The following is a 486,698-nucleotide window of genomic DNA, read 5'->3' on the forward strand; positions in this document are numbered from 1 at the left end:
TATTGGTTTCTCGACCAGGAGATGGCGTTGACGTAAAAAAAAAAAAAAAAAGTTATTAAAAATGGGGTATTAGTGAACACAAGAGTAGTAAAGTAGAGACCGACGGGTGTGAGCAGCAAAAAACCGATGATCCCAGGAAAGCAGACCAGCGCTTTTTCGGTGAATGATAGAAGGACAGATGTGAAGCAAAAAGGAATGCGTGGGGTGAAAGAAAGTAGGAGGCAGAGAGAAGGTTAAGAGTGGGAAAGGGGAGGTAATTAAGAAGCTTAAAACACCCACTACGGAAAAAAAAAACATGACAGGGGTAAACACATGTCGAACCCTCCATAAGCGAACAAACTTCACTGACGCTTTGAGACGGAAAGCCGGATGTGAAAGGGAACGGCGACAGCATAGACAAGGGTTGTCACATTTTAGCTCAGTGGGACTGCCAGGGCCGAAATGCCACCCCTGGCGGCAAGCTCTCCATCCGGTGGCCGGCGCGCCTTGGACGGGGGGGGGGATCTGAATCGAGACACCAAAGCGGGAAAAGAAATGATGGAAGGAAAAGACAAACCCCCCTTACTCCCAAGGTTTTCCATCAAGGGGGTTTAGCTTACCGTTGCGAGCTAGGTAGAGCCCTGCGCAAGAAAGAAAGAAAAAAGTGTATAGTTGCTTACCACCACTTGTCTGATCAGGATTTTTTTGTCTACTTTTTTTTCTGTTTTCTTGCGGCATCTACGGCCTTTGAACTCGGCGCAAGGATATGACAAGATGACCTGAACCACCTCGCCATTACTGAATTGCTTGCACTAGAATAGCCCGATAAAAAAAAAAAAAGAAAGGATTCGCTTCAAAAAATACCCTGTAACGAAGTGTGCCTCCCCCTCCCCTCGTCATCTGGTATACTGTATATAGACTGGAATAGGACTGAATTACTGTAGCCGCCACTTGGCGGGATCCTGAGGCAATCAACCACACAAGCCAAGAACCTGGCGGCGGCGGTGTTTACCAGATTCAGATGACAGCAGAACATACCATGTTCTCTCGTTCGGAGCCGGTAGGAGATACAGAGGGCCGATGGACCTTGAGTGTTTCGTTTCTCGGGATGCCTGCTCTGCTACTGCTCGCCGCTGCGACCGTCCGAGGTAACAGTTGTGGAGACAAAACAGGGACAAGAAAAAATATGTGTGAAGGAAAAGAGAGGAAGGGGATGGCATGCGAGCTAAGAACCACTTTTGGTGGAGTGAGAAATCTGTGCCCAACTTTTTTTTCTTTTCCCTTGCTTCTCTTTTTCTTCTTCTAATTTTCTGTTGATCGAAGCGAGAACAAACAGGTTCGTCCTTGGCAGTAACAACCTTTTCTTGCTAGCGAATGAAAGGACAAAGCTTGGCTCTTGTCAAGCAGACCAATGGAAGGTTGGGAGGCTGTTAAACGAGATGGTGTAGACAGCCCTTGGGTAACATGTTGCCATCGCGATAATCCTGGTCAGGTGTGGGAAGCCATATGTATACGAAAGTAAGAAAATAAAGAATTAAGGAACAAAATAAAGTGAACGTGTATCCTTGGAAGTGGGGAAAGCACCCAATGAGAAAGCCCGTGACACGGACTCCAAACTAGCCGTTTGCGTTTAAGCGCGGCTGACAAACAAACCCCAGACACAGGAGCTCTGGAGGGGTTCCCCTTCGAGTTTCTTACTGAATTGAACTTGGCGGGGTCCGTTTGCCCTGCCTAGTATGGGGCTCTGCCCGGACAGCGAGAGTGGACAGGGGGTGCTGGAACTTGCGCCTGTCTCAGGCTCGTTTCGGGGGGGGGGGGGGCGGCCCATGGGAGACCCGAGCACCGGCTGGGGAAATCTGCGACGCAATATTCTAATCCTGCTCCAACGGGTTTCTGATTGGGCAGATAGCTGGGGGGTTTTTTTTTTAATCCTCTTTTTATGGTTACCTTTTATCCTTCCCTTACAGATAGATACATGTTGTTTTTCCAATTTAAGCTCATACATGGTTTGGTAACACTACGATCGGGAAATAACCACGGTCCGCCTGCCCTCTCTCCACCGACAAAGCAATTTACCACGTAATCCTCGTGGGTTCCCAAGTGGCATTTACAAGTCTTGGCTTTCCACATGGGACGGATGCAAATTCAACTTTGTTTGCTGCAGGTCTTGGCACAACGGCTTTCTCCACTAGCCAATCTCTCAACGGGAACGTCAAGAAAATAAGGTGAAAGTATACGTACTTTGTTTTGGTACATTATATATTATCATAATCTTCGAAAAAGAGAAAAAAGAAAAAAAAAAACGGCTCTTTTTTGATCCATTGTTTCCTGTGGAGATAGTCATAGTTTGTTTACAAGGAATTCATGCAACTCAGTCCATGATGATGATGCCCGCCATGGTTTTGTAAACATCGATCTCGACCTTTTTTGGCTTTTTCCATCAGCCCAAAAGATCTCGCAACCGATTCCAGGTCCGGTCAAGATTGATTTACTACTGACCTTGAACTGCTTGCATATTTCCCCTGTCTGAAGTCCAAAGTTCCGATGAAGTTGGGTTGACTGACCATAATGACAGGCGATTTGATTTAGTCTCGCTAACTGGTTTCCAGAGATGGCATAGTTTCAATCTCAATCTCAATCGTAGAGAAGAAGCATATGCATGGGTGGCCTCTAAATTGCTCATCACGTCCCACCGGCGATCTAACTAGCAGATAGTTTGACTGCTTTCTTATCTGATGTCATTTCATCCTGGTCTGCCTCGTCTATCACCCGCGCCTGCGTACAGTACGTTGCAAGCATGGTTATAGGCAGGTAAGGTACCTACCTTACCTAGGTAGGTGTACCATACAACGAGGCCGGTGTGTCGTGCCTATGGGACCAAACATCATCTCTTCACACATGAACCTTTTTCATCTCGACAATCTCCAAAATTTTCTTATCTGTTTTTTCTTTCTTTCTTGCTTTCAACATCCCAACGGGCCAGGGTACCCCTGTGCGGAACAAAGTCCTTCAAAACTCCCGGGAGCCATTCTTGTTTCTCAAGGGGAGCGGGGACCAAAGACCAAAAAAAAAAAAAAAAAAAAAAAAAAACCCCTTCGCTTACCCTGCTAGTCTTACATGTTGACCCGCCTTTTCTTTTCCTTTCGTCTGGTCTCGTGCATCCAATATTGCGCGTTACAGGCGCTTCCGGGGTGAGCATTGTTACCCCTGGGCCACGAATTTGTATTGTATTCTACAACTTAAAATGGCGACCCGTCAAAGAACATTGCAAGCCCTGCTCACTTTGTTTTGGAGGAATTTGACAAGTTAAACAAGAAAAACGAGAGACGAAAAAAAATAAAACGACCGCAAAGAGGAAACCAACTCGACGTCTCGAAGAAAAACAAAAAAAAAAAAAAAGAAAAAAGATCGGCCTGCAAAACCCGGATGATCTACAGACAAATCTCAAATCTCAAATTTGATCCTCATCCGCCAATCCCCTGCCTTGCTTGCAACAGAAGATGCTCTCCCGATGCTTGTATAGTTTTGGCTACTTTGTAGATTTTCATTTAAGACGATCCCAGGCAGTTAACTGTGGCAACTTGCGCACCGAAGCTAGTGTCTCTCCACCCTCCATCTCTCTCTCTTATATCTGGCTGCGTGAACCTGTGTCTAGACTGTATTTGCACGTGTGGCTTGCTGATGTTCATCCTGCCGGCCCTCCTGATATCAAGGATAGCCCCCAGCCCGGCCGGATAGCTGTCCATCCATCCTAAATAACCTTCCTGCCATCAACCGTCGTTCGCTATGCTTGCCTCCCCTCTTCCCAGGAAGCGAAAGTGTGGCAGATCTCGAGAACCCAGCTCCCGGCAATTCTTGGGTAAGCAACATCTCGTTTCTTTTTCCATTTTTCCCCATCTGAATCTGAGCCGGTATTGCATACCCTTCCCTCTCATCACACATCTTAGGGGTCGCGACCCAGCGCCCCCTGCAAGGTGATCGCCATCATTTTTCGTCCCAATTTTATACCGGACCGTTCAGCTTTCTTTGGCTGAACGGGAGAGGGGTGACCGCACGGTTTGGTGGCCGAAATTGCCGGATAATGTCCCCCTTGCTCATGAAAGTCTTGTTCCGATATGTGCATCCCTTGTACGTATATTCCTTGATTCCGCCGGATGGGTGATGAGTGCTGGGAAAGTAAGAAGAAGAAAAAAAAAAAATAACAACAGGAGAAACTCGGACTAGCGAGCAAAACGGGTCCAGTTTGTCGACAGTATTCTGAGCATTTTTAAAAAGCAAGCCTGCAACTGTACCGGGTAAATAGATCAACCGTATCTGCCGGCGAGTTTGATCCAGGACTGCCTGTATTGTCACATAAATCGAGACTTTCCGCGATCCTGATTATGGCCGCCAGCAGCTCCGTTCTCACATGCAACAAACAAAACAACTCATACAAATATCATTTTTCAAGGCGAGTATTTCTTCTTCCCCAACCTCCATCAGCAACATAATATCAATGACTCTTCTTATTTGTTCTAACGCTATATTTGTTCTCGAGGTTTAAGTGATGTTAAATTATTGACCAAAGACGACAGGCACATAACAAAAACAGAAACAATATACCACGACTTTTACTTATAATGATCAGCTAACCTCCCCATCATATGCACCTGCGAGCGTTCAACGCAGCCGTTGGACCCCTGACGCGCCACTCCATACTGCGTCTTGACTGTTCGATGGCAAAGAGCCAACTGAGTCTGCACCATCATTAATGGCACTCCAAAATGGCAAACTTATTCCCATGCACAACAAGCCCAAAAATCCAAACAGCTCTTAATAGAGTATACTAAAATACTCGGGCATAGTCACATGTTCCATCGTAGAACTCTCAAACTGCGGAAACCGTCGCTCAAAGAGCATACGGGTTGAGAGACCGAATGGTTAAGCACCTGAGGAAATGGGTCAGCATTTATCATAACCGAAACATGGAGACAACGATGGACCGGAATACTTACGGTGGGCTCTTGCTGAGATCCGTTTTGAGGATTACAGGCACGCGCGCCATCTCGGTGACGTCTTGGATATATTCGCCACCCTCCTCCCTCAACTTGAAAAGGCTGAGGTACTTCTCCTTGTTCGACAGGCGACTCTCTGCCGGCTCGACAGCGGGCACCTTGGACTCCGACTTTGTGCGGTGAAGGGTCCCGACGGCACTGGTTCTAGCAGGGGAGCCTGGGACACTCTGGGTTGGACGTTCGGCGAGCGATGCGCCGGCCATGGCCTCAGTAATGTCTGAGCCGTTATCCTCATCGTCGTCGAAGAGCGCATCAACGTCATCCGTCGAAATAGTGCCCGTCTCGGTCTGCTTGCGCGCCGCCTCTTCTCGCTCCTTCTTGGCCCGCTGGGCCTCCTCTGCATGACGTGCAGCCGCCATGGCGTTGCTGACACGCTGCGAGGCGGCAGCCTTTGGACGCTCGTCCTCCGGCACGTAAGCCGAGCTTGGAACGCCCTTCTCCCAGTAAAGCTCCAGAACACGCTTCTCCTTGCGGAACTCCGCCTTTTTGAGTGGCAGCTGATCGCAGTGCACACGTTTCTCAAAACCCCATTCGGGAATAAGAACGTCAAACGCAGATTCGTACACGCAAATGACGATACCTTCACTGATGAGCTCTCCGTGGGCATCCTGGCGTACCTTGTCCATCTTGCGGCAAGACTCAATGTGGATGCTCTGCTCCTGGGCGTTCTGTGCCGAGTCCTTCTTAGTATTGCAGGACTCGACGGTCTTAACGAGGTTCTCAAGATCCTCGTTGTACTCAACCTTGCCCTCGGACAAGATGGAGTCAAGCTGGCGGTGAACCATGATGTCCGCATAACGCCTTGTAGGGCTGGTGAAATGAGTGTAAAGCGGCAGGTTAAGCGCGTAGTGAGGCCACAGCTGTTTGGCCAGTTTGCCAGCAATGAAGTACTTGGCCCTTTGCATAGACTTGAGCAGCAACGTCTCGATACCCTTCCTGATGTCTTCGTTGTCAACCTTGAACAGGCTGTTCTGAAGAGCACCGCTGCTCGACGTGTCTAGTTCGTAACCGAGTGAGTTCATGCGCTCGGCAATGGTCTGCAGACGACGCGGATTCGGCGGTGCGTGCCTACGCAGGAGCGCCTTTTCGGGCAACCCCTCGGCAAGGCGCTGTGCGACAGCGGCGTTGACCTTGTGCATCAGCTCCTCGACCAACTCGGTCGCTTCCTTGGAATCGAAAATGTTGTGCTCAATGGGAATGTTCTCATCATCCAGTTGCTTGAAGAGCCGAAGTGGCGCGATTGGCTCTCCGCCAGCGCCCAGACGGGCTTCCCGGAACTTCTGTGCGACAGCCTGGAAAGAGTTAGTAAGGCCCAATCTGATATCTGTAACCACATGCCTGGGCAATGAAACTTACATTAAGGATCTGAACATCTTTCTGTGACACGACATCATGGCTGAACGCAGAATCGCTCGACAAGGCCGTGTTGATCTCATCAAGGCTAAGCTTGCCGCCAGATTTGATTATACTCTTACCAATCCAAGTGTCGCCGTCTGCCACAACACCATTGTGGGGATTGACCTGGAACACGACACTGACGGTCAAACGCTCCTCGGACGGGTCAAGAGAGCAAACTTCCTTTGCCAATTTGGGTGGCAGGAGTGCGCATGTCCTGTTAATCAAGTGGACTGCAGTTCCACGCTTCTTGGCCTCACGGTCAACCAGTGAGTTGGGCTTGATAAAGTGGGCGACGTCAGGCACGTGAATGCCGATCTCGATCTTGCCGTCGGGTTTGGTCTTTACGTGAACAGCATTGCCTAGTTCTGTAGAGCCGTCGATGTCAATGGTGAAGGTCTTTTCGTCCCGGAAGTCACGACGCTCGCCAATGGCGGCCTCGTCCTCTTTGGCGATCGACCACTCTTGAAGTCCAACGCTGCGCAGAACAGCATCCGAGAAGTCATCCGAGGAGAAGTTGTTGTCACGGAGCAGCGCATCCGTCTCAACCTTCAGGTCACCCATCTTACCAAGCTGCTCGACGAGTATTCCGAAGGGGTGGAGCGATGTGATAGGCCACCTCTTGATGCAGGCAACAAAGATGCGATCGGCATAGTCCATGTGCTTCTCGACGAAGTCCCGAGGAGCCTGCTCAGTCGGAATGGCAATGAGGGGAACGCGTTTGTCCGTAGGCTTGAACCAGACAATCTTTGGCTTCTCCTGGTGGCGGCTGTCTTGATGACGGCCGCCATCCCTGGCAGCACGCTCCGCCTCTTGTTTCTCCTTGGTGGCCTGGCTACTGGGACGCAGCAGACCCAGGGTACCAGAGAACATTTGGCCCGCGACACGCTCGATGACAGCAACAATATGGCCAGCGTACAGTGGCTTCTGCTCGTCGCTAATCTCCTCTTCCTCAACGAGCAGAAGGCTTTGGCCTTCAACCTCGACGTCGTCATTCTTCTTCTGCGTCGGGCGCTGCCTCAGACTACCACGGCGGCGGATGCCACCTTCTCCAGCGTTTCCATCCTCACCGTTGGCATTGTTCTGGTTTCCACCGTTGGTAGAGCCAGAACGAGTGTCGGTAATGTCCTTCCGCTTCTTCTTCTCTTCCTTCTCACGTTTCTGTCCCCAGACTTCATCAACATCAAGGAGCTCGACGGCTACAAGATCGCCTTCCAGGGCGCGATTACGATCCTTGCTTCCGCAAATGAAGATATCCGCGTCAAGTAGACCATCCTGGGTCGAGACATACGCGTCACTACGGTTCTTTTTATTGACGCGAAGGATACCAGAAACAAGCTGCCCATCTCCAAGGAGGGCAGGAAGGGTTGCCTGGGGCAAATAGGGGGTAAAGAGCGTCTTGCGCTGCTGCTGCTGAGGTTGCTGACCCATCTGAGGGGCGTGTTGGCTGCCTTGCAGACCAACCAAGTGCTGACCATTCATCTGCGCAGCCTGCAGAGCTTGGAGCTGCTGGATCTGCATAGGAGTCAACTGTTGCTGTCCGGCGTACATACCAGGAATCATCATCTGGCCTGGCATCTGCACAAGCTGAGGCTGCCCTGGGTACTGGAAAGCGCCAATGGGTGCGCCTTGCTGGCTCATGGAGCCACGAGAACGGTGGCCCTGTTGCTGGAAGCCTTGTTGCTGTTGGTCACCTTGACCACCCTGGTTGTTGCGCCAGTTGCTGTCAAAGTTGCGGGAAGAAGAACGACCGTGTCCACCACGACCGCCATCACCCGACATGTTGCCCCGGCCACCACCACGGCCCACGGCCATGCTCTGGCTCCTACCGTGACCGCCGCCTCGGCCCCGAGACGAAGGGCCTTGCGGCGCTTGGTTCTCGGCGGCAGGCTGAGCGGCAGGCTTGCTATCTTCGCCCGGAGTTTCGGCCGAGGTAGATGGATCAGATGCATTGGGGCCAGGGAACTGAAAGCCGGTCGTTGTGCGCTTCTGCTGGGCGAGCTCAGCTGCCTTCTTTGCGTCTGCAAGCGCCAAAGAGTGTCTTCTCTGGTGACCGCCACCGGAACCACCTCCTCCGCGACCTCCACGACCGCCACCAGAGTTTTCGCGGCCTTGACCTGAGGTGGTCTCGAAGTTGAAGGCAGAGCCCGATGCACCCGACGAGGGAGCCGGAGGCGGTCCAATACCCATGTTCGGAAGAGCCGACTGATTACGGCGATGTGAGAGAGGGTGAGAAGGAGCTTGCTGCATGCTAGCCTGCTGCTGCGCCTGCTGCTGCTGCTGCTGTTGTAGCTGGTTCGGGAATTGAAAACCGCCCTGGGGGCCCATGGCGGGCTGCAAAGGATTGAATGCGCCGCCAGGCATACCTTGCCCTGGAAGCATGCCTAGATTGACATATTGCTGCTGTGCCTGAAGCTGCTGCTGCTGCTGCTGAAGTAGCTCGATCTGTTGCTGGATGGCTAGTTGCTCCACTGGAGATGCTACCTGTCAGTTTCCTGGCTCAATGTCGGGCGATTCATGCATGAAGTATAGACGAGGGGTCATCGAGTCACTAACTGTTGGGATTGGCAAACATGCTCATCAGTGGAGTTAACTCTGATGGGCTGCGGCGATGGGCAATGTGCAAGCGACGGCCAGCCGGACCAGCAACACCGCCAGCTTGAGGCTGGGGCTGTTGTTGAGCCTGTTGCGGCTGCTGCTGCTGTTGCTGCTCCATGATTACGGAGATGACAAGGCAGCAGAACCAGGCTGCACGCTAAATGTCTTGGAGGGGCAAACTTAGTGTTTGCTACAGTGAATTGAGGTTTTCTTGAGTGTATTTGGCGGTCGCGCGTGACGACTTGTGTGGATGAGTGGTTATCAGTGGTGTTAGATGTAGGTGTTGTGGAATTGAGCTTCGAGCTTCAACTTGTATATCTGTCCAAGCAGCGGGGTCGTGGGAGAAAAAAAGTGTGTTATTGGGAGGCTGAGAGCTTAACAAAAAAAGACGGTACAGATAGCTGTTGGATTCAAGCGTGGGGTCGAGAGAGAGAAACGGCAAGCAGATTGGCAGTAAGTAACGACGCAGTGTCAAATTTGCATGTGGCAGTAAAGGACCGATGGGGGAAACGGTATGCAAAGGAACGTGTGCGAGGGAATGTGTAGAGAGTCGAACGGGTGTTAGGGACAGAGAGACGTGGCAAGCACGATGATGATGATGGACAAGAAGTGAGGGCAAAGAAGAAGAAGAGAGGGAGGAGGAAGTGGATGAAAATGATGATGTATTTCGTCCTTGCCCATTTTGCTTGGGTCGCTGGACTGGGCTGGACTGGGCGTCCGTCGCCGTCAAAAAAGCCACTACCCCAGAGCAGCCACTCACCTGTTGCTATTCAGCACATGCCCCACCAGTGCTTCAAGGTCAGCAAATCAGAAAGTGCCGGTAGGCTCCACTTGGCAACGCTCACGGCCCCAAGATGGGGGGGTCGACCCCTAGGACAGGGATTTAGGAGCTCTGCTAGTGCTAAGGTTACAATGTTTCTCTCCTCCAAGGTGGCTACCATCCGTGGATACGAAACCAACACCAGGTTGCCTCGGAAGGGTGAAGCTGTTTGATGGAGATGCTCAAACAGGAATTCGAATCACAAATCCTGGCGCCCAGTTTACCGAAAAAAGGAAAAAAAGTACCACGTAAAAGATTACGTTATTTTGCACAAACTGTATCATTAGGTGTGCACGAAATAGTTGAAAAATGGTTATCCGAGTATCCACGCCACCTGATTGAGGGGCCAGTCCAGTAGCTCTCAACATCGGGCCTCGAATAGTTGCTTTGCTGCTGCAGTTCACGGGCCATGTCTGAACCGTGGGGCGCTACTGGCTGGCCCCAGCACATCCGGTTGCGCTCAAAGATCAGGAAGCAAATGCAAATGCATAGAACCGAAAGATGGACTTGTGCAGCCCTTGCTACAGTATTTTGTTGTTGAAATTGCCGAGACACCGATAGAAAAATTACAAAGAAACAAAAAAGAAAGAAAAAAACAGCGGAGCATGAAAATAAGATAAATCAAACAATGATTGTATGCGAGTGGTTTCTGAGCACTGGGCAAGTGTTCTGAAGAAATACGTGTCCAATACTAAAAAAAGGTCAACGTGCGTCTCCAACCTACAATTGGACCCCAAAGTTTCAAGTGTCGGGCGGAAGCTTTGACCATCACATAAACGCGTGCCGCATTTCTAGCATTAGCCTTGCCTTCTGAGTTGCTTGGCTACAAAGCCAAAAAGCCTACTCATATGCACGTGATATACCTAAACTTGCGCGCGCGCGGGGCGAAAAAGGAAACCTAAAGCGACGCCCGGCCACCGCCATTAACGGGTAGCGGCAGAATTCCAAAAGTCGCCGAAGCTCCTAGCTTGCTTCCGGTGTTCATTGTCTGGAGGTGCAAATTGTCAACCAGAACTCCCATTCCTGGTAAGTTTTGCCCGTTTCCGAGCTGCTGCTGCATGGACCGCCGGGCTTGAGAAATTACGGATTGTGCAAACTGACACTTCTACTTGTTATCCTCAGCTCTTTGGGTCGTGCAGCCAAACGCAGAGAATGGCAAATTCATCCCCACCGACGCGTCTTCAACGCGACGTTCGTCCCTCTTCGGCAAATCGTCTGAGCTACCCATGGGGCGCAAACGTAGACTTCGACCTCGAACAATTAACCCTTGAGGATCGCAATTCCGAGGAGAGCCACAGAAGAGGTCTAGCACATGCAAGGCAATTTCATGCCAACCTACGAAAGACAGCCGTGGATGTCTTGAATCAATATCACCTCCAAGAAGAGCAACAGCGAGTGAAGCTTGAGCAAGAGCGGGAAGAGGCCAGGTTACGGGCCGAAGCACAACTTGCCGCCGAACGCCAAAGATTGGAAGCACTCAAGGCGAAGACCATACCCGTACCACCGCCACCAATAACAAAGCCTGAGCCTGAGCATGAGCCGCCCAAGGTGACCGAAGAGGCTCCTAAACCCCAAGCTACTCAACCATCTGCCAATGGGCAAACCTCACAAGCTCCTACCGGCAGCCAGAAGCATGCAGACCTGAGTGCTCCGAAACCACCGACTATCCAAAAACCTGCCTCGGGTCTCTTCGGATCAACACAGGGGAACACGCAACCTTTCCAACCACAAGCGACGACGATCAAGGAGCCCCTAAATGCACAGGCACAGTCTAATATACCCACAACCACACCCGCTACAACAGCGGCGGTTGCGAAGCCACCCCCTATCGCCGAAGCTCCCAAGCCTGACCGCCATGTGGAGGTTCATCTGAATCTCAAGCAGCTCAGAGTCTTCATGGAACAGCAGAGAGGGAGGAATGCGCAACTCAAGAAGAACATGGGAGACATGCGCCGATTTATCAGAGTGAAGATTGGGCAGTTGACACCAGGCGCCAATAAAGAGCAAGCCGAGGATATAAAGAAAAGACTGCGTGAGGCCCTGAGTGGCGAAACACCCAGTGAACCGGAAGATCCCAACAAATTCCTGCTTCAGCCTAGGAGTCCTGTTGAAGGGGCGCAAAACAATAGCCCGTACTTGCCATCACTATATCTTTACCTGCTCAACGTCTTTGCGAAAGCAGTGATAGCACAATTTGTCAACGAATGCGGCGCAAAACCGCAGGCAGCAGATCCTATCGGTACTCTTGTGGCCAAGGTCTTTGCGGACCCCGAGTTCCACTGGCGAGGAGGGTCAATGATTGATATTCTGTTGGCGAAATTCAGGGTCTCCTGCCCAGTTCTCTTTGGTTTCCGAGGAAACGACAAGACGGAACAGGGCAGGCTCCGTGTTGGCTGGAGGAAGGACAAGGGCGGTAGCTGGGACGCTGAGCAAACTCATGTTGACCGCATGACGGGCTTGGGCGCTGGATATGCGGCCATAGCACTTCGCGACTTCGCCAGGGTCAAGCTCAAAAACCCCTACCCACCCTCAAATTACTGGACTGCGCTGGCCAGGATTATCAACACCCCTGCGAACGAAATCTCTGACACGCAGTGCTATGTTCTCAAGGCCATGATTGAGAATCATGAAAAGCGATTTATTCAGTTCTACGGCACCGCTGCGGTTGCTGCTCTCCGTGTTGCGCTCGTCGAGTTTCCTGCAAAGGTACAGAAGAAGTCGGCAGCGGTCAGTGCGCTGCCTGTGCTGGCTCAAATTTTGAAACGAGACACTGGTCTGAACCTGCTGTGATATGGCTGGCACCAGGAAAGCACTACTTGTGGGATTTAAGTACTACCTGGCCTAAGATTTTTGTGTCGAGCGTTGTGCACTAGCTTGTGTAACAATCAGCGTTCTGGAATTATCTTGGCCTTATTATGGCTTTTTATGACGGCGTATACGGTTCATTGTATGGGTTTGGATAAATAGATTAAGCATGTAGCATATATTGGACCTGGTCTGGTCCATAATTACTAGAACTGCCAAACTGGACTCTCGTGCTCATGTTGCAGCTATAGCCTTAGCAGTATCACTACCAATATACAGTTATCATCACGTCAACTGGGAGAGAATGCGTTGTATTTGTAAACAAGGTCCGATATTTCTTCCAAATTAGCTATCCATTGGCAAAGAGTAACCGCTAAACTAGGCCTGTTTTACCCATCAAAATTTCACCTCCAAGGCTGCAAAATAACATAAACCAACCCAGGGAATAAAGAGTCCCACTAACATTAAAACCAGATGTCCCATCATAACACGAGCAACAAGATCAATAACAAAATTAGTACAAATATGAGAACTCCTATGCAGAAGCTGCTCCATCGATCCTCGTTGCGCCGGATGATGTACTGCATCTTCTGCATACCAGTCTGAAGCCTGTCGCCGACCCGGTCCGCAAGACCATCAGCCACCTCGAGCATCTCTCTCTGCTCCTCGAGTTCGCGTCCCATGTCGTCCGCCTGCCGGCGCAAATTTCCAACTGTCTGGAACACTTCATCCAGGTCCTCCTCCTGCTCGCGCATCATGGTCAACTGCTGCCTCTGTTCGAACTCGGCGTAGTTGTCAGTGCCGTCCCCGTCGGGGATGGCAAAATCGTCAGGGTTTGGCAGGCCGCCCGCGCTGCTCTTGGCACCCCCGGCTGCGGAACGCTTGCCCGTCCCTGACGCAGCGGCGGCCGCCGTGGCCTTGGCTAGCTCCTCTCGCATGTCTTCAATCTCACCCCCGACCTCCTGCACCAGCCGCTTCCGGCGGGTAACCTCGGCGGCATTGAGGCCGAAAGCTGCTGGGTTGGCCTCTACGGCCTTGACTGATTCGACCAAGTCGGCTAGATCCTCTGCCAGACTTGATAGGGCGGATTCGAGGTCGGACCGCGCCGAAGACAGCTCGGGTGATGTTGCTGCCGTGGTCAGGGATCGGATCCGTAGGTAGGAGGCGAACAAAGGCCGGGCTGAGCCCAGCTGTGTAAGAACATCTCTAATGGAGCGAACCGTAATTATTAGTTCCACTTTCTCGTCACTTTCGGCTGAAGTCGGCGCAGCTGTCGGGGCTACTTACTGTTGGACCTGGAGGAACGGGTCCCCGTCATTAGTGGAGGACATCATCCTGCAAATAGTGTTGCTCCGGCTGTCATTTGAATCAAATCATCCCGCCTGCTTCGTGCTCATACTACGAGACTGTGGTTGGTTTGAGCAATGTGAAGTGTGACGTGTATGCAGGGTAGGTAAATGTGTGGTGGTGACGCGCTTCGTTCGGACGGACCCAAGGTTCCCTAGCAATCGTCTCGCCTTCTCGCCGCACGATCTACTCAATGTGGGTCCGCTTGGAACTACCACGACAGTGCGAATGCACAAACCAACAAACGTTGCTGTCCCGCTCGCCGCACCCGCCCAAATACCCCTCACAACCGGCGGTAGTACAGTAGTGCTATAGGTCAGCGCGCCAATAGGGATCGAAATGGGTCGCCCCTGGCCCCCTTTTCACATTCGGTTGAAACCCTGGGAGCTTGCTTGTTGAAACGTGGTAGCTTTCAATTGATAAAAAAACCCCCGCAACTTCAGTCGAGCTCCGATACGGATACAAGTAAAGGGTCTTCTCCACGCATAAACACTTTTCTTCTTCCTCCACTCACCACAACTCAAATAGTTACATTCCACCAAAAGTGACTACAGGCAAAATGTTCAACCTCAGGCGGCTCTTTGTGGCTGCTGCCCTCTTCTTGGGCGTCATGGTCAGCTTCACCCAGACGGTGGCTGCGATCCGGGGTCCCAAGATCACCCACAAGGTCTTCTTCGACATGGAGCACGATGGCGAGCCAATGGGCCGTATCGTCATCGGTCTCTACGGCAAGACCGTCCCCAAGACTGCCGAGAACTTCCGTGCTCTTGCTACCGGCGAGAAGGGTTTCGGATACAAGGGCTCTACTTTCCACCGTGTCATCAAGGACTTCATGATCCAGGGTGGTGACTTCACCAAGCACGACGGCACTGGCGGAAAGTCGAGTAAGTCTAATATGAGAGTGATGAGGAGAGCAAACAGTTACTGATGTTTCCTGTGTCGAATAGTCTATGGTGACCGCTTCAAGGACGAGAACTTCAAGCTGAAGCACAGCAAGAGGGGTATTCTGTCCATGGCCAACGCCGGTGAGGACACTAACGGCTCACAATTCTTTATCACTACTGCCACTACTTCGTACGTATATAACGGCCAGAATACTCTATATCAATTTGTGGAGAGACTAACAATTGTTGCCTCGGCAGTTGGTTGGATGGCCGCCACGTCGTTTTCGGTGAGGTCCTCGAGGGTTACGATATTGTCGCGAAGATCGAGGGCGTCGAGAAGAGCCCCAACGACAAGCCCATCAAGACTGTCAAGATCGCCAACAGTGGAGAGCTTCCTGCTCCCGAAGAAGGTATTCACGTGGAGCTCTAAACGCCTCTCCCTGTACATACAACATCCCTTACTACGTGCCATTTGTGTCTTTTTTATTCGCACTTCTGGGTGTTGCAGTAGCAGAACCAAAAAAATGAAGTCTGGGTTTTGGATGGCCGTCTCTTTCCCTACCTCTTTCTCTTGACGTTCTCAGGAGCTTAAGGCAGTAATGAAAAAGACAAAAGACATGAAATACACATCAAGATACAAGCCAGATGATCTCATTTCCCTTTTATTGGTTCACGCTGATATGTGATTTTGTTCTATTTAACAGCGATATATGGAATCGCCGAATGGGCTTCTGGCGTCAACGACGAACCAGACGACACCCCATCCCCCGTCGCCGACGCCAAGCCCAACCATGCCGACAAGCCCGCCGCCGCCGCCCCCAGCGAGAAGGTTGCAGAGTCGAACGAGTGGTCTGTCCTGCAGAAGGCTATCTTCTTTGGCATCATCGTTGGCTGCATTGCACTTTACGTCCGCTGGACCAGGACTCGCGACAGCAAGAACCGTGGCTTAGGTTATGAGAAGACTATGGCATAGATGACAACCTTGTAACATAGGGCTTGGCAACCCTTTCATTTGAGCAAACGTGAAGAGTTTTGTTATAAAGTCGATTTATATCGGTCTGTTTTTTTTTGTTTTGTTTTTTTTGATTTTGTGAGGGTTATTACTGTCCCGTATCCGCAAGCGGTTCTGTTGTACAGGTTTTACATAGCGCATTTAGCGAAGCTGTATGATCACGTGTTTGTGTATACCAATCAGCTCCATGCAGATTTGACTCGAAATGGTCGGCAACGTGATGTGCACCTCAACTTTCGGGAAATAAAATAACTAAGTAAAGTCGAATCCAACTTGATTCTAGTCGTCTTATCACCAATTAAGAGGATACTGCCGCAGGCGAAGAAGAAAAAAAAAACGAATCATAAAAAAAAAAAAAGAGAAAATGAAGATTCTCAGCTTAAACTTCCTCACCTGCGCGGTCAAGTCGTGCCGCGCCTCGTCAAATTCTTTCCCCCTCCACCCAAAGGAGGCCGAATTGGTGCAGGATGAGACTGAGCTCAACGCACAACTGTTGATCAACATCTTGCCACGGATCGACTGGTCTGCATTATGCACTACGTCTACAGAGGTAAGCTGGATTTTTGCGCATCGCCTCTATTTTTATTATTCGTTATTTTTTTACTTTTTCTTTCTTCCTCGACAGTCAGCTGACCAACGTCCGTGATGAACAGCTTGGTTTCCCCGCCCTGCCGAGCCAGCCGCCAACAGCTGAGCAGCTGCAGAGTGATGAAAAGATGCTCAAGGAGTTGCACAATCTCCTCATCGAGACGCAGATTAATCAGGGAAAGCTGGTCTGCTCGAATTGTGGTCATGAGTATGCCATCCGGGAGGGAATAGCAAACTTTTTGCTTCCTAGTCATCTTGTTTGAATCGGCAAACACCGTATATATGGGGTTTGCGGCATGCCTTCACCACATGGAGTTTGGAGAAGATGGGCAGAATCACCAGTTATAAACAACTGAAGACGATGGGCTCGAGTAACGGGCCGGAGGAAAATGTCATTATCCAAGAAAGAAAATCAACGATACCCTGAAATTTGCTAAGCTATTCCCATCATTAGACCTGATGATAAGATCTAATATCAATGCGTTGAATTACACGCCGGTACTCCCCAGCCTTGTTTGATTTACACGATATTCCCAGCGACGAGAGGCAGTTTTTTTGCTCCCATCCAAAGAGATAATGAATAAAGGAAAACAGTGTGCTTGCGTTCGTCCTCCGACTCATTGGTTCTTCCTCTGTGCGGCAGGACCCATATCCTTTTCAAAAGCTCCGTAAGGAACCTGAAGACTGCCGAGGGCTTGGAGGCCAACGTATAGAATGGTCATCATCAAGAACATTGCAAGCAGCCCCATGAAGATGCCTAAGAGAACCCATCAGTAAGCATGAGATATTTAGAAGTTGAGCTAGTTGCATAAAGACGGGGCTTACCGGGAGTGAAGAACTGGTATCTGTGGAAGAGGCCGTCGTGATGACCTGTCGAGTTGTCCGAGACTTTTCCTGCTGCCCTGGGATAAGCCAACGGGGTGTCGACAAGCTGGCGCTTCAGCTCCATGTGGATGGAGTCATCAAATCCGGACTCGTAGGGCTTGAAGTCGTTGGGATTTGAGAAGTAAATGGCTGTGTAGTCACCCTGGTCGTGTGCTGTATCAAGAATGTTACCAAGCTCCCGGTCTGATGTGAAAGTATTCAGGTTAGTAATGTCCCAAGCCCAAGTACAGAGTCGATTTCTTGGTTCTCACCATTCTCCTCGAGAGCAGCCGCCCTCTCTACTGGGCCCTTGGATGTCGGAAGCTCCTTCAGGGTGTGCTCAACGACATGAGCCGTCTTTCCCAATTGCATGCATGAAGCCTTGATGTGGTCGGCGAAATCACCAAACGATAGGCTTCCAAAAACCTCGGCAACCGAGAGTGGCGAATCAGAAGAAGCATAGCGGACGAGATTTGGGGCTTTGCGGCAGCCTGGATGGTCGGCGGCGCAGCGCAGATCCGACGCGTGTGCGTTCGGCTGGGAGATGAGCAGGTATCGTTCCGTCGGGCACGACTCTAGCATTGACTTTGCGGTTGACAGGACCTGAGAGCTACTCTGCAGCTGGGCGGTTGACGCAGTCGAAGGCCTTGCTATTCTGTCATGGGAAGTATGGTCAATTTCACAGCTCTAGATGTTTGCACGTATTTCGTCGAAACGCCTTTGAATGGGATGAACGTACTGGGCGGTTGAGAGGAAAACAAAAGGAGAAGAATCGGAAAAGGCGTGCGCTGACGCGAACGCCAGAAAGCTGGCACCTATTGAGAGACGCATGGTGTTGATGGCATGCGACGGTCGTTGATGAGGTCTTGGATGGTTTCTCTATGTCGGATGCTGAGCCGGGCGATATGTCGGCGTTGACGGGATCCTAGCTCCTGCTGTTGGGTGCGGCGTCATTGCATAACTGCATTGCAACTGTGGCTGAGCTGGATGCATGGGGTACCTCTGGCAGAGTAGCCGAATTACCTACCTACCTACCCTATACTTGATTAACACAGAAATTCCTGGCGCTTGGTCAAGTTCGCAAGGTAGCATTTTACTCGGCATGTATGATACAGGGTAGGTGAGACTGTAAAACATCCTGGTCAAAAAAGTTCGGCGGGGTCCTACCAGGAACCTTAGGACGCAGCCAAACTTGCTACAAACTTATTGGCGAGACGAGACGCGTATTTTGTCCAAAGAAACCAGAAACAATTTTCGAACCTATGGTTATTCACCACAATGTTCGCTAAGCCGAGGCAAAAGAAGACCTTAGGGCCACCTCCGAAGAAGAGAAAAGCCCAGCACAGCATCGAAGAGATATCCTTTGACAATGATGCGCGCGCCGACTACCTCACCGGCTTCCATAAGCGCAAACAAGCCAGGATAAAACATGCACAGGAGCAGGCAGCTGAGCAGGCCAGGAAGGACAGGATCGAGATGAGAAAACAGGTTCGCTCAACAAGTTTTACCGCATTATAACACATATATCCCCCCAGCTTCCCAGCTAACATATCAATCCATACACAGCTACGAGAGGAGCGCAAACGAGATATCGAGAAACACGTGGAGCAAGTCAACGCACTTTTGCGAGAGGCGCAACATGCCGGTCAGGATGACGACGAGTCCGAAAATGGCTGGGAGGGCTTTGACGACGAGCCGCCGCCAGAGCTCAAGCCTATGAACTTTGAGGAGGAGTACATCGACGAGGACAGGTTCACAACGGTGAAAATCGAGTCGGTCAATATCGACCGGGATGGGCTGCACAGGCCGGAAGACGACGCAGATTCTGGAGACGATGAAACGAACGGTGAAAGCAAACCAGAAGAAAAACCAACGGAGGACAAGAAGTCAAGTAAAGATCAAAAGGCAAAGAAGAAGAAGAAGAAATTTCGATACGAAACCAAGTTTGAAAGGAGGTTGACGGAAAGCAAGCGGAGAGCCAAGAAATTCGCAGGTGCAGGATAGGGGCTATCATAGGTACCTAGGGCGTAAGCCAGTCTAATTCTCTACCACAGCGGTGTGATGCACAATATTTTAAGTGAGGCCTCGTGAATGGATCGTTCATTCGGACAGAAAAGACCGGTCGAAACTGTTCGTTCGAGTGACCTGAAAGATTGATGAACGTGCGAAAATAAGACAAGGTATAGGAGCAGAACACAAATGCTCAACGAAGGTTCCAGCTGACACGAAAGCAAGTCTTTTTCCACCACATGAAAAAGTCTTAGATGTTTCCAACCTCGGCCAGGAGGTCCTCCAACTCCTTCTGTGTGGAAGCATACTTCTTGGCCATCTCCTCGTACTTCTGCTCCCAACTGTCTCTTTCCGCCTCCAGGGCCTGTACTTTGCGCTCGAAGTGGCCGGCCTTGACGTCCGTTTGTCGGAGCCTTTGGGGTAGGTCGTGTTAGGCATTAGCAAGTTCTTCAAGAAGTCGAGCCTATGTCAAGAAATCAAAACTCACTTCTCGTTAGCTTCCCGCAGGGTCTTATCCGCCTCCTCGGCCTCGTCCTCAAGCAGTTGCAGCCTGCGGGCCAGGTTTTCATTCTGGGTACCGGCACTGACATTTTCGTCTGCCATCTTCTTCAGGTTCTTGACATTCTCCTCGAGCTTCTCGAGCTCGCCCTCCAAGACACCGTTCTTGTGCTGGAGTGAGGTGATCTCCTGCTCCTTGCTGAGATTCTCCTGCTCTAGTAGCTTGACCTTGGACTGAAGTTCCTCAACCTTGGCGTTGGACTCGTCGGCCTCCAGCCGGAGCTGGTTCATTTTCTGTGCAATTCCATCGCCAGAGGCAGCAATTATCAGTAATCCAACGATGCAGAGAAACCGGCGGACGTTGGGGGATGAGATCATGATTTTGCGGTCGGTTTGCGATCGGTCTCGCGCTTCGCTGGCTTCCTAGTGGGGTTGAGGGGCTGCTCATCTCATCCCCAAATGTACAGCTTTGACTTACCTCCTTGATGCGGTCCATGACGGCGGTGAGGTCTTTTCGATGAGATGTCTAGGTGAATACAAAAATGGTTTGGGATTCGAGTTGCGTTTGGAAAGCAATAATGCGTTTGTAATTTGCTACGTCACCTGGATGATGAGAACAAAGGACGTCGTCAAATGAAGGTGTTCAAGTCAGATTGAGACCAGGAAGACCTCCAAAGAATGCCCCTCAAGCCCCATGGAAGGTGGTTCCCTAACCCCCGTCAATTCAAAGGGTGCCTGCAGGGATTCGATGCGCCTACCGGTCGGGTGGTCAATGCTTCCACCGGCGTTGGTGGGTCTGGTCGCACTGCTTGCGAGCAGAGAAGCTAATGAGCAAGCTCGTTTCACTGCTGGTTGCCCGGTTACCCTGATTGGCTTCGGCTGTCACGAGCGTCAACAAACCCCTGACACGCTGAGATTGCACGTCTCTATCTCTCGGACTCTCTGATCCCCCTGTGATGGAAGACATTTGGAATCATTTCACGGATCCATTTCCGGCACTACCCGTCAACCCTTATGGCCTATCGCTAAATTTGTTGAGTTGAACAGTCTGGTGGTCACTCTTCAGATATTGCAATTGACATAAACACGAAAATATCGTGTAAACAAACTTGTCGCGCACCCCTACCGCCGGTTGATAGGATACCGAATACCTGCAAAAATGCTGGCGGCTCACAAAGACCAAGAGAATCTGGCGTTTAGCCGTCAGGCTGGAGGCTCGAAAGCGCTCAACCAAAAGCCGATGGGGGCTCGATATCACAAAACGCCCCTCAAGGTGCCCCTAAATGATGAGAACGCTCCAACTGGGCTTGGGAAGAGCGTTCTGGGAGCAAAAAATGGAAACACAATGCTTCGAACTGTTGGTAAAGGCAAAGCCGCGCCTGCCACTCCATCAGGTATGACAAACAACTACCAGAATTGCTTTTGAATCCAAAGCTAACGAAGTAACAATATAGAACCTCTTACAGCACGCGCACCTCTGGGCAACAAAACGACCAATGCGAAAGCAAGGACTGGACAAATCCAAGGCGTCAAGAGCATTGTTCGAGAGATTGAGAAGAGCCAAGCCCCCGCCACTATCAACAGACCACCAAAGCAGACGTCGACCAACCGGACTGAGTCGGGCAAGCTCGATGTCCACACCGATGCCCCCACGGGTCCTGTAGCGGAGGAAGAGATCGAATACGCGCCTCCGAGGGTAGAGATACCTTACGAATCGGAGGACTTCAAGGATGGGGTACTCAGCTATGATGGTCTAAAGCCTCAGAACCGGTTGAGGAACTATTACCCCTACTACCATGATGCCCAGCGGACTGAGCGACGCACAAAGGCCGTCGCATCTCGGGCTTCTAAGGATATCGAGGCTAGCTGGAAGGACATCGCGGATGAATGGGCAGTGGGCGATGTTTCCAACGCGGCAAACTATCTTCAGCGGAAATCAGCAAAGAACGCAGCTGCAGCTAGGTCAACCACAACCTCTACCATCCCCACCGGCATCGCATCAAGAGCGCCCTCAACAATCGTCTCACGGAATGCTGCTGGAGCTCTCGGATCCGCTCCAAGGCCGGCGCTAGCCCCGAGGCCCGACTCCGTGAAGCCACTCAACAAGCCGGCCCGGGTACTTCCCTTTGGTATCACCGGAAACAAGCCTGCTCAGCGTGCGATCCGACCTCGTGAAACTTCTGCAGAGGTCGCTGCGGCAGTATCCAAATCCACCCTTGGATACAACAAAGGACGCACTGCATCCTCCATGATTAACGGACGCCAAACCATGACTACGAACGGACCCCCGGCAACAGCCCCGCCACGCAACCCAAGCTCAGCCTCTGTGCGCACCCCTAGTGTGGCATCGTCGCATTCTCGAGAGTCAACAATCACGCCGGCACGGTTTGCGAAGAGTCAGGCGGATAAAGAGGCTGAGGATGAGGCCCAAAAGAAGCGCATTCCGTTCTTGTCAATTTTCGACGTGGAGAGTGAAGATGAGAACGATGAACCCGCTTCTGCTTGTGATATCAGCATTGAAGCGTTCGAACTCACAGATGACCTGTAGTATGTTGGACAGCAAGTCCACTGGTTCTTTGTGGGTGAATGAATGCACATAACCACGCTCACGGCGTTTATTATAGATGGATTTCGGCGTTTGGAATGGAAGAGTTTTTGGTCCTGTTTTCGGTATTGCACCGGCTTCTCTTTGTTTCTAGTTTTGGGTCTGTCAAACGCTAGCAAATTCCCGAAAAGTAACAGAATGTTTTTTTTTAGCGAGGGAAATGCGATTTCTTTACGTGTTAGATTTTTGGGCTTAACCAGGCTGCTCACGTAATAGCTTGCTTTTATATGTATATGGTAACGAATTGATTGCAATGAGCGCCATGTGTGAGATTCCTTTTACTAGAAAACATGGTGTCTATTCGACATCCAAAACGAAACACCTACCAATAGGCTAGGTACCCATTCTGTGGCACAAGTATCAATTGAATCCAGCTTTGCACGCCCAAAGACATGACTAGATGGAATGACAAGTACCTAAGGAGGTAGTTAGGGAGACTTTGTCACGGCTCTTTCTTCGCCTCTGATGCAAAGTGCGGACACATTCCAAGGATGATGACAAAGGTATCTGATGTACCTAGGTGACATTCCGACACATGGTTTAGTCGCCCAAATAATCAATCATGCACGTCAAGTTTTGCTGGAGCCTGACCGGGCATTGTTTTCGCTCGCACTTTACAGTACCTAATCAACTGCCTACTGTCGGCCTTACTGCTTGCTTGCCCTGCGCCATTACAGTTTTCGTCCATTCAGGTGCCGTGCTTTCATAAAATTGCAGCCTAGCAAATGTGGCACAACAGAAAACACGGGATAGACACGAAAATTAAGTTGACGGACCCACCCAGCCGACTCGCCAAACGCCCTCGATTTATCCAATTTACCACAAGCCAGGCAGGGGGAATGCTGAGCTGTCTGACTGGTCTTGGCCCGCTCTCGGTCGGCATCCTTGACTGCCACTTTTTTTCAATTGCGTTCCCGCGGCTGGCTAAGCCAATCCTGTATTTTCATCCGCACCCATCCAACGCAGCCCAAAACAATTGCTGCAGACCCGTCGCGGCTACACTGGACATCTTTCTTGCATCAATTACCTCTTAATATCGACGTCGGGCTCTCTCCCACCTGACTCCGACACTGGCGCCGGCTAGATCATCACAGGTCCAAAACTTACTTAGGGTTTTTGAAAACAGAAACCGCTGTCGCGTAGTTGGGGGCCGCGATCACTTTGCGCGTCACTTTCTACACTCGGATCCCTTCCACCTCGACACCCCTCAATCACCCAGCCGTTGAACAGCTCCCATGTCTGTATGCTGATTGTCTTACACTCGCGACTTGTCACGGTGGCGGTTGGCAGGAGCGGGCTGTCGTGTCGATAATATCATGCCTCCGCCGCCCTCGAGCTTCACCGCATGCTTTCCGAATGCGCCCAACTCTGTCGTGAACAGAGCACGTGAGCTCGAGAGGTCCAAGAGGCGCTCGGTTGATTCCCCTTCCGTGTCGCGCGGCACCGGCTTTGATACCGGACGGACAACACCAGCATCACAACCCGAAGACGACGTCCCTGCTGGCTTCGTGGCATCCTATACGCGCCTCAGCGAGCCTGCTTCCGATGCGCCCCGTCCATATATTGATGACAGCGAGCTTACTCCAGGCGACATGCTGAACACCGTTGGCTCGGCGAGCTCGCACGCGAGCACAAGCTCATCCATATTTAGCTCATCCTCACATTCCCAGAACGCCATGGCTACGTCAAAGGATTCAAGTAGTCATGTCACGCCTCTCACGAATCCCCGATCGCCACCACCCTACTTCGTCACCTCAGATCCACCCAAGCCGTCGGCATCAACTCCTCTAAGCCTCGAAAAGCTTGAGGATCCAACCTCTTTGCCAATATCAGGCTGCACAATACCCAACGGGGTCCAGCCTACGTCGACTGAGGCTGTCATCGAACGTATCCCTGCTCGAGATATCAGCCGCCCTGTGCTTGGCTTGGCCTGTACATATGATCCCTTGCTCGATCGCTCTGCCTCAGCCGACAAAAAGAAGACCAAGCCTACATACTTTGAGTTTGGAATCGTACGTAAATCGATAATACCCATACTATATCTGGAGGGGGGTTGTCATCTGTCTCGTGGATCACATGGCTAATAATTATTGCTTGAATAGGAAGATGATGACCACCCCCCTCCAGATCCCCGCCAAGCAAAAGGCGGAAGGCTCAACTACATCAATGTCGACTACCACCACCCCAAGGCTCGCTTAAGGCATGCCCCTTACAATCTCAGGCCTTACCCCTACGACCCCAAGATGGCCGTCGGGCCTGGACCGCCCACCCAGATTGTCGTCACTGGATTCAACCCACTCATCGCCTTCTCCAAGGTGACCGCCATCTTCGGCTCGTTTGGTGATGTTGCCGAGAGCTCGAATAAGATGCATCCTGAGACGGGCAGTTATCTTGGTTTCGCAACATTCCGTTACAGAGACGCCAAGCCAAATCGCATGCGACCCCAACCCGTCTTTGCGATAGATGCCGCCAAGAGAGCGGTGCGCCAAATGAATGGCCAGCGTATTGAGGCACACCAGATTCGGGTTGAGTATGACCCAGATGGCAGGAAAAGCGGTCGCATGATGGAGGATGTGTTAAAAAAAGACAAAGAAAAGATGCTTGCGGCACAACAAAAGATTCCAACCGCACCCAGAAGCGTCGGTACACCTCCCACTGGCGTACCTCCCACTGCCCCGAGGGGTCCAGCCGCCCTGCGACAGGGTTCGATGGCGAACTCTCCCATGGATCCCACCCGTCTAGGTGCAACATCTGCAGCTCCCCATCCTGCCATCGCCCACCGCCAGGCTGTACTTGCTCGCGTGGTGAAGAATCCTTTCATCTTTGTCTCCCACAAATCTGTTCCCGTTTCGCCTTTGACTGTTCCTCACATGAAAAAGCGGTTAAGAGGCTTCACAATGGATGATATCCTAATCATCGAGAAGTATGGCTACTATCTCATATTCGCCGATTCCTCGTACGGTCGTGATCAAGCAGAGCGGTGCTATAAGTGCACTAATCACTCACGATTCTTCGATTACGACATGATCATGTCTCATCATCCATATGGCACCTCTGGCGTCCCACCATCTCGCAAGGATGACGAAGACAAAAGAGAACGGAGGCGGAGCAGGTCAAAGGAGCGCAAAACTACTTATGACATGCCCGCACAAGCAAATGAGCGAATGCGCACGAAGCGAGATGAGGACGGTGACATTGAGGAAGAGAAGAAGCAGCGGGCCAAAGACTTTGACCCCGTACTGGAAGCCGTCCGCATGGTCAGACGTGAAATGACGGAGCACTTGATCCGCCACATCCGCACCAAGGTCGCGACTCCAGCCCTCGTTGCATATCTTGATCCAGCAAACCACTCTGCAAAGCGGAGGAAGCTCAACCTTGACGATTCCCATCATGATTTAACTGCGGATCTTGCCGACGATAGCGTTGCCAAATCACCTATCGGGACACCTAATTCTCGGGATGATCCCATCGAACGAAGAACGGCACGCGGGATCGCAGCACTTCCGCGCATTCGCAAAGTTAAGTATGAGGAAGGAGCTCGCAGGCAAGAGTTCTTGGATCCCTTTGAGCGTCGGCGAGCGCCCCGTGCTCGCGTGCGACCTGCATTTCGGTCTCTTCACCATCGCCTGCATGTCGATAGCGATACTGAGTCTGAAGATGACCAGGACACGCGGGAAGCTCATATCGAGGATACAGAGGAGCCAGAGTCTCGGCCACGCAGCCGGATGAGTACCGATGAAGATGCAATGCAAGATGATCTCGGATCTTGGGGTCGACAAGAAGAAGATTCAATGACAGAGGCTAGCTTTGCCGTCAATGACGCATCTTTGTTAGCAGGCAAAAAGAGGAAGCTTGATGTGCCAACAGAGAAGGCCCTCAAGAAGCAGAAGAAGAATGAGGAGGAGTTGTTTGGCGTGGCCATGGAGAAGGTTGACGTTGGACTGCCTGTGACGGATGCACCTGTGACCGAGGATGTTATTATCCAGGATGCGGATGTTCTAGAAAAAGATGAGTCTGAAAGCTCTCGCTTGCCAACGCCCGCGCCGCTGGACGCAAAAAGCAAGAAGAAACCTGTCAAGAAAAAGAAGACGAAGAAACAACTATTCGAGGAGCGGGAAGCTCAAAAGAAAGCCGAACAGGAGGCCCTCGAGGAAGAGGAGGCAGCGCGGTTGAAGAAGGCTGAAGAGGCCAAGGCTGATACTGATCCTGAGCCAGTCCCTGATCCTACCGCAGCCCCTCAAGATGATGTTGCCGAAAGACTCCGCTTGGATCCTGAATTGTTCCCCGACAAGCTGATGTCTGCCCTTACGATCCCGCCCGACTTTGAGCTAGACATTGGTACACTGGGTTTACTGTCTCTTGGCTTGAAAGACCGCCCCGATACAACTAGACTCAAGAGGCGGTTCCAGCTCGGCGACATCGGTGATCCCGAGTTTTGGGTCTGGAAGCGCAACCGCATCAAGTGTCTGAATGTGGATTCTACTACGGAAGACTCGCGACATCCAAGGATCGAGGGCTATTACGTTCCAAACGCAACTGGTTGTGCTCGCACCGAGGGTGTTAAGAAGATCCTCAATTCAGAAAAGTCAAAATACCTCCCGCATCACATCAAGGTCAAGAAGGCGCGCGAGGAACGTCAAGCCCAGGCCAAGGCGGCGCCTGGCAAGAGTCTGACAGCTGTCAAGGTTGCTGACGATAACAGCATCTCCAGAGGTTCTTCTCGTGCTAATCGCGCCAATCACCGGCGGGCTATGGCAGAGATGAATGATCAGAAATCGGATGCCCTGCGGTTCAACCAGCTCAAAAAGCGGAAGAAGCCGGTCAAATTCGAACGGTCCGCGATTCACAACTGGGGACTTTATGCCATGGAGCACATACCAAAGGATGACATGATCATCGAATATGTTGGCGAGGAAGTCCGGCCGTCTGTGGCTCAAGTGCGCGAGGCAAGATACGACAGGAGCGGGATTGGAAGCAGCTATCTTTTCAGGATTGATGAGGATGCGGTGATCGATGCAACCAAGAAGGGTGGCATTGCAAGATTCATCAATCACAGCTGCATGCCAAACTGCACTGCCAAGATCATCAGGGTGGAGGGCACTAAACGCATTGTCATCTATGCGCTGAGAGACATTGCACGGAGTAAGTTTTGCCTCACCTGGAATTGTTCCTGTTACGAGATGATACTGACTGGTGTCCATTTTTCTTTGCTACCCAACAGACGAAGAGCTCACTTATGATTATAAATTCGAGCTTGAAGAAAAAGAGGAGGACCGAGTTCCCTGCCTCTGTGGAACTACCAACTGCAAGGGCTTCCTCAACTGAAGACATCTGCATTCGGTTCTACATGTTGTGCACAAACAGTGTCCTCCTTCCCGTGTCTCTCCGGCATGCTCCTCTTGCTACCCCTCTCTGGTGGTTGCTGCTTTAGTCTATGGATGGTTTTCCATGATCAACGGTCGTGACGTCTGCTTTGTGTGTGGCCTCGCCTTTATCGTTACCTACCTCGCTCAACGTTTCGAGGATTTCTCTTATTCTTGGTTTGGCTTTTTGAACCGGCTTTTTTTGCTGTAATATTTAGTGAGCGCCGCCAGGCATTTTTGGGTTGATGGGGGCCACTTGATTTGGCTTTGATGACCTGCGGGTTGTATGGACCGACTGGACCGTCCATGAATAGCCGCAGAATGTTTATATAACACTACACTATATACCAGGATCACATGCATGTATGTGCTTATGTTTACTTGCCGGTTTCCTTCTCCATTGTTACGGTCTCCTAGATGAGTTGAACCTCTAGGTGATGGAACCGGGTCCGAAGTCGCATGTCAAAGGCACGCGAGCAGGAAAAGTTTCTCCGACAGCGCCCTATTGATACCGTCTAAGCTGAGTTGATTTTGGGCTGGACCCTGGACCGGGTGTTTTCGGGGTCGAGGCGAGTCTGACGGAGACATATGGTTGTGTTAGCGGCCTTTTTTTTTTCTCTGGAAGCCCAATATTCAGCCCCATGCGACTTTGTTGCTCCGCCGGGATTTGCAGTAAGAGGTAATTAATACAATAATAGGTAACAACACCCCTTCAACGAAATATGTCGCGTGTTGGCGAACGCCTCCCCGACATCGGCCCCAAAATTCCCCACAAACGACAGCCTGGGCGTTCCGCGTGAGTTCTGCTTGTAAAAGCGCGGGATTAGCAAAAAGAATATGCAGCAAGCCTTTCCTTTTTTTTTTCTCCTGCCGAAGTTTAATCCAATGGCATCCACGGGATAAGGGAAGCTGGGACACAGTTCGGCTCCCCCAGGTGGGAAAACTGCGTCACCTTGCCTGGGAAAAAAAAGCTCCTTGCCCAGCCAAGCCCCACGCGGCATGCACCCCTTTCATGCAACGGCAATCTGACGTTTTTGCAGGAAAATGGAAAGAAAAGTGTAGGTAAAGCGTGGCCTGCATGTAACTTTCTTACTGCGTAAATGAGTGAAGGCAGGGGGTTTCATCGACTAGTTCAACAAGTTTAGATCATTGATGCTGCGCGCCTGTACGGTAGATGAGATGCAGGCTTCGTACATGACGACAGGTGTGTCTGTATACCTTTGTAATGTACCGCACCTTCAACATACATACTACGTAGACCTAACGTACTATGAAAGGCCGTGGGTTCAAAAAATTTGGTGGTGCCCTGATGCCGAATGTACCATTGTGAGAGCGCCACGGCATCACATACTCCAAATACCCCCTGCCAATGAAATGAATAAGGACAGTTAAAAATAAATGCATGCCCACTTGTAGTAGGACCCTCGGAGTCAAATCGTCATACTCGGATTGCGCTCGATCGCCGAGCGGAGGCGGGATAAAAACTACCTTACTTTCAACCCTACCAACACTTATTATTAAGGCCTACATTACCCTTTCTCACTATCAACGATTTGCTGTATCCAATATTAAGAGTGACAACATTCAAGGACAAAATGAAATTCCAATTCTTGTCTCTCATTGGAAGGGGACAGCACTCCACTTGTTATTTACCATCTGACGAGACTGGGGTTCCTGCGGGGTGTGTCTTTTTTTTTTTTCACAGATGCGAAGTAGTATTATTTACGTACAATGCTTAAACCCCTTGATTTAGTAAATAAAGTATCTAAGTAAACCCGATGGGAAAAGTCACCGGGAAGCTACTCTGGAAATTTGGGTACCGTACAGTATTAGTGAGACACAGAACGGAGGTGGGGCTGATCTTGTAGGGCGTGCCTCGGGCAGGACAAACCCCCAGTACCTACGAAGTAGCACCCCCATTTACCGAGCACCCAGCACCGAACACCTAGTACCGATTACCGAGCTCCTACTACCGAGCACCGAGTATACCGGTTGACGGGATATGGAGGGCGTCAGATAAGGTTTGACGGTGGAGGTTTGGCGATAGAGGATGCGGTATAATGGTAATAGGACGGTTGAGGCATTAGGATTTGTGAGGGTTAGGATTCAAATAAATCCGCATTGCTAATTGATTCTATCCACACAATATGCGATGGTTTTTTTTTTTTTTTTTTTTTTTTTTTGGACAATGGTTGTCTTTGCATACAATGATTGGCTTATTAACATGGGTACCTTCTGAATTCCACTGCGGTACCCTACCCAAGGCACCTACCATGCAAGCATGAATGACGCTGAGGCTGGGTTTGCGATATAGACAGACCACCGAGAACGGACATTTGCCATATCCACTCACACATGGGAGATCTCATTCATTGTCCCTGGAACCACACCACCACCACATTAAACCATGACCACTTATTCCGCTTGCCGATGCCGTCCCGTCTGGGGTTTTTCTTTCTTTCTTCTTTGCCATACACGGTCTTATTTTACACCCCCCAGAGTGTCTCCAAAAAATAAAAAAATAAATAAATAAATTAAAAAAATAACCCTGAAAAACCCCCACTGAAAAACAAAGGGCTCGTCCCAACCCAAACTTATCATGGGCTCCGTGATCGCTCTGGGAGTCTTCCTAGGCATAGATATGGATTGATCCATGGCTACGACTGCCGAGAGCATTGGGTGGGATAAAAACAACATGTCAACGGAATATACTCTTGCTTGAGTGGCCCTAGATAAGAGATGCAGTCTTGGTCTATAAAGATGTTTCCGCCCCTTCACCTTGGCTGTCTTGTTCCAATGGCTTAGGTTTTCGTTCATCTACACTTCAAGTTTATGCCCAGTTCCATTTCCATACTGCCGTGAGCTTGAAAAAGGGCTTCATTCTCGAGATACTCCTTTTCACAGATTATAACCCGATCAACATCTAGAGAATATCTCCAAGGCTCCCGCCTAGAATACCGAAATCATGACTGTCCTCCCTCTCGAGCCCGAGTTTTCTCAAGCCTACAATGGTATGTCTTGGAAGCTGGGTCAACCCATCAACCAGAGTCCGAGAGGGCCCAAATCACACAAAGCTAACCCATGACACTTCAACCAGAGCTGGCCAGCACCCTAGAGGACAGCACCCTCTTCGACAAGTACCCCGAGCTCCGCACCGCGCTCTCCGTCGTCTCCATCCCTGAGCGAGTGATCCAGTTCCGCGTCGTTTGGGAGGATGACAGCGGCGCGCTGAGGGTGAACCGCGGCTACCGCGTGCAGTTCAGCTCCGCCCTGGGCCCCTACAAGGGCGGCCTGCGCCTGCACCCCTCGGTCAACCTCTCCATCCTCAAGTTCCTCGGCTTCGAGCAGATCTTCAAGAACGCACTGACCGGGCTCAACATGGGTGGTGGCAAGGGCGGCGCTGATTTTGACCCCAAGGGCAAGTCCGACGCCGAGATTCGCCGCTTCTGCGTCGCCTTCATGACGGAGCTGTCCAAGCACATTGGTGCCGACACCGACGTGCCCGCGGGAGATATCGGCGTCGGAGGGAGGGAGATTGGTTACATGTTTGGTGCCTACAGGAAGCTGAGAAACCGCTTCGAGGGCGTTCTTACTGGAAAGGGGCTCGACTGGGGTGGCAGTCTGATCAGGCCTGGTAAGCTTATTCATGTTGCGCCCCCCCCTTTTTTTTTTGCTTGATTCTTTTTCGGGAGAAAATACTCGCAAGTATACGACCAGCCAGATATCTAACTAATATCATCACCCTGCAACAGAGGCCACTGGCTATGGTCTAGTCTACTACGTCGGGCACATGCTCGAGTACGCCGGTATGGGCGGCTGGGAGGGCAAGCGCGTGGCCATCTCGGGCTCCGGCAACGTGGCCCAGTACGCAGCCCTCAAGATCATGGAGCTCGGCGGCACCGTCGTGTCACTGTCCGACTCGCGCAGCGCCCTGGTCGCCGTCGAGGGCGGCCGCACCATCACCGAGGCCGACGTCCGGCGCGTCATGGAGCTCAAGGACCGCCGCCGCCCGCTGTCCGACCTCCTCCCCGAGTCGACCTCCGAAGACGGTGCCACCACCAGCCCGGGCGGGCTCAAGCACTTCCCCGGCGCCAGGCCCTGGACCCACGTCGGCAAGGTCGACGTCGCCCTGCCCTGCGCCACAGAGAACGAGGTCAGCAGGGAAGAGGCCGAGGCGCTCGTCGCGGCCGGCTGCCGTTTCGTCGCCGAAGGGTCCAACATGGGATGCGAGCAGGGTGCCATTGACGTCTTTGAGGCCAACAGGCGGTCAAAGGCCAAGGGAGAGGCCGTCTGGTATGCTCCCGGCAAGGCGGCAAACTGTGGTGGTGTCGCCGTCTCTGGGTTGGAGATGGGGCAGAACAGCTCGGTAAGTTTTGATTTATTTTTTGATAGCAACCCCAGAGTATGAGCAGGAAGGGGATACAAAGCAGTGGCTAACAAGCAATACAACCGGCAGCGCCTCAAATGGAGCCGCGAAAAGGTCGACAAGGAGCTCGCCAACATCATGGAGACGGCCTTCCGCACCGGCTTGGACACGGCAAAGGAGTACGTCAACCGTGCCAGCGACGACGAGCTGCCCAGTCTGGTGGCGGGAAGCAACATTGCCGGCTTCGTCAAGGTCGCGCGCGCCATGCAGGCTCAGGGTGATTGGTGGTGAAAATGGGATGAGGGGGGAGTCTTTCACTTTGACCACGCGGTCTCAGTTATGTATATGTTGTGCCTTTTTAGCGTGTTAGTTGTTTTCCTTCCTTCATATCATCTCCTGAGCTTTGTCGGCTCTTTGGTCCCTGGTCTACGGGCTTTGGCGTTCGGGATTGGCATCATATCTAGCAAAATCTCTACAAAGCAGTACTCTATCTTTTTTTTTTTTGGTTTCACATATTAGGCCGACTTCCCTCACTGAACGGGAATATTGATCCTGACTACATAAGTGTTTACCTCCAATCAGTCGTAATAGCCAAGTAAATCCATTTAAGAGTCGTAGTATCGAGAGTCTGCGAGTGAGGTAATGCATTGAGCCTGGAACCAGTTCCCAGATCCGCGAACAGCTTCAGTTTACAACCTAATAGTCCGGATCTATATGTCCGCTATAGGATAACATTGCACGCGCGAGCTGCTCGTTCCATCTTCCCATAGAAGAACCTGCATGGGTGTTTCAGCCGAGTGCAACGGCGACAGGAGTGAGGCTTTTCACTATATGATAGCTGCTTGGTATTCAGAGGCGCCGAAGGTAGCTTTTGGTTGTCACACGGAGTCAAGCAATGTTGGTGCCTGAGTAGCTACGATAATAAAAAGAGCCGCTTATGCAGTAGCTGGGAATACTTTTTATGCGGGCAGAAATAATGCTTCCAGCCACAATCACAAGTCGTACCAAACGCACATCTTCTTTGGTTTTCATTGAACTTCCCCATGACTGGCAGCAAGTTCTCACACATCTTGAGCAATAGATGCAAACCAACATACACACCATCTTGCATTTTTTGTGATTGGGAGGGCGCCAATCCATCCACAATGACCTCACCGTGGGATCATGCGGTTGGTTACCCTTAACGATTATGGGAACTATAGGTCAATATTTGAGATGTGATGAAACGGCCTTGCGTATAGAATACGAGGACAATAAGCCCAAGCGTGCTGGAAGGATCGCATATGACAACAATGGTTGGTAGGCTTGGTACAGTAAGTAACTTTGAATACGGTACGCGGGCAAAGCCTCCCGGTAGAGTGGTACAGTACGACGATGGGAAACAGCCATTTTGGGTAATTATCATCCGGGCTGCCGCAAGACACCAACGACAGATGTTATGGCATCCCCGATTTATGCAGCCGCACGGCAAAAGCGGCGTCAAAAAACAGGCCTTCACTTGGCTTTTTTTTTGGCCAACCCAACGTAGAGGGGCGGCATCTTCTTCCAACGAGACAAGACTTGTCACTGCTTCGAAGCAAATGACTGACCAACAAGCCTGTCACGATACATAAATATAAATGTAAGGAGCAATACAAAGGCAGCGTGACTGTTGGACAAGGATATTGGGGTCTGTACTTGTCGGGCACATCCTTTCCGCGTGTTACCTGTTCGAGTCCGAACGAGAATGGAAGGACTTGTCTGTGACACACATGTACATACATGCAGGGCTAAGCCTTGCACCCCAATGACGTGTTGGCAATCGATCTCTGCGTTATAGAAGATTTTCAGGACCATCTATTCCGCCATAGCCATCGAAAAACTGGAGATAGACCCTCTGGAACCAGGGAAATATTACAAACCATCCGTTTATGTCTATGTAGCTCATAAAAAAACAGGGGCCCTCACTCTGCCACCCCTTTTGTGACCATACGAGTAAGAACCACCGTTAAGATTCCTTACTTTATAGGACACCCCATGATTTGGTACCTTATTTCCAACCAAAGGCAAAGTTAGCCTACTTCTTAGCTGGATAGACTACCTGATGGACTTCTAGCTCCTTAGCGTCCCCAAGTAGCACTATTTCTACGGAGTAAAGATATAGCCCGGTCGGAATAGCTGTTTTGGCCCCCCGCCCGCTGCAAGCGCCAGGAACAAAAAAAAATTATAGTGTTGGAAGAAAACAAGTTCCGTCCCTAGCGTCCAACCAACTGTCATAATGTCAGCTGTCGAATGACTTTGCAAGGGGGCTTGGCGAAACGGTCACACCAGTCTATCGAAATAGTTATGCATATAGTATGTGATTTGCTGCACGTATATCGGAACCCCCGAAAGATATATTTGGCTGCATCGGGATTGGGTTGCGTTTGCATTTCCAGCGTGTCGTTTCCGGGGAGTGGGTGTTGTACAGTCGTGCAACCTGATATTTTGACACCACCCGGGGGAAAGACCCTACATCACATGGGACGAAAACTGATATTCGTTGGTATCCTTTATCTCTCTCTCTATCTCTCTCTCTCTCTTGAATTGCTTTGTTGTAAGCGAGCCGCCAGCATAGTATGGCCAGGGTACCGGACTGCTTTTGCCGCTAATACGGTAACCTTGACGGGCAAGGCTGGGCAGCCAGGGGATGTAATACAACATGCTCACATCAGCACGTCGCTAAACAGAAACCTCTTGATCTGCTTCGAGAAAAAAAGTAGGTAAAAATGGAGCAACTACTCAGTATAGTATAGCCTCACTAAAAACCGTCAATGCCAAGGGTAAAGGGTTTGAATTGGTTATCTCAAGTGCATCCAATAGGTTATTGCCCTTTTTTGTTGCTGGACAACTGTTGCAAGTTAACTAGGTACGTTTGCACAACGGGCACATCCACTTGCCCGCATCGGTAAGCCCGCTCTTGCGAATTGGAACATAGCCCTATGTGGAAGTTCACCAATCCGAGCCGATGTGCCGGCCATCACCCCTCTTTTTTGCGGTTGTAAAAGGACTACACTCCGCACACGTGCTAGCTGAGATGCGAATCGAGCCGGTCGAGAAATAAACGAGTCATTTGCCCAATAGTCTGCATATAGAATATGGCACACCGGATTGGATGAAGACTTTTTGACCATAGCCCACGTCGGTGCTCTAGTCTCCTTCCATACTACGGTATAGACCTACCGGTAGAGTCAGGCATATCGAACCAAGGACACCATAGGCAGGTGAGAAAGGGAGCATTGTGCCCCATCCTTTCCCACGTTGTTGATTGCCACGCCTCCTGAGAGGGCTGAGGTGGATGCTTGGTGAGACTGGCCCCCAAACCAAAATACTCACACCTCGCCATTTGCAAAAGACTAAACACTGAAAAGGAACAGCCCGAGAGATACGCGTCACCAGTCTATTACTTCCTGCACTGTGCCGTTGCAAGAAAAAAAGAATGAAAAAAAAGGGCCTCGGCAAGCAAAATGAAATAGAATTATGACGTGACCAACTCAAATCCTTCCCTTTTGGCTTTTTGAAGCCAAGCCAAAGGAATGCAGCTAAGATCTGCATGTATGTGCTTTCGTATGTACTCAGGTGCGAGAAGAAGGCGGAGTAAACAGTACGCTCTCTGGGGCGATATACCTAGGTACGTACCCAAAGGCGCAGAACCATTGTAACGACAACCTAATTCTCAAGTCCTGGGGGCTTTTCCCTCCCAAGGTGGGCGAGCGGGTTTTTTTTTCTCGCCTCGTTGACTTCTGCAGAGTGTTGGCACTTCCTTCCTCATTATTAGGGGCTGTTCGGGTACGGAGGCCAGGCCTTCTTGGCCCGTTTGATGGCACCACTTTGTAGTTCTCCGGGACCCTTTTTCTTTTCTTTTCTCTATTGCTTCTTTCCTTTTTCATCCCCCCGCGTTGTTTAATCGATTTCAGGTCGGGCAGAGAAAAAAAAAAAGGCGTCCACCCATCAGAAAACATAAAAATAAAAATTTCGCATCTGGACCAATCACAGCGGCCCAGGGATAAACACCCACCTGCACGTTCCCTGCAACGGGGCCGGGAGCCAGCGGCTGGCGATCTGTCATACATGCCAAAGCAAGGGAGACAGAAGAATGAAAAAGAAAATAGAGGAAAAAGAAAAAAAGAAAAAAAAAAGTCCCTTCCCCACTTAGTGAGATCAAAACTGGGGTGTCAGCAAACAGCCCGACCACTCAACGTTGATTTCCATTACTAACTAAACTGCCTTCAGGTCTCCGATGATACCTAAGGTAGGGCCCTGCACAGGAGGCTAGGCAATAACATCCAGTATCCTTGTCAATGTCACAATTGGTAGTGAGTATTGGTTTCTAGCTCTGTCTGTTTTTGTCGTGGTCCTCGTGCGTGGCTTTCCTGGGTTGCTCTTCAGCTCTGCTAGCTCCCCCGTCACCAACATAATCAATCAATGATCAATCAATCCATTCACCCTCCACCCATATCTCGCCCTTTTACTTGCCGAAAAAAATACAGAACGGTCTCTTTTTTTGGCCTCGGTCACCAATGTATGTGTGTCGTCGGGTACAGCAAGCTCTGCAGCCGACCCTTCTACTACCGTACTTTCTTGGATTTTTGTTAGCAATAACCAGGCATCACATCACAAAAGCTTGGATGGCCGTGTCACTCCCCATGCTCACTTTTATTGTACCGTTACAGTACCACGAAGTATAATCCCAGCCCAAGAAGGCTATGGCACGCATGGCACCATCAACCACCCCCAAGCCACCCCTTGCTATCCTTTTCCGCCAATGGCGGCGTTGACTGCCAAGATGGGCATTTTTTGGTGTGGATCGGACTCTTTCAGCCTCAATACAACCAGAATTGCCAGAGCTCTACTAGCTGAGAGTGTCATGGGGCACAAGGCAGCCGATTAAAATCATGACCACCCTGTCTATGTTTCTGATTCGCACCGCCTCGGATCCACTGGCCATTTACTGTGTATCACACCCACTACTTTTCCCTTTCCTTTCTAGGACCCAGACGAGAAAGTTCCCCACGGTCACAGGCAGCCTGAAAAGATGCCCTTGCAAAGGTTCCCGACCCCAATTTGGCATCATGGGGAGTATTGGTCCAGCCCTTTTTGGCCCCCCCCGTGGCTGGTTGGTCCATTTACTGTTCTGATCCCGCAGCTAACAAATCTTTCCGGCCCTCCTTGTGCTTGGCGCCCATCCCCTCCAACCCTGTCGGTAGATTGTACCATAAGCACTACTGCCACGGGTGTTCCGCACTTTCGACATGAGAGCCCTTGAGAATAGTGTCCTAGAGTCGATCATAAAATGACTGCATCCGTGTACTCCACATTCCGTGCCAATTCTCCTAATGACATGGTTTGTCTCATTCCATCTTACCTCATGTCATATATTCTCCTGTTGTGCCACTCCTTCCCGAGCTCTGCAACCCATCTTACCTATTCTCCGGGACTCATTCTGTCTCGTACTCCCATCCTTTTGACCTACTTGTATATGCCTGTGGCTATATACTATACTTGATACCCTGGGCTGGTGGGTTGTATAATCGTCTTATACAAAGTACCTTCTTTCAGCATTCACTTTACACCTATACCTCGTTCATACCCGAGGCCTCTTCAATATCAACAAAAATCTCACTAGGTGATTTCTGTTTTATCTTACATCTTATATACCATGACTCCTCGAGCAGAGCCAATGGTTCTGTCCAAGGACTCTTTTGAAGGATTGGACGATGGGCAAAGTTGCGGCTACTCCCGCCCACAACCGGCACAATCCAAGCCAGATATGACACATTCATTCCTTCAACCAGGCCAATACTACCATAACTATAACAACAAATGGGCTCAGTTTCCGCCTACCCCAAGTATCAGCGAAGCACCCACATCGGCTCCAAACAGCCCCTTCCGACCCAATTACAAACGCGTCCGGGTTGAAGACGAAAACGAATCCTCAGAAGATTGTCAAGATTCCCAAGGCGGGCTTGGCATAAAGGAAAATATCTCATCACCACGTGTCTCTCCGATACCCTCTCCCGAACCCTCTCCTGCTTTGACCGAGGAGCCCGAATCTTACCTCACGAGCTCCCAACGGCGCACAAAGTCACATCCCATCAGAACCGCTGGACCCCACGACTCAGAACCCAGCGGTCCCAGATCGCAGGCTCATGCAAAGATTCACACCTATATCGACGGCGCAGAACGACATGCTGCTGGGGCCTTTCCCCGTATTTCCAAGCCGGTCGAACTTCTGCGCTCCAGCTATGATGTGGTCGTTATCGGCTCCGGTTATGGAGGCGGCGTAGCTGCGTCCCGTATGGCACGTGCCGGTGAGTCCGTTTGCGTCCTAGAGCGCGGGCAAGAGCGTTGGCCGGGTGAGTACCCAACAGGTGCCAGAGAGGCTCTCGAGCAGCTTCACTTCAGTGGCGAGTTCTCGCCATACTGGCTCCCCGGCAAGACGGCCGTTGGCGGGGATCCAACCGGGATGTATCATCTCATCCTCGGCAGAGGCCAGAATGCTGTGGTCGGCAACGGACTTGGCGGGACCAGTCTCATGAATGCCAATGTCTTTTTGGAGGCCGACGCCGATACCATGGCAAAGAAAGCCTGGCCACCCGAGCTGCGTGAAAAAGACGCCCTCGCACCATACTACAAGCGTGTAAGAGAGGTATTGGAGCCGGAGGTATACCCCGATGACTGGCCCGAGCTTCCAAAAGCTAGAATGCTCAAGAAGCAGGCGGAACATCTCAACATGTCATCCAAGTTCAGAAAGGTCGAGCAGACTACTCGTTTCCGCAATGGGCCCAACAGTTGCGGCGTCGAGATGTCGCCCTCGGCACTGACCGGCCAGGACGCCACTGGAGTCAACGATGGTTCAAAGACGACGACATTGGTAACCTACTTGGCTGATGCCTGGAACTGGGGTGCCGAAATGTTTTGCGAGTGCGAGGTACGCCACATTGAGAAGGTAACCGACAGTCGTGGAGGCTACCTAATCTACTTTGCATGGCATGGTCGCAACCGAGGCTGCTTTGCTTCCAATCTCCGTGGAGACCTCATGTGGGTTCATGCAAAGAATGCCGTCTTCCTTGGCGCCGGTGCCATTGGTACAACAGAAATCCTACTTCGGAGTCGTGCCATGGGTCTCGAGACAAGCTCGCTTGTTGGTCAGAACATGAGCGGCAACGGAGACATCCTCGCCTTTGGCTACAACACGGACGAGGAGGTCAATGCTGTTGGCCGCGTCTACCCGGATCCTTACAACCCAGTCGGCCCTTGCATCACGTCAATTATTGACAACCGCGAGGGGCATCCCAATCCTTTGGACGGTTTCGTGATCCAGGAGGGAACGGTGCCGCGAGCACTAGCACACCTGTTTCAGGCGATGCTTGACTTCATGCCAGGAAGCCAAAGCCCCAAGGACGATACCGTAGTACAACGTACCCAAGCAGCTCTTGCAAGATGGGGAAGCAGAATACTCGGCCCCTATTTCCGCAGGGGTGCCGTCGAGAGAACGCAGGTCTATCTGGTCATGTCTCACGACACCAACCACGCCGTTCTTTCTCTCAAGAATGATCGGCCCGTACTTGAGTTCCTCGGTGTTGGTCGCGGCAGCCACGTCAAGGAGATCAACCAACTACTCGCCAAAGCAACAGAGGCTGTCGGGGGCACCTTGGTCCAAACGCCCTTCTTCGCGTTGATGGGCGAGCAACAGGTTACTGTCCACCCGATAGGGGGAGCAAGCATGGCTCGTGATAACACTGGTGCTACGGGTGTTACGGACCATAAGGGCGAGGTCTTTATGGGGCCGGGTCGAGAGACTCACAAAGGTTTGATCGTGACCGACGGAGCACTGATCCCGGCAGCACTTGGTGCCAACCCCTTGGCTACGATTTCAGCAATAGCCGAACGATGCGTGGAAAAATGGGCAGAGACCTGCGACCTGGAAATCAGCAAAGAGAAAAATGGTATTTTAGATCTCTTTGGAGAACCCGCACACGTCCCAAGGGATCGTCAACTCAGACAGGAAGTCCTAGACATTCAGGAGCAGCTACAACGGCTCCCACGCGCTCACACTATTCGCGAGGTACTATTGAGTAGGGCTGATAGTGTCGGGAAAGCGGAAGATGCCATGGAAAGGGCCAAATCCCTCCGGAAAAGCGGTTTCGGCTTCACCGAAGTCATGTCAGGCTTTGTGCACAAAGGGGCCAATATGAGGGAGGATGTACAGGAAACCTACGAGCTCGCCTACCGTACGGCAAAATCGCTGTGCGAGAATGCTCGCTTCTTCCTCAGCGTCCAAGCGCTTTGCACCAAAGACATGGTACAGGACTACAGGAACCGTGGCATGCTGACGGGGACTTTCATCTGCCCTACCATTCCCGGCTCCCCTTTCATGGTGAAGCGTGGCGAGTTCGGGTTGTTTGTCAGGGACCACAAGGCTCCTGGCACCCGCAATCTGACATACAACTTTGACATGATGGGCATCAATGGAGAAGTTCTTCATTTCCATGGTTACAAGGTGGTCGACTCATCAGTCGCCCTCTCGCCACGTCGCTTCTGGCGGTCCACCACAACCCTATATGTCACAATCACCAACACTGATTACCCAGCGCGCGTTGACCCTGAGGACATCGAAGCATGGCGCCACTGCTCTGTTGTTGCTAGAGGCATCATGAGCATTCAGCCCAAGGACTTTTGGTCTGAGATTTTGACCTTGAGTCCAACCGGAAGCTCCTTTATACACAAGGCCAAGAGCGCTGCTAGTTTCATGAGCTTTTTCACTCGCAAGTCGCTCTCATTGCTGGTCACGCCCTTCACACCCCTGCAATATCCATCCAGGACATATGTTGGCTATGTGAATGATACACTTCCGACGCAGAGCTTCAAGATTGTTGCATCTGATGGTGTCACAACACGGCTTCACATGTGGGAAGCGACGCACACGCCCCTTGGCCCGGATGGCAAACCAACCCCTGCTAAAAACCTCTTCATGATACCTGGAGCTGCCGTGGATCACCAAATCTTCGCCCTGCCGACCATCCCTTACAACGCGGTCAACTACTTTACGCGGGCAGGATACCGCGTCTTCGTGACGGTCCACCGTATCGGGCAGCTCATGTCGGCCAAGATCAACTACACGACGTACGACGCCCGCCTCGACCTGAAGGCTTGTCTGGAATACATTCGCAAGGAGTACTCGGAAAGCGGCGACCCCAAGAAGCCTTCAAAGATATATACAATTGCCCACTGCATGGGATCAGTCGCCTTTGCCTCTGGCCTGCTCGACGGCACCATTCCGTCAGACTGGATACTCGGCATAACCTGCAGTCAGGTCTTTATGAACCCAATCTGGGGTCCGTCAAACATGGCCAAAGTCATGGCCGGCCCCATCCCAATGGACAAGCTCTACAAAATGGTAGCAGGAAACTGGTTCAGCTGCAGCACGGGCGTCGACGACGCCTTTGTCCAGCGTCTGGTCAACCAGGCCCTTCGCCTGATGCCCGACTCCCGGAGCGAGCTCTGCAACAGCGCCAGCTGCCACCGCACGTCGCTGGTCTTTGGCCGCTGCTGGAACCACCGCAACCTGAACGAGGCGACTCACCGGCAGATAGACCGCTTCTTTGGCGGCGTCAACATGACGCTCCTGAGCTTGCTGATGAAGATGGGCTCCGAAGGCCACGTCATGGGCAACGCGCCGTTGTGCAACGACCTCACGACGCCCGCCAACATCCAGCGCCTCCGCGGCATCCCCTTCCTCCTCTTCTCGGGTCGCGACAATGCCGTCCTCAGCATCGAGGCCACCGAGCGCACCTACGAGAAGCTCACCGACACCTTTGGCGGCATGCACTACCCGCGCCGCGCCGCCGATCAGGATCCCACCATGCCCTCGACCGACGTCACGCCCCAGACCGGCGCCTCTGACAGCGGCGTCGAGTACCGCCGCCGCGTCGTCCCCGGCTACGGTCACCTCGACTGCTGGATGGGCCGCAACGCCTGGAAAGATATTTACCCCTTTGTCAGGGAGGAGGTCGACCGTGTCGTGCGCGGCGAGACGTACAGGTTTGATGAACCCGAAGACAAGTTCAAGGCCATGGTGCGCGATGGCGACTTGTTGTGCTGAGGCAGTTTTTCTTTTCCAAAAAAAAAAAAAGGTTAGCTTTGTTGGCTACTGCTTGGACCACTTTTAAAGTCTTTTCTTGTTGCTAAGTTTCCTTACTTAGTACTGCCTGTTGTTAAATGTAATGTTTGTTTTTGCTTGGAGTCATTCGGCGTTTGATTTCTCTCTTATTCCCCGCAGCTGTTTTCCTGTTGAGCAAGAAAGAGGTTTGAGGTCATGGACAAGAAGTTTTTGATTTGTTTGTTTTTTGCACACCTGTCACCTTCTCCGGGAGACATTGTATGTTAGTTTTTGCTGTTCAAAGCAATGTTTGGAGGCGTTTCTCGGTTGGCACAACAATGAGGGAAGACGATATGCCGCAGGGCTAAAAAGGAACCTTTTGGAACACGAGTACCTTTTTGAAGATTCTAGTAGGAGCCAACAAAGACACGTTTGGAAATTTATTACAAAATTTGATTCCAACATATTATTTGCAAACAAGATAACATTTCGTGCCCAATTCCTGCCTTTATTCCGTCAGTAAAAAAACAATGCTGCCCGTCCCCCCCCCAGGGTCCCCTGCCCACAACTCCCAAAACGCCCATTACAGAGTGATAGAATACAACCAGGACTAAAAAGCCAGTAGACCCAAAAGAATAACATATTGGCAAGGTCACATAACGTCGTTTACCAGATGGCAGCCCTATCAAAATCGAACCTCTGTAGCTCCTTGTTCCCGTCCTCCAGGTCCTTCTTGGCCTTCATCCTCATGTAGAAGATGGGACAGTCCTTGCTGGAGCAGATGACCTCGCAGTGCATGCTGCCCTGGCAGCGCTGGCACTGGGTCCAGAGGCGGCCGAAGCGGACCTCGAGGTCCGAGACGCGATCGAGCGTCTTCTTGTACAGCTCACCAACGCGAGGCGCGTCGTCGGCGCAGACGGCACCCTGGCTCTCCTCCTTGCCCGTCAACGGCTTCTTGCAGCCCATGCAGGTCTGCGTCTTCTTGGCAAACTTCATCAGGCCACCGACCGAGGACGCCGCGACGGAAACGACACGCGTGTGGTCGCCCGTCAGTAGCGACTTGGCCTTGGTCTCGCCCAGGATGGGCTCGAAGATGCGGCCGAGCGGCTTGGCGAGCTGGTTGTCGAGGTAGTACTTTGTATCGATGGGCACGTTGTTCTCCAGGACGTAGATCGGGTCTTCGGAACGCTCAAAGTTCTTGGATCCCGTCGCGCCCTTGACCATGACGTAGGCCACACGGTCGCCGAGGCCAGGTGCAGAGCCAGCATCGCGCTTCTTCATGCGCTGCGCCAACTCCACGTGCGCCTGCTTCGCTGTGTAGTCGTCCTTGGTCAGGGCTTTTGTGATGACGAGCTTGGACATGTCTACTTTGTTTTGAAGCAGCTCTGCGATTGTCTCCTTGACATATCTATTATGTGCAGATCTTGTTAGTAAAAGGTACTGTGGATGGATGTAGGTGTACATGTGCGTTGTGGTCATGTGGTGGCAGAAACTTACTCCTGAGCGCCTGGTACGTCTTGGTCGATGAGAATCATCCTCAAAACCTTCTCAATCACAGTTTGAACCAGCAGGCAATTGTCTCGACGGACTGTTTCAATACCCTTGGTGTCCATCTTATCATACTTCTCTGGCTTGGTCCAGTACAGACCAGCGTAACGCTTCTTGTTGATCAGCAGATAGGGAAAGTAGACCTTCTCGAACTCGAGCTTGATTGGCTTGATAAACTTGGACGAGACGTAATTCGCCGCCTCTTCACCAAGCTTCATCGCTTCGGCAAGGTCTTTGGTGCCAAACTTAACCATGACGGAATCGGTATCACCGTAGATGACCTGAGCGTCGTGAGAATAGCCATTCGCAACGCGATAGTGCTTCTCCACCTCCTCCTTGGTCTTTTCAATCATTTGCCGGCCGAAACTGGTTGTGCTGCTGGCAATCTCCAAGCAAGGCAGCTTGCCATTTGTGGCTCCTGTCAAGCCGTACACACTGTTACAACTGATCTTCAGAGCCAACTGCCGACCGTTCAACACGGCCTTTTTGAATGGGTCCGTCTCGACCGCCAGTTCTCTCTTTGCCTGTTTTCGAGCAGCAAGCAATTCCTCCAAAATTTGTGCCAACAGCCCCTTGCGTTGTTTTGTGGTGACGAAAGTGTCTCCATTCGGAGTCACGATATAGTCCTCGTCCTTCTTCAGGCCGAACGCGTCAATGGCTTTCTTGGTGACGAGGGTTGTATAGCACAGGTTGTGTGCCTGCATGATACTTGGGTACAGAGAAGCAAAATCCAGCGTTGCAACAGGGACATCATAGTAGCCGCGAGTGGGCTCGATGACTGTCGCGCCCTCATATTGCTCATCAGAGCTTTGGACGCTGAGGTTGGGAATGACAAGCTTCTGCTCCAGGGCTTTGCGGAACAGTTGACTTAAGAACCTGACTTGTTGACCTCTCGTCAAAAGGAAGTTGAAAGGAGCACCTGTGACCCTAGACATTTCCGTATAGTTTTCCAAACATGACAGTTTTTCCATCAGTCTTTGTGGGAGATAGGCGTCCTTCAAGCAGTAGAGTGCAAGACGACGTCTAGATTCGGGTGTGCCGTTGAAAAGCTCCGTGATCATTGTGTGGTGGACATCTTCCTTTTGTTCGCCCAAAAAGTGCGAACACACGGAATTGAGGGTGTAACTTCTCAATTGGTGATCACGCTGGATCAACTGGAGCAGATCAAGCTGTAGACGACCATTGATATTAGTGGCCTTGGTGTCGCGGTTACCCATCTGTTTGCTGGAAAAGTTGGACTCTTTCGCCACGGATTTGATGCTTGGTATACGACTCCACAAGTCAAAGTCCTTGACTTTGAGATGCCTTGCGCGGTCGAGGAGATAGGGAAAATCGAAATTGGCGATGTTGTAACCGGTGATAATATCCGGATCCACCTCAACCAAAAAGTCCCGCCACGATGACAGCATCTTCTGCTCCTGGCTGAACTCGAGGATTTGAGTTGCTACAATGGGACTTGTCTGGTCCAAGCAGAAAACGTTGCGTACAAAAGGCTTCTTGTCACCGTACTTGGTAACCACGTTGGCAATCTGAATGACAGGGTCCATGTTCGCCTCTGGGAAGATACCCTTGCGTCCAGCGCACTCGATATCAAAGGAGAGCATCCTGAGAGGAGCCATCTTGGACCACTCGCCCACTGGCTTGTGAGCAATGAGGTCTCGGTAGCTCATCTCGGCCTCGATCTGACAGTTTGATTGTCTTTGCGAGTCTGGCACAAGTGTGTAAGTGGCAGGCGGGGCCTCGACCCAGGACATGCCTGATATCTATATATGTCACAAAAGTTAGTGAGTTGGCCGGACCAGACAGAACGTTTGTGGTGGTGAGAAACCGTACCTTGCAGTCAACCATGAAACGCATGACGTATTGAATATTGTCAAAGGTCATGATGCCACCGTCGTGTTTCCACATGCCCTTCCAATTCGCATTGCCGCTCTCAATTGTGGACCGAACCTTGTTGATGAACTTAGGATCTGTCACAGTGATTTTCAAGAAGGGATTCTGAGTGTTGTTCTGGAAGCCGTAAATGTTCTCACGCATTGTCATCTGTACTGAGTGTATGGCTGGCTGGTGTTGTGCAATATTGGTCTCGAGGAATGCCTTGAAGGCGTTGCAGTCCTTCTGACCAAACGAGGTTGGAGCGGCAACGTAAAGGTAATGTCTGAACTCCTTGACGTGCAGCATGACCGAGTTGCCTTCCTCTGTCACACCAAAGAGCTTCACCGTCGCCTGTCCGCCATGGAGCGTACCCTCCTCTGCTTCTATCGACTGGAAGCATAGCGTGCTAGTCTTGGGGTTAAATTCCGCAGGAACTGGTGGCCGCGACCACAACTGGTCCTTCTCGGTGTTGTTCTGCTTGAGATCGGATATGTCTTGACTGAGCTTCTCGAGGACTTCGGATTCGAAAGCGCTCTTGGGTTGGCTGGAGCCGAGCTTGTTTGCCTGGGAGCTCTTGAAGCGGGAGGCCGCCGGCGACGATGCGGGAGGTTCGATTTTCCTCTTCTTTGTGCTTGAAGGGGTTGCGGAGATGTTCTTGCGAGCGTTTGATGCCTCGCCGAACTCCCGCTTCTGCGGCAGGACAGCGGCCGGCATGGTGAATTCTAGGTGATTGTGCGTACTTTGACCGAGACAAATGTACTAAATATTTGACTAGAGTCTTGAAGAAAAATGGTGTAGTTGAGCTCTTGGTTCAATGTATAGCACAATTGACTAGCTGCAAGGCGTTTTTTGGGTGATGCAAGGGGTTGCCTGGTGGTTGATAGGGAGGCGAAATTCAATTAATGGAGACGCGTTGGAAATTGACCGTGACGCCACTTAACGCGAACTTTCAAGTCGTGTTTGGCGCGCAGCCCCGCCAACAGAACCATTGATGGACCCTGGCCCGATGCTGTAAACACCCACCCCACATCACCTGCAGCTATTCTAACTTACAATACAGCACCACATATTCCTTGTAACTCATTCAATGACTTAGTTTATTCTTCCCGTGTGAGAGATTGGCGTTGACCGGGACGCTAAACTTGGAATATTTTGGAGGACCATATTTGCAAAACGTAAAATCACCCTCCAACTTGCTGGGAACGCTGTTAAACGTCTTGGAGCGCTCGCCTAGGTACGGCTTATTAGCTCAGGCAAGAGGTTACAACTACTTTTGGCATGCGACCAGGCAGTTAGTTTACATTGCAGTACCTCACCCACGTCAACCACGATAGCAACCTAGTAAATCGCGGTACCAGTCCTGCCGTCCAAGCTTCCCTCATATTGCTTAGGTAAATGAGGTTCAAACTCGGCACGAAAACAAACATTCACAACCCGGTCTAGCGTGACCACTCACCCCTGTTCCTGGGTACGTACCACACACACACACACACACGCGCGCGCGCACCTGGGCAATTGTCACCATGGCGGAAAGGCAAGCATCGAGTCGGCAACAACAGCCCCCCGGCGTGGCCCGAACACGACACGCCGTGCCTTCAACCAGCGTCCGGCGCAACCTCTTCCAGGGCCAGCTGACTCGCCGTCCGACGCTGCAGAACGGTACCAGCTCTTCGAGTTCTGGCGACAGTCGGCTGCATCTGGAAGACGATGCCCAGGGGTCTGATATCGTGGTCCGCGATCAGAACGGCGATGTCGAGCTAGACCTGCCCCCGACGCCTCCTATCGACGACATGGATGAGGTTGTACTGGATTCGAGGCAGCAGAATGAAAGTATGTCAACCCCCCTTGGATCCACCTCTGTCTTGTCATGTCGCATGTGGTGAGCGGTGGATGCGTTTTAACTGACATTCTGGGTGACTTAATAGAGGAGCGACAACGGCTAGCAGACGTTGTGAGGCATCATCAGATCAATCAGAATAGTATTCCGGTACAGCCAGAGGGTGAGTGCCACACTTCCAAACTTTGTGGTATTTTTAGGTGCGCCTTCACATCTGACATATGCTTGTTGCCACCAATCAAGAAATATTGGAGGCTGTAAGAGCAAGCTTGAGAGCCAAGGTAGCTGCATTGTCCGAGGATAATTGGATGTTTGAAAACGAGGATATACTACCACGACGCCAATGAGTTTGATTCACGGAGGCGGGGGGAAATTGTCAGTCGTCTAGCATGTCATTTTGAGCATCGTCATGAATGGGTATAAACTACAATCAAGCAACAGCGTCAGCGCTTTTTCTGCGAATAGAAAACCCCTCTAGTCTAACCCCTCTGCAGCCGGTGCCTCCACCCGCCTCGCGGGCGGCTTCCTTGACGCGGCACCACCGGCACCACCGGCACCACCAAACAGGCTTCCCATCATATCCATCAGCGGATTGCTCTGTCTGGGCCTGGCAATACCAAAATACATTTCTGCGATGCTCTCCAGGCTCTCCTGCCACGCCGGAGCAGTCTCAGCTATCTGCGGGCCGTACTTCATCGTAAGCTTCCTGAAGGCGTCCGGGTTGCCCTTTTGGATGGCCAGCAGCAGCAGGCCGAGGAAGTTGAGCAGGGGCAGGCTGGGGAAGACGCGCAGGTCCGCGCTGTTGGTGCTGACGTCCTGCACGCCCATGCCCTGGTTGTCGGCGCTCAGGGCGCTCGCAAACGACCGGTAGCAGGCGTTGGCGGCGCGGACGTTGCCGACGAGGAGGTAGGGGAGGACGGCGCGTGCGGCGTAGAGGGGTGCCGTGTGCGAGTCGTCCTCCTTGTACCACGAGTATTCCATGCGTGCAAGCACCTCGGCCGAATCCTTGGTTCCAAGGATCAAGTGCCTCTCCGCCTCGGACGTCTCATGCTCTTCGGCGTACAGCGAGCCTGCCACGTGGTGCAGTTCCGGGTCGCCCGCGGGGTACTCTCCGAACTTGGATGACCAGCTGGGTGATTGTACATAGCGTCTGTCAGCAGGTGTGCTTTGTAGGGTTTCCTGGATAACCCAGCCGAAAAAAAAGACACTCACCCAATCATCTCAGTAACAAACTTCTTCTTCGTAGGCTCCCCAGGGCCAAACAACCTCAGCAGCGTCAGAAGCTTTCCCTTGTTGGCCGAGTCCGGCTTCAGCTCGGCTTGTTTGTAAACGTCAACGAGCAGAGTGGCCAGATCGCCACCACTGCCTCCCTGGCCGGCCTTGAGGAGCGACTGAGAAACATTGAAGAGGATATCGGTCGCAGAGCCCCAGCTTGACGCCTTGATATACCTGGCGGCTACGACACGGGTCTGCTGTTGTGCCTCGTAGAACTGGCCCTCGGCGATGCGCTGCTGGAGGCGCGCAATGATCTTGTCGATCTTGTCGGTCTTGCTCGCCATGATTGATGGTTGACGTTTGGTGGAGGGAAATGTCGTGGAGGTCGGCAGCTTGGGCAAAAAATTGACGGGCAGGCGGGTGAAAGAGCTCTTTAGCTTAAAGGTTGGTGTCTACAAGCACTGCAACTTTATGTGTCAGGAAGTTTCGGTGGTTCTTGACAGAAGATTGAAGATGTTAGAGCTCCGTAGCGCCCCGCCAGACCAGGGCGTCCCCGCCAAAAAGGTCCCCGCCCCTCTGTTTACTTCTATTGGTATTGTGGGCAGCCTTATTGCAGCGTCACCAATGTGCAATACCCATTGGATGTCGTCATTTCACCACCTGCAGAGAGCTTCAACAGAAGCAGCCCCAAATGCTATGCAGCAACGGCCCCATACTAAGCTAAAGTGCAGGGCGCGACGACTTGAATTTACCAGTATCCATGGGAATAAACACATTTAATTCTGATAAACGGCCCAGCCATTGGCCGACTTGATTGAGATCCACACAATGTCTTCAGCAGCACCGCCTACAATCCTGACACTCAAACAAGAGTTGATAGCGGAGCAGGTGCGATTACTATCTCAGCCGTTGGCCCCATCACGCGCCTGGCGTGCAGGAAACAATGCATCCGCTCAAGCAGCAGGAGACAACGGCGGCAGCGCCGCGGGGGCGACTATCCCCGAGAGGGCCGTCGAGGCCGCCATGGTGCGTGTCAACCACCGGCTGCACCAGCACGTGAACCGCGTCTACGCATCTGCCGCCACGCGACATGTGGCCGAGCAGCTGGAACAACTCTATTTGATGGAGCGAGAAAAGGCTATAGAGATGCACCCCGAAGGAAACGAGCTGCAGGCCATGGGAATTTCCAGCAGCACTGATTTTGGTGTGTAATAACGCAGAGAAAAATATCCTTTTTTCCCCCCTAAATATAAAACATGTCGAATCTTGGCTAACCTATCGCGTATTTGTTTGTGGCGACCCAGCTGATGCAAAAACGATATCAGCACTTCCTGGGAATTGGCCCTTGGAAAAGGATGGAGAAACGCATCCCGTGGAGGTCAAGCGATTTGCGGAATTGACTGAAAGTCTAAAGGAGCTGTCTCTCCAGCGCGAGGCTTTGCTGTTGCGTGTGCGGCGGTTGCGTGCCTTACGCGACGGCCTGGTATCTTTTCAACCCAACACCGATGATGCCGATGATGACAACGCTGCAGCTGCTCATGTTCAGAAACACCTGGTCACCAAAAACGGCGAACTGGAGCAGGAACTCGAGCGTACTAGGATCCTAATGGCCCGCGTAGGGAGTCGCGTGGCACGACTCATACAAAAAGAGTCTCAAAATAAAGCTTCGACAGTCGGATCAAACGACGAAGACAGTCTCTTTGAGGACCGCGAGGATAGCGTGCCGGTTGCACTGGAGGAAGACGCAAGGAGGAAGGTTACCGACTTGCTGGATCTGTTTTGATTCTGGGCACCACTGGCACCGCTGAGAGTCTCTCCCGGGCCTATGGAACGATATTGATAAATTTGCAGTTTAATGCTGCTATTAGAAGTCGCAGCAGGAGCTGCCAACGATACCCATTTTCCTTTTTTTGCAATCGATATCCCTGATTTCAGCCCACCCGTTACTGTTTGTTTAATGAATATACCCGCCATTTCGTTCTATGTTTTCAAACTGCCGACATCACTGCCTAAGTAAGGTATGTGAGAAAACCCTACCCACCTTGTGAATGCAACAACTGTGCACGGTTTAAGTCCGCAGCCTATAAGCTTATCAAATGCCCAGTGTCACCCCAGATTATTGCTCACCTGGTTACAGCTCCTCATTTTCAGCCTCATTTCATGCCCGATTTCCTGAAAAGTGGTTGCCTGCCCAGAATGCCAGCGCAATCCTCGCGGCTTGCTACTTGCCGCTAATGCAATCCTTGCAGCCTCAGCTTGTCGATCCAATACCAGCCAATCCCCCGCATGATTATACTCCGTATCGAACGTCGAAAGGGTTGCACAACATGGCATTTCGCAAATAGTGGTCGATGTTAGCCTGACCGACCTGCTGACGCCCAAGCACTCAATACTATTTAAACAGTTTCCTGCTCGTCACTTGAGGGGGCCAGAGGGAGGCACAGCGGCCGTGCCTGTGCTGGCTTTTATAATCATTTCACTTGGAAAAATTGAAGACCAGGTTCTGATCGATGCAAAGAAAATCTTGTTTAAAACTGCTTCGGCCTGCTCATAACACCTGGGCGAGGCTTCGTTCAACAGTATTGCTTCCCACTGTTTATTGGGCACAGTTCCTTACAGCGATCTGTGGTCACGCAGACCTAATATTTGCGCGCTCTTGTTGAACAAAGACAAATGTGGTCCGCTTTAGAAGAAAGAATATATACATAGCCGCTTGTTTGATACTTTTGGGCTAATAAGCCGCCAACTCATATCAAGATCATGTCCGACAGCAGCCCAGACGATTCCAGCACCTCTTCTTCTAGCTCCAGTTCGCCACCAGCCCGTCGCAAAGGTCCCCCAAACAGAGGCCCTGCATTAAACTCGGAGAAGGACAAAGCGCCGCAGGAGAGGCTGGATGACTTTTGGAATAAATTTACAACCAAGACTCCGGGCAAAGGTAAACTATACACAATCTTGCAAACGAGCGTATAAATTGGTTAACAACGAGTACAAAAAAAGCCACACGCATCCTTCCACGCAAAGACTATACGCTGAAGAAGCAAAAAGAACGACCTGGCGAAAGGATTCAACTGCAGCCAGTGTCGTACGATGAAGCAGTCGCCCAGTGCAAAGCCAAAGTTGCTCAGGTAGTCAAGGAATGTCGGCGCGTCAACCAGCGGTACAGAGACCCGCACTTTGATCTTGAGATTGATTTTCAACTGGAGAGAAACCAATGTCTAGTCAGTCTCTCCAACCGAAGGCGGAAAATTTTGGTGATGGGAAGACTTGACAGGAAAGGCGGTGCTGTCCATGGAGTCGAAACCCAGAGCCGGGCCAGATACGCACAGGCAAAGGCATCTTCTCGCGGTCAAGGTAGGCTGCGCCCTAGGCCGCCGCACTCACCCCAGCAAAACTTTCGCCCCATGGCTGTTCACCGAGTCACCGAGATATTTGAGAATCCTCAGTTCTTTGTCGACGGACCATCCGCCAACGACGTCAGACAGGGGCGAGAAGTCGGTGACTGCTGGCTGATGGCCGCGCTGTGCACCATGAGCAACAAACCAGGGCTCATAGAGCGCATCTGCGTCGCTCACGATGTGCAGGTCGGGGTCTATGGCTTTGTATTTCATCGTGATGGAGACTGGTTCAGTGAGATTATAGACGACAAGGTATGTCTCGGCCCCGACGGACACTTGATTCAGGAGTATGTGAAGTCGAAGGTATGCTAACAGTCAGGGTCCGGATCGAAAAAGCTCTATCTCACCAAGGGCGACTACGATGATGGATGCATTGAGAGAATCCTATTAGATAACGATCGTATAAGGCAGGACTCGGAGGAAGCTTATAGACGCCTCTACCAGACCAACAGTGGGGCGTTGTACTTTGCGCAATCTTCCGAGCCCAATGAGACCTGGGTCAGCCTGCTCGAAAAAGTATGCAAATTTACAACCCACAAGCTCTGTGGCACAAAATATATAACGGCCAGTGCTGACGGCAATACATGTTTCTCACTAGGCATACGCAAAGGCTCACGGCGACTATGAAGCTATAGAGGGTGGCTTCACCGGTGAAGGCATTGAGGACCTGACTGGAGGGATCACGCAGGAAATTTATGCCACTGACATTCTTGACAAGGCAAGTTGTGACTTTTCCTCACATGTATTCTTTATGCAAAGCGTGGCCGCACCCATTTGACTCGGGCCACACTTACACTTATATCTCTTTTAACATAGGACCACTTTTGGAAAGAAGGGCTTCTCAAAGTCAACAAAGACTTTCTCTTTGGGTGCAGCACAGGCATATGGGGCCATGGCACCGGTGAGCGGAGAGGTATCGTCGAGCTGCACGCCTACAGTGTCATGAAAACAGTTGAGATCGGCGGTCATCGCCTGCTCATGCTGAGAAACCCATGGGGTCGAGATGAGTGGAAAGGCAAATGGTCGGATGGGTCGGCGGAATGGACGCCCGAGTGGCTTGCCAAGCTCAACCACCGCTTTGGCGACGACGGCGCCTTCTGGATTTCGTACGAGGACCTCCTGCGAAAGTTTCAGAGCTTTGACCGCACACGCCTCTTCGGTCCGGAGTGGAGAGCTGCGGCCATCTGGACGACCTTTTCGGTGCCATGGGTGCACGAGTATCACGATACCAAGTTTGCCTTTTCTCTCTCCCGTCCGGGTCCGGTCGTCCTGGTCCTGTCGCAGCTCGACAAGCGCTACTTCAAGGGCCTGGAAGGTCAATACCGATTCGAGTTCTCGTTCAGGGTTCACGTCTCAGGCCAAGAGGACTACCTGGTCCGCAGCCTGACCCCTTATAGGATGAACCGGAGCGTCAACGTAGAGTTGGACCTCGAGGCCGGCGACTACACGGTTCTGGTCATGGTGAACGCCTCCCGCGACATGAAAAAGATGCCGGCCGAGGAAGTCGCCAAAGCGTACTCTAAGAACCAAAGGGAGAAGTTGGCCAGGATAGCGCTCTCGTACGACCTTGCGCACAGCAGGGGCCGCATAGTCGAGACTGCCCAGGAGAAGGAGGCTCGGCTCGCGGCCGAGGTGCGCAAGAAGGAAAAGGCGAAGCGGAAACTGAAGAAGGCGGTCATGGACGATCGACATCTCCAGTATCGCATTGATGCCAGAGAGGTGTTGACGGTGAGAAAGGCCAAAGCCAAGGCTAAGGCGAAGCGGGCAAAGAAGAAGGCCGAGGAAGAGAAGAAGTGGAAAGAATTTGCTGAAAAGGTCAACGAGGCACGCAAACAAGCTCAGGCGATAAGCGTTGGCGACGGTCAGTCGGCACCTCAGCCTCAGGCACAAGCGGAGGATGAGCATGCCAAGGGAAACAAAACAGTACCGGCTACTGAAACTCAAGCTTTAAACAGTCAAGTCGACACGGATGACAAGAGCAAGTATACCACTGCGACCTTGGATGGAGACAAGCAAGATGTTACTGAGCAACCGAGTGCGGCTCCGAGCAGCCAATCTACTCAGGGGCTAAATCCTCCAAGCTTTACGTCAGCGACTACGAAGGACAGCCTTGACATCCGGACTCCTATGAGCTCCATCTCGGGGAGTGTTGAGGCAGCACCTGCTGCGACGGATTCCGAGACACAGCCGGGAGGGGCCCAGCCTCCAGGGGAGGTGCCAAATACGGCAGCCCACGCAACAAAGAATAACACAGGCGGTGTTGCAGGGAATTCCATCATTCCAGTTGAAGAGAACCCGGAACTAACGGCCTCTGGGACAGCGACGGGTAAAGGGGAGCACTTTGCCTCGCAGGATCCCAACAATTCAACTAGCTCGAACATAGCCAGCGCAGTTGGAGACATGGCAGGACATGTTATATCGTCGACAGTTGTGGGAAATACCGAATGCGTGACGAAAATTCAGCCAAAGCAAATCGGTCAAGGGTTGCATGTAGCGGATGAGAGTCCAGACCGGTCCCAGGGAATCATTCCAGAACCAGCTGAAGCAGGCCCTAACAACACTCCCAATTCGCGACATCCAGACAGAGTTCTGCTTCGCCCAAGTGGTGCTGAAGGGATCGTCCTACGAAGACAGTCCTCGAGGTCACGCACGCGCGGTCAGCCCCCAACGTTTCAGCAAGCGGGACCACCGCGGCAGCCCCCACCCGGCAGCATGCCCTCCTACAATGTGAACAGGCTGCCAGTGCGAGGTTACGGGCCGCCCCAGCGCTTAATCTCCCGTTATGGCCGCCCGGACACCGAAGGCAGTGACCAGGACTCCAGTGAAATGGAGAGCGTGTCAAGCGTTTCTGAGATATCCGACGGGGAGGTCGAGCTCGAGCTTGACGCGATTCGCCGCGGCTGGAGGCAATACCCGGGCCTCACCGCCGTGGCTGCTCGACCTCCCCCCAGTGCTCCACCCGCACGCCCGCCTCCGCCGGCCGGGCCACCTGTGAATGGCGACCTTGAAAGGGACCCGTGGAATGCCGTTGTCATTCTGGGCTTGCGGGTTTACTATCAACTCGCTAAGGGCGAGGGTGCGGATACAGAGGTCGTGAAGCTTCGCATCGAACGGCCGGATCCGTATGCGGCGGATGGTCAAGACAGCGACGAGGAAGATGGCGGGACTGCGAGGAAGACCAAGGCCAGTGAGCAAAAGGTGTTGGACGTTGACAATAGCGCAAAGGACGCCGCCAAGGATATCGAGATTGTTGACAACGGGGTCGGTAAGGCCGATGACCAAACGCCCACCAGCAATGACCCCGAGAAAGGAAAGGATGGCCAGGGTGCCGAGACTGGTGTTACCAAGACCGACTGAGTCTTGATGTCAGAGGGACTTTGACATGAGCAAGGCATTCGAAATTGAACAGAACACATAATTTTTGCAAGTGTGCTAAACGAACTTGAGGCAAAGGACGAGATTGTGTGAGGACATTTCGACTTGTTTACACACTCAATTTTCTCAAAATGTTTACAGCTTTACCATGTTTAAGGGACAGGGCGATAACGGCTCTGATTATTGTTTCTCAAACAAATATGGACGCAAAAACCTCCCTTTATGACAACAAATACATCAAACCACTCGCACATCGCTTTCCCAAATCAGCACGTGAACGGATCAGGGCCCGGAGCCTTGTAGTTGGTCGGGACGGGATAGTAGATGTTGACTAGCAGGCCGGGGTCGCGGGCGTTGTACACTCCAGGGATGGACACCATGCCCGTCGATGGCGCCGACGTGCCGGTTCCGCCCGCGACGGTGAGCTGCGCGCACGAGATGTACAGCTGAGCGCCGCCAACGGTGCTCGCGCTGTGCAGCGCAATGTGCTCAATGCGGAGCAGGTATTCGCCGCTGGGGATGCACTTGGGGATCGGGATGTTGACGGTGGTTTTGTCTGTGTGTTTATTTACCAGGTGTATAAAAAGTCAGCTCAGTCGAATCTTTGGAAAAAAAGCCGATCTCACAAGATCTCATCCCCAAAGTGAAAAAAAAAACAACAACTCCGTACTCACCCTGCGAAGGCCAAATCAAACCGTTGTTCCCAACACTAGGTTTATCCTGATAAATCTTCAACCACCTGGCGCCGGACCCGTCCCACGACGCGGCCGTCTTGCCCTGGGACACAAAGCCCAGCCAGGCCGAGAGCGGGCCGGGGTGGCTGATGGACGTCTTGGCCGTGTAGGCGACGGTGGAGCCGGCCGTCACGTTGACGGTCAGCGGGGCGGCGCGGCCCGGGTTGAGCTCGTAGCAAGTCATCTGCGACGACTGCACGTCGGTGACGGGCCCGTTGCTCTGGTAGTTTGTCGTCTGCCGCACCGCCTGCCAGTCGCTGGTGCTCTCGCTGCCGACCTTGATCGACGGGAACGTGTCTGTGTGAAATGGCAAAAACATTCGTCGTCCCCGTGTTAGTTGGGGTTGCACATTGTGATGGTGGGTTGGAAGTATTTTTTGTCACGGGAGGGGGGCGGTTGTTAAAGGGGGAGGGAGGATCTGGACTTGCAGTGTGCCTCGGCGACGGCGGCCGTCAGGGCCAGAAGAGCTGTGAAAATCATCATGATGGGCCGGTATCTTTGGGGGTTGTCTCTGTTTTCAATTTTTTTCTAATCCGGGCTGAACGTTGAGTGCCGCTGTGATACTTTGACGTCGCTGGTTTGAAAGAAGGCCCGCGACTGCCAGATCTCTTGTTGACTCCCAAGGGCCAAGCCAGAGCGCCTTTTATACAACACTCGAACTAGCAAAGGACTCCCCCCCTGGAGTATACGACGCCATAGCTTCCACCGTCCACTTGTATTCAAAAGAAAGTCACGCGAACAGAATGCCGGTAATGATGGTCTCTACCTGAAATTCAAGTACCTGGGTCCAACCAAGGAATAAATTGCGAACGCGACGTAGTGATGGCCACCCGCAGCAAAAGAGCCAATGAGGGCGGCCTCAGGTATAGTGTTCAATATAAACCGCGGCACATAGACGGCCGCGGAATGGAATGGCATTTTCCGTTGTCCAAATTTCGACTCGAATGCTATGAACAAATCTAATCCATTTTGGGACTTGTCTGCAATATCGTCCGTGCTTTCATATCAATTGTCAACAGGCTTCTGGGTGAGCGATTTTCCTCGCCAGCTTTTCTATATCGCTGATTCGCGTAAAAAAAAAAAAAGCAACCTCCCGTCTCGTAAAATGCTAAAATCACGTACGGTGCAACAAACCCCCGTTTAGTGGGCTAATCGACTGCTTCGTTCAACAAAGGGCATCATGTCTTGTTTTCGACGGCGAGACGAAAATATCATGCCTTAATGCTGTGCCCCTAACAATATCCTACAACAATGAAATAAAAACTTTCTGTCCAGATCAGTAACACCCAATAGGCACCTTAATTCGAATTCGGGATTTCTCCAGACCAATTAAGTCTAGGACTTTTGCTGTGGCTCCCGGGTTTCCACCTCTCCACCCACATTCATCTTCCTCACTCATCGTCGTCAATGTACCGAGGTCCACTGGCCGCAGGCGTCTCCGGTGCGCCGTATGCCGCCGGAGTTGGAGCACCGTAGTAGCCTCCAGATGCACCTGGTGTAGGCGCAGCAGCGGCCGGCGTTGGCGCCGAATCCGCACCCCATCCTCCTTGCCATGCGGCCGCTGGCGTTGGAGCACTCATGGCTCCTGGGGTTGGAGCCGAATAAGCACCAGGGGTAGGTGCATCCAGTGCACCAGGAGTGGGAGCTGACAAACCTGCGCCGGGTGTAGGCGCGTCGTAGGCATTGGACGACCCACTCGGTCCTGGCGTGTAGCCCCAAGTGTCGTTGTTGCTGGCAGCCGGCGTCGGAGCAGATGCACCATATGGCGTCTTTGCCCCGGAGCTCCAGGCAGAATTGCTTGAGAACGAGTCGTGCGGAGCAGGTGTTTTGGATCCGGACATCCATGCGGGTGTGCGGGATCCGCTGCCGTACGCGGTGCGGCTCCCGTCGTACGGGTTGACAGTCCGCGATCCGTCAGCGCTTGGCCAGGCCGGTGTACGCCCTCCAGCATCAGCTCGTGACCACGCTGGGGTACGAGAAGCTGCAGTTACAGCCATGTCAGCAGGTCTCAGAACATCAAATCAAGTACAAGCATTACCAAAAGCCGGGGAAACTTACAGCTGGACTCCCAAGCTGGTGTGCGACCTCCCCTGCCGCCATCTCCAGCTGGTGTGCGACCACCATAGCTGGTGCTGCCACCGAAGCCTCCCCTGTTACCAGCGTTGCCCCCGCCACGACCTCCCATACCACCTCTAGAGAAGATATCGATGGGACGGCCGGTAATCTTATCCTTGAATAACAAATCGGCCTTGGGCACCATGATAATCTTGTTCTTGGTATGCAGTTCTACACGTGCATGTGTCTCTGTGGTATCCTTGACGATGCCAAGCAAGCCCTTGTAACCACCCCTGCGGACGCTGACGGTTTGACCCAGTGCTCTATCACGTCCAAGCTGCGGTTTGGGTTGAGGTGCTTGAATTCCGCTGGGATTTCTCTTCAAGGCCGGGTTCATCGCTGTCAGGTCAGGCAACGAGTTATTATTAGCTCGGCCGCCCTTGGCTGCTACGGTTGTGACGTTGCTGGCCCTGGTCACGAATATGCCCGAGTTCTCCTTCACGGAGTCGCTTTGAAGGTAGCAGTAGCCTCGGTGGATGTGGATGATCTTTCCTTGACGTCTCTGTCCGACAACCTCCTTGACAACATCATCGAGCCGTACTTCCGCGCCGTTGCGGTCCGCAGCGACCGCAAGCTTCTTCGGAGGTATTCTGTTGGCGATCTGTGATACCGGCACCTGCCGAGAATCTCCATTTTGATCAAGCACCGTCAGGTTCTCGCCGTCAATCTTCAAAATACAGGCGACGGTTGTGACATCCAACTGGACAAGATCTTGAAGTGAATATTGTCCGATAGATCCCTGACCACCACTATCACTGGCCTCTCTGAGATCTTTGCTGAACACCGTGAGCGTGGCCTTGGTTTGATCCGTGACGATTGAGACTCGGTTTTCTTCAACTTGTACCACCATACCGACCTCGCCTTTGTTAGAGCCGCCGACTACTTTGACGTGGTCACCGATTCTGAAGCGTTTGCGAAGACCTTTAGTAGGCACCTCAATGACTTGGCCCGCAAGGTCGCCTTCCGTGACCTTAAGCGTGACAACACCCCCTTGCACATTGACTGCCTTTCCGACAACCCCTTTTTGCTCGCCATCGTACACCTCGATAGAGTCGCCTGGCAAATAGGTGACATTGGTGTCCTCAAGACTGGAAGCAAGTGGCGTCAGGTCCAGGTGTTCTGTTCCGTCTTGGGCAACTTGTGCAAAGAGCATGATCTCAGAGGGAGTAGCAACAACATCCTTGGTTTGCAGTTGTTGTATCTTGTAGTCTCTGATCAGGAGACCATTCTCGAAGTGATCACCCATGTAGTCAAAGACACCTGGTTCGAGGCTTCCGGAAAGGAGACGAGGCTCATGCTTGCGCGCTTCGGCTTCGTTGAAGGGTCGCTGGGGTGGACGCGGACCAGGCGCGAAACGCTTACGTTTGCCATCTTCGGTTTTCGTGAAAGCATCATCGCGCTGGCCGTAGTCTAGGCGAGGGAGAAAAGCGACTTGAACCTCAAGTCCGTTTTCTGTCACGTTTCTGACCACAGCAAGATCACCCGCATATCTCGGGGGCCTCTTGAGACGGACATGGTCGCCAACCTTGAGCTCCGGAGTCTTCTGAACCCGGAGCAAGTCTGGCATATCCTTGATCTCGACGAGAAGCATCTTTGTGCGAGGGTACACGTTGAGCAAACCGTCAAGCGCAACCATGATATCCGTAGACCTGTTGGCCTCGACGTAGACGTAGCCCTTCATGACGGAGGCTGTACCACCGCGCTCAAAGGCTGATGTTATGCTCAGCTCTTCCTTGGTCCCCATGCGCTGCTCGATGCGCTTCATGATGGACCAGACAACCTCTCGCTCCTTTCCTTCCTTACAGCGAACTGCCCAGATATGAGGATCGTCAACGCTTGGGAGGAGGAGACGCTTGGGAACCACGGCAGAGTCACCCAAACCACCAGCCCGGCGACGGTTGCCGTAGCGCTGCCGAAGGATTTCAGCTTGCTTCTCAGCATCCATGCTGGACTCCATCTCTCGCTGGCGGTCAAGATCGCGATGCCTCCTATCATCGTCTATCCGGCCGGGCTCGGCAACATCTTCTGGGTCGTGGTCGATGAAGTCTCCCAGTATCTCCTCGCCGTCTTTTTCGTCGTCTTCGCCTTCGTCTTCGTCGTCTACTTCGGCTTCGATATCGAAGAAAGCAGCCCTCCGGTCCTTTTGGCGCTTCCTACGGTGACCCTGGAGTAAAGAATAATTGTGAGCAAGAGGGAAATCTCCATAAACCATAACAGCCTTTACCAGCTGACCGGCGCGAATCGAGATCAGCTTACAGCGCGGACATCTTCCTCCTCATCATCCTCGTCTTCATCTTCATCTTCCTCTTCTTCTTCTTCACCAGCGGCGTCATCCTGGTCCTCAGCATCGCTGTCGGCTTCGCGAGCTGGACTGGTGGCTTTTCGATCTGAGCTCGACGGGCGACCATCATCATCAGAGCCGCGTCGTGCAGTATTCTTTCCCGTCTCTTCATCATCTGAGACATCCGCCGGGGCGGGATTGAAGTTGTCGTCATCCGACTCGGAGTCGTACTTCATACTGTCAGCCATTTTGGCGGTTGAGCTCAAATTGAGCAGCGCGTCGCGTTGTTAAGGGCCGACTGTTCCTGAGACCTGGAGGACGAGATGAAGATAAAAAAAAAAAAGACTGGAATGATCCAGCAAGCTAGGATCCGTTCAAGCGCTATGGCATGACAGAATGGATTTGAATCAGCAAAACGTTCAATTTTGAAAATCCAAAGGTCGGAAGGCTGATTCAAAGAAAGTCGTCGTGATGATGATTCTCAGAAGAAGGACATTTGTAGCCTTAGATGGCATGTATCTAATTCCAGACTAAGCCGCAGTGATATGATTGGCCAAATTTGCTTATGTCATGGCTTAGGCCTTCCTTATCCGTGAGATTCCAGGTGCACGGACTGCCCTGCTGCTCACCCCGGCAAGCCTTCCGTCACTGCCACTTTGTTGCACGGCACCAATTGAACCTCAGCCAGGCGGAGGGGCGGCGGGCAGATGAGCTTCCATGCTTCTATGCTAGCAGGTCACATAAAACTCAAGGACCACTAACTTTTGGCGGCATTCCTCAGGATTCCAATTTTAGGAATACAAAAAAAAAATAAAAACGACCACCGTTACAGCCAAACCAAGCCCGACTACGCTGTTAGGGAGGACTGCCTCGCCCGGCGTAGGGGCAGTTGAGATTAGCTTGGGTCATCTCATCTGGCGACGATCATTAGGCATCGACGCCCCGAGCTTGGCTTTCCGCGACAAATTGCTTGCGCGACTGCCTCTTGTGGTGTTTTCGGCACTTGATCGGGCACTAACTGGGGCTGTAATTCCTTGCACGAATACTACTGTCGAAGCATACCTAAGTTTCCTCGAATGCAGCTTTTACTCCATTGACAAACGATTTATCGCATTTCAAGCTCGCCAAGGCAGAACCCCCTAGGGCCCCGCTGTCCTCCAGCGCAGCAACGGAGCAGGACAGCGCCTAGCTTTGGTACGCGTTCAAAGTCATCAAAATGAATTCTTCGGGGGTTCCGAACATACTGAGGCCAGGAGGCTCCCAGCGCAACGTGTCGAACACGCCGCTGGGCTTGGCAGACATTCGTCCACGCGCCGATTCGAGCCTCTCGGATGGAATCCCGGGCAGCGCCGGGTACGATGTCGCAAATCCCCAATCAGGCACAAGCAATTACATGGCGCCATGGGCTCTATATGCGTTTGACTGGTGCAAGTACCCTCCTCAAGGCAATGGCGCTGGCAAACTGGCCATCGGTAGCTACCTGGAGGACGGACACAACTTTGTACGCAATCTTCTTCGTCGCATATTTACAACTCATGTCCTACTTTGATGCTGACCCAGCGGCGTCATGACAGATACAAATTCTAGACACTCAGGTGGTGCCTACACCTCCCGAGGCATACTCTCAGGGTGGATCAAGAACGTGTCTTGAGTTCACCAAGGTCGCAGAGGCTACTCATTCATACCCAGTTACGCGTCTGTTGTGGGAGCCACACTCGCCCAACTCCCAGAAGCAGTCCACCGATCTGCTAGCCACGTCGGGTGACCACCTCAGGTTATGGTCGCTCCCCTCAGATGCATCGTCGTCCATGAGCAACAACATAAACAGAAGCAGTAGGGATCCAGCCCCGCCGACGAAGCTCACGCCATTGGCGTTACTCTCAAACTCAAAGACGCCTGACCATACCGCTCCTCTCACCTCACTCGACTGGAACCAGGTGTCGCAGAACCTAATTATTACATCCAGCATTGACACAACTTGCACAATTTGGGATATTCCATCCTTGACCGCAAAGACGCAACTGATTGCACACGACAAGGAGGTGTACGATGTCAGATTTTGCGCCAACAGCGTCGACGTCTTTGTGAGCTGTGGACAGGATGGTAGTGTGCGCATGTTTGATCTGCGGAGCTTGGAGCACAGTACCATCATTTATGAGCCGACGGGCAAGGATGAAAAGGGTATGTGGACCTGTGTCTCAACCGTGCGTCTCAGTCCGACCAATGTTACTAATTATTGTTTGTTGTAGACCCGTCAGGTGGCAGGATAAGCCCAACACTCGCACAACAAACCATGTCCAACCCGCCTCCTCTCCTCAGGCTGGCAACCTCGCCACATGATACCCACCTCTTGGCGACTTTTGCCCAAGATTCCAATGTGATCCGCATCCTCGATGTGAGACAACCTGGACAGGCTCTCCTGGAGCTGCGTGGCCATGGAGGCTCGCTCAACTGCATTGAATGGTCTCCATTGAGGAGGGGAACGCTGGCCTCAGGAGCAGACGACTGTCAAGTCCTGATCTGGGACCTGTTGCAAAACCAGTCTACTGCTCCGCCGATCAACGGCGCTCCCCAACCTGATAACGTGAGGAGCCCTGTAGCCAGTTGGCAATGCGACTACGAGATTGGTAACCTGGGATGGACACCACAGCTAGCCAACAGTGAAAATGGGGAGTGGCTTGGCGTTAGCGCTGGGCGTGGGATATGGGGATTGAAAGTATGATGGATGATGCGAAATGATAAGCTAAGCGAGGGTGAGAAGAGAGGAAAATGGCGTGCCCGACATATCTCAGACTCTGTCTTCGGATTGTAAGAGGGTTAACGGCTAGGAGGCTCTTGGGCTTGGGGCTCTGCCACATCGTTGCAGATGAATTTCCATCCCACCGGGCTCTTTTTCTACACTATATGGCGCACAATGTAGGAGGTAGATGACTTGTCCTCGATTCATTACGAACTAGCCGTCTGCCGAAATATCAAGGCCATCGGTCTTTTGGGGGCACTGCACCGTCCGTCAAGCCTATATCGGATGCTGGTTGATTGGATGGCTGATATTCAGCCGGCCAATCGGATATAGATGTTTAGTATGACCTTGAACAAGCGCCTGCGCCATGTGCATTAATGTTTGGCCAATCCCCAAAGAAATGAGTTTATCAGTAAAATGTTTTATACAGGTTTACATGCCAACGAAGGTCAAGGGAGCTGCGTATCTTGGACGGCACTTTCACCCTGATCCACGGGTAGGGTTCAGCTATCTAATTCAAAACAGATTACCTACTAGACTAGGTCAAATGTAAAGAGAATTTCTTCAAAAGAAGTGTATACGGATGGCCAAAAATTTGTACGCAGGGGCAACACCTTCTCTAAACCACATTTACAGCGCAAACGGTGTGCGAACCTCCTCACCTCCCTATTCGTACCCGAGGGAAAAGTACCCCACACGACGTCACTCGGCGTACATGCAACATTCCCTCGGCTGAACATTCGCATCTACCCACTCCACCAACACTCAACCTGTCTCAATTGACTTTGTTTTGTTGCCAGGATCCGTTCGTGAAAACAAATCTCACTAAGCCAACTGGATGGGGTAGCCCTTAAATCCAAAACACACCTAGTCAAACTCCCCCCAAGCGGGCTTTCATTAACCAAGCTTTCAGCGCAAAAGAGCGCTACAAACACCAAAGAAGAAAAAAAAAGAAAAACATGGACGCCAACCGCCACTACCCGTCCCTGCTACTCCTCCCGGCCCCGCCATCACCGGCGACAAAGGAGTCTTTGAGCGCCGCATACCGGCCTCCGCTCGAGGCGGCCATCTCAAAGTGCCGCAACCCAGAGCACGGCACCGTGCTGATAGTGGCACTTGTGGCGCCCATCCTCGCCGGGCCCTACCGCTACTCCAAGACCCTGAGCTGGCATCACGCCCAGTCCCTCGTCGCGGGCCTGTACGCCATCGCGTCGGCGGCGTGCGCCAAGCTCTCCGTCGACGCGCACATTGGCGCCGGGCCGGGCTCCGTCGACGTCCGCGTGCTGCTGGTCGACCGCCAGAACGGCGACGACGGTAAAAGCCCCGCGCCGCTGCCGGCAGACGTCGCCAAGGCCGCGGCGACCGCCGAGCCCAACAACACGGCCGTCCTGGACCTGCCCGGCTTTGCGGCCGCGCACCGCCCGTGGACGACCATCTACCACTGCGGGACCGAGGCGGGACTGGGCCTCTTTGCCGACTTCCTGCGCCTGGCCGAGGCGGGCAGGCAGATGCTGCGCCAGGACCAGCTGGTCGCCGTGCCGGGCGGCGTGACCATGCACGACCCGTCGTCCACGGCGGCGGACGGCGCCGGCGAGGGTGGGCAGACCAAGGGCCACGGCATAGTCTGCATCGGCGGGACGTTTGACCACCTGCACGCTGGCCACAAGCTGCTCCTCACGGGCGGCGCGCTGCTTCTGGAGGTGCCTAATTTGGACGAAGGGGGAAAGCCCGCCACCTTCATCGTCGGCATCACGGGCGACGAGCTGCTCAAGAACAAAAAGTACGCCGAGCTCGTGCAGTCCTGGGACAGCCGCGCAAGGAGCGTCATCGACTTCCTGGCCACGCTGCTTTGTCTCAGTCCTGAGGAGGCCAGACCAAATATTGAGGAAAAGGATGGGCTCTTCGTCGCCCGGCTCCGGGGCGGTGCGGTCGAGGTGAACTGTGTCAGGATCCAAGATGCTTTCGGGCCGACAATAACCATGCGGGAGGTTTCGTCCCTTGTCTTGTCGGCCGAGACGAGAGCAGGAGGCAAGGCTGTTAATGATAAGCGTTCCGAGCTGGGCTGGGCGCCGCTTGAGCTCTTCGAGGTTGATGTCCTGGATGCGGGAGATGTGCAGTCGTCGGACGAACCTACACAGACTGCCGAGTTTGCTTCCAAAATCAGCAGTACGACCATTCGTAAGCTCAAGGCAGAGTCACGGGGTTGAGACTTGATGAAACGGGTCAGATTCAGGAGCATTGCATGAGAGCATAAGTATGATGCATTCGTCCATTTGCCATTCCTAAGAGTCTATCTCGTGATATCATTAAGTGAAAAAAGAGCGCCATTCTAGCCCATTATTCCCCAAAAGCCATCTTGGGACAAGAAGCGCATACGCAATCAATCAAACCATACAACTTTTTAAAGATCAGCCTGGCCAATTCCAAGGCTCTCGGTATCGGCCTTGAGCACACGGATGGTGTTGGTGTTGCCCATACCGCCCTTCCAGCCCTGGACGACGACAATCGAGTCGTTCTTCTCGAGAACGCCCAGCTCGAGGGCGTGCTTGACACCCCACTTAATGCGACGGTCGACATCCTCCTGCCAGTTGACCTTGGAGAAGTCGGGCTTGGCTTCAGGGAACAGGAACGGGTAGACACCACGGTACAAGTGGCTGTACCTTGATGCCGAGGGGTTGCGGGTAACCATAAAGATAGGGCAGACAGGGCGGTACTTGGACAGGAGACGTGCCGACACGCCGGAGGTGGAAAGGACGATGATACCGCCGGCGTTGATGTCAAGCGAGGCACGAACAGCAGCCATGGCGCACGACTCGACAATGCTAACAGGGCGGTGGACAGCGCCGCACATCTCCTCAAAGTGGCTGACGTACGGGATCGTGTTCTCAGCCTTGAGACAAGCATCGCTCATCTCCCTGACGGCCTCACAGGGGTAGCTACCCTTGGCCGTCTCACCGGAAAGCATGACGCAGTCCGAGCCGTCGGTGACGGCGTTGCCAACATCGCTGATCTCGGCACGGGTGGGGCGAGGGTTCTTGATCATGGACTCGAGCATCTGAGTAGCGCAGATGACGGGCTTGCCGGCCATGTTGCACAGAGCAATCATCTTCTTCTGAGCCGCGAAAACCTCAGCGGCAGGGATCTCGATACCCAGGTCACCACGGGCAACCATGACACCATCAGTCTCCTTGAGGATCTCAGGGAAGTTGTTCAAGCCTTGACGGTTCTCAATCTTGGCAATGATTTGGATGTGGGCGCCGTCCTCGCCGAGAACCTCGCGGATATCCTTGATGTCCTGTCCGCGACGGATGAACGAAGCAAATACCATGTCGACGTTGTTCTTGACACCAAACCTCAAGTCGGCCTTATCCTTCTCGGAAAGGGCGGGCAGGTCAACGTCGGTGTTGGGAAGGTTGACACCCTTCTTGGAGCAGATGAAGCCGTTGTTGCGAGCACGGACGCGGACGGTCTTCTCGTCAATCACATCGAGAACCTCAAAAGCCAGGACACCGTCGTCGACGTAAATGATACGTCCCTTCTCGATGACCTTGGTGATGTTCTTGTAGTCGACGTAGCTGTAGCGTTCGAGCGTTGAGAGTCATCAGAGCTGGGCTCGCACAAGAGGTTGACATATCACACATCTGCAGTACACTCTTATAAACTTACACATTTTCCGTGTCACAGCTGGTGGCGTATTGCTCATCAGTGGTAATGTTCAGCTCCTTACCGGCCGAGATGGGCAGGTCCTCGTCGTTCTTGGTGTTTCCGGTACGGATCTCGGGGCCCTTGGTGTCGAGGGCAATGGCAAGCTGACGGCCGGGCATCTGCTTCTCGGCCTCACGCGCATTGTCGATAACGGACTGGTGGTACTCGTAGCTTCCGTGTGAGAAGTTCATGCGGACGACGTTCATGCCAGCTTTGCGCAGGTCGTTCATGGCCTCGACCGAGTTGGTCTTGGGGCCAATGGTACAAATGATAGAAGAACGGCGGTAGTTCTTGTCAGGCTGGGCGGCCGTGTTCAACTGGGCCAGCCAGTTGATGCGGCCGCCAATGTAGAGGTGGTCAAGGGCGGTAGTCATTGTGAATAATGATTCTGCTTCGTACGTGTTTGGCGTTTCTCAAGATGTTTGTGCGAAATACGCGCAGGCTATATTATGGGATGAGGGGCAATGAGCGTGCTGTCTTGAGATATCAAAGGAATGATAAACCCTAAAAACGAACAGTTGTGCTTACGGATGGAGTTCTTGATGAACTCTGAAATATTTTTTTCTTGGAAGAAATGGGTTCCTACTCTCGAGAAATGAATGGAAAGGAAGTGGCAGTGTCGACTAGGGGATCAACAAACTCAGCCCAGAAGAAAAAAAAATCCGTTGAGCTCAGTCGCGCAGAGCTGTATGGAGTACCTAGCTAAGCACATTCAGGGACATGGTGGCGGACAGTCGCAGCCTTTGACCCCTCCGTCCCATTTGCTCCTGCATGTTGGCGGGGCACTGACGAATTGACATCCCTGTATGGTNGGGGGGGGGGGGGGGGGGGGGGGGGGGGGGGGGGTCGGCCAGTCATGGAGCTAGGATAAGGAGCGTGGTATTTCTATCAGAGACTGCCGTTACCAATTGTTATCAGAAAGCAACAGCGAGTGAATAAACGACAGAACGACACGGGGCATCGGGGCTGGATGATGACGATGTGGGATGAAGCTGCAGTGTTTTTACGAAGAAGTATGGCTTGCATACGTGAAGACTAGCTAAAGAAGCAGGAACGAAAACAAGTAATTAAGCAATGCACAAGTTTAGGTCGGGTTTTATCAAGACCCCTGTGTTTGAACTGGCACCTAAAAAGGCGTACACACAGGGCATGTTGGTAGTCGAGTACTCTTTTATTTTCATTCTTGTTTTTAAAGTAACAATAGACAGACAATGTTGGACAAAGTGCCTGCATATCGCTTGATTCAACAGTGCAGCCTACCGGGCTGTGGCAGACTACGGACATATTTTAGGTACCTATCTGACTCAACCAACAGCCCTTTCTCCATTAACGATTTGCTCCAATATTTGTGATATTCTTAGTACAGTATAGTGCGATCGTGTTTCAATCATGTTCGTGTCGCATGGCCCCATTTTTGGTTCTTTACAAGTAACGTACTGTAGTAACTATTACCGATTGCTGTTGGGGATTCTAAAGGGTCCGAAATCCGTAAGCGTTGAAAGCACTCTCATTCAAACCAATCGACGCTTGCACAAAGGTTAAAGCTAGAAAGGGCCCGGATTTCAAGGTCACATCACATGACTTGGCGGTAGTCAGCCGCCAGGGGTCGGAGCTTCCAAGTGAGGTGATCACGAGCCAAGCTCCGGCTTGAGCACGGGTCCCTGAAGAACGACGGTCAATCGAAACAATCAGGTAACTTTTGACTCCTCACTTTCCCGCAACTCCATAATTGGTTGTTTCTTTTCGACATCAACAGGAGCCAGAACACGGCATCGGTGCTCCATTTTGTTTTCACGATTCCAAAACGACTTTCTTCAATACCGATACGGTCCACTATTTAATCAAATACCAACAAAGACTACCTACTTTAGCACAACAGTCACCATGGTGGTTAGTCCCAACTACCCCTTGTCCTCCTCCAGGCACCGAAAAAAAAAACGACCGGAGCTGGAGCATGTGCGCGTTTCTGCTGTGGGCGGAGTCTAAATGACCACCGAAACAGTTCTTTCTTCTCAACTTGCTGACCTTTGGCCTGGCCTCGAAGCTTGGACGAGTTACTCATTACGCGTTTGACGCCGTCCTTTGTAAGTCAGATAACTACATACTTGTCTATATCTTGCGATCTAATAGAGATGGTGTTGCTATCCAACTCGGAATCTGACATGTTTCCTTGACTTCCCTTATCAGTGTCGGCTTTCCTGGCAGGCATGAAGCGATCGACAGGCTTGACGTGAGTCTTTTGCAGATACGATAAACCAATGACCGACACGCGATCCACGATAACGAACGAAAAACTGACCCTCCGACCTCACTACGATTAGCTTCAAGACGGATAGGCTTGCCGGAGAGAACAAGGAGCTGAACGGCTGGATCCACAAGTACTTGGGCGTCGGCGAGTGGGTGCTGGATCAGTCGGCCGCTGTAGCGGGTTCAAGTGGGTGGTTCGAGAGGCGGCAGTAGAAAGTCATGCTCGATTGGTTGGCATATTATAAAGCAAACGTGCACGGCCGTTGTCGACCGTGTGAGATGACTTATGTACGGGCTTACCGGTTCGTCTGATGTGTTTGTCGGGTTGGCGTTGTCGGCGTCTTTTGGGTTTACTCACTTCTCACAGGATATTTAACTGCGAGGCTTGAACTCCACTTGTTGTTGGTTCTTCTCGATATTGTTTTGTTCGCAGCGCGTCCGTTCGCGGGTGTGACGCAGTGGCTTTCAGGTCCCACCTCCCTGCCAACCCTCCCGCTCATTTGTGACCATCACACTTGTTGATCAAATCATTGTCAATAACCTGATGCACGAAGGTCTAGCCTTAAGTTCTTCCAGTTGATACTTGAGGTGGCCGCAAGCTCCGACTGCTTGTGTTTACGGGACCAGATACTCATTCTTCATATATATTACAATATTACAATATATACATATGAGCTGCACCAACGTAACTGAACAAGCCCATCTCATGATGTCAGTCAACATAGGAGGATATGACGTTTCTAGGAAGCAGAGACGTCCAAGACCAATATCAGGAACCGACTGTTATTGACATGAAACTTCCAAGTTTGGCTCAACACAAGTTACATCATAAAAGGCCAAATTCGTCTCTTCAACTGAATATCTGCATTGGATTGTAGATCATGTTCATTAAAATATACAATGCAGCAAGATAACCAACAGGAGTTGGGGATGCCTCGGCAAAACAAAACAAAGCACAACGTCATTACATCTCCATCTGCGCCTAGTTTATCTGCTCCGGTTCAGTGCTAATCCTGATGCTCTCTGAGGAACTCAGGGGGTATCTCATTATCGCTCTCCTCCCTTTGCAGACTGGTACTGGCTTCTCTCCTAGAGGGGCGTTGTGTCTCCTTTCTCTCGTCGTCCTGGCTGCTGTCTACCAAAAGGTCATGCGGCACTGCGTTGTCGTCTTCGTCTGCGTCTTGGGCTTCCAGGTCCAACAATGTGCCCCGGTCATCTGATTCCTTTTGCTTGCCTTTATCCTTGGAGCTCCCATCTGCCTCTGTGGGCTTAGTTTCTGCAGTCGACCGTGCAAGGCGGGGTGTAGCGTCATCGTCTATCTCGATACCAATGTCGGCCATTGCGCTGCGCAGAACCAGATACGCTTCCCTAAAGGCCTCGAGCTCCGCCCCTATAGCACAGATTAGCAGGTTCCATCCCTTCTGCTCCACATACTGCAAATGGTCTTCGAGGCCGTTGATAACGACCTCCATTTTAGCCAGTTGCATTCGTAGCTTTTCCTCCTGAGATGTCTTTTGATCGGAACCATGCTCCCCAGCCGTGATGTTGGCGCGCAACTCGGATTCAAAGGCAGTAATCAGCTTCGTGGCCGCCGCCCAAACCTCGGCGCCTTCTTCCAGAGCAACCCGCTCCTTGTCGACCGCTTTCTTCCGTCGCTCCAGGATCAGTATCTCCTTGTCCCACCATTCCATCGCCATACTCGCTGTTCTCCGCTCGGGATTCAAGCTCAGAAACTCCAACCCGGAAGGCGATACACCACGGGCGGATTCTTTGAATACCGAGACGTCCAGGGGTTTAACGGGCGGCCGTGACAGCACGTCCGCCAATTTTGCATCAACCTCCTTGAGAGCTCCACGGTAGCCACTGAGACCAGCCTCGCGCCGGTTCACCAACGTCGACATGTCGTCCTCCATGCGCCGCTGCCTGTTCTTCAACACAACCAACTTTTCCTCCAGATCCTCTATCTGCCGACACACGGCGCCGTGCTCATCCTGCAGGTCCCTCAGCTCCCGGGCCAGCGGCTCCTCCTCATCCGACTCGAGCGCCCTGAGCTCGTCCAGAAGCCCCTCCCTCCTCGTGTTCATCTTGCGCACCTTGACGAGCGCGCTCTTGCGCTGCCCCAGCGCCGACGCCAGGCACGCGTCTTCCTCGGCCCGCAGGTCGGCGAGCAGCGTCAGGGTGCGACCTAGGCCCGCGCGCGCCCCGCGCAGCCCCACGGGCTTGCTGCGCGGCTGGCGCACCGGCATCACCTGCCCGTGGTCGTTTGCCTGGGTCGGCGGGTCGAGGATGCTGAGCCGGGACTGCGAGACGGTGCCCCCTCCGCCGCCGCGGCCACGGCTTGCGGCCGGCGAACTGCTGCCACTGCTGGGCGGGTGGTGGTCGCTGCTTGGGGGGTGGCCGAGGCCGGCCGACAGCCCGCTGGCCTGGAGGTCGAGCAGGCGCTGCGCGTCGCGCTGGAGCGCACGCTCGCGCCGCTGGAAGCTCTGCCACATCGTGTCCTGCTCGAGCCGCGGGGTGTTGTCGTGCGTCTTGGAGGACACGGAGCCGGCGCCGGAGCCTCGGCGGCTGAACAGGGCGCTACCCAGTCCATACAGCGCCGAGGTTGCGGCCGCGGCGGCAGACTGCGCTTCTCCCGCGTGTTGTGCTTTCCTCGGCCCTGCGGAAAAGATGGGGGGCGGCGGGCCGTTGAACATGACGTCGGTTCTGCCGTCCTTTGGGGGCGTGTCGGGAGGCGGCGGGCTCGGCATTAGATTATCGGTATGCGAGTTGGGGGTTTGATCACGTAGCGGCGATGTTACGGGGTTTAAGCGTGGCGACATGTCGTCGAGGTCATACTCGCTCCGTTTGGTTCGCAGCTTGTTATTCGAGGTCCTGGGAGGGCTGATCCACGGTGACGACGTATCACTCAAGAGACCAAGTCGCGGGAGGAAGGATGACTTGGAAGCCATCAATACTGTATGTAGATTATGGTAGCAGCAAAAAGTTTAAGCTTGGTTGCTGCTTGATTTGAACCTAACCTAATGTTGAGTCGAATCTGGGGTTACTTTCTATGGCGTTTGGAGCTTGGAGACGGGAAGGGAAATTGATGCAAGGTCTCGATCTAGAGACTAGACTAGAATTAAATCTATTCTAGTACAAATACAGGCAGGTTGCTAGTGAAGAAGACGAGGTAAATTTTTGGAAGGACCACATGGCGCGACGATGCAGAAGTGGTTCAGGTAGATTGTGGATGTGACTGTCTGTCTGGTGATACTCTGGAAGCGTGTCGTTGGTAACCATGTGATGGATGCGTTTGGTCTAGGCAAGCTTTGAGTGATTGCGGTGAATTCAGTTAACTCAACTGTTGTTTGCTCGGCCCGCAGTGACGTTATGTGGGCCGCGGTACATCGTCGAGAGGGTTAGGGGTTAGGTTGCCTGGACTGCGTGTCACCCTACCTCCCAAGCTCCTTACTTCCAAGTTCCCCTATCCGCCATTTTCGTTTCTTCCATTTTCATTACTTGACATTCACTGGCTGGCGATTGCGCATTACATTTTGCTTCTATTGAGCTACATATATTCTAACGTATTCCCTCCCAACCTTCCTTTGCTTGCCCATGAGGACCTGATTCCCGGATGAGGACCTGAAAAAGTATTAAAAACAACAACAAAAAAGCAAGAAATGAAAAAGATTACCACAAAGATTACAAAAAAAGCATAACGAGCCAATGAGTTTTTACCTCCCACAGTATGGCCATGCACGCAAGGGAGAGACAAATTTAAGCCAGACAAGAAAAAATTCAGTGTAATTCGTACACGATATTGGCGAAGCTGTCGGTGCAGCTCACATCTTGACCTTGAACCTGGTCCTCAGATACTCGCCGTAACGGCTAATGATGAAGGGTATGGGCAGCATTGCTACCGCAATGAACGCAAGCAGTGAGTTTCCCCATCCCAGTCCCAATGCGTCATACATCTTCGGTGCCGCCAATGGTAGCACGGCGCCTGCGACGGACCTTACGACTACGTTGGCGGCCATAGCACTCGCTGCGTACATCTGGAATGAGTCGATGAGATACCTAGGCGCGAAAGGGCGGTCAGTTTTACTTGTTTTCTCCAAAAGACATGTAATGGAATTCATGCAAACTTACATCGTCACACACATGAAAAAGAGAATGTTTGCCACACCAACGATGCCCATCGCGATGATGGGAACAATCCAGTGGATTTTGTATTCGGTAGTCCAGCCGTAGATGAAAAAACCTACGGGCAAGATTATGGCGGCAAGGGGAAGCCAGAAGAGCCGGTATTCTGGCTTCATGCCATTGCCTTCGCGCTCAGCCCGCCGTTGCGAATACGAGTCCGAGGTCCAAGAGAATAAGACCTGTCCTATCACAGAGCCGACGCCGAGTCCAAGGTACGCGAGACCCGCGGTAGACGAAGTGAAGTTGTACGAGTCGGTGAAGACCGTCGTAATGGTGGTGAATAGGAGGTATAGGTATCCGTACACAATCCCCAAGTATATCTTGATTTCAGATCAGTATTGTTTCGGAGTTAAGGGGGTCTTCGAGACCCCAAAAATAGCATACTCGACTTACAGCAAAGATTTGGGTGATGGGCGATAAGGCTATCAGCTTGAGAGGGCGCACTATACTTCGCGTAAAGTAGTCCTTGGCGCTCATGCCGGCATCTAGCTTGCTTCGCAGCAGCTCATTGCCCCTCTCCTTGCGGAGCTTTGCAGCCTTGCGCTCGAGAATAACGGGGGCATATGTCTCTTTCATGAAAAGCATCATCGCGATGGACATGAATCCCGCGACAATGACAACGATCCAAAAACACCAGCGCCACCCCTTGGCGTCTGCCAGAAAGCCGCCAGCCACAGGTCCGACGACCGGACCGAAAATAGGTCCTAATGTATATAGGGACATGGCGACTCCTCTCTTCTGCGGTACTATCATGTCTGCAATGCTACCTCCTCCGTTGGTGACGGGGCAGGAGCCGAAAAAGCCCGACATGAAGCGGAAGCCGATGAGACTGTCCATTGATGGTGCCACGGCACATGCGACCATGAAGGCGATGAAACCCAAGTTACATATGTGGTACACGATGTTGCGGCCATATATCTCGCTCAAGGGTGCGATGAGTAGAGGTCCGAAGGCATACTGTGGAAGTAAGGGCAATCAGTAACTTGCTCAATCCGCAGATACCATGGATCCGATCTAGTGCCATGCACAAAAGTCAAAGAGGGAAAGAAAGAAAAGGGAGGAAAAGAAATCGAGAGGAAATCGCACCCCGAGAACATAGATGGACACAACAAGGGTTTGTAATTCGCCATTGGTGACATTAAACTCTTGCGACAGCTGAGGCACACCAGGCGCAAATATGGCTAGCGAGAGAAAGGTGATTGGATGTTAGTCTATCTAGTATCTGCCAAGAAATAAGCTTTTACTTGGAACATGGGATGACATTGCACTTACACGATGCCAAAGGCGTCAAAAAGGTCAAAACGCTAACGAATGTACAGTTGAGCCATTTTCTCCACTCCGGCCAGTTGTAAGGATTCTCGGGATCATCATCACCTTCCCACCAGACGACGTTGGGGTCGTCGTCCTCGGAGGAAGTTGGAACATGTGCGTTCTCGCCATCGCTTTCAGTCGCAGTGGCATCGACAGCTCTTTCGAGGTCAACCTCTGGCTTATGATGAAGACTGTCGAGGGTGGACTTTGCCGGAGAGTGATTGTAGTGGCTAGCCAGCGATTGCCTGCGCGACTGGTTGACATTCTCATTAACGACATAACCAATGCTCGAGGGAATGTCGGCGTCGTGACCCTCGGCGATGGCTTGCTCAATGGACCGCTGCCTTTGCAGCTCCTCTTCTGCGGTGGCGCCGTCGGCGTGCCCCATTTTCTTCGGCCGGTATCAAGCCCACGACGAAGACTGGACGCTATAGATACTGCCATCATGGATGTTAGCCGGAGTCGCTTGCCGTAGCGTTACTCTAGACCCCATAACATATTTGGTGGCGAACCCAAGACCGGGCGAACATGCCACAGTTGGATCAAAGATCTGGGGATGGTGAACAGGGGGTGGTCCCTCTGGAGTATGATAGAAGTTGATGTTTGGGAGATGCGTACAGTGTTTGTTTGTGCAAATCAGTTACCCTTTTTTTCCCTGACAGCTTAATCTCACTCTCCTGGAGTCAATGACGCTTATTGGTTTGGCGGAAGACAATGTCAAGATTTCCGATCTCAATGCAAATCAGGAGTATAACAGACGGTGATAAGTGGCACAACACGCTCACAGCTAAAGACAACAAGCCAACTCGGCTTTAAAAGGATTTCACCAGAACCGGGCTTTCCGCGTCTTCCAGTCCTCGCGAAGCCGCGAGAAAGCATATTTGAAATGACAACCATGTTCGCGCTTCTTTTTTATCTTAATTTTTTCTCGGGTCGCACAAGAAACAAACCCCGATTCGTTGTCCCCGGCGGGATTAGAAATAGCGACACTGATGCATACCTTTCTGGGCCTTTCAAACTCTCCGACAATGCGCGGATTGTTCCGAGTCCGACCGGCTTTGTAACCAACCCCGATGGACCAAATCCGTTCTAGAACTAGAACTAATATATAAGTACGCAGGGATAACCAGAGATTATGTCAAAACATTCTACTTTTTCTTGTGCCGCTTTCGTTGCGCGGTTCTGCATTCTTCAATCGCAAGTCGTATGTAAAGTAGGTAGCTCTCCAGCATTTCAATGTCATCAGCAGGCCCTGCAAAACTGTTAACAACAATGATCTGGGACTATAGCAAACGGGCGCAGCAACGTGTGCTTGATTCGAATCACTTCTCACTTGCCCATCAACTGTGTCTGTACCATGGGTGGGCACGTTTCGTGGGGCAAGGACATGGTCACCGAGGCAATACATAGTATGATACCCAATTAGCCTCCTACCTACTCCTGGTAAATTAAGGTCCTTCATTCCTTCACCGGAGATTGAAAGCGTATTTACCTGACTCTACACGCACAAGGGTAAATTCGGACATTTGATAGACACCTATCTCGCGACTTTCGGTTGGTTGATTTGTTATGAAGAGATATGAATAAACCGGAGAATGTAAAAGCACCGAATGATCTTTTGTTTCGGACATGGTTGCTGTGGAAGACCCCGTAAATATTCAGAACATGATGTTTCTGTGAAGTTATCTAAAAAAAAAAAAAAAAAAAAAAAAAAAAAACAGAGAAAAAAACCAAAGGGGAAAACCCCCATTGGTCTGGTTGTGTTATGGGTTCATTTGCATTTCATAGGAAGATGTTGAGATTTGCGAATGACCATGACACCCTCAATAGATTGTATAATGCACAATCACACGTTCACACGCAGTACTCGATCTATGCGAACACACCGCAAAGTCTTCCTGTTCTTATTAGATAGGTATGTATGCACACGCTCTGCACTCACCTTTACGGAGCCCTGGGGCTTTTCAAATTGCCTTGCTATGAGAAAAATGAGCCACTTTTCAGCAAAGGTGCCTCAGACGATTGTGTCTTTGCTTTCTTGTTCTTTTCGATAAGGAAAATGACGCTTCAGACACATCAAGTCTTCTTTTGTACCTGGTCCTCATTTTGGTAACCAAATATCGACCAGGGACTTGCGTTTAATGATGTAGGTTTACGCCATGGGGTTTCCAGTCACATTCTAGGTCTAGCTCAGCAATACCGCGTCATACCTATAGTACCGTAATCAGTCCCCCCGTATTATATGTCCCTAACTGGCCTAGACTGGATGAGGTAAATACCTTATGTATCTCATCAAGCTTACTTTATCAGCATTACGGTACATAGTAATGAACCCTGAATACTATGGGAAATACCCTGCCAAGTATGAGTGAGGTATGCATACCTGATCCAAGCCGGCCTCAAAGGCGGCTACACTTAACCGAAAAAAAAAGTGGCTAACGCGGTGGGGGTGGGTCTCACCTGGCCTGGGCGATTTGTTACATCATCTGGGACCCTCGAGAGTCGAAGGCTTCCTTCCATTTATCGAGCTTACCGCCTTACGGAGTACCTAACCAACTAAGGTAAGGTAGGTACGGAGTACACTCACTCAAAGTCCCCGATTTGAGGGTTGTTTCGACACTACTGTACGGCGCAAATGCTCATCTCTGACATGACGTCTTTACCAACCCTGTAATCCAGTAATCGTTTTGATTTGTTGAAGGGTTCTTTGGATTTGGTTACCTGGCAAGGCTGGAATGCGTGTTTGGTATTAGACTAGTGTATGTATTGGTGAACTGAGAATTGTAATCGTGTACAAATATGGGAGAGCTTTCTCAATTGCTCTATTCTAGTTTTGCTGTTCATTTGCCTAGCATGAAAATAAGTCCTGTTCCTGATCACCGCGGTAGCGCAAGCTTTCTTGTTGAGAGTCTGGCCAGGGTGCCTAGCAATGATTTCAAGGGTAAATATGTCCATAAGGCAGGCAGCTAATGTGAGGTAGGCATATGATTATCGGATATGCTAGTACTTCTTAGTGTCGCTAGCTTAGGATTTACTCCCCGTCAAGCCGTGAGTGCCTCTTCCGCTAATGCTTCGACCCTGATGGTGGGGTCTAGTCTAGGTCTAGGTCTGGTGGGGACGTTGGGATATTCAGTGATCAACGCGCTGGGCGGCTGTCATCAATCCTGGATAAGGTAGGAATCAGGATGATGGAAAACCCTTTACGCATGCAATGTGGTTGCTGAAAGAAAAGCGAAACGGAGAAAAGAAAAAGAGAGCAAAAAAAGTCGATACTACCGGTATAGCTCGACGATGCGACGTCATCTGCCAAGAATGTTTACAACTCTCAGCTACCAAGTTTTCGACCCGCTATTTCAATTAAGGCACCTATCCTATTTCGTTTCATCCAGAGCCATACCCGCCCGCATCGGGCATGAAAAACAGGGCATGATCCCTGGCACCGCACGATTGGGAAGTCAAGGGAAAGCGGGAGAGACCCTGCGTAAACGACCGAACCTTGGGCGAAAATGCAGATGTGAGAAAAAGGTTCCACTCCAAAGGTTGTAGTGCATAGTAAAAAAAAAACAATCTGAGGGTATGTGCACCTATAGTATGATCAGCTTGTTATAGGAGGTTGGGTGTTTGAACAGGCAGTTTTCGTCATACTGCAGCCAGGGTTTTTCCAAAAGCTCAGGTGGGTTGTTTCCCCCAGCTTGCCAACCTTTTTTGCGACAAAGCTCCAGGGTTATTAAAAGCCTCTCTCCCACGCGCACGTCCAGAACCTGTCAGCTCGTCCCTCATCCCAAGTCTCACCGAAAAAAAAAGAAAAAAATCCCAACACCCAGGGCAACCCTTTACAGAGTTGACAAGCCAGTTCCCTGCGCGCCCGTCGCAAAATCACCTGTCGTTCTTGTGCAACAAAAACAACCTTTTCTATCAACCAAACCACGAGACGGAAAACTGAGCATCGCACAACCGCGGCCATGTTTTTCGCAGTATTTTTCGCCTTTTGGCGCATTATGCAGATCATAACTTTGGTGAGTTTCCGCCAACCTAAATTAGCACGCATTCTACGACTCAGCGCATTTGCGACAGCATACTAACCAAAGTCAACCGTCAACTATAGATCATCATCGTCGGTCTGCTCTCTTGGTTCGTGAACGGCTACGTCAACAACAACCTCCTCACGCCCAACTTCATCCTGATTCTGTTCATCGTCTCGGTCATTGCACTCGCCTGGTCAATCTTTACTCTCTTCAGCTACCACCGCAGCAGCACAAACGCGCAATTCGTCGGCATAGTCGACCTGCTCTTTGTCGGCGCATTCATTGCCGGCGTCTACTTCCTAGGATTCATCGCCAGGGCCGACTGCTCAAGCATCAGCACCAATGAGTACTACAAGTTTGGCCTGGGTGACTGGATCGCCGTCGAGGGCCGTGGCTTCGCCATCCGCACCGACAAGCCCTGCGCCATGCTCAAGGCCAGCTTCGCCTTCGGCATCATGAACTGCATCTTCTTCTTTGTCACTGCGGTCCTGGCATTCATGCACGGCGGCCGCATGAGCCGAAAGGAGGACAAGTACCACAGCCACCGTCACTCGCACCGCAGGCACTCGAGCCGCGGCCACAGCCGTCACAGCCACCACAGCAGGAGGAGCTCTCACTCGCGCCGCACCTATGTCTAAGGTGATGGTGATGAGCCGTGTTCTACAAAGCACCGTGGGCTCCGAGCAGATTCATTCTGCTGTTCGTTTGGCCTGACTGTTTACATATGGGTGGCTTTTTGCGGGCGCGATGAGACCTTTGAGACCATATCACATCCAAATTAGGCTGTGGTTGAAAAAGAAAAATCAGCTTTTGTTTTTAATGTCGGATTTACGCAGCAAGCGGATGGATCTACAGGTGACTTTTCCCGTAGTGAGATGGATATCCATGTTTTCTTTGTATTTCTTTTCACGAGTTCTATGAGAATGATGTCCAAATACCAATAATATACTCATCTTATTATACTTCTCCCTTGTCAAATCAAATGTGACGATGATACAAATTAAATTAAAATGGGTTCACGAAGGTTAGGATCACAGAATATTAAGGTGCCCCCTAAGGTAGGCAGTCTTACATCCCGTAAGCAGATTAACAAACATGCCAACATGTGTCACGTGTCGTACGAAGTAAGTGTTGCAATTCGTCTTGTCCCACCCGTAAGCGTAGCCTCCAAGTATATTCAGCTCTGACGGATATGTGGACAAAAAGCTCGCTTTCAACATAAAAATTTACAGTGGGTGAAAAAAAAGAGAGGAAAAAAATACGGGATGCCAGGTCCAACGAGAACCAGGCTCGCCTGCGATCGTTGCCACTCGCAAAAGCTGCGATGTCCAAAAGTAGCGGGAAGTGCAGTTTGTAGCCGCTGCTCGAGGATGAAAGCGTCTTGCGTATTCAGTCCAATCGGTACCGCGACTGCAAATACATCAGTGTCCAGACCCTTGCGCCAAGCCGCGACTGACATGTCAGCCTCGGCCGAGTTCTCGGCGCCTCTGTTCGGGCTGGAAAACGGCGGTGAACCATGGCACGTCGACTCGTTCGGGGGTGGGCTGGACCAGGAAGATCCGATGCATGGTTTCGAGTGGTTTCCTGTAGATGGCGGGCTTGATGCTCCCGTCCCGCCCGAGGACTCTGCAAGCGCTGGCAATGTCCAGTCCACTGTCGAGTCGGGCACGACTCCGGCGACGTCGGTCGAAACAGAAGTGTCAAGACCGGGGCATCGACTGGCAGGTTTACAAATGAACCTCGATACGATACTGGCAAAACTACCTACTCCTGCTGCGTACCACGTCCAAAAGGACGGGCCGCTATACGAATACCTCGAAAACTTTGGGCGAAGATACCTGGCGGATGGCTTCCCGGAAAGTATCTTCACCTCGCTCCAGTGCCTAATCGACCTGTACCCGGAAGCAACCGCCGCGATAGTGACGCCGATTGCCGCCGGCGACGAGCAGGACCCCGACCCGTGCGAGATCGTGGGCTGCCTGCACGAGATCGCACTGCCCGCGGAGCTGGCCATGCTCGAGGAGCAGCTGGGCCAGAAGCCGGAGCCTGTGGACGGAGCGCTGGGCGGGCAGCTCGTCGCGTGCCACGTGCGTCTCCTCGACGTCGTGGACCGGCTCATCAGAGGCGTCTTCATGTGCGCGCGGCTCAAGGCCGTGCTGCCTCCGGATGGACGCCCCACGTTCCGCATGCCGGACCTCACGGTCGGGAGCTTCAAGCCGCCCGACCACTCGGCCGCGTTGATGCAGATCGTATTGCTCAAGAACCTGCTGGACGAGCTCCTGTTTGTATCGAGGGCGCTCCCTGCGGCTCTCGACAAGGTCGATGTTGGGAATTCGGCTGCGCGTGAGGCGTTGCTGTCGTTGCCGGTCTTGTTGCGACAGGCCGAGAGCCTTGGAAAGAGGCATGAGCGCACTCTGGACCGCTTCAAGTCCCTATTGACTTATGTGATTGGGTTGGGGTATATGGAATGACATTCGCACTTTAATGCCAAGGCATAGGCCGAAACTTCATCCTGGCCGGTTCACTTTTGGTGCAGTTTGATTTTAATTTTTTTTCAGCATATATTCATGAGTAGGCTATCGTATCCCGACTCGATCCGTCGCTCACAGAGCCAACGCTAACCAGGCAGGGGGACGTTTTATCTTCAGCTCAAGTACACGACCAGCGCCTCGGCGGCACCCACGGTCAACTTAACCTGGCCACCCGAGACGGTGGCCGACTCAAACTTCTCGTCACCCTGGGCGACGCAGGTCCCGTTTGCCCAGGTCTGACCTCCAAAGGAAAGATCGGAGCTCGAGTCCGCCCTCGTCGTGGCGCTGGCCGCCGTCAGCCTCTTGGCGCGGATGGTGCCGTCCGTCAGCCCCGTGAGCGTAAACTCCTCGGTCGGTCGGTCTCCGGTGGTGTAGTAGTTGGAGTTGTACAGCAGCACGCGCAGCGGCTTGCCTGCCTTGTCGAAGCTGGCGTAAGCCGCGAACGCTGAGCTGCCATCGTCGAGGGCGGCGATGCTGGCGCTATAGTCGTTGAAGTTTTTTAGTTTTTTTTTTTTGCTCATCAGCTCTTGCTTCCTGTGTGTATCAGAAATTCGGACAAAAAGGTCGTGGGGAAACCACTTACGCTTTGCTCAGAAATGCAGTGGCGGCGGTTGCGCCATAATAAGGAGCACCCATGGTGTTTCTCCCAAACTGGCAGCTACATATCACGGCGTCTCGTTAGAGCAGTCCCTCGAACGGACAGGTACTCAGCGTTGATTATCGGCTGGAACAGGTCGGTAGAACTTACTATTGGCAGTTGCCAACGGTGCCCTGGTGGAAATACAGGTTGGTGATGTTGGAAACGAGCGCTCGCAGGGAGTAGTCCATGGTCCACAACGCGGCGCCAAAGGTTGGCGAAACACCAGCTGCGCCACCGCCGGAAACTGCAGACAAAAGAGTACAAAATCGTCAGTTTTGGGGAAAGTTCGACTTTGGAAAAGGTATCAAAAGTCCTCTTTTCCCTCCTTTCCCTCCTTATCAGCATCTAATAAACATACCAGAGTTGGTCTCCCCAAACACGTACGGCTTGCCGATGGCAAGAGCCGCTGCAACATCGGTCTCGAAGCTGCGGATGTTACCTGAAGTGCGGGTATGGTTCATGAGTTCGGCCACATTGCCGCCGGGGTAGTTGTGGTGGGCGTAGCGCTGCATGAACTTCTCGGCGGTCTTGTTCCCCGTCGAGAAGAGCGTGGCGGCGCCCCACGTCGGCGGCGACGCGTTGGAGTTTCCGGCCTGGATGATGTCCGTCTTGCCGATGGCGGTGCCGACCGCGCCGGCCCACTCGTCCTCGCTCTGGGCGTCGATCTTCTCGTCCCACCCGGACTGCGCGATCGGCTGCTTCGCCCCGCTCCAGTACTCGGGCTCGTTGCCCAGCTCGATGGCCTGCAGGTTGCCGCCGTCGCCGCCCATCTTTTCCACGACCTTCTTGGCGGCCGCGATGGTGTTTGCCATGTCGTTGTGCCCCCGGTTCAGACCGATCACCACGCTGCCTTCGTACGTGGCCGCAAGGTCGACGAACGTCGGCCCGAAGGTCAGGTTCGCGGGCGCGTCGGCTGGTTTGTCGACCGAGTAGGTGACGTATGCGGTCGATGCCGAGTCAAAGGTGGCGCGGTCCTGAGTCGTCCCGCCGACGCGGATCGGGGGCCACACGCCCGTCAGATCCTTCCAGTTGGAGAGGCACTGTTTGGTTGCTGTCACGTTGGTGAAATATGAGGGAAATGCGAAGAACTCGAAGCTGGAATTTCCGAGTCACCCCGTGTTAGTCTTTTCTGGGTGGATTAGAGCTGGTCATGGTATGCGGAGGAAAAAAAAACATACGAAAATCCTATGGGCGCGCTGTTCAACGTTGCGTATTGTAGCCCGCCTGTTCCTACTGCTGAAGGGACTGCGAACGTCGCGCCCTGGGTCTGCTGCGCAAGTGCGCACAATAGCACGGTGGCTTGGAAAAGCATTGTGTTGGTTTTTTGGGAGAGAAAAATTGGAAGGTGAGAGAGTGTGTGGAGTCTTCAGTCAAATAAAAAGATCCCCTAGAATCAACAAGAGAAATGGAATGAATGGAAGAGGCTAGCTCAGGTATGAAGTTCACGACAGGTGAAGTAAAGAGAGTGGGTAGGCCAGTCAAGCACAACACGAAAGAATGTGTGAGTGTTGAAAAGAGAGAAGGACAAGCATAGTTAGCCCCAACCATTGGAGAAGGCATGACGGCTTTATACTCGATTTCGGTAATGAGGGGATCTATACAAAAAAAAAAAAACCCCTGCCAAAGAATAAAATCGCGGCATATAGACGGATTGATCATCCTAATATGAAATATGAATAGAGCTTTCCCATATCCGGGGGGCACTGTCGTCTGACGATTGGAAATAGAAAATTACAAGCCTCCTCTCCAGGGATCGACGCTGCATCTGACAGTTTTGGCCGCCAAGGGGATCGGACGAGAGATGACGCGGGGATTGATGGGCCTTGCCCTTCGGCGGCTTGCGAGTCATCAAGCCTGAAGGGGGTAGAGTTTGCAGTTTGCGGAGTATGGAGGTGTTAGATGAACTGGAGAATGCCATTTGTCGCAATGATACAAAATGCCACCATGTCGGCCAGATTGGGAAGGTGTCAAAAGACATGTCTGTCCATGGAACCAAAGAATTTCCACACATGGCTTAGATTCGGCGGTCATTGTTCTTTTATGACCCTTGGACTCAACAATATCTTTTTACCTGCTGCTCAATGCTTCGGACACACAATTTACATGGTCAGAATCTTCAACCATGGCACTCTTCAACGTGTTGGACAAACATCCATTACGCGACATTAATTTGCTTTTGTTTGATTCTGATCCTGAACTATACACGTGCGGTTAGTGGGGGTAATAAGGGGCAAGGTGACAAGTGAAGCATAATGGAGGAGGACATGCGAACATCCTTGGAGGGAGGTTTATGAGGCTGAGGTTTTATGATCTATTTAAATGCTAAACCCGTTTGTACATGACAGCTTGTAACATGAACCAGTGGGTTCCAGGGTTGTTGCTTGACACAAATCTGACTAGTGGCATTTTCTGACAACGGTAATGCAATTCCCTAGATTTTACAGAGTGACTTGGTGATGTGTACCAGACGATCTATTGACTACCTGCCCAGGTACCTATACCCAGTGTAGGTAGTTAACAGCATGGGTGATTTGTAAAGTGAATGGGTTTCATATTATCTTGACGCAAAACAAATGGACATCTTCAGCACAACGCCATGTGACTTGGATAATATCCTATCGAATTAATTTTTTCGACGTCGATCAAATCCATCAAAACGAGCGCATTCTCGTCAGATGTTGGAAAATCCAAAAATGACATCGGAATGCGGGAGATGTGAACTTTTGTTTGCTCATCTCTTTGATCATCTCATCTCAAGACCCTTCGAGTGGTCTAGATTTGAGCCCAAATTGGTGTGACGAAACCTCTCAGTAATATACCATATGAAGACTTACTGAGTGAGTTATTGCACCTTGTATATTCTTTGTCATGAAGAAAAAAAGGCTGTACTATCCAGTTATCTAGCATGAGCATGAGAACAAGATGGCAACTCTTCTAATCCTCAAGTTAAATATTTCACTCTCTTTACTTTTGAAAATATCAACAACGAAATTTTTCAACTGTCGTTGAGTTCCTCGTGTAACACTTTGCAAGACTCTTGTCCAGGATATACCTAGATCACGCAACAAACATCCGGCCTCATGTTGACAAGAAACACCAAAGAGCAAAAAGATGTGGTATTCGACTACTCTAATAAAACAAATCACCACCGCCGCTCCCAATCGAAGACCATACAATTTTCCAGCCGAGTGTCAAATCGAGCTCCTAGCTGTCCTTGATCTTGTGCTCGATGCCGGTATCAGAGCCCGCCTCACCGCCCGACGCCACCACCTGCGACACCCCTCCCCGATCCGCCGCCTTGCCCGATGGCGAGTGGGCGCCATCCCGCTCCGAGAGGTCTGCGGACGACGACGCCGCCACAGCTCCGCGCTGCTGCTCCTCCTCCGCCTCCTCCTCCACCACCTCGTCCGGCAGCAGCAGGTTGAAGACGACGCAGATGAAGGCGGCGACGGCGAAGCCCGTCTCCATGATGAGCTCGATTGCGTTGAGGAAGCCCTGCAGCGACCCGTTGTCGGTATGCGCAAAGACGCTGCTGAAGTAGCTTGGCACCAGCGTCGCGCCGTAGCCCAGGGTCAGGCCGGCCGTCAGGATGAACCGGTTGCGGCGGTTGAATGGCACGCCCTTGGTGATGATCGCGATACCTGAGACGGCGACCGAGGCGAACAGGAACGTGGCTGAGGGAAAAGAAAAAAAGGGGGGGAAGTCAGTTTCGCGATAGCCCACAAAGAGGGAGAGGGTGGGTTTGTTGGGATGGATCAACTCACTCATGCCGCCCAAGACGGGAGAGGGAATCGCGACGAGGGCTGCGGCGAATTTGGCAAAGACTCCCATTATTATAAGAAACATGCTATAACATGATGAGCTGGGTATTAGCGGGATTTTCGCCCAACGATCACCTAAAGAGAGTTCGAGGGTGTGACTTGCCAGCAAAAGTATCCCGCCTTCCGGTTAGCGCAACGCGTCAAGGCAATGACACCGTTGTTCTGTGCGTAGGTGGTCATGGGAGTGATGGTCATCATTGCGGCACTTTCAGCAAGGATTAATGGTTAGCATACTGCAATTATCATATCCTTCATCCTTCTCAAACGCAGATATAGAAAACTTACAGAATACTGTTGACACCGTCAGCCAGCACGCCTCCCTGGATACGGCTCTCGTACATCCTGCCCTCGACCTCGAGACGGCTCACGTCGCAGGTGGCCGTGATGTCTCCAATGGTCTCGCACATGCAGATCACCACAACTGCCAGCATCGGTAGGATGAGCGGCGGATAGACCTGCAGCTTGAAGGTCTGGACCCAGACGAAGGACACAGCGGGCGCGCTGTTGATGCCGCTGTTGTCAAAGTAGCCCGTCGCCGCGGCGATGATGCAGCCGACGGCCAGGCCGATGACAATGGCTGCCGACTGCATGAGGGGTGCGCCGAAGCGTTCGCAGAGGAAGATGGTCACGAAGACGGAGAAGCCGAGACCTTTTTGGGGACAAGAGATCCAGTCAGAAAAAAGAGGAGGAAGCTATATTGACGGATTTCCACAGGGAGCTGAGGAGAGGGAGTCCTGAACTGCGCGAGACTTACCGAGATACTCTGGACTTCCCCAAGGAAGAGCGTGTGGTGCGTTGATGTTAGGGCACCTGGCGAAAAAAGGTGTCGGGTCTGTGTTGCTGCAAGGACCAGTGCCGCCTGCCCAGTTGGTGAAGCCTGATTTTACGAGCGAGCTATAACAAGAATCAGCCACCGGTTAGCCCATAGCCCTGAAGGTCCTGAGCTTCTAGAGGAGCCATATGTACTGGAGAGTTCATGGGGCGACTTACATTCCGATAAGCATCACCGTCGGCCCGGTGACAATGGGCGGGAAGATGCGTAGTACGACCTTTGGCGGCAGGAAAGAAAGGCCGATCTCAAACAGGGCACACAGAGCCGCAGTACCCAGAAGAGCACCGTACGCATCGGGACACGGCAACGGAGTACCGTCTGGATTGGAGGGACAGAAACCGCTGCTGTACATTTGTTTGATGCCGCCTGTGGCCACGGAGATGACGGCAAAGGAACAGCCGACGACGGAGATGAGGCCAGTGCCGAGGTAGTAAGGGGACTTGAAGAGGTGAAAGCGCGTGATCTGGATCATGGACAGGAAGCCTGCGACGATCATGACAGACGAGACGAGGTACTGCTGCGTGGACGCCGGGAGGTTGGCGCCGCTGCTGCCCGATAGGAGTAGCGGTACCGTTATCAGACCGGCAAGCATGGCCAGAGCGTGCTGGAAACCGAGCAGCATGGCCAGAAAGACGGGCATGCGGTCGTTGAGGCCAAAGAATGGAGCGGCCGAGCGAGGCGTCTTCATGAACGGCAACTTTGGCGTGAAAAGGTACTTGTAGTCATAATCCCCAATGAGGCCCTCGCGCGTGGTGAGTGATCTCTTGACGCGCCTCGCATAGTCGCCCATTGTCCGCCGTGGCGCCGAGACCGGCATGGCCTCTGCCGGTAGCTCGCGACTCTCGTCCATGGTTTTTGGACAATCTATAAGTGCTTTAAGTATTAAGGCTAGGAGTAGGCAATGTAAGTAAAGTACACCCGGAACTAGCCACCAGGTAACTCTATATATGAAGAGGAAAGAAACAATAAATCAAAGAAGACTAGACGTGGAGAGAGACCGCGAGGTGTCCTGGGGAGATGTTCTTTTTCTTTTTTTTTCTTCTTCTTTTAAGCTTAGTAGTCCTGCCAAACCTATCCCCGTTATTCGGCCTGGTCAGTCAGGTCCGGGGTACGTCGCTATCTTCGGACGAAGCGGCAGGTACCAGACAGTTATCAATCTCTATCACCCCCGCTCACACTCTTGTCTAGGTTGCATTGCAGATTCGTTCACTGAGAGAGGGAAAAAAAAAATGGGTTGCCACCCTTCATCCAGAAAAAAATAGACCCCGAAACTGCATGCACTTTGTTTTCGAGGGGCGAAACAATGAGCCAAGTGTTTTCTCGATCTCGAGGGAGAAACCCATACTGTAAATAGGTTCCTAGTTGTAAAGATCTTTTCCCCCCATCCCGCTACGGTAGGTCTACAGTAGATTGGACCCAAGTTCAAGCTAAAGAAAAGATTCAGCAACCAGCCGCCTTGGCGCTCACATTCAGGAACACAATTTCTTTTTCTTTTCTATTTTACTTTCTCTTGCCGCATTTTTCTCCCTTCTCCCCCGCAAGCTGCATTACCAAAAAGAGAAAATCCAACGCCAGCCCGTAGTCCATGTGACATTAACATCAAATTCTTCTGTGTCAACCATCCACAAACATCACATCAATCGGGTTCAGATCAGCGCTTATCTCCCCGCAGCCTCCAGCCCAGTGATACCGTGATAGCGTGGGCAAGCGGGCTGGGGGGAGCCTTTCTACTACGAGTAATTATCGCCTCACACACCCTGCAAAGTCGGCTGATACCCACACTTGCTTGACTTGTTAAGGTATAGGAGGCTGGGAAGCCTATCTATGCTCCCCACGTAACCGCCGCATATCTTAGGCTTGGTCTGAGCTGATTCTAGCCTAGCTTGAGCTTGGGGTGCATTCTCCAACCGATTCGCAGGTTGGCAGTGAAAAATTTTCTGTAGGCGGCAGCCACAATCATTGCAATTGCATCTACCGGTACGATATATCTGGGGCTGAAAAAAAAAAAAAAAAATCCGCCCCCTCATACCCGATAGACTGAACAGCCCGACGATAATCAGATGGGATGCATCGCCTGCCGTACTACGCAAGACACATCACATCACACATTCACGCCGGCGAACTCACCCTTCTTATTGCCGCCCTTGCCGAGTTTTAGTACTGGACCGTTGAAATCTTCGTCATGTGTGCCGCCGGCGGTTAAAAGCCTGCCGTCATACTTTCCTAATTCCGATCAATAATCCAACGATTTTCGTTACCTCCCTATTTACCTATACCAATTGCTATACGGGATCTGTCCAACGACAGCTCCAGAATACAAAGAGAGCTGACTTTGTGACAGTCAGTCAATGCTCCCTCGAAAAAAAAGCAACCCGTTGATTTTTCTATGCCTGCAGCAGGTTTCAGCCGCCAAGCCGCTTCGATGCGGGCGTTGCCGACCTGTGTCTAGGCACCCCCGCCCCCCATACTACTGTATCTCGCAGTAGAATGTTTGTCAATTGCATGCGACAATATGCAGCTTTTTCTGCAGAGCATCACCGTCGCTCCCAACGGGCCACTAGCCCCGAGGTGACATATCCATTTGGGGTCTGCAGATCTGCTGCATGTGCTAAGTCGTTTGATATGTGTTATCCTTTAATCTGTGTTACTTTATTCATCGTTGGACGATGTACACTGTCGAAACAACTCTAAGAGTGAAGACAATGAATCGGAAATGGAAGTCAATTTTTTTAAGGTACGCAGGGAAGGAGCTAAGGTAGGTAGGCGGCCAGAACTGGGCCAAAACTCACTGCCACCATTTCGTCCAACTCCGACCCGACAGATAAAATCCCTAAGCGATCGAGTAAAATTGAGACATGCAGATTTAAACCACCGGGATTGTACAGGTCTTGTGTGATTGCCATCCATGTCATGCTCAGCTATTAATATTAAGTCTGCAAAATACAGCCAAAATACTGTGTAAACTGGGTTGGCAAGGTTGTTTTGCATCTGGGGGCTTACCCGACGAACAGTCGGCGATTACTTTTTTTGAAGAAAGAAAAGACTGCAGTCAGACCTGGCCACTTATTTACTACATGAATGTAATCTCATCCATCCGATCATGTTGAATAATTGGTTTGCGTGGATATACCTACCTCTACCTAGTCTAGGTACGCAATAAATGACAAAGCAACATGAGCAACGAGTGTATCTCAATAGGTACCTAATTAGGTATGGCCGTTTGTCTTCGTACTGTTTGTGACAGGAACACAAATTACCAAGGCACTCGCTTAGAATATAAATGATGTGCCTCGCAATCGTTATTATTCGCGATGTTGACCCGTCACGCCTAGATCGATTATCTCTAGTTTGTTCTCTATTTCCTGCTCTTTTCCTGCACTTGACGCGAAAGGCGAGTGGATGCATCAACACCTACAAGCTGCGGCTCCGCATAAATACTTCGGTGGACATGCACTTCGTCTGAAATGAGCATTGTCAAGTGAGTGTCTCCGAGGTCTTTCGGGTAATTGTTGGTAAGACTACCCCTTAATCTGCATATCCGGGCAGTCGAGTAACGAACCCATCAACAAAACACTGTATACTGTATGTACGTGTGTGTACATAGTCAAAGGATGTAAGCATACTCTGTACTGATGTTTAGGCTCAAAAAAGGAGAACACACTCAAACAGCTCGACAGGGATTCATTGATATGCAAAAAGGGTTGAGCATTTACTTCCTGGACTTTGCCTTGATGAGCAAGATAAGTTGAAGCCATGCAGCGCGGCTCAGCCCTGTGAGCATTAACCGGCATTTCGTTCTTCCCCACAAATATAGAAGGTCGCTGTTTCGAAATCAAGATAAAGGGGTCATGGGTAAGTGACCTGCGACCAGAGGAAAAAAAAAAGATCAAGGACCAAAAATATCGTCTCAAGTACAAGTAACAATTACTTATGGCATAGTACGATTGCTTCTGGTCATTGAGTCTACGCAGTCTGCAGGTTCCTGGGTGCGCTAACAAGCCGAGGTTGCCCTGCATGCCTGCCTGGTTTGGACCCGTCATTGAATTACATGTCGGCTCTTGTTAGGAAACGGAACGGCTAGACGCCGTCGCGCCGTCAATCGTTTAGGTTTGCGATTGGTGATCTGGGAAGACGGGACGATGGTTGGTTGGACCCACTCTCGCAGCGACCCTGTCAAATTCCCATGCCGGTAGGGGGCCCTTGACGTCACCGATGATTTGGGAACATCACAGAAGTCCCTCCATCTCAAATCGGGCTTCCATCTTTTTCTCCTGATGTGACGTGCCCCATCTCTGTAGGGAAATTTTTTAGTCTGAAGGGTTTAAGAAAATGTCAGGAGGTCAGCTCAACTTGGTAAAATCAGCCACCAAATGTTCGCAGCCCACGTCATGGCACCACCTTGGCTAGCCAAGACCACCTAAGACTCGCATAGACAACGCTCCTGAACCGGCGAATCTTGAAGCTCGGAGGGACCACCCCATATCCATACCCTTCCGGCGTCATAACTCTTGTGGGAACCTTGCTTGGTTTTTTTAGTCCACAATTGGGGTTTGGCAAAGGCAGTGCCGATAAATTGACTCCACCCCCAACTCCCATTGTCAGTGACAGTGATGCCTCATCGTTGCTCCTAAGCCCAACGTAATTCGGTGTAATAACGTCCACATACTAAGACACCTGTCCAAACCGGACCACTGTGCCTTGTCTACGTTTAAATATCATTCCATATTAACCCTACCACTCTTTCCCATTCTTCTGGTAGATTTCGCCTCATCAAACCAACTTTAAAGCTTTAACGCTTTAAGACTCCCGAAACAACAGAGCAGCAAAGCCACAAAACCTTCACCCACAAAGCGACAAAAACGCCAAACTCGCAAAAAAAAAATGGCATTCGGACTCGTAACCATCCTCCACATCGTAGCGATCGTCTTCGCGATAATCGAGCTGGGCCTGACCGCTTACGCAGTGAGCGTCTTCTACAACCGCTGGGGTCCTTACGTCGTGAGCCGGTCGCCCGACTCGCTAAACTTCATGGTCTTCAACTCAGTCTGGTCGCTGCTCGTGCTCGCATACCTGGGCCTGACGCCCATGTACGCCGCCCGCCTGTTTCATAAGCTCGTCGCCCTGGGACTTCTCGCCCTCACCACCATCTTTTGGTTCGCCGGCTCCATCGCCCTTGCTGCGTACCTCGGCGGGCCCTGGAACTGCGGCAGGGACACGCTCTGCGGGTCGACCTCGGCCGCTGTGGCTTTTGGCTTCTTTTTGTGGTATGTTTTTTTCTCTCTCTCTTCCTATCCCCTTGTAATGAAGATTCTATTTGCGAGCAATGTAAGAAATATTTGCTGACATTGAGAAAATTAACAGGGCCATCTTCACCGTCCTGCTTGTACTGGAAGGTCTGGAATGGAACCGCTCACGCAAAAGCGTCGCTTCCAACCCGCACCAGCCCCACTCAAAGACTACACCTTACAACGGCGCCTAAATAACGACCCTGATTTTACCCGAAATTTCCCGCCTTTAATGGGAATCACATCACACACATGATAATCCAAGACGGCCGGATAATATCTTACCAAAAAGAAAGAATGACACATGAGATGGTTCGATTATGATGACAGACAACGTGTCGCGCTATGACACATTGTCCATGTTTGTTTGTTTTTGCTCGGTCTCAATATGACCAATTGTTTTTGCTCTTTTCAAGTTGGAAATACCCCTCCTTCCTTTATATTTGACTCCGTTGTCAGCATCGGCTTGGGTCTGGTGGAGACAGGTTTGGCGTCTATGGTTCTTTCAGGTTAATCTCTCAATCATAAGTGTAATGAAGCATCAAAGCCGCAGAAAATGAAGAATGTAGACGGTTGTAATTGCGAGCTTCGAGCCAAATATATTTATGCTTGGAGAGTCTACAGATTTTGTGCATGTGTATTCCCAATTGAGCAGCGGTCATTCTGAACAGAGCAGACAAAGAGTTAATTCTGTAGCACTCTTGTCTGGCCCATGACAACGGAGAGCTAGCTTAGTGTAACGACGTCGCAAATATAAGCAATAATTCTGTGATAGCAATGAGACCCAAGTAGTTACCGCGTGACTATTGGAACGGAGGTCGGCATGTTTTTTGTTGCCAAGGAGGCGTGTGTGTGTGTGTGTGTGTGTGTGTGTGTGTGTGAGGTGGTAACATTTGTGTGTCCCATGCAAAAGTGGTTCCGCGGACCATTCAACCATACTCGAACAACGTTGACAACATCGACAGGTTGCAAAAGTCAGAGTATGGATGTTTCCCAAGTATGCATGCCGTCCATGCCGTTCAAAGTTCCGCCTCGGATCGACGTCTTGATTTCCCCATCGCGTCCAACCTCGAGTTGACTGCACCGAGGTTCTTGAAGTGAGGAGCATCCTCACCCAGCCCCCAGGCAAAGACGCCACCGAGCTTTCTGGCGCCAACGATGGAATCAAACTTGCGCGAGATGGCGTCGGCGTTGTCAAAGGTCCACCATCGATCCTCCTCTTCGTCCCAGTAGTAGAAGCCACCCCCAACCTCGTCGTAGACGCCGTCTCGCTGAGCCCTCTGGAAAGATACCTCGACATCTCGGGGAACGCTGTCGTGCCAAGAAAAGCCTCCCGTGCGACCAAGATCCGCGCCCGTGTCTGGGTCCTCGAGAAGCAGGGTAGGGCAGCCAATAGCTTTGCCGGGGCCGGAACATTCTGCATGACGGGTTTGGAAATATTTAACATAAAAGGCAAATCCCAAGTTGAGTTGGGACGGCTGAGCTCCACGCGCCATGTATGCGTCGATCGAGTCCAGGCTCAGCTGCACACCTGTGTGGTGCTTGGTGACATTGTCCCGCCGGTTCATCAGATCATATGTCATGACGTTCAGAAAGTCCAGGTGCCGGAGGATCCTTGGGACCGTTTCGCGCGTGAAGGCGATCAGGTCGCGCTCCAGGCCCGGAACGGCAGCAGATAGGACCTTGTCGGGTCCAATGGCTGATCTGACCTCGGCAACAAGTAGTGGATAGGCTTCGATCTCCCATTCACGCTCCTTGTTTGGAACCTTCTTGTAGTCCTCTCCGTTCCCGCCCGGGTACTCCCAGTCCAGGTCGATTCCATCTGCACCGGTGGCCTCAACCATGCGGGCGATGTTGGTCGCGAAGCGCTTGCGGGACTCGGCGCTGGCGGCTGCCGTCTCGAACCCTGCGGTGTCTCCCCAACCGCCAATGGCCACCATGACCTTGGTGCCTGGAAGGAATTGGCGACGAACCGTCTCTACACTGGTGAATAGTGGCCATTCCTTGCGGCTGTCCTCGTTGAAGATTGGAGATTGCATGAATGCCAGAGCCACATGTGTGACATGTCTGAGCTCGTTGATGTCGGGCACTACATTGTGCGGGCTACGCGCATGTTTGTAGCGTGCTTTGTATTAGTACCACCGCCCCGTACGGTACCCAGGCACAGATGAGATGGAATAAATCTTTTTTTGAAGATAAGGATAGCGTTCCACAGGAGTGCGGATGAATGCAGTTGCCTACCCGGTGAGATACATGACACAACGTGGGGACTGTTCGACCGGTGTGATGGATATAAGTGAGGTTAGAACCCCACCACATATGAGGAGGAAGATACCGACAAGTCCTGCCATGATGGTGTTTCTCGTAGTGGCAGGAGGTAGGATTCGAATTTGGGTACGGTTTGAACCTGTGTTTGAGCTTGACTTCAAAGAAACAAAGTAAATAGAGAATCGATAGTCAAAACGTATTAGGACATTTCAACCTGAGGGTATTGATGGTGCCTGGTCAGATCAGAACCAGCTGAATAAACGCCTTTGCCAAAATTTCGAGTATGTGAGCAGACTAAAGACACCGTTGAGAAGTCATCGCTAGGCCAGGGTTATCAATTGATCACGAAATGAGAGGAAATCAGAAAATGGCAAAAAAACAAAAAAAATTAAAATAAAATTAAAAATAAAAACAAACCAAAAAGCACTGTGTTGTGTTGATCGCCCAAAGCAAAAGTATCGAGAATCAAGAGTCGTTACGTTGTCTTTCCTTCTCAAGCAGGATAACCGGGCCCACTTGGCGTTGCTAGGACCCACATTAGCTTGACAACCCTGCAAGAAATTTCGCGACATTAGAGAAGCTTCCTTCTGGTACAGCGAACGTTTTGCGACAACAATTGACTGCTCTTGCTCCCTTATTCTTACCTTGTGTTGAATGATGAAGCAGCGCTCGACCTTCTTTTACTTTGAGCAATCTTGAGCTGGCAATTGATCATGTTAGAGAACCTTTGCACCCTTCCGCTTTCGGCGGATCTCTTCGCCCAAGCTCTTCACCCAGAAAAGCCACTTCTCACAGTTGGACTGTCCAGTGGCCATGTGCACACTTTCAGCTTGCCTCCGGCCAAAAAGGATGGCAAGGGTTTGATCAAGGAGATTTGGTCGACTCGCCGTCACAAGGGAAGCTGTCGGTGTCTAGTATATGGACATGATGGCAAATGTACGACATGCCCCCCGCTCCATTATACGTGACATGAAACTGACCAGGCCAAATTGGCGGCACAGCTTTATACTCTGCTGGAACGGATTGCGTAGTCAAGCACTTTGACCCAGAGACTGGCAAAGTCATATCCAAAATCAACATCCCCAAACGTGGCAACCACGATGATCCGCCCGCCATTATGCATGCTCTGACCCCCAAGACCCTATTGCTCGGCACCGACTCCGGCGCATTGTATATTCTGGATCTGCTAAAGGACGGAAGCCTCAACCCCGAACCTGTTCGAAAGCACATGCCCCACGACGACTACGTCACCAGCATCAGCCCGCTACCGCCGTCGGCGGAGAGCACATCGGGTTTTCCGAAGCAATGGGTCAGCACCGGCGGCAGCACGCTGGCTGTGACGGACGTGCGCTCTGGGATCATGGCTAGGAGTGAAGATCAAGAGGATGAGCTGCTGTGCTCGGCCATCATACCCAGTGGGCTTGGTCCCAAGAAGATGAGGGGCAATGCCGTCGTGGCGGTCGGTACCGGCTCGGGCGTTTTGACCATGTGGGACCGAGGCTCCTGGGATGATCAGCAGGAACGCATCTACGTGGCCGGTGGTCGCGGTAAGAAGGAGCCCGAGAGTCTGGACTGCATAGTCCGTGTGCCTGCCTCTCACGGTAGCGGGACTAAAGTTGCAGTGGGTGTTGGCGACGGCAGTGTCTGCATCGTTGACCTGAGGAGGCGTGAGGTGGAGTTGACTCTCAGACACGATGAAGTAGAGGGTGTCACTGCCATTGGATTTGACTGCTATGACAGGATGATCAGTGGTGGTGGCAAGGTAGTCAAGGTCTGGGCAGAGGCTGACTCACCAGATGAGGCTGAGAGCGAGGATGATGACGAAGATGACTCATCCAAGAAGAGGCAGCGGGACGAAGATGATGACAGCGATGACAGCGATAGTGACGACGACAGTTCGGAAGAGGAGAAGCCGGCCAAGTCCAAGTCGAAGCGAAGGAAAGGCAAGGGACCATTGCCTGGCACGATCGCATTCCCAGGTCTTGACTAGACATGTGCAGCTAACATTGTATTGGGTTCTATTATGGGTTGACGAGTTGATTGATTATCATCGATATGCCACTTGGATAGTATGCAACCGCCAGATGAGTTTCCACAGTGCCCCAAACCGAGGCTTCCGAAGTGCATCAGCCGGCAACAGATGGATTCTGCGCACTTAGGTTCCATTGCGAGGTGAATGGTCGATATGAGCTCTGGCGAATATCAAGGGTGTTAGTCGATGAGCCAAGATTTTTCGGCCAGGTGAGTAGAATGGGATTTGAATGTGCCAAGGTGACCACCGAGGACTCGTTTGCTTGACATGATGAACTTCTCAAGTTACCCTGGAGAATATACTTACACCAACGACTAATACCAGCTCTGCTGCTAGGATCTGTGCGATTCCAAGGCCATAGGCTGGACATCAATGTACTTATCTGACACTGCCTTGTCCATCTCGTCTAAGAAGTTGCGCTCGAGACTCCCTTTATACATTTTCGTTGCTGCCCCTCTATTTCCTTCCAAAACTTCTTTATTTTGGCGATATTTGCTTCTTAACTTTGAAGGATCATTTCTTGCTGAAAAGCATTGAGATAGGCTGCTACGGGCCTTAAAACCGGACCGTGTTCACCTGGAAACGAAATAAATAAATAATAAGGATAGACAGTGGAATCAGAGCCGAGAAGATATGAAGAAACAGAAGGCGATGCCAAATTCTGGAAGACAAGCTACAGTACATCCGTTCTCCTATTCCTCCAGACACTTTCCAAGTGGAAACGCGATGCCCTGGATAATGTCCTTTTGATTCAAAGAACTCGAATCTCGAAGCCTAATGCTGCAGCTGGGTAGACTGAATACAGTATGGTAATACTGAGTAGATCATCGTTTTCTACAGTCGTTGACCACAGCGTTGGAGCCGTTGTTGAGAGCTACCGATAACACGTGAGAAAGCGTGGGGGAAATCAAACCCCTGCAAGCCTTCCATGATAGCTCCGAACTCCCCTCCGATCTTGGGGGTTTGCAGTGGCTGTTTCACGTGGAAGCGAATCGGACCCGAAAATGCGTGCCGGTATCAGAGCATATGATTGGCTACCAAGGCCCACCAAGCCCACAATCGCCCCGTGTCTGCAGCTCCAGAAGCAAGTCAATGTCCTCATCGGCTTGCAGAATGGGCCCCCGACGTTGAAGACGAATTTGGCCGATTCGGGAATGTCTGAATGAGTCTTTCTGACTGTAACCTCATTCATCTCACATCGTTGACTACGTACGCCCGGCGGGCAAGGATATTTCTTGCTTCTGGTATTTTGAACAGTTTCTTTTTCTGTCATCTCATCTCAGGGTTAGCCTAACTTGCACCGGCCTTTATCTCTCTTATCTTATTGCCACTGTGGCCTTCGTATCCTCCCCTACTGTTGAATCAGCTATCTATCGGTCAACGGTGAACGTGCCGAATGCTCACCTTAACAATCTGACAGTCTCAACATCTGCGACAATGGCCATCTACAGTGCTGTCCCACCTCCTCCGGAGTCTCCGGCAATGTCGGCTTCGGGAGAAGCCCACCACGCCAGTGGCAACATTCATCATGGGCACCACCACACGCCTTCAATCGCTTCAACGGCGACCCTTGACATCGAAGCATGGACGGTGTCCGCGCTCGAGTCGCTCAGCGTGTCTGCCGAGGCCCGCGGCACCGGCACGCCCTTCTCTATCCCGCTGGACAACAGCATCCCCGCACCGCGCACCACCCAAGCGCGCGTATCCATCGACCCGGGTCTGGGCGGCATCGCACCCCCGCGCCGGCCTCCATCCCGCCGTGACAGCCAGCGTCGCCGTGAGCTCGTGGCAAAGGGGAACGAGGGCAGCCGACAGCGGCGCAGGTGGGAGAACGACCGTCTGGTCCACGTGCCTGGGGCGCAGCCCCCTGAACCTATCGACTTCCAGGTCGGTCCGACGCACGTCGTGCACGATTACGTGCCCTACCATGTTGCTCAGCTGTGGGACCGCGGCCTGCGCGATCAGATTGAGGAGGACCGCGCCAGGGTCGCCGCCCTGAAAAGGAAGCGCCAGCAGCAGATCGACGCCGGCCTACTCTCCGCTGGGGCTGAAACTGCTGCTGTGACAGTCGGTCGCGTGCCGCGCGAGCTTCGTGCCACGGCCAAGAAGACGCCGGCCCTCAAGGGTTGGGTGCGCACGCTCGAGGAGCCCGTCCGGCAGTTCCTCGTGGAGGAGGATGCTAGGATCAGGGCCGCCGCTGCTGAAAAGGAGCGGAAGCGGTTGGAGAAGGAGAAGGAGGCACGCGCAGCTAGCGAGGGTGAAAGTGGACTGGATTCTGAAGATGAAGAAATCGTCTTCATTGGCCGACGCCAGGCCACACCGCAAAAGTCGAGCGGCCTGGGTTGGAAAAAGGCCCACCGCGAGACGCGCGACAAAGGGGCTATTGACTCTGGCGTCGTCTTTGACTCGTTGGGAGATGACGAGAGTAGTGCCTTCAAGTATGCTCCTCTATATCACCTGGCGCGTGTGATGCCTCACAAACTAACATGAAATCGTGACAGACGATGGCTTACCCACTCCATCTCTGACTACTATGGCCTTTCATCTCATTCGGCAACCACGGGAACTCCGCCGCGGAAGGTCGTATATGTGGGCATCAAGCCTGCTGGCAGTGGGCCAAAGAAAACCGCACAGCTACCACAACAGCTTCCAAGGCCGATGTGGGAGTTGTTTTGATAAGCGTGTGATCAATGGTGAAAGGTCGACATGTAATGGTAAGTAGGTGTTGAATAAACGTGTGGGACGGGGGTTTTTTTTTTATTTTTTATTTATTTTTTTTATTACACGATAAATCTGGGGGTTTGTCATCTAAATGGGTAGCGGTGCTACCCCAACTGTCTCCAACAGGATTTTAGGCCGCGATGAAAAGCTGCGTGACGGTCTATTGATATGACTTTCCAGATTGCGATACAAGAGGGGTTGGGCGGTGCAAATATTGCAAATGCCATAGACTTTCTTACATACAAGTACCGACAGTGGAACCGAGTTTATGATTTCATATCGTAAAGTGTAGACTTTTGTTTTTGCCTCGATTTTTTCAAGCAGCTACACGCAAAGTCAATCCGTTCAGGGGGTATAAACCACCCATTCTTGGGAAAACAGCAAAGCATTATGGCTGAGACTCACATGGTCTACTGCCACAAAGTTCGTAACATACGAGTCGCTTGAGTTGAATAAACTTAGGAGACCATCTATTTGTTTTACACATATATCGTCTATTCTTTGGCAGTAAACAAGGATCGAGTAGGTCGGTCTAACAGACATTATCCCGCGCGGTAGCAGTTGTTTTCAAGCTAGCTCCGACCAACCCAGCAGACATTTCAAAGTTGCACGCGGCCCCTGATCGGCCGTTCATAATCAAAAACGCTCCCTCCACCTTGCTACCTATCACGCCCGAGCCGCTCCTCGTAGTCATCCATGAGCTCGTACGCGGGCCGAAACGTCTCTTGCGGCTTCGTCTTGCCATCCGTCGTACTTTCTGCAACCCGCTTCAGTGCAGGATTCGGACTCGTGTCGGTCGTGCCGCCGAGGGACGTGTAGCCCCTGTCGTACAGCTCGCAGTAAGGAATGCCGAGATGGCGAATGAACTGCATTGGGGAGTACCAAGAGCGCATGTCAGTCTGGGGTGGGGGAAAGCCCATACGTCTCTAGCGCAATGGGAGGGAAAAAAAAACAGGGGGAGACTTACAGCCCAAATCTCAGCATAATGCCAGTCAATGACCGGATGCACCCTCATAAACGGCGGCCACCCGGGGTCCGTGGCGTCAAAGTGCGTCAGGCTCTCGCCGTGCGGGTCCGTCCGCCTGGTGCCGACAAAGACGGCCCGCACGGCCGGGCGCGCCGCCAGGTAGGTGTGCAGAGCGGGCTTCATGGGCTGCGCGATGCGCTCTACTGCGAGGTGGTACTCGGCCGAGGTGCGGTCGACAAAGGCGTCCACCTCGGCAAAGGGGTGGCGCGACACGACGTACACGGCCTGCAGCGAGTCGGGGAACCGGCGTGCACCAGGTGGTGACGAACCGGGCGGCCTGGGGGGTTGTGGTATCGCCTTGACGGGCGTCGTGGTGCTGGCGGGTTCGGTGGTCGGCGCTGGGGTGTTGGAGGTGTCAAAGTGTCGTGGGAGGCATGCGAGGATCAGGATCAGCATGACTAGGCAGTCTTTGCCGCCGTTGTAGGAGAGGGACAGTTCGGGGATTCTGTGTCCGGGGAGATGGGGGGATGCTTGTTAGTTGGAAGGTCTTGATGTTGAGAGTTGTGTTCTGGTGTTGCGCAAAGTCACATGCATGATAGGGAGATAAAATGCTAAACCTGACATACCCATATTCTTCTAGAGCCTTGTCGACGACGTCCAGCGAGATGCGGACCTGTCGCTGCACAGCTCGTAATACCTCCGAGCCCGGGTCCGGTTCGCTCAGGAAAGCGGCGATTTTGCGCTGCGCATCGTTGCAGACATCGCGGAGGGAGCGTTGCGCCGGGGCGTCAGATGCCGCATTGGCCGCGCCGTTGGTGAGCGAGGAGCTCTTGTCGTTGTGTATTTGCTCTGATAGGTTTTCTTGCATCGCGTCATATGTGATTCTTGAAGTAGGTAATGTTTTGCTTCAAATAAAAGCCCCAAAAAGAGCTAGAAAGAAAGCAATCAAAGAAACGTTTGGACCCTTTTTTTTGAAACCCCCCCGTGAAATGATATTGGCCCGAGGTCGCCGAGTTCGCCCTGCCGCGGCGGCTTAGCGGCGTTGGCTTACATGACACGCCATACTTGGGTGGCGGGGGGAACCACAAGTTCAAGGGAAGCTTGCGCAAAGCACCTGATTACCCCGCCAGCTGTTGGCCAGGCTGGTGGGGGCGACCCCTGAATAGAGCCCCATGAACTACCATACAGTATACCTCAACAGCGTGCCGATCCGAGGTTGACGCTAGTTGTAGATGTAGGTTACACCAGGATCAAACCATAAAGCTAATTCTGCCGAGGGTGAGTGTAGATATACTGTAGACCCTTGATAAACTCGAATTAATTTTATATTGATTTGATACTTGATTTTAACGATTTATCAAGCAGATTGAGTATTAGAGATTGAGTGACATCATTGAGCCTCAAACTCGGAACACAAGAGAACAGATCGATCTCTGGCAAAGGTAACGCCTAATTTCAAGAAAATAGCTGTCACAAAGGCTATTCGAATAGCCTGTATTATATCTATCTGATATTCCTCAATGCCAAAACTACAAATTTTTCTAGTCGTCAAGCAGACCCGCAGCGATGGCCTCATAATCTTCAAGCGTGTCAGGCTCATGATCCAGCTCAATGACCTTCCGCTTGGGCTTCCTTTCATCGTCCGAGTCGTCCTGGAACCACTTCTTGGCCTTCTTCTTTGGCCTTTCATCCTCGCTTTCATCGTCACTATCCCTCGCGGTCCCCGCCATGGGCAACGACCTGAGCATTTCGAGCGGATCTTCTCCATCTTCGTCGCCGCCTGCAAGCTGAGGCCCCTCGTTTCCTTCTGCCTCGCCGCGCTCCCTGGCCTTGCGCTTGAGCTTCTTTTCCCTCTTCTTCTGTTTGGCGAGCGCCTTGTCGTCCAAGTCGGCCTCCTTGACCTTGTCGCCCTCCTGCTCGACGAATTGCTTCCGTAGAACCTCCGCAGGGCCTTGCTGCTTGAAGTCCTCTTCGTCCTGCAGCGTGTACAGAGGATGGGCGACGCCGTCGTCGTCAAAGACCAACTTTTGGCCCTTGCCCTTGAGCTTGGCGAGCTGCTTCTTGGACTTGATGAGCTTCTCCCTCCTCTTTGAATCGAGCACGAGCTCGGTGCCTCCAAGGTCGATCGTCTTGGCGGTAGGGAGACCCGCCCCAGCGCCGCCCGCGGCCTCGTCGAGTTCGTCTCCGCGCAGGACTCGTTTTGTTGTGAAAAAGTCCTCCTCCTCGTCGTCTTCTCCTTCCTCCACCAGATTCCTGTAGTGCTTCGACAAGACGTCTTGGTTGGTTCGCTCAAACATCTTGTCCGCCTTGGTCCGCACCTCATCCTTCTTCCTCCTCCTCGGCTTGTCGTCGCCAGACTCATCTTCAGAGCCGCTCGACAAGGGCGCACGAGGCGCATTCTTCATCCGCTTGACGTCCTCCCCCTTTTGGAACTTGATCTGCGGAGCACCAGCCAAACCCATGCTCTTGGCAAATCCCTCCAGGTCCAGCTTATCAAACTTGAACACCTGATCACCCTGCTCATTGTGTTTTTCATCCCGCTCCGTCGCACGATGTACAGCACGTGCGTAACTGATAAAAGCCTTTTGTGCCAGGTACTTGACGTCGTGGCTCTTCCAGCATATACTTTGGAGCTCATCACTTATGCTCTTTTTCTTAGAATCCTTTGCAGTCACCTTGGTGATGGGCACCTTCTTCCTCTCTAACCTTTTGAGCATGCCTGCCTCCTCGCTGGGATCCAGAAAAATGACAGCTTTGCCCTCTCTCTCGTAACGCGCCGTACGGCCGACTCGGTGGATGTAGTCGTCGGTATCTTCAGGTACATCGACCTGAACAACCCAATCAACCCCTGTAAAGTCAATTCCGCGAGCGATAACATCAGTGGCGAACAGGCAGGCATGTTTTGAAGAGTCGAAGCGCTTGGTGACGTCGAGGCGCGCCAACTGTTTCTGACGTCCATGCATGTGCAAAAGCGGGATACCTGGCTGCATCTGACGGAAACTCTCATAGACGAAGCGGACCTGTTTTCCTGAAGAGAGGAAAACTACCATCTTGGTTTTGAGGTTTGCCTTAATGAAGCCCCAGAGTGTGTCGAGCTTTTCGGGAAGGGGCGTGACGATGTAGTGTTGCTGGAGTGTGCTGGGAGTCGCCGTGGTGGCCTCGGCATGCACCGAGACATACTCGGGATCCTTTAAACTCAAGCGCGCCAGGTCCGAAACCTTTTTACTTTGCGTCGCACTGAACAGGAGAGTCTGGCGAGTGGTTGGCAGGTGCTGTATGAGGGCATCCACATCTCTCTGAAAACCCAGGTCCATGATCCTGTCCGCCTCATCCAGGACCAACAGCTGAAGATTGTCGACGTCGAAGCCGTGCGTCTGGTCCAGATGCTGGAGAATTCGTCCCGGCGTCCCGATCAAAATGTTCATGCGCGAGAGCGCTTCAGCCTCCTCACGTACGCTCTTGCCACCGATCACCAGACCGGCCGAAAACAGATGGTGCCTACCAATCTTGCGTAGCACCTGGAAAGTCTGTACTGCCAGTTCTCGTGTCGGGCTCAGCACAAGCGCGCCCAGCTTGGCCTCCTGTGTCCATTGCTCACGGTAGAGTTTGTCGAGGAGGGGAACGAGGAACGCCAAGGTCTTGCCGGACCCAGTCTTGGCTGCACCGAGAATGTCGCGGCCCTTGAGGGCGAGAGGGATCGCACGCGCCTGGATATCGGTCAGGGTCTCGAAGTGGGAGTCGCGCACTCCTTTGGCTGTCGGTTCGGACAAGGGCAGGTCTGTAAAGGCCTTGGGGGTGGATTTGAGATCGAACTCGTCGATGGCCTTGCGGAGGGTGCTGAGCTCCTCCTGGCCTCTTTTCCGTTTAAGGGACTTGATATCTTTCTTGTGCGATGTCGACGGTTTCGCCGGAGCGGCTTTGCCCTTGTGAGCCATTGTTGCTTTTGTGAGCTCAAGCAGTACGGGAGATAGAAGATGTTAGAGGAAGACGCTTAAGATGCGCAAGGCGGAGTAACCAAATTTTAATGGGGAACTTTTTTTCTGCCCACATGGGTTTTTGCCAGGCGGTCAACCCCTGCAACGACTTCAATTGAGGGGACGGCTTCCAAGTTCTTTGCCCCACAGCACCCTATGGAATCATACTTCATCAAGTCCCTGCTACTATCACACAACCAAAGAACGCCAGCCATGTAATTGTTTTCTTTTTTTTCAGTTTCTATATTGCTTCATGTCATACACAACGAATGGACCAATCTTCCAAACATGGTAGTACGTAAACTGTGGTCGCCTTCGACTTCGACTCGAGCGATGCACCCAGTTTCCATCCCGGACATTTTCAAATGGTCAACCGGCCATTGAAGCCTCTCTCACCAGACGCACGTCCGAGCCGCATTGATAATTGGCGCCATTTGAGACATTGCGACCATGCCAGTCCCTCAGTGCTGTAAAATGATGCCTGGGGGCTTAATTTACGATCAGCGACAGCCTTCCCTCGTCCTTTTCGGATGCTGCAGAAAGGATGGATCTGCAAGTAATCTTTGGGTTAGGCCAAAATTGCGAGGAATAGAAGCTAAAACTGACCAAGGGAATCGGAACACATTCATCACCTAGATTTGGACAAAGGGTTCGGTATGACGCCCGAAACGCTGTTCCATTTATCGTCTTTTCTCTTGCTCGGTTCAGCTCATTGTCTCCATCTCAGTTCCTCTTTGGGAGAGATGTTCGTGCAATAGCCTAAATTCCGAGTTGTGAGACGTGGCTGAGAGTGCCAGCGTGCCCGGCCTTTTGGTCTTGTGACGGCGGGACCACTGGACCGGGCAGAGGACCCAATCGCGGACCTTCGATGGTTGTCAGGCCCTGCTCGGGTGGATGTACTGATGGCCTGGGTTTCCCATTTCATCCTTGTCTACTTGGGTGCTCCAGCTACTCGGTAGCGGCCCCAGGATGCCAGCGGAGTCATCAAGCGTGTGGATGTAGCATTCACCCACCGCTGTGAATGTTCCTCCAGCAAAGCTGTCTGAGGAGAACAGAGGACTTGCACAGAACAATGCGCATGCCACGCCACTGCTCTAGTGTCTCGGCTCGCATCCCGGCCCACCGCTTCCCCAGGTAGCCGACGCGAAACATGACTGGGAAGGTATCCAAGAGGGATCCTCCGGCCACGTACGCCGCTGGCAGCAGGCCAGGGGGTTCCCAGATCTGAATGTTTCGCAGGGCACCCGGGGGTCGGTGGGCGCAATTCGTCCGATTGATTGAACCGTGGCGATCCGGCGACCTTTGACAGCCAGGATATCGGAGTCGACAAGCTCCAGTCGCAATACACTAGAATTTTGGGACTATAGAGAAGGATTTGTTGAAGAACTAAAAGATGCTCAAACTAAGGCCTAGCAAAGACAATCCAATTGCTGCCCAGAGGTTGTCGTCGTACGGAAGCTCAGCCTCGCCTAGGTACCAGTCCTGCTCTGATGCGCCGTGAGATCTGACTTGGCGGCCGTTCCGGCCCAGCTTGATCTGACCCCGGAGATATCGAAGGGCTATCACAATCTGTCGCTGCCTTTGTCCGACGGACTGAGCCATAAGACGACACGATGGCCTAATCGGTATATTATGGACATGTATGAAACTTGGCGAGTCTTTCCCTACTTGTTGGCCTGGTTTATGCAAACGGCATCAGCCCACGAAGTCTAGCCCGTGTGTGCACGGTGGTATAAGGGGCGTTTTAATATTGTTCCCATGACCGAAGCAGCCCTGAGAGTGGGGCGCTCTGCCGCTCCATCTCCCTCAGCTTAAGTCTAGCGTTCTCAGCTGGGCGCAGGTCGTAGAAGTTGGCAGCAACTGGGTAGGCTCAAGGAGAATCCTGTGTGAGCATCGGCATGTCCTGGTTCCATAATCATGAGCCGGAATTCCGTCCTGGGGTTTTTGAGAGCCTCCTATTCGTACAGCACCCGACTTGATTACCGAAGTAAACCTTACTATTTGATGGCAGATGTTCGCTAGATCTTGAATGGCTTAAGCTGAGACGTTTATCGGCCTTCTGTCCATTGACCTAGATAACTTATCTCAGAAAGTACCCCGCCTCGATCCTTCACATCTGGACTAGGTTAGAGCCTGACCAGAACACGGCATCACCAGATAACTGAATTCTGCCTGTCGACCAAGACTCGGATCCAAAGCAGACTATTACCGGCCCTTGCCTCAGCCGCCCGCTCTGAACGAGAGCCTTCCAATGACAGCCCCATGGCTGCCGATATGGGGACAAGTACGAGGACTAACACTAATTTTCAACCGTAGAGACTCACATTGCAAATAATCATGCCGTACTCACAGCTAGGATTCAAACAGTTATGTGATAACTTGGGCGACAGGCCCCTGTGAAAACTGCGAGCGCGGATTTGCCATCTTTTCAAGTTATATATTACTGGCGTGGCCTGGCCTGGCCTAATTTTAGGTACTATGCTAGTCTGGGCTAGTCTATATTCTATCATAACATCATGTCTTAAATCTCTCAAGGGAACAGACCAAAGCAGTTGGCATAGTACGTCACCGTGGCCGACCAGTCAGAGAAGACTCCCAAGACACCGATATCCCTGCCCAGGACGTCCAGAAGCTGGAAGACATCGCCGTCCTTCTTGGTGTAGTTTGCAATGGTGGTGTAGTAGTAGTCGCTAGACCGGGCAGCGTTGCCAACCCAGCCGGACCTCTCGGCCGTCCAGGCAATGATGTCCATGCCGAGCCGCTTGGCTTCGGTGGCGTAGATGGAAGGCACAATCTTCTCCTTGCCGTTGGTGTCGTTGCCAACCGTCACGAGGTAGGGCATCGGAGGTGCGATGATGCGCACACCGTCGGCGGCGTACCGGGTCAGGTTCGCGACCGCGCCGGGGAATGCGCCGGGGGCGTCGGCCGACTCGTCCAGCAGGACGGCCTGCTTGGCGAACTCGGGCTCGGCCTTGAGCCAGTACAGGACGTCGGCGTACAAGAACGACTGCGGGTAGACGCGCGACGGGCCGATGCCGGCCTCCTTGTACTCGTCAATCATCTGCTGGGCGAACTTCTCCTGCGTGTAGTCGCCGGCGAAGGGCATGGGGACATCGGGGGTCTTGAGCTCGGGGGTGAATTTGAGTCCCAGGCTGTCGATGAGCTTGATGCTCTCCTTGTGGGTCAGGACCTTGGCGCACTCGTTGGAGTACAGGTCCGTCCGCCACGTCGGCGTGCCCTTGAGGTACTGGGCCGTCGTGGTGGCGTTGGGGTTGGAGCCATCCATCTTGGCGCAGAGCGTCTTGTACTCGGCGACGGTGATGTCGCTGGTGCAGCACTTTGCGGTGGCGGCCTTGCCGGTGGCCGGGTCCGCGGGCTGGAAGGGAGTGGTGCACTTGGCGTTGAGCTCAGGGATGTCGACGATGTTGGTGGTGGTGTGCAGGTCGCAGTGCGAGTGGCGGCACACGAGTTCCAGGTCCTTGGTGAATGCAACATCGCACTCCTGGATGCCGGCTCCCATTCGCGTTCCTGTTTTGCTGGGTCAGCTTGTTGCTCGGTAGTTTCTAACCACTGTTTTGTCATATCAATCCAGATCTACTCACCAGCGAGGATGGACTCGACAGACTCCTCCGGCATTTGCATGGTGCCGCCGCCTCGGTGTCCGATGGACCAGGCGGTAGGCTTCATCTCCATCTCTTTGCACTGCTCAAGCTCAGTCTTGAGAGGGCTGTCCTCGAGGCTGTCAATCAGCCAATAAGGACGTGGCCCGAGTTGAAGCTTGGTGATAGGCTTCTGGGTGTTGCAGTTCTGCTTGACAGGCACTGCATTGCTGATAGCTGCGAGCCCGGCAAGGGCGAGCTGAATGGAGTTGACACGCATTGTTGTTGAGGAGAGGATGGTCGCGAGAGGAGACCAAAGGACCAACCAGTCTGCGTGGTGTTGCAGCTAGGATAGAAGGGAGTTGAAGTCAAAAAGGACCCGGGATGAAGCCGTACCAGGCAAAAACCTTTTCCGCAGATCGGGAGAGAAATCTCACCTATTTTTATATCGTCTCTTTCATCGGAGTTCGGCTAGGACAAACCCCTGCCAGCTCGCTTAAAACCGATTGGGATGTCACATTGTAGGGTGGACTATTGCTTCATTATCATGATGTAGAACTCACTATACGTAACCCAACTGCTGTATTCTGCATGTCGACTGGGATGGTTCCCCTCATCCAATGATGCACAGTTCATTCAGCATCCCCGCTGCCCAGGGAAACCAACCTCCCGGGAGCGGGGATGGGCAGCCTTGGCGGATGGGAAACAACCAATCGCGCGGGGGTAAAGAATCATTTTATCATTGTTGGATTGACTTTCGGTACAGCAAAATGGAGAAAAGAAAGAGAAAAGAAAAAAAGAAGTTGGTATTTTAGACCCTGTTTGTCGAACCCTGTTTTATCAATCTCTGTCGGACGGGCTGAAAGAGAGAGCTTGCAAGCAAGCAAGGTAGGATGCTGGAAGGTGTCGGCCTTGGCGTGTAAAGCACCATCGACTTGAACGAATCGTGTAGACACGTGCATTGCAGAAAAGGGCAGGTGTGTAACCCATCTCAATTTCATGTGGAAAATGTCTCTAAAGGAAACCCTTTTCAGTCAACGAATCGTCAAATTTTTCATGTCGATCTGACCACCTACACTTATTAATTTACTCAATGCTCACCTCCTCTGACCGAGCAATTAACTTTTTAGTGGAGGGGCATGTTTGGCAACGGTCTTTCCTAGCTGCTAAACGTTTTCCAGCCTTCTCAATCATGTTGGGCTGTTTTTAGCCTGCGCGCCACGTCCCGTATTTACGCGGAGCAAAAAAAAAGAGAAAAGAAACCTTACCTCTGACACACCGCAATACCGACGATTTCACGGTGAGAAGATTGTGAGATTGTATGATTTTAGGATTGATTTTATTTTATACGTTGATATCAGGTATGTTCCCCAGGTATGTGTCTATATACTCTATTCTCCCTCCTTGCCTGGCACTCGGAAGGAAATCTTGACATTATATATTACTGCACCCTTGTCCCTGCCATGCAATCTCATTACTTGCCTGTCAGCTTCACCATACGCCTTGCCATGAAGCCCTCGTTGCGTTTCGTCTTGCTCTTCTTGTCATCGGAGCCTTTCCCCGATCCGCTCTTTCCACTATCGTCAGACCCCTTGCCTGAGCCGCTTTTCCCACTGTCATCCGATTTGCCACCAGAGCTTGAACTAGGAGTGGTTGAGGATGCCTTACTGGTCCAATAGCTCGTCAGTTTGTCCTCAATTCCCTTTATGTCGACATAAGGTCCTGCCTTGGCCATATAATCGATCCTCTGCTTGACTGCATCCGAGGTATACAGCTCGGGGCCTTCGGGTTTGGCCTGCCACCGCTGCTCCATCGGGTCCATAAAGTCGGGGTCGTTATAGCCGAGGTCGTCGAGATGGGTGACGTTGAAAGCCGCCATCATGGCGTGGTCCTCGTGGATGAGGTTGTGGCAGTGGAACATGTACAGACCCTCCATGGGGCCGAATATGGCTCGCACCGTCACCGTCTCTCCCGGACCCAGCCAGACGACATCCTTGAGACCGGCCGTCTCGTACGACTGCAAGGTTCGCTTTCCATTAACTCTCTTGATGACTTGGAAATCCACCAAGTGGACGTGGATGGGGTGCGACCAGCCGCCACTGCTGTTCTCCAACTCCCACACCTCGGTTGATCCACGCTGCGGCTTGGCCAGGACGCGATTGTTGGCATCCTCCCAAGTCACGCCGTTGATGGTCCACTGGCCATTGTTGCGCTCAAACTTGAAGTGCTTGTCCACCGTCGTCTTGGCGGGAGGGTATGGAATGGTGCGGAAGGTCGAGGGGACCTGGGACGGATCCGAAACGCTGTCCTTGGCCACCTTGAAAACCATGACCTTGTCGGTGTGCAGGTAGTCGGTGTCTGGAGCAAAGTTTCGCTCGTTGCGGAGCGTGATTGTCTTGCCCTTGAAGTCCTTGAAGTCAAAGACGATCTCATAGCGTTCAGCCATCGAGATATACATGTTGTCGGTCTTTTGCGGCCCGCTCAATAGCCCCGAGTCTGTTGCGATGACTTGGAAAGGGATCTTCTTGCCGACTTGATCGGTAAGCTCAAAGTACATCCAGAAAGTCCGCGAGATGGCCGCGTTGAGGAAGCGGAAGCGGTATTTGCGTGCTTGGACGTTCATGAATGGCCAAGGCTGACCGTTAACCTGAATCACGTCGCCATACAGACTGGTCGTTTCACCTTCGGGTGAGAAGAGCGATCCGTCCTTGTTGTACTGCTTTGCTGACAGCACAAGGGGGACATCGAACTGGCCATATCCGCTGGGAAGCCCGAGCTTGTCCTCGTTCTTGTCATGGATTATATACGCCCCAGCAAGGCCGTAGTATGCGTTTTCAGCAGTGTGGTCGATTGCATGGTCGTGGTACCACAGCATGCGACCGTTTTGGCCATTAGGATAGTAGTAATCCTTGAAGCTACCGACCGGAGTCAGATCCTCGGCCCATCCGTCAAATGCGGGTCGCTTTACAGATTTGTCAGCATCGGGATCCCAATGAGCCTTTAATGATTCGAGACGAATACTTACAGAGTATGATCCGTGGAGATGTGTGGACGTCGGCCGAGTGGCATGGTTTGTTATGCGGACGATGGCTTCCTCGTCCCTTTCAACAAGAAACGTCGGGCCTGGGGACATGCCATCATATCCTCTCAGAGTTGCGTTACCACGGTCCGGGTATACATTCTGAGAGAAAACCTTCTCTTCCAGCTCATAATACTTGATGGGACCGCCAGTGGTGGGGTGCGTGAACGTATCACTGGGATACGGATGCTATGTAAGTCAAGGCTTTTAAGAAGGGTTGTTTGAAGATCAACGACTTACTATTTCTTTGTCTTGAGCGGTGGAATAGGCAAGGGAAACTGGAAAAGCCATTTATATGGTTCTCCCTCCCAGTCCTTGGCGAGGGTTGGAGGAGCAAAGGCCAAAAGTGCAGCGGCCAGTAGCGACGATACCCGGACTGACGACGACATCTCGAAGAATAAGTGATGAAAAAAGACGTGATATTAAAAGAAGTCTTTTATAACTAATTCTTCGAGGAAGCTCTGGAGTGCAGAGAAGAGAGGTTGCTGCCACTGCCCAGGAAAGACGGGACAAAACAAGCTCTTGCTTGCCAGAGACTTCCTTTTATATCAAGCATCGACTGAGGTTCAGCGCGCTTTCGGCACACCAGACTGATGGATCGGGCTGCCCGTGACTGGAGAAAACCTCGATATCATGACTCCCATGCGGTGAGGTCTCGATACGAAGCGAGAGTGCACAAGGCATTTTTTTTTTCGTTATGGAGACAATGTTCAGGATGTTTTCCCATGTACTGGTGCCACTACTGTTCACGCCCTTGAAGAAATCCACGACCCCTACAGGTCGTGATAGCAAAGCTGAGGCCATGCTTGCGCTAGTGCGAAGCACAGCTCGTCGGCTGTTTACTTTTGATGGAGCTGCTGATTCGATCGGGTTCTCACGTTCTAGGGTGGCTCTTTGGGATGAACGCCACATGCGCTATTATTACCTTGGCTTGATCACAGAGAATCTGTATTTGTTTCCGCAGATCGGGTATTATAGGCCTCGTTTCGTGGTTGTATAATATTTCGTTCCATTATTGAAGCTCATACTTTTTGTTTACGATGTTGCTTACATGTCGTCAAAGCTTGGACGAGGTGCTAGGTTCTTAGCGGTCATGTCAAAACAAAGTGCTTTCTAAAGAGAGCGGTCTAGAACCGAGTCCGAACTTCCATTACACATTAGCTCCTGTCCCCACAATCAAGCTAATTTTGGCATAAGAAAAGAGGCTAAGAATGCCAGTGAGCTGTCAGAAGCAATTGGCTAGCGCCGTTCTCTTTTTGAAGGCCAGAATGGTAAAAAGGAAGGAAACTTCTTTCCTCAACTTCTAGCTCTAGACTAGACCTAGGAAAATAAGCAATACGGGCTGACCACATCGACATGGGCCATTTTTCTTGCCACGGGCAAGCATGGGGTTTGGTCAGCTAGCATCTGCAATTGATCACCTGAACATCCTTTTTTTCGCTTCGGAATTTTCGAGCTGAGCCCGCCCTCCTCGATATCGATGCGTGGTTGCGTGGGCAGATGGTAGCCAAGCAACGGGCGCATGTTTACCCGGCGCTACGAAAGGAAGGCTTTTTTTTTTGTTGAAGTTTCCGACCCGATAATGTGTTACCAGTTATTTTGCGCCACGCGAGGCTCATTCCAAATCGTTGGATACAACCTGCAACGTTCTGACCTGCGTTGAAAGTCATGCTATCGACATGGATTGGATAAACTCATTCGTGCATTCAATATGGGATCCACACCTGAAGAGCCCATTTCCCCGACACTTGCTTTTAGCGAAAATAAGGCCCAGGCTCAGTGAAACGAGAGAGAAATAATCAATTAACCGCTGCTGCCGCCCCCAGCACCCCTGAGAAACCTAAGTTGGTTTCCCAGACGCACGGAACCTTAGTAACCTTACTGAGGTTATTGCTTATATTGCTTGACTAGTTTGAATTTTTTGCTAGGCAGCAATCGGGAAATAAAAGATGCAACCTTACCAAAATCAGAAAGAATAGGCTCTTTTTTCAGCTTTTTGCGGAGAGTTCCGGGGGTCTGTCGTGGGCATTTTTGTTTTCCCACAAAGTCTGGACTCGGCCATCTTCTTGACAGTAGTACTCGCGATCAAAGCATGGGGAACGAGACCCGGTGCCAAGAGGTAATTCCATATTAGGCACTGACCTTTTTCTTGAGAGAGTTTATCATGAATCGCATAAAAAAAAAACCATCGTGAACACGAGGAGAGAACTGGCAAGTTTGGCTGCAAGCGGCTGTGGCGGCTGATCATGAAAGATTCTATAGGATCCCCCGATGGCTTTGTTGGAAGGATGTCTGCTCCATGGAGCTTTTATAGACGGCCTTGGGCGCTCTTCTTCTGCTGGACTCTAGCTTGCAACTCAGGCGCAACTCAGCTTCCTCTTAGAACAACCCGGCGTGACATAACAAAGTCACAAACACATTGGCCATGTCTGCTCTACTCCGACTTCTCACTTTCCTTGTTGCTGCGCTTGCGCTGTCTCCATTCGTTTGGGCGCAAGATGTGCCGCTTCTCTTGATTGGTGCTTTCGAAGGGTGAGCCTATCATGCCTGCTTATACCGGTATCTAGATTATCCATCTGGGTTCTGCTTACTGACATCTTGTGTATTGTCTTCAGTGCCACAGCAGACGATGACTCTTTCAACACTGGTGGTTTTGTCAGCGTATTAGGGCAAAGTGTCACTGTACCCAAGAACCTCCAGGTTGCCTTCCCTGCTACATTTGTTCCTTGGAAGGACTTTGTTGGGTCTGCCTCAAAGTTCCTTGGCTACGAGATCAATGTAAGTCCAACGCATTCTTCCTGGCAACCAGTATACAAGTGACCCAACTAACAAAAGTATTAAATGCTAGGTTGTGGGCAACTACGTAAATGGAGTTCCTATTGCAGGTCAGATTTCCATCAGCCAATTCTCCGTCGCGTTTGGCGCCGGCTACATTGAAAAGATCAACCCGGACGGTACACTGGGCATGAAGAATGGAGTAGACATTCGTATCAATGACCCCACCGGCGTCTTTGGTGTCGTCTATGACGCCGACCCTTTCTTCACAGCGGACCCGGAGAACCCCAGCGTCACGTCGTTTTCGGGCTTTCCCATGTGCGTTCCGCGCAACGCCAGCGACCCTCTTTGTCCGGACTCCCAACGACCTGTGCTGTCTGGAGGGACAAAACAAGGCACTTTGTAAGTTGAATATTTTGCAAAGCCTCACGCCTGGGGGAAGAAAAAAAAAACCAAAACGTCGACGTTTTGCTAACCGAACGTGGCTTGTCAGCTTGGCCGTCGACCCTCTGGTCATGGCACCCCTGGTCCCTGGCGACTGGATCGAGTACAGCGGCTTCAAGCGCGGTAACACATACTACGCATTCGAGATCGTAGCCACCAACGTACAGATCACCACGGACCCCAGCCGTGGCGACCCTACGTACATCCGGGTCGAGGACGCCCTCATCGGAGTCTACAACGCCGACCCCAACGTCGAAACGGCCGAGACCAAGATGATCGGATACACGTCCGCGGCAGCCAGCGTGTCCATGTCGGCCGTCGACATCGACGTCTGCACAGGTGAGGTGACGCTCCGGCAGATCGGCGCCGTGGGCACGCGGGCCGGGCAGGTGCGCAACAAGTTCGAGTTCCGGGAGAAGTCGACGACGGTGACAAAGTACACGCAGCAGTACCTCTTCAAGTCGGACAATGGAATAAAGACCACCAAGAACGGCATCCAGGCCGGCCAGTACATGACGCCCGTCACCGAGTGGATCCAGCCCGAGCTGACCACCCCCGGCCTGGCCCCGCCCCAGCACTACTTCAACGACATGGACTACGCCACCAAAGGTCTCGGCTTCGACGGCACAAACATCTGGGGCCCGCTGACGCCCTTCCCGCAGACCGGCGTCACCGTATTCGACACCAGCACCTGCCCGCCGCCGTCGAACGAGACCAGCCCGGCGCCTTCAACCACCACCTCGGCTGCTCCCACGCCCAGCAGCACCGTGGTCGTGGACACGGTCACTTTCCAGTCGCTGACTTGGACCAACGGCCAGGGCGGCACGCTGGCAGCGACTTGTCAGTCGGTTGCTGGAAGCGGTGGCCAGTCCGCGTCCAGCATGGTGTTCCAGTTCTCGAACCGGGATGGTGCCTTTTCGCAGACGATGACCAACGCGGGTAGTGGTGTCTTTACGTATAGTGCGAGGAGCACGAGGCAGCCGAGCGGGACTGTCAAGTGCGTGAGCAACTTGGGTGGAACTGCTAGTGCGTCGGCGCCGTGAGGAAGACGAGTGTGTGATGGGGTTGATATCTTGGAGGTAGATAATATTAATTTCATTAATACATACAATGTCATTTTCTTGCACGTTCTCGCGGCGAGTACAGCTTTTGGCCGGCTTGAGAATTTGCAATTTCGTACTTGGTGCCAACGTAGGTATTTGAGCACATGTTCCTTCTCAATTCAAGGTTTTGAGCTGATGTTCAATGCCAATTATCAACCACCTCATCACGACTTTTCAAACTTCACCAGTACTAGTACAGCTTTCGATCGTCGGCCATAGACCACATCTTCGAATTTCCATTGGCATGCCTCGTGGGGACCTTTCCTGAGTCTTTCCGTGAACTCTCGGTCTTGATAAACACGAAGCGTTGCCTCCCAGGGTTGCTTCGTTTCTGGATAGTAGCTGGCGCTACTTTGCTTCAGTCGACACCTCAACCTGGTTCTCAGAGCTAATTCCACTTGATTACAAAGCCTGTGAAGTCCATTCTAACCCGCTACCATACGTCTCAACGACCTGGTATTGTTCACTTATCTATCAGATTCATCTTTTCTATCCAATTTCCGCACATTATGCTGACTTCAAGATCCACGCTTGCTCTAGAAAATACAATGTCGATTTTTCGAGACGAGATGCTCAACGATGAGGCATCGGCCTCGACCAAAACCTCATCGTCCAGGTCCGCGAGGTCAAAAAAGAGAAAAGCTGAAGATATGCAGGATACAACTATTCACTTCGACAATAAGGGTGATCTCCGATTACAGGTTGGGACTGAGGAGAGAATTTTCGTTGTCTGCTCCCGAACCGTCTCGAGAGCCTCGGAGGCATTTGAACGGATGCTCCACGGGCCATACGCGGAGAGAAAGCCGGCAGACCCAAACATCGACTGGGTAGTCAAGCTTCCCGAGGACAGCGCCAGAGGCCTGGAGGTGGTCCTCAACGTCATCCACGCTCGCTTCAAGCTCATCCCCGAGAGTCTTGGTCCGGATGTCTTGTTTCATGTCATCGCCGTAGCCGACAAATACGACATGATCGAGGCTCTGAAGCCGTGGTGCAAGCAGTGGCTGGCACCTCTAGAGGAGCCGGAACCAGGCTCGATTCCGCTCTCGCAAGCGTTGCAGTTGCTATGGACTGCTTGGAGGCTAGGTAGCCGGGCACTTTACAACTCACTTGCGGGAGACCTGGTTCTGCGGATCGAGAGCAAGAGATTGATTCTTTCCGCAGCTGATTTTGGGGATTATTACCTCAGCAACCACCAATTTTCGAAGATGGAGGGCTTCAAACTGGCCAACTCAGCCTCGCTCATCGGTAAGCATCCATGACTTTTTAGGATATCATGCTTTGCTTTGTTTGGCCATTCGGAACAAAGCGCACAGCAGCGGAGGCTTGAGCTAACCCTTTGTTGGATGGAGTACACAGATCCCATCGTTAAAGCACGGCTCGAGATCCTGAACAGCATGGTGGAGGAAGTCTTGGACCTTAAGGGACGACTCAAGAATCCGCAGAGCTCGAGCTGCAAAAGCACTAATACCAATGCAATGATTGACCCAAACACCTGCAAGAGAATGCTCATGGGATCCGTCTACATGCATGAAGACGATTGGTACTGTTTCCCGCCGTCCGGAGCGGGTGTCAACGAGACCATAGCCGAATTTCAAGCAGTCACCATGCAGAAGCTTATTCGTACTTTCACCACCCTGCCAGGCCACAAACTTTGCAACCCGGCGGATGAATTAAATCAAATTATAGCGAAGGCTAAGGAAAAGACTAAATACTACAGATTTGTGGATTGGTCTATGGATAGATATTTTAGACAGCAAGCCGAAAAGCTTGGCTTGTAGTGGCCGATCTTTCTTCATGGCGGAAAAAATTAAAACAGTAGGACGAAGGACGTCGAGTTTGCTCGGGGGCTTGTAGCCATTGTGGTTGGAAGAGGGCGATCACTGGAAAGCCCGTCGGCAGGAAGAGACTAAACCTCGGGTTGGCTTAGTGTTTTGCAGGGCCTTTGGTAGCATCCTTTTGATCAAGACATAGCGATGGACTTCATAACTATGCCCAAAGCTGGCAATCTTGTGCCAAACTTTTGGTTGGGTCGACGAAAACATCCAAAGAACTTATAGAAGAAAACAAGAACAAGAGCGACGGGAGAGAATAGGAGAAAAAGGGTTGACATTGAAATATTTGAAGCATCATTCCTGGTCTAGTCGCAGTGCCGCAATTAAAGCAATGATTATCTCATACTGAACATTTAAATCACAGTCTGGTTGTGAAACCCCAGCGCTTGAGCTCATACAACCCATTGATCCAACGGACATTCATTTACGACGATTCTATGTTGACAAAACGTTTTCCACCAATTGGGAATGCCGGCAACGCGGCTGTGTCATCAGTTCTCAAGGATTTACACCAAAAAAGACAAAGATGTCATGTCAAATGCCGCATATCAGATCAATATGTTACCACTCAACAAAGGTGGCCCACTTGAACTTCTTTGCAGTTGTCTTCATCATATCATACTGTCCTATGATGGATATCCCACATGCCCAACTTGACTTGGGTTACTGGCGCTTCCTTCTCAACGTTAAAATTTATAACTGACATCCTAGAAATTACAACTAAGCTTGACTGATGTACAAAAGGATGTATCTTTCGACTTTGGCTGAAGCTTTCTATTCTAATTGATGTCTCACGGGCAGGTCGGTCAAAACACCTTGACCTCTAATCTTCTCTTTCAAAACTCTTGCAGAGGGGCATTTCACTCGCACTATGGAGACTTCAGCACCAAGTCTGCCGGAATCCCAAGCTACCGCAGCAGCTTTTCCACCATGTTCATATGACCGTACCTGCGTAGCATCTCCAAAATCTCCTCAGTTTCGCTCAGGTTAACATCCCAGCCCATAGCATCGATCAAAAGCCCCACTGTGCGAGCCAAATCACCCAACGCCTTGCCCATCCAAACTTGCCGCAAGAAGCACGCCGATCCCTCCCTCGCGCTCCTCCTTGCTGGCCAGCCAACCTTCACCAAAGCTCTCGTTGCGATGCCTCGCCAACAGACCTTCCTTGCGCACATGCGGCAGCAAAAGCTCGCCGTGGGGCGGCTGCAGGCCCTTGACCACCGCAATGTAGAGCGCCGTGTGTCCGTACTGGTTCCTCAGGGCAAGAGGGGACAAGGGCGCAAGGATCTTTCAACATCTCCGTCATCCCTGGCGGCCGTGCTTGCTCAGAGCTCCAGGAGATGCCGCGCTGTTTCTAGATCGTTCTTCTGCACTTCTCTATGCAGTGGCAGATGACAGATCATTATCGGCGTTACCGCAACAGTGCGGTGCTTTTCAGGAGGGGCGACACGGCTAGCAGCAGGTCCCTGAAACCCGAAATTGTTGGTATTGAGCTCCTGTGATTGTCTTGTCTAGTATTTCTGAGCTGAACCAAGGACGATGCGGGCTGCCGGCACCCATGTTCTTTAACCTCAAAAGGGGTGCGGGGGCACTGTGGCTGTGCATTCCGGGGGCTGTTGTTAACCGTTTATTTCGACGCAAGACAGGGGAGACCGTAGTCACTATGTAGACAGTATCTGCCTTTTTTGTTGTAAAACCCCATCTAAATTGGAAGAGGGACGTTGAAGAATGAGGAGAGATCGACACTCGTCCCTATGCCTGAAGTGAAGCGCTTAGCTAACAAAACGTCAAAAGTCCTTGTAACAAACGGCGGCTAAGCGCTGTGGGGCGGTCATAGGTTGGGGTAGGAATGCGCTTTCTCTTTTGGTGAGCTGTAGACACTAATTTGTTGCTAGATGATGTGGTCTATGACAGATGCAGGCTACACGCCTGCAGTGAGAATTTTTGTAGGATTGAACGACAGTTGGGACTGCGTGCTTGACGAGGCCTTTGTTCCTACGCGAGACATGACCAAGTCGCTGCAGAAACACATAACTTATCAGTCTGTCGTGGTGCGTTACCAATAGCATCACAACAACTGACCGTTCGATTCTGTTTGTATCTTGACCGACGGAACGTTGTCTTTGTTGCCATCTTTAATATCCAGCTGTGATGTCTCAGGAATGCGAGACAGGTTAGTTTCAAGCCATGCTCAGCCTTGCTCAATGATAAACCCTGGGTACGGGGACACCGGCGGTAAGAACAGGTCTTTGCGACCAAGATAAATAGCAGGTATGGCTTCATCTTCAGAGCCTCTTCTCGGACCGACTATCAGATCCAGTCTTCCAGACAAGCATCTTGTCACACACAACATCACTCAAACACTCCCAACGCAAGCATACCGCACCATGAGTCAAAGGAACCCCTTCAACCGCGGTGGCAACCAGAAACCGGCGTCGGTGCAGGACCAGCCTTGCGGCAACTCAAGCCAGCAGCAGCGCCCGCAGGAGTAGGTAGCTTCATATCAACTGGTAGCGAATGAGCGGTGTCATGAGATAGAAAAATTCGACTAATAGGCTGATTACAGTAACCTTTCTGACCTGGCCAGAGGCATGTCAGGTCTGGGTGTGACGACAACTCAGACGATGGACGACGCAATCTTTGGCATCAAAGAGGAGCTCAGCGGTATCAGGGCACAACTGCAGTCAGATGAACGAATGCAGATGCAAACCAAGAAGGCAAAGGGCATATGCCGGAATGCGGCCAGGAAAGAAGTCCAGGACCAGAATGCACATGTCATGCAATCTATAGAGGAGATGCGCTCCAGGATTGATGGGTTGACGAACATGGTCAGTGGATGGATTAACACCACGCAGGCCAACATTTCCTCTCCTTCTCAGGAAGGTGATGGTGGCAGCAACCAGTGAGCGGCCGCCGACTGGACGGACCTTGTATTGGTGTTAGGGGTTGACGCTTGTATGAGTTGTCGAAATCAGGAAGGTACATGGATTTCTGTTTGATAGAATGGGTGGAGTTCTTTGTCGTTTTTGGGAGGATTTTTCGATAGAGGTAACAGGTCAACCAGAACTGCAGTCGGTGATTTTTGTCCAAATATCAAATCATCTCGGCGCTCGGTCTAGTTCTGGTGGACAGCCGGTAACCCCGGGTGGCTTGAGACAGATACCTAGGCAGATAGACAGATAGACAAATATCCATAATACATCATACTCCCGGCTGTTTCCGTAATTTTTTCGGGTTTAATCTGAAATACTTCGATCGCATTATGTAGCATGTCGAAATTTTGCCACGGTCAAAAAAGAATTTAAAGGATTCGGGTCTCTCCGCAATCAATTTTATGAGCCGGCATCCCTGTGCATGCGGTCAAGGGCACGACAAGCACGCAAGTACGAAGTACGTACAGAAACTGTGGGTCGCGTAAGAAGCCAAGCAAAGCGCGCGGTTCGGATGACATTTACCATAACGATTGGATTCTGACCGATCGGTTGATTTTAAGGGTAGGATGACTGACAATCCTTCGTCTAAACTTAGTTTGTGCTTTTTTTTATTATTATTATTTTGTTACTTGATGAATTTGGTAGTGTGTCAATGTTGGAAGGGATTCAAGGCATTGGCTGGCGGTGGTTGAATACGAAGACCGGTCGGTTCACACATTTCGTGTCGTTATGTTAGAGCCCGAACCAACCAGCTGTGACCCACCAGAGATAGGTGCGATGAATTGATTCCATTCTACTACGGGTACTGTACCTTACTGTACAAAGCCTTGAAAACGTCATCAGTGAGTGAGTGCTTGCTAGATTACCGCTAGGTAAGGTACCTACCTGCCCAAAAGATTTGGTGGGGATGATGTGGGTGTCTTTCTTCTTATCGATCCGCAATCATCAATCGCGCCTGCCGAGGTCGGAAAAGGAGGTTTTTGGAGGTTGGGTTGGAGGAGGGCATTGATTGATTTGATTGAACGCAGCGACACCAAAGGAGATTTGAGAATCCATCTTCGTTCCATTGCCAAGAAAACGCGTGTTACACTCAAATCAATAAAATCAACAACTTTTCGAGATAAGAACTTGTCCTCCACTTGCCACCACCCCACTCACATATTTTCCTTGATTGGGCAAGATGTATGCTTATTCCACATATACCGGCAATGCAGTGGAGGACAAGGAAATGCTACTCGGTAGTGTGTAGAGTCAGTCTCACGATTATGCGGGGGGAATGCCAAGGCTGAGGTCGGATATTGGACTTGCCTGGAGAGGTCGCCAGTAACATTTCAGCCTGACGTCCTGCCAAAAGCGGACACCAAACCGACGTTGTTCCCCGCTGCATTCAGGAACCAAGATAGCAGCCGACTGCCGGATTCTGAGCGCGGCTGTCCCCCTGCAGCCGCAAGCATGAGCAATCCAGACGTCTCGAGCAAGCAATTGGCTGAATATTGAGCCCGCTAGGCTTGATCCAGCAGGTCTGTCTTGTCTGTATCTGCCTTGTCCGTCTCCTTTCTTGCTGTAGGCCGCTACCGCATTGCTTTTGCCAGAACACTCACATCAATCATATCACACGGTCCTCTCCTTCGACCCCTGTCTCACTCACGAATGATAGCGACCGGCCCTCTATTCTCTCCATACTCATCCCTTCTGATGTAGACTACTGGTGCATTCCCCCGGCATTCGTTTTCCACAGGCCCACCAGAATTTACCGCTCTCACCTACCATTTCGATTCACTGCCCGTCAATGAGAATATGAAACCCACCGCTTACACCCATTCCATCTCAGCTCAGCTCGGGAGTCCCACCATCATTCCGACTAGCCGACCTGCTTCATTCGACTTGACACCCATCCGCGATGCCACGCTGCGATTTCAATTCGGCAGGTGTCTTGGCCTCTTGGACATTGGTCCCACACCGTGATCAAGCCTTGTGTGGTGGATTACGGGAATATCTCCTTTAACCTCCTTGCCTCGGTATAGCCGCCGACTGTCAATGTTCAACATAAAAAGCAGCCATGGACGCTCTTTTCAGTCTCGTCTTTCTCGGAAGTCAGGAGCTACCGGCCAGAACATCCTACCGCTACACTACCAGCCTCATCATCTCCGGCATTACCATCTCTCGCTGTTCCGCATATTAATTTATAGCGGTACTTTTATCAGCAGCTGTAGCAGCTCTCCCAGTCGACCGTCATCATGCAGATCAACTTTGTCAAGTCCTTCCTTTTCGCCCTGGCGGCTTCGTCCGTCAGCGCCCTCGCTGTCGACACCGAGTTCCGCTGTGGTGCTCCCGAGCCCAGTGCCGAGTTGATGGAGGCCTCTGCCATCATGGCCATCGCTGAGGCCGAGGCTGCCGCCAACGGCACCCTTGCCACCCGCCAGAGCGCCCTCACCATCGACACCTACGTCCACGTCGTTGCCACCTCCACCTCTGCTTCTGCCGGCTACCTTTCTGTATGTACCGTACAACCAACGAGTTGCTTAACCAGCCCAGTACTGACAAGTCTACCCAACAGGACGCCACCATCCAGTCGCAGCTGCGTGTGATGAACGAGGACTACGCTCCCTCGGGCATCCAGTTCGTCCTCAAGGGCACTGACCGCACCGTCAACTCCCAGTGGGCCAGTGACAGCGGCGAGACCGCCATGAAGACTGCTCTCCGCAAGGGAACCTACAAGGACCTGAACCTGTACTTCCTGTCCAGCATTCCCGGTGGCATCCTGGGCTACTGCTACTTCCCCACCTCGGCCACCACCTCCAACATCCGCCTCGACGGTTGCACCATCGCCTCTGGCACCGTCCCCGGTGGCAACATCAGCAGGTTCAACCTGGGCAAGACCGCCGTGCACGAGATCGGTCACTGGTTCGGTCTCTACCACACCTTCCAGGGTGGCTGCAACGGCTCGGGTGACCTGGTCGACGACACTCCTGCCCAGGCTAGCGCCAGCAGCGGCTGCCCCGTCGGCCGTGACAGCTGCCCCAACCAGCCCGGTCTTGACCCCATCCACAACTACATGGACTACTCTGACGACTCTTGCTACGAGGAGTTCACCCCTGGCCAGAACGCCAGGATGTCGAGCATGTTTTCTCAGTACCGTGCTGGCAAATAAGCGGCTTCGACAAAGGGTGGCGGCTGATGGTTGATGGTTGATGATGATGATGATTAGAGCGACGGTGGCGGTTAATAGATAACGGTACTGTGATGGTTAACCTACAAGCTGGTGGGTGTATATAGCGGTTGGATCTTGGATTGTTTTGATGACTATGCTGCGGATAGTCTCCTATGTCTATAATCTGCGCAATATTCTTGTATATATTAGAAGCGTTAGACTAAGGCTACTTATATATGTCAAACTCTCAACAAAACTGCCTCCTGCCTGCTGACGTGATTACAACTACCAATAAAGCACCTTGTGAATGAAATACGCAGTCGCTAGAACAAACCCACAACCATAAGTCTGGCTTCGACATGACCAATGTTACCTGGCTGGACACCTTCTGCCGGCAAGAAAAAATCCGCCACGACGGCGACGGTAACAAAGAGGCAAAAAAGATGCAAGCCTTGGCAACAGGACCCTGCCTCTGTGCAAGATTGTCATCTCGCCTTCGTCGAGAACGCGTACAAACACTCAGGTACCAAGGTGGTTATTCTCTTCGGCAAGGACAACCGGGAGGGATACCAGCCACAATGGGCCGGCAAGCTCGACAAGATCCGACTGTGGGGTGACAACTTCCAAGGTGTCGAAATCTGGGTTGTATACACGACTCCGGAGCGTACCGCCATCGAACGCCTGGTCATGCCTACCATGCACCCCGAGGGCCTCACCCGGTCTCGGTCAATCGACCGTGCCGCGGAAGCCGACTCCACCTACCTGGCCGGGTCAATCATGTGCCGCATTGTGCGACCGGAAGCGGCAGTCGTTATGCAGCGGCATCTTGCGTCTGAGCAGGAACATCGGCCGGCTCAACGACCGTCGAACAGACGAGCAAAAGGCCGCATACGCGGCCCGCGCCAAGCAGGCACGAAAGAAAGGATCGAGCAAACCCTTAGCGGTCAAGCTCGCATCTCACCGTGCCCGGGGACGAGCCAATGGAGGTCCATTGCCGCAAATGCGGCTATATGCAGGTCGATGAAACACCGCGTTTCTGGAGCAACGATCCCCAGTTTTACACGGTGAAGGGGAAGTGGAAGTGCCCCTAAATGCACTGAACGGGCAACCGACGCTGCTTCCAAAGGTGTTGCTCGACCTTTCATCCCAGTCAACAGGCTGGTGCCCTGGATGTATCGGACTGAAGGCGAATGGAAACACACTCCAAAGGTGAAGATGGAGTTGTTGAACATTGTGCGTCAGACCCAGCAAAAAGGTGGTATCTCCTTGGAGGGTCGTCCTTTCATCTTCTCGGTGCCACCAGGCTCGGGCGACGATTATGACGGCCCAGTCACCATAACCGGCCTGAGGGATGACGCTGGCGATCCAAATATAGCCAAGTCGAAGAACAGCAAGGGATTGAATGGAAAGACGGGCAAAAGGTACATCAACCAGGGCAGACATGATGTGCATCTCCAACTATACTTTGCCCCAGCACCACTTCCTATCTCTGCCGCCGCTGCTCCCGGCGCCCACTGTCCCGCACCGACTCAAGTCTGCGGAAGAAATCCAAGCCGAGCTATCGGCTGCATATATCGCCCTGGCGAGCCCCGTCCCTCAGCCAGCGATGCCCACTCCCGCTACCGTTCCCGCTCCTGCGTCAGACAAGTCGGGTGAGTGGCAATGGGGAATCAAGCGTCGCCCACCAGCTGACGCCATCCCACCACAGCCGAAGAGGGCCAATAGGACCAAGGTGGATGATCCTGGACAGTCGAAAATCAGCAGCTTTTTTGGCAAGCCTCAAAACGAGTCTTGAATATACAACTGCTTAACCTGAGACAAAGTTATGGAGCATTGTAGCGCTGCATGGAGAGAGAAAATTTTCGAGAGTTATGATTTGTTTGAAGGACGGGCGGATTTGATAGAAGGTGCGGTAACTAGAGCTTGACCTAGGGCTAGATATCGCGGAGCGAAATAGACGAGGCTTGCCTGAGGCAGACGAAAGGAATCTAGCAGTGGTTCAAATCCGATCTAGGGCCGGGCATGCAGTGGAGGAGCAGCACCAGAAGTATGTCGCCATGCGAGGGCTGCGGAAAGGGGTCAAAGAGGCTGGCCAGATTGGCTTTTTTCCAAGGGGAGACCGAACCGAATTGGAATCCCCGTCCTCCTCCCTGCGCCTGATCGTGGCTTGTTTTGGCCGGCTGTCGCTCGTTTGCTTATTTGTTTTTTGCCTTGTTCACACCTGATGCGTGACGGTAGTGATGGGCGCGCAGTGACGGTAAGGTGGGCACATTAGTCTCGGTAACGGATTTGTGCTGTTTATTTTCGTTGTCAGTCGATATTGTGGTATAGTGACGAGAGCGTTAGCCTGTAACAGCTCGGCCTGTCCGGGGCCTATTCACGTAATAATGGTCAATGTGTGTTTGGAGAGGTGACATCTGGGTGCCGTTGCACGAGATTCCTCCACTGTTAACTGCTTCCAATATTTAAGTCTGTGGAAAATGCCTTCCATTTGTGTCAGTACCTCTACTATCTATCTTAATTACCTAGTTTACATAGATGGCAATAAACCAGCTATCTAGACTTCACTGGTTCTCAAATTCGCGCTCTTGCACCTCCATATTCAAGACGCGGCCAAAACAGAAATATAGCACCATAATCATAAAGGCATCCCGTTTCAAAACTCTGAGCTGTTAATATCCATTTGCCTCCTAAGCGTCCAAGCTGCAGTACGAAATAACGAGAAAAAGAAAAGCACCCCTGGCTTCGGGAGCAACATATAAACGCTGCCACTCTCCCCATTATTCAACTTTGTATTTACAAATTCTTTAACAATAATCTCTCTAATTGCAGCTAGTGAATCCAGATACTCGGCTTCGGGAGAAGCTCGTCAAAGTCGTTCTTCAGCATGATGATGCAGCTTAAACCAGCCTCTACCGATGAGCCAAAAATGCGTGTCTGTCTGTCTATCTTCCGTCTATAAGACCCACGGCTCTCCAGGCGGTCGCAGTGTGAGAAGACTCGCTCGATAGAGAAGACCTGACAACAAAAAGCTTAGTAGATTCCAAGTAGACTTTCGTTGCTTGGAACTGGGGCTCAACCGGGATTTGAACCCGGGACCTGTCACAACCTCGTTCTCGGAGATGGGAGATATTCCCGAAGCGACAATCATACGACTAGACCATTGAGCCATTTGGTGTTGAGACGGAGCGAACAGGGAAGGTGTGATGAGCCCCGGAGAGGTGGATAATCGTGGGATACCGACAAGCTCGAAATTTAGCGAAACATGGCGTTGTGTGCGCCTATGTGGGGCCTTATGGGGCCACAAAAACTGCGTGGAAAAGTCATTACAGCTGGTGTAACAAATGAAATGAGAAAAGAAAAACTTTATAATATCTCTACCACTCGCGCTATCACCATTTTGGGTTCGTAATTATTTTTCTGGGCACACCGATTAGATAATATACTAGATAGAATTGCATGTACGGATGTTGCAATATATTCAAGGAGTGGCAGTTTATGCTAGGTTTAAAGGGATATATATGTAAAAGCATTTTTCTGCCGGCAACTACAATAGCTCCTCAACAACCTGCTCACAGATAACCTAAACCGTCCTTATATGTCCTAACCTGATATTACTGGGCTGAAGGGGGATAAAGCGATTTGCGGGAAGGACGGTATGCAAGCAATGTTACAAAGTTTGGGGTTTTCTTATTGTGTGAGCGTATCCGTAAACTTATCGGATGCTAATGTCGAGAAGAATAACTTGGAAGTAATGGGGGTGACTGACAATTTACATAGCAGAAACCAAACCAAAAACCAAATTGAATGTGATAAAAATCAAATTCCTCAATTGGCCGCAAAAAGATAACCAGATGGGCTCAACCGGGATTTGAACCCGGGACCTGTCACAACCTCGTTCTCGGAGATGGGAGGTAATCCCGAAGCGACAATCATACGACTAGACCATTGAGCCGTGGATGTGGATGTCGGACTCTCCAAATAAATTTTATATATAGCATGCAACGTACTGCAAGCTGACGTATGTCAGGCGAGATTTTTGCATGCTATGTGGGTCCCCATATGCTCGAGATAAGCGCCAAGATTGCACCTTTTTGTGGGGCTATAACTCCCCGCCATTCATTGGACGAAATTCTGTTCAGACTGTTTTCAACATAACTCGTACCTCAAGTAGTGTACGTGTTGCACATACTTGTCATCCACTCAGGCCAGGGCGACTGTATCTTTACTTTTAGAACAGAAGCTCATGACCACCGAACAGGAACAGTTAACGCTTTCTGAAAGCGAAGCTTTTCAAGGGATGCGCGCACTGTAGGTTGGTTGTGTAGTACCGCGTATGGGGCCCTCGCTTATGATTCTTCCTCAATAGTGCTGACAGGTCCACCACAACTACTACCCTTATAAAAAAAAAGCGCAAAACAGCGCGACCATGACAGCGTCGACCTTTGGTTTCTTTCCCGACTTTGTTCCACGAGATATAGTGGAATGATTACTGGTGCACACTGATGAAGTTCGCGGTCGCATCATCCATGTGCACGGACCCCACGTGGATCTCGCGCTAAAGCATGCAGGCAACTTCGGATCTAATCTACCCCACAGATCTCCCAAGATCCAATGACCCAAATGAGGAAAGCATATGTGCCAACTTTTTCCATTATCAACAAAGGCTTTGGAATTGACCGTCTTGCCCATTATCGAACCAGGCGATCAAGCTGGTTAGCACCATGACTTTATATAGAGGCTTTCAACCGTGTGGGCAGTTTCCTTGTTTGCCTCCTCCGCACATAATACTCAGCAAACTCATCGCTGTGGAGGTCAATGAATACACATTGTTACCTGCTTCACCGTCTGCCTCATGCTATCTTGATCTTGCTTGTAGGAACATCTCAGATGGCCGGCGCCAACCACAGAGCTGTATAGTCCCCCATATTAACACCCATCATTTCTTACGTGCGTTCTCCTACACGCAAAACTATCTAGATGCTGTGACTATTCACGTTTTCACACTTTTTAACCACCCCTCTTAACAATAACAAATGGAACCCCTTCTTCACTGCTGCGTTGCCCGCAATAGAACAGGTATAGGATGTGAAGGAAAGGCTGGGGATGGTGAATGAGTGGTAGGATGATGGCGAAGACGGAATAAGAAAAGGCAAACAAGAATGAGTACAAGGTGATGAAAGCACAAAGTTAAATCGGGAAGCTCTCCCCCGCTTCCCATGCAGCCTGCTATCAGTTCCCTTTGTTACAAACGCTGTGGTAGCATAAATTTAAGAATTCCAGTCAGCGAAATTGGATAGTGCGTTTGGGATCGTGTGGTGTGGACAGTCGTCACGATGTTCTGAGTTTGTGGCGTGTCAACTTAGTAACGAGCTCAGCGCAGTGTATGTTAGGAGAAGCCTTCAGGGACTTTATACTGCATGCATATCAGAACCAGCTTCAATATATTTCTCCCCTAGCGATATGTAGCTAGATATCTTAGTTACCTACCTACCTAGGTACGTGCCTCAGATAGCTGGCTACCTAACCAACCTTGTGTACTGCCACCGGCAAAAGAATGACGAATCTCCTTCTTGCCCTCGGCCGCAGCGAAAGTAATTCTTTTACTTATCTGATACATGTGCTTGCCTGGTACTCTCGTTTGTAGCTCCATTACTGACAGACCTACAATACCTACTTACCAACCTACCTAGATGCCTTCCAGGTTGCCCTACCCAAGGTGCATACCTTCCTTATCAAGACAAATTGAGAAATGCCCAGCATAATTTCTTACCACCCAATTATTCGGCACACCAACAGACGCTTTTTCAATTCGAACTTGAGCCTTTGGGTTGTCTTAACTCCGTGCAGAAACCTCGCCCGACACACGTTAGCGTGCAGTGCGTCACATGCTTGATATTGGGCTCATTTCGACCAGCTTTCAACAGCAGCCACGGCCCAATTGTCTAGTAGCCCTATACCTGCTTCTTTTACACGACACCACAGTTATCCACAGGAATAAAATCACAAGAACAAGGGTGACAAAAACGAAAGCAGCACCTTCCGCCACGCCCAACAGCGCATTCGGGCAAGGACCGTCCCCCTCCTAACAGGGCGACGCGCCCGAAGAGGCTGCTGCTGCCAATACTGGCAGCGGCGGCAGCAACACCAGCAGCAGCAGCAGCATCAAAAGTAAATTCAATTTTGTTCCTCTTCCCAGCCAATATAAGGTCTTGAACAAACGTTAGTCAGCGAATGATACAGTGGTTGATAATAAACGTTTTGTTCGGTTGAAAACTTTGCGCGGTTCACCGCACTTACGTGGACCTCAGCGGTAATTTATTGGCTGTCTACTTCACATTGATATGTTTACTGACCGTTCAGGATGGGAAAGTTCCACGATGCACACAGCTGCAACAACAGCAGCAGCCCCGGCCGCGGTCAACAGCGCATTCGGGCGAAAGCCGGCCGTTGCCTCTCAGAGAGTTGACGCGCCCAGAAGAAGCTGCCGCCATCACTACTACCACCGCTACCACCACCAACAACGACGAGGAGAGAGGGGAGGGGATGATATGGGTCTTGTCCCCCCACCCTCTCAGCATCCACTGGTAATCTTTGTTCCATGTCTATTCCTTACTTTGTTTTTGGTGTCCCGCTGGAGCGGGTGTAGAGCCAAGTATGTGGTAGATAGAAATATGAAGGCCTTGTACTTGAATAGGTACCCGTTTACCTACCTGTATTTACTTTCTCCCTGGTTGCCTATCCAGGTCCTGCCTAGGTATTTATTTACCTATTAACCTAGCTATTGACCTGCCCGCTCGAAGAACATGGTCGTTGAATATCTTTACAACTTTCGGTGACGAAAAAAGACAAAAAAAACCGAACACACCGCAAAGGTAACCGCCATTTGCCGTTAAAGTGTCTTAAACCGCTTTGTCAGCCCTCCGAGTAAAAGAGTTTTCGACCATGCGTTAAACCACTATCATCGGGGCCGCGAGACCCCGAAAGGCAGTCTCTTGCACTCGATTGCGAGTCACTGCCCTGCAGCACAGGTCAGAACTAGTCCCTTTCGTGTTCAAGGTCGTTCGCCATGTCCAATCGGCGCCGTCAAAAGCTGACATTTCTGTCACTTTCGCCACTGCATTTGTCCACCTCCCCACCCTCGTTTGCGCAAACGCTTGCGGCAGTGTTCTGCATTCGGCCAATACCATAATGGGAGATTTCGTGTTGCATCGCATAGCCACGAAAATTATGCATGGGGTTGCCAGCAACACGTAACAAATCGCAACTCCTCGTATTCGAAATTGAGTGGCGTTTGTGCGACTCTTTCATACTAGGCTCGCGGCAGAGCGGGTAAGCGGCGCGCAGGCTCTGGTGCAAGGACCTTTATTGTTTTTTTTTTTTTTTTTTTTTTTTTTTTTTTTTTGTTCAATACGGTACATACGTACAGTACAGCCTTGATCATTATTTGCCTTCTCCGCTGTGGTCTACCACTTATACAGTGAGGACACTACTTGAGCCAGAACTAGTTTAGCATTGTCTTGCTGTAAACCCTCGACGACCGGAAATCCGGGTCAATCTGCCAATCCAACAGTGGTGGATGAGTTTTGCCAGGCGAATTGTTGACCAATCAAGACAGTATTCTTCACAAAATTGCATCACCGAACCTTTCCCCATGGCACCCTGGAATATTTTTTCTTAGTTGACCCCTGCACTTTTCTTCTTAGTGGAATGAAGATTGTGACATTTGAAAGGATGTGCCTTGACTGTCGTTGCTTGTACTGTGGGTTCCTGACCTGTACAACCGTCAGCTAGTCATGGAAGCTTTGCATAAGGACGATTGGTCAAGAGTTGACACAAGATCTAGGTTCTGATTGTAGTTTAAACCTTGTTTTAGTTCCAGATACCTAACGTCCCATATCAACAAACAGCTCTATGAACATAGAGCCAAGTCTTGGGCTAAAGACATCATGATAAGTTCCATTGTTGAGGAGCAACGGAGGCTTGACGAAACATTTTACTGATGTATTGCATTATCTGGATCCGCGGATCATTTAGCGGACATCCAAACTTACCCACACAAATCCTGGTATCTACACAAGCTACAGTAGTACCTTACCCCCTTAGACCACTTTTCCTGCCTACGTTCCTCAATGTATTCTAGTCGATTTCTTGCCATTTACTACGCATTGCAATTCGTATCGTCCAATGTAAAAAAATGTGATTCAAACTCGACTGTGGTAAATACCTAGGTACCCACATGTCCAGCGATTCTGTACTATGTAGAACTGGTCCAGTACTGTACGAGGGCTGGTAAGTAGCGCCAGCTACCCCACTTCCCATGGTCTCCAGGTTCTAGCGCCATTCGGTCGCCCGATCAACACCCGTGTCAACTTCCGGTTTGCGCTCCACTTTATGCTTGGAAACATTGTGGAAATACGTCAATACTTGCCTATCGCGGTATTATCGTCAATCTTTCTTTTCCCAAGCATCATCCTATTCTTTTTTTCCTGATTCTCCTATCCCACTTTCTACAACCAAACATGTCAACCTTTTTACTTTTTCCGCTGCCGTTTGAATCTATGGAGATCGCTCCACAGCTTGCCTAGCTGCATTACAGCCTTACTATCCCAAAAAAACCTACCTATCTACCCTGCTTACCTAGGTACTCAATTGCTATCAAGCTACATCTCGCCAAACACCATCTTTGAGGGGTGAACCCCACAATTTCCCCCCTGACGACCAGCCCTCACACAGCAACCGTCTCAGCGTACATTTTGGCGTGCTTGTCAAAGTGTGCTCCTCGACCAGTCGATCCATCGGCCACCACATCCGAAAGGTCTGCTCCCAGGTACAGGGAACGTCAAACGAACCTCACGACGCCAACAGCTCATCCCTACAGGTTGGGAAGGTGGCAAGGAGGCACTAACGTAAGAGACTTGATGTTTTGACCTTGTGCCTGCAATCGGATCGCAGGAATCGTCCAATAGTTCGCCTGCACAACAGGCCAGACCAGACCAGGCCTGGCGGTTAAACGGTCCCAACGGTCCACTCCCGCTCGAACACCCGCCAAGCTGCACAGGTTCAACTTATCTTTTTCCGCCAAATCTTCCCGAAACCTTAGTACCCCTTACAACATTTGCTCGAACCATATTGCGCCCGTCAATTCTATGCTGTCGCACGCGGCAGGCCGTTGTCGCTTGAAGCATATTTGCAAACACAAACCACGAACTGAATTAAATCGATAGACCAAAACTACAAGATACATACAAGAAAAACAGAACAGTCAGTAAAAAGAAAAGCCCCGGCAATCTTGGGGTTGAAGCTCCCCAGAGTCACCCCGGTGACGAGCTTCGTCGTTCCTCTAATCACCCGACGACAAAACTCTCCGCCAAGCCGAACCAACTCGAGCGATCATGGATGCAACAGCAGACGCCATGGCGACGGCGCATGAACTATACGCCCGTTCGGGTGGAATTGGCGGCGGCGACGTTGCTTCACGACCCCCAATATTCAAACTCGTCGGTATAATACTGGCCATTTCCTCTGGCGCCTTCATAGGCACTTCGTTCGTGCTCAAGAAGTACGGCTTGCTGAAGGCCAACGAGAAGTACAACGAGGAACCCGGCGAGGGCTATGGATACCTCAAGAACTTCTGGTGGTGGACCGGCATGATATTGATGATCATTGGAGAGATATGTAACTTTGTTGCGTATGCCTTTACCGATGCCATCTTGGTCACTCCCCTCGGAGCTCTGTCCGTCGTCATTACAGCCATCCTGTCTGCCATATTCCTCAAGGAGCGCCTCAGCTTGGTCGGAAAGGTGTCGTGCTTCCTGTGCATCGTGGGGTCCGTGGTCATTGTCATGAACGGCCCACAAGAGTCGTCCGTTGCAACCATTGAGCAGATGCAAGCCTTCGCCATACACCCGGCTTTTCTTTCATATACAGGTGTGATCATTATCGGCAGCGCCATCACCGCCTTCTATTGTGGACCGCGCTGGGGCAAGAAGAACATGCTTGTCTATATCTCCATCTGCTCGTGGATCGGAGGCTTGAGTGTAGTTGCAACACAGGGCCTGGGGGCTGCGATTGTCACTCAGATTGGGGGCACGCCGCAGTTTAACCAATGGTTCACCTACGTGCTGCTGGCTTTTGTCATTGCCACCTTGCTCACTGAAATCATCTTCCTGAATGTAAGCTTTCCTGTCAGGATTCCCTCACTGTCAGGATGATACTGACAAACTCACAGAAAGCTTTGAATCTCTTCAACGCTGCCATGGTTACGCCTACCTACTATGTCTACTTTACCAGCACCACAATCATCACCTCTACCGTCCTATTCCGAGGATTCAAGGGCACACCCACATCCATCATCACTGTGGTTCTCGGATTTCTCACCATTTGCGCAGGCGTTGTGTTACTGCAGCTGTCCAAATCAGCCAAGGACGTACCCGATACAGCCGTTTTCAATGGTGACCTTGACCAGATCCACACCATTGCCGAGCAGGAGCAGCCCGAGACTGAGCCTAAAGCAGATGCTATTCGTGGAACTGCTGCTATTGTCCGAAGGCTTTCATCCGCTCGTATGCGTATGGAGGCAGAGGAGCTCAAGCGGTTACATGAAGAAAAACAGGCCGAGACACTGGATCCCGTGAATGAAGACGCCACGGCACAATATGAGTGGGATGGTCTCAGGAGACGCAGGACTACCTACGGCAGTCGGAGATCACGAGCCATGACCTCACCCAACCCGTTTGTAATCCCGCCACCCACACCTCACCCGCCTCTCGGGTGGTCACATTTCCCTACACAGGAAGAACTCGACGCTCTCGACAGGCCCTCTACTCCAGGCGCCATGTCTAGCATTGTTGGGACAATTCGCTCCAGGGCCAGAAGCATAATGGTGAAGGATGGGGATACTCCGGCAAGGCATAGCGCGCGGCCAGGCCTGGAGAGCATCCATAGCCCCATGCATCCAGTTCAACTGACTGAGGTGAACTTGCAGCAGACAGGACAGGACCTGGAAGCTGGGCTTTACCCAGAGAAGAAGGACGGGAAATACTACCAAGGGAGCACCCTGAGCGTTCCCGGAACTAGCCGCAGCGCACCTGCTGGAAGGCGCAGGGGCCCTTCGAACGCCAGCGACCTGAGCAGCCTAGGACCACCCCCGACGCCGCCGCCACACGGCGGCGCACGTCGACAGTTCAGCTTCCAAAAGATGGGCTTAGGCCTTGGGATGAGGGGAAGCGGCGCAGGCCAGAACCAAGCATCGCCATCTCCAGGAGGCTTTGGATCTGACGGTATCGAGGAGCCAAGACCCCGTACTGGACGGGGATACTCAAGTCCTATTACCAAGGGCGCTAGCGAGGAGGAGAGAGTAGGGTTGGTGACAAACGACATCAAGTCATTGCCTACGTTGCCTCAGTATGATGAGGTATCGGAGGAGAATGAGCTCCTTCCCGACGAGGGCGGTGCTTACAGCGACGAGAGTAGGAGTATGCCGCCTAGGGCGAGATATGGCCGCGGTATCACCGAGAGCCCTCCGAGATCTCGACAGACGCTGGAAGAGGCCGAAGAAGCCTCCCTGGCCGAGTACGAGGCTTCGCGGAAAAGGTTCAACGATGTTCGGGCAGCAAGCCGTGATCGTTCCGGGGATCCAGGCTCATCGAGGGATCGTGGGAGTCCGCCAGCCAGACAATCACGGATGCCGCCACCGGGCGGCAATAACGGGGCGTTTATTTGATTTGACAACTAATTTGCCATGTTTCTGGATCACTGGGAGGCTTTCTTCTCTTATCATTGTAATAACGAATCTTTGGGACGAGTGCACACGAGAGCAAAAGCAAAACGGGCGAGCGTTGGTTCGAGCGGTTGAATTGGTTTCGCATATGGCAAGGCAAATAACGATTGTTACTTTTCTCGATTTGGCTTGTTTTCCTTCATGCCATCGTCTGCTCATCACACAATAATGTAACAACAGAAAGCACTTGCCGTCGGCGGTGCGGACGGAGGTTTGTTTGTTTTTCTTGCACATGAGAGTACATTATACACGAATATATGTAGATTAGGTTGGACTGGATGGTCTGAATACAAAATGAACAGCAGTCAAGCAGGTGAAGTGAACAGTTGGGGTCAAAACTTGTCTTGCCACCGTGTAGTGTCATTTGAAAACGCTCAAAGATGGTGGCCAGGATCGAATACCTGAGACGTGGATATGCCTAAAAAAAAACCAGATCGTTTGGTAGCGCCGGTCCTCTTTGCTGCCTTGGACCAGTCGGTCAGTAGTTGGTGATTTGATAGATCAGTAGCCACATCTATAACACGAACATCTAGTCGCCAAGACTGTCGTTTTCAATTCAACGGAGACATCCCATCGGGAACGCTTCGAAGCAGACAGTATGTACATGTATTGACAAAGATCGAGTAACTCATGCCTGTGAAGATTCAATTGATATCGCGAGTTATGATAATACAACACAAAATAAACGAAGACACAAATACAAGGCCAACAAGGATATCATGTAAGTATGTATCTTCTCATCATCATTCAAAACAAGGTATAGAACAGGCACCATTTTACTCCAAACGCCGTGCTATGAAATGCGATAAACCTGACCATGCAAAGCCACGCCGTGTACCGCATATCGAGTGAGGGGGATAGAAAAAAATAAATAAAACGCTCGTTCACTGTAAGATCACAAAAAACAGGGAGGGTAAGAGGGAAAGAAAAGGAACTCCATCACCAGTCGGCAGCCCACTCGTTTTCGTTCAAGAAAGCCTCGCACGCCTCCTTGAGCGCGAGGTTTGGTCGTAGGTCGGACGGGTGCAAGGGTTCGCGGGTGATGGGATCTGTTCGGTTCGTCTTGAGGTGGGTGAGGATCGTGTCGCGCTCGTACGACTTGCCGCTCTTGGTCTAGATCAGGGGGGTCACAGAGAAAGAGAAAAAGAAAAAACGCCATGTTAGCAAGACTCCACCCCAAGATTCGTCCTACAGCCCGGCCGGGATTTGAGGACAACCTACAACGACAGGATCGACCATGACCCCAAAGCTGATCTCGTCAATGGCCCACTCCGGAACCTCCCTCTTCCTATCGGCGGCGGCGCGCGACCTCTCAAAGACCTTCTCCAGCCTGTCGATCTTGGCGTCGTACTCCGCCCTGACCTCTTCGGCTGCAGCGGCGTCGCCGCCGGTGCTGTCCTTTCCCATGAAGCGCACGGCGAGGTCCCGCTCGCTCTCCAGCATGGCGCGCAGCTCGGCCTCGAGGTCGGCGTCCTGGCGCACGCGGCGCTTCTCCTTTTGCTCCCAGCGCAGCGTCTTGCAGCGCATCAGCAGCGTCAGGACCTGGTGCAGTGAGCGGTCGTTGGTGGCCGAGGCCAGCGAGTGCGCCAGCTTGGAGTGGTCGTGGGCCTCGTCCAGGTTGCCCAGCTCCAGCTGAGCCATGCCGCAGTAGTAGTGGGCCTTCATGTTCTTGGGCGCCAGCTTGAGGCACTCGAGGCAGTCGCTGATGACAGAGTCCCACTGCTGAAGCTTGAGGCGCGCCATGGCGCGGTTCGTGTAGAGGGTCGGGCTGAGGGGGTCGGCGATTATGCTACAATGTGAGGAGAGGGGGGTTCGGTCAGCTTTTGGGGGAGAGGATGAGGTGGGTAGTGGTCTGTAGGTTGCGGTGGGACCGACGCTTTTGAATATGAAGCCTCTGCCCCGATGTAGTCACCAGCTTGGAAACGTCGGTTGCCTTCCTCCTTGAGGAGAAGGGCGGTTGGGTTCATTGCCCTGTCTTGTTTGTTTTGCGCCATGTTTGCTCGTCGGTCGATAAGGATTGGTGTACAGAAAGGTATTTCTGGTAGACAATCAATTTCTGTGGGTGTTGTGATGACTCAAAGAGTTGCTGGTGGTTGTTTGGGCGAATGCTGGAGGTGGCTGCCTGGTTGTGTCGTGGTCTTGCCCACAGGTGAGATGCCCGATTCAAGGTTCGCGCTGGGTGTGAGTGTACTATGCACTTTTCTAAACAGACAAAGAGATCTACGCTCCCTCAATTTCAAGTATGGAAGCAAAGAAACCCGCCGTGATTTCTTTAGATACAGAAAGAATGGCTGTAAAAAAAAACCTGCTGGAGATTCAAGCAATCCCGCAAGACAAGAGGAAGAAAATGCAGCGCCGACAGTCGGGCTGACGTGAAGGGGAGTAAATACGATCACAACGCGGGGGGGATCGATCATTCCATTCCGATCCAACCGGCTTACAGTTGAAGAGCTTCATGCAGCGTGGCGGCGCCAAAACGGTTTAATAGCTGGCCCCACACCCGGGATTTGTCAGGGTCTTTGCATCGCTCCACTGGATCGGGAATCTTCCAGAAGAAGAAACCCCTGTCCAAGACTCCAAGTACACGCGACCAAACACCATCGAGTCCTTTTTCTTACCACGCAATCCTGGATGGAAAAAGTCAATCAGCGCACTGTGATGTGAAGCAGTCTTGGCTTGTTTTTAAACAAAACCGGATTACTGGTATTTTGCTTGGTTGTGGGAATATTAAAAACCTACATGGTAGATTTCCTCAATTCATCTCAAAATCGTCCCATTTCCTCCATCCCCCGCATTGCTCGCCTGACAACATATTTGGCTTTCATTCTCATCTAATCCTCTTTCTTTTTTTTTTGCCCACAATTGCTAAGTAGCCAATCGCTGTCAATGTGTTTACATCAAGAAGCGGTTACGCGGTTCTATTTCGTCTGGTAGCTTCTACCTCGAACCAGTCCACCTTCTTTCTCCAACACGCGACAGGCACGTGTCAATCCAACAGAGGCCTCGATAACACCCGAAATTAAGTGCGTAAATACTCTACTCACAGTCGGCATAACAGACAGACATGTGCTCATCTGATACAGAATGTCGAGTGATAGTCTTTCTCACACTCCGGCCTCGATAAACCTCTTCAGAGTACGTCTTCATCACCCATTGACGCCTTTACAAGCACCGGCCGTGCTCTCTCCCGAGGCGTCCCCAGCCCCGGATGCTCCCCATCGCCATACCAGATCCAGGGGTTCGGGACCGAGCAAATTAGCCCCAATGGGCCTGTTGAGGGTCGCTAGCATCGTCCCCAGAAGTTTGAGGTAGTGACGTGGCATCTCGCCGTAAATCTATAGTACAGCATCGTATTCGTTGCTTTTCCAACCCCCGTGGGACGTGCCAGGGTCCCAGTGACAACGGTGCGTAGTCAACGATTCCATATCGTAGCTGCAATGGGGAAGTCCAATGGAATCCCTTTTCAACGCTCCAGGTAACCTTGGCACGCCCCAAGGTTGACGATGCCGCCGGCTCGTTCCGGTATGGTATATGCTACGCGCAGTAATTACCTGGCAATCACGGCAGACGGACGAGTGAGCTTGAAACTACTGATAAATTTGCTCAGGGTCTTTGCTGAAAGAACACCATTCAACGCACCTGAGGGGCTGTTTGGAACGCGGGCATGTGTGTCGAAGCACTTGCCTATGCCAGTGATCCCGTATGTACCTTTTTCAGGAGCTTTGGCATTTTGTAGGGCGGGGAGCACTCATCCATCTTCTCAATGGCATCTCCACTAGACTTTTGAACCCGGAAAACGGAGGTTACACATCTTCTCGTCGTCTCTTGCAAGGGATTAGGACACCAAGCCCTAGCGCAATGCCACTCATGATCGACCGCTCTAACCTCATGTCGATTACGTCTGCCGCTTCTTCACACGGATTTATGACTTATAACCGGATGACCTCCTTATCAGTAGGCATTGAATCTACGATTGTGTAAGCGATTGCCTACGTCTCAAGGAGTCGCCACTTGACTACTGAAGGACTTCGGCAGTGTGAGCCGAGAGCTAAGTATCCCTATCAGGTCCCTCTTGTCAATAAAGATATTAATGTTACCCCTTTTATCATTTCCCATATTGAAGCCATCTAATACTCTCCATGCATCTGCGGATGTCTCAGAGCCATAGGTTTCTGTTGCACACTTGCCAGATCTGCTCTAATCTTGGTGGCATCTGTGAAAGCAACCTTAGTTGCGGGGAATACCGATAAGCCATGCTGGCTCTTCCAACAGCCTATGCAAATCTGGTTCTGTTTGCTTTTCCCTCTTTTACGAGAGACATCGGCGCGGATGACTGGCCGTTGCCACGCCGTCTTCACTGGCCATCGACGCTGTGAGAAGAAGGTCTTACCGGCTAGTAATCATTTTAGGGAGCCATGGTACGCCAAAAGGTCTGTCATTCTGGGTTTATCTCATTTTTGCCGCATCAACACTCTTGTTCCGGGTCGTCGACCACTCTCCTTTCCCTGTGGTCCTACAGCTCTACCAACGCTGTAAAGCAGCAAGGTTTATATACTTGTACACAGCAAGCTCTCAACTTCCACCATAGCGTTTCGCAGCCATGATACGTGATGGTGGGATGCTAAAAAGGCGGGGAATTAGGCGAATAATTCTGCTGATAAAAGCTTATTATATAAGGCAACTGTATTCGTTTGTTCCCTTGGCTATCAACTTGTTCAAACTGTTGGATTCCCAGGGCAAATTTTGGATCTCTTTCCAGTCCAACAGCAAAATTAACCATCCTTCCTAAATGCCATTGGGTAGGTGCCAGCATGGCCAAGCAGCAGACAGCAAGGTTTGACTACTACGACCATGATGACTTGCTCTTCAATGACGCACAAATCATCCGTCTAGTTCCAGTCTTTAAAGCTGACATTTAACAAAATCTCTTCCTCTCCTTAGGCAGGCTGGTTAACTCCCGGTCGAGACTACCTCTGATTTCATAGTAATCGTGCGCGCGTCCGCAGTTAATGTGGCAGGTGGGGCTGGAACTGCACAGCTGCCCATTAATGCAGAATGTATCACTTGGCTCTTTGAAAAAGACTTCAGTGAGTCTAACTCCAGGGGCTGTTTTATAAATGATGCATTGACCTGTGGGAGGACTCGTCGGCTTGAGGGCGCCATTAGTCGGCATCACGATGGCGAGAGTATTCGTGGTGATCAGGGCGAGTGTGATAAGGGTATTAAACTTGGTCGAAGTTTTCATGGTGAGAGTTGATAATCCAATTTAAGAGGGACCGTTACAAGGCTGACAGGTAAATTATTAAACAGGATAGTAGAGGATTAAAACTTTAGGGATTGGGCGAAAGGAAATTAACGAATGTAAAGATCGTCATCTCTATCGAACAGATAGTGAGAGCAAAAGGGGTTGGTTGAAGTTGCGGGAACAAAAAAAGAGAATAAGAAAATAGAGCTTCCAAGTCATATTTATTGTACAGGTGCTTTCAACACTCCCTAGCTCCACCAAACGGATCTAATGACAGAACGAACTATTTTAGTTTATAATTAGACGTTACACACAGGCATCCGCAGTCCATGACATATCGTATAGATATATTTAGCAGTGAAGTCGCTAGTCAGCAAACAAGCAGAATAAACAACTGATAGCACTTATTTCAAAAGCGACAATTCAGCCAAGCCGACTTTGCTGCGCATAACCCAACGCGCCACCAGCCGGTCGCTCTTCAAAGTAAGCAAACCATGCTGGCCAAATGAATAAATTAGTCCGACCAAGATAAAGACCGCAAAGGTATGTCGGAGAAGCTTGACACCCAGCTGCATCTTCCAGACGGGACACCGATAACTCCGACTTTTTCTTGGTATGGTAACCCTGACGAATCGCCAATATTCATATCGGGCTGGTAGTATAGGCTCCGAGTCTCTTTCTAGCCGGTCTGCATCATAGTACTCGGAGCTTTCTGTCTCCCTTTTTTTTCAATTACTCCGATAACAGAGTTCTTCTGGCAAGTATCGATGAGCCATATCGCAATTTTCCGAAACAAGAGGTCGCACATCCCATTGTCAAGTATAGAGTTATGGTTGTGCCGGGTGTCTAATTCAGCTTCTCTATGACCGCGTGCGCCAAGATAGATATGGAAGACTGTCAGCTGGACTACGACGCTGTCTTTGTGCGGTGATATCATTGGGCTCTCCCTCATTATGTGATTCCAAAAAAGAGAAGAGACCGATAAACTGGATGCGGCTGTCGGGTTGATGAATTCGGCGCAAATATATGTGATGCATTGGCTGAGTTACGCAAAGGGACCGATGTGATGCTATTTGCGGGGGGTGCATCCCATGGGTCGTGCACAGCTGCAACATTTATTGTCTGCACGTCAAGGGGCAGATCAAAGGCCAATCCCAAACCGCTTTGTGTTACCCTCCGTTCTGTATAAATCTCGTGGCTATATGGAGTCCAGTGAGTCGCCAGTCGCTACCGCATGTGTCATAAAGAAGGTAGCCCATATATCTGCGGGCATGCTGATCATTTAGGGCGTCGCCTATTCATTTGTAATGCCAACCAAGGTTGCAAAGCGCAGTTGGAACAAAATCAACGATCAACGATCAGCATCATCATCAAATCATCAGCTCGTCCGCTCGATCACCGCTACTTAAACCATTACTTGAACTCCATTCAGAGAATCACCATGGCTTCGACTTCCCACTGCGAGAATACTTCACAAACGGATACGGGCGGTAACCCTTACGAAGACCATAGAGTTTTGCAGTGTGAGTTGTGCCGCGATTTTTGTCGAATTATAAGGGGCTAACTGGAGTGTTTTCCAGGTTTGCTGCTTGGAACCACGGTCATTGACGTTACTGACTGGGCAGCCTTGGTCTAGATAAAGACGTCTAAAGTAACCACCTTGCTCACGGATGGCTGCAAAAAGGTCTACTTCATGAAGACTGCCTTTAATGATGGGGCTACATAGATGATGCAAGGTGAGTTTCACTCGCTTCTAACAATTTTAATTGTGATTTTTTCACTTGTTCCCACACCGTACGGATGGGGTAAATTTAGCATCTCCGAGGTATATGACCTTATTATAAATCTTATCATTTTCAAGATTAATTGCCAAAACCTTTCGGGTTTTGTGTTTTGTTTGCAGAAATACATTAGAAAAGCGCATTACCCACGGGCATATTCGGCTTCGACCTTCCGGCCTGCCAAGGCAAAACATCCAGCCAAATAATTGGACTTCCAGCTGGACGTTTGTTTTATAAAGGTCCTTTCCGCTTTTTATGACGTAAATATAAAGGCGAATAGGTCATGGGCCGAGTGCGAACAAGCCTTTGGCACGCTGAAGAGGTTAGTTATACCACGTATTCTATATCCTCCCCAGGCTGATGGGCAGGGGTTGAAGCCATGCCTGGCCAATGGAGACCTGTTTGACGCGTTTTGTCTATACGCACATAACGAGTACGACTTGGGCATGTGGATAAGGGAGCTTGCTGGCTTTTCAAAGCCTTATTTTGACCAGTATATGAAGCAGATGCCTCGCAGCGAGCCGGTGGAGCAATGGGACGATCGTAACCGCCTCTACTCGAATCGAGTTCAACCTCTCCCACTCGAGCCACTTCCCTGGCGTGACAACAAGCAGGGAGCAGTAAGTTGACCTTTCCAACGATTGAATGATTTGTAGATGACTGACCAGAGCCAGGATACAGCAAGATGTTAGATACTTGGTTGAAAAGTATAGTACCAAGGTGTAGCCTTCGGAACATGCCAGACTTGGAATGTAGTTGCTGCCTGCAACTCCACGATGAAATACCCCCGCACAGCACAAAGCTCGACTCCCTTTTCGGCTCGGCTTATTCGAGCCAAGGTGGTCGCATAATCACATCTTTTTTGCTCACAGCCGGATTTGGAAATAAGCGCTCGGCCAAAATGTCGTTTTTCGCCTCTATTTTGCAGATGGGCAACATTCTCGATTTCAAATTTTGCTATTTCAATTTCCATGTTGATGTAAACACTTACTTGGATGCTATACAAGCATCATACAAGGACTGTTCTTGCTTACAACCAGATGAACACTGAATGTCCGGTAGCATGATGGCCAATATTGATCAAACCGCAAAAAATGCCATACTATTTCTTGGTCTCTGTCTTTTCAACAATAGGGCTTGGGTGGTCTGTAGAAAAGGGGGGGGGCGCACTTAAGCGTGCCAACGGTGATGCTTTTCATCTGTGGAATTGCCACGACTGGCGTTTTAAATGTAAGTCGTTGTATCCCAAAAGCAGACCCCAAATCCTGAGAGGTACTGCAGCAGGCTTACTTCGATTATGTAGATCTGCCTCACCCTTATCGTGGACACCCACCCTCAAGAGACTGGATTTGCCGGCGTTTCGGCCAGCCTGACGCGCTGCACAGTCGCAGCCATTGGTGTAGTTGCCCTGCAGTGTCTGCTAAAGTCATTCGGTGTCGGATGAACATTTACTGTATTTGGGGCCATCTGCCTTTTGTCTATACCTAAGTTGAGGGCGGTGCGACGATGGGCCCCGAATGGCGGAATGCGCAGACGGCTTGATCAGCTACAGACCTACTAATAAAACCAAGAACAAGCTTGAGTTATCAGAAGAAATTCGTGCCATTTTGTTTCCAGCTATTGAAACCTGTGCATATTTGCTGGTTCCGCTCATCACACTCATCCATTAAACCTGTCTGATGAGAGTTCGTGGGCTAAACCTTGACAGTGAGGGGTAGCTTTGCTTAACAGGTACCTATATGCATGTCTCCAGCCACCGGGTGCATATCTCTCACTGCCTTAGGGGTTGTCTTAGACAAGTGAGGGAACCCTACCGGGAAAAATGGGTCTGGTATATGGGACAGTGTATGCAATCTCCATGGCATCACATTCGGTTTTCGTCTTTCAAGGCAGCTAAGCTGTTTATGAGGCTTGCAAAGATAACATGCGCATAGCCTTGCCATCGCCGTCGCTTTCGTTGCTATACTTGCAACTTCGTCATCGATTTTCATGAGAATTCCCCTGGCTGGGTCGGATTTTGTCTCAAGTTGGAAGTGTGAAGACGGATCCCGCACCTTCAGTGAAGAAGTCTCCCCCTGAAATCGCTGTCTTTACCGCCTCGATGCTGAGAAGGTGCCAGATCGTGCTTTCCAGACTGTCAAGAATTCCTACAGGCCTAGAGGCGGGAGCAGCAGCACATGGTTCGGAGCCGCTTTCGTGTCGATGCTCCCGGGCGCAAGATACCCATCAGCATCAGCGTTGGTGCGCCGTGTCCTTTTGCAGAGTTTTGTGTCCAGAAGACTGCAATAAAAACGGACTCTGGGTTTGTCAATTCCAACATACAGCTGGGATTCAGTGGCCCGCCTGAGAAACAGGTAGGATTCCGGAAAATCATGACGTGCGCCCCCATTGAAACTGAAAAGTATTCTGGGCCTTGGACATCTGTCCCAACTCAAAATGCTTCTTTCTCTAAAAGCTACGGTATGTCGCATGCAGGTATATTCTACAAGCCTTTGTATCTCGCCCCTCAGGGTAACCATGAGAACTATACATGCATTGGCAACAATGGGACCAGTTACATACCTGGACTCGACTTGCATTCACCAGGCATGATGCTTTACAGCCTTGGGTAAGTGTATCTGGCAGGCTATTGCGCTGGAAATACAGAAAGATTCTAATGTTCTGCATGCATACTCAACAGATTCCTTACATCGTTTGCCGCCAGCCGCTGGGACCGATTCTCGAATGACTGGATGCCATTACCCGGTCTTATCGAATTCAATCATGACGCGGACATCACACTACTAATCTTGAAGAATGAAGCATTTTACATCACTCCCATACACAGCACCTGGTTGCTACCCCCAGCCTTAAGATATAATGAAAGCGGACTTTATGAACCCGACCAGATCTCAAAAGCAGTTGGCTGTACGGAGAAAACCGGATTTGTAACGAGAAGACATGCACCAGTCCCGGCGCCTGGCCAAGGAGTGAAGCCTCACCATTAGGTGTGGATCCATATCTAGACTGGGGCATTGAGCTCAATGTTCGGCAGAGTCAAGCGCTGGCCCGCTGGGTGTTGCACGAATCAGCAGAGTGGCCGATATAGCCCATTACGGGAGAATGCTACGCGCCTTTGACTTTATAAGACCAGCCGTAAACAGGGGTGGTGGCGGCCTCTTTTCACGGCAACTCCCTCCAGACCAATGGCAGCTGGAGAGGTCAAACCTATTCAACACAAGCATGGTGTTGATGCAGATCACGCCCACATCATATGCTGCTCCTCCCGAAATCTCCCTGGCATATGTGGAGGACAGCATCAATGGAAAACCGGCTCGCCTAAGAGAATATGCGAAGTGGATCAAGTACACAGAGTCTCCTTTACCCTGCGGCGCGGTGCGTACGTGAAACCTACAGCACACAAACCTTTGCATTTGTACCTTTTGTCTCGGTCTTGGTCCTAGGGTGTCTCATCATGACCGTCAACCTCTTCTGCCCGCCCGGCGCCGCATTCTGGCTGCAGGGCAAGCTCAATATCAATGGAGCACAGGAGTGCCGCTGTAACTGGGTGCAGGTGTACGTGTTCATGCTACAAAAGCAAAGCTCGAGGCTCAAGGCATCGGCCCTTGGGAGGTTGACGAGGACGACGGCGAGATTCATTGGGTGATGCTTACTGCGGGCGGCATGGACCCGTTGATGAAAGCGGACAGCGAAACTCCTGTGCCGGACAATGAGGGCGCAGCTCCCTTGGCTGGAAATCATGGCGGGACCGAAGCACGCAAAACCATCCCGAGCCGCGTGTCCACTATATCTGATACACAGGGAGGTTAAAGAGTCCGGATGCTAGTTACCTCGCAGCCATCTACAGCTAGCTATCCGGAACTCCGACAGACTCTATGTTTCTCCGTGGGGATTCCAAGGAGTGTGTTTCTCTGTGACTTCCTTGATCGAAGACAAGCTATATTTGAAAGGGCAGACTAACGAGTAGTAGAGTACTCAACGGGGACACATTTAAGTTGCTAGGCTTCATATTTAAAAAGGAAGTGTCTCAAATTATGGGGAATAAATAAAATAGAGATAACAAAACTGGGATAACTGTCCATGAATGCCATGAATGCTAAGCCATAGAGGATATAAAACAAAGGGGGAATGTCCGGAGATCCGCTATTAACGCCCTAGTTTCAACACCAGATCATAAAATTCGCGGGTTCAAAATATTCGCCAAATTTGCACTTGAGCTTTCTCGTCCGAAATCCCTTACTTGTTGATGATATTTTTCCAGGTCGTTGAACGTCTTTGTATTTATTGCTCACCCTCCTTCTCTGGAGGTTCCACGCCATTCGGGAAGTATGGATTCAAAGCCTTTTCCAGTATTTTTCTTTCCTCCAATGACTGCTTGTCTAATCTCATCAAATCATCAAATGACAACTGAGGTACAACTGTCGTGGGAGCTGAAGGGGTCTCGTATATTGCCGGAATCTCTGATTCAATGTCATTCTTGTGAGCATTTGCGATATCAAGCCAAGTAAGCCGACGACGCCGGGCCTTAGAGGCTGAAATGCTCGTGGATTCTTTTGTTCGTTCCGATGCCTCCTTGGATAGAGTTTTGCAGAAGAGGTTGCAGCCTATGTCGACATGGCACAACTTGTCATAAATGATTTTCGGTGTGAACGGGGTAGCATATATCGTCATTCTATGTACCCATTTGACGGTGACCCGTTTTCCTCTCCTGTAGACCTCTGGCATCGCAACCTTGAGCTGGCATATCGGATCTTCCTTCAGTTGCACGTTTTTATTGCTTGCCGACTGTTCTGAGAAAACTCCGTACACGTAACTTCCAGTCGCTATTTTTGCTGGGTCCCAGACGTTTTTCGCTACGTCTTCTGGGTCCCAGATTATTGGCCCTTCGCATTCTGGGTCCTGGATGTGAGTCGGTTTTCTGGCTGGGCGCCAGATGTTTAAGTCCCCCTGACTGGCCAAGACGTCTGGGACCAAAGCAAAGAGTGCAGTGGTGAAAATCAGGGCAAATTTCATTGTCTCAGCTCTTTTGTTCATCAACAAAAATAAAACTAAACCCGTTATGTTAGAGCTGGCTGCTGACAAGCGATGTTTATGACGCTCCCGAGGGGAACAGGCGACTTAAACCTACGGTAAAGTCTAAAGATTGTCAATTTCTTTGAGTGTCTTTCGGCAAAAGAGCGTCCATGCAGAGCTCGTCTGGTATCTTCGAAGAGTGTTTGAAAGAGGGCGGGCCGAAACGGGAAGTAGACAAGAGACTTTAAGCTTCCAATTGCCGTACAACTTATACTCCCAGGTCGCTCTGCCTGTCCTGTTAATAAATTGAACAATGTGGTATGCCTGTCCCAACTATAGATAGACCTTGGTGGGCTTTGCACCCGAACGCCCTTATCCTTGAATTCTTCAATTTACTACAGTAGGTGTGCAATTTTATTGCAACCACCAAGGTGGGGGGTTGACCCTGTTGGGTTGCAATATTTTTGCACAGGTGCTACATGTAATTTATAGGCATTGTGGATGATTAGCCACACGGATCGGCCGCTGCTCCGTTCAATTATTAAATCTTTGCACAATGGTTGCGTTGTGCACCACATTTGGTCAACCCAATCGTATTTTTAGTAATGATCGTGTTCCGGTCACAGCAAGTCCTGCCGTCACCACGGGTAGCTTGTTCATAATAGACCAGCATCCATGACAGGTCTATGCGTCCTTATTACAAAGTTGATACCTTGGTAAAGCGACATTCCTAAACAATTTATCCTTTGAAAAAATCCAAATTACTAAGCATGTACAACACGCCCTGCACATGCCTGTATTCAATTTTTGCAAAGCAGAAAATATTCGATACTAGTTCCAGAAATCTTCGTTTTTGATATTCTATTTTTTGTGTACCTAGGTACGTAGGTATTCAGGGTGGACAGTAAATGCGTCAGTTGGACTGGGCTAAGGCTAACGTTGCCTGGAAGTCCTGGTCAGCACTTGGGCCGAACGGAGAAGTCCGTTGGGAGATTCTACGACAGCATGATTCATGATACTGACTTGAAATAAATGCGGGAAAAGGAGGTTCAATTTTGAGAACCCACATAATAACGAGCCAGGCGTTTATCCCAAGACACCCGAGGCGATGGTGCTTTGTTACTAAGTGAAGTACCGGTAACTATAATCTTTGGAATTAATTAACTTTATAAGTATAATACACTCATTGTTAGCAATAATGCCGCAGGATATTTGGTACAAATTGTGACGCTGTCCATGTTGCCCATAATGAACGCTACCGCGTAACAAGCATTTCTCGTGTGCCAATTCACCGACAAAACCTGTGTATCTGTATGGTCTCTCAGAGTCTAGACTTAAGAGCGCCTAAATGCATCGACGAATACATGTCAAAAATGTTAAATGGTTACCCGGGCTAAAGAGAATATTCTTTTTCTTGTGCATGGATTACTCTACCGCTCGGTGATAAAAACAGAACAACACATCGAAATATGCGTCGGCCGCCAGCAAACGACTGTTTTGGACGCTCGACGGACCCTCGAAAGCGCTATCCAGGTCGCGCCCAACCCATAATACGACCTGGGAGACGTCCTGGAGCCCTATTTCCAGCCTAAACCTGACGGGTCGCCCGGTTGGTACTCCGTCTCGCTCGAGTCCCCCGCGGTACCCGACGCGACCGTTTTAAACATTAAAGTTTCGTGTTTCGAGTGCTGGAAAAAGTTAAAGGTCGATTTTCACCACGACTGCTACTGCGCGGATGATATAATTGGCACGTGGCGCACTTCGACTGGGAACACTTTGGCGACCCAAACTACATCAAACACCAGCGACTACTGCCCTCACCTTCCTCCCCAGCTGCGGCCAGCTGTGGTTCAACAACATTTTGGCCTAGTACTCGTAGCTCGGTTACGCCAGCCTCGGTCTTTCCTGTATGTGTAAAAGCCCCAACTTTGGATCCGGGCTTTGGGACTCATCCTAATAAACAAAGTCAGAAAGTTTTAACTCACTTACCCTCCTGACCTACCCAGGCTATCTGTTTTCTCTTCATTATTCAAATGTGACATCTACAAATAACCTGATGCGGATGCGGAATACATGGTACATAAGTGCTTGGTAAGGCGTCCCTATGAGACCATCAGTATTCTTCGGTTGCGATTATCTTCAACAAAAAGGTAACTTTCTCGGTGCGAAATCCTTGTGAAGCTCTCGCCTCGGCTTTTTTGTGGCATGGGCCGACTAGTAGTTGTCTCATCGGTTTTGAAATCGGTGGTAGTCGACATCTGGCCGACTTCTGGCTAATTTTTGCTCACTAGGCGGGGGTGGGATTTCCCCCTGATATCCCTGATAATCAGCCAGCAATGGCTAACTCGTCTATACGTTTCTTCACGTTTCGCGGTTCCTCAGATATATCATTAAGGTCGGGAATGGAAGTTTGCGGGTAGCCATCTATCGTCTAATTCAAGCCTCGTGGCAGGACGGAATACCGACGTGACCTTTGCGTTCATAAACGAATTCTGGGCACGTCATTGTCGTGAATGTGGTCATCACGTGAGGGGCCTGCACCGACAAAGAGCCCAAAGAAACGCCACACTTTCCGAAACAGGCAACCAACTTGAAAGTAATGATGTCATTAAAATCTGGCATACAACAAAGCGCTCAGAAATCTTGGACAGCTCCCGTGTGCGTGACATGCATCAAGACTTGTGTGTGGCTGACGGGATTACTAGAAATTGAAGGTACAGTATAAGGGACCAAAAGAGGTGGACAATGGTGACGGTCCAACCCGTGTTTTGCGCGTCACTGCTGGCTCGATATGCTGGCAGAATTCAATGCTTCATGCGTGAGACACAAATGTCATAAAGATCTGATCCCGTTCCTCGTTTGGAGAAGCCATGTAAACGTCACTCACCCTTTCTGTCCGACATTCTACCTAACTGTAGTGTAGCTGCCTGCTGCCTTTCAACTGTACTCAATCATCCCCAAATAAAAACCCGAAGACCTCTAAGTACCCGCGATATCTACCTTCACTTACTACTCGTCTACCAAAAAAAAAAAAAAAAACACCATAAAGCTCTCTGCCCACAATGTCGCACTTTTTCGCCGCAATCGAAGACCTCGTCAAGAGTGTCGCCAACCTCTTTGCAGGCATTTTCAACACCATCGCCAATGTAATCGGGGGATTCTTGACCATGATCGTCAACTTCTTCTCGTCCTTTGTCAACCTCATCACCGGCACCGTCGAGGGTCTCGCCCAAATGGTTGGCGGACTGGGCAAGTTCATCGCAGGTATAGTCGCCCTCCTGCCCATCAATTTCCTCTTCTCTTGGGGCGAGTCAGACTAACATTTCTTTTTACTGTGACAGGAAACATCGTCCTCATTGGTATTGTCGGCGTCGCGGTCGTCGGATACCAGCGCTTCGTCGTACAGGGCAACCAGCCCAAGCCCATCACTCAGGCCAAGAAGACGACTTGAAGGACTATGGACGACAAAGGTCGCTGGAAGCAAGCTATATGCGTTTGTCGATGGCTTCCAACATCGCAAACCACACCCCCAGGGTATTCACATTGCCCTGGGAGATGATTCTTCATCCCGGGTTTGGGCTTAATTTGACTTTCCTTTTTGTATCTTCTGGCTTAATAACCACTTTTACTTTCTCACATAACGGATTTCGGCCGTCTTTTTGGGAGGAAACAAGGCTGTATACGATGATACCCGGCGTTTGATACCAACCCAAGTAATAAAACAAAGACAATTCTATCTACGACTCGGCTATTGCTAAGTTTGTGGTTATCACAGATGTAAACACTTCATCGGTCATGTCCAATTTCCATTTTTGTCATCGAGAAATACGTTGCTCTCAATATCGCCGAAGCTGTGGAGGCTTTCTCCATACATGCATGTACCAAAGATAGCAACAACAAGACTGCCCCGCCGCAGCCAAGGCACAGACTAACAGCACGACCTTGCGGCACGGCCCAGAACGCGACTGAACATCACTAAACCAGGTCCAGATTCTGGGGACCCACACGCCAACCGCAACCAGTCAGTCACAAACGACCGCCAGCCAACGTCCCTTGCGTCCTTTTGTAGCTACTTCGTAAACTTCTTTCCGGATTCATTTCGAGTGCAACGAATATCGACTTTGCAACCTCTACAACCAAGAGCGTTTGCATTCCGGTCACAAATTTTTTTGGAGAACTATCACAGCGTTCACTCCAGCATATCGGCGTTACTCGATTTTTTCTTGGCATGAATGGCAAGTGGACGGGTTAGAAATCTGCAGAGCTTCTCATGCTTGGCCCCGTTCTGCCACACAAGGACGAGGTGGCCCCAAGATTTGGTACTGCTCTTTACGGGATTTCAAGGCAGAATGTACGCAATGTTGGCTATACAGTGTCGTTTTGAGCCTCGTGTGGCTCTCAAGGGAAAGGAGGGAGGAATGCTTGCCAGACAAGCAATGTAGGTGGAACAGGTAACATCTTGGAAAAAGTGCCCAAAGTGGGCTGCTTGTGTAGGCTGGCCCACACATGTATTAACAGCTTCCTGCCAGAGAGAGGTAACAATCATTGCTGTTATTTTTGACGGACCCCAAGCTGTGGCAATGAGTTGGCTGTACAGCAAACGTGATAAAGAAACAGCCAAGGTTTGTTGTGATGTTGCTGCATGAACAAGTTTGAATAGCGGCCCGGCAGGCAACTCTGTTGACAAGCCAAGCTCCAAAGTCGGTCGCTGTATCAATGAGCAGTGGCTGCGCGATATATGCGGTTGGGCGGTCGACATTTGTTATTTTCGAGCATTGTCGATCGAATCCTCCGATGCACACTGCCTCTTACAACGCTGCCGCATGGCCAAGTGCAGAAACTGATTGTCTTGGGTGGCGATGGGAAAGTTTTTTAATCGGTCAGATCCTTAAATCCCCCCTTTACACCTCCTTAAACTCCTGTCAGATGACGCAAATGGATATGTTGGTACAAAGTACTGTAAGACCTGTGCCTGACGGTTCAAGACATCGGCGTGTTTGGGAGATGAAAGGTCGGGTCTTGTGAAGTAGGGCTCCAATCCAGTCCCATGCTTTTCGAGGTGACACTCAGCAAAGCAATTAGGTAGCAGGATTAAAGTGGTGGAGAAAGCGAAAAGCACTGCCCTCCTTCCGGTCATCGCCCTTACCAAATGGAGTAGTATGGAGCAACCTTGACCCCCTGCCTTATGGGGCTGTCATCCTGATCAACTCCACTATAGGTCAGATCGCATCAGCAAAGCCCACCTAATTCCCAGCCGGCGCCAACACCACCGACGACACCCACTTTCGTCTTTGCCCCGAAAAGGTTCAGCCTGGCCTCAGGGTCGTAATACTGGCTTTGATTACCGCGCGCAACACACATTTCTCCCCCAAAAAATGATGGCTGGCTGCGACTTCCTGCTGCTCGTGTTGACCAGGGAGTGGGGGGCTGGCACATGCAGGGCAAGCCCAAGGGTGTAGAACTTGGCGGCCGGCGGACAGTGGTGGGAGATGGCGAGATGGGTTGTCGGCGTATTCCTACGCGCAATCACTCCTTGCGAGTGCCTTGCATTTGGTCACCCCCGTCGCCAAGTCCTGCTTCAGACCTCGTTGGTACTTGCAATACACAGCCTCTTCTCGACTCCAGAAGTGTGAGAGTCGATCTTTTGCAACAACACCTGACTGGGATGTCACTCTTTTTGTTCTCCCTCACAAGGAAAAGTTTGATCGAGTAAATAGAAGGAAAGGATCGTGTCACCCAAATTCTTCTCCCGCGTACCTTTTTAAAGATTGATGCTTGGATTACAGTCCCGCATCACTCTTCTGCGCCGTTGATGTTCGAATCCTTCGCGTGATTGAAAGGGCGGGGACCGCACAAGGACGGAAACAGAGAAGCTACAGGCAGACATTCAAACCCTCCGACACAACCCACTGGCTGCCATCAATCAACATGCGCCGTGCCTCAACATGGCGGCTCAGATTCCCATGACGCCTTCTGCAAGAGACCTCCGCCGGCCCTCCGCAGCAGCCGTCTCGATGATGAGCGAGAACACTAGAAATCCCGACGAGCCAGGCGAATATGAAACCGTCGCGCGCCTCGGCCGCCGCCACACCTACCGTGGACTCGACGGACGCCAGCTCGCTGAGCGCGACGAGGACCTGCCAGACTGGAAGCCCGCGCCGCTGCGATGGCCGTTCCTGACCGTGCTGACTGCCGTCCTGTTTGCGCTGATGGCCGCCACCATTTATGCCGTGCAGACACTCCCCGCTGCCGATAGTAGAGGTGCGCTATGGCAGGCGGAGTCGGCAGCATCAGCGACGAATTTGGGGGACGTGACAGCGTCGAGCGACAAATTGTCCAGGCGCGCTCATGTAGTTAGGAGGGCTCCGGCGGAGCTATCTCCAGCCAAGACCTCTGCAACTGCGCAACCCAGTCCTGACCCGAGCCAGGGCACTGCAGAGAAGAAGGAACAGAATTCGGTCAGCTCGGCTAGTAATGCGCCGAGTACTGCTAATCGGGGACAAAGCGAAGCAGACAGGCAGAGGGAAGCCGACGAACGGAATAGGCAGCTTGACGAGCAAAACAGGCAAGAATCGGATCGAAAGAATGGTAAGGAGACTCCCGGAAATACGAACCCAGGAAGCACTTCTCCATCGGAAGGTCATAGCGAGTCGGAAAGGCAGAACGAGGCCGATGAAAGGAACAAAGAACTTGATGACAAGAATAAGGAGGAGTCGGACCAGAAGAACCGACCTGACCAAAGTCCAAGCCCGACCCCGACGCCAACCCCGACTCCGGAACCCACAGCGGGTCAAAACCCCGAACCTCCGACTTCAACGACAATTACCACAACCCAAACCCCACCGAGTTCACCGACAACTACCATAGCCCAAACCTCACCGACTGAGAAAACAGATACCGGCACGTCCACAACGACGTCCGCAACAACGTCCACGACAACGTCCACGACAACGTCCACGACAACTTCCACGACAACGCCTACAACACCATCAACCACAGAAACCGAGCCAACACAAACCCCTGGAAACGGCTTCCCGGGAGGGGGCAACAGTGGTGGTGGCGGTGGAAATCTTGGCGACGAATGCAGTGATCGTAGGCCTTGCGCCCAAGGGGTTTGCAGGAATAACAAGTGCACAGAGGAGTCAAACAACGGCGGTGGAGGAAATGTCGGCGATGCCTGTGGCGACCGAAGGCCTTGTGGTCAAGGTGCCGTCTGCAAAGACAACAAGTGCGTGGATGACAAGACCACAACCACCACTACGACTTCAACGAGCAGCACTACAACTTCCTCAAGTATTACCACTACAACCACAAATAATGCAAGTGGCGGGGCGGCTATTGGGGAGTCGTGCCGCTTCAGGCCTTGCTCTGAAGGTGGAAAATGTGAAAACGATCGCTGTGTGACAGACCAGCCCACCAGTGTCCCTCCACAAACCACCAGTGTCCCTCCACAAACAACCAATGCCCCTCCACAAACAACCAATGCCCCTCCACAAACCACCAGCGTTCCCGATAACGGCAGTGGAGGAGCCAAAATTGGTGAGAAATGTGGGGTATGGCCGGTTGCCCCCAGCTGTTCAGAGGGGAAATGTGTCAACGGAGTTTGCGCTGAGGACACACCAAACAACGATCCTCCTAACAACAATCCCCCCCAGAACGGCGGGGCGAAACTCGACCAGCCGTGCGGTATTTCCGCCCTATTGAACGGACCGAAGGATTGTGCTGAAGGCACCTGCAAGCTGTCAGGGTCGGGCTGGAAATGTGTTCAAGACAGCAATCCCCAACCTCAGCCTCAGCCGCAGCTGCCTCCAGCACCTAAGCTTGGAGACCGTTGTGGCGACTCGGTAGCCGTGCCTTTGGCGCCGAAGGACTGCACAGAGGGTCAATGTCAGCGCGGTTCCTCGGGTGTCTGGACTTGTGAAAAGGCGACTCAAAACCCGCCAGACGAGACACCACCAAATGGCGGCGGCGATGGCAGCGGCGATGGAGGTGGGCTCGTGAAGCTTCATGAAAAATGTGGAGGCATTGGATACACTGGACCTACACGGTGTGAGCAGGGCACATGCAAAGTCATTAACTCGTATCACTCACAATGCGTTGACGAGGGTTCTGCGAATGAACCTGGGACTGGAGACGGGCTGCCTAAGCTCTATGATAGATGTGGAGGTATTGGGTACACTGGACCTACAACCTGCGCACAAGGGACATGCAAAGTCATGAATCCATACTATTCGCAATGCGTTGATGAAGGCCCTGTGACTGGACCTGGAACCGATGCCGGGCTCCCTAAGCTCCACGAAAAGTGTGGAGGGATTGGATATAACGGGCCTACAACTTGTGCGCAAGGCACCTGCAAAGTTGTTAATCCCTACCACTCACAGTGTGTTGATGAAGCTCCTGTCACTGGACCTGGGAACAGCAACAATGTGACTAGTCCTGGGACCGGTGACAATCCTCCCAAGGGACCCAGTGATAACCCAACAAATACTCCAAAGCCTGGAGAAAACAACAGCGAGCCTGGAACTGGAACTGGAAACGGCAACGGCAATAGCAACAATGAGACTAGACCTGGATCTGGTGACAACCCTCCAAAGGGACCTAGCGATAACTCGGCGAATACCCCAAAGCCTGGGAAAAACAACAATTCGCCTGGTCAGGGTGTGCAACTATTTGGTCAATGTGGTGGGAACGGCTACAGCGGCCCTACCACCTGTTTGCTTGGCTCTTGCGTCAGGAAAGATGAGTCGTGGAGCGAATGCCGCCTCGATGACCCTTGGTCTAACAAGTCTGACGAGCCCCAGACCACGCAAGGATCCCAGTTGCCAGGGATTGGTGGGCCACGGCCAGGGCAGGAAGACGACAGCAAAACCACTACTCAAACAACACAGACCACACCCTCGCCTGATAGAAATCCGGTCAACAATGGCCAGAGCCAGCCGGAACCCACCAGAGCTCCTCTTATCAACAGTCCAGCCCAGACGGACAGACCTAAAGTTGACCGTCCAGAGGATGATCAGAAGGACGAGGATGCATCACCACAGGGTGGGGGTCGACCTTCCAAATCTGACAGTGAGACTACTTCCCGTCTAGGCAGACCAGCACCTGTGCCGACGACGAGGTTTGAATGGATTCAAGTCAAGACCATTACAACGACAGACAGCAAGGGAGACAGAACAACCTTGATCAGCACTCCAACACCTCAAGTACAGATTGACATCCTTACTTTGACTGATTCCGAAGGAAGATCGACAGTAACGACAATCACGAAAACGGTAGCACCCAGGACAAGCACATTGACCGACAGCAACGGGGTTCCCACGGCTACTATAACAGAATACGCTGCCATTCCGACTTCTGCCGCGCAGGCGAGCACTGCACCTGTCGAGGCCATGTCTCGTCTCAGCAGGTCTCAGCATTTTGCCGCATTTTTCCTTCCTCTACTCTTGGCCGTTGGCCTTCTTGCAGTAGCGCGCATGATCGAAACGACTGCTAGGCAGCTCCAACCATTCCATCGCATGACACATCCCTTTGGTGCACCCGCGGCGGAGTCTTTCTGTCAGCGTGTAGGCTTAATTGAGACCATCCCGATAGCCTTTAAGAGCCTCGCGATAAAAGGGGGTGTCTTACGCGATCCACCGGTATTGTTGCTCTCAAAGCTATTGTTGCTCCTCTCTGCTGTCTTGGTTCCCCTAGCCCCGGAGGCCTTGGCTCTCAGCATGAGTGAGAACTGTCGCCCTGAAATTGGGTATGAGGGTTGCACAGCCTCGGTCGCCATCTTCTCCGTGCCGGCATGGGCTGCAGCTGGAGTGATTGCTACAATGGCAGTGTTGGCGCTACTTCTTGTGGTCGGCCTCCAGAGATGGACGACGGGCGTAGCATCGAATCCATGGAGCAACGCTGGCATGGCATCCATGTGTGCCAATCCCGAGGTTAGAGCGATACTACTATCTCTGCCCAATGGTTTAGGCGCTCGACCTAGCGCGCCCGGGAAGAGACCCCCGAGAGAAAGCACCACCACCGGCAGAGTCATCACACACGAGCAGCTCCTCAATGCGGCAGGCGATCGAACGTTCCGCTTGGGTATGTTTCCGACTGAGGTGGGCACCGACGCCTCTTCGCTCAGGGAAAATGCCTCGGCCGACTACGGTGTTGTATTATGCAACAGCGGATCAGAAGGAAATTCCCTGACGGCCGCTGGCGGTGTCAACCCAGACAACATCGGCATAGCGATATCAACACCGATGACTGGGACAACCGCATTATCGACTGCAGACGAAGACATCGAGGAGTTCGAATACAGTGACGACGAGGACGAGGATGATCTCGGACCTGCTGATAATCGAGCCCCGCAAGGGGCGGGTAAATTCGCGCCACTGCAGCGACAGGAAGAACATCATCTGCCCTTCATGATGTTAACATATGGACCTCGGCTTGTATTTGTTGCCTCCGCTTGCGCCTTGCTTGTTGTCATTATGTATCATCAGAACAGCTCTGCGGACGGTGGTTTCGAGCGGTTCATGAACCAGGAGGGATTCGGGGCCCGGTTGCTATTCACCATCGTCGGCGTGGTAATAGCATTTTTCTGGGCTTCGTTCTTTACCAGTAAGTCTTCCATCACTGCATCTTTTTGACACTTGTCCGAGAACATGCTGCTAACACATGGTTCAGACATATCACTCATGAGCCCCTACCTGATGCTCTCTGTCGCTCCGCAACGCGCCGAACGCTCCATCCTAATCTCACCATCAAGCAACCCGTTCTCCGGCCTGTACCGCGCGATCCGCGACCGTCACTTCTTCCTCGCTGCCGTGGCTGCGACCGCGATCCTCGCCGAAGCCATGCCCATCCTCCTCCACAACCTACCCTCGCGGGGCGACCTCATCGCCTCGAAGTACTCGCCGCTCTACCAGGCCTGCACTTGGACCTCTGTCGGCATCCTCTGCGTCATGCTGGCAGTGATCACGACGTCCTTCTTCGTCAGTTGGCCCCACATGCCCTCGGACCCGAGCAGCCCGGCCGGCGCCATGTTTTACGTCTGCGACTCGCCCGGCATGGCGTGGGCGCTCGAGGGCACCGCGCTCCAGAGCCAAAGGGAGCGCGACAGCGGTGTCAGGGCGCTGGGCATGACGTACGAGTTTGGCGCCATGGAGGGCATGAGCGGTCGGAGGAGGGTCGGCGTCGACGCGGATGAGACGTCGGGCGCGGCGCTGGTCGACCAGCCTGAGGGTGCTGTTGTATAATTTTTTTTTTAAAAAAAAAAAAAAAAACTGTTTTGTTTCTTTTTTTGCATTCCAGGTCATAAAATATGGGAATGGGGCAAATTGGCGGGGGTGGTTATCTTTTGGCTTTGTTGTTTGTACGTACGTACGGCTGGGTATGATACCATTTGTATTTTTCGAGATAAAGAGGGAAGCGGGACAGCGGCATTTGGTCCATTGTTTCAGCGTTAAGTAATTTTCTTTTTTCTTTTTTCCTCATGTTCTTATCTCGGGAATAAGAAGGGATTCCCCTTCGTCTATAATGTTTTAGACTGTTGATCTTGACATATAATACAGCATATATACATTATCACATATAATTTGTTCGGCATATCCAACATTTTTTGACATTTGTTTGAGAAACGAAAAGAAAAGTACCCGGTAGATACTCCATCCATGCTGCAAAAAGCGACTTACTTCTAGAAAAGCTCGCAACTTTATCAAACCATGCAGTTGTTTTCCTTTCGAGTATTTTTCCTTGGTTACTTTTCAGGTTGCCTTACTTGTGACCGATCCCCTCCCTAAAATCTGAGCAGAGAAGGTCTTCTTTTTTTGTAACATTATGGGTCGTCATTTGCGCGATTTCCGATGAAACATGACAGCTTACTCCTTTTTGAGTTGACCTTGTTACCCTTTTTTTTGCGCGGAGATGTTATTGACCTTTTTTTTTTTTATATATATATTTCTGCTTCCCGCAATTCACGTCCAGTCTTGCTGATTTTCGTCCTGTCTTGCCAGGATATAAAGGCTCGGGTAGCTTCACAGCTCTAGATTAGTCTAGTCTTTTTCTTTTTCTTTTTTCTTCTTTTTTTTTTGGATCTCTGGGATGGCAGTGATGAGGCAAGAGGCAAGAAGAGGCAAGAAAAAAGGGGGTAAATAACAATGCGAAAAAAGCTACAGTGTACGCTATTTGTTTTTTCTGTATAATGGAAAATCCGGGCCCCTCGATCGCATTGGCGACAGTGTTGTTCATTCATTGATCGTACAAAAATAAAACTTATGAGTAACTTATAAAATGAAATAGAAAAAGAGTCCCGTCTTCAGCTTCATGTCCTGCAGAAGCATCCAGGAAGACACACCAGGGGAGCATTTAAATAGAGGTTGGGGGCTGACGTGAGTCAACTGCCATCACAACCGTAACAACCATTCTTGCAAAAGAATAATAGAGTTGTGTACAAAGGAAAAGCGGGGGCAAAAGTTGTGTTGTCTTCCCGGAAGCTGGAGAACCATCTCCAGTATGGTCCGCGCGGCCATTGTCGAGACGACATGACACCCTCCTCGCAAAAAAACAAGAAGCCTTTATTGCTTGGGAGCGGATGTTCTGCCGCCGCAGTCGACGCAGTCGCAGATGCACTCCCAGTCGCCGCCTCCGTCGAGCACGCATTCGGAGTAGCAGACGTTGGGGTCCTGCTGGGCAGGGGTGGCGCGGGGGTTCAGGGAGGCAACCGAGGCCATGCGGGCGACGATCTCGGCGCCGGTGTATGAAGCCGGCGAGGAGAGGATGTCGACTGACCGAGCGACCTCGGCTGGGGAGGCCGGGGCGGCGATGGCCATGCCGGCGGCAAGGAGCAGGGTAAAAGCGTTGGACCTCATGATGACGGGGTTTGAAGCTTTTTTTTTCAAGTTATATATTTCGTTCGTAAGGGGATATCGTTATTTGTCGTAAAGAGGAAATCAGTACCGCCTGGGTGTGTGTGTGTATACAGACAGACGATCTTGTCGCTTGTCTGGTGTAATATTTTTTCCCTAGTTGGAAATGAAGATCGTCAAGCCAAAAGACTGTAAAAAGAGCGACTTTTACTGTTTTACTGCTGAAGTTGGCTTATGGTAGTGGAAGCTTGTCACACTTGCCAATAGAACGGAATAAAAAGAAGAAAAAAAGAGTGTCGGGAGTTGTTGATCCCCAGCTGCAGATCAGAGGGTTTGTCGTGGATAAGAGAAGGACCGACCACAGTTGGAGGAAAGCAGAACAAATAAAAAAAAAAACCAGAAAAAGAAAAGAGTTTGCAAATCTTTAATTATAGGTTATGCATGAAGTGGTTATTTTGCCCCAGACCCCAAAAAGCGCCCCCTTTCTTGTCATTGTTGAGACAATCGGCTTTGCGAGGCGGGGAAACCCTCTCTTGGTACTTCGTGTTCACGACAACCCTACCTAGAATATGTGATAACGGCCTGGTAGTGCAGACACAAGACAGCAAGGGGAGATCAGACGACTGGCCGGGGTGTGTTGTACGAGATAGAGGGCCCGACAGGGCTGTGTACAGCAGGGACCAAGAGGAGCAACCCAAAGACTCGGAGGTTTCCTTTTTACCCCCGACCCTGTTTTTGGAGCACTCCAGAACATGTCAAAGGAGAGGGGGGGAATAAGGGGCCGGGGGTGTAATTGTGTGAAGTAAGGTGTATGGGAAATATGAAGTTGGTCCAAGAAACGCGTGGCGATACGGTTTGTCTGGGCCAAGCCACCTGTGGGCTTGTCGCTTTTGTAGCGAAGATATTGGGTGTGGGTGGGTTTAGGGGTTGAACGGGCGAGCATAATGAGAATTAAACGGGCGCAATGTTGTAGAAATTCAAATTCGCCCTCTCCCGCTGATGCTCTTTGGCTGGTTCGTCGAGAAAACAAAACGCATTAATACCCAGGTTCGGCGTGCGCCGAATGAGATATTTACCAGAGGTTATGCCGTACAATACAGCACGGTACGTGGGCAGGTATTAAATGTGCGTTACCTATATTACCAGGAGGTAAAATAGACTTTCTTTGGATATCTATCTGCGTCCAGAATCGATTGTCGGTTGTCGCAGTAGAGTTCGTCTCCAGCTGGCTGGTGCAATAGCCTGTTACAGGTCAAGGCAAATGGAGACTAACAGCCTAGGTAAGGCAGACGATTCCTTCTTTTTACCATAAAAAAGCACCGTGCTACGCCTCTGCATCTGCTGAAACAGGTGAGTGGACCCTCGCTCTCTGTACACGGCTGGTTGGACTAGGGTTCCGATCCACGGCTTCTGTTGCACTGGAGACTTCCTCCGGACAGAAACTGCATTAAGAGTCCCCCAGGGTTTTCACGAGCTACTTTTATGTCGACTTGGCTCAATGCAGCAACATTACGAATTTAACAGCCGTGCCTTCTGTCGGGGCATGATTCGCGATTGGATACTCGGGAGGGAAGTGGGCAAATAAGGAACCAGCTAGTTTTGCGGTAGACTAGGTAGAACTGTCTAATACGGAAGCAAAAGTTAGCAAGTATCAAGAGTAAGGCAATTCACGTAGAGTTGGTTTATGTAAAAAAGTAGTTCGTGGTTGACCAAGATGGCGGGCGAATCGGGATACAAAATGAGGATTGTGGTGGATTTAATTGGGATTTATCCAGTTCAGTCAAGTTTCAGATGCTCAGCTTGGATAACCTTACAGTAGCTCGGTTTGGGATGACAGGCATCCTCACTTTTTTTTTACGGGGTACAGTACTTACTGTACTTACCCTGCTTCGGTTGGGCCGCCCAGAACGCGACCAGGGTCCATCCTGTAGAAGTTTTCTAGAGCCGTTGAGACGCATAGCCGGGCCCTGTTTGCTTGGCCATCCTTCTTAGCCTTAACTGACTCATGCATCTTTGGAATAGGGTGGTACCTACCTAAGGTACGTGGTAGATAACAAGATTGAGTTCCAGTGAAGGAAGGTGCACCTGGTTAATATCTACCATAGTAGTGACTTTGCAAGCTTGCTCTAAAAAGAAAGAGCCGAAGACCAGACCTTACGGCAGTACGTACTCTGTAAGCTAAGGCACGGCACTAAGTAAACGTGCCGTGCCGTGCATTCATTATTAGTCATCACCATAATAACTCCAACGGTCAACTTTAACCCTATCGGACCATCGGCCAGCCATTCAATTCGTTGCATGTCATTTTTGCCTCGTTGTCAAACCAAACCCCCAACCCGTGCAACGAATAATCTCTACTGTAACTCCTCCCAGTGGCCCACTCTTTGCACCACATCGAATGTTTCGCGATCGCTTGCCAGAGCCCGAAGCCTCGAACACGTGGGTTCCCAATTCCCTGCTAGTGTCGTACATCCCAGCGCATCTGAAGTCCTCCTTGTGTCAAAGGTACCAAAAAAAGATACAACATACCACTATATCGACTGCTCCTACTATATATCACAAACAATCGATATATTATACCCCGCCATCAATTGGAGCGACATTCCCATCCAAGAATTGCTACCTAGGTAGCTAACTCCCGGCCTCGTCAGCCTCGGAATTCGGGTGATCAAGTGTGGTTTGATGTGGACCCTTTGGATCGTTCACGGATACGGCACGGCGGTTACAGAAACCTACTCCCGTCGGCTCTGTCATCCGTTGCCGGGTCAAGGGCCGAAGTGAACTTTGCATAATGTCAACCTTTGCGGAATCGAGTGGCTCATTTTCTGGCCATGATCTCTTGAACTCGTCCGGTACCGGGCAAAATGTTCTTTTTTCACAAGACAGAGAGGCTGAGACCAAAGTTGTTCGTCACTACCCTCTCGACCTTCCAGGTCTGTCGTTTGAAAAATATGAACATCGACGGCTGGGCGTCCGTGAGGCGCTGGTCAATCGCCTTGTGGTCGACATAATGGGCTCAACGAGGGCAACCCATGCTGCCAAAGAACTGGAAATGCGCAGTCCTTTGAGCTCTACAACCATACCCGACACATTCCCAACTATGGGGGAGATGAGGCAAGCTTTGGAGCTTGAGCGCGACCTTTGGTTACTGGAAGACATGGCTCACCTCAAGCCAGCATACAAGCCATCGCGAGATGCGCGCTTGAGCAGGCACTGTAGCCGGCGGGGATTGAACAGCGCAACAGACGGCTCAACATGGCAAAGCTCATGGACATTGTGTGACAAGATCTTGGATTTAGTACAAAGACATTATATTGAGGTGGATGAGGCGGCCACAAGGCAATGGTTTCGTATCATGCGACTCCCACAGGGTCCGATACAGCCTTTCAGGCCCAAGCCCCCGACCGCCGGGGCACTGGCCGATCCCACGAGAACTATGAGCGCAACTCCTCGCTCCAAGCCGCGTCGAGGCACACGTGCTGCAGTTGTGCAGTCCTGTGAGGCTAGACGCAATCACAGTCGCTCACAAGATAGAGGTGTACACGTCTCGGTCGACGCCCTCAGGTATCACCGACAGTCCCTGGAGAGGTTTGCCAAAACCCAAGATAGTATGCGTCTGTACGACGGGGGCGCGGTAAGGCCATGGAACAATCAGGTACTCGACTTTAGCCGTTCAATCACTGCTCACCAAATCAGCATGATCGGGCATGAGTCGATAACGCCCATGTGGCCGCATTCCCGCGTCCTCAGGCGATTTAAGATTCGCGTTGCGTGGAAACACCGTCGCAAACTAAAAGATCCGCTGTTCTTGACAGCTCACCCTCCTTTTAGCCCGGATCCATCTCGTGGGCCCTTCAGATACTATGCGCAGGATTGCAAGTTAGACAAGCCAACCAAGAGGAAGCGTTCACTGAGCGAGCCCCCGCCCGGCATGTTTGCGCATGCCAAGCTTCCACGACCGGCCCATCACGGCCCTATAATTGAAATGGAGATTGCATACCCGCGTTTATCGCTCGCCCAGGTAGATCGGCGTTCGAGACGGAGAAGTCTTGATCATGGAAACATCGAGGATATGCTGGGCGCCGCACCCATTCGAGGGGACCGGACTCTGACCTATTGTTCATCTGATCAACAAAAGGACCCATCAGCAAACAATCATGGCAGTCGAACGGGTGGTCTTCAGGACCCTTGCCCCTCGAGTGTTGAAAGAATGAGACCCGGACATTGCAAAGGACCAATGATAGTGCAGAAAGGTGTCTGGTGTCCTACTTGTGATTCTTTCCATCCGCTCTCTGATCTTCATAACCTGACCCTCGAGGCGGGGCCCGTCCAAACTATATATCACTCAGGGGATGAATCCGGCCTGTCCCCAAGATTCAGCTGGGCCAGGGAGGAAGATGGGCTTGGCAACCTTCAGAGGTGGACTGACTCTTTGCCCCCTACGGAACTTTCATCCACCACCGTCTGCTCCAACTGCACAGGGGCAGGCCACCCAGAAACCTACTGCTTTCTGCGCTGTGGTCACTGCGGCGCTCTTGGTTGTGATGTAAACCCAATGGACCAGGAGCGGCCCAAGTTCCAGATCGTTCGCTCTCAGCCGCCTGCTTTGCCTTCAAGATACCACCATGCGAACGAATGTGAGGTGCCCAAGCGGAACCGGTGTAAATGTGTCTCTTTTCCGACATTTCATACCGCAAAAGACTGCACAGTTACATGCTCCCGGCCCTGTGGAAACCCCTGGCCACCAGGTCATTTCCGGCACAGAAATGCTATGACTTGCGTAAGATCTGCCCCGTGAAAGCTTTCCCCGAGGGTTCCAACCCCCTTTTTTTTCCTTACTCCTATACTGACACAGTCTTCTCGTCTGTCTAGAAATACCGTTGCTGCATGTGCGGTATACGCGGTCATGCAGGCAAGGACTGCCACCTGACCAAAGATTCCTGCCTATGCGGCGCACACCACCTCGGCCAAGACTGCGGCTGGAAGCCCGAGTGTCGCGTCCCGGGGTGTGGCCGATACCACTGCAGATTCCACTGCCGGCGCTGCGACGCCGTCCGGACGCCCAAGGGCAGCAATCCCGACCCGGCCCTCCGCTTCCGCCTCTGTGCCGAGTGTACAGCGGCAGAGGTGAAGCGGGAAGACGAACAACATGCCGCAGACGCCGCCGCCATCTGGTCCAGACTTGTCGCCGACGCCGACGTTCGATACCGCCAGATGGACCAGACCCCGGCAATGCTTGTCGATTCGCCCTTTGAACTCTTCCGGGAGACGCTCGCGGGGTTGAACGTCGGCGTGCTCCGCGACCTGTTCTGGCCCGGCCCCGTGGATCTGCCCACGGCCAAGTCCAACTATGTCAATTTCCAGATGTCGCAGCTGCGGTATGGCTGTCGCAGGATGAGCAAGCTTTTTCTCGCGTCGGTGGATGGCCAACTGCCAGGAGAGATGCCCCGTAGCGGGCCGGTCGAGACTATGGTGTTTCTCGAGAGCGTGATGGACTGCGCGGCGAGGGAGAAGCGAGCATCAATGCACGAGGAGCCGGCAAAGGGCAAACAGGTTGTAGACAGATAAGACGGGCTGATTGGAAGACGATGGCGCTTCTACCTTAAGCCTTTATTTTGATATTTTCTTGGTACATCAGTGGAGGTAAAAACTTTTTTTTTTATCATTCACTAGGTGAAGGCTGATATTGGTATATATACACGCAACAAGCCATTGTTGCTGATATGAACAAAACAACCTTTTTTTTTGGAATTTACAGCTCAGAATAGAAGAAAAGAAGATAACCACCCATTCAAGATGAACTAAACAAAATGGCTAAAGTGAGCAAAACTCCATTGCGTCCATGTGAAAGTGACGTCCAGGTATCTTTTGATGAATGAAAAGCACAAAAAAAGGAGATCAGAGTGTTTTGGTACGTGTGTTTGGTAGTTCGTTCCCAAATAGCAAAAAAGGGTATTAAGACAATAGTATGGGGGATGAGGTATCAAAAAGAAGAAATATGGAAGTGGCATGGTGTTTTAGGAGAAGCAAGTTGCTTTCTGATGGCCGGTCTGCTATACAAGCTTTTTAAGACTTTTAACAAGGCTGATGAGCCGTATTTTTTTTAGTGCAAAGAGTGACGACTCTTTGTCGCGCAATTTCCGTATGTGGGAGAGTGGAGAGAGGATCGATGAATGCCTAGTCGTCGTCCTCATCGACCCAAGCCCCAGCGCCCGCTGTGGAGGCGCCCTTGGGAACGTTTATGTCGGAATCGTCATCGTCCTCGACAATGAAGCTCGTTCCGAGCGCCTCTTTGCCCTGCCGGATCATGGCCTGCATCTGGGCATTCAGAGCCTCCATGCGGGCATCTGTGTCGCGATCCTGCTTGCGCCTCTGGGCCAAGATCTTCTTGGAGTTGTCCGAGATCAAAGGGCTGCTACACTCGACGGCGGCTTTGTCCTCCTTGGTGGCAACCCCATGGATAAGAGAACGGCGGCGTGAGCTAGGCGTCACGGCGCTGTGGGCACGCCTGTGTGCGCGGACAGATGACGCAGAGGAGCATGTCGAAGAGGAAGATGATGCTATGCTCATCGTTCTGCTGTCACTGTCGAATTGATTGGTAGGGGTCCGGATTGGCGACGCCAGGGAGACCGACTGACGACGGGTCTCGGGTTCCGTGGACTTGGGACGAGCAAAAGCATTGGGATTAGGGCTAGTGCGTATCGAAGCCACAGGCAGTCGACTAGGGGTTGAGGTGGTGACGGGAGAGAACTGAGCATTACAAGGCGTCGCGGGGGAGCGCGGTGTGGCGTAGCTGGCTGGCTGACGAGATGTCAAGGTGGCCGAGCCGGCGTGAGAAACCCGAGATGCTGGTCGATGATTCAGAGCTGGAGACGATGCTCTTGAGGGGGTGCTGTTGGCGTTGACAGCCATACGTGAGACCGGGACGCTGATGCGCCGGTTGTAGGACGTGGCAGTGGAGGATGCATAATTCGACGGAAATGATGCCTCGCTCGACGGGTACGGTCGCTTTTCTTGGCACACTGACGAGCGTATATTGCTACGGCTCGGGCTCTGCCCGCGGACAACACCAGTAGGATACTCGGAGAATCTGCGACCAGGGGTACCAGGCCTGTTCGAGTTATCCACCATGACCCATTGCTGCAGGTCCTCGGGGGCTCTGGGAACGCCGGAGAGCTGCCTGCGCTTTACTGCTGGCCGCGATGGCGATGACGCTGGGTCTCGGTCCCGGATTTTTTCACACCGGAGTACGTCTGGGTGATGAATTTCACCCCCACCATTCCCAAAGACAATTGGGTTGCTAAGGCCAAGGCCTCCTGTAAGATCGTTGTTGGAGGGCACACGGCGGGGCATCCTGTTTCCGGTGCGGGTTGGTTGGACAGGATATGTATCTCCTGAACCGGCTTGGAAACCCGCAAACGTGCTAGATTTGACGAATTCCCAGCATTTTCCAACACACTTCCCGATAATGTTTATGGGGGTGTTGACCGCGAATGCCGTCCAACCGTTGCCCGGCCACCGAGGTAGCAGATTTGGGCTTCCAGGTGCTGTAACATCGGTATATAGTAGTCTTGCCACTGTTCGCAATGTTGGTGTCGAAAGGGTCTGGGTCAAAAAAGGGTCTTCTTCCATCTCGCAATGTGATCGCTTTGAAGATATTGTAGAGTTATATCCCATAGTCCTTCTATCGTCAACGTCTAAGTGGTTGACTCCAAGATCGTCGTCCAAAAGAGCCGATTGCTCCACTTCGTTTGTGCCGGGAGTCTCGATGTGACCAGCCAGGACGTAATAGGGCTCCTTTTGACCAGTCTCACGCGGGGTTAGAAGGCTACCTGGGTTTCCGAAGTATCCGGTTGATGATGATAGGGCGCTATAAGAACTTTCCACTGGGGTGTGGGACACTGGAGTCTGCGACTCATGCGAAGGCGCAGACGCGCGGCTGGATATCCACGAAGGTCTCGGGGTTGCACGTCGTCTTTTGGAGTAGGAACTTGCTGGTGTCGGTATCGCTGGGTGGTCGTTGTTTCGCGACCTGGATTTGGGTATGCTGAAAAGAGAACTCGACGGCGAGGTAGCCACGGGTGCTCGAAATAGGTCTGCGTTGAGTGCCGGGCGGCGGGGTGTGCCGGGACTCTCGAGGTGAAAAGCCCCAGGCACGTGTAACTCAGAATAGGACATTCTTTTTGAGTTTTGATATCCGAGTAAAGTTAGGATGTATAGTGGTGTTGGGTTCGGTCGTGCGTCTGGAGTCCGGGCGCGGTACGCTAGATATTTTAAGTATGGCTGCAGCTGATGGGCTGTTGGCCTTTTCGCCGGCGGTTTCCAGAAAATGGCCGGGATGTTGATGTTTTGACCGTGATATATCTCTCAAGCTTCCATTGTTTTGTTTTGTTCTTCGCTCGGCGATCAACGGGGGATTGTTGATATGATGTGCAGTGGGGGGAATGTCAGAAGCAACTGACTGTGCCGATAAAACACGGGACGAAGCTGTGTGCTTCGTACAGAAAACGAAATTTGTTTGTTTTGGCCGAGTCACACAATACTTCCAATGTTTGGTCGATGTTTCCTGTACAAGGTTTACGTGGGAGAAATGAATGGGTGGTCTGTCTGGTCTTGCTGGTCCGCCTGTCTGCCGATTTGTCACGCGAGCCTTTGCAGAAGCTGTGCAGGACCCTTGTTGATGCAGTACAAGTGCAGTAGTAGCACGCACCTGCAACCTCCGTGCTTGGGAGAGAAAAAAAAAATATCCAAGGAGGATTAATTGGGGGGTGAACTGAACGACGGTTCAGGGCGAGCGGTCTGGGTAAAATAAAATCAACAAGCGCGGAATCCGATTGGGTTGGGTCGATTTGCTGGCATTTGAACTACGTCAGTCCAACGCCACGTTCTCGACTGTCTATGGCCGGTTTCTTTAAAACTGCTGTACAGATCGATCGCGACGGGTTTGTTATATGTCAACCTTTCCGCTTCCCCCGTAGGAGAAATTCAACAAAAAAACTTCGTCAGACCGCCATCGTCAAAAGGACGAGTCGGCATGAGTTCTAAGGGGCATCAAACCCTTGATAAAGGTAGCGGTGAGGGAGAGAAAAGAAAGACCCTTGAGTTTCTTCTCACCCCCTTCCCCAGATCTCTTCCTCCACTTCCAAGACGTAGCTATGACCCACTTGATGCTCATAGCTACCCACTTTCCGTTGCTGGGGCAAACAAGCTATGGTGGAGTAGGCTAAAGTAAATACTCAGCCCCGCTAACCGCGCCTCACCCGTTGTCGATTCGCGCTACTCGAAAGCCCCAAACCCAACGTGCCTTGCGTGCCACCAAAAATTTCACCCTTGCACGTGGTCCTTTAAATTGGAACAGACTGTAGCTTATCGCGTTGCCGGGAACAACGCATCTACTAGCGTGGCAGGAAGCAAAGCCTGCGATGATGAGCTCATTGGACCAAACCACTAAAATAAAGCCTCTTTTTCTTTGCATCCGTTCACCGCAAACAAAACGCACTGATCACGTCTGCTTTACGATCTTTATTGTTGCTTGGGAATCCTCAGATCATGTCTATGCTAGTCTAGGGGAAATAGAGCAATGAATCTGCGCTAACGCCATAGTGAAGACAGTCCTAACTGTAAATGAATTGACGAGACATGAGAAGAACCAGACAGAAGATATGCACAACTACTTTATGCATGCCGAATGCCTGCCGCCATCCGTGGGATTTACTTCTCCTCGGGCTTGCTGTAGTATGCGTCTGACTGCTCGATATGAGAGGCCGACACGCCGCCGTCGACGCCCGCCTCCCCCCTGACGTGGTTCCTCCCGGCCCAGAACGCCTCGCGCTCCTTCAAGATCTCCTCGCCGCGCGCAATCATCTCGGGGAGGACCATCTTCTTGGCCACCCACGCAAACTCCCCGAGGTCCAACCTGCCCTCGCCGCGCTTCTCGTACTCGACCATCTGGCATATGAGCTCCATCTTGTCGATGTCGTGAACGTACTTGCTCTCCAGGGTTTCCGAGTCTTCGTACTCCTGCCATATGGCGCGCATCTCGGCGCCCACCGTGTTGCCGCCGCCGTAGACGTTGCTCAGGAGCGTCGAGGTGATGTAGTCCATGGTGGCGGCCTCGCGGCGCGCCTTCTCGGGCTTTGCGACACCGTCGACGGGGGTTATGTCGCCGACTAGGGACTCGGCCATGTCGTGGATCAAGCACATCTTGATGCACTTGTTCAGGTCGAGGCGGGGAGCGAGTGCGGGAGGCGCGAGCATCGACATCAGGGACATGCGGTACATGTGGTCGGCGATGGATTCACCCCTGTGCACATGGCGGAAACCAATGTTCAGGTTAGCTACTACGATTTGGTGAGTGTAATGGTAATCGATTAAAGCAACGGATCGGTTTGCGCTACCTCTCAATTCCAAAACGGCGCCATCCCTCGCGCTTGGTCGTCTTCAGCCTTTCGAGGAGATGAAAGTATGGTACCGGAGAATCCGATCCTTCCGTCGGTTTGCCGGTAGTGAGAGTGTCCAGCACCTTTTCGGGCGTCCATTCACCTTCAACTATTGGGTTGGGAACAACTCCTGGGTCTGTAGATATTTGTATGACTTTTGGTTAGCCACACCGTCCACCATTGGCTCTTCACTCCGTTTAAACATCTCTCACCAACCTTTGAATCCTTTTTGGACGAAAGCCTCCTCCTTGGCGCTGCCACTCTCAACCGCCGTAGGGATCATGGTTTGTCTCGTTGTGTTATTCCTGGACCAGATATATCGACAGTGTATGACAGGTAGTTTTGCTTTCGTCACTATTCTTCCAGTAGACAAGGTGTTTATGTCCACACACAGACACTTCTTAGAAGTGCAGACTTGGGATCCTCCTATCGGACGAGAGCTTCCTTTTCTACTTTATGTTTTGCGATAGTATGGTGATTTTGCTTTTATTTTTTGTTTTCTGTTTATACCTTATCGGTGCTTTGCGGGGTATTAGCTGGTGGGGGTGAGAACAGATGAGCAAAAGAAACGCGCAAGGAACGGAAAAAGAAAGAGGTCTTCCATGACAATCAGCCACAGGTAACAGTCAGATACTTACGGGATGTTTTGCACTATCTCGCCAACAATCTTTCGCGACAAGACCAAGAGTCAGTTGGATGGTTGGATGGTCGGATGGTTCAACAAACTCGCGTACGCGCAGTGGAAATGTGCTCGAATTCATTGGCTGCGCATCCACTGTTGGTGCTCCACTGCTTAACCAAGACGGGTACCTGAGCGCCCCCCGGAGGGGCTGAAGCCGCGGGGTTTCTCCTGGCTTTATGGCTGACGTCAAAAAGGACAAGGAAGACCAATGAAGAGAACATCGAGTACTCCGTACACGATTTTTCTCATCAAACAATCCAGTCGCCAATCATTGGTCAAACAAACTACTCGATATCTACCTAGTCATCACAAGTATTGACTTTGTGGCGGCCACACCATGTCAATCATCCAGAACACCTAGACTCACTTCAGTTTAGCAGTCAACAGCGGATGCGTACATCCACGTTATACCCCGTTACCCCGTCGCTCATCTTGATCACGGCCGAACTTGGAAGAAACTATGAATTATCATCACGCATCAGAAGACGTCAACAGCACAGTAGTCAACAGTCGTTCTTAGTCACCTTGGTAACTCGGAAACTTGAGGAATACATGCACTTACATATCAATGGCGTGACCTCGGCGAATTCATGGGCCGCCGTTCTTTTCTATCTCGCTTGCTCGGAAGGACTGGCCGTAACCCCAGGCGGCTGATAACAATTTGAAGCTCAATGCGAACCGTTGTGCCATTACCTAGGCTGTCTGATGTGAAATCACACAAGAAGGTACATAGGAAGGGGACTGTAGAAGTGTTCACAACTTGGATCGGCAGAGGCCGGAGTGCTAGCTACCGAGGAAGCTCCCGCCCGTGCTTGGCTTTTGCCGTATAAGGCAATGAGCAGAGCCGCTTTATGGAACGTGGAAGCGGTTGGTTTATACAAGCCGTAATTGTGCTTCGAATTAATGATGTCGACAACCCCGAGAAGGAAAACCCGCAATCCAACTCCGTGATCTACATGTTTACCAGCAACATGAGCGATGCTGTGGTGATGATGAAAGCGCCGTGCAATATAGTAACCAGTGTATAAAAGACCACATCAAGCCCATCATACTCACCGACTTGACAAAAATGCTACATTCTTCAACCGCAGACTCTCATCCAACTCGCTTCCATTATTTCACCCGCAGCCCGTCAAAATGAAGACCCTCTCCAGCATCGCCCTGCTCTTCCTGAGCGCCGCACCACTGGCAACCGCCCACGCCATCTTCAGCGACATCTGGGTGGACGGCGTGGACCAGAACCGCGCGTGCCTGCGCCCGGTACCCAGCAATTCCCCCGTCGAGTCTGTGACCTCCAACGACCTCCGATGCAACGTCGGCGGGACTCGGGGCATGTCGGGCATCTGCGATGCCAAGGCCGGCGGGTCCATCACGGTCGAGATGCATCAGCAGCCAAACGACCGCAGCTGCGCCAACGAGGCCATCGGCGGCAACCACTTTGGGCCCGTCATGGTGTACATGAGCAAGGTTGACGACGCGACCAGCGCAGACGGCTCGGCCCCTTGGTTCAAGGTTGATGAGTTTGGCTACGACGCCGCGACCAAGACCTGGGGCACCGATCTGCTGAACAAGGAGTGCGGCAAGCGGACGTTTAAGGTACCGAGCAACATCCCCGCGGGTAATTATCTCGTGAGGGCTGAGGCCATTGCGCTTCACACCGCGTCCCAGACGGGCGGGGCGCAGTTTTACATGAGCTGCTTTGTAAGTGTTTTTGCGAACTTATAATCTGGTGTATATGGTGAGCAAAATCAAGGAAACAGGGTCGTAACTAATTGTGTATCCACTGTATAGCAAGTCAACATCGCCGGAAGTAGCGGCGGTCAACTGCCTGCCGGAGTGTCGATCCCCGGCGCATACAATGCAAACGACCCAGGTATCAAGGTCAACATCTGGGACAGCGGGTTTAGCGACTACAAGATTCCGGGACCGGCTGTGATTGACACAAGCTTCATGTGAAAGGGTCTTGCCTTTTGGCTAATGACGTGGTTGTGTTGGCTTTTTCTAGATAGAACTAGAAGCAGATGCAACAAAGTAGCTATAGTGTAGAGAGAGTTAGATTTGTAAATATTCACATGTTAAAGCCCCAACAACAACAACAACAAACAACATGGAACTGTTGAGATCTCGTTGTCAATGCATTAAACGTGGTGTGATTTTGCTCCTCGCTGTTGCAGTGGTACCACTAAAGTAGGTATGAAAGTTACGCAGGGACAGGCAGCGGCCATTTTTCAGCGAATGGGTTTTGTGATGGAAACTTGGCATGCAAAACAGGGACCACGGGTCCGCAACGGCTTCGATCAGGAACCCGTGTTTTTACGTAGTATATTTCTCGGGAGAGCCCGGCTTGGGTTATATCTTCGGCCGGCAGTTTTCCTGTTCTGAGCAGATGCATCATCTGATGTTGACTGAGTGAAGAAGCATGCTTTTGCTTCAATGCGCGAAAGACGACGTGATTTTTTTTGGGGGGGGAGGGGAAAACCTTAGACAATTGGTAGGGTAAACCGGCAGTCAGGTCAAAGGCTGCAACTGCAACGTCTTATCTGTGTGGACCCATGTGAATGGGTGGGACCTCGCGTTGACTCCCGACGAACCGGGGCCCAAGCCAACCATCGCCAAGCCTACCCACTCTCCATTTGGCTGACGTTGTCGATTGTCAGCTCAGGATTCCAACAATTAACATTTTCACAATCAAAGAATAATCCATGTGTTACTGTCTAAGCGATGTCTGGTGAACGCATTACTGCAAGTTAACGGAAATCAGAACCCTCCCAAGGAAACAAACAAAAAAAAGGACAAATAGAAAAAGAAAGAACCAAAAAGAAAAGAAGGAAGCAAGGCACAAAAGGCTTCACATCCGACTGGCGGAGCACTCCACATCAAACAAAAGTCACCCATTCTTTCGGCGTCACTCTTTTTTTTTGGGACCCAACAGACTGCTGCGCTGCCCCCTGTGGCTCTATCATGACCAGACGTCCTTTAGCGCTCGTCTTGTATATGCAATCTTACGAGACAGCCTGATGTGGACTGATCATTGATACACGCGTAAACACCGTGCAGAGCACTTTACTATCTACCGTCAGATCTCAAAGAATTGCGGTCAGACACACACCGGCCACGCATACCCGGGCCGAGATAAGTTCGAAAGAAAAAGAAAAAAAAGAAAAGACGTGTGATTATATTTCTATCGGACTTCCATTTGTTGTCACTATATATTGAACATTGGGCGCAATTCTGTTTTTGGATGTCCAACTATTGATTTGTTTGCCTATACACGCCAAACAAATATTTTAAAAAAATGGCATCTGACACAACAACACCAATCGACTCGTTACCGAACGAGGTATGAGATCCCAAGCTCCTGCTTTCCCCACCTCGAAAGTGGACTCTTTTCCATGTCACAAAAGAAGAAAATAGGAAGAAAAAAAAAAAAAGAAAAAAGCTTACACCTTTACGGCCAGATTCTCGACTCTATCCTCTCCCCCCTCTCGACCCAGGACCTCATCAAACTAGCCCCTGTCGACCGTCGCATATACACGATCGTCCTCCGTCTCGTCCAACACCGCCTGGCAGCAGTCTTGGATCAAAAGAGCTCGCAGGAGCTCATATTGGAGTGCTACCCGCCCTCGGCAGCCCTGACCACCCCCTACCTCTTCTGCGACTTTGTCGAGACCAGCCGCCTCGACGGTAGCGGTTCCACCCTCCTGGATCCGGAAACGGAGCTCGACGGCAGCAGCAGTAGCGGCTCCTTGGGAGACCTGCGCAGCTTGTACTCGCGCTTCCGTCCCGTGGCCCAGGATGAGAACCGCCGCCCTAGGCACCGGTACCCAAGGCAAAGCAGCAGTATAGAGGATGCGGAGGAGGAGGATGCTGTGGTTCCGGAATCGCCTCCGTCCTTGGACGTCCACCTCGACGAGGGAGAGCAGTTCTCCCAGCTGGTGACGGTCACCAACGTCGTCGAGATGGGCTCCAGGCGGGGTCAGTTCCTGGGCCACGCCAACGTCAGTGACGGGGTGCTGAGGGTGTGGAGGGCATGGCTAGCCGCCGCTACAACCAATTCTGCTGCGGGGGGTCAAGGTGAGCAACGAGAGGCGATACTGTGGGCTGACGCGGAGAGGCATGTGGGTGTGAGGTTCAGGGTCTCGAGGAAGGACGCTTGGAGCCAGCCTTTGCTCCTTGGGGCGGATGAGGACCCGCCTGTCAGCTACAGGCTTGATTACGAAGGTGAGTTTTGTTGTCACTTTGCTGCGCGGTGTGCTGGGTTTCCAATGAAGAAAAATTCCCTGTGCGAGTTGATGGGAGCTCAAATAGGACTGCGCTAACCTGTCGCAACACAGAACTCGTGGTCAGGACCAGTCAACTACTTCTGACTATGGAAAGGTCGGAAAGTCAGGTGGCTACAAGCTCAGGTAACGATCTTATGCTCGTCCTATAAGCACATATCGGCCCGCCAAGCCGAGGACTACACCAACCAAAAATGAACCCTGTGGGAAGACTGTATCTGCTGTTTGCTGCCTCTGTTTTGTTCTGGTCTTTTTGCGACGCATGAATACGCCCTTGCAACCCGACCAGTGTCGGTGTTACGAGAAGAGAAGAGACGAGACGAAACCTTCCCCATCCACTCAGTCAGCGCGATTTTAAAGGCCGATTGATAGCTTGGGTACGACCGACCAGCGACAGCGGCGTCGGCACTTGTCTTTTTTTTTTTTTTTTTTTTTTTTTTTTTTTTTTTTTGACATTGATCCTTGTATGGGGGTTGGGGGGAGCCTTTACCGCTGTACAGCAAATCAAGCCGGTGAATGTAAAAGTTGGGGCTGGGGGACACGCTGATGGGCGTATTGTTTTGCAATACCGTCTTACTGATTATTTCCTGGCCATTCGTGCATTTGCACCTTTTGTTGCCTACAGGTTCTTCCATTTACATGGACCCGAGAGGATCGGTTCCACAACCGGTCCAGGCTCTCTACTACCCATTCTATCCGATGTTAGGATATGGGGATGTGATGGGATTCGGCAAAGTGATGGAGGATCTCATCAAAGTGGTCTGAAGTATGGATTTGGAGAGATCGAAGCGATATATCACGATACGACTACCTAGATTGGATGTCAGGGCAAGCACGGTGGAGAAAAAGTCTGATATCCTGGACCCTGGGGAAAGCAAACTGATTTTTTTGGTTGACAGCTCGGTTATACAGGCGTTCAGGGTTATGGAGCACGACGAAGCGACCATAGATGTTCTATTTTCAGGTATTTTCTTTTTGCTCCTACTTTTCATTTTTGATCCAGTCTATCTAGTAGAAGGGGTTTAGTAGAAGGGGCTTAAGATATGTGACATTCATGCAAAAGGGTCGTTCAGCCCTGCCGAACGCATTTACGGACCCCGGCTGCTCTTCGTCTCCAAGTCCGTTCAGACCTAGATCCCTGACGACTTTTTTGTGATTAATGCATGGCGGTTTGATTCACGAAACTTCATCCTGTCAAACCCACAAGAAAAATCACGCCTGGGCCCTTCCCGGAATCCATCAACATGATCGACGTCCATGCGCGCAACCCAAGATTTTCTTTCTCTGGTTAGTCTCTGTCTTTCCGAGCTTCTGGCAGGAGTAAATCTTACGTTATTTAAAAAAGGTATGTGTCCGGAACATGGGCGCTCTTGTGATGCTAGGCTCTGGAAAAGCCGGTTTATGCCTACCTGTCAATCATGGTTTGCTATGCCGTTTTTTTCTTTTATTTTTCTCTCCCTCAAGTCTCGGGGATAACCACATCCGATTGGGTTAGCAAAGATGATTAGATGCATTTTCGGGGTCTTTTCACCAACTCTTCTTGGTGTTCGAGAAGAGAATAGTGGCCTCGACGGAACAAGCCAGTCACGATGGCGACATGCAACACCTCCCCTGTCTCATGTCGTTTTTGTCCCAAAAATAAATAAAAAATTGCATTGTGCTTCTAGCTCATAGGAATACGTTCATCCCATGAAGCTCAAGATAAGCTGTCTCAGTGTGGTAAAGATAGACAGACAGACCCATTGAAACCAAAGACCAGATGATGGATATACTGCCGGCATGGAATGGATGGGGCTTTTTTTCTATCTGACCCCGCCCAAGCCAGCAATATGCGGGGCATAATATGTTCCGGAGGCCTTTCTGGATTAATCTAGGGGTTTGACGGTCATAGAGCGAGAAGAAAAATTCACGTAAACTGTAATTATCACCGTGTGATATTAGTCATATTAAGGATCTGTACATTTGCCGGTCACACCTTGGCACTTGGGCAGTTAGTTTATCTTGGTTGATCGAATTTTTTGCTCGTTCATGTGGGAGATGCTTTTGCTTCCCCATATCCACAGTTGCTTTTTATCGTCAACCGTCAACCGTCAACTTTACTTCTTAGAGTTTATTTGCTACAATATGACTGACTAAACAAGGTACTGTAATTTCTTGGCCCTTCCCCGCCTGCTGAGTCGCCTTGTCGCCTCCTGTTGAATTAATTTATTAGTGATTCATAATCTTTCCTTCTTATGCAAGCAATGACGGCGATGACTATCCTTGCCAAGTCAACTGTTGCCCCCTCTGCTCAGAGTCTCGTGTTAATGATTTCGCCAAATAGTCTGACAAGTCATCTCAAGTCTGGCGTCTGTTAATCTAAAAGACCTCAACGGTCTTGGCGAGTTGCTAGTGCCCGTTTCTCCATGTCCGATCTTGCCTGCGAGGTACCTACCCTGGGCAAGATAGCTCATGTCGCACACAGCCTCCCTCGTTCCCTTGTGCCATCGAGGACAGAAGACGCGTCGCGCCTGCGATTGAATCGTGCCTATCCCATTGCTGTGCTCCCTAGGTAGGCTTCATGACCTGGCCTGTCCTTAAATGGAAAAAGATCCACCAAGACGTCAACTTTCATGACAAGAAGAAGGAAACAGGACATTTTGCATCTGATGTTGACGGATGTCCGTGTCTTCAAAGATCAAAGATCGGCCCAAGGGCTGATACTACATAGTTTACAATGTTGCGTAGTTTGCTGGCTTCCACCCTGCAGCTTAGCTTGTCTTCGATACTTCCTTACCACGTGCATACTAGCGTTGTAACATTCAAACCCCGTCTGGCCATATTTACCTATGTTCTTTATTTCTACAGAGGGTTGTACTCGCTAGGCCTCCAAACTCGGTCAAAGTTACATACATCAAAATTGGTTCACATAGAGGGATATGCATGCCCAGAAATGCGGGCCATTCTGTTTCATCCTCCAACGGTGCCAAGGGCCAAAACGTCACCCCCTGTTGCCCCGGTTGTCAGTGCGCATGGTCTGTGGGTAGCAACCTACAACCAACTAACCTTCCCACTGAAGTTTGTCACACCAATAGGGCGTAGTGCCGAACTCCATACTGCATGCGTTAAAGAGGTCCTTTCAGCTGCAAGGGCTTCTGCCATTTTGATCCAACCACAACGGCGAGATTGAGATGGATGGGCCACACACCGGGATTGGCCGGACACGTTTTCAACCGCAGGCGACTCACACCACTTTTTTGCCAACTTTAATACTCTAACGACATTGACTGACTGCACGGAACCTTGGTGTCCCCTTGGGTTTTGCATGATGAAATTCGCATGATGGCCAAGTGAGCACTTTTTGTCCATTCCGTCAAATCGCGTCTTGTACCCATATTCCAATCCAATCTTGCAGAGTCTGTCTGGATTCCACTCGGTCGTTTTCCTCATCAAAGAAAAGTACAAAAGTATTGCGTGCGTACTGTAGTACTTACTATGTTATGGTAAGGTAAGTTCTTGAGAGGTAGGTAGTTAGTTCATTGTGCAGATCTTGTTCATTCTCCACGCCCATATCCTAGTGTCATGTCAACGGTTCAACGAAGAAGAAAGTTCTTCTGTGGGTTTCGCTTCCTCCCGACCCATCCGCGAGCCCTGGTCCCTCATCTCTCAAACGAAATACACTGCGTAATCAAAAATTTTACCAGCTCGTTTTCCGCAACTCCTTGGTTGTCCCCTCCATTTACTCTTATCACAGTGCTACTATAGACAGCTTTGAGTGATCGTCATCCCAAAGCAGCCCCACTCGCTTAACGTCCCTGGTCCTCGTTATGGGGCCATCGGTACAATCTTTTTTTGGTTCCCTTGTCCATTTCTTCACCGGGCGCGCAACTCTCCCTTTCTCCCTTATGCAAAGCCATGTGTGTATCTAGGCTAGGGTGAACACGGGCCTTTTTTTTTCTTCTTTTTTTTTTGTGTGTGTTTGCTTTTGTGCTTCATTTTTCTCTTCTCCCTTTGGTTCCAATGTTTCTTGCATAGGGAACATCTTATACTCTTTTGTTTTCTTTTCTCCCTGGCTCCTTGCTGGATCAAGGTTTGCCTTTTTTTTGTTCAACTTCCATTCTTTAAGCAGGGCTTAGGCATCTTTGCCTTTGCGAGATTCTCCTGCGGGACAGTGAGAAGGGTCGGAACCAATTACCGACATACGTTCTCTATATCATTTCCTTCATCTTTTTGTTGGATTTTCCCTTGGTGGTAATACAAGATGGAGTCATTAGCAGACCTTGCAAGGGTGGCTAGGAGAGCACAGGAGGATGCGCAGAGGGCAGCAGAGGCTCCGAGCCCCGTCGAGCCGGCGCCGGCTGCGAACAATGGGACAGGTTTTGAGTCGGGTCCGAAGCAGGATATGTCGACACCACGTACACCGAATATGGCAATCGTCCCTCCATTAATCCAGGACTTGAGGTTGGGATCCGCACCGCCTTCGGCAGGACTACCGCTCCCGCCGCTACCTGCCGCTGCGAAATCACCATCTTCGATTTCCACTAGTTCGGCACCAGGAAGCACAAACTCTATCCCTCTAGGCGCCACAAATACAACCGAACCCACCTCGGTCACGACACCGGCGAGGATAGCTCCGCTGAATGTTGGTCAGCGCATTGAGATCTCGCCCGATTACAGGCCGAAAACGAGCTCGACGAAGCGTCTTTCTTTTGGTTCTGCGGCCTCCAGTAAGCGACCTATCAAGTATGCCAGGGGTGGTATCGAGTTGTCACCACAGCCGAGCGACGATGACAACGATCCTCTGGTAAGTATTTATCAGCCATGTCCTTGATTCGCATGAGAAAGCAGTGGGAAACGGAAAGCCCCTGAAATGATAGCTGACTTGATCGCGTAGAACTGGCCACTGTGGAAGAAGGATCTCAACCTGGCAGCACTTTTACTCACCGTTGCCCTGATCCAAGTGATGAAGACTGTCTTTGTCTCGGTCAATGTTGTTCTCGAACAAACTTTGAACAGGTCTTACACGGCCATCGCGGCCTTGACCGGCGCGCCGCTGATTTTCTCTGCCCTAACCGGCATGGTGGCCCTCGTGGCATCGCGCGTATACGGCAAGAGGCCCGTCTATCTCGCCGCCACCGCGCTCATCTTCTTCAGCTCCATCTGGAACGCGGCCGCCACCGAGTTCAACAATGTGATGGCAGCGCGCATCTTTCAGGGCATGGGCTGGGGCGTCTTTGACTCGCTCGTCCTAGGCTCGATCCACGACACTTTCTTCGAGCACGAGCGCGGCCTCCGCGTGGCCATCTACCAGATCGTGTCGGTGGGCACCCTCTGGGGCGGCCCGTTACTCGGCGGCGTCGCGTCGCAGAACCCCGCCAGCTGGCAGACCCAGTTCCAGATCCTCTGCAGCTTCCAGGCCGTGTCGGTGCTGCTCGTCGCCCTGGCCGTGCCCGAGACGGCCTTTGACAGGGCCTTTGTCATCCGCAACACCCCCAGCACGGCCGGGACCTGGAAGCAGCCATCACTCAGGCCGCGCGGGCAGGTCGATATCGAAAAGGCCAGGGAGTACCTGATGACCATGAAGCCCGTGAGCTACAACGCTCGCGACCAGGACAGGGATCTTCTTCTGCAGGCACCACGGGCCATGATCGCACCGACGACCATCATGCTCGTCTCGGCGTCTTTCATCCCTTTCTCGGCACTCTGGTCCATCGCGAGCTCGTTCAGCATGCTGTTCGCCCACCTGCCCTTCAACATGTCCCCGTCGCAGATCGGCGCGCTGATGGCCGGCCCCTTCATCCTGGGCGTGCTAACGACTGCATTCTTTTCCCTGACCCCGTTCTGGCAGCGCATCAAGTCCTGCCCCAAGATCGGGCTGATCGCTCTGGCCACGGGCTCCATCCTGACCTTTGTCGCGACCCTGGCCATGGGCCTGTACACCCAGACGGCCATGGCGACGCCCATGTCCACCGCCGCCGCCTCCTCCGCAGCCAGCACCACCCCGGCCGCCGCATCCGAAACGAGCCCCTTTATGATCGACGGCGTGGCCAAGAACGTCAGCTTCCCCGCGCTGGGCTTCCTGTTGGGCCTGCTCGCCGCGGGTGCCTACACCCTGGACGCGACGGTCCGCCCGACCATCCGCCGCTCGACGTCCTTTACGTCGTCGAACCTGGGCATCGCGCTGCGCAACACGGTCGATATGGAGGGCGCCGTGTCGGTCTGGCGCGCCCTGATCGCCGGCATCTTCGTCATTGGCACGCCGAACATCTCGTGGACCTTCTCGGCCATGGCGGGCAGCCTGGTCGGCTTCGCCGTCACGCAGATGTTGCTGATCGTCGTCCTCGGTTTCGTCTGGTGGCGGTTCGACCAAGATATCATACGGTGGGACGGCGTCGTCATGAAGCTGGTCGACCTGGGCTCGCTCAAGAGGTCGGGCAGCTATATGGATATGGACTGAGCCAGGGGTAGCCTATATTTGACGGGGTAAGATTTTCTTCTCCGGTCTTTTCATCTTTGTTGATTGTGCCGTTGCACGTCAGTATTTCCTCACTCACTCAGCCTTGTTTTGTTTTTTTGTTTAGTTTTTGTTATGTTATACCTTGGCTGTCACCGGTACCTTGGACCGAATGGGTATTTCCCTTTGTGTTTGTGTTTTACCATTTACCTACTAGCTGTATACCCTCTTTTTTTTCATAATTCTGACACCTGCTTTTATTTCACTGTATGGCCAGAAAAAAATGTGACCCGCAGAGAAGACCCCTTAATATTTAAAATTTAGCTCGTCGAATGTAAGCACCTTATATACAGCGCAGAAGCCTTTTTTTTTCCTCCTTCGCTAGCAGTTCGTTTCATCATATTCGGCCGATTTCATCATCGCGACGCCGACGACGGCTGTGGGTATTGTCTGATTTGATCCGAACTGAACAGTATCGACGAGCATCTGAGTCAATGATCGACAAGCGGGTATGGAAGGATCAGACGATTGGAAGATCTGGGGATTAACAACCACAGTCAGGCAGGCATGACGCTGCACTTCCAGCTGCAGACTGAGCTGGAGGCTGAAAATAGAAAAAAAAAAAAAAATACAGCAGTCGCCAAGAGTTGTCTGAGGCAGCCAAATCAATGTCGGGCTAAATTTGGCGCCGACTGGACCGTCTGATATGCTGAGCTAGTCGAGCCCTGAGTAGTCAACTTTTATTCTTCTTGTTATTTTCAAGTCCAGACACTTGATTATAGTGCACATCATGGGGAAATGCAACCGGACTAAAAGGCCCGCGTTCCCATGTTTTATTTGCTTTTGCAGCTTTGCAGTTCGACAACACACCAGCAGTGGATGCAGCCTTTGGATGAGATTGCTAAATAACAGCATCATCAAGCGTGTCCCCAAGCAACTTCAAGGTGTTAGTCATGAGATGAGGCAAGATGTGTCGTGTAGCTACTTTGTACCTGGGGGTAGCTGTCACAATGAACTGCCAAAAGATAGGTTGATATCAGATCTGCCTCGTATTATCCCGAACACAAGACTTTTTTTTTAATCCGATCTCGGTCCATGGAGGGGGGGATCAAATAAACAAAACCTTGTCTCGGGAAGCTCTGGCGATGTTTCTTTGGTCGGCGCCTTGCAGCGGCCGTAGCACTGCATAACATTACCTTTTTTTCCCACGTGCTTCACGGTCCCGGGTTGCTGGCCCTGGGTGAGACATTTTTTCTTTTGTCTCATTTCATTTTTTTTTTTTTTTTTTTTTTTTTTTTTTTTTTTTTTTTTTNTGCTTTTTTCTTTCTTTTTTCAACCACTCTAACAATAGTTGGACCGCTATCAGCACAACTATCCTATACTTACCGGTATCATCCGAGCTGAGTGTCGCGATATTCGAGAGAAAAAAAAAAAAAAAAAAAAAAAAAGAATTTCACAAAAATATGATGCGGAAGCCCGTAAATTATATCTTGGATGTCGGGGTCATATGCATGCAGTAACCCGTAAGCTGATGCGGGGGTCGGGTTACTGTTTGTCTACACTTGGTTTGACCGTTTTCCATCAACAAACGGTCCGTCAAAGAAAACAGAAAAATCTCGGACGCGTCACGAGGCCGAACCAGGGGCTTTTTTTCAGCTCGGAAGATTTCAATCAGAAAGAAAAAGAAAAAAATCCTGTGGTTTAAAATATCAGGTGCTGGTTATCATCCGTTGGTGCCTGGGTAAACAATGACGCCTTGAAATCGTCACAAAGAACAAACGCTTCGTTCTAATAAGCGCAATAAGCGAGCGATTTGTGGGGCCCCGTTGGCGAATGGATATGCCAAATCAAAGCGTGGCTGTCAACCTGCAACTATTGGTGTGTTGAGGTGGACAGAAGCGGACAACTTAAGCGAGTGCTGATTGTGAGGAAGAGCCAAGTCTGCTTTTGTGCTTTCCCTTTGTTTAGCTCCAAAAAAAGGGACGCTGATTTCCGGGCTGGGCTAAGGGATTGCGTGTCAAGGTTGTCTATGGTTCCTCCATTAGAAAGCTCGTGAATGCGAATGCGAGGTGGGATGATTGGGATGTTTGATTGACTTCTAGCCTAGTTGGCCCACCTACCTATTTAGTCACCATTGGGCAAACAAGAAACATCTTCTTACGCAGTTGCAAGTGAGAAGATAATTTGACTGTAAATCACCACAGACAGCATATTTCTTTTGGTGCTGCGTAACACGACATAAATAGGGTCTTGTTTACCTGGAAACTTACTCTTTGATGGTTCTTGTCTCGGGTGTCCGCTGTTACCAACCAGTCTAGTGTCTCCCGAACATCTTCAACATAAACTTGGTAAATCTTAGGGGTCTCGCAATATTCTTCTCAACTAAAAAGAAGATAAGAAAACCCACATATCTTGAGAGGTGAACCTTGGAAATCATGAGCAGTGTTCAGCATTACAACGACTGGCCAAACACACAAGGCGTAAGCAGGTTTCCCATTTTCCGTCACTGGCTTTTCACTTACACTCAAGACTAACATCTCTCATTTTCAGTTCGACGTCCGGTATCAAGAACTCAAGCCCAAGGAACTCACTGTCAAAGGCAACATACCTACTTACTGCGCCGGCGTGCTCTTCCGGAATGGTCTAGGCCCGCGCTCCGTTGAGACGGACAAGAACGGGAAAAAGACAACCGTGTACAAAACCAGCCACTGGTTTGACAGCTTCGCACAGGTCCACCGGTTCCAGATCCACGCGCCGACGCCCGACAACCCAAAAGTCCGGGTGACGCACAACTCACGACTGACCAGCGACGGCGTCGTCGAGCGCGTCAAGCGGACAGGTTCCCTCAACGACGTCACCTTCGGCGCAAAGAGGGATCCATGCAAGTCGCTCTTCCAAAAGGCACAGGCTTTATTCGCCCCAGTTCGCGGTGAAGGAAAGTATGCCGGAGATGTGAACGTGTCAGTAGCCCTTTCGGCAAACTTTCCGGGCCTATCGAGGTCAGCCGAGAGGGTCAATGGCAGGGTCGAGGGGCCAACGTTGATCAACAAGACCGACTCGACTATGATGCAGGCTCTGGACCCAGAGACGCTGGAGCCTATCGGGGTAGCGAGTCAAAAGAGGCTGCATCCGGACTTGGCAGGACCGCTCAGCGCTGCCCACGCCAGCACATGTCCCAAGACAGGCGATGTGTTCAACTACAACCTTGATCTAGGTCGTTACCAAACCTACCGCGTGTTTGTCGTGTCGGCATCGACGGGAGAAACATCCATCCTTGCCACTATCAAATATCCAGCCGCATACCTACACTCACTATTCCTATCCGAGAACTATGTCATCCTCTGCGTCTGGAACTGCTTCTACTCCATGGGCGGGGCGAGCACGCTGTGGACCCGCAACCTGGCTGAAGCGTTTGCGCCGTACGACAAGACTAAGCCGGCGACATGGTTTGTGATCGACCGGAAACCTGGTGGAAGGGGCCTGGTGAAGACTTTCGAGTCAGATGCCTTTTACGCCTTTCATACCATTAACGCGTACGAGGTCGAGGCCAAGGGCGAAGACGACTCGCAAGTGGACATTGTCGCCGACGTCTGCACGTTCGATAACATCGACAGCATCACGAGGCTATACATCGATAACCTCTTGTCGGACTCGCCAGCCGCCAAAAAGCGCTGTGAGGAGGACCGTTTCTGGAGCGCCAGGTACTCACGCTACCGTCTGGCGGGGGTTCCGAGTTCGGGCAAGGATGATGAAACCACGAAGCCAAAGAGGGTGCAGCTTGAGTACCAAGGCGCGGCCGAACTTGGAGGGCCAGAGTTACCCAGCATCAACGAGGCGTACCGTGCACGGAAGCACCGGTTCGTCTACGGCGTGACGGCGACGGGGAAAAGCACTTTTCTCGACGGGCTCGTCAAGCTGGACGTAGATACGGGCGAGGCTGTTTGCTGGAGCCGGCCTGGACAGACTGCGAGCGAGCCGATATTTGTCGCGGATCCGGACCCCACAGTGTACGGGATTGTAGAGGACGCGGGAGTCCTGCTAACCGTAGTGTTGGATGGGATCCAAGGGGAGAGTTATCTCCTGGTGCTAGACGCCAAGGACATGACAGAAATCGCCAGAGCGGACGTCGGTAGCGTGGTTGGCTTTGGGTTCCATGGACTCCATCTCTCCGCTAGCTTGTGAGGGTGAAAATCGAGGGTTGTGTGGCCGCTTTCAATCTATTTATGTGTTCATGATCTGGTTGGTTTTCTCTTCTTCATGTTGGTTGGTTTTTGTTTTCAGTTGCGGTGGATTCTGTCAGCCATCCCGGTAGCCAATACATAACATCTTCATGGCCCGTTTTCATTTGTTGGAGTGTTATATGGTATCGCAAGAAAGCGTTGACTTGAATAAATATTGCAATGTTGAGAGAATAAGGTACCTACCTACCTTGCTACCTACCCGAATTTGAATTAGTGTGGTGACATTTCATGGAAGGTACAGTGCCAAGAGTACTTTGAAGTTACTGAAATGGGTGCTTCCAAAGGGTCTTGGCGTCAAAGCAACAACCATGAGCTGACCTGGAAAGCGGATTACATAACCCACACCATACTGCGCTAGTCCTGATATCGATTAGCGTCACATTCAAGCTGACAGCCCATCGCAGTTTCGTACCTTTGCCCTTGGCAGGCAGGCGCCATCGTGAATTTCAATTCGAAGCTTGACGCGACAGCATCCTGCCTTTCGTACTGCGACCCGACCTACGAACCGACCCCTCAGTCGTCATCCCTGCGTCCGTTCAAAGCTAGGCACCGATTAAATCAATTCGATTTCCTTCTCTCCACAACTGAGAATTGCTTAGGAACTACACCCGCCATCATGGGCAAGAAGAAGCGCAGCCATCCCGACGTTGAGGAGCTCCTGGCGCGGCCATGGTGCTACTACTGTCCGTCCTGCCCCCAGCACGTACCCCTTTGGCATGCACTTGCAGGAGCAGAACTGACATTTCTCAATCTATAGGCGAAAGAGACTTTGAGGACCTGAAGCTGCTTATCTCGCACCAAAAGGCAAAGCACTTTAAATGCGATCGATGTGGTCGCCGATTGAACACAGCAGGCGGTTAGTCAGGCTCCCTGGGATTCTTCACCGAATTTTGCTAGCGACAAAGAACAGACATTGGTGGCTAACCAATATCATGAGCGTTTAGGTCTCGCCGTGCACATGAACCAGGTGCACAAGGAAAGCTTGGACAAGGTCGAGAATGCGCTGCCGAATCGTGATGGTTTGGATATTGAAATCTTCGGTATGGAGGGTGTTCCGGAGGATATGTTGGCCCAGCACAGAACGCGCATCATCACAAACTACTACGAGGCCCAAGAGGCCCGACGCGCCGCCACAGGCAACCCGCCGCCGGGGCAATCGGGTGGTCAAGGCCCGGCCAAGAAGATCAAGATCGAGACGCCCGAGGAGATTAAGAAGCGTTTGGCCGAACACAAAGCCCGCCGCGCACTGGGACAGACAAATGGAAATCCTGGCTCAGATGTGCCAAATCCTGCACAAAGCGCAAGCCCGGGATCATTTGTAAGTTCAAATCTGTTCATCTGGTACCTATTCCGCCCCTTGACATGGATACTGATTCAAGTCTCAATTCGCAGTCAACCCCTTTCAACGCCCCTCCTCAATATGGTCAGCCTGGATACAACATGCAACAATACCCGGGATACCCAGCTTCTACTCTTCCTACAAGACCTCCTGGGGTTGGTGTCGCTGCTCCACAAGCACTCCCGCAAAGGCCACCATACGGCGCTCCTGGATTCCCACCTCCCGCAGGTGCAGGGATGCCGTCTACGCTCGATGACCTTGTCTCTGGTGCCGCGCAGAGTGCGGGTGGCCGCAGTGGCGATGATATCGACAAGATGATTAGGCTAGCGGAGGCTGGGGTCAAGCCGGCTGGCGAGGGCGCCGCGGACCCCAAGAGCAAGAAGGACAAGAGCTCAAGGATGATGGTGGCGAACTCGACGTTCAGCTTGGAGGAATTGATGGTACAGCAATGGACAACCTCAGCAGGCGCGGCAATAGCCGTATGAAGCTTCTAAATGTTGTACGGCCTTTAATAATTCTAACATTTGTCGGAGTTTTGGTGCAAGAAATGTGGCAATTGATTGGGCTTGCTTTCTTGTCTGAGTTTATGTCTGCTCACATGAACTGCTTCACAGGCATCGACGATCACAGGTCGAGATGAACGGAACGCTTGACAAGCAGAGACCGCGGTCCATCATGTTACTGCCTTGACTCACGCAACTGGCGCAGAACTGCGAAAGACATGATTTCTAACGGTATACTATTGCTTATCAATTTGACTCGAGATGGCCTTCGGTATAAGATCAACCGATGATGTGGGTGCCACTTGCGCACGGTTCGAGAGAACTTGACCGCTAGCATGTACGGGCGGACAAAATCTGGTTCACACATGTTGAAGCAAGCCTGGTTTGTGGATTTTTCTCTCCCGGCTAAATACACTGCTGCATGTTGGGGTTTCGTTTGAGGTCACATTTCCCCGCATGCCTACCTTATTTCCCCCAAGCCTACCTTATATCCCCCAGCTTTTAGTGATTACACCACATCTCAACTGGAAGCTATGGAGTTTCTCACCGTAGGCCTGGTCATACTTGGCACACGCTGATGCAGCTGCTTTCCCATAGTTGATACCTGACTGGCCTCAATGTATACAGAAGTATTGATCCCTAGGTATGTAGCCCTATTGCTTAACATCCAGCTTGCGGAACGAAGCAGAGCTCTTCACCATTGGACGGCAGTGCGCCCATCCATATAGACCCACGATGGCTATTGATGACGAGTCGCTATTATCACTTTGTTATTGTATTTCTCCACATCATGAGAAGATCGCCCGGCTGAACAGTTTCGGCTACTCGTCAGTCAGGATCCGCAGTGCTTTTATCCGTAATTCAGGTCTAGCCAACCTAGACATACCACATCATGACCCTCTCAGACGAGCTTTCTCCGACTGTCACAACATGCCTCGTGCCTGACAGCCTCCATACTCGGACCTGGTTTCTTGGCCAACCGTCAAACACCAACGACTCCATTACTGGACCGAACAACCCCTCGTCATTGAACGTTCTCGATGCAACCGCACCTTCGGTGTGACCATTGGATCGCCCTAGTCTCCCCTCCTCGCCTAAAATCAGATTACCTGCGATGGAGCCAATATTGACTGCAGGGTATTCGGGCCTGGGCTGCACCCCAACAATCTGGTTGCGATATATTAACCGGATGCTTTCACTTGTCTCTCCGACCGTTGACATTTGTTTTCTTATGGGATGTTGATAGCCCGCGGTCCAAGCACCCTTGAGCTGGGCTGTCTGATTTAGAAGCTTGCAGAGACCGCATTAGCAAGACACCTTCTACAGGCGCATTGAATCCCCTCTTCTTAAGCCAAACAGCTTGGTACTCCACAGGCACAGAAAACACAAGAACCGGAAAGATGGCTTCTCCAGGCCGCTGTCTGACCTTGGCCATTGTGGTTCTGGCAGCAAGAGCCTCTGCCCTGGGCCAACAAGCCATAGTGGGCTTCACCAGCTCCCCCAATAGCCTTCAGATCGCGGGCGGGCCTATATCAGCCGGGCAAATACGCGTCTCGCCGAACGAGTACTGGGGTGTCATACGTGCAGCAAACGACCTGGCCGTGGACTTTGGGCGAGTGACGGGGACCAATTACACCCTCAGCAATGGAGATTCTGGAGCTTCTCCTGCGACCTATGGCTATGACCCGGTAAACAACAAGAACAATACTGAGGTAAGTCCAGTTGCTACTTGATGCTGCTATCGTTTTCTCATGGAATTCGGCCTTTTGAACATTGTGTCGGAGCGCTGGTCTCCATCCAAAGCCAATTCGGCACATTGTGCGCCCGGCTAGCTCAATCGGTAGAGCGTGAGACTCTTACGAATCACAAATTCCGAACATCTCAAGGCTGTGGGTTCGACCCCCACGTCGGGCTCAATTCCTGACCAGCGCACTTCTTTTTGGTTTTTGTTTTTTGCTCACACTTTAGCATTATCTCAATCTACTTTTTTTTTTTTTTTTCTGAGTGGCTAGTTTGACGATGATTAAATACTGACATGGGCAATTCCTAGTTCTCAACCACAGCAAAGACAGAGTTCGCCGGGCCTAGCTATTCGGATCCAAATGCAGGAAGCACAGTCATAATTGTTGGAACTATTGGTCGTTCTAACATCATCGACGATCTCGCATCATCCAACAAACTCGATGTTTCCGAAATCAAGGGCAAATGGGAGGCATTCATCAGCCAAGTTGTTTCAGAACCGATTCCAGGAGTTGCTCGAGCGCTTGTAGTCGCGGGCAGCGATCCTCGCGGAACCATATATGGCATCTACGACATTAGCGAGCAAATAGGCGTCAGCCCCTGGTACTTTTGGGCCGATGTGCCTACTAAAAAACACAAAGACATCTTTGCCCTATCCGAGAAGAAAGTGCAAAATTCTCCAACCGTAAAATATCGCGGTTTCTTTGTCAACGATGAGCAGCCAGATCTTACCAACTGGGTGTCGTCGCGCTGGCCAGACACGCCATACGGACCCGGGTACGAGCACAGGTTCTACGCGCTCGTGTTTGAAGTCCTCTTGCGCAACCGGGCCAACTACCTCTGGCCGGCCGTCTGGGGCACCATGTTCCCCGTCGACGACCCGGCGAACCAGCCACTGGCCGACGCGTACGAGGTGGTCATGGGCACTTCGCACACGGAGCCCCTGATGCGGGCGCAAAACGAGTTTGGCAAGTTCTACCAGGGTCCGTGGGCCTACAACCTCAACAACGAGACCATCGACGACTACTTTCGGTACGGAGTCCAGCGCGCCAAGCCGTACGCACGCAACTCGCTCTGGACGGTCGGCATGAGAGGGACGGGCGACACGGCCATCTCGGGCCTGGGCACCGACAAGATCGTCACCATGCTGCAGACGCTCGTCGAGAACCAGGCGAGGATCATGGAGGATGGTCTAGGCGTCAACCGCACCGAGATCCCGCAGGCCTGGTGTCTGTACAAGGAAGTGCAGTCTTACATCTTTGAGGGCTTGAGGGTACCGGATGAGGTAACGCTGTTGTGGGCCGATGATAATTGGGGCAACGTGAGACGGTTTCCTCTCAAGAACGAGACGAGCCGGCACGGCGGTGCGGGAGTCTACTACCACTTTGACTATGTGGGAGATCCACGTAATTATAAATGGGTCAACACCATCCAGTTGTCAAAGACTGCCGAGCAAGTATGTCTTATTGCTTCCTCGGATCCCTGCTTGGATGATTAATGCTTACCCTCTTTGCAGATGCATATGGCGTACGCTCGCGGAGCCGACAGGATCTGGGTCGTCAACGTGGGCGACATCAAGGCCCAAGAGATTCCCATCAGCCACTTCTTCGACATGGCCTACGACGCAAAGAAGTGGACGGTCGACGCGACGCACAACTGGGCCAAGGCTTGGGTCACGCGCGAGTTTGGAGCACAGCACGCCGATGAAATTGCCGAAATTATGATGACGTACGGCATGTACGCGGCCCGAAGGAAGTTTGAGCTCGTCGAGCCCAACACCTTCTCGGTGCTGCACTACCACGAGGCCGACGCGGTGCTGGAGCAGTGGGCCGTCCTGCACGAGCAGGCACAGGCGGTTTATGTTCAGCTGGGCGAGGAGTACCGGCCTGCCTTCTTCCAGATGGTGCTACATCCCATCATTGGTGGGGAGATCCTGTACAAGATACAGATCTCAGGGGCCAAGAACCAGCTCTATGCAGGACAGAAGAGAAACTCTGCCAACGAGGTCATCAAGGGCATGCTGGCACTGTCTGATGATGATGCCAATCTCACAAAGAGGTGGAATCAGATGTTGGATGGGAAATGGGAGCACATGATGGACCGTAAGTGGACTCTCCGTATCTTGGAATCTCACATTGAAAGACAGAATAATGCTAACCGCTGCAACATCAGAAACACACCTCGGCTACGACGGCTACTGGCAACAGCCCATGAGAAACACGCTCCCGGATGTCCGCTTTGTGCAGACGGCATGGTCGTCACTGGCAGGTCAGCTCGGGATCGGTGTCGAGGGATCCAACGCAACAGCCCCGGGAGACGACAAGTACCACGATAACTCATCTAACAACCTCCGCGTCCCGCCCATGGATCCTTATGGGCCCATCACACGCTACTTTGATCTATTTTCCCGCGGCGTAGATGTCTGCGAGTGGAACGCAAGCCCGTGGCAGCCGTGGGTGAAGCTATCGGCTTACAACGGACGGGTTGGTGGGCAGGAAGACGACACGCGGGTGTTCATCAAGATAGACTGGGATGCCGTGCCGTCCAACATCACCAGCACGGTGGTCAACATCAACATCACAACCCCCTGTCGTGGCAAGGATAAGTATGGATACGGGCTGCCTATGGTGCATGTGCCTATCAACAAGCGCTCTGTACCGGGCAACTACAGCGAGGGCTTTGTCGAGGCCGACGGCGTGGTCAGCATAGAGGGCGAGCACTACCAGCGCGTCGTCAACGCCTCGCAACCATCCAACACTAGCCTCTCGTACCACACCTTCAAGAACTACGGAAGGACCATGTCAGGAGTCGGGCTGTGGCCTCTGGACACGGACAAGGTGACGATCGAGGAGGCGCCCGCGCTCGAGTATGACGTCTACCTCTTCAGCAACCACTCTGCCGCCAACGTGACCGTCCTCATCTCGCCCACGCACAACTACCTGGGCGACCGCACGCCGCTCGCCTACGCCGTCGCGCTGTTCCGCGCGGACGAGGCCGCCCCGACCAACCCGACCGTCGTCACGCCCGTCGGGGCCACCGTCGGCGCAGGCATGCCCGAGGGCTGGGGCGGCGCCGTCGCCGACGCCGTCTGGGGCCGTCAGGGCAACTTCACGACGTCGCGCTTCTCCGTTCCGCGGCCCGGGGCGCACAAGCTCCGCATATGGGCCCTCATGCCTAGCGTCGTTGTGCAAAAGATCATCATCGACATGGGCGGCCTCAGGCCGAGCTACCTGGGCCCGCCTGAGAGCTTTCTGTTGGGGAGGGATAAGCTGGGCGAGTACAACCAGACCAGCTTCCTGAACGCGCCTGGGGTTGTTGGCGGGGCGGGCAATGGGAACCTGACGAGGATCGGGATGGCGAAGGAGGGCGCTGCTGCGAGGGTCGATGTCGGCGCTGTTGGGCTTTGGGTGATTTTGGTTGGGTGGTTTGCCGTCTTTCTGATGTGAGGACCAGGGGGTGTTCCAATTTGATGCAGTGCGTAAGTTCGGTATCGTAACCACTTCTATAATAAGCACGGTTAACCTGCAGCAGACCAGACAGGAGGATCAAACATCAAAATGGACAGATGAGCGAGTTATGATAAATACATGAAGTGTAATTTTACCACGGTACTACCCACAACAAAGGATAACAGCTTGTCTAGGACGCTGCAGCTGTAGCCTGTGCTGCCTTCGCGCCATACTGGCCAAACACATCAACTTGTTGCCACCTATCTTCAATATGCAAATCCTTGCCACCCCCGGGGTACTCGACACTGAAAATCTCAATACTCCTCCTCAACAGCCCCGACCTAGCCGACAGGACGCTACCGGCATCACCCTCACCCGTTTTCTTATTCACCCTGGGCGAGTTCTCCCTCCTCCTGGTGCACCTCCCACCCATCTGGATCTGCCCACCCAGCAGCATCTGCCACACGTAGAGCTGGTTCGCGATGCCAATCGTGGCCGGCTGCGCGGACCCAATCTCGTGCGGGAAGTTCTGATCAAAGACGGCGACGACGGCCGCCTCGGCAAAGTGCTCGCGCCAATCCAGACCCGCATACTCTGACGCGCGCCGCCTATCCGTCTCTGCTGCCTCGCGCCACAGCTCCGACTCTGAGAAGGGCGAGCCCCGGCCCGGCAGCGCGGCGTAGTCCATCTCGTGCGCCACCTGGTGGATCAGCGTCTGCATGGTCGGGCGGGCGTGCAGGTGGAGATCCCCCGGGGCGTGCCAGCTCGCGACGGCGTCGTGCTGCTGCTGCTGCTGCTTCCTGGCCGGGTAGGCGATGACGTGCCGGACGTAGCTGCGCATGCCGACGGGGGATCTTGCCCAGGTTGCTGACGAGGTTGTCCTGGGCGGCCGGGGCGTCCTTGTGGCGGCAGACGACCCAGTCGTTGTCGCAGTCGTCGTACAGCACGTCCGAGGCGGTAAAGTCCATGGGGGATAAGTTGTTGGCCAGCGCGGCGTCGTGGCAGGCCTTGGGGAGGTAGTGGTGCAGCCACTCGACCACGACGGTCGGTTGGTTGGGGACAGACATCCAGCGCTCCTCGATCAGGGTGAAGTTGGTGGCTGGGTCCAGCACCGGCTTGTCGATTGTGGCGGCCGCCGTGCAGATGTAGACTGTGACGGCCGCGACTGTCGCAGTCATCAGGCGTACCATGTTTGTTGTGGGTTGTGATTTACTTGGTTGACATATGGCCAGCTTGTGTGATGATTATTCCCAGTGACAGATATCAAGGCAGCGCTGATATTTTTTCTTCTCGACGAAAGGACGGATCAGGGCACCAGACGTCGAAATTGGAACACATCGGAGCACTTGATCATATACGCGGCCGCAAAGAGGCACAGCCTAGAGCATTCACTGTATCGGTTGCGCAGCAGGATCGAAGTGGCGGAGTAGATCTCCCCGGGTGTCGGACCAATGGCGTGTTGTGTTGCGGACAGGCTGAAGCTTGGGACTTTGAGATCTTCATTTGTGGGAAATTAGCTGCCAAGCCTTGTGCCGGAAGGCTGCCTCCTGTATGCTTTTATCCCCTGTATTCGCAGGCTTGGTATGAAAGTTGACCCGTTGATAACATGGATGGACCATAAAGTTTGATTGTCGAGTTTGATATATTAGTAATAACAAGAGAAGTCATTATGAACGCTTTGTTTTCTCTTTCTTCGCTATCAAACTTGTAAAGGAAGTAGTTAGATGACTGCAAACATGTGGATAGAAAGCAAAGGTCATTCCCAGACTAAAGATTCAGCTCATCGCCGGCAGTCTTATTACTGTCACCAAGGCTTACATGAGTCCAGCCCAGCGAAAGAGGTATGGTAGACTTTAGATCATGAGTTATATACTTGTACGGAATCACTTGGTAAAGTAAGTAGATTCGATTCGCTAATGGATATCATAGATTAAGATTGGTATCAATTGATCAATCGGCTCTATCCTGAAGGAACTGCGAAGAATGAGTCGAGTATTTTCTCATCACAACAGAAGCAGCGAGAAAGAGCCGCCTTGATACTAGAACTGGTAAAGCAGAATCCCAGACACCATACGCCATGAGAAACTAAAGCTATGACCGTAACGAGTCCATTCCTCAATGCATAAAAAATCAAATAAAAGAGATAAATAAGAAAAAAATAACACCAAATGAAATTTCTCCCAGGGTATCTCACTGAACGCCAAGCAATTCGAGAAGACGCCCAACAACGACCAGAAAACTGCCGACCTAATCAAGTAAACAAACGCACGCCGTGCCACCAAACAAAAAATGTCCCTTTTCCGCAAGTATCCGCATCGTGAATAAAGATTGAAATAGATCAGATGCGCCACCACTTGATGGCACAAACGCAACAACAAAAAGACAAACTCCACTCTCATTCATCCATGGGCAGCAGTTTGCCATTCAGTATCAGCTGGTAGAAGCAAGTGTGGTCATGAGAACCGTAGTTGTTCTTGGCACGGATGAGGAATTTTGTCGTGGCAAACCCGAACCGATACACATCCTTTGGAAAGTAAAAGTTCTCACCGGAGTGGCCCACTTCGGTCTCGTTCGGGTACACAAAGTGACCGATCTTGACAAACTTGTCGGCAGTCAGAGGATCGTGGCGATCAACTTCAGGAAAATATGCCATCGACCACGAGATGGCGTGGTCGAACATCTCCTGGTCCTCATCGAGCTGGATCCAAACTTCGACCTCCTTTGGCATCGACTCAGGTTCGACCGTCTCCTTGGCGCTGATGTGCTCGAGCCGCAACACCTGCGGGATGACGCGCTTCGTCATGATGGCGATGTCGGCCGCCATAAGGGGAACCTTGTGTGTCTCGCCAGTGGTTTTCAGGCGACGATTTGGCGATTGCCCTGTTCCTGCGCACCAGCAGTCGCCATCGGCCTCCCAAGGGTCCAGGACGCTTCCCGCATAGATGGGACTCTTGATGGGCCCATTCTTGTTCTCGGTCTGGAATCTCTTGTGCCCAAGGTGTGCCTTGTTTGGCCATTTGTAGGCGGGACTGGTGCGATAAACGTCAATAAGAGCGCCGGATCTGATTGAGAAGTGGTTCACCGCGCTGGTGACCTCTTCATCAGTGGCCTTGATCCGGCCTTTCGCGAAGGACTCGAGCAGCGATTTCCCGGCAAACATGCTGAGAGCCTTGTCCAGGTTCTGCTGTATTTGCTCTTGTGACATGGATCCAGATGATCTGGCCATCACCTGCTGGAGCTGGCGGCGGAATTCCGCGAGCTTGCCTTGGAAATTCTCCATTTGACTAGCAGTCTCATCATGATGCTTTGCGAGCTGCTTTTTGAGGATCTGAAGGAATTCATCCTTGCTCACGACCTCAAACGGCTTTTCCTCGGCTACCTGACGAACAATCCTGTTCAACTCCTCGTCCGATAACTGAGAATCTTGACCAATGCCGGCGATTTGTCGAATTTGACGAGCATTTTCCCTGAGCCAGCGCCAAAAGAATGTTTCAATGTGCTTCTCGATAGCCTTGGCATGTTCCTCCGAGATGTTACCATCCTTGTCCAAGGTGGGAATCTGGGGATCTTGCTGCATCAAATCCCTGACCCCGACATAGAACTCGTGAGGTACCTTGTCGTCCGACATGCGCACGAACTCAGGCAGGATTTGCTCCAGCTTGGCCAGAGCAGCGTCTTGCATCATCGCCTTTCCTTTGATTTCAAGAATGTCCTTGTCATGGCTTTTGAAAGCTGCCACGATCTTGCTGTAGTTTCCATTGGTTCCTGGTAAATTGTGACCAAAGGGTGGTGATACTAGCTGACCAAGGCTTTCCTTCCAATCTTGCCAACCATGCCACCTAATCCCGTCGTTTGACGAAATGCCTTCAAAGCTCGCGAGCCGGTCATAGGACAAAGCGACTGAAACAGCCAGAACGCCAAACAAAAGTGGAACAAGAAAGCGCCTGAGGGTGAAATGTTTCCACAAGCTTGAAACAAAATCAATCGGCGCTTTGGTAAGCGCCTGAAAGATATTCCAGATGCATTGGAACAGATAGACCTGCCACTGGCTGAGGGTGTCAATGATTGACCAGATCGACCTACTCAAATGAGTCCATCCTGTGCTGAGGGCCTGTACCCATTCGCGAAGCTTTTGGACTTTCGAGCTCTGGCTCTGTGTGCCACTTGGAGACGCACCTCCACCATGGCCATGATTCTCATCTGGGGGCGTACCACCGCCCTGGCCCTGGGTATCGTTTGGAGGCAGACTTTCACCCTGGCCCTGGGTGCCATCTCGACGCGCACTATCGTCACGGCTCTGATGGCGACCCAGAGGCGCACCGTTGTTCGGGGTGTGACGGCTACCCGAAGAGCTACTCGAAGGGCTACTTGGAGGTCCGTCTCCAGTAGTAAGGACCCTTGGCTGTTGGCGACCCAAAAATGAACCCTCAAAGAGAGTGCCGCGTCTCTGAGAGTCACCTAGCGTGTGATTGGGTATGAACAACCCTCGGGCTCCCGCGGGGGGCCTGATGTGGGTTTCAGGGGCTTCAGTGTGGGCACGCAGAAAGGCAGACGTCAGGTCGGATCTTGCTGAAGTGGCGCCGATGTCACGAATAAGTCTCGAGTCTTCCTCGACGTCGGGAGGCAGAAGACGGTTGCGAACATGTTGCTGACGCGCTCTGGCCGCACGTTCAAACCCATCTTCGTATTCAGACATTTCAGGGGCCCGATAGTTGCTTTCAAGATTATGGCTCAAGTGTGTGGCGACGTAGCGTTTCGAATTAGGTGAGTCTGAATGGGATCTGATGCCTCGATGCTCGGGACTGGAGTTCCAGTGATAAGTCTGTGACTCCGGAGTTTGCGCTCTACGGGACGAAAACGGTGTTCTCCGGGGCAGCGGCATAGGGTTCAACGGATTGATGATGTCTACGTCTGCGTTTATGTTGATCGCTGAAACGCCGGCTGTAGAGACTGGGTTCGAAGGTGGGTTGGGCTCTGGAGAAGGTTTCGCCAAGTCTCCAGAGTCACCGGTTCCGCGGGAAGCCGTTGTCTGCTGCTCGGTGAGTGCATTCGTATTAAGCGTTGCATCGCCAGAGGCATGTGCACCAGAGGGGGAAGCACCTGAGTCGAGAGCATCCGAGGCAGGACGATCCGAGGCAGGAGGATCCAGGACAGGAGCTCCCGGGACTGGAGCACTTGAGGAACCTAAGGTAGTACCTAGCGGCGCGGTGCCCGGGGGAGGACCTGTGGGAGGACCCGAAGGAGGATTTGGGGGAGGAGCACCCAGCAGAGCAGAGCCCGGGGCAGGGCTTGAGGGATGACCCTGAGGCGTTGAGAGTGTCGTATTCCGGTATATCACACTTTCGGTGTTGTAGCTCTTCTCTGTGGGCGCAACCGAGGACAGGGCGTCTGGTACTTGCAGGAAAGTCCAATTCGGCCGGTCCGGCGTTTGCGGGACCGACTGCTCATCCATGAAATCTTCTTCGAGATCTATCATGTCCACGTCGTCGCCTTCCTCAATGGCGGTGTCTTTATGGGCCGTTTGTGTCTCGGGTCTCTCAGATGCTGTCATATGAGGCCTTTGATCCCGCCGTGAAAGAGGAAGATCATCCCAAGATATCCGACGATTGGAAGGCGTGGACACAGTTGCATTTCCCGATGGCTTGGAAGAACCCCGGCGCGTACGCCTTCTCACTGTTGACCCATCATCTGTTGGTAAACCGGAAACGCTGCCGTCTGTTCCTGATTCGGGAGATCTAGAAGAGCCTGCTGCGCCCTGGCTTGTTTGACGTGAAGCTGAAGTTCCGCGCCCGCCACGAGGCCTAGATGCTGCAGAGTCCTGGTCATCATGGGCCAACTCACCGGCGTCCTGGGTCGTCTTTTGGCGCTTTGGATCCCTGCTGCCTGCGGCAAGATCAAGCTCCTTGCGCTTGCCTAGTAATGAGTTGGCAGGCGCAGCGGCATTCGCAGTACCTGGTGCGTCGGCGTCGGCGTTGCTATCCTCTTTTGGCTTGTCGGGCTGAATCTTCTTGGCGGCACGGGCCAGTGCCGATCCGAGATCCGTGCTTTGCATGGCGTAGTTGCGACTATGATCGAGAGTGAACGGCTGAAAGGCCTCCGAGCCGTAATTGGTGCTGAACTTTTGAGGTCGCGGTGACAAGCCAGATGCAAGGGTGGTGGCGGCGGCCACCATCTTAGCGGCCGGAGAAGGATCGGGTTGACCCGAATTGTTTGCCGCATTGTTTGCCGCAGTCCTGACGCGAGATGGAGCCCTAACACCTTGTTGACGGACAGACCCAAGAGTTGGGGGCTGCGGGAAACTCCGTACAGGAGGAACAGGTGGTGGCATGGTGACGCCTCCCAAGATTCGCTCTGATCAGATTCTCAGCGAAAAAGCGCAGGGATTCTGCATCAATGTCAGTAAATCAAATTCAGCCATGAATTGCATTTGGTGAGGTGAGAGTGAGATGAAAGTGTATGAGATGTCAGGCGCAAAACAGTGAGGAAAGGAGATATTTAAAATGAGTGAGAATGAGAACTGCGCTAGACGTATGATGGCAGGCAGCAGATATAGAAAATCAAAATAAAAAATCAAATAAAAAACAGCAAGATTTGTCTGCAGTGCGGCTATGTATGCCTCCGTAGAGATCAACTCACAGTGAGAAGCAAGCCGTGGCTTGCACAAGATGAAGTGGAGAATTGATCGTAGGTGAGTGGAGAAGTTTCTGGTGATAGAGTCGAGTCGCGTCAAACAGGCCAGGCGCGTTAATTAGTGGAAGCGGTGAGGTCCAAGTGAGGATGGAAACCGAGGTCAGCTTCCGGTTGTTCGTAAGTTGCAAAGATGAAAAGGAAGTGCAAGCTCGAAAAGATCCCGCGAGCAAAGAGAAGTGCACGCGCCGCAAGTTTTTAAGAACGCCGATGCAATCATGGCAGAGTGCTGGGCGCCGCAACTGACTTGACTGGCTGAGCTACAGGACTGAAATCGGTAATATGTCTTGCGTCAAAGCTTTCGGTCAAAGAGACGCGCGCAAGTGCCGGAAACATTCGACCCCGGATCCGTTTGGATTAACTGTGGCAGTATCAGGTGAGAACAATTGGTAGAGGGCTGTTGCTCATTGTTGGTGGTCCTCGGTTTTGACGTTTGCGATCATCAGTGTAGGGCCGTGTACCTCCGTCCGGGCTTACCGTTGCACGCGTCTTTGTTTGTCGCTTCCCGGCAAAAGCTAGCTCCACGCGGGATGGTGGCAACCTAACCATTGGATGGTTTCACGTGATGACCCGCCCAGGTACGGACAAAGCCAAACTCAATTGATTTCTGTCCAACCTACAGCACACTGACTCCAGACCGCATCCATCGCATCTTTTCCTATTGTGAATTGTCTCGACCGCTGAACTCCCAGTCATGAGACAAATGTGCGCTTCGTGGGACAGAATACGATAGCAACAATGAAGGAACCAATTTAACTCACTGGAATATCAGCACAATCAACTTAGTTTTCCTGAAGGCGCCCATTACCGAATGCGTGTGGCATTTGCAGCATTCGTGGGTGGGCATTCCAGTGAATCGAGGCCCATCCGTCGACAAAAAAACTATGCGCTCTAGCCCAGGCGGCAATTAGGTAGGTACCTAGGTAGGTGACTACAGGTAGGACGGTAGGCCATGATATAGTAAGTGTTCAAGTTCAACTAGTTTTGAGTATTGTCCAAGAATTCAAACGGCTAACACATCTCGTCGAAAAGTCCCGACTGCAACCTACTGTAGGCTCTCCATGTCCGACTGCTGCAATTGATGGAAGATTTGGGAATTTCAACGAGGCTTTGCCCCTGTCTCAGTTGGCCCACAGTGACGCATCCCAATCCGATGTTGGGTCCTTCTATCCATTTCTTGGCAATGACTGTTTCCAGCTGAGGAGACTCCCAATTCTGCTTTCGAACACGACACAACAGCGTAGAAGACGATCAAACCTCAACAACATCTACAAAATGGTTCGCGGAACAGTTCTGGTTACAGGGTAAGTTGCATGCAGCACGCGACGAAAACTCCCGATCGCTTGCCTGTGGCAAACCGCGCCAATTGCTTTCGGGTTGCCCCCGCTCCCGTCCCTGATTGTCCAGGGACGACCCCACCATAGCACCGCTCGTCGTGTCCAGGCTGTCGATGCTCACACTAAGGCTTCTTCTGCAGTGGCACGGGCTACATTGGTTCATTCACCTCGCTTTCGCTCCTCGAAAATGATTACAATGTCGTAATCGTCGACAACCTCTACAATTCCTCTGCTGTCGCTATCGACCGCATCGAGCTTATCTGCGGCAAGCGACCGGCCTTCCACAATGCCGACATAACTGACGAGGCCGCGCTCGACAAGGTCTTCGATGCGCATCCGGAGATTGACAGCGTCATCCACTTTGCCGCCCTCAAGGCCGTTGGCGAGTCGGGCGAGATCCCGCTCGAGTATTACCGCGTCAACGTTGGTGGCAGCATTGCGCTTCTGCGCTCCATGCAAAAGCACAATGTGTGCAACATTGTCTTTTCGTCTTCGGCCACTGTCTACGGCGATGCGACCCGCGTCCCCAATATGATCCCGATTCCGGAGCACTGCCCTATTGGCCCGACCAACACGTACGGCCGGACAAAGTCGACGATCGAAGATGTCATCTCGGACCATGTCAACGCCCAACGCAACAACCTGAAGAAGGCAGACAAGCCATTCGATATGTGGAACGGCGCTTTGCTGCGCTACTTCAACCCCTGCGGTGCTCACCCGAGTGGCCTCATGGGCGAGGACCCTCAGGGAGTGCCCTTCAACCTCCTACCGCTGCTCGGTCAGGTTGCGACTGGCCAAAGGGAGAAGCTTCTCGTTTTCGGTGATGGTAAGCCTTCTTTGACCCTACTACCTGCGCCAGCTGCGCCTTGCTGACATATGATTCTCTGTTCTCAGATTACGCCTCCCGCGACGGCACTGCCATCCGAGACTACATTCACGTCCTCGACCTTGCCAAAGGCCACCTCGCAGCTCTCAACTACCTCCGAGACAACAAGCCTGGTGTCAAGGCATGGAACCTGGGTTCCGGTCGCGGCAGCACCGTATTTGAGATGGTCAAGGCCTTCAGCTCTGTCGTAGGTCGCGACCTACCGTACGAGGTCGTACCTCGGCGCCAAGGTGACGTGCTGGACCTCACGGCCAACCCAGCGCTTGCCAACAAGGAGCTCGGTTGGAAGACGGAGCTCCGTATGGAGGACGCGTGCCAGGACCTGTGGAAATGGGTCAAGAACAACCCCAAGGGTTACAGGCAGGATCCTCCCAAGGAGTTCATTGAAGCGCTCAAGAAATAAGAGGTAGACTGGAAGCTGTACTGTTTGGACTTTGTCATGTCTAACTAATGTTAGCAGCCGTAATGATCGGATAGCGGAGAATCAATCAAAGCGGAAAGTTCGATAGAATGTCTTGGAAGACGCATGTCAATTACTATCAAAACTAAAATATGCCATATCCAGGCAAAATACGCCTCCCAATTCATGACTTGTTCGCCCTATCAGAGCTCGTTCCGGGATCGGCGTCCTCCCGTGCGTAGGTAGGTATTCAACAGTTCGTCACCGCGACTGCAAAAAAAAAAAAAAAAAAAAAAAAAAAAAAAACCAGGGTGAATTCGCTGGTTCTTATATCTGGGAAAGAATGATTACTTACAGCTTATTGGTGTACATCTCATCGAATGCAATTCAAAAATCAGCTGATGGCGAAGACCTTTGAAATCGGTGTCCGACGGAAAAGACAATGTTGGCTCGGAGAGGCGCGGGGGTTCGTTCGATTGGTATCCATACAACAGTATGGGCGGCGCCCAGCCTAGATGTGTTCGGTGTGGATATCCGTCGGCTAGCAATCTATCTTAGCCAGACCCCACACGAGCAGGTAGCAGTTGTCATATCGGACGAGTTTAGTAGGTATAAAGCGGCGGTGTTTGTACATTCAAAGTTTCCCGTAAAATATACTGGTGATGGTCGGATGTCATCTTTTATATAATATAGAGGTAACCAGAAGCCCTGGAAACCAATTAGCTTCTTGATGAAACTTCAACTTTCATTTGGAAAACGATAAGAAAATGCCAAGAATAGTGGTACTAGGGTAAGCTCATCGTTCAAACATGTTTGACTACTCTACACCTCATAAATCAATAGTGCTAACACAATTCTTTACAAGAGCGGGTGTCTCGGGCCTAACTGCTGCCCTTCTCCTTTCACGGAACAAGGACAATGACATCACAATAATTGCAAAGCATATGCCCGGCGACTATGATATCGAATATGCCTCACCATGGGCAGGAGCCAATGTCTTGCCGTAAGAGACAATTTTAATACGTTCATGCAATGACAATCCTCCAGGCTCAAATTGCCCAATTGAGTCTCAGATGCGACATGGTGGTGTCCGCTGAGATGCTGATCATTCTACGCGCCCTCTCAGAATGAACACCGTGGAAGACAGCCGCTGGGAGCGGCGAACATTCCCAGAGCTGAAACGGCTGGCGGAAGAGGTCCCCGAGGCCGGGATACACCTACTGAGTATGCACCTACCAACTGAGACTCTTACCAACCGAGACACTGACTTGGTTTTCGACAGAGGTACGCTTGTTCCGTCGTACACCTGCCTCGGAAGACGACGCAACCAAGACCGCTCTGGACCCCATCTTCGCCAAGGATCCATGGTACAGCGAAATGTTTGACGACTTCCGAACCCTGGGCAAGGACGAGCTGCCCGACGGCGTGGCGTCCTGCAACGAGTTCGGGTCCGTCTGCATCAACACTATGCTGTACTTACCCTGGCTCATAGGCCAGTGCCGAGCCAACGGCGTCGTCTTCCACCGCGCAAACCTCACACACATCTCCGAGGCCGCGGCTCGTCACCACAGCGGCGCCAAGGCAGACCTGGTCGTCAATGCGACGGGCGTCATGGCGTGCAAGCTAGGTGGCGTCATGGACGCGGCGGTGCAGCCAGCCAGGGGCCAGGTCGTCGTCGTCCGCAACGAGCTCCCGATCATGCTGGGCGCGACGCTGGCCGCCGAAGATGAGGCAGAGTACCCGGATGAGATGGTTTACTGCATGACGCGGGCGGCGGGAGGAGGAACCGTCATTGGCGGGTGCTATCAAAAGGGAAATTGGGATCCTAACCCGGATCCGAACCTGGCTGTACGGATCATGTCCCGCATGGTTGAACTTTGGCCCGAGATTGCGGACGGAAAGGGTGTTGCGGGGTTGGATGTCATTCGTCACGGAGTTGGGCTCAGGCCGTACAGGGACGGAGGCGTGAGGATAGAGAAGGAGAGGCTGAATGATGGGACGTGGGTTGTGCACAATTACGGACATGCAGGTTGGGGCTACCAGGGGTCTTATGGCTGCGCCGAGCGTGTGGTTGAATTGGTCGATGAGGCTTTTAAGAGGAAATCAAAGTTGTAGTCAGTTTGTCTTTTGAAGAAGCAATCCGGGTTGTGTTTGTGTGTGTGTGTTTTTTTTTTCTTTCTAGAACCAATTCTAGATCTAGAAATAGATCTAGATTTGGATTATCTTCCCTTAGGCACCTACCCTGCATGGGCTTGATGCAACCCCACCACGACTTGACCCCTGATCAAGACGTTGGGACCAGACGGAAGCTCCCGTGTTTCGTCATCAAGGAAGCTAGCTGTCCAACGAGAAACGCGACATCAGTAACATCAAAACTCAGTCTGTCCCGGCCGACTTTGCGGGCAACCTCGACTCTTAACACAACTCCCCGATGCGGATGCAATAATCTACAAAAATGGCTGCAAAAGCCCCATCAACTCTTGGGAAACCCATCCAATTTGTCTTTGATGTCGCAAATGGCAGGCATCCTTTATCAAGAGCCATCCCTCCACTGCTAGTAGCCCTGGACGGTCTGCTATGTGGCCTGATCATCAAAAAGGTTCCTTGTCAGTTGCAGTTCACTTTGATCTTTCTTTCTCTTCTTTTTTTCTTTCGCTCGACTGCTAACTAACATGGCTCGCTTCTGTAGATACCGAAATCGATTGGACAACGTATATGCAGCAAATAAAACAATATGTCACTGGCGAACGCGATTACACCAAAATCACCGGCAGCACCGGTCCTCTGGTCTACCCGGCAGGCCACGTCTACATCTACACGGGCCTGTACCACATCACAGATGAGGGAAGGAATATTTTGTTTGCGCAGCAACTGTTTGGGGCACTCTACCTGCTCACGCTATACGTTGTCATAGCGTGCTACCGAAAGGCAAAGGTGCGATACCGTTTTGTTTGCCGTCATGACATTTTCCATGTTGATATCCAGGCTAACAAATAGGCACATTACAGGTTCCACCCTATGTCCTGCCCCTCCTTGTCATGTCGAAACGCCTGCACAGTATCTTTGTGCTTCGCTGCTTCAATGATTGCTTCGCCGTGTTATTCTTTTGGGTCGCCATCTACTGCTTCCAGCGCCGCGCTTGGTCCCTCGGAGGCGTCTTCTACAGCTTCGGATTGGGTATCAAGATGACTGTGCTCTTGTCTCTACCGGCAGTCGGTGTAATTCTCCTCCTCGGTCGCGGTTTCGGAGGCGCACTAAACGTCGCATCCATCATGGGCCAGCTCCAGGTCGCCATCGGTCTTCCCTTCTTGTCCAAGAACGCATGGGGCTATCTTAGCCGAGCATTCGAATTCTCGAGGCAGTTCATGTTCAAGTGGACTGTCAACTGGCGGTTTGTTGGCGAGGAAACTTTCTTGAGCAAGCCGTTTGCCATCACACTGCTCGCGCTCCACGCATCAGTATTGTTGGCCTTTATCACGAAGCGGTGGCTCAAGCCTGCGAGCAAAAGCATTGGCGGCCTCATAGCACCTCTTCTCTCCGGGCGGCCAATCTTTACAGCGGAAGAGGCCCAGATGGCGGCGCGTGCAGTCACGCCAGAGTATGTCATGACGACGATGCTGACGGCCAACATTGTTGGAATGCTATTTGCGCGGTCGCTGCACTACCAATTCTACGCCTATCTAGCCTGGTCAACCCCGTATCTGCTCTGGCGGAGCGGAATCCATCCTGTGCTTCAATGGGGACTGTGGGCCCTGCAGGAGTGGGCTTGGAACGTCTACCCCAGCACGCCTGTGAGCTCGGGCGTTGTCGTCGGCGTGATGGCTATCACCGTTGGTGCGGTTATGGTTGGGGCAAAGGCGGAGTTTAGGCCTCAGGTACCGGCTGCGAAAAAGGTTGAAGCAAAGCGCTGAGCCCTCCTGGCTTTCGCTGCGCATGGAATATGGCGCAAATGCCCCCAGGTTGTCTTATAGTTTTCATCTTTTCCAGTTCATCCTTTCAAGCAGAGTCGTCTTCCGAATCCGATGGCGGCATCTTCCCCACGTTTGACTCCTCATCGCTGTCTTCTTCGACCTTCTTTGTGAACTCTTTGGGCCTGTGAATGGGAACAGACGACTGTTAGCTGCTGGCATGGATTATCAGTGTCATTTGAAAAAGAAAATCAGGCGATCACTCACCAGTATGGCTGTTTCCTCCATTCGCGCTCGTCGCGCACAATGTTGACAATCTCGCCTTCCACCCTGCTACCCTTGCGCTCCTCCTCGTCGGCCCTCTCCAGCAAAACGTAACCACCTCTCCTGACCCAGATCGTATTTCGAAAGCGCGCGGCCAGCTCCGCGAGGACCTCTTTGCCGTTGGGCAGCGTGCACGAATACAGACTGTTGCCCTCGGCCTTGATGATGCGCGCGATGGCTTGGTTGGCAGCCAGTGCGTCTGGTGGGGTGGTGGTCTCCTCGGCCGCGGCGAGGACGTTTCGTTTCGGTCGCGCCATTTTTGTTTTATTTTTCTTCCAGTGTGATTATTGTTGTGAGTGAAAGTTGGAGATTTCGCTGGTTTGAGTAGAGTAGGTAGGTACCAATATGGCGATTACCTATATGGCTTTTTTTTTTTTTTTTTATGCTTGGGGCCCATTAGTGAGCAGACAACTTTCCCAACTTTGCAGTCAATTGGATAGACACAGTGAGTTTCTGCACTGTGAACACTTACTAGCTGTATAAATGGACCAACGGCATATGCATGCGCTTTACATATTTTAATTTTTTGATTCCGCCTTCCTACACATGTAGCTCCTTATGTTCTCAAGCACCTCAGTCTGTATTTTTACTGGGTGGGTCCATAATTGACTGCCGAGCTAGAAAAGTTGTCTGGTCGCCAAAGGTATCCCTCTATTTTTCAGCCCACGCGAGAGACGAATTTTTGTACCCCGCGTCGCGCTCCAGCTTTTCTTGGCAAGATCGACGTGGGGCCCTGGAACCTTTGCGGCTGGCTGCGTTAACTGGGCTTGCTGGGATGAGACGACATGCACAAACGCTGGATTAATAGCAGGACAATTTATTTACACGCAGATATCTTGGAGGACTTGGTTCAAATTCAAAGCCGTGGTTCTATGATTTTTTGAGTGCAATTGGTTCAACTCATTTTTCGTACATCCACATAGTTCGACATATCGCTTTCAAGCTTGAGCTGAAGATAAGGCGCGCAATCTCCCAGTTTGGAGTCTGGAAGAAATATTTTCGATGTGTCAGGGGAAGACTAGTTCTAGGTTTTCGCTCGCTGGGATTGATAGATAATATCTAGATTATGCATACAACGGGACTACTGCATTACTGAATCATGCTCGCTTGGCACAGGCGGTATCATTGGTGAAACGACTTCTGATGTGTATTAAAACTCATCTTTCTTTTTTGTCCCTTGTCTACGCCCGCTTCTTGCTTCCCTTATGCAAAAAAGTATATCCTATTTCAAAGTAGAAATTTATCCTATAGCTAACTTGATGCCCTAATTGAAAACCACAGTCTTTGAATTGTTCAAAAATACTCTCCTCTCGGCAAACCACTGAACAGCAGCGCCAAGAACCAAAGCCTCAATGGACGAACCCTCGTCCACCAGCTGCTTGGGCGTCATGCCGTGGTCGACCCTCGAGATGCGCTGCTCGATGATGGGCCCCTCGTCCAGGTCAGCAGTGACAAAGTGAGCGGTGGCGCCAATGATCTTGACACCGCGGTCGTAGGCCTGGTGGTACGGCTTGGCGCCCTTGAAGGATGGCAAGAAACTGTGGTGAATGTTGATGATGCGGCCGCTCATGGCCTCGCACAACGTGGGGCTGAGAACCTGCATGTACCTGGCCAGGACGATGAGCTCGACGTCGCGCTCCTTGGCCAACCTCAAGATCTCCTCCTCCTGCTGGGTCTTGGTCTCCTTGGTGACAGGCAGGTGGCGGAACTCGACGCCGTGGCTAGCGGCCAGGGGCGCAAAGTCCGGGTGGTTGGACACGATGAGGGCCACGTCGACGGCGAGACGGCCGCTCTGGGCGCGGAACAACAGGTCATTAAGGCAGTGGCCGATCTTGGACACCATGATGAGGACGCGCGTCTTTTGAGCCACGGGCCGGATGTCCCAGGTCATGGGGTCGTACTGCGAGGCCAGCGCCGAGAAGGCGGCAGAGAGGTCCGCCGTCTCGGCGACGGGGCCAAAGTGCACACGCATGAAGAACTTTTGCGACCCCGTGTCGGAGAATTGCTTCAAGTCAAGAATGTTGATTGACCGAGAGGCAAAGATGCCCGTCACGGCGTGGACGATGCCCGGCTTGTCCGGGCATGACAGCGTCAGGATATGGTCGTTGTTGGCAGCCATGATTGTTGAATTTGGGGGCGGGCCGAAAGTGGTAGACTTTTCAGATTGGTGGAGACAGCAATTGGGGTTATCTCGCCGACTTTCAGGTTGAACTGATGGCGATAATTCCTGAATGACAGCGAAAAGTAGTGAAGAAAAATAAAAATAAAAAAAAAAACATAACGGTCAAATTTTGAAAGGAACGAGTCGCTGTCTAGTTGAGTCATCCTAGTGGTGCGCCCAGAGGTTTTCAACCCCACAGTAGTATTCAATAGGTCATTATCCAGACCCATCCTTCAGCCCTACAGGTCCGTTCCGTTCCGAGTTGGGTAATTTCAGGTGCAGTGCCAGTGACAACACAGTTGTTCAAGGATCGTCATGGCAAGCGATGGGTACCGAAATAGGCGGATTGTTAAGACAGATCAAAACCGTGGCTACCCCTTTAATGCCGCCCGCGAGGTATCAATGGCCCCGACTTGGCTATATCCGACGAGGCGTCAACCCTTGTGACTATCATCTCCAATGCAGCCTATCGAGTGCAATTGGATAATGTAAGCTTCTAGATAAGTCTAAGATCTCCGGTGTCGTAATCCCCCAGGATTTCCAGTCTCATCCGACGTCAATTATTGAGATATATTTATTCGTTCTTTTTGCGTGGGACCTTATCCACTTCCATGGTCCTCGTGCTCTCGCAGGAATGCATATCATAACAAGCCCATGTTGCTGGCCCCAATTCTCCGTTATCGGTGCTTCACTGATTGTTCTGAAATTCTCGTCAGCATTTAGTGCTAACCGCCAATCAGAGTGTCTAAAACCGAAGTGCGCGAGGTCCTCATTGAGGAGTTATCTTGGAAATGGCCAACTTAAAAGAGACAGCAAGACATCCAACTGAACCTTTCGTGTTTGTCTTGTCTCCATAGCTACCATCACGTTGACCAGCACTCAACGTATCTTGATCAACGAACAACACACTTTTGTCATGTCTGCTCCCAAAAAAAAACCGCCATCATCCTCGTCCACAAGGCATGGCACACTCCAGACCATCTCGAGGGTTTGGCCGAGCTCTTGCGCAAAGACCCCCTTGTCGATGCGCCTGAGCTGCATACATCGGGGCCGGCAGATACTGTGCACAGTAAAGGCCCTCAAGACAACTTTGCCGCCGTGCTCAAGATGATACAGCCACATTTAGATGCCGGCCGTGAGGCAGTTATAGTCGCACACAGCGCCGGGGGAATCGCAGTTCCGGAGGCCGTGGCTGAGAATACTCTCTAGGAGCGCCAAGCCAAAGGCCGGGACGGCGGAGTCAAGGCTGTTATATTCATCGCATCCCTTATTGTGCTCCCTGGCGGGATATCGCTCGCTGAACATGCTGGCGGTTTGCCAACTGAGACGTGGTACGAAACAGTGGTAAGTATCTTTCCAGCATCTTTACCAATGCCCTTTGACTCGGTTGTTGAACTTTTGAAAGGATGGCGCCTTGGTGCTTAACCCTGGCGCAGAGAAGATCTTCTACAACGACTTCAACGAGACCAAGGCAATGGAGGCCATAAAGAATACCAAATGCCAGCCAAGCAGGCTGTTGACCCACAATGTGGAGCACGGCACATTAAGTATCCAAGCACCGATGACTTACTTGTGTTGTCTGCGAGAAGGATGCGTGTATTTCACCGGCCGTATTGAACATGCTGGCCGATGGCCTGGGCGACAAGTATACCAAAGTATCCCTGAACTATGGCCACACACCCTGGATGCGGAATTATGTGCTGCCAGAGTTGGTCAACGTCATCGTCGGCGCAGCGAGGGCATGAACGTAGACAAGGGTTAGGGTTGGTGATGTTGGCGGAACCGTTAGCTGTATACCTTACCTCCCTCCTGGGCCAGGTACCTGAGGTATACCTGGGAGTCAGAATAGACAAATAGTCTTCAATAAGGATAAAGTTCTCGTGCAGACTGTCCTGTTGATGAGGTGGCGCGGAATGAGCACGGTAGTGAAAACAACCGATCTTTTTCCGGCGCACGTTCATTCCAGGGCCTTGTTTGTCTTTGAAAGCGCTGAGCCCTCTCCAAAGTCATTCTAGGCAGCGCTCTTGACGGCATAGGCGCCTTATTTCACTTCCCTGGCTAATTTCCATGATGAGAGGCTAACTTGAGGTATGAATTTCACCCAGGTAGTTCCAAGGTAACCAGGCTGGGTGTCTGTTCCGATAAATTGTGCCAATCATGAACTTAGGGTCAGAAATCTCCTAGTCAAAGTTCGATACGGCTGTCATCGTGACTTTTCGCGTTGCTGGCTTATCAGGTGAGATGTAAGGAGTAATTTTGTACGGCTTGGAACTAGCATAATCATTTAAAAACTGCTCTGGGAAACTAGGTACAACAAGCCAAGTTTGGCCATTCTTGGCGTAGTTTTTCTTCTCGAGTCCAGGCGGTTGGCGATAACGACGGCGTGTTCGGGTTGCGGACTTGGAAAACGACCCGCCAGCCCATCCAAGCCAACAAAATCCCACCAGGCCACTGCACCCTACAACCCGCTTGATCCCTGTAATAGTGACGCACGCACCAACACAGCTCGAGAGTCCCCATTCTTTGGTCGCCGACGAGCTCCAGCCACCTACACCTCTTCCCTGTCCCGCAAAGCAATTCGCAACAACTCAATCTTGTCGAAATCGCACCCTCTCGACCGGTTCTGTGTCTTGCACTTTATCTGTTTGACTCGCTGTCTTGGCCGCATCCCGTCAGATCGAATAGTAGTATTTTCAACGAAAAGCGTTACACCGCCAGTTTTGCGCACTTCCTGCTTCGGCCTACCACCTATCCTTCCCCCGCCGTTCCGAACGAAATGGCTCCCCCTCCTCCGGCAAGTTTGCCTCTGCCTCAGCGGCTGGCAGCACTGGCTCAGACTCTGCAATGTATGTAAAGAGTTATTTTTTTGGATCTTGTGACTATTTAAAAGAGCTATACTGACTCTTTTTTGCTGTTTTGTAGTTGCCTGGTTTGTTGGGTATGTAACCGTTACGATGTTTATTGCATTATGACGTCCAAGACCACTTGAGTCGCCTTGCTCCGAAAATCTGGATGCTTTCCCAACCACCCGAAAACACCACCACTCCAACAAACCCTCTCTTGATAATGATCTTGTTACTGTGAAACGCCTACACTTGCGTGCTTTCGCAATGGGAACAAGGCAGAAAATACAAATCTCATTACAGGGATGAACTGATGAAGGCTGACATTTCACACGCGACAGCCACTTTGTCTTGATCGCCGCGACCGTCAAGTACTCGCTATCATGGATCGCCATGAAAGGATACCGGTCTAACATCTCGTACCGCTTTATCTTCCTGTCGGCTGCGGTGACCTACGGCATTGTTGTCTACAAGACTTTGCGCGCACGTGCCAAGCAACGAGCTCCCCAGATCAGCCCTCTTGCGCTGGCTGCGGATGAGAACGTTCAGTATTTGGGTATGGACCTTCTTTTTTTCGCCGTTCCTTGGGCTTGCAAACCGAATCTGACATATTTCTAGTGCTGGCGCTTATCTGGCTTTTCTCCCCGAGATACATCCTGGCAACTCTGCCTTATGGGATCTACTCATTCTTCCATGTGGCCACCTACATGCGTGCGAACCTCATCCCGGTCGTCTTCCCACCCAAGCCTGCTGCCGCCGACTCGGCTGACGGGAAGCCCGCCGCTCACCCGATCGCCGACATGATCGGCCGTTTCGTCAAGGAATACTATGATGCCTCGATGTCCGTCGTGGCATCTCTGGAGATCCTCCTCTGGGGCTCTGTTTTCCTCTCGGCTATCCTCTTCCAGCGGAGGTCCTGGATCCTCCTGCCGCTCTACACGGCATTCTTGCGCGCACGCTACTCCCAGAGCATTCATGTGCAGAACTCGTTCGCCAAGCTCGAGGCGAACGTGGAGAACCTCCTCGGAAACCAGGGGACACCCCCTGCTGCGCGCCAGGCCTGGCAAGCAATCAAGAACGGTGGAAGGCAATTCTACCTCGCCACCGACCTCAACCGCTACATTGGTGGCGCTGCCGCTCCCCCCAAGAAGACTTCTTAAACAAGTCGATCAGGGTCAAGCTTAGTGACCATAAGACGAATGCGAGACTGGGGGAAACTCGCGACACAACAGCAATATGCTGCCAATACCTATATCTTGCGAGGAGCAGGGTATGTCGCGTTTTTGCGCATTCGGATGTATGGTCAAGAACTAGGTTCACGGTGATCCAACAAGTCTCTGTAGTAGACTTTAACCTGGAGCAGGGATGCGATTGCATGAAAATGACATGGGATGGGGCTTCGGTAGGCCACGGAATGAAGGAGCTTGACCAAATGAATTTTTGTCATTGGCTAGCCTGGGAGGAAGGGTGCACGGCGGCTGATGGGCTGACTTGATGACCGTGGTTTTTTACTTGAAATATGGACTGTGGACTTCCTACTTGCTTTATCTGTCTTTGTATGGAGTTTGTGCATACGACTGGGTATGATTCAGGGTTGGTGTCACTTGCAACGGACAGTTTCCATCTTTTCTTACATTTTCCCCTCATTCTTTGCAGTCTTTCAATATTGCTTAAATGAAATATATGTTTTCGGCTGCTGCTTTCATGTGAGCATGTTAATTGCGCAGACGAACTCTACAGTTTCAGCTTCTGAGACTGATGGAATCTGGTGGCTGAGTAGGTAGGTACCTATCTACCTAGGCCCCTCAAGGAACGTCATGGATGTTGTCAGTACAGGCAGCTAGAACCTTGCTTTGGCATGTGCTCCCGCCGATCCTCCACACAGACGTTGAGCATATCTTGCACCGCTCATTGCTTGCCTAAGCTGAACCAGCCATGGGCAACCTGTGGCCCAAGCTTTCTTTATTCGATGAATTAAGCCACAGATCTTAGTGGCCATGAACCCCACCTTTTGGGTACGTACCGGCGCACCTTACGAAACCTGGTACGTCAAATTCAAATGACGTCGGGGTAGCACGCTCTTCGGTCAATGCAAGAATCCCACTACCACTCCGCTAAGTCGCAGTAGCTTGGTAACGTAGGGTACCTAGACATTACATTACGCTCACCCAACTTTGGAGAATGAACCAACTTGTCCGGACTATTCTGTCGCCGACCGTATGCCCACCGTACGATTGAGCTAAACACGCTTAAGCAGTACGTGGATCCTGGTAGACAGATGTTGAGAACTTCATCCCAAGATTGCACCAATTCAACTGACCCTTGTCAGAACCATATTATTTTTATTTCCGGTGCTTTTTAACTACCCTTATCTAATATAGCTGTCACCAAAAAGGCGTCAGACAACGTACGGGCTGGTATACCCGTAGTTTTGGGTGGCCATGGCATCCATCCTGCGCCAGATAGTCGCGGGACCCAGGGCCAGGCATGAAGAAACTGGACTCGACCTGTGCTACGTGACGTCCAACATCATCGCAACGTAAGGCGCCAAGGCCAGATTTGAAAGCCCTTGATCTTCGTCTTTGCCAAAACTTGATCGTTCGTGCAGAGTCTAAGAAAACCGTGTGCTAACCCATGCGCCCTCTTTTTTTCCCCGGGGAAAAAAAATACAGATCCGGACCCTCCCAGACGTATCCCCAGCGAGCATACCGCAACCCGCTGGACCGACTCGTCGCGTTCCTCGACAAGCAGCATGGCGACAACTGGGCCATTTGGGAGTTCCGCGGCGAGGGCACCGGATACCCAGACGAGGCCGTTTACGGCCGCATCCGGCACTACCCGTGGCCCGACCACCACCCGCCGCCCTTTCGCCTCGTGCCCATGATAATGGCGTCGATGCGCGCCTGGCTCGCAGGCGAGGACCTGCACGGGACCGGAGCTGCCCCTGGCGGCAAAAAGGGCAAGGAAGCTGTTGTAAAGAACGGAAGCGATGGAACGGTCGATGCCGACGCCGATGTTGAGAACGGCAGGGTCGTGGTCGTCCACTGCAAAGCTGGCAAGGGTCGATCCGGATCCATGGCCTGCAGCTTCCTCATCTCGGAGCGCGGGTGGACCCCCGAGGCGGCGCTCGCGCGCTTCACGGAGCGACGGATGAGGCCTAAGTTCGGCGCCGGTGTGTCCATCCCCTCGCAGCTACGCTGGATCAGCTACGTCGACCGGTGGACCAAAACTGGGAAGAAGTACGTCGACCGGCGGTTCGAGATTGTGGAGATCCACGCCTGGGGCTTGAGGTCTGGGGTCAAGATGTCGGTTGAGGTGTTTGCCGACGAAGGCCGCAGGATCGAGGTGCTGCATACCTTCACCAGGGACGAGAGGGTCATTGTAGAGGGGGAAACTCCAAAGTCTGGCGGAGTTTCGGAGGTGATACCGGACCTGACAAAGATGGCAGCGGCAGAGGCTATTTCTACCACCGGCGACACGGCGGACTACGAAGAAGTTGTGGGGGATTCTTCAACGCCCAAGATTAAGAACGCCGCTACGGATTCCGACGTCACCGGTGGTGTGAAGAGTAGCAAGCCAAAAGGCCCAAAGGATTCTTTGATACGGAGGCTGTCGAAACGCCCTGATAAAAGCCCGGCACGGTCGGAAACCGCAACGACGATGGGAGCCGAGAACGAAGCATCGACTTCTGCCGCATCCCTACCAGCCGAAGTCTCGGGGGGTTCCAAGCCAGCATCGGCCGCGAAGCAGCCATCGTTGCTGACCGCTAGTAACACGCCGTCTCAGCTATCGCTCAGCCAAGGGTCGACATCATCCCCGGCGGAGAAGGAGCCCGGCGGCATGGCGGTAATCTTCAAGCCGCGCGAGCCGATACTGGTCTCCAACGGCGACGTCAATATCTCACTCGAGCGACGCAACCGCGCCCCGGCGTCGATGGGCTTGACCATGGTGACGGCAGTTGCGCACGTCTGGTTCAACGTCTTCTTTGAGGGCAACGGGCCCGAGCAGGATGGGAAGTCGGATGACAGCGGCGTCTTTGAGATTGAGTGGGACAAGATGGACGGCATCAAGGGGAGCAGCAGGAAGGGGGTCCGCGGGCTAGATAGGATCGCCGTCGTTTGGCGGTGCGTTGATGGGGAAGACGACGCGGCCGAGAAGCCGCAAAGCAAGGGCGTCGAGATCGTCGAGCCGGCGGTGGGTGAGGAGGTGCCGCAGATGCCTGCTGCGGACTGGAAGGGCCACAACAGAGAAGATCCCAGCGCCTCGAAGCATCTGGGCTTGAGGGCGGCGGACCCGGACAGCGAGAACGTCAGCAAGGCCAGCAGCATCAAGAGCGCGGCCATGGGCGGCGAGGACAAGGACGACAAGGAGGATTCGGACCTGTTCAGCGGCGTCAAGGCGAGCGGACCGGCAGGGGAGGATCTTGATAACGACAAGGTGGTCGCGGCGGATGATGCGGCCAAGACCGAAGCGAAGAAGAACGATATCACCGGAAGGAAACCAGACCAAGCAAAGCCGGATGACGGTCTGGCTGATGCGACGGCGCAGAAGGGGTTTATTGTTGATTGAACAGTGTGACATTAGATGGGTTGTTGCATATATACGCCAATTAGACAGCCTTGTTTTTTTTTCTTTTTTTTAGTACTGCAGAGCTTTGTTATTTGTCCTAGAGTTCTGATGCTTCACATAGCGGTGGAAGTGATGTTTTTTTTTTTTTTTTTTTTCTTTGTATTTTCTTATGGGTTTGCTGTTTGGAGTTCGAGTCTTCAGCCACGCACCTGGGCTTTTCTGCGGATATACCAACTAACTTTCAGTAGCTATTACCCAAACATGAGTTGACAGTGGTATAATACAACCCCGAGCTGTTGCCGTGGCGATCCAAAGGTCTCTAAGCCAGGAGGGATGTCACCGTACAGGCCATGGTTTGGTCGGCAATGACTGTGGTGCCTTGTGGGCCATGACAGTCACCACGTGAGGTTCTTCTTTTAGTTGGCAAGTGCGATTTCAATCAGCGGAGAGGAACGATATCATCATGTGTTTTGTTGATGTAGCGTGAATGTGCATGGGAAGTCTCTGAGATGGAGATGAGACTGGCAGTGGGGATCTCAGCGCCGAGACAGGAGAATCTGGCCTGATTTGCATTTGATTATGAAGTACGGAGGCCGAGAGTTGAAGTCTAGTCGCAAGAAGAGCCAATGCGGCAGAAGACAAAGCTAAAGATTGGCGTTTGTAGTCCTTCCACTTCAGAGTGTTAAATTACACATCAACTCTGGCGTATAGAGTTATGTTTGCGTTTGATTGTTTCAACAGATCCAAAATCCATGCCGCTTTTGAATTCGAAAATAGTATACAGCTTTACCTTATTATGTCTCCAATAACCTATTTGGGAATACTTGCCTGAGATCAATACCAGATACAAGCGCTGTTATATCAAAGGTTGAAAAAAGCAGTTTGATATGGACAAGTTCCAGACTTTTCCAGACAGCAGTACAAGTCGACAGTATTAATATATATGTTGAAACTGACGGAGGCGATTACTGTTCGGAAGACTTCCATTATGATTCCTAGGAAAAGATTGTTAAGCGTGCATCACCACATTTCAGGCGGGCCTTTCCATCTTTGTTTGAATAATCCTCATTGAGAATACAACCAAGCGGTGATTCCAAGCGAACTGCTAATGGCCTTGGTATGTCATGGAAATACGTCATTGTTTCAATGTCAGCAAGGCTAATATTCTGGGCCACATACGCTTACGGTGTTATAGCTCCTCCAACTTTTGATTTCGCAGTATAAGGGACCTGCAACGTAATACACGCTTGTGAGGCTGGATCGTGGTCGATTATCTACATGAGGCCTACTGCATGGGAGGTCAACTTTATCAAAGGTCAAAGGTTTAGGGGTCAATTTTAGACCTCGTGTGTAAGGAATCAATGTGCGTTCCGCACCCCCGGGTGCAGGTTCCCTACCTATATATAGGAGCGCCTGCGAATTCAGGGGCTCAGAGGCTTCAGCCAATACGCCGGGCTTGCCACATGAACCGGCTAACAACGCACAGAGGCTAGCCTTCTAACAACCAGCAAGCCTGAAACCGTCCTATTATCATTGGGTTTATCAGCCGGTGAACTTTGAAAGTCTATCTTGGCAGGCCACCAGATCAAGGGACACGGAGCAGGCCATGACAGTACTCTCCATGTTAAACTGCTGCCAAGTGAGATGCTTCAAGACTTTGAAGTTGCATAAAGTCTCAGTAAGCTAGTCAGCTATGTAAATGTTACGGTTTGTATCGTAGACTTGAAAGTGAACCTAGATGCCCAACACCGGATCAGTGAGTGAAAATCACAAGACATAGCGCACAACCGAACGATCGGGGATTTGTGTGGTGTCGGCGGTTACTAACACAAGCGAGTAGATGCTGCATATCCAAGTAGCCATCGCAAACCTCACTGCCAGATACGTCATCCTGGCCGATGGGCACATTTCCTGACCTATCAGCTATCGTCCACTACACACTGCCTCTCCGACTCCTAACGACGACATCCGCACCACCCACTACCTGATTAGGCATGGCTACGTATTCAGCTCCAGTGAAGCGATATGGCCGTATTTCTGACAAGTAAGAAAGCGTACCGAGGCTTTGGGACAGGGAGGGGGGGTGGTTTGTCGGCGACTACTCAACCTGGCGGCGCCCGACTTTGGGGTCCAACTCCATCGTAATCTTGGACCCTTGGTTGCTGCTCGCCCCACACCTGACGCCATATGTTGGTGCACATCGTCTACTTGGCTTCAACCTGCCTGTTTGTTGCGGTACCGGTGTTGGTGCTGACAGCCATAGGCTCCATCAAGTTGATCAAAGTAACCTCTTCTCTTGCGTCACCATCCAAGGGATGTAGTCTTAGGGTGTGCGCAGCCCATCGTCAGGGTCATTGTTCCGACCGGTGTCAATATCCCATGGAGCTCCTCCACGTGAGCTAATGATTTGTAGAAGTTCTCGTCTCGAGTTGCACAACATCCGTACGGTGTGTTCGATTACATAGTGTGATCTGATCTTTCGCTGCTTTCCATGTCAAGTTCCAACCCAGGTATCCCCAGGTCCTACGAGGGGATATTTTTCGATGGAGTCAAAAGATGCGATGGGATGAAAATCAGTCGGAAAATCGGTCGAAACCTCACTCGGCCATCATACTACGGGCCGAGGTCGATGGCAGCATGTCCCCTTCGAAGCAGATAACAAACAAAAAAAAAACATGTTGACGTCTTGACGTGTATGGATTGAGGCTCAGGATGTACAAGGCAGTCTTTCTCACTACAAAGACCCCCCCTCTATATGGAAATAATGACGCCCAGGTATGCAACCCAAGATCTCCTGAGTGCATGTGCCATTACCGTGCTTGTCGCCGCCGCCGCGCCCATTTTCGCAGAGATAGAGAGTTACCTCTGCTCATCCCCAAAGTGACTTGCGGACTATTATTTCCGAAAAGAATGGGTGGAGTACTCGCTGTGAGGGCTCTGAACAGCAACGAGTGCGAAGCGATGTTGTCCATTTACCAAGCCGGGAAAGGATGGAAAAACCAACCCGACCGGGCATTAAGAAACGAGCAGCCAAAAAGAGGCGTTTTTTTCTGTCATCAAAAATGTGACCGGCTGACCCAACAGATATGCATATATGCATGCGGCTGTTCCTTATCGTCTTTTTTTTATTTTTATTTTTTTTATCTTTTCATTTTCCAACAACAAAAAATACAGCAAGCTGTTGGAGAGGGTGTAGTCGTTGGTGATAAACTTTTTTGGAACGAACCTACAAAAGGACCCCAACAAAAAGTTGCAAATCAGCAAACTTCTGTACTGTCTGTCATCATTAGTTCGCCAAAGTTCGCGCCGCTTTTTGACCAACCACCATCAAAAGGTAAACTGGCAACGACAAGGGAATGCTCCGCCACAATCTAAACCCCCCCCCCCCCGGAGGCAATATCAAATTTGGCTCTTACATATCCTGCGCGGATCCTATGGACCGGTCAGAGTGTAAGTAGGGTGACACAAGGTTCACCGCAAAGTTTTTTTATTTTCGTTTTTCATATTTTTCCCTAATTTCTTATATTTTCTTTTATTATTATTATTCTTGGATTGTCGTGGGGGGGTGTAAGCGACCTTGCCCGAAAATTGGTAATACCCCAAGAAACTCCAACTCGGCGGGCTGTCAAATCTTCTTTTGCGCCAACACCGCACCCGAGACTGCAGGTCGGAAATAATCCTGCATCGGCGGTCCCCGAGAGAGCGAGGCTGGGGACCTGCTGCAAGTCAAACCCTGTTGGCTTTTTTTTATCGTTGATTGTCATCCTTTGGTTGAATATTCAAGGGTAACCGACCAGAAGAGTAAGAATGCCTGCTTACCGAAGCGACCTCGCATTACCTGAATGAACTTTGCTGACAGGGAGAAGAAAGAAAGAAGAAAAAAAACAAGAAAAGAAAAAAAAGAACAGGGCGGAGTTGCAGTCCTTCCAGCTGCCGACTGGGCTTACACATTGTATTCAATACACTTCGTAATCAGCAACGCTAAAAAAGACTGATAAAAATAACACCAATAATAGGGGACGGTGAACGATAATAGTAGGCAGACGCGTTTGGTATTTCGACTCGGTGCGGCACGATTAATACACGTGCCACATACGGCCTATCTCTAACAGCCAAAATGTAAAAAGTAGGGGTGGTAAACGTAGCATTCGGTATTGAAGCAACAAGTCTCGGCTACGGGCCACGCAAACCACCCCCAATTGATGCCGAACGACATTCATCTCAAAAGAGAAAGGCAAAAAAGAAGGTTAACAAACTAAAGGAAAGGGGGAAAGGTAGGAGAAAGGAGGAAAAGTATGAAAATATAAGATAAAAAAAAGATAAAAAAGATAAAGCACCACAAAATGGCTCACCAAGCAATGCATGTCTAAACACCCCCCCTAAGGCCGACCTGACGAAGAAACATGCAAAATTCCAGGACAAGTGCACAAGTAGCATTCTGCGAATGGATTCAGGAATTGATTTAATTATGTCTTGGTATTGTTGAAGAAAGGGGATAAAAGAGCCGGCCCTTGTCCCTGCGCATATGGCGCAATGTTAGACAAAAGAAAGAAAAGCCACAAGCCACCAACGCCGCGAACAAAACAAATTTAGACTAGAAATTCACCCCAGAGTTATTATACAGAAAATAAGGCAAAAACAATGTCCTAAGTGGACGCTAGGAGAAAAAAAAAAACAAAAAAAAAAGAGCCGCCGCTAGACTAGCTCCCGAGGTAAACGTTCTGCAGCGGCGCACTTCGAAACAAGAGGTCCAGGCCATTCTATCTTGACAAAAAGGGATCAAAGGGGCGGAGACAAAGCTCCATCACGCGGTGACAAGCATCAACCCCTCACCTCCCAGCAACGCCCTGCTCAACGGCAAGCAGTACATGGCGATCAGCCACAGGCAGTAGATCTTGAACGTCTTCTTGTCCGCCGAGACCGACTTGTAGAGGAAAGTGCGCGCCGAGACGACAAGCGCCAGGAGAAGCAGCGGGGCGTGGCCCAGAAGGGAGGCCGCGGTCGGGGCCGTGAAGCCCCAGAGGAGAGGCAGGGCAACGGACCAGGCGAGCAGGGGGATGACGACGAGCCAGCGCCCTGCAGAATCGCCGTAGACCAAGGGAACGGTCTTGCGGTTGCGAAAGGCGTCACCCTCTTGATCCTTGATGTCCTGGATGTGGATTGTGCAAAAGATTGCCGCGACGAGCACCAAGATCCAGCGCCAGAGCAGGAGGGGAACCGAGGGGCCCGTGCCGGCCAGGGCAGCGGCGGTGTGCGGGGCTGGGTTGATGGCTACCTGCAGAGCGCCGATAGGGAAGCAAGGAATTCCTAGCGAGTTGAGGACGTTCTTGAAGAAGGGGTGTTCTGCGCCCTCGAGGTCATTGTAGAGATATCCCAAGACGATAACTAATATGCTCTCGACTGGTGCGCCCAGGCAGTAGCTGCCAAGAACTGCAATGATGATGAATGCAACCAAAAGAGTGCCTGCCTCGTCGGGCGAGACCTTGCCTGACGGGAGGGGACGTGTAGGCTTGTTAATCCTGTCCTCCTCAACAGCGTCCGGGCTTTTTTGGTTTTGTATGCAAAGAACCATTAGGTTGATCCAAACATATACTGTTATTATGGGAATCCTGGCTAAGATCTCGCTTGGTGATGGTATTCCCGCTGACTCTGGCAACAGTAATGATAATGCAATACCGTTTGTAATGGCGAACAGGACTGAAGGAGCCAGGATTGTTTTGATATCAGACTCGGTGAAGAGCCATATCGTTTCAAGAAACCTTGTGAGCTCTCTGCCTGTGTTCTTGCGTTGAGAGTGAACTTGTTCCTTGAACTTTTTGAAATGCATGACAGAAGAGTCCGCCATTGGCGACAAGATGTTCGTCATGTCCTTGTGGTGAGGCATGTTGGTAGTGTGTATCGAAGTTACTTGTCTATGATCGGGCATATGAGTATGGGTAGTGAGTAGGTAGTATCTCGTCTGTATGTTTGTAGAGTATGAAGATGGGACCAAAATCAATATTGAACAAGATATCGAGGACAGACATCTTATATGCTGTTGGAATATCCATTAGGACTCGAGGACTGCTCTGCTTGCAGCCCCCAAGGCCAAGAGTTCATATGACTGAGTACCATAAGACTAAGGAGGAAGTACCTCGCTAAAGGTGACGACAGAACTAAGAATCTGACCAGGACAAGCCATGCACCGGCGAGGCTCAACTGCCATGTACAGTTTGGCGCCAGGGTGAAACTGTCAAAAAGGCCTGCCATAATTACACATCTTCGTATAAGCAGGGGGTGTGTGAGGAGTGGGTGTGGGTGCAGAAAGGCTGGCAGCATTATGATAGTCATAGGGCTGGGCCCAAAGAAGGCTCGGCCCCAGAATGACAACCCAGTCAGATCCTGCCCGAAACCTTAGCATTTTGTCCGAGGGGGGAAGAAACACAATAACAACGGTGAGAGTGGAAATTGACGCGAGAACTCTCTTGCCACAGGCAACAACGGGCGCTCAATGTCCAACGGCAGTTAATCGTTGCCAACTGTTGAAGTTGATACCCCGTGCAATAAGACGGACACTATGAACAAGACTCCTTGTCCCTTCGTACTTCGTACTTCGATGAGATGGTAGCTTCTAGGCAGACGGACCCTTTCAGCCTTGGGTATGACTGAACCCTTTGCAGGCAGGGTCCAAAGTGGGCCACTGAAGAAAAAGATTTAAAAAAAAAAAAAAAAAAAAAAAAAAAAAAAAAAAAAGAAAAACCTCAAACTCATCGTGAGACATGCTTTTTAGTCATTGGAAACCGAAACTATTTCGTTCAAGGTCTCGTTCAGTAAATTTGTAGAGTATTGGTACAAACAGCACAAATCCGCCTTATATTAGGACTCACTTCATGCCACTTTGTCCACGAACGGTCTCGGCAAAATATCTTCACTTTTTGTTCCTAAAGCAGATAACAAAGGTTTCTATTCTTCTCACGAAGACTAAACACAATCCTTTGAACCAACGGGNTTTTTTTTTTTTTTTTTTTTTTTTTTTTTTTTTTTTTTTGGCATAGCGTATAGCATGCCGAAGCTGATCGGGAACTGGCGAGGAGAAGCGATAGGCTGGTTGACGCTATTCTCCGCAGGCGCGCACGCACGTGTAGCGGACGAATTGATTGCCGACTTGTTGTGTTCGTCGTATGTAGAAAACCGTTGTGCAAACAGGTGGGCCGGTCCACTGCTAGGGATGAGCTAGGCATACACACCCCGCACTATAGCAAATGTCAATTCAATTAACTCCCGTGCCAGCAGCATGTTTCCAAGGTATCTGCCTGCCTAGAGAAAAAATTACATTTGGTGTACTAACTTGAATTAATTCGGCGCAAAGACTAGATTGCGGCACAAATGTGACTGAATATGCACGTAAATGTTGAAAAATGGTGGGGGGTAGCGACTTTTCTTAGGGTGCCTTAGGCTTGCTTAGGGGAAAGGGGCAGGGGCTTCAAATGCCCGACGACCACGTGAAAGAATCTCTCTCTGCTATGTAAAACTCCAGCTTGCGTCAGAAATTCTTTGCTCCCCACCGCCAACTACCTCTAAGCCTCACACGCGGATGCATCTCTCGTAAGGAGGGTTTGCATAGGTGCACAAAGTCAAGTAAGCTTACGCCCCTAAACTCCACGGGGGGTCCCAATAACTGTCATCACCATCATAGGAGTAATACATACCGGTAAAAGAGGGTCTTCTCGAAGTCATACCGAAGAGTCGCACAGCATACTACCTGCATTGGTTGGTGCCTGATTTTCCCTGCCCGCTACTTTGACATGTAGAAACTCTTTTTTTCCACCCGAACATTTCCGCATTTGGTAATCTGTCAAGCACCGAACTGAGGAGACTCACGACTCGGCGGTGCAACTTAGGAGCAAGGATAGGTAAGGCTCTCAATTACCAAACACATACAAGTCCTTTGTAGGGCTGATTATAGGAAGGGTGTGCGATCTAAGATGACGCATCTTATGATGAGATGATTACAGTTAAGTGCTTTGGGTAATGCCCCTACTATGAGCACCAGTTCGTCTGTCCGTGGGAATGGGATGCGGAAAGGTCCGGATGACGGCTGAATCGTATGTCAAGTAAATGTAAGGATTTATGCATCTCAAGCTCTGTAGCTAAGATGCAAGGAATCCAAGCCAACGACACAAATGTTGAGTGAAAGGGCGCCATGGCACTTTGATTTTTAGCTGCTCGCAATCTCCGCCCTCAGGCTATTCTAGTTCCCCGCTATCCGGCGCTTAGCGATTGCCAAAAAGATACGTTACCGACGGTTTAGTACTAGCCCATGGCTTGCAATGGTTTTTCCAGGTGCCAAGAAACCCCGACAAAGGTCGCTAGCTCAGCTGAAAATGTGTCGCACAAGTACCGGTAGGTAGATACTAGATAAGAGGGTATACCCGACCGGTATACAGAGTCGCGTGCACTATACAGGTCGGGTAAGGTCTAAGTGTACGGAATGTCTACAAATAGACTAGCAAGTAGGTGCCGATGTGGGTAATCGTTGAGGCGCCCACGTGTGATTGTAGCAAAGAGAGCGAGAGATGAACAAAAAAACCGATACGTAAAACTAAATGTGATCAATTGAAGATTCGCTAGATGGCGAGAGAGGGGTTTGGCCTGCAGGTCTTGATAAGCCCCACGGTCGGCTTATCCACAAATTTTTTGATTGATTCAAGTCAACATCCAATTGTCGTCCGTCGGTCAACCTTTTAGCTGACGACGTCCTATCGACAATTTAAGGCTTTAAAGCGTAGCGATATTGATGGTGCTCTTTCGTCGAGTCAGCAACATACCGGATCTCCGCGATATTCCTGGCAAGCGCAGGTTCACCTTTATTAGCTCTGTCAACACCGTCCCTGCATTTTTTCCCTTTGGCCCAACGTCGTCGCGCTTGAATGTTTTCTGGAGACTTTCGTTTTCTCATTGTCGATTTTTTCTGTCACAATCATGATGCAGGCAGCCAAGGCACCGTCAGTGTCTTGTCTATCGCCCACTAGTCACCTATTATGCATCCGTATAACGTTTGTTAAACTACTTCGTTCGTGGCTTCTACTGGCCAAATACTGCACATTCGCCTCCGGTTAGCGGCGACGCCAACAGTAGTCGAAATCAACCCTGCATACATCCCGTTCTGAGTGGCGCTCCAAGGAGGGAATCAACTGATAAGTTCTTGCTTGCATGTGGGGGCATGCAACGTTTGTATCTTGATAGCTCGCATCTCCGCAAAACTCAATGTCGGGGTGTTTTTTTTTTTTTTTTCTGGGGCGACGACCGCCAAGAAGGATATGGATTGGGCGAGAGCAATAGCTCCAACGGCGGGCCGTTGATCAATGGTGGTGACAACAGCCATGTCAGTATTCTCATTGCAATTCTTATCAAGTATTATATTCCCCAGCCCTCGTGCCATTTTTATTTTCTCGCGTCAAAATGTTGTGTCCCTTTTTCTGTCAAAATCCGTCTCGTTCAGTCAAGTCGGTTTTGTTCACCGTGGGAACCATTGACCGTCGACCACTCTCACCGAGGAGATATACTGCCTGCCCAGACACCGTGGAGCGTTGAGACCCTGTTACTCTCAATCCGCATTGACATCACCAGTTGCTGTGTAAAGGTGCTGATCATCCACTATTTTCCATCCTCTCATACCACCACCGCGTCGCTCCAAGGTGATACATGCGTCATCCCGCGTTGCAATTTTACAATTGGGACGAGGGACTGCAGATTTCTGTAGCAAAACACCACGCGATGCGCAGATCTTTCATAACAAATCGTTTTCTTTTCTTTGTTTCTGTTCATCTTTACTGACACTAATTTCAACCCCCAGGCAGAGTTGAATAAACCCTGAGCTACTTAGCTTCGCATACCAGAACAGCTACTGCTTGGATCTGATGCGAATGCTTTGCCGAGAGTTTTAGCTTAGATCGATCAATCAAAACCAGTATAGCACTTCGGACCGAACGCCTCTCTGGCTTGGACAGTGCTTTGTCTACCTCAATCTCGACCCTGCACCAAAAAATACCCGCCTCTTGCCATTGGGTGTGTCATTTTCACGGCCGTCACAATGTCGCAAAGGGGCGCAAGGCTGCGAAAATGGTCGGACAAGTTGGCCGTCGAGGCAGAGCCTGGTCTGACCACCGGACAGTTGATGGTATGTCGACAGGATCAAAAAGTCTACAAACAGCAAGACTGCGAATTTATTCCCTTCCATGTCATTTACAAACACCACTAACTCAAAATTACCCCCAAACACAGTTGACAAACCATGATCTCAAGCCTGTCGAGCCAGAAAGGCGCCAATGGGGCCCCTGGAACTTTGTCGGCTTCTGGATCGCCGACAGTTTTAACATCAACACTTGGATGATTTCTTCGTCCATGGTATATGCCGGTCTTTCATGGTGGCAATCTTGGCTATGCGTATGGATAGGATATACCATCGCTGGTTGTTTTATCGTTCTCACTGGTCGCATAGGTGCCACTTACCACATTGGTTTCCCCGTCGTTGCGCGATCCTCATTCGGTATCTGGGGAAACCTTTGGCCCGTCTTCAACCGTGCCGCCATGGCATGCATCTGGTATGGTGTGCAGTCATATATCGGTGGCAGATGTGTATACATTATGCTCCGATCCATGTCGTTGAACTGGGTAAGATATTGTTGCTCTTAAAATCTCTGGCAATGTCAAATAATCAGACAGCATGGCTAACAATCGCCACAGGATCGCGATAAAATCCCCAACACTTTCCCCGAGGGCTCTGGTACTACAACTGCCGACTATGTCTCGTTCTTCCTGTTCTGGTTGGTATCCCTACCGGCCATCTGGTTCCCCGTACACAAGATTCGGCATCTTTTCACCGTCAAGGCCTACTTTGTTCCTGTCGCCGCCATCGCCTTTCTCATCTGGGCCGTGGTCAGGGCTGGAGGTGTAGGACCGATTGTGCACCAGCCTGCCAAGATTCAGGGCAGCGAATTGGCATGGGAGTTTGTGCTGGGCGTCATGAGCAGCATTTCAAACTTTGCGACCCTCATCGTCAACGACCCCGATTTTACTCGATTTGCAGCCAGGCCCAAGGACGCTCTCTGGTCGCAGCTTATAACCATCCCATTGGGCTTCGCCGTCACGTCCTTTATCGGAATCATCGTCTCGTCCGGATCGGAGGTCATCTACGGAGAGGCTGTCTGGGATCCTCTGATGTTGCTCGAAAAGTTCATTGACGAGGGCGGCCCGGCACAGCGCTTCGGCACCTTTGTCATTGCTCTAGCGTTTGCGCTGGCTCAGCTCGGCACCAACATCGCTGCCAACTCCGTCAGTGCCGGCACGGATCTGACGGCCTTGATGCCTCGATACTTGAACATCCGACGTGGAGGATACATCTGTGCGGCTGTGGGTTTGGCCATGTGCCCCTACACGCTGCTCACAGATTCGAACCAGTTTACGACGTACCTCTCCAGCTACAGTGTGTTCCTGAGCTCCATCGCTGGTGTGATGATCTGTGATTACTACGTATGTGATTACCAAACTCTCCCCTTTTTCTCACCTGTTTAATACTGACAGAAATGCACCTCGCACAGGTCGTCCGCCGCGGCTACCTCGAGATCAAGGAGCTGTACGACGCCCGCAAGTCGGGGCCGTACTATTTCACGTGGGGCATCCACTGGCGCGCCTACGCGGCCTACATCGCCGGCATCCTCATCAACGTGGTCGGCTTCGCCGGCGCCATCGGCCGCGACGTCCCCATGGGCGCGACCTACATCTACCGCCTCAACTTCTTTGCCGGCTTTGCCGTGTCCTCACTGGTCTACTACCTCTGCTGTCGATTCTCCCCCATCCCGGCCACCAGCGACCGGTGGATGGAGGTCGGCGACGAGATCGAGGACGTCACTGTCGCCTACAACGACGGCGCCAGTGGCGACTTTGCCCGGCGCAACGTGAGCAACGACGGGGCGAGCGGTAGCCAGGATTACGAGGTCAAGAAGGATGCGTCTTCGCGCAATAGGACAGAGGTTGATGCGAAGGTGGTTTAGGAAGGTTGGCGTTTTTTTTTTTCTTCTTTTCTTTTGGGATTTTCTAGAAGGGGTTTTGATCCCCTTGCATAATAGCGTCTGTTCCTTTCGCTTTTATAGATCAGGCTATTTTTGAGATCGTATTGCGATAGTTAAAAAGGGCTTTGGATACTTGCCCGAATGTTACGATGTTAAAGACGACTTTCTTATTTTTCGAAATGATACGTTTCAATTCTTTTTCTGAATTTCTTTTCTCGGTCGTTTCTCCGTCTCTCTTTTTATCTTTGGTTCTTTCTTTACGATACCCCTGACTAGATTGGCAAATCTGCCTCAGCAGGACCAAGCCAACAGTTCTCATTGTATAACGAGCAGAGACAAGGTGGCCTTTGGTGGTCGGTCTAGGCTACCCAACCATGAGAAAGCCCAGACTGTTCTTATTATAGCTGTGCACCTAGATAGATTCCAACTCACGAGATTCATGTGAACTGAGCTTGGTGGGCAAAAGTACTGACCAGCCTTTTCGGAGAGTCGACCACCTGGTATTTAAAAGCATTGCATCTCCAACCATATTCCAGTCATGTGACACAGCCGATTTGGATATCGTTGTTCAGGGCGGCATTTAGGTGACAGGTTACTACTCATGTCTTTGTCAAATGGAAAAGCATTCTCATGAAGCGGGTGGCCGCCGTGGTATCCATGACACACCACGGTTGGATGCCTGCTGAAGTGATCAAGACCTCGAAGCTGCATGACGATTTTTCTGTTTGTCCTAAACTTGGCTATTTGGTGAACTGACCAACAAGCTTATTTCAAACACGCTTTATTTCTACATACTACTATGGAAGAAAGACAAGAACAGTAGCCGGATTCCACTGGAGTCTTGCACTCGATATTGGCATCATTGCTTGTAGATGTATTCTATTTGATACTATGATTTTCTACCATTGCCAAGGCTGCCCACGAGCGCCTGCGTGAGGGGAGGCGGTTTGCTTTGGTCACATTCACTGTTGTGCAACACATAGTTTGCTTATCTGAGGGGTCGGGCAGGATGCTTTCTCCAACCTTGACGTTAGCTTGAGATATAGTATACAGCCACTGAGTTTGACATCTTGACCTGATAAAGGTTGCAACCTTCTTGCCAACAAACGTATCAGAAGCATGTGTGCTGAATAGAACCGAAGGAATTGGCTTCTCTTGTGACGAGACAAAAGAGCTGTTGCCATAAGCTTCATTTAACGAAAGTCATTGTAATTGAGGGGAAAAGGCAGCATAGTGGTTGTTGCACACCAATCGTGTGTAGGGTAACAAAGGTGTGCAGACATCGGCCTACTCGAGCGTTCCACAACCTTATCGTTCGATTTGTGCTTCCAAGTGATGCCATACTCTTCATTTCCTCCTGAGTATAAAGTAAAGCACTGGCACGCCATCAATCATCCTCAAACTTCATCTATCTACCTACCATATATACCTTTCGCAATACACAGGATCAACGCCATCGTAACCCTCACGATTGACTGTCCACTATCACGAGGCTTATTTAGCAGAAGGTAAGTGGTTGGTATAGAATAGGGACCGATGGCATATGTTAACAGCAGCTAGTCCCGAAACAGGAACCAACCACAACATCCTCATCATACAACAGTCAACCAAGCGAACCCTTGCCTAGCCATCCACAGATCATATATCGATTTCATAATGCACCATCTGACAATCGCCAAAGCTATCACGGCCACTGCCATACTTAGCGGTCCTGCCCTAGCCGGCCCTGGTGCATACGGTGTCTGCCAGGCAGGCTGCTGTGCAGTTGTCATGGCATGCTATGCCGCCGCAGGGGCTACTTGGGGAGCGACCGCGGGAGCCACGGCGCCTGCCACGGTTGTCGCATGCAACACGGCCTTTGGTGCTTGCCAAGCAAGCTGTCATGCCGCTCTTATATTCCCCATCCCATAAAAAAAAATTGCACAAAATTATGCCCAAAGAAATCTCTTTGCCAAATTGGAGGATTGGATTGGAACATGGGCATGTTATTTAACTCACAAGAGGGTTAGGGTGGGCCACGCGGACAGTCCCTCATCGCCGCTGATCCCTGTGTCATCAATGCCGCAGGGATGAAGCACTGCAGGTAGTGAGTGGTATTAGGTTGCCCAAGATGCTTATTTTATCCCCCCCCCATGACTGCGAAAGAAAGTTAGTGCACGGAGAAAAAGAATCGAGGGACGAGTGTTTGAAAAAGCTTGCCGCGGAAATCCCAGATTTGGCCCCTGAGGTCGTCGTAACCGACTATCTGGTTTAGTATCAAGTAGGTAGTCTGGAGCTAGACCAAACTCTCCAACCAGCTCCAATATGACTTGTCCTCCCACGTCCACTAGACTAGTCGCTTACTGTTCAGCCCGGAACCTGACATGTTGTCGAGTCGCAAAAGCGTCTTGGATGTAGACTGAGTCGCCCAACTGTGGTGTAGCCAAATTTTTCCCTACAGGGTTGCATGACAGCTAAGGAGAGAACATGTCGATCAAAGCAATGGGTTTCCTGTGAATAAGTAAGGTAATGTAGGTACTTTGCACTTTGTACTGGTACAGTACACTATTACTGTAGATCTGGTGGGGCAGCTTCCAGATTGGCTGGCTATTTCCATTGGTTGGATGAAGTTCAATGAGGCCTCAAAATGTTTGGCGGGCAATTGTGGGACATGCCGTCTCACATTTGGAGGGGGTAAATAACTTGGCTCTAGGCGAGCGTGCAACCGTGGGAGGAATCAGATTACACAAGTGGTTCTTTGCAGGCTTGCCAGGTTCGAATGCTGCAAAGCAGTGCAGAAGAAAGCGCTCATACGTCATTTGCCAGCCAACCAAAGCCAGTGCACCATGACACCTGATTGATGGACGTGGTGGCTCTTAACCGGTGCGTCTATGATCTAGGCTTACTAGGGTCTGACAGACAGATTGCAGTTGGGCACTGTTAGAAAGCACGGTTGGATCGTTATTTGTCAAACGGGTTGCTAGCATTCTTAATCCCAAAATTAACATGGTAGCAAAAGCTAAATTTCGGTTGCATTTTCCGTCCCTTAATGATTGGTAAATGTGACCGTCAGCAACATCATTCAGGCATCTTACCAGTTCTTGTTTTGTGAGTCGTGCACTCAGCGCCACACTGCTCCAATCAGCAAAGCCAAGACAGTCCAGCAGCCATGGCCTCCACTAGGGGCCTGCTTTCACCTATCACGTAGCGGTCTGAGTCGCTAGTGGTGGGGCTGTCCCAACGCGAACCGGTAAAAACTCCACAGCACGGGAACTCTGGCTCGGCAAGGGGCTAATACTTGATGAGTATGGAGGGCTGGCTCCCATGCTGGCAAGCATGGATGGATGGTAGTGGCGCTTTTGATTTTTACTCCACAACAAAGAACCGCCAAACCTAGGCCATGAAGTTTTAGGGAGAGAGGGTCTTTCTGGGCACCTCGAGTCGCCTGTTTGCTGTGTCCTTCCAGTGCCAATTCTTCACCATCACCCGACGACTCCGATCGCCCAAGGCCAATTGCGTGCCTTCTGCAGCGCGCCGAGCAACTGCGAACCTGCGAACCTGCGACGATTCGATTGAGGAGAAATTAGTTTTAAAAAGATAAAAAAAAAAAGACAAATAAGGTTAAAAAAAAACCCAGTACAATTTCATCAACGGGTCCGCACGCATCACGACGAGGTAGCCAGACGATACCGCCGCAATTGATCCGAATCGAAACCCGATTTTGTTGCCAACAGTCAACGCCAAGCATTGTCGACCACGCCGGCAACGAGGAGGGGAAAAGGAATGACGGCCGCATAGGCATTGGGAAAACCCATAGGTGTAGTCATGGCCACGGCCGTGGGAAACCTTGCGACCGCCATCGCCGCGTCGTCATTCACTCCCAGCGCCGGCCTCGCTCTGCCCTCGGAATCCATCCGCGCCGGCCTTGGGCACAATTCGACAGTCGAACAGGATTCCGCATCAAACTCGGCTCCAGCGTCTCCAGCATCATCTTTCGAGCCAGTGTCTCTGCGTTTCGTCCCGTCGAACTCGACGATCAATTCAAACCTCAAAAAGGACAATTATGGCGTCCTCAGGGCATATCCTCAACCATTCACCCGCGCCATCAACCAGATACGGGACATTTCCACCCACATCACCACAGACTGGGCACATGCCGACTTGAGCAACTACTCGAACCTGCCACCAAATACCCCACCCCGTGGGAGGATTCCAGTCGACCAGCCGACATGCTTCGTCGTACGCTCCGGCAGTGTGACAGAGTCAAATACGGAACCGAGGACGTTCAACTGCACGCAAGCCTGTTATGATCCTAGGTTGCTCTTCGAGCCGACAACATTGGCGACATGCATGCAACTGGCGACTGCATCCCTTTGGATTGCGGACAACAAGACCAAAATGGATCCCAAAGACGTGTACTCGCGCAAGTTAGCCGAGTCGCTTTCCTTCAGTAACGACCTTACGGACTTCAACGGCTCCTCTGTTGTACAAAGCATGGTACAATGCTCAGTTGCCGCGTGTCGTAACAAGGGCAAAGGGGCATGTAGCGATGAAATCATGAACCTTAAAGACATCACGGTCCGAACAGACAACCTCCTGCAGATTGCCACCGCGCTGTCTGGTTATTGCGACCATGCAGACAGTGTGGTTAACGAGGACATCGCTGGGCCTGGTGTGCTTATGGCGTACATCTTCCAGACGGGAATCGCTATGCTGTTTTTCGGTCTCGCCAAGCTGCTGAGCTCGGTGATGCGTCCCATTTTCTACACCAAGGCGTGGATCAACAAGGACACGAGAAAAAACGCATTAAAGATGTCGAGGGAGATGCAAAGAACCCTTTCACTAACGCGAGGCAACGCGGCTGTGATAAGCTCCATGATCGAGTTCCAGGAAGTGCAGGGCTTTTTTGTTGCCGCCATACAGGTGGCTACGTTGGTTACCTTCAGGTCGACGGATGGTCCGGATCTAGGCTCAGTCACATCGTTGGGATCCATTCTTTTCAACTCGGGCCTTGTTCAAGTGCTAGCAGTCTCCGGCGTGCTACCGGTTCTGCTGGTTCAATGTTGTCTTCAACGTTCCGGCATGCGATGGTGGTACACCTTGGCGATATCGTCCATCGTTTTCATCCTCGGCATGACGGTCGACATCCGTGGTGGTTATATGCTGCCAGCGTTTCAACGCGTCTTTGATCATTTTCGCCAGACCCAAGGAGTGTCGGAGTGTGGCGGCAACCCCAGCCCTCTTGTTTACTGCACCGGCGACCTTAGGTTTGCGGTCGCAGACGATCTCGGCCAGAACATTTCATACTGGGTCTATCCATCTCTACTCCTCGAGCAAGTCAGCTGGTGGGCTTGGAGACGGTATGCCATGGAGATCAAGGCCCGCCGCTGGGAGAAGCGCAGGCCTTGGGCGCGCCTTTTCCGGCGAAGGCTATGGCCTGGAATCTGGTTCCTCTACTGGGTTGCATTGCAGGTTGTGCTGGTGGTGTTCACTGCCATGTACTTCTATAACATATTCCTGCTTGTGGCCGAAACGACCCTCCTTAACGATCAGAGGTGGACCTATGGACAGTTGGTTGCCCTTATGGTATGGGCACCAATTCTGGGGAAGTATATATACTTCAACATCTGTAAGTTCTCCAACCTATTCTCCCCGAATTTCCCCAAAACTTTGGTCAATGCAGACTCTTTGTCTCTTTCGTGACGTTTATCAAAACCTTGCTGACTGGTCTCGTTCTACAGTTGGCATCGAGGAAGGATTTAGTAGACGACTTGCAAAGCACTATAAAGTAATCCATCAGGACTATCCAGATACCGAAGACGAGGAAGTACACGAATCAGACGACGACGACGACAACTTGGAGCAGGGAATAGAGCTCAAAGTCACACCTCAACAGTCGTCCACGACTCTACCGGGCGTACCTTCGCCCACAGGGACTACTCCCGGCAGAGATTTTGACGTGGCCTCAAGGCCACCAAGCGAACGATCCATGAGCTCGCGCCATTCGATGAGATCGATAAGATCTCATCCAATTCCCAGTCCTCTAGGTCCCCCAACTGGGTCCACCGCAGTGGCAACACCCACGACATCAGCACCGCCAGGGACCGTGTCAGAAGACTCTGACAGGAATCATCCTTTCTTGGAAGGCTTCGGGCAGGACAACATCACCATGGTTGGCGGTATACCAATGATTGTAGAAGATCACGCCCCGTTCGATCGACCGCGGGGAGATGTTTGAGAACATTTCTTTCAACAAATTTATAATCGCATCATTAATCTACTTTCGAGCACCTTTATACACACGATAGGACACAGAGTCCATGTCTTAACTCAATATTTTCCAATACGTCTCGCTGAAAGAGAGATACGATAGGCAAATTCGCCATCGAATATCCCTACCCGGTCTGGAATCTCGACAGTGAAGCCCTGAGCACACTGATAGGCCATTGGTCTCTGCTCATTACAGCAAGAAGACAGGCCCACGAGCGATACATGCATAAGACCCTAATTGGGCTGTCGGCCGGCTTCTTACCACCCACAGGGCAGATTCGATACTGACTTACAAGGTCATCAGGCCTGTCTGATCATGGCGATCTAGTCAATTTCTTTGACGGCAGCGTTGCTGTACAACTATATAAATGCGAATGCAAAAAAACCCGACTGCATTAGCTCGAGTCCTCAGCTGGAGATGAACCCCCGTCCCACATCACGGTATATGGGGTTAGCATTTTCATCCAGTATTTTGGAAGGATACTCTAGCGTTCGGCGTCAACGGTCTGGTACACGGGAGAGGATCATTGGGAGGAAAACTCGGAATTTTCTGTCAACTGTCATATGGGATCATGGGCAGGGGAATTGGTTTTCTTTTCTTGTAAATATATCATAACGAACATATTACGCGCAGGTAGCTGCCAGAGTCGCGGACAAGAAGAGTCGGGCTATGAACATGAATGAGAAAAAAAAGTGGGCAGTTAGCCATTCATCATAAAGTCTTTAAAATCCTATGCTTGGTTTTTCATATTTTGAGAAAAGTAGTGGACCTTAAGCATGGCAACAAAGGTTGACGTGTTGATAAAGTTAAGGTTAGCAGACCTCAGACATTCTGTCTGGGGTCTCTGGGTGACTTTTACGACATGATCCTTGCACTTCGAAGGGTTAGGGTTAAGATTATGGCAGCTCTGTACGATAACAGATAAGGATTTGTTGTACCAGAATCACCTCTCATACGCGCAACTTCGTCATCTTCCCTTTCGAAGAATGTCACGAACCTGAAATTGACATTTATTTGCAAACTCCAACCATAATAAGCTTAGCTTTCTAGCTTATCCCACCAGAATCTACACATCCCGGCGCGTGGCGCGCACGCCTCTTCTGTCCTGCCCAACTCTACGCTCCTCAGCGCCCTCAAGCGAACCCATCCATCATCCGCCTCCACCCCAAGACTTCAGCATGGCTGAATACTGGAAATCGACGCCACGGTACTGGTGCAAACACTGCTCCATGTACGTGCGCGACACGAAACTCGAACGCACCAACCATGAGGCGACGGGAAAGCACCGAGGCGCCGTGGAGCGCGCGCTCCGCGACCTGCACCGAGGCCACGAGAAGCAGGAGAAGGAGAAGGAGAGAGCGCGGCGGGAGATTGAGCGGCTGAACGGGGTCGTGGCGGGAGGAGACGGGGACAACAAGCACAAGAGCGGCAGGAGTGGAGCGCCGGGAAGGGCACCGCCGCAGGAAGCATCTTCGTCGTCATCGAGCAGGGAGCAGCGACAGGCGCAGCTGGAACAATTGGCGGGGATGGGAGTCAACATACCTGATGAGTTGAGGGGTCAGATGGCGATGGCGGGGGAGTGGACGGTCACCAAGACTAGGGTAATTGATGACGGGGAAGGCAACGAGAGCGTGGCGCGCGGGGTGAGGAAGAGGGAGCTGGAGAAGACGGAGGAGGAGAAGGAGGAGGAGAATGCCGTCAATGGCCTGTTCAAGAAGCCGAGGAGGTGGGGTATGGACACGAGGATCGCCGGCGGGGATGATGGAGGTGAGCTGGATGCGCTGCTAAGCGGGTCGAGTTTTGTGGTCAAGGGGGAGAAGAAGGAGGAGGAGGAGGAGAGTGCAGAATCACGAGTCAAGGTTGAGGATACGGAGAAGGGTCCTGATTTGGAGCAAGCGCAACAAGAAGATAAGCCCAATGTTGTCAAGGAAGAGGAGGACGTTGTCAAGAAAGAACCCGCGGACGAGCCATCCGCCCCACATACAGCAGCCGAGCTTGCAGCTCCAGCAGTGGTTTTCAAGAAGAGGAAGCCGAAGAATATACGACAGAAATAATTATGACGGGCGGACAAGGCTTTTGTTACGAGTAAGATGTCATCTTGAATTTATCTGTCTACGAAAACAAAAGGCTAACGGGAGCCAGCTCGTGATGTTGGAGAACTGCTTCATTCTGAAACTGAAGATGGTCCATACGACATACAACACCATGCTCGTCTGTATTGCAGATGTAGCCTGCTTTGTTGGGACTGCCGTCTCAGTTAAACTCACTACACTCCAACTGACAAGTTGCATGCAGTAACTGTGTCTAACCAGGTGAGAGACCGATGGACTTTTAGTTGACACCTTCGGATGGAATTTACGGCCGTGACCGGCGGACCCGATTACATGTGATGATTCTCAAGGGTCCATCTACACGCATGGCAGTACGGTCGAGGTCAGCGACCCACGTAGGTGGTGCCACCAGACCCACGAGTCCACAGCCGTCGTAGGACAAAACCGACCCAAGTAGGCGGATTCACAGCTACACGGGAACATCATGGCCTGGCTTCGCTCTTCAACCCTTGGTGTTGCTTGCTCGACAGAACACTTGGCGACCTCCTGCGTTGTTCGGTACGATGCGAAAGGGCGGGCGATTTGAAACATTCATTCGTTGCATGTAGACATTTGTGCGGTCGTCTTTGCTACCGTTTGTTGGCACCGGCCTTTTGAGGCCTAGAACTAGATCTATCACTGGTGAGGTGTGAACACATTGGCGTCGAGAGCAGAGGACAATTGACGGCGAATGGCACGAAGCACACAAACAAGAAAATTGCCTCGCCCTGCGCACATATTTGGCTTCGACTTCTTTACGCATTGCATAAATTTCCATGGCTGGGGGATCTTAGCCGTAATGTAGTTAAGTGCTACAAACCAGTTGCGCCCGCGGCAAATTCCGAACCGAGATCTCCTTTTACTTCACACAAACAGCAGGTGCGGGCAGCCGACACCGGCCTCGTCCTAGCATCACACAACGGATATCGGGCAATTTGTGTTCAGCTCTAACAGGTACTGCATGATGTTAGTATGTGGGTTTGAATCATCGACCAGCCAAGGCATTTTCCTTAGTTCCCCCCAACCAGTTGCGCTACATCTGTTTTCCCCCCGTAGCCAAGCATTGCATCTCACGCACTACCTACGGTAGAAAGCCCAGGGCAAGGAAGCTTAGCGTCTTGGTTATCCCTTTTGCCATTAAGAAAGGCCCCACACGGATCTACCAGCCGCCTCCGTCGAGTGGAGTTGATCTAATTCTAGTGGGGATCGTCAGCCTCCTCTTTGTTCGTTTGCTTCTACCTCGGAGTTCGTTGCATCAGATTGCCTCACTAGGCAAGCCTTACAAGCCAATTGACAGCGAGAGCTACGAATGTACATTCCATGACTATGTCTGGCAGCGGCCTAGCGAGCTTACTACTTTAATATGTGTCTTAAAACGACCGTAGCCAGCTCTCAACGACCTGGCAACCGGAGCGGCCTAAGGGTAGCATGGGCTTGATTTGTAGCTACCGTACTTTTACCATAGGTTACGCGGCAGCTATGTGTGAGCAACAAGCACCTCTAGGGCAAACCGATCCGATCCCTTATAGCTGCAGCTATGGGGTGGCACATCTGCAAGCTTGAAGTGTGGCGTATGTTTCGTCCCATACACAATCAAGTTCAGCGACTTGGTCGTACAATCCGCGTCACTGGCTCAAACGTATTTGTTTACTTGCCTGGTCCTTTCGTTTCTCGTTTCCGTAACAAGGGATTGCGGGTACGACCAGATATTATTTGCATCCCTACCGTGTCTTGACAGGGTACTTTACCAAATTGCCCGTCATTGGGGCATCTTTATTATCTGAACCTTCCGTGTCAAACCTATTGAAGAATTATGTCTTATTATGGGAATATCAAATCAAGTGCCTAGTTTGGGAGTGGGCGTTTGGCTGTCTGCTCGGAAATCCCAAGTCGGTCACTGCCTACCCACCCACCCATCAAACTCGCATGTGGAATGTCATTTTGCTCAGTGGTTGCGTTTAACATTCCGCCATTTCCACGCGATGCAAGAAACACGGCATTAGCGTGCCAACCTCATTGAGCCTCTCGCGAGGATCAAATCCGAATACCGGAGACTGCCCGCGGGGATCATTTTGCTTGTTGACGATCTACCGCTTTCCAGGGTTACTTGTACTGTGTTCCCTTGATTGTCTTTCAATACCTTGCATGGCCACAGAAGGAAAGGGGTTAGACGCGGCAAAATTCCTTGTTTGTAGGCAAGGTATGTACCTTATCAAAGAGGTACCTACGAGACCCGCCCCGCTGCAGATTTATCCCCTCCCATTGAGGTACCATCTTTCGACTTCATCAACCCGTGCTTTCCTTTTCAAGACAAAAAGCAGATCAACCTGCACATTCGTTTTTTTCCAGTCATCCTTCCTTGATCTATCCTTGCCATCTTCCTGTCAGGCAAGACCAGTACGCTCTAGCCAAAAGGTGAGTCCGCAAATCTGGCCCAGGCTCGTGAGCTCCAGCTGCCTTACGAGAGTCTACCAGCCCTCTGTCACATTCCAGTTGATCCCGTTCGCTCTGCTCCAGACTTTCACCAATTCAAGTTCCCTCCGCCACCATGCCATAGAATCACTGCCCAGCCTCGTCAAAATTTTCATTTCATCTTCACTTGCGCAATTAAAACCAGAGTACCCCTCTACATTCTCTTCCCGAAAGTCTCGTTCGTTTAATACTACTACGCTCTTCGAACTTTGAGAATTGCTATCCAGAAACTGATTTTTGGGCATTTCTTTTCCCTACAAAGCAACAGATCAGATCCAACTCAGGCTTGATCAGATCGAACCTACAGCACTCAACGGTCATAAAAAGTTCACAATGCAGTCATACCTGCTCGGAAGGCTCGCCTTTCTTTTCGGCATCTTTGCCGCTGCGGTCAACGCTCAAGGCGTCACCGCTGACATTTACCCGCCAGCCAAAGCCCCAACCGGATGCCAGGCGAGCTTCCCAGGAACGTTCGAGGTCACGGTGATTCCTGCGAAGCTGGCAAAGCGCGATGGTGATTCTGTTTTCAGCCTTCAAGTAAGTGGACCAGATATGGGCATCAATTGTCCTTTCTTCCGCCCCCTTCCCTTCATTTTTAGCTGTATGGGCCAGAGATGTCCAGATGGTCGAACCCAATTCATGTTTCATATATTGGACTCGGTCATCTCCAAAAGTCAAACTCTTGTTGCAAAAATAAGCCGGTCAGCTTCTAACATAAGGCTCTTCTCTAGAAGCGAAGGGAGTGTGGCCATGACGGCGTGCTTGTTGTGACTCTGAGCAACTCAGTCACCAAAGACGCTCTTGCTCGTACCGGATACATCGCGTCCAACTACCAGTTCCAATTCGACAAGCCTGCACAGGCCGGTGCATTGTACACGGCGGGGTTCTCACTGTGTCCCAATGGCTTGATGGCTCTTGGAAACTCGACTCAGTTTTGGCAATGCAAGTCGGGCGACTTTTGGAACCTGTACGACCGCAACTGGGCCCCGCAGTGTGATCCCGTCGTTCTAAAAGCCATGCCCTGCGGTCCCGGCTCCGATGTCAACAATCCAGGCGGTGCGGGGCACGTTGTCGGTACCAACATTGTAACAACAACGATTATACGCCCTATTGCCGACGGTCAGCCACAGGTAATCACTACGGTGGTACCAATAGCTATGTGTCAGATCGGCGATGGTAAGTTGTGCTAGTCAACCGGCGCTCCCCGCAGTTGTCGTCAGTGGCGGTCATTAAGCTCGCGCTAGAACTACAAAGCTGACCACGCTCAACCGGATTCTAGGACAAGTTCAAGCCCACACTACCCCTTGTGCTAGTCTCTCAGTCCCGCTTGAAACGGCACCTCCGGTGTCACAGATCACGGATGGTCAGATTCAAGTCCCGCCGCCTAGCTCTGGCCCAGCCACAACCCCGTCCGTTGCAACACCTACTCCCGCCCCAAACCCGATGCCGACCGGAAGCATGATAACCCCGCCTGCAAAGCCATCTGGGCCACCCGTTGCTTCTCCTCCTCCGGCTGCTCCTCCGATAAATTCCGGAGCTAATACACAATGGAGTCCCCTGGCTTGGGTCATGTCGAGCATGGCTGTGTACACTGTCTTGTCGTGGCTATAATCATCGGCCTTACAGCAAACTTTACATAAAGTGTTGTCGTCGACAGACTGATTTCTCGTATGAGCAGTCCAAAGACTAGAACACGCAAAAAAAAAGAGAAAATAACAAGCTGATGTTTGGCGACTTTGGCCGGTCTCCAACAATGAGCTGCCACCATCTGTCATTCTCACGGATCTTTGTCTACTGGGTATTTCTGTCGTCTTTGCGCATCTCGGTTTGTCACTTTGTCTTTTCCTCAACCATCTTTGCGTTCAGCATCATCTGCAAGCAACATTGCGTCACTTCTCTATCGTTGTGCCTGCCACTTGGCATGGAAAACAGCACAGCATAAACTTTGACGCCATTAAATACTAATATTATCGTGTCTGGTGGGCATGGGTCTGCGTCTCATGGTCGCTGCCGTCTTACATCTTTTTCAGGCCCTGTTGCCGCACTGGATGGGATGGCGACAAAGGCCAATGGGTAGTATCTCTACAAACGGTCAGGTGTGTTACACAACTCGACCAGTCTTACCTCACCTGGCGGAAATTCTCTTCTCAATTGTAAGAATAGCGAAATTGGCATGTTATGGAGCGTGCTGTGGACGGTAATCGAGAATGGAATGCCAGTGAAGGGCAGGAACTGAGGCTTTGTTATCGCTGATGACTTCTGGGGTCACAAAGCGCATAGTCGAGGTCGGGTAGCCAGCATGTTTGTATTTATCTTCTAGGAGAGACAAGAGACGACTGGAAGTTTTGTAAAACAAACCTGACTACCGAGCGCTGAATTTCTAGATGCTTTGACAGACATGCATCTCATTGCTGCACGTACACGTCTGATCCCTGTAGGGGGATCAAGCTTGATATCAAGGTCGTTGGAGAGCTGTTACGTCCAAACCATTGTTGATGGGGGGATAAGTTGGCAATGGCAGGTCATCACACTTTATAACCTTGAGGCTCTTTACTTATGGTTGTGAAAATGCAAGCGATCGTGGCTGGTGAGTGGTGATATGATATATGCCAAACTGTTTGTCAGAGGTTCTCTATGGGAATACTCAAAGCGAAAGTTACCTGCCTACCTAGGTCGGCTTTTAGTCTAACTCATTTGATTTACTTTGAACACACAGCCCTGGATACTTGCGTTCTATGACAAAGTGACCAATTCCTAAGTTGTAGTGTCACATGGGCTCGGAGAAAAGGCTGCCGTTTTTGTTGGGTGCCTTGAAATACAACAACATTGGCGAACTACTTTGTGCTTACAGCGCCTGTCGCTTTTGATTATGACAAACAGACCTCAGTTCTAAGCTCTTATTTAGCTTGTTTCTCGAGGTTCCGAAAGCCGGGCAAATGTTGAGGCAGTGTTGTAATGACTCAATTTGTAAGTGGACTCACTCCCATGCACAATCCTCCGTCAGTTTAGCATCATTTGAACTAATGCCTTTTGCGAATTTCGCTTTGTTTTCTTTTATTCAGGAGTTTCAGCTCCGGATTCATGCCTACACTTTTATTTAAATTTTTTTCACGTTTCCATTCGGTTATCGCTACCATGCGATCTTTGTGTAGTCAAGGCTGCACCCAGGAACCGACTTTGAGATCTCACTTTGCACAACTCCTCTTCCATTTTCATCCACGATTCTCTAGTCTGAATCTATCAAGAAAACCAGAGTACACGCGCCAATGATGCAAACTCGTGATATGACAGTTTCTGCAAATAGTGCGAATGTAATCCACCCAGAACAACTGCACTAACCCATTTCAAAGCCTGCGGCAAGTCTAGACCACGTGAAACACAACATTTGATCAAACTAAGCGTCCAGTTATTTCTCGACTGATTTCTTGGCGCAAGCATTGAAAACAGAGACTTTATACCCCCTTCCTGAGAAACAAAACAAACCGCCTAAACCTAGATTCTGGGTTGGTACAGATAAACCAGCGGCAAGCTTTTATCCACATAATCTGGATTTGGATTTACCAGTCGGTCGGGTAGTCGCCATGGCCCATCCACTATATCCGGACCTCCAGGATCTCTGATACGAGAAAGACCCTTCGGCCCTGCAGTGTTTCGTGTGTGGGTAGAGAATTCAAGTCAGAAGCCCTCGTCCGTACATCTCGGGGGGTTTGACAGCCATGAAAAGTATGAAGTGGCAGCGGAACCATAACCTCGCCACTGGGTGTTGTGCTGAATCTTCAGGACCGGCACTTTAAATGTCTCCAGAGACAAAATGTCCGATAGGTGACCGTTTTCGCATGTGTAGAATACTGCCGTTTCTGCTACACAGAACAAGGGAAGTCACAGCCCAAAGATGCTCTTGTCCAGTGAGGGTAATCGAGGCACTCGGTAGTATCGCTCGGAATATTTCGAGGGGCGTCGATGGAGTGTTTGAAGTGTGGCACGACTACATTAGCGTGCCCTAGGTTAGTGAGAGCCTGTCTTATCGTTGGTTTCATATTTTCGCATGGAAACTGAAAATAAAGTGATTTACCAGCTCACTTGCAGATGTTCTTTCACTAGTGGACGCCAGAGCCTAGAACGGCCATGCTCAAGACCACAAACAAGATCTACAGCACGGCGGCCATGACCATCATGCACTTTGACGACGTGACTCCCGGCATGATTGAGTCCTTGCTGCACGGCAAGACTGACGAGGAGGGCATGGAGGGCATGCTGGGCATCTGCAAGGCACAGTGGCACAGCTGCGTGTGAAAGGCCATGTAGTACATACGCAGGCGCGAGGTGCGGTTCATGGACTCTGAGTTGCAACTGCACAGCGGCCGTGACGCCGAGAACCTCTGCCAGAGACATGCTGGAGAAGATCTGGCTTGAGCAGGTGGCCAAGAACGGATCGACGCACGACCTCGAGAGCCGAGTCAAGACTGGCGATAACATCATGCCCTGGAGCCTCGGGACGCTGACGCGCTGCCGCAGCCCGCAGAATTGTAACTTTGGTCTGGCCTGTGCCCTGCTCGCCCGCCGCGGCTGCAGCGGGCGGGCACAGTCACGGATTCTGCCCAGTGCAATGCATTGTCTGGGGGGGATACCATGGTTGAGTCTGCGCGGAACCTGGCGTCCCCCACTGTCGAGGGCTTTTTGTACGTGCTCGGTTCGCGTCAGTTCATCCAGCCGAGGGAGAAGCTCCTCAAGTCCCCCGCCGAGCACGATGGCAGGTACGAAAAGCTGGAACGCACCGTGGCTGCCCTAGCCAAGATCAGCCATGACGGGCCCTGAGACGGGCCCAAGGAGGATAGCGGCGTTTACTCGTTCTGGAACTTGCTGGAAGTGCTCGGCCTGGGAGGCGGCTTGCATTTTGACTACCAGGCGACGACAATAAACGTGCTGAACCTCACCAGGTGGTGCACTACATCTGGGCGACGTGCCAGACGTGCTGTGTCAAGTCCATGGTAAACACGGTCGTGTACGTCAAGGCGCTGATGGCGGCGGGCGCATCGTCGGCCGCGCCATCTGAGCCACGCCAGCGTGCGAGTCCCAAGGGCTAAATGAGCTGGTCACGCTGCCGTTGCCCAAGCCGCGGGAGGAATTTCTTCGCGAGCTGGGTCGGATCTGAGAGCAGAATAGGACAGCAATTGAAACTAAAAAAAGGCTTTGCTGCTCCAGATCTTGCCATGAAGAGTGCCTATGAGGATTCTTTATCATCGCCATGGTGGATTTACCACTGCTCTCCCCAAACAAAGTCAGCCAGGGGTCACTCCTGACTCAAGGATGGAGGCAAAAATGGGACACTAGCCAAACAAAAACATACAATACCGCGGATTCCCAAGTGGTCACTGATCATGCTACCTCTCCTCTCATCAACTTTAGCACAGGGGTAAAATCATTCAATTCGGGATCCCAGGCGTGTAGAAACGCACGTTTCCACTTCTATAAACAGACACTTTTGCTTCCCATTCTCCCAGCAAAACTCTCGCCTCACCGTCTCACTGACTTTTTCTGATCTCCACACCACCTTTATAACATCGGTTTTCTTATCAGCGGTAACAAAGCCAATCAATTGCTACCCCGTAGCCGTTATGACCATACACTGAAAATGCCAATCACGCCCCTCTGCCCCGACTGCTCACCCCCCGCTCAGGCTATGTGCAAAGCCACAATGGAGCCGATCGGTTGTTTTTCTACATAGATCCTCATGATTCTTCTGAGTGGTTTCGTCTTACCGTCCCCTAATTCTCCTACTCAAATGATACATAAATCAACGTTCCCTTTCTCGCGTCCTCCCATCCTACCTCATTTGGCCTCATTAGGTTAATGATTAAGCGTTCACAAACCCAAAAAATGACACATCTGCCTGAAATCGCAAATACTCCTCAATAGGTTCCGAAAAAACTGGCGAATGGCAACATGGAGCTTTCCTTGCAAGGAATATACGAGCCCGATTAGTGCGGACAGACTTGAGTCCAAGGTCGCAAAAAGATCCTCTCCAAAGACAATTGCACATGAGGATTCGAGCTTTCAACTTCTGGAGACAAACGAAGATGGCAACCGATCAAAATGGATCTGGTTCTCCCAGTAGTGAGAGAAATTCAACAACACTTTCCTACAATAGCATCCTCGTCTCTAGGCTTCTTGGTCGCTTCTTTACGATCATTACTTCGGTACTCTTCCTGGTTGTGCCTTTGACTGTAGTGGGATGGGAGGGAGACAAGGACAAACGAATCACGGCCGCTAGCGTGTTCATTGTCCTGTTTTCGCTGGTTGTTACAGCGGCACTACAGATCCCCAACTTCCAAGTCATGACGGTTTGCGCTGCGTATGCTGCTGTGTTGTCAACTTTTCTATCCTGATATAACAGTCATTGTTGAATGGACCTGGGGAGGCTATATACATGAGTTGCATGCGCAAGTTCAACCAAAGTCAAGTAAAAAAGCAGGAAATTTCGAAAGCCTATGCCGCCAGGAACTCTATACCGCAATCGTGTCTGGTCCATTGAAAGGTATAAATGGTGGCATGATGCGCTTAGGCGGCCACTCGCTCGCGTCGTATAAGCAGCTAAATGTGTGTTTCCCAGGTCCGACCATCCTGCTCGGCTCCTCTTCCTGCGCTGGATACGACCTCAACTCAGACGGTAATGTAACCATGGCTGTCGAGTTTGGCAGCACCACAATCTCCATCTCAAAAAGTTGTTTCCCACCTTCAGTATTGGTATGGTTTTCCTGCATTGTTTTCCACTTGCAGCTCACCCATCCATATGGCCCATCAAACCCAACCTCTGCCACAGTGAGATTGCCTCCATGCACAGAACGCGCCTTTACCATCTTCCAACGAAGCTCCGACGATGAGATCCCACCAACCGTCCCGTCGGGCCAGTCTGCCACAGAACTCCAACTAGGACATGAAGTTTCCAACAACATCCGATACGCCAGTTGTGGGTTAGCTATGCGTGGCAAGGCGTGGGTAATAATTGGCGTGTCAGCAAACCCCGTCGCGATCTTGAACTTTGCTGCAGGTACCGGCTTGATCAAACATGGCAGAGGCCGTACCCAAATCTTCTGGAGAGCGATATAGCCCGCTCTGGGTAGCCAAGGCCGGGTTGTGTATTGCATGTATAATTGCCCTGGCTCATGACTTATTTGTACCGAAACGCCGTCTTGAGCCGCCGCACAACCTGCGGCGTACTTGTCGGAAAAGACGAGTCTTGCCCGACAAACTGCAGATGCGCGCAAATCTTTCCGTCACTCGCACGAGGGACGCATCGGCAAACAAACACGCTGTCGCTTCTTTAGGTCACCCATCCAGCCAAGTCGGTCGTCACGCTGGGGACAATCGGTTAGCAGCGACAACCAAAGTTGCCCCATCATGAACCAAACTACGTTTTAGTGCAGGGTTGTGAATGCTCTCAGTTGAACAATTGAAAGCCCCACGACCGCCGCAGATCCGTGTGTATCACCAAAGCAAGCGAGTCGTCCTTGCCCGGCATAGGTTTGTCTTTCGAGGCAGGCCAACCCTCGACCTGGACATATCGAAAATTATGGTACGTAAAACGCGTCGTATCTCCCTGGCCATGCAGACGCCAGTACCCGCCCTCTCGATGGTTGGCATCTACTTTGTGCCCCTTTGTGCCATTCGCCATGCTGGTGTAAGTTTTTTATCGAGAGGGGGAGAAAGAGAGATGGGAGGATTAGGATGAGATGAATGCGCTCAGCGGCTGAGTAAAATCCTTTTTTTTCGTGGCAGTGATTCGGCAACACCATATGGAGGAAGCCAACAAGGGTAAGGATTTCTTCGTTCAACGGAAACAAAACACCTATTATCGACCTCTATTCAGCTGACTTTTCCCCCCATTTGCAACAGTCCTAATCCTTCTGCACAGCGATGAGGAGTCTACCGCGCAAGAGCTCATCCAGATCTGCGAGCAGCTTATCCTGGAGAACGAACACTCGCAACAAGACAAGTTGGGCCTCGGCCATGGGCCAGCGGTTCTCACGGCGCTACATCCACCGGACCGCCATGGCCGCTTTTATCGTGTCCATGAGCCAGCTCAGCGGTGCCAACGTGATACCAAAAACTTCCAAAGCAGCTTGCACGAGGCGTTGGACTTGACCGGAAAACAGGCGCTCCTCATCAGCGGCTACTACGGCATGATGGGGCGTCGTCGGCCAGGTTATCTACCTGTTGTTCGTTGCGGACAAGTGGCCGCGAGTCCGCTCCCTCTGGACCGGCCCGGTGCTGCTCAGCTTCATGATCGCCGTGTGGATGGCCCTGAGCGCTGTCTAAGGCACGTCGGCCGGCAATCAAGATGGTGCGCGGGCTCGCCATCGCCATGATCTTCATTTACTTGGCGACTTTTCTCCATCTTCTTCAACGCCCTGTCCTGGGTCGTCCCTTCGGAGCTTTTTCCTTACTTGTTTGCGAAGCAAAGGTGCGTCGCTGGCCGTCACGGCAAAGTCGGTCATAGCCATCGTCTTGTCGCAGATCACCCCGATCGCGCTCGCCAACATCAGTTGGAGGTTTTATGCGCTCTTGATTGCTAGCAACCTGGCTGCGGGTGTTTTTTTTTTTTTTTCTTTCTTTTTTTTCTCCCTGAGACGGTAAGTTTATCCTCTTTTTTTTTCTTAACTCAAATCACTGCCTGTTACCCTTATCATGGATTGTAAAAATAAAATGGGAAAAGAAGCATGAAAGCTGAACAGTGTAGAGTTTACGCGAATATGCAGTCTGGCAAATCACTTTGAAGAAATTGCCGAGATTTTTGGGGATGATGTCCTGGCTACTGATGACGTCAAGAATATTGACGTCGAGCCCAAGAGTCGAGCCCAAGAGGAGACACGATGGGTGATGCGGCACATAAAGAGAAGGTCTGAAGGAGGGCGTGACTGTTGTGTCATAAAATTGCGGGTTCCGGCTGCCGTTTGTATGCACATTTACGAAGGGTTCCGTTCAAAAGCCTCTGTTGAATGGAGTAGGGGGGTAACCTGTATGAGGTTGTGAGCCAACGGTGCACCTATACCAATTGGGTTAGGTGAATTTGCTCCTCATTTCTCTTGACTGATTGTAAATGGTTACAAAAAGGTACGCACGCAGATGTTGGGCCTTATATAGAGGCCACGTGACTACGCAACGACCATGTCGGAGTAGCTATTTCAACAAATGCCGTCAAAAGGTGGTGGATTATCTTGCTTTAATTGTTGATGTTGATGCCTTGAAAATGGCAGAAAGCATGGGGAAAGCCCTGTAAATTTTTAAACCATTTTTTCGTACTCCTTGTCGGGCTGGTCCACCTGCAAAAGAAAAAGAATGAACATCCAAAAGCAATAAAGGTGAGGTCAACAAAACAAATTTGGGTGCGTGTTCAGAGCGGGGAAACAGGCGAGTCCTTTGCTCGACATTGGGAACCGCCAATGCGCCATCGCTTGTTGTCTCAAATGCAGCACCCGAGGAACGCCACCTAAAATTTTTATTACGGTGTAGTTGAAAAGTATTTCTGCTAGTGTCGTTCCACAACAGCCGGCCCCTTGAACCTGTGCGATCTGCTCAGCAGAAAAGTTTGTTTGCTTAGTGGCATAGGTAGGACCAGACTAATTAGCGGTCAACCTCTCGGCTATGCAGCGGTGACCGCTGTTTTGATCTGGCCCTATAGGTAGGTATCCGTGGCTGCCGTGGGTAGGTAGGTGTATACCGCCCGCCCTAGATGCCTCGTCTTGGCGAGCAACGGGGAGACTGCCGAGCCAGACCAGTAGCGCAGATTCTCCAGGCAACTGCGCACAAAGAAAAAGTGAGTGTTAGGACTTGCCGAACAGGATCAAAAAGATTTAGTGGACGAACACACCCCTTCCAGAGTCTCGAAGCAACACGTAAATAGTGCTTTGCTCTCCCATGAGGTACGTAACTCAGCTCAAACTTGACATTTAAACTTCCACCACTCGTATCCACAATGCTCTATTACGAGAAGTTAAATAAAAAATACTTTTGAGTGTTTGGGATAGCAACGAGAGGAAATGCTTCGGCCGAACCAACAAAATGCCACCCTCAGCAGTGCACTGCTGCTTTTTGAGTTTCGAGCTATTACCATAGTGGCGTCGGTAGCGTTTAGTCTAAACGCAGATTTTGCGGGAAGGGGGAAAGCCGACGAATCGCAACCTGTTAGGTAAAGATCGCCCAATTTGGCAACCAGCCTCTTCAGATATTGCTTTTGCAGTCACCACTGGGAACCAGCATTTTGCCACCAGTAGGGTTGATCATCTCTGATGAGATGCGCGTTTACTTGTAAAAATTGGACGAATTGTGACTGCTATTTCTGGGATTTTCCTCTCTTCGGCAATAAGCTCGTTATGCCGATCGGGAGATGCCAAAACCAGCAAACTTTTTTTTTGTTGTACGCTGGTTGGTGATGGTGCAACGACAGGGCGTAGGGAACAAATCACACGTTTCCTCGACCAGATGAAATCTGCAGGAATTGCCGACACTACAGGGGAGATTGGAGAAGAAAGATTAACCAATCAAGCCAGTTTAACTCAAAACGTCTAATAGGTAGGTTGCTTAGTGCGCACTGGTTCGTTTGGTTTCAGTCAATAATTTGACCCGGTAGGTATCTCATCCGGGTCACACATCACATTAGCGTCAACCATCGCACTGAATTTCGGCTGAGATTTTTTGTTTTTGTTTTCACACGAGCAGGCAACGAACTGTTGGAAAATTCTTCACGCGAATACGGCTGCAAACTATAACTACACGCGAATAGGTGATTGTAAGCAACTGTTTTTACAGAAACTTTACAACGAATCATTTCGACAGCCAGTGATTCGAACCATTCAATCCTTTCCTTTTGCGGTTTTTTTTGTTGTTATTGTTATTATTATTGTCGTTGTTGTTGTTGTTATCGCGATTTTAACCCATTCCTGCAAACTTACAGAACCATTAATCAACATGCCCGACATGACGTTCGAACAAGTGCTGCACAAAGGCAGCTCGACCAACATGGGCGGCCTTGGATCCATGTTCAGCAAGGACCGCGAAGCTTCCAAGATGGCCATCAATCAATATTTCCAGCACTGGGATGGCAAAACGGCAAAGACCGAGACCAATGAGGTGCGCGAGGCAAGAAAGTCGGACTATGCCACATTGACGAGACAGTAAGTTGTTTTTAATTTTTATCTTCGCATCATCGCATCAACAGATATTAACCCACAACGCATTACAGGTACTACAACCTGGTAACCGACTTTTACGAGTACGGATGGGGCCAATCGTTCCACTTCTGCACCTTTGCCTACGGAGAAACCTTTGCCTCGGCCATAAAACGATACGAGTACACCCTCGCGCACCGCATCGGTATCAAAAAGGGCATGAAGGTTTTGGATGTTGGATGCGGCGTCGGCGGGCCCGCGCGGCAAATAGCAAAATTCACAGGCGCCAACATCACGGGAATTACAATAAACGAATACCAGGTCGAGCGAGCCACGCGCTATGCCGAGATGGAAGGTTTCGAGCTCGGCAAGCAATTGGAGTTTGTTCAGGGAGATTTCATGTCGCTGCCTTTCGAAAAGGAGACGTTCGACGCCGTATACTCGATCGAGGCGACCGTGCACGCCCCAAAACTGGAGGACGTCTACAGGCAAGTCTTCAACGTCCTCAAGCCCGGTGGCATCTTTGGGCTGTACGAGTGGGTCATGACGGACGACTACGACGAAAACAACCTCCACCACAAAGAGATCCGCTTCGGCATCGAGCACGGTGGCGGCATCGCCAATCTGCAGACGAGCAAAGCCGCCATCGCGGCCATCAAAGCGGCCGGGTTTGAGCTCCTCGAATGCGAGGATCTGGCCCAAAACTCGGACCGCGCGCCTTGGTATTGGCCGTTGGCAGGAAATAGCTGGCGATATGCCAGCACATTTGGGGACATCTTTTCGACGTTTTCAATGACTCCTGCCGGTCGCACGCTTGCGCACACCCTGCTGGGGTTTGTGGAAGCCATCGGTCTGGCACCCCCTGGTACGAAAAAGACAGCTGACAGCTTGTCTACGACGGCAAGTGCGTTGGTCGCGGGAGGAAAGGAGGGGTTGTTCACGCCCATGTTTTTGATGGTGGCAAGGAAGCCGGTTACGCAAGAATGAAATGGTAGCTGGGACAGGCAGGGTTAGGCATGGTGAGTTTGCGCAACCAAAGGAACCCTGTACACCACCAGCCTGGCCGCTATAATGAGGTCCCTAGGCCCATGCTCCTCGTGTAGGTAAACAGACCTCGGACTAGCGACTAGAGCAGGCGCACCCTGATAATTGCGCCTTGGCTAATAGGTTGGAAGTGTTGGACAGAGGTTTCGATTTTAATGTGCGAAATTAAATGCAAGGGAAATTAACCCGGGATCGGAGGCAGAGGAGTACGTCTTGTAATTAATACTTGGGAACCAGCTTGCTTAGCTTTAAATCATTTGGAAGTCGTCTCCAAGGTTGCAGTCAGTTAACCCCCTTAAAACATCTCAGGCCTCCGACAGAGACGTAACCGGGAGCCAGCGCAGCGGGCCGGGAAAATCGCAAACAGACCATTGCCTAAAATTGTGGGTCCAAGCCCGGATCCTGTTTGCTCTTTTTGGTGTTTCGTACCGATCTTACTAGAGAGTGGACTAGATCTGTATATTTCAGTGATTATCGTCGTACATGAATGAAATTATCATGAGCCTGGCTATAAAAAAACAACAGCTAATACACATAAAGAGACAAATGTGTCCACCGCTCGGAGTAAAATAGGCAAAACTCCCAGGGCCTATATAAGCAACAAAGTCCTCTGATATTTTTTTGCGAGTTGCTATTGATCTTAACCATACGTTGCCTAATACTTTGTAAGTCACTTTTCCTTTGGCTTCTGCATGTTGGGCACCTGACCAGTGAAGTTGGCGGGGTTGAATTACATTTGTGCTGTTTACCAAAGTGGGAGCATAACCGTGGATTGCATTTATTTGATCAGGTCAATGCAAGTTTGTCGAATTACAAAAGTCTTTGTCTTGGCGGGACTGGTTGTCGGAAGCTTTGTAGGGAGTCAAACGAGAAATGAGTGGGACACAGCCGTCCATATTCGGATTCTGGCAATTGCAAGAGGGAATAAATATCGCAGAATAAATTTGGTGATCTTTTGAAAGCTGAGAGACCCGTGCTGAAATTGTAGGCGGAGAATAAGTTCTTGGCAAATCTTTTATTCCTTGATCTTCTCAAATGTTATCTTGGTGTCCTTTCCCTTGATATATGTGTGTGTGTTTAGTGGTGGGTCGTGGGTTTCGATATGGTCGTATACTTCCTCTCTGGTGGACTTGGGGCCATCGTGGCAATGAGGGCAGTAATAATGCTTTGTGGATCGCAGTGTGGGATCTGTAAGTAGTTTTATAACTTCGGGATGATGAAGTGGGTAAGTTCGACCCTCTGTGCTTGCTTGAATCGCATTAATGCTGTCAGGGTTGATAGTATTCTGATGGCGCTCAGGGTTTGTGTTGAGTGCATCTATACCCCGAGTATAACCTGCGGGGTGATTTATTTGGGACGGGAGGGCGATGGCACTGGTAGCAAATAGAACCCAGATATGGAATGGTTGGACAAGGTACATTTTGAGAATTTCGACTGGTTCGTGAATGAATATAGGAATGAACACGAGTAAGAATTTCAAAACATGAAATGTTCGTGGTAACTTTAACAATGCTGTCTGCTCCTCAAGCAAGTACACCTATAGTTAATTTGCTGAGCGGCTTGTTTAATACTTTTACTTGTTTCCTAAAATACCCATACGGTCTAGTCTACCTTGTACGTACAAGGCCCGCGCTCCAGCAAGTTTAAATCCCGGGTATGCATTTACGCAGGGGCAATATAGGACCAGGCACTGCCACCAGCGCAGTGGCTTGTCAGGTAACCTGTATCTCCTCCCGAGGTTTCTCATTATCTAATCATAACTCTACCCGGCTGAATAGGGTCTAAAAAGTAATAATTGTAGCGCGGCAGTAGAGACAGCATTCTGGAAGGAAGTTGGGAATCCCTATCCAGGCCGAGTCATGGCTTTAAAAAGGAGAACCCCAAGACTCATAACTCATTGTAATCACGGTAAAGCCCGGCCTGGGATCCCATGCTAGCTGTGTTGCGTAAATAGTTGACAGCTCAAAGCATCCTTTTGTCAGATAAAAATTCTAGATTCAAGCACATCTCACCCTGGAACTCAGTAGCCATGCTCGGCTTGATGGGTTATGCGATTGAAAAGAGCCAAGGTTGCTGGGGTTTCCTACAAAAGTTTTGATTCTACTGTACAAGGAGCCTTTTTCTACCAAATACACATTTCATACAGAAAGAAGATGTATGAAGGAAAGAAGAAAATAAAACTGAGAAATGTACTTTGTCCAAGCTCACGCCCTATTGGAATCCAATCCTATACCCAACGGTTCCAGAGTAGTCTTCCCCCAAATTGGGAGCATTCCAAAGCCCGCCCATGGGGGCCCAAAACTTTATTTAAAAAGCCCGCGGGCCAACAGCCCACGAGCCTATGGTTCTTTTCACTATGAAGTTTGTCTTGTAATACTAAAATCAGTATTGAGGTACATGCGTCACAACGTGCAAATAAGACGGGGGCCCGTGGGCGCCCGCCACGGGGTTTGGAATGCCTTACCCGTGGCGCTTTTGATCAAAAGCTTCGTTTTCGGTATATTCGCACTCCTCGAAGGTGAACCAATTGGTTGAAGGCCCACATTTATAATACCCCGAGACAATCCGCCAAGGTATTTTTGCAATCATGGCTGTGAATTCAGTTGCCGTGTAGTCGATTGCATAAGGATCGTTTTTTCCTTGTGGGCGTTTCAAGATTTTTTCCTTGAGTTTTTGAAGTTGCGATAAGGCGGGATCGTATTTTACGAAATCGACTTCATAAATATAAAAAGTTTGCCCAGGCAACTTCCGTCTCATATCCTTGACAAGAACGTGATCCCGCCTCCTTGTTGGCGGTACGTATAATCTAACCAGTTGGTGCTGTTGGTCCAACTTCGAGGCAACCTTTTGATTGAAACCCTCTTCCATGTCCATTTTCAGGAGGTCTGGAGAAGCAGTGGTACCAAGTTCCCACATGGCGTGCACATTGTGTTTGGCTGCTGTAATGCTGCCTAAAAGCGAGAACAGACAAAGGGAAGCAGTGATTGAAGAATTACAAAACATTTCGAGTGTTTGTAAAAATGAGTATAGCAAGAAAGAGCGAATGTGAAATTAAGAAAAGTACCAGTTTCAACGAAGGTGGTGAAAGAAAGGCAGTTGGCGGTTAAGAGATGAAATGGAATGAAATGAGACAAGATTTATCAACTAGAAAGGTACCTAGGTATGCAATATGTACTCAAAGCTTTGTACCGCTACTTGGCCTCGAACAAGGATAATACTGCACATAAAGACCCTACAATAGGCAGTCTTATGGCATGCGCTTATCCCGTAAACCGAGCGAGCAAAACAGGATCTACATGTTGGCCTATTGTGACGACCAATTTTGAAAATGCCTTTACGTGGCATAAATGGGAAGCCCCATTTGGCTGAAAGAAAAATGGCGGAATAAAGTTATTTTTTTTCTTTTCTATTTACATTTCCCAGGGTGCTATCGGTGCGCTATTCTCGGCATAACCATTTTTGGCATGTCCTGATTCGTGGCCTCGGCGGCCATGTCCGAAGTGAAAGGCAGGTAGGTACCCAGTTTACTCAAAGATAGCCTGGCTCAAGTACTTTTGAGGATTGCAAGCTTCCTGGTATTCTTAATTTTAACCACAAGGGAAAAGATCACATTTGCTGGGAAAAGTTGATATATTCTGCCATAATTCGTTGCAAGTCGCGACTACTTTTGATTTATTCTCAAAGACAGACCAAACAACCAAGGGAAAACGAAAAGAAAACTCCAGGCAATGCTCAAATCTAAAGGCTCCAATGCAAAAACACCTCAGTTACCCAGTAAATCAATAAAACGTGACAAAACTCATCAATGATGCCAGCTCTGTGTCAATCACTTGCAGGCAAACCAACACTTGACGCTCTTTGCGACCCTATCGTTGGATGCAGTGTGACACTTTTGCTTGAAGATGGAGTTTCCAGTCCGTCCCATGGCCCACTTTGTCTCACAGTTTTCGTCCTCGTACAGCTCGCAGTCGGTGCCACGGGTTCCATCACCAGCGGCCTTGACGCTGCGGATGCCATTTGGGAAAGAGTGGCATTTACCCTCGCACTATTTGGGGTTTTGTGGCCGTTTAATTAGCATGGAGGAGAAGGACAAGACACAAAAAAAAAGAAAAAAAGAAAAACTTGGTTTAGAAGAAAACTGATTGGGCTCTTAGGAGTACTTACGTTGGGGTTGATCTGTGTGACCATGTCGTTGCAGCCCGCACCGCTGTAGAAGCGACCACACTGCCCGTTGATGACGCCGGAGAGCGCACAACCGTTGTCACGGCGCTCGAGCTCGGTGGGCAGCTTTGTTACCGGGGCTTGGGCGGCCGCGAGCTGGGTGACGGCGAGGGGGGCAAGGGAGAGCTTGAAGAGGGAGAGCATTTTGAAGAGAGTTGAAAAAAATTGGGTTCTCAAAGATTGTTTGGGAAGAGTTGATTTAGTAGTGAGTTTAGGTTAGATGTGGATGGAGATGTTATTCGAAGTGCTTGTGTTCTGAGTTGATTGTTTGTGATGACTCTTATAAACTGAATAGAGCTTGCCTGCAGAGTCTTTTGCTTTTATACAACTTGCGACACAGTAATCGATCAGATTCACTACCAGTGACCACAAACAAACCCTCTAAAAATAAACTGGACTCATCCTCGTGCAGTACCGAGAGTAGAGCCTCACTCATGGGGGCTCAAACTAGTAAACTCGAACTACTGTATATGATGGTTTGGGGGAATATGGAGGGGCTGCGTGCGGCTGTGTTTGAAATATTTTGGCCGTGTACTATAAAGCTTCCACAATGGCTCGTATAATTATATTGAAAGACAAAACCTGATTGGTGTGTTTAGCTCAGACCCGCAGCTGGATATGAATAAGCGCCATCTCGCTTGTCCCGCTGCGGCTCATCAGCTTGCACACAGCCCACGAGCTGAAGCATCTGTTTTTTTTTTTTTTTTTTTTCTTTTCCTTTTTTTTCAATTTACGAAGAATTTGGCCTTTTTCCCCCCTTCCTTTCACCGGACTTCTTTGTGTGTAGCCAACTATTTGTCAGGTCTCAAAATGAACAACCTCACGAGTGACGAATCCTGCACATTCCATGCGTCTTCTCATAAATTTCATTCTTCCAACAGGCGGCATGACATGACTGGCGTCTATTCGCTTTCGGAGGCTCTACTTTATGTCTAATTGGGTATCATAGCCCTAAAAGAGACCCAAAATACTCTACGGCAGCTCACACTCAATCAAGCTCTCAACACCTTTGCCACCGCTCCAGATCTTGACAATCTTAAACCCATTACCCTCGAGCAGCTTGCGCCAGTCGGCCTCCGTCCTCTCCTTTGCGCAAAACAACGTCATCATCATAAAGTCCAACGCCGTCGTCTCCCACCACGCACCCGAGTCGGGCACGACGTTCTCATTGACCAGCAGCCTGCTGTAGCCGGGCGTCATGGCCGCCTTGATGCGGGCCAGGATCTGCCCGGCCACCTCGTCCGGCCAGTCGTGCAGCACGCTGTGCATGTAGTACGCCCGCGCGCCCTTGATCGGCTGCTCGGTCAGAAAGTCGTAGCTCATGGGTGTTATGGCCGCCGGGAGAGCGCCGGGCTTGATTTCGTCAATCACCACCGGCAGGTCCTGCAGGATCAGCTGGCCCGGTGCGGTGGGGTGGTATTGGTGGAACTCGGCAATGTCGTGCCCGATGCTGCCGCCGATGTCGACCAGGAGCGCGGTGGTTGGGTCGAAGCCCGTGACGAGTCGGTCTTGGACGGGGTAGAAGCTGGGGTGCATCCACGGGAGGCGACCTTGGCGGTAGCCTGCCATGTGGTGGTTGAAGTGCATACCGTCTGTTTTGGGAAAACAAATGGCGGTTGCCGTTAGAAATCTGTACTGTTATGTGTGCAAAGGCAGACATCATATGGAAGCATCACTCACAGCCTAGCTCGACCTGGTACTCGAAAAAGTTGGATGTTGTGTTGTAAGCATGGTTGCAAGACGTGTGCTTGGGATCGTTGGGGTTCTTGAGACCATTCTTCTTTGCATAGTCGTGGAACCTCAACTGGGCGGAACCGCACGCAGACGGAGCGGCAAAGTACCCGGCACTGATGATCTCAATGGTCAGGGCCTTGATAAAAGCAGTAGGCTGGTACTCATCCACGCCCGTCTCCTTCAGGTAGCCCATGGCGGCGACGTGACGCATGACGCGGGCCAGTAGCGGCGGGTCGATGCCCAGTGCGGCTGCCAAGTCGGCAACCGCCTGCGGCCTGTCGCCGTTGCGGGCCATGAGCTCCCACAGGCCCGTGTCGATGCCAAAGGTCAAGGCGCCGGTGGCCGAGGTCTGGGCCCAGCAGTGCTTGATCATGGTCTCGCGCGGCGTCTCGAGCGCCTGCACCAGCGACCGCGCCTTGAGCAGCAGGTCGTACCGCGCAGCTTGGTCCTCGGCGGTCACAGAGTCTGCGGTCGCCGCGATGGCCTTGGCGAGCTCCGGCACGGCGGCTAGGTCCGTGGGCTGTGTGGCGATTGCCGGGTCGACGGGGGCGTGTTTCCCATTGGTCTTGCCGTTGGTGCTTCCGTTGATGGTTTCATTTGTGGTGGTGGTGGTGGCGTCGTTTGCGTTGCCGTTTGTGGCGTCGCTGACTTTCTCGGCAGCGAGCATTGTGGGCGATGTAGAGGAGGCCGAGAGTTCTCAAGGGTTGGTTTGGTTGGTCAGATGGAAAGTGGAAAAGGCAACTACCGTAGGAAGTCTGAAGAAGCCAAGGGAGGAAAAAGAAAAAAGGAACAGGCTTCGTTTGTCATGGGTGATCTCCGCTGCTCTGTGACAGGACAGCCATCTCATGTTATACCACGACGACAACAGTCCCTATCATCCCACATCAAGAGGGGTAAAAAAAAAGGGGCCCGGACGAAGGGTACCGGTGGGAAAATTCGACATCGGCTAACTGTCCGCGTCTCGAAACTTTCGGGGGCTGCCATACCGGGTTGTTCCCACCGGTAGGAGACGGGGGGAGACATCGTGGGATGATGCCGTTATCTTGGCGATTAAGTAGTCTCATGTCGCCAAGCGGGGGATCAACATGGTTTACACGATGTACGTTGTTTGAGTGGTCTACGTGATTTGACTGACAGTGAATGTATCCATCGTAATTACATTTTGCTTGCCGGGGTCCTCTGCTCGGTAGTTTTAACCGCATGTACTTGCTGTGCTCCTTTTTTTTTTTCTCTCCTTTTTTTTCTTTTCTTTTCTCAAAACTCAAAATGCTGAGGGAAATTTACCTAATATTTGTTGCCTATACGTACGGCACGGGGAAAAAGCTCGGAACAGCTTGACCGGCAAGTGGGGGACAAAAGAAAAGGGAACTGCAAATTTTGGTGAATGTTGAACAACGCGTAAGCTTTTGCACAAAACGGATAATTATAAGTTGAAAAAAATCAGTCCATTTGGCCATCGAAACCTTTACATAGTACACATTGACAACTTTCTATGTTCCCCNCCCCCCCCCCTCCATTTACGGTTGATTGTTTGTACTTCGTACATAGTAAAAGCTGTTTGCAGTCCCTATTTTTCTTTTGTCTCGTACTTTTAACCGGTTACCCGATAAATAGTCTGACTTCCCCCGTCGACCAGGATATGCAAAAGGTATAGACAAGGAATATCAAAACCTTGTCAAGGCGGTTGACCGGGGAGCTGCCTTGGGGCAAACTGGGATGAATATTACTACGTACATGACTCTGAAGGAATTATGGGGTTTGCTACCGTTTATCGAAAAAGATCGGCAAAAAGGATCGGACCTACATGATAGAATCATCCAAACCCCAATTAGGCCGCTCGTCTAAACTGATCAACCTCATTTCTTCAGGTAAATATGCACCACCTAAGTAATATACAGCTTGGCTTGCTGACTATAATTTTATATCTCCACCCATGCCGAGCAAGCGAACCCCCACATGGAGAGCAGTCGTGGATGCGGGCATTGGTGGTTCTCTCGGGTGATTCCTTGCCTGGGATCCGGTTTTGATGGTTACATTTGGTGGGGATTTTGTGTGATGAGCCCTGCATCGATCCACATCAGGCCTGGCAATCGTGTCATCCCGTTGAGCAAGGCCTCCCAGTAAGAGACGGTCTTGGCGATCTTGGCCTGTCGATGGGGTTTCTGTTGGTTACACACCTGCAGATCAACATGCATCGGACGTTGCTACCTCCAAGTTTTTGTTAATGTCGGCTGGAAGCCGGCAGAAAACATCCGTTGAACTCTGATATAGTGGTATAAACAAACCCCTGAAAAGAAGTCCTCCTCCCCTGGTCAAATCATACTCCCACATTACGTGGACAAGGGTTCAGATGCGGCGTTCCTGCTGAGGTGATAATAATCACCAGGTAAAGCTCCAATTTGATTGGAACTAACAGCCCAAGGCAGACAGATCGGGCTTTCTTAACATGCTTGATGTGGTATTCCCCCTTACCTGTTATCTTTACGTTGTAGGATGGATTCCGGCGAGCAGTAAAGTCAAGGTTTAAGTAGCCCAGTTTTTTTTTTTTTTTTTTTAGTTTTTTTTTCTTTTGTAAATTCAATCGACTAACAAGATGCAGTAATGCGGCCCATTCATATCTCCGCCGTGACATCCATCCCTTTCCCGACAGGTCCTGGTCTCTCATCAAACATTCCTCATATTACTGATGGGGAAATGTTAAACCACTGCCGGTTGTGAGTGCTACCGTGCCTTTTGCGTGGAATTGTCTTTTCTTTTTGTTTACCCACTAGACGTGCAAAGGTGGCGATGTGATCAAGTCTAGAAGTCTAGAAGTCTAGACCTTACGAAAATGGCAAGATTAGATGCCAATCCTTTTTCCTTAACTTGGGATTACAGTACAAGGGAGGAAACCCACCTTTGGTTGTTTGGTAACTTTTATCTTCTTTCTTTTTTTCCTTCCTTCCCTTTTCACCCCCTAGGGTCTTTAAAGTCGGCACCTCCCGTCCGGCAAATATTTTATCTACAGGCGGACCCGCAAAGCAATACCGAGAAAAGTCTGACTCCCTTTTTTCTTTGCTCCCTCGGTGCACTTATTGTTGTGCTTGTACATGACCGACCATGTCTACTGTTGAGTCTGAAGAATGGTTGGCTGAGGACAAAGGCACGGCAATCCTCGTTACCTGCTGGATTGCTACCAGTATCAGCTCCTTGTTCGTGTTGTCGAGAGTCTATGTCAATGGCTTCATGAAGCAGAAACTTCGCAGCGATGATTGGTTCATCATCATCGGACAGGTATGTTTTCATATTGAACTTGTCGCACCCATTCCGAATGCTTCTGTTTTCACTCCTCAGTTATATCAAGCAGCTCACACGTTCTTTATAATATAAACAACAGTTTTGCGGTTATTTGGCAGTTGCATTCGCCACCGTGGCCGTCATAAACGGCAACGGCCGGCACATGGCGGCACTGACGGAGAAGCAACAATCCGGAGCGATCCTGTGGACGACGGTAGGCTTCGTCCCAGGACTGCTCTCCTTTGGTCTGCCCAAGCTGGCCGTCGTGTCGCTTCTCACGCGCCTGCTCAACCCTAAGCGGTTCCACAAGTGGTTCCTCTGGTGGCTGGGACTCTGGTGTCTCGCGTCAGTCATCGTCACAGGTATTTTGTTGTTGGCCCGGTGCAATCCCGCACAGTCGCTCTGGGACTTTTCGATAAAGGGCACCTGTTTTGACGTGATGTATCTCGTTGACTTTGGGTTGTATGCTGGATGTAAGTTTTCAGGAGAGATGCTTATTTCTTTCGCTGGAGATCCCTTTGTTCCAGGCTGGACGATACACAGGACTGACTTTGAATCTTTTTGCTAGCATTCTCTGCGTTTGTCGATGTCTATCTTGCTGTTTACCCTGCAGTTGTTCTGTTCAACCTTCAGCTGTCGCTCAAGAAGAAGCTGGCGCTTTCCAGTGCGCTGGGTATCGGATCAGTGTACGTGCCTTGGTTCCACCACGTTATACAGCCCACAACTGTCTGAGCGAAACTAGAGACTGACCAATGACACTACCAGCTCCGGCATCGTTGCCATCTACAAAACAACACGAGTACCCACCATTGCAAGCGCTGACTTTTCCTGTACGATCCTCAACCCGAACCAAAAAAGAGAAAGCCCACAATGTACAAACCAACTGACTCATCCACAATAATCAAACAGACGACACATCAGACCTGGTGGTCTGGACCATAATCGAAGGCAGCACCATCATAATCGCAGCCTCCATCCCCGTCCTGCAGCCCCTGCTCGAGGTCATCCTGAAGCGGAACCCCTTCTCGTCCAACAACCGCTCCAAGCGGGACAACCCATCCTCGGGCTACAACAACCTGTCCGGATCGAGAGGCTACCGCTTCGAGATGAGCGACCGGAGCAGACAGCAGTCCAAGAAGCAGCGCGACGAGCTGGGCTTCACCGTCGTCGACGACGCAAACAGCCAGGAGGAGATACTCAGCCCCCGAGACAAGCCCACCACCACCACGACAATGTCGTACGTGGCGGGTGCGTCGCCGGCGCCTCCATCGAGGGGCAATGACCCGGAGGGAAAGGACGCTGGCGGTGGTGTTGTGGCGAATGGGGGAATTATGAGGACGGATGTGGTTGATGTTTCTTACCATTCGAGGTGACGAAAGGCAAATCTGCTTTTTTTTTTCTCTTTTATGGTCTTTTTTTGGGGATAAATACACCAAAAAAGAAGTTGGGTTTCATACGAACGGATATGGGAAGGCTTGGGACTATGAACATTCTGGTTAAAAGGATCAAGGGTCATGTAACAACAAGAAGAAATTCTGTACAAACAGATCTAGGGCTAATCGACACACTTCTTTGTATAGTTTCCTGAGCTTTTGTACTTTGGAGGGGGAAGTGTTGATAGTTGATTCTTGGTCCTCGCAGTAAAGTCGTCACTATCTGCCCCTGATGTCTCGTTGTGATCTCTTATCCGTCAGGCTTCTCTTCTCCGTCAGGTCTCTCCTCGGGTCTTCCAAGCTCCGCAGGTGGCAGATCACAAGGATATCTATGGAGTTTATGTTTTTCTTTGGAGTATTTAGGTAGCCTTCAGCAGTATTCACTTATAATCTTCATTGTATTTCCCTTCATCTTTGCAGCATTATCAACGCCGAACATCGTCTTGATAGGTCGGCTTTTCAATAGTGGGCCGAGTTTTTCACATGTATTTAAAACATACAACAGAATATTCAAACAAGAAAATCAAAAATTTCTCTATAAACTGAGACCCTATGGCGATGTGAAGAGGTACGACAGGACATGAATATCCTTGTTCGTAGAATGAGTTCGTTCTTCACATCACCATACGTCATTGCAACATATATCCAGCTTTGCAAGGGATTGTTTATCGGACGAAAAAAGGGGTCGGAAACGGGCCCCCGAGGTCTTTCATCAAGCCTCTCCTACTTCATGCTTGAGATATTAGCGGTTCATTGATGTGTCAATTGGAATATTTCACTCCATTAAAGATTGTTGATTGGTCAAATTAAACGCCCTATTTGTCCCGAGGCAAAGCGAATGACAGCTGCAGCTTGTTAATATCTTATTTCAGCCAGCAAACTGCCAGAGTTTACCGAAATTCATAAGCTACCCTGTCCAGTGCCAATTCAGTCCCAACTTCATCCCAACACGAACTCTCAGACATGCAGTAAGCCTAGCAACCCCTCGTCAACCATTAATTATAAACGTTATTCCCTTTCCCCTCATCGCCAAAGAACCCGGGGGGGCAGCAATCGGTCCTGCCGGCAACCCAACTCTTTCCATTCCTCGACCCTGATTATCCCAGAATCCTGTTCGGGTCGGCGTTTTGACACTGGGCGCGGATCGTGAACTGGGTTTGGGTGATGCACTCATTACTCCCCGTGTATACCCAATTTCTCCGGTTGGGAAAGTTCTCCGGGCATTGGCAGTCCGACGTAAGACCTCGGATGTTGCAGGCGATCGCACATCGGGTCATCTCTTCGCCGGGCGCCTTGCGGAAGTTGCAGGATCCGTACTGGCCGATCAGGCACCTGAATGCTGCGGTACAGTCGAAAAGACCGGCGGTGATGAGGAGAATGGTGGTGGTGGGACGCATGATGGTCGGTTATGCGAAGAAATGATTTGTTTGTTTTATTTTGGCTTATTGTGCGTAGTTCTCTTATTCTTTTTCTTATTAAAGTATACGTCTGTTCTGCTCAATGTGATGCTTTGGGCTCCAATGTTTGAATGGTGTCTGATATCAGCTTCCATTGAGCTCTAGAGGCCGCAAGCGCATCTATTTATCCCATGAACCGGATAATCCGGCAATATCGGCCACGAAAATATACCGAAGCTTGTATCTGTCGGCCCTTGTTGGCAACGCAAAGGCGGAGTATAAGCTCGTAGCCTCACCTGGAGGTGCATGCACAGCCCGTCCGTCTGCTTACGTCTGGCGCCTTACCTTCTCCGAGTTAGAATGAAGCTTTAGTTTAAAGTCTCCTCACCGCAGAAACTACTCTATTGGTAGGGAGCTTCCGCGACAAGAATAACCAAGAATAAGATGGCACAGCCCACTATCCGCAAACGTACTACGTCGAAGCACCTTTCCGGGGTATAGTCATTTAGGCGCAGCAAACTGCCCATCACCGCAAAGCGGGTAGCTTCACATGGCGTTAGCTTCAGCACAATATGCAATACGCAGGACTTCCGGGCTCATCGTGGTTGACAATGATGGCGGTAAGTTCTAGACCGAAAGTTTTCTCCATCTACCAAGTATTCATGCACAGTCACGTGAAGCCTTAGTCGTTACCATTGTCAAGTACAGCTTTGCTTGCGGCTGTTTGTTCTGGAAACTACTCGTACTTTATGGTATTTGCTTTGCGGTTATTTTGGTCTTTCTTTTTTTTTCCCGGGTAAATGACTACACCCTTCGGGATATTTGAACCTCAAAGAATTTATACTGGGTTAGGGCTTGACAAAAAGGTTATTTCTGCGTTGATCGGATTATCTCCAGCTTGGCAAATTAAGTTGATAGGCACGCGCTAACTCAACTTAATTAACTTGTTCACTTATTTACTAAACCCCATTCCGGCGCAGTTAGCGAGTCTAGACTGGATATTGGGAGCGTTTCTTTTCTTAAATTCTTGGTACAGTATGCTCATTGCTCGCATATCACAAGCTGCGGCGTATCGAGATGCAGTGCTGAGAATCGAACTCTTAAAGCCTTACCCACGAGTTTCACACTGCATACTCGTCTAAGCCACCGTCAACTTATTGATCTGATCCATCCTCGGCAGAATCTAGACTCTGGTTACCGTAATCCATGCCACCCAGCCTACCTTACCCGTTTTTTTGTTTGTGCCGAAACGCCCGCTTCTCTTTTGCTGATGTTTACATGGAAACTTTGATGTCATATAGCCTCATTGACACCTAATGCCGACGATTCCGAACTTCTTCGGGGTCTCGCTGATCTTGGCCCGGCCGTGATTCACCTAGAAAATTCAATCGCACAACCCCTTTATCCGGCAGCTCAACACCATTTTAGACACGTCTGATCACTCGCCTTACCCCCCGATACTCCCGTCGTCTGGTTGCCGCGTATCAGTTTGTGTGAGCAGCTAAAGATGATTGCGGACAGAGCCAAGATTTGGCTCTCGGCATCGCCCAGCGCCCGCCGGGTGGAGCAGCCTTCAGCTGATATTCAAAAGTCTAGAACAGATCGCATCTGATCCAGCCCGTTTGGCCCTGGTCGTCGGGAGCTCCCTGGTTTTCAACCGCAGAGATGCCCGTCTTTACTTTTCCTTCACCGACGCCCGCTAACAGCCCGTTTTCTTTTTTTTTTTTTTCTCATCTACCGTTCCGTTCGGCTGCTCCTTTCAAGCGCTTGAAGGGACGACTGGCTACTCGTGTAATGAACATTAAACTAGGTACTCATCTAGGATAATGTGGACGGGATGTCATAACTTGGTGTAGGGGGAGAGAGGATGAATAATCAATAGAGCCGATACATAGAGTGAGAATGGGCTACTTTGCCGTGACGCTGCAACGCCGACCAAAGAATGAGAGAAAGACGCATGAGACTGCGGTGAGAAATCAACAGAGTCTTCTGGCACGACTGGGACTGACGAAATAGTCGACATTGCACAAGGTGAAAATGTCCCAGACCTCGATGGCGGCTTTTGATAGTCTGGAGGGGTCATAAAACTGAATAGCATTTAAAAATTTGGGAAAAACTATCCAAGACTTATTCCCATCTAACTATCTTAATGTTCGTCTGCAACCTCACAGAAAAACAGGTTTTTTTTGTCCCTTTTGGCTTGATTAAGATGGGTCTAGGACTCTAGGTAGGCATTAAAGGCTGGGTCATGCAATTCACGACAGGTGTAAGGTGGCTGTTTAGTCCAGAGATAAAAAAGACGCTCAGTAACATATATACATATTAGGGGCTACGTCGTAGTTAGTCTTATTCAGAAGTGACTAGTAATCCCGCCAAAACTCTTTGTTTGCGGCTTATATAGGCTAGGTATTCATACATCACAAGCATCGTAACACTCTTTCATTGCTAATTACAACCAATCGAAGTACATTTTGGGGCGCAGTCAAGTTAAAGTTTGATTGATTGGTCAGTGTGAGATATAATCTAGGTCCAAAAGCTCATCCATTGATCTGCCTGTTGATTCCATGTGGTGCAAAGGAAGCAAGCCCCCTCCCTCGCCCTCATATTGCCACAAAAGAGGATAACGCCGAGTTCAGTCTTTTCATGTTCAGGAATTCAAATTGACAGCACCTTAGCTCTTAGAATCCTCATTTCTTGTCACACGTGAATTCATAGCCAGCTGGGCCAACACACTCCCCCAGAGACTGAGATTGGTCGGCGCCGGGAACCTTTATATGCCACGAGGCTTTAAGTTAGAATTTCTTTTTGCAAATATCCCGACAGACAAACAGAAAAATGATAGCTTACGTTGTGCACAATAGAATAAGGATCCCAGTGTTCGTCCAAGTGTGGCGCATACTCGATGTTGTTCATGGTCCTGTCCACCATCTTCTGGTCGAGCAGTCTGGAGAAGAAGGCATATGTCATATCAATGCCTTTGATAACTGAGTTAGCAGGCACCTCTTACGCTAAGATTATGTATTCTCCTGCTCAAAGTGTTTGAAAAAAACAAACGAAGAAGACACAGTGACTTACCTGCAGAAACACCAGAGCTGGACCAAATATTCCCATCCTCTACCCACCTCGCAGTAGGCACCCACGTCACATTGGTACCAAACTGCGTGGGCCAGGACCAAGCCGCTTTGTTAGTAGTAGCCCTACGCCCATCCAACAGTCCGGCCTTGGCCAGGAACCCGGACCCCGTGCAGACGCTGAGCAGGTATTTCAGGGTAGGGTAGCGCTCCCGCACGAAATCCTCGATGGAGGTGTCGTTGTAGTCGTACAGCACTCGGGATCCGGAACCACCGGGCACGAGAATGATGTCGAGCGGTGGTGCGTCGGCGAACGAGTGCGTCGCCATGAAGCTTGGCGCCTGGATTGGGAAGACCGAGGGTGGGATGTTTGGGTTTGGGGGGCTGGGGTTGAGGCGTGGGGGTGACCGGGCCCAGACGGGGCCGGGCTCTTTCCAGATGAAGGAGATGGTCATGTTGACGGTGCCGGAGAGCTGGGGAGATTTGAAGGTATTAGCTGTAACTGCGTACGATCATAAACCATACTTGATTTCAAAGCTACTCACAGACATCATGACGTCGGCCGGGGCTATGACATCCAAAGGTTGGAAGCCAGGAAATAAGATCTAAGAGCCGGACACAGGAGTTAGTCTGTATATCTGGAACTCTGAGCAGTCAACACTTACAATCCCAATATCGAGACTTGGTCCCCAGTCGTAGCTAGGTGACTGGCCCAAGGCCGCCGCGGCTGACAGGCCAAACAAGAACAAACGCGTGGCCATTGTGGTATGGGCTTTCATACAAAGCTTTCTTCTGATCCTGGTTGTCAAAGTCCTTCAGCTGCTGAATGACAGAGTAAATATCTGAGAAAGACCGGAAGAGAGGACTGAGGCGGTGCTGAATATTTCCATCCGACCTTTGGATTTGTGACTATGTCACTGGGGGTATATATACTCGAAAAATATTGTTAAAAGGTGCCATCTCGGGCGGGGGAATATCCGGCCAAGACTTTTGTTGAAAGGCTGATGGTGTATTAATTAACAATCAACTGATCGTCCCTTTGCATTAGTGCAATTTGAATGGCGGGATGCAGCCCTGAGTATGTGATCCGAGATCCAGAACTAAGCGAGGCTTACATTCGTTCCAGCGTGTACCTGCCCCATTTGTGAAGGAGCCTCACTGGGGGATATCCGTGGAAAAGTTTGAAATCCATTGAGCAGGTTTGCGCTGTTAACGCTGACGAGATGTCGGTAATTATTTGCGATGTTAATGAATATTTTATTTCCGAATGTCACTCAAGCATTAGTGAATGTTTGTATAGAATATGCAATTCCTTGGGAGATAATGTAACCTCTGGGGCGGTGATGCTGGTTAATTATGAGCAGGAATCTGACTATGGTGGTGGATATACGTCTCACTAATCCGAAAGAAGTTAAATATTGTAGATCGTTCTTGCGTACTTCACGCCAGTGAAGCATTTCTAAGACCATGTTCAGTAAAATCTCACATCGGAAATGGGTGCATTGAAGGAATGCAGTCAAGGGCGTCAGGGCAAGGTCCGGATCCTATCCAGAATTGATCTTGAGGGGGTTCCAAACAAAATCTGGCCCCCAATATACCGAGCCTTCCCCTCCATCACAGCCGACGACCCGAGGTCAAGAAAGGTCCTGAGTAGATCAGCTTAGCGATGACACTTGGTACGTATACCGTCCAATTTAGGCAAGTCAGGTGTAATAGTGGGGTTTTGTGTATACCATAGTACTGACAAGACCTGGCTGGTAGAATCCCAGGGTTAGGGTACAGAAACAAAAAGCTTGCTGCTGATGTAATTCCAACCCGACCTCGGCTTGACCTAAACCTCCAAAAAAGTCCCGCCCTCGTCTTGAAAAATACGCAGTGAGAAACCATCACGGGCCTGTTTTAAAAAACACCATTGCGCCCACGAAATGGGCCCAAAAGGCCAGAATCGACCTGTTTTGATTTCTCCACCTCAATAAGCATCTTAGAGAGAATCAAAAACCCCGCAATCCCAAAAACGCCGCCGCAATGTCCGGCCGCATCATCATCGCGCCTCTCCTCAGCCGCCAGACCCTACACCTCGTGTCACGGCGCACCTCGACCATCACTGCCCCGTTCACAGCAACACACCACACAACACAACCCAGCAGGGCTCAAACCCGCACGATGGCCTGCAAGAGCTCGTCCTCCGACCAGCCGACGTTTGAAAAGATCCCGTCAACGCCGATCCGCGTCCTCCGCACCGTCCCCTCAGTCCGCCGCTGGAGGAAACCCCACATGCTCGACCAGCGGTCCGTCGGCCTGGTCCCGACCATGGGGGCGCTGCACTCGGGCCACGAGTCGCTGATCCGGCAGGCCGCGCGCGAGAACCACCACGTCGTCGTGTCCATCTACGTCAACCCGGCGCAGTTCGGCCTGGCCGAGGATCTAGATAGCTACCCCGCCACCTGGGACGCCGACTGCGCCCTGCTGCGCCGCCTGGACCGCGACCTGGCCGACGACGGCGGCAACCTGGGCCGCGTCACCGCCGTCTTCGCCCCTACCACCCCGACCATGTACCCATCGGGCTTCCCCGGGCAGGCGCCAGACTCAAAGGGCAGCTTTGTCACGCTGACGCCCGTGGGCGAGCTGCTCGAGGGCCGCACGCGCCCGACCTTCTTCCGCGGCGTCGCCACCGTCTGCATGAAGCTCTTCAACATCGTCCAGCCCACCCGCGTCTACTTTGGCCAAAAGGACGTCCAGCAGACCGTCGTCATCCGCGCCATGGTTCGCGACTTTTGCCTCGACACCGAGGTCGTCATCGGCCCCACCGTCAGGGAGGCCGACGGTCTGGCTCTCAGCTCGAGGAACGTCTACCTCGGCGCGAGGAGGAGGCGCGCCGCGACCGTGTTGAACCGCGCCCTGCGCGCCGCAGAGGCCGCGTACCAGGCTGGAGGTCTGACCAGGGCCGAGATACTGGGGCCGGCCGAGGCGGTGACGAGGGATACCCTCGCGGCGCAGATGGCTCTGTCGCCCGAGGAGAGGGTCGTCTTCGAGGTCGACTACATCTCCCTGGCCGATCCCGACACAATGGTCGAGATAGAAAGCGTCGACCCGGAGAGAGGAGCCGTGCTGAGCGGCGCCGTCAAGATGTTACCCATCGAGGCGCCGCAGCCTGGTGAAGACCTTGGCCACAGCGGCGGGCCGGCCGTGCGACTGATTGACAATATAATTCTGAATCCTGTACAAAAATAGACTTGTTTGCATAGAGATAGAATTTCTTTCTGGGCGTTCAGGGCATCAGCGGAAAATAGAAAAGAGGTATTACGGAACCATTTTTTTTAATACATGCATCAGCAGCAGACTCGCTGTCCAACAGCCTATATATGGCTGTTATTCTCAGTTCATAACCATAATGCTACAGAAAAAAAAAAGGACAAAAAGAAAACCGGCAAAACAATGCGCCACCCACCACGCTGTACAATACCAAAAATTAACGCCTCCTAAAAAGTCCCTATAGCCGCGCCCTATTCTCCAGCGTCCTACGCTTCCTCTCCACCTTGACAGTCTTTTTGAGCGACGCCTTCTCCTCGTTTGTCAGCCGAGCCGGCGCCGAACCCTTCTTGCCCTCGCTGTTGATCGTGTCGTTGTAGAGCCTCTGGCCCAAGAGGTCCGTCAGCTTGAGGACCCTGGTGCTAACCGTGGCGCCGTCACGGCGGTTCTTGCCCTCGCGCCTGCTGGACGCGATCTTTTCCGTAAAGTCCCACAGGCGGCCCGATGGCGTGAGTACACCCGTTGTGGGGTCGCGCTGCGGGGACCAGTCCGGACTGAGCCGGAGCCGTGGGGGGATCTTGGGGTCCTTGGACTTGACGATCTGGATTATTCCTTCCTCCTCGAATCGCTGGTAAGAGTTTTTGAGTGTTTCCTTGTTGACTGCCTCGAAGTAGCTCAGGTCACCTTGGTGGTAGAGATCCTTGCCGAGCTGTTTTTGTTGAATTGTTGTTAGCTGCTGTGGGGCGGTGGGAGAAGGGTATGTAAGAGGAAGAGTTACTTACCAGTTGCGCGCTGTTTAGCGCCTTTGCAAACTCGAACCATATATCCGAGCTTGCTCCAGGTGGTGGTGCCAATCCCATCAGCGAAACGGCCGCAAGCCAGCTCGACTCGATAAATGGCCATATCAAAAAGCAGTAAAAGTCATAATTCTCACGACCGGCCTGCCTTTCTTGGTCCGAGAGACCGACCTTGTCCACCACACCGTCTGGAGTCCGTCGCAATACGATGACGCCCTCGGCTTCGAGGCTCTTTAACGTCTTATCCAGGCTCACCGTCAAGCCCTCGCCCGAAAAGATGAATTCGCCACGGAACAACGATGATAAGAACAGTACATGGTCGTGCAGTTCAGTGTAGGAAATATCCTGGATCTCTGGGCCGCCACCACGCTTTACGCGGATGTACATGGCCGCGCTGATCAGGGCCTCGGCGATGAACAGATGGATGGTCATGTTGCGGTAGAAGGACAACTGGAAGCGGTCAACAGCGTAGTAGACAGGTTCCGTGAGACCGTCTATCCTGCCGACAAGGTCTTTTCCAAGCACGTCAAGTCCACGTTCAATGACTTCATCCAGCGAGACGTTGCCAAAGTGTGCAACCCGACCACCCTTGGACCTCACTCGTGCAGTCAACCACTGGACACGCCGTATGAGCTCTCCTTTGCTGCAACCACGGCCTCGTAGAGTCAGGAGCACGGTACCAATAAGAGCAGTGGGCATGACAACGGAGACGTCATTGATATCCGAAAGAACCTTGTAGCCGAGTGTGCGGAGTAGTTTTTGCCTGACGGCAGGGGTAATTTCTTTGGTCATGTCTGTTCCAATAGTTTTGGGGATGCCAATAAGCCTTGACAGTTGCTCATCGATGAAACCACGTAGACTCCAAGGCTCGTGGAAGCGCACGTCTACTCTGCCGAGTCGGAGTGACAACACCGACGATCCTCCGGTCAAAAAATCAGCCAGATTCTCTTTTTGCTTAGGTTGGCCGAGAAGCTCTGTAACATAACCCTCTGTCTCGATGACCTTGTCATATTGTGTGCTGACAGGGCAGATGATTGCGTCTTCCGTCCTCCCTGAAAGTACACTGTCGACAATGAAGTTGAGGATTCCAAATTTTGGTGACAGCAATTTGCCAGTACGGGAACGGCCACCCTCGATAAAACACTCAAAGTTGTGGCCATTTTGCAGCAGCGTGTCAATGTAGGTCTGCACCAAGGTAGTATATAGCTGGTCGTCACCAAAGGACCGACGGATCCACATGGCGCCCGCATGCTGCAGGAAGCTCCCCACCAAAGGAAAGTTGAGGTTGTCGCCGGCAACCACCACCGGAAGAGCAAGGCCCAGCCTGTAGCAGATGAGCTGCAAGGAGACATAGTCGACATGGGAGCGGTGGCATGGTAGGAAGATTATGCTCCGCTTCTTCTTTTCCGCCTCCTGCGCGACCTTTCTCAGCCTGAGAACCTCCTCGCTGGAGACGTGAATACCCTGGTGATAGGCACGCGTGAGCAGCTGTGTGACCATGTAGTAGGCGCTGCGGATGAACATCTTGCTCTCGAACTTGCAGATCATATTGTCGGTCCACTTCTCAGCAACCTGTTGCAGCCACGTCTCGAGCTCGGCCCGCCTGTGCGCTCGGCGGACCTCATAGTCCGAGTCGCCCTTGCGGAACCATCCCTCCTTTTCCTCGTTGGCGAGCCGCTTCTCGGCGAGCTGAGAGATGCGTGAGCGGAGGAGCGGGGCCGAGAGGACCTGCGCGGCCATCTGTTCCGAGAAGCCAGGGTAAAAAATCGGTTGACCGATAAAGTCATCGTAGGCGCGCCATCCGGTGCCGGAAACGTAAAGGGATACTTCGCGGAGGAACCTGCCAGGGCGTGCGGCACAACCCGGGTTAGCTGTGGACGAACGAGTGTTGGGACGAACTCTTTTATGCGCCGGGGCTGTCAAGGGCAGCAAGATTCAATGCGCAAAAGGGTGATGGCGCCAATTGACGAGAGACACTCACTGGAGCGGTTCGGACCGGAAGCGTGCCATGTGCTTCATAAGAGCCTCCTCCTTCTCCGCATCGCGCGCTCCGGCTGGCGGTTCGACATATCCGCTGGGCTGGAGCGTTATCGAGTCCCCGAGAATTCTAAGGTCGGGAGCGGAATCCCGACCCTCATCGTTTCCGTTGACCATGTTGAGTTAACAAACGCAGGTCGGGTTTGCTTCAATTGGTCGTGGCCGTTGTAGTGTCGCGATGCCGAGCGCTGGCCGCGCAGTTTTTGTTATATATATCCCAAGGGCCGATTGCGGGGGAAATCGGTCATAAGCTGAAGCTAAGCTTGCGTTTGTGGTTGTTTCGGTACGAGGGGAGCTTTTGGTTGATCACAGAAACTGGGGTCGCATAATCCTACTGGTATCGAGGTTGAAGCTTGCGTACTGAGTCAAATAATGGATCAAAGCAGAAGAATTTAGATTAAAAATAAACAAAAGACCGTCCACTTTCACGATTAGTTTGGCAGTAGCCTCGCTTCATTGTCGGCGAATCTTCGTCCGGTCTCTTGTCTGGCAGCAAGTCGGCAAGCCATGGCTCGGAGCTTTCTTTCTGGTAATGAAATTCATTCAACCATCGACGTCGCTAGGTCAGCTGCTGGTGTTACCGAGGCTGGCCATGACATGTGCCGACCCTGGCCCCTGCAGCAATTCCTTGCCCGCCTGCTGCCCGCAGAAAGTCAACGTACCCACCCACCATCGAGTCCCGCCCCCACATTCTTCAAGGGAATTACGCTAGTGCAACAGCAACTATTATCCACTTCAAAGTACCGATTACGCGCGCCACGAATAGTAAGTAGCTCCCGATAATTTTTCATGGAGCTAAATAAAGCTCCAACTTGAGGTGCACGCCATGCCCGTCCGAACATTTCCCAAAACACAAAGTAGAGACACAGAGAAAAACAACACCAACCCAGCCCCAACAATGTCGGCCAACGCCGAAGCAGTGACGCGCAATCTCCTCTCCCGCGGCCACTCCCCGCCCTCGGTCGACCGCATCTACGCCGAAAAGATCCAGCACCGCCCGCTCCGCCTGCGCGCAAACTCTCCACCTCCCGCCACCACCGCCCGCGAGGCCCGCCGCGCCGCCCGCCAGCAAAAGACCAAGGACCGCGCCAAGCAGCTCAGGCCGAAGCCGCTGTCGGCCAGGGAGAGGCGGCGGCTGGGGTTGTATCGGCTGCCGGCCAAGGGTGAGGCGCGCAGGTACGAGACGTTTGCGCCGCTGCACGCGCTGTGGCTCGACTACATCAGGGAGGTTCTGGGTGTTGGGGATCTGTGCAGCGGGGGCGTCAACGCCGCGGCCAAGTTGACCAGTGCGGATTTTCACGGCGCCGAGGTTGAGGTCGTGCGCAGCTCGTGTCCCGGAAGGGTGGGCATCAAGGGTATCGTCGTCAAGGATTCCAGGTTCGTGTTTGAGATTATCACGCGCAAGAATGTGCTCAAAATGGTGCCCAAGGAGGGTACGATATTCCGGGTCGAGGTGCCTCTCGCGGATACGGATGGTGTGAGTGGCAAGGACGAGGACGGCTCGAAAAAGCCAGATCAGGAGGTTGAGAATCTGCCATCGGACAAGGATGATCGCAAATTCGTCTTTGATATCCATGGCGAGCAGTTTCAGCTTCGCTCCATTGACAGGGCGAACAAGAAGTTCAAGGCACATTTCTTGCCGAATCTCTGAGTGGGCTGTCATTGTTCATCGTGGACATCTCGGCAGATGCTTAGGATATGAACCTAACATCGCATCTGAGGAACTCCCATTCGCCTCAACTAGTCGCGATACTCCTTGCATGAGCGCCAAATGAATAATATTCTAATCTACCCATAGCCACTACATTTGCGACAAGGGGCAACTACCGATGGTTAAAAGCGGCACAACAGTACTCACGCATCAAAGATCCATCCTAAGTTGTAAGTCAAAAAAGTCCTAAGTATCGAGTGGGTACATGAGTTTTTGCTAATCAAAAAAAAAAAATAAGATGTTGGATCTCTTTTTTTGGCAAAGTCAACGTGAATGACTTTCAGAATACGATCCAAGAAAACAGGATATGGACTCAAAATCCTAGGGATTTCTTGCACTAAATCATGAATCTGGAAAGTCATCTGTATATACCAAAGGTATACTTCTCCACAAACAAAGCAGTACATGATAAGGGGAAACTGTACTTGTCATCAACATCAACTATCTACCGTCTTTTCGTATTATGTCATATCTGGCGTGAAACTTTTATTTCGGAAGGTCTCGATACGTCTCGAGACTGATCTAGACGATTTCAGTCAACTCTGAACCTTTCTGATCAGCCGCGGCTCCTCTTGAGCTCCCCTAAACAGAGTCTGAAAACGCTCCGGCACATCGTTGCGGCCCAGTAAAAGCTCCACCATCTTCAACCCCGGGCCACTGCAAAACTTGTCATCCGCAAGCAGCACATCGAGCTCTCCCCACGTCCGCACGGCATGCGTCTGCGTCTCGTAGCCAAACTTCTCCCTGGCGCGATCCGCACCAAAGGCACGCGGCAGGTCCAGGTACCTCCACGGCGCGATGTCGTTGTACTCCTCCTCGGGCCCGTGGATGAGCCGCTCGTAGGCGTAGCCGCCATTGTTAAAGACGAAAACGGTCACGTCGAGCCGCTGCGCGATGATGGTGCTCAGCTCCTGCGCCGTCACCTGGAAGCTGCCGTCGCCGTCGAGCAGGATCGTGCGGCCGCGCCCACGCGCGCCCTCGAGCCCCCGCTTGGCCAGAGCCACGCCCAGGGCCGCGGGCAGCATGTGGCCGATGGAGAACCACTGGCCCGAGGCGATGACGCGCGCGCCCTCGGGTAGGAAGAAGTCGCGCGCTCCCAGGAGCGGCGTCGCGTTGCCGAGGAGGATCGTGTCGTGCGGCCGCAGGTACGTGCTCAGCTTGTCGTAGAGGTCCGTCTGCGTGATGGGTTCGTCGGCGTGCAGCGCCTTGGGCTTCCCGGCGTCGCGCCAGTCTTTTATGAGCCTGGCTGCTCTAGGGCGGATTGGGTTGTGCTTGATCATCTCGATCGCCCTACGAAGAGTCTCCTTGGTGATGTTTTCAAGCGTTACTGGGTTTGTCGAGCTGGTGCTGAATCTCTTTGGGGGCGTGGTGTTGGACGCTAGAATCATGAGCTTCATGTTTGGGTTCCCTGCCGATGCCTTCGGGACCGTCCTCCATCCGAATGTGTTGGTGTCGGAAAACATGGGACCAAAGGTTAGGACCAAGTCGGAAGAATTCACATAGTCCATCGAGTCGATTCGGCCAAAGGGGCCTGAATGCACTCCGTGGTAGTTGGGTAGGCTGTTGTCGACCATGCCAGCTCCCGAGGGCATGCAGAATGTGGGGATACCGGAGATGCGTACTAACTCGTTGATTTCGTCTTTGAGGCCATCGATTCCAAGACCTCGATCTACCAAAATCACGGGCTGTTTGGCTTCACGGAGGGCTTTCAAGATATTCTCCTCATCGATACTTCTCAATCCTTGTTCACCATCGTCGAGACCTTTCTCCAGCCAGCTGCTGTCAACTCCTACATCGACCAAGTCGGCCCGCAACGGGAAATACATAGTCTTGCTCTGGACAAAACTCCTTCGCAACATGGAATCAAACGTAGCGGCAAAATGACCTGCCGTGACTTCCCCGTACACCGAAGCACTGGAGCGAAACTCATCACGACCCTGGGTCAACAACCTGCCGATCTCGCGGAACGGCTCGAGGACTCCGCCCGGCTGCAGGGAATGATGGATAACGTTGGGGTAGATACCCTGGGCGGCCATGCTCGCGCGAGAGGGGACGCCGACGAGGTGGACGACGGGGACGCGCTCGGCCTGGCTGCCCGCGACGGCGTTGGCGGCCGACAGCTCCCCGACGCCCATGGTGGTGAAGACGGCGCCCACGCCGCGCACGCGGGCGTAGCCGTCGGCGGCGTAGGCGGCGTTCAGCTCGTTGCAGCAGCCGACCCAGCGCGACCCGGCCGGCGCGATGTGGTCCAGCGCCTGCAGCAGGTTGTCGCCCGGCACGCCGTGGACGTGGTCGACGCCGTACTGCCGGAGGCGCTGGAAGATGTAGCGCGCGAGGGGGATCTTGGACATGGTTGTTACTCGGTAGTTGGTGAAGGTTCTTTACCGCAAAGTCAACCTTGACTTGCCCTGCTGCCAGGGCCCATGCAAGGAATTGGCGTGATTAATATGAAGAAATAGAAATATTCCATGAATTAATAAGTAACGAAATTGCCGAAGACTCCATGCCATTATCCTTTGTTGGATCTCGCATTAAGTTCCCTGATACCCGACAACCCGGCAGCGACCCAGAACTTTGGCCCCTTGAATCCTGCGCCAGCATTGGATGATGACAACGGCTACCACCGTATCCCCCATGAAACCCACTGTACCGCCGAAGGGTCCCAGCCACGGGGATGTTCTAGTCTAAAACAATTCAGTCAAGTAAACCATTCCTAGTCGAGTAGGTACCTATTTATCACGACAAGAAACTCACTTTTTCTCTTTTTTTTATACTTTATTTGGAACAAGTATCAGCTAAGAAGTATCTCTAGTTTCGGGAATAAATATATCGGGGCCAAGACTCATTCAATGCGGATAAAGCCGACCCATCCCCTCTTCGGTTTTCCCTTGGGCTAAATGATGTTCAGCCGCGGATTACCAAGCTTCGCTGCGTCTTTTGTCCTCGCTGCCGCACGCCGTTTAACAACCCCCTATTGGGCTGCTCGGCGTAACTCAAGACTAATTGGATCCTCCGGATTGCAAACCAATCAAGACCTACGTGAGTACAGAGGCATGTCTCCCCTGAAAGACACAGAGGACGTCATAAACTGCATCTTTTGACAGGCTTATTCTACTTGATCACAAATAAAGGTAGTTTAGTAGTTATGCTGCCTCTCCTATCGCCCAGCCACTTCCCGAAGCAACCTGACAGTAGAGGGAACATATGCCTGGGACTGGTGAGAGTGTGGCGTGTCTCGACGGTGGGATTCAGTGGTCACACAGACCGATTATATTATTGTCATGTTGGATTTCTTTTCGTTCTTTTTCTGCTCAATCTTCTTACCACCGCTTTTCATACTTGTGGCAAGCCGCCCGAGGAATTATCTGCTAGCCCGATTCAGCAGCAGTAGTGGCTCTCACTAGAGATGCATGCTTGGCCAAACATGGAGAAACATATTGCAAGAAAATGGTATCGCATATACTATGTACATGATAGAAACTAAATTAGAGGTATCAAAGTCTCGAGCGTTGAACTCGAGGAGGCTCTGAGGACAAATGAAATAGGTACTTGGGGGCAGATCAGTAGTCTATACCTACCCTGCGTGAGCAAGCATCCTGATCCAACCCAGAGTACATAATGACTCGGTTTGAACGCCAGAGAGAAAAAGATAAAATGACAAAAACACCGTTGAAGAGACGGCGACTTGCGTCGCATCCATCTGTCACATCTAAGCTCCTCCATCTAAAGTGTCTAGACAGGCAGAAAAATGTCTGAAGTGCGATGAGCCCGACAAGCCCCTTTGCACGATTAATAAGCTTTTCTTCTTTGTATGTTGATCGTAGGGTATGAGGATGGCATATTAACTCCTCAATGGCCAGTTGATATTATCTTCCCTCCCGATGTGCACCTCGTTGGTGATCCATATCCCCTTCCTGTCGCCGGGGGGCCCGTTCGGCGGCCTCGCGCCCTGAGCCCTTTGGTTGTGGTCATACAAGCCCAGGATCAGATCGACGCTGTCGTCCCGCCGCAGCCTGTCGTGGCTGGTGTGGCTGCTCGCGACGCTGCCGTTGTAGCTGCGGGTGTGCGAGGTCGCCGGCCTGACGACGGCGGTACCGGCACCGACGTCGTCGTCGTCGCGCCGCCTGCCGTGGCCCCATACTGCATTGTTGGATACGCTCCGCACGTGCGCCGCGACGGGCCTCGCCGGCGGCTGCATGTGGCCCACGGCGTCGGGGAAGCGTGTGAACGCGGCCAGCCTCATCGCCTGCAGCGTAGTCGGGCTGACCGGCCCGTTGTGGTGGTAGTCCCTCCCCGCCGGGGATGCGGCGCGGCTTTCTAGGTCTATCGGCTTGGACATGGCGGCTGCGGCCGCGGCCAGGACCCTGCTGTCGTCGAGGGCGGAGTTGTTGGCCTCTAGGTCGTGCTCGGAGGAGGAGCATGTGGTTGAGGTTGTAGGGATCGTGGAAGGGTTGGTCGTGTTGGCCAGGCCGCCCTTCTCTTGTTTGGTTTGGATCATGGTGAAGCGTGGCAGCCTATCGTCGCTTTGCCCGGTCGGGGCCTGACCGCTTCTGTTCCTGTTGCTGACGGTTTCGTGCGTCACGCCGTGACGCTTCTTCATGTAGAGTGGTCGCAGGGTTGGGATGCCGATGCAGAACATGGCGACTGCGATCTCGGCGCCGGCCCAGCCGAAATATGGGACAAAGTTCAAGGTGTAGTTTAATACATCGAGCTTGGATAGAACGACCGTCCTGACGATGCTGCAAACTCCAGCGCTGTTGATAAAGGTTCTTGGTTAGTCCAATCACCCCCTTCAATAGTCTATATCAGAGCAAGAACAACATAGACAAGAAAGACTTACATGACACCCAGACTCATGCCTCCGGCGAGCATCAGCTTCTCCCTCTGCGGCATACGCAAGGACCAGATAAACAGCCACGGGAAGATGGCAAAGAAGAAGTCACAAGCACTCGACCAAACTATCAATTTCCAAGTCAGCATCAAATAACCGGTTCCCCCTTTTTGACTGGCCGAAAAAAAAAAAATACCACCTCAGAATGTGGGGAAAGCGGGCGTGACAAACCTCCAAGTCCGACACTCAACGGCTGGATCTGTATATTCCAAGTCCCCGGCGTCCGCAGCGGGTCCCAGCTCGCCTTGACGGGCGTGGTCTGGTTCCAGAGCATAATGGTGAGGGCGATCGAGGTGCCGGCGGTGATGGCGATGAGGACCCAGAGGGCGATGCGCTGCCAGGTGATCTGCACGACGCGCAGCAGAAAGAGGCCCATCGAGAGCTTGGCCATGGCGTTTCCCGTGATGGCAAAGGTGTTTGCGACGTAGGTCCAAAAGATGGCGTTGCTGGAGTCGTCGAGCCCCAGGCTCCAGAAGCTGCGGCCCAGACCGTAGTGCACGCCGACCTGGATGGAGCAGGTGAAGAGGAGCAGGAACAGGCCCGTCCAGGCATACATGTGATCCTCGGCGCCGACGAACTTGATGATGCGGATCCGCGTGTACAGCCGCAGGGCTACCAGAGTTAGGGACATGGCTGTTAATGCCCACATGGCGCAGGCCAGCTGCATGCCCGAGTTCCATTCCAACCCCATGATGGGATTTGTATTTTTTTTTGGGTATTTTCCTTTTTGTCTTGTTTTTACTGTGGTTTGGGCCACCGGGGTTCGATCCGGCTTTTCGACCTTGACGGTCTCTTTACTGTCGCAGCATTGGATAGAACCGAGTCGTTCAAGAACCTGTGTTGACTGGTAAGGCGCGTCGAGTACCGTGCGATGCGACCAATCCAGCCTTCCCGAGGCGGTTCAAACCAACGTCTCGATGGACGTGTGGTAGCACAGAGTAAGACAGTCAAGAGGGGCGCAACAGGAAACAAAGTTCAAAAACCAAGGAAGAGCAATAAAGGGTGGGTTTTCCTCCAAGGATGAAGGCAGGTTTCTTTTTCTTTAAAGAAAATATGTTCTTGTTTTTTTTATCTTTTCCTTTGATTTACAAAAGCGGGTGCGCAACAAAAAAAAAAAACCTATACAGGAAATAGAGCCCGGCGTCCAGTGTAAGTGGCCGATGAAGCGCCCCCCGATCCCCTAGACTCCTCAATCATACCGGACGCTACTCCATCAGAAAGCAATGAACCCTGATTGGGACGGACCAAGAACCTCTTGCGCTATAGCTGAGAGATCTATCGGATCAGACTTGGACGTCACTGGCCAGTTTGGGCGACCGCCATTGAGTAATTCCCGAGGCCGTGACGGTAGCCACCAATGCAGACGCTTATATCGCACGACCGCGTGATCAACGCCGCTCCTCCATGGGTCCAGCCCAGGGCTTCTAGACGTTGAGCTGAGGGGTTTTTTTTCCTTGCCTTTATGCTCAGTGTAACCTGGTTTGCCTGACCACCAACGTTCGGCCGAATAAGCACGAGTCCGATGGAGAGGTGGTGGGAGCTGATTTGATGCTTTCAGGTTCGGAGTGGCGCGGTACTCTGGGGTAGGAAGAACATGTCGGCGCTTGCACGCATTGGATTGGCTTGAAAATCCAATCTTGGCCGACCAATGTGTGTTGGAGAGATGGTAGCCGTTCGTCTCCACCTGCGCTGTACCCCATGTCGACGACATCTCATAGGCTGAGGTGTCAGCTGCAATTACTTCTAAGCGCCATGGATTTGTCTCTAGGGTCCAATGTGGTCAGTTCTTTGCCATCCACATTAAGTAGAAAACTTGGATCAAATACGCCGTTCATCCCACTTGAGATACTTATCTGCGCTTTTTTTTCTCTCTCTAGCGATAGATGACCTCAGCGCATTCGGTTAACCTTTGACCATAATCATTTCCCCATTTCTCATGTGACTTTATTGACCGCGGGAAATTGTGGGCCTCGAGATGTCAACTGCCGCTTGCCGCTGGTGGCTTGTTTGTTGTGGATTTGGAAGGACCGATATGGAGTCATGGACAGACAAAAGGTCAGTCAATCTTTTTGTTGCGATAGTACAACACATTGATAGGTTCGGAGTCTCCATTCCAAAACCAGATCCGCGAGTCTGATCTATTTTTGTCCTAGATAGGTTTATTGGTATTACTGGTGCTTTACACGATAGCTTAGATTAAAGGTCAAGTTTCCATGCCTACCTACCAATCTGGGTACCTTGCAACTAATTCGTAGTATGTTAGCTCTCACGTGCATACTTGAGGTAAGCTTCTATCTGGTCTAGATCAATTCCGTGCTAGTCCTGGGGGAGACTTTCTTTTTAATTCGCCTTGCTAGGAGAAAAACTCAATTCACCTTGGCGATATTCGCTTGCTCCCGTCCGGCACGTGACTCCTACCAACGAACCTTGGCCAAAGGTTTTTTGTTTTGCCTGGTACCAAAGAAACCGAGCAATCGTCAAACACTGTACACTAGACTAGACTAGACTAGTTCTAGGAGCAGCTCTTTTCGTTGTAGGCAAATTATTCTTTTCCGCACAAAAGGTTTCAAACCGCATAGTCCAAGTAACCAGCACCAGACTATTGTCCCAAACGTGTTCATCTTGTGCTAAACATCGTTAATCGGTCTACAGACTACTTAACTGTGGGTACCTACTTAACGTGGTACTTCCTCTAGACCAGAGGGTAGGTCATAGATTTCGCGGTCCGCAGGTATTTTCAAGCTCACTGGCTGGCAATCCTTCCCCAAACAGAAAAGGGAACAGACGTCATAAGCCAAAACGTGCCAAATATTCTCTATGCCCAGCACTTTCTGTCAGAGCCAAGAAAAGGCGTTTTAATGGATGAAATCTCCAGATAAGATCTCCATGTTATGCGGGGATATTTTGGTGCAAAACACTCCCGAAAAATACCCTGTTTGCAAAGACAACTAACAGTGCGGTGCCAGTATGTATTGTTGCTTGATGGATGCATGCTATAAGGACTGAAAAGACCCGCAAGCTCTTGATCTAGACCTAGGAGCAGATAATCATGTATTCGTTTAACTACATATCTTATTCCCGCTGGCTTCCTTTATCTCAGAACTAATACGGTAAAAATTGAGTAGCAAAATGAGTAGCTTACCAGTAAAACTTTTCATCGGCAAATACAAAAAGGTTTTGAACAGGCACTGGGCAACAGGTAGGAGGGGTGGTTGCATGAATACTCTGATGCATCATCCTTTTAAGTTATCAGATCCGAAAGGATCCCTCTTTTATTGATCAACCACCGGAGAAATCTCTTATCAGATCCCGCTGATGACCCCCATTTCCAGCCTTGACACCAACTTCTGAGCTTCCTGACATGATATTTCCTCGTTCAGAAAGGTTCAGGACAAGGTTACAATGATTTGCCAACAACAAGCCGGCATAATTCGGATGGGAAAGGACATTTGACGGATTGGTAGTCTGTCCACCTAGTCAGTATGTGTTGATTCTGTTGACTATTTCTAGTTTACTAGCTCTTTTGCTTCTTTTTTGCTCATTAATACTGGACTATCTATAAAAGAAACATGTTCGGCTAAAGTTTTTACCTTTGAGTCCAACACACGGCCCATAATTACCCTATTTGACATGGTTACATACGGGAGCTGGAAACTTCAAGTAGTCTCATGGTCGTATCCAGGAAGCACCTGGTGAGATAGAAGCAAACCTGAGGATTGACACACATGAACCAAAGGTTTGTACAGATGATTCGCAGGCCGGAGCCATATCTTCATCGTATGGCAGGGGGAAACCCCCAAGTCACGGCAGCATCTGACAAGTGGCTCGTGGATCCAATGCCTCTTCTGGATGCGCCGGAGGCTTTTGATTTTACCATTGCAGTTGATGCAACACATTATGCTCAGCCAGCTGTAGTTTTTGCCTACAGCCTTGAGTATTTACCTCTTTTCGTCACCCGTTTTGTCTCTGCCCCCTACTTGCCCAACCGGCATCTATTATGAGCTTTCATTTCAACGTCTCTTGTTTACAAGTGTCTGAGTAGTCTAGCCATGAAGGCCTGTCGACCCGAAACGATGTTCAACCCCAAGAGCCAGCCTTATGCCGGTCGTCTCGCAGACTGAGGGCCTCGACGACAGTTCCAGCGACAAGCGAGCCTCTCACGACAAGGAAAATACCGCAGGGGTCGAACATTCTACCACCTGCAGACCAGCACGATTTAAGCAAGGACGTTGAGCTTCAGCATGCTGTGGCAAAGATTCAAGCCGTCACTAAGGTGTGGACTTTCCAGTACCTTAGGTTGACATGTGTACTGTCAGTATTAGCCCCCTCATTCCAATGCGCCAAAAAAGACAAAAGAAAGAACGGCTGGATTAACAGTGCTGACGCGGATTTACACCCAAGATCTACCTCTCGTCTCGCTGTCGCTCGATGCAGCAAAACATGAACTCCAACCTCGGCCCCTATGTCACATCGGCATTCTCGCGACACGGCCTCCTAGCCATGGTGGGGATTGTAGCACGACCAGGTCTTATGTTCATGGCCATCTCCAACGGCATCGAGACGTACGCAGCAGCCAACGTGTTCTGGTCAGTCGGCAGCGTCGGCGTCGGGTTCGTCCACACCGTTCTGGTCTTGGACCTGACCTCGGTGCGGAACCGCATGATCATCTACACCCTCAACTCGACCGCCTACATCGGCAGTGCGTTTTCGGAGCTCCATCGTTGCCGAGTTTTTCCTCAAGAAGAGCAGCTTCCGCTGGGATTCTGGTGCATCTGCCATCATCTTTCCATACTTTAGCGCCTCCATCTGCGTCGTGCTTTGGCTGGACCTGCGCAAGGTCAAGAGACAGGGGCTCGTGCCGGATCAGGCGAGCGGCGCCAGGAACACGGTGCAATCGATCATTTTCTGCCTGAATGAGTTTGACGGTATGCTACTTCTAAGAATAGCTATGCGTATGTGATTCTGAGACTACGCTTTGCTAATCCATTACCTCTATTCGTATCAGTCGTGGGGATGATACTCCTTTGCGGAGGTTGATCCATTTTCATTTTGCCCTTCAACATCGTGTGTTACTGTCTGTAAGGATGGAAGTCGGCATACATAACTTTCATTATTATATTTGAGTTCTTCCTCGTGTTTGCCTTAGCTTTCTGGACACAAGCTTTGCAGTCGTACCCTTAGTCCCGTGGAAGAGTCTCAAGGGCCGGACCATACTGGGAGCTGCCCTTACCGCGAGCATTCTTTTTGTGAGGGCTGGGTAAGTCGTATTTCTATCACAGTATACTGTTACTCTTGGTCTCACTAACCGAGACCCCGAATGCAGAATTTGAGACTCTTATTTCTCGTCATACCTTCAGACGGTTCATCAACAGTCAATCTCTCAGGCCTGGTTTATCTCAAATATCTACGCCATCGCCTCTTGCACCTGGGGTCCTATTGTCGGCTAGTGAGTAACCCTTATTCCTGATTGATTGTTGTCCTCACCTGAAGCACTTTCAACACCGACACTCGTTAAAGAGACCTTCGCCAGATTCCCAAGGCGTGCTTCAACGAAACCATCATCATCTGCGAGCAGCTGACCGTCATGTCGGTCGTGCCGCACAACCAGGGCGCTGTGATGCTGGCGCTGGTCCGGCTAGCCACCTCCGTCCGCTCTTCTATCGGTCGGGCAATCTCGGGTGGCATCTGGACAAACCAGCCCCCTCTGTCGCTCCTGACCGGGATGCTGCCTGCGGACCAAAAGCCGATGCGACCGTCATCTACTGCTCGTTGCCGCTGCAGCTGTCGTATCTGTTTGGCAAGCCCGACCAGGAACGCCATCATCGCTGCGTATGGTGATGTGCAGAGGAAGCTGGACATTGCTGGGTCTTGTCTGATGCCCCTTGCTCTTGGAGTGGTGTTTTTTTGCGAGTAACATCAATGTTCAAAATACTAAGCAGACGGCCGGACAAACGTGTTAGGTGAGATTGTGCGGTTTGGTCCGGGTTTCCATCATGGGCTATACTAAAGCATAGTTTCAAAGATTCCAGGCCAAAAATATACGGCGAAAAACCAACCATTTAATCTAGCTAACTTGCTCAGTCTCGGCGATTTTAATAACCACCTATTCAGAATTTGAACCACCAGCGAGCTCGGCTGGATTTTCTTCTTGAATTTGCGCAAGGCATTTCCTCTGGAGAGTCAATAATACGAGAGTTACCTTAGACACAGCTGCATATATGGTTTCTCGGCATGCAGCAATTTCAGTGTTTTGGTGCAGATGTACAAAAAAAAGAGAGAGAAAATCATAAGCAATGGTTTATCTCGGGAAAGGCACAGCATGAAATGTTTGACGTCAATCCGTGGCACAGCAGACTACTGCTTTTGGCCGCCACCATTTTTAGCGACCAACCGCATATTTTTGGGCTACATTCATAGGTCTGGATGTACTCGACGGCCGAATTTTGGTGTGGTTGCCCCCCAACTTCAAACAAAAAATGCCATCAATCACATTAACACCAACAAAGGGCGGGCAGCGCAGCCAATGACGAACCATTGTCTTCCGGACCTTTAACGCCGTTTTAAAGACGAAAGAAGCAACTCGCATTTTTCTAGGCGTCTGAATGTGGCAGCTGCTTGTTGTTTTCCGTCATCGAAAAAAAAAGGATATAGTACTGACAAAGTCATGGCAAGCCACTTTGCTTACAGTGGCGTCCTTGTGACCTTCACCGCCAACCAAGCAACCTTTTGTTGGGTTGCAGGCGTCTCATGTAACACGCACTTTTACTTCCGTAGTTCGCGCAAGTTAAGAGAATATGCTTTAGTTTTTACTCTTGATTTCCCAAGTGAACCCCTATAACTTGTGCAACGAACGGGATTTTGCTTGATCGGAGACCAAAAGCTGCTATTTTGGGTCAGAGATAACCGAGTACTTATACGCCGTATATACCCAAGTCGAATTGATCAGCACTTGTGTTACACGTTCTGGGCTCCACACAGGTCAAACCACCTGCAAGCACCCATAGTGGCCATAAAATAACTCGGAATGTCACAGTTGACGGAGAAACAGGAGGAAGATCAAGGTAACGACTCCAAACTCAAATCAGCATCCGTTACTCAGTATATTTAACCTTTTTCTTTTTTTTTAATAGCACGCGGCAATTTCTCAAAGGTCCTTGCACGGCTCAACCCCCGACCTCTTACCGGGAAAAGGAATCAGCCTGAGCCAGGAACCGGAGCATGGCTAACCCACAGCCACGGGCCGCCCACATCTCCGGAAAACGTCAAATACCGAACATGGCGGTCTAGTCAATCAGGAGAGGTGCTTTGGGTCCGCGGTGATTCAGGTATGCCGCATTAAACCGTAGAAGGCATACCGTACTGGCTACTCCTTGGCTGATATCAGAGTGCCCTTTAAGGAACCGGGAAATCCAGTCTTGCGCAGCTTGCAGTACGAGATTTGCAGGCCGATCAGAAAAGTGTGGTGCTTTCTTTTGGATTCGATGCTTGCCATGGACCGACGGCCAATACCCCTGCCGAACTCCTTCAGTCCATCCTGGGGGAGCTGATGCTGCATCCCAGAGCTACTTTCGGAACGGAGGCAAAGCTTGCAATAAGCAACTTTCTGGCTCACCATGACGAGCTCGAAGTGTGCAGAAAAGACCAACTACCCAGTGAAAGCACATGGCGAGCGTTTGAAAGTCTGATTTGTTGTCAAAAGTCCTGCTTCGTCGTCATCGATGCTCTGGATGAGTGCATTTGTTCCCAAGACAAAAACACAGCAGCCCCAGGTGAAGACCTCATGCGGAAACTAATAGGGCTGACGGAGCGATCAAACCTCAAACTGGCCTGTTTCTCGCGCGACGAGCCATCCCTCAAACCCTTGATGCAAAATTCGGCATGCATAACACTCAAACCAGATCTGGTCATGTCCGACGTCCTGACCGTCTTCCTGAAGGAATACGACCGCGACCCAGCGCTTCCCCCAGAATCCAGGGAGAGGGCCAAGAAGCGCGTGCTGAAAACGGCAGACGGCTCGTTCATGTGGGCAAAGGTTCTCGTTCAATACGCAAAGAGTGTGAAGAGCAAAGAGGCGATCGACATACGGCTCGAGGTCTGTCCGCCGAGGCTCCACGACGCGTACGAGAGGATGCTGTTGGAGACTTCAAGGCTTGAAGACTTCAGTGAGGACGACACACGACTGCGCAGGGCCGTTCTGGTCTTGCTTCTGGGAGCGCAGAGCCCCGTAACCTTGTCGATGCTTGTAGATGCTCTGGCGATTTCCGAGCGCGGTGACGCCGCGGCCCGGACTCGGTTGCTCTGCAAGCCGTTGGTGAACGTGTCGGGGTCTCGGGTCGAGCTTTGCCACTCTTCAGCGAGAGACTTTCTGCTCGGGGTGCATCCCCGCCTCACGGATACTTTGCCGCCTATCACGCTGGCCGAGTCTCACGAGCTCCTGGCTAGGAAATGCTTGGAGCGGCTCCTGCGAGACGAACACGACCACGGGCCGTGCCGAGTCGCGGAAGTACGTGGGCAGAGGCAAGCGATGGATCGAAATTATGACGTGCGTTTGGTGAACCTCCCAGATGAAAAAGACAGTTTTTACAGCTATGCCGCAGAATACTGGATCACTCATCTAATGGCTATTCCTGAGCCAGCCGAACGTCTTTCGGAGCTTGCCTATGCCTTGTTAAGCAATCTTGGGCTTGGTCACTGGACTGACTACCTGGGGGAAACAGGCCACGGTCACAGCAGGCTGATGAAGGCGCATGGTCACCTGAAGAAGTCGGCCAACGTGCTAAATTATGAGCAACAAGCTGAGGCTGAGTCGAGATAACGGCAAGGGGTACATAGGATATTTCTTTCTGATCCGACGGGTTCTTCCTGACCATTAACGTTTTGACTTCGTTAGACTAGAAGCAGAGATAGGCTAATTCTGGCCAATGAGAAATTTGTAATACAGGGAAGGGAAGTGGCTAGAGATTATTCGCTGGTACCTTTAAATAATACCCATTGCAGAACCTCATGCCGCGCTACCCTCACGCTCAATAGATCTCCCATAGACTGACTTTCCCATCTTTACTCCCCGCAGCTAGCCAATGCGCCGACTTTGCATGTAAGATCCTCTTCTCCTTGACCGTGACGTCACCCCGCCTAGAAACCAGACTGTCTTGTGCATCCCCAGGTTGGTTCTCCGTGGCGGCGTCGATGGTGGAAAACGCCACCGCAAAGCACCCGACCTGATGCCACTTGAGCACGGCGAGCTCCTTCATCGTCTTGCAAGAGTACACCCGGACACGGGAGTCCCAACCCGCCGTGGCAAAGATGCGACCGTCCGACCGGATCCGGAGACCTTGCTGCCCTGCGTGCCTGGTGTTGAGAACCTTGACCGGCTCGCTGAGTGGTGTCGATTCAGGCGCGGTGTTTTGCGGCTGCTTTGCTTGGCGCGTGGGGGTTTCGGCCGAATCGCCTGCAGCCTCGCGGGCCAATGCAGCGGAAAGAAGAGACATGGGCTTTCCAGGGGTGGTTGGGGGAACCATGGGCGTCTCGAGGGGCTTTGACGCCAAGGCTGGCGGCTGCGAGTCAACCACATTGGCATTTGCTCCCTCCGACGTTGTACTCTTTTCCTGGGTGGTTCCCAAGACGCTCGCCGCCGGCGGGTGTGGTATGGGGTGTTTGATCAACAGAGAGTCCGCGCTGGATGTCAGAAAAAAGTCCTTGCTCGGAGACATATCCAAGGAGAGTACCGGCTGCGTGTGTGCTTTGGATCTATACCTGACGTTCCAAGTGCCTACTGGACTTTGCGATCTGTCGGCCTGTTGCGCCACGAGAGCAACGCCGTTCTCGTAGCCGACAGCCACTGTAAAATATCCATCCATGATGAACAACTCAAGGGCCATCACCATGCCCTCACTTTGGCCCAGTCTGATGGTGTGTTCACGCTTCTGGGAGGGCAAATGGAATATGTCAATCTGAAAAAGGGTCAATCACTGTAGTCCGGCATAGGCTAGAACTCCAAGTCTTTTGAAACAGACTCACAACTTCTGATGACAGAGTATTCGGAACCGCAATAAGAGCCTCCCTCTCCTCAGACAACGGGTCCGATGACATCTCACAGAGAGAAAAGGTGCAAAAGTTCATTGTGCTTATCTCAAGCATGTACAGCAGCCAGGGTTTTGGTCTATCCTCAGCCGCCGGGTCTACGGGCAGCGTCTTTGCAAGCGAGTCCTCGTCCGCCTCGCGTAGCTGCCAAACAATGAGCTTGTTGTCTCTACCATGCCTACAAAAACGAACGACGATAATCTTTACTTAGCCTAATGCAAGTTCGGGCCTCGATGCGTTGCGCCGCGAGAGAGACCTACGTGATGAGTCTATCACTACCCCAGCCGCCGATCCCTAACAAGACTTCCCCGTGGGCTCTCCACACCGCCCGGGGTCTCATGATTGTGAGGTCCCAAACCACGACGAAGCCGTCCGCATCGCCGGTGACCAGCCGCTCATTGTTGCGCACAAAGGCAACCGCGTGAACCTGCGCCTTGTGCCCACGAAGAATGGAACGGGGGTGGGCAGGTTGAGCCGGCACTGGCACGGCGGAGGTAGACATGCTCAATTCTGCGGTGGTGTGCCGGTTAAGTGGATTCTGTTTTTTTGGCCAGAGGATCTGCTTTCTCCTAGTTCAAGTCTCCGTATACCATCTATCCGCGGCACCTCGGTTGCAAAGATATCTGCATGGAAGCTGAAGCGATGTTCTGCAAAACAAAGGTCGCAGATAACGCTCGAGCCGCCCAGTGTGCTAGTGGTAGGGATTTTTCAATTGACTGAAAGACTTGGCGGACGTATTTTATTTGACGTGCGTACGGCGCATCGGTGGAAATGGAGCCCCGATACCACTCCAAAGCTGGCTCGAATCGCCGTCGCATATGTGAAATGTTGATCGCTAATGTGTTTGTTGCTCGTGCTGGGCTGAAAAAAAAAAGGGAGTGTGCGTGCCACAAAATCGCCCGCACCCCCAGGGTCTTTTCCTTTCCTCCTTGATGGCGGGGAGCAGAGCCGGAATGGATCTTGGCGGCTTAAGGTGGGGCTAAACCGGGGGATTTTTTTTGATGGGCTTGTTACACGTTGCCCGTCAAAACTTGCCTTTTGACAGCAACAAAGAGGTGCAATCAGAGTTGGCACTCCAAACCCTTAAGCTAACCTCACCGGCCCCTATGTTGTATTTCTGCGGTAGCGACCTGTTGCCTCGATCCAGCAGTTCGGTACTGTGGAAGCTCCAGTGGAATTGGAGTTGTTTGTCAATCGGTGGGTGTTCTGGGTCCCACAGGGCGTTTCAGCAGAGTCGGTAGACGCCGGCGGCCGTACCATGCTCCTCAAAAGATTTTCAAATCACACTCAGGATGCCTACGATCGATGGAATGGAGGTCATCTCTGACAAAGAACAAGGTATACGGCGGCAACATGAAATCAACGGCATTTGAATTGATTTGATTGATTGGACTGCTACCCTAAACCCAAGAGAAACGCTATGAAACCGACTTGATTCCTCCCACCAATCGAAGAATGCTCAAATTAAGAAAAAAGAAAAAAAAAAAGATAGACAAAATTACAACACAACATAACCACTTCACCTGCTCAGTATATGGGTCATGTTTCTACATCTAGAACTAGGGCTAGCGTATAGCATTTTCCGGTCGAGCTTGGGTCGTCACCGTCCGTATATACCTGGGATGAACGAGATCAAATCGCGCTCGATGCCGATCACCTTCATGCCACCCCAAGGTTCGGCACTAACTGCCTGAGCCATATTCATCATCCGAACTTGCTGTCGCCGGTATAGTCCAACCTCCACCTCTCCCTCCATTTTGCGGTTTTATCCCCTAGAAAGCGAGAACTAGTCGAAGCAAAACACAACGATAATAAAAAAAAAGGCCTCACGCCTTGGCAAACAGATTGTGCCTTGCCCAAGTTCCTTCGTCTCCATAAGAGCTTGTTATCGCTGATCCAGAGCGAACCTCCCTTCTCACAGTGTTTCGTCGTTTAGCGTGGCTCCACCATACCAGGTAACTCGTGACAAGAGGACGTCTTGGCGTTTTTGGTGTTGCTCCAGTTGTTGCATCCTACTATGACGAGTAAGCAGCGCAAGATTTGAGTGTACACTATTGTGCAGTTACGAAGTAAGCAAACATGACAGATGGCACTTTAGAAATGGGAGGAAAATAAAGGACAGAAAATCAATAATATTAAAAAAAAAAAAAAAAGAAGCTCTGGCTAGCTTCAGCTTCAGCTTTCGCCCAAAACTTTGATTGGTTGTTTTTTTATCCGGTTCCGGGTTGAATAAGCTACGACTTTTTGCTAGGTGCAAAACCAGACCGGAGCAAAAATTCGATCTGCGCTGGGATTTTGTTTAGGGTCTGCAAGTGGGGAGGGCTGGAAAGCTCTGCAATTTTTTGTACTCTTCTCCTCCCCTTTTCTTTTCTTTGGTAGTCGCGGCTACTTGTCCAGAGCTCACGAGCCCTCTGGAAATGATCCCCATCATGCTGCACCGCCAAGCTACAGCTAAGCTCCAAGAGGATCTCCACCGAGAGCTTGAAAACGCCGTCCCGCAAAGAAGCCTCCTTAGTTGTGCGGAGACGGCTCCAGTTAACTGGGTCAACCTTGCGGTCTTTATGGGAAAAAAGAATACATACTGTACATGCGGATAATAGTTGACGGTGCATAACCGAACAGTGCAAGACCGAATGGTAGCATTTCATTTTCTGTTCTGTAGATCAATATACGTTTGAGGTAAAAATTCATTGAACATTTACTTCCACGTTGTGTGGCACGAGTCATTTCATTGGGGGCGATTTGATAGACCAACGGCTTGTACAGATACAGTAAGGTTCTTTCTCATCGACAGGTAGTCCCTGAAAAGATTCAAAGGAATCGAGGAGGAAAAAAACAAGCCGAGATCACGGTGGAATAAGCTACCAGGTTGTTTTTATCTAACCGCGGCAGATAGACATCTCAACCACAGATTTGACCACAGATTTGACCACAGATTTGACCACAGATTTGACCACAGATTTGACCACAGATTTGACCACAGACTTGTTGATGCTGCATATGGCGCTTAGTCTTACAACTACAGTGTGTCAGCTTCGTGATCAGTTTTGACTTGCACACTTCATACCCTATCGCTATCACGCAAACATCGAGTTTATTATACCTTGCGCTAGGGTAAAACGTCACTTTGTGCGGGGCAGCAGATGTGGAAGCGCCATGTGCGCATGCGCTTAAATTAAATCTTTTTTAGTGCATCTTCAACGGCATTTACTTTTTTGTTTTCCTCCTATTAATCGGTAGCGTCGGTAATATTGCACGTTTTTTTTTTCTATCAAAATACAAAGTATATTCCGGCGGTTTGTTTTCCCTACCAAAAACCAGATAGATGATCAAACGCAGCAAGGCATGTCCCGGAGGTACCTCAAACGACGTGCTGGAACCGAACAAAGGTAAAGGGGGCCATAACTACCAGATCCAGTAAACTCAGCCACTGCCAAGAAAATATGCCAAGGACTGTTGCCAAGAGAGGCCACCCACACTATTGAAAAAGCTTCAATAAACACACCCGGATATTTTGTTCATAGCCGTGCGTGTGCCCCCAAAAAAAACTAAATTAAGAAGTCCAAATGTCGGCAAAGCGCAATTTTGAACATTCTCGAAATTCTTTCGCGGCTGTCACGGGTACACACACTGTGTACTGGATGCAGTAGTTGCTGACTGACTGTTGATGACGACAGAAGCCGGAGGGGCGGGGATAAGTTCCCCGATGGAGTGGCTAGGCTTAGCGAGAAAATAAATAAATACAAAAAAATAATAAAAAAATAGAATAAATGGCGATCAAGCACTACAAACACGCCATCGGATGGAAACCGTGGTAGAAACTGGCGGCTGGACTGTTCCAACCGTGCGTGGGATAGAGGAGGGAACGGGCATACTGTTGCGTAAAACAAACAGCCGAAGAGCCTCAAAATCACGAGTTCCATATTCTGAATATTGATATCATCAGATTGTCTGACAACAGTGGATGCCGTCCACAAAAGGCAAATCCACCAAGGAGACTCACTAGCCGCAGCATCTGCCCAATTTATTGAGACTGTTGACTGCTACATTGCTGTTCTTTTGTTTCCGAGAAACATGGAGATCAGAAAGTGGGACGGCCACTGGGACTGGGATACAGTCAGTATGGTATAATGATGTACTATAGTAGATTTTTTTCTTGTTCAAAACCCAAAAGCACCGCTGCTGAATACCAAACAGCAAGAAATCAATCAATCGTGCTGAGAGACGTGTCTCGACCCTATCCAGGGGTAACCACGTCCGGCGCGTTTCCCGGGCCCCGCGAGTGGAGCCCAACGGTGAATTGACCAGGTTAGAACCGTTACACTAGGCCCGCCGAAGATGGGGACAGGAGCTTTTCGTTCCCAATTTTGCGGGATGCTGACTATCCAGGTTCAACAAAGTCCAAGCTTGCTGTAGCTGGGAAGAAATTATTGAGGGAAAAAAAGTTCCAAGTGAGATATTAATGGTTAGAACCAAGTAGTAGATCTGAAGAGGTATGAAAGTAAAAAGAATGAAAGAAAATACTGTAAATTAGCGGCTAGTTACGGAACATGATCATTATGTTTTAAAAGCCTCACGTTCCAAAGCCACAGCTTCGTCGGCAATATGCCATCCACAAACAGGCGCGGTTTCGGGGTGTCATGACCGTTCGCCCTATTCAACGTGAGCGACGGGACGAGAAAAGGGACGAAGAAAAAAAAACAGACGTGAGCTCCAGACCAAAGGTACCTACCTGGTAGCTTGTATTAGTAAAAAGTACCTTTGATGCGAACTACTGTAGAGCCGTGCTCCCCGCGTGGACCGCAGCTCCCGCAGCTGGCGCTGACCGCGGCAGTGGGAAGGGGGGGGGGTTGCTCAAGGATAAAAGATGAAAGGGAGAGAGAGAAAAAAGAAAAAGAAAAAAGAAAACCGCAGGTCAAGCCGAAGCAAACCTCAGACAAGAAGTTCGACACGGGCCGACCACGGTTACTGCCAAACCCCTGCATCAATGCCCCTGCAAGCAACGCTGCCCCTGGTAGAAAGTCTTGGCGTAGAGGCGCGGACCCTCGATTTATTCGAATTGATTGAGGGGAATTGGAATGATTGACCCAAGTGCATTATTGAAAACGTCAAGTGCGATGGGTCCAATGCAATGTCACTCTTGCTAGTACCAAGTTCCATGACATCAATTGCCTTGAAGGGAATTTTATTCGAAGCGGTAGATTGTATTTTGGTTGACCTATTAAAAAAATCATCACGTAAAAAATCATCAGTAGCAGGCAAGCCAAGCTATTTTGGCTACTGCCCACATACGAGAGCAGGGGAGTTCGTATTGCATGTCCTCACAGAGCTATTTGCTGTTTTCTTTCCTACTGCTCGTCAACATTATCATTATCTGGCATAACTGTAAATTACGACGTCCTAACCAGAAAAGAAACAAGGTTACAATCTGTTGTTGTTTTTCTATTTATTTTGTTTTTTTCTCTCTCTCTCCTCAGGTTGCTTGCCAAGACTTTCATCCGGGACGTGGGAGGGGGGGAAAAATATCAGAATCCACCAGGGTTGATATGCCATTTCATACCTAGCACGGGGTTTCTTGGCATTGTTCCCCTAATCGACGTTCCTGGGGCCTGGTACAACAAGCGAGGAGAAAAGCGCCGGGGATGGGAAAATCGCCCAACTGACAGCCAGCAGAGCGAACAAAACCCTGACCGTTTCTCGAATTGTTGGATACGACTGACGTCTTGCATTCGCGACAAAAAGGCCGGTTTGGACTTTTTTTTTTTTTTGTTTTATTTGGTTTGCCTGTGTTACCCATCTATTCCTAGACCCAATCCAACACTAGGTTTTGCCGCAAAAAGCTCGATTATAAGGCAAAAGGATTCCGACTGTTGGGCAGCCAAGCAGCAGCAGCACGACATCAATACCACCAGTGCTGCTCCGTGCAACATTGATCGTCAGTCCGAGCCGCCCATCAAAAATAACAGAGCCATATAAATACCATTCGGAACAGGACATAGGCCGCGCCACAACCACAACAAGGCTACAGCACATCTGGCTCCAAAGCCACACAGCGTTACGGCCTTTTTCATCTCCAGCTGCGTCAAAAAGGTCTCATCCGCCTACCACGAGGGGAAGCCCAATCAGAGCAATCGTTGTCACTAGAATTATCGCGGTTCAGCGGGTGGCTGCCACCGTCCCTCGTTACACGGCAACAGTCCCAGCCATTACTCGGTCTGCTTGGGTTTATAGCTACCTGCGAGTTTTCCTAGGAGCCAAAAGCTGGAAACGACCGAGACAGGTAGAGAAAGTAAACCATTGAGGCTGATACCCTCGAACGGCGTCTCTGGTTGTGTATCGATGCCCCACTGCGTCTGTATCGCATAGGTGCCAGGTCTCTTTGGAAAAGCAACCCCGATACTGACATAACACATGTATCCGCGTCCCTCTGGCCCCATCAGGCGTCTATCTCATCATTCATACAGCCCATGGCACGCCGTCTGACAAAGTACCCGTTCCCGTTACAGGCCCGCTGAGTCCGAGCTCTGTGACAGCCTTTCTTTTTTTTTTTTTCCTCTCTCTCTCTCTCTTTCTATCCTATCCTTTACTATCCCATCTTTTCGGCAAGCCGTGCGTCTTTTCCGTCCGCGCGCCCTAGACCCGTGGCGGGAACGCACAGCATCTTAGGAGGGACAGACAGTGGGCAGAAGCACAGGCAGATCCAGCACGTCAAGTCCGCCAGAACCTTCCCTTTGCATACCTCTCCCTCTCCACGTCCTTGTGTAGCTCGCATCGCACAAGTCGAACAAGGGTCGTCCCTTTACCCGAACAATCTTTCTCGACCAAACGCCGGACCAACTGCCCAGCGATAACCACAGCTCTTCGCGGCGTCTTTCCACCCGGGGAGACTAGAATCGCTGCACTGGAATCCTACGTGGCTTCGGCCAGGACTTTTGCGCCGGGTTTGGATCCCGGCGCGATGGCGACAGCCGCTACAGCCCACCCCCACCACCAGCTGCACCAAATGTACCGCTCATCACAGAGCCCCGTCATCGGCCATCAGCAAAGCTTCAGACCTCCGCATCAACGCTCCCTATCGCAGCAGCACCTGATTGGAGGGCAGTCAACATCCCCACTGGGTGGTGATGAGATTTTTGAGGTATCGCCGCCAAAGCGCCAGAGAGTTTCAATGGACGATGGGAGGCGGAGGAGGAGCTCATCCCTTGTCCAAAGCCCGGTGCCGGCCGCAGCGGCAGGCCTTCACTCCAGCACGCCGCCGCCTGGCGCCATCAGCAAGGAGATGCGGGCCAGGATGAGCTCGAGCCCTGCTGCGGGTGAGAGAAAGCGCCCGTCGATGGCCCGCGCTGTTGCGGCCGCCACGAGTGCACCGGCCGCCGCCGACGATATGTCTTCCCCGACTGCTGCTACCCCTGTTGCGGCTAACAAGCCGAGGCGCGTGAGGACTGGTTGCCTGACGTGCCGAGAGCGGCATCTAAAGTGTGACGAGGGCACACCCGATTGTTTGAACTGCAGGAAGAGCAACCGTGAATGCAAGCGGGGTGTACGGCTGAATTTTATTGACGTACAAGTCAAGAGCCCGCCTTACATACCGCCAACCGTAGAGTGGTCAGGTAAGTTACTCAATCTAATCCCTTAGTCGCTACCTTGATTCGTGTGTGTGTATGCCATGTCTACTGGCAAGACGAAGAAGCATCCGGAGCCTGAAAAGAAGAACTCTTGTCTGCATCTGCCAAGCCTGCACTGCAGAACCTATACTAACCCAAAGCTTTGCATGTTGAATATAGTTCGCTTTGAAGACGAGTCACGGGCTATAGCATCAGAATACAGGGGCGGCCTGGGAAGATATGCACACATCGATACCAGAACTATCACGCCACCTCGAGAAACAGACTTGGAGGCGGTTCTTCAACATTACAGATCAGAAACAGGGAATGCTTCGACATTAGCAATGATAAGCGAGACCAGAAGCTCCATGCCCATGTCGATGTATGCCGCCAAACCAGTGGACAATCCTGTCGACCGCAGGTATACCGACTTTCAAATAGCGCAGGCTCAGAAAGCTCAGAAGACCAGCGAGTACATTGGGAACACTGGCGGCAGTTCACAGGCCGCTATGGAAGCAGGGAACAGCGCGGGGAACTTTAGCTTGGGGACTCTGCAGGACCAGTATAACGCCCAGGAGAACGAGTCTGGCATGCGAGGCCATCATCACAGAAACAGCGACGTCTCGAGTGTAGCATCCCAAGGCGTCGGACCACCTTCGAACAATTCTGTGCGCGAAACCCAGGATAGCAGCCAGCCAAAGGTTTCCGATGGATTGATTACACCGCCATCTGAGGGTGTGGCCACGGGCGAACGCGACTACCTCAACTCGCCTGAGGAGATCAAGTACATGCAAATCTTTGTGGAACAGGTGGGCGTGTGGATGGACAGTTTCGACAAGGAAAAGCACTTTAGCCGCGTCATCCCGTACCTAGCACTCAAGTCGCCCATGCTTCTAAATGCTTTCCTTGCCTGTGGCGCGAAGCAACTGACACTCGTTCGACCCAATGAGAACTTGCATGACCACCGAGCTCTTTGCTACTATGACACGGCGACCACGCAACTCCTTCGAAGCCTATCAAACCCGGACCGAAACATGGCCGAGTGCGCAACTACGGCAGTGGTTCTAAACGTCTACGAAATCATGAGCGACAAGCCAGCCAAACGCATGAACCACATCGCCGGGGCCCGGGCCCTAATTCGCGAATGTGGTTGGAACGCCAAGACAAAGGGAGTCGGCTCGGCCTGTTTCTGGCTCAACATTGGCATGGAGGTCCTCTCGTGCCTGGCTTTCAACTGGCAGACAGCCTGGCACCCGGACGACTGGGGACTGGACATGGGATTCCTGACGGAAGACCCAGAGATCAGCCCCAAGGAGGTCAAGAAGGAGGCAGAGAACACGTTTGGAGGCAGCGGCGACGAGGACGAGGAGTGGGTCCACAGGATCTTTTACATCGTTGCCAAGATCGCCAGCTTCCGGGCCAACATACCCAGGTTCCAGGAGCCCTCTCCTCACGACGAGCAGGTCAGGCTCCAGAGCCGCTTCGCTGAGTGGAAGAGCCTAAAGGCGCTGTGTGACGCTTGGTGCAACAACTGCCCCAGGCCTATGAGGCCTTTTGGGTACTTGTTCCCGTCGCAGACACGGACCCAGTCTGCCTTTCCCAATGTCTGGTAGGTGATGAAGCCCGGAAAAAATTATTCTTGGCTTGAGAATAAGTTACTAACCCAGCTCAACGTCTTACTAGGCTCATCAAGCGTGCCGCTGTCATTGGCCGTTTGTTCTACCACACTGCAATGTGCCTCCTGGCCCAGATCAATCCCGTCAACCCCCGCGACTCGGAGGAAAACATGGCTGCGCAGCTGCAACATGCCCATCAGGTCTGCGGCATCGTTGCTCATACCAAGGACAACGGTATCGCCTCTGTAGCCCTGCGCAGTTTGGCCATCGCAGCGGCTGTGCTACGTGAGCGTCGGGAGCAGGAAGAGGTCGTGGCGATATTCGATCGCATCACGCGCGAGACGGGCTGGAGGCTGGGTAAAGTCTACTTGGAGCTCGAGAAGAGCTGGGGTTGGAAGCCAGAGCCCCCGAAGCTTGGGACCGCAACCACCTCGGATGGAAGCAGCACCAGCAGCAGCAGCACCAGCAGCACCAGCAACAACAACACCACCACCAATAACAACGCAAGCGCCCGACCAAGCGCATCTTCGTCCACCATCCCTCAGAACCAGAACCAGAACCAGAGTCAGAGCCAGAGTCAGGCTACTGCAGCACCTGCCAACCCTATCACAATGTCTGCTGCAATGACGGCAGCCCCCGTGCGCCAACCTCAGCCCAAGCTCCAACGGCCGCATAGCAACCCATCTCCTCGTCCCCAGCCATCACGTCGATCTTCAGGGATTGTACCTACCGCTTCGCCAGTGGGAATGGTCCCTGGGACTTCGGGGCCACAGCAACCGCCTCTTCTCATCACTAGCTTCCCTTCGATGCAGCACCAGCAACAGCAGCAATACTTTTCGCCGCAGCATCAACATCCTCCTCATCAAATGACCACCCCCACGCAGCAGCCGACACCGACGCGACCGCTGGTCAACCCTCTGCTTTCGAGAGCCGATTTTAGCCTGCCCGATCATCCGTACCAGAATTGGTACCAACCGCCAAACCACACTAACCAGTTCAACTCGCAAGGGTTCTGGTCTGGTTGATTTCTTTTTCTTTTTTCTTTTTTTGCGGTCTGAAGTATATAAAGCCATTGTTGATTGTATTACTATGTTTGAATCACCTCTTTCTTTTTATTTTTCTTGCTTCTCCCTCCCAAAGAATGATCTGTTTTATTCTTTAAGCGAACATAGCGAGCATGGGCATTTCGTTTCGAATACTTTTTGGCCAAATCATATACGCTGGAGCGATACAGACTTTATAGACAGCAAGGGTTTTTTTGGGGGGTCAATGGCGCTCGGCGGCATCTTCTTCATGTATAACGAAACACTTACCTGGGAGTCATCCTCTTACACAAAAGATATGATTGGAGAGAGTCGGCTTAAACATCGCCATATAAATCAATCAAATCAAAAGATCTTCCATTCTATTTCCGATGTGTGCGTTGAATTTACTGTTCATGAGTCTAATCGCCTTGGCCCTACATGCTTGATGTCTATCTCCAGTGCCAGATTCAACTGCTTGATGACGGTATTTGGATGCCGTACTTGTCATAAGGGAAATTCTCCAACGTCTCCAGATACAGTCCCCACCCGTCGCCAATCTCACCCACCTTTCCTCCGTCGGCCACATCGCCAGCCTCCCCCATCCTCCCAGCCAAGATCTCGTCCTCTCGGCCCTCGTACTCCTTCTTGAGCATTGGATGCGGAACCCAGACGACCTGCATGCCGGCCCTGCGCCCGGCCTCGACGCCCGGCACGCTGTCCTCAAACACCAGACACTCCTCGGGCCGGATCTCGGGCTCCGCCTCGGGCAGCGACGCATTCAGCGCCGCCAACGCCACGAGGTAGATGTCGGGCAGCGGCTTGCCCCTCCCCTTGGGGATGCGCGGGTCGTCGCCCAGCACGCGGTGCTCGGGCTTAAAGACGCTAAACAGGTCCGCCAGGTGCGACGACTTGAGCTTGAAGTTGACCTGCGTCGAGCTGGTCGCCAGCGCGAGGTGCACCTTGCGGGTGGGCTCGTCGTCGTTGCCGTCCCGAGCCCTCTGCAGATCCGCCAGCAGCTTCTCGACGCCGGGCAGCGGCGCCGCGGTGGGGAAGTGCTCGCGCTGCAGGGCCGAGAACTCGGCCAGGTACTCCTCGTTGCTGATGGGGAGGTCGGCCCACGAGTGGAAGATGTTGGTCGCCTCGGCGGCGGGGCGGCCCTGCAGCTTGGCCTTGATGGACCAGGGGAGGTTGGGCCGCGAGTACTTGGCCAGCACGACGTTGATGCACTTGGTGTACAGGTCCTCCGTGTCCAGGAGGAGGCCGTCCATGTCAAAGAGGCAGGCTCTTATCGGGGGTGGGTTGCTATTAGGGGGTGTGTGAGTAGAAGTGTATGAGGGGGGGTGTTTGGTGATCAGGAGTGGTGATCATGTGACTTACGTTGCTGTGGACGCCATTTTTTGAGTTTTGTATGATGTGGATTGGCTTTGGGATTGTGTTGTGCCAGGGATTAAGTTGATAGTGGTTTTTGAATATTCATGAAAAGCTGGATGTCTTGCAGGTAGCAAATAACTGTATCTGCACACATAGACTTTTTTGCTAGACCTAGTTAGCTTGATTAGGTACTGGGGGAAGCAAAAAAAATGAACTTGAATCGGTACCTGACGCGGGGCAGCATCCAGCGCGTTCCCCCACGTGTCAATCCTTACCACCCGTTACCGATACTTTGGAGCCTAGCGGCGATGTTTAGCGGGGTCTATCCAACTTACGTCACGCCCCCCCTTGGCTTCATGTGGAAGGAATTGGCGGGACAACGTTATTTTTTCCCAACAAGGGCCTTCGGATCGCGCCAAATAAGCTCGACAAGCTCCCTGTCATCTCGTCCTTTCCTTTTAGCTTGAACATCATAAAGTGGCAACAGTCAAATTTCCGAAAATACCACCCAATTAAACCCTGAACAATCAACTAACGACTCCGAACCTGAACCTGAAGCGAAATCGCATCAATTCTGGAGCAATGACGGTCGACACATCTAGTGACGACAAAAAAGGCACCGAGCCGCCTGTAGATGTAGAAACGGCCGACGATGAAGCAATTCCTGCGAGATTTGCTCCAGAGGAGGAAAAGGTCGGTGAATATGACTAACTCGACCGACAGGACACCCAAAAGAAGGGCGCTGACGTGGATGAAATAGGAGCTTGTCCAAGAGTCCAATACTGCCAAGACAGAAGCCAATACACTGTTCACGGCAGGGAAATGCGACGCCGCACTCGAAAAGTACAACCAGGCGATCGCCGTCTGTCCCAACTACCTAGACTACGAAGTCGCCGTGCTCAAGTCCAACATCGCAGCCTGCTACCTCAAACTCAAGGAATGGAAGGAGGCCATGACCGCCGCGACCGAATCCCTCGACCGGCTGGACAAGGTTGAAAAAGCCGACTCGGAGGAGGCCGAGGTCGAAAAGGCTGCCGAGGCGGAAGAGCTGGCAGACGTCGAGGAGACGATAGTCAGCGCGGGTGCGGCTCAGGCGGGGCCCGCGCTTCCGACCAAGCCCGAGACGTCGGCTCAGAGCGCGAGGCGTCAGCGAGCCGAGGATGTGCGGCGCATACGGGCCAAGGCGCTCATGCGGCGGGCCCGGGCGCGGAGCGAGGCCGGTGGTTGGGCGAACCTCACGGGTGCAGAGGAGGACTACAAGCTCCTGTCCAAGATGTCCAACTTGGGCCCGGCCGACAGGAAGGTCGTCCAGTCGCAGCTCAGGCTTTTGCCGCCCCAGGTCAAGGCCGCCCAGGAAAAGGAGACGGCCGAGATGTGGGGTAAGCTGAAAGAGGTAAGCTCCTGATAGTGCCAACCCCCCGTTGCTCCCCGCTATTGGAAATTGGCTTGTTCTTTTGGTGCTGACTCAGAAACTTCTTTTTCTTATTTAAAAAAAATCGACAGCTGGGTAATGGTATACTAAAGCCTTTCGGTCTGAGCACCGACAACTTTAAAATGGAACAGGATCCCAAGACCGGGGGTTATAGCATGAACTTTCAGCAGAATGGCTCATAGTAGCACTGCTATCCGCTTCAATAATGATATGCAAAGGAACGACAGCGGCAATGCTCGAGTTTAAAGAGGTAAGCACTGAATATAGCAACTCTTAAATGCTTCCCTAGCATGCAACAGGCATTTGATAAACAAGACGAGAAATTTCACCGGTTTTAATCGCACGATTCTACCAGCATCCTTTCATTGTAGCTACAGTTAGGAGCATAACCATCGTGGTTTCAATCACCACCCGTTACCAGAAAGAGGCCCAGCTGGAGGCAAAGCTGGAGGAGATTTTGGAAACCCAAAGGACCGCAGACGCCTGCTTCGATGACGAGGCTTACGAAAGTTCTTGGAACATTGAAAGTCCATTGTCCACTTTTCAGGCAAGCGACCAAATGGCGCTTTGGGGTCACAAGTTCCCAGTTACAACGGCGCGCATTGCGAAGGAATGGGCGCCTGTCATATTAACGGCATGTTCACAACGTTTTCAATGGCGATCTCGGTCACGGAAATCGAGGGGCAACAGAGCTAAGCCAAAATGATCGATTTTTTTTCCCTAATGCTGAACGAGTCCATAGATACGGATTTAGGAGCGGCAGTCAGAACAGCTCTCCGGCAAAGCGCAACAGTCTCCGTGAACCATTCTGACTACGGGCCTCTGAGGTACCGTCCACAACTGGTTAGATGTTGATTTATATTGCTGTTGTCCGTGTCATCGCCGGTGCAAAATAAATCCACCATCCGACGCATAATTCCTGGCGACTGTTGGAAACCTCGTACTCGCCTGATCCCGTTTCCTGCAGAAGTGCCGATGATGTGAGTGAGAGGTGAGCTCAGCCGGCTTTTCATCTGAACCGTCTACAAGAACGACCAGAAAGTCTAGGAATGCTGCCTGCTAGGATGATGATTACCCGGTATAAGATTCCAAAACTGGCAAGACAGAAAACCTTCGCCGAAACAATGAAGTTCAAAAAATCGTAATATTCCGACAGATTCCACCCGGAAACGTGCTTGTATCTTCCCCGAGGCCTGTAAAGTTGATGGAGAAGAGACCGCAACGGGTGAATATGTTTTCCCCATGGGCTGCTTCTACCAGGACAAGGCCGCTAACGAGATACATATTTTTGTTGAGCTCTAGCAGCCATACATCGTCCGGCTGCGGCTGATAGTCCCAATATATGCAGAGAGGTGCTTTGCATCCGATAGGAATAGTCCAGCAGCCTGATTGATGTTTCCAGCTCTCGGTCACAACAATCTTGTGCATGAAGCCTCGGAGAGAGAGACGTGTGTCGGTGCGGGCGACATGTGCCGTCCGACCCTTCCTGTCGTCTTTCGATCCATAATGTACCCCACTCTCCCAAGACGCCCACTGCCAAGAAGGCCCTGATCTCTCTTTCTTCTTCCCGGGCTGCAATACGAGCCACTGCAGTTGGCGAACCGCATCGGGTCTCCATATGCCATCCCAATAATCGGTGGACATGTTATAGCCCAGCTTGGCCGCGAGCTCTTCTGCGAGGCTATGCAACGCAGGCAGCTTGTCGCTATTGCATGTGAATTTTGCCCGGGACACTTTCTCGACGTCGCCCATCCAGGCCGTATGCGTTTCTTCTGTGAATTTGAGCCCCCTGCTGTCACCACACGCAATCTCAGACGGAGTTTCGCCAAACAGAGAGCCTCCGTCAATGGGATTATTAGTACCCAGAGGGTATTCATCACACTGCCAATGCGTCTGCTTGGGGCCGAATCTCAAAATCCGAGGCCCATGCCTTTCCTCTCGGCAAGCCCAGCCACGCTTGTCCAAGGGCTCATTGTCATCGGATATACGCCCTTCACAAACAAAGACAGAGCAGTTTACTGGCCTGAGTCCGGTGTATAGCACAAAAGGGAGCCGGAACATGGTGCCGTGACTCTCTTCCACGTTGCGAGTTCCCAGAAATCCGGAATCACCATGCTCTGCCCTCGTTGCATAAAAAACCAAAGTGCACCGTGAGAAAAATCCCGGCATTCTCTCAAGTTGTATTTTTTTGTGGGCCTCATCGTCTTGGGTGATACATAAAGCATCAATGAAGAGGTAAGGGATTGATAGTTCGCGGGTCAACCAGATAGCATCCCGTAAAGTCTTTGGTAGCAGGGAAACTTCGATCCCATCTCTCAGTCTGTTTTGCAAATTGTCGATGGTTGTCTGGACTTGTTCCACAAAGCGACTGTCCTGACCCTGACCCCAAGGGTAGCTCAGAGCTGCGTATCTCATTGGATTCTCGCCACTGATCTCGTGGATGAAGACGCGAGTGGCGTTTACTGGACCCACAGCCAACAGTCGAAGAGGCATCTCATCGGATGGTGAGCTTTGCTGCCCACAGTGTGTGTGGTTTTCTTCGCAGTCTTTGAGCAGCTGTCTCATCCATCCGACCTTGCTGGCAGGCTCAGGGTTCAATGGCCGATTAGGGATATCTTGTGACGCAGGATCGGCTATTTGCAGAACAAGGGTCAGCATGACTATTATTTGATACAAAAATGGTATATAATCAAAAAAAAAAAAAAAAAAGCTCAATCTTACTTTCCAAAGCGAACACTTCCATATCGTCATTGCCATCTTCCCATGAAGATTCGTTCTCCTCGGAGTCGACCCATTGAGGAGTCATGGCCGCAGGAACCATGATAAAACCAAGCTCCCAATCTTGAGGATCTGGGGAGGGAGGAAGCCTCCGTAGGCAATGCTCGAAGAAAGTACACCCTTCTCTCACTCGAGCCATCACGTCACTCAAGCTCATACAGAAATCTTCTGGTTTTCCCATACCATCTGGATCAAAGTCTACGCGCATGTGATCAGAATATGACATAACAGGCTTCACACAATTGCAGAGAACACAAGAATGTGCCAAATCAGTCACAGTCTGAGATACGTGGGCTTCCATTTGATCCGTTCTTTGGAGGAGAGGGGAGCACAGAAGCGAGAAGAGAGGGGGGGGACAAGAGATAGATAATCCGGCAAGACGAGAACTCAAATCAAAGCTGTAGTGGCTGTGGAACGCAATAGCAAAGATTTCCTTTGGGGTGACTGTCGCCTGCTGCAGGAGAAAAAGTGAAGAAACAATGGGATTTGGTCACTCGTCCGCGGGAGCAGCCGTCTTTTGTACTCGCCTGTGGGTAAATTGCCAATATAACTCGTGGAGGGTGACGTCTGGCTACTATTTGACCCGATATGAAGCCATAGGCATCCCGAACGGACAGAAGATTTCCATCCAATAGAACATTTACCGAGCCCCTCGCCCATACTCCGGTCGGTTACCTAGCATGCTATGTCAATGCCATATGGTGTCACTTGTGTTACCAACACTGCTGATGGAAAAGGTGCACAGCCAGTTGATCGACCCACCATCGGGAGAAAGGGTGACAGTCTCTACATCACCATCACCGCATCAAAAATCGCCAAAATAACCATTAATTATGCCACTAAAAATTAATAACGTTTACCGAGTTCAAGTCTCATATTCTGATAATATTCGTACGCCTGTTAAAACTGCCTCAATCGAGCGTGGTATGTTGCCTCTACCAACATACCGTATTGCTTTTAACAAAGCTTTGTGTATATAAATAAAGGAATACACTATTCCATCACAGCTCACTAAACTTACTTTTTGAACTCTTAAAATGCAATTTTACCTTTTTTATATATGGCTAACATGCTAACAATAGTAAAAAGCACACGTCACCAGGAGGCTTGAAATACGAGGCCACCTAGCACGGCGCCCTGCTTTAAATATGGCTATGATTGGAATTCATATATCATACAAGTTAACATTAAAATGGAAAAGCTCATGTAACATCGCAATCCACAACAACGGTTTTGTCTCAATACCCTCCACAGCCTTACCAACGTCAGGGAGAACTATCAAATACTGCACGACTACATACATGAGAATCTTACTCGTTGTAACCAAGTACATGTCAATACAACCGCACACAACACTGGAAACCATCGATGGAACCTCACATGCCGTTATCCATTTTGCCACAAGTAATGGCCCGTGCTAATTGAGTCTGGCTGCGTCAAAACAAGTGTTATAACCAGAAAGTTGGGCTGGTACCCAAGGAGATCAGCTGGGGTCGTCCTGACAACGCTCGCCTAGGAGAGGTTTCGCCGGCAGAACCCAAGATTACGTAAGGGATCACGGCTTCATATGACACCAAGTAAAGTGATTATTAGGGTCGTGCAATGATCGGAACGATCCAGGAAAAGCCAAAGGGTTGGTAGATTGTAAAACGCACAGCCGGCACGGCCCCGACATCCCAGCTGCGATTGGTCTCGGTTACGTCTATACTTCGGGAAATGCGGCTACATACATTTTCGCATGCAAGTTCCTACGAATTATATCACCGTACAACCCAGACCCCCCCGGAATTTCTTTCAACCGTGATGGTGACCTTTATTTTATGGATATGGCCTCTGTTCAGGCCATCCAGTCAAGGCGACCGAAGCCATTAGCAGAGAGTCGGTGAGGGATAAACCGATGGCGCCAAGACAACTTGTCTGTTTTGTTCATTTCACATGATCGCAAGACCATCGGGGATATTGACCAGAAAAATCTTTTAGCTCACGAGAGTGCCCACATTGAAGTTGGGGATACCCGGGTTTCCCCGCACAAAAGCCATGCCTCGGAGCCAACGCCATGCTGCATTTAGAACTAACTATAGCAAACTGTGGGGAAGTATTGCTTGGCCAAGCCAGTCATCGCCATCATTTCTGTGTGTATTTCCGTGGTTTACCCGGGCTTTTATAAGAGAGTTGATCTCGTGAGACAGCAACAGCTCACAACTGCCGAACACCAGCCGGGAAAGTACGTAATGGGCTGACTTGATTGCTAAAGAGTAAATATTGTTGGTTTTGTTTCTGCTGGCTAGGTATGCTTAAAACCCACGTACCAGGCAGCAAGCAATATAGACATGAATCTTGTAGGATTCTTTGGGTTCTAGGGTGTTGCCTCGGCTTTCCTTTTTCTCGGCGATCTGATCACTGACATTCAAAGGCAACTTTACTTGGAACTCAGGCCCAGTCGAATGACAAAGCGATTCCCGCCATGTCGGTTCAGTTTCCCCACGGGGATGGAGCAGATCGGCTGCGCAAGCCGGGGGTTCATCGGGCCATTGCCACGTAAAAACATGTCAACCCCTCAGTTCCATTGTGGAATTCCTTGCAGCATGACGGTTCCGAACCGGAGAAAAACCTTCACAATAGGGCCGAATAGATGCACAAACCATGGTGCCGACGGAGGTGGAGCAGCGTATTCATTGTTGCTCCTCGGGTTCTCGGCAGGGCTGGGGAGAATTCCAGCGTATTGGGATAGTATAAGTCACCGGCTGAGCCCAGGGGAGTTGACCAGTCTTGAACCGTTGGACTTTCTCTGTAGCCCTACGCCCCTCGTCGACCTCGACTCTCCAGCTCTGTGACAAGAAACTGGCACCGCGAGACTGTTAATTCAGAATGGCTGCAAAATTCGTTGCTTGCCTGGCTGGCATTGCCGCCGTGGCCTCGGGGCAGGAACTCATCACAGACGACACGTTCTTTTATGGACAGTCGCCGCCCGTCTACCCTTCTCGTAAGCGCAACCTCTCCCTTCCCTTGAGAGGCTCAAGAGCTTATCTGTACTGACATTTCTCATCCATTCATAGCCAATGCCACAGGCACCGGGGACTGGGCCGAGGCCATCGGTAAGGCCAAGGCCTTGGTCGGCCAGATGACTCTCGAGGAGAAGGTCCTTCTGACTGGCGGCGTCACCTCCACCACTGGCTGTGCTGGTTGGATATCCAACATCACCCGACTTGGATTCCCGGGCATGTGTCTCCAGGATGCAGGAAACGGCTTGAGGTCTACCGACTTTGTTACCTCCTGGTCTTCAGGCATCTCTGTGGGCGCTACGTATGTTTTGATCTATTATTTTGTGGTTTTACTTTTGGAACCATTTCGGTGGACTAATTAGCTCATCCTCCCAGCTGGAACCGAGAGCTTGCTCTTCAGAGGGCAGAGGGCATGGGCTCCGAGTACCGCGCAAAGGGTGTCAATGTCCTCCTGGGCCCGGTCGTTGGACCCCTCGGGCGTATTGCAAACAGTGGTCGCAACTGGGAAGGTGAGAGAATATGATTTCATCATGGTCTTGTTGGGTTGGGATAGAGCGCCCGTCTAACTGTATACAGGCTTTTCCAACGACCCTTACCTCTGCGGTCAGCTTGCTGCTGAGACCGTCAAGGGTGTGCAGTCTCAAGGAGTGGCTGCAAGCACAAAGGTTTGTTGACATTCTACTCAGTTTTATACTCTTTAGCTATAACGCTTCGGCTCAGACACTAACTCGAAAAAAACAGCACTTCATTGCCAATGAGCAAGAGGACTACCGGTAAGTCTTGCTTCATACACGAGTGACTGGAGAGTGGGCAAGTAGCTAACTTGAAATTCTTAGCAACCCCTCTACCGCGAGAATTGCCGTCGGCAACGAGGGGCAAGATCAGATCAGTTCTGTAAACATTTCCGCTTTGTCAAGCAACATTGACGACAAGACCATGCATGAGCTTTACCTTTGGTGAGTAAATCCAGTCAGCACAGATTCCGATAGAAACCAGTTCTTTGCTAACCCAGTGGGTGTCTACCTTAGGCCCTTTGTTGATACCGTCAAGGCCGGCACTGGAAACATCATGTGCTCCTACCAGCGCATCAACAACTCGTACGGTTGCCAGAACAGCGCTGCCCAGAACGGACTGCTCAAGACCGAGCTCGGCTTCCAGGTGAGTAGCCTTTGTCCCTGAACATGTCATGTCATTTACCCCAAAACAACCCTGTCTGACATTGGGATGAACAGGGCTTCGTTGTCTCGGACTGGTATGCTCAGCACGCTGGTGTCGGAACTGCACTCGCAGGCATGGATATGGTGATGCCCAGCGGTATTCCCATGTGGGACAAGCACCTGGTAGAGGCCGTCAACAACGGTTCAGTCCCCATGGTGAGGGTTGACGATATGGCCACCAGGATCCTGAGCAACTGGTACAAGTTCAACCAAGACAAGGATTTTGTGCCTGGTGTTGGCATGTTTGGTGACATGACCAAGGCTCACAAGAAGGTGATTGGGCGGAACCCAGCATTCAGGGAGGCCGTCTACCAATCGGCTGTCCAGAGTCACGTCCTCGTCAAGAACACCAAGAACAGCCTCCCTCTCAAGAAGCCCGAGCTCATTTCCCTGTTTGGCTACGCCGCCAAGGCGCCCGATCAACAGAACATCGGCACTCCGGGCTTCAACCTTGGTTCCCAGTCAGTCAACTGCGCGGACCGTTTCTTCGGTTGCAACGGCACCAAGTCCCAGATTGGACCCCTGGGAATGCTCTACAGCGGCGGTGGGTCCGGAGGAAACATGCCCGCGTACGGCGGCTCGCCCTTCGAGGCACTGAGCTCTCGCGCACGCAAGGATGGCACTCACTTGCTCTGGGATTTTGCAAGCTTCAACCCCCAGATCAACTCAAACTCCGACGCCTGCATCGTTATTGGAAACGCATGGGCGACTGAAGGCTGGGATCGCCCCGGCCTCCGTGACGACTACACCGATGGCCTGATCCTCAACGTGGCCGCCAACTGCACAAACACCATTGTGGTGTTCCAAAACGCCGGCGTTCGCCTGGTCGACCAGTTCGCCGACCACCCCAACGTCACGGCCATCATCTTTGCCCACCTTCCCGGCGAGGATGCAGGATACGCGCTGACGGACCTGCTGTACGGCGAGGAGAACTTTAGCGGCAAGATGCCCTACTCGGTTCCCCACAACGAGACCGACTACCACGGCCTGCAGAACCAGTCCATCGCCGACGGCATCTACGCCCGCTTCCCTCAGAGCGACTTCACCGAAGGCGTCTTCATCGACTACCGCGCCTTTGACAAGGACGGCATCGAGCCTCGGTACGAGTTCGGCTTCGGTCTCAGCTACACCAACTTCACCTACTCGGACATGCAGGCCACCTGGACCGGCCCGGAGCTGTCGGCCGCCGAGTACCCCAGCGGTCCGATCCAGGAGGGTGGCCACGTGGACCTGTTCGACGTGGTGGCCCGCGTCACGGCAAAGGTGGCCAACACGGGCGACGTGGCCGGCGCCGAGGCCGCGCAGCTCTATGTCGGCATCCCCGAGAAAGGGGCACCCGTCAGGCAGCTGCGCGGGTTCGCCAAGCCGTCGCTCCAGGCCAGCGAGGAGGCCACGGTCGAGTTCGAGCTGACCAGGAGGGACCTGAGCGGCTGGGACGTCACCGCCCAGGCATGGAAGCTGCACTCGGGCGAGTACAAGCTTTGGGTCGGCGCGAGCAGCAGGAACTTGCCGCTCCAGTCTAGCCTGCAACTCACTAGGTAGAAATCTTTTTTTTTATTTCGTTTTCGGGAAATAGGCGATATGAAGCAAGGGCAGGGTAATGCCTGCTGACAGTTTGGTCAAGGCTTTGAGGTTTTGGAGGTTTCTTTTTTGTGGATTAGCGTGCAAAAAGCGGGCGCGATTCCCAAGAAATGAAAAAAAAAAAAGGATAAATATTAAACATGTAATGTTAAGCAGTAACCAATAATCTCTTCCTCTTATCTTTCTTAGTAATCTTTATAGCGTCGTATGTGTATGCGACGTTGGCTCTGGTAAAGTTGCATCTATCGCGTAGTAGCGTGGTGGGTTGGGTACGGTGTTGGGTTTCGACTGATTAGGGAAGAAAAAAAAGAAAGAAAAAAAAAGGACATACGTTATTAGCACTCGCCAATATTCTACTCGATTGCGTTACATCGCCCGCACTCAGTCATGGCTATGGAGCTTGCTTGAGCCGGAAAGAGAGACTGAGCATTACGTGGTATTTAATCACAGTTTGGACGGGTTGTGATTGTCAAGGAGAAAGTCGGGCTGCGAGGAAGATAAGGGGGAAAGAGTAAAAAAAAGGAATGAAAAGAAAACACACACAAACACACACACACACAAACACACACACACACACACACACACATGCGGCCACCTCCAAGCCGAGTCACCCCGTATAATTATCCTAAAGATCTGCTGCTCTATGCAGAAAAGCAGATCCACCTCGAACACAATCACTATCGGAACGGGGATCAGGAACTTTCCCTCTTAGACGCTAGCTCACACGGGAAGGTAAAACAAAGCCGCCGTTAGCGAGGGGGAGAAAAGAAAATAAAGAAAACAGGAAAGTAAACAACCCGCAAGTCCGTGGCATTTCATTATTTGTGCACATATAAGTAGTACTCGCCATCTGTTCCCCACAGCAAGAACGAGATTCGAGGATCGCTTGATCCACGATGACAAGACAATAATGGTAAAAAAAAGGGAATTTGGGGGCCAAAATCTACACAAATAAAAACAAGACAAAGAGGATTATCACTTATCACTGCGTTTGCTTGTTTTGGTCATTTTTTCTTTCTCTCTGGCAAAAAGGTTTCAGACCCAACTCAAGATACCCTGACACAGTACCAACAAAGACATGCATATAGGATTATGGGATAAAATACAAAGTACCGTCCATTCAATTCATAGTCCGTATTGTAGTTAACTCTCTAAAAGCTCCCGAGTTTGCTTCTGAAGCCTAGACTGGTCTTGACCTTCATTGTGCAAAACTTATTCAAAAAGGAAAAAAAAAAAAAAAAAAAAAAAAAAAAAAAAAAAAAAAAAAAAAAAAAGACCCGTGTCAGTCCATTGAAGTTTACCGAAATAGATTCCGTCAATTCGCGGACATGCCCTTTTTGTTCGGAAAAACGTCCGCTCCCAAGTCTAGTCTGAACAATATAATACGGGTGGTGGGAGTGGAGGCGGGTGTGAGGATGGGATGATGTGACTGACGAGTTGCGGGCACGACGCGCCCACGCGGGTCTTGCCTGACAAGGAACAACCCCTCAAAGGCAGGGAAAGATACAGGGATGGCGGGAGGGGAGGGGAAAAGAAAGTCAGGCTCACCCACGTGGATAAGTTGTGGCACTTCGGTAACCTGTGGGGGCCAGCTTGGAAGGGATTCATCACTACCCATAGTACTTGTCACGCCATCAACCATGTTTTCCCATACCTACTACAATACTAGGTAGTTTTGGGAATTACAACATGTAGATCCTTGGAGGAAAAACAAAGATGGTAAGATTATGGGGTGGTTGTGGGTAGAAAACGAAACGAACAAAATGCGGGCCGAACGTAGACTAGCCCGGTCGGTGCGTGCTTTCAATGGTTAGGGATACCTTAATGGTAACTTGCTTGACCTGATATAAAAAACCGGATAAAAATGAAAGTTTACATAGTATGATTTTCGCTGCACAGTTGCTTACATGGCAGATCGCCTTCTGTTTCATCCCGACAGGTATTGACTAGCTACATTAGTATTTATCGTGGCAGATAATTTGGGTAAACGCACAACCGCAAGTCATCTTGTTTTGTTTTTATTGCTGTACCACAGGTTCGGGTCCATCGGGCCTCGGGGTAACCTTTTGGTGTGTGTTCTGCGCTCTTGTACCATGGTACACACACAGCATGGAACTTTTAAGCTTAAAGGTAGGTAGGTAGTTAGGTAGTTAACTGTGCAGTAGCTAAGGTTTTTTTTTTTTTTTTTATTCTTTTTTTACACGCAAGCCGAGTGTTGGTATAATAGTTAACTAGCACTTTACCCAATAAAAGTAACTTGGCATTTTTTCGGCAAAAGAAAGTTTTTCGTCTACAAGCAAAAAAGGAAACAAAATAAGACAGCAAAAACCTAGTGTCTACGATAAGTACTTCACTTCGTAAACCCCGAAAGGTCGAGGTCTCCATGAAACAAGAAAAGTTCAAAGCAACCCAACAAAATCCGTCCACAACTGACTCGTAAAGCTTGCACTGCTTACGGGGCTCTAGCTGCTCATCCCCCGGCTTGTGGTACATACTATGATACGCGATTGGGCTAAAGTGGAAACAAAAATGGCGATATGGGCCATGGGGTGAATCGGCTTTGGCACCTCGGCTTTGCTGGGACAGGGCGGCAGAGTATCAGCGAACCAACTTACCCGCTTTGATATCTACAGTAGATTTGGGCGAGCAGGATATTAGGTCGCAATCATGATCTTTTGGTTTTTTTTTTCTTTTTCTTTTCTTGGTACTTGACTTATTCAAACACAGCGTCGTATTGCATCGACCTCTGCCCCAGTTTGGACGGTACAGCCAAGACGGGCCGGATATTGGCTCATCAAGGGGACAAGGGAGGACTAAAAGCTCATATCTTAACGGAGCTTCTTTTTTTTATGCCAAACTACCTGTCACGTTCTTTTTACTTTGTGACGCTGCCAGAAAAAGAAGTTCAGCTTGTTTCCCCTCTGTAATGGAGTCAGCGCGACCAAGCTGCTTTCGTAACTTTCTTAGCCCAGGATGTATCCACAAGCATAGGTGAACACACGGACTGAGCAACCCACTCCTGACTAGTGAATTGCGGGCGGGCAGGAGACAAAGGATCTGGGTCCCATTTAGTAAGGACGTAGAATGGTCGTTCGGATCTTTAAGCCGGGTATACAGGGTCAAGATGTGAGCGAGTAATGCTTTGTCGTACCGGGGCGTGTGCGTGATCGATCCTATCTTTTTTCCCGTCAGCCTGTTATTGCAATATACAAAAGAGGACCGTCAAGCGGAACAATGGTTTTTCTTTTCTCCAGTTTCTGAATCTGTGCTTTCTCGGGGATTTCCGTGATCTCGCCTAAGGTTCTTTCTCGGGGGCGCTGTGAGGCTGTTCCAACAAACACAACAGCCATGTATTACGATGGCCTGAGCTACCGAGATCTGATGGTAAACAAGAGTCCACCCACTATCGTCTGTTCCTTTGTATAAGGCTAGGTAAAGAAAAAAGAAAAGGAAACAAAAAAGAAAACTGAAAACTGACGGAAAATCCCTCTCTTCCTTTAATAGATCCTCATCTGGGTCTTATGGGCGATTGCACTCTTCGCGACCCTCTTCCGCTCAATCTCGCAATATGTCCTCCAGCGCCGCCTCCACACCGACGACTACTGGGCGATCGCCGGCTTCGTATTCCTGACTGCGATGGCCGCGCTGGCCACGACCATCATGGGGAAGCTGTTTGTCGCCATTGGATACTTTGAAGCCTCGGCCAAGGACCCGACCACACCCTTTCCGGGCGGCTTCAACGACTTTATCGACAGCATGGCGTCGGCCCTAAAAGCAATGTTTGCTTCGATGATTGTTTTCTGGACATGCATATGGACTGGTGCGGCTCGTCCCATGATTTCGAACAAAGTTGCATCAGACAAACGAGGCGTCTTTTTCTTTGGCTAACAGGCTGTTTTTTTTTTTATGTGCAGCAAAATACTCGATTCTTTTCTTTGTTAGGCGTGTCGTCAATGGCCTTCCGAGGTACATGCAGGCATGGTGGGCTTGCTTCGCACTTGTCACCCTTCTCTACGTGGGCTGTATATTCTCCCTTTTCATGACATGCATGCCGGTCCAAAAGTATTGGAACAGTAAGTCGCTTTAACAAAAAGTCCCCCCCGGTCATCTTGTGATTCGTGAGGAAACTGTAGTAGACCAATCATGGACCGCTAACTCCTTTTTTTCTTCTAAGTTCTCGGTGAGCCCAATTGCTACGGGCCCAACGACATGGTTCGAGCTCGAGGAGCTCTAATCTTCGCGACGGTTGCCGACATTGTCTCCGACATCGCAAGTAGGTTATTTCTTTATTGAGCTTCTATGCGCTCCCCGGCACGCTTGCTTCCATTCTAACCCCTTGACAAATCTAGTCATGATCCTCCCTCTGAATCTTCTGCGCAAGCTCATGATTCCCAGAGGAGCAAAGGCTGGTTTGGTCTTTATATTCTCCCTCGGAACCATCATCATAATATTCGCCTTCATCCGCCTGTCGCAAGCCGTCCGCAGTATGCAGCAGGTGGCCGGGGACATCAAGCAGGCGACCAAGACACCCATAATCCTCAGCCAGTGGGGATTCCTGGAGTGCGCCGTCGGCATAATCGTGGCAATGCTGCCGGCGTTCCGCTTCCTGTTCAGCAAGAACCGCGCCAACGCCTCAAAGGCCAACAGAGGCAAGTGGCCCGGCAGCTCGGGGGCCCCGAGCTCCGGCCGCAAGACCGATCCGGTAAAGGGCCGTTCTGTCGCCACTGTCGAAGAGGACCGGACCCCGATCTGTGACAAGACCGATGTCGAGATGGGGACGATGGAACTTCCCAAGGCCCAATCTGGTGACTGCGCTCGGGGAGACAGCGCTGGGAGCTCCAACGATCCGATAGGGGAGCATAGTATCCGCCGAACGGTTGAGTTTGATGTGGCCGTGACGATGTTGGACGAGACACCTCCCCCCAAATACGAAAGGCAACCGAATTGGGTATAAAGTTGAAATCTCTTTACTTATGTTCTTAATTCTTGATCAGCGCCAAGCAGACTGGTAATATAGGGTAATAAACAGTTACTACCAAGCATCATTAGAGTCCTAGGGTGCCCTTTCTTGTCAGTGTAGCGAGGCGGCCAACCTCGCCCTAACCTTCAAACCACCAATTCATTTGGTCGGTATTATTGGTATTCGGCATTGTAAGAAGTGTGTCAAAATCCTGTGAATTGTCATGTCAGCTCTGTCTCGCCAATTGATATCGGGGAGGCAGCACAGGGGTTCCCACAAAGAAGTCGAGGTCCCTGATAGAGCTGGATCCACTGCGACTGTGACTGGAGAAGTCGGGAACCTTCAGAGAGGGATCGCTAGAGGGATCGCCTGTTGCATCAAGCGCCTCAGGGCTACCAGTTGTTGAAGACGTAAGCCAATCTGAAGTCTGTTGCAGGATTTCCCGGCTGGTCTCGGCTGCTTCCTCCATTGCTTTGCAGAAAATCTGAGCTACTTGGCATCTTTCCATTTCAGGACGCTCAACCAGAGCCTCGCTGTATGCGGCTAGAGAGGCCAAGAAGCAGAAGCCCTTCACGTTTGTCTCGCCACACTTGATGCACCGCAGCGCCCAGTCTCTAGACATTCGAGGGACTTTGGCCATATCAGTCCGCAGCGTGGCCCTCCCGTCGACATTGAGGTTCTCTTTTACCTGCACGTCGATCTCGACTGCGATGAAAAGAGAGGCCTGGAATATTATCATTCGGTTGGAGATGGAACCAGTAGTACAGGACCGGGCGAAATCGTCACCTTCATGGCCAGTGGCCGGTTCTGCCGCTTGGCAAATTCTCAGCGCGCTTTCTACCAAGACCTGCCTGGAGTATGTAAACTGGACCCTGTCCTTGAGAGACAGCGCAAAGAAAGGCATATGTAGAGCTATGAGAAATCTGTGCGTCACAAATTCGATTGTTTGAATGGCGTACTGGGTCTGCTTCGTATCACCTCCTGAGTCAAGAAGTAAGCTGACCGTTTGTTGAAGCTCCCTCAACGCCGTACGTAGCTGCTTGTCGAGGACAAGAGTGTTTTCGTAGGATCGACGAGAGCGGAAGCCATTCAAGAAGGCCACGACAGCCAGGCGCGTAGGGAATGTCTGGCGAAGCGCAATCGACAAGGACGTCGTGGTCCACGACTCTACAGGTTCAGGATACACGTCAGGACCTGCGGGTGCGAATTCTAGCTGCTGGTCGTCAAAGTTCCCGGGAGGCCTCGCATCGAAGTCTTGAAGAGAAATGAGCGGCGGTCCGCCAGAGGCCATGGCGGAATTCACCGAGATTTCCAAGACAGTGGACCAAATTCGCCTTCGCATCTCGGCTGCCAGAGCTTTACGCCCAACAGGCAAGTGAGCTGGATCACGATTCAATCCCAAGAAGATGGCACTGCGGAGGAGTTCACCTGCAGAGAGCCATACCGTGTCCCCGCCAACGCGAACGACGTCTCGTGCTAGTAAAAGAAGTATGTGGATTTGTAGAGACTGAATACCCAGCCTCGACTTGACGTTTGGCTCTGAAAGCCACGACTCGGCCTCATACATCCAGCGAATCGCTGCTGTCCTGAAGCTGAACCTTTCGTCATAGACAGCAGCTCCGATGGCGAGAGCGAGTTTGAGAAGCACAAAAAAAGCAGCAATTGTGGACTTGGGGCGTTTGAGGCGAGCAGCTGCGTCAACAACATCAATATCGACTGGGTTCGGTCTCATAGGGCCCGAGGTCCAAATCGCCTCATATTGTTTCTTGAAAGATGGAATATGTACGACACGGTAGAGTGATTCGCTGGTCCGAAGGTAGCATTCGAGTAACTCATCGCAGACCTGCTTGGGAGGTAGATCAAATGTCGGCAAGGTTGGCCACGTCGGCGCCCTGGACTTCTTGATAACCCTTGCCAGTTCTTTGCATCTTTTCAGAGTGGATACGAACGATGACGAGTCCTCAATTCGGCCAAGTACGAACTCATCCAGAGGTAGCAGGTCTGAAAAGTGCGTGACCAGTGCGAAGGCATGGCTTTCCCCGTAGAGACGTGATCCAGCCATGATATTGTGGTGACCTTGCACGTCGCTGAGGAAATGCAAGGTACCAAAAGAGTTCCAACTTAGCTTTTTCCATTCGCATGGTTGGTTATGCTCTTCTTCTTCCTCTGCAACAGGGGGTTTCTGTGGTGTTGTCGTCGAGTTGATGCTGTGTTGATTCTTACAATTGAGGCGGGCGATTTGTTTTTGCAGCTGCTTTATTTGTGACTGAAGACTGGCCAAGTCTTGAGAGCTGCTGGTACTGTAACAATCGGATCCGCCCGGTTCAAGCGACCGCGCAAGCCCAAAATTGTGCATCGGTGGAGTCTCATGATGGTCACCAGACGTGACAACGGTCGCCGGTTCCGAGATGCTCTGCTGAGCGGGGGTGGGAGGAGACAGAGGCAGCCGTGTAAAGGGTGACTCGGACAAATCATCTTTTGCTTGCGGGGTGTGAGTATTGTTGTACACACAAGTGCCAGTCTTTGACCGGACACAATTGGTGCAGGGTGTGCCCCGGGAGCAGCGGATTTTGCGCTGTCTACACAGGGTGCAAGAACTGTTGTCGTTTATTGGTTTAGTAAGGTTGCAGGCATCCAAAGGCTTATCTACAACCGTTGATTGTATGTAACAAGATTTCGTCTACTTACACAGCAGGTCGCCTACGTCGGCGAGTAGTTGGCTGGGTATCACTTTGGTCTGTAGTCATCATGATCTTAGCGAGTCACGCACCGAATTAAGTTTAAATGTTTGATTCCACATCAAATTGTGTTGATGGAATCGAGATTCAAACCGGATGATAGGAGGTAGGTAGGGAAGTCTCTGGGACTCTTTGCTAATCAGACAAAAAAAAAAGGAAGAAAAAAAAAACAATACTGTAGTGGAAGGCAACTCCTTACGACCTCACCTGAGCTTCCTTCCTTCGGACTTGTGGTCGGGAAATTCCCAAGGTCACCCACAATTTCCCGACTCCGAGTCCGATCGATTGCACCATTGTCGCAGCTAGGGTTAGGGGCTTACATAAATGCTAGACTAGTTACTATATTAGAGGGGCTTTGAGGGGGAGCTTGGAGAGTGCCGGACGGCCTAACCGTTGGGGATTGATGCAGCCAGCCTTATTTCAGCCGAAACTGTTCAGCTTGAATTGGAGTTGATGGTTGGCTGGTGGCGATCTTGCTTGGATCTAAACATGCAGAGACCCCTCACCGTCCTACTTACTACCTGCAGGTGTTGTGTCCTTGCCCTTTTTACTGGTGGTGGAGAGTGCCAAGGCATCTGGCTGCCCCGAGCCAACATCAAGCTGTGTGTGGGGTATCGGGCCGCCAATGCCGTCCCAGCTGCGTATTTCCTACCAAACCCCGGGTTTATGTGGGAATTTTGTTATCGGTGTGAGGGTCGTTCTCCACGCAAGACCCCGCCGCCGAGCTTGCAAGGCCTTGTTCGCAATGAGGCTGGGGAATGCAGCTTTGGCGGTGAAAAGACTCGCATTTCCCACTGCGCAGCTTTCTTTCTTCTTTTCTCATTTCTTAATTTGAAACGAGAGAAACTCGCAGCCCCAAACACTCACAAAATACGACAACAGCACTAGAGTTTAATTCCGTGCCAGTCTGATTTTTTTTTTTTAATTTTTATTACCAAGAGACCATGCCTCAGAGTCAAGATGTAGAGCCTGCGAAATTTCCGACGCAACAACTGTTCGTCCTAGGTATGAGTGTTCCTCTGCTTACTCCCCACAATAATACAATCCCCGCCCCCTTTTCTATGTCTTTTTCACTTTGTCTTTGTCACCATTTGTATTTGCATTTTCCAAGTCGCTAAAAAAAAAAAAAAACATGTAGCAATATGTCGTTTCTCGGAGCCCATTGCCTTCACGTCAATCATGGCCTACACCTACGACATGGTAAAGGACCTTGGTATTGACGAAGGCCAGGCCCCATTCTACGCCGGTCTGATCGTCTCCGCCTACGCAGTCGCCGAGACGCTGACATCAATGGGATGGGGTGCTCTTTCGGACCGCGTTGGGCGCAAGCCTATTGTCCTGTCTGGCCTCGTCGGTGTGGGTCTCTCCAGTCTCACCTTCGGGTTGGCCACGAACTACTGGGTGGCCTTTGCTGCACGGCTCGTCGGAGGTGCCCTCAATGGCAACGTTTCCGTCATGCAGACCATGGTGGCCGAGATGGTCAAGAACCCGGAGCACGAGCCAAGGGCTTATGCCGTCAACCCCTTCGTATGGACTCTGGGCACCATCATCGGGACGGCAATGGGAGGGTTCTTGGCTAAACCTGCCCACTTTTACCCGTCCATCTTTCCAGAAGATGGCCTCTTTGGTCGTTACCCCTATCTACTTCCAAACCTGGTATCAGTGGCAGTGGTGGCCATCGCAGTCATACAAGGCATTTTCTTCCTAGAGGAGACTCATCATCCTGGAGCATACGACAAGGTTCCTGATTCAAACGACGAGGTCATTGACGATGACGACGAGATGGTTGATGAGAACACGCCGTTGAGAGGAGCAGAGCGCCCCAGGAAAACTCGCACTTCCTTCTCGGATAATCCCTACCTCGTCGAGTCCAGTCTCCCTCTACCCGTTGATGAGCGTATAGTGGATCTTCGTCGCTCTTCTTTTGGTACCGTCCACTCGATCAGGCCGGTTGTTGCACCAGTAGAGGCCACGACCGCCCCTGCCTCCGAGGTCTCAGAAACCGAGGAGAAGGAACAGACTTTCAATCCAACCGTCATCATGTTGGTTATTTTGGTAACGATATTCTCGTATCATCAGATGGCAGCAGGCTCGCTTTTCCCGACTTACCTGCTGGACTTGCCGAAACAGCCACGGGGTACCCTGGACTTGATGGGCGGCCTCGGCTACGACGTCCACGACGTCGGCACCTTCCTCTCCATCAACGGAATAGTCGCCCTCTTCGTGCAGGGCGTCATCTTCCCCCTCTACGTGGAGAACGCCGGCATCTGGTTCTCGCTCGTCAGCGTGGTCCTGCTCTACCCGTTCAGCTACGTCTTCATCCCTTTCCTGTCGATGCTCTCCACGCCAGCCGCCGACGCCGGCATCTACGCTTGCCTCTTCCTGCAGGCCTTTTGCGGCATCGTCATCTTCCCCACGGCGCTCATCCTGCTCAAGGACGCCACACCGTCGCCTTCCGGGCTCGGCAAGGTCAACGGCCTGGCAATGTCGGGCGCCTGCCTCGCGAGGACCATCTCGTCGCCCGTCGCCGGCATCATATATTCGGCTGCCGGGTCCGGAGCCGCCTGGTTCAGCTGCGTCGCGGTTGCTCTGGTGGGCATCATCCAACTTGCCTGGCTGAGGGGTGGGAAATTCAAGGTCAACAAGGTTGTTGTGGATAATCCGATATCTGGGCATGGTGCCGAGTCTGAAGATAATGGAAGGGTTGTGTGATGCGTTCTAATGATACACGAATATAGCCTTCAAGATAGGCCCAACTAAGATTGGATGGCATTTTCTGCGAGAAATAATCTTACCAGTAAAGGTTTTAGCATATGATTGCTCCGAATTGATTCCTTGAGGCGGCTTGGGACCTTTCGAACAATTTTGACTGACAACCCCTAAGCTTCTGGAGCGCCAAGACGATTTGATGTTCCGGTATGCTGTATTGTAACTAGCAGTCATGGATTTGTTGACTCCCATCTGCTAGAAAATAGGCTTTGTGATGATCACTCGCCATCTACCCACCCGCAAGGGCATCGGGGAACCTTGGCGGCAGTTGAGTTCTTCTCGAAACACATCCCTATTCGATGTTGGTTTTCATTTCTTGCAACATGGTGTACCAACCATGGAACCGTGAAAGCCATACCTTTTGTAGGATTAAACATAACCCGTAAGGAACCTACTGTGCCTTACTGATAGTCATTTGCGGGCGGCCTGGCGGGGACCGGCCATGTCTAGCTCTGATGATCTGGCTTGGATGGTTGATTAAGACGCAGGTCTTTCCACACCTTTCCAGGCTTTTAGAGTCAAAGTAGATGAGAAGTCAGGATCCTGTGGCTCCCGTACGTATTTCGTGGATTTCGCGGTAATTATGTACGTGAACTTGCGTGCCAACTAATGGTTTTGGGGAGCATGAATGGTGAAAGGTCTCTGGCTCCCTAGTCTCCCTACGCGCTCTGCGTATATCTATCTACAAAAGCCCTTCAAGCTATTCCTGAATCGCTGGCTGGTGCTTAGTCACGAAATCAAGTCAGCTTCATTGTCGGTAAGCGCAGGCGGCACTTTTCAACATATCCCGGTCTGATAAATTTGTGCTGGGACTCTTTAAAAAGCTTGGTTCATAACATGCTGTTATAGTTGGAAATTTTGGAGATGAGATTCATTGAGATGTGCATCTTCCCAGGTGCTGAATTCCAAGATTTCGGGCGAAATGATGCTGCCGAGTAACCTTACTGAGTCGTGAATGATCAAGGTTCAGACGAGGCCAACAGTTTCCCACGGTTGAGTATGAAAAACCCTAGGCACTTTGAGGGGAAATCCAAAAATTAAAGTGGTAAAGGAAAACCAGGATACTCAAGCAGATCACCAAGAACTACATCCACAGCTGCTGAAACATACGCCATCATTAATGGAGCAACATCATGACTGGCCCCATTCGGATCCGGTCTCCTCACTCGCTAGTCTCGAATCTTTCCTAAGAAGGAAAAAAAGCTGCTAAAAAGACTTGTTCCTTGGCGGAGAAGAGACTCTGGTCTAAATGCACTGGGCAGATGTTCGGCACTTGAACTATCGTCAAAAATCGGTGTAATTCTTCGTCCGTTGCCAATAAACAAACACTTGGTGCAAAACAACCCGACTTTCACCTTGATTCTCACCTTGCCATGTATTTATATTTAAGTTGCGCAGACCGTCACTGCCACTCGGTGTATGGGAGTTTGGATTGTCCCTCACCGGCCAACTCTCCCTAACACTCCTTCACGCCAGCTAACCTCGTATTTCTACCCCCCACGCCATGCTACCACCGGCCATCCTCCTTCTAGGCGCCGCCGTCCTCGGCCGCTGCCAAGAAGCATCCTCCGGCTGCGGTCCCAGCTGCAAAGCAGCCTTCAAAGAGGCGCTTGCCGCCGAGGCCGTCAACTGGGCCACCTACAACGTGACCAACGACGCCTTTTACGACACTCCCGGCAACTTTTCCAGCTCGTCCAAGCCCGGTGACCTCCTCCGCTGGCAGGATCTCAGCTCCGACCAGCTGGCATCCAACTTCACCCTGGTCCCGACGGGCATGTCCCTGTCTCGGTTCATCTACGTGACCGAAGACAAGGACCGCAAACCCATCCCCTCGAGCGGCTACGTGCTCCTGCCCTACTCCATCCCGGACGGGCGCGACAAGTTCCGCACCGTGGCGTGGGCGCACGGCACCGCCGGCAACGGGCGCAAGTGCGCCCCGAGCAACAACCAACGCCTCGACTACAGCTGGCTGGCGCCGTTCCTGTACGCCTCGCACGGGTACGCGGTCGTCGGGACCGACTACGCCGGGCTCGGCGTCGAGATCCCCACCACCTTCCAGTACGAGGCGGGCCATCTGCACGCCGCCGACGTGGCGTATTCGGTCGTCGCCGCGCGCAAGATGGTCGGCCACTTGCTGACGGATGAGTGGGTCGTCGCGGGCCACAGCGAGGGCGGCATGACGGCCTGGAGGACCAACGAACGGCTGGCCATGCCGGGCCAGGACGGGCTGCTCAAGGCGGGCAGGTTCCTAGGCGCCGCGTCCATCGCACCCGCCCTGCAGCCCATCAAGCTCATCCCCAGGGAGATTGAGCGCGCCAAGGGTGGGCATATCGAGATTGTGTCGGTTTACCTGCTGCAGGCGCTGTCGGGCCTCTACCCGGACACCATCAAAAAGGAGGACTACCTGACCGAGAACGCCCTGACTCTCCTACCGTACATCAACCAGGGCTGCCTCCGCACCGGCTCGACCATCATGTCTCTGTTCAACGTCAGCCAGATCTACAAAAACACGAGCTGGATCACCGGGCCCGTGATGCAAAAGTGGCAGAAGGAAATCAACGGCGCCGGGCCGCACAAGCTAGCGGGTCCCATGCTGGTCGTCCAGGGCGAGGCTGACGTTTTGACGTACCCCGAATTCGCAGAGGAGGATTTCGACGCGACGTGCAAGGAGTTTCCGGATTCCAGCGCAGAGTATTACAAAGTGCCGGGTGCAGGGCACGGGACCAGCCTAGAGGCAAGTGCGCTTTATTATATACCCTGGATCAAATCCCTTTTCGAAGGGAGGACCCCCCAGGCTGGTTGTAGGAAGGTGACTGCAAAGCCTGTGACGGATCGGTTCAGCAAGGATAGAACGGGGCCGCTGGCTTGAAATATACAAAAAGGTGCTTTTTAGGGCGCTGAGTACTATAGTCATAGGAGCTGGGTCATGAATTTTGATGTTTTTATAGCAGCTATATAGACATTGTTGGTCCTAACACTCCGTCATTTTTGTGGGATAGATAGCTCATAGGATGGTTGTACAATATACATTTATAGAGGGTTCATTTTCTATCCACAACCCAACAACGGCTGGCAGAAGCCTCAACGCTTACTTGAGCTCCGATGGCTTTTGCGTTCTGAAAACACAGGAACACCAGGTCCGTTCTCCTTCTGACATAGTTTCACTACTACCATCGTGGCTTTTACGGAAATTGAATATTATATTATTCAACTTATTTAATGTAGTATGGATACCTCACGGATCCGGAGTCGTGAGCTCTTTTACTTTATATCCAGCGTACAAAGCCGTCGAGGAGTACAGTTTTCTACACGATTTATTACGCGTCCCTCTGTCGGCTGCGCACACCACAGAGTTTTTGCCCATGGTGAGGCTGTCCCTGACTGTACAACATTAGTGACATGAACAATAGGGCTTCCACCGCTCTTCCATTGGTGTATCTTATCTTATTCTAGCGTCTTCATAGCTCTGATGAGGTATGTAATAGTTAGAAGGCTGCTGATTAACCCTATAACCATTAACTAGAGTTTGAACTCAATATCCATATCCGGAAAGCCATGCCCCCTTGATGCTATCTTTCGGATAAAGACATCTGGAATCCCAGTAATACTAGCCTGGAGACTCAACATCGACCAGTACCACGCCGATGTAGTTACGATTCTGAGTGCTATCGAATAGATATACTTGGCGGCGAGATGCCTAAACACTGTGCTTTTTCTTTTCAGAGTAGAGCAGTAGGTTTTCCGGCAGGTGGATCAGTGATAAATATATTGGAGATTGGGCGCTTTACCCTGGAGCAAATAATCAACCTAAAAGGTCCGTAACGGGAAGAGTTTTTCAGTTGCCTGGGGTCAATGTCAAATGTGGCGCCAGGATGAACCGCGCGGAATCACATGTTTGGATCGTAACGGCGATTGCGCCGATAAACGTGCTTTCATATAACAAAATCTTATAAACGCGTGAAAGAGTATGGAAAGGAACTAATAAAAGCCTCTTGCCAGGATCGAAAGGACAAGAACATTACAATGGTAAATAACCTATTAGGTACCTAGGGAGGGTAGTCCGTCATAGCAAGCACTGGTGTTTAAATTGAGAATGGACATGCAGGCGGGGCCGAAGAAGTTAGAATACATGGCAAGTTAAAAGCGAGAGTTAAATAGAGCTAAGAACATTGCTTATCCGCTTGGAATGTATGATGTATGAATTTACAATACGCCAGCCTAATATTCTTTTTAGCAAAGTTAGAGAAAATAAATTGCGCTTACTAAAACGCTTCTACAACACGGATTTATGAAACTATCAAGTATGATACTTATGAGAACCGGACATCCGTGCGATCACAAGCTATACAGGTAGTAGCAAGCCAGAGCACTCTATAAAATGTCGAGTATTCACAGCCTATCCCTCTGTCGCTGTGAGGAATTTAAGTGATTGCCCAGCCGAAGATAACTGCCATCTAGAGAATCTCTATTACATTCGTGCAGCATGTCATGTCGTCACTAAGGAGATAGCTTTTAAAATGGACACTATACGTTTCAGACTCTTGCCCCTGTTGAGGACATCACTGGATATTACGCCCTTCGCATACCTCCCGCCGATATTAATACCCTCATGAGAGGCAATGCGGAGACGACGTTACATTCATCTGGGGTATGCGTACGAAGTAATTGGATTGGCGGGTAGTTTGCTTTCATTCTTTCACAAAGCAAGGATATCGGCATGTGACTGATACCACTCGTTGCTGTCAAGCTGGGAAAGCAAAAGCAATACCACCAATAGGGGCGAGAACAAACAAAAAGACACAAACAACATACCTCATCAGCGCCTGAGCCATAGTCTACCGATATTCTGCCGAGTGCGGAGAAGAACAAGGCTTGGCAATAAGGCATCGGCATGTGCCAAGAGCCTCTCCCCGCAGTGCAATGCATCATAAACGCATCGTATCTTTCTTTCCCCGCATCAACCAAAGCCTGTCTTTGTGACTTAGGGCAGAGCTCCTTGCTCGTGGTAAAAGAATTACATGTGCTTTGCCAGGTGTTCGGATGGGAAGCTCAAAAAGCTTCAGCGCTCAAGCTCTCGGGACTCGGACGCTCAAAGGCTGGGCATCGTGGGGATGGTTTGGTGAGAACCCTGAATGGTCTACGCCATGGCTGACAGAGAAGGTGCTCAGTGAATAGGCCGTAGGCTTTGGTGTAAGGAAAAGGCAAGGAATACATTGCAGATCCCCAAGTGTGTCTGCCGATCGTTACAAGCACCTGCGTGGTATTTCGACTGTCTTCGGTGCTCCACAATCCGGGGTACGTTGTATCTACTGTATGTCTTGTTGGAACATGCACTTGGAACAAAGCCAGCCACGAGGGGGGAGGGGGGGCTCCGAGTAACTCCAAAAGTGAAGTGAAGTGTGTGTGTGTGCATTGGCCGACGAGATATTTGTGGACCTGAATAGGTGGGTGGTCATGCTGGACAAGCCAGAACAAACAGACAAAACCCCTATAAAATCCATAACTCTCAAGCATTTTCTGCTTTTGCAGACGGTTACTACTGGCTATCCATCAACAAGGCTCTGCCCCAGAAACAGCATGTCGAAGGACGCGATTTCACCGGCCGAGGGGAGAGACCCTCAGGGTCAGGCTCAGGCTTCTGTTGAGAAGCCACCCATGTCAAAGGGAGAGAAGCATGAACCACTTCGAGTAGACCATGACAATGAGCAGGAAAATATCAAGGGAGATCAAACACAAGCTGTTGATTATTCTGGTGCCCACGAAAAGATGGACCCTCGTGAAATCGCACTAGTCAAGAAGCTGGACAGATGGATGATGCCCATTCTGTGGCTGATGTACTGGCTCAACTATCTGGTGAGGGATCTCTGCCGTACTATTAGTCATCAGAAGAAAAATATCTCCCTATGCGTCGTTATTAACATCTTTTCACTCCTGATCAGGATCGTAATGCCATCACCCTTGGTCGTCTCAACAACCTGGAGAAAGACCTAAAGCTCCAACCGGGCGAGTACCAAACTTGCATCTCGATCCTCTTCGTCGGCTACATCCTTATGCAGCTTCCATCCAACATGATGCTCACCCGCGTCCGTCCCAGCATCTGGATGTCTTCCTGGATGGTCCTATGGGCCATCGTCAGCACCCTGACCGCCGTAGCCAAAGACTACACCGGCCTGCTGCTCACACGCTTCTTCCTCGGAATTACGGAAGCCCCCTACTACCCCGGCGCACTGTACATGCTGGCGCAGTTCTACACCCGCAAGGAGATCGCCACACGCATCGCCGTCCTGTACACCGGAAACATCCTCGCCACCGCCTTTGCGGGCCTGATCGCCATCGGCATCTTCGAGATGGACGGCATGCTGGGCCTGTCAGGTTGGCGCTGGCTCTTCATCATCCAGGGCATCGTGACCCTGCTCGTCGCGTTCGCGAGCTTCTGGCTGCTGCCCGACGAGCCGTTGCAGACGCGGTGGCTGACCGAGTCGGAGCGGCAGCTGGCGCACTCGCGCATCATCCGCGACACCGTCGGTGAGAAGGGCGTCACGACGACCTTCAGGGGCATGTTGGAGGCGGCCAAGGACGGCCGGGTCTGGCTGTTTGCCTTTATGCAGCACATGCACCTCGGCGCCAACGGCTTCAAGAACTTCTTCCCCACGGCCGTCGAGACCCTCGGCTTCGACCAAAAGATCACCCTGGCCCTGACCTGCCCCCCTTACCTGATCGCCGGCCTCACCGCCATCTGCTGGTCGTACTCTTCCGGCAAGTTCAACGAGCGCACCTGGCACCTCACCATCGGCAAGTCGTTCGCCATCGTGGGGTTCGTGCTGGGCTGCGCGACGTTGAACACGGGTGCGCGGTACTTTGCAATGATTGTCTTCACCGTCGGCACCTACTCGGCCAACAGCATCATCCTCGGCTGGGTGGCAAGCACTTGCTCGCAGACAAAGGAGAAGAAGGCGTCGTCGCTGGCCATTGCCAACATGGCGGCCGCCATGTCTTTTATCTGGACTCCGTACCTCTGGCCAGATTGGGACGAGCCGCGCTATGTCATTGCCATGTCGTCAAGTGCCGCGCTCAGCGTCGCCACCATCTTGGGCGCCTGGGCCATGAGATGGTGGCTGCGGGCGATGAACAAGAAGATCCGGGCGTCGGACAACGAGGCTGTTATATTTTACGCTTACTAGGGGTCAAGTTTGTCTATGGGTATAGTGTCGTTGGTGGATAGGTTTGGTGAATCTTGGAAGTGGATTATCAAGCAGCTATAGACAGCACGTCATTTATCAACTCCCATAATTTCCCACGCAAAGAGAAGCACTCCACAATGTCAACATGTACCTCGCATTTCTCGAAGATATATTTCTCGCCGACATATTTCTCGAAACAACCACCCTCCTCCCCCACCAAGACCGGGTTCCCCTCATCGGAACTCGTTCAATGTGACAGTTCTCCGCAGGACAACTACCTCGCCAAGCCCGTGCAGACTTGGCATGAACATGTCAGGGTTGAGGCCTGGAGCGCAGAAAGCCCAGGTCCTGCCTGGAGATGTCACTGCGGGGAGGGGCTACAGGTCCGAATCTTGTCTCGAATTGAGGACTACCCCGGAGGCCGTTCAACCATACAGCAAAATTGAGTACGAAAAGAGATGCGTGGTTCCCCTTGGGTTGTCGTTGAGCTTCACCTTAACGACCTTTGCAAACTATATCTGATTTTCATGCATATTGTCCTTGCAAGTAAGTGGGTGTCAAACTAGGCGGCACGAAGCGACACGCCAGCAGCCTAACATTTGCTACAACCTAGTCAGAAACTCCAGTAGCTCTATTGAGAGCCATATAAAACTGCTATAATTCTTTGCAGTCAAAATTTCCTTATTATAAGTGTTGAAAACAGTTGAGTTATGAGAGAATTTGGTGTCTTCCTTTCATTGTGAAAGACACGGAAGCAGGCTGTATGGCGCATATCAATTGAGCAACTGAGCTGCTCAATTTCTGACAGTACTAACCACCTCGAAGCTCGTCACGTCCCCTTTCTGCCAACACTTGCTTCAAGTTGGAGACTGATTAACATGCAAGGATTATAATTTAAATCCCATTCCGACCAAAGAGAAACCAAATAAAATGATCCGAATCCGATGCAAACACACGTCCCCCAAAGGCGTATGACGATGATACCCAATAGAAAAAAAAGAGAAAAAAAAAAGATTAACAAAACTCTACCATGTATGTACAGGTACCCAAAAAACACAAAGAACCCCAATCAAGCATTCACCAAAGCCTGATAGTCAACATCCGGCGTCTCGGGATCGAATCCAGTGGGCGCCAGCGCCATCCTCGGCTGGGCCGCTACGCTGACCGCCCAAGCCTCATCCAGCGCATCCGCATCCGCCTGGCTGACGGTCAAGGTGGTCGGCATGTCAGGCCTCAAGATGGCGGTGATCTGCTGCGCCCACTCCCAGGGCTCCTCCTCGCCACCAGGCTTGCCGTTGAAGTACTCCCAGCCCATGATGCCACCAATCTCGCCGTACTTGGCCCGCAGCTCATCCATGGTCTGCTTGAGCTCGTCAAACGGCACCCACTGCTGCCCGTTGGCCGGGGTGGTGATCTGACCCGCCACGATCCTCTTGGGATCCCAGCCGGCCGAGATGACAGAGTCGTACGCCGCCGTCGTCGACATGTCCCCGAAGCCGTTGTAAAACTGCGCGTTGTAGAATTCGATGCTTCCACCGACCGCCATGTCCAGATCCCGGTACGAAAAGCCAGAGAGGTTCGGCGCGCCAAGGCGGTTGAGCGCCGTCCCGACGGGCGCCTGGGTGATGATGAAGTCGGGCCCAAAATCCTCCCTGAGGCGGCGGACGAGCCGGATGGCGCCGCGGAGCGACATGGGCTGCTCGACGTCGATATCCAAGCCCTGGAGCTTGAAATCGCGGAGCACGTCCCTGAGCTGGCCGTAGTACTTTTCGAAATTCGGGTCTCCGTCGGGGGCATCCAGCGTGCGGCTGGAAAACGAGCCCTCGGCGGCGCCGCCCACCATGGCCATGACGCGGACGCCCGAGTTGCGCAGAACCTCGGCCTCGCGCCAAAGCGTGGCGAAGCGCGGGTTTTCAGGAGGGAAGTCGTTGAGGTGAATCACGCCGTCGTAGTTGACGTGCAACGTACAGACGTAAAGGTGCGTCAGCGCGATGCCCTTTTCGGTGATGAGCGGCAGCATGGAGATTGGCCGCCCCGTTGAGGACGAGTGCGTCGTCTGGAAGTAGATGGCCAGCCTTGGTAGGGGTGATACTGCGAGGAGGTCTGCCTCGGCGGACGTCGTGTTTGCTGGTTGGCTATTTTCTAGTGGCAGTGCTAGAGATGATGTTGCTGCTAGGAGCATGTGGAGGATATTTCCAAGAAATGAATACTTCATTTTGGCTGCTTGGCGGAGGACAGTGAGCACCACTGTCGATTGTAAAGCCGTAGCCGTGAGTGCATCAGTGTCGAAGGGGGGAGCGGATGGTGAGGTGGATATATTGGTGTCATATAGAATGTGAGCCTAGTCCACATGTCCCATAACAACAACGTCCCTTGTGATCACCAGGAACGGATGTGCATGCAGCCGGACTCTTCAATAACACGGTTTTAACGTTACTATGGACCAGCAACGCCAAGCTGGCGCAACCAAAGTTTCGTCATTTTCAAATACCATCTTCCTGCAGGAAGTGGGCCGACCTGGGAGGAGCCTTTTTGTTTTGCTGAGAGGATGGTGGAAAGTCTTGGGTTCCAGCTCCATGCATTTGTTCTTGGTGGCCGCCCCCAACCTCCGTCGGCCAAGGAGGTCAACAAGGTCAGCCACCCTACAAAGGATTTGCTTTTTTTGTGCGGCTCGAAAGTCAGCTTCGTGGCTGACATTGAAGAAGCAAATGCCATTTGCCGCCTTTTGTTTTGCTTGACATGGAATGATGGTAGCTTAAGAGGCGGAATTGAGTCCAGGACATAATTCCTTCCATGAAATACTATAAAAAAGTACCTATAGAATTCACTGCAGCTCTAAATCCAATCATCGACCACTTCAAGTCTTGGTGGCGGGGTTGACCCCTTATCCGACAGGCTTAATGGATCAGTCCCGCCATGGCGAAGCTAAATCTCGAAACCGGCAAGTTGTCTATCAGCAGCGCCTGTCATACTTAAAGGCCCTTCTGTCAGAGATAGCCTTCAAAATGATGGTGTCCTTTATTCCTCACCTTATAGACTTGTCTCAGCCCAACACAAATCTTGGTTAGGATGACCTAGTCAGAAACAGAAACCTGAGAAAGTGGAGGCATTTCTCTTTTTTTTTTTTTTTTTTTTTTTTTTTTTTTTTTTTTTTTTTTTTCTTTTTTTCTCAGTGTTTTCTGGCCGCCCGTTCAATACTGGAAGGTGACAGCAAAATGTGACGGTGTTGTTATCTCCCAGATCAACCACCACAACAAACTCAAGACAATAAAGCCATGCGCCAAACTTGTTCGGCATCAGGCGAGTCCCATGGAATGATATTTTTGGACAAATGGACATTCTCCTAAAAAACTAAAGCAACCTTCCTCTTCCGGGCATCGCGGAGGGATCCAGACGAATCGCGCGCGGGTAAAAAGGGTCTTGTGGTGTGGTGGGGCTCTAATCCACAGGGTTAGCAACGAGGTGTGATCCCTGGAAACCCAGCTGACCCTAGAGGATTGGTGGGATTCACTTACTACAACACACTAAGGCAAGTAAGTAGTAATCATACCTGGAATTGCCCCCATCTATTGTTTTGGTTTCAACTGTCGGCAATTATTCGTGTAAACTTTTTTTTTTCTCTCTCTTTATCTGTTTCTTTTTTGTCTCCTCCTCCGCGTCTCCGCCCCCAGTCCGATCGATACAAAGATCAGCTCCTTGATTTAGCCATCTAAGTAATTACCTACCTACCTATCTTTGGGGTTGGCACTGAAGCGGGACGGCAGGGCGAACCGATAATATTTTGATCCGAGAAGCCATTTTGGTCTGTTCGGACGACAGCTCTCCTTGGATACAGCAAGCCCAATTTGATTTGTGTCGTTGAATTTTGAGCTTTCCCGGGCCCATATCCCGTCACTAAATATACCATGATCATAAAGGGGAACAAACGCCCAGAAGGCGCTAGCAAAGCTGAAGTGGGTAGTGACAATATCACCAATCATGCGCAATCTTCAACACTAAAAGCCATGATGTCAAGTAAGGGTTATTTCCCTCCCAATAGCCTCAACTACACGTGTTCAAATCTACGCTAAGGCTTTCGTCCAGTTGATTATTTATTTGAGCATCTTTGTTCGGTCAATAAAAGGTCGTAACGCACCTCATTTGACCACGAAAATAACAACATGCTACGCTTGTAGTGTTTTGGCCAACTTTGATCGCCACCCCCAGCATCGCTGAATCAACAAATCTCTAACATGCGAGGCGTACCATTCTCAAAACCATCGCGCTCATGACAGCACTTCACATCTCAATACACCGTCTTTGACCCTTTTTACCTTCAAGATGCTGCACTTTTTCACTCGAGAAATGACTCGATGACGTGGTATCAAAGCTGTCAAGATCAATTCGAGGACTAGACTGATACAAATCCTACCCTCAAGGACAAACACTAATAGACACGCAGTCAGTCATGTAGACCAGCTCTTTCGCGTCACAGAATGAGAGTGACGAAGCACAAAGCAAAACCAAACAATTGTCCTCTCCATCCTTCTCTCTTTCACCTTCATGTCAACAAAGAACTATAGCAAACCGGACCATTTGTCACTGAAGAAATAATAATGGAACTTTGTCAACGCCTTAAATCTTTAAACGCGACTTTGTTACTACATATCTGCCTTTGACCCAAGTGTCTACAGCGGCAAAAAAAAAAGAAAAAAAAACCACCTCATTATTTGACGCACTACCAAAACGCCCCCAAGACGGCCAGTTCCTACGAGATACCCACCCAGCAAAACCGGCCAAAGATGCCTCACCAAACCCGACCTCTCAAGAGAGCACCCACCAAACAAATAAATAGCAGGCTTTCAATAACCGAGCCAACCTCAAGCAACAAGAAACGCCAGAAGCAAAAGCTCACCACCAAGCCGCCACCGGCCAAGCGACGCTGCACCAGCTGCCCGGACTGCAAGACGGCGTCGCTCACCACCCTCGACACCCCCTTTGCGCAGGAGGGGAGGCTCAAAGATGGCCGCGTGAGGCTGCCGGGCTACGTCGCGTGCGCTGCCAGCTGCGGCTATCTCGGGCAGCGGGTCAGGGACCCCAGGACGGGAAAGTGCGGCGTGGTTGAGGTGCCGGACAGGCTGGCGGAGCGCTGGTGCGCCGTCGAGCTGTGCGTCGCCCTGGGCACGGAGCCGGAACCCGAAGACTACGACGGCTGCTACGTCGGCGAGGTACGAGTGGAGTTCAACGAGATCGATTGGGAGGGGTCGGGGCAGCAGCAGCAGCAGCAGTCCATGGTCGGGGAGGATTTGGGATATAGGCTGTCGGCGGCGGTCTGCGAGATGCTGGATGACGCCTTGGAAGGGAGGCTCGAGATGGGCATCTTTGGGGATGGTGGTGCTGGCGCCGATGAAAAGGAATTGTTGGAGGATATGAGGCCGGTTACTCCGCTCTGGTTTCGGGTGGTTGATGATCAGCCAGTGTCGCCTCGAACTGTTCCGGCCGATTTTGAAAGAATGGTTCTGAGCTTCAGGGATGAGACGCCCGAGTCCTCATCTGGATCTGAAATCTCTGATTGGGACATTCTTGGCTAGCAGGCATAGCGCAAGGTCATACGGAGAAAAGTCTACCTGACTACCCGAGACCATCCAAATCCGCCAACTAGGCAACAGACAGCGATGCCCGATGTGTGTCGGCCTGATATTGGTGGCGCTTTTCTGGCAAAAGAGTAATGCTTAATTGTTAAACATGTACTATTATTATCAAGCCTTATTTTTTTATATGTGCAAACACCCAACCGAGTTTATAATGGCGTTATATTAGACATATTAACAAGGCCCAGGCAAACGCACGGGTGATTCTAATTGCATTGACCGAGATGATAACGAAGTATGTTGAATAAGATTTATAATGACAATAATAAAAGTATCGATTGCTTACAGGGTCGACATCTAGTTAGGTATTTGAGGTCATCAGACCTTCAAAGTTAAAACGATGGGAATATATCTCGAACGTTACTGTTGTAACTATCCCAGACGTTGAAAATCTCATACATTTGCTCTCATTCACAAGGCTGGTGTTTGGAGCCACCCGGTTGTCAAAAAAGGAAGCCTCTCACCAGAAACAAGTTGAACAGCCAGTTTTCTCACAGGATTAAATTAATCAGGTACCTAGATAGGTCGGACTTTTGACAAGGGTACCTACCTAACCAAAAAAAAAAAAAAAAAAAAAAAAAAATTTATCATATGGAGGAGCAAAAGAAAATTTCAGCTACAGGGTAGGAAACCTCAACTACTGCTTGTAAAAAAACAAAAGCGGAAGAATAACGAAAATAGAAATGCACTCACAAACAAAAAGAAGCAGAGGAAAGTCACATGATAGTCACGTGATATGTCACCTGCGTACACCCGGAATCGAACCGGGGGCCCATCGAATCAAGGATATCAGAGATAATCATGGCAACGATGGATTTTACCACTAAACCATGTACGCCTCCCAAGCTGTTTTATGAGCTTGGTGACAGAGGTACTGCTGGTGGAGTTTAAAAAGCGACAAAAGTGTGTGCGCGAAAATTTGGACAGTTACGATGATGGACAGTGGACACGATAGACGTTTGGAGCGAAATCACATAGGGTTACTTGGCCAATCAAAAGCCGCATGTACCTGGCGAGATACCCCGCTTGGCTGGTGGCCAACGACTCGCCAATCCTCTTAGACGGTCCACATCTCATGTCGCACTAAACTTTGAGAGAAGTGGTGGATATGTCTCGGGTTTGTTCATTAAGGTTTGTATGCATCAGTAGGTGAAGCCTCTCAGTTTTTGTACCTAGTCAAGTCCCATTTGCAAAAACCTGCGGTCTACGGATATATTTCCCTTCAGGGGCTGTGACAACTCGACAAGCTCACGATTGAAGCCTTGACCATCAAGCCTTGGATATCTCCTCGTCTACACCGACTTTGTTAACCGCTTCGACCTTGCCGTCAGCCTCTGACGATCCGACAGCTCCCGCGTGCTTCCTATCCTCAACCTCCCAGACGCTAATGAATGCAGGTACCAGGCTGACCACCCAAAGCACGAGGTTGATGATAACGGTGTGGAAAAGGTTAAATTTGCTAGCACCCAAACCATGCGTTAGTACCCAGTCATATGCACAAAACTTTTGACCGCAGAACGCCCCATCGGGAACAACTCACCTGCTGCTGATCCCAAAGGAAGCACATTGTCCCCAGCTTTCCACACCCCTGAGCAGTCCCGTCAGCCTGCTCAGCTCCGATGTGCCGTCGCCGATGGTGCCGACCAAAAAGTACAAAAAGTTCTGCACCATGTTGCCGATGGTGTTGAGCATGATGTAAATGCCAAACGCGCGCCCGAACCCGGGTCTCAGCCAGTCCAGAGCGCCCGGGTTTCGGTTGTTAAAGTCGTGCTGCACGACAAAGACCCAGATCCAGAGCAGCGTAAAAGGTCCGCAAGACGCCAGGAACCCCCAGCGGATGCGCTGCTTGATGGTGAACCTGTCCGAGTCCAGAAAGATGCCGAAGCCGATGCAGGCGATGGTGCCGGTGATGGCGGACAGGAAGGACGCGAGGGCGCGGGCACGCACGGTAAAGTACAGCGTCAGGTACGTGGAGCCGTAGCCCCAGTAGAACCAGCTGCTGAAGAAGATGGGCAGCAGCAGGCCGACGCGGCGCGTCGAGACGGTGGCCCAGATGCGCCGCAGCTGCTCCAGCATGGGGGTGCGCTCGTCCACGTGGATGGGCGAGCCGTCCTTGCGCACGACCTTATGCGGCGGGGAGAGCAGAAATGCGACTGGTAGGGAGAGGGCCTGCAGGCAAACGAACACGAGCAGCGTCACCCATGACACCTTTCCGGCCACCGCAGTGTTGGCGTTCAGGCCTAGGTTGATGCTGCCTCCGATAAGCTGGCCGCTGTTCTTGAAGCCCAGCCAGAGGGCCAGGTATCGTCCTCGCTTGCGGTGTTCCGGGTACGACAGGATCACAGCGCCCTCGGCGGCCCAGTAGAAACCGGCACTGATTCCACAGATGAAAGCACCCAGGATGACGAACCATTCGGTGCCGAAGCGGTTGTTCTGATAGAGCGAGCCGCTGTAGATGGACCAGCCCAGGGTTCCAAGGATTAGGGTCTGCTTGACTCCGATCCAGTTTACAAACACGGGTGACAGGATCGAGAATAGGCCCATGAATGCAAAAACGATCGAATTTCCAGCATTGACAAGGTAGGGCTCAAGTGCACCACCGGCACCGAGAGAGTTGTTTGCATTCTTGTGACAGTTTTCCAGGTCAGCTAAGCCGTACGTGTATATGTGGTCTCCTTGCAGGAAGTGCTATAATGCGCCGCCTGTTTGATTTGACATACCCATAGGCCTGGCCCAAGTAGTGCAATAATACCGCAGATAATCATCTGGGCTAGGACGCTCCTGAAGAACGCCATGGCGACTGCTTTCAGATTGTACAACTTGAACTGCGGAGAAAGGTCAAGCCACTCAGTCACTCAGTCGCTCGGCAGCCCATGAGATACAGGTGTGACGGCGCGAAAACTGCCATTGACTGTTCGCTACAGCGAAACACAACGTCGCACCCATCCTTCATATAGTCCCGCGCTTATCGGCGACGAGTGGGGTTGAAGGAAAAGTTCTGCGCGAGACCATCCAAGGATTCACTGACGTGATCGCACGTGCTCCTGTCACATCGGAGCCGATCGGGCATCGGATCCGGGCGTAGTCGCATTTGAATTCTCAATTAGAGGGTTACATGGTGTACGAAAAAAAAAAATCTCGGTTGTCCACCGAAGAGATTCTTAGACGCAAAATGTTGGTGAACTTACTGTAGTATTCGGTTTCGAGTGGAACAGACATGACAACGTAAAATGTAGTGCAGGGTAGGTGGGACATTAAAGTGAATAATGTCTGGCATCGCCTGCCTTTTACGATGTGGGTGAGTTTTATGGAATGCAACAGACGCCTACCTAGGTACCTTTGCATGCATACCTGCTCGTTACAAAAAATGGACCCAGTCTGTGAGCTACCTACTCATGCCCAATGGATTGATTTCCCGTTGTAGGTAGTTGGTTGGCAGGCACTTCCTAATGATTTGTGCAGCATCCCTTCAATTCTCACTTCCACTTCCCAGCCCTGCATGTTCCATCTACTTTTAGAAGGTAGCACGACTGACGGCTGCCGTCTGATTAAGCTGCAGTGACTCGTTGATGAGTGGGTGTTGACGACAAGACATGGACAAGGATCAAGTGGTTGATGACAGCCTGACATATGCATCATAAGCGGGTCTTTTCATCGCGAAACTCGAATCGGCGCGCCTCAAACCGTCAATTTCGCATCACTTCACCTACCCAACAACTTTTTTATAAACCACGCTTGACGTCGGATCGTACTCACTCATTTTTGCGTATTCTTTGCGTAGTATCCAAACTCATTACAAAATCTGAAGTTCACATCATACCCGCAAAATTGGCAGCCATGTTACAAAAAATCCTCAGCGAGGCCGAGATTTTGAAGCGGTTCGACGCCCTCGTAGAAAGCGGTGAGGTCCGATACGATAAGGAAACAAAGGTTGTTCCTTATGTCGACCAAGGCTTCAAGGTAGGTGGCATCAATTTTAAATGCCTGTTTTTTTGATTTTATGTTATATTATCTTGAAATCTCATCCCCCCAAAATAATATAGTTTCTCTTCATGGTAGCGACCAGCTTGAGCCAAAAGCCCAACACACCCGAAGAGAAAGACGTCACGGAGCAGACGCTGAAGCCGCCTTTGGAGCCCGGAAGCGACATCAACACGGCCGGCTTTGAGATCTGCGACGTCGGCACCAAGCACCGGCTCTGCGCCAACAAGTTCTGCTACACGAGGCCGCAGCTGCTCCTGCTCACGCGCGACGGGTTCAAGCGACAGTGGGACCCGCTCGAGGCCGTCGATCTGGACGGAATCTGGACCGTGCTCCAGGACGGCCAGTTTGCCTTTTACAACTGCGGCGTCGCGGCCGGCTTCAGCCGCCTGCACAGGCACATGCAGTTTGTTCCCAGGCCGGAGGGGTTCACCACTTTTCTCGATGCGGAAGAGGACGACCAGGGTGGGGACGGCTCGGCAAAAGTACCGTTTTTGTACTTTCGGAGGGCTCTGGACGGATCCGGTCAGGGTTTGAAGGAGATCTACGACGGCCTGAGGGACGAGATGGCGGAGCGGTCAAAGTTCCGAGCCGAGGGTCCGGGAACCGACTGTCCGCACAACCTCATCATGACAAGAAAATGGATGGCGGTGATACCAAGGCGGAGCTCGGTTCTTGGCCCTGCATCGACAAATTCCATTGGAATGATGGGGATGATTCCAGTTTCTACGATGGAGAGCGTCGAGGAATGGAAGAGTCTCGGCCCTTTGAGAGTGCTTAAGGAATTTGGAGTGCCAAGGGATGGCAGCTGAGGGAGGAAACTTGGAAACGGTTGGCTGTGTGGTAGGGTAGGTGGAGGCGCTTAGCGTTTGGTGTTCTTGGTGTGCATCGCCAGCCACGGTTTCCAGATCATACAGAACTCCAATTCGACGGTCGATCCAGGCCTGCACGGGTCCAACGGTACCAACTTGGCTTGCTTGGCATCATCCCTTTACCTTTTTGCTTCTACTATTGGTGGGGTTGCTAATTAGGGATCGGGGAGGTCTGGTGTAGTTCCGGTGCTTTATTGGCCTAAATAATTCAATGATTTGCACAAAACTACGAGTCACATTTGTTTTGGTACGTCGTAGAGAGAGGCTTGAGAGGGTTTGGGGCAGTGTAATTTGTGGCGACCTGCCCGTGAGTAATTTACCACTTACTACCTCAAGACGGTAATCTAAACCCATAAACAGCAACAAGGGTCACTCTTGTAAGGAACAAGCTAAGAATGGCAGTGTAGACTGAAACGAGAGTGGTTAAAAGCAATCCGCAGGGCTGTCGCAACCAGCGGCGCGAGTGAACCTGACTGACAGCATGGATGGCCTCGACGACTGGTTTACGCAAAAGAGAAAACTTTATGCTATTCTAGGTAAAATTGTAGATTTCATGGCGACTTAATGCCATTGTGCATTTCAGATTAAATCCTAGTTCACGTCAAAAGCCTAAACATGGATATCGATCGCTAAGCTTTCAAGAGAAAAAAGAAGAAAAAAGTGTTCTTGCAAGTTTTCCATGGCAGTATTGCGATCCACTTGGTTATCAATATGTAAATACCATATACCGACGAGTGATCATCAAGCTTGTGCTTCCAAAAATCCAATCAACCTCAAACGAACCCGGTAGGCAGTGAAGATCTCGGGAGGGGGATGAGGTTGCGGGTGGGTGGGGGGTTCGCTTGGCAGGGGACGTCGTCAGCGGCGTGGAGGCTGATCCACCCTGAGACTTTGGTTAAGCTGGCTCGTGTTTGACATCATGACCACCCCCTGTTTTTAGAAAGGGAAGGGGGAAAAAAAAAGAGAGAATGCGTGCCCTGGGGCTCCGGTTTTTGGACCTTTGGGTGAACCTGCTCGTATTTTCCTTTGCCATTGGCTTTCATCATCATTCCATCCCTTCGTTCCAGTTTCCCATTCCAGTTTAGGTTGCTCCTCTTTTTATCTTGCTTTCCGTCGCCCNCCCCCCCCCCCCCCCGTTTCGTTCCTTTCTTTATCCACCGTCGAATCGATTCAGCGTATCGATTGTTCGTCATTCCCAAAACGCCGCCGGTCGCTATCCACCAGATAAAGCAGTTTCATTTTCAAAATAGAAACAAGATTAAGATACCGTTCGTTTTCTCGAGATTCGCCAGTTCGGTCGTTCCGTGACACCAAAAGATTTCGTGAACTCAAAAAAATTCGATTCAGCTTTATACCATCCCGTCCGAACAGGTCTTCGGCTGCCATCCCATCTCTACTCACGCCGCCTACCTTGCGTGATCCAACCCAAAATTCTTCGAATAAAACACACAAAAAAAAAGATGCAGTTCCGAACTCTTCTCGTCTCATTCTTCGTGGCTGCCGCCGTCGCCCAGACACGTACCTCTGGTAGTGCGGCGCCCTCGGACACATCAAGCTCGTCCGCCAACCTGGTATCATCCGTCGAAGACCTGCCTAAATGCGCCCTCAACTGCCTCAAGTCGGCCGCCTCGAGCATCAACTGCGACCCCGCCAACTTCAAGTGTCTGTGCAGCAACACACAGGACCTGATTGCCTCCATCGGCCCTTGCGCCCTGAGCGCTTGTAACACGGGCGACGTGAGCAGTACGTTTGTTTACTTTACCTCTACTTAGTTATATCTGAAAGAACATTGCGCTAACAACAAATCTTAACCTTTTTCACTACAGAGCTCACCGAGGTGGCAACCAAGGTTTGCCAGGAGATCAAATCCAACCCTCCCGCGGCCGAGATTGCCTCTGCCTCAAGCATCGTGGCAGCGGCTATCGCCACCGCGAACAGCACCAGCAGCAGCGGTGGCGCCTCGTCAACATCCGCTCAGGGAGCTGCGGCAAAGAGGACGGATACTCCTGTTTATGCTGTCATGGGCGGTGCTGCAGCCGCGTGGGCCGCTTACGCAATGTAAATACCAGACATGATCCTTTAGAATATGTTATTCGGGTTGCGCTATTAGACTTGGTACATGGTTTCTCTTCACTGTCTCTTGTTACTACCTCTTTTTTTTTTTTTTTTTTTCTTTTTTGTACGACAACAAATTCCTCCAAGGCTCTTACAGCCAGTGACTAGGAGATGAGCAGGTATGACCGGGGGTATCTATATGTCAATTGATCTCTTTGAAAAGGAGTACTAGGGGGAACGGCTTCAATAGACAAGGGCATGGTATTGGCCGCCAACACTGATCAAAGTCAGCTCATGTTTTGTCAAATTGTACACTGCCCCACTGTTTAAATACGAGGTAAGACGCTAAATAATATGCGCCGTGACAGGATAAACCACCCTACGTCACTCTGTCATCGGATATCTTCTTTGTCATCACTCGGCGCAGTCTTGCAACATCCTTCCGAAACGCCCGTCATCGGTCTGGGGTCATCCTCGGCCTGGTCATGACCATCCGCCACTTCCTTTCCGGGTGTCGGCTCCGACTCTGATGGTCCAGGGTTCCCATCCGAACCACCGTCTTGAGCCAAGGCAGCCCACTCCTCGTCCTTGGACACCTGATTCCTGCTATTTTTTCTGCTCGCCCCGCCTCCGCCGCCGCTCGGCTCATCATCATCATCATCATCATCATCATCATCATCATCATCATCATCATCATCCCCAAACAGTGTTGCCGTATCCAGCAAATCGATCCAGTGCCTCGGCACGCCGCTAAGCCGCGTGCTTCCACCGCCGACGCTAACCCCTCCCGCGCCTTGCTGCTGCTGCTGCTGCTGCGCACTCAAGCGCCAGCCTGCGCCGCTCACCCTCGACCCTGTAGTCGGCGCCGCCGCGTTCTCTGTCGTGTTTTGTTGGTTTTGCTGTTCAGACAACCCCGCTCCCGAACGGCTGCCCGTCTGCGTGCGGTCGGTGGCGGTCGAGCTCGTCTTGTGCAGAATGGTGCGCTTAAAGGCCGCCAAAATGCTGGGGATCTTGCCCAGTATCGGTCGGCAGCCCGCTAGGGATACCACCACGATGGCGGTGGCGTATTCGCCCATTGCCCATATATCTATAAAACAAAAAGGTTTGGAGTGGGTTTTTTTTTTCGTCGTTAGTGATTACAGGAGAACCTGAAAAGGATGGCAAAAGTTCGGTTCCCAAGGGGAGTTTTGAGCTCACAAAGTGGCCTGTAGTCGTCGGAGTCACTCTTCAGTATCTGGTTGTAGGCGACTAGCCGTCCGACGGTGGTCATTATGGTTATGACACCCAGGCCCAAGAGGGCGTAGACGGCGACGCGAGCGCGATGGTTGATCTGAAGTTTCCATATTACTGGAAAAGGGAATAGGAAGACTGGATGCCGACAAGAGGTACAAGAGTCAGCAAAAAGAAACAAGGAGGCCGAAATGGGGGGAACACAACATACTGAAAAGCTCGGTGACGAACTGCAAAGACCAATTCAGCGTTATGGCGTCGACGGACAAGAACACGGTACATTCATCCACCCCATCGTAGACCCAGTTAACGGCCGGGTTCCGTCCACACCAGAAAGTGTCGGCAAAGATGGTCGCGATCAGGCAAGCTCCGGCGAAGAACACGAGGGCGTACAAGGTGCGGCGCATCCCCAAGCTCGTGCGGTCGACGAGGACCCAGTAAAAGGCCAAGATGGAAAACTTGGTGAAGTAGAGGCCCGTGTCGAAGAGGTAGCTCGTCGCATATTGAAGCTGCGGGTTTTATGTTCCGGGATTCACGGGTCACATTTTAATCAACTTTTTCTCACAAATACGAAGAAACAACAGGAGGATATGAGGAACACTAGCACACACAAAAAAAGGCTCACCTTGAGAATGGTCTCTGGGTAGCTGGTGCCCGGCTCTATAGGCTCCAAATATCCCCACGCAAACGTTATCGTGTCGCATATTATGACCGCGGTCGAGCTCACGAGGCCCATGAAGAGCCACAAGTCTGCCAGAAGAAGTCGTTCGGTTCTCATGCGCATGCGGACAAGGACACGCAAGGCGAAAGACGCCACGGCCACTGACCAAAGGCACCACTCTGCCACCTAAAAGAAAATGAGAAAACCCCCCAAGGGCGTAACGTGTAAGCAAGGGGTCGTTCGGTATCGTCCAGGACTGGTCATGATAAGAAACGAAGATGAAGCTCCCAGAAAGAATCAGAGAAAAAGCAACAAAGCAATTCCATTCCCAAAAAAAGGAAGACATCAGCAACATACGCAAACCGCGAGCGAGGAAGGCATCGCGAAGCCCAATCAGGGCGCGGCGGATGGACCGCTGGCAGGGATCGGACTGTTTTTTTTTTTTTTTTTTCGACGTTGAAGAGAAAGTCGGGAGAGGCGTTGTCAAAAGAAAGGTGCAGGAACCTGCAAACCTTGTTCCTTTCTTGCAGTAAAAGAACAAGAAAAAAACAGGGAGTGAAAAAGCAAACAACTCGAAAAAAAAACCTATTAAACACGAGTACCAAACGCGACGTCACGCGAACATTAGTTGACAAGATTGACCGCCTCGCGGCCAATGGTCTGAAGAAGAATCGCTCTCTTCTTGATCTTTCTTGATCAAGAAAAAAACGCCTTACTTGCTTTTCTCACATGTTCCTGGCGTGGCAGAAGGGGCAGATTACAAGACATAAACCGTTTGTCTTTTTAGCTAGATGTGTATGACTTTCTGAGCTAGTCTCAAAGTTGCTTCCTGCAAGCACTCATACAAGGTAGTCAAAAAGAAAAGCTACCTTCCGGCAAACGGGCAACGCGGGACTTCTCAAAGGGGAGCTTTTGGGAGCAGATTCAGCGTGAGGCATGAACAAGCTTCCCCAGGGCTTCAGTCCCGCGGCGTCAAACCCTTGCGCCTCCAAGGCAGTCGGTAAATATGACTGTCTTTGGGGTAGACTAATGCTTTTCTTTTCCGCAGAAGCTGGCAAAGAAGTAAATCAACGCATCAAAGCCTCTCCTCAAGAGAAGCTATACCATGTTTCCCTCCATACTTCCGCTTCGAAGCGCCACCCGGGCCTAGCAGGGGCCATGACAGGCCGCCAGACCAAGCGCTAGACGAGCCCATCGATAATCTCCTTGAACCTTAAATTGATCCTCGCGATCGGAATTTGCTGTAGCTGGATCGGAGACATTGGAGAGAAACTCGATGCCGCCTGTTGTCTGGAGTTGCGACTGACATTTCCGAGGTTTAAAAAAGTTGGTCAACTACGAGGTTATGAGTAGGATTTATTTCCTATTCATCTTCAAGCAGGGCATCAAATAGAGGCTTAAGACCTTTAAGCTCCTGCCTTGACAATGCAACAGTAAATGGGCTTGCACAGGTCACTAATCTCTGCTCGTGCTCGGAAGACCACGCGAGAAAACAAACCATCACGATATCGTAAATAGATACGAGAGTCAAAAGCCCAGGCCAGGAACGGGATAAAGTATCATCCCCACCACTATTGAGACCGCTCTCGTGGTAGTCATCTGAAACGTCGGCCGAAAGCCAATATACTACTTTTTTTATGTCTTTTTCTTTTGTTCCCCTGAGCTGGTTTTTTTGATAAATTTTTGGACCTCCTTTGGTAGGGATTTAACGATTATTTGCCTTTTAACTACATATTCCCGATGGCGTCATCTTTATATACGTGGCGCTTCGTCGCCGCGCTGTTCTCCAGCACAGGGTTCTATTGTCCCGACTTCGGATCCGAACGCGGAAAAAAGAAGAGACGTTATATACACACTTGGATGCTGATAAAGTTCCTGCCTCACCCTTGTAGCTTAAACATGTCGGCAAAAAGAGAGAGATCATAGGCAGTGAAACGCTCTGGCTAGCCTCAAATCCTTTCCTTTGCTATACTGAGATCTCGAGATGTTGTCTTTTTTGGGATAGGCGCCGTGCTCTTAAATCCTGTAAGTCATCGATCGATTGGTGTTGCTGTTTTGACTCGTGGCAGTAAACACATACCTGTGTAAACAAGCAATAATCTCAGCGCTAGGAGGGAATGAAAATACTTATATCGCTAGTGCGTTGGCCTTTTTGCTGCAGGATAGCATCTACTCCGACATGGCAAGCTGCCGGGCAAAGATACCTTTTCGGGCAGCCAGTGTGTACTCATCTACGCTGTACGTGTACGTGGTAAAAGATTAAAATCATCTCAAATCTCCCTCCGTGCACGTACCCACGCGCACGCAACGCCATGTCACTCATGTGCTTGGTTCAAATCAAGCCAAAAAAGACAGACCAGGAAATATACCGGTGTATCATGCAGGATGCCCTGTATTTTCCATCCAAAACAAGAGAGACTTGAACTATGTTTGTCTGGTCTCGAGAGGAACTCAACGTCCCGAGGGTTTTGGAAGAATAGAGTTTTGAATGGCCTTGTAAGTGAAGCGGCTATTTGGGGAAAACCAAACGAGGGAATGAAATCTAGACCGTCTGCGAGGGGCGGGGATATTGGATCGTCCCATCCAAGGGAAGTGCGTATGTCATCATAACAAAAACGTTTTTGGTTCCTGCGTCAAACTCGAGTCGTTATTAGAGCGGGAGCGGAGCAATTTACACCATCCTCCATCATATGATTTGTATCATTTCTTTTGCCACTAGAATTTAATTTGGTCAGAAAAAAAATAAAGTGTTGCTTAAACTCATCGAGCTTCCTGTTATTCCCGTATTATCCGGACTGTTTTATGGGTAAATGTTTCTTATTTGTGTTTGTTTGCAATGCATATACTTTCGGTACTTTTGTGTTTACTACCTTACGTATAGCGGTCCCCTCTATGCATTTCCTTAGTCGGTCATACGGATAAGGTTCAACCTTAAGAACTCATAACCAGACAGATACTATGCAACTGACCTTTTGTGGTACAAATATCTGCTTGCCCCCAATCCCCTGTAGCGAATGAAAAGAGACACGACTCGCCAAACTTTTCTGGCATGCAATTCAATGGCCATGGAACCTGTGTTGGCGTTGGTCTTGCTCGTTGCCATGCTAGAGATACCCGGACCAAGCTAGACAAGCAAGGCTCGCCGAGAAGGTGCTGTCCGACACGTGCCAAAATGCATATCTCTACAGAATGCCTGCTTCTATCTACCACCCCCTCGTGGCCCTATGGGGATTTTGACTAGCCAACATAAATGACAAGAGACTTGAGGTCCCAAGAAGGAAACAAAAGGGAGAGAAGAAGGAGCCATTAAACAAGATTACCATACCCAGTACCTATTTACGTTCTTTTTACTTTTATTGCTTGTTTCGTGTTTTTGTATTCATCTGCCCTACATGTTGAAATATGCTAGCCCAGGAGACGCCCACAAGACCCCCCACGAGGCTGGCGTGTGAAAGATGTCGAACCCAGAAGCTCCGGTGCGAATGGCCCAAGGACGGAACGACCAGAACCTGCAATCGATGCAGTCGAAAGGGGGTCTGCTGTATGAGAACGCTCTCCTGCCGCCCTGGAAGACCTTCGCGATTGCGAGACGCCAACAATGCAACCCCTATCAGGTCTCCTTCGTCGGTTGAGCAGCAACCATTGCCGCTGCTCATGTCCCCTTTGCCGGTGGAGCAGCCACATATGCCACTGCTGCCGCCATCAAACACAGGATGGTCGCAATCCTATTACCAGGCCACTTTGATTGACCAGACACTAGACGGTAACAGCATGGTGAGTTAACGGGATTGGTGAACTGACATGCCAGCTTCTCTCCTAGAGAGATGGTTTACTAACAAGTTCACCACGGGCAGTATTCCCCAGGTTTCAATCCCATTATGACGCCACAGGACGCGGAAGTCATGAGCTGCCTCTCTTCGGACTGGGGGAGTTACGATCTCGCCGGAGTCCTGCCGCCGGACGAGAACCCCGATGACCAACAGGTGGTCTGGTCACTGCCCAGTCCAAGCCCATCTTCTCTACAGGACCAACAGCCCTGCCACAACCCGCTCCAGGCAGTGTCGCCACAACAAGAAATGTATCACCCAACCTCGGAGCCTCAGCAACAAGGACTACATTCACTGCCAGAGCAGTTCCTCGCTCCAGACCCAAGCCCGTATTCGCCACCTCTATCATCCCAAGATTACCAGACTGCCCAGACAACCTTTGGAGACAGTCATGTCTCCAACGTCACCTCTCTCAGTAGCCACCTGTTCGAACTCATGTATTTGTGCCAGGCCCAGTCCGGACCCGAAACCTCATCAGCAAGCTCAAGTACATCAACACCGGCAGGCGGCTGTCGGCAACAGCAGCAGCAACAATACAGACCAAATGTGTGCCTGAGTGGAATACTAACCTGCATCCAGAGGCTCTTCAGCCTGCTGGCGCCGTATGTGTCCTCCTGGGATGGACGACAGGGCTTTCTTTCGGGCGTCACCTCGGCTCTAATCGACGGCCCCACGAACCTTCTCATACTGTCTTGCTACGCCAAGATCTTCGAAGCCTTCCGTCAGCTCATGTCGGGGGTCTACCATCGATTGCTCAGCGGCCAAACCACCACCAATTTGTACGAGCTCAAGATTGACGACGTCGCCATCGACGGCGACGGGCACCTCGAAATCCTGATCCTGATCCAGATCATCACACACAAGCTCAACACCCTCGGCGCCGTTCTGGGAGTCCCCGAAAAACACCGGGTGGGCGTGGGCGACGAACTCCAGTACACGGGCGCCTCCGGTGCTACTGCTACTACTAATAATACTACTGTCCTCAAGGCAAATGGTATGGTGGGGGGTCATGGAGCTGTGGAACCGTACTGGGAGATGGCCCCACTAGACGATCTGATTTCTGGGAGCGCGGGAAGCAAGCACGTGTTTGGAGAGGAGGGTAGTAGTCCCATGGAGAGCGCCGCGGCTGCGTTTAGCGAAGAGCTTCGTCTGATCAAGGATCTGCTTGACCACAAAGGGAGAATGATATAATTTTTTTTTCTTCTTCTTTTATTTCGATTTATTTGTAGGTTTTACATTGTCGAGTGGTGGATGCCAGTGGTAGTTTATGTTGTTCATTCGGCATTGATTGTTGACTGAAAGGGGGGAATTGTTTTTTTTTTTTTTTTTTTTTTTTTTTTTTTTCGGTTCTGGTGGTTCAACTCTAAAAGTATTAGGTGAAAATACACCCCTTGCCAAGCGAAACCTTGTTCAAAACCCCGCGTTAGGGGGACAAATTGGAGATGCCATGGCGTCTACTGAAAGTAAAGTCTGAATGAAAAAAAGAAGAAGAAAAAAAAGAACAAAGACGCATGTGTCCAGTTCTGCCGCTCTTTGCTTTTGCAACAGATCAAAACCCCAGTGATGAATCCCGGGCTAATCGTCTCAGGATAAAATTCCAGGGATGGCTGCTGTCATGTTAACCGAAACGAAACGACACCCGCTGCCTTTGAACTATGGGCAAACAATATACCGGAAATGATCGCTTTTTGCTCACCGTAAAATAAAAAATAATAATAAAAAAACCCCTTAAGAAAAGAAAAAAAAAAAAAACCAAAAACCGAAAAAACGTTTCAGTGAGAATCGTTGTCGGAACAATGTCGACCCAGATAATTTCAATGATGCCAGATACGATGGACCAATCGACTATCTATACCTGAGGCGCATTGAAGCGCGCGTCAATTCAGGGATTATGGTGGATCAAGGTTACCTAGAGACAGACGCTCGACAGTTTGACGGGTACGGTAGAGGAAACATGTACAGTACGCCAAAGATAAACCGCGGCGCCGTTCCGTATGCAAGCAAGCCTATCCTCAACCGCCGCAATGCGTTGTTTGATTTGCTTCTTCCACTTGTGATACATGCTCGGGGATACAAGTGGGGTCCCGGGCTAGGCTGTGCTATACTCCGAGCTTTACGGAGTTAACTTTTCCCAACCCACCTACCCAAAGCAACCCGTCATGTGGAGAGTCCAATCCATTTTTCTTACTGCGCCGGCCTCATTGTCCTACCGATCCAATAGCGCAATCTGATTAAATCTCTTGGCTTCATGATTATTAATTTTTCCTTACCAGGTAACCGTCGAAGCTGTACTTCGAGTAGGGTGGTGGGCTAGGAAAAGACCCCATTTTGATAAGCTCGTCTGTTTTTCTTTTCTCTCCAGTGAGCTTGTCCTTGCCTCAAGATTGTGTTTGGACAGAAACTCGATCGGTTGTTTTTTGTCGGAAGAAACAAAAGGGCGCGACAACCGCCAAGAGACAAAAAAAAAAAAGAAAAAAAGAAAGAGTCACAGAGACAACTAAGGCGTGCGTCTGGTCTAGCTATGGCTTTTCTAGCGTGATAACGCATCCCCTTTCGACCCGCAGACCCCTTCGATGACGTTGCACTTTCCCACCAACCACATGGTTTCGATCCTCGCAAACGTAAAGCGCCTGTTCAATTGAGCCTCTTGCTGCAAACCTGCGCCGAACTCCCTGATCCCGAGGACCCCTACGAGATGACCGAATCACCATCGAGCATCAGTGGAGCAGCCATAATGGCGTCCAACGCTCAAACGAGCAGCCCCTCATTCTCCCATCCTCCCACCGCCGATACCCCCGCACGCAGCGACAGCTTCAGGACGGTCGGCGCACATGGTGCGGCGGCGGCGAGAACGACGACCCCGGCCGGCGCGACCGTCTACGGCCCCGACGTCCTTCCCGACGGATCCCTGAACCCTAGAAGCTGCATCATCTGCCGCAAGCGCAAGGTCAAGTGCGACCACCTGCAGCCGTGCACAAACTGCCGCCGCGCGCGCGTCAGCTGCGTCTTTCCTGCTCCCGGCAGAGCCCCCCGCAGACCGAGGCCAAAGGACCCAAACGCCCCGACCGCGGGCGGCGGCAGCAGCGATACCGGCAGGCACGGGGCCGCGAGCGAGCGCGAGGCGGAGCTGATGAAGAGGTTGCGCAAGCTGGAGGGCATCGTCGAGGACCTGAGCGGCCAGATCGAGCTCGAGACGGCGAGGCATGGAAGCACCGGTGGGCCGTCGCCAGACCCGTTGCAGGACTCGCCCGGCAGCGGCGAGCACAGGAGCGCGGCGCGTGGGAGCTTGTCGTCGCCGGGTGCGGTGCGGGCCGCGAGCACCGCGAGCAACTCCAGCAACATCAACTTGAATTCTGGTCATGGAGCCGGAAGCCCCCAAAAACGTTCACAAACCTTGGACTCGACCCAAGACAGCCCGCCGTCGACGACAGATGTTGGTAAGAAATTTGGCAGGCTTGTGTTACATGATAAAGGAAAGTCTCGCTACGTGAGCAGCGGGTTCTGGTCAAGAATAAACGACGAGGTAGGGCGAGCGTTTTTTTTTTTTTTTTCTTTTCCCCACGACCTCCATGGACTGCATAGGTTTACTAACGGACTCTAGATTAATGCGCTGAGGGCCGAAACCGAGGAAATCCTAGATTCAGAGACGGACGTCTCAGAGAATGATGACAGCCCCCCTGCTGTTCCATTGCCAGACACATATTCCAACGGTTCATTTCTGTTTGGCTACCGCTGTTCGGATCTCGACCTTCGAAAGTTTCACTTGCCCCCTTCTCAAATCATGTTCATCTGGCAGGTGTACTGCGACAACGTTAATCCCGTTACCAAATTCCTCCATGTGCCTTCTACCCATGCCATGTTGCTCAAGGCCAAGGATGACTTGGGAAACATCGATCCCTCTTTCGAAGCTCTAATGTTTGGAATCTACTTTGGAGCACTAACATCCATGGATGAGACTGAAGTCGAGATGCATTTTGGAGCCACTCAAGCACACATGCTACAAAAGTATCGCTATGCTCTTGAGATGGCTCTGGCAAAGGCTGACTTTCTCACTTCGACCGACCTCATGACATTACAAGCCCTTGTGCTGTTTGTCATGCTCGTCCGACGCCGGCAGGATACTCGTTTGGCTTGGACCATGACGGGGGTGGCTGTACGCATCAGCCACTCGATTGGATTACATCGCGATCCGAGCAACTTTCCCAACCTGACACCGTTCGAAGGCGAGATGAGGAGGAGGCTTTTCTGGTATCTCGCCCTCCTAGACCTCCGTGCGGCAGAGGATCAGGGCACAGACCTTGCCATTCACGACATGGCTTACGACACGCGGAGGCCTCTTAACATCAACGACGATGATTTTGGCCCCGACAGTAAAGAGCTTCCACCCGCACGTGAGGGTGAAACTGAAATGGCATTCGTGCTCATGTCATACGATGTGCAACCCCATGCCCGGAGAATCTTACTTTTGTCGTCGGCGGCCGCTTCCATGTGTCCGCGAGCCACAAACACGTTGGAAGAAAGAGAGAAGCTGTTAATGGAGATCAGTATTATTGCTGAGCGTATATTACCAAGGAATGGCCCGGCTCCGACGAAGGACATTAGCATTCTTGCCGCCATGATCGCTCGAGTCATTCTGAGCAAGATGACAATTCTCGTTTACCAAACCTCGCTGATTGGGCCACATGACGCCTCTGCAGACCTGAGCCAGGAGCGAAAGGATCGCCTGGTATTATCCGCGATCGAGGTTTTTGAGTACAGCCACCTTCTTCTCCACGACCCGCGAGTCCGTCGGTGGCGATGGGTTGCATACGTCTTCATGCAGTGGCAAGCAGTCACCTTTCTGCTCCTGGCCATCTCCACGGGGCCCTGGAGTCCCATATCGGAGAGGGGCTGGTCGGCGCTCGGGACCATGTTCAGCAGCGCCACCGCCGCCGCCGAGATCGACCGCATATCGGATAACGCCGCAGTCTGGTTGCCGTTCAAACGGCTCTACAACAGAGCCAAGAGACACCGGATGGCGGAGATCGCTCGACTCAGGGCAGATCCTGCCGCCGCGCGTGAGCTGGACCGCGAGTGGTTCCCCAAGACTCTGCCCACATCAAACTTTAGCACCTTGTCAGGCAGGATCAAGATCAAAGTGGCCCTAGACAGGTGGCGGGAGCTTGTACAAGTGCCGCCTCTGGAGCCCGAGTTGCAAGCATCGCTTCGACGTGACCAGGAGCGGCAAAACCCGCACTTGCATAATTCCTCCTGCAACATGTCTGCATCATCATCCACGTCAATGAATAATGGTGCGGTCAACGACTTGGCTGTGCAGCCTGTAACAATTGGACAGCAGCAGCAGCAGCAACAGCAGCAGAACAGTGCTGGGGCAGAGGGATCAGTGGCTCAGCAGATGGATCCCGAAGTCCTGCGGCTTATGAACCAAGTCATGTCTCAACCTACATTTGCATCACAGGACATCTGGCCGCTCGTCTTCCCCGTTGAGGCCATGCAGGCGCAGAACACTGGACCGGCATTCGGGTACCCCGACGACAGGTCGTGGTTGGAATTTAGCCAGCCGTCGCAGGCCCAGCCGACAGCTTCAGAGACGCCACTGCTCGATGCGGCTGTACGTAAGGGCGACGCGCCGCCATGGATTTGGTCGGAGACCGCCGCCGCCGCCGCCATGCCAAGTGGTGATGCTAACAATCTTGCAAGCCTCAACATAAACAGCACGGCCGGGGATCAGTTTGGTGGCCTCTCATCTCTGGAAGACTTGGACATGAACATGGACGACGAAGACTTTAACTGGCAGGCTTTTAATGACAGCATACGCGGCTTCTCGACAACTGGTTGGGGACAGCTGCAGTAATATTTTGATGTCACTTTTTTTTTCTGTGATCTTCTTCATATTGGCGTTACCGGGCGGTTATACCACGTTTCCTCGTTACTTCTATTGTTTTCTTTTTCTGGCAAGTTTGCTTGGAAAAGCTTTTTTGTATGATTTAACATTGTGAGGTAGGTTATGGGTTCAGGAGACCTTGGCGGCCTAGATTAGAAGATTGGAAAAATGTGGACAACCTGGTGCACAGTACGTAGAAACGCCCTTCTGTTTTAATTTACGTCCCCATCTTTCCTCAACAGCTGAATGTCTGCTTCTCTTTCTTGCTTTCCACTCTTGAGCTTCAGACAGTGGTAGCCTGTAGAGGTGACCAATGGTCCCACGGATCCGGGCAGAGGAAAGCCATTGTCGACGAAACCCAACAACGTCCATCTACTAACAACAAAGAAATGTGGTAGTCAGCATGCCCATACGTACAGGCAACAATGTCTTTGTCCTTTATGGGACCGACGATGCCTTGAAGGCTGACGATGGACCAGACTCACGCTGCGAGATGAACATAAATACAGTGGTGAAGTCGTGATCGAGTATTCTCTTCTGCTTGACGAACAATCCACAACGCTCTCCAGTCTCTACTCTAGACGACACCAGACACTCCTCCTACCAACCCAGCACCTCAACCAAAACCAGCAACAAGAAAAAGACAACAAGCACCAAAAGAATGTGCCAGTACAGCCGCACCGTCTTCACCTGCACCCAGTGCGGCGAAGCCTTTAACTACCGGATGATGATGCGCGTGCCGTGCGCCCGGGTCCTCTGCGGGCAGGTCACCAACTGCGGAGTCCAGACCATTGTGAGCAACCACACCGTCCGACGTGGTCGGTGCGGCAAGCATTAAAGGCTGTTGGGTAATCTCGGGGAATGTGATATGGTCATTTCTCCACGGGTTATGACACGTCATAACCAACATCCCAACCGGGCCATCTGTTCAGCAGCGAACCGCCAAGAGGGCTGCTGAAATGATACTTGCAACCCACTGTGTCTAATCCCAATTTCTTACGGATGCAGCTCGGTTTTGATGACTGGTCTGGGCGGCATTTGCTTGGAACGATGGTATTTGGGGCTTGAAAAGCTATGGAATCGACGGCCGAGGGGTAGAACTTTGTTTCGTAAGCCAAGATGTTGGTTTATCGTCATGTATTCTGGTGATTCATTAGTACTGACAGTCAATCATAATACAACTCGCAACTTCTTGGAAAACTCTCGTGTTCCATTCTATGACATGACCGGAATATTAGCATGACTGCCCTACTACTACATAATATCATCTTTACTGACAGTACAGAACACCTACAACAGCTAACAGTGTACCCAGTTTGCCGTCCCTCTCCGTGATGATGTGGCATCACTGCGTTGTCGCCAGTGAACATGAGTTTTTTTTTTTTTTTTTTTTTTTTTTTTTTTTTTTTGTTATATGACCTGTTATTATTGTCCCCTGATATCCCTGGTCTTTATCGCGGCTGAAAGAAAGCTGCAATTTAATAAAAGCTGACAGGTCGACTACAATCTCCAACCCGCCCTTTCTTCATTTCAATATCAGAAGAAAGCTGAATATTGTGTAACAGAGTTGAAAGAATGGACATCCGGTGTTGTCGTTTTGTCGCTCGTACTTTGGTTCAACCACAGGAGAGAGCCTTACTTATAAGCCTTGGGCTCACTCCTATCTTCTGGCAACTTTTGACATTGCATCTCTCACTCAAGCTGTTTTCTTGATGACTGTTTGCACGCATGAATGGTCAGCCTGCGTTAACTTGCTCAATCCACTTAATCTTGCCGCTGCTGTACCATCAACATGCCAAACAAGAGTCAGATGCTCCTGGTCCTTGCAGCCGCTCTGGTGCCACTGGCCTGGGGCGGCTCCTCATCCAGCATCCTACGACCACGGCAACAAGGAACTCAGGACATGCCACGCCCGACGTTCGGTCCCGTGCCTTGGGGAGAACAACTTGGCCGCGATGACTTCCCCTGCGCAAGGGCAGGCCAGATCGCCTTCACCTTTGAGGACGGGCCCTCGCCATACACGCCATCGATCCTCAACACGCTATCTCAGTACAACATCATCGCCTCCTTCTTCATGACGGGAAGCTTTGAGGACGGTGGCCTGGCCCAACCCAGGTATCACGGCCTCGCCAGGTTCATGTACAACCAAGGCCACCTGCTAGGCAGCCACTCATACAGCCACGACGACCTGCGCAGTTTCACCGAGGAGGAGGTGCGTGCGGATTTGCTAGAGCTGGAGGCGACGTTTGCCGACGTGCTCGGGGTGGTGCCGACGTACTTTCGCGCGCCATTCACCGAGTGTGATGTCGGTGACTGCCTCGTCAATATACGACCGCTCGTCTATCATATTGTCGACTACAACATCGACTCGTTTGATAGTTACGAGCTTGCAGACCCTGCGGACCTGGTGGCGTTCTTTAGAGAGACGATGGAGAATGCCGACCCCGCTGTTGCGTCGTATATTGTGCGCTTCCACGATACTGAAGAGGTCACCGCCAACGGACTTCTCGAGGAGTTCATCCTCATAGCCGCCACTAGAGGATTCGAGTTTGTCACCGTTGGTGAGTGTCTGGGTGATGATCCTGGCAACTTTTACCGCAATCCACAGACTGGTAATGCGTTGGGTAATGGTAACGAGCCGCCTCCCTCGCCGGATCCGTCTTCAAGCACAGAGTCAACTGCGGTTTCGGCCAGCACCTCCGTGTCTTCCAGCAGTGTTGATCTGACGTCTTCTGCCATTGAGACTACTGGTACTCCTGAAATCACCGGCAACCCGGACTCTATGGTTAGCGACACCCAGACGTCTACCGCCACGGATCAGGAGGTAACCATTACCCTTGATACCCTCACGCAGGAAACTCCGTCGGTGGCTTCTACCACAATCGACACGGCCGGTTCGGATGACCCAACAATCACCGAAACCCAAACGATTACACAGACTGAAACAGACACGGCCGATTTTCCAGGAGCGACAACCACTCCAGCAGTAGCTGGCACCTCAGATATGGTCACTACATCTGACAGCACTCCAACCATAACGGAAATATCTGTATCTAGCGTTGCTGATGTGACAAGCTCGGAGGAGACCACCAGCGATGCATCCCAAACAGCCCTTGAGAGTTCTCTCGATGCAACAAGTAGCCTTGTGACGACTGAGCTAGCTTCGCAGACAACTGCCGCTGCCACATCTGAAGAACCATCTGCATCACACAGCTTGATAACCATGAGCATCATCTCTGAGACCACTAGCACTGGTTTTGACACGCCATCCTCGAGTGTAGTAGACGGCCAGACTACTTCGGGAGCCCCTAGTGACGACGGCATTACTACCAGCACCAGCACCGCTCCCACATCTGAGGTTCCCACATCTGAGGTCACCGACACTGGTTTTTGCACGTCTACGGCGAGTTTTGCTGGCAGCCTGGTTCCTTCTGATACCGTTAGTGATATCAGCACTCCCACCGCCACCATCACCACCACCTGCTCCACCGCCACTTGTACCACTGCGGCCACCACAAGCGCCGACGAAACGGCACCGTCTGTCACCTCCACAGACAGTGGATCCCAGAGTAGTGCCGCGACAAACTTCCCTCATAGCATCATCACAGTAGTCACCAAGACTTTAGACAGCACCACCCAAGATGCGCAGACAAACAGCCAAAACACCCCAAGCCCATCATCCTCAATTTCCCCCTCAGACGTGACCCCTTTGCCCTTGTCCTCGAGCACCGAGATTCGAGATAGCAGCACGATCGAAGAAGACACCTCAAGCGCGACAGCAATGCCAAACTCTGCTTCTTATACGACATTTCCGCATCAATTTTCCAGCGCGGAGGTCCAGTCCACTGGCGCAGCCAGCACCACAATCAATGACCAAGACACCAACGAGACAGCCAACCCGGCAACCCACACCCATTACGGCAGCAGCACCACCATCACGCACACCGCGGGTGCGACAGACTGCCCGACCGCGACGGCCGCGAACGACGACGCCCAACAATCCCCGCCCACGCCGACAGAAACCCCTCAGAACGGCGGCGGTCCGGGCCAAGAGACCAGCAGCCGGTGCGGCGGGTGTCAGGATGGCGTGGTGGGTGGCGAAGGCAGCTTCGGAAACTGGCTGACCGTGACCAGAAGCAGCGCAATTGGTAGAGACGATTTGCAGTCGGCAGGGACGTCGGCTGGAGGGATTTCGGCCGGCGTTGGTATCCAAACCTACGTTATCAGCAGTGCTCAGCCTCCGTCCGCTAGTGTGGCTGGACAAGGCGCTGGTGAGTTGCCTTCGGGTGCTGAAACGGGCGGCGTCGGTGGCTCGAGTGCCGTCCCGACGCGTGTTGTGGGAGCGGGTGGCTTTGCTGTTGGTGCTTCTGGCTGTGCTGCTGTATTCGCTGCGGTTATGGCGTGGATGGTGCTTTGAGGGGGTTTGATTTTGAAGAGGACTGTGTTTTCATGTTTTCCTGCATTGGTATCTTTTGTGTGTTTATTTCTTGATAAATGGCCGAGATTTTTACGGCAGATAAATATAATTTGGTCATTTTTAATATACTTGGTTCACGATTGGAGTAGCTACAGTATCGAAAATTGCAGTTTCTCAAACCAAAAAGTATTGTTTGGCTACACCTTCCTAATGACTGGCTGAGATCATTTTTCTCTTGCTCGAGTTAACGTGTCTTGCATGTGATAAAAACTGGCGGGGAACCAAGTCTCTTCCCCCTTCCTTCTCCAACTCAACATCAACTCCGTTCCGATTTACTTCAGCCCTTCCACCCAGAACCGGCAAGACATCCTTTGCCAACCGAAGCCGCAACGCAGCAACATCACATCCCGAAAAAAAAAACATACTATCGCTGCAGACCCTCCAAATGACGAGGCGTGCAATGGCTGCATACAAGTGCCTGAATCAAAATCTGAGCACTTTCTCAGCGAGAGCGGTTGCCGAAATATATGGAGGAAAATGAAAATGAAAACATAAACACTCCTTCATGTCGTGCTATACGCAAATCTGACGACCGGCATTGCATCACTCGTTCTCGAAACGAGCACCACCTTGTCTTGTCCACAATAAGCTTTTAGCAAACAAGGACATCGTGGACCTCTTCAATCTCGAAATGATGATCATCATTGACCTCGAGGATTCTCGGCTCTTTTACTTCCAATTTTGATGCCCATTTCGCAAAGTAGGGCCCTTCTGTGGCATTTGCGGGGCAGTCGGACGATGTGGATAAGCCCAGTTCTATTATTGAAAATAAGGGCCTGTTAACCAAGACGATCGCCAACGTTGATTTCCTAAATTTTGACCCAGATCGGTTAACACTAGATATAGATCTAGACTAGACTATCTGGTATAGGTCCAAGCTCGTCGGGCTTAGTTTACTTATATCTTCGAGTTCTAGTGTCCCGTCTCACCTCCCCAGACCTATTTCCCAGAGACAGCCCTGACATAGGCATACAATCCAACTTGGAGAACAGCCGCTGTGCAATGCCGAAGTTTTTGGGGATTAATCCGTGAGCCCTTCAGCCTTATTTATCAAATTACAAGTATTCAATTACCAACGAATCTTGGCGCCACTGACCTACGGCCTACCTAGCAGTCCAGTACCACCCGCAACACTTGTCTCGGTCCCGAGATCGTGGTACAAGAAGCAGCCCAGTGTCAAATTGGCATCACACAATCACCCCGCGGCTTTTCCGTCCTTGCATGCCTTAGTCTCTGGGAGCTCAGAGGCTGAGAGGGTTGGCTAATTAACATAGGCCCCTGACCCTGCCCGCATGGACTCGAGTTAGCGGCACACTAGGGCTGGCACCGCTCTGACCCCTTGAGGCCACCCAGACACGCCGCGTTTAACCCCGATTCCTAAAAGGGGAAGACCAGCTCGTGCACCATCTTCGATGAATCTACCGATCAGAGACGTGCGGCCTAGGCGTGGCGTCCGCCGCTACGGCTGTGATGGTTTGGGTCTCCCACCTTACCAGGCAAGCCAGGCTCTTTTCAAGGCGGCGCAGACTAACGGTTCCATCTATGGGCATGGAGGGAGGGACTGCGCCTAGTCAAGACAAGCTACCTACTGGGCGATTTGAACAAAAACCAATACTTCTGCTCTTTAAGGTGTTTTCCCCAGAGCTGCACCAGCCACGTGCGATTTCTATCAACTCGGCAGCCGTTGCTCAAGCTCATCATGCGACTCGATTTGCAAGTCGCGCAGTTGCTGCTGTTGCTGCTTTCCTTTGTTTCCGTTGCTCACTCGGCCGCGATCGAGGGTAACCTAGAGAAGGCTTTGTCCCAGTTGCCTGAATGTGCAGTAAGTTTTATCTTGTGTTTCCGCCTTGGTGTTCTTACTTCTTATGGCAGTACTGACTGATGTGGTTCGTGCCTGGTTGTTGCGTTATAGTTCTCTTGTTTTAAAGATGCTATCGGCCTTTCTACCTGTGTTGCGGGGAACACGACATGCATCTGCAATGACGAAGTTGTGACCAGCAGCATTGTAACCTGCGTCAGGGGGGCATGCTCAATCAACGACCAGCTGGGTGAGTGTTCTGCGGATACCTCCGGTTGTTGTAGACACCTCTGGTGCGTTGTGTTAAAATCACTCTAGTATATTTGGACCTAACACAAAGACATCCCCTTGTGGTAAATTCCCCAAGAAAGTGACACTCAAGGTTAGCAAAGACGCATGCAGCCAAGCCAGCCGCGACAACACGGTGGAGAACCGGCGTGTAAACTGGGCCATGATCGCCCTCTGCACGCCATTTGCTATCCTCAGACTGCTGTCCAAGGTCGAGTTCCGGTGTAACAAGATCGGGGGAGGCTGGCTCCCGTCCATGCCCGAGGCCGGCTGGGATGATCTGTGCCTCTTCCTGGCCTGGTGCTGCACCATCGTCATGGGCATCATAATAGGGGTACCCCTGGAGCAGGCCGCGCTGGGTCGCGACCTGTGGACGTTGTCAAAGCAGCAGCTTATCGACACTGGTTACTGGATTTATGTCGCCGAGCCCATATACATGTCCAGCCACGCATTCCTCAAAGCTTCCTTCTTGTTTTTTTACCTGCGCGTCTTTGGGCTTGCCGGCTCCGTATCGTACTTCTTTGGCCTGTGTCCCATGAGGCCTCTGCTTCTGGGTACGCTGTGGGTGAACCTAGTGATTTCTATCATTCTCGTGGGCCTTTCTATCGGCCAGTGCTCACCGATCAGTTACGCCTGGACTCAGTGGGTGGAGGACGGTCCTGGTACCTGTATTCAATCCGGAAAGCTCCTGTGGTGAGTGCTTCATCTCCCTTTGTGATTAAGAGAAAGATATTTTTGGATGATTTTTGTTTAACCAACGGTTCCTTGCGGTTTAGGGCGCAGGCAATCTCGAGCATGTTGCTAGACTTTTGGATCCTAGCCCTGCCTCTGTCCCAGATTGCTAGATTACAGAGATCCTTACCCACCAAGTTGGGTGTCGCTGCTATGTTTTCTCTGGGTATCATGTAAGAGCCTTTTTCACCGTACCATATCCTCTCTCGTTGCTCTTGGCTCTTCCAAGAGTACATTTTCGACAACGGAGAAACACAAATTGGAAAATTTACTGACTTGCCGATCCACTGCAGCACCACGGCCGTCAGCATAGTCCGGGCCAGGATCCTTGTGAGTAATAATCTGCTTTCCCCTTGACTACATCTGCACCTGTGTTATTTTGACGGCACTTTCCCACCCAAGGTCATATTACTGGCCGTATACATAAGCTGACCCATATCGACCGTTGGTATAGGACACGACCGCCACTAGCGACAACCCCGGCATGATGCTAGCCAACAGTGCCACCTGGAGCATGGTCGAATCCTCGGTCGGGATAGTATGCGCCTGCCTTCCCGGAATGCGCAAGTTCATCGTCCGCACCATACCACAGGCATGGAGCTGGGCCGGTCGCAGTCTTGGAAGTCGCACCTCGGGCTCGACCGACGCCCAACGGCAGCAGCAGCAGGACCGCCATGCCCCGCGTAGCTCGGTTCCCCGAAGGCTGCGGAAGATGAGCGGCAGCCTGCTCGAGTCCACCGTCATGGGGGCTGACGATCACCACCACGACGCGCCCTACAAGAGGGTCTCGGATGAGGAAATGTCTTCCAGAAATTCGACAGTGACGACGACTACAGGGTTCAAGAACAGCGATATCGAGAGCTATGCCATGGAGGACATGAAAACAGGGCACGAGACGGATCATAAAACGAACGAGTCGACTGTAATGTTTTCCGGGGGTAACGACGCACGTCTTTCCCGCCCTTTCAGCGCGTCTTTGCCGTCCCCTCTCGGCAAGGATAACACCGGTGCCGAGACCATGAGCCTGCCCGCTTCGCCACGCATATGGATCAAACCGGGCTCGTTCAATAATTATAATCCCCAGGGAGATGAATCTGGGAGTTCTCTTCCTCGTTAATGATGGCCAACTAAAGCTGGAATTGCTCCGATGGAAAGCTCGACCAGGACTTATCAATCTCTCGAGGTGGTCAGTCAAGCTCGAAGGCATGGGCTGCATGCTGCGTGGATGAATGGGCTTCGGTTGGCTGGAAAAAATGCTAAGAAACAACGCATGACGAACAATTGGTGGCAACAAACAAGAACGCGGAGCAGCGCCTGATGGACCGTTGGAAAGCGGAAGTATGCCGAAGCGTCCGAGTCAAGTAGGGGATTCAAGCAGCGCTGCGGCTTGCTGAGAGGAGTAAAACGGTCGATTCATATGAGCGACGAGAGGTTGCGACGGTGCCTCGTATGGAAATTCGGATTCATACAGACAGCCCGCTTCTCGATGGTTGCTAAACATCAGTCTCGACGTCTTTCTTGGATCATGGATGGCACACCGCACGACGCCGGCGGATTCCTTTCGTCCACATTCTTGGTATTTCAGTTGGCCTCGGTCACGGTACATTAGAGCCTCCTGTATGTGGAAAAGGAGCGAAGGTGGTGGTCTTGTCGCCGTTGGATACAATCAGAGCAGCGGCGACTAGTTCTTTGCGGACCCAGAGGTTCGCGATCACAAATGTTCAAGGGAGACTGTGGGCATCGTGTTCATGATCTTCAAGTGTATGATTTACGTGGCTGGAGATGTACTAAAACTGGCGAGTGTTTGCGAATGAAAAACGGTGCGGTACAAGGTAGCGACGGCGTTCAGCATGTAGAATTAGGGCTTTCAGTCTTCACAAAACTTGGGGTTCCCGGGTTGGAACTATAATAGATATGCTGGTTTTTTTTTTCTATCTTTCGTCCAATGCCCCCTACCCCTGACTGAAACCCTTGGCTGGTGATATATTTTCAGGGTCACATAAGCTCAAGTATATACCATGATCAAAAACGGCATGTTCGGGAGGTCACCAAATAGAGGCCGTGTTATGATAGAAACTCTTTCCTTTCGTTTTTGACTCTGGAGTGGAGGAACAGAAGATTGTCAGATGGTGGTGGGAGGCTTGGGCTAGTGTTGAGTATCAAAAGTCTGTTTTTTATCAAGGACCGAAGGTTAGATATTCCAACACAATCGTATGTTTACTTATTTAGCTGAATTACCTAATATTGACAGGCTGGTTAAATTTAACTGGACTCGGCTTGGTTGACCCAGTAGCTCGACTTTGGCTTCATATTTTTTCAAGACATGCAGGATTTGCTTGCATCTTATGGTCGGGATATCGAGACTTGTTTTTTTGAAGTTATAAGCGGTATTTCTTTGTCGTAACATGTATTGGAGAGGTATATATTGATATTCACTGATCTTGTAAATTGGCAGCAGAGTAGCAGCCCGCTGAGATGTATCTAGTGAATTTCGCAGACTGAATGTGTTGAATTTTGGTCTGGATGATGAATTGTATGTTTTCTATAGAATGATCACAAGAGACCTTGAGGTTGATCAAAGCTACTGTTTATTCTAGATGAGGATTTGGGTTGGGTCGATAGATCAGTTGTTATCATCAACTCAGGGCCTGGAGCAAGAGAGCTAAGCTGCTTTTACCATAGTATTTAATATTCGATTGGTTTATAGAGATAGCACAAACTAATCACACATGTGAATAGAATCTCGTCAAGCAAGTATATATATTCTGAGACTATCAAGATACTTCAATGTCCAAAAAATGAGCTTCCTGTGTAGTGACTCAAAGTAACAACCCGACTTGTTGCTGAGACTTGGAGATATCTTCTAAATAAACGAGTGGTTGCCAAGAAATAATAGTCCTGAAGTAAGCGGACGATGCTTACATTCATGTCATCACTGTGCCGCAATTTCTGCAGAGAATGGTTTGACATCAAGGCTAAGCAGAAAGTGGAAATATTTCCGTAGGTAGTACATTAACCAGGGCAGGCTGTCTGATATATCTTGGCTTTGTTATTTGGTCACCGGTACCAAGAATTGTGACACACAACAACTGCTGCACCCCATGGGGAAACAGGCTACTTTGGCGAGGCAATTTCTTCGCTTCAAGCTTACTGAGCGTGGATAATGTCGTACCGAAAAGGCTTGGCCAACTGTCATTATTTGCTTAAAGCGACGACGTGGTCCAATGTAGGTGGGCCAGGCCTGAGTTCTTGATGTGGTGTTGTGGAGAGGATTTAGATAATTTATCCATACCCAGTAGATTCTCTCATGGCTTGCACTAAAGAGACCATTTAATTGTTGCTCATGTGCTTGCCATCCTTGATATTTCATCATCGACGATTTGAGCTTTTCTGCATGTGACTAACTGACATTCCAGGACTAAGCTCTCTGAATCGCTGGTGGCAGTCTCTGCTCCTGGGTACTCTACATCGCCTGTATGCACCCATCAGGCATCTTCTTTTGACATCGACAGGGTCCTCCGCCACCTCAGCCGAGTCACTTCCAGTCACTTGCTCTGGCCCTCCGTCGTATTTCATCCTCTTCTCGGACGACATATTTTGCCGGTCGTGCCATCGTGGGCGCTGGGTATCTTTTTGCGCAGGGAGACGTTGGTGTTTATGGCCAGACGCTGCGTTATGACTAAGGGATAGATGGGTGGCTTCTCCTTTGTGTCTTCTCCTTTGATGTAGGCTCCATTGCCTCAAGGGCGGCGAGTATCTGCAGGGTCGAGTCTGTTCTACCGTGATGCAGCAACCACCTAGGCGACTCGGGTAGCCAGGGCACGGTGACAAAGAGGACGGTAACAAACTGATCATAGCCGAAGAGGGTCATGTCGGTGGTCCAGGCGATCTTTTTGGTTGATGGTAGGTGGGTGTCAGCTTGGATCTAGGCTGAAGGTTGATGCGATGCACATAAACAAAAAGGCTCACCGTAATCCATGCCGTCAACTTTCCTCCAGTTAGCCCAAAGAATGGCAGTTCGCCAAGTGGCTCAGTCGACATTTTACAGTTTCTGGTGTGGTTATATATCTTTGGAGTGCTGTTGAATTGGATTTCCGCCCCGTGATAATCTCAGGGGCTATCAGAGGAACTGAATCACTCGGATCGGTTTATTACTCTTTGCCTTGAAGGCACCTGAGACCCCTCATCGTCCTGCGCTCATCCTCTACTCCGCACGCGGGTACTGCCATCCGATGATGATCATAACACTTCTACCCGCCAAGTTTGTTGACGGATAGATCCGACCAATCTCGGGCCATTTGTAGGTTGCATGCATTTGAGAGAAGTGCCGTCCAAGTTATGGTGATTGGGGCGCAAAAGATGGCATACATTGTACCGTACCACAACTACCTGTTCGTACAGTGATTCTGGTCCAATGTGAGGAAAATTGTTTCGATATTGCGGAGATTTGGTTAAGATACGTAGTTATGTAGGTCAGAAAATTGCCGAGGCCCGTCTTGCCGCGCGGGGGAAAACGCCGACATCTTGGGTCCGGTCGGTGGCCATGCCGGAAAGATCGGATCACCGGGGATGGAGGTCGGGGCTGTGGGCTCCACCCGGCGTCTAGTCTAGGTTCATTCGTATACGTCGACAATAGGCTTCAGCATGTTGATAATATAAATACGGTAGTGCTCGTCAAAGTCTAGTTGATGAAACTAAACCCAAAGGAAACTTTTGCTCGTGGGACCTGTCAGCCGAAATCCCTGTCATCCCAGGCTTGACAGGGGACATGCGTGATATCTCACTACAGATTATTGGCTCCACGTTACAAACGGCCTAATTGACTCCCGTCTTCGCACGGCTGCCTAGTTTGGACAAAACAGGAACCAAAATGCCCAGCAGCGGATCGTCGTATCTTACAGCGTCACACTTCGAGCTCGAATGACTGACTACCTACAAGAGCAGAATAATATTGTACACTCCCCCTCCTTTCTGCACGAATCTTGAAGGATTCTTGGTGGAACCAACCCCCATAACTGCAATGTATAATATGCCAATTTGTATCAGCAATTATGTTAGCGTGCTTTACCTTGCCGACGACCCTAGCTGGATGGAGAAAGATAAGTTGTGCCTAAGGAGGGGATACAGTCGATAACCTGGCCCAACATTTACTGTTCAATCCACCTCGCGACATCAACAGTCGTTTGTTTTACAGGAAAACAGATTGATTCTATGCAGTATTCTTTTCTCATTTTTTTTGTACTAGTATATAGTATCTTGAGTACATTGCCAAAATGAGCTTAAACTTTAGCAGCGTCCTCGAACCTCCGTCTTTGGGTTCAGGACTGCTCCTCAACAAAGGAACCCTGATTCTGTTGCTGGCCGGTGTCGCTGCACTCCTCGTTGGCCTGGACAAGCTCCTCACTCCGAGCGTGAGCACCAGTGAGCCATGGCTTCTCAAGCCTTCCATTCCCCTAGTCGGGCACATCATCAACCTCTTGAGATTCGAAAACGACTTTCACCATAAACTCTAGTAAGCACCAGCCCTCAGTTTCCCATACCCCGTTTCTTAGCCACCGCAGCTCCCCCAGAATGCCAACCAGCCTTTTCGTCAAAACCAAACGAAAAAAAAAAAAAAAACAGCCAACAGACCGGCCGCCCCGCCCTCACCCTTCAAATGCTCTGGGGTAAACTGTACGTGATCCTGGACCACCGCCTGGGGTCCGCAGCGATGCGCGCCTCCGAGGCCAGCTTTGACGAGTTCGGCAAGGCATTCGGGTCGTACATCCTGGGCCTGTCGTCCGACGTCATGGACCGCATCAACGAGGACCCGGCCTGGTTCGGCAACTACAACCGCGTCACCTCCGAGGCCCTGGCCCCGTCCCGCCTGCGCGACGTCACCAGCGACGCCGCCGACGCCCTGGCCCGCGTCGTCTGCGAGATTGACCAAGAGTCGCCCCTGGAAGTCCCGAACCTGTACTACTGGGCCCGCGAGCTCATCACGAGCGCCACGCTCGAGGCAATCATGGGCCCGCATGCTATTGTGACTTCGACGGATAGAAGTCTTAACAATGATATCTGGTGCGGGTTGATTCCGATTTCCTTTGCTCTTTTTTTTCTATTCTTTCAAGTGCTATCTCTCCATGAGATCAGCAACCAGCTGCCATCCTTATTTTTTTCCGTCCAAAAACTAAATACCATACCATACAATAAATAACAGGGACTTTGAAGCCGGCGTCGCCTCCTTCGTGACGCACCCTTTCCCCCAGCTCACGGCACGCAAGGCCTGGAACGGGCGGGCCCGGGTCATCGACGCGATGAAAACGTACTTTGACGGCGGGTACGACAAGAGCGAGGCCCGGGGGCTGGTCAAGGCGCGATCGGCCCTGTCGCGCGCCACCTTCAGCGCGGCCGAGATGCCGCGCATCGAGACGGGATCCATCTTCCCCATGGTGACCAACTCGGGCCCGATGGGGTTCTGGTTTGTATACTTCATCTACTCGAACCCGGACGTGCTCGCCCGCGTCCGCGCCGAGCTCGAAGCCGCCACCCGCCTCGCCCGGCCCGACGACGGGTCGAGCGCGACGGTGGCATCGTTCAACCTCTCCAGAGTCGAAGACGCGTGCCCGCTGACGTCGGCCTGCTTCAAGGAGACGGTGCGTCTGGCCAACAACGGCGTGCAGAACCGGCGCATGGTGGCCGACGCCACGCTGCGCGACGGCGACGGCCGGACCTACCTCTTCAAGAAGGGCACGGACCTGCAGATCAGCACGGGGATAGGCCACCGGTCCAGGGAGATCTGGGGAGACGACGCGCTGGAGTTCCGCCCGGACAGGTTCCTGCGCCCGCTGACCAGGGAGCAAAAGTCGGCCTATCAGGTCTGGGGAGGCGGCGCACACCTCTGCCCCGGGAGGCACTTTGTCCTGCAGGAGGTCGTCTCCATGGCGGCCGTGCTGGTCGTCGGTTTCCACGTCGAGCTGACCGGCCCCCTGCGCTGGGAGGACGTCAAGATGGCGCAGGGGACCATGGGGAATAACAGCTGCAAGCCGGTGAATGATGCCAAGGGGCTGCAGGCTAGGGTTTCGAGGAGGGCGGGGTGGGAGAAGACGACTTGGGCTTTTGAGGCTTAAATTCCGGGGCGTTTTGTGTGACATTGCACACCATATCATGGCAATGAAATTTCGAAGAAAGGAGACCCTGGCTCCAATGTATAACAGATTCACAAACTAGAAGCCCCGCCTGCGTTAGCTACGAAGCCTAAAGAGATCAAAATATTGCACGGGGGGGAAAAACCTAAAAGGCCATGTAGAGGTGCACAGTAAACGTTATTACCATTCCACTATAAGCCCGAGATGGATTCATTCATGGGTCAATAAGTATGTACTGTAAATACAAGCCAATTTGCAAAGCAAATAGCCGGTCAATGATAAGTCCTATCATCCGGTTTTAGTTAAAGGGGGCTCGGGTATATGTATTCAACGCAAGAAAACATGAATACGTTGACAAGTTTACCATCCAGTTTATTCGTCTTATCCTTGAATGTGGGACGGATGAGTTGGTCAAATTTTGTATAAGCCTTGCGTTTTCCTATTGGTAATATCTCTGACCACTCTTTTTATACTGCTGATGCTCAGGAAGAGTCCCCTTTATGGGCAAGGGACACCTGGACTACGGGTGCCTGGCATGACTGAGTCTTGGTCAGCATCAAGATGCAGAACCTGTACGAGCGGAATATCCTAGTAATAGAACATTATCATGGGAATTATTTACTTGACTAAAAATACCTAGAGGGCTTTGGTCATAATTATAAACGGCATTAAGCATGAAAGTACCTTATTTCATCAACCATGAACACCATCACAACCCTCTTCTTTTTACATCCTGTAAAGAGTGAGCGGGCCGTACTGGAACGACTCGGCTTCCTCATTCAACCCAGCGATCCTGGCACTCTGTTTGCTGTTCCTCTTCGTGACGGCGGTAGTCCTAGCAGGGAAGCCCTCGAGCGACTTTGCGTACGTGCCCACAGCGAAACCGATGGCCTTGCTCATGACACCCAACGCCGGTGCGCTCAAGTTGGCAACCGTGTCGTAAGCGGTGTGGTAGTTGGGGTCGAGAATGGCTCCCTCGATACCGCCGTACTTGGCAACCTGCTCGGCCGTCTTGATCTCGTCGGCGCCAGTGCTCAATCCACCAGACGGGATGCCCTGGTCGATGAAACCGGCATAGTCACTCCTGCCAGAGAACTCGCTCGGATCGGACGGCATGTCCTTGGATGAAAAGTAGTCCTCCCACAACTTCTCAATATCGGCCGAGCCCTCAGGACCGGCCAGGCCGTAGGCGTCTCCGTCACCGTCCAAGATGCCGTAGACGTAGTTGCTGGATCCGATCATGTCAAAGTTGAGGTAGGCGCGGATCTTGGCCAACTCGTCGGCAGGGGTGTTGTCGGTGTAGTAGTACGAGCCGAGCAGGCCATCCTCCTCGGCCGTCCACCACGCGAATCGCACCGCGTTGCGCACGCCGAACTTGGCCAGCTGCACGGCAGTCTCGAGGATGGCAACAGTGCCGGAGCCATCATCGTTGACACCGGGACCGTCGATCACCGAATCGGCGTGTGCGCCCAACATCACGACGTTGCTCTGGTTGCCCCACTTGCTCGTCGCAATAACGTTGTAGCTGGTGAGGTTGACGTACTCGATCGACAGGTCCGCCGTCGCGGGGCCGGCCGCGAGCTGCGCCAGGATTGCAACTCCGTCTTCGTACCGGATCATGGTGGTCGGCACCAGCGTGTCGACCGCGTCACCAATGACACCGTTGCCAAATGACGGGCTGTCGACGGCGTTGCGCACAATGGCTCCAACGGCACCCGCCGCCTTGGACAGCTGCGACTTGAGCTCGAAGCTGCAGTTGCCACGCTGGATGAGCGTCAACGCGCCCGTCGCGACGGGGTAGTCCTCGGGGTTGCAGCCGAGGTTGGCCACGGCAACGACAGGGACATCCTCAAAGGTGCCGGTAAGGAGGGCGCGCTCTGAGGTGGTGGTCATGGGGGAAGAGTCGTACGAGGCGTTGCCGATGACGATGGGGGCGGGGTCTTTGGCGACCTTGAAGAAGGTCGGTTGGCGCTCGACGTTGTAGTAGCCGGGGGCCTCCTTCTCGAGCGTCTCCTCGATGTACTCCATGGTCAGCTCGAAGCCGGGCTGCTGCCATTGTCGGTTACGACCTTCGGTCGAGTAGGCAATGTCCTGCAGCTTCTGGGCCCTGGCGACAACAGCTTCCGTCGTCATCTCGGCCTCGAGCCTCTCGCCCGAGACGAGCTTGATGCAGTCCTTCTTTTGCGCTGCGGCAAACGAAGCCAGCCATACGGCGGCGGCGGCGGCGATGGAGGTCCTCATAGTTGCTTTTTTGGATGGGTATTCAGATATTGATCTAAAACTAGGGGTCTAACAAAAAGACAAGCACAGAGGTAAAGCTCACGCGACAGAAGGCTGGAGGGACGGGAGACCGTAAAGAGAGCGGCTGGGGGTGAGAAGGACCCAAACATGGAGGGAATTGGCCGGCGACGTGGTCGCCTTTAATTAATCTTGCTTTCTTGGAAGAACCATCACTGACAACGCACACTTGTCGTACACGTACCCTAGGCAAGTACCAACGGGCATTATCGCTTCATTTCTCCATAAAGAGCGCCACATCGTCGGAAGCTTTTTTCCCTTCTCCTCTCCTTTTTTCGCGGGCAACGGAATGGGATCCAGCGCAATTTCGAGAAAAAGGCCAAGACCTCACCGATATAACCGCGAATGAGACCTTATCCTCCAATCGGGTCAGGTACGATCATCAGTGCCAAGAGCGAAAGTATTACAGCTCGACTCCCAATTGGGAAGCTCAGTTGGATGTTCCCTGCCTTTGTTCCCCCGCATCTGTGGGGCCATCTTGGAAATGTCTACTCATCTGCGTGTTGCCTTGAGAGTTGGCTTGGTTGGGTAAGTACGATCAACACGTACTGCTATCATTCGTTGTCGAAAGGCTTGCAAGCCCTTGCTTCCATGATCTGGGGGTCAATTGACGTTTGCAAATGGTGCCATGGTTGTCGGAGCTGGAGGGCCGTCTTTTCCCCCTTGCCCCCCTAGGGAAATATGGATGCAAGCGACCTTCTTCTCTTGGGTACAATACGTCGAATTATCGAAAGGACCTTGCTCGCTTGGCTTCCCACTCATCCAAAGTCGGTTCGCTCGCTCGATAGGCTACGCTTGGCCACGGCAACTTGCATAACCGCACCTGCGCTGTAACGACTTAGTAGTAGCAAGTTAATAGTACCAAGATGCGGGAAGACGAGCTGTGGAAGCTTGGTCATTATTCTGGAGTGTCTATCTCGCTCTCTATCAAGTCAGTTTTTTTTTCCTTGTCGAAATAAAAAAAGAAGTAAATAAAAACAAAAGAAGAAGAAAAATGAGCCCAAAAGGATTGTCGTCAGTCGTAAAAGTAAAAAGAACCCCGAATATTTACCGGTCCTGTCAACCTCTCATCCTCAAGCAAGAACTGAACATGAATAAACGTCATTTAACCCCTGGTCAGGGTGGACAGGGGGAGAGAAAAAAAAGACAATTCATTCACATGTCATTATGTACGGAGCAGAAACTAGGAAGCTGAGCAGGGCTTTCTCCACCTCAAGCCCACTTGCCTAGCACGCTCATGATAACAACACCAGACACCAAGCCGAACCCGGCCAGCACCGTCGTAAAGATGCCCGTAGAGAGCATCTCGGCGCCCTCAACCATCCAGTCCTCGGCCCACATCTCCACCAGGCCGACCCAGACGAGGATACCGGCCGATAGGGCGTCCAACGTGCCGATAGCCAGCAGCGTGTTCCGGTTGTTGCCGTTGAAGTGCTGAAGGACGCCGATTCCGATCGCCATGCCGATGGGCGTGATCAGCGCGAATGGCGACGCGAGCAGCAGCTTCCTCGGCAGCGAGAAGTAAGCCTGTTGCCTAACTGGCTCTGCAACGGCTGCGGTGGTCGTACGCGGTGTGTCGACGTCGGATACAGAGTTTCCGTCCACCTTGACGTTAGGGTCCGTCTTTTGTGGGACATCAGTCATCTGTCCGGCGGCTACTCCTGCAGCATGCGGTGATGGCGCGCCCAGAGCGGCAATTCGGGAACCGAGGGCGATGCCTTCAAACATTTGGTGGAAAAGGATGACGACGAATAGAGTCAGGAAGAACGAGTCGCCAGCCACAACCAGAGTAATACCAATCACTGATTTCAGTGTTTGCAATTTATTAGCACTTCAAAGACCAAGTAGGAGCGACCAGTAAACGATGCAACTTACAGATCGAGTGGAAGATAATTCCCGTCTCGAGCACAAAGACACTGACGGTCTCGGGAGACAGTCTCGATACGGTACCCGGAGACCTGGCCATACGAGCAAGGACTATACGCTTGCCAATGAATTCAACCAAGAACGAGAGGAAAATACCAGCAATCACAATGGCAGAAGTCGTTGCCTCGTACTCAAGCTCGCCCAGACACTCATTTGCAAACATCAGCTGAGCGTGGGTGTATAGGTGGACAAAGGCCGTCGACAGGATAACACCAGTACCAAACTGCTTGAGGATCAACAGCGTCGTGTGCGTCTTTGTCGGCCACACCTTATGGAGTAGAATGGGAGAGAAAACGCCGATGGCGCTCGTGGCCATGATGACGAACAAAAGCCCAACACGGAGCGGGATGTTGTAGTCTCTGGTGACCTTTTCACAGGAAACCTCTTCCGCGCCGCCTGTACAATGCCTGTGATGAGGTCAGTACGCATGGCATTGCCGCCAGGGTATGGTAAGAGCTTGGTAGACTCACTCGACTCCGGCGTGAAAGTGACAGTGGCGGTTTGAACCACCCGCATCACCTTCTCCTGCGTGATCGTCGCTGCCAGCCTCGGCACCCTCAGCACGAACCTCGACATCGGCGCCACCGGGTCCGACGCAGAACGTGTCCGAGCCGTGCGCGTGGCAGTCGGTAAATGTCGGTGGGATATCTTGAGTTGCCGTGGCCGGAATATTCGTCATAACCTGATACTCGGTGGTACCCCACATACAGAACCTTTTAAAAGGTTAGTCAGACGATCTCTTTCCTGATGCGGCAAGGTGTTTAAAATATAAAATCAGAGACTTACACATCGGAACCATGCATATGGCAGTCCGAAATTGCCGTAGGGTTCCCTGTTGGAGAGGCACCCCCAGACGTTCCAGTAGGAGCTGCAGTGGTAGGAGTGGGAGCAGCAGCCGCATTCGCGGGAACAACCGAAACCTCGCCGCTAGGGTAGGAACAATACAACTCTGTCGCACCATGCCTGTGGCATTGAGTGTAAACACTTGGTAGGCTGCCTGTAGGGGTAGCAGCAACACGATACTCGGTTGTGCCCGCAGAGCAATACCTGAATGGAGATGGTCAGCTGGCTGAAAAAAGAATATTCGACTGCTTGAGAATGGCCGGCATGACAGTAACTGTGGCACTCGTGACATACTGCGTAGATGACCTAACCGAACACAGAGAGATGGCCGTCGGGTCCGGTGCAGATGTTCCTCCAGTAGATGAGGGAGTTTGCGCCGACGTCATGCCTTGCAGCAGAGACGCAACGGCAGCGATAAGAGTTATCCGCGCCATGGTTGTCGAACGTCAGGTAAAGCTAGCCTCAGTATCTGTGCCAGGATATCCCGCGAGACGGGTAACAGATGCTGCAGGAGTCGGGTTCGACGACTTTGACATGCAGGTTCGATAAAGGTCCTGACTAGCTCAGCAAATAAGAGAAAGGTTAGGACATTTAAAGGTGAGAACGGAACCCAGAGCCGGAGAAAGGAAAGAGAGGGGAGAGGTGGGTTGGTGGCGGTAATAGGCTGGGTATTGCGGGTAGATGCTTGGGGTCGTAGGGCTCCTTGGTTCACGTTGCGCACCTTGATAGTCACTCACCCCTACCAAAAGAAGAGGAGAGAAAACTCGAACAGAGGCTTATGTGGGTCGTCGGATCTCGGCTCTCAGTCTCTTTTGAGGCAAAAGTATGGCGTAATTTAAATAATGGGAAACAGGGACAGAACGACTTCTAGAATATTTTCCGAAATGCCATCAAACTGAACCTAACACTAGGGTTTAACTTTCTGCAACAACTAGTTCTAGGTAAACTTCCGCAAAGGCACGGCGCGGGGTATATTGTGTGCGAAACAAAATCCAGCCCGGCGCAAGGAGGTCGGTGAGACAGGACTGGTACACGAGGGCGTCAGGGGGTTAAGAGATTTATTCTTCAATAAGATCTGACCCCTCCCAAATCTATCCTACCTTACCCACAGAACGGCACGGAAGTAGGTAAAATCTTGATCAGAAATCGAAGGATACAAGCCTTTCCCGCACTTTTGCCAAGGCCTTATATCCCCTCCAATAAAAGTACCGTAAATTGAACAAAAGCCTCACCCATCAAGTGTGTCTGTCTTATGTGTGTGTACACATGAGTGAAGAATAGCAAAATGGCAAGGGAATGACGAAAAAAAATAGCAAAAGACCCTCTTTGACTGGGCGCCAAGTGCGGGTTGAGAACCTTGATGGCCGACAGGTTCGTCCCACCGCCCAATGGGCAGGGTAACACAAGGCAGGTGCGCACCTTGATGGCCACGCTAAGGTCAGCGCCAAGAACTACCAGACAAACCCAACTTGGCGAATGATATCCGCGTTTGCGCGCGCAATAATTTTTTATTTTTTTATTTTTTTTTCATGCACCAAATGACCGCGAGAATAGTAATCTATTATTGTTGTTTGGAAAGAAGGAGGGGGCAAATCAGGGACAAAGATATAATGAACGACGTACAAGGGACAGCAAAGTCATCACGTTGGTGGGTGATTTGTCCCGCAGATACAAGAACAAACCAAGTGGTAAAGAAAGTGGTAAAGATATCGTCAACCGACATGCAGCTTCCAAGGGGTGGGCGAGGGCAGCCAGCCCGTCCCAAGAGGTATAGTATAATAAGTTTTGTCTAGGCATGTTTTGCTGAGGTTTGGATTTGTTGGCTTTGAACACTCAACTTTTAAAGTCACACCGGGACTGTGCCTAGTGTTCCACAGCGTCTAAATAGTAGTTTGTTCACCAATTAAAATTCTGTTTGTCAAATTATTGTTGATATTAAATTGACGCCATGATGTGGTGGTAAAATATACAAGTGGTCTGTCTAACGTAAGCCTGCATAACCCTTTTGCCCCCTCCCTTTATCGAACTAAAACTCCAAATCAAGGTATATCACATACAGTCATAAGATATTCCAAAGCTCCCCCCCTTTTTTTGTTTTCCCCATCATCCTGTCAAAAGATACCAAAGGAAAAAAAAAGACCGAAGTTTACAGAGCAAAGATAGCACCGGCGACGGCAACAACGACACCGAGGCCGAGATGTGCGCCGGAGTTGGAGTGGCCGGGCTGCGTCACGGTGGTCGTTGGGCTGCTGCCGCCGACGACACCCCCACCGCCACCGCCACGGGCGGGAGTGTTAGCAGGCACCGTGGTCGTCACCGACAGGACTGCGGTGGCAGTGGCGGCGACGCCGGTGTTGGCGGCAGGCACGGCACCAGAAGCCTGGCTCGAGGCGCGAGCAGAGGTTCCGGTTCCGTTGCTGGCGGAGCCCGTGGCCGCAGAAGAGCCAGAGCCGGTCTTGGAGCCGCTGGCTGTGCCTGTGGCGGACGACTGGGCAGACGTACCCGTCACGCTCACGGCGGTAGAGGTGCCTGTGTGGGCGATGGTGGTCTGGCAGCTCCTGAGAGTGGGGGGAAAAGAAGTTTTAGCAAGGTGGGTGTGTGCAGAGACTAGAGAGTTGCCTGGTAGGTTGGAACCCCCTTGAAAGTGGACTTACGGGTCATTGCAAGCAGGAATCTGGGTCGTGGAGACAGCCGACTGGGCAAGGGCCATGGAGGCGAAGGCAAAGACGGCGAGGATCTGAGTAGTCTTCATTTTGGATGAGTGGTTTTATGTCAGGAGGTAAGACAAAAATCTTATAAAAGGAGAGACTTGGAAGATGCGAGTTGTTTGTTGTTAAGGAGACCGGTTGGAAAATACCTCCAACAAGCTGCGGTTTGGCGATTATATACGAATCGTAGTAAACAGTCTATTCTAGATCAAGGTGAGGAGATGGAATTCGAAAAAGAAGCAAACAAACTCTAGTCTCTATTCTTACGTATCCGGATTAACTTGGTTGCTTTTGTTCACCTCAATGGTGAAAAAAAGATGCTTGCCATCACCCAGCGGCAGGTATTGGCTTCTTTCGGGCCGGTCTACTAGAAGAAACAAAACCAAACTCGCTGTTAACAAGATCATCGTCGAATCAACACATAAAAATTGACAACTGCGCCTTTCTGTCTCAATAATCGTGACGAAGTGCAGCCAACACCTCCCCCTACGCCACCGTGGCGTGGGTAAGAAGGCTGGTACTGCCATCGCACAGTAGTCCGCAATGGCTTCCTCATGGTCTGCCATGTAAATCAATCGTGGCGTGTTGAACGGCGCTGAGCTGCAAATAGCTGGGCTTTGTTGACTCTATGCGTTGATGCAACTCAGCTGGATGACTGGGACTTTGTTTTTCTTTTCTTTTTCTTGATATTTATTGGTCATCCCAATTGAGCTTTTTGGTCATTTGCGGCAGGCCAGCCTCGGTTTCGCATTTTAATGGGATCGACCAACGCCACTCAGGAGGCCTGGGCCGTTCTCTAATTTTAAGACACAATCACGTCTATCACGTGCATGTCACGGTACTGCTCTAGATTGCTTTTGTGCAGTCCAAGTCTCTTCAGTCTTCTTGTGCATGTTCTGAGGGAGATGGACTCGAAAATATTCAAGTTCCCTTTCAATATTTCCATAAATAAATTTGTAGTTTGCATCCGAACTGGATTGTCGCAGTAACTGAAATCATCGTCTACCAAGAAGTTTCGAAATGTAAACTTATATTTTCCGATCGATATAACTGACAATTTTATGACTACAAATCTTTAATTCGGAGAATAATACAAGCATCTCGGCAGGGCGCCGGGCTACTTTCCGGCTGAGGTTGTATCGACTGTCTTGGCAATAACCGTTTTTTCTGAGATGGGATTGAAAAAGAAGAGATAGAAAAGCAAACTACTGACCTACAAATACGAGTATCTCATCAAAATGGACAAACTACTACCTAAAAACCCCGACTCTGACAATGAGGTCGAACTCCAACCGCCCGACTTCTAGATTGTCCAAAAAAAACCGCCCCATGCTCCATCCCAGACCAACGCTCTTCTCCTGCTTTGGCGCAACACTTGATCGATCCTAGTTTTCGCGGGGGACTGATCATCGTCGTCGGGTGACACTTAAGCGTATTGACTACGCTGCTACTCGCTCCTTGAGTCCCGGACTTTTTGGAAGGCGTGTGGCGGTGGCGATGAATCTCAAGCACAAGGTTGAAATAGCGAGTAAGCCATGTTGCTCCAGTGCTCCCGTGAGATGGGCCGCTTGCAGATCAGGTAGGTCAGGAAACGAGGCATCTTTGTCAAGGATCATAAATGGAACAGTTGAGTCCCCCAACCCAAGCGTATACGAACAGTGTACTAATACACCTATGTATTAAAGCATATATACATAGTTATGTAACATTTCAAACCGGAGCTTGCGCAGCCAATATTTAATAGTATATCGTTCACGGTTGTGAAGTAACCCCCTTTTTTTAAATCTAGATCTAGGCTAGACTTGAAAAAAAAAAGTGTTATGCCCTTCATCAATCGTTGGAATAAAAGATCCCAATTACCACAGTCTCAAAACTGTACCCCACCGTAAACCCCTTTCCCCCCTATTCACTTCCTTCCCCGGTCCTCAAGCCTAGCCGCGATCTCCTAATTCGCGCCGCGATGGAGCTCGGGGCCCGGCTGCTCGAGCGACAGGTGCGCGTCGGAGGCGCTGCTCGACGGCGTGGGCAAACCGTAGCTCATGCCGCTGCCGACGGCGGAGCCGAGCGCGTTGCTGCTGGCTCTCTGCTGCTCGTTCCTCCACCACTCGGGAACCTCTGGGACGACGCTGTCCGTCATGCCGCTGATATGGGTGTCGCGGTTGTACATGCTGTAGAGACTGTCGTGCGACATGGAGGGCGTGTCGGGCGGGGCGCGGGTCGACTCGGACCACCGGGACTGCATGTTGGGTACCTGCAGCATGGACGGTACGGCCGGCGTGTCGGGCGGTGCTCGGGTCGATGCTGACCAGCGGGACTGCATGTTTGGTACCGGTGGCATCGAGGGTACTGCCGGCGTGTCGGGCGGGGCTCGGGTCGACTCGGACCACCGGGACTGCATGTTGGGTACCGGCGGCATGGACGGTACGGATGGCGTGTCGGGAGGTGCGCGGGTCGACTCGGACCATCGAGACTGCATGTTAGCCGCCTGCGGGATAGGCGGTACCGGAGGTGCCAGAGGAGACGCGGGACGGAAACCCGGTGGGAAGAGGCCGCTGTTGACGCCACTGGTAACGCCGTCGCCTTCGCTCAGCATGGACGAGGTTGTCGAGGACCTCGCGGACTGAGCCCAGGAAGGCGCCGTGAGCCTAGTATCCGAAGAGTCTCTTGCCGGGTTCTGCTGGAGCGGGTTGATGCTGCTCGCGCGCAGCCATTTGCTCATCGACTCTCGGATGGAGCCCTGAGGAATCTCTTGTCCATAGTACATGCCCTTTTCGGTGGAGTAGTCGCTCGTGTAGGTCGAGTCGCGATCACCCATGCCGTTCTCCGCCGCGAACGCAGCCTGGAACATCTCGTTGATGATCTGCGACTGCGTCTTGGGATCGACGTTGGCCGCGGCAGCACCACCTGCGACGCCACCAACTGCTGCTCCGGCGGCCGCGCCTCCAGCCACACCCCGCGCCTGGCCGTTATTACCACCACCAAAGCCCTTCTCCTTAATTTCGCCGATACGAGCGGATACCGGTGCGGCGATGGTGTGGAAGCGCTCTTGAATGGTGTTGAATATGCTCGTTTGCTTCGGCCCTCCAGGGCCGTCACGGGACCCGTCCACATACGACTTGTCGAGGAATTGTCGTTGCTTGTATTTCTTGTAGAAAAAGAAGATGAGAGCAGCAAACATGCCAACACCGGCTGTTGCAGAAAAGAGAGCGTTAGAAGTCGTTCACGTTACTGCCACTGCAACTACAGCTAAACACTGGTTAAAAGGGACACATACCGATTGTACCGACAGTAATGCCAGCCATGGCGCCAGAATTGCTTCCAGAGCCAGACCCCCCAGAACCTGTAACAGGAACCAACGGAGCAGGCGCCATGGTTTCGCTCGGCCGGAGAGTTGAAGACGCGCCTGCTGACTTCGTGGGGATTCCCATGGAAGACCCAACGGACAGGGCCGCCGTACCGGTGAGAGCCGGTACAGGCAAGACTGTTGAGCCTGGCTGCGAAGCTGCGGTGGTCGGAAGTGACATGGTCAACATGGTGGTGGGTCCGGTCGATGCAGCAGTCGTTGCAGCGCTAGACCCTGCACTGGAGTTTGACGGCGGCGGCGGAGGAGGAGGGGCCACTCCTGAAGTAGCGGTTTCAACTGGATCTCGAGTAGTTGCAGCGCTAGATGGTATAGTGCTGGTCTTGGCTTTCGATGTAGGCGAGGTCGAAGTTGAAGTCGTCGAGGTTGACGAGGTCGAGTAAGTAGACATGGAGCTTGGGCTCGTCGTCGTGGGCGAATCAGTCGAGGACGAAGGCGAGTACGTCTTGGTTAAACTGGGAGCGTCTCCGGCGTTGTTCAGCGGCGGCGGCACTGTGTAAGCAGTGGTCGTAATGCTCGAAAGCGATTTGGACGGGGGCTCGGTGGTGGTTGGCGCTGCAGTAGTTGTACGAGAGACGATTTCCGGATTCTGTGCTGCCGGTGGAGGAATAGACGGAGCCACTGAAACCGGAGGCAGAAGACGGACAGGCTGTCCAACCGTCGGCTTACCGGGCGGTCTCGTAGGCCGAAAGTTTGGAGTATCCGGAGAATCATCATCGTCGGTTGAGTTGCCCGTAGACTTGCCCGTCGACTCGCCCGACCCGGGTGAGGACCTCGCCGAGAGTGATCCATCCTCTTTCATGGCCATACGCAGCTCTTGCCTCTTCCTCAGGGCCTCCATGTCCAAATCCCTCACACCACGCGCCACTCGCGTACGCCTCAACCTGTAGTTTCCGTCCATTTTGTTGATGTTTGGGAGCTGCCTTGTAAATCGATCGGTTCCCTACTAGCCCCAAACTACCCCCCAACAGAAACTGCTCTGTTCAGATCAAACAGGTTGATGTCATCGAGAACAAATCTTGAAGACTTCTCGAGGTCGAGTTCGATGTTGATATTGAAAATAAGAAACAATAAGTCGCTGCTAGGTCGCGGACCACAACAGACCAAAAAAAATCCTATGATCCGCCTGGGAGTCGGGGAGAAATACAATGCGGACCCTGCCGCCGGGTTGTTTGTACACAAATAAATCCAAAAAAAAAAAGAGAGGATAAAAGAGATACGAGAAACGAATATGAAGGGTGACAAGAGAAGGCAATAAACAGACGAAAGGGAATCACGGCATCGAACTGTCCGTAATGATGAGCCCTATTCGCGAGATCACCCTTGATCTCAAGGCCAAGAGAATAAAAAGGATGAACAAAAGAAACGAAAGAGTTTGGACGGAAAGGGTTCGCAGGAATTATCCGCCAAGAAAAGAAAACCACAAAGCACTGATATGTTTATCAGCCCTCCCCTCAAGCTTGATGTCAATCTTTTTGCCCCCAGTCCAACGCCATTTCTCTGTCTCTGGTTTGTGTTTTTCTCCCGGGCCTGTTCGTTCTGTATTACCGTTAGTCTTCTTTCGTCTCCTCACTTTCATTGTGATGAGCCCACTTTGTCGCCTGGAACCCTTGGTTTCAATGGTGGAGTATCCTGCGACGGCTTGGCATACTGGGGCGTTCTGGCAAAGGGGGCATCGTGGCGGGCAAACGATTGGGCGGTGGTGCCCCACTTGATCCCTTGCCGTTACCAGCAACGTCTCAATCACGTCCTAACCGGACAAATCTGTCAGCGGTGTCTCACGGCCTAGGGATAGCATGTCGTTTGATCTTCTGGATATTCGCAACGGCGAGGTAAGGGTTTATTTGAATAGACTGTAATTTGGGATGACACAAAAACGGGGTGCAGTAGCATCCACTGCGCTGCAGTATTTACTGGCTGGAGAATACATACATACATTTGTACATACAGTACTGTAATTTACAATGCTGTAGGATACTAGACTGGTCTGCGCTTGCTCATCCAAAATCCTCCAGTAGTTCACGACATAATTACTTTACATCACCAGCTTACTCATTATAAATGACTGCACCGTCCAAAGTGACGTAGAGATGCACAAATAAGCAGAGTGGCTCATGTTGTCACATAGCAATGAGCTTTGACTTCAAGTAAATTCAGAACAACTCCACGTTCAATTAATCAATCGCACACCAATTGAACATTAATCCCGTCATCTGCTCTAATTGGGATTGATGAGATGACCATTTTTTTGTATCTATGTCTGTACAATTAATTAATGTACGGAGGGATGGAGTAGTTTTGTTTACATCTCCACAAAATGAGCTTCAATAGAGTGTAGACCAAGCTCAGGGGGCTTGTTTGCTCTACCGGCCAAATCCTGTCAATCAGTAATTACGGTATATTTTCTCATTGATGCGATAGGTCACTAGTAAAGTGGTCTATAACTACGGAGTATATCCCTTTATTCTACATAGAATGTGGCCATGGGTTGCGCTGCATAGCGAGCAAATGGTAATGACCTCGTGTCCCATTTTTGCAGGTTGAGCGATTTGAGTTTCTGGGCACCGATCCACGTAGTAGATTCTACCCAAGAAACCCAACGGTCCATCTCGATGCCGAGAAGAACAAAAATAAGCCTATCTAATAAAAGCGACTTTGCTTGCCTATCATTTCAACCTACAGGGTTGACTTGGTTGGCAGTGGGTTACTCCTCGTCAAAACCTTCGATTTTCTCCTTTTTCCCTGCGGAAAAAAGATAGAAAACAAAAGAAAAAGAGAAAAAGCACCATCAGTGAGCAAGGGTTTGTCCAAACATGGATTTGTTCAAGTGGGGACTTGTTCGTTCCTCATGTTTTCGCTTGCTCTCTGATCCACCATAACCTGGCCGTCGGTTCCAAAGATTCTCCAAACCTGTCGTTCGCTAGCGCCAGTGCAATTTGTCCACACTATAAACGGCGATCAAACAAGTCCCCCTTTCGTCTCCACAGTTGAAGGGTTCGTTCCGTACTGCATCCGCGTCTTTGCTTGCCAAGTTGCCCAGGAAAATCAACAACTCTTCACTTCATGGTTTTGTGTTGAATGTCGCGTGCTCACTACAGTTATGCCAAGGAAACAAGGCGAAATTTCGAAATAATGCGAGAAAGAAAAAAAAACGTCCAAGCGGCACTTTTGCTCCATTTATCAATCTCAAGTTGACTGACTATCGATACCATGTGACTTAGGTTTTTGTCTAATGATTAACACTGCGAATTACTTGCTGCGCCAGGCAACTAAGAGTATTCGTTTACCCGAAATCCAAAATAGACATCCGTGGAAGAGTAACTATTGGCACGTGGCATTTTGAAATAAACTCTTTTCTCGCAAGTAACCGTCGCGATAATTTATGGCCAAAACTTGCTTTCTTACTAATTACTACTTTACACAGCCTCAATCTCTTTGCTCCCAATTCAAGCATAGTGTGAGCGGAGGCCTCGCTCGATCCTTGCTTTGCCCATTACTGTCAAAAACCTTAAAAAAATTTCAACTTGTACAGAAAAAATGAAAAAAATGAAAGAAAGAAAACAAAACTCAAAGCATGCTACCCTGTGCGAAACTGATTGGGAAGTCTGTAGCCACTAGATAGGTATAGATAGAAGCAAGGTTTAGGAGAGGGAGCCCTTCGAATATCTCCATCCCAACCTGACGTCATCCCAAAGATGGTTATTCAAACGAAACGACCACCAGCCTCATTCTGTGATGGCGGGATTGTTTACATAGTCCGTAGTAAACTCGTAGTCCGCAGGTCACAGCCTACCAAACATACATGGGGTCGGCCTGCTTGTAGATATTGTTTTGTAAATGTTGTTGATACTCGTATATTCGCCACGTGTGGTTTCCCTCAACTACATTACCGGTACTGAAGCGGAAAAAAGAAATTACGCCTGTAACCACTGAGCGACACTAGCAGCGTATCGTGTTCCAAGATTTGGAGACCCCCTTCTCTCTCTCTGAGGTTAGACAGTTTTCGGGCATAACGGAGCGAGTACGACTAGCCTCGGTGGGTATATCTGCCTTGGAAGTGGGCGACAAAAACGAAATACATACAGGATGATGCCAATCCAGTGGCGTCGGGAGAAATGCGGACTTGATAAAACCATTTTCCGGCCGCGGCCGGCGGGAGAATGTCTCGCCGGATTGATGGTGGCGGGGATCGACAAAAGGGGGGATAGATAAAAAGAGTAAAACCCCTGAAAAAAGTCAAAGACTGTCACACTAAAATCGGACGAATATGCGCATCGAGGTAAATCATCCACTCTCGTCCAACGAAAGCCACCTTCTAACCCAACAGCGCAAACAGCCACACAGCCCAGATCGACAACCGCCCCTGTCATGAGGCTGAAGGAAACATAGATCTACAGGGGAAGCCTTGCGAAGCCAAGCCTTGGTCTTGATATTCAGTTGCATTCCGCATCAATAGGCATCACCCGTCTTAATTTGACGGAAAGAAGACACTCTGGCGAGAATGTGATACTCGGGCTGAGCAAGGCTGATGTTTTTCTTGTACCGGTAGTTGTTCTTGTACTCATGACACGTTCGGAATAAGGTGCACAGGATACGATTTAGCAACCTGCATTGCATTTTGCATTACCTTTTACACTGCCGTTTGCCTTGGCCATGAAAAAGCTTCTGCTCTACAAGTACTCTTGAGGCATCTTCTCGCATGAAAAAGCCTCATGATATCTATTTTTTTTTTTTCATGACCGGGCATTAGCCGCTCGACCAATGACTTGTGCAGCTGAATGACCAGATGACCAGATGACCCTCTGAAAGTTTCTTGCTCGTATCGTCAAACCTGGTAAACTAGTCTGGAACCCTACCCCCTCTCCATCTTGGTATTTACTGAAGCTTGAGATTAAAAAAAGATACAAGTGCTTTCATCAGACGAACGCACACGCTGCCTTTTCTACAGTTGACCCAGGACACACCACAGTCCATCAAGCTAACGGAACGGAGCGGGCTTCCCGAGTTTCTTGGCCAAGGGGTTTTGTTCATTACCCGTCGGAACAACTTCCTTGTTTGATGATTTTAGAATTATTCGTTGACTTTCGCTACCCAAGACAAGACTAGTAAGTACTACACAGATCTCGACGTAGATCAGAGCAGTCAGTATCCTGTCAAAGTCACTTATGCTTGAGTAAAAGTAGAATTTCCTTACGCGCGTAGATAACCGGATACATTGATAAATTTGTTTAGAAGGAATGCCAAGTGGGCTAGATTTATACGGATAGACCAAATAATCGCCCATCATCAATCCTTAAAACACTGTCTGTATCAGTCCATCAATCTTAACTCAAGCAGGCATAGACCGATAGTATATTATTCCACTTCGTACTACTGATGTGAATGCTGCTTGCTGCCCATCTGATCAGGGAGGTTCTGGATCGGAGTTTTCCGCCAGTCTAGACCTCAAGGTTTTGTTCCAACTTCTCAGAGCTCCGATGAGAACCGGCCTGTCGTCCAGTAGCGTCGCCGAGCTTCCAGGGATAGCTGGTCAAGAAAGAGATAGTTTGTCCAAATCCAGGAGCTGATGCTCGCCATGCTTTCTTAATCGGGCATAAATGACTAAAAGTTTAAGATAGCTTTTTACTACTGGACATGAGTACCTACATAGTAGTGTGGTTGTCTAACCTGACGCATGTTGGAAAACGTTTTAGGCTTCATCTCGTCCCTTTTGACTTCCCGCTCTCATATGCATCCCAATTTTTGGAAAGGCCAAGCCCGTCGGGTAGGATGCAATGAGCCCTGTCTTCTCCAAAAAGAAAAAAGAAAAACCGAAAACGCATCCGAAATGTTTAGCAGAAACTCAGAAAGCACATGGTACATTTGGAACTTCGTACTTCATCAGTGTTCCAGCGAGCTACTAGCCTTCCAGTCAAGAGACCCGAGTGGCTGAGTATGCAAGAAGCTCATCGAAACATGCCGGTCCCATGTTCAGCTCGTCTAGACCAGCGGAGATGCAGATGTTTCTTGGCATTCTGACTTTCGGAACTTTCAGCCGACTCTGCAAAAGGATAGCACTGCAGCGAACTTTGTAGAAAGTGAGATAACCACATGGGGGGGTACTGACTGCTCAGGGCTCAGGCTGCTTGGCACAGCAGGAGATAGACGAACCGTGGCCGGATCGGATAAATGAAGATGGAGGGGATTGACTCTTTGGATGTGTATATAAAGGTCGCCTACCATCCGAATGATCAGGTGTCTGTGCAAGACGAGTTACTACCGTCACGTCAGCTGCACTATCGCAATAAGCACTTACATCTAAATGTGTAAAATTCAAGCTCAGACGACGTGCAACAGCTCAACATGCTCTCAGTAAAGGTTGCGCTCCTGGCACTCCTGGTGCCCACCACCCTCGCCGCACCGGCGGGAGTGATCCGGGAAATCAGAGTAGACGAAGTCGACGGCGTTGAGCCTCCGTCCCGGAACCCACTCGACCGGGTACACGGGTACCCGGAGGTGCCGATGGCGTCGAAGCTCAACGCCAAATCCCCCCCGCACTTGCTAGCCGCAAGGGACACCATCTACGACCAGATCCGACAACAGGCACTCAGCGCCAAGACTCGGCAAGACAAACAGCAGCAGGAGGTCGACAAGGCTCAAGATGCGTACAACAAGGCCGTGGCCAACCCGGCCGCGTCCAGCGCCGACAGGGAAAACGCCCGGCAGAAGCTTAAGCAAGAGCAGGATACACTGCAACGTATGAAGGACGAGGATCGAAAGGAGCGGGCTCGGCTGGAGAAGATAGAATGCAAAGAAGAAGGACTGAACCGGGAGCAGACGTGCCTGACGGAGCAAGCATCCATTCAGAATGTTACGCAGGATGCCGCCAAGCAGGAATGTCAGCGACAGAACAAACAGGTCGAAGGTGACTGTCGGACCAGGAAGGGATTGGTCGGAAACAATATTCCTCTCGACTTCCCCGTTCCGTCTGCTACTGGTGACACTACCCCTCAGTCTGTGAATCCATCGACCAACGGTTCTGCTCCCCAGTCTGTTCAGCCAGATCCTCAGGCCGTTTCCCCTCAATCCGTGAATCCATCAACCAACAGTTCTGCTCCCCAGCCAGATCCTCAAGCCGTTTCACCTCAGTCCGTGAATCCATCTTCAACCAACACTTCTTCTGTTCCACAGTCTGTTCCTCAGCAAGATCCTCAGGCTGTTAATCCTCAGTCTGTTACCCAGCCTCAGCCTCAGGGAAATAATCCCCAGACCATTAATATTACTCCTTTATCCGTTCCTCAGAGCAACCCTCAAACCAATCCACAGACCATCAATATTACTCCTTTGTCTGTTACTCAACCTCAGCCTCAGACAGATCCCCAGACCATTAATGTTACGCCCCTGTCTGTCACTCAACCTCAGCCTCAGACAGATCCTCAGACCATCAATATTACCCCTCTGTCCGTTCCTCAGAGCAACCCTCAGGACGTTACTCCTCTGAGCATCACCGTCCCTCAAACTCAATCATCCGGGGGGACTCCAGTCATTGTCAATCCTGCAAATCAGGGGACGGACTCGAATCCAATCATCATAAACAACCCCGCACAGGTTGCTCCTCAGTCCGCAACCACTCCGATAATCGTCACGACGCAGGATGGAGAAACTGCCCAGCAGAGAGCGGACAGATTAGCTAGAGAACAGGCAGCCAGAGACCAGGCAGCCAGAGACCAGGCAGCCAGAGATCAGGCGTCTAGGGATCAGGCGTCTAGGGATCAGGCGTCTAGGGATCAGGCGATTAGAGATCAGGCGGCTAGGGATCAGGCGGCTAAGGATGCTGCCAGGCAAGGAGGTTCCCGACAAGTCCCAAATCCTCAGACCACAAACCAGAACGGCGGAACTCGAGGCCCGAACGGTGGGACAAACCAGAACGGCGGGATAAACCAGAACGGCGGAACTAGAAATCCAAATGGCGGGACAAACCAGAATGGCGGGACAAACCAGAACGGCGGAACTAGAAATCCGAATGGCGGGACAAACCAGAACGGCGGAACTCGAGGCCCGAACGGCGGAACAAACCAGAACGGCGGAACTCGAGGCCCGAATGGCGGAACAAACCAGAACGGCGGAACTCGAGGCCCGAACGGCGGGACAAACCAGAATGGCGGAATTAGAAACCCGAACGGCGGGACAAATCAAAACGGCGGAACTCGAGGTCCGAATGGCGGGACAAACCAGAACGGCGGAACTAGAAATCCGAATGGTGGAAGGCCTCAAACCACAGGCCCAAGTACCGGAACCACAACCCAGAGCGGCGGAACTCGAGGCCCGAACGGCGGAACAAACCAGAACGGCGGAACCAGAAATCCGAATGGCGGGACAAACCAGAATGGCGGAACTAGAAACCCGAATGGTGGAAGGCCTCAAACCACAAGCCCGAATACCGGAACCACAAATCAGAACGGCGGAAGGACTCAGACAAATGCAAACGGCGGAAGGCCTCAGACAAATGCAAATGGCGGAAGGCCCCAAGCCACAAACCCCAACGCTGTAAGGCCTCAAACTACAAGCCCAAACGCCGTTAGACCACAAACAAACCAAAACGCCGGAAGGGCTCAAACTAACCAAAACGCCGGAAGGCCTCAAACCACAAGCCCAAACGCCGTCAGACCACAGAACAGCCAAAACGCCGGGAGGGCTCAAACTAACCAAAACGCCGGAAGGCCTCAAACAAACCCGAACGCCGTCAGGCCACAGACCAGCCAAAATGCCGGAAGACCCCAGACCACAAACCCCAACGCCGGAAGGGTTAGCCAGGGTACAAGGCCTCAAAGCCAAAATCCAAGGACTCGGCAGACTCAGGACACAAGGCCTAAGACCACAAGCCCGAACGGCGGAAGGCCCCAGACCACAAACCCCAACGCCGTTAAACCACAAACCAGCCAGAACGCCGGGAGGGTTCAGACTAGCCAGAACGCCGGAAGGCCTCAGACCACAAGCCCGAATGCCGGAACCACAAATCAGAAGGGCGGAAGGCCTCAGACAAATCCAAACGGCGGAAGGCCCCAGACCACAAATCCCAACACCGGAAGGGTTAGCCAGAGTACAAGGCCTCAAAGCCAAGATCCAAAGACTCGGCAGACTCAGGAAACAAGACCTCAGCCGAATCAGAACCCGAAGCAGCCGTCATCCCCTGGGTCTACTCAGCAGAACCAAAGGCAGCAACCATCTTCTAAGATCCAACAGTCTCCACAGCCTCAGAAGAACTCAAGGTCCAACAACGTACGGCCGCAGAGCAGGCAGTAAATATGCATGAGGAAATGGCTTCCAGTGTCGAACGAAGAGTCGGATATATTATGAAGTAATGTTGGCAATGAAATTGATGTTGACCGAGGGCAGGATCCGAATGTACGACGCTTTGGTGTACGCCAGTCATGACGTTACGAAAATGTCGAATGTTCATTGGTGAGGAAGTAAGGTATGCTCAAAGGCACTGTTGGTGATTTTTTTTGTTTTTCTCTTTGTTATCGATTCCATGTTTGGCATTATCTAGTTAGTCCAATTAATTCTTGTAATTTCGTGGAAGTCCCTCTAATGTCGATGTGATTGATATCGTTCAGCCGTTGAAATGATTTTTATGTAGTACCTTCCTACCTTAGGGTACTTGATAGGAGTGGCACAATTTGCAGCTGCCTGCTGTCGAGATTGAGTGAGCTGATCCTCTTGTCCTCCGAAAAAGTCACGTGAGCAGTAGAAGCGTGCGTAGCTAATAAGCGGGTCACCTGGGGCTCCAACGCGCCAGTGACGCGATCAACTCTCGAAGCTCAATCAAGCAACTGACTGCACCACTTGCGACGAACGCCTTTGCCTTATATTTTGTGTGACCTCCATTTCAATCAAGTATATTTGCTCGCGCGCTCTATTCTAAGTTGATCAGCTTCCACAAATTGCAGCACTGGCATTTCTACTCCTCCTGCAGAAAGGTTTGCGTTTGAGCACAATACAAACAAGTGGGTCAAACCGCCTCCGTCTCTCAGTCATCTCATCTGTGAGCCCAAACGCCAATATTATGAAGAATCATCACTCCGGTTTATATTATGCGCTTGTGATACCGTTCAGCTTCATGGAGACAGCGCTGTAAATATCAATACCATGACACCCGAGAAGCACGCCTCATGGCGTCCACTCCCAGTCTCACACCCTGCCGTACCCAACCTGTTGGTCTCGGCCGCCTTCAGCACCTCACCCGTCTCATACTCGGTCTACATCACCGATCTCGCCAACGTGTGGCTGGAACGTCTTGACCGCAGAGAAATCTTGCTTCGATCTCTCGAGGAAAAGACAAGCATCGATCCTTGCGACGACCCCGAAAACTTCAAGGAGCTGTTGCACCGGATCGGCAGCGCCTTTGACGCAGAAAACCCGCACCATGCCAACGCAAGCCTGGCTCTGACCTCTGGGCCCGAACCTTCCACGGGCGGTGCCAACGACCTGATCCTCGAGGTTACGTGCATCCTTCCCGCGGGCCTACAGCCGCTCAGGTGGCCCATCAAACTCAGCCACGGTGGTGCATCGGCCGTGGCGACCGAGCTGGTCCTGCCGTTGGTTCAGGCACAGATGGCTCGGCAATTGGAACTGGAGACTCTCCTCTCCGTCATCAAGGAGAAAGATAGTGTCATTGCCAAGGTGCTTGACAAGCTGGACACCATGGGCGCCAGGCTGGATCAGATCTTTCCCGCCCTCGCAGCTTCAGGCAAGAGGAAGATCACGAGGGAGTTTGCAGAGTCTCGCGTCAAAGGTCTTGCACCATATGACGAGGATAATTACTTGCAGCAAATTGGGTCGGCTGACGGGGAGGGGAATGGGGATCCTTTGCTTGATGGACCGGGTCAGCCAAAAGACGTTCAAGACCTTGTCAAGAACGTTTTCGGAGGCGGATCGGGACTGAGGCATCACTCATCACTGGACTATTCTGATTCTCCTGCCCTCAACAACTGGTGGAAGGACTTGGGCGAGGGATCAGGCAAGGCTGTTCTGGTAGAGAGAAACAAGTCTGAAAACAGACCTAAAGGGAAGATGACACCATCACCGGGCTCATCTTCGAAACGGAGAGCTAGAGACCGCACGAGAAAGGATGAGGAAGAACACAAGAACGATAAGGCTGGTGACGACGACTATAACGATAACGACGATGACTTTGAAGTCCAAGCTACGCCGCCACATTTAATGTCTGCTCGCAAGCAAGGAACAAACAAGAGAAAAAGTCCACAACCCACCTATGATGATGATGCATCAACAGCTAGTGAGGCTGATGACGATTTCGAGACGCAAATACCCGATAGCAATCCTCCACCCGAAACACGGACCCCGACCAAACCCAAGGTTAAGACAAAATCGGTCCCAAGACCGACCCGTCTAGGGACCATCGGAAAAAAGAAGCAGCCTGAGCCGGAGCCGGAGCCGGAGCCGGAAGTCGACGTGGACCTCGACGCAGCCACTGAATCTGGCTCCGAGACCGGATCAGGATATGAAGAGCCCGCTGAAAGTATCAGCAAAGACGACGGCTCAGAGACCGCCTCTGATGCTGAAGATCCTTCCGAATCCGAGCTTCCTTCGCCAAAGACAACGGCCAAGGCCAAGAGAGGAGGTCTTGGGCGCATTGGCGGGCTCGGCAAGGCCAAGAGCACTAGCAAGGCCAAGGATGCTGAAGACGTGGAAATGGCGGGGCCTCATCCGTCTTCCAAGACTGCGGCAGACGAAGACGACACCGAGTCGGACAGGGCCTCTGCACGACCTGGCCCAAGCAACAAGTCCTCCAGGCCGGTCAAGAGATTAGGGGTTATCGGCGACAAAGGTGCTGCGAAACAACAAGCCTTGGGGGATGGTATTGGTGACAGGCGAGGTCGCCCAGAATCAATAGAAGAGAGCAAAGAGCCGGCTACCAGGGAGACGTCAGAAGAACGCGCGAACCGAAGGCGGGAGGAGCTACAGCAACAGCTAGCAAAGAAAGCTGCACAAGGGCCAGTGAGGAAAAAGAGAAAATTTTGAGGATGTGGACAAAGGATTCCATCGCCGCCACCCTATTCCAACAAATATTATGATAGAGGATCTACCTGAAATTTAGAGTGACAAGGGCTTCTATTTTGGGATGAACTTGCGAGGAAGGAAACACCACCAAGTAAGCTAGTGATACACTTCCAGCCTTTGATGTATCAGGATGACTGCGTGCGAGATTCATCATGGCTCTCACTAATCTACGTGTGGAGAATATCCACCCAGTAGTTCACTCTATCTTTGCTGTAACTCCTGTTCTACCTGCGCAGAGCCTTGCTATATCATTCGACGTCTTCCTGCGCTAAGGAGGACGCTTCATCGAGTATTTGGCGAAAGGAAGGTATCTTAAATAAGGCTGTCTTGCTTTTGATGACCCCAGCACTGGCCTTACTTTACGGTGGCTCTACCTGGGCAAAAGGTCTGGGGCATATGACCAATGCCGGCTGGATGGCCTATGGTAGTTGCGCTGGTTAGTTATCCGTCGCTACGATGGCCAGTCATGGCTTGGATGCTGTATTTGAGGAGCAAAGCAGCTGAAGGCTCCGGGCCTTGGCATCTCGTCAGGTTGCAGCAAACACCAGATACATAAGCGGGTGTTGAGCGCGCCTCCAGTAGTTGTTGGTGTTATGGGTGCGGAGTATGTCGATGTCGAGTGTGTTATGTATAATAAATCGGATAGCATCAGTGCAACCGTTGGGTTGGATTTTTGTTGTGTTGACAGGAATGGCGTTTTTGATCTATCCAGATGGTCTGATTGGAATAGTCACCAACCATATTATGATTTGAGGTCTGCTATAGCGTCAGACCTTGGCCGTCTGTCAAGTTTGAGCAAGACGAATATGCAACTGTATGATCTCTCCCTTTTCTAATCGGCGTTGGGCGAACTGGCCAGTGGGCAAACTTACGCATAACGGCGACTTGACAACACCGAAGTAAGGACAGAGCCAAAGCTTGGTAAACCAAAATGGGATTGTATGGGCTAATAAAAACAACACATAGATATTATTCGACCCCATGTAACTTGCAGATCATTTTTGGGTATGTGCCGGGATTCCGATCCTTTTCCTGTGGAATTTACTCCAACATTTCTGCCATCTCCGCATCATCCCGAAAGTACATTATATAGTTTGATGATGTATTCATGGCATCATTGGACAAATTGAGCTTCTATGGTACGAGATATGTGGGGCACTTGCCTTTCGGGCTTTGCTTCCGTCGTTCCTTCCCTTTCCTGACCTGCGCTGACAAACAGAAAATACTGTACCGGTAGGGAAGGTACGCAAAGAATGCAAGGTAGATGTGCAAGGTGCGGTAACACAAGGCAGGCAACAGCAGACAAGGGCTGGAATGATGAAATGCCAAGAGCAGCCGCGTCGTTGCAGTTTATAGACGGCGTATTAGGTAAACTGATTTTTGGCCCAACTGGACGGACGATCTGTACGAATTTGGTCCCCAATTCTGTTTATGTGCCGGTCAGACTACGACCCAGTCCCGGACGGGCGGCAATGTAATACGATACATAACAATTTACAGTAGGATGGAACCGTATAACTATGTCGCACAGCATTAACAGTACAATAAGCGATGGCCAATCATCAATTCCAAGCCTCCTGCATACAGAGGTAGGTAGGCTCGCTCTCTAACCAATGTAAGTACCATGGGTCGAGCGCCTGTCTTCGCTTCCTCGGGCACTTTTACCCCCAGGCGGCATTTGCGCTTGGATCTGGGGTACGCTGTCTTATCCCATCAATAGGTTGGCATGTACCTAGGTAACGTAGTTAACTGTTAGTTGTTCAGTGTTTGTTTTTGCTCTTGGTAACCGGGTTCCCTATGGTATTATCACATCCCCGCAATGTCTGTGAGACCTTGCCCAAGATTCCCAACTCATCTCTGTCATTACTTGTCAACTTCCATCCTCCGTCATCCCGAGACATGCAAGCCCTCATCAAGCTCTGCCTATCCTACTTCCTCAACACCGCCACATGCTGTCCCTTTCTCGGATCCATTAGGACCATAGCTCCTTGACTGGCTTCTCTTTCGCTGCGAGTTATATCCCCCTTCATCCATGAAGCCAACGTACTCCCCTCATGTTTGCCCTTGGCCGCCACAAGATGAACAAGAGGATCCTCCGTTCCCTCCTAATCGCTGCATCCATCTTCACCTTTAGTGTTCTTCTCACGTCGGATCATCATGGCTGGCCATTTGACCTCCCCGATCTTCTTGTTTTCTCATTTGCCTCGACTGGGTATTCCATACCAACGGATCCACCAGGCGCATGGGCAAACCACCCCGTCGCCCTCCTTCACGAACGAGCGAAAGACAGCTTTAATGACCTCATTCAGCGACAGTCGCGAACTGCCAAAGATGCATCAATCGAGTACAAGCGACGTTATCGCTGCGATCCTCCTCCTGGCTTCAACGAGTGGGCACAACATGCGATTCAGTTAGGGTCACCAATCATCGACGACTTCGATATCCTCTCCCATAGCGTCCACCGCTTCGCTCATTTGACTGCTGCCGATATACGCCGTCGCATGGAGGATGCAGCTCAAGGAAACTCAAGAGTTGAAAGATGCGAGCTTCGCGACAACAATGGTCGCAAAGAGTTTGATGAAGGCTGTCGGCACTTTGCACGCCCATTGACGGCGCTGCTGGACAGTGCAGGTGCCCGTCACCTGGTTCCCAATCTTGATTTTCTGATAAACTTCCTAGACGAGCCTTCAGTCTTGGTTACCCAGGAAGCGAACTCGTCGAGTCAGAATGACCCCGTTCTTCCCTGGGTGGATCTCTCCCATAGTCCAATATCTGCAGTTGTCAACAGTGCATGCAGCTTGGTTGACGGCTCCGCGTTTCCGACCACCGATTCAATCACCTCGAGACTTGAGACGGATATAACCGTGGAAGTGCCGTTAGTCCAAGATGTCACCAAGGCCAAGGATCTTTGCCAGAATCCGAATTACATATCAACTCAGGGCCTACTCATGTCCCCTCCAACTTTTAAGCATATGGGCTCGCTAGTGCCTATACTTTCACAAGCCGCGCCGGCACCGTTTGCCGACATACTATACCCAGCGACGCACTACAGCTTACGAACCAGTCTGTACAACGGCTGGTGGGACAGAAGATGGAACAAAAAGAAGAATGCCGTTTACTGGGCTGGATCCTCAACGGGTGGTCAGTGGTCAGACGAGGATTGGATGCAAGGGCACAGACAAAGGCTAGCAATGTTTGGTGTGGACCAGGGCTACGCCGGACGAGAGTTTGTGTACCTGCGTCAGGCGCCACTGACCAATGGTGGCATAAACAGTAACGGCGAACTGCAGTCTTACCACGCCGGTGCCCCAGACATTTCTGTATACGATGTGTCACTGACCAAAATTGTGGGCTGCGCGTCTGAAAGTGCGTGTGATGCCCAGAGACGATTTTTTGGTCTGCCGACAGATGGTAGCAAGTCGCCCACTCTTCATTCAGAATCGCGCCCTTTCCGGTACAAGTTTGTGCTTGACGTTGACGGCAACAGCTACAGCGGTCGCTTTTACCGGCTTCTCGCATCGCACAGCTGCCCCTTGAAGGCTTCTATCTTCCGCGAGTGGCACGACGACAGACTTGTACCTTGGCTGCATTATGTACCGGTCGGCAGCCCACCTGACGAGCTACCGGAGCTGGTGAGGTTTCTGACGGAGACTGAAGACGGCCAGGAAATTGGTCATGCCATTGCGGAAGCAGGACGAGAGTGGTATGACAGGTCTATGACCCCGATGCATCAGGGCCTTTACATCTACAGACTCATGTTAGAGATGGCCTGGCTTTTGGACGAGAGAAGGAGTCCCATTCAGTCGGCTTGACGGTGTGATATTCAGTTACAGATCACAAGACCATAAAAAATGGTATCGCCTTGAAGGGGCGGGATGACAGAATTCGATTAGGCATGCCGCATGGGCGGAAGATTCACAAGACCTTTGTACACTGACGATGTGACGAGACACGGTAACGAAAATAATAATGCAACTTGGAAATTGATGTTAAAAGCAATACCTGGACAAGGCCAGGCAAATGTTTATTCCGGAATATTTTGAGCGCCGGACCAAGAGATATAGACTCCTGGCAGATGCCCAAGGACAGAAAGGGGACAATCAAGACCACCCACCTCGTTATGCTTCACAGTTTCGAAAACTTACCTCGAGTACATGGAAGACGCACGATTTGCTTGACCGTGGCAGTTCTCCCTCTGACCCAACTCGACGTCCTGGACCGCAACGCCACCCGAGGTCGGGGTCCGGTACACGGCAGCCAGGCGCACGGCAAAGACGGCCATGAGCACGGCGGTGACCCACTGCAGAGCCTCGACGGCCTGACCGCGCCCGGCGGTCCTCGACACGCCGCTCACGCCATCATGCACCTCGGTCACGCCCCACTTGACGGCGGCGACGGTCTGGGTCGTGGACAGGGCCGACATGAGCGCGAGCGCGACCCCGACGAACAGCAGCGCGAGCGCCGCCCGCCGCAGCCGCCAGTAAGTCGGCTCGGGCGTCTTGCCAGCGCCCCGCAGCCGCCACAGCCCGCCGAGCGTGCCGAGCGCCGCGGCGAAGGCGATGCCCACGGCCGGGAACAGCGGGGCTAGGATGTCGCGCTGCAGGTCCTTGGCCGTGGCGATCAGGGAGGGGATGGTCTCGGAAGTGCGAGAAGGGGGCTCGAGGACGCGAGACGAGATCTCGTCGGGCGTCAGGCCAAAGGTCGAGGCGCAGGCCTCGCCGATGGTGGCGTTGGTGCGCACGAAGCACATGCCAAAGTAGCCGACGCGGATGCTGAGGTCGCCATCGGTCAGGGAGACGAGGTACAGGTTCGGGATGCCCGGGGAGGTGCCGAGGCAACCGGCGATGACGAGGACGAAGAAGAGGAAGATGAGGAAGGGGAGGCTGTAGATTATCCAGTCGAGGATGGCAAGGATGCCGACCGGGGTTTTGGGTTTTGTGGTGGTGGTGGTGGTGCCGTTGGCGTTCTTCTTGCCCGTCAGCTTTTTGAAGACAACCGAGCAGAAACTTAGCATGACTGGCAGCATATTAGCGGTTATAGTTAAACTGGGCTTGGTGAAGATTGAGTCGATGTTTGTCTGTATGACTTTGTGCTTGGATAATACGTTAAAGCTTTTCAAAATGGTGGCACTTGAATAATGAATGAGGAAACAAAACGAATGAAGTTCAAGGGAAACGAAAAAAGGTGATTATAATATATGTCCAGACTTTTGAATTTCATCGAGTCAAGACATTGTTGTTTATTTGTTGCTGTGTCCTTGTGAGTTATATTCCTTGGGACAAAGAACTTAGTTTGGACCTCGGGAACTTAGTTAATCAACTTTCCTTTATATCAAACAAAGAGCCTTAGAGCCGAGTCTTTATCATCCCATGATGATCAAAATCATGGCAAATTGAATAAAGAACAGCAGCATAATAGGTACATACTATCTAAAATTAGTAAGAGTCTTTGTGTCCAAAATTCTCGACCTGAAATTGGTATCCCATTTGTCAATCTTTGAATTTTAGAAGCAGAATGTGTGACAAGTTAAACTTGAGCATTGAATATGCCGATGAAGGTAAGAATACAAAGAAAATTAACACTATTGTTATGTTCAGATGGCTGCTATGTAAATCGACAGCCATTTTGATGTTCACATTTATGCTAGTATTCAGCGGCGTCATACACTTCACACGCACGCGTTTGGATCTTAAAGACAAGAGACAGGAATCTTACGTCTTTGTCACCCTTTATTTCAGGACAACGGTCTAGTATCGCCATTGATGTGTATACTGTGATATGGCTGCTGCATCAAGGAGCGTAGCTTGCTGATTAAAATAGGAACTACAGAGCCCACGGCAGGATTTGAAAGTTTCTGCAATCAAGAAAACGAGTTGTTGCCCTATGATATGCGGCACTGTCATGGCCAAGAAATTCAAATGTTCACGTGGTAACAAAAGGAGGAAAGCAGCGAGCGTCGGCTAAAAGCTCGCCCATATTGGGCCATGATTAGCAAGTGACGAGCCTGCAAGCTTTACCGCGTGGGAGCCTTTGAAGAGCACATCAGAAGTCGAACGAGGGACGACATTCGCCGAACTCGGAGCAGCTTTGAAACCACAGCTCCGATGATACATTCAACCATTATTGTAGCGTTGCTGTTGGAGCACAACCGAAAGGGCACACAGACGCAAACTCAAGCACCAAGTACTGCATCAACCAGGTCAAGAGCGCTATGGTCGGTTATAGGGGCAGTGAATCATCTTGGCACCGAGGTGTTGTCAAGAATACCAAGACACTGGTTCCGTTTCGTATCATCCACCCCTTCAAGCGCTTCTTCCCCTTCTTGACGTCAGGACTGTTGATATTGTGATATGCTCTGCGGGCACCCGGCCAGCCGGTGATATCAAATTTAGCTTTTTTTGGGGCAGGATGGTTTTTCTGTATATGTATGCCGGGATAAACAATAGTCGTGTTTTGATAATGCGGACAGCAAAAGAAGGACATAGAGCATAACGAAACCGATTTTTACGTTTGGGATATATTCTCTGGATTCTTCTGAACCGGCATGCGGACTAAAAGTGATGGGAGGGAAAGTCGAGAGCAGAAGGAATCCCAGCATTAGGACTCTATGCTTCCCTTGCCACCAAAAACAACCAAGCAGCCAAAATAAATAAATATATAAATTAGGTGGATCCAAGCTGAAGACCTTGGCCCATGACTGATAACCTCACCCAAGCCACTATCATGATGCAAATAACTCGTGGCAAAAAGTCCCGTAGATGGCGACGGGATATATCTTACTCTTGTTCATATATAAACAACTTTGTCATGTTTTAATAGCGCTTCTATCTAATTTTGTCGGGCCTCGACCACGAAAAACATCTTGGGTATTGATGCATGAAGACGAAGATGTATAGAAGAGTGCTTCATATGCCCGACCTTTTTTTTTTTTTTTTTTTTTTCGGCACAACTTGGCAGCTTCGCGGACAAGCCATTTGGTCCTTCCCGGGGCTGTAAGTGGCGCCGAGGCGGGTTTCTCGGCGCCGTTGCGACCGCGGATTCGCCAAAAGAAACCAAAGATTATCGGGCCAAGGCCTTGGCCGTAACAAGATACTTTCGCAAAAAAGCTCGTCTAGCACCGGCCAAGAAATTGCCCCAAGACCAGCCAAGATGCCGCCCCTGATTCACATCAAAGGAAAGCGCACTTGGCGCAGCGGTCTTGGTTTTCGGTGGATTGAAAGGGCTGGCTGGGCGAGACGTCTTGGGAGCGTGGAACGTTTTGTGGTGCAACCTTTTTTTTTTCTTTTTTCTCTTTCTCGGAGTCGAAATTCAGTTACAAAAGGGCGGTTCAATTTGGGTATCAATTAAGGTGAATACGTTAGGCAAAGGAAAAAAGAAAAATATAACGATTTGCAGCCTGCCAAATTAAAGTAGGCGCGCCATCCAGACAAGGGTATCCAGATTCCCGGCTTTTCGTCCAATGACAGAAACAAGGCAAAAAAAGTTGGATTCCCCATTGTCTTGTCAAATTAAAATCGAATTTCCATTCCATATTGCTTTAAGCACATGGCCAAGCCTATGCCTGAGACTCTTCATCCTTGTCGTTACGCGTGCGTTGCCGTATTCCGAGAGCAAAACGAACAAGGCCAAACATTCGGCGTCGGTACTTGAACGCCCAGGTACGCTTCGGTGAGCTCTGACAGGTAGACGTCCATCAAGCCGCGAAACCTTTTCGTACCTTGCCTGACGGGCTAGCTACCTGGTCTAGCGTGTCTCTTTTTTTTTTTTTTTTTGTCTCTCTCTCTCTCTCTGTCTTCTTTCACTTTATCAAGGTCTTTGATAGCGTCCAAGACTTACCCTCCCGGAGTAGTCCCCGTCGCAGTGGTGGAGTCTCACCCCTATCGCCCGGGCAAACTTACTTCTTTCTTTGTGTCTTTGAATTTTTATTTTATTTTATCTCATGTTGACTTTTCCGTTTCCCCTTGGAGATACCATCTACTTTATCGAGCAGGTGGACAGGCTCAGACAAAGTAGTACCACCGACACACTGTCACCTGCCTTACCCCCAAAAAAGTAAAATAAAAATAAAAAGTGGCGAAACTTCGGGGTCCCATGTCCTGTTGACGTTCCGTCGAAACAGCGGATGCCGTTTGTAATTCCGAAGTTCACAACGCTTGTCTCCTTCTTGCTGGATGAGCGCCACACAAAACACAAACAAAAAGAAAACCCGCATTTTTATCTTCTGGCTCAAGGTGACGAGAGAGGAACAGACCACCCCTCTCCCTCCATGATCGACATAGGGCGTGTGCATGCTGACTTGATTTTATCTACCGCAACCCTCCGTCATTTATAAGTCCTCGTGGGACTTGTCACTCACTCCCTCTGGTTCGCTTTCCTTTCCGCATCTACGGGTGAGATGAAGGCTTTTATTACGACTTTCCCTTCCCATCTCCTTTCAGTTTAGCTAGAGTCACCAAGCCTTTTCTTTTCTTCTTTTGTTTTCTTGGTTGCTCTTCGCTTCTCTTTCTTACTCTGTTCATAGTTTTTTCACATCCCATTCTTTTTGTTCACGAATTCTTGGCCCCGGTGGTTCAAGGTTCTTCCTTTCTATATTAAGTTTTTTTTTTCTCTCCTCTTCTTCTACCCGTCTTTGCCTACTCTTGTTGCTTCCTCGTGGTTTCGGATCTTCGTTTCCTTATTTGACCGCTCCGCCCATGTGCCTCGGCAGCTTCTGGGCATCCAAATCGTACCACCTGAACAAACAGGGTTGACTTTTTGTTTTGCCGGATCGAGGACGACACTTCTTCGTGTCTCTTTGTGCACCCTAGCGTACGTAGTCAACTGTTACTCTCACCCATCTAGCTTCTTGGCCCAGACCCCCAACTACGCAGATCGAAATGGTTACACCTCGCTAGTGTCACTGTTACTTTTGTTTTGCTGGGTTAGAAGCCATGACATGCCCTAGTTTGGGGATCTTACCCCAGACCGGGTCGAGCATGGCCATAATAGCATGAAGCCCATTTAAACTTGATCAGTACCTTTGTTTCTGATACAATCTTTTACTCTTCAGCCAGGACTTTTCCTCTCTGGGTCTTTAAAGAGGAAGGAATCTGATTAATTCAAGACAAAGCAAAAAGACAAGATAGTTCAACATGCCGTCTCTCGACCCTAGCGAGTTGAACATAGTCCTTGCGGTGCTTGGTATGCAAATCCCACAGTCACCCTTGTACACACACACACACACACACACAAACCTGAACATCAAGAATCTTTTCATATAAATCACCAATTTGGAGGATGGTATGAAGACGAAGAAGCTTCTGCAGCCAAGCAAACTGTCGTCTTGGTCTTGGTCTTGGTGCACAGCAGTGCCACACCCACACCTACATACTCTTGTAGGCGAGGCTTGGAAGAGTCTATCTTGTTAACCATTTGTTCCTTCACCTGCAGGCGCTTTCACCATCATCTACGGGCTGTTCTCTGTTCTCATCAAGCAAAAATGGTACCTCGGCGAGGCTCGTAAGTGCCACACTCGGGTCCCCTTTCCTAACAACAACAAGTCCCAGGCCTAACAAGATGCCACTCGGCAATTATCGACAGTTCCAGCCATGCTGGTCGGAATCATCCTCGGTCCCGTGGCGGCCAAATTCCTGGACAATACGCGCTGGGGACCCGGCTCGCTCAGTGAGCAAGACAAGAGCAATATCACCCTCGGCTTCATGAGGGTCATGATCTCGGTGCAGCTTGTCATCGCCGGCTTCCAGCTACCCGCCAAGTACGCCGTCAAGAAGTGGAAGGACATGGCCATCCTCCTGCTGCCGACCATGACCATGTCTTGGCTGTTGACCACGGCCTGCCTGATGGCTACCATCCCCAAGCTCACCCTGCTGGCCAGCCTCGTCATCGGCGCCTGCCTGACGGCGACGGACCCCGTGCTGAGCCAGGCCGTCGCCAAAGGACCCTTTGCCGACAAGTACGTCTCGCGTCCGCTGCGTGAGATAATCAGCGCCGAGGCCGGCGCCAACGATGGCTTCGGTTTCCCCTTCCTGATGCTGGCCACCTACCTCATGCGCAACACCGAGTTCCCGGGCCTGGTCCTCAAGCCGTCCGGGGATGGGCACGGCGCCGAGGGTGCCGTTGAGGTCGCCCACAGGCTCCTGAGGCGCGCGGGCGACATTGGACGTCTGGACGGCGGCCTCGGGACCGCCATGAGGGACTGGCTGCTCGAGACGTGGCTGTACACCATCATCCTGGCGATCGTGTACGGCGGCGTCATCGGGTTTGGTGGCGGCAAGATGATCAAGTTCTGCCTGCGCAAGAAGTGGATCGACGGCGAAAGCTACCTTTTGTTCCCCGTGGCCATCGCCATGTTCATCATCGGCACGGCCGGCATGCTCACCACAAATGACCTGCTGGCCTGTGTCTGCGCCGGCATCGGCCTCAACTGGGACGGCGAGTACCTGGCCGAGACCGAGGAGCGCCACGACGAGGTCAACTCGTGTATCGACGTCCTGCTCAACTTTGCCGGCTTCATGTACGTCGGCGTCATCATGCCCTGGTCTCAATTCCACGACCCCGAAGGAACCGGCATCACCGTCCCACGCCTCATCGGTCTTGGCTTCATGGTGCTCCTATTCCGCCGCATCCCCGCCATCATGGCAGTTTACAAGGCCATACCCACCTGCGTGTCTGGTTGGAAAGAGGCTTTGTTCATGGGATACGTAAGTCTTTTTCTTTTTCTTTTTCTTTTTTTTTCAAAAGAATTTGTCCCTCCCGTTACCTCCCAAGAAAGATACCAAGACTAACATAAACACCCCCTCACAGTTCGGCCCCATCGGAGTCGGCGCAGTCTTCTACGCCGAGCACACGAAGCACCTGTTCCCCTCCGTCGGCACCACCGGCGACGTTGCCAGCGACGACATGATCAAGGCCCTCGTCCCGTCCATCTACTTCCTCGTACTCTTCTCCATCGTTGTCCACGGGCTATCGATCCCGGCGCTCGACTTCATGTACCGCGTGTCGGGCGTGAAGCCCATCACCGACGACGCCGTGCAGCTGCGCCGCAAGTCGGCGGCCGTGGCTGCGCCCGCCAACGCCCGCGTCGACAGCGCCGAGCCCGAGTATTTTGTCGCCTACAACCGCTTCAGCCGGCCCGTGCTCACGCAGGATGCCGCCGCCGCCGTGCGGTCTAACCGCCGCACCGTGCTGTTCAACGGCCAGCGCGTCGACGGCCTCCCCTCTGCAAACAACGGCGGCTACCCGCAGCCGCAGAGACAGTCACAGGGACAGCAACAGCCTGGCACTATTCTGTTTGCTCCGAGCAACATGCCAAAGACGCCTGCGGATGAGAGGGCCCGCCAGAACTGGGAGGAGGACGTCGATCCCATTGAGGAGGAGAAGATCCGCGCCCGTCTCCGGGCTGCCAGCTTGCAGAGGCTGGGCTGAGTCGTGGCTGAGGTAGATGGATTTCGTTTTTTTTTTCTTTTCGGTGTTGGGTCTAACTGTGGTGGTGGGCCAGCCAATTCTTGAGAGTAGACCACGAGGTCTCGTACCCAGCTAGATCCGGGGGGTGGGGGGTTTACTCTTCCTCGGGGCTATGTTTTCCCCGAAGGGAGACTCAGCGAAGCATGTACATTATTTTAGACGCGCAGAATAAAGTCCCCACAGTCACTACCTTGCCAAGAACAAATCTCGTATATATACATATATACATACATACATATATAGAGAAAAAGAAAACGAGACAAACCTGAGGTGCGTAGGTCTTTGGGTCCTTGGCTAACTCGCCCAGGCCCTGCCCCTGAGAAATCCGCAATGTCCCTTATAGACTAGACATCTGCTCTCAATTGCACTACCTTTTCATCTTCTCATGGCTCTGTAAGATGTTCTTGCTGCCTAGACCGGAGAAGCTGCCGCAGGTGGTTGGTTGCCCGAGATTAAGGGGTCACTCCTTTTAACACTGGAACTGAACCAATTTGTTTCGCAACTCAAGTCAGATCCTCTTTGAAGCACGGATAGAAATAGCCCGTCAGATTCGAAGCGTGCTTTTTTCTAGCTTCACACATCAATTCTTCCAAGGCTCTTGAGATCTAGAGCCTCATTGTCAGCCCCCAGACCAACAGACTTACGGTGACAGATAACCAACTTCCTTTTGTACGAAAAGAATATGATTTGTCAAAGTTGTTGATGCAAGCGGCTCTAGTGGCTTTTGTATCTGAAATCTATACTAGCGCTAGCTGCTTTCAGCTTTAATGGCCAGCTGTGTCCCTAGTGTGTATACATTACATTAGCACAATTATCAGTTTCCGCTTGTTGAATCATATATTTAGGCGCCATTCACTTTCAAAAAATCAAGTCTTGTCCCCGTTCTGGCCACTTGAAATTCAAACTAACCAACCATCGTCAAATCTCAAGATCTATAACTCTTGCCTAGATGTCGTCTTAAATCTTTCTTGTTTTCTGAAACCATAAATGCCGTTGTTTGATGATCCCTCACGGTAGCACAAGTTGCCAAAGTCGAAACTATAGTTCCAAAACGTGCCGCGAAATCGGTGGTTTTCATGCAGGACCACGCTAGATGCTGTCTTTAGCCGTGGTGCTTCTTTTTAGTGTGCCGGATTGTGCGACCCAGAACTTCATCGGTATCCTCCCCCATCTTTTTCTTTGTCGCCAGTTTTGCCCTCACCGGGTATGGAATTTCATATGTGGGAACTACTACTGTCATTTACTTCATATCATCTCTAATGGCCGCAAGAAAATACCCTTTGAGATGCTGTATAATTTCTTTGACTTTGATTTTACATGTCAAGGCTGTACTTGATGTAGCATTCTTTTTTTTTCCCACAACGTCATCTCTACAGAAGGATTCCCAGCCGCATGTGGGACATCTGATCGTTCTTGGGACAAACCGTTTTGCAGACTTTTGTGTCATCATTTCCAACAGACCAAGTTTTATTGCCCCGGGCTGCTCTTAACCCCCCCACCGAAGAGTTTGCTGCAACGCACCAATTGGCCTTGGCCAGCCTCCGCCCTTCCCCCGACGACATCTCAGTGAGCCTTTGCTTTTATTATTGTTCTCTATACCTCAACTGGCCGGTCTAGCGGAGCGGGGTGTGGCTGGCGGGCGGGCGGCTCCGAGGGAACCAAACAAAAAAAAAACAAAAAAAAAAAAAAAAAACCAACAAAAGAAAAACCCTGATCAAAGCAAAGCTAGGATGGCTGGTGTGGTTTCTCGGTAAAGCGGGCTATGCCGGTGGGGGGGGGGGNGGGGGGGGAAAAAAAGAAGAAGGATTTCTTCAACACCCGTTCCCCTTGCTAGTGCTGGAGGGAAGGAGTCTTGGAACTTGGTGGTTGTTTTCGACCATGATGTGTCCGCATTCCGGGTACGTTCTAGCTCTGGTCTGAAAAGCAAGCAAGCAAGATAGGTACCTAGGCACAAGGGACAAGGGCCGATAGGACTCTCTGGAACCCGGTGGGGGGTGGGGTTGAGAACACCCCCCAGGGTCAAAGAGTCGTAAAAGCCGTTCCTGCTGCAGTCGACCTGTCACTTGATGATCCATCCGTATTCGCTCTACTTTCCCGAGAGATAAATACGAACTACGGGTTAGCAAAAAAAAGGGGGCGTGAGGGAAAAAAAAAGAAAGACGAGAGGCAAAAGATGGCAAACTGATACGCTTCCTGTCCTTGTCTTTCCTGCAATCAGATTTCTCGCTATTAAAGATCAAGGAAAAGTTGGTATTCAAGGGGTCTTCAAGTGACAACCAGAGTACATGCTCAAAACTTAAAATCCCAGTGGTTGTTAATGATAGTTATATTCCCGGTGTTATTGTAGTATTTGGTGTGGCTTTTGGATAGAGAAAAATATGCCTGGCATACTAAATGCTCTTTGCCAGTCGTCAGTGCTATTATTGCATATTCTAAAATGTCTCCCAGTCTCTACAGCCGCTTACCATGCCAATCAGCTTCATAAGGTGGGCTTCAAGCAATGGATTTTGAGCCTTTGAATCTGACTATGGCAACTTTTTAAGGATTTCATCCGCCGCATCTCCAATCGCGGAACTAGTCACTGCATGGATGAAAGAAAGAAAAACCTCGGGGTTGCAAAAGCAACCCTTAACAGTTTCTATAAAATTTGGAAAAAAATGGGATTGAAAATTAAGCTTAAATTTTGTTTATCGCATGCTTAGAGAGATAATACCAAATAGTGTCTATCAAAAAGCTTTGTTTGAAACTAAAAGCATATACTGAACTAGCCACAGCCACTAATTAGCTGGAGACAGGAATATAGTTGCTCAGGAATAACTGTTAGTTTGAGCTGCTAATCTGCAGATCTGCGGGTTCCAACATATTTAGCGTCTTGTGCGATATTCGCGGTTATTCCAACACCCAATATTAAAAAAAAAGGATATCGAGTGTGGTGTGGGCTAATAGTCTGCGGTTCTCCTGGTTTTGTTTCCAGAAGGCGACTCGTAGCTGACTCTTCTCTCTGAAAAAAAAAACTATATAGTGGGCTGTCATACTGAGAACTTCTTCTCGCCAAGCATCCGTGTACCATCCATCTACCGCTTCGGTTCCGTCGCATGCGGTCCCCCTTTGGAAGGCAAGTGACGCAGCTGCGCCAGAGAATAAACCCCACCCCACCGGATGTTATAGTCCACCCCTCTACCAAAGGGCCGGATCAACAAAAAAAAAGAAAAGAAAAAAAAAGAAGTTAAAAAGCATGTTGCAAGCGAATGTAACCAAAAGAGAATGCAAAAGAAGGGAGCCCTCTTTGGGAAGCATCTGTTACCCATCCAAGCCGCAGTGCAGCAAAGCCCCCGGAGATATTCGTCCGGGAGGAGGCCTTGTCGCGATCAGGCGGCTCTGATGGCGGTGATGGGAGAGGACTGATTCGATCGAGAAGAGCAAAAGCAAACGGCCAAAAAAGAATTGTTGAAATGAATTAGTGTAACGACTGCCAGCGCACCGCTACTACCTTACTCTGCAAGGCCAGATTTGTGGTGATCCTCATTGTGGGTGTATTGGGTCTTTTTTTTTGGCGTGTCGTCTGTTTTGGGGCGTTGATCTCGGTCAGCCTTGCTTCTTTTGCACCCCGCAAAGGTTTTTTTTTTTTTTTTTGTCATCCACAGCCTCGACAAGAATTAATATTGGAATGTTGTACTCCGTGGGGTAAGGTTTGTAATGACATGTCATGTTTGTAGGGGACCAGCCAAAAAATGTACAACCTATTGTTCCCTTCTTTTCTTCTGGGTAAAATGAGCGGGAAAAGATAATTTAAAAAAAAGCCCCCAAGATCTCGGAAGACGTGCCGATGACGTGGGGAAAAAAGTATGGATTCAACGTTACAGTGGTATCCTCGAACGTCATCGGAGGAATAACCAGATTTTTCTTCAGCAGCAAGGGTGGCCGAGACTTGTCACCCAAGTTTGCAAGGTACATTTTGCCCAGAATTGGAATTAAACCGCAAAAAGACTTTGGTCTTTTGTGGAGCATAGTAAAGGGACCCTCACATTCTAGATAGATACTTTTTGGATATCATTTTTCTTTCCAGGGATTTGCCGGATATCTCTGACCGGTTTCGGGTATTTTATACTTGAGGGGAGGAGATCTTCCCCATTATTTTCTTTCCCTGGTTTTTAAAAGAATGGAAAGTCAGGTGTCAGATGAGCATAGAATGAGCTTAAAATTTAGAGGGAAAAGAAATTACAAAGAAAAAAAAAACAAAGAAAATATACTGACCCCTTAACTAGTGCTGACTTCGGGAAGACTCGATGACTAGCAGCCCGAGGCCAACGGGTATACTAGACTAGCTGCATACCTTACCTGCATTTCCTTAGCGGGGGCATCGACACATACGGCTAGTATAACGGCATGGACTGTCTTCCTTGCGTTGATCTTTTTTTCTTTTCCTTGCCTAATCTCCCGGGCTGTGGGTTTCCACCGTTCATCCCGGGGAACGGCAATCAAACTTTCCGGGACGGGAGAAGGAAAATCGGGTCACAAAAAAAGCCCGAGTACTGTTGTTTTGTTCTCGATAGGATTGGCGTTGTGGTGCGTATCCTAACTCGAGCTACCATATGCAGTATTATGTACTATCTAAGCGAGCCTGTCGAAACCAGAAAATCCAGTTTACCGGTCTGTCCATTGCAGATGCAGTTCAACAATCAACGTACGTGTGGGGAAACCCCCCCCCCCCCCCCCCCATCCTTGACCAACAGCATGAGGGTATCCGTCTGCACAACATTGGTGGGTTGCTGTTCACTGACCTTGGCTTTTCCAAACTTTAACCTCCCGACACCACCAAGCAAGCAAGGTATTTCGAATCCCATAGCCTGGTTTTACAACAGTGCTCATCATGTCAAAATAGCGCATTTACTCCACCGGGATTTTCTCTCGGCATACTCTGCCATGAAGCACATGCATTTGATGTCATTTATCTACTCGTCTACAACAAAAATAAGGGTAATCCTGTATCGAAAGATCAAATCAAGTCCCCTAAACACAAGTCCCTAACATGCTGCGCTCACAGGGCAACCCTCAATCCGAATCCTTCTACCGTTTTTTGGCGAAGAATGGGTTAAGGATCGGAACGAATCGTGATCCAAGAATTGAGTGGTTCCGGTTTGGTGGCTTAATTTGCTTTCTACTTGCAGGGGAGGTGTGTGCAAAAGGGAGAATTTCCATTGTGAGCCGTTTAGAACAATACCATGGTACTCGAATACGACGGTGTGAGTGAGTAGTCAGTCATCTGAGACTTTGAGCACAGAGTAGGAAAGCAGCTCGTGCTTGAACTCAACCTCGCTACCATGATTTTATTTTTCCATGTCTTCACAGGCAGCTGCTGTCTTTGAACACTTGCCCAAAGGGGGAAGATAGGCTACAAGGGAAAACCAGAAAAATATGTTTGGGTCCGAACTGAAGAAGGAAAAAAAAATAGACCCAAGAACCAACCCCCTGTCCGGATCACGCGGGGCCTGCAGGTCTTTCGGGAGGACACACCCGGGAGCATGCAGGATCCAGGATTAATATTGATATTATTGCCGTTTTTTCTACGATAGTTGCTGCATGCGACAGGTGACATGACAAAACATTGGATGAACTCGGCCATCCAGTTGGGTCGGGGGCTATGCATGGCTTTCTTTCTTTTTTTTTTTTTCTTGTATTCACCAAACAAAAAGCAAACAAAAGTCCCCCACAAAAACTTGTACGCCTCACCATCCTTGCTTTCGGTTAGACTTTTCGGCAAGCACCGAAAAAAAAAACTACATAGTAATTAGTTCAGAAGATAATGGGGGAGAGGGGTGGGGACTTGAAACGATGCTACGCATCCTATCTGACTGTCTTTTGCTGTGACGCACTTGGGTCCTATAATCCTACAGACTCCCCCCCTCCCCATATTTGAAAAGAGCAAACCGGACAGCCTCGGGTGCATTTGATACTGTAGATAATCCCTGCTCCCTTTTTGTTTCCAAAAAGCCCCTTGCATCCCTTGAAAGGGTATAGCGCTCCCTCCAGCCAGCTTGGTCTCAATAAGGATCGGTAACGGCAGGGGGAGATAGATGTTATCCCACCAATTCCGGCTTCGCAAGGTTTATCTATCTAATGTAGAAGCTTTTAACTGTGGGTGTAAGATGTGATAGATCCTGGTTTAACGTCGGATGGAGGACAGTTTGATTCCAGGGATGAAAGAAGCTACACATAGCTAGGGGCTTACTTAAAAAAGTTCATAAACAAAATCCTACTCTCAGGGACGCAGCCTAGTATCAAACCCCCCCAAACCCCCTTTGCTTTTCTTTCCGGGAATAAAACTTTACCCTTCATCTGGCTAGCCAGTTGCCTATCAGAGATATTTGAACCCTGCCCCCCCACCTTCGCCACCGGTGACCGGTCTCCCTTTAACAACACGTAGCCCACGGAGCCGGAAGAGATTCCCCGTGGTGTGGTAGAGCAAGGGGGGCCCCGTATTGAGCACCTTGCATGATACAATTTTACTATTCAAAGCCAGACTAGCCTCCGATATTCTATTGTAACCCCCTACAAGGCACTACCTGTGTTCCTGGTATTGGTTAGACTGCCTTTGGCTGATAGGAAAATTTGATAACGTTGTTTGCACCTCGATTGTTGAAATGCCAAGGACAAGACGAGGCAAAGGTCATATGATGTTTCTAGAGCCAAGGGGTTTTCTATGATACACGTTTGCACAATACCCAAAGCCCCAAAAGAATGAGATAATATGAAGAAGATAGACTGACTTTCTCTCTCTCTTTGTGGTTTCAAGAAAATGTAACTAATTACCAATAAACAGGTTGACCTCAATTTGTTCACAATATGTGAAGAACAGCCAACTATCTCGACCAAGACCACCCATATCAAGCTTTGATTTTTTTTCAAAATGGTTTTTAAAAAAGAAAGTTTGCCTCCATTTCTTTGTTTCTTGAAAACGAAAATATCCATTTGCCCTCCCACCGTTAAACACCTTTTTTTGAGGTTGAAGCAATAACAGATGTGAAAGAAGAGCAGAGAAAGAAAAAGAAAATCAAGTAGAAAACAAAAAAAGCTATGGATGTTGGGATTAAAGTGAAGGGTTGTTCAAATATTGCAACTCCAATACGAAAATAAAGTGTAGATGGCCCTACCCTACCTCATAGAAGTTCCTCTTATTGAAAAGTTGTGATGAAGATTGAAAAGGGAGAAAAAAGGATCTTCATAACATGTGTCAGTTATAGGCAGGGTTCAAGATCCAAGGAATGGCGAAGTGGGATGACGGGGATTCAACGAAAAAGAAAATCGTTGAAAAAAAAAACACCCATCAAAATGAAAGCCCCCCCACTCAAATCTTCGGATACATGCAATAGAGAACACCTGCAGAGAGAGAGAGAGAAAAAAAAAAAAAAGAAGGGTAAAGACAGCTGTCAAAATATTCCTTGCAGGTGGCCTTGGCTCTGCATTGAGCTCTGGCTCTGCAATGAGCTCGAAGAAACATACTTGTTAGAGAGTCTGATGACACCTCACCCCCGACCTACGGCCCGTGTCAACCGGAGCCTTGGGTCTCAATGGGATGAAAATACACCCACCCCAAGACCCCCAGTGCTCGTCCGCCGTGGAGACAATTTCGACTCCACATCAGCGGGCGTAGTAGCCGCAGTGGTAGTAGTGATAGCAGCAGCGGCAGTGATTTCCCGGTTTGGAAATGGCTGCCGATGGGTCATGACACTGGCAGCAACATCCTCCATCTTGATCTCAGGCAAGACTTGCTGGTGGTGCTGATAATCATTCCTCTGCCTTTGGGGGTGGAATGCTTCTTCTTCTTCATCATCATCATCATCATCATCATCATCATCATACACCCCCTGGAGGTAATATGCGGTAGGTGCTGACGACGGCAGCATCTGCTGGTGCTGATGCTGTGGGGTTACTTCGTGTGCTGCCGACCGATGGTGGCTGGTCGACAAATCATACGACGGTGTCGGCCGGTGGGTCGTCATCAGCGGTTCGGTCCTGACTGTTAGTCCCGAGATGGGGTAAATATTGTCCAAGTGGTGGTGGTGCTGTTGTTGTTGTTGTTGGGTATAGCAAAAAGGTGGGCCTCTGTACATCATGTCGCCAGTGGGATCGGCCATACTACTTGGCTGTTGATGTTGATGCTGGTGCTGAGTAAACTGCCACTGGTCCCTCGCATACTGCTGCTGTTGTGGTGCAATCATGACTGGGTGATGCTGGTTCCGCAAGCCCATGGCCGACGGAGACGAATGCAGAGATCTCATGACCGGATTGGGCGAGATCCTTGCCTCGAGCTGCTGCTGGACAGAGTGGTGTGGAATTATGCGGTAGGGATGCATGCGGTCAGAATATCGGGGCCAGCGCGCAGAAGAGGTGCGGTTGCTACGTCGGGAGCCGCCGATTACCGGCTTGAAATTTTGAATAGCCATCGGAGATGGTGATGGTCTGCCACTATTTTGTTGTTTTTGTTGACCTGTGCCACCGTCGGCCCCTTTTGAGCCGCCGCCGCTGCCACCGCCAGAACGAGAACAGGACTGTGTCTTGTTGCGGTACCTTGTAGTGGACTGCACTCCGTTCTCAATTGCCCAGGTTTGCAGGTACCATACCGCCGACTTTTTGGCCGTTGAAGGGGTTGTTGCTCCAGACTTGCTCTGGTTGTCTTCATCAACCAGATTTTCTGTGCTTGATCCGGCTGGCAAGTTCTTTTCAAGGCGTGGATTTATCTTTGTGAATGCCTATCACATGAGGAAATCACCCTGTCAGTGAAATGGTCAAAAAAGGGGGTGGGTGAAAGGCAAACAATGAGGTACCAAAACAACAGAAACAAAAGAAAAAAAAAAGGCTTACATGGTTCATGCTCAAATTATGCCTGATACTGTTTTGCCAACCTTTGGAGTTGACCTTGTCCGTATTCTTGATAAACCACTTGTAGACCTCCTGCAGGGTCATGCTGCGCTCGGGGGATGACATGAAAGCCTTCCATAAAAGCTTTGCATAGGGCTGCTCGCTCTGCTCCTCTTCATCCTCGTTGACAACTGGTTCGTCATCCTGGCTATCCTCCTCTTCATTGCATCCTTCAAGATGCGGGACTTGGCTATTATGTTGCCCTTGCTGGCCATTGTATACATCTCTAGCGGCACCATCTCCGTGGTTCGAGCTCGGGCCGGTGAGGAATCGGTTGGACGGCAAGGTCGGGAAGTTGCCCACCAGAGTCTCCTGCGGCTGGTTGGGATGCTGCAGGTAACCCTGCAATGTGGTGTGCTGGCTTTGTGGTGGAGGATGAGGAGGAGGTGCCACAAGAGCTGCTGCTACTTGCTGCTGCTGCTGGTTTTGTTGCTGTTGCTGGCTTGAGTAGATGACGCCACCCTGGTCCAGAAATCTGTTACTACTATTGCTGGTGTCGATGCTATTGTTGTTGCCACCGACGTTGTACCCGGCTGCGGCATGATCCTCGAGTCCACTGCTGGGATAAGAGGTTGGCATCAGGCCAGTCGGCAGCGGGAACCCGCTCGGCGAGGCTGGTGTTGGGGGCCCAAAGTATGGCGATAGTGGCGAGGACCGTTGCGATATGACATCCACACCATCCAGGCCCGACGATTGCCAGACCGGTGAGTGCTGCTGGTGTGTGATTTCCTGTCCAAATACCGGTATTTGATTTGACCAGTAGGAAGAATGGTTGGAAGTGGCGAGGTCGGTCGTGGTGTGTTGTTGTAGCTGTGGCTGTTGGCTACGTTTGTCGACTATAAAGCCAGTGTTTATCGTCAAAGGAGGCGAGCTTGTACTATCGGCAGCAAACATCTCATGGTCGCTGCAACCCCAGTCCTCGTAGTTGAACGTCAGTGCAAGCGATGGGTATTGACCCTGTACTTCTGCAGGTCGAGGAAAAGTGAGATATTGGTGATTCCCTTGTGAAGGCAGTCGCAACGACGCGGACGATGTTGGAGTGTAGGATTCTAACTTGATTGACGGCGACCTGGCCCATGGCGTTATCACATCCGGAAGGTCCGAAGGCGTCGGGAGGTCGGTGGGACTTCCAGGATGAGGAAGAAGAAGACGATGATTTTGATTCTTCGCGGGTGATGCCGGCGTCGTGGCTGAGCTCCGGTCCTGGGCTGCGAGCCCTGCGGCGGAAGTCGAGCCGTCCCGGCGCGACACCACCCCTTGGTCAAGAACGGGGAGTGGAGTGTTGGGAAGAAGCATCTCTGGTAGCACAGGGCCGTCCTGGGAGGATGTGTTGCCGAACTGTTGAGTGGTGCATCCGGGACCAGCTGACGCAGACCCAACCGTTCCTCCTCCGCTGGCTTCCGCCAGCAGGCTGCTCAGGAACTCTGTGTCCACCGGGCTGGCTAGCATGTTTCGAACTCGATGGATGCTTTGCTGTTTTCTTTCCCGGCCCCTTTTTCTCCTCCTAGAAGAGATAGGAACTTTTAGCGCTGTGCCGCTGGAAATCCTGTGGTGGAGTGCAAGTGGTAATCGTGTGATGAGTGCTTTAGATCACAGGGTTCAGGGCTTGTGTGCCGGTGACGTGAAGTTAGTACCCCACCAAACTTTGGGAAGAGAGAGTGCAAAAGAATAAAGGGGTGTAGCGTTGGGGGAGTTGGTGAGGAAGGGGGAAAAACATACAAGGCAGTGAGCCTAATAGGCGTGTCGCTTTGGTAGTAACGTTGCTGCCTTTTTTTGGTCACTCCAATGGTGTAATCAGGGCGTACAAGCGTCTTCTGTGATGCCAAAAAGTCAAGTAATGAACAAATAAATCCTTAGAGCTCTGATTCTTAGAAGAAGACCTTTTTTCCTTAGACAAAAGATAAAAAAAAAAAAGGCTTGACATGAATGTCAGAGCAATGTCAAGTCGAATTTGATGTTGATGTGCAGTGAGACCGGTGTATCCAGGCTAGGGCTGAGCGAGTAGGAATGTCACCCCAACGACCTATATGTGAAATTGGTTTTCTTAATTACCGAGGGGAAGGGAAACCGGGGACCATATCCTTTTTGCAAAGACCCGAAGACCCAAATCATTGGGACTTGATGTTCCAGATCACTCGGATCATCTCTTTGCGGCAAATCTTTTTTTTATATACATCATCAAAGAGCGCCTCGAACTCCTTGACAATAAAACAAGATCAAATAAATAAAAAGTGACCACTTACATCTAGACCATTTTATCAATTAGTACCCGGTACTTCAGTGGGGGTGTATGAAAGGACATACAGGCCTTGGGGGCTACCGAGGGGGTGTGTGTGCAATGTATAGTGTTGTGCCAAGGATTTGTTTACTCAAAAAAGGTGACTGATACCTACAAGCAGCACGCGCACATATAGACACGCATGCGCACACACCAGGGGAGTCCCTCGCTCCAGGAATGTCTCTGACTGGTTGACCGGAAATGGGCTCCTCATTCTCTCCAACAAAAAAATAAATAGAAGGACCGCGGGGAAGACTTCCGTTATCTGCATCAAGGGGTGAGGGAGTAGAAGAGCCGGGGTTTGTACCTATCTAGATTGTATATCTATGAGATAAAAAGCAGAAACAATAAGAAGAAAAATGGAAACAAAGACAAAGAAGAGAAAAAAAAGAGTAAGGTCCCATCATAGTGACAGGTCACAAAAACAAACGGAAGTCTTCATCATCAACAACCAAACCATTCCCGCCAGGAGCCGTCCGCCGAGCCCCGACTTCCCCTTGCACCCCATCAGGGATCTGACGGGAGGACCTTTTTCCCCTGGGGTGCGGCGAACAAAAACAATAGGGGGATGGGGAGAAGGAAATGGTTCTAGCCGTGTTGGAAATTGGTTGGACAAACGTGACAACCGACAAACCGTGCATCTTGTTCTCCATGTTACCGGCAAGGCACAATAAGTCAAAAAAGGAAGTTTGGGCATCGCTCTCGCCCGCCCGCTATTAACCTCCCCCGCAAGTGATGTTCCACTCACTTTTCTTTTCGTTTCTTTTTTTCCCATGGCACCACCCCTGATGTTGGATACTGTTGTGTTATTGATAGCCCGCTGTTCCGTCCATCCCCAAAAGCCCGACTTTTCTAAACCAAAGAATAAAGAGAAAAGAAAAAAAGAAGCGGGCAGCGGCCGGACCGAGATTCCATGTTTGCTGAATACACAGCTTCAGGCCGATGACCGGTTGGGAAAGACGTACAAGAGAGATATGTACAGGAAAAGGAAACTGTAAACCGGGAAGCCGGGGCATTATACCAAATCCGGAGGTTCAATCCTACAACAAAGGAAAGGAAAGGAAAACGTATTACCATCTTTGTTGAATTCTGAGGATTCGGGCTAAGGTCGGTAAGCAAACTGGTTATCAATCCTTGCTGGCGACTTGTCCATCTGCTCTGCTCTAGACAATAGCCAAGTCCAAAAGACTAGAATGGAGGACTGACGTGTCAGTGACCTGTCAACTCTGCAAAAAAAAAAAAAAAAAAAAAAAAAAAAAAAAAAAAAAAAAAAAACAAGATAATGCGCGTCGAACAAGACCCAGATCAGGGAGATGGCGACATGAGAAAAAAAGGGCCTTTTCCCCCAAGTAAAGAAAGTGGAACCCCCCGTCGACGGGAACGCAAAAAATTGTACCTGATGCAGAGTATCCCAGAGGGTAAGAGGGCCCAGCCGAATGACAAAAGTGCTCGGGAGCTTGCAGTTCTGCTCGCCAAGACAGTCCAATCATTTGCTCGGGATTACCCAATGAAAGGCCGTCCCTTAACAGGCACGCTCGTTGGCAAACGGCAAAAGGTTTGTATCTACTGTATGTTATAGAAAAAATCAATGTTCTTAAGCATCATGGACAAGCAGCGGGGAAAAAAAAAGGTACGCAGCACTCATGAGAAAGGTCGGGAAACACACGAACGGGAGGTTTTGAGCCTTGCACTATAACCATTGTTTTTAGAGGCGTATTCCAGACCGCCGCTGACTCTCTTCTCTCTTGTGATGCACCGAGATTCTTCCCACATCGTTGATCTTGCTTCGTGGTACATTGAATTCCCCGGCCCGTGGCATGACAGAACAAAGGCATTGCCATGTATAACCGCCTGTTGTACCCTCGATCAAAGTTTTCATGTATGTGGCAAATGTAAAAAAAAAATAAAAAACAAAAAATAGAAATAAAAAGAGACAGAATTTTCTTTGTTTTGATGCCTCAGCCGCCTCGGTAGCCTCCTGGATGGATTCTGTCCGCCCTCCCCCCTGGCGGTGTAATGAAAATCAGATGCTTGCATTCTCAGGTCCTCGAGGGTGTAGCATGGAAACATCCTCTAGACTGACGATGTGATAAGTGACAGGATTTACCATTCCGTCCGTCACTTGGGTGTTTGCTCATTGGACAAGCAGTATCAATAATTTGTTCATTGAAAAAAGTTTGTCTGCGAGAGAAATGTGAGCATTCATTCCATGCAACCCCCAAGGTTAGTCTTCAATAACATGTCACTGTACGTGGCGAGGATGATGAACGAGCCATCTGCACGTGTTTTGGGTGGCCAACCATGTGTGTGTGTGTGTGTGTGTTGAGGACACAAACGCCTATTACTCTACATACCTGGCTAAGCGAAGAAAGCATAAAGACAAAAATCTAAACTACCTTGCATCAGCCTGACATCCACTTGACCTGGTGGGAAACATGAGGTGCAGGTGCGTGTGCGTATACGTATTTGTGCGCACAACAAACAGGGGATGGTGTACCCTCACTAAAACATCCTGTTCCGTCCTTGCTGTCAGAAAAGGTCCGGCAGACCAATGGCCATGCCAGAGCTCCTAACTTGGTGCCACTCCAAAGTTGGGAACGCGGGGGAACAGCCGATATGTCTGCCTGTTCAAAAGAGTCGTGCTTATCCAGATAAGTCGGGAGGGAAAGGTGTCTTGAGAGTATGCAGAAACAACCTTGTGGTTGTGGCCGAAACGCCCATACTGGTATTCACTGCACAGCACGCGTGACGTCTCCCTTTTTTGCATGTCAGGTGCCCCAGTCAGCGTAACTTTGGCTTGGCTGACACATTGATGGCGATGAAGACGAGCTCTGATGACACAAGAGCCTACAATGTAGATGCCAGGCAAATGGAATAACAAAAGATGGAGACTGGTCCCACAAAAGTGACATGCAACTGGCTATTCTTTTTTCCCTGGTAACTCGTACAACTTGCACCGGCTTGACCGGGTTTGCTGGCTTCTCATTTCCTATAATAGATCTGCACGGAAAATATGTTAGTATTCCATAAACAGCAATGGTTCTCTTGCCGAATTTTGTGGAGTAAAACTGGAGACACGGGACGTACCTTTTTGAACCGGAAATGGAGTTGCAAAATACCCTATCAATACATGACGTTTGTGGTTAGCAAGATGTGCCGAAAGTGTGCGCCTTCTTAGCCCAATATGGTAACTTCGCTTGAGCCAAAGAGACAGGCAGGGTTTCCTGCATCCAGAATACGGAATTCCAATACCCGCAAACATTTTATGAATACCTCACCGGCTCGCGGGGCTCAGTTTGGCTCTGCGACTGGATAGGGAGCACAAAGGTGTGAAAAATAGAGAGAACAAAAAAAATGACAAAAAAAACTTACCTTGTCAAAGCTACTTTTGTAACCACGTTCCCTCTTGGCACTGAAATCCCATTCCTTGTCAACAATTCGAAACGCAATGTCCTCGTACGGAGGCCCCGCAATGAACCGGATCAGACAAGTATCCTCCTGGCCAGCCGGGGCAAATGACTCTCCTCGCCTCCGGCCGCCCTCCCGGATGATCTTAAAGGTAGGGGCCTTGGTCTTGTCGATGAGATCCGGGTAGAAAATGTTGAAGCGGTAGCCGTGCACCACCTTGGGCGGCGGGTTGTCGTAGTCATAGTGTGTCTGGTTGTACTTGTTCCACTCGTAACCCATCTGCACCCGGTTGAAGTAGCGAGGCTTTCGCGGACGGTACTGGTCTGCCCATGCCGGCCTGGGACCTGTCGCTGGCGCCTCCTCGGCCGTCAGGATCTCCTCATCCTCACCCACTCCGCGAGCGAGCTCTCTCTCGTAGAGAGCCCTGGTTGCCTGTGAGAAATCTTCGTCGTTTGTACTTTGGGCAAACCGCGCCGTCCCTGGAGGGAGAGCGCCACTGCTTGAACCTTGTCGTCCACCGGACGCTCCCAAACCGGCACTTGAGCCCTGAGCAGCAGAGCCACCTGCCCTCTTTCCACCAGCAACTAAGGCATTCGAGCCTGCCGCCACCAGCTTCTCGATGTCCATTGCTTTCAGCTTCTCGGTCCGGGCCTCGCGGATAGACTCTGTGATCTTCTTCAGTTGAGCTTTCGCCTTGTAGACAAGCAAACTCTTCAGCAGACCACCCCAGTAATCAGTGTCGACGGATGCGTCATTAGAATCAAGCTTTGCTCGGATCTGCTTCTCTAATGCTTCGAGCTGTTCGTAGGTTTTAGGGGCGAGGATCTTGTCGACGTCAGCCGACACCGAGCCCACAGTGCGGCCCTCGGGGCCCTGGGGCGCCAGCTGGCGGCGACGATCGTCACAGAGCGCCAGTATAGCGTTCCAATATTCGAGGTTGCGGGCGCTGGACTCTAGTGTTCGGTATGACGTGACCTCTGGCTCCAGCTCAGTCAACTGAGCCTCGTTGAGCCCCTCGATCACCTTTGCGGGCGACGGCACGGTGATGAGAGCATCTTTTTCGTCGTCGTCAAGTGTATCGCGGTCTTCGTCAACCCAGCGGAGGTTGAAGGCGAGAAAGTCGATCGGTTTGGCGCGGCGTTCACGGACTCGGATGTCGGCCTTCTTCTTGGACTGTCGCAGGACGAACTTGTCTTCGCCTGCGACGAACTCTTCAGATTGCTCATCCTGGGTCTTGAAATTGCGCGCGTTTGATTGCTGATCTCTGTTGCTGTTCTGCGCCGGGCCTCGTTGCTGCGGCCTGGATGGTTTTGTGATTCGGTTGCCCGGGTCACGCCTCGGGGCGGTGATATCTCGACCAGTCGACGACCCGCGGGTTGGGGACTTGATGCCGGCGATCATGGCCGCTCGTCCTGGATCCATCTTGAGTGATAGGTCTCACGCTTCTACTGACTAGATAGATAACGAAAGTACGGGATTTTTGAAGGGAATTATGGCGCGACAATCAAAAGGATTGATATGATGCACTATTCATTCTTGTCTTGGGCTTGGACGGACAAGCTTAATTGATGCAATCAGCCTTGGCACGAGCATCCAAAGTGGGTGGAATTCTAGAACGCGGTATCATGTGATGGCTCACGTGGTGGGTCTGCCTCAACTTGACCACCTGAACTGTGACGATTTCGGTCACTACCTAAGCATTAAAATCTGGGTACCTGCCTAAGGTAGGTTAGGTTGGTACCTTAGGTATTTAGCCATCTCTTTTCATTAATTGAGTCCAGGAAATACGGGACTTAATTTGTTTGTACTCAGGGAACCGGCTCCTGATCTTCGACCCGGCAATCTTCTTATGGATCTTTACGCCGATTGCGGTTGCTTTACTATCCCAGGCGTTTCAATCCACCTACGGAATAGGTAGGTAGGCGGCGGCTAGACAATGGCAGACATGTGAAAATCGATATACGGGTCATAGTTCAATCCTTCGATTCGATTCCTTCCCATGGATCTTTCCGCACTTGCGCCTTGTTTCCTGCAACTGAGGACTTTTCTCCCGTGGTCAAAGGCCTCGAATGTCCTGATTTTGCGATCTCCTGAACAGTCACCCCATCCTATGCCTGGGCAGAACCCATGTCGTACCGTGGTTCTACCATTCGTTTATGTGTCATGCACATTTCGGTCAGCATTCAGGCACTTTTGGAATATTAATGCCGCCTGGGGATGGCGGGTGTTATATTCCGATGCATGGCGGTTAGATCTATCTATTCGTAGTATAAAAAGAAACGTAGAGCCCAAAAAAATTTCCCTAGTGGCTAATCTTGTTCTGCAGCCACAGTTTGCACAGATATCCTTCTATCCTGAGAACACTCTGGCCACGGTCTTGAATACTGTTAAGCTCTTACACATACTAACGTTTAATTCACCCATCCCACACATACTCAACCCCAACCAACCAACCATGCCTCGCCTGCACCTTGTAAACCTAGGCCTCTTCCTCACCAGCGTCTTGGCAATGACGCTCCCGCAGCCCGCCACCCCAGCCAACACCAACCCGGAGGCCCCAACCATATCCCCCTTCACGGTCGAGTACGGCGGCGACAGATACCAGGCCTGCGGCTACTTCCGCACGGGCCAGATGCGCTGCCCGCAGGACCACGTCTGCATCGACAACCCGCGTCCGTCCTCGTGCGGCCAGGCCTGCGACGACCATGGCGTCTGCGTCAAGCGGGAGGCTGCGTGGTGCGGCAAGGGGATGCCCGCATGCGCCAACGGCGGGCGATGCCGCCCTACCATCTTTGAGTGCATCCCACGTGTGGGCGGCAGTACGGCTGAGAGCTGTGCGGACCTCTGCTTCCCAGACTACTGGAACGGTGAGCCTGATCGGGCGAGCTTGTGAGGATTAAAAAAAAAGGAGATTTTGAAAGGGCGGGGGGGCGTTGTTATTCTACTTCTTGACACCTTTAAAAAGAACGAGCAAAGTGGAATGGGGGGACGGGCTCATGGTAACGGGAAAATGATGTGCTGCCTGTCGTACGCTTCAGCATGAGCGATGTTGTGAATTTAAGACTGGAGCACAGGACCCAAGGGAGAATCGGGGAAACGCAGCTGTTTTGCATATTGTAATCTGTAGCTTGCGCAAGGCGCTCGTACATTCAGACCGTCGCTGTTCTTGAATCATAGTCGACCATGCAAGTTAACAGCTTCAACAATGGAATCAGGTAAAGTAGACTTATCTTGTTGGGAGGTTATATCAAGTAAATCAATTAGGCCACCCAAGTACAACGACTGTGTACGTAGTTTTACAAATCCCAAACGCCAGGCCGGTACGCAAAAACAACAAAGACATAATAATGTCAAATCCCCCAAAACACCAAGTGGCAATTGCCCCATTAAATCATCAAAAATCAAACATTAGAGTAGACCTTTATTCCCCCCAGAGATGAAAGATATTTTTTCTCTGTCGGTTGTGGTTTTCTGTGTCTTCATATTTGTCATAAAATATTCTGTCGTTAAAAGAGGTATGTTGAGTATCGAGCACCAGATAAAACCCACAGCTAGGGCGTCTGTGCTGGCTTCTCCTTTAGTCTCTCGGCGGGTAGTAATCCCGTGTCGTTGGTGAAGCTCTTAGCGACTATCCCCATGCCGGAACCCTCGGGCCGGAATGCCGGGTGAGCCCAGATCGGCGGCGTCCTGGCTCTTATCGACGGCGGTGGCACCGGCGGCGGCGCGTCCCGGAGGTCACCGCTCCACCTCGCGTTGCTGTTGGCCCAGGCCGGAGGGCACTTTTTGCCGTCCGGTAGCTCCCAAACCCACCGGCGGCTCGAGTTGGAGGAGCTGTGGACCGGGCTCCGGAGGCTGCTGCCGCTGCCGCTCGAGCCGGGCCTTTCGGGCGAGGTCTTGAGCTGCGGTTTCTGCGACATGGGTAGCAGCATCTCTTTGTCTTCCATGTCGGAGTCGTTCATGGCGGCTACCTCGGGTCCGCTGGCGTGTCGCCTCCCCCTAGTCCAGAGCGACGCCTTGGTCGGAGTTGGCGGGCTCGGGGGCAGGCCGGGGTCGGTGACGACGGCATCCTCTGTAAGTTCGGGTCGGTCGAGGGATGGTCGGCTCTTGAGCGACTTGCTGATCATGAGGGCGCGCTGGGACTCGGCCTCAAGAAACATGGTCGAGTTGCTGAGCTTGCACCGCCGTTCATACTCCTGCCAGGAGAGGTTTGGGTCCCGCTGGCGCGCGGCCGTATATTCTGCCGTGGCTTGGCTTCGTCTTTTTCTTGACCTTCGGATCATGATGCAGGCTGTGATGAAGGCCATGACGAGCACGGCGGCTCCCATGATAGAGCTGACGACTATCAAGGGTCGGAAGTCTTGTGAGAATGATTCGGTGTTCGTGTCTGCTGCATCTGTCGTCGCCACAGTCGGCGAGCCTGAAGCTGATGGGGGTTTTGAGATGGGACTGGCGACGTCTCGCCTTCCCAAATTCCCCGGAAGTTCCGGCACCCTGATGATCATGTTGTGATCTGATGCTTGTGTGAGTATGTTGTTTGCTGCCGACAAATGTTATATCAAGCCGTCGCTTGCTGGCGGTTGCCTTGGAGCCCAGCCGTTATCTGGAAGCTCAAGGAAAGGCAAACGGCAAAGTTGCCGTCAAGGTTGAGATGTATCTTGATGACGAGCGTAGCCGAGAGCTTGCAATCACGTCATGTCATCGTGATCAGGTTCCTTGACAAACTCGATTGGTATGGGCTTGGTATAAAAGAGAAGGCGGACGGGTAAGACTAAAAGAAATAAGAACGAAACGAAATCCCCAGCCCCATGTGTCATTATCGGAGCCGTAGCGCTGTTCGCTTCCTCCGGCCCCCCCTCCACCATTACGCGCTCACTCTCTCACTCGCTTGACCAGCACCTACCTAAAGAGTTCGCATCCGCCGGTTAGGTTGTGAACGAACGCCCAAAATTCACATGGGTGGATCCGCCAGGGGTAGGGGAGGGAACCAAGATCTCTACCGCCCCCGCTGCCATGGTTCCCCCCCTGGTCTGTTATTGGAGGGATTTTCTCGGTTTGCTACATTGTACCTTTTTTTTTTTTTTTTTTTTTTTTTTTTTTTGGTTAACTCTCGCACGCAAGGCAAGATGGAAGCTCAACGTCGGCTGTCTCTCGCTTCAGTCGCCTTCCCGTTAGCTCTCTTCTTTAACTAAGTACCGTAAATGCACACAGCCTCCCGGAGGTTGCACAGGATTACATGCATCCATCCAATTGCAGCTGAGGTTTTTCGGTCCTTCAGCATTTGCTGCACATTATTTCACCAGGGGTCCTTCTGTTTTCAGAAACACGAAATATTGGAGCACTGTAGCAGGTTTAGCTTCTTAGTGGCTAGCAAAGCTGGCAAGCTTGATTGTTGCTGCTAGTTGGCGGGTGCCGAGAAGGTCTAGCCCGAAAATAACTGGGGAGCTTGCTCCGCTGTCCTCCCCACCACTGGAATTTTTCACTGGACAACACGAGCTGGGTCGCAGTAGCGCCATTTGGGTCCCGGACCAGTAATGTTTGGACGACAAGAAGAAATTCTTCAACAACGCACGACGTGCAACCAACCCTTCTTCCCTTTCCTTCACCGTTGTTCGGTGACCTGCCCGCCCTACCTCCCTTATCGACGGGCCCAACTCATTGCCCCCTGCAATATTCTACTATGGTACTGTTAGTGGACAGAGTATAATTTTAGAATTTGTGTTGAATACGAATTCGCCCAAAGTTATCATCTTCTTCACCGATAGGAACACTATCGTCGTGGTGCGCCCATTCGAACTCTATCTAATGTACCATAAGTACCTACCCTACCTACCTATGCATGTCAAATGTCCCTTGCTCTCCACCTTATTTCGTATCCCTTTTTTTTTTTTTCTTTTTCCGCTGTCGCTCCGCTTCTCCACTACTCCCCGTAACTGACTGACTGACTAACTTACTGAAGGGTACTGTAATATTATGCTACTGTCCGTCTTGATCATCTGCACCCTTTTTATTTATCTATTTAACTTCTGTACCTTAGTCAAACAAGCCCCAATCAGAACAATGCGACACCCAACCATCTCCGGCTCACCCGACCGCTTTTCCTCTTTATCCGGGACGGGAAGCTCCAACCCCTGCCCCTCCACTGCGCACCAACATTTCAGCGAAGCAAATGCTGGATCAACCTCGCTACCGGGATGCTCCCAAGTTCCCGATGCACATGTTGCACTCAATATTCAAACCCACGTATAGCAGCACTCTTGTCAGAAACCTTATTTTCCACGAGGGACTGGATGGCAGCTGTGTCATGTTGATTAAACCCAATAATCGTTTTTTTTTATCGGGAAATTATACTCATGATATATCGTCCTATCTGATTCTGCCCTATGTAAGCCAAGTCAAGCCTCCTGAGATTGCCGACCAAAAGGCCTTGGGAGTAATCATCAACGCTCTTGGGGCTGTAAGAAGCAAATGTAGTAAAACGCCCAGCCCGTAAGCCGCCAGATGACCTGCGTTGGTTTGGCCTTTAGTTTGTTTTTTGCTCGTCTTTTTTCCCCTGTCACATGTCTTGACCCTCCCGCCTCATTGCTCTCAGCTGGCTGGTGGGAATTCGTTGAGAATCCGGTTGACCCCGCTGTTAAGCCCAAGGAGGGAGAAAAGAGAAAGAAGCCGCAAAAAAAAACCAAGTCCTCCATTCTCAGCCGACGGGAGGCTCCGCATGCGAGCATCATGAACAATGCGGGGGAACCAGAACCGGAATCCAAGTGGCATAGGTATATATCTATAATTGGCAAGTTCGGAGTGTGGTCCGCCGATCGGTTCTTGAACCAAGAAAATCCCCGGCCGGCTGCCCGCGGTTAACCAATCCGCGTTTGGAGCAAGTGTTCCTGGAAGTAACCAGTATTCTTTGAGTTTAAAAAAAAGTATACTAGACTAGACTAGTTCTAGAAGCAGTCTAGGTCCATATTTGGCTTAGACTGAATGTACATAACGTTGAGATCTCACCGAACGACAGGAAGCTAGGTACTCGTCAAAAGCCGTAGCTTCCTGCCCCCATGTTGGTCTGCCGAGCTGCCTCCGTGCCAGAGGTACTCGAATAAGAATATGTATAATTCGGACCTTTTAGGTTGACAGCTTTGCTGATCCTTCACGGAGTACGTTCCGGTATTATGGGCATCCGCTTTTGGTCGACAGGCACTAGCTCCGATTCTACTCCGTTGATTCAATCAGATGTATGCCTACGATGCATATACATGACAGCTGGGCTTATGCTCGGACTACTACAGTTTCAATCAAAAGCGGCCCCAAAACTCTTTTATTACCTTTGTTCGGCAAGGCCTTGAGACTCTTGCTGCATGTATATGTCGGTGAATTGGAGAAATACGTGATGTGGCTCTCCTCAAACACTGTACTGGTGGTGCTGTAGAAAAGAAATAGAGAAAAGAATAAATGAAAGAGTTTTCGAGAGACTGTTTTGTCGGACCTAAGGCTGAAGAAATCAAAATAAGAAGAGCTGGGGGGAAAAAAAAAAGAGGAATAGAAGAAGCAAACTGCTCCAGCCCACCACCATCCACCGAGACACGACACGACAGCAACAGATCTATACCCAGACCACAAGCCACATGATTTCACAACGCTTGGTACTGATTAAACACCCTTTTTGTACACCTTGAAGAACGTAAACCACTTTGGACGTGCCATGTGACAAGAGTTACACATGTAATTAGACCTAACACAGCATAAGCTGCAGTCCTTGAATGACTTCGCATACTTGCATTAGGCAGTTAGATGTAGAAATGCGAGTAACCAAGTTTGCGTCAGGGCGCGAAATTCAGCAGCGAGTACAATGCACGGCTCGTATAATAGCACCGGAAAGTAAGCATACCGTATGGGATATAAGTCTCGCGACGGTGAGCTTGTGAATCTGCGTGCATGTCAAAATAGGAATGGTTCAGAACAAAAAACGAAATCGTTGTTCATCTCCCTTGGTCAAAGGGGTAGCTGAAAATAAAACGGACACACTCTCGTATTGTTTTGCATTCGTGTTTCATTCATCCTCTATTACTCTAGTGTGCTTTCTAACACCTCACTCTCAACCTCCCAAAGCACGTCCTCGGGCCCCAAATATCTCCTGCCATTCCAAGGCACTTTTAGCACCAAATACATCTCCCCCAACAAAAAAAAACAAACGCACTTGGGGCTAACTTCAAAACTTTGGGGGTATCTTTATGTCGAAGAAAATGAACAACCAGCAACGTAAAAGACAGGCCAAGATGATCGCTAAAATAGCTGGACCGTAAGAATAGAAACTCAACATAATCGTCATACAAAAACAGAAGCCACATCCATAGGCCCCAGGCCTACAGAGAGCGTCGTAAAGAAGATGAAAGTAGGATAATATCGAGAGGTAGGGTTGAGACAGGGTTCTCTAGCATGGAACCACATATGTCTGAGCGAGACTTTTTGTTCTTTTCTGATTTTTTTTTTGTGATTTCAAAGGTTATGAGTGAGGACATAGGAGAGGTTTAAGGAGCGAAAGTAGTTGGTGTGGTGACAATTAAGGAAACAGTCGAAGGACCAGTGTTTTATCTCGATTTTTTTTTTCTTTTTTCGAAAACGGGTTTGCAAGGAAAGGGTTAAAATGAATGTGGTGTTGTGTACTTTTGTGCGTCTCTTCTGCTCATGTGGCTCAGCTTTGAGGCCCTTTTTCTCAAATGGTATATTTGTTTTTTTTTCTTCTCAGCGACTTATCCTTCTTCTTCCTCCACTCGGCTTTCACCAGAGTGGCTTCTAGTCTTGTTTTGGAGTAGATTCGGGCCACTGCGGGCTGAGGCTAGCTCTTTTAGCATCCATCGAAGCCCGAGGGGACAACTCCAGGAGTATGGCACTTCCGGCGCTGATTCTCCGGGCATGTCCCATGCCGAGGTTGACACTGGTGGCACGGTGGATATCGGCAACGATGCTGGATGGGCTCACAGGGGAATATTCCTCCTTATCGTTATCATCCTCCTCATTGACGCTGGCAACCGTGTTCAACAGCCCCTCACGGCTTTTGATGCGATCAACAGAACGAGGCTTTGTGAGACTGGGCTGTCTTCCGCTGACCGCGCCCCATCTTGCGCCGTCATCCTCGTCGTCGCTAGAAGGGACAGCATCACCAGTGGAACCCCTGCGAGCCCAACCTGAAGAATCTGCTGCGGAAACACGACGAGCAACACGATTAAGGTACTCGTCATCGGCTATCCCCACCGAGTCATCCTCGTTGTTCTCAGAGTCTGGAATATCATACTCCACAGAACGGTGGGCACGCTGTTTCTGTGAAGACATCCGGTTAAGCCTCATGCGGCCTCCTGATAGCCAAGAGGCTTCTGAATCAATGGAAGCAAGAGACATGGACTGATGTGGCTCGGGTGATGTGCCATCAACCAGCATCGAGGTTGGTGTGTCATGTCTTGGTTTAGGTTTAGGAATGTCGATGGGCGCAGATGGTATGGGCATCGCATCAGGTAGTTCCTTGACAGTCGGTGGCAAAGGTCTATCTGGTAGCGGTTGTATCGTCGAGTCGCGCGGCGAACGGGGTAGCTCGGGGAGGTCTTCCCGAAAGCGAGATCTGGTGCGCTTTGGAACGGTGGACGCCAGCCCCGAAGCTGCAGGGGGTATAAAGGTAACATTTGTTGCTGTAGTTGCGGACGGCGGATGCGATGTCGACATCGAATCCCTTGAAGTGTTGGAGAAGGAGGATGGCCCAGGGTTGCGTTTACGCCCCCATTTGAAGATTGATATCCAGGACATTGGGCCTTTGAACGAGCTTTCTGAGGCCTTTAGAGTAGTACTAGAGTGTTGCGACTGATTCTGCTCTGAGAGCGATGATTTGGATTGGCTCTTCTTGGACCGCACGAATCCCTTTGACTTTGGACTGGTGTCCCGCGAGGTCGGTGGAGGTGGCATCTCAGGGACCTTTGCTGGAGATGTTGGCTCTGCAGGGATACTGTCTACACGATGGAACGCGTGTGCTGGCATGAGCCGCTCATCCGTCACGTCCGCATCATCTTCGTCGCGACCCGCAACACGTTTGCCCTTGCTTTCCGACGGTAGGACTTCATGTTGCCGCCGTCGAGATGACGTTAAAACCGCCGATGTCTGGTCTGAACCTGCTACCGAAGCCTCACGTCCCAGCACGCCACGTTCAAGATTTGGTAATGGGACACCAGCTTCCATCGCTTGCCTCTCTCTTTCCGCCCTCCGAGCCAGTCTCTTTTCGAGTTTCTCTTGTTCACGTTCTTGTTTTCGTTGCCTCCTCCGTTTGTCGCGTTCCATGAGTTCTCGCAGATCACTCGCATTCAAATCATCCGCCAGATCATCAACGCGCTTATGCGCCTTCAGTGTCGCCTCCGGAATCTGTGCACTGAAGGCTCTGCGTTGAGGCGCCGTCCCGGCGGGAGCCGAGCCGGCAGGATGATGGTGATGATGATGACCCCATCGTGGGTTGCCGGAATATCGAAGGGTCGGTTTCGGGGCGAGCGAGGCGAGCGCTGAGATGCGGTAGGATACCTGCTCTGAATCTGATGAGAGACTCGAATGTATAGAGCTTGCTCTAGGTAGTGAAACGTCCGAGCTGTAATGCTCCCGCTCCCACGGGGCCCCTCTCGTAATACCAGACTTGATCCTCCGAGTGTCCTTTCCGATCGGGCGGCCCGAGGACCAGGCGTCGGTGGCTGGGCGCAACGGGGTAAAATCCCGTCCAGCCTTGAGCTCGGCTTCCCTTTCGCGATCGTGGGAGTTCTTTCTTCGTTTGCTGAGTTTCCGCGACATCAGGTGGCCGCTATCACGCTTTGGTGGGTGTAACGTTGGAATAAGGCCAAAGAATGAGTTGTCGCCTTCCATAAGGGCCCCTTCATGTTCGTTTTTCTCACCGTGCGTTCCTGTTATTGTTGGGCGGGGGGCATTAACACGCCAGTTACTGGCGGGGTTTCCTTCAGGGATAGAGCGGCCAGGCTGTGGGGCTGACGCTCTTTTTGACTTCCGCCTGCTTTTCTTGCGCCCAACATGAATCTCGTCCTGGTGGCCAGACTCAAAGCTGTAGGCTGACGGAGATATCCGTCCCTGTTGGGGTATGCTGGTTAGACCGCCAACATTCCCTTGCGCATCAATTGGCGGTGATGAGGCGCTTTCCCCCGTGGCCACCGGGACAGTCTGTCGTCTCGAGAATGGAGGCGCATTGTTTGTCTGTGTTTTGTCATGGGAGCGCCGCCTCTTACTGCGTCGCCGAAATAACCAAATGGCCATGCTGGGCCCTGCCTGACTAGGTAGGCAGCTGTGCCCCAAAGCTTCTCAAAATTAATCTGCTGCAAATTAATGCAGGTCGCAGTGTTTGACACCCTCAACAGAATGAAAAGAGATCCCTGGAATTGTGTCGGGATCGGAAAGCATCATTGGTAGTGGAGCCGTGAACGAGAGATGTTGACCAATTCGAGGGGTTTGAGCGACTTGAGAGCTCAAAAGTGTATATCGCAGGCTGATGTTTCTCACGTCCCTAGTAGCTTGTGGCTAAAGTTGAATAGTTGTAGAAATGAGATGCTGAAAAGTCACGCAAATATTTGCAGTCGCGTAAAAGACAACCAAGCTTGGGCAAGATACTAAGCGAGAGCTCTGTAGTCCAATCTTTCTGCACAGGGAGGCCATGAGTTAGGTGTGGAGCAAAAAGAAGGGATGACGGATGTCTAAGAGTTCGGACTGTCCGGGCCGTACCTGCTGTCGGCGAATTTTATGCGCCTTTTTTATTGTTTTCGAGTCGTTGCTTGAACAGCCTTTTGTTTTGTTCCTGGCAAGACGGGAGGGTGAAATGGGGAAAAGATGGGAGAAATCTTTCGGTTCAAGTTTATGGAGGAAGAAAATGCGATCCAGACCCTTGCTTGGGTGATGAACGGTAAGAACTGCTTCAGATGCGGGAACGGAAAGTGGGTGAGTGGGCAGGGCGAAGTGGGTTGCCTGCTGGGTGGGAGGGAATTGGTCAATACTACTCTTGGCCTACGAAGGGAATCGAAGGTTGACAGATGTGAGGAAGGGAGTGTCCCATAGGGGTTAAAGTTAATGAATAATGGGCTGTGCTGATTGATAATAGATTTCTATCTATTTGGTCTCTTCCCGTAGATCCCCTGAAGCACATGAAGTCAAGTCCTTCTGACGCAAGGGGGGGTCCAAGGAGTCGAAAGACATCAGCAGCACTTTAAGGGAAAGGCGCTCGGCACGGCAGCTTAGCGGCAAGGTAAGGTACCGAAGAGTTGATCGAAGTGGGGCGGTGGCGGTCACTGACAAAAGTGGGTTACAAGTGGTAACTGATGTGACCTCGAAAGGTCGACTAAACAAGAGCGACAAAGTGAGGCCGAACCTAATACTTCGTACTCTTCTTGTTTGTGTGCTGTCGTATGGTAGCTTTATTGACCAGAGTCGGAATAATAAATTAGTAAAGTGATAGGAAAAGGAAGAGATCGGCGAGCAAGGTATGGATGGACGAGACGGGGGTTATCTCTTTTGATTCCTGCGTAAATGAAGTCATGCAACCGAGACCAGTCCATATTAGATACATTTTACATTACCTGCTAGGTACCTACCTGCCTAATACCTTCCTAGCTAGCATTTTTCGCTCTTTCCCATTGATGATTGTTTTGATGACTCGTTTGTTTGTTTTCTCTGCTCGACTAGTCGACATCTCAGACAAAAATGCACCTAGAGCAGATCTAATACCAGTTCTAGTCCATTTCTAGATATTCTTCTCGTAAACAAAACGCCTAGAATCTATCAATTTACAAAGCTCAGCATCCTTATTGGATCTGCTTGACAACACAACACTTGATGGAATGCCCGCTAAATGTGCACCGCTCATAAGTCTATCTCTCTGTTGCTCCTATTATTGTTAGTTGTTTGCTCTTTTTTTTTTTTTTTTTTTTTTTTTTTTTTTTTTTTTTTTTTTTTTTTTTTTTTTTTTTTTTTTTTTTTTTTTTTTTCTGTTTCCCCCTTCCCCCAAAGAGTCGTCGACACCTCTCGTATGCTGGGTCGTACTCCGTGCTTTGTTAGTCGTCTACCTTTACCCCGGGCCAGTTCTAGGACGATTGAGCTTAATTTGCTTTGTTGTCGCGCTATAGATGCGCCTTGAACTGTTCCACCATGCCTCCCTAGTCAACTTTTTTTTTTTCCTATCTCGACCTACTTTTGCTACTGTATCGAGGCTTTCGACTTTCCAATTGGTCCTTGGCAGTAGGCGGCATGGCGCCGACCGCTGCAAGCCACGGAATTCAAGGGCTTGAAGGGTTGCAAGGGTGTGGATTGCTATTAACTGCTCTTACATCGAGGGGCTCTGCTTTTGCTTTTGACTGTTTTGGTTTGCATCAACCCACTCACTGCCTTTCGCATCTGCTTTCAGCCACGGTGCAGGCGATGAGTGGCTCTGCGTGTGAGATAGTTCAACCTACCCCAGAATTTTTTTCTCTTTATTTTTATATTGTTTTTTTTTTCTCTTATTTCTTTATTTGTACCTTTTTTTATCCTTCATTCTTTTCTTTTCCTCAGATCTTGGTACGGAGTAACTTGATCGATACTTACCTATCCAACTTTTATTTGCCGATACTAGGTAGTATCGATTCGTAGGGCATTCGAAAGATTAAATTGAGTTGCAAAGCAACACCCAGGTTTCGGGGCTCCCCGAGTTCTCTTCCTTGAAACAAACATGTTTCCACCCCATCCAGCCAGGGCCTTGTCACTTGGAAACCTCGCGAGATCAATCAATGCCGTCAGCTGGTAGCATCGTAGCATTACGGCGCATGTTGTAGGTGTCCACCCACCATTGATATTGGACCCCCCAGAACGGACCCAGCCCGACTTGGCACACATCTTAAACGAGAATTGCACCCTGAAGCAATAGTCCTTTTTTGGAGTGTCTCTCCGAGTGCCTTCCTTGTCGTACAAAATGCAATCGTCAGTAAAACGTTGCAGTTTTGACAGATGACACCACATAATAGTACTTTTCTGTGCAACGGCGCCCATATTCTCTGCCACCCACCAGCAACTCGGTACAACAGATCCAAGACGCCATCCCATTCTGCATGGCAGCTTTTCGACTATCACTTACGGCGTACCAACTACTGTACCAAGTGGCATCGGTGGCAACACCCCGGTCCCCGGGCCCAGTTCCCAGCCACCTCTTTTCAGAGCTCTAAAAATCTGGCAAGGATCATAACTCAGGGCACCATCCAGTGGACCCCATTCGCCCACTGAGATTACCACTACTGCAGCCCAGCAGGGACAGGCCATGAGCAGGCCAGTGACGTCGCGCAATGGAGACGACGCGTCCACACCCTATAGGATTGAGTACTCATTACTGGTGACGCATCTCTTTTTGACCGACATTCTAAACTTTGGGTCCCACGGTTCGGGTACTAAGTTGCATGTGAGAGACATCCACAACCATGAATCGGAATTGTGCTATGCTGTCTTGATTCTTCACAAGGACTTGTGCATGCCTCATAAGGCGGCTTATGCTGTTGCAGCACCGAGCCCGCATGCAGCCTCTTTACATGCACCGTGTTCCTGTCGAGGTGCCACGGCGTCGGGCGCAAACAGATATTCCATGAGGCAGCATGATGTGGTGGCCTTTGATGAGCGAGTCCCTGAAAACAACGGCCGTGTGGGCGCGTCGCACTCGATGGACCCCTTTCCCCTGCCGCTCAGTGTATGCGCTGCGTGGCCTTGCCATCCAGTATTAATAGCCAGCCCGGCTATGCTGTTGTAGCCCGCGAGCCGCGCTTTGCGCCGTGTGTTTGGAAATAAGTAGCTGACGCGTGTCTGTGTTCTGGTTTGACTTCAGCTGCAGGGAGTGCAAATAAATAGTCAAGTTGTGTATATGTAAGCCGTTGGCGAGATATGCACATTAAGGGGTACGGGGCGTCTAACGGCTGACTATAGAATTAACTGGCGACTGGCTTTCCACAGACGCAGATCAAGTCTAGAGGCAGCCGATCTACTGTTGATCTGTCCATCTGGCAGACGGCAAATAACAATTGTGGCTTTCAAGAAACCCCAAGACCCCAAGGCTCGGAAGGCAGCCGCTTTCGAAATCTAGCGACCATGGACAAGCTTGTGGCCAGAAGAAATACTGCTAGATTTAGTCAAGGAGTAAGGCTTGCGTCGGGGAAATTTGCAATGCTTAAAGTCGGGAAGTCCCAGCCAATCCTATCCCTCGCGCGGGGTTTTGAGAATAGACACGCAGGCGTTGGCTATTCAGCCCGAAACTTCAGGTGTCTGGTGCAGAGGGTGTACATAATGCATCATGCGTTGACGCTTGGTTTACTATGGATGTGTTGGCCGGCAAGCCGGTAGTTGGCGATAAAAATAAGAGGAACTTGCTCCGCTGGCAAAGCGGTCCGGTCAAGGCCGAAAATGTGCATCAAGAATAAATTTCCCTTCGGATTGGAAGACGGAGCAACGGAGATCAGTCGGAGGTTGGGCTGCACTGGACAAGTACGCTATATTTGCTAGTTGCTGATCGAGGATCTGAGAGTGAGTTTAGCAGTGAGAAGTGTGGTGGAGGTTTGAAAGCGAGCGAGTGGCAAGGAGTTGGAGGGGTAGCATATAAGGGTTAGGGTATACACCAAGTCACCAGGGCAACCGTCCCCTAATTGTTTACCATTAGGCTTTTAATTAACCAAGTACTGAAACGCGCTTTTACCACGACACGGAAACGCATTGCATCGCTTTCATCATACAATATTAAGGACTGCTAAACGCAGAATCAAACTAAGCTGAAATTTTGACCGTAAATAGGCGACTCAACAAATAAATCACCAACAAAATCGACCCAACCTGGATGAAACACCACTGCCAAAATGGCATACAATCCGCGCATGTCCATTATCCCGCCGTCGCAGCAGCAGTCGCGCGGCAAGACTAACAAGCGGGAAAAGGAAGAGCAAGACCTGATGATCCTACGCGACGCCGAGATTGTGGGCTGCATCCGCGATCTTGGCTTCACCAAGTTTGACTTTTCCGACCTCGAGAAGCCCAACCCGCTACAGGTGCAAATGATATTCGAGCTGTTTGCCGAAAAGACGATGAACGTGACGCGCGAGACGGTCGACCCGGCGATGCGCGCCGCCGCCGAGGAGGTTTGCGGTAGCGCCGAATTTGGCGAGGCGCTCATGCCCAGCGACACGCGCAATCTGATGGGCTTCTACGCGGCCTTCCGCCAGCTGCTGGTCGCCTGCGGCGTGCCCGACTTTAGCTTCTCCGACATGTACAAGCCCACCCACAAGCGCTTGGTGCACCTGCTCTCGTACCTCATCAACTTTGTGCGCTTCAGGCAAGGCCACGCCGAGCTGTTCGTTGAGCACTTTGACCGCGTCCAGGAGACCAAGAACAGGATCGACATCCTGTACTCTGAGAACCAGGAGATGGACGCCAGGCTGGACGACATGAGGCGCAATCGGAGGGCTATGGAGAGCTTGGCACAGGAAAAGACGCGGCGGAATGAGGATCTCAAGCGCCGTCTGCTGGAGCTGCGTCGGAACCAGGAGCGCGTCGCCGCTCGCCTGGAGGAGGCCAAGGCGCGAAAGACGGAGCTGGCGCAGCAGCTCGAGCAGAGAACAGCCGAGAAGTTGGGCCTCAAGCAGGAGAGCTCCAAACTCCGACCCTACACACTGCAGAGCCCCTCGGCCCTGCAGGCCAGCTTGGCTGATCTGTCAAACACGCTCAACGGCGAGCGGGCGCACATTGACTCGCTGGACCGACGGGCACGCGCGCTGCAGACCTCTGCGGATTCCTTCACCGTCGTTTGCGCCGACGTGGCATCATGCATCAAGCTGCTCGACGAGATCGCAACCGAGCTGGCCAAGGAGGACGAGGAAAGCGCAAAGAAATCCAGGCAGCGCGACGCTCTGGCCGAGCGGGGTGCTGATGTCAAGGAAGTCGAGCGTGCCGAGTCGTTGCTCCAGCGGCAGTTGGCAAAATGGAACGAGAGGACGGAGCGGTTGCGCGAGCAGAGTTCGCAACGGGCCCAGGAGGCAAAGGAGAAAATGGAGGAGCTCAAGGCCATACATAAGAAGCTCAATGAGGAGCGGACAGAGAAGGGCCGAGATATTGAGACGAGGAGGGTGCGAATCGAGCAAACCGAGAAGAAGGTAGGTCACTCCTTAATCGCTGTCCTTGTTTGCATTCTTTCAAGACAAAACACTAATCGAGGTTTATTATTTGTTCGCAGATGCTTGATTTGAAAGAACAAATCGAGCAAGAGGTTCACAATGCCCATGATGAGTACCTCAAGATGGAGGCACACATCAAGCTTTACATGACGGAAATGGAGCAGTCATTATGAGAAACAGAACGGTGTTGGGAGATATTGCGACTGTGTTTCTTGCTATTCATGCTTACATTGGGCACCTCGATGAAGTCACGGGGTCAGGTATACCAGGAGTTTGGAGTTGGGCTAGACATGCTTGGATGGAATTTATGTATGATGAATAAATGTAATGACCCTTTTGCGAGAAGCTCATCACGCTCGTAGTTCCGTACACGTCATATCTTTGGTGTTATTTTCCAACAGGTATGTCTGATTGAAGCGAATCTTGCCGTTGAAAATGAAACCATCTACCGAGTACCCTCTCGGCCGACACTGTTCTTCCTGTCCAATGTCCAACCTCACCATCTTGGCCAAGCCGCCGCGCGGCCACGCTCAAGACGGGAATGTCCTCCGTCGCAAGGCGTTCAAAGCTGTCGACTTTAGCGTTAGATGCTACAGAAGTTTGTGCTTCCACGATGACAGCAGCGAGCTTGTTCCTATATGCTGCCTCAACCAAACCCGCAGCCGTGAAGCCGATTCCCTGAGCACTCCACTCGCTGGTGTCGCGATGTAGAGCCAAAAAGTCATAGACGAGCAGTCGCGGTGGCTCACACACGGCAGGCATCTCCAGGTCCGTTCGCGTCGGCGCTGGTGGTGGGCGGACTTTGGATGCCGGATCCAGGGGCGAGAACACTGCCAGGAAAGCTCGCAGATGCGAGACGGTAGGCACAAATACCACGCGGATGTGCCGTGAGATGGCAACTTGGAACAGTGGCGCTGCGAGGAGCTGGGCCTTTCGTTGATCGTCCTCGGCAATGGATGCCTTTGGGTTCTCCTCCAGAGGCCCTGTTCCTTTCCCTTTCCCCTTGAAGCCATCTCCGTGCTTGCCATGACGCTCCTCCGTGTGCGGCGCCGTCTCAGGGGGCTCTGATGTTTGGCCATGCCCGCTCACCATGAGGTCGTCGATGAGTGCGGCCATGAAATCACTCCGGGAGCTGCAGATCACCAATGTAGTCGGATATACACATTGCGAGATGACTGATAACAGAAGCTCTGATGGGTGGGTTGGCGGGAAGAGCCGTGGAGGTGGTGATGTTGTCATTCTGGTACTCGCTTGTTGTAGCAGCGATGCCTGTCTCCTGCTATGAAGACCTACTACGGCTGTTCATCCCCCATCTTGGTTTTCTGGGGATAACTTTCCATAAAGCCGGTATTTCTGAGATTGAAAAATTAATCTTTTCGTGATTTATTCCAAAGACGTATCTTTTCATTTTTTTTTATCTTTTATTTTTTGTTACTATTCTCTTGCTGAGTGTGCGGAAGCCAAAAGCTTTCAGCGCAAATAACCCAGAGGTCGCAAAGGCCCACCAGTTCCTTCGGTCAGACTCCACCTTTTAACCCCTTCAAATGCAATTCCGCCCCTGCCCCGAGCTCTAACACAACCCCACCTACCACTGCCCGCATAACGTCACAACTCAGACGCCGCAGCTTTCGAAGCTTATTGCCGTCCCTCCTCCCGACAGAACCTCTGTCGATTCGGCCGACGCGTACCTCGGGATCGGAAAACACGGGTTTCTGCCCAGGACCCTCCAAGCGAAACCCGAGATATGGAGTCCATCTCGCGCATTTCCTCGCTTCTTGAGAGCGGTAAGTAAAAAAAATGGGAGGATTACACGTTGCACTAAAAAAAGAGAACCAACAAAACGCTGATGCCACTTTTGATCCGTTACATATTCAGCCCGAGAGCTCACCCTCGATGCTGCCTCGGCCGCCGCGTCCCGGGGCTCACGCGCCTCCACCAGGCCACCGGACAAGGCGCAAATCAAGAGGCTTCTGGACAGCCGTAATGAGAGGGAGGTTCTGGATGGACTGAGAAAAGTCATTGCGGTACGTCCCCCGGCGCAGGCCGAGTAATGAGAGGCACTTGGGTTCGGGTGTCTCTCTTGTATCGGTCCGTCGCTCGTGCTGACGACCGCCCGGAAACTCCACAGATGATGTACCGGTCGCAAAATATCCTTCAATTCTTCTCATCGGTGGTTAAGAATGTCGCATCCCCGAATTTGGAGATCAAGAAGCTGGTCTACATCTACCTCCTTCACCATGCCGAACAAGAGCCGGATCTGGCACTGTTGTCCATCAATACGATCCAAAAGTCACTGTCGGATAGCAACCCGCAGGTCAGAGCGCTCGCCCTCCGGACAATGTCGGGCATCCGCGTCCCCGTCATCAGCCAGATCGTCTCCCTGGCCATCAAGAAAGGAGTCGGGGACATGAGTCCATATGTGCGCCGTGCTGCCGCCCTAGCGATCCCGAAATGTCATCGTCTCGATCCCACGCAGCTGCCACAGCTTCTCGAATATCTCACCACTCTGCTTGGGGACAAGCAGTACTATGTCGCGGGTGCTGCAGTGACTGCCTTCCTCGAGATCTGTCCAGACCGGTTGGATCTAATACATAAACACTACAGAGCCCTGGTACGAAAAATCGTAGACATGGACGAATGGTCGCAGCTTTCGACATTAAAATTGATGACGATCTATGGGAGAAAATGTTTCCCGAGGCGGACGCGCATAGTAAAGAGCAAAGCTGTCAAGAACCATACTCCGGATCTACAGGATTTCTACGGGGAAAACAGCGGGACTAATAGTTCGGATACCGGAGACACGGAAGGCGAAAAGGTTATCATACTCGATCCAGACCTTGAGCTATTTCTCAACAGCATCAAGCCGTTATTACACAGCCGCAACTCGGCCGTGATTGTTTCCGTAGCGCGGAGTTATATTGCGCTGGGGACAGACTCACACGTCAGCTCCGCGATCGGACCCTTGATTGCCCTCCTCCGTGGGCCGCAGGACACCCAGCAAGCTGCCCTATATAGCATCGTGTCCGTGTGCCTTTCTCGACCCGCCGAATTTGCGCGTTACGCAACGCACTGTCTCGTGCGCGGTACCGACACCCCAGAGGTATGGGAGCTCAAGCTGGAGGTGCTCACGCTCATCTTCCCGCACGCCGCCCCTCACGTGAAGTCGTTGATCCTTTCGGAACTAGAACATTTCTCCCGAGGTGGTTTCGGTTCGCGACAGGACAGGGAGCTCATGCGCGCTGCCGTGCGGGCCATCGGTCGTTGTGCACAGGCAGACGCCGCAGCATCTCGCCGGTGTTTACGACTTTTACTTGGGCAAATTACAAGTTTAGATGGTACACTTGCCGCCGAAAGCTTGACGGTCATACGGCATCTGATCCAGCGGGATCCTGGCTCTCACCTCTCTACTGTAGTCAGGCTGGCGAGGAACCTCGACTCTGCCACTGACCCACTGGCACGCGCAACGATCGTCTGGCTGGTTGGGGAGTTTGCTGGTATAAATGATGGTGACAACGTTGCGGCCGATGTCTTGCGCATCCTACTCAAGGATTTCGCAAATGAGGCAGAGGTCACCAAGCGACAGATTCTGTTGCTGGCTGCCAAAGTCCACTTGCACCATCTCAACAGAACTTCTGGGGATGAATCTGCGAAAAAGAAGCAGCAAAAGCCACCAGCTACGAGTGAACCCCTGGAAACCGACGGTTGGGGAGCCCATGATGAGTCGGACGCGCATTCACCGGACGAACCAGAGGAGACCCATCCAACCGCAATACTGTGGGATTACACGCTAGTACTGGTCCGGTACGACACATCCTACGACCTTCGCGACCGCGCAAGGATGTACAGGGCGCTGCTTGGAGTACCCCAGTTGGCGACACTGATGCTACTCGCGCCAAAGCCAGCGCCTCAGGCACCAAGTCCGTCAGAAGTACGCAAGGGCTACACTCTCGGGTCGGCAGCGCTCGTGCTCGCCGGCGCCGGCGGGGTTCATGGCCTCAGAGGTTACGAGCCGTTGCCCGACTGGGTTGAGGAGGGCAAGGAGCCGGATCAGATGCTGCGCGAGGGAGATGGGGCTGTCAAGAATACATATGGCGAGACCCGATCAGTACCGGCCGCCGAGAGTCTTGACAGCGCTGTCGGGTCGTCAATGCCAACCTCGAAGGCAGTCAAGGCTTCCAATGGAATGGGCGAAAAGTCGCTGGATGACTGGCTTGCCGAGAGTGAACATGAAGAAGAGGAAAATGAAGATAGTGGCGAGAGTGAGGAAGAGAGCTCTGATGAGGAGGAGGAGGAAGAAGAGGAGGATGAAGAGGAGGATGAAGAGGAGGATGAGGATGATTCAGATGAGGAAGAAAGTGACGATGATCAAGGGGAAGGAGATAGACTTGTTAGTCGGTCTTAGAGCATATGCAAACCAGTCTCGGTATAGAGTCACTGGTTTGTTCCAAGCCTGAGGATTGGATAATATCAGTGATTGGCTGGTGGAAATGCTCAAAGCTAGTCAGTCACTCGAGTCACTTTTACTACTTACCTTACTCATGGGCCACACCTCAAAGGTACGGACGGATATTAGGTACCTTACCTTATGCAGGTGGAAGGTAGAAGCGATGCGATTCTCCAATTGGACCAAAACTTGGTCTGCACCATGTCATCGGCCCACTTAGATGTGGATCCATCAACATCCTAGTTTCACACCATGGAACAAGCAAGGAGTTGAGGCCGAAGGTGGCTTGGGGGAAGCTACTGAAAATTGACATTGCGGAAAATAAGAAAGCTGTCGTCACTCGCCTTCCCAAGCTCTTTGCACAGTACAAACATCATCTATCACAGAACAATCAAGAAAAAAAAAAACGCGCTCAATCAATCAACGACAGGTCAGTACCGACATCCACAAGTCGAATTGGAACCTCTTGGATGAGAATGCTTGCTTTGCTTTGAAGGAACCGGCCCAATTTGCAGCGCATCCGCAGCTTGTCCTCCCTTCGCAAACACCTCAACATCCGAACCTATGTTGTGTAGCTCTCTAGCTGACCCAGCAACTCGAGACCTTTGATCCAGATAGACAAAAAAATTCACTCACGCGAAAATCAACCACCCGAGCCTTATTTTTCCTCTCTTTGTAGCTTTCGGCCGCATCCTCATCCATAATCGCCCAAGATGGATTTCTCAGACTCCTTGTGAGACGACCCCTTTTGGCCCCCGAGAGAAGTCTTGCCGGTAGCTTGACCGTCGCGGTGTTTTGTTTTTGGTCGTCGCTAACTTGTTCATCTCGCGCGCGCGCGCGCGAACTCACTTGAATCTACAGCCGGATTGTCAACTTGGTGGTTGCTGTTGTTATGATCCTTGGAGGAATCTCGCAGTTCTTCTCCGACACGAACGGATTGTACGTCTTGGCGTCGCCAACCCAAATCACGTCCCCGAATCCGGCGCTCTAGCTGCGCTATGGGTCTCCCTTGGGGCGCGCACCACGTCGCGCACACTTTTGAGCTCAGTAGGCTAACAGCCTGGTTTTTTGTTTGTTTGTCACAGCCAGGGAATAATCATCGGCTCATATGTCATTGTCTTTGGCCTTGGTAAGTCTTTTGCATCGATTCCTTTGTTCTCTACAAACCGCATTGCTTGATCCAGAGTTGGATGGATAGGCGATGGATCGCCTGCCCTACAATCCTGTCGTCGAAAGCACTCGACTGCAACAAACCGAGCAGTCATAGGTGACTTGCGCTAACCCACAAATTTAGCCACGGCGCTCCTCGAGTTTCAGATCCCGCCGCAGGTCTCGCGCTACGCGTCGTTCCTCTTCTCCTTCATCGGCCGTGGCGCCTTTTACATCTTTATCGGCTCTATCCTGCTCAACGATGGCGCTCTGCGCATCATCGCCGGCTCCATCATCGGCCTCATTGGTGTCGCCTACGCCGTCCTCGAGTTCATCCCCTCCATCGAGCCCCCCGCCAACATGCGCGAGGCCGACCAGGGCTGGGGCGCCGAGCAGGTCTAAACAGGACCAGTTCATCCAAGCCTTTTTTTGTGGAGGGCGAAAGCAGGCTATACAGGAACGTGGCTCCTCCAAGACACCATTTGCATTGGCGGAGGGATTGTTGTGCTATGCTCGATGAGGCTAGAGTTGAGGAAGAATAATTTGGATGGGGGAATTCTTGCCTGCAGGCATATTTATGCGGTTTAAGTGAAAGAGAGCCGTAGATGAGATGTGATCTTTGGGTCTTTTTCAAAAGCCAGAGTTGGCGCAATGGCAAGCTTAATTGCACTAGAGGATGCTTGTGGCTACAACATATATGTATTATTCACATGGGACAAAGCATTAGGATATGTTGTTATAGGTGTGATGATATTATATGATGACATGCAGTCACTACCTTGTTCAAGCGGCACTTGTTGTATTTTATTATGGTCACAGGAGAAGACACGATTCCGTAATCTCGAGTATATTGAATGGACTGGATTGCCTATGTATCTGGGATGAAAGGGCGCGTTGTGAATTTCCATGGTTCCAAGTTGCACAAAGTGCTACCGTTTACATCTCCTCCCATTCCCACAACAACAATCATTGTGTCAACCATTGCAAAATGCAAAATGCAAAATGCAAAAAAAAAAAAAAAAAAAAAACTGAAGATACACTTCTTAATTTCATGATTGTCCAGTTGGTATGGCTTCAAACACAAGAGCAAAAAAACTAAATTGACCGTGAAAGATAAATCTCAAAAGGTTCCGGCGAGATTCGAACTCGCGATTCGAGGAATCAAGGAGGAGGCTTCAAAACCTCACGTGCTAACCACTACACTACGGAACCCGTTCACGAAGCGTGACAGACGGTCATGCAGTTATCATTATGACCTGCGAATGACAGCTCAAGAAGATCTGAACCATAGCAAAAATGTGTTCATATCGAAACATCTTAGTCTTTTCCCTTACTCCTAGCAGTCAACATGAGCTGGCTTCAGCCCACAATAATCTGACTTCCTTCGAGGATTGTGAGTGAGTGGGTCACATTCATTGCAGTATTATGAGTACACATCATCTGGTGGTAAAAATAAGATTTGGCGTTCTATACGAAACCTACAGGACATTACCACCCAACAGACAGCCAGCCGGATCCTTTCCATCCAGATCGTCACCGATTACAGGTAAGACTTCAACATGAAGCAAAGGCCAAGAAAACGCCAACCCCCAAAAAAAATCCCCTATGCAGATGCGTTCACGCCACACAGAAGAGCAATAGCCAGAACTCCTGCCCGAAATGAAAAAAAAAAGCCTTGGGATGCAAAACGGAGGAGGTCCTCTCCGTGGGTATAGGTACAAGAAAGATTTGAAAGCCTGCGTGTATACATGCTGACCACAATACTGAGGCCCAGAGGTTCGGGCACAGAGGAATACAAAGAGAATAGTAAAAAAGAGTAATGAAAAGGGCTCTCGGCAGCCTTATGGTATCTTGCCACCTTTTTGATCAATAACTTGTCCATTCTCAAACAATGACGAGACCGACGACATTGTGTAAGATGAAGATGAGAATGATGCGAACCCCCCACCGTTGCTACTCCCGGCAACAGCAGCAGCCGCAGTAGTCAGGTGAACCGCGACTAGCCAGGCCGCAAAGATATTGACGAGATGATGCAGCACGTATGCGTATGAAACGCCATATATTGCCGCGTAGACCGCTGTGCCGGTGAGAATGATGCCTGAAACGTGGCGGAGTGGGCGCGATGTCACACGCGGCACCATCTTACCGGTCGTATGTGTCTCCACCAAGACAATGAATGGGATGATGGACAGTACATTATGGTGAGATGAAAAGGGTGTCATCCAGTTCAAAGCCAAATTCCGGACCCAGACGAGTAGAACTGGTACATCTATCGGCATGACCCAGATCATCAGGACTAGTATCGAATGAACATAATTGTAGAAATTCATGTTGTGATGATTTGTGCTGTTGGTCGTGGATTTCTCTGACGATGTGGCGCTCGATGAAGGAGGCTTCTGCGCATCGGAAGTGATCCTCAGAGCTCGGACAGTCGTTGTGAGCTGCACAATGCAGCATACCACGTATGCAAACTGGTATGGCACAAAGGTTGCAACGAAAAAGAGCAGTATTAATGTTGTAACCACCCGCCGGCGGGGTGAGCACACTCGAAACGACGTCTTCGGTGGTGAGGGAGATGATGATCCATTGCGGTAACCATCGTGCCGATTTCGCCATGCAAAACGAACCTTGAGCAGGCCAAAAAGGAACGATAGTAGCTGGGACAACCCCAAGAAGCTGTAATTGAGGGCAGCACAGGCCCCAATGCTGATCAATCCAATCAACGGTACCATGAACCAGAAAAACATATCTCTCGTACCAATCAGGAGATCGTTTTGGTCAAAATCGATGGCAGTTGGTTGTGTTGTATTTTGCCGGTGATGTGGTTCAGACAGAGGTGATGCGCTCGAACTGGCTTCGCGCTCGCCCATAACGATGGATACTATGGTGAGACCAGCGAGGAGAAGGGGAATAGACCTTCTCAAGGCTAGGTCCAAACCCTGGGTGAAAGGAATAAAGACGCCGGTCTCATCATAAATGTTGAACTGCTTGCGAAGGACGAGAGCTGCGACGAGCAAGGGGAAACAAGCAAAAACAGTGCGATAACGCATATAAAGCTTGCCCATGCTTCCCATAAAATCCACTGTCAGTTTCACGCGTACGCTTGCGCCGCATGTTGGGTCAGTCCAAAATTGAAGGCTGAGCCCATCCTCTCCATCTAACCTGGGTTTCATTGCGGGAGGAACGTAGGGAGCCACTCCATGAAGGCTGATGGAGGCTCGGCTGACATTGACGTAAAACTTGGATTCATAGGGTTCCGTCAAGTATTGCCTTACGAGTGGCGTGAATAACTCCTCGCCATTTCTGCCCTGGCAATGTTTCTTGCTTATCTCGAGGTTGTATGCCAGGAGACTTGATCGTACCGACGGAATCTTGACCTCTGTGACCATGGGGCGGTCTGACGGCATTTCCAAATCCAAGCCAGTCGTAAGGAGATGCTTCAAGCTGATTTTCTGCACACTATGAGATCGAGATAGATCGTTGAACTCGCTGATCAGGAAGCCTGAAGTTGGATGTGATGACTTGTCGACAATCGCAACAAACTGATACTCCGACGCAATTTCATCCACGTCGTAATGGAGATAGGAAAAGGGAGACAGCTTCTGCTCGCCATCAAGATAGAAAGGATAGCGAGTCGACCGCGTTGAGCGAGGAAGCTGTATGACGTCTGAAGCAGCGTTGTTACAAGCCAGACGAGTAGAACTGGTGCTGTCTCCTTCAGATAGATCCAGTTTTGTCGAAAAAGAATTCGCAGTGGCTTGGCCTTGTTGAGACGAGGCACTCATACTGCAAAATAGTACTTCAATCAGGCCTGAATCCCCAGAGTTATCCAATCTCTGATCGGTCAGAATATTCAGCTGCTTCCCGGCAGGGGAATTAGGCGGCGGAATTGGTAGCAGGTATGCCTTTCCCTTCCCTCCAGGCCTAGAACCGAGTCCACGCAGCACAAATCGCTCTCCTTGCCTGGTAATGTCATTCGAGGTATCGTCGAGGATCAATAGCGTACTTGGTTCAGCATGAGCTGAATCCCGCTCTGTGTTGCTCTCCATGCCTGTCAAAAACCATCGCTTCAGCCTGCGCATGCGTTCTGACCGCCCCTTTGTCTGCGATGGTCGACGGATATCCACAATATCGTACAAAGCGCGTGTTACCACTTTGCGAAATTGATCGCACCACATAATGGCTTGATGGTCCATACTAGTCCACACGTTTGGTATGGTAGAAGTATAGACTGTGAATCCATGCGTTCCCGGAACGAGAGACTCGATGCTTGCGTAGTCCGAGGGCACGATTGTATCAAGACCGCCACCGGCTACCGAAACCAGTGTCACCTGTTCTAGGGGGTTTTCCCTCGATGAGGATTTCAGAAAGGCGCGGCGCCAGTAGTCATTGATCTCTCGGTAGGTGCGAACCATCAAACCGTCGAAAGAGACAGGGGCTCGAGCATGAGGTGCCGACATTGTAAGGATGGTGTTTATCGAGTTGGCCTGATAGTTTGCCATGGTCAACATGGTGCGAGCCACCACGCCGCCCATGGAGTGACCAATGACGATGACCGAGGTTGGGTCAGGTACACTCGATTCCCGCTCTGACTTTCGCGGATCCAGATAGAGAGATAGAATGTAGCGCACGGCTTCATTCAGATATTCGGCCTGGTCCAGCAATGTCCGGCCATGGAACGCGGTAAAGTCCTCGTTGAAGTCAACCGAGAAGAAGTCGAGAGGCCGAGCGCCTCTTCTGAGCGCTCTTTCGTCGTGTCGTACGACATTGTGGTAGTATGTTGCTGCCTCGGAAGCGATCGACCTAACCTGCCTGTAGCTTCCAGCATTGCCTGGGATGAAAAGGATCGGTATGCCCCTCAGCTACGCGACGAAAAAGAACAACAAACAACAATGAAAAAATCTTAGCACAAGGCGGGTGACTTTTGAGCATCTGTTTTCTCGGCCGATCAACTGCCCGAGACCTCCCAACTCACGCACCTTTGTGTCCCGGTCAACACCGGCATCTCTGTAGAGGTACAGAGAGTATTTGCTGGCAAAGCGGGTGTGTTCGGTATCGAATTCGTCGAGCTGGTGGTACGAGGGATGCATCCAAGCCATCCGACAGCCTTTTGGGTCAAGCTGCCTGGTATTGAGCGAATGCACAATGATGCCTAGGCAAAATAGACCGGCCACTGTGGCAATTAATGTGCGTATGGATGTATACCATGGGCTTCTAGATCGGTAGGTCTTTGTGTTGGGCCCTCGCCTCCCCCTCGACTCGATTGAAAGCTTTTCCATCCTGGGGCTCGTGACAGCAAGGCCGTCGATGTCGTCGCGTGCGATGCGGGAAGAATTGGCTACGATGGTTTCGTGGGACGGAGAGCTTGCTAGGTCTGGTTCCTGCTCCGAGGATGCATCACGCGACAGTTCCGGTTTCCAATTGAAGTTGCCTGAGCGGCGGCTCCTCGCAGCTACGGACTGCGACTCGGCGCTTGTTCTCCTCTTTGTTATTCTCGTAGTCGCCGGCCCGTTCTCGGCTTCGTGGCGATCGTAGTCTTCGTTCAGGTCATTTATGGCGGTTTTGCTGGTGTTCTGGTCAAATCCGGACCCCGGTCTCGGATCCGAATCCTGCACGTCGGACGACTGCTTGGCGTTGGAGGTGCTGTGCTGCTGGTGGTGTGCTAGGTGCCGGTCGACCCCCACCAGATTGGTCCGTGTGCTGGCAGACGACCACTGAATGCCGGGTCTTTTCTCAGACTCGCAGCTCAAGCGGGCTGGCATCTCCAACCATAGAGATTTGGATAACGGGCTGCCGCGACGATCTGGAGGATTGAGATCGGATCAACCGTGATAATGTTTTTTTTTTTTTGGCTTGCTGGGGTGGATAGAATATAAGGACAAGCTTCCCACTAGTCCATGGCCCTATGACCGCATATTGACAGGGATCTTTGGTCGCAAAGAAAAAAGTTGATAAGCTACCTAACCTGGAATCGCCCAGAATCAATGATTCGGTTTGAGCTCGGCACGCCGAGACTCGAGTCAAAATAGCTCCACGAAAATCCAGAGTTAAAGTCTCCATGTTACAACAAGGGACCAAACAGGCAATCAAGATCGATACATTTAGTTATCAAGCTCGGAAACATTTAGCAGAAAACTTCTTTGACCCAAGCCCGGTAGGATTTGTTTGGCCATTAAACCAATTCATTTCAAGGAGCAGCCAATTGGTATCTTATCTCGGTGATCACAAGGGGAACCAACAACAGCCCGCTGGTCAGCCCGGCGTTCCCGGCATGGATCACCCTGTCTCCTATGTACCAGTATCGTGCGGCTCGGGAGCCTCGGCGTGGTATGTAAGAGGATTTTTTGGTATGGAAATTTCTCCCGATGGACCGTGACTCGCCCTTGGAACATTCCTACCTTACCTAGACGCGACCCTCTGCCAATATTTGCCTACCATTTACAAAACCAATTTCAGAGCGTGAGCCCAGCCAACTTGTGTTTTGGCAAATGGATCTACCAATCTGGTCGTTGCCAAGAAGCACAAGCTGCCCCGAGAACAAGCTGATCTCGGATAATAAAATACATAACCTATCGAGGGAATTCCCGCAAGCGACTGCACTAGGTAAGATGCAATACCGTATATATACTGGGTATTTCTTACCTGCGCACGTGGCCTGAAAATAGGAACCTGGTACAGTACCTGAGGTAACCCGTGTTTGACCACGGTGCCCAGCTCTCATTGAGTAACGCGAATTGTACCAAAGCTAGTTCCATCGGTCCATGTCAAAGCCTGCCATAACCCCTAGCGCCGTGCCACCAAACTTGCTTACTGCAACTCTGGATCAATCAACAATTAGCAAGAGCCAGGTCTCCACCCGGTCTGTTCGGGCAATTGGAACACCACGTCGTAATAGAGACTTGCCTCCTGCCAAGAACGCGGCTTGTTTGGAAGATTTGTACGGAGTACCACGGGGGCAGATATGAGGGGGCCCATGCATTCATTCCTGGAGAAGGTCTTGATTCAATCTTTGGGGTCTGTGTTGCGGGTTTTTGCCTTTGCCCCCCAATGGGACATTTTGGGATACCTGGCTTGTCTGGATCGAATTTGAGTTTCTTGATAAGGAAGAAGAGACGAACAGGCCGGATGGATTTCGGTACTTAGGTACTTCTTCTGTACGCTATACGCACTAACGCAGCCAAAGAAGTAGGCCTTTCGGATGGCTTGGATGGATATACCCCACGGTTGGTGTCCCACTATGCCCACCCAAGGTACCTACCACCCACTCTGTGATGCACTGATCAAGTTCGCTTTGCTACAACTCTTGGCTTGCTTGTACGGTAGTTGAGCTCCATAGTCTATACCTTGGCTGCTTCGCTTAGAGGTAACCAAACTACCAAATTCTCCTCTACTACGTCATGCAAATGGGCGGGGGGTTCCATTCTTATTGAGATGTCAAGTTTCAAGCGCATCGTCGATCGAGACAATAACAAATCCCACTTTGCGACATGGCAACAGACTCTTAATTCCTCAGGAGTAACAAAATTAGCGATGTATCATGGTGCCTAGCAACCAGGGAGTGGTAGGTGCTGGATTACTAACTTAAATCATCCAGGCCCATCCCAATTGCGCATTCCGCGCAATCCGAAGTGCTGCGGAACAGCACTCACTACGTGGCAGGTACTGTAATTCGCACTTACAGTTTTTGTACATGCCGGAGGTCCGGGCGTTATTATCCCACCAAACAAAACCCTCATCATCACCTGCCAGCGTCGAGCAGAGAACTTCGAACATCCGACTGCACAAAAAAACTGTCGATATTGTGCGCTCTCTGGCGAAACATACCTTGTGGATGCCCAGGCAGAACAATAACAATGCCGACATATTACCCCTCATCAACAATACAGCCGCTCAATCGTAGAAACCGTAAAGTTCATAGGTTTCGGCTGCTCTCTCGTTCTCCCCCCTCTATAACGTTGAACCAATCAAAGGCCTGTATGTGGGGTGATCGGGGGAGTTAGCATCTATTATAACGAAGGATTTACCTTGAACGCATTAAGTTGATTTTTTTTTTTTAAAAATATAATCCCATTCAGGCTGGTCTATAAAAATAATACGGCAAAATTCTTTTCCCATACGCATTGTAATTATCGTAGCTAGATTAATATATTTACACTTGTATTTCTAGCATTTTCTGTATATCAACACACTAATTATAAACCACGCTGCACTTGACACAACATTTAAACGCCGGTTAGCAACCACTATTAATAACAGTAAGTACACAAAATAATTTAGTAACTTCATACCACAGTCTAATTTTTGTAGGGTTTTACAGCCAGAAGGTAGTTAATTGCGTAGTAATTAGTTTTATAATCGCTGTTCGGGAAGGTGACCGACCATTTTAAGGCTCTAGTCACTTCTGGACCGCACGTTTTAAAAGCAGCAGCCACCAGCCAAGCCTAGGCAGAGACAGTCATTAGACGTCCCACTAGAGCTGTGTTTGGACGTTATGCAGGCCTCCAAGAGGCCACAACAACATGCCGCAAAACAATTCCTGCGGGGCTTCTTCTGAGTACCCCGATAACCGTTATGGAACCATCCGTCTCTGGGGGCACATTGCCCGTCCCATTCTGGGTTTTTTGTTCTATACTGAGCTCTATAGTAATCAGAAAATGGTAGGAGCTTGTGACTAGGAATACAGCAAAGCAGTCCTACAGCTTCGCCGGGGCTGAAGGTCTCCTGGGTGCCTATGGAATTAAAGTAAGGTGAGTCAAGTCTCTTTTTTAACAAACGGATGATTGTTATATGAGATCAATATACTAAAGTAAAAAAGGTTTTTTGCGTTCTTCATACTCACCATCGTTATCTTGTACCGATGGTTTCTCTTCTCCAAAATGGAAAGCGATCATGGAGGTATCGCTATCGCAATAGCCATTTTGAGCGTCTCTCGTATAGTGAGGGCAGGAGCCTTTGTCAGCGGGGTCGTAATGGAGATGGGCACCAATCTTCTGGCCCGGGCCGGTCGCGTGGGGTTGAATCAACTCCTTTTCGCACGTAGGGGCAGCAATGGAGGATTGGGCCAGATCGCCAAGAATGAGGAGGGCATAATAAAGTTTCATTCTTTTGGCTTTTTTTGGGGGTTTTCCCCTTTCTGCAAACCAAATTCTACATAAAATGAGACTGCTTGCTTTGGATTGCAGTCTGAAGGAATATATAAATACAAAATAATAGTAGCAAAGAGAAAAAAAAGAAAACAAGAGTAACGAAGAGAGTTTTTATCTCTTTTCCTATCGAGGTAAATGCATACGTTATAAATAATGGTTCTAAAAATAAATAGCTATACTTGTATATAAGCTGCATGTTTATAGTTAAAAATATATATTATACGATTAAATCTATCAATTATACATTCAATGCTCATATGACAAAAACAAAACATATGGGCTTTTGTATTTAAAACTTATAAAAATAAATAGAAATAAAGATAAAAGGTTACTTGCTAAAAGCGATAGTAAAAACCACATGCAAGGGCTGCGATGATTCCTTAAAGTAGAAAAATTAGTTAGAATCATCATCCTCTTCTACTTTTAACAATGAAAACTATTTGTAACCCTGAACGTCTCTCCACTCAGCTAAGCTCTTGTTCAAAATTCGCATTCCCACATTTATTATAATCTTCGCAGTTCCCATCAATCGCCCAGTGCATAAACACGGATGGAAAAAGAACGAACAAAGAAATAAAATAATACTGTAAATATAACAGAAAATCTCCACACATCTATGAGCAATCACCATGCCATTTGACAACGACCGAGTCACCGCGATCCTGGCCTCAGTGTCGAGCGCCGGCCTCGCCGCCAACGCCACCGGGGCCATCCCAGTCGGCTTCAGACCCACCACGGACTTACTCGTCTCCTTTGGAGCCAAGCAGGTCGACCTGGGGAACTCATTTGTCAAGAGCGAGTGCGCCGAGGCACCAAAGATCTACTTTGAAGCCGAGGATGCGGTGCCCAGCTCGGCGGCCTCAACAACCGCGACGTATACGCTCTTCCTCGTCGATCCCGACGCCCCCTACCCCAACGACAACAAGTTTGCAAACTGGAGGCACTGGGTCGTCACGGGCTTGAGGCCGGCAGCTTCGGGTTCGCATGGTGGCCAAGATGTCGCTTCCGCAGGCACGGCCTTGACCCAGTACCTGGCGCCAGGGCCCAAGGATGAGTGAGTTACCTTGACCCATGCAGACACCCTTTCGATGTTTTTATTTGGGGTGTTTTTGTGGGATAAATTGCTTAAATGAGCTTCTGCTGAAATCCCCACACTGATCGCCTATTCGCAAAGCTCCGAGCCACATCGATACCTGTTCCAGCTCTTCCGTGAGCCTGAAGGGGGCCTCGGACACCTGACCAAAGCCGATATTGGTGGCGAGGAGTTTGTCGAGCGTCGCTCCTTTGACAGTGTTGGCTGGGCTGCCGCTCATGGTCTAGAGCTGGTCGCCGTGAACTGGATGTCGTGTGCCTCTGACGCATGGGTTCGGAATGCGTGAAGCATGATTCCAACTAAATTTGTGATCCTTGGGGGGAAACTTTTAGAGCGATAATTCCGAATTTTAGACTATTTGGAGTTTAGTTTCTTTTGTTGCACATCCTGGGCAAATTGGCTGGCATCGTGTTTGAGGTTCAGGCCAAAGCAAGAGAACACTTGGCGACTTCAACAAGCTGAGAACCCGGTGGAAATGATGGCGTGGAGGGACCAGTACCCCATTCGAGCTTCTTCGTTTCAACACAGTGTGCAGGTTGAATAGACCTAGGGTGCATAGTGAAATTATATGTAATGTTGAAGCTTCGGAAATAAGCATACAGTACAGTGAGACCATCGTTTACAAACGGCCCCTAGGCTGTCCAAGAGTGAACATCCAAGTTAAGAAGATAATAGTGGAGTGGACGACTAGTATTCATCGCCTGTCTGACCGATGGTCATTGTCCGACGGCCTATACCTGAAATCTTCATACCTAGGGGCTAGGCCGTCGCCGAAACGGCCCCCTTGGCCATACCGTCCATACCCAGAATTCCCGCCGCCGCCGCCCCCACCGCCACCGTGCCTGTTACGGCGGCCACCTCCGCCTCGAGGACCACGCCTAGGAGCAGGAGCCTCATACGACTGGGGCGGAAGGGGCTGACGTGATGAACCGTTGCCAGATCCAGCCCCAGCTCTCGCGCCGCCACCCTGACCACCCATTTGACGACGCTCGCGTTCACGGTGTGGCGGGCGAATTCCAACGAACATCTCTGGGCCACGGTCTATGAACTGGTCACTCCGTGTGAAAGAGTAACGGTGGCAATCACGGCCTACGTCGCGATTTGGGTCCTTGGAGACGAAACTGTTGAGGTTGTCGAGTCGCCGGCGCGCGAGATCGGCAGAAACGGGCTGCCAACTGATGGAAGGTGATGTGCGCGTACGCTCGTGAGCATTTCCTCGGGCATCGCCGGCACCGCGTCGACCACCCATGTTTCGAGGACCTGATGGTGCCGATTCTATGCCCGGGTACTGGTTTGCTGGGCCGGTGGGTACAGCACGAGATGCACCGTTCGGGCCTGCTGGCGGTGCCGTTGTTTTTGGCTCTGCAATGGCGACTTGGTGCCTTGCAACCATGACGTCGCCCTCTTTCTGGTATACCACCTCCCACCTAGAGACGTCGCCCCTTCTGCTACTGCCCTCTGCCTTTTCCTTGGCGATCCAGTCACTAACCTGATCTGACGGGATGAAGTCAACCCAAAGCGCTTTTCTGTTCCTCTCGTCTGGCCACACTTTTCCGTGGAGTGCTGTTCGTACACGGGATGCAGCTGCGACAGATTGGAACTGTACGAGAGCATGGGTACGAATACTATCCACCCACAACTGTGACAGTACCGAGCGATCGGGTGCTGCACCAGGACTCATCGCCAGTTCAACAAGATGATCCTCGACAACATCAGCTCGAAGCGGGCGCATAAAGTTACCAATGAACAAACTGTCAGTTGCAGGGTGCAGCGCAGGCTCAACCGAGTCATCCTCGTCTCTTGCGCGAGGGGCGTCATAGTAAAATTGGTCTGTACCCTGTGGTGCGGCATCTTTCGCAGCGTCCTTCATTTCGACATCACCGTCTCCTGACTCTTGCTTATTGGAAGAGATCTGCTCCGTGTCTTGCTGAGCTACCGGCGAATCGGCTCCGTAGTCAACAACATCTTCTTGCTCCATCTTTTGGCTGGACTCCAGGGGTGCTTCACGTGTAGCATCCTTTGTCGTTGGTGCGGTCTGAGGCTCGGCATCCTCCTGCATGGTCACATCTTCACCATCGTGAGTGGCAGGAACAGATTGTGTGAGACCACTGGTGATGGCCTTGCCATCATTGCCACCATTCTCCATTACGTCGCCGTTCTCCTGCCGAAGACGCTTCCTCGGGGTATCATCATTAGGCGGCGGCGGACTGGCTGAGCGACGTTTGCGTTTCTTCTCATCGCCGACTGCATCAGCCGAAGGAGCCGCAGGCGCGTCTGAATTTGCACTTTCATGCGCCTCAGTTGTGGTCTCGTTGGGCAGGTCCTGCGCAGGTCCGGCTTGTTGAGGAGTTTCGGTTTCTTGCACAGCTTCAGGTTGTTCGGATGCGATATCTGTCGACGCATTGGCAGGGGGTGATGGATCATCAGGTTTTGGCGCATCAGCTTCAGATTCCTCATTCAGCTTGGCTTCATCGTCGCTTGTCAGGCGATCTACCAGCTCCTGCTTGAGGCCATTGGTAGCTAGGCCTCTGCGAGTGAGCTCGGCTCTGAGGTCGACAACTTTGTTTTTACTCCAGTCGGTTGTCATGCTGATTTCAGCGAGCCGCGACCAGTATCTTTGTGACACGGCGGTGACCGCAATATGATAGTCGCCGGTGCCGCGCAGTGCACTGTTGGAGATAGGAAGAGTAAAAGTGGCGAGTAGGTAATGGTAGCGATTGACCGGTTACGCAGCCCTGTACGAGGCCACAACAGGAAGTAGGTATCGAATTGAAGGATTATTATCTGTTTGAGAATGTGCTGGAGGGCGACAGCGCGTGGTTGGGTGTAGAGGGTAATCCAAGGGAGTGCCCGACTGGCCGAGAATAGCGGCAGATCTTGAATTCTTGGGTTCTAGCGCGACGCGAATGCTTTTGTTGCGTCTGCCAAAATTTCTCGACACAACGGTCTGAGCTCAAACGAGATGTGGGGCTAGAGCCTAGAGGTGCCAGTAACAAGGCGAGGACGGAGCTAACAACGCAAACAAGGCTAGGTAGTGGAGAGATGCAGTTTCGACCACGTGATCTGGTGACTAATGTCAGGGATGCTATGACAGATGCATTATTCCAATTGGCAGCTTGGTTTCTTGCATTCACCCATCGACAGTATGTGTAACTATTGCCATCTAAGGTACCTAACCTAAGTATGCTGACACTCGTGATGGAGAAATCTTCAATCACCACCTTCATCAAATCAAACATGAAGCCAAAGTTATTCGTGACTCATTCATGTTTGGACAATGCGAGCTGTCGTCTTGCTTTGACTTTTGATTGATGGATTGCAAGCCCAAAAGCCTTCCTTTGCTTTGTGCTCCAGGCTGCAAGCGGCTTCTGGCTCCATCTTCCGCAAACGGCAAGAACCAAATACTCCCCAGGCTTGCCATGTTCTTTGATCGCCGCCATTGTATTCTACTACCGAGTCCGTCCTCGGCCTCCGGATTTACTTGATTGTCATTGTTCCCCGCTGCCGTAACCATCCTTGGTTTCAATATACAAATGCCTCGAGTGCTTCAATTCCCTTTCCCGAATTTTCGCATGTGACTTTGCCAGTTGACTTTTGTTCTTCACCGATCCTCTACCAGTCTAGTTTTTAGAACATCACATTTGCATCAAATCTTTCTACCAACTCTGGTCGGATCTTCCCAAGACCTTTACAAAAATTTCGTTCCTCAGCAAGCCAGAACGTTGAAGACCAAATTTGGTTGACAACAGTACCTTTCCCACAATCAGCACTCTACCTTACTCATCTTCTCTATCTGTTGTCTCAGCGAGAAACAAAGGGAAAAGGCAGTGATGCCGTTCCGCGACTTTTTCATTAGCCGTCCTGGCGTCCTTAGTGGCAGGATATCCAAACCATACGTCCCAACTCAGGGACGCCAGCTCAGCACTCCGCGTGTGGAAAAGCCGAACTTTCCAACCGAGCCCCAAGTCACCACCGAAGAACCTCGCCAAAAAATACGGGTAAAGATTGAACCCGTAGATGACTGCAACGGAGACTACGAACCCAGGACAGGAGTCGTGGGCTTGTCTTTCCACGATGACAGCGACGATGACAACAAAGAGTTCATTTTGCCATCCATTGAGCGATCTCCAAGTCCAGCATTTCCATACCCTTTCACAAAAAAAGAAGAGCCCTCTTCGTTTTTCAGTTTGATCAACGGGCTAAGGGGAGGAAGTGGTAGAGGTACACCGGCAAAGAAGAAGGAGACGCCGCGCAAGGTGACGCCGCCTCGCAAGGCCACTCGTCCAAGCACAGGTCCTGTGGTGTCACTAGACAGTGCCGTTACTTTCCCTGCGGCGTATAACAACAGTCTCGAGTGGAGCATCCCGAAGGATGTAGAAGACGCCTATAAGGAGCTGAAAGACGCCAACAAAGATTCCTCAAAATGGACTGCTTCTGAGGCCGAGCTGCACAAACTCTTGGCGCTAAGAGGCTATCACCCGCTTTTACCGGGTCAGTGGAAACGAGACTTTTATGGATACAATCTGGATGAAGTCCTTTTCGCACCATCTGATTGCCAATTACCAACTGCTCTCCGCAATGTTTCCACTGCGAACGCTTCCCAGTTTAGAGGTAAGTGTGTTGGTTCAACAGAGATTTCCTGCGTAGTGCACTTGAGCTGACCGTTCTGTTTTTATATTGTCTAGCTACGAAAGCACTGACGGGAATTTTCGCACTGTCGTCCCGCGTTGCAGACGAGCTCAAGCTTAGCACAAAGGGTGGTGACAAAGCAGCCAAACTCATCGAGGCTGAAATTCGCCAGTACCTGACCTGGGCCGAGAAAGACGCAGGGCTTGAGAGCATTGAGTATCCAACCAATGTTGGCGTTTATCGAGTTTATGAAACCGAGCGCAGCTTGGATGTACTTGTCGATGAAATGGATGGTCTAATGCACGAATGGACAGCTGGCTACATCGAATGGTATAGCCGGAGAAGCATCAAAAACGTCCCTCAAACCCTCTTCGGCCTGTTCATCCTGCAACATCTTGTTCTCGTCTTGACAAACGACGTGAGGAAGCCGGCTAATCCAGCACGTTGCATGGCACAGCTTGACCTTTCACGATCAGACAACCGATGGCTCGACCATGCTCTGAATCTGGCAATTCCTATCAATATGGCCCGGGACATTAAGCTATTCGAGGTCGTGGGAAACTCCATGTTTAACCCGATCCCTGCTGTGACTGGCCCTGATCCAGATGCTTAATCAACTTAAGCTAAGAGGCAATGCTACGCAAGTTTGGATCCCTCGCGTGGCTTCTGCGGTTTCTCTTCTACATGCGTTTTTTTCTAGCATTTTGTTTCATATTTGTCTTTAATACTCTTTTTTCCTTCTTTTTTTCTTTTTCGATTTGACATCGACCTCGTTGTATGTTCTATCAGATTTCCATGTTATTTGATTTTTTTCTTTCCCCCTCCCTTTTGATACCCGAATCATAATTTAGTTTCCCATAGAATGGTCTTGTCGGCCGAACCGCATTGCAGGGCCAGTATTACAAAATGTTTACACACTGATTACCTTGTTAGTCGCGCGTACCATTATACCCAAATAGATTTCTCAGTTGAGATTAGTTTTCCTTTGACAGCTAGTGACCCCTCGTATGCTTTCCCTCCAATCCAGCCAGCCTTTGACACTGAAACGGAACCAGTACTCCTCACCGTGGATGTAATTGAGAGAGGAAGAAATCGTCTGATATTTTCCGATCAAGCCGGCATTTATATACCACACAATTACTTCGTAAATTTTGTCCAGTGCAAAGATGGCAATCTTGAATCATGAAATAAGGATATGAGTCAACAAATATTACAATCAGACGGTTGTCATGCATATTTAGGTACCGGCTTTACTATTCATCGGATGTGCCCGATGATCGGATGGTTGGTCGTGAGATCAATCGAAAGATAACGACAAGATAATAAGGCTTGGCGTCTGCATCCCGTCCGGCTTCTACCCTTGTCCTTCCCCGTGCGTCAAAGCTATGCGAGAGGGTGGAGCGCGGGTTCGAGGTACGTGAAGAAACATTGTAATGTAGTAGGTCGTACGTAGCAATACCAAGTTAAATCAACGTAATAATAATGATTTAGACTTTGTCGGCAGGTGAATGTCTCATCAAACAAGCGTTGGCATAGTAATTTACTCCAGACCGTCATTTGTCACAAATCTCGATACCTTGTACATGGCCTCCTTGTATCTATCTACCTACCCAGGTATCTCGACTTTCTGACTGCTCGGTGTGGAGGGGAATATAAAAAAGGCTAGACTCAAGGTGTAAGTAGTCCTGTCCTTGCAGAGTGAGAATGTCAGCCGCACTGGATATTTCCATTGGTGCCCGGCGCTATAGGCTAGAAAGACTAACTAAGTCATAACCGTATGTAGTTTAACATTTCAAAGGACGCACGCAAACTACTATAGTCGCCTCCGCTTTTTCATGGGGTCCTTTTTTTCTTTTTCTTTCTTGCCTTGGGCCTTGCTCTCCTGCTCAGTTACACCCAGGAGGAAACCCACCCATCCGACTACTGCGCAATCACTTACTCGTTAGATCCGAGTTGGCAGCATGAGGATAGATCCGAGATAGGAGGGGCCAGGCTTGGGAAAATCAGCCAGAGAAGAAATAAAACAGCGGGTCTCGGATGCTAAAATGCCACCTTGGGAAATACCAAGGAAGAGCGTAGTGGGGAGGGGTCCTTGTCACTCCATTCAGGGCGTCACCCCACGCGCACACCGCTAAGCAATACATTACATTTGCATGTCGTCTCATTGGTCAGTTTCTTTCGAAATTCCGCTGCAAGTGCGGGCAACCACAACGGGTCAAGCGAGAGACAAGTTCTGTTCTGGATGAAGAAGGAAATAAATGGCAGAATCGGAAACTGTGCAAGATTCTCTTATCCAAGATTAAAAAAAAAAGTTGAAAATTTTTTAGCATTCGATCGTTTGCCTAAAGTATCGGGGAACTTACTTCTGTTGGTGAGGTAGTCAGTCAGTTGGGTTTTGACAAGCAAACGGATGATCGAAAAGTTGGGCAATCCAGTGGATCTGGTTGGCATACCGTTTTAAATCCGGGGCGTCATCTCGTCAACTCAACGTGGGCTGCGGCTGGGACGGTCCCTCCTCCCCTAATGGTGGCTTGCGTATTCCTACCTACATTGCCTCCATACCATTATTCTTGACTTTATTCCCAGGGTTTGATGTCTTAACAAGAACCCCGAGCCCAAAAAAACAACAAAAAAACAATAAAAACAAAACAAAAGTCTACTTCTATCGCCACTTGCGGCCCGCGAATACGTACGTCCTGATTGATTTACAAACCTAGTTGCATTGCGGTACTCCGTACATGCATACAAAGTTTAAATCCATCAAACCCATGTCTAAGCTGCAGACTACTCCGCCACAATAACATCTCTTCGGCTTACTTTCCTGGATTGTGTCACCAGTACCGTCTCTACGATCCCACTTCCGATAATCTTCAGCATTTGTCAGTGGGATCCCATCCGACGGTACTCCCATCGAACCTTACACCCCTACCGTATCCGGCGTCCAGCTCGTCTTGGTGTTTGGCCATCGAAGTCGCTTCGACCCAGAACCGTCTGTGCGGATTTTCCCGAACTCTACCAGCAGGAAAACCGGTCAAGGTCGCAGCCTTGCGCTTATCTTGTCAATCTGTACCTGGAGAGCATCTGTCAACGGTCGACCGTAGGCAATCACTAGCACACGCATCGGCCTAAGCGCCGCCCGCACTGTCTTTGGGCTGTCAAACAGTCCCTATAGCGCCTAGGACGGCTACACAAATCTTCCCGACACGGCGAATCTCGATCTTTCTCCTGAACGAACCCGAAATTGTCAATACCCCATAAGTGTGCTGCGTCGTATCAAGACGAATACACGTCCCTCGAGGCCCTCTTGGTCGATATCGAAGCCCATGGGACGGGCTTCCCTGACGTCGACTCACGAGTAGCGCGGAACGTGCACTCTTGAGCCTCAGGGGGGAAATAGTTTTGAACATCGAAACTTCACCGGGCTCCAACATGGCCATCAGCGACAGCACTAGTGCGCCAGGAAATCCACACGATCGAGAAGCCGCAGCACAAGGCCGGACTGCCCTTCCAACCAGACCAACGATTCCAACCAAGAGCCTAAGCGCAACAAGCTCATCCCACGGTCGATGCTCACCTCCGTCACAGGAGGGAGACGTTATGGAGACAAGTTTGCACAGATCACCTTCCTCGGGCAGGGATCAAAAGAGTGCGCAAAGTTCAGGGTTGGCTCACCCGCCAAGCCCGGCATCACTGGCCAACGATGCCGCGTCTGATGCCGGAACGGATGTCATGTCCGTGGCCAGCAATCAGACACCGTCCGGGCAGGTTTGCAGGTAGGTCATGAAAGTTTGGGCCTTCAAGCCTATGGAGTTGTGCTAATTGGAGCCATATAGCAATTGTGGAACCACTCAGACACCGCTGTGGAGGAGGTCACCACAAGGAGCGACCATATGCAACGCATGCGGCTTGTACCTGAAGGCGCGAAACGCTGCGAGGCCTACAAACCTGAAGCGGCCGCTCAATGTCGTCGCAAGTGGGACACCAAGGGCTGCGGATAAATCTGCCGGAAAGGGGGCCCAGCCAGGCTCCTCCAACGTTACCGGGGCGACGTATGTCACGGCGGAACACACACCCAGCGGCAGCTGCCCCGGTGGAGGCCGATGCAATGGTACTGGCGGGGCTGAGGGGTGCAGCGGCTGTCCTGCATACAACAACAGGATAGCAAAGAGTGCCAGCTTGAATGTCGCTTCCGGCTCGTGCGCAAGCCAGCAGGCTACTGAGGATCCAAACGCGGTCGATATGACGGCTCTGCGAATCCAGACCCAAAACACCACCGTAGTGATTGCGTGCCAGAACTGTGGAACAACCATCACGCCTCTTTGGCGACGTGACGAAGCTGGCCATACGATATGCAACGCATGTGGTAAGTGAATCTCCTGGAGCTTGCAAGTAGCTGGAGGACAGGTATTGATTTGAATATCATAGGGCTTTACTACAAGCTCCACGGCGTTCATCGACCAGTCACGATGAAGAAAGCTGTAATCAAACGGAGGAAGAGAGTCCTACCGGCATCGCAACAGGGCTCACCGGCCCCAGTGGATGGTGCTAGCCCTAGTCGGGAAGATGGCGCGTCGCCTTCACCTCAACCAGAAACACCACTCGAGCGCGGATCAATCAACGCAGATGGGTCCGTCAACCTGGGTTTGCGACGCCGCGCGAATGACAACATGCAGCTGGTACCAGAGAGCGTCTTGCGACAAAATACACAACATTCAGGCGCACCTAGAGGTGACCTCGCGCAGTACCACGTCACGAGCTCTCGGCCTTCGGAACACCGACTACCTCCGCTCAACCCAGTACCAAGCCCGGTCGACAGGCAGCCGTCGTTGTCTCCCGGCTCTTTTATAGGCTCGTCTAACCGCAAACGATCTTTGTCTGCGGCCGAAGAAGGCGCCCAAGCGCAAGGTGGTGGGGATGACTCTGGCTCCTCGAAACGTCTCTCGTCGATCAACTCGTTATTGAGCGGCCCGCTATCCACGGGTGATGAACTGCCACCAATGGACCAGTCGAGGAGAATGATGCCGATAGCCGCCATGACAACCCCACAGAGCGAAGGTGGCTACACAGGGGAACGCGACAAGGCCGGCCGGAGGGCTGAGCTCGAACGGGAGGCGGAAAGAATGAGACAGATGCTTGCGGCCAAGGAGCGCGAGCTAGCAGAACTCCAGTAAGACGGTTGTGGCATATCTCAGCGGGCGCTTCAAAGTGAGGGAGTCTCGCGGCTTTTGGTTTTTTTTTTTTTTTTTTTTTTTTTGGAGCGTTGAGAGATGTAGATACTGAGCTGCAAAAGCAACATGTGCCTGTGTGTGTTTATGAAATAGGACTTGTGTAACGAGAATCATGAAGAAACGAAACGAGAAATCAGGAGGATGGGCGCAAGAAAAAAAAAATAGTTTGTTTGTAGTCTGCTTAACTTGAGCAAAGGGTCAGGAGCACGCGGCAGTGTGTGTGCTCACTTTGGAAACTAAAGTTTGCTGCAGACATTGATTCAGTACATGCTTATATTTCTGCTTATGCTGTTTGGCAAAAGACATTGGCGATCAAAGTGCTGCACTTGGAATGACGAATATTCAACATATATGTATGCATTCAAGATCAAGCTTTTATGTTGTCACCTCAACATATATCACGTAACAAACAACCTCTGAATCACTTTCCCGTACCGTTTTCTACCCACCTTGCCCCCTTTCTTTTAAACCACACTGCAACACGCGCAGCTCTGAAATCGAAAACCGATTACTGTACATTCCTACCATGGCCATATCCAGGTGACGGGGGCTGACTCAAGGGAGACACGGCATCCCACCAGAGGTCCCCGGCCGTGACGTGGCCCGCACCACTGGCTCTTGGACGGTCCCAGCGATAGTGCTGCCCCCAAGCGCGGAGGTCATCGTGGTCCGCCTCGCTCACGTTATCTGGCACGTCGGCAAAGGCCTCGGCGGCTCGCGCCACAACGGACCTGGGGTTCTCCCTCTCGAGGTCCCGGCAGAACGACACGAGCTGCACCGAGGGCGGTCTCCTGCCGCAAGGGCGGGGATTGTCTTCGTAACCGAGAGCGTCCCGGGCCATCTGTTGACTGCTCCGGCTCTGAAGCTGTGAGATGGGAGCCGGGGAGTCGACGCGCGGCTGCACGTTGTACTGCTGCGGCTGCGAGTCGGCTAGCAGGTTGGGGCTGAGAGGGTCGGCTGTAGGCCCGCACCCGCTCGTGTCGACTTGGTAAAGTATGCTGCTGTACGAAATCTGGCCAGTGGCATGGTCGGTTTGGTTGAGGGCGGTGGCCGAGCTGTAGCCTTCGCGAGAGCTTGGCGAGGCCGGGATCAACGTCTTGGGTGCATCGACGCAGTCCTCAGCATGCCTTTCAGAAGCAGGAGTTAGTTTATACTCCCTGATGAACAGTGAGTGGATGTTGAACACGCAGTTGGTTGGCTTACCACTCTGTGACACTGGAGCCTCGCGTAGCTGCACAAGATGTGCATTGTCCAGAGCTGAAAGAATCGGAATCCTTGCGAGGGGCCTCCATGATGATAAGGCTGGGGAGATAGTTGGTGTACGGGGGTCGGGGTATATTATCGTACTTTGTGTGGAAGTTTTCAACGTGTACTTGGGAAACGAGGTTTGGGGTTCCGATGTTTGCTTCAAAAGTCAACACCGAATCTTGAGCGAGGGTGGCATCTTGAAATGCCAGTCTTTATATGACCTACCTACCGATAGCCATCCTGGCAAGAGACGAATGTGTTATATACATCAGCGCACTCCAGGCTGCGAAAAAGTGGCTTCGAACAGGGGCTTACATGTTAATCATGTTTGGGGTCTGGAAGCATCACTGATTCTTCTGTTGCAGCAACACACAAATGACAGCACGAGGGCCGCAGGAAGCATGACCGAAAAGCATATATCGGCGATCAATAGAGATTGTGGTTGCCCGCCGTCACTGTTGTCTTCAAGCGCTTAAGAGGCTTGGTATAGGCTGACAACCAAATCACTACATCAACCAACCATCCCTTTGGATGATCAGGTAGTATCGGCGAATTGATCCCACGTGGAATCTACACACAAGTCGCTGGAGCCTCACAAAGCCAGCAAATGTTTAAGGCGGAGCGTCATCCCGACGCATAAGAAAGGGGTCGACGCGGGGGGTCGGAGATCGATTGCGGCTCAAATCTGTCAAATTTTTGTACTCCTGAGAAGCCCGAAAGCTGCGATGGGGGCCGAAAGAGCCCGTCCAGAATCTGCTCCTGTCTGGATCCCATTGAATATGGTTGTTCGATAAGCACCCAGATGATTCTAAACGGCGACCCTTTTGGCTGGGCTGCATAATATTGAACCATTCCGAGAGAACGGCAAGCAAACATGCATCAACTTCACCGGTTGGGGGCCAGTAGCTGACGCCTAGGACCACATTTTTTCGGGGTATTCGAATACGAAATATCGAATCAGCTTGATGATGTGAGATCCGGCGGTTCCCACAGCCACGTGCGTCGTCACCCCCAATGCGACGTGGTGATCGTACCACAGCCCCGGGGAGGTAGGTAGTATTCATGTAGATACCGTAGTTAGTCTCGGGGTTGTGTGTCGCATCGTGCCGGATTTGTGCATCACCAGCTTTCATCGAATCCTCATCGACTCTTTCCCCCCTTCGGAACCGGATATGAAAGAAGAATACCGATGATAGATCAGAGCTCATCGCACGGCCGAATGCAACGGTGATTTTTGGTTTAGCTGTAACGTTACGATTCCTTTTGAGATTGGTACAGTTCACCGCTCAGAAACATGTATGATGTTGACGATGTTGACACCTCCCCGTCGCGTCAGCACCTTTCGCTCGAGCCAAGAATAGAAGGCAGGTCAGTGTCAAAAACTGCTTCGACATCAAAGGAGCGGATGCGACGGGCGTTGAGCTAAACTTCTTTGTACGAAGTACATCATACCACTTAGGAATGCAGCGCATTTCAGTATGAGCTACTGCCTCTGGATTTTATAGACCGCCTAGACCCAGAAGTAATTCATATCTGTCAATTTGTTGGCTTAGAGTTTGAGACAAAAAAAAAGAATAAGAAGATCAAGGCATGCGAGGGGGAAAATATATATTTTGGATAGTTCAGACGAGGAAAATCGGACTAAACCTACCTAGCATACGATTTAAATTGATTTAGTTGACGAGATGCACCAAGCAAAAACACTTTGGCCTGGCCTTTGACATATGAATGAATCCAGGGTTAGGGCCTGACCCCGCCGTTTCCATGGGTTTGTTTACTTTCGTCGGTTTGTGTCGGCGCGTCCACAATTTCCAAAGCTTTGAACCCAATTGATCTTCACCATTCGAATCGCAACCACACTGCTTCCCATTCTGCCAGTGTATACCTACCTTACCTACCTTGTCTACCTACCTTGCTTTTGCTTGCGCGGGCCCGCTAATGCCGACATCCCTGCCCCCCTTTCAGACAAACAAACTTCATTTATCGATTCGGGCTGCACTACAACCAAGGTCGCGACGCGACGACTTGCGCCAGCACCGGACAAACCGACACACCCCGGACAAAACCCTCTGCTGCCTCATGATCTATGTCTAAAGCGACGTCCAAGCAAAGTTTACTGGGCTTGGTGGATTCCGACTCGGACGACGACCTTGGAGCGAGCTTTGCCTCCATTGAGAACCACGGATCTGTTTTGAAGAAGATATCAGCAAAGAAAATGCCTCCCAAGAAAGCCGCAGGCCGCCCGGCAGCCAGCAAGGTCACCAAGAAGCCTGCAAAGGCAACGACGAGTCGCGCTAGTGACCGACTCGCCGCCGCCGTGGAAGCTGCTATCGAAGATCCCGATGCGCCCATGACAACGAAACCTGGTGCAGACGCCCCAAAGAGGGGCCGCAAGGCCACGGCGGTGAAGGCCGACGACGCTGTGATACCTGTGTCACCGCCTAGTAGCGGGGCAGCAAAAGGCAAGGTTGCCCGAGGGCGACCAAAGGCTGCAGCAACTGCGAAAAAGAACGCCAAGGATCAGGATGCGCCCGAAGAGGTCCCCCAGACTACCACATCTGCACCTGCGAGGAGGGGTAGGAAGCCGGCCGCCAAGGCGCAGACCGTCGATGTCGAAGAGACTCTAGAGATTCCCGAAACACAGCAACCGCAGGATGCCATGGATGTTGACGAGGACACGGGAGTGGAGCAGGAAGAGGTCACAGCTATGGACGACCTGACCGCCGTATCACCCGTTGGTTCACCGCCTGGTAGGGCCTTGCCGTTGAGCATGTCGTCACCCGGAAAGGTCAGGAGCCGGCCGACTGTTCCGACAGATGTCGATGAGAGCGACTCATCATTACGACGACGGCTGGGAGACCTTAACAAGAAGTATGACGCTTTGGAAACAAAGTATCGTGACTTGCGAGAAATCGGGGTGAAGGAAGCCGAGCGCACGTTTGACCGTTACAAGAAGCAGAGTGAAGACCGGGCAAAGAGTGAGTACCGTGTCCGCAGTTGCTATATGAGAGGGGGGTCGTGACTTGACGGGAGTGCTAACATCGCATAGCTGCCGCCGATCTGATTGCAAAACTTAAAGATGAGCTTGCTGCCCAAAAAGATCTCGCAAGGGAGGGCCAGAGGTATAAGAAAGATCTTGAGGCGAAGAATGCAGAGGCCATTTCCCTAGCGGGCCAAGTGCAAGCCATGGAGAATGCTTTGGCAGAAGCCAGGAAAGAAATCAAAACGCTAGCCACGAGGCTGTCGGCGTCTAGAACTGTTGAGGTGCCGCACAGTATGAAAGCTCCTCCGGGAAGCGCTCTCAAGACTGGAGCTGGAGTGGGCTCTGCTGCGGCTCGGGCTGCTGCCAGCGCCGAAGCTATGCAGGTTGCACAGGCTGCGCAGATGAAGGAGGACCTGTACGGTGACCTTACTGGCCTAATAATTCGGGGTGTCAAGAGGAGCGAGGATGAGGATGTGTTTGACTGCATACAGACTGGTCGGAATGGAAGTAAGTCGCACTTTGAGCCGTTCCACATGAGATTTCCTTATAGACTACTAACCAATTTATCTCTGCAGCATTGCACTTTAAGCTGTCAATCGGCAATGACATGTCCGCAGAAAACTACGATGAGGTGCAATTTATGTACATGCCACAGCTCGACCCAAGTCGAGATAGGGCACTCATTGACATGTTACCAGACTACTTGGTGGAGGAGATCAGCTTTCCGAGGCCTCATGCTGCAAAATTCTATTCAAGGGTCATGCGGTCTTTAACGGAGCGTGTGGATCAGGGGGAATAAAATAATATGCCATCAGCAGAGCTTTCAAGTAATTGGAAGAGCGCTGATCTTTTGCATAATGTTTGTTTAGTTTGAGATGACAGGACCTGGATGAAGCGGTATGAATAACATGCGCGGGAGTTTGGGGCGTCAGATGTTTAGTTCTTCGTTTCCTGTCTGTGGATTCCTTTGGTCCGCGTATATACCATTTTCCCTACTTTTTTTTTTTTTTTTTTTTTTTTTTTTTCTTTCCCGGTTGGATCTTATGAAATACCCATCTGTTGAATTGTATTGCTTATTACTAAATTGTTTATTAAATCGTTCCCATTCTTTAGCGCATGGTCAAGTCGTGGATGGGCTGAAAATATTTTGCGGCGGGCATTCTGAGCTACTGAATACCTTAACCCCTTCGCCGTTCCCTTGATGGCCAGACCAACCCCTGCCAATGGACGTACGGGAAGGGCGGGTGGAAGCCCATGGGACGCTTAACCACTGATCATTGGCTAGTGCTGTAGGGAGCTCAGGGGGAAAGCTGCCGGTAAAATCCCTGTCGCGATTGACATCAGAACCATCAATTGGGGTGGGAATTTTTTATGGATCCAACGCCTCAATGTGAAATGATGTGTCCTCCCGCCTATGCTCCTCCTCCTCACCCCGGCTCCTCAGAATTATTTGCGCAAGGTCGCGTTGGCTTGCCTGTGATCCTGTTGTTGGATACATCATCTTTCCACGGATATGGAATCTTGGTGAAACCCCGCGTTGTTAGTTACAGCAATAAGCGACCCTGCTATTCACCTCCCGACGCGCTACATCGTGTCGACACCACCGTCCGCGACTCGACCATCATCTCCAACGCGACTTAGAGCCCTATAGGGCACGCTGCCGGCGCCATGTCGAAACGCGGGAGGTTCATGGCAATTGCCGTGATCTTTCACCTTGTGTATATATACTCTATATTTGACATTTATTTTGTCAGTCCCATCGTTTCAGGAATGCGCCTCTTTGAGATCAACCGAGAACCTTCAAAACCTGCCCCCGCAGATCGCCTGGTGCTCTTTGTTGGTGAGTACCTTTTGTGCTGAAGCGCATATAGGTTGATCGAATCGCTGATCAAGCAAAATTCTCTCGGCTAGGCGATGGTCTCCGCGCCGACAAGGCCTTCCAATCTCACCCGGAGCCCTACCCGAAAACCGATGACGACTTGACCCCGCGCCCGCTCGCCCCCTTCCTACGATCGCGAGTTCTGGAGCATGGAACATTTGGCGTCTCGCACACTCGGGTGCCAACAGAGTCGCGTCCTGGTCATGTTGCGCTGATCGCAGGACTCTATGAAGACGTCTCTGCCGTCATGACGGGATGGAAGCTGAACCCCGTCAACTTCGACAGCGTCTTCAACCGCAGCAGGCACACCTGGAGCTGGGGCAGCCCGGATATCCTGCCCATGTTCGAGAAGGGCGCTGTGCCTGGCCGCGTCGACGCGTACATGTATGAGGCTGAGGATGAAGACTTTTCACAGGACGCCACCCACCTGGACTACTGGGTCTTTGACCATGTGGAGGAGATGTTTACAGAGGCGAAGCACAACGCTACGCTGGCGGAGGCGCTGAGACAGGACAAGGTCGTCTTCTTTCTGCACCTGCTCGGGCTTGACACGGCGGGGCACTCTTTCCGCCCTTACTCCCCAGAGTACCTGCACAACATCAAGGTCGTGGACGAGGGCGTCTCCAACATAACCAGGATCGTAAACGAGTTCTACGGCGACGACAGGACGGCATTTGTCTTTACGGCGGATCATGGCATGAGCGATTGGGGAAGCCACGGTGATGGTCACCCAGACAACACCAGGACGCCGCTCATTGCCTGGGGATCAGGTGTTGCCAAGCCCAAGATTGCGTCCGGGGATGCGCCGGCGGCTGGCCACGACGAGTTCTCTTCGGACTGGGGCTTGGACAAGGTCCAGCGCCACGACGTCGCGCAGGCTGATGTTTCGGCGCTCATGGCATTCCTGATCGGCGTCGAGTTCCCCGCCAATTCCGTTGGTGAAATCCCACTCCCGTACCTCACTGCTAGCAACAAGGAGAAGGCCGAAGCCACACTTGTAAATGCACAAGGGATTCTGGAAACGTACCGCGTCAAGGAGGAGCAAAAGAAGGGTCAATCACAATTGCGTTTCAAACCGTACAAACCCTTGGCTGGCGGGGCGCAAAATGGCAGCCGTGGGATAGAGGAGCGCGTCGCAGATATCCGCCGACTTATTGACGGCGGCAACCATGAGGAGGCTATTGAAGAGTCGGCCGCGCTGATCAAAGTGGGACTCGAGGGCCTCCGATATCTGCAGACATACGACTGGGTGTTTCTTAGGGCACTGGTCACTATCGGGTACCTGGGCTGGATGACCTATGCGCTCATGACTGTCCTGGACATGCACGTGTTGCACGGCCAGGTGCAGCCCGCGAGGGATGGCATGGGCTTGGCTGCTTCTACAGCCGTTCTTGTACTTTTATACGCATCCTTCATCGCCTCCGGCTCACCCCCGACATACTACGCGTATGCATTTTTCCCCGTCTTCTTTTGGGAAGAAGTGTACGCTCGTCGCCAGAGCCTTGTGCAAGGACGTAGGTTGCTGTTCGCCCATATAAAACCGGGGGCCAGCCTTGCGTCTTTCTTGCTCAATGCCACTGTCTATGTTGCTGTTATTGTGTCTCTGGTAAGACCAATTCCCTGATCTAGTCAACTTCAACTCAACGTCTCTAACCCGAGCAGGCTCATGGATACATCCATCGCGAGGTCCTCACAGGACTGTTCATACTTGGTGCTTTCTGGCCGGCATCTTATGGCATCTCATTCCTGCAGGAACATGCCATACTCTCTGGAACGTGGTTTGTATCTTGTCTGGGCATGAGCACGTTTACTTTACTCTCGGCCATCAAAGTAGAGAACCTAGATCTTATGTAAGCATCACAATACTCCTTGGCCAAACCACTTGATTGGTAACTAACGTTCCTTTGTATAGCCTCATCGGAGGAGCTCTGATGACTGCGATCGGCTTCGCATACCTGTTGATGGAGTCCTTCGTTCTGAGGGATTTCTCCTCCCACACACCACCTCCGGCCAAGAAGCACGTGAATAGAGCTCTCGTTGGCGCCCAAATAGGCCTTGTTATCCTGGCAATGCTTGTAACACGCTCAACCGTGACAGCCCTGAAGGCCAAGAAAGGTCTTCCTCTGGGCAACCAGGTGGCCGGCCTGTTTGTTCTGAGTAAGTCTTGAATATTGATCCCAACAGCTTGGGTGCCAAGAAATGCTAACTTTCGGAAAAGCCTCATCTTTTGTCCTCCCAATTGCATACAGGGTTGAGCCCAACAACCATTACCTCCATCGTCTGATGGTTGCCTTCCTAACTTTTGCGCCGACATTCGTAATCCTTACAATTTCATACGAGGGGCTATTTTACGTTGCGTTCTGTATCACACTGGTTGCATGGGTCCGCCTTGAGCACGCTGGGCATATTTACTCCTCGCGACAGGCCGCCGCCGGAAAAAAAGCAAATGCCAACGGAGCAACGACGGTCGCAGCGGCACAATCATCAGATGCGGCGGGCGCGGCTACGAACGAGTACAGAGCTCTCACGTTAACAGATGCTCGCGTCGCACTATTCTTCTTTGTGCTGCTGCAGTCGGCCTTCTTTAGCACGGGCAACATGGCGTCGGTGTCACAGTTCAGCCTTGAGAGCGTCAACCGGATCCAGCCGATATTCGACCCACTGACGCAAGGTGTACTCTTGACTCTCAAACTCCTGGTACCCTTCGCGATCTTGTCTGCAAACGTGGGCGTGCTGACCAGGAGGTTGGGCGTGGCGCCTTCGGCACTCTTTATGCTCGTCATTGCTGTCAGCGACTTCCTGACGCTCTACTTTTTCTGGGTTGTGAAGGATGAGGGGTCATGGCTGGAGATCGGGTCTACCATTAGTCACTTTGTCATCGCGAGCATGATGTGCGTTTTTGTGGCACTCCTGGAGGGTGTCAGCACCTTGTTCGTGGCTGGCGTTAAGGTGTCCGAGGAGGGTAGGAGCGGTGGCAGACGTGCTACTGATGCAAAATCAGCGCCTGCGATATCTAACGGCAAGACGGCTACAAAAGCGATCGACGGTTGAGCGCTGAAGTTTTATTGAGTATCGACATTTGAAGTTGTTTGTTTTTCTTTCGTTCACATCTCCGGTACGAAAAACTTCAATTCGTGTAGATCACTAAAGTATAGACTTTATTCAAACATTGTTTTTCGCTTCATGAAGCTCGGCCCTGAATTACCTCAAATACTGCTGATTCAATTTGCTCGCGTGCAAATGGAGTAGATGCTCCATCTCAGACATAATCACATGCGCTACTTGGCACATTCTTGGCTCTTCCCCAGATTCGTAAGATCGAGTGACTGGGGTAAACTATTTGGGATGCAAGATGACTGATTTTTTTTACGCGACCAAGACCAGCCTACCTTAAAACCGCCTAATGTACCTTACCCAAGGTGGTAATCCTGGATCCAGCTGTCTGTAAATGCATGCTCGCCAAAGGATCGGCTTGGCCAGTTCACTCCCCCATACCAATAATAGTAAATTCCTCACAACGGAAGCGGGGAAATTTTTGGGTGACACGTCCCAGTTCAGGGATGTGTCGAGTAATAGTTGTCCCGTGTGTCATGACAGTCGAAAATTAACGTTATTAGGTGAAAGGTACAATAAGATGCGAAATAGCTAGACCAGTCCAATGGACCACGTCATGACTTGGGGAGCAAAAAGACTACTATAAGTATAAAAATATAAATAAAAGAAACAAAACATGGATATGGAGGTAAGATTTATCAGCTCATTTCTTCAGTTACGTAGTATGGAAAGCAAAGTTGGAAATCGGACGGATCCGCACGAGTTTATCCGGACATGAAGACGGACTATGCCGGGAAGAAACCTACAGGAGGAAAATATAAACGTTGGAGAAGAAAGCATATCGTAAATAAAAGAAATTTAAAGAAAACGTTGGGCGTCTGGGATGTCTTGGCCTCTAGGAGAAGCAATACTGTATGATACCACGTAATAAAGCTCGCAAGACAAACTATGCTGGGCAAGGTAATTGCTTGCCTCCGTAACCAAGGAATACAGCCCTTCGCTTCTGATTTATTGAAAAAAGCTTGGACTGAGACTTGGCGTGGCGTTGGAAGCGCCGTTGGAGAGCCTAGGGAGGATGAGAGGGCAGGATGATGATGCAACTCTGAACTGGATCTGAACTAGGCTTATTGGTGACCTGAGTCTGTCAGATGATGCAGCTTGGTTTCCTTTGGTCCGGAGTTACAACAAAAACAATCAAGGTGGATAGTTTCGAGAAGCTTGTGAAAGTCCGATTTATTGTGCAAGGAAAAAGCCGATACTGCAAAATACCGTAGTATCAGGAAACTTGGCAGGAGAAAGGTGGAACAGTTGAAAGAAAGTTGTTTAATCAAATCCATCTAAAATCGCGGAGTGCATACGGCATCCGGCCGTCGGTAGGGCAGCTTGTGTACAGTACCTACCTACTCCGTACCTTACCTTATCTTACCTTACCTCCATACCACCTATGATAATCCCAGCTTACGTAGGAGACCTCCATGTTAATTAGGCCCAGCACATGTGCCTCTATTTCGAATTCGGCGCTTGTCTGCCGCGCAAACATCGTACGAAGTACCTACTACTTTCAGGTAGGGAGCACACACACAAAGGGAGACAAACCCCTGAAACCTGTTCGCACGGCCCCACATTTGATGCATGGCCAAGATACCCCAAGCTGAGTAAAAGAGGCACAGACCCCAAGTACCGCCTCTGACCCTTTCTGGGTGGGCTGACCTGTAGCTGTGGCGGGCCTGTTGCTCCCCTCCAATGCGCTTCTGCTGCACTAAACTGTCCACTATCCAGCACTTGTATGCATTGCGCCGCGAATATTGTCAGTCAGATGGATAGAGGGCTGCGATTCGATAGGCAGAAACGGACGAGACAAACAGACCTTGCGTGCGCTGCACAATCTTGAAACTATAGGGACCAAAGCTGGGCGTCTGCTGCAGTCTTGGAGCCCCAGTGCAAGGTCTAGCCTGGGGGGAGTCGTTTTTTTTTTTTTTTGTACTTCGATTTTCTCCCACTTGTCTATCCTTCCCTTTCTCCCCGTTTTTTTCCTCCTCCCGCAGCAGACAAGACAGACAAGGCAAGGCGTCATCCCCACCGCCCGTCAAGGTGGCTTTGGCAGGTCGAAAGTCTCTACCAACCTAAAAATCTTCGACACTGACTGCACGTTCAACGAAACTCAACGTGCCTTACCTGACATCAGCTGCATCTTGTCTGTCGTTCGAGCCGGCGCCCGGAACTTGTGCAAACCAAACAGTTTTGAACCCCACCCGCCCATCACGCACAGTTCCCCCTTGACTTTACAACCGCCCAGAATAAAGAAAAGAACCCCCTAAGAAACCGGCCAACCAAAAAAAAAGAAAAAAAAAGAAACGATCGAGCCCGAAAAGAACATATCGAACCGAATACGATTATCAACAAAACAGAAAACAAACAAAGCGAATCAACCGCAAAACACTGTGTGTGCGCTCATCTGCCGGTCGGCGCGCGACAAGCAAACGACCAAGCAGAGCCAACTAATTCGCTCCTTTCGAAAACAAGAAAAAGACGACACAACCATGTCGGGAGAGGGACAAACGGCGGCGGCGGTGGCGCCTACGTCGCAGGCGAACGCTAGCGCGAAGGAACAGACGCAGGCAGCACAGGCAGACTCGCAAGTCAAGACATCAGGGTCGCCGGCGACAGCAAACTCCAATATTCCAACCAACCAGCCGGGACATCCGAGCTTCCGAAGGTATGGGCGGGAAACCCTCTTTTTTATTTTATTTTATGACGAGTGGGCCAATGATGCCGGTCGCGCCAGCGGAAAACTAGCCGCAATCGATTGAAAGCCAGGAAACCTTCAATGCTGACAGCTTATCATGTTTATTGACTCGCAGACAAAGAGCATCTCGAGCTTGCGAGGTAAGGGAGTGCATTCCTATATAATGATTACAACCGCCGCGCTGGTTTTACCAGGATGTATGGTGGAAGTCGAGATGGCGCGTCGCGGCGCAGGTTGATGTCTCCATTTCGAACTGAGCCGAGGCATCTCTGTCGTGACCCGCTCACCAAAACATCATATGCTACCTCCCCTTGCCAATCCTCAATTCGTTTCACGCAAAACCTGTTGCTACATCTGATTGCTAACATGAGGACGATGACGATGTGGATAGACTTGTCATGCAAGAAAGGTAAGCTTTTTTTTTTTTTTTTTTTTTTTTTTTTTTTTTTTTTTCTCTTGCACGCAATAACTCCACAACACATCGGTCGCAAGCTTCCGGGTGGCATGTTGGTGCCCCGCCATTACCCCTGATTCCACCAGCCTAAATAGATCTACATGGCTCACGATGCATGCTCCCGCAGGTCCGATGCGATGCCGCCAGCCTCGGCATACCATGCACCAACTGTGTCGCCTTCCAGATTGAATGTCGTATTCCCTCTCCTAAAAGGAAGAAGACGCATGCTACCCAATCAGCCACACAATCTAGAGATTCTGACAGGTAAGAGCAACAAGATAAAGCCCTGGTTAAGCTCCAACATCATGTATCATGTTTGCCCCTTTCATATGCTGACATTCCATGAGGTCCCCAAGTGAACGCGAGCGCGAGGCCGACGATGATCCAACACCGCCTGCCAACAGCGGCCCCGCTGCCCCAAACTTCACGCGCCCGGCCGCCGTCTTTCATACGAGCGAGGGGACCCCCAACACTACGATGGGCGAAGAACAGGCCAAGAAGGTAGAGGTTGACCGAAATAAATACGTCGACATGCTAGTAAGGCCGCAATTCACAAGAGCGCCCATCAAGGATGCTGGCAGGGTTGCATTCCTGGGAGAGTCTTCAAACCTCACGCTATTGGTGCACGATAGGCAGGGCTCCGACTCGGATGTGGTCCATTACCCCTTGCCGGAAAATGTCAAAGGGTCGAGGGCGAGGATGACCGAGCTGGACAACGTCGAGATTGACATCTTGCACCAACGCGGCGCCTTCCTCCTTCCTCCCAGGTCACTATGCGACGAACTCATTGATGCTTATTTCAAGTGGATACACCCAATAGTCCCCGTCATCAACCGCACACATTTCATGAACCAGTATAACGACCCCAAGAACCCACCGTCACTACTTCTACTCCAGGCGATACTGCTTGCAGGCTCTCGGGTCTGCACAAACCCGGCGTTGATGGATGCCAATGGTTCATCGACCCCTGCAGCTTTGACTTTCTACAAGAGGGCAAAGGCCCTTTACGACGCCAACTACGAAGACGACAGGGTGACTCTCGTCCAGGCTCTACTCCTTATGGGCTGGTACTGGGAGGGTCCTGAGGATGTGACCAAGAACGTGTTCTACTGGACTCGGGTTGCTACCGTGGTCGCTCAGGGCTCGGGCATGCACAGGAGTGTAGAGTCGTCACAGTTAAGTCGAGCAGACAAGAAACTGTGGAAACGTATCTGGTGGACTCTATTCACGCGCGATCGCTCAGTGGCTGTAGCACTGGGCCGGCCGGTCCACATAAACCTCGACGACTCTGACGTGGAGATGTTGACAGAGGAGGACTTCAACGAGGACGAGCCCGGTCTCCCAAGTCAATATCCGCCAGATCAAAGACATGTGCAGTTCTTTCTGCAATATGTCAAGCTCTGTGAAATCATGGGCCTTGTGCTCTCCCAACAGTACTCGGTAGCATCCAAAGGTCGACACAGGAACCCGATCGACTTGACACATAGCGACATGGCGCTGGCGGATTGGCTACAAAACTGCCCCAAGATCGTGTATTGGGAGATGCCTCGGCATCACTTTTGGTCTGCGTTGCTGCACTCCAACTACTACACTACACTATGTCTTCTCCACAGAGCGCACATGCCGCCAAGTGGATATCAGAATAAATTCCCCGAAGACTCGGCATATCCGTCACGCAACATCGCTTTCCAGGCGGCGGCGATGATTACCTCCATCATTGAGAACCTGTCGGCGCACGACCAACTGCGATACTGTCCCGCTTTTATCGTTTACAGCTTGTTCTCGGCGCTCATCATGCACGTATACCAGATGAAGTCCCCAGTGCCAACGATTCAGCAAGTGACACAGGACAGGATACGGACATGTATGCAAGCGCTGAAAGATGTTTCGCGTGTTTGGCTTGTCGGTAAAATGGTCTGGACGTTGTTTCAATCCATCTTGGGCAACAAGGTTCTAGAGGAGAGACTTCAGAAGGCCGCCGGTAAACGACATAGGAAAGCACAACAAATTCTGAACAGGCTCGACCAGCATGCCGCGCAGCAGCAGCAACATGAACAAAACTCACATCAGCCATCACTCCATGAGGCCAAACGGAAGTACGACGAGATGGCGATTGACTTCAACAACACGCCACAACCGCAGGAGTCGTATGTACGATCGCGGCCACAGACCCCCAGCATATCGGCGAGGCATGAAACGGCTGGAGGCGGCCACGTGAATGGCAACAACGGTGCCATGCCACCACCTCTGACGTCTCCGAATGCCCGGTTGGACGCTTTCATGGGAGGAACTGGATCGCACCCAACGACGAGACCTGCTACGCCGTTCAACCCATCCATGTCAATGCCCACGACTCCCCCGGATTTGTACCTGGTCACCAGAAATTCGCCCAACCTATCGCAGTCGATATGGGAGAACTTCCAGCCCGATCAGCTCTTCCCAGAAAGTGCGCATATGCCGGCATTCCCACCACAAATGTCGCCACAGCAGACGCACCAAAATGTCGACCCGAGCATGATGCAGTTCAACCAAGGTTCGCAGGCTGGGGAAAATCACAGTGCGCAGGGGACGTCGTCGGAGCCATTCGGGGCACAGATAAAGACGAGCGGCAGCCCACTGCAGAACAGCGGCAGTCCGGTACAGTTTGGCCAGATGTCGGGCAACGGGCTACCCGCTGGCTTCTGGGCCAATTTGGATACGGCTGCCGGTCCGATACAGGACGGTCAAAGTCCCGACAGCTGGGGCAGTGCCTCATCTGCCCACGGTGGTCCTGCGGTGCCGTCCACGCTCAACGTCGAAGATTGGTAAGTCTTCATTCTTGCTTTTCTTATTGTGCTACCCATCATCGAAGATTCCGGGACTAACATTTCTTTAATAAATCAGGCTACAATTCTTTGGTATCAATGGGAATGGCGAAAACCTGAATATTGACTTTTCCGCACTTATTTAAACTGCGGTATTAGCATGGGCGGTGGAATGAATGTATCAATGCACTAATTTTTGCAATGTGCCGTCCATCTTTTTTTTTTTCAAGAAGTTATCAGCCTTCACGAACATGACCAATGATGCATTAACTGGCCAATTGTTTATTGCCAGGATTTCCAGGTGGAAGTATTTGGGAAACTGGTTTTTTCTGCAGTATTGGGAGTAGAGCGTGTATTGCTTAAATAAATCCAAGCCAGGGCTGCTCACGGCTGGCCCTCTTTTCTGTCTGCTTGTTTTTTCTCATCTCATCGCTTATCTATCTCATGAAGGTCTGAGGATTGTGTACTTGGCTTACCTGGCTAGCTATTATTTTGATTTGATGCAATTATAGTCATGATCGGGACTGTATTTGGTTTGCGCGCATTATGTGCACGCCAAAACATGCATAAACACCATATCATACTACCTACCTATTTATTGGTCTCTAATACCTTGAAATACTTCCCACCTGGTAGTACGGTAATGCACGAAAGCTGCACGAAAGGTGCCGTTTGCCAATGAAATCCAAACTTCCAGTCGTTTTCAACCATATGACCCACGTGATGTGTCAACGCCCCACGATTTCACAATTTTTTGGCTTGCAAAGTTGAGAGTCCGTGCACCCAAGCTTGCAGGAGCTCTTGCGTCAGGACGAGTTTTTGTTTACATTCGTGCATCCCATGCACCAAGAAAGTGGAACGCCTGCACATCCAGCCGACACGCTCCCCTCAGCTCTCCCAGCTTGCTTCCATTCTTGGAAATCACAACAACGGCCATGTTCAACAAGTAACTAACACGACAGCTACTAACAATTGCCTCTTTTAGTTTTCCCCTTCTTTTTTGTTCAGTTTATGAGGGAAATTTCATATTTGACAAATTTGTTTTTATCATTCGAACCCGCGGCCAAATAACTAAAACGCGCCGCCCATCATGGCGATGCGAGGACCGCGTCAACCCGTCGGGTCGGCGACATGGATCGCAGAGGAGAGGGCATCCGCCACGCAAATATCGCGCTCCGAAGCAGAAGAATTTACATTTTCTGTCCGAAACGAATTCGAATGGCTCAACGAGCACATGAATGGCATCTTTGACGAGAACCAGCAGTGAGTTGCTCCAGTTGGAGGTGGGAGAGGGGCGACTGGGCTGCAAGCCACTCCCTTTTTCGCGCCTCGCACCTCATCGCCTCGTCTACGCGTCGACACAAGTTGCTGATGCAGGAGAACTTCTCCAGAAACCTCGTCGATGTTTTCAAGACACCTGGAAAACTACGGGGGCGAACGCCGCGGACCGCGAGGAAGCCGCCCCCGACCGAGTCTCGCGCGGTAGGTTGCTGTCTGCACCAGATGCACACATGCTTCAATGGAGGTTTGCTGACAGTCATGTAAACAATAAGCCGCTATCTGATGTTTTCTCTGCAACACCAAAGGCACCTAACACCCCTTTTGGTATGGCAGTCGCCGCCCACGCACAAACACCCAAGCTGAAGGTCGCCGAGGACAATCCACGGCCCCCTGTCGCCGCCGCGCCAAGCCCAGCTCGCGCTGCTAGCCCACACAAAGCGACAACTGTCTCCAGCCCGAAGCCTCCGCCACCAAAACTCGCCGCCTTTTCGCAAGCCGACTCCGGTTATGGGAGCCAATCTCAACCTCAGCCACAGTCACAGCAGGGCGATGTTGTCGATACTGATGTTGAAATGGAGGACGACTCAGGGGAGGAAGAGTCTAACTGGCAGGTCTATCCGGAGACAGACGAGGATGTTCCCAACGTTGCGTCTCCTGATCTTGGGCAGAGGCCTAGTCTTTCACAGCCGACCGGGGAATCTTCATTCCACTCTGCCAAAGAGGAACAAACGAAATTCACCAAGGCCCCATCACCGCTTCCGCCTCCGGAAGTCTTGCCTCAGTCACCTCCGGTCCGATCACCATCTCCAGTCCACTCACCGATGCCGGCGTCACCACAGAAAAGTTCACCACTCAAGCCTGCTTCGCCTCAGAAGCAGTCGCCTCAAAAACCAGCTTTTGACCATCATTCACCCTCAATTGTGCGAAAGCCGCTACCGGCACCTTCTGCAGCGGCTTTGATGGATAAACCCAGCGATGAAGCCTCGCCATCTGATGCATCAAGTCCCATAAGACCCATTGTGCGCAAGAGCAGCTTGAATTTTGCCTCTCTACCCGCGCGTGAGCCGCTGGGCGCCACCAAGAGCATCGGTGCCCGTATGTCACGGACCAGCCACCTGGACCAGACAAGGCAGAGCTACTACAACCGACCTACTGGAGGCAAGAGCTTGGGCAACACGCGACATGAGAATGAGGAAGACGACGAGGATGAGGACGAGGAGGACGATCAAGACGAGATGGATATTGATGACGAACTGTCTATGCAGAAGACAACCAATGTGGAGGCAAAGGTCGCTGCGCATAACAAAACCTATACGCAACGACTTCAGGACCAGATCAGCATGCTTGGAAAGTCTCAATCGAGCGGTTCAAGACCTTCCAAGTCTCTGGTCAATGTGAACGTTCTCCCCCAAGCTGCAATGAGCAACCATGTGCAGCCTACGCAGTCAACAAGCCAGCAGCCGGCGGCTGCAGAGAGACCACCTACACCACCGAGGAAGGACCACATGACGACCCCCGGTGCATTCCCAGAAGATGACGAGGAGGATTGGATTGCTCTACCGGCTGCCAAGCAGCAGCCTGTGCATAGTCCTCGTCCAGTCATGACTAAGAGTCATACAACCGATGTGATGGAATCTTTTGCCGGCAAGGATACTGTTGGTGGCTCTGATTTTCTGCCGTCTGCACAAGAACAGCAGGGCAGTTTCGAGATGTCCCCAAAACGAGCGCCCGTCATGCCAGATAAGTCCACTGGTACCCCAGGACACTCCAAGTCTGCCTCGGTACCATTTTTGCCATCAAATGCGAGCTTGGAGTCCGAGGTTTCGGATGATACTTCGAGCCCTCTGAAGAAGGCAATTTCTGTATCAAACCCTACTGCTCTCGCAACCGTTCACGAAGGTGACCGGTCCTCAACGCCCAAATCGCCGTCGCGATCGTTCCGGGACAGCCCCCTGAAGCAGGTTAAAAACAAGCTTTCCTCAATCCTCAAAAGCTCCAAAGGGCTGCTGGCTAGTAGCGCGGCTGTCAGCGCTGAGGGTAAGGCCTCGCTTCTGTCTCCTTCTTCCACCCGCCTTGGGATGCATTTCAATCCCTCTGTGGAGTCTCTTGCACCCAGGCCAAAAACTGCAGGCGATGCGTTATATCCAGATCTCTCTCAACACCTGCCCTTGAATAACTCGAACCCTTCAAGGCCGGGCAGCCCTGTGCGTGCCAACACCCGCAAAACAAGGGCGTCGGCTGAGAGAGAGAAACGCGAGCTTGAGAAGGAGAAGCTGGAACAGAAGCAAAGGGAGAAGGCGGCAAAGGAGGCTCAGCGTGCTGCTAAGGAGATGAACATGCTGGAAAAGGCCCGAGAGTTGGAGAGGGAAAAGGCGAGGGCCTTCAATCAGGAACAAGAGCGAAAGCAGCTCGAGGCTAAGAAGGAGCAAGAACGGATCGAGGCTCACCAGAGGGCCGAGGCCAGGAGAATGCAGGAAAGGATGGAAGAGGAGGCACGCAGACGTCCCGCATCACCCGTCAAGGAGACGCCTAGGGTCACTAGAAGCAGCCCACGTAAGGGTAAGGGCCAAGCTGGACCTTCTGATCGGGACGTGGATATGGCCGATGCACCATCAATGATGCCCCCGCCATCTGTGCCGCGGTCAGCTGTGCAGTCCAAGTCTGCGATACGCCGTCCTGTGGCGAAGCCCTCCAAGGAGACGCTTAGCAAGTCCAAACAGGCGCCGACCGTCATAAGGGTCAACACAACATCCCAACACCCGCGAGCGCATCCCTCGACTAGTGTTTTGTCAGCCACGCTACAGGACACCCTTGGCCCCCAGTCATCGCAGCTCAAGTCTAAGCCTAGCGTGCCTAATTTGCAGAAGAAGCCCTCGGTGGCGAGCTTCAAGAGCTCGGTCGCCTCGACGGGTCGTCCGAAGGCACTTGAGCAAGCCGCCGCGAGGAAAAAGGAGGTCGAAGAGCGCGAGGCCGAGGCCAAACGACAGGCCAAGTTGGAAAAAGAAAAGAAGCGGGAACGTGAACAGCAGCAGCGTCTCGAGGTTGAGAGGCAGAAGGAGGAGGAGCGGAGACAAGCCGCGGCGGCCCAAGCAGAGGCCAGGAAAGCTGCTGCTAGGCAGGCAATCCTCGAAAAGGCAAAACAGACCAAGGCGCCACCACCCCCGCAGCGATCTCAGCAGAACGGCCGACCTGATCATAGTACGGCAGGAGGCTCTATTCCACGTCCTGCGTCACGGCTAGATGCAGCCATGCGGAGCCAAGATGATCTGTCCCGGCCTTACCCACCAGGCATGGCAAGCGCCGCCAAGCCTGCACCGAAGCGACCTCTTCAGCAGGATGAGTATCGCCAGGGTCAGCAGAAGGCGGGTCCATCTTTCAAGGAATCCGAGTCGAAGCGCATGCGCTTTACAGATGAGTGGGATGCAGATGAACTGGAGATGGGAGGTGTTATGAACGTACCACCTGTGCGGCCGTCGAATGGCTTCAAGAAGGTGAGACCCACCCCAATCTTTTCAACTTTTGACACACAAAATGCTAACACAATCTGACAGGACTTGCCCAACAACAAATCCCACTTCTCTCATGGTTACACAAATGCTTCCCAGTCCCAGAGTGCGACACGGGATCTCTTCAAGGCGGCGGTGGAGAACCAGCACAACGCCAATGTCAAGGCCACGCATCCTTTGGGTATGGCTCAGGTCTCCAAGGGCCCCATACCGTTTGCGCAATCTCAGAACGGGGCTGGACCATCGACGCACAAGACTCCAGCACGACCAGGGGCTGCTTCTCAGGCCAAATCGGCAGCCAAGTCGGCCACTCGCTCCTCGCCTCGTTTCCAGAACGGCGAGGCCATCGAACTTCCGGAGATCCAGACAGACGAAGATGACAGTGATGAGGAGGATCAAGTGGCGGTCGCGGATTGGGCCAACTCCCCAGATCTGCGCCGGGCGCTTATGAGGCAGGAGACTATCGATCCCATGCAAGTGTTTGGCCCGCCAGCGCCGATTAACATGGAAGAGGTCTTCAAGGGTGGGAACAGGCAGGCCAAGTTCCGGGCACGGACGAGCAGTGCCAACTGGGATGGCGGCGACAGGTTGACAGAGGAAGACATCCGTAAGGACCTGATTGCGCGCGAGAAGATCAGGCGTGAGGGCGGATGGTCATATGACCTGGGCAGGGACACTCCCTGAGAAAATTTCAAAAAGCATGGCTTGAAATATAGCCCAGCCTCACGTCTGAGTTTGTTTCTGCATTTTGTAATAGGGTTTTCCATGATTGGAAATCGCCTGCATCATGTTTTCCCCGTGTGTCCACGGCACATTGGTCTCTTGTTACATTGGGAAGGAGCTGATGGATTATTTTTGGGTTGTTTGGGTTACTTGATTATTATTGGCGTTTCTGTCGCGGGCTTGGGGGTTATATTTCTACTCCTGATATGGTGTTTACTGCGATTTTATATCTAGCATCATTTGCGCATTTTCAGAGCAGGCGCACGCATTCGAAAACTGAGAGAGAAATAACAATTGAATATGGCAAATACTCGACTGCCTACTTATATTCATCTTTCCCTTTCTCACTACCTTTGGAATTCCCTATGCTACGTCGTATTTTCAGCAAAGATACAAGGTACTTGTCGAACAGTACATGACCCTACCTTACTGTAAAGTGGGTGGGGGTGGCTATGTAGACCTACGTCATCGGCGCAGGCGACTGCCTACATTTTGTTCCCGGACTTGTCATAGCCAACTCCTCTGCGCATCCGAGGTGGCTTGCATCGTATCTCAATTCGAAAGCAAAGGCAAATCCGCTGGAAACAGTGTCATTTCTATCGTTACCCACCTAATGAAGCAGTTAATTGTAAAATCCACAAAACCCTGCATGTGCATGAAAGAGATATGTTTTTTTCGACTCGATCCATTACTGGGATGCTCTGGGTTGGCTGGCCGGTTCCCGGGGCTACGACCGTTGGTGCCCCGCAAGTAGCTGCCACATTTAGCATCAAATCCCAGCACCTTGTCACTGTGCAAAAACTGTTTATTATCCAAGACCAAAACAAAAGAAGATAAAGAACAGAGAAGCCAATGACATGTGCGAAGAAAGCTATCCTGGCTACATGAACGCCTCATAATATTCTTACTCACTTTCACATACCGTTAGTTATGTTCTTGGAAAGTTGCTGAGGCTTACTGCAGTATCCTATTGTATGTATGCACTTGACGTCAATCCGATTAATGTTCACCGCCTGATGAGACCACAGACTGATGTATCAACTTCTCATGACTACTGCTGATAATTCTTTCTCAATGAACACTGTACTGGACACGCGTGCCAACAAGCACAGACACGTGCAGCCTTGATCCTAGACTCAGCCGCTGGCACAACTTTGACCCCACCCCACCTTGCTTGCATGCGGCGAACGGCCAGCCAACCTTGCTTCCCTCAGATCTTGAATGGCGACGTGAGGATTTTGTTGATTCTTATTCTCACCTCCCTCTCGACTACGGTTAAGCTCACACCACGCTAGGCTTTCCTTTGCATGCGTTAGGTGAACGTTTGCCTCTACATCCACGTCACGTTCTTTTGCCGCTACTAGCCTCAAGCAGGCACTCAACGGTCTGGCCCCCACTGGTTGCCTGCGAACAAATCGGTTTCTCAACACGATCGCATTTCCCGTAACAGCTCTCTGGTTGGTGGCCACAAACTTTACTTTGCATATCAACGCTCGTATTTGTGTTACGAATCGAACCGACGACATTTTTGCTTCTCCCGAGATTGACTTTTTCGACCGCTTGATGTTGACTCGCACATTCTCCGAACATCCTTCGAAATCAACCCCGATCGTTAGGCACAAACTACCCGAGCTGATCTGACCTGCCACCTTCGCTGCAAGCCCTGCTTGCAACAGGACTTCAGCCAAGATGGTCAAGGCAGACTACAATCGCGACTACTATGCGGATCTTGAACTTCCGCAGAATGCAGATGTGAACGATGTCAAGAAGCAGTTTCGCAAACTTGGTACTATACCCACCTGAATATCTATCTGCCTTTGGGGGAAGAAGAAAAAAAAAAAAACATCCGACTTGACATTATTTGCTAACTTTGACTTCAACAGCCCTTAAATATCACCCGGATCGTAATCCCGGACGCGAAGCCGAGGTGAACGCAAAGTTTCAGACTATTCAGGCCGCCCATGAAATTCTCACCAGCCCGGAACAGAGGAGCAAATACGATGCACATCGTGCACGCCGGCCCGGCGCATCTAATGTAAGGGGAAATCCCTGGGCGGATGTCGGCAGGAACTTCCCTCCGCCTCCGCAACGGAACCGTCCAAATGCTTCCAGTGCTTCGTCGCGACCGGCGGGCACCACTTCTTCTGCCGATAGATATGCCAAATTCACCAACCAACCGCCACCAACGCCACCCAGGCCGGCCGAGGACCCAAAGTCGAGGGCGGAGGCATTCGAGTCCATGAGGCCAAAGCCGAGGCCTAGGGCCCCTACAGCCCCTCACTCAGGTGCGCATACCGGCTCCAGTTCGTCCGGCGCATCGACAAGACCCAGGCCGCCGGATTCCCGACAGACTGCCTACACGGCATCGCAGCAGAAAAAAGCAGAGGCTTCGTTTGGGAATAGAACTGGTCGGTCATTAAGGTCTGGCTTCGTGCCTGGATCGCCCATGGGGGATGAGCCGCCTGTGGCCAGCAGCAACTATTCATCTGGCAGGAGACACACAAGCTTGTTCGATGAGGCTGCAGCACCGCCCCCAGTCCCTCCCAGAGAACGACCGGATTACGGCAGTGGTCTTGGTGCTGACGATGGGTTCCCCCCAAATCTCGATCCTCGCAGCAGCCCGTACCAAACTCGGAGTGGTGAGAGATTGAATCCCTTTGAGGGAGGAACGTCTGTCAACCGGGCCAAGAGTACTAGGGAGAGTCACCGTAGGGCGCAAGACGATCCTGATCATTTCACGACCCCAAATCGCCAGCGTAGCTTCAGTGTATCGGACGAACCGGAGGGTACAACATATCCTGCAACGGAGCCTAGGCAGGCAAACATCAGCAGGAAGGCTACTGCAAATACGGGGAATATACCCGACAGTGTTAGGGGATCTCGATTCGGCGACAAATTCTCATCAAATGCCGGTCCGGGAATGCCCGCGGCCTCATCGACAGGCCATGGTTTTCATGACGGCTCCGCGCCACCGACAACGAGCGGCGGTATGTTTTTGTCCGCACATTCCCGAAAGAGACGACGTGTCATATTTGAGGGACCAAGACTGACAAGTTTCTTTTCAGCAGCCGCCGATGGTTCTCATAGTTCTCGGGCATTCAGAGACGGCTCGGATCCCCATCCCAATGTGTATGACGTCGCAGACCCTACAACTCACCCCTCGAGCTTTCCTTTCGAGGCATCCCCGGCTCGCCCAATTCCTGCTGCCAGTGCGACCGTTAGTATCGATCGCCACTCACAATCAGTGTGGAAAAGTGGTAGCAGACGGCTTTCCAGTGGAGGCCGTAGCATGAGTGCCTATTCCGACTTGAATGTTTTCGAACAGAAGCAGTTTGACCTGCTTGATAAGCTTGTCGGGAAGGAACCGATGCGCAAAGGGGAAACGGGTTCGGTGCGGGCGTCCCAGTCCAAGGAGACTAGACATCCACCCGAAAGCTTGAGCCACTTGAATCCAGCATCGAGATATCATTGGTATAAGGAGACTGACAAGTTTGACTATTCCAGCTTCCCGCAAAACCCGAATAACGGCATACATACAGATGCCGCAGAGCCAAGCAGCTTCGCGAGAAATAGTGCAGATTCCATCAACACTAGGTTTGTTCCTGATGAGCACACAAACGTTAACTGGCAGTTCAATGCTGGCGGCGACTTTAGCCCAAGTACGAATGGGGCAGGGTCCCGCCGCACACAGTCTGGTAGCCGACTCGGTCGACGATCCCCTACCAAAGGCCGCTCACGGATGGCGGGCATGGCTGCAGGTGCTGCGGCAGCCACTGCTGCTGGAATGGCCGCTTCTGGTGCATTTAGAAACGTAGGCTCGGGTTCGGAAGGTAGCAGCGAGGACGAGGGCAATCTGCGGGCACGCGCCGAGAAACAACCTTCACCGCAGCAACAGCAAGATCAATCAGGCTTCGACGCCGACGTCTGGAGTGACAAGATCGGCTCTGAGCATTTCGTGCCGGTGCCTCCGCCTCGGGGATCGGGCTCACCAACACGGCCGCCAATGCGACCTCCAAAGAGGCGGCCTACGGTCAGAATGACGAAGGGAGGCTCGGCTGGTCTTGTGGAGGAAGAGGACACAACCAGCGGCGAAGATCGGGCAGGCGGAGTTGCCGTGGATGGCATGGACAGCTCGAACGCTATGGACATCGACACACCCATGGGCGAGTCTACTGCTGTGCCCCAGGCTGGGGCGGCTAATGGTGTACGGGGGGTACCGGTCGAACCATCTCGACCAGAATGGAGGGCCGGTGATACAAACGGCTTCGCTACTACGGCACCTCCCACTACTGTTCCGGTCTCCGATCCATCGGGTATCAAGCCTCGGTTCAACGTTAGCAATGCTGCCGGGTCGGAAGACACGGATGATTTTGGTGCAGGTTTTGCTGATCTCAAGAACGTGGAGCCGATTGCCCAGCGTGCAGCCGGCCTCAACTCGTTTGATGATCTGAAGACACATTTACCTTTTGAGAGCAGAGCTTCAGTTAACGTCCCTGTTGACAAGCCAAAGGGAAGTCAAGAGGCATCCATAAACTTTCCCAAACCGCCAGTGCCTCCGCGTGCTCCAGCTCCATTGGCGATTTCAGGTCTCAAGCCAAGCGGATCTGCATGGGAGGCGCATGTCCACGAGTTCGAGATTTACTTGCGCGAGTGGGATAACTTCAACTCCAAATTTGTGGACCATGTGCTCGCCCGGCAGAACCAGCTTAACAAGGCAAAGCAGAAGAGCGGGCTTTCGCTGTTGTACGCACGCAACGTCAAGACCATGCAAGATTATGCCAGCTGGCTTGAGCAGGATCAACAGGTACACGAAAAGTGGACAGCATACCACAAAGAGCACCTCAAACGGGTGCAAGAGTTCATGGCACACCAGGAGAAGATGAAGGAGTAAAGCTACGATATCCGGGTCTATAAACTCTTATGGAACATCAATACTTGAAAGCACCGGAGGGGACAAGCTTGCCGGAGTCGGCTCTGGCTTCAATAGTCTATGTTGACCAGAGAGTTCTATATAACTATGACGCCTGGTAGAAAAGCTCTGATGCTTCTGATTTGCGGCACGCTTGTTTATCAACCTCGAGCTTTACCATTATTAGTACATACAACTTGCTGCATGCTTCGTCACTAGACACCAGCAACATTTCTAGCTGGAAGTCTGGAATGAGAGGATGCGGTCTGCATAATGAGATGATACCCATTTTCGTCATTCATGATTCTTCTTTGGAACTTTGCAAAACAAGCGCTGATGATTATATTACATGTCGGCCCTGAAGCGCGGCCATGTGTAATTTCTTTTCCTTTTTTTTTCATCTCCTTGTCATGACCGGAAGAGACATATCCACTGAGCTCTCTAAAGATATTACATTTCTGAATTCCCATTGTATCAAGGAGGATAAAAGCTAGTAAATTCTGGGTTCTTTGTTCTTTCTCATGGAGGGTCCGACATGTTTGGGTTGGATCCTATACACAGTATTTTTTTCGGGGTTCAGGCGGGTTCGAGCTTTGCCTTGCCATTGCGGAAAATGCTTGCTGTATGGGCGTGCGGCAGGAGGTTTCTTCCGTGGATCACTTGGAAGCATATGAGTACAGAGAGGTTTACGAACAGGTACTCGATTAAGCTTGGTAAAAAAAGAAAACTCCTTGTCCCACTGCTTAGCGGTTCCCAAGAGCTCTTGGTATCGATGGTCCCGGGCATACGGGACAAAAGCCCGGAAAATGGGCATGAGCAAAACACTGCGGATGTTTACGCACGCATGACGAGAGTCAAGGGTTCTATTGCTTAAGGCGAAAAAAAATGAAGACACCTCATTTCACACAGCAATGCGCATGGCAGAGAGGCATATATGAAAGAGGAAGTGATGACGTTAGAGCGAGGATGTGTGTATGTGTGTCTATGGCAGGGGGTTCGTTCAAGTCTTTTTTTTTTTTTTTTTTTTTTTTTTTTTGGCTTTGTATAGGTGGTGTTGTTCTATGCATATTTGCGTCTACTGTGGTATGTATACTCTAGCGCCGTTTCAGGCCAGTCTAACTCTGAGCCGCCCCTGGCAGCGTGTTGTTATCCTCAAGGATACTTTCGTACCAAGGAATGACCGGAAGAGGAAAGGAGGACAGGGACAAGGAAGGTTATTTTGGCGAGGTCCTTTAGTATAGGAATTTTTTCCTACAATTATGTGCCAGCTCATCAGTATCCGCACAAGCTTTTTTTTAGCATTTGATCTCAGCACGAAAATGGGTTTGTCAGCCGCGATTGGAGGGTTGGAATCAGGGGTAACAGCCGCCCGGGTACGACATCTAGTCTCAACTCTATCCGCCAAGTATATAGTAGATGGCAGTGATGGAACGTTGCGGTGGGTTTGCCCAGGGGCCAAGATTAAAGAGAACTAGGGAAAAAACAGGGGGGGGGGAAAAGAAAGATGGCTTGTTAATTCGCCGCATGGAGAAGGTGAGAGGAGGGAAAATAATTTTTCGCCCAAACCCCCTCCGGGCGGCTGTCTGCGGGGGGGCCAAGTTGCAGACGTCTTTGTGCGCGCGTGTGTTTTGTGTGTTCCGAAGAGAATACACGCGAGCAAGAAAAACAAGAGAAAAGAACCGGGGGCCCGGCCCGGCCAGTCCATCTCGGGACTTAATGTCTAAGCGAGGTGTTGGCAGCCGTCGCAAGTGCCGACGGAAGTATTTTGACATTTTTGTTCCTGTGTCACGGCTTTTCTCTTTTTTTTTCTCTTCATTTTTCTGATCAAAGACCCTGCCCGCCAAGAGCTGTCATATGATAACTTGTGAGTACGCAACAGCTACCAGAAGGGGGAACTGTTCTCCAGATAAATATCGGGCCGATTTGTGCTTGGGCTTTTTTTCTCTCTCTTTTGGTTGGCATTCCGGGGTGCCGAGGTTGTTCCCCCTTTCAAGTGTCAAATTATTCCGAGCTTTACGGCCGAGATAGGAAGCGGTCGCCCGGCCGAGGCAGAAGGTTGTGAGGGTAAGTTAAGTAAACCAAGTGCCGGAGCGGGAACGGAGAATGACAGATATGTCCGTAGGAAGATTGTGACTTGCCGGCAGGGTTTCGACGTCTCCGGTGCATTAGGGGGATCGAGAGCGCTGTATCTGTCTTGTGTAGTCAAGGCAGGGTAAGGGTATGCGTGGGACTTTGTACGTGTTGCTTGCCGAATGAGGCATGTATGTCGGCTTGGAGATGTGAGATGTTAGGTAGGTAGGTGAGGTAAACGGACCAACACATACCACCTTGGGTAGTAATAGGACTAGGCACTAGATCTAGCGCCTGCACGGTCTTTCCGAATTCCGAGGTGCAA

At 51.2% G+C, this 486,698-nt stretch overlaps 153 protein-coding genes across 154 annotated transcripts; 91 read left to right on the forward strand and 62 right to left on the reverse strand.

Moving 5' to 3' along the window:
* Window positions 1-4,470: 4,470 nt before the first annotated feature.
* Window positions 4,471-9,741, reverse strand: PgNI_03496 (uncharacterized protein). Its single transcript, XM_031123550.1, has 4 exons — window positions 8,985-9,741; window positions 6,390-8,899; window positions 4,974-6,325; window positions 4,471-4,907 (listed from the first exon to the last, which is right to left on the reverse strand). The coding sequence occupies exons 1-4, from the start codon at window positions 9,142-9,144 to the stop codon at window positions 4,868-4,870; spliced, it is 4,062 nt and encodes a 1,353-aa protein (XP_030984195.1). The 5' UTR covers window positions 9,145-9,741; the 3' UTR covers window positions 4,471-4,867.
* Window positions 9,742-10,998: 1,257 nt separating this feature from the next.
* On the forward strand, window positions 10,999-12,636 carry PgNI_03497 (uncharacterized protein; the record flags this gene model as incomplete). The annotated part of the gene is made up of 1 exon (XM_031123551.1): window positions 10,999-12,636. One exon carries the CDS (start codon window positions 10,999-11,001, stop codon window positions 12,634-12,636), a length of 1,638 nt encoding a protein of 545 aa, XP_030984194.1.
* A 314-nt stretch (window positions 12,637-12,950) lies between these two features.
* On the reverse strand, window positions 12,951-14,121 carry PgNI_03498 (uncharacterized protein). The gene is made up of 2 exons (XM_031123552.1): window positions 13,939-14,121; window positions 12,951-13,857 (listed from the first exon to the last, which is right to left on the reverse strand). The coding sequence occupies exons 1-2, from the start codon at window positions 13,983-13,985 to the stop codon at window positions 13,134-13,136; spliced, it is 771 nt and encodes a 256-aa protein (XP_030984197.1). The 5' UTR covers window positions 13,986-14,121; the 3' UTR covers window positions 12,951-13,133.
* Window positions 14,122-14,421: 300 nt separating this feature from the next.
* On the forward strand, window positions 14,422-16,068 carry PgNI_03499 (uncharacterized protein). Its single transcript, XM_031123553.1, has 4 exons — window positions 14,422-14,882; window positions 14,946-15,072; window positions 15,141-15,292; window positions 15,587-16,068. Exons 1-4 carry the CDS (start codon window positions 14,558-14,560, stop codon window positions 15,853-15,855), a joined length of 873 nt encoding a protein of 290 aa, XP_030984196.1. The 5' UTR covers window positions 14,422-14,557; the 3' UTR covers window positions 15,856-16,068.
* A 65-nt stretch (window positions 16,069-16,133) lies between these two features.
* On the reverse strand, window positions 16,134-18,252 carry PgNI_03500 (uncharacterized protein). The gene is made up of 5 exons (XM_031123554.1): window positions 18,086-18,252; window positions 17,619-18,001; window positions 17,308-17,550; window positions 16,548-17,239; window positions 16,134-16,444 (listed from the first exon to the last, which is right to left on the reverse strand). Exons 1-4 carry the CDS (start codon window positions 18,175-18,177, stop codon window positions 17,100-17,102), a joined length of 858 nt encoding a protein of 285 aa, XP_030985633.1. The 5' UTR covers window positions 18,178-18,252; the 3' UTR covers window positions 16,134-16,444; window positions 16,548-17,099.
* On the forward strand, window positions 16,259-16,745 carry PgNI_03501 (uncharacterized protein; the record flags this gene model as incomplete). The annotated part of the gene is made up of 2 exons (XM_031123555.1): window positions 16,259-16,444; window positions 16,548-16,745. 2 exons carry the CDS (start codon window positions 16,259-16,261, stop codon window positions 16,743-16,745), a joined length of 384 nt encoding a protein of 127 aa, XP_030985632.1.
* Window positions 18,253-18,624: 372 nt separating the features above from the next.
* Window positions 18,625-19,350, forward strand: PgNI_03502 (uncharacterized protein; the record flags this gene model as incomplete). The annotated part of the gene is made up of 2 exons (XM_031123556.1): window positions 18,625-18,834; window positions 18,913-19,350. 2 exons carry the CDS (start codon window positions 18,625-18,627, stop codon window positions 19,348-19,350), a joined length of 648 nt encoding a protein of 215 aa, XP_030985631.1.
* Window positions 19,351-19,606: 256 nt separating this feature from the next.
* PgNI_03503 (uncharacterized protein) lies at window positions 19,607-20,629 on the reverse strand (the record flags this gene model as incomplete). Its single annotated transcript, XM_031123557.1, has 3 exons — window positions 20,333-20,629; window positions 19,844-20,277; window positions 19,607-19,769 (listed from the first exon to the last, which is right to left on the reverse strand). Exons 1-3 carry the CDS (start codon window positions 20,348-20,350, stop codon window positions 19,607-19,609), a joined length of 615 nt encoding a protein of 204 aa, XP_030985630.1. The 5' UTR covers window positions 20,351-20,629.
* A 384-nt stretch (window positions 20,630-21,013) lies between these two features.
* Window positions 21,014-22,402, forward strand: PgNI_03504 (uncharacterized protein; the record flags this gene model as incomplete). Its single annotated transcript, XM_031123558.1, has 2 exons — window positions 21,014-21,248; window positions 21,309-22,402. 2 exons carry the CDS (start codon window positions 21,014-21,016, stop codon window positions 22,400-22,402), a joined length of 1,329 nt encoding a protein of 442 aa, XP_030985637.1.
* Window positions 22,403-23,293: 891 nt separating this feature from the next.
* PgNI_03505 (uncharacterized protein) lies at window positions 23,294-28,419 on the forward strand. The gene is made up of 3 exons (XM_031123559.1): window positions 23,294-24,471; window positions 24,562-27,601; window positions 27,681-28,419. Exons 1-3 carry the CDS (start codon window positions 23,776-23,778, stop codon window positions 27,782-27,784), a joined length of 3,840 nt encoding a protein of 1,279 aa, XP_030985636.1. The 5' UTR covers window positions 23,294-23,775; the 3' UTR covers window positions 27,785-28,419.
* A 2,309-nt stretch (window positions 28,420-30,728) lies between these two features.
* Window positions 30,729-32,762, forward strand: PgNI_03506 (uncharacterized protein). Its single transcript, XM_031123560.1, has 4 exons — window positions 30,729-30,833; window positions 30,920-31,456; window positions 31,575-32,188; window positions 32,279-32,762. The coding sequence occupies exons 1-4, from the start codon at window positions 30,788-30,790 to the stop codon at window positions 32,477-32,479; spliced, it is 1,398 nt and encodes a 465-aa protein (XP_030985635.1). The 5' UTR covers window positions 30,729-30,787; the 3' UTR covers window positions 32,480-32,762.
* Window positions 32,763-33,368: 606 nt separating this feature from the next.
* PgNI_03507 (uncharacterized protein) lies at window positions 33,369-34,024 on the reverse strand (the record flags this gene model as incomplete). Its single annotated transcript, XM_031123561.1, has 2 exons — window positions 33,369-33,785; window positions 33,950-34,024. The coding sequence occupies 2 exons, from the start codon at window positions 34,022-34,024 to the stop codon at window positions 33,369-33,371; spliced, it is 492 nt and encodes a 163-aa protein (XP_030985634.1).
* A 2,458-nt stretch (window positions 34,025-36,482) lies between these two features.
* PgNI_03508 (uncharacterized protein) lies at window positions 36,483-36,950 on the forward strand (the record flags this gene model as incomplete). Its single annotated transcript, XM_031123562.1, has 2 exons — window positions 36,483-36,728; window positions 36,880-36,950. Coding segments are annotated over exons 1-2 (168 nt in total), but the record flags the coding sequence as incomplete, so codon positions are not given.
* A 915-nt stretch (window positions 36,951-37,865) lies between these two features.
* PgNI_03509 (uncharacterized protein) lies at window positions 37,866-42,311 on the forward strand (the record flags this gene model as incomplete). The annotated part of the gene is made up of 1 exon (XM_031123563.1): window positions 37,866-42,311. The coding sequence occupies one exon, from the start codon at window positions 37,866-37,868 to the stop codon at window positions 42,309-42,311; it is 4,446 nt and encodes a 1,481-aa protein (XP_030985638.1).
* A 575-nt stretch (window positions 42,312-42,886) lies between these two features.
* Window positions 42,887-46,445, reverse strand: PgNI_03510 (uncharacterized protein; the record flags this gene model as incomplete). The annotated part of the gene is made up of 3 exons (XM_031123564.1): window positions 42,887-43,716; window positions 43,806-45,619; window positions 45,690-46,445. The coding sequence occupies 3 exons, from the start codon at window positions 46,443-46,445 to the stop codon at window positions 42,975-42,977; spliced, it is 3,312 nt and encodes a 1,103-aa protein (XP_030984347.1). The 3' UTR covers window positions 42,887-42,974.
* An 809-nt stretch (window positions 46,446-47,254) lies between these two features.
* Window positions 47,255-47,915, forward strand: PgNI_03511 (uncharacterized protein; the record flags this gene model as incomplete). The annotated part of the gene is made up of 3 exons (XM_031123565.1): window positions 47,255-47,561; window positions 47,657-47,731; window positions 47,812-47,915. The coding sequence occupies 3 exons, from the start codon at window positions 47,255-47,257 to the stop codon at window positions 47,913-47,915; spliced, it is 486 nt and encodes a 161-aa protein (XP_030984348.1).
* A 127-nt stretch (window positions 47,916-48,042) lies between these two features.
* On the reverse strand, window positions 48,043-49,127 carry PgNI_03512 (uncharacterized protein; the record flags this gene model as incomplete). Its single annotated transcript, XM_031123566.1, has 2 exons — window positions 48,043-48,718; window positions 48,781-49,127. The coding sequence occupies 2 exons, from the start codon at window positions 49,125-49,127 to the stop codon at window positions 48,043-48,045; spliced, it is 1,023 nt and encodes a 340-aa protein (XP_030984349.1).
* Window positions 49,128-49,448: 321 nt separating this feature from the next.
* On the forward strand, window positions 49,449-50,605 carry PgNI_03513 (uncharacterized protein). Its single transcript, XM_031123567.1, has 2 exons — window positions 49,449-49,987; window positions 50,088-50,605. Exons 1-2 carry the CDS (start codon window positions 49,612-49,614, stop codon window positions 50,564-50,566), a joined length of 855 nt encoding a protein of 284 aa, XP_030984350.1. The 5' UTR covers window positions 49,449-49,611; the 3' UTR covers window positions 50,567-50,605.
* Window positions 50,606-51,543: 938 nt separating this feature from the next.
* PgNI_03514 (uncharacterized protein) lies at window positions 51,544-55,538 on the forward strand (the record flags this gene model as incomplete). Its single annotated transcript, XM_031123568.1, has 5 exons — window positions 51,544-51,721; window positions 51,784-52,433; window positions 52,518-52,697; window positions 52,780-52,923; window positions 52,998-55,538. 5 exons carry the CDS (start codon window positions 51,544-51,546, stop codon window positions 55,536-55,538), a joined length of 3,693 nt encoding a protein of 1,230 aa, XP_030984343.1.
* A 284-nt stretch (window positions 55,539-55,822) lies between these two features.
* On the reverse strand, window positions 55,823-56,609 carry PgNI_03515 (uncharacterized protein; the record flags this gene model as incomplete). The annotated part of the gene is made up of 2 exons (XM_031123569.1): window positions 55,823-56,112; window positions 56,231-56,609. 2 exons carry the CDS (start codon window positions 56,607-56,609, stop codon window positions 55,823-55,825), a joined length of 669 nt encoding a protein of 222 aa, XP_030984344.1.
* Window positions 56,610-57,213: 604 nt separating this feature from the next.
* On the reverse strand, window positions 57,214-61,158 carry PgNI_03516 (uncharacterized protein). The gene is made up of 3 exons (XM_031123570.1): window positions 60,662-61,158; window positions 58,349-60,569; window positions 57,214-58,271 (listed from the first exon to the last, which is right to left on the reverse strand). Exons 1-3 carry the CDS (start codon window positions 60,932-60,934, stop codon window positions 57,682-57,684), a joined length of 3,084 nt encoding a protein of 1,027 aa, XP_030984345.1. The 5' UTR covers window positions 60,935-61,158; the 3' UTR covers window positions 57,214-57,681.
* A 176-nt stretch (window positions 61,159-61,334) lies between these two features.
* Window positions 61,335-63,957, forward strand: PgNI_03517 (uncharacterized protein). The gene is made up of 3 exons (XM_031123571.1): window positions 61,335-62,187; window positions 62,261-62,867; window positions 62,936-63,957. The coding sequence occupies exons 1-3, from the start codon at window positions 61,903-61,905 to the stop codon at window positions 63,406-63,408; spliced, it is 1,365 nt and encodes a 454-aa protein (XP_030984346.1). The 5' UTR covers window positions 61,335-61,902; the 3' UTR covers window positions 63,409-63,957.
* A 428-nt stretch (window positions 63,958-64,385) lies between these two features.
* On the forward strand, window positions 64,386-65,633 carry PgNI_03518 (uncharacterized protein; the record flags this gene model as incomplete). The annotated part of the gene is made up of 1 exon (XM_031123572.1): window positions 64,386-65,633. One exon carries the CDS (start codon window positions 64,386-64,388, stop codon window positions 65,631-65,633), a length of 1,248 nt encoding a protein of 415 aa, XP_030984341.1.
* On the reverse strand, window positions 65,043-67,929 carry PgNI_03519 (uncharacterized protein). Its single transcript, XM_031123573.1, has 3 exons — window positions 67,660-67,929; window positions 67,093-67,573; window positions 65,043-67,001 (listed from the first exon to the last, which is right to left on the reverse strand). The coding sequence occupies exons 2-3, from the start codon at window positions 67,503-67,505 to the stop codon at window positions 65,828-65,830; spliced, it is 1,587 nt and encodes a 528-aa protein (XP_030984342.1). The 5' UTR covers window positions 67,506-67,573; window positions 67,660-67,929; the 3' UTR covers window positions 65,043-65,827.
* Window positions 67,930-68,614: 685 nt separating this feature from the next.
* Window positions 68,615-70,058, forward strand: PgNI_03520 (uncharacterized protein). The gene is made up of 4 exons (XM_031123574.1): window positions 68,615-69,021; window positions 69,134-69,215; window positions 69,319-69,361; window positions 69,453-70,058. Exons 1-4 carry the CDS (start codon window positions 69,016-69,018, stop codon window positions 69,589-69,591), a joined length of 270 nt encoding a protein of 89 aa, XP_030985572.1. The 5' UTR covers window positions 68,615-69,015; the 3' UTR covers window positions 69,592-70,058.
* Window positions 70,059-70,385: 327 nt separating this feature from the next.
* Window positions 70,386-72,326, reverse strand: PgNI_03521 (uncharacterized protein; the record flags this gene model as incomplete). Its single annotated transcript, XM_031123575.1, has 1 exon — window positions 70,386-72,326. One exon carries the CDS (start codon window positions 72,324-72,326, stop codon window positions 70,386-70,388), a length of 1,941 nt encoding a protein of 646 aa, XP_030985571.1.
* Window positions 72,327-72,897: 571 nt separating this feature from the next.
* On the reverse strand, window positions 72,898-75,731 carry PgNI_03522 (uncharacterized protein). The gene is made up of 6 exons (XM_031123576.1): window positions 75,490-75,731; window positions 74,833-75,308; window positions 74,647-74,741; window positions 73,954-74,517; window positions 73,507-73,880; window positions 72,898-73,434 (listed from the first exon to the last, which is right to left on the reverse strand). The coding sequence occupies exons 2-6, from the start codon at window positions 75,257-75,259 to the stop codon at window positions 73,200-73,202; spliced, it is 1,695 nt and encodes a 564-aa protein (XP_030985575.1). The 5' UTR covers window positions 75,260-75,308; window positions 75,490-75,731; the 3' UTR covers window positions 72,898-73,199.
* A 17-nt stretch (window positions 75,732-75,748) lies between these two features.
* On the forward strand, window positions 75,749-76,539 carry PgNI_03523 (uncharacterized protein). Of its 2 annotated transcripts, XM_031123578.1 has the most exons (4): window positions 75,749-75,931; window positions 75,992-76,084; window positions 76,161-76,314; window positions 76,383-76,539. In XM_031123578.1, exons 1-3 carry the CDS (start codon window positions 75,864-75,866, stop codon window positions 76,279-76,281), a joined length of 282 nt encoding a protein of 93 aa, XP_030985573.1. In that variant the 5' UTR covers window positions 75,749-75,863; the 3' UTR covers window positions 76,282-76,314; window positions 76,383-76,539. The 2 variants fall into 2 exon arrangements, with proteins under 2 accessions (XP_030985573.1, XP_030985574.1); XM_031123577.1 differs by having other exon boundaries at window positions 76,161-76,539.
* Window positions 76,540-78,598: 2,059 nt separating this feature from the next.
* Window positions 78,599-79,858, forward strand: PgNI_03524 (uncharacterized protein). The gene is made up of 2 exons (XM_031123579.1): window positions 78,599-78,887; window positions 78,977-79,858. Exons 1-2 carry the CDS (start codon window positions 78,834-78,836, stop codon window positions 79,532-79,534), a joined length of 612 nt encoding a protein of 203 aa, XP_030985577.1. The 5' UTR covers window positions 78,599-78,833; the 3' UTR covers window positions 79,535-79,858.
* Window positions 79,859-80,353: 495 nt separating this feature from the next.
* On the forward strand, window positions 80,354-81,367 carry PgNI_03525 (uncharacterized protein; the record flags this gene model as incomplete). The annotated part of the gene is made up of 1 exon (XM_031123580.1): window positions 80,354-81,367. One exon carries the CDS (start codon window positions 80,354-80,356, stop codon window positions 81,365-81,367), a length of 1,014 nt encoding a protein of 337 aa, XP_030985576.1.
* Window positions 81,091-83,650, reverse strand: PgNI_03526 (uncharacterized protein). Its single transcript, XM_031123581.1, has 5 exons — window positions 83,246-83,650; window positions 82,426-83,162; window positions 82,176-82,311; window positions 82,011-82,085; window positions 81,091-81,907 (listed from the first exon to the last, which is right to left on the reverse strand). Exons 1-5 carry the CDS (start codon window positions 83,377-83,379, stop codon window positions 81,541-81,543), a joined length of 1,449 nt encoding a protein of 482 aa, XP_030985579.1. The 5' UTR covers window positions 83,380-83,650; the 3' UTR covers window positions 81,091-81,540.
* Window positions 83,651-85,186: 1,536 nt separating this feature from the next.
* PgNI_03527 (uncharacterized protein) lies at window positions 85,187-87,703 on the reverse strand. Its single transcript, XM_031123582.1, has 6 exons — window positions 86,879-87,703; window positions 86,643-86,782; window positions 86,174-86,537; window positions 85,992-86,093; window positions 85,832-85,914; window positions 85,187-85,741 (listed from the first exon to the last, which is right to left on the reverse strand). Exons 1-6 carry the CDS (start codon window positions 87,568-87,570, stop codon window positions 85,272-85,274), a joined length of 1,851 nt encoding a protein of 616 aa, XP_030985578.1. The 5' UTR covers window positions 87,571-87,703; the 3' UTR covers window positions 85,187-85,271.
* Window positions 87,704-91,601: 3,898 nt separating this feature from the next.
* Window positions 91,602-92,199, forward strand: PgNI_03528 (uncharacterized protein; the record flags this gene model as incomplete). Its single annotated transcript, XM_031123583.1, has 2 exons — window positions 91,602-91,984; window positions 92,082-92,199. The coding sequence occupies 2 exons, from the start codon at window positions 91,602-91,604 to the stop codon at window positions 92,197-92,199; spliced, it is 501 nt and encodes a 166-aa protein (XP_030985570.1).
* An 825-nt stretch (window positions 92,200-93,024) lies between these two features.
* PgNI_03529 (uncharacterized protein) lies at window positions 93,025-94,356 on the reverse strand (the record flags this gene model as incomplete). The annotated part of the gene is made up of 2 exons (XM_031123584.1): window positions 93,025-94,108; window positions 94,247-94,356. 2 exons carry the CDS (start codon window positions 94,354-94,356, stop codon window positions 93,025-93,027), a joined length of 1,194 nt encoding a protein of 397 aa, XP_030985569.1.
* Window positions 94,357-94,868: 512 nt separating this feature from the next.
* On the forward strand, window positions 94,869-97,423 carry PgNI_03530 (uncharacterized protein). The gene is made up of 3 exons (XM_031123585.1): window positions 94,869-95,209; window positions 95,275-96,514; window positions 96,642-97,423. The coding sequence occupies exons 1-2, from the start codon at window positions 94,987-94,989 to the stop codon at window positions 96,261-96,263; spliced, it is 1,212 nt and encodes a 403-aa protein (XP_030984263.1). The 5' UTR covers window positions 94,869-94,986; the 3' UTR covers window positions 96,264-96,514; window positions 96,642-97,423.
* A 24-nt stretch (window positions 97,424-97,447) lies between these two features.
* On the forward strand, window positions 97,448-99,148 carry PgNI_03531 (uncharacterized protein). The gene is made up of 2 exons (XM_031123586.1): window positions 97,448-98,743; window positions 98,807-99,148. Exons 1-2 carry the CDS (start codon window positions 97,743-97,745, stop codon window positions 98,979-98,981), a joined length of 1,176 nt encoding a protein of 391 aa, XP_030984264.1. The 5' UTR covers window positions 97,448-97,742; the 3' UTR covers window positions 98,982-99,148.
* Window positions 99,149-99,486: 338 nt separating this feature from the next.
* PgNI_03532 (uncharacterized protein) lies at window positions 99,487-101,026 on the reverse strand. Its single transcript, XM_031123587.1, has 3 exons — window positions 100,620-101,026; window positions 99,994-100,498; window positions 99,487-99,892 (listed from the first exon to the last, which is right to left on the reverse strand). The coding sequence occupies exons 1-3, from the start codon at window positions 100,859-100,861 to the stop codon at window positions 99,686-99,688; spliced, it is 954 nt and encodes a 317-aa protein (XP_030984261.1). The 5' UTR covers window positions 100,862-101,026; the 3' UTR covers window positions 99,487-99,685.
* Window positions 101,027-101,534: 508 nt separating this feature from the next.
* Window positions 101,535-103,928, reverse strand: PgNI_03533 (uncharacterized protein; the record flags this gene model as incomplete). The annotated part of the gene is made up of 1 exon (XM_031123588.1): window positions 101,535-103,928. The coding sequence occupies one exon, from the start codon at window positions 103,926-103,928 to the stop codon at window positions 101,535-101,537; it is 2,394 nt and encodes a 797-aa protein (XP_030984262.1).
* Window positions 103,929-106,387: 2,459 nt separating this feature from the next.
* PgNI_03534 (uncharacterized protein) lies at window positions 106,388-108,416 on the reverse strand. Its single transcript, XM_031123589.1, has 2 exons — window positions 107,570-108,416; window positions 106,388-107,495 (listed from the first exon to the last, which is right to left on the reverse strand). The coding sequence occupies exons 1-2, from the start codon at window positions 107,844-107,846 to the stop codon at window positions 106,498-106,500; spliced, it is 1,275 nt and encodes a 424-aa protein (XP_030984267.1). The 5' UTR covers window positions 107,847-108,416; the 3' UTR covers window positions 106,388-106,497.
* Window positions 108,417-109,040: 624 nt separating this feature from the next.
* On the reverse strand, window positions 109,041-111,034 carry PgNI_03535 (uncharacterized protein; the record flags this gene model as incomplete). Its single annotated transcript, XM_031123590.1, has 3 exons — window positions 109,041-110,564; window positions 110,592-110,820; window positions 110,886-111,034. 3 exons carry the CDS (start codon window positions 111,032-111,034, stop codon window positions 109,041-109,043), a joined length of 1,902 nt encoding a protein of 633 aa, XP_030984268.1.
* A 1,816-nt stretch (window positions 111,035-112,850) lies between these two features.
* Window positions 112,851-114,907, forward strand: PgNI_03536 (uncharacterized protein; the record flags this gene model as incomplete). Its single annotated transcript, XM_031123591.1, has 4 exons — window positions 112,851-113,177; window positions 113,261-113,423; window positions 113,494-113,822; window positions 113,914-114,907. The coding sequence occupies exons 1-4, from the start codon at window positions 113,071-113,073 to the stop codon at window positions 114,905-114,907; spliced, it is 1,593 nt and encodes a 530-aa protein (XP_030984265.1). The 5' UTR covers window positions 112,851-113,070.
* Window positions 114,908-115,536: 629 nt separating this feature from the next.
* Window positions 115,537-116,745, forward strand: PgNI_03537 (uncharacterized protein; the record flags this gene model as incomplete). Its single annotated transcript, XM_031123592.1, has 2 exons — window positions 115,537-116,212; window positions 116,324-116,745. 2 exons carry the CDS (start codon window positions 115,537-115,539, stop codon window positions 116,743-116,745), a joined length of 1,098 nt encoding a protein of 365 aa, XP_030984266.1.
* A 925-nt stretch (window positions 116,746-117,670) lies between these two features.
* On the forward strand, window positions 117,671-118,194 carry PgNI_03538 (uncharacterized protein; the record flags this gene model as incomplete). The annotated part of the gene is made up of 2 exons (XM_031123593.1): window positions 117,671-117,689; window positions 117,776-118,194. 2 exons carry the CDS (start codon window positions 117,671-117,673, stop codon window positions 118,192-118,194), a joined length of 438 nt encoding a protein of 145 aa, XP_030984259.1.
* On the reverse strand, window positions 117,838-118,089 carry PgNI_03539 (uncharacterized protein; the record flags this gene model as incomplete). Its single annotated transcript, XM_031123594.1, has 1 exon — window positions 117,838-118,089. A coding segment is annotated over one exon (252 nt), but the record flags the coding sequence as incomplete, so codon positions are not given.
* A 951-nt stretch (window positions 118,195-119,145) lies between the features above and the next one.
* Window positions 119,146-119,848, forward strand: PgNI_03540 (uncharacterized protein). The gene is made up of 2 exons (XM_031123595.1): window positions 119,146-119,287; window positions 119,366-119,848. The coding sequence occupies exons 1-2, from the start codon at window positions 119,187-119,189 to the stop codon at window positions 119,703-119,705; spliced, it is 441 nt and encodes a 146-aa protein (XP_030983531.1). The 5' UTR covers window positions 119,146-119,186; the 3' UTR covers window positions 119,706-119,848.
* A 680-nt stretch (window positions 119,849-120,528) lies between these two features.
* On the reverse strand, window positions 120,529-120,799 carry PgNI_03541 (uncharacterized protein; the record flags this gene model as incomplete). The annotated part of the gene is made up of 2 exons (XM_031123596.1): window positions 120,529-120,547; window positions 120,618-120,799. 2 exons carry the CDS (start codon window positions 120,797-120,799, stop codon window positions 120,529-120,531), a joined length of 201 nt encoding a protein of 66 aa, XP_030983365.1.
* Window positions 120,800-120,987: 188 nt separating this feature from the next.
* On the forward strand, window positions 120,988-123,132 carry PgNI_03542 (uncharacterized protein). Its single transcript, XM_031123597.1, has 2 exons — window positions 120,988-122,227; window positions 122,290-123,132. Exons 1-2 carry the CDS (start codon window positions 121,970-121,972, stop codon window positions 122,881-122,883), a joined length of 852 nt encoding a protein of 283 aa, XP_030983529.1. The 5' UTR covers window positions 120,988-121,969; the 3' UTR covers window positions 122,884-123,132.
* A 7,987-nt stretch (window positions 123,133-131,119) lies between these two features.
* Window positions 131,120-134,975, forward strand: PgNI_03544 (uncharacterized protein). Its single transcript, XM_031123598.1, has 2 exons — window positions 131,120-133,058; window positions 133,115-134,975. The coding sequence occupies exons 1-2, from the start codon at window positions 132,279-132,281 to the stop codon at window positions 134,606-134,608; spliced, it is 2,274 nt and encodes a 757-aa protein (XP_030983528.1). The 5' UTR covers window positions 131,120-132,278; the 3' UTR covers window positions 134,609-134,975.
* A 126-nt stretch (window positions 134,976-135,101) lies between these two features.
* Window positions 135,102-136,986, reverse strand: PgNI_03545 (uncharacterized protein). Its single transcript, XM_031123599.1, has 3 exons — window positions 136,541-136,986; window positions 135,887-136,454; window positions 135,102-135,778 (listed from the first exon to the last, which is right to left on the reverse strand). The coding sequence occupies exons 1-3, from the start codon at window positions 136,657-136,659 to the stop codon at window positions 135,605-135,607; spliced, it is 861 nt and encodes a 286-aa protein (XP_030983527.1). The 5' UTR covers window positions 136,660-136,986; the 3' UTR covers window positions 135,102-135,604.
* A 4,988-nt stretch (window positions 136,987-141,974) lies between these two features.
* Window positions 141,975-142,417, forward strand: PgNI_03546 (uncharacterized protein; the record flags this gene model as incomplete). The annotated part of the gene is made up of 3 exons (XM_031123600.1): window positions 141,975-142,013; window positions 142,048-142,311; window positions 142,373-142,417. 3 exons carry the CDS (start codon window positions 141,975-141,977, stop codon window positions 142,415-142,417), a joined length of 348 nt encoding a protein of 115 aa, XP_030983526.1.
* Window positions 142,418-144,793: 2,376 nt separating this feature from the next.
* On the forward strand, window positions 144,794-145,501 carry PgNI_03547 (uncharacterized protein; the record flags this gene model as incomplete). The annotated part of the gene is made up of 2 exons (XM_031123601.1): window positions 144,794-145,070; window positions 145,269-145,501. 2 exons carry the CDS (start codon window positions 144,794-144,796, stop codon window positions 145,499-145,501), a joined length of 510 nt encoding a protein of 169 aa, XP_030983525.1.
* Window positions 145,502-149,766: 4,265 nt separating this feature from the next.
* PgNI_03548 (uncharacterized protein) lies at window positions 149,767-150,340 on the forward strand (the record flags this gene model as incomplete). The annotated part of the gene is made up of 2 exons (XM_031123602.1): window positions 149,767-149,968; window positions 150,046-150,340. The coding sequence occupies 2 exons, from the start codon at window positions 149,767-149,769 to the stop codon at window positions 150,153-150,155; spliced, it is 312 nt and encodes a 103-aa protein (XP_030983358.1). The 3' UTR covers window positions 150,156-150,340.
* Window positions 150,341-152,649: 2,309 nt separating this feature from the next.
* Window positions 152,650-158,307, forward strand: PgNI_03549 (uncharacterized protein; the record flags this gene model as incomplete). The annotated part of the gene is made up of 2 exons (XM_031123603.1): window positions 152,650-157,306; window positions 157,373-158,307. The coding sequence occupies 2 exons, from the start codon at window positions 152,650-152,652 to the stop codon at window positions 157,942-157,944; spliced, it is 5,229 nt and encodes a 1,742-aa protein (XP_030983357.1). The 3' UTR covers window positions 157,945-158,307.
* A 954-nt stretch (window positions 158,308-159,261) lies between these two features.
* Window positions 159,262-159,555, reverse strand: PgNI_03550 (uncharacterized protein; the record flags this gene model as incomplete). Its single annotated transcript, XM_031123604.1, has 1 exon — window positions 159,262-159,555. The coding sequence occupies one exon, from the start codon at window positions 159,553-159,555 to the stop codon at window positions 159,262-159,264; it is 294 nt and encodes a 97-aa protein (XP_030984093.1).
* A 2,788-nt stretch (window positions 159,556-162,343) lies between these two features.
* Window positions 162,344-167,024, forward strand: PgNI_03551 (uncharacterized protein; the record flags this gene model as incomplete). The annotated part of the gene is made up of 2 exons (XM_031123605.1): window positions 162,344-164,332; window positions 164,425-167,024. The coding sequence occupies 2 exons, from the start codon at window positions 162,344-162,346 to the stop codon at window positions 165,118-165,120; spliced, it is 2,685 nt and encodes an 894-aa protein (XP_030984506.1). The 3' UTR covers window positions 165,121-167,024.
* PgNI_03552 (uncharacterized protein) lies at window positions 165,730-167,730 on the reverse strand (the record flags this gene model as incomplete). The annotated part of the gene is made up of 1 exon (XM_031123606.1): window positions 165,730-167,730. The coding sequence occupies one exon, from the start codon at window positions 167,728-167,730 to the stop codon at window positions 165,730-165,732; it is 2,001 nt and encodes a 666-aa protein (XP_030983334.1).
* A 1,227-nt stretch (window positions 167,731-168,957) lies between these two features.
* Window positions 168,958-170,628, reverse strand: PgNI_03553 (uncharacterized protein). The gene is made up of 3 exons (XM_031123607.1): window positions 170,208-170,628; window positions 169,950-170,127; window positions 168,958-169,855 (listed from the first exon to the last, which is right to left on the reverse strand). The coding sequence occupies exons 1-3, from the start codon at window positions 170,272-170,274 to the stop codon at window positions 169,264-169,266; spliced, it is 837 nt and encodes a 278-aa protein (XP_030985766.1). The 5' UTR covers window positions 170,275-170,628; the 3' UTR covers window positions 168,958-169,263.
* Window positions 170,629-171,737: 1,109 nt separating this feature from the next.
* PgNI_03554 (uncharacterized protein) lies at window positions 171,738-172,933 on the forward strand. The gene is made up of 2 exons (XM_031123608.1): window positions 171,738-172,374; window positions 172,465-172,933. Exons 1-2 carry the CDS (start codon window positions 171,811-171,813, stop codon window positions 172,627-172,629), a joined length of 729 nt encoding a protein of 242 aa, XP_030985767.1. The 5' UTR covers window positions 171,738-171,810; the 3' UTR covers window positions 172,630-172,933.
* An 842-nt stretch (window positions 172,934-173,775) lies between these two features.
* On the forward strand, window positions 173,776-175,398 carry PgNI_03555 (uncharacterized protein). The gene is made up of 3 exons (XM_031123609.1): window positions 173,776-174,013; window positions 174,132-174,894; window positions 175,008-175,398. Exons 1-3 carry the CDS (start codon window positions 173,969-173,971, stop codon window positions 175,103-175,105), a joined length of 906 nt encoding a protein of 301 aa, XP_030985768.1. The 5' UTR covers window positions 173,776-173,968; the 3' UTR covers window positions 175,106-175,398.
* Window positions 175,399-178,834: 3,436 nt separating this feature from the next.
* On the forward strand, window positions 178,835-182,063 carry PgNI_03556 (uncharacterized protein). Its single transcript, XM_031123610.1, has 3 exons — window positions 178,835-179,736; window positions 179,827-181,720; window positions 181,860-182,063. Exons 1-2 carry the CDS (start codon window positions 179,194-179,196, stop codon window positions 181,387-181,389), a joined length of 2,106 nt encoding a protein of 701 aa, XP_030985769.1. The 5' UTR covers window positions 178,835-179,193; the 3' UTR covers window positions 181,390-181,720; window positions 181,860-182,063.
* Window positions 182,064-183,821: 1,758 nt separating this feature from the next.
* On the forward strand, window positions 183,822-185,568 carry PgNI_03557 (uncharacterized protein; the record flags this gene model as incomplete). Its single annotated transcript, XM_031123611.1, has 2 exons — window positions 183,822-183,866; window positions 183,937-185,568. 2 exons carry the CDS (start codon window positions 183,822-183,824, stop codon window positions 185,566-185,568), a joined length of 1,677 nt encoding a protein of 558 aa, XP_030985770.1.
* A 522-nt stretch (window positions 185,569-186,090) lies between these two features.
* Window positions 186,091-187,898, forward strand: PgNI_03558 (uncharacterized protein). The gene is made up of 5 exons (XM_031123612.1): window positions 186,091-186,310; window positions 186,385-186,483; window positions 186,572-186,945; window positions 187,020-187,462; window positions 187,581-187,898. Exons 1-4 carry the CDS (start codon window positions 186,244-186,246, stop codon window positions 187,449-187,451), a joined length of 972 nt encoding a protein of 323 aa, XP_030984501.1. The 5' UTR covers window positions 186,091-186,243; the 3' UTR covers window positions 187,452-187,462; window positions 187,581-187,898.
* A 971-nt stretch (window positions 187,899-188,869) lies between these two features.
* PgNI_03559 (uncharacterized protein) lies at window positions 188,870-192,655 on the forward strand (the record flags this gene model as incomplete). Its single annotated transcript, XM_031123613.1, has 4 exons — window positions 188,870-189,181; window positions 189,520-190,665; window positions 190,726-191,311; window positions 191,382-192,655. The coding sequence occupies 4 exons, from the start codon at window positions 188,870-188,872 to the stop codon at window positions 192,653-192,655; spliced, it is 3,318 nt and encodes a 1,105-aa protein (XP_030984502.1).
* A 193-nt stretch (window positions 192,656-192,848) lies between these two features.
* On the reverse strand, window positions 192,849-193,848 carry PgNI_03560 (uncharacterized protein; the record flags this gene model as incomplete). Its single annotated transcript, XM_031123614.1, has 2 exons — window positions 192,849-193,539; window positions 193,601-193,848. The coding sequence occupies 2 exons, from the start codon at window positions 193,846-193,848 to the stop codon at window positions 192,849-192,851; spliced, it is 939 nt and encodes a 312-aa protein (XP_030985738.1).
* A 1,205-nt stretch (window positions 193,849-195,053) lies between these two features.
* Window positions 195,054-198,986, reverse strand: PgNI_03561 (uncharacterized protein; the record flags this gene model as incomplete). The annotated part of the gene is made up of 1 exon (XM_031123615.1): window positions 195,054-198,986. The coding sequence occupies one exon, from the start codon at window positions 198,984-198,986 to the stop codon at window positions 195,054-195,056; it is 3,933 nt and encodes a 1,310-aa protein (XP_030985737.1).
* Window positions 198,987-199,740: 754 nt separating this feature from the next.
* PgNI_03562 (uncharacterized protein) lies at window positions 199,741-202,147 on the forward strand. Its single transcript, XM_031123616.1, has 4 exons — window positions 199,741-200,305; window positions 200,378-200,649; window positions 200,823-201,508; window positions 201,577-202,147. Exons 2-4 carry the CDS (start codon window positions 200,621-200,623, stop codon window positions 201,969-201,971), a joined length of 1,110 nt encoding a protein of 369 aa, XP_030985740.1. The 5' UTR covers window positions 199,741-200,305; window positions 200,378-200,620; the 3' UTR covers window positions 201,972-202,147.
* Window positions 202,148-202,554: 407 nt separating this feature from the next.
* Window positions 202,555-204,149, forward strand: PgNI_03563 (uncharacterized protein). Its single transcript, XM_031123617.1, has 4 exons — window positions 202,555-202,758; window positions 202,834-202,971; window positions 203,095-203,192; window positions 203,251-204,149. The coding sequence occupies exons 1-4, from the start codon at window positions 202,736-202,738 to the stop codon at window positions 204,081-204,083; spliced, it is 1,092 nt and encodes a 363-aa protein (XP_030985739.1). The 5' UTR covers window positions 202,555-202,735; the 3' UTR covers window positions 204,084-204,149.
* A 274-nt stretch (window positions 204,150-204,423) lies between these two features.
* Window positions 204,424-205,879, forward strand: PgNI_03564 (uncharacterized protein; the record flags this gene model as incomplete). The annotated part of the gene is made up of 3 exons (XM_031123618.1): window positions 204,424-204,574; window positions 204,658-204,902; window positions 204,977-205,879. 3 exons carry the CDS (start codon window positions 204,424-204,426, stop codon window positions 205,877-205,879), a joined length of 1,299 nt encoding a protein of 432 aa, XP_030985734.1.
* PgNI_03565 (uncharacterized protein) lies at window positions 204,925-206,484 on the reverse strand. Its single transcript, XM_031123619.1, has 2 exons — window positions 206,144-206,484; window positions 204,925-206,061 (listed from the first exon to the last, which is right to left on the reverse strand). The coding sequence occupies exons 1-2, from the start codon at window positions 206,455-206,457 to the stop codon at window positions 205,965-205,967; spliced, it is 411 nt and encodes a 136-aa protein (XP_030985733.1). The 5' UTR covers window positions 206,458-206,484; the 3' UTR covers window positions 204,925-205,964.
* A 980-nt stretch (window positions 206,485-207,464) lies between these two features.
* PgNI_03566 (uncharacterized protein) lies at window positions 207,465-208,319 on the reverse strand (the record flags this gene model as incomplete). The annotated part of the gene is made up of 1 exon (XM_031123620.1): window positions 207,465-208,319. The coding sequence occupies one exon, from the start codon at window positions 208,317-208,319 to the stop codon at window positions 207,465-207,467; it is 855 nt and encodes a 284-aa protein (XP_030985736.1).
* A 1,149-nt stretch (window positions 208,320-209,468) lies between these two features.
* PgNI_03567 (uncharacterized protein) lies at window positions 209,469-210,106 on the forward strand (the record flags this gene model as incomplete). The annotated part of the gene is made up of 4 exons (XM_031123621.1): window positions 209,469-209,504; window positions 209,571-209,705; window positions 209,767-209,889; window positions 209,948-210,106. The coding sequence occupies 4 exons, from the start codon at window positions 209,469-209,471 to the stop codon at window positions 210,104-210,106; spliced, it is 453 nt and encodes a 150-aa protein (XP_030985735.1).
* A 620-nt stretch (window positions 210,107-210,726) lies between these two features.
* PgNI_03568 (uncharacterized protein) lies at window positions 210,727-212,900 on the forward strand. Its single transcript, XM_031123622.1, has 4 exons — window positions 210,727-211,207; window positions 211,284-211,299; window positions 211,546-211,760; window positions 211,823-212,900. The coding sequence occupies exons 1-4, from the start codon at window positions 211,138-211,140 to the stop codon at window positions 212,362-212,364; spliced, it is 843 nt and encodes a 280-aa protein (XP_030985742.1). The 5' UTR covers window positions 210,727-211,137; the 3' UTR covers window positions 212,365-212,900.
* A 483-nt stretch (window positions 212,901-213,383) lies between these two features.
* On the forward strand, window positions 213,384-215,965 carry PgNI_03569 (uncharacterized protein). Its single transcript, XM_031123623.1, has 2 exons — window positions 213,384-213,743; window positions 213,877-215,965. The coding sequence occupies exons 1-2, from the start codon at window positions 213,646-213,648 to the stop codon at window positions 215,771-215,773; spliced, it is 1,995 nt and encodes a 664-aa protein (XP_030985741.1). The 5' UTR covers window positions 213,384-213,645; the 3' UTR covers window positions 215,774-215,965.
* Window positions 215,966-219,319: 3,354 nt separating this feature from the next.
* On the forward strand, window positions 219,320-219,783 carry PgNI_03570 (uncharacterized protein; the record flags this gene model as incomplete). Its single annotated transcript, XM_031123624.1, has 2 exons — window positions 219,320-219,574; window positions 219,633-219,783. A coding segment is annotated over one exon (243 nt), but the record flags the coding sequence as incomplete, so codon positions are not given.
* Window positions 219,784-220,577: 794 nt separating this feature from the next.
* On the reverse strand, window positions 220,578-221,657 carry PgNI_03571 (uncharacterized protein; the record flags this gene model as incomplete). The annotated part of the gene is made up of 1 exon (XM_031123625.1): window positions 220,578-221,657. One exon carries the CDS (start codon window positions 221,655-221,657, stop codon window positions 220,578-220,580), a length of 1,080 nt encoding a protein of 359 aa, XP_030984421.1.
* Window positions 221,658-222,828: 1,171 nt separating this feature from the next.
* PgNI_03572 (uncharacterized protein) lies at window positions 222,829-223,166 on the reverse strand (the record flags this gene model as incomplete). The annotated part of the gene is made up of 2 exons (XM_031123626.1): window positions 223,101-223,166; window positions 222,829-223,005 (listed from the first exon to the last, which is right to left on the reverse strand). A coding segment is annotated over exon 2 (165 nt), but the record flags the coding sequence as incomplete, so codon positions are not given.
* Window positions 223,167-225,214: 2,048 nt separating this feature from the next.
* PgNI_03573 (uncharacterized protein) lies at window positions 225,215-228,391 on the forward strand. Its single transcript, XM_031123627.1, has 5 exons — window positions 225,215-225,395; window positions 225,609-225,932; window positions 226,037-226,426; window positions 226,499-227,284; window positions 227,353-228,391. The coding sequence occupies exons 2-5, from the start codon at window positions 225,846-225,848 to the stop codon at window positions 227,803-227,805; spliced, it is 1,716 nt and encodes a 571-aa protein (XP_030984419.1). The 5' UTR covers window positions 225,215-225,395; window positions 225,609-225,845; the 3' UTR covers window positions 227,806-228,391.
* Window positions 228,392-229,058: 667 nt separating this feature from the next.
* Window positions 229,059-229,734, forward strand: PgNI_03574 (uncharacterized protein; the record flags this gene model as incomplete). Its single annotated transcript, XM_031123628.1, has 2 exons — window positions 229,059-229,331; window positions 229,461-229,734. The coding sequence occupies exons 1-2, from the start codon at window positions 229,159-229,161 to the stop codon at window positions 229,732-229,734; spliced, it is 447 nt and encodes a 148-aa protein (XP_030984416.1). The 5' UTR covers window positions 229,059-229,158.
* Window positions 229,735-231,201: 1,467 nt separating this feature from the next.
* PgNI_03575 (uncharacterized protein) lies at window positions 231,202-234,791 on the forward strand. The gene is made up of 2 exons (XM_031123629.1): window positions 231,202-233,431; window positions 233,544-234,791. Exons 1-2 carry the CDS (start codon window positions 231,628-231,630, stop codon window positions 234,038-234,040), a joined length of 2,301 nt encoding a protein of 766 aa, XP_030984417.1. The 5' UTR covers window positions 231,202-231,627; the 3' UTR covers window positions 234,041-234,791.
* Window positions 234,792-235,251: 460 nt separating this feature from the next.
* Window positions 235,252-236,127, forward strand: PgNI_03576 (uncharacterized protein; the record flags this gene model as incomplete). Its single annotated transcript, XM_031123630.1, has 1 exon — window positions 235,252-236,127. One exon carries the CDS (start codon window positions 235,252-235,254, stop codon window positions 236,125-236,127), a length of 876 nt encoding a protein of 291 aa, XP_030984414.1.
* Window positions 236,128-238,968: 2,841 nt separating this feature from the next.
* Window positions 238,969-240,246, forward strand: PgNI_03577 (uncharacterized protein; the record flags this gene model as incomplete). The annotated part of the gene is made up of 3 exons (XM_031123631.1): window positions 238,969-239,172; window positions 239,367-239,811; window positions 239,915-240,246. 3 exons carry the CDS (start codon window positions 238,969-238,971, stop codon window positions 240,244-240,246), a joined length of 981 nt encoding a protein of 326 aa, XP_030984415.1.
* Window positions 240,247-242,760: 2,514 nt separating this feature from the next.
* Window positions 242,761-243,719, forward strand: PgNI_03578 (uncharacterized protein; the record flags this gene model as incomplete). Its single annotated transcript, XM_031123632.1, has 4 exons — window positions 242,761-242,924; window positions 243,022-243,161; window positions 243,221-243,411; window positions 243,573-243,719. The coding sequence occupies 4 exons, from the start codon at window positions 242,761-242,763 to the stop codon at window positions 243,717-243,719; spliced, it is 642 nt and encodes a 213-aa protein (XP_030984422.1).
* Window positions 243,720-246,428: 2,709 nt separating this feature from the next.
* On the forward strand, window positions 246,429-247,001 carry PgNI_03579 (uncharacterized protein; the record flags this gene model as incomplete). The annotated part of the gene is made up of 2 exons (XM_031123633.1): window positions 246,429-246,447; window positions 246,529-247,001. The coding sequence occupies 2 exons, from the start codon at window positions 246,429-246,431 to the stop codon at window positions 246,999-247,001; spliced, it is 492 nt and encodes a 163-aa protein (XP_030984423.1).
* A 2,287-nt stretch (window positions 247,002-249,288) lies between these two features.
* On the forward strand, window positions 249,289-251,218 carry PgNI_03580 (uncharacterized protein). The gene is made up of 3 exons (XM_031123634.1): window positions 249,289-249,421; window positions 249,587-249,806; window positions 249,875-251,218. Exons 2-3 carry the CDS (start codon window positions 249,601-249,603, stop codon window positions 250,785-250,787), a joined length of 1,119 nt encoding a protein of 372 aa, XP_030983487.1. The 5' UTR covers window positions 249,289-249,421; window positions 249,587-249,600; the 3' UTR covers window positions 250,788-251,218.
* Window positions 251,219-251,859: 641 nt separating this feature from the next.
* On the reverse strand, window positions 251,860-252,264 carry PgNI_03581 (uncharacterized protein; the record flags this gene model as incomplete). Its single annotated transcript, XM_031123635.1, has 1 exon — window positions 251,860-252,264. One exon carries the CDS (start codon window positions 252,262-252,264, stop codon window positions 251,860-251,862), a length of 405 nt encoding a protein of 134 aa, XP_030983486.1.
* Window positions 252,265-254,456: 2,192 nt separating this feature from the next.
* On the reverse strand, window positions 254,457-255,497 carry PgNI_03582 (uncharacterized protein). The gene is made up of 2 exons (XM_031123636.1): window positions 255,009-255,497; window positions 254,457-254,889 (listed from the first exon to the last, which is right to left on the reverse strand). Exons 1-2 carry the CDS (start codon window positions 255,207-255,209, stop codon window positions 254,671-254,673), a joined length of 420 nt encoding a protein of 139 aa, XP_030983485.1. The 5' UTR covers window positions 255,210-255,497; the 3' UTR covers window positions 254,457-254,670.
* A 540-nt stretch (window positions 255,498-256,037) lies between these two features.
* On the reverse strand, window positions 256,038-257,466 carry PgNI_03583 (uncharacterized protein; the record flags this gene model as incomplete). The annotated part of the gene is made up of 2 exons (XM_031123637.1): window positions 256,038-256,657; window positions 256,746-257,466. The coding sequence occupies 2 exons, from the start codon at window positions 257,464-257,466 to the stop codon at window positions 256,038-256,040; spliced, it is 1,341 nt and encodes a 446-aa protein (XP_030983484.1).
* Window positions 257,467-259,777: 2,311 nt separating this feature from the next.
* PgNI_03584 (uncharacterized protein) lies at window positions 259,778-261,726 on the forward strand. Its single transcript, XM_031123638.1, has 5 exons — window positions 259,778-260,072; window positions 260,176-260,548; window positions 260,644-260,761; window positions 260,841-260,905; window positions 260,985-261,726. The coding sequence occupies exons 1-5, from the start codon at window positions 259,899-259,901 to the stop codon at window positions 261,446-261,448; spliced, it is 1,194 nt and encodes a 397-aa protein (XP_030983491.1). The 5' UTR covers window positions 259,778-259,898; the 3' UTR covers window positions 261,449-261,726.
* An 879-nt stretch (window positions 261,727-262,605) lies between these two features.
* PgNI_03585 (uncharacterized protein) lies at window positions 262,606-262,905 on the reverse strand (the record flags this gene model as incomplete). The annotated part of the gene is made up of 1 exon (XM_031123639.1): window positions 262,606-262,905. The coding sequence occupies one exon, from the start codon at window positions 262,903-262,905 to the stop codon at window positions 262,606-262,608; it is 300 nt and encodes a 99-aa protein (XP_030983490.1).
* Window positions 262,906-265,267: 2,362 nt separating this feature from the next.
* PgNI_03586 (uncharacterized protein) lies at window positions 265,268-267,506 on the reverse strand. Its single transcript, XM_031123640.1, has 5 exons — window positions 266,642-267,506; window positions 266,522-266,581; window positions 265,981-266,449; window positions 265,753-265,880; window positions 265,268-265,673 (listed from the first exon to the last, which is right to left on the reverse strand). The coding sequence occupies exons 1-5, from the start codon at window positions 266,753-266,755 to the stop codon at window positions 265,593-265,595; spliced, it is 852 nt and encodes a 283-aa protein (XP_030983489.1). The 5' UTR covers window positions 266,756-267,506; the 3' UTR covers window positions 265,268-265,592.
* A 495-nt stretch (window positions 267,507-268,001) lies between these two features.
* PgNI_03587 (uncharacterized protein) lies at window positions 268,002-269,207 on the forward strand (the record flags this gene model as incomplete). The annotated part of the gene is made up of 1 exon (XM_031123641.1): window positions 268,002-269,207. One exon carries the CDS (start codon window positions 268,002-268,004, stop codon window positions 269,205-269,207), a length of 1,206 nt encoding a protein of 401 aa, XP_030983488.1.
* PgNI_03588 (uncharacterized protein) lies at window positions 268,459-272,576 on the reverse strand. The gene is made up of 3 exons (XM_031123642.1): window positions 272,004-272,576; window positions 270,008-271,862; window positions 268,459-269,934 (listed from the first exon to the last, which is right to left on the reverse strand). Exons 1-3 carry the CDS (start codon window positions 272,174-272,176, stop codon window positions 269,467-269,469), a joined length of 2,496 nt encoding a protein of 831 aa, XP_030983483.1. The 5' UTR covers window positions 272,177-272,576; the 3' UTR covers window positions 268,459-269,466.
* A 381-nt stretch (window positions 272,577-272,957) lies between these two features.
* On the forward strand, window positions 272,958-273,710 carry PgNI_03589 (uncharacterized protein; the record flags this gene model as incomplete). The annotated part of the gene is made up of 1 exon (XM_031123643.1): window positions 272,958-273,710. The coding sequence occupies one exon, from the start codon at window positions 272,958-272,960 to the stop codon at window positions 273,708-273,710; it is 753 nt and encodes a 250-aa protein (XP_030983482.1).
* A 596-nt stretch (window positions 273,711-274,306) lies between these two features.
* PgNI_03590 (uncharacterized protein) lies at window positions 274,307-276,121 on the reverse strand (the record flags this gene model as incomplete). Its single annotated transcript, XM_031123644.1, has 1 exon — window positions 274,307-276,121. One exon carries the CDS (start codon window positions 276,119-276,121, stop codon window positions 274,307-274,309), a length of 1,815 nt encoding a protein of 604 aa, XP_030984295.1.
* Window positions 276,122-277,611: 1,490 nt separating this feature from the next.
* Window positions 277,612-279,730, reverse strand: PgNI_03591 (uncharacterized protein; the record flags this gene model as incomplete). The annotated part of the gene is made up of 3 exons (XM_031123645.1): window positions 278,833-279,730; window positions 278,611-278,728; window positions 277,612-278,524 (listed from the first exon to the last, which is right to left on the reverse strand). Exons 1-3 carry the CDS (start codon window positions 279,350-279,352, stop codon window positions 277,612-277,614), a joined length of 1,551 nt encoding a protein of 516 aa, XP_030984627.1. The 5' UTR covers window positions 279,353-279,730.
* Window positions 279,731-283,101: 3,371 nt separating this feature from the next.
* Window positions 283,102-284,575, forward strand: PgNI_03592 (uncharacterized protein; the record flags this gene model as incomplete). The annotated part of the gene is made up of 4 exons (XM_031123646.1): window positions 283,102-283,308; window positions 283,403-283,613; window positions 283,843-283,918; window positions 284,179-284,575. The coding sequence occupies 4 exons, from the start codon at window positions 283,102-283,104 to the stop codon at window positions 284,573-284,575; spliced, it is 891 nt and encodes a 296-aa protein (XP_030984628.1).
* A 919-nt stretch (window positions 284,576-285,494) lies between these two features.
* PgNI_03593 (uncharacterized protein) lies at window positions 285,495-287,645 on the forward strand. The gene is made up of 3 exons (XM_031123647.1): window positions 285,495-285,722; window positions 285,792-285,986; window positions 286,059-287,645. The coding sequence occupies exons 1-3, from the start codon at window positions 285,686-285,688 to the stop codon at window positions 287,474-287,476; spliced, it is 1,650 nt and encodes a 549-aa protein (XP_030985602.1). The 5' UTR covers window positions 285,495-285,685; the 3' UTR covers window positions 287,477-287,645.
* A 39-nt stretch (window positions 287,646-287,684) lies between these two features.
* Window positions 287,685-289,243, reverse strand: PgNI_03594 (uncharacterized protein; the record flags this gene model as incomplete). The annotated part of the gene is made up of 3 exons (XM_031123648.1): window positions 287,685-288,584; window positions 288,679-288,919; window positions 289,002-289,243. 3 exons carry the CDS (start codon window positions 289,241-289,243, stop codon window positions 287,685-287,687), a joined length of 1,383 nt encoding a protein of 460 aa, XP_030984291.1.
* Window positions 289,244-294,947: 5,704 nt separating this feature from the next.
* Window positions 294,948-295,178, reverse strand: PgNI_03595 (uncharacterized protein; the record flags this gene model as incomplete). The annotated part of the gene is made up of 1 exon (XM_031123649.1): window positions 294,948-295,178. The coding sequence occupies one exon, from the start codon at window positions 295,176-295,178 to the stop codon at window positions 294,948-294,950; it is 231 nt and encodes a 76-aa protein (XP_030984292.1).
* Window positions 295,179-295,699: 521 nt separating this feature from the next.
* PgNI_03596 (uncharacterized protein) lies at window positions 295,700-298,986 on the forward strand (the record flags this gene model as incomplete). The annotated part of the gene is made up of 3 exons (XM_031123650.1): window positions 295,700-296,351; window positions 296,526-297,954; window positions 298,029-298,986. 3 exons carry the CDS (start codon window positions 295,700-295,702, stop codon window positions 298,984-298,986), a joined length of 3,039 nt encoding a protein of 1,012 aa, XP_030984293.1.
* A 381-nt stretch (window positions 298,987-299,367) lies between these two features.
* On the reverse strand, window positions 299,368-300,631 carry PgNI_03597 (uncharacterized protein). Its single transcript, XM_031123651.1, has 2 exons — window positions 300,364-300,631; window positions 299,368-300,288 (listed from the first exon to the last, which is right to left on the reverse strand). The coding sequence occupies exons 1-2, from the start codon at window positions 300,378-300,380 to the stop codon at window positions 299,454-299,456; spliced, it is 852 nt and encodes a 283-aa protein (XP_030984294.1). The 5' UTR covers window positions 300,381-300,631; the 3' UTR covers window positions 299,368-299,453.
* A 111-nt stretch (window positions 300,632-300,742) lies between these two features.
* PgNI_03598 (uncharacterized protein) lies at window positions 300,743-302,548 on the forward strand. Its single transcript, XM_031123652.1, has 4 exons — window positions 300,743-301,050; window positions 301,118-301,750; window positions 301,861-302,039; window positions 302,145-302,548. Exons 1-3 carry the CDS (start codon window positions 300,940-300,942, stop codon window positions 301,969-301,971), a joined length of 855 nt encoding a protein of 284 aa, XP_030984630.1. The 5' UTR covers window positions 300,743-300,939; the 3' UTR covers window positions 301,972-302,039; window positions 302,145-302,548.
* Window positions 302,549-302,920: 372 nt separating this feature from the next.
* On the reverse strand, window positions 302,921-304,878 carry PgNI_03599 (uncharacterized protein; the record flags this gene model as incomplete). The annotated part of the gene is made up of 2 exons (XM_031123653.1): window positions 304,511-304,878; window positions 302,921-304,422 (listed from the first exon to the last, which is right to left on the reverse strand). Exons 1-2 carry the CDS (start codon window positions 304,866-304,868, stop codon window positions 302,921-302,923), a joined length of 1,860 nt encoding a protein of 619 aa, XP_030984631.1. The 5' UTR covers window positions 304,869-304,878.
* Window positions 304,879-306,784: 1,906 nt separating this feature from the next.
* Window positions 306,785-310,541, forward strand: PgNI_03600 (uncharacterized protein). The gene is made up of 8 exons (XM_031123654.1): window positions 306,785-307,550; window positions 307,624-307,870; window positions 307,945-308,078; window positions 308,146-308,234; window positions 308,311-308,342; window positions 308,406-308,525; window positions 308,598-308,727; window positions 308,802-310,541. The coding sequence occupies exons 1-8, from the start codon at window positions 307,436-307,438 to the stop codon at window positions 310,326-310,328; spliced, it is 2,394 nt and encodes a 797-aa protein (XP_030983680.1). The 5' UTR covers window positions 306,785-307,435; the 3' UTR covers window positions 310,329-310,541.
* A 2,910-nt stretch (window positions 310,542-313,451) lies between these two features.
* Window positions 313,452-315,321, forward strand: PgNI_03601 (uncharacterized protein; the record flags this gene model as incomplete). Its single annotated transcript, XM_031123655.1, has 5 exons — window positions 313,452-313,493; window positions 313,872-314,187; window positions 314,282-314,440; window positions 314,542-314,644; window positions 314,763-315,321. 5 exons carry the CDS (start codon window positions 313,452-313,454, stop codon window positions 315,319-315,321), a joined length of 1,179 nt encoding a protein of 392 aa, XP_030983681.1.
* A 232-nt stretch (window positions 315,322-315,553) lies between these two features.
* PgNI_03602 (uncharacterized protein) lies at window positions 315,554-318,074 on the reverse strand (the record flags this gene model as incomplete). The annotated part of the gene is made up of 2 exons (XM_031123656.1): window positions 315,554-317,924; window positions 318,016-318,074. 2 exons carry the CDS (start codon window positions 318,072-318,074, stop codon window positions 315,554-315,556), a joined length of 2,430 nt encoding a protein of 809 aa, XP_030983424.1.
* Window positions 318,075-318,905: 831 nt separating this feature from the next.
* Window positions 318,906-320,910, forward strand: PgNI_03603 (uncharacterized protein). Its single transcript, XM_031123657.1, has 2 exons — window positions 318,906-319,070; window positions 319,204-320,910. The coding sequence occupies exons 1-2, from the start codon at window positions 319,010-319,012 to the stop codon at window positions 320,775-320,777; spliced, it is 1,635 nt and encodes a 544-aa protein (XP_030983683.1). The 5' UTR covers window positions 318,906-319,009; the 3' UTR covers window positions 320,778-320,910.
* Window positions 320,911-322,338: 1,428 nt separating this feature from the next.
* On the forward strand, window positions 322,339-323,703 carry PgNI_03604 (uncharacterized protein; the record flags this gene model as incomplete). The annotated part of the gene is made up of 1 exon (XM_031123658.1): window positions 322,339-323,703. The coding sequence occupies one exon, from the start codon at window positions 322,339-322,341 to the stop codon at window positions 323,701-323,703; it is 1,365 nt and encodes a 454-aa protein (XP_030983426.1).
* Window positions 323,704-326,382: 2,679 nt separating this feature from the next.
* On the forward strand, window positions 326,383-328,015 carry PgNI_03605 (uncharacterized protein; the record flags this gene model as incomplete). Its single annotated transcript, XM_031123659.1, has 2 exons — window positions 326,383-326,687; window positions 326,774-328,015. Exons 1-2 carry the CDS (start codon window positions 326,412-326,414, stop codon window positions 328,013-328,015), a joined length of 1,518 nt encoding a protein of 505 aa, XP_030983685.1. The 5' UTR covers window positions 326,383-326,411.
* Window positions 328,016-329,084: 1,069 nt separating this feature from the next.
* PgNI_03606 (uncharacterized protein) lies at window positions 329,085-330,230 on the reverse strand (the record flags this gene model as incomplete). The annotated part of the gene is made up of 1 exon (XM_031123660.1): window positions 329,085-330,230. The coding sequence occupies one exon, from the start codon at window positions 330,228-330,230 to the stop codon at window positions 329,085-329,087; it is 1,146 nt and encodes a 381-aa protein (XP_030983686.1).
* Window positions 330,231-332,796: 2,566 nt separating this feature from the next.
* On the forward strand, window positions 332,797-333,585 carry PgNI_03607 (uncharacterized protein; the record flags this gene model as incomplete). Its single annotated transcript, XM_031123661.1, has 1 exon — window positions 332,797-333,585. One exon carries the CDS (start codon window positions 332,797-332,799, stop codon window positions 333,583-333,585), a length of 789 nt encoding a protein of 262 aa, XP_030983687.1.
* Window positions 333,586-334,827: 1,242 nt separating this feature from the next.
* PgNI_03608 (uncharacterized protein) lies at window positions 334,828-336,778 on the reverse strand. The gene is made up of 3 exons (XM_031123662.1): window positions 336,366-336,778; window positions 335,186-336,270; window positions 334,828-335,104 (listed from the first exon to the last, which is right to left on the reverse strand). The coding sequence occupies exons 1-3, from the start codon at window positions 336,438-336,440 to the stop codon at window positions 334,915-334,917; spliced, it is 1,350 nt and encodes a 449-aa protein (XP_030983676.1). The 5' UTR covers window positions 336,441-336,778; the 3' UTR covers window positions 334,828-334,914.
* Window positions 336,779-337,385: 607 nt separating this feature from the next.
* PgNI_03609 (uncharacterized protein) lies at window positions 337,386-338,852 on the forward strand. The gene is made up of 2 exons (XM_031123663.1): window positions 337,386-337,605; window positions 337,689-338,852. Exons 1-2 carry the CDS (start codon window positions 337,483-337,485, stop codon window positions 338,436-338,438), a joined length of 873 nt encoding a protein of 290 aa, XP_030983677.1. The 5' UTR covers window positions 337,386-337,482; the 3' UTR covers window positions 338,439-338,852.
* Window positions 338,853-339,454: 602 nt separating this feature from the next.
* Window positions 339,455-340,679, forward strand: PgNI_03610 (uncharacterized protein). The gene is made up of 2 exons (XM_031123664.1): window positions 339,455-340,241; window positions 340,325-340,679. The coding sequence occupies exons 1-2, from the start codon at window positions 339,959-339,961 to the stop codon at window positions 340,558-340,560; spliced, it is 519 nt and encodes a 172-aa protein (XP_030983333.1). The 5' UTR covers window positions 339,455-339,958; the 3' UTR covers window positions 340,561-340,679.
* Window positions 340,680-340,945: 266 nt separating this feature from the next.
* On the reverse strand, window positions 340,946-342,825 carry PgNI_03611 (uncharacterized protein; the record flags this gene model as incomplete). Its single annotated transcript, XM_031123665.1, has 5 exons — window positions 340,946-341,640; window positions 341,751-341,921; window positions 341,995-342,292; window positions 342,409-342,630; window positions 342,802-342,825. The coding sequence occupies 5 exons, from the start codon at window positions 342,823-342,825 to the stop codon at window positions 340,946-340,948; spliced, it is 1,410 nt and encodes a 469-aa protein (XP_030983332.1).
* A 3,074-nt stretch (window positions 342,826-345,899) lies between these two features.
* On the forward strand, window positions 345,900-347,462 carry PgNI_03612 (uncharacterized protein; the record flags this gene model as incomplete). Its single annotated transcript, XM_031123666.1, has 3 exons — window positions 345,900-345,985; window positions 346,059-346,218; window positions 346,299-347,462. The coding sequence occupies 3 exons, from the start codon at window positions 345,900-345,902 to the stop codon at window positions 347,460-347,462; spliced, it is 1,410 nt and encodes a 469-aa protein (XP_030984940.1).
* A 1,204-nt stretch (window positions 347,463-348,666) lies between these two features.
* On the forward strand, window positions 348,667-352,125 carry PgNI_03613 (uncharacterized protein; the record flags this gene model as incomplete). The annotated part of the gene is made up of 2 exons (XM_031123667.1): window positions 348,667-349,794; window positions 349,873-352,125. The coding sequence occupies exons 1-2, from the start codon at window positions 348,967-348,969 to the stop codon at window positions 352,123-352,125; spliced, it is 3,081 nt and encodes a 1,026-aa protein (XP_030983674.1). The 5' UTR covers window positions 348,667-348,966.
* A 433-nt stretch (window positions 352,126-352,558) lies between these two features.
* On the forward strand, window positions 352,559-352,993 carry PgNI_03614 (uncharacterized protein; the record flags this gene model as incomplete). The annotated part of the gene is made up of 2 exons (XM_031123668.1): window positions 352,559-352,674; window positions 352,768-352,993. 2 exons carry the CDS (start codon window positions 352,559-352,561, stop codon window positions 352,991-352,993), a joined length of 342 nt encoding a protein of 113 aa, XP_030984938.1.
* A 954-nt stretch (window positions 352,994-353,947) lies between these two features.
* Window positions 353,948-356,572, forward strand: PgNI_03615 (uncharacterized protein; the record flags this gene model as incomplete). Its single annotated transcript, XM_031123669.1, has 1 exon — window positions 353,948-356,572. The coding sequence occupies one exon, from the start codon at window positions 353,948-353,950 to the stop codon at window positions 356,570-356,572; it is 2,625 nt and encodes an 874-aa protein (XP_030983672.1).
* A 392-nt stretch (window positions 356,573-356,964) lies between these two features.
* Window positions 356,965-361,371, forward strand: PgNI_03616 (uncharacterized protein). The gene is made up of 7 exons (XM_031123670.1): window positions 356,965-357,660; window positions 357,747-358,454; window positions 358,545-358,680; window positions 358,802-359,411; window positions 359,495-359,623; window positions 359,744-359,780; window positions 359,905-361,371. The coding sequence occupies exons 2-7, from the start codon at window positions 358,332-358,334 to the stop codon at window positions 360,565-360,567; spliced, it is 1,698 nt and encodes a 565-aa protein (XP_030984936.1). The 5' UTR covers window positions 356,965-357,660; window positions 357,747-358,331; the 3' UTR covers window positions 360,568-361,371.
* On the reverse strand, window positions 361,372-361,753 carry PgNI_03617 (uncharacterized protein; the record flags this gene model as incomplete). The annotated part of the gene is made up of 2 exons (XM_031123671.1): window positions 361,372-361,617; window positions 361,689-361,753. Coding segments are annotated over 2 exons (168 nt in total), but the record flags the coding sequence as incomplete, so codon positions are not given.
* Window positions 361,754-362,779: 1,026 nt separating this feature from the next.
* On the reverse strand, window positions 362,780-364,007 carry PgNI_03618 (uncharacterized protein). The gene is made up of 2 exons (XM_031123672.1): window positions 363,420-364,007; window positions 362,780-363,339 (listed from the first exon to the last, which is right to left on the reverse strand). The coding sequence occupies exons 1-2, from the start codon at window positions 363,489-363,491 to the stop codon at window positions 363,130-363,132; spliced, it is 282 nt and encodes a 93-aa protein (XP_030984934.1). The 5' UTR covers window positions 363,492-364,007; the 3' UTR covers window positions 362,780-363,129.
* A 351-nt stretch (window positions 364,008-364,358) lies between these two features.
* PgNI_03619 (uncharacterized protein) lies at window positions 364,359-366,838 on the forward strand. The gene is made up of 3 exons (XM_031123673.1): window positions 364,359-364,962; window positions 365,073-365,510; window positions 365,650-366,838. The coding sequence occupies exons 1-3, from the start codon at window positions 364,724-364,726 to the stop codon at window positions 366,557-366,559; spliced, it is 1,587 nt and encodes a 528-aa protein (XP_030984933.1). The 5' UTR covers window positions 364,359-364,723; the 3' UTR covers window positions 366,560-366,838.
* A 336-nt stretch (window positions 366,839-367,174) lies between these two features.
* On the reverse strand, window positions 367,175-372,890 carry PgNI_03620 (uncharacterized protein). The gene is made up of 6 exons (XM_031123674.1): window positions 372,366-372,890; window positions 371,939-372,202; window positions 371,588-371,848; window positions 371,272-371,514; window positions 370,751-371,208; window positions 367,175-370,677 (listed from the first exon to the last, which is right to left on the reverse strand). Exons 2-6 carry the CDS (start codon window positions 372,076-372,078, stop codon window positions 370,088-370,090), a joined length of 1,692 nt encoding a protein of 563 aa, XP_030983610.1. The 5' UTR covers window positions 372,079-372,202; window positions 372,366-372,890; the 3' UTR covers window positions 367,175-370,087.
* Window positions 372,891-373,004: 114 nt separating this feature from the next.
* Window positions 373,005-373,124, forward strand: PgNI_03621 (uncharacterized protein; the record flags this gene model as incomplete). The annotated part of the gene is made up of 1 exon (XM_031123675.1): window positions 373,005-373,124. One exon carries the CDS (start codon window positions 373,005-373,007, stop codon window positions 373,122-373,124), a length of 120 nt encoding a protein of 39 aa, XP_030983611.1.
* Window positions 373,125-373,790: 666 nt separating this feature from the next.
* Window positions 373,791-374,396, reverse strand: PgNI_03622 (uncharacterized protein; the record flags this gene model as incomplete). Its single annotated transcript, XM_031123676.1, has 2 exons — window positions 373,791-374,202; window positions 374,299-374,396. The coding sequence occupies 2 exons, from the start codon at window positions 374,394-374,396 to the stop codon at window positions 373,791-373,793; spliced, it is 510 nt and encodes a 169-aa protein (XP_030983608.1).
* Window positions 374,397-376,297: 1,901 nt separating this feature from the next.
* PgNI_03623 (uncharacterized protein) lies at window positions 376,298-378,614 on the reverse strand (the record flags this gene model as incomplete). The annotated part of the gene is made up of 2 exons (XM_031123677.1): window positions 376,298-377,541; window positions 377,627-378,614. 2 exons carry the CDS (start codon window positions 378,612-378,614, stop codon window positions 376,298-376,300), a joined length of 2,232 nt encoding a protein of 743 aa, XP_030983609.1.
* A 5,441-nt stretch (window positions 378,615-384,055) lies between these two features.
* PgNI_03624 (uncharacterized protein) lies at window positions 384,056-386,995 on the forward strand (the record flags this gene model as incomplete). The annotated part of the gene is made up of 1 exon (XM_031123678.1): window positions 384,056-386,995. The coding sequence occupies one exon, from the start codon at window positions 384,056-384,058 to the stop codon at window positions 386,993-386,995; it is 2,940 nt and encodes a 979-aa protein (XP_030983606.1).
* Window positions 386,996-387,841: 846 nt separating this feature from the next.
* On the forward strand, window positions 387,842-389,737 carry PgNI_03625 (uncharacterized protein; the record flags this gene model as incomplete). The annotated part of the gene is made up of 1 exon (XM_031123679.1): window positions 387,842-389,737. One exon carries the CDS (start codon window positions 387,842-387,844, stop codon window positions 389,735-389,737), a length of 1,896 nt encoding a protein of 631 aa, XP_030983607.1.
* Window positions 389,738-391,830: 2,093 nt separating this feature from the next.
* Window positions 391,831-393,588, forward strand: PgNI_03626 (uncharacterized protein; the record flags this gene model as incomplete). Its single annotated transcript, XM_031123680.1, has 1 exon — window positions 391,831-393,588. One exon carries the CDS (start codon window positions 391,831-391,833, stop codon window positions 393,586-393,588), a length of 1,758 nt encoding a protein of 585 aa, XP_030983604.1.
* Window positions 393,589-393,917: 329 nt separating this feature from the next.
* PgNI_03627 (uncharacterized protein) lies at window positions 393,918-394,790 on the reverse strand (the record flags this gene model as incomplete). Its single annotated transcript, XM_031123681.1, has 1 exon — window positions 393,918-394,790. One exon carries the CDS (start codon window positions 394,788-394,790, stop codon window positions 393,918-393,920), a length of 873 nt encoding a protein of 290 aa, XP_030983605.1.
* A 4,117-nt stretch (window positions 394,791-398,907) lies between these two features.
* PgNI_03628 (uncharacterized protein) lies at window positions 398,908-401,200 on the forward strand (the record flags this gene model as incomplete). Its single annotated transcript, XM_031123682.1, has 4 exons — window positions 398,908-398,956; window positions 399,206-399,274; window positions 399,356-400,476; window positions 400,580-401,200. 4 exons carry the CDS (start codon window positions 398,908-398,910, stop codon window positions 401,198-401,200), a joined length of 1,860 nt encoding a protein of 619 aa, XP_030983612.1.
* A 7,604-nt stretch (window positions 401,201-408,804) lies between these two features.
* PgNI_03629 (uncharacterized protein) lies at window positions 408,805-411,607 on the reverse strand (the record flags this gene model as incomplete). Its single annotated transcript, XM_031123683.1, has 2 exons — window positions 408,805-409,989; window positions 410,102-411,607. 2 exons carry the CDS (start codon window positions 411,605-411,607, stop codon window positions 408,805-408,807), a joined length of 2,691 nt encoding a protein of 896 aa, XP_030983613.1.
* Window positions 411,608-414,681: 3,074 nt separating this feature from the next.
* On the reverse strand, window positions 414,682-417,383 carry PgNI_03630 (uncharacterized protein). The gene is made up of 3 exons (XM_031123684.1): window positions 415,809-417,383; window positions 415,524-415,556; window positions 414,682-415,436 (listed from the first exon to the last, which is right to left on the reverse strand). The coding sequence occupies exons 1-3, from the start codon at window positions 417,264-417,266 to the stop codon at window positions 415,419-415,421; spliced, it is 1,509 nt and encodes a 502-aa protein (XP_030984826.1). The 5' UTR covers window positions 417,267-417,383; the 3' UTR covers window positions 414,682-415,418.
* A 916-nt stretch (window positions 417,384-418,299) lies between these two features.
* Window positions 418,300-418,737, forward strand: PgNI_03631 (uncharacterized protein; the record flags this gene model as incomplete). The annotated part of the gene is made up of 1 exon (XM_031123685.1): window positions 418,300-418,737. The coding sequence occupies one exon, from the start codon at window positions 418,300-418,302 to the stop codon at window positions 418,735-418,737; it is 438 nt and encodes a 145-aa protein (XP_030984825.1).
* A 658-nt stretch (window positions 418,738-419,395) lies between these two features.
* PgNI_03632 (uncharacterized protein) lies at window positions 419,396-420,346 on the reverse strand (the record flags this gene model as incomplete). Its single annotated transcript, XM_031123686.1, has 1 exon — window positions 419,396-420,346. One exon carries the CDS (start codon window positions 420,344-420,346, stop codon window positions 419,396-419,398), a length of 951 nt encoding a protein of 316 aa, XP_030984828.1.
* Window positions 420,347-424,628: 4,282 nt separating this feature from the next.
* PgNI_03633 (uncharacterized protein) lies at window positions 424,629-427,124 on the reverse strand (the record flags this gene model as incomplete). Its single annotated transcript, XM_031123687.1, has 1 exon — window positions 424,629-427,124. One exon carries the CDS (start codon window positions 427,122-427,124, stop codon window positions 424,629-424,631), a length of 2,496 nt encoding a protein of 831 aa, XP_030984827.1.
* Window positions 427,125-431,716: 4,592 nt separating this feature from the next.
* Window positions 431,717-434,493, forward strand: PgNI_03634 (uncharacterized protein; the record flags this gene model as incomplete). The annotated part of the gene is made up of 2 exons (XM_031123688.1): window positions 431,717-433,006; window positions 433,087-434,493. The coding sequence occupies 2 exons, from the start codon at window positions 431,717-431,719 to the stop codon at window positions 433,198-433,200; spliced, it is 1,404 nt and encodes a 467-aa protein (XP_030984822.1). The 3' UTR covers window positions 433,201-434,493.
* Window positions 433,415-434,266, reverse strand: PgNI_03635 (uncharacterized protein; the record flags this gene model as incomplete). The annotated part of the gene is made up of 1 exon (XM_031123689.1): window positions 433,415-434,266. The coding sequence occupies one exon, from the start codon at window positions 434,264-434,266 to the stop codon at window positions 433,415-433,417; it is 852 nt and encodes a 283-aa protein (XP_030984821.1).
* A 154-nt stretch (window positions 434,494-434,647) lies between the features above and the next one.
* PgNI_03636 (uncharacterized protein) lies at window positions 434,648-437,429 on the forward strand (the record flags this gene model as incomplete). The annotated part of the gene is made up of 3 exons (XM_031123690.1): window positions 434,648-434,811; window positions 434,903-435,051; window positions 435,156-437,429. Exons 1-3 carry the CDS (start codon window positions 434,772-434,774, stop codon window positions 437,427-437,429), a joined length of 2,463 nt encoding a protein of 820 aa, XP_030984824.1. The 5' UTR covers window positions 434,648-434,771.
* Window positions 437,430-438,469: 1,040 nt separating this feature from the next.
* On the forward strand, window positions 438,470-439,466 carry PgNI_03637 (uncharacterized protein; the record flags this gene model as incomplete). Its single annotated transcript, XM_031123691.1, has 2 exons — window positions 438,470-438,518; window positions 438,766-439,466. 2 exons carry the CDS (start codon window positions 438,470-438,472, stop codon window positions 439,020-439,022), a joined length of 306 nt encoding a protein of 101 aa, XP_030984823.1. The 3' UTR covers window positions 439,023-439,466.
* Window positions 439,467-440,461: 995 nt separating this feature from the next.
* PgNI_03638 (uncharacterized protein) lies at window positions 440,462-444,382 on the reverse strand (the record flags this gene model as incomplete). The annotated part of the gene is made up of 2 exons (XM_031123692.1): window positions 440,462-443,482; window positions 443,600-444,382. 2 exons carry the CDS (start codon window positions 444,380-444,382, stop codon window positions 440,462-440,464), a joined length of 3,804 nt encoding a protein of 1,267 aa, XP_030984830.1.
* Window positions 444,383-447,035: 2,653 nt separating this feature from the next.
* Window positions 447,036-447,721, reverse strand: PgNI_03639 (uncharacterized protein; the record flags this gene model as incomplete). Its single annotated transcript, XM_031123693.1, has 2 exons — window positions 447,036-447,349; window positions 447,460-447,721. 2 exons carry the CDS (start codon window positions 447,719-447,721, stop codon window positions 447,036-447,038), a joined length of 576 nt encoding a protein of 191 aa, XP_030984829.1.
* Window positions 447,722-448,213: 492 nt separating this feature from the next.
* Window positions 448,214-449,674, forward strand: PgNI_03640 (uncharacterized protein). Its single transcript, XM_031123694.1, has 2 exons — window positions 448,214-448,820; window positions 448,941-449,674. The coding sequence occupies exons 1-2, from the start codon at window positions 448,396-448,398 to the stop codon at window positions 449,143-449,145; spliced, it is 630 nt and encodes a 209-aa protein (XP_030983550.1). The 5' UTR covers window positions 448,214-448,395; the 3' UTR covers window positions 449,146-449,674.
* Window positions 449,554-451,446, reverse strand: PgNI_03641 (uncharacterized protein; the record flags this gene model as incomplete). Its single annotated transcript, XM_031123695.1, has 1 exon — window positions 449,554-451,446. One exon carries the CDS (start codon window positions 451,444-451,446, stop codon window positions 449,554-449,556), a length of 1,893 nt encoding a protein of 630 aa, XP_030983551.1.
* A 1,243-nt stretch (window positions 451,447-452,689) lies between these two features.
* PgNI_03642 (uncharacterized protein) lies at window positions 452,690-454,535 on the forward strand (the record flags this gene model as incomplete). Its single annotated transcript, XM_031123696.1, has 2 exons — window positions 452,690-453,470; window positions 453,545-454,535. The coding sequence occupies 2 exons, from the start codon at window positions 452,690-452,692 to the stop codon at window positions 454,099-454,101; spliced, it is 1,338 nt and encodes a 445-aa protein (XP_030983552.1). The 3' UTR covers window positions 454,102-454,535.
* A 1,832-nt stretch (window positions 454,536-456,367) lies between these two features.
* On the forward strand, window positions 456,368-458,742 carry PgNI_03643 (uncharacterized protein). The gene is made up of 3 exons (XM_031123697.1): window positions 456,368-457,261; window positions 457,322-457,851; window positions 457,914-458,742. Exons 1-3 carry the CDS (start codon window positions 456,918-456,920, stop codon window positions 458,657-458,659), a joined length of 1,620 nt encoding a protein of 539 aa, XP_030983553.1. The 5' UTR covers window positions 456,368-456,917; the 3' UTR covers window positions 458,660-458,742.
* A 313-nt stretch (window positions 458,743-459,055) lies between these two features.
* PgNI_03644 (uncharacterized protein) lies at window positions 459,056-460,262 on the reverse strand. The gene is made up of 2 exons (XM_031123698.1): window positions 459,920-460,262; window positions 459,056-459,843 (listed from the first exon to the last, which is right to left on the reverse strand). Exons 1-2 carry the CDS (start codon window positions 460,006-460,008, stop codon window positions 459,225-459,227), a joined length of 708 nt encoding a protein of 235 aa, XP_030983546.1. The 5' UTR covers window positions 460,009-460,262; the 3' UTR covers window positions 459,056-459,224.
* Window positions 460,263-461,835: 1,573 nt separating this feature from the next.
* On the forward strand, window positions 461,836-463,997 carry PgNI_03645 (uncharacterized protein). Its single transcript, XM_031123699.1, has 3 exons — window positions 461,836-462,942; window positions 463,014-463,454; window positions 463,523-463,997. Exons 1-3 carry the CDS (start codon window positions 462,051-462,053, stop codon window positions 463,744-463,746), a joined length of 1,557 nt encoding a protein of 518 aa, XP_030983547.1. The 5' UTR covers window positions 461,836-462,050; the 3' UTR covers window positions 463,747-463,997.
* Window positions 463,998-464,390: 393 nt separating this feature from the next.
* On the forward strand, window positions 464,391-467,963 carry PgNI_03646 (uncharacterized protein). Its single transcript, XM_031123700.1, has 5 exons — window positions 464,391-464,787; window positions 464,859-466,432; window positions 466,489-466,676; window positions 466,739-466,983; window positions 467,045-467,963. The coding sequence occupies exons 1-5, from the start codon at window positions 464,616-464,618 to the stop codon at window positions 467,875-467,877; spliced, it is 3,012 nt and encodes a 1,003-aa protein (XP_030983548.1). The 5' UTR covers window positions 464,391-464,615; the 3' UTR covers window positions 467,878-467,963.
* A 1,916-nt stretch (window positions 467,964-469,879) lies between these two features.
* On the forward strand, window positions 469,880-474,386 carry PgNI_03647 (uncharacterized protein). The gene is made up of 5 exons (XM_031123701.1): window positions 469,880-470,596; window positions 470,742-470,766; window positions 471,208-471,344; window positions 471,437-473,884; window positions 473,964-474,386. The coding sequence occupies exons 1-5, from the start codon at window positions 470,421-470,423 to the stop codon at window positions 474,028-474,030; spliced, it is 2,853 nt and encodes a 950-aa protein (XP_030983549.1). The 5' UTR covers window positions 469,880-470,420; the 3' UTR covers window positions 474,031-474,386.
* A 588-nt stretch (window positions 474,387-474,974) lies between these two features.
* Window positions 474,975-479,707, forward strand: PgNI_03648 (uncharacterized protein; the record flags this gene model as incomplete). Its single annotated transcript, XM_031123702.1, has 4 exons — window positions 474,975-475,147; window positions 475,276-475,366; window positions 475,438-478,656; window positions 478,717-479,707. 4 exons carry the CDS (start codon window positions 474,975-474,977, stop codon window positions 479,353-479,355), a joined length of 4,122 nt encoding a protein of 1,373 aa, XP_030983544.1. The 3' UTR covers window positions 479,356-479,707.
* Window positions 479,708-480,593: 886 nt separating this feature from the next.
* PgNI_03649 (uncharacterized protein) lies at window positions 480,594-484,285 on the forward strand (the record flags this gene model as incomplete). Its single annotated transcript, XM_031123703.1, has 3 exons — window positions 480,594-481,180; window positions 481,278-482,381; window positions 482,460-484,285. Exons 1-3 carry the CDS (start codon window positions 481,084-481,086, stop codon window positions 484,283-484,285), a joined length of 3,027 nt encoding a protein of 1,008 aa, XP_030983545.1. The 5' UTR covers window positions 480,594-481,083.
* Window positions 484,286-486,698: the final 2,413 nt, after the last annotated feature.

This window comes from Pyricularia grisea, assembly GCF_004355905.1.
Source record: "Pyricularia grisea strain NI907 chromosome Unknown Pyricularia_grisea_NI907_Scaffold_2, whole genome shotgun sequence".
In the NCBI taxonomy this organism is placed as follows: domain Eukaryota; kingdom Fungi; phylum Ascomycota; class Sordariomycetes; order Magnaporthales; family Pyriculariaceae; genus Pyricularia; species Pyricularia grisea.

Excerpts from the sequence above, each read along its gene's own strand:
- PgNI_03600 (XM_031123654.1), top strand. The coding sequence starts at position 307,436 with ATGGCTGCAAAATTCGTTGCTTGCCTGGCTGGCATTGCCGCCGTGGCC. Across the intron at positions 307,551-307,623 it reads GCCGCCCGTCTACCCTTCTC|CCAATGCCACAGGCACCGGG; the intron begins GTAAGCGCAACC and ends ATCCATTCATAG. Across the intron at positions 308,235-308,310 it reads GAGTGGCTGCAAGCACAAAG|CACTTCATTGCCAATGAGCA; the intron begins GTTTGTTGACAT and ends CGAAAAAAACAG.
- PgNI_03531 (XM_031123586.1), top strand. The coding sequence starts at position 97,743 with ATGGCCATCTACAGTGCTGTCCCACCTCCTCCGGAGTCTCCGGCAATG. Across the intron at positions 98,744-98,806 it reads GACGAGAGTAGTGCCTTCAA|ACGATGGCTTACCCACTCCA; the intron begins GTATGCTCCTCT and ends AAATCGTGACAG.
- PgNI_03505 (XM_031123559.1), top strand. The coding sequence starts at position 23,776 with ATGCCTCCGCCGCCCTCGAGCTTCACCGCATGCTTTCCGAATGCGCCC. Across the intron at positions 24,472-24,561 it reads CATACTTTGAGTTTGGAATC|GAAGATGATGACCACCCCCC; the intron begins GTACGTAAATCG and ends TTGCTTGAATAG. Across the intron at positions 27,602-27,680 it reads GCTGAGAGACATTGCACGGA|ACGAAGAGCTCACTTATGAT; the intron begins GTAAGTTTTGCC and ends GCTACCCAACAG.
- PgNI_03575 (XM_031123629.1), top strand. The coding sequence starts at position 231,628 with ATGGCCACGGCCGTGGGAAACCTTGCGACCGCCATCGCCGCGTCGTCA. Across the intron at positions 233,432-233,543 it reads GTATATATACTTCAACATCT|TTGGCATCGAGGAAGGATTT; the intron begins GTAAGTTCTCCA and ends CTCGTTCTACAG.
- PgNI_03524 (XM_031123579.1), top strand. The coding sequence starts at position 78,834 with ATGTTTTTCGCAGTATTTTTCGCCTTTTGGCGCATTATGCAGATCATA. Across the intron at positions 78,888-78,976 it reads TTATGCAGATCATAACTTTG|ATCATCATCGTCGGTCTGCT; the intron begins GTGAGTTTCCGC and ends CGTCAACTATAG.
- PgNI_03544 (XM_031123598.1), top strand. The coding sequence starts at position 132,279 with ATGGATGCAACAGCAGACGCCATGGCGACGGCGCATGAACTATACGCC. Across the intron at positions 133,059-133,114 it reads CTGAAATCATCTTCCTGAAT|AAAGCTTTGAATCTCTTCAA; the intron begins GTAAGCTTTCCT and ends ACAAACTCACAG.
- PgNI_03616 (XM_031123670.1), top strand. The coding sequence starts at position 358,332 with ATGCGACTCGATTTGCAAGTCGCGCAGTTGCTGCTGTTGCTGCTTTCC. Across the intron at positions 359,412-359,494 it reads CAATCCGGAAAGCTCCTGTG|GGCGCAGGCAATCTCGAGCA; the intron begins GTGAGTGCTTCA and ends CTTGCGGTTTAG. Across the intron at positions 359,781-359,904 it reads TAGTCCGGGCCAGGATCCTT|GACACGACCGCCACTAGCGA; the intron begins GTGAGTAATAAT and ends CCGTTGGTATAG.
- PgNI_03619 (XM_031123673.1), top strand. The coding sequence starts at position 364,724 with ATGAGCTTAAACTTTAGCAGCGTCCTCGAACCTCCGTCTTTGGGTTCA. Across the intron at positions 364,963-365,072 it reads GACTTTCACCATAAACTCTA|CCAACAGACCGGCCGCCCCG; the intron begins GTAAGCACCAGC and ends AAAAAAAAACAG. Across the intron at positions 365,511-365,649 it reads AGTCTTAACAATGATATCTG|GGACTTTGAAGCCGGCGTCG; the intron begins GTGCGGGTTGAT and ends AATAAATAACAG.
- PgNI_03645 (XM_031123699.1), top strand. The coding sequence starts at position 462,051 with ATGTCTAAAGCGACGTCCAAGCAAAGTTTACTGGGCTTGGTGGATTCC. Across the intron at positions 462,943-463,013 it reads GAGTGAAGACCGGGCAAAGA|CTGCCGCCGATCTGATTGCA; the intron begins GTGAGTACCGTG and ends AACATCGCATAG. Across the intron at positions 463,455-463,522 it reads ACAGACTGGTCGGAATGGAA|CATTGCACTTTAAGCTGTCA; the intron begins GTAAGTCGCACT and ends TTATCTCTGCAG.
- PgNI_03573 (XM_031123627.1), top strand. The coding sequence starts at position 225,846 with ATGTCGCAAAGGGGCGCAAGGCTGCGAAAATGGTCGGACAAGTTGGCC. Across the intron at positions 225,933-226,036 it reads TGACCACCGGACAGTTGATG|TTGACAAACCATGATCTCAA; the intron begins GTATGTCGACAG and ends CCCCAAACACAG. Across the intron at positions 226,427-226,498 it reads GATCCATGTCGTTGAACTGG|GATCGCGATAAAATCCCCAA; the intron begins GTAAGATATTGT and ends CAATCGCCACAG.
- PgNI_03530 (XM_031123585.1), top strand. The coding sequence starts at position 94,987 with ATGTTAGAGAACCTTTGCACCCTTCCGCTTTCGGCGGATCTCTTCGCC. Across the intron at positions 95,210-95,274 it reads ATATGGACATGATGGCAAAT|CTTTATACTCTGCTGGAACG; the intron begins GTACGACATGCC and ends TTGGCGGCACAG.
- PgNI_03580 (XM_031123634.1), top strand. The coding sequence starts at position 249,601 with ATGCCCGACATGACGTTCGAACAAGTGCTGCACAAAGGCAGCTCGACC. Across the intron at positions 249,807-249,874 it reads TATGCCACATTGACGAGACA|GTACTACAACCTGGTAACCG; the intron begins GTAAGTTGTTTT and ends AACGCATTACAG.
- PgNI_03532 (XM_031123587.1), bottom strand. The coding sequence starts at position 100,861 with ATGCAAGAAAACCTATCAGAGCAAATACACAACGACAAGAGCTCCTCG. Across the intron at positions 100,499-100,619 it reads AAGGCTCTAGAAGAATATGG|AATCCCCGAACTGTCCCTCT; the intron begins GTATGTCAGGTT and ends CCCCGGACACAG. Across the intron at positions 99,893-99,993 it reads ATTATGCTGAGATTTGGGCT|TTCATTCGCCATCTCGGCAT; the intron begins GTAAGTCTCCCC and ends TCCCCAATGCAG.
- PgNI_03610 (XM_031123664.1), top strand. The coding sequence starts at position 339,959 with ATGCAGTTCCGAACTCTTCTCGTCTCATTCTTCGTGGCTGCCGCCGTC. Across the intron at positions 340,242-340,324 it reads TAACACGGGCGACGTGAGCA|AGCTCACCGAGGTGGCAACC; the intron begins GTACGTTTGTTT and ends TTTTCACTACAG.
- PgNI_03609 (XM_031123663.1), top strand. The coding sequence starts at position 337,483 with ATGTTACAAAAAATCCTCAGCGAGGCCGAGATTTTGAAGCGGTTCGAC. Across the intron at positions 337,606-337,688 it reads ATGTCGACCAAGGCTTCAAG|TTTCTCTTCATGGTAGCGAC; the intron begins GTAGGTGGCATC and ends AAAATAATATAG.
- PgNI_03522 (XM_031123576.1), bottom strand. The coding sequence starts at position 75,259 with ATGGGGCACGCCGACGGCGCCACCGCAGAAGAGGAGCTGCAAAGGCAG. Across the intron at positions 73,881-73,953 it reads CCATCACCCAAATCTTTGCT|ATATACTTGGGGATTGTGTA; the intron begins GTAAGTCGAGTA and ends TCTGAAATCAAG. Across the intron at positions 73,435-73,506 it reads TTTTTCATGTGTGTGACGAT|GTATCTCATCGACTCATTCC; the intron begins GTAAGTTTGCAT and ends TTTCGCGCCTAG.
- PgNI_03523 (XM_031123577.1), top strand. The coding sequence starts at position 75,864 with ATGCATACCTTTCTGGGCCTTTCAAACTCTCCGACAATGCGCGGATTG. Across the intron at positions 75,932-75,991 it reads TTCCGAGTCCGACCGGCTTT|GGATAACCAGAGATTATGTC; the intron begins GTAACCAACCCC and ends ATAAGTACGCAG. Across the intron at positions 76,085-76,160 it reads AATCGCAAGTCGTATGTAAA|CAAACGGGCGCAGCAACGTG; the intron begins GTAGGTAGCTCT and ends CTGGGACTATAG.
- PgNI_03527 (XM_031123582.1), bottom strand. The coding sequence starts at position 87,570 with ATGGACGAGAGTCGCGAGCTACCGGCAGAGGCCATGCCGGTCTCGGCG. Across the intron at positions 86,783-86,878 it reads ACGGTGATGCTTATCGGAAT|CTCGCTCGTAAAATCAGGCT; the intron begins GTAAGTCGCCCC and ends TTCTTGTTATAG. Across the intron at positions 85,742-85,831 it reads TCCCGTCTTGGGCGGCATGA|CCACGTTCCTGTTCGCCTCG; the intron begins GTGAGTTGATCC and ends CTTTTCCCTCAG.
- PgNI_03516 (XM_031123570.1), bottom strand. The coding sequence starts at position 60,934 with ATGGCTGACAGTATGAAGTACGACTCCGAGTCGGATGACGACAACTTC. Across the intron at positions 60,570-60,661 it reads AGGAGGAAGATGTCCGCGCT|GGTCACCGTAGGAAGCGCCA; the intron begins GTAAGCTGATCT and ends TCTTTACTCCAG. Across the intron at positions 58,272-58,348 it reads ACCAGCTTGGGAGTCCAGCT|CTTCTCGTACCCCAGCGTGG; the intron begins GTAAGTTTCCCC and ends CTGTAACTGCAG.
- PgNI_03647 (XM_031123701.1), top strand. The coding sequence starts at position 470,421 with ATGTCGGGAGAGGGACAAACGGCGGCGGCGGTGGCGCCTACGTCGCAG. Across the intron at positions 470,767-471,207 it reads GAGCATCTCGAGCTTGCGAG|GTCCGATGCGATGCCGCCAG; the intron begins GTAAGGGAGTGC and ends ATGCTCCCGCAG. Across the intron at positions 471,345-471,436 it reads CAATCTAGAGATTCTGACAG|TGAACGCGAGCGCGAGGCCG; the intron begins GTAAGAGCAACA and ends GAGGTCCCCAAG.
- PgNI_03526 (XM_031123581.1), bottom strand. The coding sequence starts at position 83,379 with ATGCTTTTCCAAGCCACCGTGCTATTGTGCGCACTTGCGCAGCAGACC. Across the intron at positions 83,163-83,245 it reads AGCGCGCCCATAGGATTTTC|CTTCGAGTTCTTCGCATTTC; the intron begins GTATGTTTTTTT and ends CGGAAATTCCAG. Across the intron at positions 81,908-82,010 it reads ACTGCATTTCTGAGCAAAGC|CGCCAGCATCGCCGCCCTCG; the intron begins GTAAGTGGTTTC and ends CAACGACTATAG.
- PgNI_03554 (XM_031123608.1), top strand. The coding sequence starts at position 171,811 with ATGAAGACCCTCTCCAGCATCGCCCTGCTCTTCCTGAGCGCCGCACCA. Across the intron at positions 172,375-172,464 it reads AGTTTTACATGAGCTGCTTT|CAAGTCAACATCGCCGGAAG; the intron begins GTAAGTGTTTTT and ends TCCACTGTATAG.
- PgNI_03598 (XM_031123652.1), top strand. The coding sequence starts at position 300,940 with ATGACGGTCGACACATCTAGTGACGACAAAAAAGGCACCGAGCCGCCT. Across the intron at positions 301,051-301,117 it reads TTGCTCCAGAGGAGGAAAAG|GAGCTTGTCCAAGAGTCCAA; the intron begins GTCGGTGAATAT and ends TGGATGAAATAG. Across the intron at positions 301,751-301,860 it reads TGTGGGGTAAGCTGAAAGAG|CTGGGTAATGGTATACTAAA; the intron begins GTAAGCTCCTGA and ends AAAAATCGACAG.
- PgNI_03534 (XM_031123589.1), bottom strand. The coding sequence starts at position 107,846 with ATGCGTGTCAACTCCATTCAGCTCGCCCTTGCCGGGCTCGCAGCTATC. Across the intron at positions 107,496-107,569 it reads TGTCGAGTCCATCCTCGCTG|GAACGCGAATGGGAGCCGGC; the intron begins GTGAGTAGATCT and ends CCAGCAAAACAG.
- PgNI_03588 (XM_031123642.1), bottom strand. The coding sequence starts at position 272,176 with ATGGTCAACGGAAACGATGAGGGTCGGGATTCCGCTCCCGACCTTAGA. Across the intron at positions 271,863-272,003 it reads TTCCGGTCCGAACCGCTCCA|GTTCCTCCGCGAAGTATCCC; the intron begins GTGAGTGTCTCT and ends ACGCCCTGGCAG. Across the intron at positions 269,935-270,007 it reads CGCTAAACAGCGCGCAACTG|CTCGGCAAGGATCTCTACCA; the intron begins GTAAGTAACTCT and ends CAACAAAAACAG.
- PgNI_03584 (XM_031123638.1), top strand. The coding sequence starts at position 259,899 with ATGTCTACTGTTGAGTCTGAAGAATGGTTGGCTGAGGACAAAGGCACG. Across the intron at positions 260,762-260,840 it reads GCGCTGGGTATCGGATCAGT|CTCCGGCATCGTTGCCATCT; the intron begins GTACGTGCCTTG and ends TGACACTACCAG. Across the intron at positions 260,906-260,984 it reads TGCAAGCGCTGACTTTTCCT|ACGACACATCAGACCTGGTG; the intron begins GTACGATCCTCA and ends ATAATCAAACAG.
- PgNI_03593 (XM_031123647.1), top strand. The coding sequence starts at position 285,686 with ATGTCACAGTTGACGGAGAAACAGGAGGAAGATCAAG. Across the intron at positions 285,723-285,791 it reads GAAACAGGAGGAAGATCAAG|CACGCGGCAATTTCTCAAAG; the intron begins GTAACGACTCCA and ends TTTTTTTAATAG. Across the intron at positions 285,987-286,058 it reads TTGGGTCCGCGGTGATTCAG|GAACCGGGAAATCCAGTCTT; the intron begins GTATGCCGCATT and ends GTGCCCTTTAAG.
- PgNI_03569 (XM_031123623.1), top strand. The coding sequence starts at position 213,646 with ATGGCATCCATCCTGCGCCAGATAGTCGCGGGACCCAGGGCCAGGCAT. Across the intron at positions 213,744-213,876 it reads ACGTCCAACATCATCGCAAC|ATCCGGACCCTCCCAGACGT; the intron begins GTAAGGCGCCAA and ends AAAAAAATACAG.
- PgNI_03643 (XM_031123697.1), top strand. The coding sequence starts at position 456,918 with ATGGCCATCAGCGACAGCACTAGTGCGCCAGGAAATCCACACGATCGA. Across the intron at positions 457,262-457,321 it reads CCGTCCGGGCAGGTTTGCAG|CAATTGTGGAACCACTCAGA; the intron begins GTAGGTCATGAA and ends GGAGCCATATAG. Across the intron at positions 457,852-457,913 it reads TACGATATGCAACGCATGTG|GGCTTTACTACAAGCTCCAC; the intron begins GTAAGTGAATCT and ends TGAATATCATAG.
- PgNI_03545 (XM_031123599.1), bottom strand. The coding sequence starts at position 136,659 with ATGGCGCAAAACAAACAAGACAGGGCAATGAACCCAACCGCCCTTCTC. Across the intron at positions 136,455-136,540 it reads GAGGCTTCATATTCAAAAGC|CATAATCGCCGACCCCCTCA; the intron begins GTCGGTCCCACC and ends CTCACATTGTAG. Across the intron at positions 135,779-135,886 it reads TCATGGTCGATCCTGTCGTT|ACCAAGAGCGGCAAGTCGTA; the intron begins GTAGGTTGTCCT and ends CCCCTGATCTAG.
- PgNI_03558 (XM_031123612.1), top strand. The coding sequence starts at position 186,244 with ATGGGCAAGAAGAAGCGCAGCCATCCCGACGTTGAGGAGCTCCTGGCG. Across the intron at positions 186,484-186,571 it reads CCGATTGAACACAGCAGGCG|GTCTCGCCGTGCACATGAAC; the intron begins GTTAGTCAGGCT and ends ATGAGCGTTTAG. Across the intron at positions 186,946-187,019 it reads GCGCAAGCCCGGGATCATTT|TCAACCCCTTTCAACGCCCC; the intron begins GTAAGTTCAAAT and ends CTCAATTCGCAG.
- PgNI_03618 (XM_031123672.1), bottom strand. The coding sequence starts at position 363,491 with ATGTCGACTGAGCCACTTGGCGAACTGCCATTCTTTGGGCTAACTGGA. Across the intron at positions 363,340-363,419 it reads AGTTGACGGCATGGATTACG|ATCGCCTGGACCACCGACAT; the intron begins GTGAGCCTTTTT and ends TCAACCAAAAAG.
- PgNI_03586 (XM_031123640.1), bottom strand. The coding sequence starts at position 266,755 with ATGAAAGCCCATACCACAATGGCCACGCGTTTGTTCTTGTTTGGCCTG. Across the intron at positions 266,450-266,521 it reads CGGCCGACGTCATGATGTCT|CTCTCCGGCACCGTCAACAT; the intron begins GTGAGTAGCTTT and ends AAATCTCCCCAG. Across the intron at positions 265,674-265,752 it reads CTTATTCTATTGTGCACAAC|GTTCCCGGCGCCGACCAATC; the intron begins GTAAGCTATCAT and ends TGGCATATAAAG.
- PgNI_03562 (XM_031123616.1), top strand. The coding sequence starts at position 200,621 with ATGGTTCGCGGAACAGTTCTGGTTACAGG. Across the intron at positions 200,650-200,822 it reads GGAACAGTTCTGGTTACAGG|TGGCACGGGCTACATTGGTT; the intron begins GTAAGTTGCATG and ends CTTCTTCTGCAG. Across the intron at positions 201,509-201,576 it reads GCTTCTCGTTTTCGGTGATG|ATTACGCCTCCCGCGACGGC; the intron begins GTAAGCCTTCTT and ends CTCTGTTCTCAG.
- PgNI_03644 (XM_031123698.1), bottom strand. The coding sequence starts at position 460,008 with ATGGAGGCCCCTCGCAAGGATTCCGATTCTTTCAGCTCTGGACAATGC. Across the intron at positions 459,844-459,919 it reads GGCTCCAGTGTCACAGAGTG|GCATGCTGAGGACTGCGTCG; the intron begins GTAAGCCAACCA and ends TGCTTCTGAAAG.
- PgNI_03520 (XM_031123574.1), top strand. Across the intron at positions 69,216-69,318 it reads CGCGTTTGACGCCGTCCTTT|TGTCGGCTTTCCTGGCAGGC; the intron begins GTAAGTCAGATA and ends TTCCCTTATCAG. Across the intron at positions 69,362-69,452 it reads AAGCGATCGACAGGCTTGAC|CTTCAAGACGGATAGGCTTG; the intron begins GTGAGTCTTTTG and ends CACTACGATTAG.
- PgNI_03506 (XM_031123560.1), top strand. The coding sequence starts at position 30,788 with ATGACTGTCCTCCCTCTCGAGCCCGAGTTTTCTCAAGCCTACAATG. Across the intron at positions 30,834-30,919 it reads GTTTTCTCAAGCCTACAATG|AGCTGGCCAGCACCCTAGAG; the intron begins GTATGTCTTGGA and ends CACTTCAACCAG. Across the intron at positions 32,189-32,278 it reads AGATGGGGCAGAACAGCTCG|CGCCTCAAATGGAGCCGCGA; the intron begins GTAAGTTTTGAT and ends TACAACCGGCAG.
- PgNI_03640 (XM_031123694.1), top strand. The coding sequence starts at position 448,396 with ATGCCATTTGACAACGACCGAGTCACCGCGATCCTGGCCTCAGTGTCG. Across the intron at positions 448,821-448,940 it reads GCGCCAGGGCCCAAGGATGA|CTCCGAGCCACATCGATACC; the intron begins GTGAGTTACCTT and ends CTATTCGCAAAG.
- PgNI_03620 (XM_031123674.1), bottom strand. The coding sequence starts at position 372,078 with ATGGCGCGGATAACTCTTATCGCTGCCGTTGCGTCTCTGCTGCAAGGC. Across the intron at positions 371,849-371,938 it reads TCGGTTAGGTCATCTACGCA|GTATTGCTCTGCGGGCACAA; the intron begins GTATGTCACGAG and ends ATCTCCATTCAG. Across the intron at positions 371,515-371,587 it reads CATATGCATGGTTCCGATGT|GTTCTGTATGTGGGGTACCA; the intron begins GTAAGTCTCTGA and ends ACCTTTTAAAAG.
- PgNI_03517 (XM_031123571.1), top strand. The coding sequence starts at position 61,903 with ATGAATTCTTCGGGGGTTCCGAACATACTGAGGCCAGGAGGCTCCCAG. Across the intron at positions 62,188-62,260 it reads TGGAGGACGGACACAACTTT|ATACAAATTCTAGACACTCA; the intron begins GTACGCAATCTT and ends GCGTCATGACAG. Across the intron at positions 62,868-62,935 it reads GACGGGCAAGGATGAAAAGG|ACCCGTCAGGTGGCAGGATA; the intron begins GTATGTGGACCT and ends TGTTTGTTGTAG.
- PgNI_03498 (XM_031123552.1), bottom strand. The coding sequence starts at position 13,985 with ATGATGTCCTCCACTAATGACGGGGACCCGTTCCTCCAGGTCCAACA. Across the intron at positions 13,858-13,938 it reads CCGTTCCTCCAGGTCCAACA|AGATGTTCTTACACAGCTGG; the intron begins GTAAGTAGCCCC and ends TCGCTCCATTAG.
- PgNI_03568 (XM_031123622.1), top strand. The coding sequence starts at position 211,138 with ATGGCTCCCCCTCCTCCGGCAAGTTTGCCTCTGCCTCAGCGGCTGGCA. Across the intron at positions 211,761-211,822 it reads TGAGAACGTTCAGTATTTGG|TGCTGGCGCTTATCTGGCTT; the intron begins GTATGGACCTTC and ends ACATATTTCTAG.
- PgNI_03603 (XM_031123657.1), top strand. The coding sequence starts at position 319,010 with ATGCCTCAGAGTCAAGATGTAGAGCCTGCGAAATTTCCGACGCAACAA. Across the intron at positions 319,071-319,203 it reads GCAACAACTGTTCGTCCTAG|CAATATGTCGTTTCTCGGAG; the intron begins GTATGAGTGTTC and ends AAAAACATGTAG.
- PgNI_03556 (XM_031123610.1), top strand. The coding sequence starts at position 179,194 with ATGGAGTCATTAGCAGACCTTGCAAGGGTGGCTAGGAGAGCACAGGAG. Across the intron at positions 179,737-179,826 it reads ACGATGACAACGATCCTCTG|AACTGGCCACTGTGGAAGAA; the intron begins GTAAGTATTTAT and ends TTGATCGCGTAG.
- PgNI_03553 (XM_031123607.1), bottom strand. The coding sequence starts at position 170,274 with ATGATCCCTACGGCGGTTGAGAGTGGCAGCGCCAAGGAGGAGGCTTTC. Across the intron at positions 170,128-170,207 it reads CGTCCAAAAAGGATTCAAAG|ACCCAGGAGTTGTTCCCAAC; the intron begins GTTGGTGAGAGA and ends AAATATCTACAG. Across the intron at positions 169,856-169,949 it reads CGCCGTTTTGGAATTGAGAG|GGGTGAATCCATCGCCGACC; the intron begins GTAGCGCAAACC and ends CCATGTGCACAG.
- PgNI_03499 (XM_031123553.1), top strand. The coding sequence starts at position 14,558 with ATGTTCAACCTCAGGCGGCTCTTTGTGGCTGCTGCCCTCTTCTTGGGC. Across the intron at positions 14,883-14,945 it reads CGGCACTGGCGGAAAGTCGA|TCTATGGTGACCGCTTCAAG; the intron begins GTAAGTCTAATA and ends TGTGTCGAATAG. Across the intron at positions 15,293-15,586 it reads GCTTCCTGCTCCCGAAGAAG|CGATATATGGAATCGCCGAA; the intron begins GTATTCACGTGG and ends TCTATTTAACAG.
- PgNI_03608 (XM_031123662.1), bottom strand. The coding sequence starts at position 336,440 with ATGGCGTTCTTCAGGAGCGTCCTAGCCCAGATGATTATCTGCGGTATT. Across the intron at positions 336,271-336,365 it reads TACTTGGGCCAGGCCTATGG|AATGCAAACAACTCTCTCGG; the intron begins GTATGTCAAATC and ends AACTGTCACAAG. Across the intron at positions 335,105-335,185 it reads TCCTTTGGGATCAGCAGCAG|CAAATTTAACCTTTTCCACA; the intron begins GTGAGTTGTTCC and ends TTTGGGTGCTAG.
- PgNI_03540 (XM_031123595.1), top strand. The coding sequence starts at position 119,187 with ATGAGTCAAAGGAACCCCTTCAACCGCGGTGGCAACCAGAAACCGGCG. Across the intron at positions 119,288-119,365 it reads CAGCAGCAGCGCCCGCAGGA|TAACCTTTCTGACCTGGCCA; the intron begins GTAGGTAGCTTC and ends GGCTGATTACAG.
- PgNI_03582 (XM_031123636.1), bottom strand. The coding sequence starts at position 255,209 with ATGCTCTCCCTCTTCAAGCTCTCCCTTGCCCCCCTCGCCGTCACCCAG. Across the intron at positions 254,890-255,008 it reads TCACACAGATCAACCCCAAC|TGCGAGGGTAAATGCCACTC; the intron begins GTAAGTACTCCT and ends AACCCCAAATAG.
- PgNI_03646 (XM_031123700.1), top strand. The coding sequence starts at position 464,616 with ATGTCGAAACGCGGGAGGTTCATGGCAATTGCCGTGATCTTTCACCTT. Across the intron at positions 466,433-466,488 it reads TTGCTGTTATTGTGTCTCTG|GCTCATGGATACATCCATCG; the intron begins GTAAGACCAATT and ends TAACCCGAGCAG. Across the intron at positions 466,984-467,044 it reads GGCCGGCCTGTTTGTTCTGA|CCTCATCTTTTGTCCTCCCA; the intron begins GTAAGTCTTGAA and ends CTTTCGGAAAAG.
- PgNI_03565 (XM_031123619.1), bottom strand. The coding sequence starts at position 206,457 with ATGGCGCGACCGAAACGAAACGTCCTCGCCGCGGCCGAGGAGACCACC. Across the intron at positions 206,062-206,143 it reads TGGAGGAAACAGCCATACTG|GCCCAAAGAGTTCACAAAGA; the intron begins GTGAGTGATCGC and ends TCCCATTCACAG.
- PgNI_03519 (XM_031123573.1), bottom strand. The coding sequence starts at position 67,505 with ATGACTACCGCCCTTGACCACCTCTACATTGGCGGCCGCATCAACTGG. Across the intron at positions 67,002-67,092 it reads AGCTGTGACACGGAAAATGT|CTACGTCGACTACAAGAACA; the intron begins GTAAGTTTATAA and ends CGAACGCTACAG.
- PgNI_03496 (XM_031123550.1), bottom strand. The coding sequence starts at position 9,144 with ATGGAGCAGCAACAGCAGCAGCAGCCGCAACAGGCTCAACAACAGCCC. Across the intron at positions 8,900-8,984 it reads CATGTTTGCCAATCCCAACA|TGGAGCAACTAGCCATCCAG; the intron begins GTTAGTGACTCG and ends TAGCATCTCCAG. Across the intron at positions 4,908-4,973 it reads GATCTCAGCAAGAGCCCACC|GTGCTTAACCATTCGGTCTC; the intron begins GTAAGTATTCCG and ends CCATTTCCTCAG.
- PgNI_03542 (XM_031123597.1), top strand. The coding sequence starts at position 121,970 with ATGCAGATCAACTTTGTCAAGTCCTTCCTTTTCGCCCTGGCGGCTTCG. Across the intron at positions 122,228-122,289 it reads CTTCTGCCGGCTACCTTTCT|GACGCCACCATCCAGTCGCA; the intron begins GTATGTACCGTA and ends TCTACCCAACAG.
- PgNI_03555 (XM_031123609.1), top strand. The coding sequence starts at position 173,969 with ATGGCATCTGACACAACAACACCAATCGACTCGTTACCGAACGAG. Across the intron at positions 174,014-174,131 it reads TCGACTCGTTACCGAACGAG|ATTCTCGACTCTATCCTCTC; the intron begins GTATGAGATCCC and ends CTTTACGGCCAG. Across the intron at positions 174,895-175,007 it reads CTACAGGCTTGATTACGAAG|AACTCGTGGTCAGGACCAGT; the intron begins GTGAGTTTTGTT and ends GTCGCAACACAG.
- PgNI_03513 (XM_031123567.1), top strand. The coding sequence starts at position 49,612 with ATGTCTTCAGCAGCACCGCCTACAATCCTGACACTCAAACAAGAGTTG. Across the intron at positions 49,988-50,087 it reads TTCCAGCAGCACTGATTTTG|CTGATGCAAAAACGATATCA; the intron begins GTGTGTAATAAC and ends GTGGCGACCCAG.
- PgNI_03563 (XM_031123617.1), top strand. The coding sequence starts at position 202,736 with ATGCCAAGAATAGTGGTACTAGG. Across the intron at positions 202,759-202,833 it reads CCAAGAATAGTGGTACTAGG|AGCGGGTGTCTCGGGCCTAA; the intron begins GTAAGCTCATCG and ends ATTCTTTACAAG. Across the intron at positions 203,193-203,250 it reads GGCCGGGATACACCTACTGA|AGGTACGCTTGTTCCGTCGT; the intron begins GTATGCACCTAC and ends GGTTTTCGACAG.
- PgNI_03500 (XM_031123554.1), bottom strand. The coding sequence starts at position 18,177 with ATGCGTCTCTCAATAGGTGCCAGCTTTCTGGCGTTCGCGTCAGCGCAC. Across the intron at positions 17,551-17,618 it reads GGCTGCTCTCGAGGAGAATG|ACCGGGAGCTTGGTAACATT; the intron begins GTGAGAACCAAG and ends CTTTCACATCAG. Across the intron at positions 17,240-17,307 it reads ATACCAGTTCTTCACTCCCG|GCATCTTCATGGGGCTGCTT; the intron begins GTAAGCCCCGTC and ends GGGTTCTCTTAG.
- PgNI_03630 (XM_031123684.1), bottom strand. The coding sequence starts at position 417,266 with ATGGATCCAGGACGAGCGGCCATGATCGCCGGCATCAAGTCCCCAACC. Across the intron at positions 415,557-415,808 it reads ACAAAAGTAGCTTTGACAAG|GGTATTTTGCAACTCCATTT; the intron begins GTAAGTTTTTTT and ends ATGTATTGATAG.